Raw genomic sequence first — 423,471 nt, forward strand, 5'->3', positions numbered from 1 at the left:
CGTTCCTGGAGAAAGCATCATCTCCAAAGCCCTGCCCTTCTCCCTGCCCTGGTTGCTGGGCAGGGAGACCAGGCAGACATATGAAGTTCTCTTTTTCTCCTTCCTTAAACCTTCGCACCAGAGCTGGCCCTAAATTGCTAATCCGATGTCACCCCCATGCTGGATTCACCCATGGCTTTTCATGGCCTTCAGAATTCCATATAACCCTATAAAAGTGTCTAATCCTCAGAGTATCAAGGGCCTCATGTAAAGGGCCCATATTAGGAGCCTAGTAAACACCAGGTAGGCTGACATCGCTCTGGCCTTTTCATCCTTGTCAAGTCAGATGCAATTCCCTAGTCCTTTGGTGCTGGGCCCTGAGGAGGGAGAGGGAGAGAGGCTGTTTGTCCCTCATTCTCCAGGCCACCAAGTAGCACAATGTCCCACCTCTGCTCAGTCTCTCCCTGCTTAGATAAGAGCAGACATTCCCTGTGTCTCCACTGCTCTCTTCTTGGGTGATCCTTCTGTGTGCGCTGCTTGGGAAAAGAGGGTAGTGTGTTGGGCCAAAGCCGCCACCACAGGGGAACGGAGGGGACATGCTTTTAGGTGACATCAGAAGCCATGCAGAGAAGCAAGGTGGGTGGCTGATTACCAGACCCATTCTGTTCTCACCCCCACACCCAAGGTAAAAAGTAGAAATATGGCCGCCAGGGCAAACCAGGTTAGAGTTAGGGTTACCTCATTCAATTAGTTGCCCTTCTACCAGACCTCCTCTGACGGTCACTTCCAAGTTCAGGGACTCACAGTCTTAACACTTAGTCTATTTACTTAACAGAAAATGTTTCTTCCATTAAATTAAAGTATAGCACCCTGTAATTTCTGTCCATCAGGACCTCTATTTGATCACTTCTGGAGTTCTTGGGTAATTTTAACAATAGCAGAGACAGAGGCCATTTGGAGATAGATTTTATTGGTCATTTTGCTTATTACAGTTCAAGGAAGTTATACAGTGTCAAAGATTTTGTAAATTCCAGAATTGCAATAACGCCCCAGTCCAACCCACTTCTTTCTCACCCCAGTTTGACCCTGCAATGACCCATGTGTTTGAATGGCAGTGGTGGAGGGAATTTATCAGGAAACTTCAGTTTGTCAGGGCTGCTTACAGACTGAGGCACCCAGATTAAAACAGTGGTGCAGCGGTGATCTGACCAGCACAGAGAGATCCCAAACGACCCCTCCTTTGTTCTGGAACCAAGGCTTCCATGAATGTCTCTAAAATAGCATTAACCTTTTTGTGGTCTCACTGAAGTGTTGACATGTAACCATAACCTCAGAATATCTTTTGTTTACCATTGTTATGGTGGTTGTTATTTATTTATTTTCATTATTTTTTAGGGTATGCGCAGACCTTGTTCCCCCTTCCTGGCTTCAGCCAGCTGGCCTAGATGGGATCACTGTTATAGTTTTTGCGGAACTTCAGGATTGCCATTCAGAAAAGCCTCAGGTCCCGTGGCCAGTCCAAGTATGAATTGTATTCAGTGGCTGCTCTGATCAATGGAAGTTGAGATGGGAGCTGTACATCCAGCTACTGGGGGGTCTTCATGAGGTTGAGAAAGCCTGGGAGTGCCCATTGGCAGAGCCACTTTGGGGAGAATTAGAGAGATATTACAGAGTAAAGATCACAGCTGCCGTTAAAAAGTACAGAATGTCTCGATAAACATGAACACTCTTTTCTTTACGATTTTAAGTTGGGTCATTTTCTTGTTTACACAGGCCCATTTTGTGAGGTGGAGTGGGTGTACCATCTGAGGTATTCAAATAGCAACTCCAAATGGATTAAAGCCTTAAATATGGGCTTCCCTGGTGGCGCAGTGGTTAAGAATCCGCCTGCCAATGCAGGGGACATGGGTTCGAGCCCTGGTCCAGGAAGATCCCATGTGCCGCGGAGCAACTAAGCCCGTGCGCCACAACTACTGAGCCTGTGCTCTAGAGCCCACGAGCCACAACTACTGAAGCCCGCATGCCTAGAGCTGGTGCTCCGCAACAAGAGAAGCCACTGCAGTGACAAGCCCGCGCACCGCAACAAAGAGTAGCTCTCGTTCACCGCAACTAGAGGAAGCCCTCACGCAGCAACGAAGACGCAACGCAGCCAAAAATAAATTTAAAAAATTAATAATAATAATAAAAAGACTTAAATGTAAGACCTGAAACCATAAAACTCCTTTTTCCATAGGGAAAATGTTCCTTGACTTTGGTTTGGCAATGATTTTTTTGGCATGACACTAAAAGCACAGGTAAAAGAAAAAAAAAGCAAAAATAAACAAGTGGGACTATATCACATTAAAAAGCTCTGTACAGCAAAGGGAACAATCAACAAAGTGCAAAGTCAATCTACAGAATGGGAGAAAATATTGTAAATCACATATCCGATAAAGGGGTGATATCCAAAATACACAAGGAACTCATACAACTCAATAGCAAAAAAAACAAATAACCCAAATGAAAAATGGGCAAAGGACCCTGAATAGATATTTTTCCAAAGAAGACATATAAATGGCCAATAGGTATATGAAAACGTGCTTAAGATCACTAATCGTTAGGGAAATGCACATCAAAACCCCAAGATATCACCTCACACCTGTTAGAATGGTGGTTATTATTATTATTATTTTGCTGTACGCGGGCCTCTCACTGTTGCGGCCTCTCCCGTTGCGGAGCACAGGCTCCGGACGCGTAGGCTCAGCGGCCATGGCTCACGGGCCCAGCTGTTCCGCGGCATGTGGGATCCTCCCGGACCGGGGCACGAACCTGTGTCGCCTGCATCGGCAGGCGGATTCTCAACCACTGCGCCACCAGGGAAGCCCCTAGAATGGTTATTATTAAAAAGACAAGAAATAACAAGCGTTGGTGAGAATGTGGAAGAAAAGGAACCTTGTTCACTGTTGGGAATGTAAGTTGGTGCAGCTGGTATGGAAAACAGTATGGAAGTTCCTCAAAAAATTAAAAATAGAACTACCTTTTTGTAAATGCATGTTACCCTTTCATCAAAGGTATTCCTTATTTAAATTTCTGGGAGGAATAACTAAAAAGCTTTCTCAATTTGTATTAAGTGGTGATGTCACCCCTTCACTTACATGCACCTTATTTAATCAGAAAGGATTGGGAAAATTGAAATTTTAATTTCAATATAATTTTGTCAACACAATATTAGTTTATAAAATGTCTTTACTATTTTACCTGCTTTATTTTACTTTATTTGTTTAACATTTTTATTGGAGTATAATTGCTTTACAATGTTGTGTTAGTTTCTGCTGTATAACAAAGTGAATCAGCTATATGTATACATATATCCCCTCCCTCTTGCATCTCCCTCCCACCCTCCCTACCCCACCCCTCTAGGTGGTCACAAAGCACTGAGCTGATCTCCCTGTGCTATGCAGCTGCTTCCCACTAGCTATCTATTTTACATTTGGTAGTGTATATATGTCAATGTTACTCTCTCACTTCGTCCCAGCTTACCCTTCCCCCGCCCCGTGTCCTCAAGTCCATTCTCTACATCTGTGTCTTTATTCCTGTACTGCCTCTAGGTTCATCAGAACCATTTTTTTTTTTTTTTAGATTCCATATATATGTGTTAGCATACGGTATTTGTTTTTCTCTTTCTGACTTACTTCACTCTGTATGACAGACTCTAGGTCCATCCACCTCACTACAAATAACTCAATTTCATTTCTTTTTATGGCTGAGTAATATTCCATTGAATATATGTGCCACATCTTCTTTATCCATTCATCTGTCGATGGACACTTAGGTTGCTTCCATGTCCTGGCTATTGTAAATAGAGCTGCAGTGGACATTGTGGTACATGACTCTTTTTGAATTATGGTTTTCTCAGGGTATATGCCCCGTAGTGGGATTGCTGGGTCGTATGGTTGTTCTATTTTTAGTTTTTTAAGGAACCTCCATACTATTCTCCATAGTGGCTGTACCACTTTACAACAGTGCAAGAGGGTTCCCTTTTCTCCCCACCCTCTCCAGCATTTATTGTTTGTAGATTTTTTGATGACGGCCATTCTGACCGGTGTGAGGTGATACCTCATTGTAGTTTTGATTTGCATTCCTCTAATGATTAGTGATGTTGAGCATCCTTCCATGTGTTTGTTGGCAGTCTGTATATCTTCTTTGGAGAAATGTCTGTTCAGGTCTTCTGCCCATTTTTGGATTGTTACCTGCTTTATAAATATTTTAATTTTGGTGGACATCTTGGGACTTCAGATTTAGTGTATTAAGTTGATGGAAGATATTTGTCATATAACCAAAATAGCAAAGTCAATCCTTGTTGGCAAACCAGTTAGTCAACTCAAGCTTACTTTCTTCATTTAATAAAATTAGAGAACACCAACTTCATTTTTCAATGTGTTTTAAAGAACATTATTTTTAAAAGAACAATTGAGAAAGAACTTAAACAGCACATCTAGTGGGATATATTACCAAAAGCAATCAATAACAAAATGATATATATATATATAATATAATTATTACTCTTTATTTACTAATATACAATGTAAAGTGTAGTTAAAATATTGTTATTTTTGAAGCAAGGTGTATGAAGCATGGTATTTGCAAAGTATGTGCTTGTATATTGAACACTGATGTCGAGCTTTTTGAAATAATTCAATAAGAATCATGTATAAAAATCAGAAATAATTATGTTAGGTGTCACAAGCAAACTTTTTTTATGTATTTAATGAAAGTGTGAGCATAAATCAACCTGACAACTGGCACATAATTTTGTTTTTTGTTAAAAGGAGATAGAAAAATATTAAACACTTTATGAAATGAAATAACACATTTTGTGATATGATGTGTTAGAATAGGTTTCACTACCTTACAGAATGAAGTGCGCCAAATCTGAAAAATCACAGAGTGTTTTTATCTGCAGGTGGCGTTAATGGATATTGAAAAATGCTGGTAGCTCAGAAAGCATTCTAGTCATGCCTAAAAGAATCAGCATCGCTCAGCTGCCCCTGTCCTTCAGACATAAATATATCTGAAAATAATCGTTTACCATTAAATACCGGGAGGAAACACATTTTCTGGGGCTCTTTGCTCTGTTCTCAGGGGATTCTCCCTCAAGAGTGATCCTTTATTGGACAGTATTTGGGAGATGGAAGAGGTGAAACCCCTCTCACTGCCTCTCTCTGCAATATATCCCACTTTAGAGCATCCTAACACAGGCCGACACATCTGGGTTCTAATGCTTTACTTCACCCTCATAGAAATGCCTCCAAGACCTGCAGACAGAGACTGGGCCATAGACAAGCCCACTGTGCTTTGATTAAAGGAGCTGTTCCCAAGGCAGTATTTTAAATTGTCTCTTTGACACCCGCAGTTTTTTACAGCTCGGCGCAATGTACAGTAGTAAGATTAAGGATGGGCGAAGGCGTTCCTTTCTTCTTTGTCAAAAAAGCCACTGTGAAAGGGAAGCTGGGAAAGGAAAAATCTCCATAGTCATTCCGACCTGTTCTCAGGCAGATTTTAGGAATGGGAGTTGAGGCATCTAGAAATTGATCCCCTTTTAACTCTCTAAGCAAGGGGGATCCTTGCCGAGTCTCTCCCCCCTCCCCTGCCCCTCCCCTTTTCCTCCAAATATCCCTCCTCCTCCTCCTCCTCCACTTTTTCTAAAATAAGAGAAAATCTCATTTTATAACTTAAAGATCAATTATATAGGCCAAGGGTGACTAAGGCATCCTTAAGGAGACTTCAGTCTTAGAAATCAGTTCTGAGAGACTTGAATGTTCTTTTTACATATAAATTTGAACTCATTAAGCCTCCTCAGCTTAACACACAACTAAAACTATTGAAGATAATTGCCAATAAATTACAACCTCTTAATTCCTGGATAAGACAGACAATGCATTAATAAAAAAAATATGTGTATATATTTCACTCAGTCGAGGATACATGAATTTTCAGATCTTAAAGCAGAGTATATTCTTTTTCTTTCTTCTAGAATCTTTATGGTTTCATGGTTTTCACTCTTTTAAATTAATTTTTAATGGAGTATAGTTGCTTTACAGTGTTGTGTCACTTTCTACTGTACAGCAAAGTGAATCAGCTCTACGTATACATATATCCCCTTTTTTTGGATTTCCTTCCCATTTAGGTCACCACAGAGCACTGAACAGAGTTCCCTGTGCTATACAGTAGGTTCTCATTAGTTATCTATTTTATACATAGTAGTGTATATATGTCAATCCTAATCTCCCAATTCATCCCACCCCCCCCCCTTGGTATCCATATGTTTGTTCTCTACATCTGTGTCTCTATTTCAAGCAGAGTATATTCTTATAATTTCCTTTTTAAACATGATTGATACATGATTTAAACATGCTTTTATAATTTCCTTTTTAAACCAACCAACAATTTAGCAAGTGGAAGAAGGAAAGAGAAACCTATAATGTATATTAAGCTTTTGCTCTCATTAGCCAAACAAACATCAAATGAACATGCTTTTACCACATCTGCTTAACTTGGAAGACTCACTATTTTGCTCGCTCTTGCTCTAGAAGTTTTATATTTTTATTTTTTGCAAAGTCTTCTTTTATCACGGTTTGATGCTCACTGGCTTAATTGCTCCATGGGAGGCAGTTCCCACTGCCGGGTGGCAGCATCCCCTAGTTGCTGGTGAGCTTTAAGGAGGGGAAGAAACAGGGGCAGGTCTGTAACCTCGACAGTCTTGACCCCATGACCTGCGCCAGGGCAAAGTGCACACAAGCCTCATGAACCCAAAAGGAAAAAAGCCACCAAAGACAGAAGCTAAGGTGAACATCTCTGAGCCTCATTTTCTGCTCACTTCAGCACGCACGGCTCAGGAGGTGCACAATTAGCAGAACAGGATGAAGCTTAAAAGGTCCTCGCAGGGAGCAGGGAGCAAGTGATCTGTGGGAACAGTCCACATTTTTTCCCCGTGGGGAAGCCCTGTGCCGTTAGCTCCTGACCAACTCACTTGGGTAGTAGCTTTTGTCTCGAACAATTGCTGGCTGTCACAGAGGGTCTGTTCCCTGCACCAGGGGGCCCAGGCTGGGAGGCCAGATTTGGTATCTCGCCCGAACCCTTCGAAGAGGACAAGTGATGCCACGGCCACTCTGACCTGTACGCACCGCGATGGAGCTCCTTGCTGCCCCTGAGGGGGTGACAAGCACTTTCCTTTGTCTGATTCTGACACTGCTTAAAAGGCTCTATGTGCGGTGTGATTGCAAAGTCAGCCCTGACTCTCTGCTCACCAACATCAGAGGTGTCCCTCCTGTCCACACAGCCCCGTCTCCTCCCCCCACCCCACCCCCAGAGCTTAGGGGGCTGTCGATGCTGAGAGGCAGCCTGTGAAGTCAGGAACGTTGCCCCCAAACGTGACCATTTCTGCCACTAGCCGGGAGGTGAGTTAAGCCTTCTGTGCCTCAGTTTTCTCATCCGTAAAATTATTTGCATTGAATTCTGCATTGAGTTCTCCTCTAAACTAGCTGCTTTAGAGGAGCTTCTATCCGCAACACCTCCCCCGAGGATTAAGGCTTGGATTTCCCTGGACTTTACCTGAAGGGATCCCCTCCCTTCTTAGTTTTGCGCTCTGCAGTTGGTGACGTGAAACTCACTCAAACCTCCTGGTAGCCCTCGGCAGTCTAAGCCCAGGAACAGACAGAAACCGAGACTACAATGCAAGCTCCCGTGGAGGCCGTGGGCTCTCTACACGGCTGGCTTCTGACTCTGTCCTCAGGAGCCAGAATGAAATGATCAACTATCCCGGGCATCGCTCCTGGAAGGAACTTCTTTCTAGGAAGGCCCTAAGCTGGCTGGACCTCCGACATTTCCTCTCTGATCTGCCTTACAGAAAACAATAGCTGCGACTAGCCCTAGCTTCTCTTAGTTGACAGCAGTACCTGCTTGCAGCTGCGTCTGCTGATACCCACAGGGAGAGGACCAGGCCAGAACATCGCTAAATGCTGGTGCAGAGGGATGAGCCATCCTGCCAGCGGACGCCTGGTCTGCACTGGCAGCGTGCACCCCACGGGGCACTGCTGGCCTTCCCCAAATTACCAGAGTCTGGTGTGGTCTGTCATCTGCTTCTCACAGTTCCTCTTGGTACTTAGCTGTTTTGGTTTGAGACCGGCTGGGACCTGGGACCCTTTGCTGCAGTGCTGGCACCTGGACACACCTCTCCTCCAGCGACAAAATACAAGGAAACTGTATGGAACTAAAAATAACTGCGTGCATGCGCAGTTAGGGCAAATTCGGGACAAAAGATACAAAAGACCAAAAAACCCAACTGCCATTTCTGAAGAGCCAGGAGCAAACGCAGGGTACTGTGCATGCCCCCTGCACACAACACCACCTAAGGGGATGGGCAGAACACCTAAGCCAACCCTCCGGCCCGACCCCTGGATGCACCCATACCCTCATCCCATATAAGGAGCAAGCTCTCCCCAGGGGAAGGCGGGGGGGCCCAATAAAGCCTTGCCTGAATTTCTTGTCTGGCCTCTGATCAATATCTATTGACTGGGGAAGGCCAAGAATGTTGGTTGGTATCAGATTTATAAGGTGGTTGACTCTGACTGCGCCCCCTCTGCTCCCTGCTGGAAATCCTTACTTTTACTCTTTCCTGTGTCCTCCACTTCACTGAATTTCTACCATCACTGCTATTGGCTTCACCAGCCATCTATCCTGCCTCATCCCCTATTCCTGGAATTTTGATCAGATCCTCTGCTTATGGTGTAGTGTTTTTAGACACAGAGGCTGGGAGCTTCCTTTGGATTGTATTTCATGAGTGTCTCATACGCTTGTTCGTAACAAAAGGGTATGTTCTTTATTCCCATTGACCCAAAGTCAACTGTAATGACATCAGTATGACCAATTTCCTCTCCAAGGGCCTCAGGGCTCCACCAATACCAAGACCACCACAAAGAGTTCCAGTGTGATCGCCATCTGGGATTTACCTGTTCTGCCTGTTTATTGCCAGCACGTGCTCCATGGGTCATGGCCCTCTAAGAGTTAGAGCACGAGGCACCAACAGCTCTACTGCCACACCTTGTCCCTGTCCCATGCACCGGTCATTGCTGGCCTTGTTATCTGTACAATCATCCGTCTCCAGGGACCAGCCAGCCACCTGATTTCCAATGTGGCTCACTATTTCCTGGTTTGGGAGACTATTTTCAAGGCTTTCAAAGATCATATCTTTTTGACCCCATGGTGCCCCCTTAGATGGAGAAAAGAAATGCACTGAACAGGAGCTCTGGAAGTTTAGGAGGTCTCCAAGACCACTCACAGGTCCAATGATTCACTGGGACTCACAGAACTTAGCAAAGCTGTTTTTCTCATGGTTATACCTATTACAGCAAAGGATACAGATTAGAATGGTAAAGGGAAGAGGCACATAGAGCAGAATGTAAGGCCTGGGGTTTCCAGGTGTCCTCTCCCCGTGAAGTCATGTAGATGTGTGACAACATGCATGGAGTATTGCCAGTGAGGGCAGCTCACTTGAGTCTTGGAGACCTGAGTTTTTATTGGGCAGTTGGAGCTGTAGTCATGGCTACACTGGTCCAGCCAAACTTAGTCTCTAGCCTCAGAGGTCAAGCTGACATTATGTGGCCCATGGCCCCCACCATGAATCACGTTGTTGGTGTAGACTCTCTGGCTTGGCCCAAGATAAACAAAACCTCTTTTAACATTCCACAGCTTAAAGGTTCCGTCGCAGGAGCTGGGGGCAAAGGGCCAAACCTTTTTTGGGTAAGGTTCATCCTTTACTGCACAAGCATTAAGATCCCAATAATTCCATGGTCCTGTTTCCTGGGAATAAGTCAGTCCTGAGGGGAGATTGGAGAAACTCATCTCCCACCATCAAAGAACTCCTGAATGTTCCATCCTGCAAAACTCTGGGAGGAAAATTCCAATGCATATGCGAGAGTGGTGGGCTCTGAGCTAGCCCAGGGGTCCTGATAGCTTCCTGTCCACCGCGAGTAGGGTAGAGGTACCAAGTAATGTACACCTTCACATTTCTGCAACAGTCCCGAACCTCAGGGACCCACGCCAGGCTGCCTTCTTTCTTCTGTTCAGAATTTACTGCCTCCATTCTGGCATCTTCAAGCTTCTGTCCTATTCCATTGTATTTCCAGAGAAAATCCCACATGGGATCTCCTGGGAGGAGAAGAAGGATTGATTCCCAGGGAGACCAAGCCCCTCCCCTTGAAGAGTTGACCATCTAGCAGGAGACACAGTAATGCAAATGAATAATTACAGTACTATGTGATTAATACTGAATGAAGGATTTGGAGGGAGAGGGAAAGGGAGGACTTGGAGAAAGAGCAGCATGTCTGGGAAAGGTGAGGGTGCTTGTACAGCTGGAGGAGAAATGTGTGGCCAGAGATGAGGCTGAAGATGGGGCAGGGGCCGGATGTGGAAGGGCTTCCTATGCGATGCCAAGAGCTGCGAGATTTATTCTGAAATCACCTGGCAATATACCTACTGGACTTAAGGGAAATCAAATGCAACAAAATTTCCTCTTGTCTACTGTGTCTAGTGTGCTAGGTGATGAGGTGGTGGGGATAACGTAGCATAAAATAACACGAAATAATCAGACCTTTTTGCTACAAAGGCCTAGTGAGGCAGAGATGGGGAAAGCGGCCCCTGAATAGTGGATCTGCAGAGAGTTAATAGGAGTCATTTTGAATTCATTCAGTCTTTTTTTTTTTTTTTGCGGTACGCGGGCCTCTCACTGTTGTGGCCTCTCCCATTGTGGAGCACAGGCTCCGGACGCGCAGGCTCAGCGGCCATGGCTCACGGGCCCAGCCGCTCCGCGGCATGTGGGATCTTCCCAGACCGGGGCACGAACCCGTGTCCCCTGCATTAGCAGGCGGACTCTCAACCACTGCGCCACCAGGGAAGCCCCCATTCAGTCTTTTAAACCTGTTTTCTATTCTCTATTCTACTGTCTCAGATCCCCAGCCCCCGGTGTATAATATTTTGTGTGCAAATTTCTCTCCCCACCTGGACCTGTAGAACATGGTGATTAAGAATAATGGGTCTGTCACGCAGAGTGAAGTAACTCAGAAAGAGAAAAACAAATATCGTATATTAACGCATATATGTGGAATCTGAACAAATTGGTATAGACGATCTTATTTACAAAGCAGAAAAAGAGACACAGGTATACAGAACAAATGTATGGATACCAAGGGGGCAGGGGAGGAGGTGGGATGAATTGGGAGAAGGGAATTGACATATATACACTATTGATACTATGTATAAAATAGATAACTAATGAAAACCTACTCTATAGCACAAAGAGCTCTACTCAAATGCCCTGCCGTGAACTAAATGGGAAGGAAATCCAGAAAAGAGGGGATATATGTATATGTATAGGTGCTTCACTTTGCTGTACAGTAGAAACTAACACAACATTGTAAAGCAACTATATTCCAAAAAAAAAAAAAAAAAATCAGTGTTTCAATTTGAGTCCAAAGGTGGGAAAAAGCAGATGCCCCAGTTTGAAGGCAGTCAGGCAGGAGGAATTGTCTCTTACTTGGGGGAGAGTCAGGGTTTTTTGTTCTGGGCCTTCAACTGATCGGATGAGGCCCACCCACACCAGGGAGGGCAGTCTGTTTTATTCAGTCTACTGATAGAAGTGTTAATCTCATCCAAAATCATTCTCACAGACACACCCAAAAGAACATTCAACCAAATAACTGGGCACCCTGTGGCCCAGTCCAGTTTACACACAAAATTCATAGCCACACCCACTGTTCTGATGTGTCCCAGACTGAAAGGTTTCCCAAACTGGGACTCCAGGGTTACAGCTGAAAAAGTCCTGGCGTGAGTTGCCCATCCTACATTGCATGAGCCCAAAAAGCCAAGGAAGAAGAGGAAAGAGAGGTCCTGGGGGCATGGAACCCACATAATGTGTTCAGGGGGCTCAGAAGTTCAAGGTCTGGGGCAATGGGGCCGGGAGTGGTGGCAGATAAGAGCAAGAATGGCACCCAGGGCCACACCTTGAAGGGCCTTGAATTTCATGCCAGGCAATGTGTCCTTTATCCAGCATGCAATGAAGGGTTTTAAGCCAGGGTTTTAATCTGATTTACATTTTAGAAATGTCTCCGACCTGCCTCGCTGTATTGGGTGGAACACTCCTGGTATTCATTACTCAAATGCCAACCTAAACGGGCTCTGGAAAGGCTAAATCAGAATTGCATCTGTGAGAACTGTCAAATGTACTGCTGCTCTTATCTGCAGCGCCAGCTGCAATTGGGGAGTGTGGATCCAAGCCAGCTGGGCTGGTACACGCTTTGGGATGCTTCGGTCCCCATGGGAGCAGGGCCTCTCCCACTCTTTGAGCTCCTGTTACAGCCAAGGACCCCTCTCTACCTAGCAACTTGGGTGATTTACAAGGTACACCAGATCAGGAAACTGCTTCCCCTCCCATACCCCCCAACACCAATGGCTTTCCACTGTACAGTAAGCCCCCTACCTATGAACAAGTCCCGTTCTGAGAGCGCGTTCATAAGTCCAATTTGTTTGTTAAGTCCAGCAAAGTTAGCCTAGGTACCCAACTAATGCAATCGGCTATATGGTACTGTACTATAATAGGTTTATAATAATTTTCGCACAAATAATACATAAAAAACAAACACAAAAAGTAAAGAAAACATTTTGACTCTTACAGTACAGTACCTTGAAAAGTGCAGTAGCACAGTACAACAGCTGGCATCCAGGGGCTGGCATGGAGTGAACAGGAAAGAAGAGTTACTGACTGGAGGAGGGAGAGGAGGTGGGAGATGCTAGAGCTGAAGGATCGTCAGCAACAGGAGACGGAGGGCGAGCTGTGACGTCACTCACGCCTGACGTGGATGGCACAGGGTCTGGTTCCTCGCTGGATTCAATTCTATCTACCCTCTTGAAAAAATGATCCAGCGATGTCTGGGTAGTAGCTCTTTTTTTCTTGTCATAGATGACATGGTAGCACTGGATTGCATTCTGAATGGCTGCTGCAACCTTCATGTACCATTCTACTTACATGATGGGACATGCGAACACACTTTTGCATCTTTGAAAGTTCGCTACTTGAAGGTTCATATGTAGGGGACTTACTGTCCTAGGGATAAACTCCAAACACCTAACCCCACCTCAAAGCCCAGCTCCTGCTTTTCTCTTTAGCCCGTCTCACTGTGCTCCAGGCACAGGAACCTCCTTTCTCTCTGTGAAACATGCTACACTCCAGCCTCAGGACCTTTGTACCTGCTCTTCCCGTTGCGGGAGCATTTTGCTCTGACTCCTCACATCACTGGTTCCTTCTAATTCTTTAGGTCTCAGCTTCGATGTCACTTCCACAGAGAGGCCCTCCTTTACCACCTCATCCAAGTAAATCACTCTGTTATTCTTTGTCATAACATTTGTTTTTTTTCCTTCCCAGATTCTTTGACAAACTGTAATCATTTCACCTATTACTGTATTTAGTTATTTCTTGTCCATCTCTCCTACTAAATTGAAGGTACCATGAAGGCAGGAATTTGGACTACCTTGTTCACCTTCAAGTTTCCAATACAACATTTCCTGGTGCATAAAGGCATTTGATAAATATTTGCTAATTAAATGAGCGATGCAAAAATAACTTCCAGGGTCTAGAACTGATGCAAACTATCTAATTACCGTTACTGCTAGAATGTCCATCACTAGGCACACTCAAGGCTGGTAATTGCTACATTTGCCCTTTTACGATTCATCCCTGGGTGAAAAAGCACCAAGAACATCTCAGAGAGTCCCAGAGGTTCCTTAATACACCTTTCAGACCCCATTGTGCAGCCACAACCCTCGTTTCTAGTGTTAATCAGAGACAGTGATCCTGCCAATGTGGTAACTCTTTTCCTTGCCTGCCGGTCTACTGGCCTGAGAAGCCCCACGTGACCAGCTGGTAGTCATAGCTTCCAGTGGAAGCTGGAACCTTACTGTATTCCTGGCAGAAGTCCTCCCTTGCTGGGAATCACAACCTATGACCCAGCAGAATTTAGAGCTATGGGGACAGAAGCATATGTTTTGCAAGAAAGTCATTGGGAATGATGATAAGAGAGGCCACTGCTACTTCTGCCTCTTGGTTCCCAAACGTGAACTTTCTATATGCTGGGGGCATAGCACCAGAATGGCCCTTGGTTCACTGCATGTATTTCTCTCTGGAGGAAAGAGCCCTAATTCTCCAGGTGTCGTCCCCAATTTGGCATTTACTCTCAAAATTGCGAACGTGCATTTTCATGTCCAATCACGTAAGTTAGTTCACGAGCCTGGAGTACATTGTCACATGTGTGCATCCTCTGCAAGTGGTTGTGTTTTGTGCACTTTACTGTACAGTACTGTAGAGAGTACAGTACCTTTGTTTCAAGCCCAGGATGTCTGGAAGCAAGCATAAAACAGCGGTATATAGACAATTGTGTTATTTGGGCACCTAGGCTAACTTTGTTGGACTTAACGAACGAATTGGACTTACGAATGCGCTCTCGGAACGGAGCTTGTTCGTATGTGGGGGACTTACTGTAGTTGGATTCACGTTGATGAGGGAGAGCCCATGCGGTGGTACCCATTTGTAGCATTTACACCTGCCTCTGTGGTCTCTCCATCCATGAGCTCATTGTCCAAGGTCTGGGACGGTTGAAGAGACCTTGGCTGCCACTCACAGGATACAGCAGCCTGTCCCCATGGCAGTTAGCTGCATGCCTCCTCTGCACCGGCTTCATGTAAGACAAATTCTGTACCCTCTATGCTCTTCCCGTATGTCTGTCCTCAGGTCTCTTCCTCAGTCTTTCTGATCTCTGCTCTCCCCACGTTGCTCCTTCCAGACCCCTGACTAATCAACCAAGCATTTGTCCCTACTCAGAAGCTGACGTGCACTCTAACTTCAGGCCACTTCTCTATGGGTCTATGGGGTTTTTTTTAAGATTTTTTGATGTGGACCATTTTTAAAGTCTTCACTGAACATGTTACAATATTGCTTCTGTTTTATGTTTTGCTTTTTTGGCCCTGAGGCATGTGGGATCTTAGCTCCCCATCCAAGTATCGAACCAGCACCCCCTGCATTGGAAGGCAAAGTCTTAACCACTGGACCACAAGGGATGTCCCGATGTCTAGGTTTGATGTGCTCAGCGCTGCTCGCTGGGAGGAATTCCCTTCACGGATGTCCTTCAGCACCACCCTTGAGTGGGGACGTTGGTGGCAGCATTCCTGTTTTTGCGCGAGCCAATCCATTTATAAACGAGGGCCGAGTTTTTCTTCCTCCGTCAGTTAATCAGTTAACCTCCCCAGCCCCCTGCCCTAGGCCATGGTATCAGCTGAGGAGCTGCATCACAGGTAGGAGACTTGGGGCTTTGGGCTTCCCATCGAGGCCACCTCTGAACCTGTTTGGACTCGATTCTGAATATATAACCTCCATTATGACTCAGCGCAGCCAAAAATACCAGCTTACAATTACTTAGCTCTAATCCCATAGTCCCTTGCAACCCGTGGTCAGAAACGCAGGCATGCCCAGCTGCGCGCTAGCCATGTTTTTCCGACGGCAAGCAGCTTCCTGCTGCAGATAGTACGGCCTTGATCTAGAACTCTAGGGCTCTGAGCCACATCTCTCCCATAAGGTTTGCCAGAGACTCCGCAGAGCACTCTTACCCACCACAGGTTCTTCTAGTCCAGCTGGATCCTCCAGCCTTATGGCCTGAGTGATACGGAGCTTGGTGCAAATGGGTGTCAATGTAAACCGGGACGTATTAGAGAATCCTCTGTCTCACTCTTGCCCTGCTCAAAACTGGAAGCCTTCCAGCATGCCTGAGAAACGGGCTGGAGTAATATTCCCAAGGGCTGGGTATATGCTGCTTTCAAAATCCAAAAAAAGCCTACCAAACCTCATTCTCAGTGGTAGAGGGTACAAGGGTTAACAGCCCACCTTAGAGGGGAACGCCTGGCAAGGCTCGGACCACAAAATGCCTGGAAACTGCACCAGTGTGACCATCCTCTGAATTTCCATGGATTTTATCTTCCATATTCTGGAGCACGTGTTTTCAAATATGCACCACTTCCTGCTCATCAGGTCCAGTTAGCCTGACGTCATCCACATAGTGGACCATCAGGATGTTTTGTGAATGTCAAGACAATCAAGATCTCTGTGGGCTCTGTTGCGACAGAGAGCAAGGGGGTTACCATGGGCCCTACAGCGAGGCGGTGAATGTGAACTCTCGTCCTTCCCACAGAAAGGTGAGCTGATTTTTACTCTCTTTACTGATGGGGTTTGAAAGGAACATAGGTGTCAGATCAATAACCACATCCCTAGTGCCCAAAGCTGTGTTTACGTCTTCGGGTAAAGATACCTCATCCAGCACAGCAGTTGCAATTGGGGCTATCATTTGGCTTGGTTTATAGCGTCCACCAGCAGCTACTAAATCCTTCTATTTTTTGCAAAAGACACATGGATGAATTGAATAACAGAGACATGATGAAAACCACCACCCTTGCATTCTTGGAATCTTGGTGGGTGGCACTAGTATTTGCCATTTCACCCAGGAGGTGGTATGGCTTCTAATTTGCTGTCTTGGTTGGAGTGAAAGGCTGTTTCAGGGGCTTCTGCTTGTCCTTCCTGTTTTATCTCTTCCTCCACAGGTCAGGGAATGAATGAGAAGTTCTGCCAGCTATGCAGCATAATTATATACTTGCAACCAGGAAAAATAACTGGAGGGTAGATCTGTGGATACAAGGGATCCACTGTGAGAGAACTTGGGCTCGAGCTCCAACTAATCTCCTAAACGCCTAACTGGGAAGGTGGGGACCCTTGACAGCATTTTGGATTCCTTACCAGGCTTCCACTGCAAGAGGCCTGGGTTCGATCCCTAATTGGTGAAGATCCTGCGTGCTGTGCAGCGTGGCCAGATAAATAAATAAGAATTAAGTAATTAAAAAAAAAAGTGCACACACAGAATTAGTCTGGTAAATAGGCACAAGTCGCTTTGGAGAAGGACTGGGGGAAACGCTTATCTCGCCCCTGACCACGGGGTGCTTGCTATGTGGCAATTCTATCCCCTCCATTTACTATTTATGCTGACTGTCACCTCCATCGCCTAGTTCTATGGCAGAATTGTATACCGTCAATCCAGGCTAACAGATCACGTGGCCGCTGAGCGTCTCAAAGATGCTTCTGCCGTCAGCAGATTTTGATTGCCTTCTGCACCTTTCCGGGGAAGTCTTCATGTGATGGATTCTCCCTTTCCCCCAACTCCCCGACCCCTCGTTAGTATGCTGCCCACGCTGATGTAGTATCTCTACTTCGTTTCCTGACGGCTATTGTTGTGTCGAAGCTTCGAGGAATAGCTGATTCACTTTGTTATAAAGCAGAAACTAACACACCAGTGTAAAGCAATTATACTCCAATAAAGATGTTAAAAAAAATAAATTAAGGGCTTCCCTGGTGGCACAGTGGTTGAGAGTCCGCCTGCCGATGCAGGGGACACGGGTTCGTGCCCCGGTCCGGGAGGATCCCACATGCCGCGGAGCGGCTGGGCCCGTGAGCCATGGCCGCTGAGTCTGCGCGTCCGGAGCCTGTGCTCCGCGGCGGGAGGGGCCCCAGCAGTGAGAGGCCCACATACTGCAAAAAATAAAATAAAATAAAATAAAGTTAATTAATTTAAAAAAAAAAACAACTTCGAGGAGACATGCCAGCAGCACGTTTGACTTGTTCCCCATGACCTTAGGAGAGCATTAAACGCTGCTTCGTGAGGTGGTGCTTCTATGCCAGCCAATTCCCCCCAGGGCAGCTTTATATTCTCCTCACCCCCCTTCCCTGCCCAAGACCCTGGGCCATTTGCTCCCCAGTTCCTGCCAGCACGGATTACCCAGGTCTGGAAATGTCTTGAGGTTGCACACTGTGTCTTCCTGGAGTAGGAACCCTATTTCCCTGTTCTGGTCATGCTGAAGCCTGGCCTTTGTTATTGGTCTGGAGGCAACGAGGGAAGGAGGGGCAGACCTTGAGGCAGATCTTGGGGAAGCAAATATCATCTTGCAGGGGTTTAGGCCAAAGGCTGACAAACTACAGTCTGCAGGCCAAATCTGGCTCCCCCTCCCTTTTTTTTGGCCACGCCTCGTGGCATGTGGGATCTTAGTTCCCTGACCAGGGATCGAACCCGTGCCCCCTGCAGTGGAAGCACAGAGTCTTAACCACTGGACCGCCAGGGAAGTCCTCACCACCTGTTTTTGAAAATAAAGTTTTATTGGAACATCTCCCCGCTCATTTATGTATTGCCTATAGCTGCTCCCAGGCTGAAACAACAGAGTTGAATAGTTGCGATAGACTCTGGTCTGCAAAGCCTAGAACATTTACTATCTGGTCTTTTACAGAAAAAGTTGGCTAACCCCTGCTTTTTCCTGGAGCCTATAGATTCCATTAAGGATTTATAATATCTGCCTAATGAAACATAACAAAGAAGAGAGGAGTTAGGTAGGCAAGGAAGTGGGCCATGCACGGGTAGAGAACCAGACTGGATTTGTCCAGCCTTACAGCACTGCCTGTTACTAACTGCGAGACCTGGGACAAGTCACCCAGCATCTTGAAGCCTCAGTTTTCTCGTTTATAAACCTGAAAGTACTAGTTTCTATGCCTTCTACTTTACAAAGCTGACGTAAAGACCAAATAATATGATGGATATAAAAATCACCTGGAAAACTACAAAGGGCTGGAAAATTTGGAGTTACATTATTTGCTACTCCATGTCATGACCTTCAAAGCCACAGCTGGGGAAAAGGTCCTTCATCAGCCCCTTTCCTGTCTGACTGCGCAAGTCATCTCAGGAGGACCCTCTTGTGCAGGTTTGGTCTTCAGCCCTAATCTCAGGGCTGCAGCCTCAGGTCTTCTGCCAGGTTGGCAGGCTTCCCACCTGATGTGTGAACCCCAGAATCTTTTCAGACACCCACAGAATCTATGATATGGGTGCAGAGGAGGGTTTTGAACTTTCGATACTGACTTGGGGTGGTGGTAGTGATAGGGGGTCTTCAAAGAGGTGCTGCTTGAAACTATAAAAGGGATTGTAAACAAAATCATTTGAGGAGAGAAAAGAGAAGTGCTCCTAGGAGAGAAACTACAAGGATGCCTAAATTTCAGTGAGCGTAAGGAGGAAAGGATTGAACCAAGGAACTAGAGAAGGAGTGAAAAGGGAAATTGGAGGTGGGATGGTGTTCAGAAAGAATGGCACCTGGAAGCCAGAAACTCTGTGTTTAATTCTGGGATTGTCATTTCTTTGTTGTGTGACTCTGGATAAATCACTTGATCTCTCTGGGCTTTGATTTTTCTCAGCTTTAAAATGGAAATGGTGAGAATTCCTGCCTCCCAGGTTTATTGTGAGATTCGGAAGAGAAAGGACTGTAGAACTACTGCATGTAGGGGCATTTTAAAAAACTCAGCATCTTCCCCAGCACAGGGAAGGAGCGTCCGAGGCTTCACTGTATTTACATTTTCATCTTGCTCTCAATCTCCCTTCGGGTCTCTGTAATTCCATTGTCTTAATACAATCTAAATTAGAAAGAGAGGAGAAAACTTCACACAGATCACCTTGTTAGTACATAACTTCTCTCCAAAGCTTGATTCTGTGATCGTTTTTTTTCTGAAGCCTATAACTTGCATTACTAAGAAAACAGCAAGATGTCCTGAATGTCTAGCAACCCATTTCCAACATGATGCCTCTTATAATAAGAACAGGTCAAGGAGTTACAGTCTGCAGGTGCAGAAAAGGCTTTTCTGGAGGAGCAAAGGTTTATTTGGTCTCAGTTGGGAGGCAGTGTTTTGGAACAGTTCAAGATTTTCAGATATTCAATGCCAAATCCTCTGGCCAAAAGATGTCCTCACAAGTTTCTATAGATAAAAATCATTATAGGAAATCAATGTGCTCCTGCATTTTCCAGTATAACTCAGCCATAATGCCCCAGATACAGCCAGGGGAACCCAGAGCTAATGACTGGGCTGGAGTGAGGGGGAACTTAGGCTGCATTTGCAAAGTCAAAAGCACTGCTCAGAGTTCATAAAAATAGGCCCACTCAACAGTTATTTGATGGACATTTATTTCCCTATCTGAGCCTCAGTTTCCTCCACTGTCAGCTGAGGCCATTAGAATAGATTTCCTACACTTCTCTTTCAGAATATATATCCTGTGCCTTTACTGAACATTCAGCCAGATACAGGCGCTTTGTCTGAATGTTTTCCTCAACCTTCTGTTTTATTAGAAAGTTCTGGTTTGCCTTTTAAGAAAAGAATGTCTTTGGTTTGCCTAGGGCTTGCTGACAGCTACATATTGTGGGTGCAAATGTGTTCCAGAGGAGAAGGGGCCCCGGTCTGGCTGCAGCAAAAAACTCCCTGGGTGGCTTTCGATTAAGCATTTTGCTGTTCTGAGCCTTGCTTTCCTTAACCGTAAAACAAGCCATAGGACATACAAGAAGCTGGTAACCTTAGTTGCCCCTAGAGAAGTAAACGGATTAGCTGGGGATCAGTTTTAGGAAATGGTGTGCTGAATTTGCATAAGAGCCATACTCCATCAGATAGGTACTTTGCACCGTACCCTGCGTACCTTTTGGACCCTATGAATTTCATACACACACATATACCACCTATTCATTAAACAAATACATGTTTAAAATGAACTAATTCCATAGACCTAGGGAGTTTGTGTATTTCCTCCTGGAAACAGAACATACTATTGTATTTCTTGTCCATGATTCTGTCTGCTGAGAATGGTTTATAACATTCCCTTCATTTATCACCTCATGATTTTATAAACAAGGCATTAAACATGATAGCTCTATACAAACCAAGTCAAATGACAAAGAACGCATCCCGTTCTAATGCGGATTATTAATAAGTGTGAAAAAGCCTAGTTCTGTCTGTGAGAATGAAGCCTCCATTCCCTTTTGCTGGCAGCAGAGAAGAGGACGCTACCATCAAATTGCATCTTTTTAACTGGCGGGAACCCTTGCAGGGGCTACTGTGATGTGGTCAGAAAAGGACTGCCAGCACCACAGAGAGCCGAGACAACAGACAGAATTTTCCCTGAAATTGCAAGGACATTGGTTTAGTTAACATAATAAATTCCACGACCAACTTAATTTAACAGGAAATGCCTGCTGTTTGGGACCTATGAAATGCTGCCTGATGATATCCCATAGGCGTTTAAGCTTCAGATTAGGGGGAAAATATAAGATAGATGTGTGACATATATATGTTCTTACAAATGTATATGTAGGAATGAGGGTACCTGGGATAAAGGAGAAACACAGTTTTGAATGTTGGCAGCAACATCTCAGAAGCAATGATTTGAAGAGATTCAATCTAAATTATAATTTCCCAAGTCAATCACAATAAATTTCCAGAAACAGTTCCTGCCTTTTGAATGCAGAATGTGTTGACAGGAAGATCATGTCATTACCATAAGGTGTTTGATGTGAGTCTTGTTGACCTCTGACCTCAAAGCATCCTCTGTGTTTTTGTCTTTCAGATTTGAAACCTGAGCGCTGGAAACATCTTGGTTTTTCACACTTGGCAACAGCAAAGAGATTTGCAGAACTCCAGGCCTGATAATTGCGTTTAATCACTTAATGTATGCAGGAAGAAACATTTTCAGAGAGGTTGGGTAACTCACCTAGGGTCACACAGCCAACAGGGACAAAGCAAGAACTAGAACTTGTTCAATACACTTGATGGTTCCCAAGAGCTGGCAGCTTCTGAATGGTGAAGGTGTGACCTTCCTGGGTAGGGGAAGATCATTCGGGTCACCATTCAAAGTAAATTATTCCCCAAAGAGCCTGGGTAACCAACAGAAATACAGCATGCAAGTGGAGGGCTTTATCCAGGCCCATTCATGGCTCTGAATTTGGTCATTTGAATCCTTTTGTCCTTTTTAACAATTGTCAGATTCAGAGAAGGGCTGTAGTTGTAGACGCTGCTCCCCAAATGCACTGACAATCACTTTCCAACATTGGCAGCTACCCTTAGAGCTCTGTGATTCGTCCCATTATTGACCCATCAAGGAGTATGACACATGCCAGGTGCTCTGCGGAACCCAGCGGAGGAGCTGCTCTTCCGTGGAAACAACCAGGAAGCTTTTTGTTTATTTATTTATTTATTTATTTAGGCTGCATTAGGTCTTTCTCTAGTTGCTGCGAGCGGAGCCTACTCTTCGTTGTGGTGCGCGGGCTTCTCATCGCGGTAGCTTCTCTTGTTGCAGAGCACGGGCTCTAGGCACACGGGCTTCAGTAGTTGCAGCACACAGGCTCAGTAGTTGTGGCTTGCAGGCTCCAAGGCGCAGGTTCACTAGTTGTGGCGCACAGGCTTAGTTGCTCTGCGGCATGTGGGATCTTCCTGGACCAGGGAACGAACCTGTGTCCCCTGCATCAGCAGGCAAATTCTTAACAACTGTGCCACCAGGGAAGTCCCAACCAGGAAGTTTTGATTCACTCTTTCAATGAACTTCTTGATTGGAGTAGTCATCTTCTCAAAATAGATGGAGAATGAGGTTTGAAGATGGGAAACTGTCATCCAGGTAAGGAACCCTTGCTTTGTCCCAGTTCAGTTGTGCAAAGGCATGTTCATTGAGCACAGATCATTGCTGGACAGTGGGAGGACTCAGGAATGGACTTTATGTAGTTCCTGTTCTAGCAGGAACCGCACTGTCTAGTTGGGATAAAGAAGGAGATGCAAGTCTTGGGCAGTGCCCATCCCAGCACCATGCAGTGGTGGGGATGCCTTAACACTAGCCTTATCGCGACAGTCATAAGTGGCAGAACTGACCCAATTACAGAACTGGACACACCAGGCTGTTTTTTTTTTTTTTTTTTGGTATGCGGGCCTCGCACTCACTGTTGTGGCCTCTCCCGTTGCGGAGCACAGGCTCCGGACGCACAGGCTCAGCAGCCATGGCTCATGGGCCCAGACTCTCCACGGCATGTGGAATCTTCCCGGACCGGGGCATGAACCCGCGTCCCCTGCATGGGCAGGCAGACTCTCAACCCCTGCACCGCCAGGAAAGCCCCACCAGGCTGTTTTAACTTCATGTTATTAAATTATCAGAGCATATTCACTGAGATGGACATGAATTGTTTATGGCTGTCCAGCACCCGTGCCATCTTCTGTTGAAAATACCAGCCAGCTTTTACTTCTCTGCCACCGGATACTGTCCTGGGGGTTAATTTGCTTAGACCCTGTCCTTCTCTAGTTGTCAGAGAATGCCTGCTAGGCTCTTTATACACGCCCTCCCTAAAGGTGAATTATAAGGGGAGAAACAAAGGACTGAAGGAGCGGCGGTCCCTGCACCTGTGATGCCAGACACTTGTATGGTCCGTGCTGACGTTCCAGCCTTCTTTCTTTCCTTTAGGCAACCTCACAACCTTCCCAAAAAATTCTCTTTTCACTTAAGCTATCCAGATTCAGATCCTGTGACTGCATGCAAAGGGCCCTAACATGTATATTAAGATCCCTTTGTATTGAATCCATACCTACCAAACAACCTTCTACATATACACGTACCTTTGATCTTTCTATCTCCACTCATCCGGCACACAATAAGTGCTCGGTAATTTTTGTTGAATAAACGACTAACTAAACAATAAGTGTATACAAGTGATTATGTCAAGATAGGGGTTGCAGTCAGGACCCAAACTGTGAGAGTGGAGGGAAGAGGACAGCAGGCTGTGGGTGAGAGGCAAACCAGGGGTGATGCTAAAGAGAAAGTGTCCGGGGACTTCCCTGGTGGTCCAGTGGTTAAGACTTCACCTTCCAGTGCAGGGGTGTGGGTTTGATCCCTGGTCAGGGAGCTAAGATCCCACATGCTTCATGGCCAAAAAAAACTAAAATATAAAACGGAAGCAATATTGTAGCGGTTATGGTAGGGACTTTTTAAAAATGATCTGTGTCCAAAAAAAATCTTTAAAAAAATAAAAAGAGAGAGTGTCTGAGCTGAGGTTTTTGTTTTGTTTTGTTTTTTGCGGTACATGGACCTCTCACTGTTGTGGCCTCTCCCGTTGTGGAGCACAGGCTCCGGACGCGCAGGCTCAGCAGCCATGGCTCACGGGCTCAGCCGCTCCGCGGCATGTGGGATCTTCCCGGACCGGGCCACGAACCCACGTCCATTGCATCGGCAGGCGGACTCTCAACCACTGCGCCACCAGGGAAGCCCATGAGCTGAGTCTTGATGGACAGATCCAGTTTGGGGTAGGGTGGACAGGGAGGTTAAGAAAGAACGAGGATGGCACAGCTGTAGAGGGGGCTGCTCCTAGCATGGTTCAAGGCAGCGTGTGGCCTCCTTGGACTAGTCACCTCGATTTCATAAATATTTGTTGAGGACCTACTGTGTGCCTAGGGAGGCACTGTAGATTCAGAGATGAATAAAACCAGGTCATGTTGGGGTGGGTTGGGGAAATTACCCAGAGGACACCCATCATTATAGCTCAGTGCAGTACTCAACGAGTGCTCCAAGGAGGGGTGCAAGCCAGCACGCTGGGGCTCCAGAGGGGTTTAGAGCCTGAACATATCCCACTCGTGATGAAAAGCAGAGCTTTCCAGCAAGAGTAAGAAAAGTAAGTCATAAACTTCAACAGCAGGCCTGTGTTCAGAAACCATAGATTGAATCTTAGAGGTTGCTCATGTCAGGATGGGGAATTCACAGAGATACCACATTGGGTTCCTAATACAGTCCAATGAGGTTCCGGGATGAGTCTCACACAGGGGAAGGAGTGACAAGGTCCAGCAGAACAGAGCGGGGAAAGCACAGGATCTACGTGAAGAGCCGAGAGTTGCCCTTTGGCTCAAATGGAGACAGGCACACCCAGTGACCAACAGGCGCCTACTGGGAGGCCCACGACAGTGGGGTTGAGGGGTCTGCCTTACCAAGGTCAGCAGTGGGGAGCAGTCACCGACGCTCTCTGAACACGTCAGTGGCTTGATCAGGCCATGGGCCATTTTTAATAAAGCAACAAATGTAACTTCTTGCCCCAAAGCAGGAAGGGGCCTGCAGATGGCCCAGTTTAGGTTGTTTGCCTTGTTATTAGCAATTTCCTAGTCACATTTGTCATTACAATTGGGGGATGGATTTATTACTTATTATTTTTCTGCCCATGGTGGCGGAATTTTTTGAAGTCACAAATCAAAATCAATAGTAGTTGTGGAAACTCAATGCAGGCACCGTCAAACCAGGTCACTTGGGACTGGCTGGATCTTTCCTTATGCGTTGTTCCAGGGTCTAATGTCTAAGTAGATCAAAGCCATATAAAAAGCAGTGCTCTGGGCTTCCCTGGTGGCGCGGTGGTTGAGAGTCTGCCTGCCGATGCAGGGGACACGGGTTCGTGCCTCGGTCTGGGAGGATCCCACGTGCTGCGGAGCGACTAGACCCATGAGCCACAACTACTGAGCTTGCGCGTCCAGAGCCTGTGCTCCAGTGAGAGACCACAACAGTGAGAGGCCCGTGTAACGCAAAAATGGAAAAAAAAAATAAAAAAGCAGTGCTCCCAGCAAGGTCAAGAAACACAAAACAAATTTTAATTGCAGGCCGTATGCTGAGAACATAGAGCTCAGGAAACAGCTCAGGGGATTTAATAAGCAAAGGTACCATGGTGTGACAGGAAAAATTTCTTTTTTTGGAGTAAGGTAATACTTTTAATGAAAATTTTATAGCAAAAACTAGCAACTCTTATCTCCCTTCCTACTCCATACTTCCCAATCCTTGTCCTCATGCAAAGGTATTTTCTTTGTTGCCATGGTAACGTGTATAATTCCTTTTGTAGTTTTTAAGCATAGCACACCATAAACTTTTTTCTTTTTCAGATACCACATTAATTTGAGTTTAGCGACTGAAGAACATGCCATCTAAGAGAGCGTACCACACTTTTCAGAACCCTTCTCTTAACACTGGAAACTTTTTTCTATCCTAGACAAAGCGGTCGCAGATATCGTGGTGGACAGCTTTGGGGAAATGTCACTCTTGGCTTCCTACTCTGGCTTTTTATAAATCAGACTTAAAATTCTCAGTTTGGCCTGTTAATTGGGCCCCTGGTATGGAAATTTCAAGCATCTGGCAAGTTTCTTGCCTGACACTTCTGGGGAGGAGGGTCTGATTTGTGATAGGACAGACTTCTTGGCCCGAAATCCCAGCCAGCCAGGATCAGCTGCCCATTATCAGAAATTCCCAGCTTACCAGCTCCGTGATCTCTTTCCAGGGGCTCTCAGTCTCATCTTACCAGGAGAGAATCACTTCCCTGATGATAGCAGTGTTCTCTGATGGGGTCGTTTACTTTCAGATTCATGGAACAGTGAAGAAATCTCCAAGCATCCTGCAAAGTTTGATGTCTAAGGCAAATTTGAAGGTGGTGATGGTGGGGAGAACTATTATGGAAATAACTTGAGACACTGAAGGGAGTTAGAATAGAAAATGGGACAAGTGAGAAGAAATCTAACAACATACTCCTGACTGCTATAAATTCATAAGAGTGGAACAGACTGGGGACACGGTGGCTGGCTAATAGGGACACTGAGGGTCTACCGTCTCAGCTCACAAGTTTGCCCAGTCTCTAAGGACGTCCTCCCCCTCAGATTTATACAGTAAAAGAAGCCAAATGCCCAATGTGATCCCCCTCCATTCGGCATCCTTACCGTGACTACCCCATCTGGACCCAGGGTAGCTTGTGATGTTAGCTGACAATGAATTCTTTCCTCTAGGGAATCTGGAAAATCTCCCTCTTCCCAGGAAATTGTAAAGTTTCCCTTTAGGTGGACAGCTGCCACGCACCGTATTTACAGCACAAGTAAACTTGAATCAGCTCACCTGGCCTTGTCTTCCTGCAGAGAGGGCTGACACGCTCCAAAAGGGACAGACTCTCTGTCCAAGTTCAATTCCTGGCAAGGGGCTGCTTTTAACTTTTCTGTCCGCTCCAGACATAAGAATTTGGGTTGCAAATATTGTTTGAGTTCACACAGTTCAGCTATATCTCCTTAACAATAATAAGAATATAAATCACACAGTTTAGCAAACTATTAACTTAAGCCCCTGTCTATTAAATTCCAGATAAGTTCCAGGCATCACTGCAGGGTGAGTCTTATTAACTACCAGTTAATAATACCTTCTTATCAGTGTAATATTTCTCAGCTAGGAGTGGGCTTAGACATCACCTACGGCACTTGTGAAACATGTACATCCTGAAGACAGGATTCTCCTCCAAAGCTGCAAGGCTTTCTGCTGAAATGACTGGCCAGGCTCTGACCGTGATGGTAAATGCCACCCGGAAGGGCTTCTCCCTCATTAATTAGAGATTCCCTCTTCAGTCTGTTGTACCCGTTCCATTAGGCTGCAGCAGCTGCAGTTAGAAATTCTCTATATGCTGCTGCAGGACCAGAGTGTCTCCGTCTGACTATCTCATTTCCACTGCAACATGGGTTACTCCGTCTTTTACGAGGCAGGGAATTTTTTCCATTTTCAAAAGTAGGGAGCAAGCACGCAGCAGTGCCAATGGGAAAGAAGCCAGGCTTAGAGCAGACAAGAGTCCTGACCATCAGGAGATTTGGTTTGATGCTCTGGGTTAAAAGCTGGTTCCGGGTAGATATAAATGCATATGTTGCAAATGCTCACAGGGACTTGAAAAATAGTTACTTCTTAAGGCTATTGAACACTGGTTTGGCAGTGCTATTGATGCTGTTTATCTGCACTTGCGATGAAGTCATGTTTTACTAAACAAAGATGAACTTTGGTCCAGTCACTGAATTATCATATATTTAAATTAGTGTCATCCAAGTTAATGAGTTTTAATGTAATGCCAAGTGCAGACGCAGGGACTAGGAAGGGTAGAATGGATCATGTGATTTTCCTTAGCAATAAAGGATAGGAAAGCTATGAATTGTTTATGGGAATCTGGAGGTAGGAAGCCTGACTGCATTGGTTACACGCAGCTGCGTTTAAAATATAAATATAGGATTTTAGAGAGAAAGAAGCTTAAGATCATCTTGTCTACGTCTTTCATTTTGCAGGTGAAAAAAGGCAATCAAGGAGGTAGAATGATTTGCCCCAAGTCACACAGAAAAGCTATTAAGGGCCCTAAACAGATGTTATTTAAATAAGATATTTAGGTTTAAACTGGCTTTTAAAAACACCTCTGTGAAGACTGGTTTTAATGCCTTTGACTCGGGCGGTCCTCTGCCCTGACCCTGCATCCACCCTGCCCATCGACAAACTCCATAGAAATGATAGAAAAGCCTTTTCTTTTCTTTCTTTTTTTTTTTTTAAGTGTAGTCACCCTTGTAAACAACACTGGATGCTCTCAGCCTTGAATCTGTGAAGGGTCCCTGAAACATCAAAAATGGTCAGGACCGATATACGCTACTATGTAGAAAATAGATAACCAATGAGAACCTACTGTGTAGCACAGGGAACTCTACTCAGTGCACAGTGGTGACCTAAATGGGAAGAAAATCTAAAAACGAGGGGATATATGTATATGTATAGCTGATTCACTTTTCTGTAGAAACCAACACAACATTGTAAGCAACTATACTCCAAAAAACAAAACCAGTCAGGAACCAGCAAGGCAAGCCTGCAGAAGAGATGGCTCAGGACACCAGGGGTGAGTGAGTGCTGGCACAGAAAGGTGGGAACAGTACTGAGGCTGCTTTCTGTCAGGAGGTGGGAGAAGCTGGGGGTGGGGGAGAGAGTCAGGTGGGTTGACCCCATACAAACATTCTCTCCTTTCCCCAAGCAGCAGGAATTATGTTTTCCTCCAGTGGGAAGAATGACTGCAGGTACTTGGACTGGAAAGGACAGGCAGAGCCTGTTCCTGGGAGAATGGGGAACATGCACACCTAGATGACCAAACTGCGCTGGGAGCCTGGCCAGCTTGCCTAACTGTACTGAGCACGGTGCAGACTGCAGGAATGCTGCTTCCTCTCCCCCGACCCCTCCCGGGCCAGCCGCAGATCAGCTAACTAGGAGTCTCAGCTAATAAGATGAGAGTCAGCTAACAGTTGAGAAGAGCCATGCAACTCGTGCAAAAGATACAAGACATTCAAAAAAAGGACGAATTTAATCCTAAGGTAGCACACGCTGCCATGCTGTGACTTTGGATGTAAAGTGACGGGCGTGGGTCCACTTCTGCCACAGGGTATCATTCTTGCCTTTGTGGGGATGGGGAGAGAGGGCAAGACGGGGTAGGGAAAGGGCTGGCAGGGAAGCTGGGAGCAGAGTCCTCATGCTCAGGTATTATTCTGAGACTGAGCTGATTAAATGAGCCTAACTAGCTAGGAGAATTCCTGATGCCCTGGAAACCTCAGAAGCCACATGACTCAAACGAGTCTCTACTGATATTCAAACCAAAGCGGACAACCACTCTCAGGTTGGTACCATACTTCAGCTGGAACTTAGAGGGACTTGGATTTTATAGTTGCACCGCTGTGCATCTCAGCGGGCCAGCCGTGCTGGTTTGGGCCCTGGTCTTTCACTGATGGCGCCACTATGCACCCCTACATTGAGAGGGCTTTCCTGTGTAAGTAAAATAGCCTCGAACTTCCCCCACCCAAAGAGCAGATATAATTATGATATAAGAAAGAAATTTATAACAATGATGTTGGAAATAAAAAAATAAATGCTAAAATAAAAATTCCAATTAGTGAGTTGCATAGCCAAATGAATAGAATTGAAGAATGAATCAATGAACTGCAGATTGAACTGAGGAATTCTCTGAGGTCACGGTTAAAGGAGAAAGTGACAGGTTAAAGGAAATATTCAAAGACATGAAGGATAAATCCAGAAATTTAAAAATTCTTCTAATAACAGTTTTAGAAGAGAATAGACAGAAAGAGGGTTGGGGTGGGGGGGATGCAAGATCTGGAAAAAAAAAAGCTAAGAATTTTCTACAACTATAGAAAGACATTCATCTTCAGATCGAAAACGTCTACTGTTTGTTGAGTTGGATGAATTAGAAAACAAACCCACAGACAACACCTGGACAAACTGTAGTGAAATTTCAAAACTTCAAGGATAAATAAGGAAAATTCTAAAAACTTCCAGGAAATAAAGATAGAAGATTTATGCATGAATGAGAATCACATTTACCTGAGCAACATTGGATGAAAGACAATGAAGGAAAATCTTTAAGGTGCTGAGGGAGGGGAGAAAACCTTTTGCTTCTAGAATGGTCTATCCAGTAGATTATCATTCTACAGGAAGAATGAAATATAGGCACTTTTCTAAGGACTCAGGTAAACTTGCCACCTACAGATGCTCCTGAAAGAATGGCTACAGGATATATTCCAGCAGGAATAAGGAAGAGACTAGTAGGAAGAAAAAGAATCAATTATAAATAGAGAATATATTCATACATTACTTGTGCAATTAAAAATAATTTTTGAAAGATAACTTAAAAATATAGCTTTAATTAAACTGAAAATCCTAAATATGTTATAGTGGAAAAGGAAACAACCATATATTCGATGTTTAAAGTCTAGACAATATATTTACACCATAGAGCCATTTCAGAAAATCTCTAAAACAATTTTAAGGCTTTCAGTTCGCAATGAACTCAGACAAAGATGGTCTATTGACCATATGAGGTTATCGCCCTCTCTCTTATGAAATCCACTAAAATGATGGTAAGGGAATAAAAAAAAGGCACAGATTCCAAAGAACAGTGTGAGTATGAGAGGGGAAATCAGCTGAAAAAACACTTTTTTTTTTTTTTTTGGAAAAATAAAGGAAATAGGGGAGTGGTAAGTGATCTAACCCAGGGAAGAAACTGTTCTCTTGTGGTGAGTACCGAGGTAAGAGCCAGTTTACCCGACAAAACCTGGAGAGGCTGGCACTCGGAGGTACAAAAGAAGAGGTAGAGGGCTGAAAAGAAGGAGATAGGGGAGACTCAGACTGGAGACCAGATGACCCTCCACACCCTCTGCCCACTCCTCTGCACAGGACACAGGCAGCCAGGTCTCTCCCTAGGAAGACACAGGGAATGTTCACCAGAGAAATGGAATCAGAGACTTGAGGTGCCTGGAAGGATGCCCCATGTGTACACCCTTCCACCCCTCTCCCACTAAGTCTGATCTGAATTTCTACACCCATCCCAAGGATGGGTGTAGAAATTCATCCCCATATGCACAGTCCAGGCAGGCTTAGATTCCTCGACTCTCAAGGGTGAGCCTCCATCTTCCGTGACGCAGGTAGGGCCTATCATTACACACACCTCTAACTTGTGGGCAGTCTTTCTACCTCTGTTCACAGGTGGAGAAGCCCCTCTGGGGGCTTCCCCTCTCTACGCAGAGAGCTCACATACAGACTCCCGCTGGGCTGGAGGCCTTGACTCAGACTGTGCCCATGAGGGCATTGGTATTATAAGGCTGGGTTGGCAGACTTTTTCTGCGAGGAGCTAAATAGTAAATATTTTAGGCTTTTTGGACCAAGAAGCAAAATCAAGGGTACTTATAATATAACCATTGAAGTTGTAACCGTTTAAACATGAAAAAATTCTTACCTCCCAAACTGTACAGAAATAGACTGTGAGCTGAATTTGGCCCCTGGGTCGTAGTTCGCCATCCCCTGTTCTAAGGGATATATTCAAGCCAGAGTCTTTGACAGACAATTTGCTCTATTCCAGCACATCCCTCCAACTCTTATAGTCTATTTCATCTCCTGCACTTGGTATTGCTTTTCTTTCTTGATTTTGAACTTGGCTTTATATTTCAAAAATTTTTTGTTGTTATATTTTATGCAACATTTGTATGTTTTCGGAGCAAGAGGTGGGTCTTTCCACATAAGTTTATTTTGTCATTCAGGCAGAAGTCCAAGTATCACTTTCATAAGGACAGCAAGATAATGAAAGTCTTTAAAGAAGTCTTTTTGAACGCGTAAGCATGAAATGGAACTAAACAGAACGTTCGAGTTGCTTTCCAATGGACTCCCTACACCCTTACCCCAGCCATCTATCCTGCAGGCACGTAATTGCTTCTTGGCACTGTAGTAACTGAAAACAAAGAGAGAAGAGATGAAATTCAGGTCAGAGTGGTCTCCAAACAACCTGGGCTACCCCATTTGCTGTGTGGATCAAAGCAGGGAGCTGACAAGAAAGCACTTTCAAAACAGAAAGTTTTGATGGGGGGAGGTCATTTCACTAGCATAGGTCAGTTCTGTCACTGGAAAGGAGTTTTGGTAAAAATACTCAGTTAAGTTTTTTGCTCAACAAGTTTAAAAAAAGAGGGAGTCTCTATCCCAACTAAAATGTGTTTTATTCATTTTTTCATGACAGATATTTTCAAATCTGGTTATATTAGCAGGTAGACTAAAAGGAGTTCCTAAAGAAATGTCAGCTGTTATAGAAAATATTTCTTCTTGGTAAATAAATGCTACCAGATGAGACCATAAAACTAATATCTTAAATATTACACAAGCTAATCAGGAACTCTTTTTTAAAATATTTATTTATTTTTGGCCGCGTTGGGTCTTCGTTGCTGCGCCTGGGCTTTCTCTAGTTGTGGCGAGCAGGGGCTACTCTTCGTTGCGGTGCATGGGCTTCTCTTGTTGCAGAGCAGTAGTTGTGGCACGTGGCCTCAGTAGCTGTGGCTCGCGGGCTCTAGATTGCAGGCTCAGTGGTTGTGGTTCTCAGGCTTAGTTGCTCTGCGGCATGTGGGATGTTCCCGGACCAGGGCTCGAACCCGTGTCGCTGTATTGGCAGGCGGATTCTTAAACACTGCGCCACCAGGGAAGCCCCAGAGAGTGCCTTCTTAAGTCCAATTTGTTAGCCTAGGTAAGTCCAATTTGTTCGTAAGTCCAATTTGTAAGTCCAACGAAGTTAGCCTAGGTACCCAACTACACAGTCGGTTATATAGTATGTACCGTGCTGTAATAGGTTTATAATACTTTTCACACAAATAATACATATAAAACAAACAGACACAAAAAATAAACATTTTAATCATGGTACAGTACCTTGAAAAGTACAGTAGTACTAGCTATCAATACATCACCGCTGGTTTTTTGCTTGCTTCTGGACATCCTGGGCTTGAAATAAAGATCCTGTACTACCATACTCTATACAGTACTGTACAGTAAAGTACTAAAAAGCACAACCACTTGTAGAGGATGCACGTACGTGACAATGTACGCCAGACACGTGAACTAATTTATGCGGTTGGACATGGGAATGCACGTTCACATCTTTGAAAGTCCGCAACTTGAAGGTACGTATGTAGGGGACTTACTGTATATGGTTTCAGTAATTTAATTTTCTCATTTGATCTTCCTAATCACGCTCTGATGCAGTATGGCTTTGAAGTCACCTTGTTTTAGCAGAGTTTCCAAGTGTCTCCTGGGAGAGTTGATGGTTGAATTTTGCATAGTAATCCAACCTTTAATAAGTAAGTTTAAAATACTCACAAAGATTAATAGGACCTACGTTTTAGTTTTGATTCTGTTGTCGTATTTTATGTCATGCTTCCTAGTATTAGAGTTTCTTTCATTATATGCTTATTTGCTTACTTGGGGTGAAGTGACATTTGAAAACTCTCTTAAAACAAGGTAACTTCAAAAGTTGAAAACTAAAGACTGGACAAAGGCATACTGAGAAAATAGAGACAAACAAACGAAAAGAGCAAAGGTTACCATCTTAAATTCAGACAAGGTGGAATATCTCTGTACCAAATAACGTGGAAGGGACATTCATAAAGCAAAAACTATGGAAACTGAACGGTGAAACAGACAAAAACATATGATTACTAAGAAAGCTTACTTCAGTCAATGACAGAGCAAGGGAGCAAAAAGTGAGCATTAAAAAAAATCTAAGTAACATATTTAAAAGGTATAAATTGATATATTTTGAAGTCTATGCTCAGCAAACAAAAATTCAGAAAATCTGACCATTATTCAAGCCATGAAGAAAATGTCAAATTGTCCCCCAAACTGAAATCATGCGGATAAGTTTTTCTATTCTGTGGGGAGTGTGTATTGGTATAATCTAAATGGAGGGTAAAAATTTTTTTTTCTTATTTTGTTTTAACATCTTTATTGGAGTATAATTGCATTACCATGGTGTGTTAGTTTCTGCTTTATAACAAAGTGAATCAGCTATACATATACATATATCCTCATATCTCCTCCCTCTTGCCTCTCCCTCCCACCCTCCCTATCCCACCCCTCTAGGTGATCACAAAGCACCGAGCTGATCTCCCTGTGCTATGCAGCTGCTTCCCAGTAGCTATCTATTTTACATTTGGTAGTGTATATATGTCCATGCCACTCTCCCACTTCATCCCAGCTTACCCTTCCCCCTCCCCATGTCCTCAAGTCCATTCTCTACATCTGTGTCTTTATTCCTGTACTGCCCCTAAGTTCTTCAGAACTGGTTTTTTTTTTTTTTTTTTTTTTTTTTTTTTTTTTAGATTCCATATATATGTGTTAGCATACGGTATTTGTTTTTCTCTTTCTGGCTTAATTCACTCTGTATGACAGTCTCTAGGTCCATCCATCTAACTACAAATAATTCAATTCCATTTCTTTTTATGGCTGAGTAATATTCCATTGTATATATGTGTCATACCTTCTTTATCCATTCATCTGTCGATGGACACTTAGGTTGCTTCCATGTCCTGGCTATTGTAAATAGAGCTGCAATGAACATTGTGGTACATGACTCTTTTTGAATTATGATTTTCTCAGGGTATATGCCCAGTAGTGGGATTGCTGGGTTGTATGGTAGTTCTATTTGTAGTTTTTTAAGGAACCTCCATACTGTTCTCCATAGTGGCTGTATCAATTTACATTCCCACCAAAAGTGCAAGAGGGTTCCCTTTTCTCCACACCCTCTCCAGCATTTATTGTTTGTAGATTTTTTGATGATGGCCATTCTGACTGGTGTGAGATGATACCTCATTGTAGTTTTGATTTGCATTTGTCTAATGATTAATGATGTTGAGCATTCTTTCATGTGTTTGTTGGCAATCTGTATATCTTCTTTGGAGAAATGTCTGTTTAGGTCTTCTGCCCATTTTTGGATTGGGTTGTTTATTTTTTTGATATTGAGCTGCATGAGATGCTTGTAATTTTTGGAGATTAATCCTTTGTCAGTTGCTTCATTTGCAAATCTTTTCTCCCATTCTGAGGGTTGTCTTTTCGTCTTGTTTATGGTTTCCTTTGCTGTGCAAAAGCTTTTAAGTTTCATTAGGTCACATTTGTTTGTTTTTGTTTTTATTTCTATTTCTCTAGGAGGTGGGTAAAAAGGATCTTGCTGTGATATATGTAATTGAGTGTTCTGCCTATGTTTTCCTCTAAGAGTTTTATAGTGTCTGGCCATACATTTAGGTCTTTAACCAATTTGAGTTTATTTTTGTATATGGTTTTAGGGAGTGTTCTAATTTCATTCTTTTACATGTAGCTGTCCAGTTTTTCAAGCACTACTTATTGAAGAGGCTGTCTTTTCTCCATTGTATATTCTTGTTTCCTTTATCAAATATAAGTTGACCATATGTGTGTGGGTTTATCTCTGGGCTTTCTATCCTGTTCCATTGATCTATATTTCTGTTTTTGTGCCAGTACCATACTGTCCTGATTACTGTAGCTTTGTAGTATAGTCTGAAGTGAAGGCGCCTGATTCCTCCAGCTCCATTTTTCTTTCTCAAGATTGCTTTGGCTATTCGGAGTCTTTTGTGTTTCCATAAAAATTGTGAAATTTTTTGTTCTAGTTTTGTGAAAAATGTCATTGGTAGTTTGATAGGGATTGCACTGAATCTGGAGATTGCTTTGGGTACTAGAGTCATTTTCACAATGTTGATTCTGCCAATCCAAGAACATGGTATATCCCTCCATCTGTTTGTATCATCTTTGATTTCTTTCATCAGTGTCTTATCGTTTTCTGCATACAGGTATTTTGTCTCCTTAGGTAGGTTTCTTCCTAGATATTTTATTCTTTTTGTTGCAGTGGTAAATGGGAGTGTTTCCTTAATTTCCCTTTCAGATTTTTCATCATTAGTGTATAGGAATGCAAGAGATTTCTGTGCATTAATTTTGTATCCTGCTACTTTACCAGATTCATTGATTAGCTCTAGTAGTTTTCTGGTGGCATCTTTAGGATTCTCTATGTATAGTGTCATGTCATCTGCAAACAGTCACAGCTTTACTTCTTCTTCGCTGATTTAGATTCCTTGTATTTCTTTTTTTTTCCTGATTGCTGTGTCTAAAACTTCCAAAACTATGTTGAATAATAGTGGTGAGAGTGGACAACCTTGTTTTGTTCCTGATCTTAGAGGAAATGGTTTCAGTTTTTCACCATTGAGAACGATGTTGGCTGTGGGTTTGTCATATATGGCCTTTATTATGTTGAGGTAAGTTCCCTCTATGCTTACTTTCTGGAGGGTTTTTCTCATAAATGGGTGTTGAATTTTGTCAAAAGCTTTTTCTGCATCTATTGAGATGCAGGGTAAATTTTTAATATTGATAAGTTAAATTACATCTACCCTTTGACTCATCAGTTCTACTTTTGAGGATTTATCCTACAGATGTTTACTCTCAAAGGTGTGAAATCATCTGACCAAGAATATTCATTGTATCAATGTTTTAATAGTAGAACTTTTGAAATTACCTACATATCCATTCATGGAGACTCATTAAATAAATTATGGTCATCTGTACAATGGAATATTATGCAACCATAAAACAGAATAAGACAATTACATGTAAATCTACATATATCTCAAAATAAAAAGTTTAATTTAAAAAAAGAAGGGAGCTTGATAGATGTTTGATCCCCCAAATATCTTGTTGATGGTGAAAAAAATTAATTTATAAGACAACGTGTATAGAATGTTGTCGTTGTGTAAAAAAATAAAAGACTATGCTGATTTACTTTTATTTTCATAGTCTGTCTTTGGAGGGACAAGTAAGAAACTGGTGAGTCAGCTGTCTCCAGACAGGGTAACTGGTTGGTATCTTTAGAATATTGTAAAATTTTGCACTGTTGTCTGTTGTAAATGTATTACTTATTTAAAACAATAAATTAAACAATTTATTTAACAATAAACAAAGTACCACTCCCATGACTCCTCGATGGCCTCGCCTCCTCGGTGTCCCCATGCCATTCTGCACTCACTGACCACCCTGAATTATAAGGACTTCTTGGCATCTGTCTTTCCCAGTGGACAGTGAGACTTTTGAGGGCCATATGTCACTCATCTCAGTATAGTGTAAAGGTTCAAAACATAGGTTCTAGAGTCAGACTACCTAGGCTCAAATCCCTGCTCCAGGTCTGTGACCTCAGGAAGTAATTAACCTCTATGCACCTCAATTTTCCATCTGTAAATGGGGATAATAGTATTATCCATCTTACAGGATTCTTGTATGGATTAGGTAAGGTAAGACTCAGAACTGATATCTGGCATGTACTAAATTCCAAATGACTGTCAGCTCTTGGTGACATCTCTGCACTCAGGGGCAGCTAACAGAGGGCCTGGCACATTGTGGCACTCGGTGTTTTCAAGGAATAAACAGGTGCATACCCCGCCGTGATCCAGTGCTCACAAAGCTGCCTTTCTTTTTGCTTAGCTGGTTGATAATTCTGGATGATTCAAGTTGTCCAGTAACCTGACATCCCTGACATGCTAAAGGAGATGGTTATTTAGGTAGAAACCTGGAGGCATGCCCATTTGTGTCAACCCTAAAAATATTTTTGTTTATCTCAAGGATCCAGATAACTCCAGGGAAATAATGTGATCTCAGAATGAGGCTTAGTTACCAGACTTTCAGCTAGAGAGGCCAGCCTTTATCTGCTCACAAAATAGCACCTGAAACGCCAGCAATTCAAGTACAGCATAAATGGATTTTTCTTAAGTACTCTTCTCCAATGAGTTTCCCTTCAATGAACTCCTCTTTGTCAGGAAATATTATTTAGGTTGGCTGAATTGAAATCCAGTTTCTTTTTGAAGTTCAGTCAAGTGGAGAAAATGTTAGATCAGCATTAGAGAATTCCTACTTTCTGGATGACCTTGGTGGAGTCATTTCATACATAGCGCTGTGGCTTTCTTCTCCTGTCTGTCAAGTCATGATAAGACAACAAACATATAAACCAAACCCCTGCTCCCTGACATCACGAGGATACTGTGAGGTTAACATCAAGCTTGGGCTGGGAACTGCCCAGATAAAACACTGTGGAAATATAAAGCTGATTCTACAGACAGGCTGAGCACCTACTGTGTGCCAGTCCTTCTACTTGGATCTGGGGGCTTAAAAACTAATGAGATTCATGTTAAATAATTTTTTAAGAACACCTAAATCATTTGAAAAATATTTGCTGAGCCCCAAACTATGTTTCAGGCACTGTTTCACTGCCTGGGATACATAGTTATCAGAATCCACAAAAAGTCATCCTTTTGCTTTCCAAGTAAATTGGATGCTGTCAGATACTTGGGTGCTGTTGAAAAGAAATAGAAGAAAAGCCTAATTATTTCCCTTGGGGATTCATATTTCAATTCTCATATTCTACCATAAGCAATAACATCTAGGGATTGTCTAAACATCCTTGTGTAATTATGGTCTCAGTAAGAAGGAGTCATAGTTTTTCTGTAACAATGCGTGACTCTTATCTCACCCGGATCCTGCAAATCAGTAGGCAATTAGGAGGCACTGTGTCCCCCAGACCGCGATGCCCGAAAGTTCTTGGTTTCCCCACTCACCCTTGTTCCAGAGCACCTGGTCTCTCTCCTCTCCCATCTCACACAATGAAATGAAAAAACTCAGGGACTTCCCTGGTGGTCCAGTGGTTAAGACTGCATTTCCACTGCAGGGGGCCCAGGTTCCATCCCTGGTTGAGGAAATAAGGTCCCACCTGCCACATGGTGCCGCCAAAAATAAATAAATAAATAGATAGATAATTTTTAAAAACCACTCAAACCATGGACAGAACTCCTTTTCCCTTCCCACCACCTTCCTCCCTCACTCCCAGAAGCCTCACTCTTTGAGGGGATAAAACCTAGCAGTTAGGACAGTGTTCAGGGACTCTCTTCTGGGCACCCCTGAGACTTCCAGAGTATGAGAATTTCCAAGAGTGGAAAGCCAACCTCTCATTGCCAGTCAGGACTCTGGGTTGCCAACCTCAGGTCCTGACTCTGGTCTACATGGGTGAGAAGGGAATTTATTGGAAGGATCCTAGGAGTTGACTGAATGAGTGGGAAGGCCAGAAAATCAGGCTTGGGAAATGCACTGAGGGAAACTGGGGGTGGGGTGAAGCCTGAATCACAGTCAAAGCCTTGTTTAGGGCTCTGCTGTTCCCAATCCTGAACTCAGGGCATTGCACCCTAGAGGTCGCTGCCCCCAAGGGAGTAGACCAGGATGAGGTCCGGCTCCGAGCATCCAGCCACAGGGGAGCTGAACTCACCAGGCAAAGAGCGCTTCCTGCAGCCCCCTCTCCTGCCTGGGACACAGGGCCACGGCGCACATGAGCTGCCTGGTGTGCACTGACCAAGTAGGCAGGCGGTCTGGGCTCGGGCCCACCTCTCTCCTCTCTGGCTGTGTCACCTGGGCAAGGCCCTGTACTCTCCGGGCCTCTGTTTCCTCAGCTCGTCCGTGAGAAGCTTGCAAGGATTCTGGGATGCACAGAGGACAGTCACCAGACTGTCACCAGATTCTTTTGCACCATCACTGGCTTCAGATTCGTAGCATCAGGCAAGAGCGTTGGGTTGGCCAAGCTTCAGCCACATGCCCTATCCGCCGGGGTTCGGGAGGAGAGGGGGTATTGAAGTTTCACGAAGGGTCAGCTTCCTCCAAAATAAGAAGAGAATTCAGAATCTGGGCAGCCAAAGAAGTTAACAAATGTCCTTTCCACCTGGCAAACAGCCCACCACAACAGCTTCTGCTTGGAAGGGGCCACATGCAAAGCGGAGAGTAGAACTCAAGGGTTCATATTCGACTAGGGTATGTCCAACCTAAGGCCCAGGCTTCAGAAAATGCCCACGGGTGCTGAGAGACTCATCTTGGTCTGAAGAGGCCCTGGTCTGCAGCCTGAGTCAGGGAAGCTCCTAGGCAGCATGGCGGTGCCTGAGAACCACTCCTGCCCCGTCCCGCCCCCGGCAGCATTTCAGGACATTTGGGCCGCAGCCCACTGTGAACACTGGCGGAGGATTCATAAGACCTCAGTCCCAGTTTCAGATCCGTTACTAATTCACAGCTTGACTTCAAAGTTTACAGCTCCTCTGGGCCTCATTTCATGACTGGTAAGCTGCTGACACAGTCTCTACCCATGTAACTCACCGTGAAGTAATTGGGGGTGACTGTGTACCCCACACCCGCACCTCCAAGTTGTCTTGAAAGCCTGTCACTGTACTTGAAATCCCTGCCACTGCTGCAATTCCCCTGGGAAAAGATATTACATCAGAAAGGCTTTCTTTGGGAGGTAAAGTAGAGACCACTGTCTTCCTATAGTTTGAAACCAGCGTCTGAAGTGATCTCTGGGATTTATTTCTGCTCGATAGATATCTTTTTAAGTTGTCAGTTCTGATCCAGGACAAGTGAGCCTTAATAGGCTGGGATCTAGGAAGACCCAGGTTCAGGGGGAGGCCTACTGAGTTCTGTACTGGCAGGTGAAAAGCCTGGAATACACAGGAGCAGTAAGGATACAGGATTCTTGGGCTGCTCAGAGGAGAATCAGAGAGTGAGGTGCGAAGCATTAGCCATGGGGCACCCATGCCAGGGGCATGATGTTTTTTATTGTGCTGTTTGCCATTTTGTCAGGCCAGCAAAGCAACATCTCCTCTCGGGATCTAGAAGTAGATTACAGCTCAGCCTTTCAGGCCAGAGGAGGGAACAGTTTCCCTGTGCTTCAATTTCTTGTTCTTTGGTACAAACAAGATTTTGTCTAGACGCACAAGATGCAAGGCCTTCTCCTTCCTCCCTTCTCCCTCCCCTCCACCCTCCCTCCCTCCCTCCCTTCCTTCCTTCTTTTCTTCTTTCCTTCCTGCCATCTGAAAAGCCACAAACATCTGCTGAGTGCCTATTATGATACTTCCAACTTTGCACTTATTCGGTCTTCCCAATGAAACTATGAAGGTTCCTATTCCACTTCTGGAGATGATGAAACAGAAACTCAGAAAAGGTTAAGAAACTGTGTGTGTCAAGTCAGCAGGTGAGCTGGAGATAAAAATGTTTGCCTAATGATACCACATCCAGTGTCTTTTTCTAATACTTCAATATACTTAAAATGTACCCAGAGGAGATCTAATTATGATGGACCAAAAGGTATTAATGTGTGAATATACACAGCCTTCTCCCCTACCTCTATCACTAAAGAGAATTCTGATTTCGACCACGGTTTTCCCTTTCCCTGTCTAGAAGGAGGAGAAAATAGGTAGATCTACATTGCAGAGTAAGGGAAGGAAGGGGGAGAAGCAGAAGGATGTATGCTATGTACTTAGAGAGTATCTGGAGGATATCGGTGAGAAAGAGACTCTGAAACAGCTGAGGTAAGAAGGAATTACAGAAGACACAGCGAGGAAGATGTTAGTCCCTGAGAAATTCGGATGAAGGACTTGATTAATGATACATTTCTTTTGGCTGCTGGACTGTGTTTCATTGACAAGGATACTTTACTGAGACTGGGTCACGGGGATCCCCATAGACTGCTGAAGGTTTCATAATCAAGCTCGGATTCTGTCTGAGGGAAACCATGTTTCTCAGCCCATATATTAAACGTAAGTAAAATCCGACATTTCAAGTGTTAAAGGATAGAAAACAAGCCACGTAATTTGTCCATGTTCACACAGGTAGTTTATATCATTTGATGGATGTCTATAATCAGATCTTCAGATTCCAAATTTAGGGCTGTTTCTCTTACACCATGTTGGGTTTTCACATCTTTACCAATGATATTAAGAAATGCAATGTGGGGATCTGGGAGGGACTCCATAAGAAGTGGGGGGAAAGTCGAGGTTGGGGCTTCCCTGGTGGCACAGTGGTTGAGAGTCCGCCTGCCGATGCAGGGGACACGGGTTCGTGCCCCGGTCGGGGAAGATACCACATGCCGCGGAGCGGCTGGGCCCGTGAGCCATGGCCGCTGAGCCTGCGCGTCCGGAGCCTGTGCTCCGCAACGGGAGAGGCTGCAACAGTGAGAGGCCCGCGTACCGCAAAAAAAAAAAAAAAAAAAAAAAAGTGGAGGCTGGATGGTTTCCGGGTGCTGATTCCATTTCTGTTTGTGGTCTGGTGCCTGGTCCCCCATCTCCTCCTCTGTCTCCTTCTGTTCTCCAGACGAGAAAAGGAAAAACAAACAAACAAAAAAACCCAACAGCAACAACGAAATTTTACTTACCCTGGGAGTGTAGTGCTATGAATTTATATCATTTTCCCCCAACTTTATGCTTTGGGTCCACAGAGAAATGGTGACTACGGTTTGGTATCATTCTGGCACAGTGAGTGATGCAGAGAAATGACCTTCACTCTTCCCCAGGAGGGCAAGATGGCATGGGTACCAGGATGTCCCTTGTGTCTGTAGAAAAGTAAAGGGACTCATAGAATTCCAGCCTCTGTCCAGAGAGTAATGCCAAAGCGGGTGGCCAACCAGAAAGTGAGAGGACTACCTCCCAAGGCTTCTGGGACAGGCTTAGGGAAGTTGGGAGCCAGGAGGGAAAGTCCTTTGTAACTATGGATACAACTAGCCACCTTCTGGGTAGAATCTAGTGATGTTAGGGTCTGAGATCTACACTCCGCATGTTCATTTTACGCTGTTTTAAGTTTAAAACGTTGGTTTCCAAACAGTTCTTCTGGAAAAAAATTTAAATCAATCTCTAGCCTGCCTCAGCTGAACTAAAGAGAAAAGAAGATTTTTGTCCCTTCTCACCTTTTCTCATTTTTGTCCATTTTGTCCCTTCTCACCTTTACAAAGTTCTGGTTTTTCCTCCCAGTGCTTAGTGTCTATGGTGGTATTTTGTGGAGAAATGGGAGAAAGAACAAGAAAAAAGTAACACTTATTGATATATATATATATATATATATATATATATATATATATATATATAAATTTGCTTAGGTCTCAAATAATTTTCCTCTGAACTCAAGGAGCAATGAGGATCCTGAGAGGCTCAAGGTCACTTCAGCTATCACTAGACCTCTTACCTTGACACACTTTATTCCTTGGACTTACGTCTCTCTTTGCCAAAAACAATATTGCAACAAAAGACAGGCAGTACTATTTACGATTTTTAAATCTCCGGGGCAAGGTAGAATGAATCAGACAAACTTTGCTCCCATCTTACCCTTTCAGATCCTTTCCCCCTCTCTATAGAAGGGGTTTCAACTTGCCTCACGAGAGGTACTAAGAGGCAAATGGATTTTAAACGTCGGGCAGTGAGGAGCTCTGAGAAAATCAAGTAGTCAGCACGTATCACCCCGATCAGGCATTATTTAAAGTATCCATTTATTAGCAGGTTCACTTTTAGAGCGCTGTCGCCAGCGACATCCAGGCAGCGCGAGAAGGGAGGCTGAAACACGTCTGAGTCCGCCCCCGCCCCGGGGCCGGCGCTCAGACCACAGGTAGCAAACGTCTGAGCTGGGATCCTGGCTGCGCTCCCGGAAAAGCCACCGACTGCGGCCCTGGGAGAGGGCTCTGTCCCCGCGGAGGTAAGCTCCTCAGCCATTCTGTTCCGCGACTCGGTAGGGGCCTTTGCTTTCCTTTTGCAATGGGATCTGTCGGTTCTGCAACTACACTCTTTTTGCTCTTTTCTTGACGAGGGGACCCAAAGTGCTGTTCATTGGAGCTTCCCCAGCCGCAGGGACAGGATCCGTATAGATGGTGGCCCCAGAGGCGGCTGCTGCGTTTCAGCCCCACTGCAGCGCGCCGGGCGACTCGCAGAAGGCCTCCAGTTCTAATGGATGTATCCAATTTGACTTTTGGAAACCCTGGGCTTGGGGGTGTGTGTGTTTGTGTATTTGTGCGTGTTTGGGGAGGGGGTGATCACGTGACTGCCAGTCGCTCCAATCTGGGTACCATTTAAGCCCAGTGCAGCCAAGAGGGAAAATCAATGAGCGAAGTGACCACTCTGCCCTGGCCTTGCAAAGGACTGCGGAGTCGGAGGCCGGGGAAGGGTGAGCCGAGTGCACCGGGGAAGAGGAGAAGCGAGGACGCCGTTCGCCCCTGCTTGGCCGCTGGGGGCCGCAGTCACCTTCAGCTTAGGGGAGCGGGGAGACGCGAACCCCTTTGGCGGCTCCGGCCGCCGGGCTCCCTCCAGCGCACAGCCTCGGCTCGCTCACCCCCAGAGCTGCAGCCGCGACCCGGGACCGAGCGGACGTCGCCTTCCCCGAGCTCTGGCTGGGCCCCCATCCCGCCCTACCCGGCCGCAGCCTCCAGACAGGCAGCCACTCGGCGCGTCTGCCGCGCCCCTCCCGGGCCCGCCCCCTCCGTCCCCCGGGTGCGCGCAGTCGCTGCCCGTGCGCCCTGCCTGCCAGCGCGCCCCGGGCGGGCGAAGATGAGGAAGCTGAGCCGAGCTCTCTGCTGCCCGCTTCCCGGCCCGCGCCGCTCACCGCCCGCAAGCCCGTGACGCGGCGGCGCCGGCCGAGACACAAAGACCGCGGCTGGAGCCGCCCGGGGGCTGAGGCCACGTCCCGGGGCCGCTGCGAGCCAGAGAGCCATGCGAGCCGGTGCCGTCCGCCCGCTGCCCGGGAGAAGCCCGAGCGCCCGCCTTCGCCGCCGTGCGCCGGCCCCAGTCCCGGCCGCAGCCCGGTGGGCGCCGCGCAGGTGAAGGCAGAGCCCGACCCGGGGCGGCCGACGCCACAGCCGCCCCAGCCCCCGGGGTGCGGCCTCTGGTAAGAGCCCCGGGGTGTCCGAGAGGCGGCGGGGCCCGGCGGGTTCCGGAGTCTTCCCGAGCCGCGGCGTCTGAGGCCGGGCTGACCCCGGCGGGAAAGAAGTGGGAGCCCCGCAGGGCGGCGTGGGCCCGGCGCCGGGGGAGCCTCGGAGGTAACTTCGGAGAGCCCGGGACGGGCGGGGGACGGGAGCGCACGTGTACTTGAGTGTGCCGGTGCGAGGTGTGTACGCCGTGTGCCCGCGGCTCGCCGCACACGCGCGCGGGGTGTGAGGTCTGGGGCTGCGGGCGCACCTCCCCGCCTCCCCTCGGCCCCGGAGCACTGCGGGCCGCAGCGTTGGGCGCTGTGATGGGCAAGGTGTGTGTGCGGTGCTGGGCTTGACCAAACCTGGTGGAGAGATCGGGGCTTCGTTAAGCGAGTCAACGGGAAAGGATCATGCAGTTTGGGGCAAGTTTTCATGGCTGAAAATTCCCTTGTAGAAAACGGTGTCTTGAGGGTTAAATAGGCGAGCACTGTGTGCAAAAAACCTGACACATCAGAGGCGCAAAGTAAGACGGAAAGCTGGACGAACCCCAGCTGGACCGACCAGTGCCTCCAATTCTTAAATTGAGATTTCCAGTCACGTTGACGTGGAATGGGATCGTTGTTCTTCCCGAGGAGATAAGGATGTTCAACTTCACCTGCCAGAAACACAGAAGCCAGGCCTGGCGGGTGAGGAGCGTGCACTCACACCCTGTCTACCTCGTACATCTGCAGCATTCCCTACCTGTTCCGCCCTCCCTCTTTAAGCGAGTATTCCTCCGGGCTACCACATCCAGCCAGGGTAACCGTTTGTCTACTCTCTCAAGGGTGCCGGGAGCTTCTGGCGGCATTTGAGCCGCTTCACTGGAACAGTGCCCAATCCAGCATTGTTTTGCTGGAAGACTGTAGCCGTATTAAACTGTTGTGTAAGGTGGTTGGGTTCAGGCACACTTTTCAGTGGGAATTAAGTATCGTTTGCGGAAGACCTCAGCTGGGGGATCCAGAGTCTCTGCGATAAACAATAGAGATCAAAAAAAAAAAAAATAGAGATCTATCTTAGAGGCTTCTAGCCCATTTGTCTTGTGCAAGAGGCAAAGTCCATGCTGCCGCCCTCATGGCTGTGATTGGGAGCTTCACTGCCCCAGCTGGCTGCGATATTACGCGTGGCATAGAGAGTTGCCAGGAGTGGTTTGGCAGCAGGGTATCGAGCCAGGTATGCACCCCTTTCTCCAGCAAACAAACTGTCGCCACCGCCTCCCCCAGATGGAAAAGTTGGGTAAATGACCCTTCCTTCCCATTTCTATGACCACCAGCATCCCTGGAGTCCGCTCTGCAGGTAGAAGACAGCAGACAGCTGTGGCCGCAGGATGTCTTTTGGAATGCGACCCTCGCAGCAGTATTTTGAGGACAGTTGAAATAACAGAAGGAGCTTCAAGAGAGTAGGGTGCCTACTGCTGCAGGGAGAGTTGTACACCTCCCCGTTAGGGGCTTTCTTTCTGTGTATCAGAGGAAGGTAGAGCAGGAGACAGAAGGGGGAGTCTGCAGAAAGAACACATTTAGAGATTTTCTTAGGTTACTGGAACCTGGAAGGAAAACCTTAAATGTCTGGTCAATAGAGTCTGATTTTTATTGTGCGTGTCTGAGAGGTTTGTATAAATCTGAGTCTGTGTGCAAATAAATGGCCAGGGAAATAATAGCTCAAACAGTGTATTTGCATTTCTGATGATTTTGGTGAGGAAGTGTTGTACAGCAGTTAATACTTGGGAGACAGACAAAGGTTTCTTTGTTGGTGATGTGTTCTTTTTGAATTTTACATATATAAAGTCCTTTTTTTTTTTTTTTCCTGGCCAGTGCTAGAGACAAAATTGATACATCTTTTCAGCTTCCAAAGCTTTTGTAGCTATTAACCCTCTGATATTCCCTCCGAGACATTCAGTTGCCTCTGTGAGGTTAAGATGTCTGTCCTGTCTCTACCCACTGCACACAGAACTGGTCTGGGGGTTTTCTCACTCAGGAGTCCCCGAATAAGCCCTTTCTCAAATCTTGACAAAGGTGAAGCAGAAGGCAGTGTTGCATCTATGGCTTTGTGCTTGCGGGGGCAGGGATTTGATAACCAAGAGAAGGAAGGGGAAGACCCTGCTCCCTGCTTCTGCCAAGTGGTGATGTGTGTTCTCAAAGTAGCCGGGAAAGGTTCCAGATTCCTCTGTGGCTGTGTTGCTAAAGCCCACTGATTAGCTTTTCCCACTGACATTTGGAGCTTACCTGCAGACTTGGTGTAAATTGGAAAAAAAAAAAAAAAAAAAAGAGGGGTATGGAGTTTAGAGACAGGCAGAGGCAGCTGGTGGCCAGCCTCAGGTATGCTTCTAACTTCACGCTATGACCCTGGTAAGTTACTTAACTTTTCTGCATGTTTATATAAAATGACAGAGCATCAGACTAGACCATTCGTTTTTTTCCCCTCCTTCTCTCTCTCTAAGAGTAGAGCTCTTTAAGAGTAGAACTCTTTAAGTTAAATCTTATATGAAAGTTAAGTATATGAAACAGATTAAAGATGAGGGTGGGACATGGCAGCCTGTTCATTCCCAAGGTAATGTCTGAAGCACCCTCTTGGAACCGTTTACGGCACCCCAGAACACAGTTAAGAGAACCCCTAGAAGCCTTCTCTCCAGAATGTGCCATATTCCCCCTCTGAGTGTTTGAAATGAACTACTGTGGTCGCCTAGTTCTGTGTTATTAAGGAGGATCTGGCGCCTGGTCCTCTTCGATGGCTAGCTAACCCCCTACAACGTGGGCTCCAGAAAGATCAGGACGTCTCCAGCCCGAAAGCTCCTAAACAGAGCACAGTAGCTGGCAGGTACGTAGGTACTTAGTAAATGCCTGCTGCATGGATAAGAAAGTGAGGGAGTAAAGTTATTTTGACCGAACAGGGACTAATGGATGGAACGACTGCAGTATAAACCTTAGGAGGGCAGGGACTTTGATAGACTTGTTGCTGCCTAGCACAGACAGATTTTGGCTCATTGCAAGAAAAACCTTTAAACTAGTTCAAGTTGGGAACCGATTGCTCTAAGAGGTCAGCAGCACCACGCGTATGGTGGTTATTATTCTGCTAATAAAGAGTCTGACTGTCTCTCCTTCTGGGAACATGGAGGATTGCAGTTCCCTGGCCACATGAAATTAGATGTGGCCTTGTGCCTTGTTTGGCTGGGAGCTTTCAGGGTTAGCAGATGCCTCACTTCTTTGTTCTCCCTTTTCCTCTGCTCCAGGACAGTCAAAGTTCCATGGGATTTCCCTGGCAGTCCAGTGGTTAGGAGTTGGAGCTTTCAAGCTGCTGTGGCCTTGGGTTCAATCCCCGGTCGGGGAGCTAAGATCCCATAAGCTGCACTGGGGCTGCCCCTCAGCCTGGGCCCCAGGCTGAAGGTGATGTGGGGCAGAGCCCCTGGCTGACTCACCTTGGTCATGTCCATGGATAAGAAATAAACCACTGGTGTTTTAAGCCACTGGAATCTGGGGACAGTCCTGCTGCAGCATAACCTAGCCTATCCTGATGGATGCAACATGTAAAGAGCTTAGGATAATGCTGGTCTGGGATCAGAACACATCAGCATAGCAGTGTTATCCAGGAAGGCCAGAGGTTGCTGAGACAGGGCTTCATGGCGATTAGAACCTTGGTGTGATTGAGGCATGTGTTGTCATCTTTGCTGGTTGCAGAGTTCATTTGCTAATATACCCAGGCCAGTCTTTTAGAGAAGGACCCGTGATAACCAAAGGCCTGACGCATAAGACATAAAACGCTGGCTTAATAGGTTAGTGGGAAGAAAGTGAATCGTTAAGTGTGTTCACCGGTCAGGGAGAAATGCCCATTAGAAGGCAGATAATAAAAAGAAGCTCTTGGGCTTCCCTGGTGGCGCAGTGGTTGAGAGTCCGCCTGCCGATGCAGGGGACGCGGGTTCGTGCCCCGGTCCGGGAGGATCCCACATGCCGCGGAGCGGCTGGGACCGTGAGCCGTGGCCGCTGAGCCTGCGTGTCCGGAGCCTGTGCTCCGCAACGGGAGAGACCACGGCAGTGGGAGGCCCGCATACTGCAAAAAAAAAAAAAAAAAGGAGCTATTTTGTGAGCTTGGAATGAAATGTAGGGGAGTTAGTGGAGTGAGCTGCAGGGCCAGTGTCATACGGCTGTGACATGCTGTTGTTTCCTTTTTTATCCAAGTTCGAGAACTACCTGCTGAATGCACTACATACACACACACAGACACCATTTAATGCCATCTTTAGCACGTGATGTGTTGAGCACGATTACTGTATGATTCTTCTGGGGCTCTGTTGTCCCATGTTCTCAGCCGACGGGAGCTTTCACGGCAGGCTTTTCTACTGGCTTGGCCTATAGGAACGGTGGCCTACAAAAGCTCTCAGCCAGCGAGCCCCCCACCTCCTCTCCGCCGTGGAAGCCTTCCTCAGAAGCCCTTCCACCTGCTGTGCCCTCTCCTCCTGCCTTTCTCCTTGTGTCCTGGCGAGCAGTTTTGACTTCCAGTGGCTAATGTGCTTTGATTACCACGTTGCGGCCTCTGTAACATCACTGGGATTTTGAGAAAGAAAAATGTATGCAGGATGCTAAACATGCAAGCTTTATGGTGACTTAAGGAGACTTCAAGTAAACAGCTGAGAAAACAAACCAAAAAAGGTCAATAGGCCAGTAGGGATTGATGGGAGTCCTGTGGGTGTGAAGGGCTCTAGAACCTCCTGGAAGCCTGGAGGGTTGACCACGGTCGTGAGAAGGCCAGCCAAGAGACACGGGAATGGGGCCTGGAGTTGAGGTTGGAGAACATGGAAAGCCGTTTGGCATTGTGGGTGCAGGATGGAGAGCAGGTGGCAGGCAGGTGGGTTGGGGGCGATGGAGATGGGTAGTGAGTGGGCATGGGTGCGGTGGGTAGTTGGCTCTGGGCCCTCTCTCCCTATCTGTCCCGCCGCCACGGGTGCACTTCCTGTGCCGTGTTGAGCATACCTCGTGCAGCTCTGCCTCTCCCACCGAACTGTGGGCCTCTGGAGGAGTGGGACAGTGTCTCAGTCCCCGTCTTGCCCCAGTGACCGGCACGGAACTGGCACAGGCTGGGCAGTGCAATAACGCTGTCCCTGTGGAGGAGGGAATGAGCATCGCGTCGGATGATTCAGAGGCCCTCTGCAGGGGCGGGGGAGGCCTGGCTCTGTAGCTGCCGCATGATGAAAAATGGAAAGATTCAGTCCGGTAACCTCCGTCTGAGTCAACAGTACGGTGTGGCCACTGGAAAGATCCTTAGCTGAAAGATGGCGTCCGGAACGAGGAAGGGGACATCCGTTATCTTCTGTACTTCAGTATAAGGAGGCTTGACTCCAGAAGCCCACGAGCCAATTGGAAATTATTTAAAGTACCAGGGTGCATCAATGCCAAGATGTGTCTAGTCTGGCATTCCCAGGCAACTGTCAGGGCAAGGACAGTACCAAAGCCTCTTGGGGATCTTTTATTGTACTGTATTGTATTGTATTTTTTAGATTAATTTTTATTGGGGTATAGTTGTTTTACAGTGTTGTGTTAGTTTCTGCTGTACAGCAAAGTGAATCAGCTATACGTATACATATATCCCTTCTTTTGTTGAACTTCCTTCCCATTTAGGTCACCACAGAGCACTGAGTAGAGTTCCCCGTGCTATACAGTAGGGTCTCATTAGTTATCTATTTTATACAGAGTATCAGTAGTGTATATGTGTCAATCCCAATCTCCCAACTCATCCCCCCCGCCGGGGGGGTCTTTATAAATGTAGATTTCAGGCCTATGCCTGATCTGCATGGGCAGAATGTCTGGGCTTGAGGCCTGGGCCCCTGTTTATCCCCCCACGGTTACAAGTGCTGTTTGGAGTTGCCTGAGGAAGGGGAAGATGCGAGTCAGAGACCTCGTCCCCATCAATAGGAAGGATACAGGGCGGTTGCAGCTAGGTCCTGAAGTGAATGGTTGGAGGACGCCGGAAGGATCAGTTCCCTGTCTTGGGGCCGTGGTGCCCAGGCAGGCATGGGTCAGGGTTGCTGTGAGCTTGGAGAATGGGGAGAGGGATGTGACAGTATGACCTTCCCCGTGTCCAGGGTTTTAGGATGTATTTCAGGATTACAGTACAAGAGAGTCCTTATCGACATCACGAATTATCATTATCCTCAGTTGCCAGTCAGTAGAGGGTTCTACCTGACAGGCTGGGCAAACCAGATCTTATTTGATCAATTAGAGCAAAGCATTTGCCTTCTGAGAAGGACTGCAAACCTTCCAGCTATGTCAACCCTAAATATAAGAAAGTGGAGAGGACAAGACTTCCTTCCTTGCCTGTGTGCACTGGTGGTCAGGGATTCAGGCCCTCCATTAAAGAGGTACCCAGCCCCAAGACGGCCATGTCCTAACCCCCAGAACCTGTGAATCTATGACCTTACGTGGCGAAAGAGACTTTGCAGATGTGATGAAGATCTTGAGATGGGGGGATCATGCTGGATGATCGAGGTGGCTCAAAGTAATCACAAGAGTCTACCAACGGGGAAGAGGAGACAGAAGAGTTAGCGATGGAGATGTGACCACTGGAGTAGAGCTCAGAATGATGTAATTGCTGGCTTTGAAGCTGGAGGAAGGAGCTGTGAGTCAAAGGAAACTGGGCAGCCTCCTGGAGCTGGAAAGTGCAAGCAAACAGATTCTCCCTTAGAGCCTCTGGAAGGAGTGCAGCCTTGCTGATACCTTGACTTAAAAACCCATTTGGTCTTCTGACCTCCAGAACTCTAAGATGATAAATCTGTGTGGTTTTAAGCCACTATATTTGTGGTAATTTGTTACAGCAGCAATAGGAAACGAATACAGCACAGCCTCTGAGATGATCGATATTTGCCACCTAAGTGTTGGGAAGCATCAGAACTTTGCAGAACCAGAGGTGTAACTTTAACTTTTTCTGGGGAATCTGATCAGATCTGATCAGATCTTCACCTTGGTCAGTGTTTCTTGAATCCTAAAACTCTACCCTCTCTACAGTGAACTCAACAGAGGCCAAAGGTTCCATCGACTGCAGTTTCGGAAACACAGTAATAAAAGTTCAACACTGTCCCCAAAGTGTGAATAGTCACTGAGACCACATAGCCACCGCAGTTATAAGACAGCCACACACAGGATCTAGATTATGCATTTACATTTATAATGAAATGAAAATAAACAGGTAAATTAAGACAAATCATAGAAAAATGGCATACCATTTTTCCCAAACGGCATGTATAGGAAAATACATGCAAGGAGGGTTGGAAAAACTTTCCTAAATGAGAAATGAACTAGAGGGTTCTTATACTGTTAGGAAACATTTTGACTTCCCTCAAATGGTATCTGTCTGTACCTCTTCATCCCAACAGTCATCATCTGGTCCAGGGCCTCATCTCTTCCTGGGAAGTCAAAGGTCAGGAGGGAGGCTGACATAGGGATGATTTTAGGTGGATAGAGGGGAAGTTAAGGATGCTCCCAGCTCGCATTATTTTTTCACTGTAAAATGGAACATGAGTGGTGCCTGAGCTATTTTTGGAGATGTTTTGGTAAAGAACATAAACACCTTGGAGCTAAATATTATATCAGAGACAATAAACTAATAAATAGTGTTTATTTGCGCATCATATTGTATAAAGTGCCTTCCTGGCCAACCAAACATGCCAGTCATGCTTCAGCCTCAGGACCTTTGCACTCGCTGTTCCCTCTGCCTGGGATGCTTGCTTTCCTCTGCATGTGGTTTGCTTGTGGTTTCCCAAATAGGTATTTGGGAACTTCATTCAGATGTAATCTTTCCCCTGAGGACTTCTCTGAACATCTTATTAAAAATTGCAAAAAAATAAAAAAAAATAAAAATAAAAATTGCAGCCCCCATCCCTGGCCCCATGCTTTCTAACCCCTCCTCTATTTTTCTCCATAGCATTTTCCACCATCTAATGTACTATTCATTTTACTTATCTATTTTGCTTATTATCTGTCTCCCCACTAGAATATAAGCTCATGAGGGTAGGTGTTTTGTTTTTCTTTTTTTTGGTCTTTTTGAATACCCAGCTGTATTTCTTTTATTTTTTTATTTTTTAAATTTATTTTACTTCATTTCTTTTTTTTTGGCTGCATTGGGTCTTAGTTGTGGCGTGTGGGCTCTTCATTGTGGTGTGTGGGCTCCAGAGCGTGTGGTCTCTGTAGTTTGCAGCATGCAGGCTCTACGTGAGGCATGTGGGCTCAGTAGTTGTGGCGTGCAGGCTTAGTTGCCCTGTGGCATGTGGGATCTTAGTTCCCCGACCAGGGATCGAACTCACGTCTGCTGCATTGGAAGGCAGATTCTTTACCACTGGACCACCAGGGAAGTCCCCCTGCTGTATTTCCAGTAGTTAAAACCATGCCTGACACATTCCAGTTACAAAATAAATATTTTTGAACGAATAAATGGGTGTCTCATTTGACCCTGTTAGTAATTCCAGGAGGAGGAATTGATATCTTACTTTTCTAGGTGAGAACACCAAAGATCAGAGATAATAATTTACTTCCCCAAGTTTCCATCGCTGGGGTTTGCCTACACATCTTTTCTTCTTTATTTTTTATTAGAAAATCACATATTCCAAACATTTAACTAATACAGACCTAAAACAAAGGGAAGGAAAAAGCACTGAGAGATAGTTTTTATTAACATTTTGGTATATAGGGTGTGCATATAGATAATTTTATATCCTATTACAATATGCCATTTAGAAGCACACTTTTTACTTAAGAGTACATCATTAAAAATTAAACATGTCAATATGTATATCTATGCAACATGGCTTATTAGTGGCTGCATGACTGCAATTTTATATAACCAATTGTTAGCTACAAAGGTTATTGCTGATTTTTTCTTATTATAAGCAACATTAAAGAGAATATTCGTAGCACTTGTTTTTACACATATCTGATTATTTCCTCTAGATAAGTACCTACAGGTGTGGATTTGTTTTATTTAAAGGATGTGCATATTTCAAGTTTAATGCAGATTACTTCCTGGAAGGATCACACAAATTTCTCTCTCTCCAACAGTGCTTGGGAGGGCCCACTTTCCCACATTCTCCCCAACAGTGGTCTGAGTCTTCTTAACCAATCCCAATTCAGCAGGCAAAAATTCCATAGCATTTGGTGCTTCTTCGCCTTAGAAAGAAAATATCATTTTTATTTTCTTTAGATGTGTAACGATAAGACAGTCAGACAAACTGCTGTTTTAGTTTACTTTCTTTGTTTATTAGGATGTTGCCCATTTTTTCCTTTGCCTTTCTGTCTTTGAATATTGACTCCTTGTCTTTGGGGTGGTTCATTCTTTCGTATTAATATTTAAAGTTTTCTATAAGATGCAAAAAGTTTCTGCATTCTTTTCTTTTTTCAATTTCTGTGATGTTTACTGACAAGGTAAGTCATTTTCATTTATCGAAGTTGACGAATCTTTTTCATCATGGTTTCAACTTTTGGAATCTTGTGTGGAAAAATCTTTTCACAACTTCAGATTATTTAATCCTGGCTCAGATTTCCTTCTTTACATTTAATCTGTTATTTACTTTTGTATATGGCAAAGAATGAGAGCTAACTTAATTTTTTACCAACTGTTTAACCGATTTTTCTAATAATACTTAACTATTAACTATTACTTAACTATTCAGTAACATGCTTTACTGAATAAAACATTATTTTCTCGTTGACTTGAAATGACACCTTCCTCATAGAATGAATCCTTAGCTACGTTTAGGTATGCTTCTTGTCCTTTTATTCTGTTCCATTGATTTACCTGTCAAATTATACTTATAGGAGCTTTGTATAGTAGGCTTTAAAATTTGTCTATCCAAATAGATTGCCATTTCGACCCAGAATTCTTAACTAATTAAAATAAAGCAAATAGCTATTTAGCGTTCCCTTTAACACACAGGCCTCTCACCATAAAAATGCAAAATCAGCAAAACATAAGCAACAACAAAAAACTGTCATCAATTTTCTTAATAGTTACCTTTACAGCCTTATTTATAAAAATTTTCTTTTGGCTCTGTTTTGACAGGTCTAAGTGGGAACTTGTTTATCTAGTTTTTAAAACTGATGTTCATTTTAAATCAGCACATATGTTTTAAAATGCAGAAAAGTACAGAAAATAACCTAAAAGATGTCCACGTACCATGGAGATTAAATAGGTGTTAACATTTTGTCATTTTTGCTTCCATGCTTTATTATTTTTTTTAAAGAAAAGACAATGTGGTAGTTCAAGTTCTACCTGCTCCTCCTTTTGTTTAATCGCCAGCGATTCACCCCACTGGAGAAGGAGGATTCTGTCCCTAGGGTTATGGGAATGGTCGCCTGACATCTGACTCTGGAAGATGAGACTGAGAGCAGCTTGTTAATCACATAGACTCACAGTCTGGGGGGAAGACACAGCACATCACACAGGGCCACACCGGGATTGACTTGGGAGCAGAGTGAACAAGCAGGGTCTGAGAGGGGCAGGCTTCATAGTAACAAGAGGGTGAGGTGACCCCTGGTTCCTGTGGGAGGATGTGATTGGCTTGTTTGAATATCCCTGGTCTGGCAGGGTACCAAACCTGCTACCCAGGGATAAGTAGGAACCACCTGGTCCCTTTGATGAGGATGGTAATTTGGCCAGGGGATCCTATCTGTGGGAACACAGTAGGGAGAGGAGCTTGTGGCTAGATCATTCGAGACCCTCCAGGTCTCACCAGATGTCAAGACAGCACATAATATTGGGCCTTAATTTTAGGCGTTAAACCACATTTTTCCTTCCCTTTCTTTCTCTCCAAAGGAAACCACTCTGCCAGACATGGTATATGTCATTTCCATATATGTTTTTGTACTTTCCTTTTTATATATACATCCCTAAACATTCTATTTTTTAAAAAAAATTATGTCAATGATATACGTCCATTTGCAATTTTCTTTTTCCATGCATTTTTATGTTTTTGAAGTTTATCCTTAAATTTATTTTAAATAAATGCATTCATATTAGTTGCTGTATATTATCAATTATTTGAATAACCCCAAGTTTATCTTTTCCTCCACTGTACTATTTTACTATTAAAAAGTATTTTAATAAACAGTTTTGCCTCCTTCTGAGCCCATGTGAACGGTTATCTGTGGTAACCATAGATAAGCAACATAACCAGAGGTGGATTTGGATGGCAGTAGGATTTGTTTATCTTGAGCCATATCCATATTGCCAAATTGCTTAATGTTTGCCAGACGTTAGTACGTATAACATGAGATAGATACTATTATCATCCCCATTTTACAGCTGAGAAAACTTAGACAGAGAGACTAATAACTTGCTCAAGTCACACAGCTGGTAACTGGAAGAGCTTGGATTTAAACTTGGGCAATTTAGCTCTGGAGTCATGACCTTTAACACTTACACCATTCTGCCTGTAACAGATACCAACTATATTCTGATTTGGTTTTGACTGATACTATCTTATCCCATCTGCATACTTTCATCCTTTCTGTGACAACATGTTTAGGTATGTCTGTTATAGGTAGCATTTGACTGCAATATTTTAAAAAAATTTTTTAATCCAATTTGAGAGTCACAGTCTTTTAACCAGTAAATTTAGCCTATTTACATTTTCTGTGTATGTTGTATTTGGAAATATTTCTGTCATCTTATTTGTAATTTTTACTTGTCCTAATGTGTCTTTGCTTCTTTATTTCCCACTTTCCTACCTTCTTTCTATTAATTGATTGAATTTTATTTATTCCATGTTTTCTGTACACTGGTTCAGTAGTTTTACATTAAGTTCTACAATTTCTTCCTGTTCTATTAGTGGTTATGCATAAATTTTTTCTAATATACATTTTTTTACTTAACATTAAATGTATTTAACATCCCTTTTCTCCTCTGGAGAATACAGGTAGTACTTAGAGAGTTTTAACCCTGATCATTGCCCCTTCCATTTTACCTCTAAAATTAGTAATTGTTTTATACAGAATTAACTATATGTTTACCTCTTTCTTTAATCTGGGCTCACTTTCCTTCTCTCTGAAGGAGCTTCTTTAATAGCTTTTACAATGAGGAGTGTGAGTGACAAACTGTCTGAAATTATAATTTTTTCTTTATTTCTGAATAATAGTTTATCTGGTAATAGAATTGTAAAACTATAAGTTATTTTTCCTTAGCACTTTAAGGATTTTATGCCTATGTCTTCTGATCTCTATTTTTATTCTTTAAAAATCTGTTTTTAGTTTTACCATTTTCTAGGTAATTCATTTACCACCTTCCCATTTTAAGGCTTTCTTTTCGCTTCTGGTGTTCTTCAATTTCAATATGATGTGTGTTGGTGTCTAAAGGTGAATTCAATTTTATATGCCTTATTTGGAGTGTATGTTGCACTTTGAGAATTCAAGTTTTTAATTCTGGAGCATTCCCTAGACATTATCTCTTTAATTATTGACTTTCCACCATTTGTTTTTATCTTTTCTGGAACTCCTGTTAGACATTTGTTAAAACTTCTCCTTTGCTCTATGCCTTTTAACCTCAATCTCATATTTTAAAAATCTTTTTATTTCTCTGCACTGCATACTGCTAAATTCCCTTAGATATATATTCCAGTTCAACAATTTTCTCTTCCCTTATGTCTAATATGTAATTTGCTTTGTCCACTGTGATTTTTATTTCAATGATTATTTTTAATTTCTAGAAGTAGTGTTTCATTCTTTACCAGATGCATATGTTCATTTTTTCACATCTTCTTTAATTTGGATTTCCAAAATGTTTAAATATCTTTACCTATTTAAAATATACTTATAGCTTTTTAAAGATTGTTTTCCATTTTGTGATGTTCTTGAAGTTCTAATCCTCCTGATTATTTTGTGTCTGCTGACTGTTACTGTTGTGTATTCCCTCTTGCGTGTTGTAATTTTTAAAAATAGTATTCAACATTAGTGTGGCTTCTTTTCTCTTTGGGGCACCCTTGATTGTTCGGAGCAGTTTTGCACTTGTTTTGCTTGTATCCAAAGATATCAGCAACATAGAACCTATTTGCACATTAATTTCTTAACTCAAGAGACCTTAAACCATCCAGCAGCATAAATTGAGCCCTAACATATTTAAGGCATCAGCCCTGTTTTACATTTAACCGAGAGCCCAGGCAGAAGCTGACGAGTCTCCTTGCTTCCTGTGCTCATAAGCAGGTTTTCCCTCTATTTCATACTCTCACTTACAGTTAGAGAATAGTCCTTAAAGGGTCCCGTCTTTCTGCAGACATCTTTCCCACTCACCATCTCATGGAGGGCCGCTTCTATTCTAACTTAGTAGAAACCTCCTGCACCAGCTCCCCCAGAGCAGCTCCTGCACCAGCTCTGTGATTTTCAATCCTGTCTCTGTTTCTGGCACCTGGAGATTACCTTGCTCCCTTGCAAGCTTAGCTGCACACATTAAGAAAAAAAAATCATATTTTATCCAGCATTTCTAGGTGTTCATAATGGGAAGCTCGTCCCATTTTCTAAGCTTGCCTTCTTGCCAGACCTGGGAAATGCTTCATGTCTTGATTTCTTAATCAAGGGCTTTGCACTAGGGTTGAGCTCTGTGGGGATACATCTTGGCAAAGAGGAGCAAAGCCCCTTTCCCATCTCTATGCTGCCCTCTTTAGCAGCTTTGTGGAGGAAAACTGCCATTAAGAGAGAAAGGGGTCTCCTTTCCGTTTGAAATGTATCATAGGTGACACAAGGGGAGGTAGAAATTCCCATCCATAAATTTTAGATTCCTAGAGGAATACCTTCCTTTCGTAGTTTCATTGAATCCAGAATTTCACTGAATCACAGTAGCATTCACCATCCTGGAAAAAAAACAAAATCCAAAACAACAAGCCAGGTCAGTATCTGGGCTGGAATTACACAAATGCTACAGAGAAATGCTCTTTACTGTGCTTTTCATGAGTGTAAAGTGAGAACATTGTGCCCACGTTCCATCTTGGCCCATTATTTCAGTGTTGGAAAGATCGATATATCATGGCATATGGGAAAGCTTTAATAAGAACACTTCAGGGACTTCCCTGGTGGTGCTGTGTTTAAGAATCCGCCTGCCAATGCAGGGGACACAGGTTCGATCCCTGGTCCAGGAAGATCACACATGCTGTGGAACAACTAAGCCTGTGCGCCACAACTACTGAGCCAGCACCCTAGAGCCCGAGAGCCACAACTACTGAGCCCGCGTGCCACAACTACTGAAGCCTGCTCGCCTAGAGCCCGTGCTCCGCAACAAGAGAAGCCCCGCTCACAGCAACTAGAGAAAGCCTACGCGCAGCAACGAAGACCCAATGCAGCCAAAAATAAATAAATAAATAATTTAATTTAATTTAATTAAAAATTTAAAAAAAGAAAGAACACTTCACAACTGAGTTTTGCTAATCCAGTTCAAGGTTGGTGTCATTTGTTCTCATCAGATTTTGGAGTTCTTGGCAGAAGGGAAGATGAAACCTTTAAGGGAGTTGGTGGAAATGAAATTCAGAGAGCTTGTCTTCTGTCCAAAGATTCATGCAGCAATCCTGCAAGTTATATCCCTAAATCGTGTCCTTTTCTTCTGCTCTGTTTTGATCAACATCCGATGTCAAGGCCTTGAGCAGATAAAAATGCAGAAGGTCATGAAAAGGTGAACATTCACTTTAGCCTCTTACACGGAACAGCTATATTTGTCACAGTTGGAGCATGACATGAGAAAGACACACAGTGTCATGAGGTAGTGGGAAAAAAATCTGGCATCCATTTTCTGCCCTTCCCAAACCTACAGACTGCTGTGTGGTGGAAAGAGCCATGGATCTGGAGCTGGAAGAGCCTGGAGTGGTCCTCCTGGCTGTGTACGTGCAGGAAGCATTGCCGAGGAAGAGAATGTGGACCCCGGTCTGTGCACCCTGTGGGCGGGTGCCCACCTGAGCCACAGGCCCGGCCTCTCCAGCACCTGCTCTGTTGGTGCTCCCAGCTCCCACTGCCCACAGAATCGAGTCCAGACTCCCAGCCATTCAGCGCCCTGCCTTCTCTAAATGCCCCCTGCTTGCCCAGCTCCACAGTCAGACTCTGCCCCGCCGTACCTTCACGCCTCTGCCCTTTGCCCTGGAATCTGCCCCCTGTCTCCTTCCTCCAGACCATGAAACACCGTCTTCCTCCTCAGTCTTCGAGGCCTTTGCAGATGGTGCCTCCTCTGCGATGCTGGCCTTTCCCTGTGGCTGGGATTCTTCGCACTCCCTCCGGGTCCCTGGCTTCTTGTTTATGCTTCTCTGGCACCTGACAGCCAGGACTGGCGTTTCTGCACAGACACTTGTGAAGATAGGCAAGGTGTCAGAAGCCCTGCGTCCTGCGGCCGATTCTGCCAGTAACTCTCCAGGTGGCTTTGGAAAATGATGGCCCTAGGCCCCGTTTTCCAGTTTGTAAAGGCGAGGGGCTTAGCCTGGGTGCTCACCATGGTCCCTTGCACAGTGCCATGTACACACTGTTGCTCAGACAGTTTGTGAAGCTCCGAATGGCTGCAGAATCTTCAAGAAGACCCGAGGTAGTTGCCCGGGGTGGGCATCAGGAAGGTGACAAGGGGGGCCCGGTCTTAGAGTGACGTGTGATAAGGGGGCTGAGAGGACACGCCTGTTTATTCTGAGTGGATAATTCCAACCTCTGGCCTCCAGAACTTCCTCATGGAATCAGTTTATGAACTTTCTTCTTATTTAAAAAAGAGATGAATAAAGAACTCTGCGCACAACCTGTTCTCCTCTTGAGGTGTAATCCAGAGAGGCAGTAACTCACGGGTTTAATGCGGATCCCTGAAAGCACATGATTGAGGACAGAGTTTTCTACAGTGGGAAACTAAAAGTCTTTTTTTTTCAAATAAATTTATTTATTTATTTTTGTCTGTGTTGGTCTTCGTTGCTGCATGCGGGCTTTCTCTAGTTGCGGCGAGTGGGGGCTACTCTTCGTTGTGGTGCGCAGGCTTCTCATTGCAGTGGCTTCTCTTGTTGCGGAGCACGGGCTCTAGGTGCGCGGGCTTCAGTACTTGTGGCACGTGGGCTCAGTAGTTGCAGCACACGGGCTTAGCTGCTCCGCAGCATGTGGGATCTTCCGGGACCAAGGCTCGAACCTGTGTCCCCTGCGTTGGCAGGTGGATTCTTAACCACTGCACCACCAGGGAAGCCCCTAAAAGTCTTTGAAGAGATTGAAAATGTGAAAACTAGGGAGGCCAGAATGCTGCTTTGCACAGGTGTGTCTTGCTCTCTCTGTAGAATGGAGTCATTGCCCCAAAATGCTCACGTGGTCCTACTTCCTAACCTGCAGGAGGTGCTGTGAGGCAGAAACCCACGGAAACTACTAGATTTCCCACTGCCACCGCTGTTCCATGAACGACTGCTGTCATTTGTGGAAGGGCTGTCATTGGAGGACACTTTATGAAGTGCTGTACATGAGCTTGTTAATTAACCCCATTGTTACAGGTGAGGAAAGTGAGGTTGGGGACTGTAGGTGACCTTATGGAGGTCGTGTAGCTAGTGACGAGCAGGGCTGGAATCTGTGAGCCCATCTTCTCAACCTTTAGGTTGCACTGCCTCTTGCAAAACCCAGCTCCTTTACTTTCTTTTTTTTTTTTTAAGCTCAGTCAACATTTTACTCAGAAATTCGTTAAAGATTTGAAACCTTTTTTAAAATTAATTTTTATTGGGGTATAGTTGCTTTACAATGCTGTGTTAGTTTCTGCTGTACAGCAAAGTGAATCAGCTACACGTATACATATATCCCCTCTTTTTTGGATTTCCTTCCCATCTAGGTCACCACAGAGCATTGAGCAGAGTTCCCTGTGCTCTACAGCAGGTTCTCATTAGTTATCTATTTTATACACAGTGGTGTATATATGTCCATCCCCATCTCCCAGTTCATTGCACCCCCCTTTCCCCCTTGGTAACCATAGGTTTGTTCTCTACATCTGTGTCTCTATTTCTGCTTTACAAATAAGTTCATCTGTATCATTTTTCTAGATTCCACATATAAGTGATATTATACAATATTTGTTTTTCTTTTTCTGTCTTACTTCACTCTGTATGACAGTCTCTAGGTCCATCCACGTCTCTGCAAATGGCACAATTTCATTCCTTTTAATGCCAGCCCCTTTACTTTCTAAATGGGGTTTCTCAATCCCTCAGTCTGAAACCCGACGCTTCAGAAATACCTGGGTGGCTTTAACAACTCCCGAGATTCTGGACTCCTCCCAGGAATTCTGATTTAATTGGTCGGTCTGGGGTGGGGGGGGCAGATCTCAATATGTTTTAAACCATCTGAGGCAAGTCTTTCCTGTGTGAGAAACACTATTACCAAGGTGCGGACAGAGGCCCGCTGAGCACCGAGAAGGGAGCAACCGATTCCAACTGAGATCAGTGAGAGGTTGGGGGAAAGCAAGGCTGTTGGAGGCGGGCCCTGGAAGGGAAGCAGGGTTCCCGGGGTGTGGGCCGTGAGAGGGCACAGGCCTCCCTGGGGGAAATGCAGAGTGGACATAGGAGATGCAGGCAGGGGAGGCCTGGGCTGTGAGGATTGAGCTGGGCGGGCGGTTGGGGACCACTGGGGGTCCTGATGAGGTCCTGATGGGTCTGAATTCCAGAAGCCTGGCTGCTCACGGGCTCCCCAGGCCGGACTTCCTGCCCCTGGGGGTGGATGCACGTTACTCAGCAGGTGGCTCCCGAGTGCGGGCTGGGGTGGGACCCGGCCAGCCACGTCTCAGCGCCTTAACGGGGAGGGGGGGGGGCGTGTTCTCCTGCCCCGGGAGGGTGGGGGGGGCGTGTTCTCCTGCGCCGGGAGGGGCTGTGCAGCCCTGTGAGTGGCGCCTGCCGCCTCCAGGTGCATCCCGTGATTGCGCAGAGACCGGTCGGTGCAGGCGGTGTGCTGGGGGTGGGCGTCCAAACGCCAGGGAGGGGGGCTCTGTGGACGCCTTGGCCTTTCCCCAGAGGCACATCGGGCTGTGCTGGGAGCTTAAGAATGTTCAAGCCCTGAGGACTCGGCTGAGAGAGCCCAGAGAGAGAAGGGGTGTGGGTGAGAGGGGGTGTGTGCCTCTCCACGTGGGTGTGGCAGTGAGGGCGCGTGTACGTGTGTGAACTGTGGCCGAGAGTCGTGTGTGCGGCTGTGTGTGTGAGGGTATGAGTGTGTGTGTGCGTGGGCGTCGCTGTGTGTACACACACATACACGTTCCACGGCAGGTTCACTCAGCCCCCAGAGCTTTCGGGCCGATGTTCCTTCCTTGCCCTTTTGTCACTGAGATGAGAGCCTGGGCTTTGGCCTTCTACCGATTCGGCTTCAGGTCCTCCTCGTCCGTGTAATCCCTCCGGCCTCATTTTGCTCACGCCTCCAGCAGAGGGTGCAGAGTGGTGGTGCCTACCTCTCCAGGCTGTTGCGGACGTTTCCTGTAAAGCCCCGGTGCATCGTTTCATGTGTTTGTTGGCCATCTGTATGCCTTCTTTGGAGAAATGTCTATTTAGGTCTTCTGCCCATTTTTGGATTGGGTTGTTTGTTTTTTTGATATTGAGCTGCATGAGCTGCTTGTAAATTTTGGAGATTAATCCTTTGTCAGTTGCTTCATTTGCAAATATTTTCTCCCATTCTGCGGGTTGTCTTTTCGTCTTGTTAATACCCTGAGAAAACCATAATTCAAAAAGAGTCCTGTACCACAATATTCATTGCAGCTCTATTTACAATAGCCAGGACGTGGAAGCAACCTAAGTGTCCATCGACAGATGAATGGATAAAGAAGATGTGGCACATATATACAATGGAGTATTACTCGGCCATAAAAAGAAACGAAATTGAGTTATTTGTAGTGAGGTGGATGGACCTAGAGTCTGTCATACAGAGTAAAGTAAGTCAGAAAGAGAAAAACAAATACCGTATGCTAACACATATATATGGAATCTAAAAAATAAACAAAAAAATGATCATGAAGGACCTAGGGGCAAGACGGGAATAAAGACGTAGACCTACTAGAGAATGGACTTGAGGACACGGGGAGGGGGAAGGGTAAGCTGGGACGAAGTGAGAGAGTGGCATGGACGTATATACACTACCAAACGTAAAATAGATAGCTAGTGGGAAGCAGCTGCACAGCACAGGGAGATCAGCTCGGTGCTTTGTTACCGCCTGGAGGGGTGGGATAGGGAAGGTGGGAGGGAGGGAGACGCTAGAGGGAAGGGATGTGGGGATATATGTATATGTATAACTGATTCACTGTGTTATAAAGCAGAAATTAACACACCATTGTAAAGCAGTTATACTCCAATAAAGATACTAAAAAACAAAAAAGCCCCAGTACACAGGAGGTGGTCAGGCTGCACTGCCTGTCCCACTCAGCCCGCCGCCTCCACCAGTTCACATCTGTCCCTTGTGGCAATGCTTTTGCTCCTCCTGGCATGAGACGGAGCCTGCTACGCATCCCACAGCATGCCCTCATCCCGGGCTGTGGTCTACTGGGGCCCTAGCCCCATGGCAGACCCCAGGCAACTCAAGTTCCCTCTCCCTTCCTCAGTTTCCTCATCTGTGAAAAGGGAGTGCTCTTCGCACACCACAGAGCTGTTCGCGTGGCCAGAAGAGGTAGCTGCCAGGGGCTGCGTGCTGCAGGCCGGATCCTGTTACAGTCACAGAGCCAAGAACTCTGCCTTTTCCTTTGAGCCTCTCTTTTGCTCCTTAGTCCTCTATGGCTTTCGTTAGCATAGTGTGGAAAATCTACATGGAGTTTCTCTATGGTGATTCACCACCACATGCACACACACCAGGCCTGTGGCCATGTGCCCATTTGCACAGGGGCACTTGCCTGTCTTCCCGGCCATTCATAATCCCCTCAATTTCAGTCTTAATAGAAAATGACTCAGGGTTAGCAGATCACTTGTGCTTCCTTTATTCACTTCAGGAGACACTGGGCCTTGGTTTTCCGAGTTCTTTTTGGACCTGGGATTAATACAGTTTTAGCCACACAGAGTAGAACAGAAAGTTGAGACAGTCTCGTGGGAAAGTGGGGTTGGGCTGCAGCTCTGATGATTCTAGTTGCGCCTAGCTGCTGCTTTCAGTGCTCCGTGCCTGTTTCCTCATCTGTCGGAGAGTAATAGTGAAAGAATCCTCCTGAGATTGTTATGAGAATTCTAGCAGAGAGTATCTCTGAAAGTGCTTTGTGTCACCAGACTATGAAATATGATGTGCATGAATGGTAGTTGCTCTTCCCTCAATTACATTCATTTGTCCTCCACGCTGGTTTCTGTGCCTATTTATTTCCTTGCAGATCAAGCGTGGCAGGTTGTCCCCACCTTTAACTAACCAGAACATCCTGACATGCAGGGCTTCTATCACACGGACTGGGCGGCTGGGGCGGGGCAGGGAGAGCTGCGTGGGGAGACGTGGGTTTTCTGTGACTTGTTCTGGGCAGGAACAGAGCCTCTCGGGGCTTCATTGCCTTTTCCATACAAGAAAATCCAAACCACTGGTCTCTGCATGTCCCCGCAGACGTTCGTGGAGAGAGCTCACTAATGTGTATAGATGCCCATGGAGAGCACTGCCCTCAGGGTGGACAGAGACCCCATGGTCCAGAGCAACTGAAATTTAACACCCCCCCCACCACAGACACTGTTTCCCTAGAAAATAGTCTGGCTGTGTGTGGGCTGAGTCAATTTTTTTTTTTTTTTTTTGTGCGGTACGCGGGCCTCTCACGGCTGTGGCCTCTCCGGCTGCGGAGCACAGGCTCCGGACGCGCAGGCCCAGCGGCCATGGCTCACGGGCCCAGCCGCTCCGCGGCATGTGGGATCTTCCCGGACCGGGGCACGAACCCGTGTCCCCAGCATCGGCAGGCGGACTCTCAACCACTGCACCACCAGGGAGGCCCTGAGTCAAATTTAAAATCAATAAGTCAATCGTCAAAATGCCTTTTCTAAGCAGGGTGTGACTGGGGAGGGTAACGTGTGTGATTTGATGTTTCCTTGTAAATCTCAGAACCTGGGTCCATATTTATCCGTGAGGAGCTTTACTTTCCCTTAAGCTTTGTTAAGCTTTCAGTATGATGTTTTTCATTTTTCCATCCAAGATATGTTAATGTAGATTTTTCTTCCCATTTCAAAATAAGGTTAGTTATTGTTTGGTGATTACAAAATAATACGTGGTCGTGGTAGGAATTTTGGAAAAGAAGGGAAACTATAAAGAAAATATTAGAGTTACCTGTAAAAAATAAGAACTGTGCTTGAATGGGAAGGGGCAAGGGGAACGTGCTAGATCTTTGTAGGGGTTTTGCTTGTAACACAGGCATATGCGTTTGTCACAACTTCAGCAAATAGACTCAAGTTTTGTGCACTTCATTGTATGTAACTCTTATATTAAAAGAGAAACTGTAAACAATGATTGAACTTGAGTTAATTATATGCATGGTGAAATCTTTAGGGGGAGGTGTACCGATGTCTGCAATTTAGTTTGAAGTGCTTTAAAAAAAAACGAGATGGCTTCATGAAGGTTAGATGGATAGATATGTGATAAAGTAAATATAGTAAAATGTTAATGGTGGAATACAGATGGTGGTTATATGAGTGTTCACTATAAAATTCTCTCAGGACTTCCCTGGTGGCACAGTGGTTAAGAGTACACCTGCCGATGCAGGGGACACAATGCAGGGGTCGAGCCCTGGTCTGGGAAGATCCCACATGCCGCAGAGCAACTAAGCCTGTGCGCCACAACTACTGAGCCTGCGCTCTAGAGCCCACGAGCCACAACTACTGAAGCCCGTGCGCCTAGAGCCTGTGCTCCGCAACAAGAGAAGCTACCGCAGTGAGAAGCCCGCACACCACAACGAAGAGTAGCCCCTGCTCGCCGCAACTAGAGAAAGCCCACGCGCAGCAGCAAAGACCCAACTCAACCAAAAAAAATAATGATAATAAATTAATTAATTAAAAAAATAAAATTCTTTCAACTTTGCTGTATGTTTGAAAATTTGCATAATAAAATATTGAGAAACAAAGATGACTAATTCAGAAAGAACATGCGTGTTTACAATCCAAAGGTAACCACCATTAACATTGGAGTGTATATTATTTTCTTCCAGTTTCATTTCCAAGAAGATATAATTTTATATAATTAAGATCTTACTACATAACATATGTATTTTCACATTTTCCACTCAGTATTGTACCACAGTTTTCTTTTGTCATAAAAAGTCTTCAGTGTGTAATTTTATAATTAAGGTACAATTTACATAGCTAGAATTCACACGCTTTAGCACACAGTTCTGTGAGTTTTGACAAATGCATAGAGACATGCAACCACCCCTCCAATCAAGAGGTGGAATAGTTCCATCATCCAGGGAAATTTCTCTGTGCCGTTTCGCCAGCACCTTGCCTCACATCCAGCCCCGGGCAGCTACGGACCTGTTTTTCAGAATATCGTTAAGATGGAACCATAGAATAGGTAGCCTTCGAGTCTGGCTTCTTTCACTCAAGCACAATACATTTGAGATTCATCCATGTCATTTACAAGTACTGGTAATTTGTTCCTTTTTATTGATGAGTAGTATTGCATTGTAAGGATGTACATTAATATAATTTTTTTTTTTTTTTTGCGGTACGCGGGCCTCTCACTGTTGTGGCCTCTTCCGTTGCGGAGCACAGGCTCCGGACGCGCAGGCTCAGCGGCCATGGCTCACGGGCCCAGCCGCTCCCCGGCATGTGGGATCTTCCCGGACCGGGACACGAACCCATGTCCCCTGCATCAGCAGGCGGACTCTCAGCCACTGCGCCACCAGGGAAGCCCTAATATAATTTTAATGTTTGTAAGAAATCATCGTATATGGTAACCCGTTTTATTTATGCGTTCCCCTAATATTTGGATATTTAAGATGTTTTATTTTTTCACTATTATAAATGCCATTGTAATGAACATCATTTTTTTATAATTGTAACTATTTTTAAAAAAATTTTTGTTGGAGTATAGTTGATTTACAATGTTGGGTTAGTTTCAGGTGTACAGCAAAGTGAATCAGTTGTACATATACATAATGAACATCTTTATGCAAAATCATAGTCAATAATTTCTTTAGGTAGATTACTGGGAAGCGAATTACAGAGTATATTATAAATATTTTTAAAGCACTTATGACATTTTTTAAACCTTAAAAAGTTTTTCCTTGCATTTCTTTATGTGGTTCATAACCAGCTTGACTTAAAACTCCACTGGTGTTTATAATCCTTTCTCCCCCGCTTCTCTTTTTCAATATTGTCACCCCGTAGAGCTGACTCGAAGTTTCAGTGTCATCAGCGAGGCTTTGAAATTCTAAATGATGGAGACCAATCAGGAAACTTCCCTCTTCTTGGTGAAAATCTTGGAGGAACTGGACAGCAAGCAAAATACCGTTTCCTACCAGGACCTGTGCAAATCCCTGTGCACCCGTTTTGATCTGTCCCAGCTCTCCAAACTGAGAAGCGTCCTCTTCTACACGGCTTGTCTCGATCCCAATTTTCCAGCCACGTTATTCAAAGACAAGATGAAATGCACCGTGAACAACCAGCAATCGAAGAAAATCATGGTGGCGGCAGATATCGTGACGATATTCAACCTCATCCAGATGAACGGGGCTACAGCCAAAGAGAAGCTCCCCAGCGGCCGGCAGAAGATGCGCAAGAAGGAGGCGGCCTTTGACTTGGGCCGCTCGGACACGGAACTCTGCACCGCAGCCCAGTGTGAGTCCCTCAGCTGCGAGCTGAGCGACCAGCCTTTCAGCCGGGGCTACCCCACCCGCCAGTCTTCCAAATGCCGCAAGATGGACTGCAAGGACTGCCCGCAGTTTGTACCTGCCTCCGAGCCCAACTTCCTGCTGGGGGTCAGCAAAGATGTGAAAAACCGGGCGGCTTCCCTGGACAGGCTGCAGGCTCTGGCCCCCTACTCGGTGGCCAGCCCTCAGCCCTGCGAGATGCAGAGAACCTATTTCCCCATGAACATCGAGAGCGAGTCCATGTCCGATCAGGACTCCCTGCCCCTCACCCAGGGCATCAAGGAGACTTTCATCTCTAATGAGGAGCCCTTCGTGGTCCAGTCCTGTGTCCAGAAAAGGAACATCTTCAAAGAGGAGTTTCACAACCTGATGACTGTGTCCCCCGAGTTGGCCAGCCCCGCCAACAAGGCTGAGGGCGAGCACGGGAAACCCCAGGGCCGCAAGGAGTCCCACAAGACACCCTTCCCCAATCACAGCTTTGAGATGCCCTACAACAGCCAGTACCTGAATCCCGAGTACTCCCCTGTTCCTGACAAAAGGCGGGCAAAGCACGAGAGCTTAGATGACCTTCAAGCCTCCACGTATTTTGGACCCACTCCAGTGATGGGGACCCAGGAGGCCAGGCGCTGTCCCGGGAGGCCGGGTAAGCAGACCCCCTGGCCGGCCAAAAGCTGGAGCCTAAACACTGAAGAAGTTCCTGACTTTGAACGGTCCTTTTTCAATAGAAATCCCTCCGAGGAGAAGCTCCGCTATCCAAATCCCAGCAGCCAGACCGCCAACTTCCCAACCCCAGACAGGCGCCCAGCTTACCTCGTGCCGCAGGAGCAACAGCCAATGCTCCCCGTCGGCTACGCGGCCAAGCCAAACGGGCTCAAATCTAAAGAGATCTCGTCCTCCGTTGACCTGGAGAAGCATGAACCGGTCAAAAAGTTTAAAGACAAGAGCATTAGCTGCACCAGCAGGCAGCTCAGCTCAGACACCAGTAGCGTGGGCACCCAGACCGAGCAGCACGTCCTGGAGCCCAAGAAGTGCAAAGACTTGTGTGCCTCTGGGCAGGGCAAGTACAGTGACAGGCACGCCATGAAGCAGTCAGATGACGACTCGGAAGTCGTCAGTGATGACATCAGTGACATTTTCCGATTTCTTGATGACATGAGCATCAGTGGCTCGACGGGAGTGATGCAGTCATCCTGCTACAACAGCACAGGATCTTTGTCCCAGCTTCACAAGTCGGACTGTGACAGTTCACCGGAGCACAACCTAACCAAAATCGCCAACGGGCTCCCCAGCAGCAAAGGAGAAAAGGGCAACCGGCCTGAAAACAGCCACCACTCGGAAGAGGAATTGAAGACCAGCGTGTGCAAACTGGTGCTCAGGATCGGTGAAATTGAACGGAAGCTCGAATCGCTGTCGGGTGTCCGCGAGGAGATCTCCCAGGTCCTGGGCAGGCTCAGTAAGCTGGATCAGAAGATACAGCAGCCCGAGAAGGTGAGTGTGCAGATAGATCTGAATTCCCTGACCAGCGAGGCTCCGTCCGATGAGAGCGCCTCTCCCCGGATGTTCCGTGCACACAATGGTTCCCACGGGCCCAAACTGGAGAACTCGGCCGACTGGTGCTCCTCAGACGCCAGCGGAAGCAACAGCGAAAGCCTTCGTGTCAAGGCGTTAAAAAAAAGCCTCTTCACCAGGCCATCCTCCAGGTCCCTGACGGAGGAAAACAGCGCCACAGAGTCCAAAATCGCCAGCATCTCCAATTCGCCCAGGGACTGGCGCACCATCACTTACACCAACCGCGTGGGCGTCGGAGAGGAAGATGTGAAAGACAGAGGCCCTGGGGAAAGTAAGGACTGGCATCGAAAATCTAAAGAGGTAATGCGCGTGTAAGCTCGCGTAACTAGGCAGCAGCCTTACTATATAGCCCTGGTCTGTTCCCAAGCCTGGAAGCTTACATTACACGAAAAAGAGGCCTGCCCTTCTTGTGCTCGTAATCCTTCCAGACCTTCCACGTTAGAGCAGAGAGGACAGCATAGCCTGGTGGTTGGTCCCGCCAAATTGTCCATCAGCCCGGAGGAGCACACGCTGCTGTGTTGCCGATGGGAGAAAGCATGGCTCAGATATTGGACTGGTGGTTCAAGACCTGATTTTCATAGAATGGGGAACATGGCAGAGCAGACAAGCATCACCAAGGATTTCTTCCCGTCCTTTCTGAAAGGGCAGGGTGCAGGCAAAGCAAAGGAGGGGAATGACTTAAAAGCGAGCTGGCTCCTATGCCCCTTTCACATACTTTGTGGCATGCGTGGTGTTCCTTTTTAAAAGTTTGAGTTTTTTTCATTTTAAGATCAATAGATGATTCATAAGAAAAGAAGATAAATTAAGGAAATTATTCACAGTTCCACCGCCCAAGGATGGCAACTCTTAATATGATGTCTTTCTTTGCTTTTGAGGTTTTTTCCTACAGTTTTATGGGAACGTGAGCGTTTTTACCTTTATAGTCAGCATCTTTCTGTCAGTGCTGGAGTGAGCACACACACACATACTCACATTCTTTCTTCTTCTCGTCCCCTGCAGTAGGGATGATTTGTTTCAGCGGTACTTGTGGCCGCTGTTCCTCCTTCTAAGTAGGTTCCATTGAACCCTTTCTGGCCAAAGTGATGCCATTTCAACTTGTTGCTCGTCTCAATTCCCTTCCCTGATTCCAAAGGTCAGTGGACAGACCACGGGGCCTCCTGAGGGCTCGGAGGACCAGTCATCAGAGAGGGAGTGAAGAGGTGTGGCTGCAGACATTGAATACAGAGAAGGAGGCTGAGTCCCTCGAATGCCAAGAAGGGCAAGCTTAGAAAATGGAGCCCTAGGGAAGTTTTCAGGGTCCAAAGCAGGGAAAGAGAGTAAAATAAGAAGTGATTTTTTTCTGATCCCAAAGGAACCTCTGGTACCTGTGCCGGCCACTGTTCTCTTTGGTAGCCACTTACAACACGTGGCGTTGGACAGAAATCAGAATATATTATGGGCCGACACTCCGACGAGATGCCCAGCTGTGGGTCTTCTCCTCTGGTGCTGCTGTCGTGTCAATTAGCTGCTAGAGTCTGGCCAGGTTCCTGGAGCCCTGGGTCTTAGGGAGCATTGAAAATGGCCATTTAGAGCACGCCAGTGGTTTGACACTTCTGTAGATGTATCAAGTTTAACTGAACTAGCCATGTGTCCAACCCATAAAATGTCAAAGCCCCCAGAAACCACCAGAAATAAGCTTGAGAAGGACCCCTTGAACTGCACAGCTCAAAGCTGCTGGTGTTTGGGGTGAGCGGTCTTCACTGGGCCTCCTTCTGTGACCTCATTTCTGCCTCCCGATGTGTGGCTCTCACCACCCCTGGGCCGATGCCTGCCGTGGTGGGGACCAACCCTGGGGCCCTTCTGAACTTTGCTCCCAAATCTCAAACTGCTGAAGGCCAGCTCCCCCAGATGTCTGCCGTGGGCTGAAATCTGCGGGTCGCAGCTAGATTTCCTGTTCCTTCAAAGCCAGGCTTCCCTCTCCCTGTACCCATCCTGGGGTCGCCATTCTAGCCATTCCCCAAACTGAAGGGGCGTCTCTCACCTCTGACTTCCCTCGTTGGCTCTCTCACATCCAGCTGGGCTACTCGACCCTGTGGATTTATCTTTTGTGATGTTTCTTTCCGCTTAAATCCACCCTCCCTCCCCCAAGTCCAGGCTCCTCCCACCTCCCACCTGGGCTTTGGGGGCACATTTGTAACTGGTCTCTCTCGCTCATCACCCCCCCACCTCTGCCGCCACTTCCATCTCATCCCATCCACCACTGCTGTGCTTCCTTTCCTAAAGCTCCACTCGGGGGTGTGCAGTGCCTCCTGTTCCCAACTCCTCCTTGACTCCCCTTTGCTCAGCAAAAAGTTTCAAGCCACTCAGCCCGGCCACTCAAAGCCTGGGCCTGTCATGTCCTTCTCCCCAACAGGAGGGCTCCAGGTCACCTGGACCGGGCCCTCCTCCACCTTGATACGTCTGCCTGGTTTTCCTCAAAAGTGCCACCCTCGTTCACTCAGTCACTCGTTCAGCAAGTACTGATGAAGCATCTAGGATGGCCAGGCCCCATCCCACTGTCGAACCTTCACTCACGTGATTCCTTCATCAAAAGTTTCCTGTCCAGGGACTTCCTTGGCGGTCCAATGGTTAAGACTGCACCTTCCAATGCAGGGGGTGTGGGCTTGATACCTGGTCGGGGAGCTAAGATCACACATGCCTCGTGGCCAAAAAATCAAAACATAAAACAGAAGCAATAGTATAACAAATTCAATAAAGAGTTTAAAAATGGTCCACATCAAAAAAAAAAAAAACAGTGTCCTGTCCACCTGCTCGGTGCTGATCTAGACCCAGTTCCCCTCAAGGCCTCTTCATTCGTAAGCCTCTGAAAGCATCCCAAGATCATTGCTGGTCTCTGATCTCCTGCCTTTCATCCTCTTTGTTCCGACAGAGTAGATACCAACCTTTATTTTAAAAGTATCTTAGGTATACACACCGACTGCCATGCTAGAACGCAAACGCCTCCACGGTAGGAGCAGGGAGGCAAGCGTGGGCAGCGGGTAACTTTCCATCTCAGAAGCGAGAACAAATTCAAATCCTGGCTCTGCCACTTCCTGGCTGTGTGACATTGGGCCAGTTCCTTAACCTCTCTAAGCTGAGTTTCCGCATCCACGGCGGGGATTATAATGTTATAGCCTTGCCGATGTTCTCGAGAAGCTGAAATGGGATATCGCGTGTTCAGCCCCGAGCACAGCAGGAGACACGCACAGTCAGCCCTCAGTTCATTGTAGTTACGATGCCTTGTTGTTATTATTGGCCCCTGCCCTGCCCCCAGCTCGGCACGGGCCCTGCATGCCGTGGGAGCCCTCTGAGTGTTCGGTAGTGGTGATGAGCTGAATGAATAAACTCAGTGACACCTTTTAGAAGATACTTGGGTTTGATGAGCTAGAAAAGAAGAGGACACCTCACTTCCTTATTTGGATTTGGCCAAGTTTATCCTGCTTTCTCTGTAGCAGCATCAGCGGTCCTAATGGTTTGGAAGGGCTCCGAGTTATACTGTATTTGAGCAAGGGCCGATGGGTCTAGTTTGCTAGGAGCTGGGAGCGTGCTTCTGGTCCCCATCCACGTGTAGGATACGCACACTCCCACTCACACACGTTATCTCATCAGCTGCTCACACATAAACTCTCCCTTTCCTGACACCTGAGCCCATTCCCCACCTCTTGCTTATCCACACCGTCCCTCACTCATGTTCTTATGTTTCCTTTCTCTTTGTCTGTTGCTCACACCCACAGCTCTTCTGGCTCTCTGTTTCATGTGCACGACTCCATGATGTTGGGATCCATCCCTTTAAAAAGATTGGAGTGCCTTCTCCTTGGTGGTATGATTTTGCTGAGCGGGCGATTAAAAGGTGCTCACTGGGCTTTCCTGGTGGCGCAGTGGTTGAGAGTCCGCCTGCCGATGCAGGGGACACAGGTTCGTGCCCTGGTCCGGGAAGATCCCACATGCCGTGGAGCAGCTGGGCCCGTGAGCCATGGCCGCTGAGCCTGCGCATCCGGAGCCTGTGCTCCGCAACGGGAGAGGCCACAATAGTGAGAGGCCCGCATACAGCAAAAAAATAAATAAATAAAAGGTGCTCACTATTGTGCCCTGCCTTCGGGGAACTCACAGTCCGGCAGAGGAGACAGACAGACAAACAGGCAGTTACAGTTCAGTGGGACAGTGCTGGCCGCAGGCTCTGTACACAGTCTGAAGGGGTCACGTAGATGGGCGCTGACCCGGTCTTGGTCAGGGAGTACTTCTGGAGGACGTGACATCTATGTGGAGATTGGAGGGCCTCAAGGACTGAGAACGTAAGTGATGGCAGCTGTGTTGGGCACCTTCCTGCCTCCAAACTGTGGTCCACACTGTTCCCTTGTCTTGAAGGCCACGCAGAGGTCTCTGAAAATCACTAGAGGCTCCCACCACGTGCTTTCTGGCTTGGCTTCTTCCATCCAGAGACGCAGTGTGGCATCAGTGGTTTCAGCCAGCTCCTAGGGGGAAGGACCCCATATCTTTTACTCCTCAGTGCCAGGTAGAAATTGGTAAGAGAAAGAGGGGGCAGTGACTTCCCTGGCAGTCCAGGGATTAAGACTCTGCGCTTCCTTTGCAGGGGACGCAGGTTCGGTCCCTGGTCGGGGAACTAAGATCCCGCATGCCGCGTGGTGCGACAAAAAAAGGAAAAAAAAAAGGGGGGGGGAAGTACTATGCAGTAGTTAAGCAAAGCTTCTCTGAAGCCAGATGATAGATTTAAATGCCAGCTCCTCCCATTGGCAGCTGTGCACCTTGGGGTAAATTACTGAGTCTTTCTGGGCTCCATTTCCTTAGCTGAACAATGCGTGTTAATGATAGTAGTCATGGTATGAGGGTTAGATAAAATCATCTCTTCCTGGCATAGAAATGTTGGGTCGTTTGAGTATTATCAATGTCATAAGCTTTTCCTAGTAAATGTCCCCCAGTCCAGATATTCTTTTTATTTGCTCGTGAATAACTGCATGTTGCTACCCGGGCAGAGCCCGGTGGTGAAAAGCTGGTGTCTGCCCACTGGCACTGTGGGCTCTCTGACGGCATCTGTGTCGCTCTCTGGACTCCTCTGTGCTCCTCTGCAGGCAGACAGGCAGTATGACATCCCCTCGCAGCACCGACTGCCCAAGCAGCCCAAAGACGGCTTCCTGGTGGAGCAGGTGTTCAGCCCTCACCCCTACCCCGCCTCCCTCAAGGCCCACATGAAGAACAACCCTCTGTACACAGACATGCGGCTGACGGAGCTGGCGGAGGTGAAGCGGGGCCAGCCTTCCTGGACCATCGAGGAGTATGCTCGCAACGCGGGCGAGAAGGGCAAGCTGACAGCCCTGGACCTGCAGGTGAGCCTCTCACTGCCCCGGGTGGGGGGAGCCCAGCCACACCCTGGCGGATGCAGGAATGGATAGCGGATGCCCTAACCGGCCCGCTCCCTCACCTTCAGCTCCCTGGGTCCCCACCGTGGAATTCGGAACCTGCATAACATCGTAGAGCAGAGATTGTTCGCAAGGAGATTGCTATTTCGCTTATTGCTTCGTAAACATGTAGCAGTGGGAATGCTTGCTTGATTGATTGATCGACTTTGGCCATCCGATTTGCTAACGATACGTTTAAGACCCCATACCAAGTGCAGATTCTCGTATTTGCTCACAAGACCTCAGCCCAACTGTTTAATGAAACACAAGCTGATTTCTCCTTCCCCATGTAGCACGTGGGATAAAAGCATATTTGTGGGAGCCGAGCTATGGATTATGTTTCCATACGGAGCAGTCCCAGGTAAGCACCGTCCCCGGAAGCTCTGTGAATACAGTTGTGGCTGGAGGGCATGCTTTCTGTTCAACCACAGGCAGGGCTGGGTGTTGGCCACTTCCATTGTGGTGGGCAGTTCCACCTGGTTCCATCCGTACTGCATCTATCTGTGTGTCCGCATCACCTCGGGAGCACAGGAAGCACCCTGCCCCCACCTGCCAGCTAGCTTGGTGGGCGGCGAGGCTGTCATCCCAACGCCACCACTCACGTACGGGTCCCGGCAGGTCCACACCACTTAAAGGGCAGTTGGAGAGATGCCAGTGGGGGGGTGGTGGTATGGCAGGGTCTCCCCTGAAATGGCCTCTCCCTAAAGCCAGGAGGGCTGCAGGAGGTGCAGTGCAGTGGCGAGAAAAGAAATGTGTTTTCCCGCAGTGTGTGGGTTCTAAGCCAGGCTCCTTTGCTGTGTGGCCTGGAATGTTCACCTGTTTGAGCTTTGGTTTCCTCACCTGTTAAATGTCCATAATAATATCTAACTTTCAGAGTCACTGTCAGAAATGAAAATAATGTATTTAAAGTACCTGGCATTAAGAAGGCACCGATAAGGCATTTTGGCGCTGTTGAAATGATGCTGAAATTGATCCACTCTGTATGGGACTTTTTTTTTTTTTTGCGGTACGCGGGCCTCTCACTGTTGTGGCCTCTCCCGTTGCGGAGCACAGGCTCCGGACGCGCAGGCTCAGTGGCCATGGCTCACGGGCCCAGCCTCTCCGCGGCGTGTGGGATCTTCCCGGACCGGGGCACGAACCCGTGTCCCCTGCATCGGCAGGCGGACTCTCAACCACTGCGCCACCAGGGAAGCCCCGTATGGGACTTTTTAATGACGATCTCTCACGCAAGGCACAGTGGCCTGCAGGCGGGAGTGATGATGTTCATCTCAAGTTTATAAATGAGGAACTCGAGGCCCCGAGAAGCACAAGAACTTGCTGCAGGTCTGACAAGTCTAAATTCATAATGGACTATCTGGCAATAAGACTCCTATACTTCCTCCTATGTTGCCTTTCCACCATGTCATTTTTCTGTTGATGACAGTATAGTAGAGCTTCATGTCACACAAATGACTGCAGTGACGTTTGTTTATGTTGGGTCCTAAATGACAGCAATTATGGCAAGGGACATCTCTGGCCAGATCTTGAGAGTCAAGTGGGTGGTGATATCAGGACCACCTCAGAGGTACTCCTGGCCCCTGTCACCTCCTGCATGTTTTGTCCCCATGCCAGCTGCACGCCACTTGACCCTTCAGGCCACGTCCTCTCCTGTCACCATCTTGCTGGCAAGCAGTCTAGATAGGATTTGCTTCTCCTGCAGGAGGGTCCCAGTGCTCTGCTGTGGCTACCACACCGCAACCTGTGGGTATTAGGATGCCACGAGCTGCAGGCGAGTCACAAAAGGCCCAGAGGTGTGAATGGCTCACCTGGTGGAATAATCAATGTTTCACCAGTATCATGGGATGACCTTGACAGGAGCAGGTTAATTGGATGAGTCATAGACTGAGAAACATCTTTTTAAAGTTTGGGAGGCAGAGTCTGGGAGATTTCGCTCCTACAGATACATGCAATTTTAAAGTGCCAATTTTTAGGAAGCGTAAAGGCAAAATTATAAAAACTAAAAGATCTTTAGATTAGAGAGCTTTAGGTGACATCACTTAAAAATGCAAAGGATAGTGTATCTAGTCTCAAAAAAATATAAGACAGGAAAGAGTTCGATAGCCTTTCGAGGGTGTTTGCAGCAAAACAGAACAGATATCAGGAGCTCAATGAAGGCAGAAAGGCACCACCTTACTTGTTTTCATCGCTTTGCAGAGACCCAGGTACTGTCTTAGGGCAGCTTCCGCATCTGGACCATCTTCTTGGGGCCCCATGGCGTCAAGATGTAAATTTGCCATCTATGGCCACTTGAGGGTGCAGCAAAGGTACAGGCCCCGTTTCCATTTCCAGCGCTCAGCGGGAGTAATTAACAACCGAGGATGCCCCCTGTGTCCCACTGGGTGGCACGAGAGCTTGCGGTTATTGGAAAAAGTAATTAAAAATAATAGACTTCACAGGATGAATCCCAGTCCCTAAAGCATAGCTACCTATGAAAGGAAGCCAGTTTCCTTCTGTCTGAGCTGGAGGGAAAAAGACAAAATCTGATGTGTCGTTTACACACTGCTCACTCCTTGGCCCGCCTGGGGAATATTGGGAAGAAGAGGTGGTGTTTCAGCCTCCCTGGTCAGAGCCCGTCTCCAATGTGTCAGAGCAGGGAGAGCTGCCCCTTCAGCCTTCCACCCAAACCCGCCCAGCCCTGCAGACCAGTCCCCAGCTTAACATGCCCACCTGGCTCCCTGGCTCCCCTCTAGGGTACCCAGGGAAACAGACCGATCCCAAGTGCCCATGGAGGACAGAGCTGTGTTGGGCAAAGAGCTGCAGCCCAAGCATAAGGACACTTGTCCTAACAGCCGCAGCTGGGCAGTAGCAGAAGTGCCCTGGGCAACTCAGGGAGACCGTGGCTCCTGGGACTTAGCGGAAGTGCTGGAGTAGGAGCTTCTTGCAAAGTCTGAACAGGCAATCCTGCGTTTTAAGGACTCTTCCATCATGGAGCATGTCCTGTTTCTCATGGTGTGGGTCCTCGCAATGGCCAGCATTGCCTACCGCTCCTCCCCGCCCTTCCAGATAACATGAATAATTGGAAAAGTCTTTGAACATTGTGTTTCCGTGAGGAAGGGGACCTGGGAGGATTTCAGGGACCCCGAAGTCCCATTCTCTTTTCATTATGTAACGTTGTACAGAATATTCTAGAATATTGGCACACTCTTCTCTAAAGGGCCAGAGAGTAACTGCTTTAAGACTCTGCAGGCCTTACAGTCTCCATCACAACTGCTCAACTCTGCCAATAATTGTCTCGAGCAGCCATGGGCAACTTGTAAATGACTGGATATGACTGTGTTTCGACAAAATATTATTTTGGGACACGGAGATTTGATTTCATATGATTTTCACATACCGCTGACTATTGTTTTCCTTTTATTTTTTTTCAATGATTTAAAAATGTGAGAACCGTTCTTAACTGGTAGGCTGTACGAAGGCAGGTGCTGGGCTGTATCTGGCGCCTGGGCTGGAGTCTGCTGGCCCCTGTACTGGGAGGCCATTAGAAACAGGAGAGCAGGGACTTCCCTGGCGGTCCAGTGGGTAAGACTCCGTGCTCCCAATGCAGGGGGCCCGGGTTCTATCCCTGGTCAGGGACCTAAGATCCTGCGCGCCGCATGGCCAAAAAACAAAACAAAACAAGAACAAAACAGGAGAGCAATAAAGCAGCCAGAGGAGTCCACGGCATGTGGGTCGTCCGCATCCCAGCAGGAAGCAGATGGCATACTCACGGGTGATGCGAGCGGGAAGGAGGGGACTCTTGGCGGAGGTGTAGGCAGGGTTTAGAGCCCGTGAGGCGCCCAGGGACCAGCATGAGGGAGAGGCTGTTGCTGCCCTTGGATCTGAAGGCCAAGGAAAGGGAGCTGTTTCTGAAACCCACCAAGACCCACAGCTGTGAGAGCAGGTACCTGATAGAACTGTGGCCCATCAGGGAGGGAGCAGGGGGAACTGTGCCCCACTGACTGAATCCACCTGGGATGTGTCCATATTGGCTGGTCTCCTGGGGGTACAGAGCAAGACAGAAAAGAACAGAGAATGGTTCTGAAAGGACAGGTGGAGAATGACTAATAGGGGTTAGAATAATCAATATTCCAATAACATAGTACATAGTGCGTGTGTGTGTGTGTGTGTGTGTGATATGTAACATGCCCACCTTTATGAGCATTAAACAATCTGAGAAAATCTTCAAAATGGATATTTTGCTTGTGTTTCAAAGATTTAGACGACCTCACTTGGAATTGCAATGTTTTGCTGCTTTTATGTGACAGTCGCATTATTAAATGTTTGCCGTGAGATGAGAACACACTGCCTTTCTTTATGGAAATAGATTATAGCCATCCACGGGGAATGGGATTCCTGGGTGATAACAGGTTAAATATAATACTTCTCCTGCAGACAGGCACTAATCTCAGGGAGGCTGGGAGACAAATGGCAGTGGGTGGGGGTCTCTCCCACTGGGGACCCTGCACCTGGCCTGGGGGTGGCCTGCCCCTGGTCTGTAGACCTGGCCTGTGAGCAGTGGCCTGACAGATGTTTGAAATGGAAATATTTTTATGTTTTGTTTGACCTGCTTATCTGGGAGGTGCCTTTGATTGTTCAGTGAGGCTTTACTGAAGAACTGGGAACCAAATCAGAGTAGTACAATAGCCTTGCTTTAGGCACCTCTGTTCTTAGGGACCGTTAGTGGAGAATATTTTTCAGCGACTTTCCCTGCTTCCCATGCAGCAGGGCCAGCCTGTTCTTGGCCGTACGCCCTTGAGGCGTAGAGGCTGGTTTCTCGGCCCTATTTTGCTTGCTCCCAGGAATTCCCTGGGTTTTCCTGTGTCAAGACCATTGTGACCTGTTTTTTTTAAAAATATTTATTTATTTATTTAGTTGCACTGTTAGTTGTGGCAGGCGGGCTCCTTAGTTGCAGCACATGGGCTCCTTAGTTGTGGCATACAAACTCTTAGTTGTGGCATGCATATGGGATCTAGTTCCCTGACCAGGGATCGAACCTTGGCCCCCTGCATTGGGAGCACAGAGTCTTATCCACTGCGCCACCAGGGAAGTCCCCCATCATGACCTTTGTAGTAGGAGAGGGGCAGGTACAATCTGGGATGTGCGGGAGCCCGAGTCCTTGGTGGTCCACCTCGGGAGGGGCTGGTGGGCAGCGTTGGGCTCCTCGGTCATCTCCCCTGCAAGTTGCAGACAGCCCTGAGATGCTTCAGGGGTGATGATTGTCGGAACGTCTTGAACCTGTTGCACGTATTCACCATATTTCTAACATCTTCTCTTCACTTTTAGACTCAAGAATCTTTAAACCCAAACAACTTAGAATACTGGATGGAAGATATTTATACTCCAGGCTACGACTCATTACTGAAAAGGAAAGAAGCCGAGTTCAGACGAGCCAAGGTCTGCAAGATCGCTGCTCTGATCGCTGCAGCGACGTGCACAGTCATCCTGGTCATCGTCGTGCCCATCTGCACGATGAAATCATGAGCCGCTGGACGTGCAACGTTGCCTACGGCTCATGACGACCGACGTCTCCCTCTGTAGTTTAAAATCACGTGCCAGTGGTGCCACGGTTTGTTGAAATAGAAATCACAGAGGCTTTTCTGCAAACACTGACGATGGCCTTCAGAAAGTATACATTCTAGAGAGATATCTACCTACCTATTAGCTTTGACTTAATTCCACGGATGAATTTTAAGAGTGCAATATCTTTTCCTACCAAAAGAATGTAATGGACTACCAGTAGATACAAACTGAATTCCAAGCAAAAAAAACAGAGGAAGATTAATTGGTTGGATTCTTTCCATTTTGATGAACTTTCATGGCGGGGAATATGTTATAGAGGAGATGGTTAATCCATGCCTTTTTTAGGGAAGCTAAGGGAGATAGCAAGATGAGAATAAAAAAAAAAAAAGCATGGGTTCTCTTTCCCTTAATGTTCTTAGACCATCACTGGCAAAGAAACAGGGTATGTATCCATAAAGGGGGTTACTTCTCTGCTGACTTTTATCAAGGGCTACCGACTTTGCATTCTTGCCCTTCTGTCATCATTACAGTCTTCATTGCACATCTTCATGGAAACGTTCTGGACCTTCTTCCTGGTGCCCCGGGTAGGAAGGTGCTGGACTGTCAAATCAGGCATGGCGTGAAGTGTGCTCTCTGCTCAATAGGCCAAGGTATTCAGGCCAGGAGACCTTCCTGTGCCCACCTCAAGGTGTGGGAGAGTTGCTTGCTCACGACGTACGATCGATATCTGAAAGTCACGGCATCCCAAAGGGTCTCCCATTCTTGCTCTGGTGTGTGGTTCCTCTCAATCTTCTGTCTCCTGGTGGTACCCGTTGCTCTGCTTCTCACACATGAGTTGAAGAATTTGGAACTTGTCCTTGTGCCTTGAAGAGTAGAGACAATGGCTGAACTTTCACATTCTAACTATAAACCACGGTTTCCATGCACCACTAATACCAACCATTTCCAATGGCTTTAAAAATTTTTTGAAAGCTTGTCAATAATACGACAAAGGCTGTGAGGTATTCTCAACTACCCCAACACCTACTCCAGAGTTTTGAATACTTGTCAGCTGTGCAAAAAAAAAAATGATCTATTTAACCGTTTATCTATCTATAATGTCTATCTAAATACCTAAGTTTGGTTTATTGTCATCTCTGTTAAATAACTTGAGAGCAAGGTTTCTCCAGTGTAAGGAAGCTGTTGTAATTTCATTAGAATTTGATCTCAGTTTCCACCTGCTGAATGGTGCTTTGACATAATTGGACGGAAAGAATCCTTTTCGGCATTTGATCCTACTGTCTTGTTACAGGTTAAAGGAAAACGATTGATAGAAACTAGCTACCTTAATTCTTCTGAGAACAAGGTGGATTATAAATAAATGCTGGTGGTAAGAATCATCACTCTGGATGATATAATGCACTCCGGAAAGAGAGGTTTGGGAAGCATCTCAGATTTTAAAGCAATAGGCGTTCAGCTTCCATCCTAAAATCTTCCAAATAATGCTTAGCTTGTTGGGTCGAATCCTATTGTTCACTGTAAAGGGCAGTCAGAACATTTCATGTTGTTAATAAATAAGGGATGGATGCTTTCATCTGTAGTGAACCTTCGTTTTTAGACGTCTTCATGTCACCTATTTCTAGTCTCACGTGTATGTACAGATTTTCAGCTAGGTGACTGCAATTTAAGCCTTAGTATGGAAAACTGAGGATTTATCATTGAAAATGAAAAAATATATATATTACTGTCTACTGTCAGAATTTTAGTCTTTTGGTGCTCTGTTTGGGGTTGGGCACATTCAGTAAGGTTGTTTCTTTCACCCCAAAAGGGATTCTAGATGAATACCCTCGGGAGCTGGGTGTTGCCATCCCAGCTCTCCTCCCAACCAGTACGGCTCTAGAACACATCCCAGTCCTGCCACTGTCACCTTTATCACAGGTTAAGCCACGAGAGCAGCAGAGATGGGTTGTTCCCAATCTCTTGCTCTATGATTGGCAGAGAAGTGGAGATGCAGTTACCCAGGATAAGAAAAATTTGTCAGATCCCTTTCGGACTCCTTCATTTGCCAGGTAGGATCATGGTGGATGGACCAAACCACTATTGCCACTGCCCTTGGGTGAATCTATTCCTAATGGGCCCTGTTGGGGCCATGTGCCTAGCTCCGTAGGGAGGGCATGATTAGAAGCCCCACCCCACGCATGGAAGAGAAGGGACTCTGTAGAATTTTCTTCTACTATTTTCATATCTGGAGAGGTTGTGAAAGAAATTTAATCTTGCTCTAAGTCCAGTGTAGCTTTAAAATTCAGCTCAGCATCGTTGCCACGTAGTGGAAACATCCAGACCCGACAATACCCCTGGGAAACCACACAGTGGTGGCCCAAAGGCAAGGTGGTTTCCTCTGGAAAGGGATTATCCACGGCTTGAACCCTGATGGAGGCTTGGGGCCTTGGAATCTAGATAAGGTGAAGTTCACAGTTGGGTCCTTTCTCTGCATTGATCCCAAGCTTGTTACACCTTCTTTCCCTGGACCCCAGACTCACTCCAGTTCCTCCATCCTGTTTGCAGAAAGGGTCAAGACCAGAGTCTGGCCGGGAAGTAAGCATCTACCCATCCCTCTAACACCTGCCTCTAATCTCCTGCTGCTGTGAGCTCCCTGGAGGTGACATAGGGACTGGCCTGACTTCTGTAGTGGGCGCCAACTTCTACCACGCTCTCTGGCATTTTCACGTGAAGTATGATTTCTTGTGCCGAAACCAAAAATCACTACACTATCAAAACTCGCTTCATTTCTCTTGCATTTAAAAAAATGAACAATCAGATGTCGTTAAGGGATTGTTCTGAAATTAGATCTCTAGCCAATGATTAAAGTTGGAATCATTTCATCCTCTTTTTCATTCTGAATTTGCTTGGAACACAGCCTTGCAGAGAAGCAAAAAAATTTCCCAGCTCACAGTTTTCAGATATTTTACGCCAGTATCCTCTCCTTTAAACGGAAAATACAAGTCAAGCAAATCATACTTATGTCACCCATTACTAGCTGATCATAAATTGTTAGCATCTTAGGGCATGTAGCTATGTAGTTGGTATCTGCAAGGCTAGCTTGATAGATGTGCTAAAACTCACTGTTCTGAATGTGCCGTAAGTTCTGACACCCTTATTGGAATCAAGGCAGTGCTGTTTTTGTTTACAGTTTATCAATCTAAGAGCAATGGCACCTCGTTTTCTTAACAAAAAAAGCTCTGCCAATAGTAAATGATTCTGTTAAGTGGTATCAAAATGTGTGAATGTTGAAATTCAACATGCTTCATATTATAACCAACCTGCAAGAATATTGTGGTCAACTGTGTGAATACCAAATCAGAGTATACTGTATATTGTACTTCGGAAATTTGTATTTAAAGGCAAAAATATTAGGAATAGTTGGTATACTTGGGGAAAAGGGTATTACATATTTATTAAGTAACAATGAGAAATGCAACAAACTTCCTTATTTATGCCTTATGAGTAAAGGGGTGTGAAGTATTAGGTGAAGTTTTATGCGCAAGACTCTAAAGGAATGGGTATCCGTGAAGGCAGGGACTTGTCTTTTCTATGTTTGTTCTGAAAAGCTCTCAGCACACTCTTGGTGCTTAATCATTGTTATATAATACCAATCACTAAGCACATTTTTAGATCTTTTTTCAAATGGCTTGTGTAAAATTTGGTTAATGTATAATGGTTGGTTTGAAGCATCTGCCTCTCCAAATATAATCGAAAATAAACTGAAACCTGATAAAATAGCATGCCGTGAGATTTTATTCTACGCGTGAATTGTAAGTTGTCAGTTTCATGCACAGATCATAAGCGTCCAGCTTGATGCTTCTTCACAAAGGGAACACATCCATGTAATCGGCACCCAGATCAAAGACCAGAACATTCAAGCACCCCAGAAACCTCCCTCAGGCCCCCATCCAGCGAAAACCTTGCAAAGAAGAACTGTCCTGACTTTTAAAGGCACGTGTTAGTTTTGCCTGTTTTAAAGCTCTGTGTGAATGTATTTCATGCAGTGTGTACACTTTTGTATCACTCAACATGATGTTGTGAAAAACATCCTTGCTGTGGTGTGTGGATGTAGTTTTCTCATTCTCATTGCACTGATTGTGAATATAGCACGATTTATTTATTCATTCCACAGTTGATGGACATTTGGGTGGCTTCCAGTTTGGGGCTGTGAATATGCTTGTATGTGCATTTCTGTAATGGGTATACCTAGGAGTAAAACTGCTGCATCATGAGATGTGCTTATGTTTTGCTTTAGTAGACACTGCCAAGAAGTTTTTGAACATGGTTCTACCAACCTACAGCCCCATGAGCAGTATATATGGGAGTTCCACGTGCTCTACATCCTACGAAACAATTGATACTGTCTGTCTCTCATCTGAGCCATTCTGCTCGGTGTGTAGTGGTATCTCATTGTGTATCTAATTTGCGTTTTTCTGGTCACCAATAAGACTTGCTACCTTTTTGTATGTTTATTGACCATTTAGATCTCATATTTTGTGGAGTGCCTGTCCACATTTCTGCCAGTTTCTATTAGGTTTTTGTCTTTTTCTTATTGATTTGTAGACATTCTCTACAAATTCTGGAAATGAGTCATTTGTCAGATATATACATTATAAATACGATTTTCCATTCTGTGAGCTGCATTTTCTACTCTTTTAACGGTGTCTTTTTGATCAGTGGAAGTTCTCTATTTTAACATAAAATTATTTTATCATTTTCTTCTTATGATTGGCAATTTGAGTCCTGTTTGAGAAATCTATGCAGACTCCAATGTCATGAAGATGCTGTATACTTTCTTTAAGAAGCTTTATTTTATTTTTCATGGTTAGATCTGTACTCCTTTTTTTAAATTTTTTTTTATATTTTTAACCTTTTATTTTATATTGGAGTATAGTTGATTAATAATGTTATGTTAGTTTTAGGTGTACAGCAAAGTGATTCGGTTGTACATATACATGTATCTATTCTTTTTCAAATTTTTTTTCCATTTAGGTTGTTACATAGTATTGAGCAGAGTTCCCTGTGCTATACAGTAAGTCCTTGTTGGTTATCCATTTTAAATACAGCAGTGTGTACATGTCAATCCCACACTCCATATCCCTTCCCCCCACCTTTCCCTGCTGGTAACCATAAGTTCGTTCTCTAAGTCTGTGAGTCTGTTTCTGTTTTGTAAGTAAGTTCATTTGCATCATTTCTTTTTAGATTCCGCATGTAAGTGATATCATACAATGTTTCTCTTTCTCAGTCTGACTTCGGAGAGAGACAATCTCTTCTTTCTTCTGTATGACAATCTCTAGGTCCATCCATGTTGCAGCAAATGGCATTATTAATAATGTACTCTTATTGGGGGGACTTCCCTGGCACAGTGGTTGAGAATCTGCCTGCCAATGCAGGGGACACAGGTTCGAGCCCTGGTCCGGGAAGATCCCACATGCCACGGAGCAACTAAGCCCGTGCGCCACAACTACTGAGCCTGCGCTCTAGAACCCGCGAGCCACAACTACTGAAGCCCACATGCCTAGAGCCCATGCTCCGCAACAAGAGAAGCCATCGCAATGAGAAGCCCACGTACTGCAACGAAGAGTAGCCCCCGCTCGCCACAGCTAGAGAAAGCCTCCGCGCAGCAACAAAGACCCAACACAGCCAAAAATAAATAAATAAATATATTTTTAAAAAATAATGTACTCTTTTTGGAATTGATATTTATACCCGCTATGAGGTAGGGGGTTAAGATACGTTTCTTTCCCATTTGTATATCCACTGATCGGTACTATTTATTAGAAAATTCATCTTTCCCCCTTTGACATTAGTCTGTTGAAAGTATATATGGTTTTCTGGACTTTTTATTCTGCTCCATTTGTCCTGTCATCTGTTCTTGTGTTAAACACAACATTGACATAATTTTTTCAACCCTGAGACGTTAGGCATTCCTCGCCATGAAGTAAATGAATGATAGCTTACTTGGGCAGAAGGCTGAGCTTGTGAAATCATATCATGGAGGATGGTGAAGAGGGAATTCACCCAGCTTCTTTTATGTCATCCTGCCACTCACAAACGTCACTGAGTTCCCAGCTTGAGTCATTAAAGAAAAGTGATTAAACATGAGTCACGGCACTTTGGCAAAAGCAATTAATATCTTGACACCTAAACACAGAAAGAGGCCTCTGACGAGACCTTGGAGAATGTTAGAGAGACTATACCATGCTGGGTATAAGAATGCTTTTTAGTTTTATGATAAAATATTAATTCAGACCCACAAATCCAAAGTTTGCATACAGATGGACTGGACCTGGATTGAATTTTGCCTAAGTATTCTGAAAAAATGAATTAAGAAAACAATATAAGTAATCTTTTTTTTTTTTTTTTTTGCGGTACGCGGGCCTCTCACTGTTGTGGCCTCTCCCGTTGCGGAGCACAGGCTCCGGACGCGCAGGCTCAGCGGCCATGGCTCACGGGCCCAGCCGCTCCGCGGCATGTGGGATCTTCCCGGACCGGGGCACGAACCCGTGTCCCCTGCATCGGCAGGCGGACTCTCAACCACTGCGCCACCAGGGAAGCCCCAATCTTTTTTTTTTTTTTTGATATTGTCACTTTCAATTTTATTCATCACTAAAAGGATGATAGTTGGAGTCCCAGGATGCCCCACGGCACTGGCGTGAAATAGCAATGCTTTCTTCTCAATAGCTTCACTATCCCACTTTGGCACAGCTACCAAGAACCACGTGATGGTAAGAATTACCCACCAAACGCTGCCAGCCACAGTAAAATAAACAGAGTACAATTAAAAGCATGGTACAGGCTTTATTATGAGATCCTTGTGTCACTGTGGAAGCCTTATACTGTGCAGGGCTAGATGCATTGCAGGCTACTTGGTCCTCAAGCAAAAACACAATAAAGAAAATTAATGATACCATCATGTAGCAGACTGCATAAAATATAATAGGTCTTTCAGGATAATGGAATCTTGTGACATCAATCAAAAAAGTTAAAAAGTAAATAATGTGGCAGAGAGGCAAATGATTGAAATCAATCCTATGAAATACGGAGCAAATGAAAGTTCTTCTCTCCTAAAGTATATATTTGGACAAGGAGGTGAACAATCACACACGTGTGAAAAAGAATAGCCAAGATCAGGATCAATTTTCAACTCTCGGGGACACCGAACACCATAGTCCCTCTGCACTGCCACTGGGGCTCCTTCAGTAGGATCTCCAGCTAAATTCACATCCACAAGTCGAGGATACGGCTCATCACAATCTGGGAACCTACTGCATTCCATATCTTCAGGCCAAGGAACACCAAACATCTCCATGAGCTTCAAACACTCTGTAAGCCCTCTGACAGAGCCTAGGGCAGGGAAGTGTGACATGTCCGTATTCCATACAAACAGAAGCATAGAGTGCACAAATGGCTGGAAATCTCGAGAACAATCCAAATTCACCCCAGGGTGGAATGGCTTCATCGCTAAAGCTGCTGTCTGTTGGTCATAATGTTCAGAAGATTAGGCATGAAGGTGGTATTATAAGGCAAATCTTGGCACATCCTGAAGGTAATAGGTTCACAAGAAAACAAACTGTGTCCACCTATATGCCCCACACACAAAGTCAAGGGCCACAGAATGAAGACGACCCAACTCATAGCCACGCTTCCTCGACTGAATGAGATTCAGATGATCAGGCCTCCTCAATATGTATTTTAGATCTTTATACACGTGCAGGCCTCAGCTTGAAAGTACTTCTATCTTACTGTTAAGTTCTTCAAACAGATACTCTTTGCAGCGTCAGAGGTCTGTTAGCTTGGTCTCACAAAAGGCATTTGTTTTTGGTTTCACAATATGGGAAAATGACATCATCTTGCCTCTTCTTTTCATTTTATTACATAGGGCACCACCTGGCCCACATATCAAGTTGATCAACCACATTCGCAAACCACAGATTCCATCTTAGGAGAAGAGCTATTTCTTCCTTTGACTGAAATATCTCACACCTCGGGGCCAGGCTCCTGGGGGCCTGCAGCGCCGGCCGGGGATGGCCGCGGGTCCGTCACGTACATGGAGAGAACGAGGACCGCCGGCGAGCACGCACGGACCAATATAACTAATCTTGTAGAAGAAAATGTTTATTCTCCCTAAGAGGACAAATCAATTGCAATATGCCATTGTACGTCATTTTAATCCTACATTAATTTAGAGTCCTCCCCCCAGGTACTAGCAAAAGTCAATACTTGGTTAATATTGGATGTACCTTTTTAAAAAGCATACACCACTTCCTTCCTCTAGAATTCAGGCTTGGCCATAGCTGCCCTTGGCTTTCTCCAGGGTGAGCCTGAATTATTGAGATTTTGCTGTACCTGGAATTGGTTTATGTCTTCACTACTCCTTGTAACGGAAAGAAGAGGGAGAAGGTACATATGACGTCACATAGAAGTGATAGTGTGTTACGTGAAAAATATACCCGTCTCCAAAATCAGGAAAACTTTGGAGTTCCTGGCTGGAACCAGCCACCGCACTTCAACTCACACAAACACTGTTGCTTTGCTGTCTCAAAATTGACTTCAACTTGTAGCAGTTTTTGAAATTCCCTGAAGATTCATTACATCCTGGACATAAAATTATTGTTAGGAATCAGTAGTGCGAGTGTGGCTAGAAAGGATAAAAAAAAGACATGATGAGGAGGACCAGGGGAGGTTGGAGGTTCAAGGTTCTGGGGAGGGGAGGATTTGAAGGGTCAAAATAAGAGATAATGATGATCGAGCGCTTGTTACATGGGAAACACCCAGCGTGCATTACCTCATGTAGCTCTCAAAACCACCGCCCAGTATGGCAGGTGCTCCTTGGGGCCCCATTTCACAGATGATGAAACTGAGGCCTGGAGAGGGAATGTGAGTGACCCAAGGTGGCACAGCTGGTGAGTGGCTGAGCTGGGATTGGAAGTCAGGCCTGTGCTCTGGCCACGCACTACTCCACCCTTACCCCCAGCTGAAGGGGGCGGTGCTGGTACCAGCACCAGGAGGCCTGGAGGGGATGCAATTGAATTGGGCACAGCAGACCCCAGGGAAGCCATGAGCAAGTGTCATTTAAAGAGACTGGAGGTGGAGTAGGTGGACAGCTCATTGTGATGTGCAGGAGAGGAGGAAGCAGGAGCTGAAGAGCAATATTGTAAATATTGTATTAATACAGTAAGTCCCCTAGATACGAACCTTCAAGTTGCAAACTTTCAAAGATGTGAACATGGGCTTCCCTGGTGCCGCAGTGGTTGAGAGTCCACCTGCCGATGCAGGGGACACGGGTTCGTGCCCCGGTCCGGGAAGATCCCACATGCCGTGGAGCGGCTGGACCCGTGAGCCATGGCCGCTAAGCCTGCGTGTCCGGAGCCTGTGCTCCGCAACGGGAGGGGCCACAACAGTGAGAGGCCCGCGCACCGCAAAAAAAAAAAAAAAAAAGATGTGAACATGCATTTGCGTGTCCAACCACCTAAGTTAGTTCACGTGTCTGGCATACATTGCCACGTGCACGCATCCTCTACAAGTGGTTGTGCTTTTGTGTACTTCACTGTACAGTAATGTATAGAGTACAGTAGTACCGTACCAGTAAAAAATAGAAGTGTTAATTTCTTTGGTACTAGTGCAGAACTTCTTGGAATATGCAACCTTAGAATAAAATATTTCAGGACTTCCCTGGTGGTCCAATGGTTAAGACTTCACCTTCCAATGCAGGGGTTGTGGGTTCAATCCCTGGTCCAGGAGCTAAAATCCCACATGCCTTGTGGCCAGAAAACCAAAACATAAAACAGAAGCAATATTGTAACAAATTCAATAAAGACATTAAAAATTATATTTCAAGCCCATAAAATAATTTCACTCTGAAGAATTTTGAATAGGAATGTACATTAGATATTAGAGATATTGGGTTGATAGGTAAAACTCAGTTACCATTTTTTAATCCAATTACTTCACTGTGACCACGTTTGTTAAAACCAAGTTCAGTATTATGTGTGGTCTTTATGATTTCTTTGGATCCCTAGTATCTATGTTTATTTCAGCAGACATAATATACTCGTGTGAAAAGTATTATAAACCCACTACAGTACAGTACTATATAGCCAATTGTGTTAGCTGTGTACCTAGGCTAACTTTGTTGGACTTAACAAACAAATTGCACTTACAAGCGCGCTCTCAGAATGGAACTTGTTCATATGCAGGGAAATTACTGTAGAGTAAATGATGAGAAGGGGGTGGGTGATGGAGGAGGCGTCATCAAGGGAGGCTTTCTTTTCTTTTCTTTTTTTGCGGTACACGGGCCTCTCACTGTTGTGGCCTCTCCCGTTGCGGAGCACAGGCTCCGGACGCGCAGGCTCAGCGGCCATGGCTCACGGGCCCAGCCGCTCCTCGGCACGTGGGATCTTCCCGGACCGGGGCACGAACCCATGTCCCCCGCATCGGCAGGCAGACTCCCAACCACTGCGCCACCAGGGAAGCCCAAGGGAGGCTTTCTTTAGGAAGCAGAAGATTATGGCCTGGTTACAGGTCAAGGGACAGAAGCCCAAGCAGACAGAAAGGTTCGTGTTTTGAAGGAGAGGGACCCAGGTGCAGATGGAGGGCTTCACCTGGCGAAGAGAGAGCAGAGTGAAGACATGAACAGGTACAGCGCGCCCGCTGTGTCTGTCCTGCTCCTTATCTCATTTACTTACTGATCCCAGATTCAAGGGGTCATGGTCTGCAGATGAGGAAATTCAAGATCAGGACAGGCTGACAGACCTGCCCAAATCTGCACAGACAGAAAGCAAGCAGGCAAGAACCAGACCTGTGTCGGTCGACTCTGAGGCCCGTGTGTGCGCTTCCTTCCTTCCCCCAGGCCCTGCAGCCCATCTCCTGCTGGGACGGGGGCGGGGGGTGGTGGTGGTGGGTGGGCAGAAGAGCTGGAGGGGACAGGGAGGCCAGGGAGTTTATCACTTGCTGGGAAAGACAGAGAGGTGATGGGCAGTTAGGTTGCTTCCATGTCCTGGCTATTGTAAATAGTGCTGCAGCGAATATTGGGGTGCATGTGTCATTTTGAATTAGGGTTTTCTCAGGGCATATGCCCAGTGGTGGGTTTGCTGGGTCATATGGTAATTCTATTTTTAGTTTTTTAAGGAACCTCCATACTTTTCTCCATAGTGGCTGTATCAATTTACCTTCCTACCAACAGTGCAAGAGGGTTGCCTTTTCTCCACACCCTCTTCAGCATTTACTGTTTGTAGACTTCTTGATGATGGCCATTCTGACTGGTGTGAGGTGATACCTCATTGTAGTTTTGATCTGCATTTCTCTAATGGATAAAGAAGATGTGGTACATATATACAATGGAATATTACTCAACCATAAAAAGGAACAAAACTGGGTCATTTGTAGAGACGTGGATGAACCTAGAGATTGTCAAACAGAGTGAAGTAAGTCAGAAAGAGAAAAACAAATATCATATATTAACGAATGTATACGGAATCTAGAAAAATGGTACAGATGAACCTGTTTGCAGGGCAAGAACAGAGACGCAGACTTAGGGAACAGATGTATGGACATGGCGGGGAGGGGGATGAATTGAGAGATTGGGATCGACATATACACACTACCATGTGTAAAACAGACAGCTAGTGGGAACCTGCTGTATAGCACAGGGAGCTCAGCTCGGTGCTCTGTGATGACCTAGATGGGTGGGATGGGGGTGAGGTGGGAGGGAGGTCCAAGAGGGAGGGGATAGATGTATACGTATAGCTGATTCACTTCGTTGTACAGCAGAAACTAACACAACATTGTAAAGCAACTATACCCCAATAAGAAAAAAAAAAAAACAATATTAAAAAAAAAAAGCTCAATAAATGCTCATGACTATTATAAAAAAAAAAAAAAAAAGACAGAGGGATGAAAAGGGATGGTCCGAAGGGGCTGGTGTGGGGAATTCTGCAGCCAGCAACTGGGGAGACCTGGCCAAGGGAGACCTGGTCAACTGGGAAGGCGCGCAAGGCCCAGCTGGGCCTGTCAGCATCAGCAGCTCCCTAATGGGAGGGGCTCAGAGCTCAGCAAAGAGGGCCACACACGTGAGGGCGGAAGTGAAAGGCCAGGACACGGCTTCATGTTTTCTCTTCTCTCACTTTGGCCAGGATGATTAACGTGTGCACCGCATGTGGTTGTAAGTATGCGTGTGAGCGTGTTAGTATACCCAAGGCTTGTGTGGGTTTCCGTGTATGGGTGTGAGAGAGCGTGTTTATGTTTGTGTGAATGTGTGGGTGTATGTGTGAGGGTCTGTGTGCTTGGCCAGTGGAGAAGAGAAGCCTCCCTGGCTGTGCGGCTGGAAGGCAAACACATCCCTCTGAAATAAATCACTGTCTGCAGTGCTGGCTCCAAGCTACGTGCCAGGCTTCCTGAGGCTCGGGCTCTGGCTCCTCCGGCCTGGTTCCCTATCTCTCCTCAGAGTGGCCCCAGACCTTTGGGCACGAGGATGTTCTGTGCGGGTCTGAAGGGCACCGTCAGGTGGGAGCCAACCTCGTGCAGGGTCTGCAAATGCCTGTGGTCACAGCTGGGGCTCTTCTGTGGGGCGTCCTGACCCAAGTGCACCCACCTCCTGTGTGTCTGAGTCTGCGTGGGAAATCCGGGTGCATAGGTTATACCCGAAGTGTTTTATTACTGAAATGCAAGCAGCAGGGATTGAATTAGAGAGAGAGAGAGAGAGAGAGAGAGCAAAGAGGCACATTTGTGGCCCAGGAAGTGTAATTCAGCCAAACATTTGCGTGTTCCTAGACTTTCCTTGTTTGCCTATAAACTGATTCCCTCCCTCCCTCCCTCCTTCTTTCCTTTCTTCCTTCCTTCTACAGACTGTTTATTGAAGCCATATGATGTGCCAGGGACAGTGCCGGCTGCTGGGCCTAGAGGAGGGAACAGTCAGACACAGGTCCTGGCCTCATGATCTGAGTCTGTCAGGAGAGACACACATGGAGCAAGTCTTCACCCCCATGGCACACGCGCGTGGAAGGGGAAAGGTGTCCTGGGATCTTGTAATAAAAGGCTCTTAGTCCCGGAGTGCGGGGTGGTGAGCTAGGTGACAAGAGCTTTCAAAGAAGCCCTCCTTGGGAGTGAGAATCACCTTGTGCTCTCCGTGGTGCCCACCCCAGTGTGAGACCCTGTGCCTTTAAGGAGGCCTCGTCCACAGGGAAGGACCCTCCCCAGACCTGCCACGGGACTGGAACTGCAGCGAACCTCAGTCCCAGGATGGGATACACAGGCCTGACACCAGCCCAGGCCCCAGGTCTCACCTCTGAAAGTCTAGTTGGCCGTGACTTCTGACGCTCATTCAAGACCCATGGGATTTGATGATTCCAGCTGTGTTATGCCCCTTCTTCGTGTCAGCTCACTCCATCCACGGCCAACTAAGAACAGTAGACTCTTACAATGAGCCAAGCATCACGCTCGTGTGCACCACCATTCTTTGAAGTGGGTACTATTGTTATTGCCAACCCAGTTTTTCAGTGGAGGAGACAGAGGCCCAGAGGGGTCAGGTAACTCATCCAAGGTTAAAAAGTGGGGATGTGGAATTTAAACCCAGGTGTTGTGGAATCAGAGTTCACATTCTTGTTGACTCTGCTATGCTGCCTTTCAAAGCAAAATCTAAGTTGGCTTCTCAGATCTCAAAGATTCCTTCACCCCTTCACTGCATGTTTGAAAGCCATTGTACCTTGAGATCTTACTATATAACGACACTGGGCTAAACTCTTTATTCATCTAATCAATCTTAATAAAGTGCCAGCTATGTGCTAGACAGAGTCCTAGATGCTGAGAATACAGGGGTGAACAAAACACACAGTTTTCCTACCCTAATTATAATTGAGTGGGGATACATAAGATATACAAAGAAGCTGAAGAATAATAGAATAGAATATCAGACATCGATAAATGTCATTTGTCTCACTCAGTATTTACCCCATCTTTAATAAGCAAGTATTGTTATGCCCATTTTATAAATGCAGAAACTGAGGCTCAGAGCGATTTGTAAATAGATCCGAAGTTACACAGCTACCAACTTTGAACTTGGACTTGATTCAAATCCAGATTTCTCCAACTTTGAAGCTGAAGTTCTTAGCCATCATACACTCAGGCCATCGTCAAAGAAGGAAATACTACTTTCATTTATCTTTGCCCCCTCCCTCTTTTCTTCCAGCATCCCTGCTGAAAAAAGAGGTGGGGGGGGAACAGAAGCTGAGGGCTGGGCGGACGATACTCCGGAGCCACCTCCTGAGGTCACCTGGCCATTCTCCTGTCCTGGGGAAGGGCTATCCTCATACGTACAGACTACCTTGTCTCATTCTGAATGAGAAAGTCATGCAGAACTAAATCAATCAGAGGTCTCTTTGACATTAGAACTTCTTTCGTTTATTTTTCTCTCCACCTCTTGTGCTGACAAATGTGTTCATGTAAAGACAGAAAAAAAAACAGCCGAGCAATTTGTCACGGGAATATCTTCCCTCCTGGCCTTCATAATGAATTGTACTGGTTAAAGTTAATCAATCATTCCCATAACTGTTCCTGTAGATGCTTCTTTTTTTAAAGGGCCCCCAGACTGGTCGCTTGAATGTACTGTTTCCAGGGACTCTGTGTGCACATGGGTAAACCCAAGTGCTCCTTGAGGGGGAAGAGAATCACAGTGAGTAGGAGTCCGTGTCAGGCACCAAGCTGGCTGCTGTGGATGCATTACCCCATCTCCTCCCAGCAATCCTCCCACATCCTGGGAGTCTGGAGTTTCCTCCCTTTTACAGGTGATCTTACAGGGAGGCAATCAGGGGAGGTCTGTAGGCTAAGGGGACTCAACGTCTAGGGAGCAGAGCTGCGATACAAACCCAAGCTTGCGTCTCCAGAGCGTCCACTTTGCCCTTCTGCATTCTAGTGAATAGGATAACCCTGGCCCCTAAAGATGCATTGCATGTCCTTACCAGATGTTCCCAAGTTTATTCTCAAGAGCATAAACATGTGTTGCTGTTCTCTGAATCCCCAAATCTTAATTTCTGCCATCTGGCTTTGTCCCTGTGAAATGGGGACCTAACAACTCATCTTCTCATGCGAGGCATTAAAACCACAGATTCCATAATCCCAGAGGCCCTCCCAAGCTCCCCTGAGTCTTCATATCACAAAGCTTCACATGTTCCCTGAATAGGAGGTAGTGAGAAAATGGTAAAGACTTGAAAAAATTCGACCATAGGACATATATTAATTTCTTGTGATGCTGATGCTATGGGAGAAATATTGAGTAGCTGAGCTCTGAAACCAGCAAGCATTTAAAAGAATTGAAATTATTTGTGTTTAGCACTTTCATTACTTGTCCTCAATCTCACCGTTGCCAAAGCGGTTTGAAGAGGACTTGGATGTTGTTTCCGTGTATTTACTCATGTTCCACTGGGTTAAATATTGCCCTGGTATCCATTCCTGATTCGCACAGCAAGCCAAAGCAAAGGAGCCCAGATGAACTGTCACACATCCCCACTTAATGTGGTTTGAATTCTGAGACAAATAGGATCACAGTGAATTTCAGTGAACTGTCCGGATTCTTTTATTTGAGTTTGCTGGGATGATTGGTGTGTGGAATCAGAGGGCTGTGGGTTGAAGCTCGGCAACTGTTTCATTAGGCAAAAATTCCGGTTGCCGTAGTGCTCATTGTAACAGAGTCTGAATTGCATGTCCCATTATCTGTACTAATGAAGGACAGGAACACCACCAATAGATGTCAGCTTGAGACGGGTCACAGGCTTCCTTGGAGCCCGTGGTTCTTAAATCTCCATCCCTACCACATCTAAAATTTAGCAAAAATAACATCATCTTATTTTCTCATGATACCTCCATTCCTAGGAACTCTTACCCGTTTTCATGAAATCAACTGTAGGAATATTGTAGAAGAAACTGAAATTATAGATGAGGGACTGGACTCCTTGATTTTTGAGGTTCTTATAGGTTCCAAAATTCTGGGCTCATCTAAGCTCTCAATAGCTCAGTTAGCTCGGAAGATATGGCCCAATTCTTTTTCTTTTTCCCTTCCCCCCACCCATCCCCCCGGTAACCATAAGTTCATTCTCTAAGTCTGCAAGTCTGTTTCTGTTTTGTAAATAAGTTCACTTGTATCATTTCTTTTTAGATTCCGCATATAAGGGATATCATATGATATTTCTCTTTCTCTGTCTGACTTACTTCACTCAGTATGACAATCTCTAGGTCCATCCACGTTGCTGCAAATGGCATTATTTTGTCCTTTCTTATGGCCGAGTAGTATTCCATTGTGGATCTGTACCACATCTTCTTCATCCATTCCTCTGCTGATGGACATTTAGGTTGCTTCCATGTCTTGGCTATTGTAAATCGTGCTGCAATGAGCAGTGGGGTGCACGGATCCTTTCAGGCCATCGTTTTCTCTGGATATATGCCCAGGAGTAGGATTGCAGGGTCAAGATATGGCCCAATTATTGGCATAAGTCCAGAATTACCTATATTTATTAATTCAGCAATTAGATACTATTTGCTCACTCTGGGGTAGGCACTGAAGACATAGAGATGAAAAAGCTTGGACGGTCCCTGCCCTCCAGGAGCACCCTATCTAGTGAAAGAGATGGTCGTGATGACTCCAACAGAATGTCTCATCATCACCTCAGCTTTCTGTATTGCCTGCTGGAATATAAACCTCCTTAAAGGCAAGATTACTTCCTATAAACAGATCTGTCCCCCAAACCCAGAATAGGGCTTGGCACTTAGAAGACATTCAAACAATATCAATCAGATTAATAAATTTTTGGATGAATAGCATTAAGGAGATGTGATTAAAATATGGTAGGGAGAGTAGACAATTTCCTTTCTTGTTTTGAACTGTGTTTCTATTTTTTTAACCTTTTATTTTATATTGGAGTATAGCTGATTAACAATGTTTTTTCAGGTACCCAGCAAAGCGACTCAGCCGTACATATACATGTATCCATTCTCCCCCAAACTCCTCTCCCATCCAGGCTGCCATATAACACTGAGCAGAGTTCCCTGTGCTATACAGTAGGTCCTTGTTGGTTATCCCTGTTAAATATAGCAGTGTGTACATGTCAATCCCATACTCCCTGACTATCCCTTCCCGCCACCCCTCCCCCCAGTACATATATACAATGGAATATTACTCACCCATTAAAAAGAATGAAATAATGCCATTTGCAGCAACATGGATGGATCTAGAGATTGTCATACTGAGTGAAGTGTCAGAGAAAGAGAAATATCATATGATATCGCTTACATGCAGAATCTAAAAAGAAATGATACAAATGAACTTATTTACAAAACAGAAACAGACTCACAGACTTAGTGAACCGTGTCTCTTTCAATGCAGCTGCAGTAGGACCTTAAACAGTACCATAAGATTGGTCTTTAATCCCCATTTTCCCATGAGGAGACTCAAAGAGGGGCAGGAATTTGCTGAAGGTCATACAACTAAGTAAATGACCTAAATGAAAATCTAAATATCTGATACATACCTAAGTGAAACTTGACTTCAAGCCTGTGTGCTTCTACTGGACTCTTCACCATAACTTGTCCTAACCACGTAATGAAAATCTTAAGCACTAGGTCCTTTAAATAAGTCACCCTACCTGATTGCTAAAGGAACCTGCAAGGTGGGTTTTGGTCCTCTTCCCTTCCTAATCACTTTTCTTCAGCTCACCAAGGATTGGCAATGACCTTGTGTTATTGCCCTTCTATAGATTAGAAAACCAAAGGTGAGCAGTGAGTAAATGTCAGATATGTCAGTAAATGTCAGAACATTGGTCTTTCTGTTTCCAGACCACACACACTCCACAGCACTTTCACACCATGTGGGTGTCTTCAGAATCCAATCACGTGTTTACTCGTTAAATGTACAGACAGCTGGACAGTGGCTAACTTTCAGTTGCATTGCCCACACCTATACCTGTACAGTTACCTTTTTGTTTTGTTTTGTTTTAATCTTAACTTCTGACACACTGTTTTATTTTATTTTTTAACTTTTTATTTTGTATTAGAGTACAGTTGATTAACAATGTTGTGTTAGTTTCAGATGTACAACAAAGTGATTCAATTATACATATACATGTATCTATTCTTTTTCAAATTCTTTTCCCAATTAGATTGTTACAGAATATTGAGCAGAGCTCCCTGTGCTATGCAGTAGGTCCTTGTTGGTTATCCATTTTAAACATAACAGTGTGTATATGTCAGTCTCAAACTCCCTAACTATCCCTCCTCCCCCCGTTCCCCGCTGGTAACCATAAGTTTGTTCTCTAAGTCTGTGAGTCTGTTTCTGTTTGTAAATAAATCCATTTGTATGATTTCTTAGCTTCTGCATATAAGCGACATCATATGATATTTCTCTTTCTCTGTCTGACTTACTTCACTCAGTATGACAATCTCTAGGTCCACCCCATGTTGCTGAAGATGGCATTATTTCATTCTTTTTTAATGGCTGAGTAATATTCCATTATGTGTGTGTATATATATATATATATATATATATATATATATATATATATATACCACATCCATTCTTCTGTTGATGGACATTTAGGTTGTTTCCATGTCTTGGCTATTGTAAACAGTGCTGCTATGAACACTGGGGTGCATGTATCCTTTTGGACCATGCTTTTCTCCAGGTATATGCCCAGGAGTGGGGTTGCAGGATCATATGGTAGTGTACAGCTCCCTTTTTGGACCTGGCTGTAGGGCTTCACTTTTTTTTTTTTTTTTTTTTAATGGTGAGATGGAACACATCAGACTTGAATCAGCTCTTAAAGTTTGGTCATTAGCACACTTTGTCCTTCAGAATGAGGAGTACAGCAGCAAAACTCAAGCACGTGAGAACAGAAAAGCATTCGTTCCTCGCTCTGAGTCTCCCCTGTCCCTTGGTGAGGTAGAGGACCAAGTTTCTGAATGACTGGGGAAAACTGTATAAGTAATTGATAACCAGAAAAACACTACTTGTAATTCTATGCTTGACAGTGAAGATAATGCCTTATCTTGGCAGTTTTCATTAGGGTCTCCTGCCATCAGCCCCTCCTGATACAGGTCACAAATACTGGCAATCTAGACCCTCTTCCGGCCCCACTCTCCTAAGCGGGCAACGTCAATGGGAGAAATGCCTGCTGTAACTAGACTATGTCATACTGTTATAGCCTGTGGGGCAGATATAATAACAGAAAGCAGGAAACTTCCTTTCCTCCATTCACTCCATCGTCTAATTTACAAAATGGGTGCATGACGTACGTCATGCCACACAAATGCCATGGTCATGTTGTAGGAGATGATTAGGGCTGGGATCTGCCCTCCACTGTGCTCAAATATTCTGTGACTTTGAGACGTCACCTCCTTCTTCTGGACCTCGGTTTCTCCATTAAAAACAAACATATGAACAAGCAACAACAGTAAGACAGTCAAGATGATTTAACTTGAGAATCAGCAAGTTCTCTCTGAATTCTCATATTCCATGATGCTATTTTAGAATTTTCAGGGATATTTTAAGTCCATCAAGAATTATACAGGTTCCATACGTATGTGTTAGTATATGGTATTTGTTTTTCTCCTTCTGACTTAATTCACTTTGTATGAAGTGAAGTTAAGACTCTAGGTCCATCCACCTCACTACAAATAACTCAGTTTTGTTTCTTTTTATGATGGAGTAATATTCCATTGTATATATGTGCCACATCTTCTTTATCCATTCATGTGTCGATGGACACTTAGGTTGCTTCCATGTCCTGGCTATTGTAAATAGTGCTGCAGTGAACATTGTGGTACATGACTCTTTTTGAATTATGGTTTTCTCAGGGTATACACGTATGGAATCTAAAAAAAAAAAATGGTTCTGATGAAGCTAGGGGCAGGACAGGAATAAAGACACAGATGTAGAGAATGGACTTGAGGACACGGGGAGGGGGCAGGGTAAGCTGGGACGAAGTGAGAGAGTAACATTGACATATATACTACCAAATGTAAAATGGATGGCTAGTGGGAAGCAGCCGCATAGCACAAGAAGATCAGCTCATTGCTTTGCAACCACCTAGAGGGGTGGGATAGGGATGGTGGGAGGCAGACGCAAGAGGGAGGGAATATGTGGATATATGTATACATACAGCTGATTCACCTTGTTATACAGCAGAAACTAACACAACATTGTAAAGCAATTATACTCCAATAAAGATGTTTAAAAAAAAAGAATTATACAGGGCATCACATCCATTCTTCGGGAGATGCAGGTCCCACGTGAAACTCACATTTTCTAGTCATCAGGCTTGGGAAGAGAAATATCATTATTTCACAATGTCCCTCAAAGAACAGAGCTGCCAAACTGTGTCATTGTGTGGACTCCCCGCAGTGATACCCTCATGTGGTTTCTCACCGGTTTCCTCACAGGGTTAAGACAGAGGAGGTTCTTGTGCACACACAATTGAACAGGGGAAAGGTAAACACCCAAGCTACTTGAATTTAGAAGCACCTTTGTTTTGTCCTCACTTGAATTTAATTTCCAAATCACAATATTACAGATTTAAATAGAAGGTCCAGAGGTGCCAGGGAAGAGTAAAAATAGAAGCTAGAATGACAGAGGGGACCATCCTCCAGTAAGTGGTATCTGACTTATTAACAGACGAAACAGAAACGAAAATTGATTTATAAATGATCTTGGGGAGGTAAAGGCTGCTGCCTACATTTTAAAGTTAATGTGCAATTATATATGAAATTCTTAATTACACTTGTAATCCTTAATTACACAAGCAGTATAGGAATACATTTCCCTTTTCAAAAATTAAAACACTGTAGATAGGGCTTCCCTGGTGGTGCAGTGGTTAAGAATCTGCCTGCCAATGCAGGGGACACGGGTTCGAGCCCTGGTCCAGGAAGATCCCACATGCCACGGAACAACTAAGCCCGTGCGCCACAACTACCGAGGCTGCATGCAACAACTACTGAAGCCCGCGTGCCTAGAGCGCATGCTCTGCAGCAAGAGAAGCCACCGCAATGAGAAGCCGGCACCCCAACAAAGAGTAGACCCCTGCTCGCCACGACTAGAGAAAGCCCACGCGCAACAACGAACACCCAATGCAGCCATAAATAAATAAATAAATAAATAAAAACATTGCAGATAAGCTGATGTCCTCACTGATCAGACCTCACCTTCTCCATCCTGAGTTCCTGTTTGATGCATATCCTGTAAGAACATTTTCCTTGATTTTACATAATTTTGATATATAGATAGATCCATAAAATTATATCATCTAGTAGTACATTAATTGTTATTGATTTTAATAGCACATATAATTTTATTCTACAACTTGTCACTCAATGAAATGACTTGAGTTTCCACCCACGTTCCTATATACATTTATGTTGTTTCAAGTTTTTCACTTTAAACACGACTGCAGTGAGCATTTCTGTACCTGCCCCTTTGGGTACATATGGGTCGTGGGTGAATTGTTCTTCAAAAGCAGCTGTATCATTTTATAGTTCTACCGTTTCCTGTTTAAGTGTCAACACTTTATATTATTTCCAAACTCTCTTGATTTTGCCACTCTATGGGTGAAAAATGGTGTCTTATTGTTTTAACTTGTATTTCTGTATGAGAGAGTTGAGTATCTTTTCATTGTATATTTTCTGTTATTTACTGTATATATTATATGATCACTTTTCTATTGGGTTATTTGCATTGATTTTTAGGAATTGATTTTTAGGAATACTGATTTTTTCCAATATTTGTTACAGATGTATTCTCCCAAGTTGCAGACACCATGCCCCTTCCCCCCTTAAGATATTTGTGTGTGTTTCCTAAGAATAACGATATTCTTTTATGTAACCACAGTCCTGATATTAAATTCAAGAAATTTTACATTGAGGCTATAATTTTATCTAGTCTAACCACTCATATTCCAATTATTTACTTGTCCCAATAATATTCTTAATAACCTTCTTTATTCTTTTTTTTTTTTTTTTGCGGTACGTGGGCCTCTCACTATTGTGAGAGGACCTGCTTGCCCTTTTCTCATACCTACTGAGAAAAATACTAGCCTGTATCCACCCAACTGCCTGCTTCTTCCAGTCCAATACCTTGGCTTCTGAGTACTGTTGGAGAAAATTGAATAACCATGCAGATTAGGGTCATTACAGATGTGTGACCTCTGAGCTCAACAAGGCCTTCCACATTGCTTGGAAATACTTTCTTATTTCTCAAGTCAGCTTTCATTTACATTTTTTCTCAGTAAACTCTCCTGACACCTCCTAGCCACCCCACCACTCATCTTCCACCCACCTTCTCTTCCCCTGATATTCATGTACACACTGCCCATCGGGAAAGTAGAAGTTGTCAGACTAGACTTCTTGGAGCTCAGTATTTTGGAAATCTGTTTTATTGTCCGGGGTTTTAGTTTTGATGGTGTCTTTTTAGTACTCATATAAATTCTTACTGTAGGTTTCTGGAAGGAAAACCTAATACAGTAAGTCCCCTACATATGAACCTTCAAGTTGCAAACTTTCAAAGATGCAAATGTGCATCTAGTTCCAGCAAGGAACCAGAACCTGTGCCATCCACGTCAGGCGTGAGTGACATCACAGCTCGCCCTCCGTCTCCTGTTGCTGACGATCCTTCAGCTCTACCATCTCCCACCTCCTCTCCCTCCTCCAGTCAGTAACTCTTCTTTCCTGTTCACTCGATGCCAGCCCCTGGATGCCAGCTGTTGTACTGTACTACTGTACTTTTCAAGGTACTGTACTGAAAGAGTCAATGTTTTCTTTACTTTTTATTTGTTTTTTAATGTATTATTTGTGTGAAAAGTATTATAAACCAATTACAGTACAGTACTATATAGCCAGTTGTGTTAACTGGGTACCTAAGCTAACTTTGTTGGACTTAAAAATACATTGGACTTACGAATGTGCTCTGGGAATGCAACTCGTTCATATGTGGGGGACTTAATGTACCTGTTCCAACTTTCCTAGTTTTCCTTTAATCAAAAAACAAAAACAGGGCTTCCCTGGTGGTGCAGTGGTTGAGAGTCCGCCTGCCGATGCAGGGGACATGGGTTCGTGCCCCGGTCCGGGAAGATCCCACATGCCACGGAACGGCTGGGTCCGTGAGCCATGGCCGCTGAGTCTGCGCATCCGGAGCCTGTGCTCTGCAACGAGAGAGGCCACAACAGTGAGAGGCCTGCGTACTGCAAAAAACAAACAAACAAACAAACAAAAAAACCCAATCCCTCCCCTCCACTACCATAACAACAACAACAAAAATACCTTCAAAGATAATGGAAAAAGTCAAAGTAGTACACAGGCAGAGAAATTAGTTTCCTAGAAGGAAAATCAGCTGGCTCAGACTTTTCCTTCACAATATTAAATTCCAGAAGATAATGAGAGTTTTTTGCAGAACATTTTTGGGGAAAAGAAATCTAAATACAATAATTTTTTAATGAGAGAAGGCAAAGAATGACATCATAGATAAACACATGACCATACATCCCATCACTCAGATACCTTTCTTGCAAAAACTACTCAAAATTTTCCTGTGGACAGACATAAATTAAATACATGAGTGGAGAAGTTGAAGCTTAAAAGGAAGTGGGGGGGCTTCCCTGGTGGCGCAGTGGTTGAGAGTCTGCCTGCCGATGCAGGGGACACAGGTTCGTGCCCCGGTCTGGGAGGATCCCACATGCCGCAGAGCGGCTGGGCCCATGAGCCGTGGCCGCTGGGCCTGCGCGTCCGGAGCCTGTGCTCCGCAACGGGAGAGGCCACAACAGTGAGAGGCCCGCGTACCGCAAAAAAAAAAAAAAGGAAAAAAGAAAGTGGAAGAAAGCTTGGAATTCCATTTAATGATAGAATGGATTATATCTATAGTGTTCGCAAATACATTATAGTTAGAAAATTGAAGGAAAAAGCCAAAAAGTTTCTTGTAAAGATTTAGAAGAGAAATAACAACAATCATGTGAAGCTCATCTAACTCTTAAGTCTATGTAGACCTCACCACAACTGCCCATTCCCCAGGAGCTGGACCCGATCGACATGAACAGACCACTCAGCTATGTCTGTACTAGGTGATTCTGCTTCACTGGCCACAGGTAGGCATCTGACTCAAGCTAAGTCATTAATCATCCCTACCAAGAGTCTGAATCTTGTACCGAGAGACGCAGCACCTGAGCACCTTTAAACGGAGCTATGTTAGAGTCCTCCAGAGTGAAGGCTCGTGAAGCCCTCCAACTAGGACCACTGAATCTGCCCTGGTCCCTGTCCATCTCAAGGCATGGCCATAGCAACAAATGTCCTCTTTAAGTTAAGCTAGCCATGGTCCATCTCTGCTATTGTTGACCAAACGAAGCTTAACTAATGCAGAAGTTGCTGTGAGCAGTGGAGATTTTCAATTATCAGGATTTTAAAAGGAGTGTGGTGAGGAGAGAAGTGAGGATGTGCTTGAGACAGGCTGGGACCTGGGACCTGGGACCCTTTGCTGCAGTGCTTGCACCTGGACACACATCTCCTTGAGAAACAAAATACAAAGAAACTATAAGGGACTTAAAATAACTGCATGCATGCACGGTTGGGGCGAATTACGGACAACAAGATACAAAAAGACCAAAAACCCAAGTGCCATTTCTGAAGAGCGGGAACAAAAGCAGGGTACGGCGCATGTCCCCTGCACACGACACCACCTAAAGGGTGGGCAAAACACCTAAGCCACCCCTCCAGCCCGACCCCTGGACACACCCCTACCCTCACCCCATATAAGGAGCAAGCTCGCGCCCCCTCCCTCAGCTAGTGAGCAAGGGAACCTGGTGTTTGTTCTCGCTCCCCTCTGCTGCAGCAGGGGTCCCAATAAAGCCTTGCCTGAATTTCTTTTCTGGCCTCTGATCAATTTCTATTTATTGAGGAGGCCAAGAACTCTGGTCAGTAACATGCTCACCTTCCTATCCTTGTCTGGGAAGGTGGCAATCTTTTCCATGAAATAGTGACATAATTAGTGAAACTGTTCCTTATTTGCTCTTGGGACTTGATTCAACAGTAATTTCATAGGATTTTAGCATGTTTCAGTTACTTCTTTAGACTTTATGGTACAAGATGAGAGATACAAACTCCAGTCCAAGACAGCCATTCTAAAAATTGATAGAGAATAGCATAAAGTATGTGACTCTGTGAAACAAGGCCTTTTATGGACATCACCAGAAATCTGAGGCAGCTGAGGATCAAATAATCATATACCTTGCAAACTGCAGCAGTCAACTTGGCCAGTTCATCATAAAGCTAAAGTTAGTGTCCTGATCAGAAAATGGTAGAGTTACGGCACTTAGGAGATGTCATGTCTGGGAGAGGCCAGAGGAGTCTGGGCATCCTGGGATTTCCCGTTGCCTCGTTTGTTCCTCTAAATCACCTTCAAAAGAAAATGAGTGGAAGGGGATTTCCCTGGTGGTCCAGTGGTTAAGACTGCTTCCAATGCAGGGGGTGTGGGTTCGATCCCTGGTCAGGGAGCTAAGATCCCACATGCCTCGCGGCCAAAAAAACCCAAAACATAAAACAGAAGCAATAATGTAACAAATTCAATAAAGACTTTAAAAATGGTCCACATCAAAAAAATCTTAAAAAAAAAAAAAAAAGAAAGAAAATGAGTAGAAGAAGGGATAATCCCCAAAGACTGTGAGCCTGGAAAAGAGAGGGTCAACATTGTGTTAGATTTCCTTGCCAGATGGGACTTCAGCTCACCTCCCATAGGGGAAAAGGAATTTGGTGAATCACACGAAGTAGAGCCCTATTTGCATGTATGAGGGAAAAGGATGTGTGCATATATGTTTGCACATGCGTGTAAGCCTGTATGCTGGGAAGTCAAGGGGAAGAATGTAGTGAACATCTATTGCTTGATTCGCTCACCTTCTCTTATTTTTCTGGAAAAGGACTTTGTTCTCCTCCATCTACATGGAGAAGAGGAAGCCGTGTTTACACGATATTGCCCTGTCTCCTGGCTACCTAACTCAAGCTCTATTGGATTCAAGCTGAATCAAAGTCCTTTCTCACAAATTTCAAATTCGAATTAAGATATCAAAATATCAGCCTGTCTGCTCTCTGTGTCTGGATGACACATTCTGGAGCCATTACCAGTGACTGAATTCCTTCATGTGAACTAGAGAAAGAAAGCTGGACTGCAGGGCAAGCGAAGTATCAAAAATGCATGCTGAGCAGAACACATAAGAAAGATCTGCCTGAATCTTTAACGCTGCTCCAGTGTGTCTGCGAAAGCTGACTGCATCCTTGACTGGGATTTAGGATTTCCTTGATTTGCATAATTCCTCTAAATTCTTCATATAACATACTTAGTAGTAGTAGGCACCCTTTGGCTTAAGGTTTCTATTTCTAGCAACCAAGAGAATTTTAATAGCCATGATCATATATAGAATTTACATTTTTTAACTTTATCTTACATGTATCACTCTTCTCTCAAGTTTCATCAACAACTTTAACGAAATTTTATCACAGCTCTTATGACAGTGAACAGTAATTATTTTGCACATAGACCACCCACTATACTATGAATTCATGAAGAGTCAGGATGGTGTGTGTTCATCTCTTTTTTTTTTTTTTTTTTTTTTGAGGTACGCGGGCCTCTCACTGTTGTGGCCTCTCCCGTTGCGGAGCACAGGCTCCGGATGTGCAGGCTCAGCAGCCATGGCTCACAGGCCCAGCCGCTCCGCGGCATGTGGCATCCTCCCGGACCAGGGCACGAACCCGTGTCCCCTGCATCGGCAGGTGGATTCTCAACCACTGCGCCACCAGGGAAGCCCTGTTATTCATCTCTTGATCCCCAGACTATCAAGGGCTAAGTTGTCTCACTGAGCACCTAAAACCAGGTGGCAGTGTCTGCAGTGGGAACAGAATTTCCTGCCTTGGCTACTGCTTCCGAGGGAAGCTCCTGACTCACCTGAGAGTCATGATGTGTCCTTGTCACCCCAGCACAAGAAGGCCAGGAGATTGAGATAATGGGAACAAGTGGAAAATTTCTAGGGGAATCACAAGCTCCAGCACGTCTAGAGCTGTACTGCCCAGTATCCCAACCAGTAGCCCCACGTGGCTCATTGAACACTTGAAACGTGGCCAGTCCGGAGTGAGATGTGCTGTTAGCATAGCATACACACTGGCTTGTGAAGACACAGTAGGAGAAATACAATATAAAGTATCCCGTTAATAATGTTTACACTGATTACATGATCTATACTATATTGCTTTATATAAAATATGTCATTAAAATTAATTTCACCTGTTTCTTTGTACCTTTTTTTCCAAATTCTGTTTTTTTATTGAGGTATAATTAACATATAGCATTATATTGGTTTTAGGTATGCTACATAATGATTCAATATTTCCATGTATTATGAAATGATCATCGCAATAAGTCTAATTAACATCCGTCACCACACATAGTTATAATCTTCTTCTTGTGATAAGAACTTTTAAGGTCTATTCTCTGAAACAACTTTCAAATAGGCAATACAGTATCATTAACTAGAGTCACATGCTGTGCATTGCATCCCCTGGACTTACTTTATAACTGAAAGTTTGCACCTCCTGACCCCCTTTACCCATTTCACACCTCCCCCCGACTCCTGACCTCTGACAGCCAACAATCTGTTCTCTGTATCTTCCAGTTTGTTTTTTTCTCTTTGTACCTTTTTAACATAGCTACTAGAAAACAAAACGACACATGTGGCTCTCCCTGCATTTCTGCTGAACCGTGCTGTAGACTTTCTTTGACTGAGGATAGAGAACAGGGAAAAAGGAGGAGACGCAGGAGGGGGGAGAGGAAGGTGAAGGAAGAGGAATTGTCTTTTTTCCGTGAGGAACTTTGCTTCAAAGTTAACATTCATTGAACACTTACTATGCTGTAGGCACCAAGCAGAGAACTTTTACATGTAATATTTCATTTAATCTTCACAACAACCGTATAAGGTTTCTATTACAACGATCCCCACGTTATTGATGAGGAAACTTAGGAAGTGCAAGTAATTGGCCCAAGGTCCTATAGAGAGGGAAATGGTAGAGCTGGGGTGTGCACAGGAGCCACACCCACACTCTCATCCTTTATTCTACGTCCTCTGTCCTCTGTGTAGTCCAAGCTAGAAGCTCTGTGTATGTTCTTGCTGACTTCTCCCAGAATCTCTGGGCCAAAGCTGCATTGTGTAATTTTCTTTAGGAGAGAGTTCACTGTTTTTTCCTTGAGCAAACATAAGAGGAGTCCTGGTGGATTCAGTGATTCTGGATATCCGATCTCAAACCCAGCCTCCCTGGGACCATCACCACCCTGCATCCCTTCATGGTAGAGATGGAAGACGCCGGATTCTCTGAAACCCTGGCTCAAGAAAATTGGATGGGACCTAATCAGCTGAAAAAACAAGGCTGCAAATTGATCCTGACATGGGAAGTCATCAAGTACCTGCAACGAAATTTCCAAGCTGTCAAAACTGTTCAATATGCATTCACTTAGAGCGTGCGGGATTAAGAATTCCAATTCTCCACCAGACACCAGTGATGAGCGGAGAAAATGAATGGGGCATTATGAATCTAATCTTCTGATGCTAATTATCCCTGGAATAGCACAGGACACAAACACCATCTTCCCCTGTAGCAGCCTTGAGAGTGCAATTGGATTTCCATCTGGTTCTTTGTAACCAGGGACCCCACCACTTGGAAGATGAGCTACAGTGCTTACTTAACACAGCAGGGATCCAGTCCTGATGATGGCTGTGCACCTTCTGGCCTCTCTTGGCACCAGACAGCAATGCTGGGTCCTTTCAAGTCAGGCGATGGCACCAGGGCTCCCTGGAGTTTCTCAGTCCAGGTCTGACTACAGGGCTGAATGCAGGACACACACCCCAGGAGCTCTGGTGTATCAGTGTCCTAGGGCTGTCATAACAAAGTACCACAGACTGGGTGGCTTAAACAACAGAAATGTATTGTATCCCAGTTCTGGAGGCTAAAAGCCCAAAATCAAGGTCTTGGCGGTGTTGGTTCCTTTTGAGGGTTGTCATGGAGAATCTGTTCCATGCCTCTCCTCTAGCTTTTTCTGGTTTGTTGACAATCGTTGGGGCTCCTTAGCTTGTAGAATCATCATCCCAATCTCCACTCTTGTGTTCACACAGAGTTCTCCCTGTGTGTGTTTGTCTCTGTGTCCAACTTCCTTCTTTTCATAAGAACACAAGCCATACTGGATTAGGGTCCACCCTGATGACCTCGTCTTTACTGGATCATCTACAAAGACCTTGTTTCCAAATAAAAGTCACATTGACAGGTGCTGGGGTTAGGACTTCAGCATCTTTGGAGGAGACGCAATTCAGTCCACAGGACCTGGGATGGCCGGTGTTCCCTAGGAGGACAATCCTGTCCCTAAACAACGGTCCAGCTTGGAGGCAAAGTCATCTGTCCACTTGACTATTCCCTGCCACAGACATGGTTTTTCCCTGGGACCCTTGCTGTGGTGGCTGGGGACAGGCAGTGCCCTGTTCTCTCTTGAGCCCCTGGAGCCCTTGGGAGAAAAAGTTCCAGAACCATGACTGTCTTGCTCTGTGCCACCTCGGGCACCCAAGGGTGGGGTGGGTGGGGGCAGAATGTACCTGTCTCTGTCTTTATTCTTCGCCTGCACCTGTAACAGGCAGTGTGTCACCTAGATCCATATTCAGGTCTAGGCTCTGCCATTTACCCTCCGTGTGACCTTGGAATGTTCTTGGACCTTGTTCAGCCTCATTCTTCTCATCTGTCAGTAGGGACCAGGATGCTCACTTCCTGCCACACGTGCTGAGGAGGCGGTTTGGGTAAGGCACGGAACACAGGGTCTGGCGCAGAGTTGGTGGGTAATAAACAGTAGCTTCCATCACTAAGCCTCGCTTAGGCAGAGCCTGACTTGGGAGGGAAGCAGCTCCCACCCTCTGAGAGGCCACCCAGCAGATGTCATTCTGAGGACCAGCATTTCCAGCAACGATTTCTTCTGACTAACCACATGCGTGCCTGGCTTCACACACTCTTGAAGATTCTCACTGTACAGCCTATCGGCATTTGAGTCCCAGAGACAAATGCTGGGCTCAGCAGCCCTGGAGTTGGGAGCAAGATGCAGAGAGGGAGAGAAAATGCATGTTAATGAAGGAGACTGGAAGACTAATAAGAATTCCATTCGTGAGGATCTACCAGAAAAACAACACCCTTTGACCAATCTCCCAGGGCCCAATTAGACCACTGCTTTGGCAAACTTGATTTTGAGAGGTGAGTATTCTTTCATCTGTGTCTTAGAGAAGAAAGGAGAAAAAGAGGGAGGGAGGAAGGAAAAGAAGAGAAGAGAGGAGAGGAGAGGGTAGGAGGAGAAGGGAGGGGAAGGGCGGGGAGAGGGACAGAGAAGGGGAGAGGGAGAGGAAGCAATTGAGAAAAATCTATGCTCCTCTTCCTAGAGTACACGTTCATCTGCTCTGATGAACTCTTTCTCAAAAGACTGATGCACGAGTTACTCGGACCCCTCTGGCTCCAGGGATGGGTCAGCTAAAGGCACATGCTCATTGCTTCCACAATGCTCCATGGGTCGCCTTGGAAGTCTGTGCCATTCTTGTCTATTCATGCGCCTGCCATGAATATCCGGTGACCTCCTGGTGGCAGAGACTCTGCCTTATTCGCCTTGGACTCTCAGGGACACGGTAGGTGCTCAGAAGGTTTGTAAAACAAGGCAACGCAGTTGAGTTTTACAACGCAGATGAGATGCGTCCACTACCACACACATACGAGGAGGAAAAGAACGGTCAGGAAAGATGCTGTCCCCCCAAATCCTTGATGCCAGCCTGCATTTTGTCAACAGTTGGGATCCATATCAGGCCAGGAGTCCTTGGAGGGGTGTCATCGTCTCTCCTTCCTGCTGGCTTCATGCCTGGTATAGGGTGGACCAGGCTGGCAAGACGGAGGGCTCTCCTTCTGGGAGCTGCTGTGTCCTCTCACTGTTGCCCTGCTAAAGAGGTATTGCATGAATGAAGTCACCTTCTGTCCTTCTCTGGGACTTAGTGTTTCCATCTCCAAGACAGGAGTGGGTGGACTAGACGACCTCTAGGTGTCCTTTCACTATCAGCGCGTCTCTCTACCAACCACCAAGGCAGGTTGCATTGTGCACAAAAGTTACCCAACTGAGGAAGCAGGTCACTCTGGGAAACCAGCGTGCACTTCATGTGCCAGGCTTTGCTCCATGGCTGAGGCCACACCCACAGGAGAACATAGGCACCTGTTCCTCCTTTGTCTGCCCAGAAGGGTTACCCTTTTCTAATCCAACTGCCCAGGAGGGGCTATTTTCTGATTTGTCCATGAAAGGGAGTCTTTCTTCTAATTCAAAAAGAAGTACTGGGACTTCCCTGGTGGTCCAGTGGTTAAGACTCCATGCTTCCACTGCAAGCGGTACGGGTTCTATCCCTGGTCGGAAAACTAAGATCCCACATGCTGTGTGGTGCAGCAAAAAAAAAAAAAAAAAAAAAAAAAAAAAAAAAAAAAAAAAAAAAAAGATAATAGATTGAAATGTCAAAACATAGCGGAAATTAAAAAAAAAAAAAGAAGTACTGTGTGGGCTAACATCCACCCTACAACCAACTGCAACAAGAATGAACCAGTAATTTTCATCCAAGTGTGGGAACAGGAAGCTCATCTTAGGCTTCAGTTTTCTAGATCTTTTCCAGAATGTTCTGTGAAGCCAGGCTTTGAGGTTATGCTCCAAAAGGTACTTTCCTTTCCTTGAATCTTCATGATGCAGTGATGGGGGGAGGGTGGCTTCCCATTGATGTCCATTATTAACACCTTCCTTATGTGTTAGAGCCCCAGGCTTACCGCGCTGGCCCACGCCATGCCTCTTTGAACTTACGTGACGGTTAATTCTGTGTGTCAACTTGGCTAGGTCACCATTTCCAGATATTTGCCCAAACACTGATTCAGACACTGCTGTGAATGCATTTTTTAAGATAAGATTAACATTTAAATCAGTGGACTTTGAGTAGAACACATTAGCCTCCATAATGTGGTGGGGGGGGGCCTCATCTGATCAGTTGAAGGCCTCAAGAGAAAAAAGATGGACTCCCCCAAAGAAGAGAGAATTCTGCCTCCAGACTGCCTTGTGGGCTCAGGAGGAAGCATCAACAGCTCCCTGAGTCTATACCTTATTTCCAGGCTGTCTCCTTCTCTGACTTGGTCCTAGTTTTGTGCCCCCTGTGAAATCTAGGTCTTCAGGAAAGGGTGTGCTAGGAGAGTGAATGAAAGAATTTTTCTGGGTTTCCAACCAAATACGTCTCTCCATATCTGTTGAGGATGCCAACAGGAAAACAAGTCTGGGTGGAAGGGCTCGAAGCTAGGTAGCGACAGGCAAGCCTGTGGGTGATAAAAAGTCTGACCCCTGGGACAGAAGAGGGTAAGCTGCCCTCGCCATCCAACTCAGCACCTGCTGACCCAGGTGAGCCACCCAAGCCCTCTATTCGCATCCTAAGGTCCAGGGCACTGCCCTCCAGATTCCACTCCAAATGAGCCTGGTTTAGGGCATTATACTTACTGAAAAATTGACGAGTCATATATCTCAGACGTTGGACCCATTTCCTGAAGGGCCTACTCTAGTTACAGAATCCTACCTTCAAGCCCATTCTACCAAGGAGAATTCATAACCAGTGACATCCGAAGGGAAAATCGCCTGCCAGGAGAAGGCAGGACAGTGCCTGAGAGTGGACAAGAAGTTCCTCGAGGGGAGATGTTGGATCTATTGGCCTCAAGATCTCCAGGACCCAGCACAGGACCTGATACAAAGGAACAAACCCCTGCTCAGCCGAAGGCCAGAACAGAGCCCGGAGGAAAAGCCTGGAACACGCAGGATGCAAAAAGGAAACTGCAGGAAAAGGAAGGCATCTGGAAGCTTGGAATGGGCACAGGATTAGGACTTTTCGGTTTATAAAAAGTACTTTCTGTTACCCTCCATCAGCTCTTTCTGAAGCCACGAGGATTAGGGGTACACATGTCTCAATCCCCATGTGATAGACAGAATCTCAGGAAAGTCTATCGACTTGCCCACCCAGTCAGAGCCGGAGCTTGAACTTGAACCATCTCCTTCCAAATTCCAAGCCCTGTGGAGGGAGGAAGGTCCTGAGAAAGGAACTGGGGTGTTCTTTTCTTTTTTAAGATTTTTTTTTTTGATGTGGACCATTTTTTAAGTCTTTATTGGATTTGTTACAATATTGCTTCTGGTCTATGCCTTGGTATTTTTGGCTGTGAGACATGTGGGATCTTAGCTCCCCGACCAGTGATTGAACCCACACCCCCTGCACTGGAAGGCAGAGTCTTAACCACTGGACCGCCAGAGAAGTCCTTGGTGTGTTCTTGATGAGATGACTCATTCCCTTCATAATAATCGGCCTGGGGCAGAACTGGATGAAAGCTACCTCCAGGCTAATTATTTTTCCCACCAAAGAAAAGCCGCTATCCACAGATGCAGTCTAGTCCCCCTCATTCTGACACCGATTCCCATGCGGAAGGACACGAGAACAGCTCAGCTCAGACCAGTCCCACTCTGTAGCCTTGCTTCTAGCAGCTAAAATTATCATCTTTGTGCATCAATTCGTATCAGGTTTGCAAATTTACCAGCGGCACTCCGATTTGCAAAGAAAACATAACTTCTTCATTTTCCACGATGGATGTAAGGAAATTCAATCTGACCTAATAATGTAAAACAGTCTCTTTAGAGAACTCAGCTTCTTTTGGATAAACGTTTTGTACTTTTTAATCCCTTTTCACCTCGCTTATCTCCAAGAGGGCATCTGGAGGTGTTGATACAAGAGAGCTGGTCTGTGTGACCTAAAGGTGACGAGAAAGACCTCGGATCCACACGGGCCACAGGCCCACGGTCCCTTCCGGCTCCTGTAGTCTGTATGAGGATGCCGCTGTCCACCTGATCGACAGGAGCCCTGCTGGCACCAGAGGCTGAAGTCTGCCCTCCTTGGTTCTGTCTGGGCTCGGCAGTCCTGCTATCTGGAGTCCAAGTCAATCCTCTCTAGGACCGCGTGTCCCCTGAGGTCTAGCTGTGCTGCATGGCCAGTTCTTGGTCGGGATGATCTGCCATCTGGCCCGCAGCTACAGTGTCCCTCACCACAAGGCAGCAACACCCGTCTCCCCGAGTCAACCTCCCAGCCAACGCCATCAATCCCTGTGATCTTCTAGGGGGACCAGGAAAAAGGGGACAATGTCCTCGCCCTCCCGCCCCAGCCCCAGGAGCTGAGGAAGCCTCTGGAGGCTTAGCTGGGAGGTTCCTCACTTCAGCTGGGAGAGGGTCAGAACACACCTCTTTCCCTACTTACTCACCTGCTTCTGACAGCCTCCTTCCTCCCGCAGTTTTTTTGAGGCCAGAAGGGGTGGGCTTTCCCCTTCCTTCTTCCCTGATAGAGACATCCCCTATCCTGTACTTTTAGGAGGCATCTGTCGTCCCCTTTCCTGGCACTTTGGTGGTGGAATGGCTGCCAGGAAACGTCACGTTTGGGTGAGAAGGACGAAAAACCGTCTGGTACTTTTGAAAGATGACCTCAGTACACAAGAACACCAGTTCCTCTGGCCAAGCTTCCAGACTGGGCAGAAAACCACTCTTCTGGCCACGCGTGCTCTTAACACCTCAAAGATAGGCAAGCAGAAGGGAAGGGAAATTACTTAGACCCGAAAGAGAACCGATGTTTTATAGTAAGGTGAACATTTATTCCAACACAGAGCAAAAAGCTACACTTTCAAATTGGTCAGGGGAGCCTCATGGCTGAAGTCCAAGCACTGAGCCCCTAAAGACACAGACTGACCTTGAAAAATGTTCATTTTATAGGAATATTTTGCTAGTAGCATTCGGGGCAAAATGCTCAATATCTAGCAATATCTGAGGTGTCCAGCCCAAACGTTTGACATGGCAGCCTCATTTGCCAAGGTCATGCCTCTGGGTCCCATATGGAATGAGAGGACTCTGGTTCCAGGACCACAGGCTGGCTCCCTGGGGTAGGCCAGCTGCAGCAGAAGTCTGAGCTTTTGGTGTTAACGGGAGGCAATATGAGTGAGTGAGTGTGGCTGACTCAACACTGTAAGTTATCCCTTTGGAAAAACATGCATCTTAAAACTCACATTCTACCAATGTAAGAACCATGGTTCATAACCCTCCTGAATCTGCCAACAAATCAACAAAATGTGTGTGTGTGTGTGTGTGTGTGTGTGTGTGTGTGTGTAAGTGAGAGATGAGGGGCGTATAATTGATTTGTTTTGTTTTTTCCAAACATTCAAAGGGGTATCAGACCTGTATCAGCGTCCGACGGAATGAATTTACTGCAGGAACTTGGTTACACTGGTGAAATGTGGAGAGGAGGAAACAGCAAATAATAGGAATTCATGAAATAGAGGACGAAATCTGTAAGAGAATCAGCAAAGCAAAATAATGGTTCTTTGAAAACGTTAATAAAATCGATATCTTTCTATAGGGGCTTTTAAATGTGTCCACAAATTCTCTGACAATCTTCTCAAAAGTGGACCCTAATCCTGCTCTCCTTGTGGGTGGGCTGTACCTCTTAACTCTCTTCCAATGAGAGGAGTAAGTGGAACTGATGATGTGTGATTTCAAGACTTTGCTGTCACTTGGATCCCTATCTCTGGGGGAGGCCACCTACTATGTTGTGAAGACACTCCAGCAGCCCTAGAGAGAGATTCACATGGTGAAGAACAGAGGCCTTGAGGAATCCGAACCGCCTGCCAACAACCAGCAATGACACGCCAAGCATGTGACTTAGCTAACGGGGAAGGAGACCCTTCAGGTCCATTCCCAGATGAGTGCAATCTCAGACGGCACCTTGACTGCAACCTCGAGGGAGACTCTGAGCCAGACAGCCAGGTAAGTCATCCCCAGGAGCCACTCCCTCACACAAGTTTTGTGAGATAATAAATGCTTCTAGTTTGAAGCTACTGAGACTTAGGGTAATTTGTTATGCAGCAAGACATAACGAATACACCCGTTACTCCCAAAGGAAAGCTAATCAAGGAAAAAAAGAGAGAAGGCACAGGTCAATATCAGGAATAAAAGAGAGGATATCACAAAAGACCTAACAAACATTAAAAAGTTGTAAAAGTTATTTGCAGAATCTTGTGGTCATAATTTAAAATTTTAAAAAGAAAAAATTCTTAGAAAAACACAATTCACCCAAACTGAACCAAAAGAAATGGAAGACTTACAGAAAGAAAATTCCAAGCCTGGGTCCAAAGAATGCCAACTCGTTTCATGAGGCCAGTAAAACTGTGATAGAAAACCTGAGAAGGACATTACAAGAAAAATCAAATATAAGCCAAACTCTTTATGAATATAGATGCAAAAATCCTAAATAAAATATAGCAGTTCAAATCCAGTGATATATGAATTTTTTTTTATTTTAGCAATGTATGGTTGCTTTAACATTCAAAAATTAATTATTATAATTCACCACTTTAATGGAGAAATAGGAGAGAGGTCATATGATCATTTCAAATACGCACAGAAAAAGTATTTGGTGAAATTCAGTATCTGCTTATGTTAGAAACATTTAGAAAGCTAGGAATAGAAGAGGATTTCCTTAATCTGATAAAAGGTATCTACAAAAAGCCTGCTGCAGTCATTACACTTATGGAGGCCTCCCCTGAGGCTGATAATGTATCAGAGTTTCTTGCTACCCTCAGTTTACTCAACACTTCACAGGGGATTCTAAACCATTGCTAAAATAAGAAGATAAAGGAATTAGAAATGAAGGGGAAAAAATTATGTTTAGTCATAGATGGCCTGGTCACATAAGAAAAATCCAGAGAATATGGATATTTTCCTCGAATTGGTAAGTGCACTGAGCATACAAGCTCCCTGTTGCCTGTACCCCAGACCCAGGCTTCCAGAGCAGTTTCTTTCTGGAACCTTGCCAGTCATCAGTGTGAGGAGAAGGAGCTGATGAACCATGATCTGACTCTGAAATCTTTTGCCCGATGTAACCCGCATTACCTGTGTCACATGTCGTTGGCCAAAGCACGTGACACAGCCACTCTACAGGGTAGAGCACGTCATCCTCCTGCAGGGAAGGGCATGGGAGAGGGGAAGTGATGCTACAACCTGTCCTAAGAGTAAGGGGCAAAGGTGTGGAGGACAGAGAAAGAAGCAGGGAGAGATACAGGTATGATGGCAGGTGACAAGACACCAGGATTACAGGAGAAAAGTAGCCAGTGAAAACTTCCTGGGGCAGAGTTGCCAAAAGAACAGGTAGGTCTCATCCTCATCTTTATACAGTAAGTCCCCTACATACGAACGGGTTCCGTTCCGAGAGCGCAATCATAAGTCCACTTTGTTCGTAAGTCCAGCAAACTCACCCTAGGTACCCAACTAACACAATTAGCTATATCATACTGTACTGTAATAGGTTTATAATACTTTTCACACAAATGATACCTAAAAAACAAACACACAAAAAGTAAAGAAAACATTTTTAATCTTACAGTACAGTACCTTGAAAAGTACGGTAGTACCAGCTGTTTTACTCTTGTTTCCGGACATCCTAGGCTTGAAATAAAGATACTGTACTACTGTGCTCTACACAGTACTGGACAGTAAAGTACACAAAACCACAACCACTTGTAGAGGATGCATGCACGTGATAATGTACACCAGACACATGAACTAACTTTTGTGATTGGACATGCAAAAGCAAGTTCCCATCTTTGAAAGTTCACAACTTGAAGGTTCGTATGTAGGGGGCTTACTGTACTTGTTTGCTTTGGTATAACATGAACTCCTATTTCACAAACATCTGATAAAGTCCATCACATACATAAACGCTCCGCAACAAGAGAAGCCACCACAATGAGAAGCCCATGCATTGCAAGGAAGAGTAGCCCCTGCTCGCCGCAACTAGAGACAGACTGTGCACAGCAACGAAGACCCAACACAGCCAAAAATAAAATAAATTTTTAAAAATAAATAAATTAATTAAAAAACATAAAACAAAAACTTAAATAAAAAACTTAAGGAAATTAAATTTTGCACGTGGCCAAACATGTGCTGTGTGCCAGCACATTGGACGTTGCGTATCGTATGCACCCTTCTGTCTACGTATAGACAGAGCCTTAGAACAAGTAAACACCAGGTCTTCATCTATCAGCATTCAGTCCATGTGCTGGTTTGGGTTTCCTCAAAGACAGACTTTACGTTGAGGGTGTGAGTGCAGATAGTTTATTTAGGAGGTGATTCCAGGATGCAGTCATAGGAGGGAGGAAGTGAGATAGGGGAGAAAAAGTAACCAGTAAACAGTGTGTTAGCGTGCAAAAACCCGACTGGGATAAGGAGAAAACTGGATATTAATCCTAACCCAGAGCCATAGAGCCAATGTAAAATACTTGTGTCAGAGTATTGCCAGAAGGGGCAAGGGAGCTGGGGTATACCCCAGTTGCCTTCAGTCATTCGTTAAGGGCTCCTTGAAGCAAGGCACTAATTCTCCAGTACTTCCAGCTTGTCCCAGGCTCTGCCATCTACAAAAGCCCTCAGGCAGAGGGATGCAGAGACTGGCAGATGGAAATCAGCCCTACTAGACCATAATGCCCAGAGCTGAAGAGACACAGGTGGGGCTCTGACAGCCACCTCTGCTTCCATTACATCTCCTGTCTTCCAAACCATCCCTGTTTGTCTGTTCCTTTATGTTCTAGCATTTCTTGCTGACTTCTACGCAGATTTTGATGAGGGATAGGGGGTCTCCTGTCCTCTGCTCTGCACTACCCTGTTTTAAGAACCGACATCAAATGTTTACCCACCAGTAGGGTCTGAAGCGGATGCAACAGAATGACCAGGACAAAGGCTTAAAGTGATCAAAGTGTTTTCCATCCCGATCCACAATGAAGAAGCAGCCTCCGAAATTAGCCCCATGGTAGAACAAGCGTCAGCCAGCCGGCTGCTTCATTCTGCCAGCGTAGGCTCCACCCTTATTCTGAGACACTCGCTCCCTCCTGGAGAAGAGCCCCCATGTGCTCTCTCGAAAAGCCTCACCAGGGACCTTCAGCTGTAAATAAAGCCGTGGCTGAACCAAGCCCCGCTCAGAATAGCAAGTATCTAAGCAGATCTGCATGGCACTGTCTTCCCAGCAGGGAAACGCTGCCACGGTGCCCATCACACCCTTCCTTAATTATCTCAGCATAGCACAGAAGCTAGAAAGCCCCCATCATTAACTTTTATGGAGGATGTTTTCCAAGAGGATGCCCATGTCCCACCCCACTCTTCAGAACTGGCAAGTGATATACCCAGAGCTTGCAAAGAGTTTGAAAAGTTGAAGGTGGCCACGATCCATCTAAGACAGTTATTCTCAACCAATGGTGTTTTTTTTTGTTGTTGTTGGTTTTTCTTTTGGGCCGCTCCGTGCTGCATGTGAGATCTTGATTCCCCAACCAGGGATTGAACCCGTGCCCTCTGCAGTGGAAGCACAGAGTCTTAACCACTGGACCACCAGGAAGTCCTCAACCAGGGGTGTTTTTGCTCTCCCCTTCCACCAGGAGACACTTGCAACGTCTGGAGAAATGTATGAGAGTGTGCAGGTGCTAGCTGGCATCTAGTGGGTAGAAGCCATGAAAGCTGCTGAGTATTTTACAAGGACAGGACACCCTCCCACAATAAAGAATTATCTTGCCTAAAATACCAGTGGTGTTGAGGTTGAGAAACCCTGTTCTAAGGAGATAATTCTGCTGGACCCTTAGACACCCCCTTGCAATCGTATTTCATCCCTTCAACCCTGACTCTGCCCCTCGCAGACTTCCTGTTTTGCTAATTAAGCTCTAAACAAGACCTCCTTCCACTCCCCAACCCTGTTATGGTCTCAGAATTCTCTCCTCAACTCAGCAGCTAGTCCCTTTCGTCATTCTAGTCTCAGAATTTCTCTCGCAATGTCCCCTCCCCAAATCTCTTACATGTCAAAGTTCCTCTTCCAGCAACCATCTACTTTTCTTCATTCTAAGCCCAGAATGTCTCCATCTCTGCTGTGAGCCCATCATCCCCCACACAAGCCTTTCTTGGTTCTTGGATCCCGATGAAGAGGAACTTCTATGATGCCCTCCCAGCTCTGAAACAGCAGCTCTGGAGCCGACCCTTCCCAGGGAGCAGACATCCGAGTGTCTGGCTAAGAAGATTCTAGGATTCGGGTTCTCTGGTCCCTGCCTCTGACAGCTGGAGCTCTCATTTCGGGTGCCCATGCTACCCGGTAATGGTGAGACGGAGGTCTCTCTGTGTGCTGGCTGCGATAGCAGACAGGCTCCCTGCTGTAGTAGCCAGCCCTCCCTCAAGCAGAGTCATCTTTGGGCCTGGGGTTAGGATGAACAACCTGAAAGCTTGAGCACTGAAGGTCCAGGGATGGTTGGCTTGGGACTGTCCTGGTTTTAAAAATGAAAGTCCTCCTGGGCTTCCCTGGTGGCACAGTGGTTGAGAGTCCGCCTGCCGATGCAGGGGACGCGGGTTCGTGCCCTGGTCCGGGAAGATCCACATGCCGCGGAGTGGCTGGGCCCGTGAGCCATGGCCGCTGAGCCTGCGCGTCCGGAGCCTGTGCTCCGCAATGGGAGAGGCCACAACAGTGAGAGGCCCGCATACCGCAAAAAAAAAAAAAAATAAAAAAAATAAAAAAAATAAAAGAAAGTCCTGCAACTCAGGAATGCCCTCAGGATGGTTTTCCCCCCGTAGCTGGGTGAGCTCAGTGGGAGCGGCAGGAGGGCAGAGCAGAGCTGCGGCCTCACTCTCCACTCGGGCTCATTTGGGACGGGGGGTTCTCCCTGATGCTTCTTGGGTTTAGGTCTGGAAGTCTGTCTCAGAAACTCAGACTTGATAGTTTCACGCCATGTAGTTAGGTTCAACAGACCTCCTCGGAGCATTGCAATATACTTCCTACTCCTTGCCATGGGGACAGAAGACATGAGACCACGGCTCCTGCACCGGAGGACCTCTGGGTCTAGTGATGTGTGGAAAGACAGACAAAGTGCAGAGTGGCAAGAGCTATGACAGAGGCCAGGGCTGGGAAGGAAATGGAGAAGGCAGTCAGGGAAGGCTTCCTGAAGGTGTCAGCACCACAGAGTGAAGGCCGAAAGTACAGAGAAGCTTTGCCAGGCAGCAAGGGAGGATTAAGGAAATATTTTCCAGTTGAAAGAAGTAACAAGAAAATAAATACATTGAGAAGCCTTGGCAATGCTTATAGACTTAGATGGCGTGGAGAGAAATGCAATTCTCTTTGATCATGGAATGAAAGCATATCTGTATACTTATAAGGTAGGCTTACCATTTTTGAACTTTTTTTTTTGCGGTACGCGGGCCTCTCACCGCTGTGGCCTCTCCCGTTGCAGAGCACAGGCTCCGGACGCGCCGGCTCAGCGGCCATGGCTCACGGTCCCAGCCGCTCCGCGGCATGTGGGATCCTCCCGGACACGGGGCACGAACCCGTGTCCCCTGCATCGGCAGGCGGACTCTCAACCACTGCACCACCAGGGAATCCCTAGGCTTACCATTTTTGAAGACGTGTCTCCACCTGTTGCCCCGTTTTTCATTTTCATAACCCCCGCTTGCGGGTAGAGACAGAGACTGTTATTCCAATTTACACTGGGGGGAGTTGGTCCCCCAGAGATAAGCAGTTTGTGCAACTCACATGTCTAGTTAACGTCTCCGAGTTTTGACCTTGAGGGAGGCTGCTGAGTACCGTGTGGACCGCCTGGGCTTTGGAACTAGACAGACTTTGCAAGATCCCAGATTCTTTACTTACTAACTCCATGACCTTAAGCACATTACTGAGCCACAGTTCTCTCTTGTAGGAAATGGGGAACATAACATCTCCTGTGCAAGGGCTGTCGTGAGGATGAGATGAGGAAACCGATTTCAAGGGCCTAGTAAGAGCTTGGACCAAGTAGGCCATTAAGAAATGGTTTCTAACAGACATAGAGAACAAACGTATGGATACCAAGGGGGGGAAGTGGGGGGAGATGAATTGGGAGATTGGGATTGACATATATACACTACTATGTAGAAAATACATAACTAATGAGAACCTACTATATAGCACAGGGAACTCTACTCAGTGCTCTGTGGTGACCTAAATGGGAAGGAAATCCAAAAAGGAGGGGATACATGTAAACATAGAGCTGATTCACTTTGCTGTACAGCAGAAACTAACAAAACGTTGTAAAGCAACTATAATAAAAAAAAAAGAGGAAAAAAAAAAAAAAAAAAGAAATGGTGTCTACAAGAGTTTGGGCTCTTAATTATGAAGACCAAAGGATAAGTTCGCTGTTAAACTGAAGAAGTTTCCACTGTTTAGATCTTTCTTTTGTGGGTTTGCTTGCTTGTACTTCTATAACTCGATTCTCGGTGTGCTCAAATTAATTAAACAACCTTTCTGCAAGGATGAGAAAGCCGATGTGCTTTTGAGGGGCTGCTAATTACACTTGATGTCTCCTTTAATAATGTGAGATTAAAAAGAGCTGAAAGTGAGATTCTTAAGTGCACAAGACAACCATGGTGATGACATGTGGATCTAGACTGAATCCGTAAACTTGTGTACTTGGATTCTTTTCTTCGTGTAGTGCTTATATATATATTGAAACCAAGGAGCAGAAGATGTTATCACTGATAAGTCACTTCAAATGGCGATGCAGTCCAACCGCCACGCTTTTATGACAAGCCACTGAGGAGAGTGGATTCATGCAGCTCCCTTATCCCTGACCCAAAGCCGCTCATAGGATTCACCTTCCCCCCTGACTGCCTGGTGATGGCCTTGGTCATTGTTGCTGGCTTCAACTTCAGTCTTATTTGTTCCTTTTAAAAAATAAAAAATAATAGCATTCTTCTTCCCCTTCATCTACATAGAAAGAACAGCTACCATTTCGTTGGAGATGCCCTTTCTCTGCCAACGTTGAGGGGTGAGGAACCTGAGGGGACATTGACCCCATGTCTGCCCCCAGCTGCTCCAAGTCTCTCTACTTCACCTAGGAAACAGCAACACAGATGAGAAAGAGCACAGGCTGGTTAGATAGGCCTGAGCTCACATCTTGACTCCGTCACCAATATTGTGACAAGGACCGTGTTTACAACTTCCGCGGAATCTCCTTTGTCTCTAAAATGCAGGTGGTGAAAGCTACTTGTAGAATTGCTATGAAGATTAAATGTGGCCAAGTCTGTAAAGCACCTAGAACAGGGCCCACACAAGGTAAATGTTAAAATCAATGAGGTTTTCCCCTTGCACGTGGTCACTGCCTCAAAATCCAGCCACTGCATTCATTATTTTGAGTCTCGCAAAATCTATTACAAAGACCTGAAAGCAGATGAAACCCAAAGTGATTTTAGCCAGTACCACTGCTATAGTCATTATTCCAGCATAAGACTCCAAGGGCTCACTCCAATAGATAATCTACACATCAGAGTCTACCATGAGCCTTCTGTGTGCCGGGCACTGAAGTCGTGTCTGTGACCAGGACATACATACTCTCTACCTTCTGGAGATGATAAATAATGGGTGAATGTCCACCTTCAAAGTAGCATAGATGGTTTCTGGGGGGTGGGGAATAGAGGTGGAGATTGTTACCCACAAGGAAGGTGGCTATGATTTTCCCAAAACGCAGCAGGGCAGGCAGAAGGGGCCATAAGCAAGAAGAACCTCCATCGGGGAAAGGTGCGTATTTCCAGTCAGGGCTACAGTAAACCCCGGGCGCTACCTGGGAGGACCAGTAAGAAGTATCTCCTAAGGAGAAAAAAGCAATAAGGGGCAAGCCCAGTCCAGGGACAGTCAACGCCTTTGATCCGGCTCCGCCGTTGCTACAACAAGGCTCTAAGAATCCGAACATCTAGGATACCTTAGTAAAGGATGCTTAGATGAAAAGTCACATGGTGCGGGGGAAGGGTTTATCTAGTAGCCATTTGACCAGAAGCCTAAAACTGCCTAAGAAAGCAAGAGACTGATCAGTAGCTAGAGTCAGGCAATCCTAGTACCAGCGCTCTAGCTGGGAGGCATTTCTGCACCATGGGGTTTTGTGCAATTCTCAGAGAAAGAGAGGCTGTGCCGTGCTGACCTGTGGCTGAGGAGAAGAATCCTTGGGGTCTGAGTCACAGGTCAGGATCCAGATGCAGCAGGAGGCTGGATGACCTCTGTACGCTGCAGCCAGTTCAACAAGCCCAAAGTGGAGCTCAAGAGGCCACGAGCAGACGTGACATCACAGTGGTTCGTGGGGGGCCAAACAGGATGATGTCCTTGGACAGAGTCCTCGGTCACAGCGGCTGCTGTTCACGGCACTGACAGCAACCCCTAACCAGAAAACATACAGCAGGCACTACTATATCTTCTTTGCATATGCCAAGGGAAATTATTTATATTGAACTTGGATACACATTTAAAATTGTTTTGATTCTGTTTTTGCTAAGTCACTTGTTTACGCAAAGTCCCAAAGGTCTCTTTGAATTAGAAATTTTAGGTCTTATTGAACTAGAATGACCCCAAACTAACTACACCCAACTCATCATCCCGGGGCAGTGGTTCTCAACTAGTGGTAATTTTGCCTGCCTCCTTCCCCACGGTCCAGGGGTCATTTGGAAATGTCTGGGACGTTTTTAATTATTGTGATCGGGGCGGTGTTATTGGTGTCTGGTGGACCCAGGGATGGTGCTAAAAATCCTACAATGTTCAGTACAGTTCCCACAACAAAAAATTATCCAGCCCGAAATGTCCATATTACTAAAGATGGGAAGCCCTTCTTTAGGGCAGCCCTGCCCCTAATATTCGCAGGGTCTAGAACAAGTATGCAGACACAGGGCTTTGGCTTGTGCCTGCCCCACCCTTCCCCTCTGCCCCAGCTCCTTCCTGCACTGGGAGAGGCCTGGCACACACTTATGCAGACAACCCTGTCAGCACGTGGAACTCTGTCCACACCCCCATAAACCTAGAGGAGCACGGATCATGGGGACAGCTGCAGGGAAAAGCAATACAGACTCTGGTTGCAGACTTGGGGACCATCGGGGCAGGGAATTCTGAGGCCCTGAATACTTGAACAGTAATGTGGCGGGGGGGGGGGTGGTCACCATTTCATTGCCCCTTAGAGCAAGGTACAGCCAGAGGAGAGCTAGGGCAAGGCCCTGTAAAGCCTGGGCCCCGGGCCAGGGGCCCTTCAGCCAGAGTCTGTGGGCAATGCCGCTGCAGGCTGTACGCAGGTGTGAACCATGAGTCCAGGGCATGTGACGCCACCAGAGGCGGGAGCTTAGGGATGGTTAGGAACTAAACATGACCCTCTGAAGACCTTGGCTATCTATTCGGCCCCGGCCCCCTCTGTCAGCTGTTTGGACCCCAGAAGGTGGGGGAAAACCAAGTTTCAGAAGAAAGGCTCATCAGAGAGCAAAGGCCTGAGAGCCTGAGAAAGAAGGAGATCCCAGGGTGAGGACAGCAGGAGGGGAAGAAGCAGCATGAAAACAGCCATGAAATTCCAACCATCTGCCAGTCCTCTTTGATTCCCCTGACTCTGAGATAGAAACATTTCAGCTCCTTTCCCTCATTTGACTTCACCTGACTTTATGCTTTGGAAAATGAGCCGGTGAAAATGATGTGCCCAGACGTAGAAATTGGAGAGTGGAATGAATGACCCGCTGCTCCCAGACGTGTGATGTGCGATGTCTACCTGCCCTGGCATCCTTACCTCCCAATGTCCTTCCCATCATTCCCCTTGCTCCACCCCTCCCCCACCTCCATCACTGTCTCAGTTCAGGTGCTCATTATTTCTCCCATGAACCATGGCAACTGCCCTAATTGGTCCCCCGATAACAGTCTCCACCAGTGCATCCTCCACATAGGCTGCTGGAAAACCCTTACTATAACACATCTCCAGACACGCCACCCCAAGTTCAGAACCCTTCCGCGGCTCCCCTCGCCCACAGAGTACTGCCCACCTGCCTTAGCATGTCACTGTCCCCTGACTCGATGGTTTCTGCTCCAACTTCAAGGTTCCTGTTTTCATGCCTGGACCCACCAACCTGGGGAGCTTTCCAGGTTTATCTCCCAGAACTCAAAGCCCTGTTACATCTGTAACTTCTCCAATAGTGCCTCTCAGACCTGACACCTTCAGGGCCCAGAACTTTTTCTACATTTCCAGTGTAAGTCCAGGGGAACGGCCAACAGAGGAATCATCACCGCATCCCAGAGGCGCTTCAGAAATACCATCAGGGACGAAAGCCGAAGAGCTTTGTAATAGACACCGAGATGCACTGCCCAACTCTCCCTTCCAGGAAGGACCTACCCTACTGCAAGGTCAGGAGTCAGCAAACAGCTGTGGTTGTCAGCTCCTCCAGGGCCACCTCTGCTGCAGAGACCTGCCTTGCCGAGATGCCCTTCCCTGTGCAGCTCTCACCTTGTGACTGAGGTGGGAGTATAAAGGCCTGGTCATTTGGGTCCAAAAGAATGCAACTCTAATGACCACTGCTTGCTCCAGAGAGCCCTCTAGGAGCAGCAAGGTTTTGTTAAGCCTACACTGCATTTTCACCTCTCCTTTTGCCCAGTTTGACTGGAACCTCCAGCAGAGGATTCGGTTCTATAGGAAGACGAGAAAACACACTATTTACCAAACCCAGAAGGAATGCGCCCCCACTGCACTAAGTCCAGCAGGGGCCTCCTCTGTAGGCCGGGGCTGACAGCAAAAGAGGCTGTTACAGAATTTGGCTTATGCAGGGCATGGGGGCTTAACCACCAAAAGCCAACAAGTTGCAATTATTGTAATGACCAGTGAGGACAGAGCGGTAGCTATGGGACCATGACCCATAATAGACTATGGAATCTCTAGAGGCCAAATGTATGGGCAATAAACAAAGGTACTGGCCAGCTTATAGCAGCAGAAGAATTCAAGGCTAGATGACCAGTAGGTTGACAGAAGTTGCCCCAATGTACAATGCTACAAATTTTGCCTGGTTTCTGTACCTGAGTCAAATTTTAGACTGAGAACTCATGGACCAAACAGGTGGCTGGGTCCCCAAGAGGAAGGATCCCGCAACATTCTGGCAAGTATGCACATCAAATAATCTTCCTGTCCTTTCACAAAGGAACCTACAACTATGTACTAAGGTAGCTGTATACCAAGGAGAGGAGAACGCCCAGATATTTCAAGGATTGTTAGTCATAGTTGACATTGATCCCTAGAGACCAAAAACTTCATCATGGCCCTGCTGATAGGGAAATATGGGGGCCAGGTAATAAACAGATCCCTTCCCAACGTCCAGGTTATGGAGGGTACACTACATCCACAGACTCATACAGTGATCACTTTCCTGGTCCCCAAGTGCATAATTGGGATTGTAACACTCAGCAGTTCATTGGGTCCTTGGCCTGTGGGGTACTAGCTGTCTAGAGGAAAAGCCAAATGGAAACCTCTGAAATAACACCATCCTGACAAGAGAATAAATCAGAAATCATATTGCATCCCTGGGAAGGAGGCAGAGATAAGTACTACCCTCAGGTAGGAGCAGAGGTGTTGTCACCCGCATGTCTCCAGGTAATTCTTAAGTATGGCCCCTCTGCAGAAAGCCCATGTATCCTGGAGGATGGCTAGAGACAACTGCAAGCCCAACCAAGTGATAACCCTGATCACAGCTGTAGTTTCTTTGTTAGGACAGATTAATATGGCTTCAGGTACATGGTATGTGGTCACTGATTTGGCAAATATGTTCTTTCCTATCCCATTCAGAAAATAGGAATGGAAATAGTTTGTATCCACATGGAATGGACAACAATATACATCTACGATTTTGCCCCAGCCTGTTTGTGTGTTCGGTGAGACCAATGGGAAGATGAGAGTGTGGATTCACTGTGGGCAAGTTGATGCCTCAAAGACCCCCCTGTGCTCTGAGATTATACAATTCTCTCTCTTATTAAAGCCCAGAGCACACCTTTTCATCTCCCGAACATTCCCAAGGAACCAGAAGCCATTGATGTGTATCAGCAATTTAAATTGTTTTGTCGATGTGCATTAAGTTGCACTTATCTGCATTAAATTCATTAACCATTGGACCACCTAATTATCCCATGTTTGCAGAGATTTGAGAATTCATGGTCCTTCCCTTCCTAAGGAAAATCATTTTTTACGGGCCACGCCTCTGTCTCCGTGCCTTGCCAATGCTTCAAGGTGGCAGGCATGCCGAGTCAGGCAGGATGGCCTTGGAAGCTCAGGAACTGACTCAGCCTGGACGGGGGGAGAAACAATGAAAGAAAGGCAGCCTGGGGTCCAGAGACACCAGAGGGTGGCTGCATCATCCCTGCTCTTGCCTTCAGATCTGGCCCAGCCTCCTCCTTCCCTGGACTCATGACACATTTAATCCTGGCTGCCGCCCCAGCAGCCCCATGTGCTGTGGGGCCCCAGCCTGCCGTCTATGTTCCGACGGGATGAGAAAGGGATGAGAAAGGAGGACAAAGGAAAAGAAATAAAACCTGTAAAATTCATCTTTCATAGGCTATAAAGGGGAGTTAAAAGTTGTGCTTGTTTAGAAAGTTTAGAAATGGTGACTGTAGCTGTAAGAATGTTCGTGGAATATCTCATTGATAGTAAATGATTTTTTAAAAATTAGAGGGTTACTTTTTAAAATTCTTTAAGACAGAAAATGAAGTATAAAACAATTGTTTATCAAAACACACATCAAAAGAGAAGACAGAGGACAAGTAGACATAAAGTGGGATGACAGATGATAAACATGGTGTGGTGTTTATAAAAATGAATATAAGTGGCCTACCGAGCTATTTAAAGATTGTACAATTTTTCTCTTTTTGGCTGTGCCTCTCGGCCTGTGGGATCTTAGTTCCCCGACCAGGGATTGAACCCGGGCCACGGCAGTGAGAGTGCCGAGTCCTAACCACTAGACCACCAGGGAATTCACTAAAGATTGTATTTTTTAAAAGTTACCGTTAAGTTGTCCGTAAGATATGTTTCTGCAGCAGAAAGATTCTAAAAGTTAAAAATAAATTCATGGGCCAGAATATGCCTGTCAAATTCAAACCAAGGAACAGCCAGATGAATTCTGGACAGCACAGTGCTTAAAAGCAAAAGTTTTACATAAGACTTGCAAGCACATACAGCAAAATACTATAAAAATGCACAAGAAATGAAACCAAAATGTGCTTTTTTGGGGAGGGGGAAAGTAATTTACCGTTATCAGTCTATTACAGATCCAAGTAGACAAGAGATTAAATAAGGACATAGAAAAAATGAAAGACACAATAAATGCAGTACCTATAACAGACTTATACTAAGTTTCATAATCCACAAATGGATTACTTTCTCTTTGGAAGTATACATACCTGGTCTATAAGCAAAAAATGATTGCATACTAAATCATATCTATAAACACAAGAGCAGAAGTTTTATCGATAATACTTTGAGATCACAATGCAATAAGTTAAAAATTCAAATGGATATTAAAAAGAAAAAATACTCAGACATCTAGAAACTAAGAATAACGTCTTGCATGTTGCTGAGACAAAGAGGAAATTGAAACGGAGAGAGACAGAAAGAGACAGGGAGAGATGGGAGAATAAGCGAGAATGAACTTAACACTTTTGTAACAGAAAATCACATCAAGGGAAAAATAAATACCAGAAAAATAACTGAAAGAAAGAAGCAGTGGAATAAGAAGAAAAGAAAAAAGAGAAAAGCAGTGAAATGTAGGGTTTAAAGGGCTCCAAAGGGGAAGTCAAATGGACCTGGGTTGCTTATCTTCACTCCAACACACACAGCTCTGCAACCTTGGAATATCTGGTTAATTTCTCTGTGATCCATTTTCCCATGTTTCTCATCTGTAAAATATGGGTAACAGTGCCATTTTTATAGGGTTGTTGTAAAAATTAAATTCAATAATGTCTGGTAAAGCTTAAAGCACAGTGTCTGGTAAAAAACTGATAAAGGATGAATGAATCTTAAGAGTTTGAAGTGGTAGTTACTGTTTCTGTAAGAATGGTAGTAGTAATAGTGTTATTAAAAGCTACAACTCTTAAAGGCAAACAGAACAATCAGAACAAGCCTCTGGTCAACCTTTTAACAATATAAGAAATACAAAATAGATCATTAAATATGAGAATGAGATTCTAGTAACTAATAGTACAGGAAAAATTTTAAGTATATGGCAATATTACATATAGTTGTAGGATAAGAAATTTATCAATTTCAAGGATAGTTATTCTTCAGGTGTGTGTGTGTGTGTGTGTGTGTGTGTGTGTGCATGCGACTGTCTGTATGGGTATGAGTATGTATAAAGATGACACAACACACACTCACACACCCCTAAAACAGACAGAGTCAAAAGCAAAAGGAAACACGAATAAGTCACTAAAATTTCTCAAAGGTCCTCATGGATTTATTGATAAACCTGTCTAAATATTTAGGACATTTACAATCTCCACCCAACACCATAAGTTCTTAAGTACTAAAAAAATTTTTAATTCATCCTATTTGTTTCTAATTTCTACATCTAACTGAGAAAAAGTTTGAAATGGATTAGAAGAAAACGTCAGAGAATATTTTTATAGGCTGAGAGTAGGGAATTATTTCTTAAAGGTAAAAAGCACTGATCACAAAGAAAAATATTTTAAAATCTGACTACATCAAAATGACAATTTTTTTATTGGAGGTATAACTGATGTACAATATTATGCAAGCTTTAGGTGTACAACATAGTGATTCTCAATTTTTAAAGGTTATACTCCACTTATATTTATTATAAAATACTGTCTATATTCCCTGTGTTGTACAACATATCTTGTAGCTTGTTTATTTTATACATAGTAGTTTGTACCTCTGAATCCTTTACCCCTAATTTACCCCTCCCTCTTCCCTCTCCCTACTGGTAACCACTAGTTTGTTCTCTATATCTATGAGTCAGCTTCTTTTTTGTTATATTCACTAATTTATTTTATTTTTCAGATATCATACAGTACTTGTCTTTCTCTGACTGACTTAATTCACTTAGCATAAGGCTCTCTAAGTCTATCCATATTGTTGCAAATGGCAAAATTTCATTCTTTTTTATGGCTGAGTAATATTCCACTGTATATATGAACCACATCTTCTTTATCCATTCATCTGTTGATGGACACTTAGGTTGCTTCCACATCTTGGCAATTGTAAATAATGCTGGTATGAACATTGGGGTGCACGTACATGTTGGAATTAGTGTTTTCTCTCTCTCTCTCTCTCTTTATTATATATCCAAGAGTGGAATTACTGTGCCAAATGGTAGTTCTATTATTAGTTTTTGAGAAGCCTCCATACTGTTTTCCACAGTGGATGCATCAATTTACATTCCCACCAACAGTGCACAAGGGTTCCCTTTTCTCCACATCCTCACCAACATTTGTTATTTCTGGTCTTTTTGATGATGGCCATTCTGACAGGTGTGAGGTGATATTTCATGGTGGTTTTGATTTGCATTACCCTGATGATTAGTGATGTTGAGCATCTTTTCATGTTCCTGTTGGCTAACTGTATGTCTTCTTCGGAAAAATATATTCAGATCTTCTGCCCATTTTTTTAATCAAGTTGTTTGTTTTTTTGCTGTTGAGTTGTATGAGCTGTTGATGTATTTTGAATATTAACCTTTTATCTGTCATATCACTTGCAAATATTTTCTCCCTTTCAGTAGGTTGTCTTTCAGTTTTGCTGATGGTTTCCTTTGCTGTGCAAAAGCTTATAAGTTTGACTAGGTCGCATTTGTTTATGTTTACTTTTATTTCCTTTACTTTAGGAGACAGATCCACAAAAACAATACTACGATTTATGTCAAAGAGTGTTCTGCCTATGTTTTCTTCTAAGAGTCTTATGGTTTGGGTCTTACCTTTAGGTTTTTAGTCCATTTTGAGGTTATTTTATCAATATATGATGTTAAAGAATGTTCTGAAAAATGACACTTTTTGGCATGATAAAAATGCAATAAAGTTAAATAAAAAGATTAGAAAATATATGTGTGGCACTTCTAAAGACAAAGAATTAATTTCCAAAATACCTAAAGAGCTTCTACAAATTAACAAAGACAAGAACAACAGAAGAACAGAAAAAGAATGAGCAAAGATAATGACCAGGCGATTCCAAGATATATGATGCACAACATAAAAAATACAAATACCTCTATGTTCTCTAAAAATAACAAAAATCACAGCAAAACCAGGGAAAATACTCTGGAAGTATCCCTATCAACCATATTGCAGTGAAGTGATACTTTGGTTTTGACTCTCTCTCTCGCCATCCCCATCGCTGCACTGTATTAGGAAATGGAACATACATATATCTGTGTATCTTGCACTGAATGTGCTGGGCACATAGGTCCACAATCAATGTGGAACTGCTGAACTGAATTATGAATTATATTAGGGGCACAAGGAAAATGGTTATTTACAAAAGAGGAAATCTGACTAGAAAACTGACATATGGAAAAAGATTTAGGCTCCCCAGTGATCAAAAAATTGCAAATTAAAACAACCAGGCATTACCATCTTTCACCTACTTCATCAGCAAGAAGTCAAACAAGATCACAGCCTGGTGGCCTCAAGCAACAGGGCAGCCAGGTTGTGACCACTCTCACCCCCTCACTGGAGCAGAAGTTGCTGAAGATTTACCATGGTGGCTTCAGCACTGCTGTTTCTTTGATTTGCTTACCAAAAAATGCAGTGAAAACCAAGTGTAAGCACCTTGGCTGCCAGAGACCCTGAATGCCCCATCTTTCCCTACTAGCAGTTACCGAAGAACCTCAGAAGGCCATTTTAATTTCCTCTCCCTGTTCATCTGAGATCTGGTTTCTCAGGCAGCCGAGGTGCTGGATGAACGCAGGGAAACCCATCCATCAATTCTGTGGCTGCCGTAGCATGGCGATTTTGAATCTTGCAATAAAACAAGATTAATGGGCTTGACTTCAGTCGGTTTGACATTTCAGCAATGAGGGTTGTTTGCCAGGTTTCTACACCCCTTTCCTTCTTGTCTCCCAGCCATTTTGTAATCAACAGCCAGGTCTCTCCTGCTCCTTTGGATTCCTGAAGAGAAATCATGGAAAAGGAACAAGTATGGCAAGCTTGGAAAAGGCAAATCACTCTGATTTCTGCTCGCCTTCAAAAACTAGTGGGGATTTCAGTGGGAAATGGACTCTCACAGCCATGGTGATGGGACCAAGCATTAATTGTTGAATTGTCTGAGTGATCATTTCATCCAGCCAAATGCGCCTACCACGTATCCAGCACTGTGTGGGCAGCTGGGAGAGGGGAGAGGGAATATAGAAAGAATTCTAAGGTGTCTTCTCTAAAGGGGACTGAGGGCTGTTGGCATGGTTAGAGCTCAGGGACGTGGTTCTAAATAAAAGTACAAGGAAAGAGCAAATGGGTTAGAGAGCTGAGGACAGGCTTCTTGGGGAAAGTGGGATTTGAGTTTTACTTTAAAAGAAGATGGGGGGCTGGAAAAAGATGGCGGACTAGGAGGACACGGAATTCACGTCTCCGCACAACTAGGGCACCTACCAGGCACTGGTAGGGGACCACAGACACCTAAGGGGATGGGAAGAACCCCCAGCGACCAGGTAGGATGTGGGGCATGGGGAGGACTGAGGGGGGAGGAGAAGTGGAGGCGGGATGAGACTGGCGCCCCTGAGGGGTGGCGGGGGGAGGCGAAGGGATCCCACGCCCAAAGGGGGTTAATTGGGGGACAATTTCCGGGGGGCCAGGCTTCCCCTGCCCACTTGGGGAGGAGTTCCTACACCCAGCGGGACTCACCCATGGTTAGGGGTCCAGTGGGGACAGGAGAGACCCTGGGGGAGACAGTGGGGAGGAGTGTAAAGTAACGGAAGGGAACACGGCCAGTGCGTTCCCTGGCCACTTAGGCACCAGGGAGCCTATTGGGCTCCCAGGCCTAAACCTCTGCCCTCGGAGCCTCCCTCCTGCCACGCAGAACCCAAGCCCCACCCCACACCCCCATCCAGGGCCCTACATCTACACTCGGAGACCCCCTTCAACTCGCTGGGCCTAAACCCCACCCACATACCCTCACCCAGGGCCTTACCTGGAAACTCCACACTCCAGAGGCCCTCCTTTCCTGGTGCTGCCTCTCCCCTTCCACACAGGTCCTAAGCAGAGGCCCCGCCCCTTGAACGTCGCCCCACCTAGGCCCCGCCCCAAGGCCTTTTCTGGCTGCTGTGTCCTGACCCTAGGCCCCACCCCACACTCAAACATCACCCCCAACCCTGCAAGGTCCACCCCACCCTAAACCCCTCCCCTGCCTAAGTCCCACCCCCACCTAAACCACACAACCATAGACAAGGCTTTTTTTTTTTTCCTCTTTTAGATTGGGGTTCTGTTTTACCTTGTTGATTCATCGTTGTTGATTCATTTATATTTTTATTTCTTCTAATAAATATTTTATTTTTCTAATTTTATTTTATTCTTTATACTTTGTTATTGTTCTCTCCTTTTGGCTTGTTCCCCCACCCTCACCTTTTGTTTTTCTTTTTTCTGTTGTGGTTTTATTTTACCTTGTTGCATTTGCTTCATTATTTATTTATTTATTTTTAACATCTTTATTGGGGTATAATTGCTTTACAATGGTGTGTTAGTTTCTGCTTTATAACAAAGTGAATCAGTTATACATATACATATGTTCCCATATCTCTTCACTCTTGCGTCTCCCTCCCTCCCACCCTCCCTATCCCACCCCTCCAGGCGGTCACAAAGCACCGAGCTGATCTCCCTGTGCTATGCAGCTGCTTCCCACTAGCTATCTACCTTACGTTTGGTAGTGTATATATGTCCATGCCTCTCTCTCGTTTTGTCACAGCTCACCCTTCCCCCTTCCCATATCCTCAAGTCTGTTCTCTAGTAGGTCTGTGTCTTTATTCCTGTCTTGCCCCTAGGTTCTTCATGACATTTTTTTAAAATTCCATATATATGTGTTAGCATACAGTATTTGTCTTTCTCTTTCTGACTTACTTCACTCTGTATGACAGACTCTATGTCTCTCCACCTCATTAAAAATAGCTCAATTTCTTTTCTTTTTACGGCTGAGTAATATTTCATTGTATATATGTGCCACATCTTCTTTATCCATTCATCCGATGATGGGCACTTAGGTTGTTTCCATCTCTGGGCTATTGTAAATAGAGCTGCAATGAACATTTTAGTACATGACTCTTTTTGAATTATGGTTTTCTCATAAACCTTGGAAAATTTAAGAAAATTAAAATCATATCAAGCATCTTTTCCAACCACAATGTTATGAGATTACAAATAAATTAGAGGAAAAAATGGTAAAAAACACAAATACATGAAGGCTAAACAGTGTGCTGCTAAATAACCAAGAGATCACTGAAGAAATCAAAGAAGAAATTAAAAAAATACGTAGAAACACATGACAACAAAAACACAACAATCCAAAATCTATGGGATGCAGAGAAAGCAGTTCTAAGAGGAAAGTTCATAGCAATTCAAGCTCACCTCAAGAAACAAGAAAAATCTCAAATAAACAATGTAACCTTACACCTAAACAACTAGAAAAAGAAGAGCAAAGAAAACCCAAAATTAGTAGAAGGAAAGAAATCATAAAGATCAGAGCAGAAATAAATGAAATAGAAAAAAAGAAAACAATAGCAAAGATCAATAGAACTAAAAGCTTTTTCTCTGAGAAGATAAACAAAATTGATAAACCTTTACCCAGACTTATCAAGAAAAAAAGGAAGAGGACTCAAATCAATAAAATTAGAAATGAAAAAGGAGAGATTACAACTGACACTGCAGAAATACAAAAGATTATAAGAGAATACTACCAGCAACTATATGCCAATAAAATGGACAACCTGGATGAAATGGACAAATTCTTAGAAAAGTACAACCTTCTAAGATTGAACCAGAAAGAATTAGAAAATATAAACAGACCAACAGGTAATGAAATTGAAACTGTAATTAAAAATCTCACGACAAACAAAAGTCCAGGACCAGATGGCTTCACAGGCGAATTCTACCAAACATTTAGAGAAGAGCTAACACATATCCTTCTAAACTTCTTCCAAAAAATTGCAGAGGGAGGAACACTCCCAAACTCGTTCTATGAGGCCACCATCACCCTGATACCAAAACCAGACAATGATATCACAAAAAAAGAAAATTATAGACCAATATCACTGAAGAACATAGATGCAAAAATCCTCAACAAAATACTAGCAAACAGAATCCAACAACACATTAAAAGGATCATACACCATGATCAAGTGGGACTTATCCCAGGGATGCAAGCATTCTTCAGTATATACAAAACAATCAATGTGATACACCATATTAACAAATTAAAGAATAAAAACCATATGAACATCTAAATAGATGGAGGAAAAGGTTTTGACAAAATTCAACACCAATTTATGATAAAAACTCTCCAGAAAGTGGGCATAGAGGGAACCTACCTCAACATAATAAAAGCCATATATGACAAACCCACAGTAAACATCATTCTCAAGAGTGAAAACTGAAAGCATTTCCTCTAAGATCAGGAACAAGACAAGGATGTCCACTCTCACCACTATTATTCAACATAGTACTGGAATTCCTAGCCACAGCAATCAGAGAAGGAAAAGAAATAAAAGGAATACAAATTGGAAAAGAAGAAGTAAGACTGTCACTGTTTGCCAATGACATGATACTATACATAGAAAATCCTAAAGATGCCACCAGAAAACTACTAGAACTAATCAATTAATTTGGTAAGGTTGCAGGATACAAAAGTAATGCACAGAAATTTCTTGCATTCCTATACACTAACAACAAAATATCAGAAAGAGAAATTCAGGAAACACTCCCATTTACCATCACAACAAAAGGAATAAAATACGTAGGAATAAACCTACCTAAGGACGCAAAAGATCTGTACTCAGAAAACTATAAAATACTGATGAAAGAAATCAAAGATAAAATAAACAGAGGGAGAGCTATATTTCCAAAGAGGACATAAAAATGACCAATAGGTACAGGAAAAGGTACTCAACATCACTAATCATCAGGAAAGTGCAAATCAAAACCACAATGAGATATCACCTCACACCTGTTAGAATGACTATTATCGAAAAGATAAGACATAATAAGTGCTGGCGAGGATGTGGAGAAAAGGGAACCCTTGTGCACTGTTGGTGGGAATGTAAGTTGGTGCAGCCACTATGGAAAACAGTATGAAGGTTCCTCAAAAAATTAAAAATAGAACCACCATATGATCCAGCAACTCCACTCCTGGGTATTTATCCAAAGGAAACGAAAACACTAACTTGAAAAGATATCTACACCCTCATGTCTATTGCAGCGCTATTTACAACAGTCTAGACATGGAAACAACTTAAGTGTCCATCTATTGATGAATGAATACAGAAAGAAAAAATATCTGTGTGTGTGTGTTTGTGTGTATGTGTATAAAATGAGATATTGATACCATTTGGCCACAATAAACAAGGAAATTCTGCCATTTGTGGCAACATGGATGAACCTTGAGGGCATTATGCTAGGCGAGGTAAGTCAAACACCACATGGTCACACTTATGTATGGAATCTAAAAAAACAAAACAAAAAACCTAACTCATAGATACAGAGAACAGATTGGTGGTTGCCAGAAATGGGGGGGAAGGGTGAAATGGGTGAAGTCAGTCAAAAGGTATAAACTTCCAGTTACAAAATAAATAAGTCCTGGGGATGTAATGTACAGTATGGTGACTGTAGTTAATAGTACCTTATTGCTTGTTTGAAACTTGCTAGGGAGTAGATCTTAAAATTTCTCATCACAAGAAAAGAAAATTTGTAACCTTATTCATAATCATATTCATATGCATATTATTCATATTCACATTCATAGTATAATCAAGCATATGATACTGGCATAAAAACAGACACATAAATCAATGGAGCAGAATAGAGAGCCCAGAAATAAACTTACACATATATAATCAACTAATATTTGACAAGGATGTCAAGGTGTGGTGATGGGTATTCACTAGACTTATTGTGGTGTTCATTTTGCAAAACACACATATATCGAATCATTTGAATCATCACTTGAAACTAATATAATGTTGTATGTCAATTACATCTCCATTTAAAAGAATTTACTTAAAAACGGATATGGAATGACCAGCAAGATATTAATTAAGTGAAAAAGCTAGGTATAAACCAATATACCATGCGTGTAATATATATATACATATATATACACACATACACACATATATACATATAATTAATATATATACACATATACATACATATTCATATATGTACCTATAATCTGGATATGCATGCAATATCTCAGGTAGGATATATAAGATTCCAGTATCACTAGTTGCCTTTAGAGAAGGGCAGTAGGTGATGGGGGCCAAGGAAGGGGGAGGGATCCTTTCTTTTCCCTATGATCCCTTCTGAGTGTTTTAAATTTGGTATATATGTGTATATTGCCCACTTAAAAGCAAATAGGGAAAATTTCTGAAAAATATGTCAGAAACTATTCCCACTAAAACAACTACCAAAAAACTATTACAAACAAAAAGCAAACACTCTAAATAGGAAGTCAATTGGGCAAAAGACGAGACCAAACAATTCTCAAAAGAAGAATGGTCAGGGACTTCCCTGGCTGTCCAGTGGTTAAGACTCTGTGCTTCCAATAGAGGGGGCATGGGTTCGATCCCTGGTTGGGGAACTAAGATCCCACAGGCTGTGCAGCGTGGCCAAACAAACAAAACGGTAATAAAGGTGTATTACAGAGAGCAGTCAAAATAAATGTCAACAATTGGTCCGTTTCACAGAGAAACAGCCCCCAAACCCCACAGTTTCTCAACCCAAAGTGCAGGACAGGCCAGTGATCGGCTTAGATTCTCCAGCGCGGATCCCTAGAGGGAGGGGGTAAAGAGGAAAGGAGGGAGTTAGGAAGGAGCGAAGTAGGAGAAGGAGGGAAAGAGATAAGGATGGAGGGATGACACCTGATCTGGTCCTTGGGTTGGGAGTGACAGGCGGGAGACTGGGACAATTTTCTCCCCTGAGTGGGAAACAGGATCCGAGGCTACATGTTCACTTTTCCAATCTAAGGCTTATCATCCCTTACAGTATTTATAATCACAGCCCCATGCAAACTTATGTGACTTTTCTTCCCTTTCCCTGTTTTAAAGTAAAACCTTAATGAGTCAAAGAACAGAGCCTTCAGGAAGAGATTCTGAATGAGCTCAACTGCCTCCTTCACAAGTTAACTGTTTCTAGAATAGTCATAATGGCAATTAGAAACAATCCAAATGTTCAATAATTACAAGCTGTTGGTTGCTCTGCTCTACTTTTCATCTCACCTCATTGAATTCCCCCAATAGCCCTATAAGTTAGGATTTATTTCCATTTTATAGATGAAGTGGTGGAGGCTCAGAGCATTTCAATAACTTTCCAGGCATCCCACACGCCAAACGTGGGGTGGCCAGGGTTTAAAACCAGGCTGCATGGTCCTCTTACATGATTTCCATATGGAGACCATTTTCTCTCTACGTCACAAGGCCGTACAAATAGTGTGGAAGGGATGGCCACATTTATAGCCAGGGATAGGCATGTCCCACCCCACCTGTCACCACACCCCACATGGATCAGAGCCAGAGTGAGGAGACAGAGCCAGGACGGGTCACTTGCTGACATTAGCACAAAGAGAAATGATTAACAAATCAATGAGATGAGTTTCCATGGAAGCCATCCACCTAAAGTGATATCAGTGTGCTCCTGGATGGATGAAGGAGCTTCTGAAATCTTAATAACCAGCCTCAAGGAAGACAGGCTGTCAGGCTGAAAATTGTAAGATCCCATTGTTCAACCTTTGTTTAAACACCACTGGGCCAGGCAGTAGAGTGGACAAGAAGCTCTATTGCAGCCAACAAAGCTTCTGTTGACTAATAAGGAATTTAAGAAAAGTGAAGTTGGATGAGTCACTAGTACTTGTCCGTATCTATCCAGGAGTGAGACCTATCTGAAAAGCATCACCCCAGACACTACACGTCATCTCTCGTCAGTCCTCATGTCACTGCGCCTTTGTGCTATTTGATCACACCTGCCCTCTCGTCTTCCTTTCCTGCCTCTCTGTGTTACTCTCTCAGTGTCCTAACCTGGGATCTCTTCTCTGAACACCCCAGTTGTTTGTCCGTCTTCCACTTCCTCTAGTGACCAGGACTTTCCAGGAATGCCTACTGACAAGCCCCAAGCAGCATGTTCAGTCGTTACCCCATCTCCACCTGATGTCTCTCTAGCACCTGTAACCTCCTCCAAGCTGAAATCACCTTCCCCTCCTACCCTTCTGTCTCCTCCTTCAGTGCCTATCTTGGGTAAAGAGACCACCATCCTGGACCTAGAGACCATCACACAGAGTGCAGTAAGTCAGAAAGAGAAAAACAAATATCGTTCAATATCACTTATATGTGTAATCTAGAAGAATGATACAGATGAACATATCTGCAAAGCAGAAACAGAGACACAGACGTAGAGAACAGACGTATGGATACCAGGGCGGGGTGGGGGGAAAGGGGGAGTGGGATGAATTGGGAGATTGGGTTGACGTATATACACTACTGATACTCTGTATAAAATAGATAACTAATGAGAACCTACTGTATAGTACAGTGAACTCTACTCAATGCTCTGTGGTGACCTAAATGGGAAGGAAATCCCCCAAAGAGGGGATATATGTATATGTATAGCTGATTTACTTTGTTGTACAGCAGAAACTAACACAAGATTGTAAAGCAACTACACTCCAATAAAAATAAATAAATAAATAATAAATAAATAAGAGACCACCATCCTTCCAAGCACCTGAAGGCATAGACTCAACCATTCCTTTTATTCACCTCCAGCGTTTCATCAGTAATCATTTTCTAATTGATCTGCTTCCTCAACATCTCATAGATCTAGAATCTCTTTTCCATCTCCGTTTATACAACCTCGGTGTGGGTCCCATCATCTTGAATCTTGCTCTATTGAAAGTACCTCCTAATTCGTCTTTTTGCAACTTACCTAACCCTAGCTACGTGCCATCATTAGTGCTAACTTTCTACAAATCCAATCATGCTTTCACTGTTTAAAAGCCTCCATTGTTCCTGAGTCCACACAGCCCATTAAAATCTGACCTCATCTCTGTTTTATTCTTGTCCTTGTTCCCCTCCCTCCTCTGTCTCACTGTCCCTTGTCACTCATGGAAGGCAGTGTCCAGCCTCCAGTTTCTTGGTTGGGACCCTCATGTCCCCTCTCCAGTCAGGGGAGACCCACTCTTCCTTCCACACCGGCTCTGATTCCCTCCAGAGGGAAAGCCTTTCCTGACTTCCTGGAGAACACCCCTCTCCTCTGCTATGTGCCCATAGCTCTTTGTTCATCAAGATAAAGAAGACGAGGGATCAAAATAACAGGAGCCAACTCTTCCTGCGTGCTTGTGAGCCATGCACTGTGCTCATCGCTAACTTGGTGAATCCTCATCATAGCCTTCCGAGCCCACCTGCTTTAAAGGCGAAGAAGCCATTATCAGCACGTGAGTTCCGTATCCTCTGTTTCCTTACCTGTCTCCCCATTAGATTGTATATGAGCTCCTGGGGATAGAAATGGTGGTGATGTGTATATTCTATTCGCAGTGCCTGGCAAAGACCAGACACGTGATGAAAAGCTCATTAACCCCTGAATGGAGGGAGGAAGAGAGGGCGGGGCGATAAAAGGGAAGCGGGAAGGATAGAAGAAAAAACAAAGGAGAAGGAGAACATTCCAGACTCTTATCACAGCCTCAACCTGCAATTCCACAAGAAGATCCTGCTCCCTTTGCTCCAACTTCACACATACCAAGCATCCTTCTGACTTGCAATCTGTCTCCTGAGCACACCTTCCCTGTCACTGGTCCAGGCTCTCCAATAACAAATTAAGAAAGTATCGCTGGACTATACTTGGCCTCCCGTGGGTTTTTAAAGTTTTCTTTTATATTTATTTTATTTATCATTATGTGTTTTTGGCTGCGTTGGGTCTTCATTTGCTGCGCGTGGGCTTTCTCTAGTCGTGGCGAGCGGGGATTACTCTTCGTTGAGGTGCGCTGGCTTCTCATTGCAGTGGCTTCTCTTATTGCAGAGCACGGGCTCTAGGTGCGTGGGCTTCACTAGTTGTGGCATGGCAGGCTTGGTAGTTGTGGCTCGCGGGCTCTAGAGCACAGGCTCAGTAGTTGTGGCGCATGGGCTTAGCTGCTCCGTGGCATGTGGGATCTTTCCGGACCAGGGCTCAAACCTGTGTCCCCTGCATTGGCAGGTGGATTCTTAACCACTGCGCCACCAGGGAAGCCCCTCCCGTGGGTTTAATGTGACTTGTGTTCCCCGGATCTGGCTCCTCTGTGTGACCAAATAAAGCCAAGGTTAAGATCATCCAAAGCTGGTTCCAGACCTCGTGCGGCCTCCAGGAAGGTGTAAATCTGCCTTGCCCTGTTCTACCATCCCCCAGGCTACGCCTAAACACTTTCTCTGTCTCTCCCCCACTGTCTCTCAAACCACCTTCACCACAAATAGACAAGCGATGCACGAAAACTTGACTTTCCCATTATTTCAGTTTCCCTCCCTAGACAGCTCTTGGGGCCTAAAGTTGATCTCATATTCAGATCTATTCATGTTGACAGAAGTATCCAGGCTGGCTGGCTCAACAAGCTGAGTCTTTCTTGCATTAAAGCAACAAAGAAGCTGGCTTCTGATTAACAAGGAAATGACTCGATGGGAGAAATTTTCCAGACTCCATCCAACAATTCATATAAGGTCAGAAGAGGGTACTGTTCAGAAGGCAACGCCACAATATTGACTTCCTGAGATGATATATCGGAGCAAGAAGGACTTAAAGAAATCAATCTCACTGAGCTTGGCTGCACAGAACTGGTTTTGTTGTGTGATGTAGCCCCCAAAGCTCAGTTACTTCTTTAATGCATGTGAGTCTGTGCCTCGTTTTTCATTAAATCTGTCATTTGACAAATGCAGGCTTCCACATGGCCAGCCCCGGGGGTGGCTGGCTGGGAGAAGGCCTGTCTGGAATGGCCATTTTGGGATCCAAGGGAAATTAAAGTATACCAAGGCCATAACAAAGGCCCTGTGCAGCCTGGGGCTGGGGTAGGGACACAGGGTCAGGCTTGGTCATTGTTCCGCATTAGGGGGAGCCTGTTCCAGGGTCTATAACCAGACAAAGAACACAGGAGAATCAGGTCTATTCCAGTCCCTTCCTTTAGCTGATGAGTTTGCTTTTCTCCAAGGAAATGAAAGGGAACAGAAAAAGATTCAGCACATATTAAGCACTTACTGTGTGCCAGCCACTGGGCATTGTACTCTCTATATACCATCTCATTTAATTCCTACCGCAGCACTTTGATCAGGACATTCTACTTCATGGATGAGGAAACTGAGGCTCAGAGCTAGTAAAACTTTGCCCAAAGCCACATAGCTAGGAGAAGGTGTTGCTGGAACTTGGGGTCAATTTCCTTTGGCCTGTGTGTTGTGCTCCTGGATAATTTTGGCCAGAGGGACAAGGACTAGTCTTACAAAAGGGTCTCCCAGGCCATTAGATGTCTTCAGGCCCAGAGGAGACCCTGTTACAGAATGAAACTTCCCAGTGAAAGGTGATTCAAATCCTGTAATTCATACTGCCTGCACAAAATAATCTCACACATTACAAGGCTTCATACATGCATAAAAAATTACTTAAAGTGAATCTATCCATTGATACTTAGATAAATAAGGTGTTTATATACTTGATATTAACCAGGTCAGTCTGTGTGTTTTGTATTTATATCTGAAACAAGGCATGTGTCCAACACGCACATGACAACACAATAATATCTTACATGATACCATGGTGAATAGGAAATGCAGTCCTAGCAAAACAATGAAGATGTGTTTGATGAAAAAATATTCTATACTACTTTAATTTTTAAGTTCAAAGTAATTTAAAAAATAAATAATTCAGTTCCTCAGTTGTACTAGTCACATTTCAAATGCTCAATAATCATATGTAGCTAGTGGCTGCCACATTGGATACCACGATTTTATATTACTTTAGTTCTACTTTCTTATTAGCCTTCCAAAAATTAGTTCTTTTTGATATTATTAGTTTGACAATAAATGCTTATTTAGATAGCTTCTTATATCCCAAATGTTCTTTTGCACCCAGTGTTTTTCATATTGTATTATATTCTTTAGTACTTGTTTCAATAATGATCTATAAGTAGTAACCTTTTATTCAGACTTTGAAATTTTTCTCTTATATTCTCTCTCTTGAATAATAACTTACCCAGGTTTGGAATTATAAGTTGTCAGTTATTTTTCCTCAGTACTTTGAAGAATAACATTTAAATTTTTATAGTCCCTAATGATGTTGAAAAGAAGTCTTCTGTCATTCTAATTACGAGAAGTTTTTTGCTTTGTTTTTAGTTTAATGACTTTTTTGCTTTTAAGACATTTTGTTGTTACTGGTCTGTCATCTCATTATGCTATGACTAGTTATGGAGTTTATCTTGCTCTGTATCAATGCACTTTTTCAATGAACAGAATTGTATCTTTAACTTGGAAACTTCTCATCTACTATTTTTGCAAATATGTTCTCTGCCCACTCTTTCTGGAACCCCTATTAAATACATGTGAATCTTCTCTTTCTTTCTTTTATGTCTCATATTTTTTATCTCTAAACTCTGTGCTATACTCTAGGTGGGTTTCTCAGATCTATCTTCCAGTTTACTAATTCTTTCTTTAGCTCTGTTTAAACTGCTATTTAACTGATCCAGTGTGTTTTTCAGTTTAATGACTGTAAATTTAATGACTATATATATATTTTATCTATGTAGGTTCTGTTTTTTCCTATATACTTTTTAATGTATTGTTTAGTTCTTCCATTATTTTAATCACTTTAAACAAATTTATTTTGTGGTCTCAAATGGTTTTAATATTTCTAATTGTTTGGGCAAAAATCCTATTTTTTTGTTGTATGTGCTTTACCTCACAGTGATCCAATTCCTTATGCAGTTTGTAGTTTATTATTGTGAGCTCATATTTACTAGATATTGTTTTTTTCCCTGAGATGTCCCATATGCCATAATTTTGGACGTATCTTACAGAAGGATATTTTATTTTGTTGAAGCCCCAGGAATTCTGTCCATCCTTGATGCTTACAGTTTACACATCTGGTGACTAGTAAAACCCCATAACCTATACCATGTAAGGTATAGGCTTGGGACTTCAGTTTCTACTCAGAGCCCCAGGTGTGTAGCAAGCTCCCCTGCAGTTTCTTTGGGCTAGTGGATAGAATTTCTATTGCTTCTTTTTATAGAGTAATCCTAGCATCTTCAGGTTCTTTATACAGTTTACTGCCTCAAACATGCCTAATATTTATACTGGGACAGGTTTTGTCCCAGTATAAATATTAGAACCCTCAGTACCTATATCTGGTCCCCCTACCTCTTAGGGTTTCCACTGCATCTGCTCAAGTGACCTCCTTCATTCCTAGATCCTAGGGACTTCTCTCCCTTTTTTCAAGCTTGGCTACATATTTCAGAAAAATTATATCATTTTAAAACTTTTGTTATTTATTTATTTTTGGCTGTGTTGGGTCTTCGTTGCTACGCACGGGCTTTCTCTAGTTGCAGCGAGTGGAGGTTACTCTTCGTTGCGGTGCATGGGCTTCTCATTACAGTGGCTTCTGTTGTTGTGGAGCATGGGCTCTAGGCGCATGGGCTTCAGTAGTTGTGGCACGTGGGCTCAGTAGTTGTGGCTCACGGGCTCTAAAGTGCAGGCTCAGTAGTTGTGGCGCATGGGCTTAGTTGCTCCATGGCATGTGGGATCTTCTTGGACCAGGGCTCGAACCCGTGTTCCCTGTATTGACAGGCGGATTCTTAACCACTGTGCCACCAGGGAAGCCCAGAAAAATTATATCTTATAAGCAAATGAGCGTGTTTGTTGTGGGAAGAAAGTATACACCCATGTCTCCATGCAAAGGTTTTTGTCTTGGATGTTCCTCCAGCAACATTTGAATTATACAGTATGAGCAGAGAGAAACAGCATTTATCAAGCCAAGGGGAAAAAAAAGTCTTATTACTGTCTTCCCACAAAATTGAAAAATACTGTTCAAATTCTTTCTTCCAGGGCAAGAATGTCTTTTCAGATCTCTTACAGATGTGGACAGAATTTGTTAACTCTTAGCTGCTCTTACTGACAAAACCATTAAGGCACTGCTGTGCCTGCCCTGCCCTCTCCAAAAGACCTTATTTTAAGAGCAGGGCAGCTCAGCAGGAACCACAGAGAGCAATTCCGTCCTTAAACTCAGAAGCCCTCGTATATATCACTCTAACACTTGGTTTTTCTTATTCCTAAGGCCAAAGAAATGACAGCTTGAAGAAAGAGAGAGTGGTATGAGAATAAGTTCCAAAAAGCAATTGATTCATGTGGAACTCTCAGGAATGCTTTTGTTTGTTCCTTTAGGACTGTAGGGAGGTGGATAGATAGTCTGGCCGGTTAGCAGGGGCAGAAATCAGTTATACATCCTGTATAAGCTGAGTCCAAACACACACACCAGCTGCTTTCTCCCCTCTGGTCCTGGGACATAGCTGTACTCTAAGTTGCCTCTTTCCATGTTACCTCCAAGTGCATTAAGGTAAAAGAATATGGAAAAATCCATTTACTCCTTTAGGGAACAGAGCTTGATAAAAACCTTTATCACTGTTTTGTGTACTTATCCATACTTACCTGTCAGGATCCTTTGACTTCAAGCAACAGAACTGATTCTAATTTAAAAGGAATTTTTTTGCAGGAATACTAGGAAGCTTGCTTTCCTTTGTGTCAGTCTTCATATTCCCAGGCAAGAGAGTCTAAATGGCATCACTTGGGTCACATGTCTATCCCTTGGTGATGGTGGGGGTGGGGAAGGAGATGGGGTATCATTACTGACAGAATCAACCATTCCACAACGAAAGGGGAAGGGATACAGGAAGACAAAAATCAACAAACCTCTAAGGCCTTATGGGAATCAGATACAGCTACTGGGGCTGGAGCTTTCACATTCATACTGAGACAAGATAATGGACTTAAATTACTTAGCACAGGACCTGGAATATACCAGGTACTCAAAAATATATTTTAGTTCCCTTCTTTCTTAGAACTTTACTTTAAAAAATACATCTTGGGCTTCCTTGGTGGCTCAGTGGTTAAGAATCCACCTGCCAATGCAGGGGACACAGGTTCGAGCCCTGGTCTGGGAAGATCCTACATGCTGCGGAGCAACTGAGCCCGTGCACCACAACTACTGAGCCTGTGCTCTAGAGCCTGTGAGCCACAACTATTGAAGCCCACACGCCTAGAGCCTGTGCTCCACAACAAGAGAGGCCACCATAGTGAGAAGCCCACACACCGCACCGCAACGAAGAGTAGCCCCGGCTCACCGCAACTAGAGAAAGCCCACACACAGCAACGAAGGCCCAATGCAGCCAAAAAAAAAAAAAATTTAATTAATTAATTAATTAATTAAAATAAAAAATACACCTTCGCAACACCTCTAATCTTTTCTAATGTAATGTGATTATTTATCTATCACTTAGTTATTAAACAACTGAGTTTCAGTTGTTGTGCTTGGTGCCATGACCAGCTATGTCCTGGAGTGAGACGTGGCCCCTGGGAGTAGAGAATTTGGATTGGAAGAATGTGAGGGGTGGAAAGGACCTTAGAAACCATCAAATCAGAATTTCTCTTTTTCAAATGGGAAAAAATGAGGCCCAGAAGTGATGAATGACTTGCCTATGGTCAAAAGGACAATTTGTGATGTAGTCAAGTGTAGGACCCAGGTTTCTTAACTCAGTGAGATACCCTAAGTAAAGCACCCAGCACTGGACCTGATGTATAAGATGTTTCAGGGCTTGGGAGCTTCCTCTTATCTTCCAAACTCTAAGATAAGAGCCCATAGGGACCAAACAATAAATAAATGAGTAAAGTAAATAAATGAGGCAAGCGTTAGAAAACCTTCACAGTGAAAGAAAGATGGTTAAGGACAAGTGACCCTCGGCTCAGTGGTGGGACTGAGGCAGACTAGACTTCCCACAACCTAACCGAATCCAGGATTGGCCTCTACCAGTCCCAGCCGGCTGCTGCCATGCTGTGATGCAAGCCCAGTGATGCAAGATCTCTAATTTTTCAAGAGAAGCTCATATTTGGGTATTTATATGAATTCTCCATGTTTTAAAATGTTGATTCAAATTACTTTTTATTGTAGCTTCACAAAACATAGTTTGGGTTCACTCTAACCTCGGGGGCTACCTAATTTACCTTCCAGGAGTTTCTATAGCCTGAAACTCTGTGGAAAGAATTCAAGGGATCTGTGAACTTGATTGAGAAAAAAAATTATACCTTTATTTTCACTTACCTCCAGCTTAAATTTAGTATTTAATTCCATTTTAAATGTAGGTTACAAGTCTCATTATCAATACCTGTAACTTTTGTCCCCAGTAGAAATCACAGATACTTTTATAAGGCAAATCAGTTGTCATAGATATTTAGAAATATAGTTTACACTCCCACTACTTTGAAATTAAGGTGGATATTAAACTCTCCCCTGGATTTCAATCTTCCTGCCTGCAAAGGCCACAGCCGACCAATGATTGAGCATGCCTGCACCTGGTAGAAGTTGATGAGGTTGTGCGATTTGGTCACTCCCAGGGGATGATCTAGTCACCTATGTGGCTTTCCATCATTCCCTCTATCTGCAATTGCTGGTTGATTAATATGAGAAAGACGTGAGTCAAAGATTATCCCAGGGTAAAACGTTCAATTCAAGCTAAGCCACAACCAGTTCATTATGTCTTTAAAAAATAAAACTTAACTTTAACTTTCCTGAATTTTAAACACATTTCCTCGTTATTTAATGGGTTAATAAAGAAGTACAAAATGACTATATCTCATATTCTTCATATCATAATTATTATTATTATTTTTATTAATTAATTGTTATTAATATTATTATATTATTATTATTTCTATAATTATATATTAATACATTTGGTTAACTCTGTAGTCCTTTGTATTTTATTTTATGCATTTAAAAACTTGATTCCACTCTCTAAAATATAACACAAATGAGCTTATCTATGAAACAGAAACAGACTCACAGACATAGAGCAGGCTGGCGGTTGCCAAGAGGGAAGGGGAGTTGGGGAGGGATGGATTGGGAGTTTGGGATTAGTAGATGTAAACTATTATATATAGGTTGGATAAACAACAAGGTCCTCCTGTATAGCACAGGGAACTATAGTCAGTATCCTGTGATAAACCCATACTGGAAAATAATATAAAAAAGAATGTATGCATATGCATAACTGAATCACTTTGCTGCACAGCAGAAACGAATGCAACATTGTAAATCAACTATACGTCAAGAAAAACAAAATTTTTAAATAAAAAAATTTTAAAAACCCCGACCATGCTACTATGCCCTGGAAAGCTAAAGTGAAAACAAAAACAAACAAAAAACTTGATTCCACTAAATGCCATGTGGTATCCTGGATGGGATCCAGGAACAGAAAAACGATTAGTGGAAAACTGATGAAATCTGAGTAACATCTGGAGTTTAGTTCATAGAAATGTAGCATTGTTAATTTCTTAGTTTGATATCTATACCATGGCTATGTAAGATGTTAACAGTAGGGGAATCTGGGAAGGGCATACATGAATTCTTTTACTACCTTTGCAACCCTTCTGTAAATCTAAAATTATTTCAAAATAAAAAGTTTAGAAAATACTCTCACATTTCCAAAAAAAAAAAAAAGTCCATAGCCTCATGAGACTGCTGTAGGAGTCCACAATGCAGAAAAAATTAAGAATCTGTGCAAGATAAGACAGGTTTTCTTAGAGCCAGGGCTCTATTGATGGGAATTTGGGCTAAGCTAGAGGGTGGACACTGGTTCAAGTCCAGCAGGATCTCAGAGGAAAGAAAAGGATCTGACTGCATTCAGGGAACTTCTGGGATCTTAACCAGGCATCCTAGACTCCCTTCAATCAAAGCAGAGCCTCATTTCCAACCAGTCTCCAGAATACTTCTCAAATTTCAGCTATGATGAGATACTGGCTCCCTCTCACTTCCATGTCTCTGATTCTCTGACTTCTTTTCTGGATCAAATCATATTTTTCCAAGATTCAGTTTACTCACTACCCTAGGAAGCTGTCCTTGATCTGCTACTATCACATCCCTGCCTGCATCCAAGCTGGGACGCATGATTCCACACGTGTGGGGATTCCTCGGGGATTCCACAGAGCCCAGGACTTCCACCCATGTGGCATTTTCATGCCCTAGTGTGTTCATCTCTTCCTTTGTCATCCCCCTCACTAGGCTGTGGGCTCCTCCATGGCAGAACTGTATCCTGCTCATCTCTGTATTCCACAAACAGACTCCCTGAGATGAAGTAGGTACCCATTTGTTGAAGGAGTGGGACAGGCAAAGACTCCGTGTGGAGAAATTAAGAAACGATGTCTTTAAGGGCAATTACAGGCATGTAAAGGCTTCCTGAGACCGTGAACTCTTGTGCTACTCAAGTCCAGGCCTGGGAGCTCCTGAACTCCTTCAGAGGACCCCAACAATATTAGGGACCATGTTATCAACCTTAGCAGGACCCCTGAGCCCCAGAATCAGCATTCAGATCCAGATGTGTTTCCTGAACGAAGAATCTCCTGGCCTCACAACTCCTGGAGCTTAGGAAGTAGGATGGGGTTTTTCTCTCCTTGCCCGACCCAGAGGAATGAGAGGGAAACCCTTGTTCCAGAAATAAGCTCCACAGACCTCTATCTCCAGCCCAGCTGTCCCCCACACCCACGTCAGCCCCACAAGGTTTCCATGCCTGGCTGGTCTCTGTGCCCACTGACTCCAAAACAGTCCCCTCTGTAACGTCTGAGACCCTCCTGAAAGGGGGAAGCTTCGTGGCAAAGAAAACAGGCTTTGCAGTCCATGGAACACGGGTTTAAAATCTGGCTCCATCCCTTGGCAACTCTCTGAAAGGGAAAGCTGCTTGCTCTCTCTCTGTCTCAGCTTCTGAATCTAGGGTAGGAGTGGACATAAGACCATGTGACCATACATGAGCTACTGCACGTGAAGGGTTTGGCATGACCACAGAGAGCGGCTGTAACAAATATAAAAGGCATCCTTTGCTAGTAAGAAGAACAAAGTCTAACAAGGAAGATAGACAAATTAAAAAAACAAAACTATCAATGTGCAGTAAACTGTGTGGTCTACTAGAAATAGATGGAAAGAAGTCCCAGGAGCCATGGTAACCCAAAGTTAGTGACGTCTGACCTGTAATTTCAGAGATGGGCCAGGAAGGAGTCAGTGGTGGTGGTGGAGGGGGAGGGTACATATTGACAATCCTAGAGATGAGACAAAAGCAAGGCCTTTCTAGGGAATTACAAATAGTTCAACAGGGTGAAGAGAGGGCCTGAGCAGTGGGTGCTGCCTGAAACATGAAGCCAGAATGTTCAGCTCAGCCTCCCCTAATCCCCTGGCATTTGCTAGGGCCTCAGATGGGGCTCTTGCCTCAAAGCCTTGATGATACTGCAGTTCTACCTCGGGCTGAATTTGCCAGAGACTCTTGTGCAATTTCTTTTCTGGATTTGATAGCAGATCATCGTCAGAGGGGTCTTCCTCTGTGTCTCTCAGATGCTGTTCCCCATCCTTTATTTGGCAAGGTTTTTTTTGGTAGAACCCATTTCCATCCATGTGGCACTCTCATGCCCTAGTGCGTTCATCTCTCCCCTTGTCATCCCCCTCACTAGGCCGTGGGATCCTCTAGGGCAGACCTGTAACCTGCTCATCTCTGTATCCCAGGAACAGACAGCATCCCTGAGATGAAGTAGGTACCCGTTTGTTGAAGGAGTGGGACAGGCAAGATATGATCGTTAGCAAAGAAGATGGTTGTAAGCAAACAAGGTGGGAAGACTGCCCTTGATCTGACTTTCTGTCTCCTTTTGAAATAGCCAAATGCCTTCCTTAGATCACAGTCAAAGATAAATGGACATGTGCAGATCCCAGTGTAGTTCCCAGATTCCAGACAACGTCTATCTACTGGAACTCTAGTGAAACTTCAACCCTGGATGCCATTTCTCTAATATCACGGACTGGGGGAACTTTGAAATTCCTGTTCCTAGCATACACTGACTGCTTTCAGAGGTTTCCCACTCTTTCAGGAATTGCACTTCCTGCGATATGATGTGTCACTTCCTTTCCTACTTACCACAGGGTTCTTTTCTGGGAGTTTGCTGTCAATAAAGCAGAAGTAGCGGGCAGCCCATGAGGAAACAAGAGCCGGAACACTTCATATATCACGCGGGCCGTGGGCAGTTTTCTAGGTGGCACAATCCCTGGTCACTGGATCAAGAGAAAGATACAGGAGGCAGCTGGGTACCATCTTTCCATGAGCCTTCAGGTGGCCTTGGCATCATGCCGCATAGCCCAGGACTTCCATGGGAATCCTGGTGGGGGTCCCTTGACCCAGCTCCACCGACTCGGCGATTAGTAGAGCTCCACCCAGATTCAGACACAGGTATGTCTATCAGCCCTAGGCGTAGGGGGAGTGAATCTCTATTTTCGTTGTACCTTCACAGGTATAATGGGGGCTGTGGAGAAGCTGTGATGAAGGTTGCTGGGCAGACATTGTTATAGACCTAAAGCCACCAGTGGTCTGTTACTAACAAATCTGAGGACATTTTCTGGCCTCCTCTTCTTGGATTCTCTGTGTTTCAGACACTGTCAGCTGTTTCCTCCCCATCTGCTCCCACCTCTACTCCAGCTCTGCCTCTGCATACTGCTGCAGAAACATCTGCAATTCTCTGGACCCGTGGCTCCCACTCTTCTGAGACCTTCCACACTTCCTTCTTTTTGGCCATTCCTCTGCCCCTTGCCTATCTAGAAGACTCTCTCATTGTTAAATACCCTTGACTGAGGTTAAGTTTCCTCGGCTCTCCCACAACATGAGCCAAAACAGAACTAAGTTGACTCATGGACACAGAGGTATATTTCTTGCACACATGAGTTTGCAGTAGAAGATGTATTGCCTCTCTACGCCCCTCTTGGTCTAGACTTGGGATACTTAACAGAGGGGTCCATGTCTTATTCACCTTTATCTCTCTAGCGTCTCTTATGGAATTATATAAGTGCTCAATGAATGTGTACTGAATAACAGTTTTAAATTAAAAAATGATTCTCAATTATCTTAGCATATTAAACTGACATTCTTGACTGGCCATCTGACTTCTCCATCCGGTGAGGAGGTCCTCAAAGGCAAACACTATGTTATTGCCTCTGGATTCCATTCCCGACGTTTAACTCAAGGCTGGGAGCATAGAAGACAGACACTCAGAGATGATTGGCCGATCAAAGGAATGGATGAAGAAGTACATGAAAGAGTATGCTGGTGGGAAAGAGAAAAAAGGAAAGCTGCCTCTTTCTGAAACTTCCTAGCTGATTTCCTCATCCATAAAATAAAGATAATATCTATTGCACGGAAATGTTTTGACGAGGAAGTTAAAGGCAACAGCATTTGCGAAAAGACTTTGCAATTCAAAGCATGCAGGAGGCATCTTAAAAATGTGAAAAACAAAACAATCAAAAATCTTACTCATTGATTACCTACAGATATGCCATTTGAAATATTCATTTCCCCCCCCCCCCAGATCCAAAACAAGAATAATAGTCCCTGTCTCTGTGGAATGAGATCTGCTTGGAATTCCTTATAGGTGCATAGATTACAATTGCAATGTTGGTTAAAAAAGAAATAAAACAGAAGAAATTCCCTAGAGAATAATGTTTTTTTTTTTTAAAAAAGGAATCCAAAGTCAACCCCTAAAATGTTTATTTAAAAATTGAAAATTGTGAGCCCTATTGCAAATATATTACTGTTAGATTACCTGACATTATGATTCATAAAATATCACCAGGCTGCTCAAGTACATATTATAAATCATCTTCCAGACACCTGGCTGGACACTGTCTCTGACGGCTGTTCCCACAGCCAGGAGCGTCGTCAGAGTTGGTGGGCGCCTCACCTCGGGAGCTATGACTCATACAGACCCGCTGGGAAATTCAGTCATTAGAAGCAGTGCAGTAAGGCTACAAAATGGCAGAGCAAGGGGTCCCCTTGGAGGCTTTCTCCATGCTTGCCAGCAGGGGTGAAGTGCATTCTATGGCATTTGAGGTCACATAGCCTCCCAACCTGCATGCTTCCTTTTCTCCACTGTAGCCTCCAGGGGAGGGGGGGATGGATTACTTTGCTCAGAAGGCAGAATCAGCAGATGTTACTGATAGGGGACTGGAATTCTGCACTGTGGCTACCACACAAGGCTTTTTTTTTTTTTTTTCAAAGCCAAAGCAGCATCAGTAAAGGTTTTAGCAATAAGCCTGCAGTTGCCATTTTAATAGATTCAATGTTGGGTCATATGCAAGATCTGCTATTTAAGATGTGCGTTTACAGGCCACCATTGAAAATAGCTGCCTTTAAAATTCCTTGGGCTTCAGACCTTCTGCACGGGGCAAGACTCTGTCACCAGAGTTGTAGCTTTTATCAGCATCTGTCTTCCCTGGTCTGCTGGAGACCCTGACCTCCTATTGCAGACATCTCTACTAGGGCATGGGATATGACATTTGCCCCCTTTTTGTCTCTGATAGCAAATGAGAGATCAAGAACACTGGGCATTGGCAAATGAGAGTGAAACAATCTAAAAAGAAATAGAATTTAAAAATCTTCTCTGTGAACGCTCTGCCCCTAAGAGTGTGCTCCAATCACATGACCTTGCCTTTGACCCATCAGTTTTACTCTCCAGGGGCTACTCATGTGGAGTCTTGAGCTTCCCCTAGAGGCCAGGGCATGTTAGGATCAGGAACCACAGCTCCACGTGAGAGGAGGACATAGCCTTCCTCTTGTGGCCAAAGATTTAGCACCTGAGGAGAGCCCTGGACATCCTATGTCCATCAGGTCAGAGTCTTTCCCTGACCCTCACCTTCATTTCTGAGTCCAACACAAATGATACCTCCATTCCCTTGCCTGGCGTCCCCAGCTGATAACTGTTAGGCTGGGTGGGGACCAGGATGCTGAGCCCTGACCTCAGAACTTCCAGCTGCTGGGTGCTGCTCTGAATGGTCCATTCACCCGGAAACAAGATGTCCATGATGACACAGCACCTTCTGTCCTTACGCCCCACCCACCGGAGCACCCCTACCCCCCCACACACACACACATACAGAGAAATGGCCGTGCCAGCCAGGCATAGGTCAAAATCAACCCCAAATCATTATCTAATAAACCTTGATTTCTCTCCAAGGGCCGCTTACAGCCCAGACGATGCTCCCAGGCTCCAGTCCTGCAGAATCCGAACTCATCTTCCCTTTCCATTAGCCTTGGGGGCTGAGGTATCCACTTGCCTAGGCAAGTCTCCCCCAACCCCTCATGAGCCAGGCCCTGTCCCCAGCACCCATTCTGAAGAAACACAGTTCCGGAAGTGGATGGGTTCACTGTCTGCTCCAGCAGACACAGAGGTGGGTCTTTCCTGAGAGGAGAGTTAAGCGCTCCCTCTGCTATAGGCACTATGTCAGCACACCCACAGGACTGGGTTTCCCACGAGGTCTACTAAGCAGATGGGCAAGGCAGAGATGTAAAAAAAATGGAGAAAATAATTTTTTAAAGAATATGGATATTTCCAAAAAGGAACTTTGAATTATCATAAAAGGAAAAATCAGAATTTTGGGGGACTTTCTCTCACAGCTTTTATGGTTCTGTGGTGTTTTAATTTGAATTATGTATGAGACCAAGGTGTCAACATGGATCTTCATGCTAAGGCCTCTGAAGGTCAAGTCCATCTCTTCCTTGGGGGTTCAGGAAAAGCTCCCCAACAATCGCTTTCTGGAGCCATTTAGACAAAGAAGGGAGATCCTCTTCTGCTTTATACCATGTTTCACTGCCGTCTTGTTTAACAGAAAAATAAACCTGTTGGGGACGGGTTTGCATGTCTCTGGGTACAGTTAAGGACAATGGGTAATATATTGTCTCAACAAGTATGTAACCACATTTCACAGTACCCTGGGGAGGGGCCGTTTGCTGCTGCCAGCGGCTGGCTCTATATCTTCGAGAGAACCATATTCTAAGCACTGCAGACATGATACATCAGCAGAAAAGGATGGTATTGTATGAGCCATATGAATGGGAGCTGTAGGAAGAGAAGCTTGAGATAGCGGGGTGGGGGGCGGCACATAAGCTTCATATAATTACTGCCCCTGAATCCAATCTTGAGATCTGCATCACACCCTGAGATTCTAAGGGGGACCACACCCCTGAGATGGATAAAATGTTAAAATGCTCACTTTCTCTGGCCTGCTCTCTTGCCACTAGCTGTGCCCTTGAGATGAGTTTGAGATAAGCTGGGACCTGGCACCCTTTGCTGGGATCTGGGACCTTTTGCTGCAGTGCTGCAGTGCTGCAGTGCTTGCACATGGACACCCCTCTCCGCGAGCAACAAAATACAAAGAAATTGTACGGGACTAAAAGTAACTGACTGCATGCGCAGTTGGGGCAAATTCTGGACAAAATATACAAAGAGACCAAAAAAAAAAAAACAAAAACAAAATGCTACTGCCACTTCTGAAGAGCCCAGAGCAAAAACTGGGTGTCGGGAGCAAAAGCAGGGTACTGTGCATGTCCCCTGCACAAAACACACCTAAGGGGTCGCAGAACACCTAAGCCACCCCCTGGCCCGACCCCTGGACACACACCTACCCTCACCCCATATAAAAAACAAGCTTGCCCCTCCTCAGGGAGCGAGCAATCAAGGGAACCTGTTGTTTGCTCTCACTCCTCCCTGCTGCACAAGGGGTCCCAGTAAAGCCTTGCCTGAATTTCTTGTCTGGCCTCTAGTCAATTTCTACTGACTGGGGAAGGCAAGAATCCCGGTCGTTAACAGGTTTAAAAGAGCCCGTTTATCCCTAACTCCCCTACACAGTATCTTGTACCATGCAGAACCTTCAGATGGGTTGTTTCCATTTGTAGAACTTTCCTCTCTCTGCACTCCCCTTCCCTCCACTGTCTGTAGTAGTTCACCCTGTAGGCCTCCCTATTAGACAGCAAGCTTCAGAGGGTGGACACCACATCCCACCCCTTTCTGGGCATCCATCTCCCACCGGGGGTTGGGCTGAGCACATGGTGAAGAATGGGTGCTTAATAAAAGCTTGTTGAATTGAGATTCATCAATTCAGATTCATCAATTCATCAATTCAATCATCACAATTCAGATTCCTGAAGATTCAGTTCCCGAGTTTAAATACATCAGAACGATTTTCTTCACCTTAACACAAGTTAGCAATTTCCCCAGCTTGAATCTGCCGTGGTGAACTCCTCCAGCAGAAGTGAAGCAAGACTATAAACTGTGCCCGAGTTTGGGAGCTTTTTAAGGAAATGGGAAGTGACACGTTTGTTGGCAATACTCACGAGTGGGCGCCCAGGTCTGGTCTGAGTAGACGAACAGAGATTCCTCCGGCCGTTACAACTTTCAACTGGGTCAACCTGTGGGAAATATCCACATCCTCTTAGCTCAGTAAAATCACTGTCCGTTTCCCTGTGTATCAGTACAATGCAAAAGACCAGATTTCAGAAGGTGAAAGCCAGGCATCTGAAAGACCAATGGCTATCTGTCTGCTCGGAGGTCCTCGGCTTGGTAACACCATGGAGCTGCAGAGCAGTTACAAGTATCATTGGCTGAGTTCCTCCTAAGTGCCAGCATGCAGACCACACAGGTTACTTAGGACAAGGTCCCTGAGCTCCAGGGGATCAAAGTCTATCTAGAGACAGAAATGAGTAATGTTACGTAGTCGTTACTGCATAGAGTTAGCACCAGGGACAAGCGTGGTGAAGTGGCACTAGACCTGACCAGGGGTGGAATGCCAACCACAAAGACTTCCCAGCCCCCTGAGCTGCATGTTGAGAGACAGGAAAGGATTACATGGATGAAGGAACAGTCAAGGGATGAATGAAGATCACTGAGGCCTCCTGCAGGAGGGAATTATATGTAGTTCAGAACCGCTGAAGTGTGCATGTGGAGGGGAGAGGCTGGAGAGGTCTGCCTGGGATGGGACAGGGTAGGGGGACCGCGATAAAGAACATGAGCAGATGTTTCAGCCCAGAAGCAGCAAAGAGTCGCGGAGGGGTCTTGGGTGTAACTGGGGACTTGCTCTGTGTTATAGAAAGATCATTGAGACACAGGTCTGGAAAATAGATTTGAGAAAGGTAAGTCTGGAGGCAGGAACACCACTTAGGAAGCCACCAGGTGAGAGGCAAAGGAGAAAGAATCGAAACCTATTAATCAGATTAAATTAGTGAAGCCAGTGATTAAAATAGACACAGACAGGAGAGGAAAGCAGAAGTAAAGGATGCTCGTTCCAGGTCTCTGGTAACTGGGAGGAGGACAATTCCATGGGAATGGCTGAAGGAAAGCACTGAAGAACAAGGAGGCTGGTTTCCAACGTGTCTACTTTGAGGTTCCTGCAAAACATTATACGGGAGAAATCTACACAGCTAGACGTATGGAGCAAATCACAGGAGAAGAAGGCTGGGCTGGAATTAAAGTTTTTCACAAAATATTATTGCCTGTGCCTTACAAAGGGAGACTGAGTAACTGAGTTTGGGAATACTGTATTCTGTATCCTAGACTATACCCCCATCTTGGAGACCCTCAAGGCACTGTAGCATATTAAGTTTCCAAGATATCCTGCAACAAAGACATCTTCTTCATTTCATGTTGCCCAAGCTTATTTGTCTGTGGAACGCCTTTTCCAATAAGGAAATGGCAACCAGATGTTGACATTGAGGGCCACAGCTGGGGATGGCCAGTCATAGATGATGGGTAAAGCCACAAGAGTGCAGATTGGTCCGTGTGTGTGTGTGTGTGTGTGTGTGTCTGTGTGTCTGTGTGTTGGTGAGGTGAGAGTAAAGGACAGAATCCCAGCAATATTCACTCGTAACATCTATTTAAGCCACTTGAGTCTACCCTTACACTATGGTGCTGATGGCCACAAAAGGAGAGCTGTGGCCTTTTCTGCCTCATCTTTGGTCATCACTGAGTACCTGCCTCACTTGCCTATTGACTTTGTGTAATAAGCAATACGCATTGATTCAACAATTACTTAGTGACCAGCACTGTGGCTAGAGAGACAAAGGAATCACTGGCTCATGACCTTGGGGTTGTACAGTCTCACCTACCTACCAGTCCCATCTCTTCTCATCTGCCCTACTGTACTTCAGACTGTCTTCTAAGGACCTAGAAGACTTAGGCTTACTTCACTGGTCTTTTCCCTCTGCTGGCCATCTTGATTAAGACTACCTTCTCTGATTTGTAGCCCCAGAATCCAAGTCTGTGAGCAGCCCTGCCTAGACTTTGGAGGACTTTTAGAGAGATCACAAAATGTATTGATGTTGAGTAGGGAAGGGAAACTTGCAAACTTCCAAAAAAAAAAATAGTACTCTGAGAGATAAGAAAAAAACCAAAAGAGTTCATATAAGTCAAAATAGAAAAGCATTTCTAGGAGATTGATCAACAGTATTCAATGTCCAGTGAGGTCCAGAAAGGCAGCCATGAGACCTGGCAAGCAGACACCATTAAGGACTTTCACGAGAAGGATTTTGGAGATGGACTCAAACACTGAATTCAAGTGGTTCAAAAAATGGATGGGGTGAGGAGAAGGACACAGGTGTCAACTTCTCTTTTGAGAAGTATCATTCTGAAATAAAGTGTAAAAGAAGGCCATGGATAAAGGGAAGAGGGCTAAGGGAGACTTTCCAGATGAGAGAGGGTGAAACAATTTGATGTAGAGGAAGAGTCAGGAGAGAGGGAAAGTTGAAAATACAGAGGGTCACAGCAATCCCACTCCTGGGCATATACCCAGAGAAAACCATAATTCAAAAAGATACATGCACCCCAATGTTCACTGCAGCACTATTTACAATAGCCAGGACGTGGAAGCAACCTAAATGCCCATCAACAGGGGAATGGATAAGGAAGATGTGGTACATATATACAATAAAATGTCAGCCATAAAAAATAACGAAATTGTGCAATTTGTGGAGACGTGGATGGACCTAGAGACTGTCATACAGAGTGAAGTCAGAAAGAGGAAAACAAATAACGTATAATATCGTTTATATGTGGAATCTAGAAAAACTGTATAGATGAACTTATTTGTAAAGTACAAATAGAGACACAGATGTAGAGAACAAATGTATGGACACCAAAGGGGGCAAAGGGGTGGGATGAATTGGGACACTGGGATTGACATACATACACTACTATGTATAAAATAGATAACTAATGAGAACCTGCTGTATATAGCACAGGGAACTCTACTCAAGGCTCTGTGGTGACCTAAATGGGAAGGAAATCCAAAAAAGAGGGGATGTATGTATACACATAGCTGATTCACTTTACTGTACAGCAGAAAGTAACACAACGTTGTAAAGCAACTATACTCCAATAAAAATTATTTTAAAGAAAGAAAATACCGAGGGTCAGAGAGCTACTTCAAGGAGTGAGATCTCTGAGAAGCTGGGAGGGATAGAACCCAGCGCTCAGGAGAGACTTGAACTGGAGGAAGGGCACCAGGGCTGGAAGGAAGGAGGAGAGACTAGCATATTAGTTTCCCAGGACTGTTATAACAAAGTACCATAAAATGGGTGGCTTAAAACAACAGACGTTTATTATCTTGTAATTCTGAGTCTAGAAATCCAAAATCAAGGGGTCAGCAGGGCCTTACTCTCCCACATTTGCAGGGGAGAATCTGTTCCAGGCCTGTCCCTTATAGCTGCTGGAGTCACCGGCGACCCCAGGCTTTCTACGTCTTGCAGCTGCGTTGCCCCAACCTCTATTTCCACTGTCACTTGGCACTGTCCCCTGTGTGTGTCTGTCCAAGTTTCCCCTTTTCATAAGGACACCCAAATCATACTGGGTTGAGAAGGTGGTGGTCTGTTTTTAAAAGCTTCCTCAAGGTAATTAGAAAGAAATGTTTGGATGTGAATTGCCACCGGGTGCCTACTATGGGTCGGGCTGTGCATTTGCATAAAGTACCTCATGCCTAGTGCCCAGAAATTCCATCCATCGTTAACTTTAACGTTCCTGGAAGAGAGCTTTGGTTCCGGAAGAAGCGCCAGGTTGGTCTATGGATCAGTGATTCACTCAATTTACACCTAATGAGACTCATATAACTAATTCTGCCACTCTGTTGCTCAGAAAATTGCACTGGTTCCCCCTTTAAAGTTACAACATAAAGTCCAAGTTCCTCATCTGATTCTCACGGCCCCCACGACCTGTGTAACATTATTTCCTGCTATTTTCCTTTGCATACCCCACACTAGGATACGCCCCTGCGTTGCATCTTCCCCCTCGCTCACACTCGGAGGGAAGAGTGTGTCGGGTCTCACACTCTTCCCTCCGTCAAGCACACCTGCCTCACTGCCATCACTGCTGTCACCCTGACTGCTTCAAGATCCACTACATATGCCAACTCCTTTAGGGACTTTTTCCTGACCCTTTACAACCGGAAGTAACATCTCTCCTCTCACCTGTACACATTTATCTGCATCCCCATGACATGACCATGATCAACCTATCACCACTCTCAAGTGAGAATAAATAGGGAAATTTTATAAAGGTGAGCTTCTCAAAAATCAGAAGAGACCACAAATTATATGATTCCATTCATATGAAATGTCCCCAGTAGACAAGTCCATACAGACAAAAGTAAATTCGGGGTTTCCAGGGAATAGGGAGTTACTGCTTAAGGGGTTCAGAGTTTCTGTTTGGGGTGATGAAAAAGTTCTGGAAGTAGTGATGATGACTGTACACATTGCGAATGTAATTAAAACTATGGAACTGTACACTTTAAAACGGTTAAAATGGTAAATCTTTTATGTATTTTACCACAATAAAAAAATAGTAAGAAAATCAGGTGGTAGATTTTTACATTTCAAGTATAAGAGAGACTATACATTTACTGTTGTTTTTTTTTTTTTTTGCCTAAGACAACACCCATAATAACGCTCATAATTCCTGCCATCTGCCGTCTGGGTTCCCCTTTTGGGTTCCCCTGTCCTAGGGCTCACTTTGCTGCAGTGGTGATCACAAACAATGTTTGCTGGGCTTGTGGACACCCACGGTGAACCTCAGGACTTAAGCTGGTCTGCCTGCACTGTTCTCAGGGCCGGTCATACGCAGCTGGGTCCGCAGAAGCCTGTGGTCCACAAACAGATGGGAGTTTCCTCTCAATTTACCCCCTGTGAACTCCTTCCACACCACTTAGCAGTCTCCTCTCACAACCAGACCCTGAGGGTCAATTTGGAGGTTGATGACACCCATATGGACGATGCTTGAACTGAACGTGGGTGCAGCTGTTGGGGGCTACTAGGACCAGATGTTCAGCTAATGATCTTCTCGGGCTCAAGAGGAGCTCGTCTGAAGCGGTGTTCATAGGAGACTGCCTGCTGAGAAACTACTGGTCTGTCTTAGAAAACCACTGTCTTTCAGTGAGCCTTAAATAGCCTGAGTTTCAAGGACTTAAGGAGAGAGAGAGAGAGGCGAAGGTGTGGAAAAGCAGAGGTCACCCACTGGTAGGTGTGTGCCTTGCAGCTATGTTTTGCTCGGCCCTCCCTGAATTTTTAAAACTCAGTTTCCATGATTTACAAATTGCTCACCCAGTCGCCACCTCCTACATCTCACACCTGGCTTGCTTTCTCTTCTTCACTTCACCTGCCTGGCCAGAGCATGCGTTCATGTTTGTTCTTCCCAGTTTTAGGACTCTGAGGCATGACGGTGATATCGACTAGGGTTCTCGGGGCCTTACCCAGTCAATAGAAATTGACTAGAGGCCAGACAAGAAATTCAGGCAAGGCTTTATTGCGGCCCCTCTGCGGCAGTGGGGGGAACGAGAACAAACAACAGGTTCCCTTGCTTGCCCGCTCCCTGAAGGCGGGTGAGTCTGTTCCTTATATGGGGTGAGGGTAGGGGGGGCTTAGGTGTTCTGCCCGCCCCTTAGGTGGTGTTGTGTGCAGGGGGCATGCGCACTACCCTGCTTTTGCTCCCAACACCCAGTTTTTGCTCTGGGCTCTTCAGAAGTGGCAGTGGGGGTTTTTTTTTGTGTGTATGTGTCTCTGTATCTTTTGTCCAGAATTTGTCCCAACTGCGCATGCACGCAGTTATTTTTAGTCCCTTATAGTTTCTTTGTATTTTGCTGCTGGAGGAGAGGTGTGTCCAGGTGCCAGCACTGCAGCACTGCAGCGAAAAGTCCCAGGTCCCAGTCAGTCTCAACAGGATTCAATGACTCCTCCTGAGCTGCTGTTCCTGGGTGAACGTTGAAGAGTGGCTCATAGGCAGAATAATCATGTCTTGTCTTTGTTTCTCTAAAATGGAGGAAATCTGTTTTCAGCTCCCCTTCAAAGAACACAATGATTCTTTTTAGCGAAAGGAGTTTTGAAGCTCTCACCCGATCATGCAAAGAATACAGCCACATCAGAGATCCTATAGGCCCACGGGGCAGTCAGATAAGGGATCCTGAGTTCTGAGATCTCAGCCACGACTGTCACCAGCCACCTGTTGAAGGAGGCAGAACATTCGTACGTCTCAACTGATACAACCTCGTCCGTCGAGATGGTTCTTTGTGTAAAGGGCATGCCGCAGACTCTCATACCCCAGTTCCTTTTCCTTCTGGGGGTTCAGAGGCCACATTTCCCAGCCTCCTTTGCACTTTGGCAGGGCTTGTGGCTGAGTTCTAGCCAGCTGGGCTGAAGCAAGGTGTTTCCCACGCACAAAGCTCCATCCTCTCTCCCTTTCCACCGGTGGCACGGAGAGGGGCTTGGATGTAGAACAGAGCCACGAAACGGAAGAAGGACCCTGGGTTCCTGAGTCGCCGCCACCTCCCACTGAAATGACTGCTCTTCCCCTGCTGTCCTTCCTCATTCCACACTCCGAATCTCAGTGCTCTCCAGCATGGAATTTTCAGTCCTTTCCTCTCCTCATGACGTATGCTCTCCTTATGTGACCTCAGCTACCACCTATGGGCTAGTGCCAAACACCAAACACCAGTCCACATCCCTTCTGACCAGACATCTCCATCCCAGGGGAAGGGACATGGAGAATTCACGGGCACATGCATTAAAAAGTAAGAACATGCTAGATAGTGATAAGGGCTTTGAAGAAAATGAAAACAGGGTAATGAGACAAAAAGGGCCTGAGAGAAGGAACTTGTTAGTTTCCATGACGTGCTTGGCTGAGTGAATCCTGTGAAAGATGAGGATTAGTAACAGCTTCAGTCAAAGCCTGCAAGCTGGACCAAGCTCAGTGAGTCAAGGAGACTGAAGCGGGGCCAGAGTGGCCAGAGCCCTGTGAGAAGATGGAAAGGAGCTGAAGGAAAGACCAGAGAAGAAGGCAGGGGCAGATGGTGCAGAATATTTCCAGGCTTGCTAGAGACTTGCACTATTAAGAGTGTATTAAAGGGCTTCCCTCGTGGCGCAGTGGTTGGGGGTCCACCTGCCGATGCAGGGGACACAGGTTCGTGCCCCAGTCCAGGAGGATCCCATGTGTCGCGGAGCAGCTGGGCCCGTGGGCCATGGCTGCTGGGCCTGCGCGTCCGGAGCCTGTGCTCCGCAGCGGGAGAGGCCGCGGCAGTGAGAGGCCTGCATACTGCAAAAATAAATAAATAAATAAATAAGCCATTGGAGGATTTTGAGCTTGCGGTTGTTATCATCTGATTTACGTTTTTAAAAGATTACTCTTGCTGCTCTGTGAAGAACGGAGTGTCAGGACCACGGACCAGTAAGCAAGCACTGCAGTAGTCTGGGGCAGGGTTCCAGGGCCTGGGACTAGGGTGGTTACCAAGGAGGTGAAGAGAAGTAGGATCTGAGAGCAAGGCGAGGTCTTGCTGCAGGACTGATGGAAGGGATGAAGAAGACAGAATCAAGATTACAGATTCATCATTTAGGCAGATGGAGTGGAACCATTCAATAAAGTAGGGCAGGCTGCGGGAGGAGCAGGTTTGGGAATATAATGAATTTAGTTACAGTTGGTAGTGATAAAGACAGTGGTCATGGTAGTGGTAGTAGAAGCAGAAGAAAATCAGAATAGTGTACAGGAAAACCTCATTGTTCCTATGGAGTCCTTAGGGAGATAATTTATTTTAAAAGCATGTTTCAATTTAGAATATGTATATGGAATTATTGAGGAAACTTTTTCATTTCATTGTTAATAGAAAGTCAGTATAACTGAATCTAACATCCTAGTTTAAGAGATGGAAGTTAGCTTGTATATAGAACAAGGTCATTAAGACTTTTTTTTTTTCAAATGAGGCTGTGTGTGTGTGTGTGTGTGTGTGTTTGCTGAACTATTTTTTTAAATTATGTAAGTTTTGGATATACAGCATCACAATTCAACATCTATATACACTATAAAGTGATCACTACCACAAGTCTAGTTACCACTCATCACCATATAGTTGAGCCCTTTCACCCATTTTGCCCACCCCACAATGCTCTTTCCCTCTGGTAATTGCTAATCTGATCTCTGTATCTGAATTTGTTTTTGTTTTATTTTGTTTGTTCACTTGTTTTGTATTTTTAGATTCTACATATGAGAGCAATCATATGGCATTTGTCTTTCTCTATCTGACTTATTTCACTTCGTGTAATACCCTCAAGGTCTATCGCTGTTGTCACAAATGGCAGAATTTCATTCTTTTCTATGGCTGAGTAGTATTCCATTGTGTATATGTACCACATCTTCTTTGTCCATTCAACTGTCAATGGGCCCTAAGGTTGTTTCCATATCTTGGCTTTTGTAAACAATGCTACAAAGAACATACAAGTGCGTACATCTTTTCAAATTAGTATTTTTGTGTTCTTTGAATAAATACTCATAAATGGAATAGCTGGGTCATATTGTACTTCTATTCTTAATTTTTTGAGGAATCTCCATACTGTTTCCCATACTGGCTGCTATGAGACCAATATATAGTCCCACCAACGGTGTACCCAACAGTGTAACAGGGTTCCCTTTTCTCCACATCCTCTCCAACATATGTTATTTCTTGTCTTTTCAATAACAGTCATTCTAAGAGGTGTGAAGTGATATCTCATTGTGAGATATCTCATCTCAATAAATGCCAAAAAAGCATTTGACAAAATTCAACATCTATTTATATTAAAAAAAAAAAACCTTTCAGCAAAGTGGGTGTAGAGGAAATGTACCTCAACATAATAAAGGCCATATGTGACAAACCCATAGCTGACATCATACTCAATAGTGAAAAGCTGAAAGCTTTTCCTATAAGATCAAGAACAAGACAAGGATGCCTACTCTCACCACTTGTAATCAACATAATATTGAAAGTCCAACCATAGGTATTAGGCAAGAAAAAGCATTCAAATCAGAGAGGAATAAGTAAAACTGTCACTATGTGCAGATGACATGACACTAGACATAGAAAACCCTAAAGACTCCACCAAAAAATACAAACAAAAAAAAAACACATTAGAACTAATAGATGAATGAAGTAAAGTTGCAGGATACAAAATCAATATACAGAAATCTGTTGCATTTCTATACACTAGTAGTGAACTATCAGAAAGAGAAATTAAGAAAACAATCCCATGTACAATTTCAACAGAGAATAAAATATCTAGGAATAAATTTAATCAAGGAGGTGAAAGATCTGTACACCAAAAACTGTGAGACACTAATGAAAAAAATTGAAGAAGACACAAATAAATGGAAAGATATTCCATGCTCATGAATTGGAAGAATTAGTATTGTTAAATGTCTATACCCAAATTCAAAGCAATCCTTATCAAAATTCAATGGCATATTTCACAGAACTATAACAAATAATTCTAAAATTCGTATGGAACCACAAAAAATTTCGAATAGCCAAAACAATTTTTTTTTTTTTTTGCGGTATGCGGGCCTCTCACTGTTGTGGCCTCTCCCATTGCGGAGCACAGGCTCCGGACACGCAGGCTCAGCAGCCATGGCTCACGGGCCCAGCCGCTCTGCGGCATGTAGGATCTTCCCAGACCGGGGCACGAACCCATGTCCCCTGCATCGGCAGGCAGACTCTCAACCACTGTGCCACCAGGGAAGCCCGCCAGAACAATTTTTGAGGGAAAAGAACAAAGCTGGAGGTATCATTTTCCCTGACTTCAAACCATACTACAAAGCTATAATAAGCAAAATAGTATGGTACTGGCATGAAAACAAACACACAGACCAATGGAACAGAATGAGCCTAGAAATAAACTCACACATATATATGGACAATTAATTTATGACAAAGAAGCAAAGAACATACAATGGAGAAAGTATAGTCTTTTCAGTAAATGGTTCTGGGAAATGGGACAGCCACCAAAACTGCAAAAAAAAATGAAACTAAACCACTCTCCTACACCATACACCAAAAATTAACTCAAGTGGATTAAAGACTTGAATGTAAGACATGAAACCATAAAATTCCTGGAAGAAAACATAGGTGGCAACCTCGCTGACATTGGTCTTAGCAATATATTTGTGGCTCTGACTCCAAAGGCAAGGGAAACAAAAGCAAAAATAAACAAATTGGGATACATCAAGTTAAAAAGCTGCTCCACAGCTAAGGAAACCATCATCAAATGAAAAGGCAACCTACTGAATGGGAGAAGGTATTTGCAAACCATATATCCACTAAAAGGTTAATATCCAAAATATAAAAGAACTCATAAAACTCAACAACAAAAAACCAAACAACCCAATTTTAAAGAAGGGCAGAGGATCTGAATAGACATTTTTCCAAAGAAGACATACAAATGGCCAGTAGGCACATGAAAAGATGTTCAGCATCACAAATTATTAGGGAAATGCAAATCAAAACCACAATGAGATTAAGATTTTTATCATTATCATATTAGCTTCCCCCCAAATGATTATTTTTTTAATTCCTCCATGAACTCTGAGTAGTTACTATATGAACTCACTGTCCAATAGGGGAGTTGTGAGCCACATGCAGCTGCTAAGCACATAAAATGTGGCTCATCTGAATTGAGATTTGCTCTAAATGGAAAATACACATTAGATTTGAAGACGTAGAGAACCAAAGAACGGAAAATATCTCATTAATACATTACATATTGATTACATTTTAAATGATCATATTTGGGGCATATTGACTTAAGTAAAATAAAATATTCAAACTAATTGCAACTATTTATCTTTACTTTTTAAATGTGGTTACTAGTAAATTTAAATATAAGTAAATATAAGTTCACAGTCTTATATGGGCATGATTTGTGGTGCCCCCAAACAATTACAATAGTAAGATCAAAGGTCATTGATCACAGATCACCATAGCAAATATAATAGTAATGAAAAGGTTTGAAATATTGCAATAGTTACCAAAATGTAACACAGGGACATGAACTGAGCAAATGCTGTTGAAGAAATATTGCCAATATATTTGGCCAGCACACGGTTGCCACAAACCTTCAATTTGCAAAAAGTGCAATATCTGTGAATTGCAATTAAAGCAAAGCTCAATAAAACGACGTATGCCTGCAATTTTTAATAGGCGTCATTTTGGGTTTGAGTTTAGCTACACGTAACAGAAACCTACTAACAGTGAATTGACCAAATAAGGGTTTATTTTTCTCAGGCAACAGCTAGACCACAGTTGCTAGCAGCTCAAGGAGGGCAGGGATGAAGCCTCTCTGAGTCTCTTGGACTTTGATTCATGGTCACCAGAAGGTGGCTGCAGCTCCAGCTATCACATCCAATATAAACACGGGAGACAAGCAACAAGATGTCACCTGTGTTTGGTCCCCATTAAAAAAGTTTTCCCAGAAGTCCCACCCAATGGCTTCTTTTTTACATCCCATTGGCTTGGAACTATGTCATATGGAGACTAAGAAATGTAGGTTCTTAGCTAGGCAGACAGACATCCCTGCCACAGCATTGGTTGGAAATACCCATTATCCTGCCAAAGCTGTCTGCCTGGGAAATAGTCATTGTCTGATTGTCACTGTTATTCCATCCACCTCCCCTTATTTTATGTACAAGGCTGACTAGATCAAAGAAAAAGAATCAGGATCATATCAGTTCTACAAGGTTCCAACCACTGTTGTGTTAACATTGCTCAAACCTATCAGGTAGATTTCCATTAAGTCATATCCTTCTCATTCTTTCAAAGTAAAATTACGATGCAGTTTTAGGGATACACTATATGCATATGTTTTGCAAATTCAGTGGAGGAGAAATGCTTAATCTAATGCAAAGAGAAAGTCACTCAAAATTATCTGTCCATCTCCAAGAGCACATCTCTGTTAGGCACTCAGGATTTCACATGGAAAAAGGACTCCTGTTCTCAGAGAATTTGTAGGCTACTGGGAGGGTGGGGTAGGAAACAGAGATGTCACATGCACACATATTTGTCATAATATTTAGTATGCTTATTGCAACAAATTTTAAACTTCTATCATTGAGTTGCTTTCAGGGAACAGGAAGAGCTTGCCATACACATAATTACATGTCACTGATTAAAAATATAAAATATAGTGCACTATGCTTGGTGTGCCCTGGGTATTGCGTGTGCTATTGACTGCAAATTGCCTCATTTGCTCCACTGAATAGCCACCTTCACGGTAGGAACGTTTATTATGCCCATTTCAACACATGAGAAGACTAGACTGTTTGGCCCTCTCTACCGCTCTTCACAGTCTTTATCATGATCACCACTAAATACATAACTGTGGGATCACCTGTTCACTATTGATGATTCCTGCTGGAGGGTCAGCTCCCTGAAGGCAGGAACCACATCTGTCTCATCCTCCACTGCATCGCCAGGGCCTGGCTCAGCGCTGGGCACAGAGTGTGCACTCCCGTTTTTCTGTCCAGTGAATTCATTAATAATTAGATCCAGGGTAGCAAATCTATTTGATGGATAGAGTCTGCTTGCAGAGCTGGGTTAAGAAGACCTGACTGATCTAGAAAAGGACTGGGATTTATCAGTGAAGCTCATGTGGGGAATGAGAGTGGGGAAGGGTGGCACCTGTGTTATGAAGTTGCCAGCTCCGAATTAGATTTCCTGAATTCGATTCCAAAGCCCTTACATTATGCTGCTTTTATATGAGTCATAGTAGCCAACCAGTACTAAACATCTAGTAAGTAAACAATTGCTTTAATTAATTGATTTGGTGCCCGGCTAACGATCAGGCACCAAAAACTAGTTTTATTCAGTGAAGATCATCTTTAAAATGTGCTCATCAAAAAAGAAGGCAAAAAAACCTTGTTAATGCCCCATTACCTGGGACACCAATCTGGAGTTCACAGATAGAACTCAGGATCCCCAAAGTCTCTAAGGAGATTCATCAAATTCTGCATCAGCCTGGCCAGCAATGTTTGCCAACTTTTCATATATTTCTTCATCTTCATACTGGAAACAAGGCTACTTCTCAGCCGGAGATATTGAGAAGCATAAATAATCAACAAGCATTTGTAAAGCAGTTGACACCAGCTAAAGGGCTTGCTGACTGAGAACAAATGAGAGGATTCATAAACCCCATTTCCATCATCCCATCCATCTTGACCTCTCCCTGTCCATTTACTTACCATCATTTAGTTTAGTTTTGTTTTTTTGTTTTTTTTTTGCAGTACGTGGGCCTCTCACTGTTGTGGCCTCTCCTGTTGCGGAGCACAGGCTCCAGATGCGCAGGCTCAGCAGCCATGGCTCACGGTCCCAGCCGCTCTGCAGCATGTGGGATCTTCCCGGACCGGGGCACAAAGCCGCGTCCCCTGCATCGGCAGGCGGACTCTCAACCACTGCGCCACCAGGGAAGCCCCATCATTTAGTTTTAATCAGAAAATAAGTTACCTCAGCACAGAGGAGTTTTTAAAGGTCACATAGAAAATATGACAGAAGGAGATCAGGTGTAGGTTATGGAAAATGCACTGACTGCCAGCAAACAAGGGATCCAAGTTACTCAAGCCCAAGCTATTTTCACTTATCCTTGGCTCCCGCTGCCTGCTACCTGTATTCCTCAAGGCATTTGAGAGCAAACTATGATATGCTTTCCCTTCAAGGCCTTGTATGTGGTTGCAGTTAGCCCCTTGAGCCAGAGAAAAAAGAAAAGACAAAGAAGTAAAGAAAAGAAAATCAATAATGAAATGAAAAAACAGAACACAAAAGCTTGAGTGTATGGGTGTCCACCTGTAACCAACACCAGCATGTCTTGTCTTTTTCTTTTTTTAATTAATTTTAAAAGTATTTATTAAGCAAAAGGTGGGATAATACATTTGTACATATGGGAACCTAACAACTTAGTAATGAAATTAAGAATACAATTCTATTCCAAATAGCATCCACAAGGAAAAAATACTTATGAATAAATTTAACAAAAGAAATGTAAGACTTGTACACAAAAAATTTTAAAACTTTGCTAAAGAAAACCTAAATAAATGGAAGATAGTCCATGTTCATGGAAAGAAAGACTCAATGTTGCCAAGGTGATTATTCTCTCCAGATTGATCTATAGAGTCAATGGATTCAATGCAATTCTTTTTTTTCCTTGTTATTTATTTTAAATATAGCAGAGTTTGGGATTGACATGTACGTATGTCTTTTCAAATGTTTGTTACTGTCTACTTGACCTGCTGTGGACACTCCAGAGAACGGTTGATTCGTTAATACATCTAGGTAGGTGTCAGCTGTTGAGCAGGCATTCAATACATCATTGCTACACATGGAATTTACTTCAAATGAAGCAGCAGTTAAAATTAAATCTTTACCTGGCACTGATACATTTCAAAATAATTATGATACTGTACTAATCCTTAGCATTTCTCTTAGTTAAAAAAAAAAAAGCCTTCTGCCTTGCCAATCCCCTGCCCCACAAACCTGTCATAAAGCTTATTAATTCCCAAGCAGATGCTGAAAAGGTCCACAAAAGCAAGGGAAGGTAACTTTGAACGCCATGAGAAAGAGTTCCGACTTTATTCTATAGCCCCTGAGGGATCAGCAAAATGTTTTAAACATGAAAGTAAAATGATGAGGTTTGTGATCAATAAAAATTATACTCATGACGATATGGAGGAGGAACTACAGGAGAGACGCCGGATGCAGGAACACCAGTTAGAAAGGAGGCTGCTGGCAGTAGTTGAGGGGCAGGTTCCAAATGGGATTGTTTGGAACACGATTCCCCCACCCAGCCTGTTACGGACATAGGAAACTGGGGTGTGCATCCCATGAACCTGGGGTCAGCAGCACTGTGGGACTTCTCAGGAAGAGCACTTAGGGAGGAACTAGAGAGAACCAAGGAAGGCGCAAGTTGTACTCTTGTGTACAAGTGCCAGTCCAGTGAGACTCACCTAGAAATTTTGGGCACAGCAGATTCACTGTGGGCAATAAACAGGTGGGCACATAGCCACGGTGTCTCCCCTATTCACTACGCAGCCTCATAACCAGAAGAAGCCTTGAGGCAGAAGACAGCTGGGCTTGGCTTTCCTCATGCCCCGTATGAAGGTTCTGGTCTAGAAGCAGTCTGCACAGCTTATTGCTGATTGCTGTCCTGACCCTTCCTGAGACAGCAGCATCTAGACCTGCTCCGTCACCTGACGAGCAGGTCCATTTGGCATTTCACAGGTACCAAGAGGTGTGGAGGGAAGTCTCATGCCAGAAGCCTCCAGAGTTGGTGCCCTGGTTTCTGCAGTGAAACGAAGACAGATGGGCTGGAAACAGGAAGCAAAACATCCTGTACAGAATCACACGGGGAGGGGCACCCCGACAGAGCAGTTGTCTCCCAGGAGATTTGAAGCTTTAAAGGAAACAGCTCCAAGCACCTTCTAGGAAAGGAGAATGTTTAAAGGACGCAAGGCAGTGTTTCTCCCTTTCCCTCTTGTCAAACATCATTTGCTAAACTGGTTTTTAGCAAAAGTGGGTGTCCTATACTCAGAGTCTCTTTTCACATTAAATATACCCCTAGTTCATTTCTCTCTAGCCCGGGATGAATTTGACACGGCATTGAAATTGTCAAGGGAAATCAGTTGAGGAGACAGTGTCAGAAACATTGTCTGAGCTGAGAGCTTGAAGAAGTTATTTTCAAACAAAACAGCAAACAAACAAAACAGCAGCCACAAAGAGGAGATGGGCAGCTGTCTGTGGGGGAGGGGGAGAGAGGGAAGCACCTAGGCGCCCCCAGGGGCGGGGTGCAAATCACAAGGAGGTGTCAGACAGTCCATGCAGAAAGATTCTGAGCGTCACACCATCAGACATCACCCACTTCCAGACATCAAATGAGATAATTCATGTAAGAGCGCTTTGAAGATATAAAGCATTCAGGAGCCATAAATGTCATAATTATTGTTACTCTCATTACTAAACCTGTGGTGCTGGCTGTCTCTCTTGGGGAGGACACTTTCAGACCCGAGGTGGATGAAAAATGTCTTTAATACACATTTGGGCTCTCTTCTCTATATTTCTCAACTCCCACATATGAGTCAGGCTTATAAAATGGAGCAAGACAAGAGGACGCTCTGTTTCAACAATAACCATCCGTCAGGTGTGCAGAGGAGCTCACAGTCTGCAAAGCACTTCCACTCCCATCACCTCGCATCTCCCCACCACTGTCGGGAGCTGAGTCCTCTCCCCAGGGTCAAGGACAGAACTCTTGGCCTTTCTGCTTTTGTCTCCCTGACATAAGAACTCTGCCCTCCTGGTTTCTCTGAGGTGATCCATCTTTGGAAAAGAAAAGACAGAACAGTTGGAGGGTGCACCAGCTCATCGACTCTTTCTGTTCCGGAGGCCCTTTGTCAGAGAAAAGAATGTGTGCAGGTAACTTCTTCCTTTAGCCCACACTCATGGTCATCCGTGCATCTGGGAAACACCAGGGCTGGCCCCTCCCCTTTTATTTTCACATGTCTACGTGCCCCACCAGACAGTGCGCAGCTTATTCACTGCAGTAAGTACACTGGTTAGCACAACATCAGGCCTTAGGAAGTGTCCAATAAGAGACGCTGAATGAATGAATGAGTGAAAGGCCTTTGGCATTGCCAAATTATTCCACGAGCCAGTGGACTCCAGTACCTGGGCCCTAGATCCTTGATCTTTCCCACATGCTACAGAGGGTGCTTTTTTTTGCCATTCCCGCCTTCTTCCTTCCTGGCGGAGCATGATTTGTTCTGGAATCTACCCACACTGCTCTGTGCTTCCAGATCCAACTCATGCTTAGCTCCAGAGATGGACCCTGATGAGCCCAAGCTCAACATTTCACTTTACATGGAAATCCTTTAGAGTGCTCATTGGAATGCATATGCCTGGGCCCCATCCCTAGTGAATCAGACCCACTGGGCCTGGGAATCTGAACTTCATGAGCTCTGCAGGTGATTCTTCTATTTGGGTAACTCTGGCGTGCCTCATCTAAGCTAAGTAATGTGTCAGCCCCTTGGCAGTTTTATTGGTTCAGGACAGCAAGACCTAATCAGACTGAAGGGAAGTGTGAACGCCCTGTGGTATAGGGAGAGGTCTCTCAAACTCTGTAGCTGGCTGTGAACAAGAAAGAATATATGTTGTCCTGAAGGCTGCTGCCACCCTCCTGTACCCACCAGGGGAACCAGCCCAAAGATCCAGCCACCTGCTCACCGGGGTTGGTAGAGAGGAGAGACAGAGACAGTGTGTCCTTGATAACAACACTGGGACATTGAATCAACCAACCCTGGAGCCTGTCCTAGGTTAAACTTCTCATTATGTGAGATAATAAATGTCTTTATTGCATAAGCCACTGTGGATCAAGTGTTCTGCTCCCTACTGAAAACATCCTGATTAATTCAGCTCCTGGCAGGCAGCAGCTATACACATCTGAGCTGCACACCTAAGCAGCCGAAATCCAAATAGTAATAAAAATAGTGAATACGAACTGAGTTTACTATGCCAGGCACTGTGCCAAGCGGTTTGTATCGATTATTTCAATCATTCTTCATAGCTATCCTATCAGGTGGTGAGTTATGGGCTGCCCTCATTTACAGATGAGGAAACTGAGGAAGAGAACGTTTAAATAACTCATCCAAAGCCAGTGGCAGAGCCAGAATGTGAATCCAAGGAAGCTGACCCCGGAGTTTACCGTCTCAAAACCAAACTGAGATGCTGCGTGTTGAAGCCTACTGGTGTTTGAACAGCCCCTCTGGTGGGGCTGAATTCTGTCAATAGGATTTTACCATCTGGGACAATTTGTTCAACTCCACCAACCTAGGTACTAACCCATGCCGAAAGCATCAGCCAATAGAGAAATACCAGCTTCCCATTGGAAGAACAACGGCGGGGCTGGGACCCTCGGTTGGGGCTTCCGTTCAGCCTCAGAGACCTTGACTATGTCCAGTCCTCAGACACCAGAGGGAGGAGGGGCCCAAGGAAGGAGCCATTGATGATCTTTTCTGTTCAGATTCTCCTGCTGTGTGAATTGTTCGGCAGTAACCCCAGCTGAAAATCCGGACCCATCTGCCGATTTTAAATTCACCTGAGTGGATGGGCAAGAGCAGGGGATTCAAATGACAACTGAACATGTTCCAGTCACTTTACAGGACTCATCTCTGTTTCCCTTATTTCTTGAAGTGGAGTAACTTCGCATCGATTTTAAAGAGGACTGCGTCTTTAAAATTGAACAGAAACGAAATACTGCTCTCCATACATAGAAACATACGATACACAGACTAGGTCCAAATACACTCCAGCCTCCAGGGCCACAATACAAAGCCAATTCAATCAGCTAATGAAAGACCAAAAAAATGTCGGCCAGTTTTTGTTCTCTGTTTTTTGTTTTAATCCATGTAGATAACTAGTCTGTAGCTTTTCCTTTTCAGCTGCTATTCTAGCAGCTAAAAGCATGGTAGCATGTCTATTTATTTTTAAATATATATGTATATACACACAGCCACCTCTGTTCCTAATATGTTCATAAATGCTTTACAGTTCTCAAAGTATATGTGATATCTCACTTGATCCCAGAACGTTTATGCTGTTAACAAACACTGAATGAGATCCTGCTTTAGCCTGGGCACTGTTGGGCATTGAGACTTTGCTACCCGGAGCAGGCTCCCCCGGCCAGCAGCCTCAGCATCACCTGGGAGCTCAGTAGAAACACAGCATCTCAGCCCCACCCCACACCTGCCAACTTAGACTCTGGTGACTCCACTGCACTGCTCTAGAGCAGCGGTCCCCAAACTTTTGGGCACGAGGGACCGGTTTCACGGAAGACAATTTTTCCCTGGATGGAGGGGTGATGTTTCAGGCGGAAATGCGAGCAATGGGGAGCGATGGGGATGGCAGATGAAGCTTCTCTCGCCCGCCGCTCACCTCCTGCTGTGCAGACTGGCTCCTAACAGGCTGCGGACCAGTAGCGGCTCATGGCCCAGGGATTGGATAAGATGACAAATAAAATATAGTCCTTGTCCTCAAGGAGCTCAGAAACTAGAGGAAGAGAGGAACACAAAATCGGGGCATCACAATCCAGCGTGCCAGTTGCCGTGAGGGAATCAATCCCAGCGGGTGCTGGGAGCCCAGAGGAGGGTGTGCTGGCCCTGGGAGGTCAGGCAAGGCTCCCGGCAGGAAGTGATCTTGAGCTGGCCACAGTGGAGTGGGGGAGACACCCTCCCAAGAAGGTATGGGAGATGGCTCACACAGAAGAGGGGCCCCTGTTGAGAGAGTGAAGCTGTCTGGGATGTTCTCCACATCCAAAGCCTTATTGGAAAACACTGGCAATGATATTGTTTAGGCACCAGTGGCCTTTGCATACCACAGATGAAGAGGGGACTTTGTTTGCACCTCTGAATCTGGGAAGCATGGATGAGTAGCTGTGGAAGATGAGGCTGTGTGTTTAGCAACAGAGATGTGATCCCTGTGATATGCCATAATGCTTTCATTTTCACTTAGTAACAATTTAGTTTGCACGTGCTCCTTGGGTAATCCCTCAGCCAGCCTTAATAGCATGCAGGGACATCTGAGTCCCCTACATAAGAAGCAAATGAAAGAAAAATGCCTCTCTCTCTTTTTTTTAATTTTTAAATTAATTTTTATTGGAGTAGAGTTGCCTTACAATGTTGTGTTAGTTTCTGCTGTACAGCACAGTGAATCAGCTATATATATACATATATCCCCTCTTTTTTGGATTTCCTTCCCATTTAGGTCACCGCAGAACACTGAGTACAGTTTCCTGTGCTATATAGCAGGTTCTCGTTAGTTATCTATTTTATACATAGCAGTGTATATATGTCGATCCCAATCTCCCAATCCATCCCACCCCCACTTCCCCATCTGGTATCCATACATCTGTTCTCTACATCTGTGTCTCTATTTCTGCTTTGAAAAATGCCTCTCTCTTGACCCATTGCATGGAAGAGGTCACTGACACCCAAGAATGTCATTTCTGGTACCTTCCAGTAAGGCATACATGACTGAAGTCAGACTTTACAGAGTTGATGGACTCAGCCCAAGATTCCACAGGCTCTGCAAAAGTCCTGGTCATCATATGTCACAAGCTGTGATCTGGCAGGTGGAAGAAGAGGCTAACACAGGGAGGGTCTGCCGTATGCTTCACAGCAGCCCTGGGGGTGTGTATTACTTCCCCTGGTGACAAAGAACAAAGCGGAGGTGAGGGAGAACTCTGTTGGTTCCTATATCAGACTCCAAACTCCTCCATCTCCACTCCTATTTCTCATACAAGGTACTACATCCCCCAAGACTTCTTTTTTCTGTGCCATCCCTCCCCATCTCCATCCCTCTCCTTCCCTCTCTCAACCTCCCATCCCCCCCCAGACTCTGTGTCTCAGGCTTTCAATAACAGTACTCATCACTATGGTGTCCATGGGTCCTGCTGATATCCCATTAGTGTGAGCTTCAAAATGCATTTCCATCTGCAGTTCTGCTGCTGATTATTTCCTGCCTTTTAAAAGCATTGATCTGGATCTGCACTGCAGCTCTCTTCTGTCTTGCAACCCCCTTTCTGAGAGATCACTGTGGGGTTTTCACCTCTAACATCCTGTATCTTACATTCTAGCAGCTCCTTAGTTTTCAGTTTCCCCCTGAAGGACACATGGGAAGGCTCATGGGGACCTGATACTGGGAGGGTAGTGATGTTGAGACAGGACCAGGGTAGAGATGAAGCAGGCAGGGTGCTGAAACCACGTGGCCTGGGGAAGAAAAGCTAGCGAGAGCCCATACAAAGACCATGCCCAATGTCCGATGTTCCAGATGGTGCTGTGAGTTTGCACTGTAAGACACAAAACACAATCCTCTGCTCCAAACTGAAGCAATGCTCAATCTTAAACATTGTTGTATTAAAAAAAAAAAAAGTGATAAACATCCTGATGGACCAGAAATAGGAGGTTAATACAGAGCCTTGGGCAGGGCTAGAGCTGTGGACCTTCTGGGCTCCAAGGCCATTAATAGACAGAAGTAGCCCATATTCAACTTCAGTAGGGGGCCGATGTCAAGCCTGGCTTGTGAAATCAGGAGCTGGAATACAATGAGGCGGGGCTCCCTTACCCACGAGCAAAGGTTCAAAGAAGCTGGCCCAGCTCCCTGGCTGTATTCTCCATTAAGCTGTTGCCCAAGTTAGCAGGAGGGATTAGCCATTTACTCAGGCAGGACTTGGACCAAGCTACCCATCGGTTCCAGAACTAGATCTGAAATGTCCTCGTGAAATAAGAGCTTCAAGCTTCTAACATAAGTCCAGGTTTTGAGCTGCAAAGCTGAGGTCACTATAAAGCTTCTAGACATAAAGAAGGTGAGTAGGAGACAAAGAACAGAAAAGGCCAAGAATGGTTCCTCCCCATGAACCACAGACTAAAATTGCAAGACACATCAGGACAACCGATGCCATAAAAGACAGACATTTACCACAACTTAGAGATCATTCAGTCCTGGGAAATTTAAGAAAATAAAGCAATTTTGTAAAAAAAAAAAAAAAAAGCCTCTAAGAAAACTATGGTCAATATTATCAAAAAGATAATGGAAGTTACAGTTACCTATTTTTTTTTTTTTTTTTTGCGGTACGCAGGCCTTTCACTGTTGTGGCCTCTCCCGTTGCGGAGCACAGGCTCCGGACGCGCAGGCTCAGCGGCCATGGCTCACGGGCCCAGCCGCTCCGCGGCATGTGGGATCTTCCCGGACCGGGGCACGAACCCGTGTTCCCTGCATCGGCAGGCGGACTCTCAACCACTGCGCCACCAGGGAAGCCCTACAGTTACCTATTTTAAACTTTGAGGAAAAAAAATCAATTTTTGGATATAAGTTAAAATTTTAAGGAAAAAGAAATGCAAGGCATAATTTACACATTAGCAAAAGGGAGAGAAGGAAAGGGAGAGATGGGGGACAAAGAAAACTTTACTAATCCAAGAGAAGGCAGGAAAGGAGAAACAAATAAATAAATCACACTATAGAAAATAGAAAATAAGATAGAAGAAATAAGTATACTGTACAGAAACCAGAGAAAATGTAAACAAATTAAACCCATATATTTAACTTAGAGACTATCAGTTGGATTTTTTACTTCAATTATGTACTGGTGAAAACAGACATGTTTAAAATCTAACGGGGTCAAAATTTTTAAAGTAAAATTTCAGGTGAAAGTTATCATTATAAAGAAGGAAAATTGACCAGGAAGAGACTTCCAATGAACATTAAACATGGCAGATTGAACACTCTGTTGACTTCAACCCTTTCGATCCCAAAAATGACGATAAAGAGATGAAAGGGTTAAAGCTCAAAACTGGCACAGCATTGTTTTCATTTCATTCTGTTGGTCAAGCAGTTACAGAGTTCAGATTCAAGTGGAAAGGACATAGACCTCACCTCTCGGGATCAAAGAATTTTGGAGCTATGTTTTTAAAACCACCACAATTATGAAGAATAGAAATTAAAGTATCAGCTATTGTCTAACAGCAGCCTGAAATGGTGAAAGAAACAAATGGAGGAAAGGAAAATCTACTGACTGAAAATTTCCCAGAATTCAACTATGTAAATTCTTGATATAGATGACTCTATATGGACTCTATGACTCTATGTTCTGTATGGAACAGAATAGGCAGGAGGGGAAAAATACACGGTTAGACATTGTGGTAAAATTAAAGGACACACACACACACAATCCTAGGAGTTTCCAAAGATAAAAAGGAACAAGCATGAGAACAACAGAATAGGAATAAAAGGGGAATGTATAACTTTAAAGTCAGCAGAAGAGAATGTTCAATAGAATAAATAAATACATAAATAAATAGAAAAGACAGGGGGGCAGAAAAAGTTCTACTACTCTTACATTAATTACAATAAATGCAAATGGAGTAAACTGACCCAAACAAGAAGCTCTCATATTGAATTTAAGAAAGAAAAAGAGAAAGAGGAGCAATAAAACATAACATTCAGCAACATATGGTCTCCAACAGACACATTTTTAACAAAATGATACAAAAAGGAGTGGGGAAAAGATACCAGGCAAAGATGAACCCAGCTGAGAAAGCAAGTTCAGTATCAGACAAAACAGAATTTAGAGGTAAACATGATAAGAAACAAAGCTTTATATTATACACAGGTAAAAGAAAAAATAGATGAAGATGATACATGTACCTAACAAGATACCCAAAGAATATGTACAACAATGCAACAACTAATAGAAATATGAGGAGAAATAAATCAACAATTCTAATAGGAGATTGTAACATTTCTCTCTCAGAAACTGATTGCTCAAGAGACTAAGAAATAAGCAAAGATACAGAATATTTGAATAACATGATGAGTATACTTAAATTTTTTTAAATATGTAGAGAAGTTTATTCCCAACAGAAATGTAGCATTCTTTTGAACCCACATAGATTTGGTAGATGGTGCATTTTAGGCTGTGCAGGAAGCTCCAATAAATTCAAAGAATTGAGGATGTTCCCTGACCATAATGTAATAAAATTAAGAATAAAGAACAGAAGCTGTATTTTATTTTCTTAAAACCTATATATCTGCAAGTTTAGAAGTATACTATTAAACAAAACAAAATCATAAGGGAAATTGTGAAATACTTGTTGCTGAATGACTGAATATTATATGTCAAAATTTGTGAGATATGGATAAAGCAAAAGGGCATTTTTAGTTTTAAGTACTTTTATAAGAAAACAAGAAAAGTTGAAGTAATAGACAAATCATTCAACTCAAGAAGCTAGAAAAAGAAAAAAAAGCAGGATGGAAATAATAAAGATTAATGCAGAGAGAGAACTAGAAAATAGTAGAGACAATTAATTAATTATCCAGTAAAGCTACTGGGTTGAAAGACTTCTGGTGAAACTGACCATGAGAGAGACAGAGAGAGAGAAAGAAAAAGGATGAAGTGAACAAAACAAGAATAAAAAGGGGGAAATAATTACACACAGCAGCAGAGATTTAAAATATAATGAGAGATAACTTTGAAAACAAACATGAAATGAACACATTTCTGGAAAAAAATTTAAATGGCAAAGTTGACAGAGGGGAAATAAGTAGACCAATGAACAGTTAAAGGATTTAAAATGGTAACTAAAGATCTCTCCTGCTAGCAAGATGCCGCTTAAATATATATCTCCCCCAATCCCTCTATAAAAACAAAAGAAAAGCCATAGGCAACATCTTAAAACTAGCTGATAACGGGAATTCCCTGGTGGTCCAGTGGTTAGAACTCTGCCTTCACTGCTGGGGGCCCGGGTTCAATCCCTGGTTGGGGAATTAAGATTCCCGCAAGCCGTGGCACAGACCAAAAAACAAAAACAACAAAAAACTAGCTGATAACATATTCCCAAGAACTTCAGAATGTGGGCAGCTGGGGGTAAGCCAACAACATCAAGAGTCTTACAGCTGTGTGGGAGCAACCCAGGGGCACATGGATGGACTAAGAAATAAGAAATCCAGAAATTACCTACCAGTACTCACCTCCAAAAGGACGGAACCCTCAGATGAAGACCCTACTAGCTAATATGAGAACACTAGTCAAAACGGGAGTAGCCTCCCAGGTTCTAGGGTATAGGTGAGTTGTCCAAAGATTAGGACAGAAGTTCTGGAGGGATGGGGCAGTCAGAAATCTCAAGGGAAGGAGAGAGCCCTGCACCAGGGAGAAACAGCTAGGAATGGAACACAAATTGATCAGGACAGGCATGCATGGGCTGAAGGAGAAAGGGGGTTTGGATATTACCGGGGTAGAGAATCTAGGAAGACAGATCTCAGGAAGGAGAATTCAATATTAGAAACCCATTAACACAATTCATCATATTAATAGAACAAATTTTAAAAAGTCATCTCTATAGATTCTGAAAAGAAAATTTAATACCCATCTTAAAAACACTCAGTAAAATAAAAACTGAGGGATGTTTCCTGAAAATGATGCCCAGACCTCAGCCTAAAACTGCCATCTGACTTAAAGAGAAATCACTAGCAAGGATTCTCAATCATATTTGTTAATCTATGCATTAGATGGGTAAAATAATTACACCTTTATTTTCACTAACCTCCAACAGAAATTTAGCTTTTCCTTCAATTATGAATGTAGGTAATAAACCACCGTGGTATTAGAATTACCTATGACTTTGTCACTAATAGAAATCACAGATATTTTCATATCATACTACAGTTGTTGCAGGTTTCTCAAAATAGTATTTATGCCTCTCATTGCTTTGAAATCATGGTATTTATTAGACCTGCCACTGTATCTAGTATTTAGTGCAGTAGTAATATTTCAATAACTAGTTTAATAGTTTCCTTTGCAGTCCTATGTATTTTATTTTATACATTTAAACTCTTGATTCAGAGAAGGGGGTCCATAAACTTCACCTGACTGCCAGAGGGGTCCAGTGCACACACACAAAAAGGGGTTATGAAACTCCTGCATTCAGGGGGGAAAAGGAAAGTGGGATGAATTGGGAGATTGGGATTGACATATATACACTATTGATGCTATGTATAAAATAGATAACTAATGAGAACCCGCTGTATAGCACAGGGAACTCTACTCAGTGCTCTGTGGTGACCTAAATGGGAAGGACATTCCCAAAAAAGTGGATAAATGGTATACATAGAGCTGATTCACTTTGCTGTACAGTAGAAAGTAACACAACACAACACAATTGTAAAGCAACTATACTCCGATAAAAATTATTTTTTAAAAAAAGAAACTCCTGCATTTGTCACTTTCCTAATAAAATTAGGAACAAAAGATGGATGTCCATCATCTCCAGTGGTGCAAAGGATCCTCAGGCTGGAAGTCTAGCAAATTTGCAAATGATAATCGAGCCTTTACACACATACACATGCAGTCAATTTTTATTTCTTGCTAAGTGAAAAGCTAGGGCAGGAAGATGAAGAATGGCAATGGGAAAATCAATCCCAAGCAGGATGCAGTCCTGCCGCCAACATTTGCAAATTTCTAACCCTCTCAACTGAGGGTACAGCTTTAGCCTGCCTGGGTTCCCAAGAGAATCCAGGCCAGACCTAGCAGGAGGCAGCAGGTCAGCTCCAGCAGCAGGGGCACTTGGAAACAAGGGTCCTGTCTCCGTCCAGTGCCCAGCGTGCCTCGTGGGGTAGCTGTGGGCCCACCGGAGAGGCGCCAACATTATTCCTCTTCTACTGCTCCTTCTGGCTCTTTGGGCCTCCCTCGACTCTTGCACACGCTTTGGTTCCCTTGCAGATACTACAGCCCTTTGCTGAACCTCTGTCCATTCGTCTGGAGCCCCGACTCCTTATCTGGCTTTAACAAACCTTCTCCCCGAATAAATGGGAAGAGAAGGGGTCAGGGTCTGTCCTGGGCTCCCAGGGGCTCACTGGAACCAATGAGGCCATGATGTCATCGACCTGACAATGAAGACTGCCGTTACTTAGTGACGTGTTGCAAACCCAAAGTTTGCAGAGGTTCCAGCAGCTATATACAATATATTAGGGAGTTATGAGGTCGGGAGCTGAGATGGAACAAGCATCTTCACCTAAAGACATTTAAAAAAATATTTTATTTTATATTGGAGTATAGTTGATTTACAGTGTTGTATTAGTTTCAGGTGTACAGCAAAGTGATTCAGTTATAATTTACTGAATAATATAATTTACTGAATGGATATTTATAATATCCATTCTTTTTCAGATATTTTTCCCATATAGGTTATTACAGAGTACTGAGTAGAGTTCCCTGCGCTATATGGTAGGTGCTTGTTGATTATCTATCATATATATAGTAGTGCACAGCCGTAAAAAAGAACGAAATACTGCCATTTGCAGCAACATGGAGGGACCTAGAGATTACCATACTAAGTGAAGTAAGTCAGACAAATATCACATGATATCACTTATATGTGGAATCTAAAAAAATGATACGAATGAAGTTATTTACAAAACAGAAACAGACTCACAGACATAGAAAACAAACTTATGGTTACCACAGGGGAAAGGTGGAGGGGAGGGATAAATCAGGAGTTCACCTGAAGACATTTAAATAATGTATAAAAATACAGGCGCGGGCTTCCCTGGTGGCGCAGTGGTTGAGAGTCTGCCTGCCGATGCAGGTGACGCAGGTTCGTGCCCCGGTCCGGGAGGATCCCACACGCCGCGGAGCGGCTGGGCCCGTGAGCCATGGCTGCTGAGCCTGCGCGTCCGGAGCCTGTGCTCCGCGACGGGAAAGGCCACAACAGTGAGAGGCCCCCGTACCGCAAAAAAAAAAAAAAAAAAAAAATACAGGCGCTCCACCAAGTAAGTCAAACAAAGCAAGTCTGCAGGCTTTGTTCAGCCCCAGGGGCCATCAGTTTGCAAACCTCCAGCAATATGTGCGGCCTCTACAAATGTCTCAGTCCTGAGCAGAGAAGCTATGCCCGAAACTAAACCTGTATACACGATAGTCTGTACCCCATCATCTGGACTATTTGTTCCCTGCAAGGCCTGCCACATCAGATTCCTTGTTTCTTATACTCACCAGCTCAGCTGCTGAGCAGCCAGCACGCCTGGGGTCTGGCTAATGACCCAGGTCAGCACACCCTCCTGTGAGTTCTCAGAGGCTCTCTTCCTAAAAACATACACACAATTGCTGCTATAACCAAAGAGAGTATTTGGCCAAAGAAGGTGCATGCAGAATCTAAATATAGTTATGAGTCATGTGCAATATTCTCCATTGAAAGGAGAATATATAAACTGGAAATTTCTAAACTCTTGGAGTAGAATATGATTGTGGGCTTCATTCATGAACCAATTCTTTTACATAATTCATGCTTATTTAAAAATATCCTTGTCATTTGACAGCCTACAGAAAGGTAGGTTGAGTAGAAAATTAGCATTAGCACTGCCTGAAAATTGCAGGTTTTAATAGCTCTAGTCACAGTCAAAGAAATAACCGGAGAAGACAAAATTAAGGAACTGGAGCAATCCTAAAAGCCCAACAGAAAAAAAAAAAAAAGCCCAACAGAAAGGGAGAAATGGAAGTCCTTACCATTGACACAGCAGCCCGCCGTTTGCAAAGGGCTTTCACGTTTATTATCCACTGATCCTCACAGGCTATGTGTGGAGGGCTTATTATCCCAGATCCACAGGTGAGGAAACAAGGTCCACTGTGGTCCTCTCAGCACCCCAACTAGTAAGTTCCAGAGCCAGGATTTGAAGAGGGATGTGCTGGCTCTACCTTCCATGTTGCTCTGCTACATGGGCCAGCAAAACTTTTCTATAAAAGGCCAGACAGTGGAATTCCCTGACAGTGGTTGGGACTCCGCTCTTCTGCAGCCACATTTTTGCATGGAACCAATCCATTGGATCTGAGTAGCTAATGTACCCTTTCAAAAGGGTGTATATTCCAGAACAAGTAATTCTAACATTTGTATGGAAACACAAAAGACCCCTAATAACCAAAACAATCTTGAGAAAAAGAACAAACCTTAAGGCATCACATTCCCTGATTTCAAACTATGCTACAAAACTACAATAATCAAAACAGTATGGTACTGGCCCTAAATAGACACATAGATCAATGGAACAGAATAGAGAACCCAGAAATAATTGCCCACACTCATATGGGCAATTAATCTACAACAAAAGAGGCAAGAATATACAATGAAGAAAAGACAGCCTCTTCAATAAATGGTGTTGGGAAAACTGGACAGCTACATGCACAAGAATCATACTGGACCACTTTCTTACATCATGAACAAAAATAAATTCAAAATGGATTAAAGACTTATATGTAAGACCTGAAACCATAAAGTTTCTAGAAGAAAACATAGGCAGTACACTTTTTGACTTCAACGTTAGTAATATTTTTTGAATATGTCTCCTCAGGCAAGGGAAACAAAAGCAAAAATAAACAAATGGGACTACATCAAACTAAAAGCCTTTTGCACAGTGAAGAAAACTATCAACAAAATGAAAAGGCTGCCTACAGAATGGGAGAAAATATTTACAAATAATATATCTGATAAGGAATTAATATCCAAAATATACAAAGAACCCATACAGCTTAGCATCGAAAAAGCAAACAACCTGTTTAAAAAATAGGCAAAGGATCTGAATAGACATTTTTTTCAAAGAAGACATACAGATGGACAACAGGTGCATTAAAAGATGCTCAGGATCACTGATCATCAGGGAAATGCAAGTCAAAACCATAATGAGATATCCCCTCACACCCGTCAGAATGGCTGTCATAAAAAAGACAACAAATAACTGTTAGCAAGGATGTGGAGAAAAAGAACCCTTGTACACTGCTGGTGGGAATGTAAACTGGTGCAGCCACCAATGGAAAATAGTATGGAGACTCCTCAAGAAATTAAAATAGGACTACATAGGATCCAGCAACCCCACTCCTAGGTATTTATCTGAAGAAAATGAAAGCATTAATTAGAAGAGATATACGTGTTGCAGTATTATTTACAATAGCCAAGATATTGAAGCAACCTAAGTGCCCATCAGTAGATGCATGAATAGAGAAGGAGTGGTGGGTCCCTGCCTCGCATAAAATGGAAGTCACTCTTAGTTGCCTGTACAACAGATATTCTTCCCGTCTTCCTGACTCAGACCCAGAACCCCAATTTTGTTTGGAACAGCAGTTTCCCAGACCTGGCGATTAATGGTGATTTGACCTAATCTCAGCATTCCACTCTTGTTCCATTTGCCAAACACATGACTTCCCAGCATCCTTAAAAGTTGACATGTCTCCTAGCTCCAGACAATGCAACTTAAGGGGAATCTGCTAGAAGCACTCAAGAAAGATTTGGCTCTCCTGATTAACCGAGTAGATGAAGATGGTACTATTCCTCCATGCACCTTCCCACCTTGAAGGTAGCTGTGATGCCTGGGGCTACAGAAGCCATCTGGTAGCCATATGGGGGACAAGCTGTCACATTAAAGACAGCTGAGCAACCAGACAGCAAGAACAGAAGAGAGGTAGACCCTCACAACATCATGGAGCCCCTGCACCATCCTCGGACAGCCTCTCTTTGGACCCCTTGTAATGTGAGAGAATTAAAACCTTTATTACTTATGGTACTATTAGTGCTTCTGTTGTTTGTTCCTGAAAGAATTCCTCCTCCTTCCCCTTTTCTCTGGATTTCCAAATTCATTTTGTTATACTGAAGATAATTTATGTATTTCATCTAGAATAATGTCTGGCTCACAGTAGGCACTCTGTAAGTCACTGCTATTCCTGCTTCTGCAATTCCTTGTCTTTAAGACTCAGATCCTAATTCTCTTCCACCTCCACGATTTCAATTGTCTGGGTCAATGCTTTCATAATGAATCACATAAGGTTGCCTAAAATGCATATTGAAATATCACTTTTTCCTGGATATCTTTTCTCCTTTGCTATGTTATGAACTCTTGAGAGGGCAAAATGTATCATAGTTTTCCCCCACAATATTCTGTTTGGTCAGATCTAAGGTGTCATTCGGTTTTAAATGCACCATTATTTTATGAACTACAAAGAAAGAAAAAAAACCGTGTCAATTTAATAACGCCATGTTGTACAATATCAGACATAACCTAAGTTCAGATATGTTGAAATATGGGAGGAAAAGGTGCCTTTCAGAATTGAGAGGCTGAATGTACAAAGAGACAATGGCCAGACCCTGTACCAAAAGAGCGCTGACTCACAACCTGTGGCATAACAGTCAGCCCCAGACGCTCAAGGCTTGAGCAATAACCGACAGCTTCTCTCATTTTTGCCTCCACTTCCAACTTAGTGCCAACTGGGGAAGGCCCGATATGAACCCCTAACTGATCACAGAGGATGCCACGCTTCTCCCGCATCCCCACGCCAACAGCCTCCCCTCAGGGCACACCTGAAGCCTTCCCTATTGCCCACTCCAAAGACATCCACTCCTCTGCCCGCGTTTGAGTCTCTGCCAAACGCAAGGGATGAGGCTGATTCCCCTACGGCGGCAAGTTCAGAAAAAATAGCCTTTGCTTGGTTCCATTCGGGCCGTCTGTGTTTATTTCCACAGAATCAATGACTTTCCATAGTAGTAGTTTTCAGGGCAGTGTTCATTTGCTCAGCAAGCATGTATCTTCTGAGTAACAGGAACAGCGAAGCTGAATCTGGCCTCTGTTCCCCGACACCAAATTAAATCTCAGAGACAGAGTTTTGGGTGAAGTAGAAAAGAATAGCTTTATTGCTTCACCAGGCAAAGGGGGCACGGCGGGCTAATGCCCTCAAAACTGTGTGTCCCAGCTTGGAGAGGGTAGTGATCAGCTCATGGACCTTCTTCTGATTGGTTGGTGGTGAGGTAACCGGGTGTCAGCATCATCAACCTTCTGGTTCCAACGGGTCTGGGGTCTACATGCTTGTGGGCAGCACACCATCATTAATGGCTAACTTCTCCCACCTGGTGGGGGTTTTAGCATCTGCAAAACAGCTGGGAGATACTGCTGTGTGTATCCCTTGGAGGGGCACCAGGACTCTGCCCCAAGTCTGCACTATTGTTTCTATTGACTGTTTGTTTCTCCCTGGTCCCACATCCCCTCCCTTCCCTAATTAACAAGTGCTTGAATCTGCCCGTTGGAACCCAGGGAAAGTCATGGAGGCTGAATGAAGCCTATATTCTGTAATCAAGAAATGGGAGACACAGAAAGGCTTTTGTGCCCAGGAGCCCCACAGGGCCCTGCTTGGTATCAACAGTACAGGATTTCAGCTTGGGGGATATTTACAGGGAGGGGCTGGACCAGGGAACCAGTGATTGTAATAGTTTAACCGCGGGGCAACTCAAGCCTGAGACAAGCGGATAGCTGTGAAGAGACAAAGGAGCATGGGATTGGGTACAGTCTAAAGAAAAGAGATGACAAATTTGAGGTGGAATCAAAGCAGAAGGAGAGGCCACTTAGGCTGAGGACAGGGAGAAATCCCAGGGGACCCCGAGACGTGAAGCCCCGTTAGGCCAGAGGCTCTGAGGACACCACCGTAGCTCCAAAAGGTCAGGACAGAGAGCAGGTTCTACAGAGGAGAGCTGACCCACAGATGCTGAAAGAACACCCTTGTCACCATGAGGAGGGAGGGGAGCAGGGGAACGGAATGGCGGTGTAGTGTGCGGCACGGTGTGTCACACGTGTGTTCTTTGAAGGGAAAAAGATGAGACACAGGGCCACCGCTGGATATGGCTGAATGTGACTGTTCCTGGAAGGCATCATGGCTACTAGGCTGCATTTGGTTAACCTATGTTCCATGGATGTCGCTAATGAGGTGAATTAACTGGAACCACGAAATAAAAGTTAGTCATTTGTCAGGACTTTCTTCCTAAAAGAACTCTCTTTTGGAATTATTGATGCCTTGGAAATGATCGGGTGTGCCCCTGGGTGTGAAGCTCTGGGTAACAAGTGAGCAGAAGACTGGAGAATTCATTCATCGAGTCTGTGCCATTGAATTCATCCCTTTAAAAGCCTCAGGAGGCCGAGTATCATTAAACAACATTAATTAAAATACTAAAGACCAGAGAAGGGCAACCGGCAGGAGGGGCAATGGACCGACATCAAAGAGATGGAAAATAACAAAAATAGCAGCCATTGCTATGCATTAAAGCCCAGGAGGCTGACAGCTCAGCTGGAGCGCCTGCAGAGGAAAGCTTCATGGACACCAGCCCTTGAGCACAAGAGGAAACATGGTGGCAGGCAGGAAGGGACCCAGGGGTGCACAAAGGGGTTCCTTTCACTTTCCACAGACATCCGAGAGGTTCAGGCTTGCGCAGATCATAATTAAACACTGTCCTATGATTAGCTTAGAAGTGTCTATGAACACAGAACGTACCACTGCCTTTGTACTTTAACATGCTGCTGCATAGTCTCAGCGTTTTAGGTTTTATTTCAAAAGGAGGAATTCTAGCATTTTGCTAAATTACAGAATGATTCTCTCACACAAATTTCTCTAGCGCAACCTCTATTAGATGTAAAAATAAAGCACCTGAAGCCACCGTGAGTAGTGGTGTGGTTCCAGTTCAAGGTGGGGAGATATCAGTACATTGAGGATGGATGACCCCCAGGTGGAGGTGTGAGGACCATGTCAGACCAAAAGGGTATTGACCTCAGGCAGCCTGGCTCTGAGTTCCTCTCCCCAGAGAGAACAAGTGTCGTCAACTTCTTGTATATCCTTTCAGAGATAATCTATGCACAGATCAACAAATATATGCAAAAATACATTATTTTTTTTACAGAAAAACTAATATATATAACACCTATATAATTTGTTTTTCATTTAGAAATATAAATTGAAGGGTCAAGCTGTTCACAGAGACAGAGATCAGGTGAGAAGGAGTAGTTTTCAGTGCTGAAGAAATGAAGCCATTCTTGGCGTGTTAGATTTTGAGGTATTTATGGTATATTCAGGTGGATGTTTCATTAAACAATTAGAAGTACAGCCAAACTGCAGTGCAACTGCCCAGGAAATCTGTTGAATAGAATTAATGTTAAAGTGGGTGTACATCAACAGCTCTCTGTGAAAGCCTTATCAGTGCAAAATAAAAGAGTTTAATAAATAAATAAATGAAAATACGTCTTGGAGACCTTTACATACTATATGCCAAAGTCGTCTCAATACCCACGGGAGTATTCCATTGTATATATTTGCCATATTTTGTTTAATCCGTCCTCTGGTTAAATGTCCACTCTTCATTACAATTAGTGCTGGAATGAATAACCCTGTACATGAATCCGTTTCATATGTGCAAAGATAGATATAGGATGCATTCTTATGAATGAAATTGCTGGATCAAAGAGTATGTACAATGAAGATAAAAACAGCATCTACTTCCTTGAATTGTTTTGAGAATTACATGAGCTTTGCATGTAAAATCAGACTAAGATCTCAACAAAATAGATGTTGTTTTGCACGGCACTGTGTTGGCCACTGTGGAGAGGAACGGCATGGGGTACAGAAATTCCTAAACAGAAGTGGATTCACAGTCCCTCCCTTCAAGGCTTCAAGTCCAGTTACCCCCTGGTAATTCTTGGTAGCAGGGCACACTAGTAAAGGCTATCTTGGGCATATACACACAACTCTAAAAAGTCCAGGGAAGAAATGGATAAATTCCAAGAATTGGAATTCCAAGAAATGGAGTTTATGAGACGGGTTTTGAGGTTGGGAAGGATCCAAATAGGCAGTGAGAAGGGAGAGGCGAGTTTCCAGATGGAAAGAATCACAGGAGCAAAGATCAGGCCGCCAGAACTGACCCTCCGAAGACCATGGAATTCTTGGAGATCAGGTTAGTCGGTCTGGATAAACCTCACTTTGAGGCCACTTTGAAAAAAATCCGATACGGACTGGCCAAAATACTCAAACATAGTCAAGGTTGGTGCAGAGTCTTGGTTGATTTCTCTGCTCTGAGACAGGGGCTCCAGGAGTTGGGAGGTTCTTCTTAAGTCTTCAACATGGAACACTCACTCGCTCATGCAAAGTCCCCTGAGAAATTACCGCAAAGCTTCCTCACTGGTGTGCACTTCCAGAATCAAAAGGAATAGTGATTCCAGGGGCCTTTTAGCAGAAACTGGTATCTCATCTAAATGTTGCAACTACCACATCTGTTTTTACTGATAACAGTCTCTTCCTGGGGAATAGAGACTGACAGTTCACATTTCACAACTTGGCTTAAAAACTTATGGGCACCGCGCGGCTTAGCTGAATCTCAACGGTGTCACTGAAAAGTTTACAAAGGAAACCTGCAACTTTCTATGAATGCCTGAGAGGATTGCTGTACAATACTTGCCTCTGGAGTTCTGTGGATGTTTCCTGAAGCGGCCCTCCTAGTTGGGGCTGAGAGGTGGCACCTGGTATAAGACCACATTGCCCAGGAATAGCTAGCAAGGACATTCTCCCCAGCCAGTTTCCCGTCTGTATATTGGGAGTAACAGGTCTCGAAAAACATGAAACTTTTCATGCAGGAAAAGAACATTTACAGATTTTATGTACCAGGAACTCATTCCTTATATAGTAACTGTTGGATCATTTTATAAAATTCTTAGGTCAGCTCTGCTGACATATCGTTCAAGCTGCAACTCTCAGGGCCATCTTTTGATTCCTTTCTTTCTTATCTCCTCCCCACCTCTGCCATATCCAATCACTTCTACTGATACTTTTGCAGTCTCACATCTGCAGACCCCGCCTACCTTTCTCACCTCCATGGCCCTAAGCTCTGGACCTCATCCTCTCTTCCCTGCATCATTGCAGCAGCCTCCTAACCAGTTTGCCCTGCACCTGGTCTCCTTCGGGCCTTTTCCCTTCTCCATGCAGCTGAGGGAGGCCGGAGAACGTCACCCCCAAATATACCACTTTAGCATATTGATTATTTGGGGTTAAGGGCATTTGAGAAAAAGCACATGCAAGAAAAGCACTCTGACCCTCCATTTTATTCCTGAAGGCAGGAGATGAAATTCCTACATGAAAGATGTCCTCCCTATACCAAAAAGAAAGTAACATTCTTATCATCAAGGACGAGAAGTTGAGACCCAGAGAATTCTAAACAAACAGACGTTGTGAAAACAATTCTGATCTCCCCTTAGCCTCCCACATACTTGAGTTACTTTTCCACAATTGCCCCTTTTTTACAAGCTACTATAAAACCCTGTCGCTTCTGCCATTTCTTTGGGTCTCTGTTCCAGTTGAGGGCTCCCTTGTCACTAGAACAATATTAATTTGCAGGCTTTCTCCCGTCGGATGTCCGTTTAATAATCAGACCCAGCTGAAAACCCTAAGAGGGGAAAACGTCAACGTTTGCCCCCCCATTCGGTTACCAGAGGGCTCTTTCTGAAACCTAGGTCTTGTATCATTCTCTCTTTAGGGTGTGCTCACGGCCTCCAGAACAAAACGTAAAGTCTCTGGCTCGGCGTTCAGGATCCCTCCTGGTGTGGCCCTGCCACCCGTCCAGCTTCATCTCTCTTCCTTCTCTCCCATTCCCTGAGCTGCCCACACAAGCTGAGATTATTTGGAGTTCCTGGAATAGACCATAAACTTCTAGGGCTTCATTTCTTCACTCCCACTGTTAATTCTGCCTGGAGGCCTCTTCTTCTCCCTCTCCTCTCCCCATTCCTTAACCCCCAGTTCCTGCTGGAGCTTCCCAAACAACGACCAGGCAGAGGCACTAAACCTCCACGTGGCTCCAAGGGCGCCTTGTGTCCCTCCAAAGGCCTCCCCCCAAGAAGACTGCGTCTGAGAAGAAGTCAAATCCAAACCATCTTTATGGGAACAAAGTTCCAAAAGGAAAATTTTAAAGTCTCTTTCGATATTGTATGATATCACTTACATGTGGAATCTAAAAAAAAAATGCAACAAACTAGTGAATACAACAAAAAAGAAGCAGGCTCGCAGATATAGAGAACAAACCAGTGGTTACCAATTGTGGGGAAGGCGAGAAAGGGCTGGGCGCTTGGGAGGTACAAACTATTGGGTGTAAGATAGGCTCCAAGATGTATTGTACATCGTGGGGAATATAGCCGATGCCTTGTAATGACCGTACATGGAGTGTAAACTTTAAAAATTGTATAAAAGTTTTAAAATAAAATAAGAAGGAACAAATAATAAAGTCTCTTTGGAAATGCATGGGATTGAAATTCACAGAATTCTGGGAAAATTTTTCCCACTTCATAATGCTATAGATCTATGTGCTTAATAGTCAAAGACAGTCCCAGCTTGCCTGGCTGTGAAATATGGGTCTGAGTGAAGAAAGTAATTTCTGATTCTCCTACATCCTATAAAATGAAACCATCCCTATGTTTCCTCCTTAAGACTGCAGGTGCTTACGTCAGCTTGTTCAAGCATAACCCTTACTGTTTTACATTTGATTTTGTGACACACTGTCATTAAAATCTTGTTGGAAAGGTTTTTTGAAGACTAATGATCATATCATCTTATTTGAATTATATATACTAATTATAAACGTTCAAGTAATACCTAGATAACTAAAAATATAAAAAGAAAACAAACCCCCAACATCTCCCCTAAATCCATCCCCCCATGTAAGTCTCATTCATATTGGTGACCAGTTCAAATACTGCTCTTTTTGTCATATAGAAACTGAGATTGTGCTACTTGTGTTATTAAAATCAGAGATATTTAATGTAATTTTACTTGTATTTAACAGAACAAAGAGGAACTGACGAGAATTCGAAGAAATTCCAAACTTCAGGCAAATGTTTCCTCACCACAAGAGATAATCATTCCTAAAAGTTCCCTGTAAACTGAGGAAAACTTTAATTAGGAATGACGGCATGAGAGCCCTTTTTTTAACTTCATATTTGAATTTGGGCACAAGACTGGAATTCATTCATCTATTCATTCATTCACTGACCACATGCAAGACTGTGTTCAGGCCCTAGCAATTCAACACTGCAATTAATAAATATAATTTCAGGTGGAGGTGTGTGCTAGGAAGAGAAACAAAGCAAGGTAAAGTGTTAGGGGGCTAATTAAGATCAGATAGGCATAGACAGCTTCTCTGTGGGAAAGAGAAGGAACCTGAATGAGGTAAAGAAGTAAACCATGAAAATATGGGGAAAGAGTATTCCAGGCAGAGAGAACTGCAAGTGCAGATGCCCCAAGGCTAGAGTCGGCTCGGGTATAATAGGAAGAGCAAGGAGGCCAATGTGGTGGGACCTGAGTGAGCAATAGGGGAAGGGGCGGGAGATGAGAAGAAGCTGGAGGCCAGATGAGGCAGAGCCTCATAAGCCTGGGTAAGGCATTTAGATTTTTGTCCATATGCAATGAGAAGCCATTGGAAGGTCCTGAGCAAGGGAGCGACATGACCTGGTTTGCTTTTTGAAAAGAGCACTCTAACTGAAATACGGAAAATAGTCTGTGGTGGGCTTGGGCAAGAGTAGAAGCAGGGAGGCTAGTTATCAGGTTCCTGCAAAAGTCTAGAAGAGAGAGGACCAAGGCATGGGCTGGAACGTGGTGATAGAGGTCAGAGGTGCCAGATTCAGTCTACCTTTTGAAGGTAGAGAGCCAAGATGACCTGCTGGTGGGTGGACCGTGGGGTGTGTATTAGTGTCCCAGGGCTGTAGCAGCAAAGTACTATAAGCTGGATGGCTTAACAACAGTAATTGATCATCTCCTAGTATTGGATGGAGGCTAGAAATCTGAACTCAAGGTGTCCCTCTGAAACCTGTAAGGGAATCCTTCTTTGCCTCTTCGTAGCTTCTGGTGGTTTGCCAGAAACCTTTGGCATTCCTTGGCTTGCCGTTGTATCACTCCAATCTCTGCCTTCACTGTCACATGGTTTTTCCCCTGTGTCTGTCTCCACATGGCTGTCTTCTCACAAGGACACCAGTCATATCGGATTAGGGTCCACCCTACTCCAGTATGACCTCACCTTAATTAAGCACATCTGCAAGGAACCAATTTCCAAATAAAGTCACATTCTGAGTGTTGGTGCCCAGGGCAGGCTGCCCCCAAATTTGCTTCAGTGGCATATTGATTATTTTAAATTAAAGTTACTTAACAAACAAGTGGTACAAGAGGGACACTTTGACCTGCCTCTCTGCCTCCCTGAAAGCGGGAAATAAATCTCTCATGTGAAAGGTGCTCTCCCTGTACCTGGAGGTAGAAGGACACCCTTATTGCCAGACGTGGGGAACTGGCGCAGAGAACCCTGTACAAACAAACCTTGTTATTCCTTTAATTTACTCTCCCAAGCCCAAACTCAGTTTAGATTCTTCACTACTTAACCACTCAAAGTTTCTTTGTCTTGTCAATTCCTCACAAATTTATTATTTCTTTGTCTAAAAAGTATAAACGCTGCCTGCTTTGGCCACTTCTTAGGTCCCATTTCTATGAGACCTGTGTGCACAGGAATTACAATTTGTTTCTTTTTCTCTTGTTAATGTCTTGCGTCAATTTTAATAGTAGTCCAGCCACAAGAACACAAGAGGGGTAGAGGTGGAAATTTCCCCTCCCCAATATGAGGTACTTGGAGTAGTTAGGATTTCAACATCTCTCTTGGGGGGAGAAGGAGGGCAGGGAATGGGGGGCAAACACAAGTCAACCCGTAACGGGATATAAAAGAAAGAGGGGAATTGAGAAAGATGTCTTGGTTTTTGACCTAAACAGTGATGTGAATGGTGTGCCATTTATGGAAATGGGAGAGAAGGGATGTCTCCAGGTGGGACCAGATTTGTGGGGGAAAGTAAATAAAGAATTGTTTCGAAAACGCGGTGTTTGCGATATCTATGGGACGCTTGAGTTGCCGGTATAGAGAAAACAGTTGCATTTTCAAATTTGGAGATCAGAAAAGAGGTATGGGCTGAGGAGGTAAATTTGGAAATCGTTGGTTTATCGAGAGTTTTTTTAAAGCCACAAAACTTGATGAGATTATCTAGCGAAGTAAACGCAGGGAGAAGAGAGCAAAAAGATCTAAGAACTACACCTCGGGACACTCCAACATGTAGAGGTGGTGAAGAAAAGGAGGATCAAGCTAAGAAGACAGAGACAGAGCTGGCAGTGAGGTAAGAGGAAAACCAGGAGAGTGTAGAGTCTCAGGAACCAAGTAAGAAAGCATTTCAGGAAGGAGGGAGTAAACTGCTGCATTAGATGCACTGAGGGCGTGTTTTCTCAATTAACCTATACTCTCTTTGGTGCTAAATATCTAAAAGTCATTTAAATGAGCACCAACTGACCACAACTCTCTATTCCTTGAATGAGATTTTATATACTCTTACCCACCTTTACAGGTCTTCTATTGGAAAAATATTTTTCTCAGAAATTTGTTTCTGGAGAACAATGAGAAAAAAAGAGTTTTCAATTAGGCAGAATCATTTTCCTATTTTAACAAAGGAGACACAGGGTTTGAATTGGAGTCAGCCTTGGAGGGAGGGGTGACCCTAAGTCAAAGATCAAAGTAGCCCCCCTCCCCCTCCCCCACATGCCTTTAAGGGGCCTGAGAATGCTTCATGCCCTAGCTGACCAGCAAATGTTACCACCCCTTTTCATTTCATTTAATGCTGTTTATCTGCTAGTGGGTTTGATGCTTGTCCTGAGAACGTGCAGCCTGCCAGGCTGCCAGCCAGCACTGCTCTTTAATTCAGAGCTTCCCCCCGGGAACCTCATTCCTGCTGTTCTGTAACCCGGGCTCTCAGGATTTCCTGCCAAGTGGGACATGGCCTTGTCTCACATCTGCACGTGTGGCTTATTCTCAAAGACACTTGTTTTCTCCAGTGACAAGACTCACACTTCAACAATCGGCCAGGCTTTAACACAATGGACCTTGGCCACATGACGTTTTCATTTTTCTTGAGTCAGAGGCTTGACTCTCAGGTTCAGTCCTTGAATAGCTTTGCAGAAAAGAAGCTGACATGAATGTCATGCGCTTAGTTTTTCCTATCTAATTGAATTTTTTAGAATCTATTCTTGAGAATGTGTCACATGCGAGACACAGGTCTGAGTGCCGGGAATATAGCAGCTAAGCAAGGCAAACTCTGGGCCGACTTTAATAAAGCTTACATTCTTTGTGGGGAAAGAAATTGAGAGAGAGAGGATAAATAAATAAACAAAGAAATAAGAAAACTTCAGATGGTGAACTGTGCTTTGAAAAAGATAAAACAGGGTCATGCGATGGAGGGAAGCTTCTCTGACTAGATGATGTCTGAGCTGCAACCTGAATGTTGAAGAAAAGCGAGCTGTACAGTGATCTGGAGGAAGAGCGCTCCATGCAGAGGGAACAGGAAGTGTAAAGGTCCTGTGGCTGGAACAGACTTGGGATGGCTGCGTGTGAGAGAAACAGAAAGCTGGCTAGTATAAATAATGTAAATTGATGAATGTGGTACAGTTTGTCAGAGAGGTGGGCAAGGGCTAAATCATGTCATTTAATAAAATGTGCTGTTTCTTAATCTCTCCCTCTCTCTCCGATCGTATATATATATACGAGAGACAGACAGATACAAATGTCTCCTGTGAGGAGCAGCTCTTATGTGGGGAAGGGAAGTGCAGTGCGATATGCTTCCAGTGGCACAGGTAAAAACTGAGCTTAAGTAACCATATACTGATAAGCTATACAATATCCTTATCTCTCCACTCAATTTAGAATCTCAAGTACATGTGTATTACTACGGATACCATGTATCCTTGTAATAGTGAATAGACACTAGCTGTCTATTCAGTAACATTTATTCAGTACATAAGTGGTGCCAGATGGTAAGCTAGAACAGGGATCAACAAACCTTTTCTGTAAAGGTTCCGATAATGAATATTTTAGGCTTCACAGGCCATATAGAGTCTCTCTCACGTATACTGTTTTGTTTTTTTGCCACTCTTGAAAAATGTAAAAACCATGCCTAGCATGAGGGCTGTACGCAAACAGGCCACAGGCTAGATTTCCCCTGTGGACCATAGTTTGCCAGCCCCTGGCCTGAAGGTCAACAAGACATGTCCCTACCGTAAAGATGCCCAAAATCTGGTGGGGGAGAAGACAGACCTGATAATACAGAGTGACAGCGATGAGTTCACAGCAGGATGAAAGGACTCGGGGAGGGCAGTTAACCCAATACCAGAGGACCAAGGCAGGCTTTCTGTGGAAGCGACGTCTAAGAGCATGGGTGGGAGCCAGCCAGGTGAAGAGGGGAAAATGAAGATTCAAGCAGGAAGAAAGACAGCACAGGCAAGGGCCTGGAGATGAGCACAATCACAGGGTAAATTCCAGGAACAGCAAATCTCTTCACTGTGTCTGGAATCAAAGGTTGTAACCACGAATGCTATAGAGGTTGGGTGGTGAGACCACAGAGGACAGCAGGCCATGGGAGGGGCCGCAGCACCGCACAGCGCTGCTGACCTTGGGGTCAGCCTCTCGGGCACGGTGAGGGGCGGTGGAGACTGTGCCCTGGCTAAAGAGCGGCTGGCGCTTAGCTCCTGCTGATGGAACGTGGCCCAATGTTGGCAAATCTGATTCTTCAAAAGTCAGAAGAAGTTTTGATTTTAAGGTGAGATTCCATGTTTTCAAAGATTGGTGATGAATTTTTAGTCAATGTAAATACCGTGAGGATCAATATTCTGTGGGCACAAAGCTGTCTGCAATTTTGGGCACTTGGCCTCTGGTTTACAGGCTCTGGCCTACAGCATAAAGGGCGGGGGTGAGACCACAGAGCCCAGTCAGGGCCCTAGGGACTGGACGATGAAGAAGAAGGAGGAGAAGAAGGAAGGAAAGGGGAGGGGACGGAGGAAGAGGAGGACATGGGTGGCAGGGGAGGGGGAGGGGGAAGACGAGGAGAAGGGGAAAAGAAAAGGAAATCTGGCCACGCATGTGTAACTGGACCATACGATGTAGTTTGTATTTGTAAGGGAGAAATGGTGTGGGTGAGCTAAGCCTGCAGAGCACACGGCTGCACTGATCTGGGAAGTTGGGGGCCTGGGGGGCGTGGGAGACACTCGTACCTTCTGAAGAGGGGTGGCAGGAGCAGAGAGGTCTCTAAGACTCTGAACCTGCTGGGAGACAGCCACCCATGTAAGATGAATCCCTCTCTGGAATGGCGCGGTGGAAGAAAATAAGAATGGGTTCCAGCATAAATACACTACCAAACGTAAAATAGATAGCTAGTGGGAAGCAGCCGCATAGCCCAGGGAGATCAGCTCGGTGCTTTGTGACCACCTGGAGGGGTGGGATAGGAGGGTGGGAGGGAGGGAGACGCAAGAGGATGGAGATATGGGGACATATGTATACGTATAGCTGATTCACTTTGTTATAAAGCAGAAACTAACACACCATTATAAAGCAATTATACTCCAATACTGATGTTAAAGAAAAAAAAAGCATGGGTTCCAGGCTCTGGACCAAGTTCATGGGCAGCTGGCCAGCCACTGAAGCTGCAGACTGACAGAAAACCGCAAACTGAACTGAGAACACCCAGTATGAGGAAAACAGGGAGATGAAAGCAGGAAGTTTAGAGTCATTGTTAAGAAAAGAAGATACGCAGAAGATAATCAAGCAGCAAAAGAAAACCCTGCAGAGGGAATTGGGGGAGGAGATGCTGGGCCAGGCGCCACCTGTCCTCTGGGGCCAGGCTCCAGCCTCCACACCCTGGCTGCCTCTCATTCCTCCAGCTCGGAGGCTCAGCCACCTCACTCAAAGCTGCTACTGGCCGATGTCTTCCATGAGATCCGGTGCCGTCCCGCCATCAGGCCCTGGAGAGTCCCTCTACCCTGCTCTGGGTCCCTTCAGACCAGTGGGGCATCAAAACTGGGTTCCCCAAGTAGTCCTCAACTCACGTTGTATTTCAACATAAAAATCTGTAGTATTTTCCATCTCCTAACAGCAAAAAAAAAAAAAAAAAAAAATTGTATCATAACTTCTAGACTGATTAGTTTTTAGTGGTGTTTAGCTTTCTCTCTCAGTTAACGTGTAAGGAGAAAGTGGGGTCATGCTGTCTCATAAAATTAGTGGAGTTATTTCTCATCTTTATATTTAACTCATTTAATTATTTTCCAAAGCAGAAAACCAATGTTTGATACACAGACACATACACATTTACCAGACTTGTTTCATAAATGTCCTTTTGCGTACATATAACATTGCCAGATTGCAAATTCAGTAGGAGAAACTGCATATCGATTTATGATCTTCTTTTTATAACATTATAAAATGGATGAATTAATTACATTAGTTCTGCAGCATTTTAATCCTGACTTTTCTGCTTTTATTATCTATCCCACAAGATGGGTTCTATAATTTTTTTCCAGTGGTATTTATAATAGTCCTTGAGATCCTCATTAGCATGTTTGACTGAATTGAAAAAAACATCAGATGTTTGTCACAACGGACAGTAAGAACTTTCTGACTGACTGGTTTTACAGTGAGGATTAACTTTGCCAAACAGATTATATAGCAGACATTTTACGTATATTTATAAAACAAACTCATAGTTCCAAGGTTTGATGAAACTGTATTCAAAGCACATGATAATAAAAAAAACACTATATCAAAAAAGATTGTCTCGGGCTTCCCTGGTGGCACAGTGGTTGAGAGTCCGCCTGCCGATTCCGGGAGAGGGAAGGAAGGAAGGAAGGAAGGACGGAAGGGGGAAGGAAGGAAGGGGAAAAAAAGAAATAGGTATGAAGGGCATCTGTAAAAAACCCACAGCTAACTTCATACTTGGTGGTGAAAGACTGAATGCTTTCCCTGTAAGATCTGGAACAAGACAAAGATGTCCGCTCATACCATTTGTATTCAACATTTGTACTGGAGGTTCTAGTCAGGGCAATCAAGCAAGAAAAAGGAATGAAAGGGTTATTAAAGAAAAAAAAAAGAAATGAAAGGGCATCCAGATTGGAAAAGGAGAAGTAAAACTATTTTTTTGCCTATGACATAATATGATATATAGAAAATCCTAGAGGGACTTTCCTGACGGTCCAGTGGTTAAGACTCCGCATTTCCAATGTAGCGGGCATGGGTTCGATCCCTGGTCGGGGAACTAAGATCCCACATGCCGTGTGGCATGACCAAAAGATAAACAACAACAACAAATATATATATATATGGAACAAATTGGGAAGAAATATTTGTAACATATATAATTTTTAAAATTAAAAAAAAGAAAATTCTAGAGAATCAAAAAAACCCTGCTATAACTAATAAATGTGTTCAGAAAAGTTGCAGGATACCAGATCAATATACAAAAATCAATTGTATTTCTGTACACTTGCAATGAACAATCCAAAAATAAATTTAAGAAAGCAGCTATATTTACAATAGCATCAAGTAGAATGAAATACTTAGGAATAAATTTAACAAAGGAAATGAAAAACTTATACTCTAAAACAAGAAAACATTGTTGAAAGAAATTAAAGGAGATCCAAAGAAATGGAAAGGCATCCCGTATAACACTGGTACCAAATTGATCTCCAGTATCACAGCAATTCCTGTCAGAATCCCAGCTGACTTCTTTAGGTAAGTTAACAAGCTCTTTCTAAATTTCTTATGGAATTGCAAATAACCCAGGATAGCCAGAACAATTTTGAAAAAGGAGAACAATGTAGGAGAACTCATACATTTCAATTTCAAAACTCACTACAAAGCAACAGTAATCAAGAGAGTGTGGCACTGGTACAGGATAGGCATATAGATCAGTAGAGTAGAATTGAGGGTCCAGAAATACATCCATATGTCTATTAATATTTGACAAGAGTGCCAGGACCATTCACTGGGGAAAGAACAGTCTTCTAAATAATCACCTCCAACACCTCCCACACTGATACTATACTTTTATTAATTAAGCCTAATAGACAACCTGATAAGAAGCAGATGGTTTCTCATTGCAATAATTCTGAAGAGTGACTGCTTTGTTTTTGATTTTGAAAATAAAAATGCATGGCAAATCTTGGAATTTTTGAAACTGGAAGAGACCAAATTTATCATATAAGAACTCGTCTAATCTTTGCATTTTACAGCTAAAGAACTCCGTGATTTGCTCAAGAACACACAAATAACTGTCGTAATTGGGAAAAGGACTAACTAGTCAGGTTTCCTGCCTCCCAATCCTGGGTTCTTTCCATCTAATGAATTTGTGTCTCTAAATTATGTCTCTTCTATGCAGGTATGAAGAAAATGACTAACCAAGGCAATCTATCAGAGTGACTAAACACACACATACAACACATCTTATTCTGTGTAACTAGCATAGAAACTTATGAGAAAGATCCTCTTCTTGTTTAAAGCATGTACAAATCTGGAAAGATGTTTTAAGAAGAACATTAACGGTCTTAGAAAAAGAATTGATTTATTCAAAATGTAACTCAATATTCCATATGAATTAATGCCTGGTTTATGTATGAGCTGTCTAGATTCGATTTTTTTATTAGTCATAAAGATTATTTGGACCACAGGTTTTGCCCTACCCGTTTCTAGTTTATTCCCTCCTCCATTCAGGTCCTACACTCCATGGTGCACTTCTAAGACTAGGAGTTGTGTCAGGAGAGGGGAGCAGTGCCCCATGCCATAGGTGTTTGTGCTTTTATGCTATCAGTTTTACCCTATATTGACAACAGAGAGAGTTAAAAGACATCTTCCCTCCCTCCCTCCCTTCTTCCTTTTTCCTTTCTTCCTTTTTCCCTTAACACAAAGTGTGTAACCTCATTCTCTTTGTAAAAGACTGAAGTAATATGAAATTACGAAGCATAAAATGTGACTGTTCCTTTGCAAACCCTCCTACTGCCCTCCCTGGACATAACAACGATTCATAATTTGGTGGGTCGTCTTATTCCATAGTCTCTCTCTTTATTCCTTTTCATCCACACATATGTAAGTATGAACATATTTTTATTGAAATGAAACCACACTCTATACATTGTCCTGCTTTCTTCGTAATAGTTTGAGATGATACTGAATCATTGCACATTGGCCCACCTCATTTTTTTTTAAGTGATCTGTGATAAAGTAGCTAGTACTTAGGTAGAGGTAACTATGTGTAAGGATCTGTTCAAAGTGCTTTACATTATTAATTCATTTAATCCTCACACTAACTCTATGAGATAAAGGAAATCCTTATGCTTAATTTATAGATGAGGAAATTGAGGGAGTGAGGTAATTTTCCCAATGACACATAGCTAGTTAAGTGGTGGAGATGAGATTCAATCTCAGGCAGCCTGGCATCAGAATGCCATGCATTTAACTTCTAGGCTGCATTACTCCTCCATGATGTAAACGTTCCATAATGTATTTAAATAGTTCCTTATTAAGGAATCTTTAGATGGTTCCTAATTTTTCACCATTATAAACAATGCTGTAATTACCTCCTCATACATGTAATCAAGTCTATCAATCTTCTCTTTCACAGCTTCTGAATTTGCATCTTGTGTGGGAAGGACTTTCCATCCCCAGGTTATAAATAATCCTTCATTTTCTTCTATAACTTTTATGGTGTGGCTTTATTCATTTAACACTTGAGTTCTTCTGGAATTTGTGTTGATGTATGGCACAAGTTAGAGGTCTAATTTGATTGCCTTCCATATGGATAGCCAATTGTCCCAATATCATTTTTTTCATTTTTTTTTTTAGTTGAAGAGATATTTCCCAAGAAAATCTTTTAAGACTTAAACAGCTTACATCAACATATTCAGATCTATGCATGCTTAATCAACTGTTGAGAAATATAATCATAGGGCTTCCCTGGTGGCGCAGTGGTTGGGAGTCCGCCTGCCAATGCAGGAGACACAGGTTCGAGCCCTGGTCTGGGAAGATCCCACATGCCAGAGCGGCTGGGCCCGTGCGCCACAACTGCTGAGCCCATGTGCCACAACTACTGAAGCCCGTGCACCTAGAGCCCATGCTCCACAACAAGAGAAGCCACTGCAACGAGAGGTCTGTGTGCCGCGGCGGGGAGTGGACCCCACTCGCCACAACTAGAGAGGGCCCGCACACAGCAGCAAAGACCCAATGCAGCCAAAAATAATAAATAAAATAAATAATTTTTTTAAAAAAGAAATATAATCATAAAATGTCTCATTAAACCTACAGGAAAACATTTACAGGATGGAGAGAACAAGGATAGAAACCAGGGATTTCCCCTCACCCCCCATATCAAATGCACTGAATGGATATTTTATCACGGAAAGATTTTGAACTTAGTTCAGACCCTGGGTCTGTCCCTTAAAAAATAATTGGTCTTGAGTAAATCTTCTATGCCTCTGTTTCCTCATCTGTAAAAGGAGAAGATAGTAACACCTGTCTCAGAAAGCAGCTGTAATGATGAGAGCACCTGGTACTCATTAAGTGCATCATCTATGTGAAAGGTTTGATTTCCCTTTTTTTTTTGTTAAAGAACTAAAGTGTCCCCAAAAGACAGTCCTGTTCTTATACCCAAAAGCCTTTAGGTGATACAATGTCTGTTATTTGAGAGCATTTGCTTTTATGAGACATTGTACAATGTTCTCAGTTTGACCTTGGTTTCAAGGGACAGAGTTCCAGAAGCAGATGTAAAGGTTATTGTTGATTTCTTGGTAAAAAAAAGAGAATTCAAGTCCTTTTATTTATCTTTACTGGCTCAAAAACACTAGGAGAAAAAAAATTGTTGAAAGTCAAGTTATGCCTCCCTTTGTCCTATCTTTCTTCTCCATAGCTGCTATTTCAAACCTTGTTCTTTGTCTGACCTTCTACTCTGCCACGACATTTGACAACTAGCCTCATCTCACCTCCTCCATCAGAGAAAATGAAACTCATCTTCCCTCAACTTCCTGCTGCCAAAGTCACCAGCACTTGCACCTATACTTGATCCATTCTCCTTCCCACCAGTCCCTCCTGCCCAAGTACTGGTTATCTGTCTGTCTCCCTCACTGGTTTATGAGCATAAGGACCAGGTCATTGGAATACTGTTTCCCATCACCTAGCACAATGTAGGATCAGAGTAGACACTCAAAACACTAAAGGAAACCAGAATATGTCACCCCAAAGTACATCTCTTTGACATAAAAATTATTTTAAGCTGGCAGTAAACATATTAAGAAGCAGTAAACATAAAAATTATTTTAAGCTGGCAGTAAACATATTAAGAAGCAGTAAACTGGGCTTCCCACATGGCACAGTGGTTAAGAACCTGCCTGCCAACGCAGGGGACGCGGGTTCGAGCCCTGGTCCGGGAATATCCCACATGCTGCGGAGTGGCTGCGCCCGTGCGCCACAGCTACTGAGCCTGCGCTCTAGAGCCCGTGAGCCACAACTGCTGAGGCCCGCATGCCTAGAGCCTGTGCTCCGCAACGCGAGAGGCCACGGCAATGAGAAGCCCGTGCACCACAATGCTGCAACTGGAGAAAAACCCACACGCAGCTACCAAGATCCAGCACAGCCAAAAATAAAGAAAGAAAGAAGCAGTAAACTTATGAAAAGCTCTCTCTAACCTCCTCTTTTTCTGCCTAAAGGCTGGATATAAATTCTACTTTTACTGAAGCCAGACTCTTGACAGCACCAGGAGAATCTGCAAAGAAACCTAACTGCACTAGTAATCCTCCCATATATTACCTTCCACAGTTTGCTGCCCTTTGAAGCCTAAAACTTCTTTCCTTAGTCCTGTCATTTCTCCTCAAACTCATTGTTCTTTGTTGAAGATGCTACATAAGCCAGAGTTCTAAGCCACTATTTTGAGTTACTCTTCATTCAGTTTTCTCCCATGTATGCTGCATGAGTTAATAAACAGTTTTTCTCTTATTAATCTGCCTTTATTTTTAAGGAATCTAAGCTGAAAACCTAATATGGGTAGAGGTAGATGTTTGCCTCTCCTACAACACATTTTTAAATGAATGAATGAGATCTGCTTCCTTGGTACTCACTATCTTATCAGGAAATGTTATACCTACAAACATGGTACTCTAACCCGGACAGTTAGTCAAGGTTAAGCGGAACATATAATTGATATGGTCTTTTTATTTGAAAAAATTGCTATCAGTATTTATCAAAATAAATTCTATTTAAAAATTATAATAAATGAGGTGCCATTTATGGCAAAATTTGTCTTTTAAAGGAACATCCCTGCACACCTGGAGATGCATTCCACCTCTCACTACATCACAGATGACTATTTCCAACCTGACTCTATACAGAATTCTTGCTACTTCCCACCTGAAATTCCCACTCACAGAGCCCAGGAGCCTGTCCATGTCCTCAGGAGACCTGGGACATCTTGCTCCAAAATGGATCAGAGGCATCAGGACTCAGCAGAAAAGTGCCTCTTCAGGATTTGAATCCTCCGTTTTTGCAGTTGCAATATTCGACAACAAATTTCTTTACATCCCAGCCGTTTTATTGGACGTACTAACAAACAAACTCATATTTTCCTGGTATGATTCACCTGAACTGAAACTAAAGCTTTAATAACCCAGCATTCTACACGGCACCCCTCTCTATGCTCATCAATAATAATCAGTCGTTCACCACAAAAACTCTCAATGCTTTTTCCTAGCAAGGAGCCATCTAAGTAGTCACCTTACAAACAATGGGTGGTTATGAATTTATCTTTCTGCTGCCCCCTCAAAATCACTGGAAGTGTGCACTTTACCCTGTCAAACTGCTCTATTAAGAATTGAAAGAGGCAACATTGTGCAGAGAACATGGAGTTGCAATAGTAGAGATCTGAGTGTGACCTTGGCAATTTACTTAACCTCTCTGAGATCCAGTATCTGAAAAAAATAGGAATAATACACCAGCTTCATAAGGTTGATGGTATGAGGATATTACCACCAGCGATTTTGACTTAATTATCCAGGTAGTTTCAAAGCATCTCCGGGTGATTTTAATGCACAGCCAGGGTTAAGAACCGCTGGGTAAATGCTTCTCAAAAGTATTGTCTCCATGACCACCCTTCAGAAACTTTAAAATGACTTTTGAATATTAAAAGCAGGATTAAGAATATAAAACAACCTCTTTTCACCTGTGTAAGCAAAACCAGAATATGCTTAGGAATAGAAAATGCTAACGTTCATAGTAAAACTGTCCAACAACTGAGTTAAGAATGAATATACATGCAGGGCTTTTGAGGAAAGCTTTGTCTTCAACAAAGAACCTAGAGTTATATATCTGAATTATTATGTCCCTCCAAAGTATTACTACATGAAGATAAGCTATAAAACCTATTTTAATGATGCTGCCACTGTGGAAAAATAAATTTATTAGAGAGAAATTGCCCTTTGAGACTGAGGTAGATTTGCTAAAATGTCTGAAATGGCGAAAAATTTTGATCTTTGGTTGCAGATTTAACTTCTGGAATCAATAAAGTATCATTTGAAGTCAAGTCAGGTGAGTTGGTAGTTAACCAAGATGGGAGCTCTCATTGTAGGCATTGGGCCCAATGTCTCTGAGGGGCTCTTGCTACGTATCATATCCCTCAGTAAGTAGCACCCAACCTAGCACAAGTCACGGCTCAGTGATTGAACTTAAATGAAATATTCGATACAAAGACAGATTATCACAGGTGGCCTTGAAGGTCATTTCATTCTCAAAGAAAAGATTAGAAATGGTTGGAGCAATATTGAACTCATTAGAATAAGGATGTGGTTTTCCAGACAGGCAGTGTTCATGCCACATGTTTGTTACAAAGACCATTTCAGTTCTTCCTAAATATGTTTGGATTAAAGGGGAGTGACCCATGGCAAAACCATGGTATCACTAAGAGATGGTGGTGGCTGTGTCTTCAGAGCTTTCACAGGGGGACATTCATTATAGTAAATAACCCAGAATGTAGGTCTGACCCTTGGCTGTACAGGCTCAGACCCATAACTACCAGTTTGTGGAGAATAGGTCTGACTCTTGAGGCTGGACTCCCATTAATCAACATGATGAGAATGATGTATAACACCAGAATTCCAATTAGTTATGTTACAAAGAGAAGTATAACAGTTGTAGGGCCCAGAGACCTCTGGTAATTATGACCAGCACACTTTCTTTCAGAAAGCAGAACTGGGTGGGAAGTTCAGGTCCATCAGAAGGTGCCACAGTGAACAGGAACTTGAGATTGGGTGAATGAATCTCAAGGATTCATTGGGTGAAGGAATCTCAATGAATCTGAAGGCCTCCACAGCATCCAGTTGGGATAACCTGAGGACTATTTCTCACCATAGGGAGAGCCCTTTGGTGGGAATGCCACACTCAAGTTCAATGACCAGGATTGCTTCTCCCCCTTATTTAGGAGGAAATGGCTCAAGTTCACCTCTCCACTATCTTTTAATGTTCATTTCCACCGCTGTCCAACTTCTTTTCTGACATATTTATAATCTATATTAGTACATTCAGTCATGTTACATCATATCTTGTGAGTCCTAAAAACAGTGTCTTTTTAAGACGACTTTGCACCTTTTGCTCTGGTCTATTGTGAATTGACCTTAATGCTTGACTCTTATTTCCCTGTTTCCCAAATTTATGAAGTTCAGGAGATACCTAGCCCATTATGTTCTGACAATACTTATAGTACCAGAAGTCTCCCATGTAAAAAAAAAAATTTTTTTCGGAAGAAAAATCCATTAGTCTCTCAACAAATATCAATTGCACCAGATATTTTTCTAAATGCTGGCAATTCCATGGTAAACAAAACAGATAAAGACCGAAACCTCATGGGGCTTATATTCTAGCTGAAAAAAGGAAATAAATGAGAGAATAAATACTTATATAAAATAATTTCATATGGTGATAAATTGAAAATAAAATTAGAAACTCCTACTAAAATGTTCATTTGTAAATTAAGAGAAAATTCTTACCTCTGGGAGATTTTCAAGTCTACCTTACATGGTCCCAAGATGACTAGAAATATCATGGTCAAAGTAGAAAAAAAAAAAGGGAAGGTCCCACTCGAAAAAAAAAATACAGAATAATATGAAATCAGGGACCTTGGAAATTCACATACCCATGACAATGAGAACAAGACCGGTGTGGTTCCGCAGTTCCAGAAATCTATGCCTGTGAATTTTCTCCCCGCTAGTGCTGCTTGTATTTTTGACAGTTTCCTCAGGATCTATGGCCTTAAATGATGCATGGAGAAGGGGGAAAGTGGAATTACTCCTTTATGCCATACCTGAATTTAATGTCTTGCAGCAGTGCTCCAGATTTTTACTTTGGGTCTTGCAAAAGTAATATCTCTTGGGGAAAAATGGAGGCAAGAAGTACCTGAACATAGAACCATCATATTTAGCCTAAGAAAAAGGGAAGTGGCAGCCAGAAGTAATTATGATCGTTATAGCATGTATCATTTATTGAGTACCCACTATGTCTCACATACTGAAGAGGCGTTTGCGTATTTTACCCAAGTAAACTCAGAGACCCTGTGTAACCCGATTTCCAGGCAAAGGCACATTCAAAGAAATGCAAGCCAGTAGTCAAAAGAAATTTTAAAATAGTTCTGTTCATTACTTGCATTTGAAATAAACTCCTTAAAATTCCCTTTTGTCCCCTCTCTATTCTCATATACCCTCTGCAGTTCTACAGTCTCTTATCCCAGCCTCATCCTCCACTTCTGCACAGAATGCACTGAAAACCCATCACCACTGGGATAGGCTCTGGTCTCTCCTTTTTCTTCCCTTTTCTGCCTGTTTTTATGGTTCTCCATCTCTAACCATTCTCCTGATTCTAAATCACAGACACCCAGAGAGTCAGATAAGAAAGGCAGAAATTATAAGAAGGGGAATGGGTGAAATTGGAAAGACAAAGACAATATTATCTTTATTAAGTTGGGACAGGGGGAAGTAGCAGGAAGGGGGAAGGCTGAGAACATTCACATGTTAATAGGTGTGAGAAATGATTATAATTATGGCCCTAGTGAATCCCCTTCCTTGCTCCCAGCCCTTCTGCAATGAGACATCCCACTCCTTAAATCTGGACTGGCCTTGTGATTTGTCTGGGTCAACAGTATGCGGCAGAAGTGATATTATGCAAGGTCTGGAATCTTGTCCTGAAGAAGTTTTGCAGTTTCTGGTTTTGCTCTTGGAACCCTGAGACCATCGTGCTGTGAAGAAACTCAGCCCAGCCTGTTGGAGGATATGGAAGAAAACCAAACCATCCCAGCTGCCAGCCAACATCTATGACCAGAAGTGTGCCTGAGGCCATCTTGGACTCTCCAGCCCCAGCTGAGCCATCAGATGACACAGTCACATGAGGGATTTCAGGCAAGATCTGAAGTAGAACTGACGAGATTGCCAACCCATAAAATTATAAGGAAGCAAATCATGGTTTTGGGATGGTTTATAACAGAGCAAAGGTCATTCCCATATAAATCATTAGCTTGTGTAATTCTTACAACACAAAGTAGGTTATTCTTATTTTATAAATGAGAAACTGAAGTTCTGCAAAATTAAGTATCTCATTCAAAGTCACAGAACTTCCAAATGATAAAACTAGCTTGGTATCCTGGTCTGCCTGCTTTCAAATCTCATTCTTACATGGTCCTTTTACTCTATCTCTGAGATCTATGAGTTACGACTACTAAGAATCATTCCTTCTGTTAAACTCCTAGAAACTGATCACTGAAAACAGTCTCTTAACATCTCCCCCTTCCCAGCAACTTTAGGACTTATACCTGCACATCCATACTGTTGGAAATCTGTACACTTTGTGTTCCAGTTTGTGTCTCCATGGCACATAATATATGGTTAAGGGCATTGTTCAATTTGGACTTTTAAGGCATTTTAATGGTTGTCTAACTTCATCTTTGTTCATTTATTTACTCTCATTAATTAGCTATCATAATTACTATCAACTATTGAATGTTTACAATGGGTTGGACACTCTACTAAGCACTCTGCATGCATTATCTCATTTAATCCTCACAAAAACCCTACTGTGTTGCCATTGTCACCCCCGTTTTGCCAACAAGGAACCCGAGGTTCAGAGAGTCATACAGCTAGGAAGTGCTGTAGCTGGGACACAAACCCAGGCCTGTCTGATGATAAAGCCTGTGCATTTAACCAGTGGATTGTACCCAGTGGTGTTCTGGTAAGTAGTTTACAGCTGGCTCTATGAGAAAAAGAAAGCCATGATTTGTAGCTTTTGTGATTCCCATGGTATAAATACTCATATTATCATTGAGGTCAAGCTAACAGACTGACTTCACTGAAGGCAGAGTTGGGGAAAGCAGAAAATCTAGAAAAGCCCCTAACCCCACCATCCTCTCCAACAGACAGACATGGCTTATGACACGGGAGGTGCAAAAACTTGGCTGACAGCACAGCTGGCCATCGTGAAGCAAGAAAGCTGATAAAGAGCTGTGGCACAATCCAGAAAACTTAACCAACAGTCAGACGTCCCAAAGATGTTTCTGTTTTCCCGTGACACCCTGCCTATGCACTGGCCACTGTTATGGCAGACCATGTTCCAAAAAGCCTCACATGAATCACCTAGTCCAAAGCTTTCAGAGCCCTCAGAAGACCCCTCATCCAACGTCCATCTCTGAATAAACCCTTTTCTCCTCATGGCCAGGGTATTGGCTTCATGGGTTGGGGGTTCCAAAGGAGCTGAAATGAGGGAATGGACTTCTTTCTTTCTTTTCTTTTTCATAAATTTATTTATGGCTGTGTTGGGTCTTCATTGCTGCTCGCGAGCTTTCTCTAGTTGTGGTGAGCGGGAGCTACTCTTTGTCGCGGTGCGCGGGCTTCTCACTGGGGTGGCTTCTCTTGTTGCAGACACGGGCTCTAGGCATGCGGGCTTCAGTAGTTGTGGCACGCGGGCTCAGTAGTTATGGCTCGTGGGCTCTAGAGTGCAGGCTCAGTAGTTGTGGCACACGGGCTTAGTTGCTCCTCAGCATGTGGGATCTTCCTGGACCAGGGCTCAAACCCATGTCCCCCGCATTGGCAGGCAGATTCTTAACCACTGTGCCACCAGGGAAGTCCCAAGTGGGTATGGATTTCTACTGAGTCAGCATAGGGCACCCAGAAAGTGCAAGTCAAGTCAAAGAAGCAGGAGAGGAAATATGGCCTGATGTCTAAGAGTGTGAACTCCAAAATCAGAGAAATCTGGATATGATTCCCAATTCTACTTACTATGAAACATGGGACCTTGGAAAATTAATTTAATTTTTCCATGCCTCAGTTTCCCCACCTATAAAATGGACATACTAATAATACCTTCCTCATAGAGTTATGAGAAATACATATGCTAATGTACATGAAGATCTTAGCACAGCTCCTGGCACATGAAAACATTCAGTAAAGAATAGTTCTGAGGGACTTCCCTGGTGGTCCAGTGGTTAAGACTCTGAGCTCCCAATGCAGGGCGCACGGGTTCAGTCCCTGATCAGGGAACTAAGATCCCGCATGTTGCATGGCACAGCCAAAAAAAAAGGACACATTTAAAAAAATAAAAAAAGAATAGCTCTGAGCACTATTAGCTACTTCTTTTTTTCTTTTTTTTTCTGTGGTACGTGGGCCTCTCACTGTTGTGGCCTCTCAAGTTGCGGAGCATAGGCTCCGGACACGCAGGCTCAGCCGGCCATGGCTCACGGGCCCAGCCGCTCCACGGCATGTGGGATCTTCCCGGACCGGGGCACGAACCCGCGTCCCCTGCATCGGCAGGCGGACTCTCAACCACTACGCCACCAGGGAAGCCCAGCTACTACTCTTTAGGGAATGCTGAAGCTCAGATACCAAGAAGATGAAACGTAAGTACTGAATGTGATCAGCAAGAGCAGAGTGGATGTCAGGCCACAAAATCAACAATGGGGAGTTTTAAAGCAAAGAACCTGATTTCAACTTTTATTTTACCAGAAAACCCTGGCCGGCTTTAAGAGTATGTTAGACCAGAGAAAAGGAGACCCCTGTCAATCCAACCGAGCGATCATGAAGGCTTGAACTAGGAGTGGAGATGGTAGGAGAGTTTTGAGAGGAATACCAGGGATGTTAACAGTGTGAGAGCTTCCAGTCTCTGGTGAGGGCGGTTAGGTAGATGGTGCGGCTGCGGGAAGCACAGGAAGGCTGAGGGTGTGTCTGATGAGGAAAGCTGTGGCCATGGTAGGTCAAGATTATGTGGCAGGTGGCTGGGGAGGTGAGTCTGGAGCACTGGAGGCAGAATCAGGAGCCATCGGGCCTGGGGGCTTCTATCTCCTGCAACCAGCCACCCATGGTTTCTCCTTCAGGTGCCAAAGCTCTTGCCAACATTGATCTAAACCTCAATAGAGCATGGAGTGCTGAAAAACTAGCAAAAAGGTAAAAGAATTCTTGTCTGAATAAATAAGGAGGTGATGAACAGCAGCTGCTGGAAAGATAACAGCTTTACATGGTGGTAAATAGGATCTTGTAGAAATTTAAAAGTACGGAAGTATTTTAGAACCATAGCAAAACCTCTCGAGATAGCGGTAAATATAACAGAAGTCAAAGTAGTTAGAAAACCAACATTCCATTTTAGGAAGAATTTTTTCCCATAAAATAAGTTTTCCATTTTTTGTGTATATGAGAAGATTAGAAAATGACCGAAAAATGGAAAGAAGGAGAAAACTATAAAATACAGTTTCATACAAACAATGTAGTTATAAACATTTTAGAATTGTTTTCTTCCAGTCTATGTTTACTATGTGTAAAGTTCTTTTCTTGTATAGTTGAAAAAATATATATGTATTATATGTATATATACATATAATACATATATATATCTTTGTATTTTGCTTTTCCACGTAACGTTATAACAAAAGCAATTTTTGCAAGAATATACAGGATAGTTCATTCAACAGAAGAACTAATCTTAAAATAGACCATTTCATATAGAAGAATTTATCAAATTATAAAAGGAGTGTTAAAAAACAATGAGAAAGGGAAGGTTTATCAATATAGTGCTGGAAAATTGATTAGCAATTTGAAAAAAGCATTCATTTAAGACCCTATCTTCTCCCTTGCACTAAAATGAATTACTGGTGGATTTTTTTTAAAGAATTTTTTAAATCAAATACAAAAACTAGAGCAAATAAAATTAAATATTTATTAGACTTCTGGAGAAAAAGGACTGTCTCCTTTCTAAGCTAATAGTTGGTAGAATAAATCAAATGTAAATTACAAAGGATTAATATCCTCTCTCCTTTGAGAACTCAATCAAATCAATAAGAAAATCACTAACCCCCTAATGATAAAATGGTGAAGGCCATAAACAGACAAAGGAGATAGTCAACCAGTCAACAAACAGGAAAACGTGTGACTCCCGTAATAATCAAAGAAATGTAAACTAAGCACAATGTTGCCTTAATTTTTTTTTTTTACCCATTAAATTAGCAAGCTTTAAAAACTGTACTCAAGAAAGCAATTAGGAGAAGCTAGTTATGCTGTAATAACCACCACAAAAAGTAAGGGACTGAAAACAGCGATTAACAAATTTTTTCTGTAAAGTGCCAGACAGTAAATATTTCAGGCTTTGTGAGCCACACAGTCTCCGTTGCAACTACTCAACTCTGTCATCATACCAAAAAAAAAGCCCCCATAGATAATTCATAAATGAATGGATATGGCTCCGTTCCAATAAAATTTTATTTAAAGAACAGGAAATGAGCCAGATTTGGCCTGTAGGACAACAGTTTGCCAACTCCTGGCTTAATTTTTTTTTTTTTTATATTGGGGTATAGTTGCTTTACAATGTTGAGTTAGTTTCTGCTGTGCAATAAAGTGAATCAGCTATATGTATACATATATCCCCTCCCTCTTGGACCTCCCTCCCACCCTCCCCCAACCCACCCAACTAGGTCACCACAGAGCACCGAGCTGAGCTCCCTGTGCTATATAGCAGGTTCCCACTAGCTATCTATTTTACACATGATAGTTTATATATGTCAATCCCAATCTCCCAATTCATCCCATCTCCCCTTCCCCACTCCCTGTCTCCACATGTCCATTCTCTACATCTGTGTCTCATTCCTGCCCTGCAAATAGGTTCATCTGTACCATTTTTCTAGATTCCACATACGTGCGTTAATATACAATATTTGTTTTTCTCTTTCTGACTTACTTCACTCTGTATGACAGACTCTAGGTCCACCCATATCTCTACAAATGACCCAATTTCGTTCCTTTTTATGGCTGGGTAATATTCCATTGTATATATGTACCACATCTTCTTTATCCATTCATCTGTCGATGGACAATTAGGTTGCTTCCATGTCCCGGCTACTGCAAATGGTACTTAAGTTTTATTTCTTCCTCACGCTACATGTACATTACAGGTCAGCAGGGATGTTCAGTTCATTATAGACACTCAGGGATGCAAGATGCTGGAGGCTCCAAATCCGCTTCTGCTTCTACAGTTACTTTGTCGGGGGAATTCTAGAAAGTCACACACAGACAATTCAATGCTCTGACCTAGAAGTGACATACATCACTTCTGCTCACATTTCACTGGCCAGAACTCGTCATCTGGTCCTGCCCAACCACAGTGGGGCAGGAAGATCAGATTTCTTTCTAAGCAGAGCTGGTTACCAGTGAGCAGCGCTAGTGATAACCTCACTTGGTACCAGTGAGGATGAAGGGAAGCAGGCATCATCATCTTTGGCTGAATTTGGATGGTTGTCCATACGCAGTAGCATTGCCTGGCGTAGCAAATCAAAATACAGGACAGCCAGTAAACTTCATATTTCAAATAAACAACAAATAACTTTTCTTAGAATAGACATTCCCAGCCACTCCTTTCTGCCAACTTGCGTTAAGCGGCAGAAACTATGTCTGCCATGTTGGGACCACCATGCTGAGGATACCGGAATGAAACAGCAGCAAGAGTTCAGGTTTCTAAAACTACTCGTACCAAGTGCTGACTTTTTGCTTGGCACCTGCATCGTGCTTGAGAGCAATCGTTTTCATTTTACCAGAAACAGAGACTAACAGAGTTTAACTAACTTGCACAGATCATAAATGTGGCAAATGGTGGATCAGAGGTTGGATTCTTAATCTCCATGCTATACGGGCTCCCTACTACGCTATCAAAGGGAATGTCTGGGAGATGCAGGGTTCTCCTCCTCGGTTTCCTATCAGTGGAGCAAAGGGGCACACCAGGAGGTCTCTAAGGGGCCCCTGGTTCTGACAGCCTCTGAATCGAGGATGCTTTGAAATCAATCATTTCAACACAGGAGCGTTGCAGGACAAGACATGTGTATTTTTGAGAACTGTTCTAGTTTAACCAATATCATCACCAGTTTTGGTGATTTCAAATGATCAACTGTGCCAAACCCAGTGACTCACTTACACCAAAGAAAGTGCCTGCTCGGTGGAAGACAGTAGAAACTTCGATGTGGAGACCTAAAGAAAGAGCCCATGTGTTGGTCTAACCTCGGAGCCAGACCCCCTGGAACTGACACCAAGCTCAGCCCTTAACTAACTACGAACACTCAGGCAAGTTACTTATGCTTTTTGTGTCTCAGTTTCCTTCTCAGCAAAAGGGAGGTAATAAGAGACAACGCCTCGCAACGTTTTTATAAGGAGTAAAGGAGATGATACACAGAACGCACTTAAAACACATCGCCTGGCTTATACATTACAAATAAGTAAACAAAAAAAGTAAATGATAAATAAATGCTACACCATATTATTATCGTCTTCCTCCTGAGTTCACTCTCCTTGTTCCCTCCCTTCAGCTTTTGACCCTTTGACCCGCGAGAGACCCAGGAGATTTGAACATCATACTGGCCCTGCTAAGACTCTGACACCTACTCTTTAGGGAATGCTGAAACTCAGATACCAAGAAGATGAAACATAAGTACTGAATGTGATCACAAGAGCCCCAGCTTCATCTCTCCTGCTAGGATAAGACATATTTCCAGGGCTCACCTAGGATCACCCCAAACCCTGACTTTGGCTTTATACATCTATTATGGCCCCGGAATCCCATATATGCCCCCCTTCCCTGAGCTGCAGACAAAAACCCGTCCATACCTAGTTTGGTCCCATAACTAAAGATTCCCTCCCCTGAGGCAGGCACTGATTCAGGGAGTGAAGAACCCAGCAGAGAGTAAACAGCCAGTCTTCCTGCCCTTGAGAGTGACAATGCAGGTGGCAGGTAATAAACCATCAGGGACACACCTGCAGGTGGAGATGAGTGCAGGGGGATACAGTGACCACCAAGGTACTATTTTTGCAGACAGTGTGGTCAGAGTTGAATGACAAAGTTCATTTTGTTCTGCGAAGTACAGTGAAGAACCGGGCTTCAGCTGCTACTTGGAAGAAGACAGCTGCGTGTAGCACACATGGAGAAACAGGGAACATTCCATACTATGAGAAAGAAGTCTTTCAAGGAAGCCTAGGAGCCATTTAGCTTTTCCAGTGGGAGTACATGCTCACGGAGGCTACAGCCCTTGTAAGTATCAGGGCTTGGATCCTAGTCAAATCTGTCTACTGCTAGAACCCTAGAGGTTTCAATGGGGCCGGTCATCTGTGGTCCCTGGGTTAGTTGTATGGGACTCCAGGGCCATATCGCAAGTCAGCATAAAGCTCTTGGCTTCAGAAGCCACCTCAGGATGCCGAAGCCAGGCTCCCAAAGCAATGTGGGCATCATCTCCACGTGGGAATATCTGAGCAAAGCCCTCTTGATTCCTTGAGGACATTTGCAGTGGGTCCTTATGAACCCAAACCACAGAGAAGGTGCCTCCTTTCAAACCTTCCTCGTCCTCCTCCCCCCCACCCCCGCCCTTCTTCACACCTCTTCACAGAGGGAAGAAACCTGATCTCTGAGAATCTTAGGTAAGAGGATGGTTTCTGGTGGCCCCTGGGACTGCCTCACCTTCCCTGAGAGAAGTGACCAAATGCCAGTGTTGGACGTTGACCCTGAGAGGAACCTGGGGGAAGGGCCTTGGTGGAGGATCCCTGTCTGCAAAGCCCAAGACGCAGAAACATCACAGCCCCCCAGCCTCCTCCCTGACCCACACAGACTCGTCCCCTTCAAAAAGACAAACTGTATAGGAAAACACTGGCATGCTTCGTAGAGCCTCTTATTCTAAGCAGAACAACTTCATTTGAATTGGCAAAAATAATAATAATAATGTTTGTAAGGGAAGTCATGCGCAGCCAGGGGCCTTGGGGGGAAGGGGACCATAACATGCCCAAGGGCTTCCTGTCGGTGAGGTTGGCAATCATTTCAGAACAAGGTATGAAAATGCATTTCATTCATAACCAAATTAAAAGGCTTCAAGCTCTGTGAGTAATCTTGGGCTGGTCTCTCTCTCTCTCTCTCTTTTTTATTATCAGTCTCCTAATTTAACCATCTGGAATTCTTCTAAAAGTACCATCCTATTCAGCATTTAGAAATGAAGGACTTGACTTTAAATGGGAAAACCTCCATTTCATTTTGAAGACAGAGCTCAAGTTCTCCTATTCTGCACAAATCACAAACATGTATGCTTAGCGATGGTAAAGGTTAACTCCAGATAATTCATTTCACACATGACAGAAGACATGTAAATGTAATGAACTGACTGAAAAACCTGAAAAATGCACCCTCTCTATAGGGTCCCCAGGTCCTAAGATATCTTTTCCAATCATGTGGAATGTTCGGTGTCGTCTATACTAAATAATATTCAGGTGCAGGGTTACATGTATTGTGTGATGTAATCGTGGGCTGAGCTACTTGTCCTGGTCCTGCCAACACAGTTTAAATCAGTCTTGGTTTCTTGATCTCTAGATTGGAGCTGAAAATGGACCTCACAGTGTTTTTATGATGCTCAAAATTTAAATAAAACATATTCTTACATTCTTGGGAAATCCCAAAGCACTATATAAACATTACTTTCCAAATAAGTATAATTCTAGGGTCTAAGAATTGGAGGTCTCAAAGAGCCATGGAGGTAGGAAAGAGGTGCTTGAGTCCCCTTACTAACTCAGCTGTCATTTGGTAAAAGCGAACTCTGTGAGAGAAGGCAGTGGAGCCGGTCAACTGCTATGTGCAACAGAGCCAGGACTGGGAGACTGGTTACATGAAAGGGATTCAGTAAATAAGTCACGATATTGCAGGTAACTGGAGCCAGGTTGCACACTGTCAAAGAAGAAAGGTGGCAAAGAGAAAGACTAGAATATATCCTGGGGCAGTGGATTGGAATTGGAGTATCAGTGTGAATTTATGATTTTTAATGGAGAAAACGAGATAAGCGTCTTAGCCCCCCAGGACCTCAGAATGTGACTTTACTTGGTCACATATCTCTTGACTGTGATAATCAAGTTAAAACTAGGTCATTAAAGTGGACCCTGATCCAGTGACAGACACAGGGAGAATGTCATGTGAAAATAAAGGCAGAGGGACTTCCGTGACAATCCAGTGGTTGACTTTGCCTTCCAATGTAGGGGGTGCGGGTTCGATCCCTGGTCAGGGAGTTAAGATCCCATGTGCTTCGCAGACAAAAAAACCAAAACATAAAACAGAAGCAATATTGTAACAAATTCAATAAAGGCTTTAAAAATGGTCCACATCAAAAAACCTTTAAAAAAAAAAAGAAAAGAAAGGCAGAGGGTGGAGTGATCCTTCTACATGCCAAGGACCACCAAAGATTGCCAACAAACCATCAGAAGCGAGGGGAGAAGCATGAAACAGATTCTCTCTCATAGCCCTCAGAAGGAACAAACCCTGCCTAGGTCTTGATCTCAGACTTCCAGCCTCTAGAAATTATGAGAATTAATTTCTGTTGTTTAAGCCCACCCAGTTTGTGGTACTTCGCCAGGGTAGCTCCAGCAAACTAATATGATATATGTGCATGTGTATGTACTTACATATACATATTTCCTAGCTCTTTCTGTTAAGAGGGCCAAGACCTCCCAGACCACAGAAGGTCTTCCAGATCTTGGCTTTTAAATACCATTCTTCACCAAACAGAGCAGGACTCCATGAAGAAATGGCTAAGTCCAAGGCTGACACAAAGAAAATACAAGATGAACCTGGAACACCTTGATATGCCAGAAAGTCAGGAAGTACTCAAAGAATGATGAGCATATCTCAAAAGGACATAGAAGCTAGCCTGAAAAGTCTCCCACTCACCAAAGATGGAAAGATTTGAGCATCAAAATAACTGATGATAATAATGGATTAGATTCCCTTCAATAAAATAAGAATCCATGAGTCTGCATTGATATAAATAAGTGAATGAATAAATGCATAAAGGGAAAGCTCTACCTTATAGTTGAATGCCAACTAATAAAGGTAGAAGAAATGATGGAATTAGAAAACACTACAGTGATAATTATTTGGGCAAGAATCATCAGTAGATGCAAAAATCTGTGTGTAAAAGTTTGATGAGGAAGAAGATATTTACTTATTCCCAAAGAATCTCTCCATAAAATACATTTTAATCACTGAGCACAAAGCACTTATGAATTTATACACACACACACACACACACACACACACACACAAATATATGGGGAAGAGAGATTCAGAGAAAGAATGATAACACACACGCGGTAAAATGTTAATAATTGGGGAATCTGGGTGAAGTGAGTGTACATTATATTCTTGCAACTTTCCGGTCAACTTCAAACTATTTCAAAATAAAAAGTTAATTTAACAAAATGGAACACATACATACACACACACACACACACACACACACACCTACTCAGGATGGTATAAATGTTGTGATATGCTGACCACTTCTCCAGATCTTCAAGGAAAGCACAAGCCTTAGGTCCAGCTGCCTTTTCCAAAAGGAGAAGGAGACGGGCACATGGATATTTCAGGAGAGCTCCTTTCTGCCTGTGGTCAGTAGTGAGATACCACTGTCCATCAGATAATCCCTTGTTTTTGGAAGTGTCAAAGCCAACTCCTCCACCCCAAGAAAAATGTAGCACAGACATCATGTAAGTGAAGAGAAAACACGAAGAGGATAAGACTGAGACCTAGGCGGAGCCAGAGAATGAGGCTTCTCTCAAACCTCTCCTGCTGACAGATACAGGTGGGTGAGCCCATCTATGATGGTGCTACCTGAGGTAAGGGCCTTATCTCCAAGGTCTATTGCTTCATGTTTCCCCAGGCACTATCTGAGGGAAACTATAAAGCAAAACATCAAGGCATACTGCTAAGATGGAGAATTCAAAAAGATGAAAGTTAAATTCAGAGAGAACTTAACATTTACTCAGCACTTTTCTTATATAACAAGAAGGCAAGAGGTAGCTGGCTGCTGACATTGATCCAGTAGCTTTAAGATCGTAGGGCTGAAGTCTCTGAGATTTACTTGGCCTTTCCCTCATGAACCCAAAATAACCACTGCAACTCCAGCCATCACATCTGCATTCCAGGCAAAAAGAAAAAGCACATCAGCTGAATCTGTTCCTCAATAGACAAGAGAGCTCTTAGAGAACAAACTGAAAGGTAGTCACAATGACTGATGACTCACTCCACTGTCAGAGAAGGGAATTGTTGTTTTTCCTATAAAGCATGACCAGTGACCACAGCATGCTGTTTTGCCTTCTTTCCTTTTCTAAGATGAGGTTTTGTTGTGGTTAGCCAGTATAGAATTATATTATGTTTCCTGCAAGTAGTAATGCATGACAGAGGCCTAAGCAGTGAAAACATTTAATTATCTCACATAACAAGATGGCTGGAGGAAGTGAATTCTGGTTTTGGTGAGCAATTCAAGTATATCAGCAAAAACAAAGCTCTTTCTGCTCTGCCATTTGCAGTAGGCTAGCTTCTTTTTCTTAGCTGTATAGTACTGAGATATAGTCTCAGGAGAGATTTTCTCTCTCTGCTGGGGGTTTCCATGCTGGGAAGATGTGAATCTGAGGCCTTTGGAAGCCAATTTCCCACCACATGAAAAGAGAGTGTTAGCAGGAGAAAATATGCAAGAAAGAGCCAAGACTCAGAACAAGAGACAGCACCCTGGAACCCCACTGGCTGGAAGTTCACCTCCAAGTGCCCTTGTATCTGTGCCCATGGGTCATCTTCCTTTTTAGTCTTTCCTCTAGTTTTTGACTAAAAAATTGAGTAGTCCAGAATCCCACTTCTGTGTACAAACCCCCCCAAATTAAAAGCAGTGTCTTGAAGAGGTAGTTGTACACCCAAGTTCACAGTAGCATCATTCACAATAGCTAATATATGGAAGCAACCCCAGTACCCATAAATGGACTCATGGATAAACAAAATATGGCATATACATGCAATCGAATATTACTCAGTCTTAAAAAGGAAGAAAATTCTCACACATGTTACAACATAGATGAACCTTGAGGGTGTGAAATGAAATAAGTCAGTTACAAAATGACAAACACTGTGTGATTCCACTGATATGAGGTCCCTAGAGTAGCCAAAAATCACAGAAACAGAAAGTAGAAGGGTGGTTACCAGGGGCTGGAGGAGGAGGGAATGAGGAGATGTTTAATGTGTATTAAGTTTCAGTTTTGCAAGATGCAGAGTTCTGGAGTTTGGTTGCACAACAATACAAATGTACTTAACACTGCTGAACTGTACACTTAAAAATGGTTAAGATGGTAAATTTCATATTATGTGCATTTTGCCAATTTTTTAAAATTTTAATGAACTGAGTGGTGTTTCTGTCATATACAACTAAAAGTTTCCTGACTTTAAAACCCCCAATGTAGGAGGCCTGGGTTCAATCCCTGGTCAGGGAACTAGATCCCACATCCATGCTGCAACTAAGAGTTGGCATGACACAACTAAGGAGCCAGCGAGCCACAGGTAAGGAGCTCACCTGCCTCAACTAAGACCTGGCACAACCAAATAAACATTAAAAAAAAAAAGAATAAGAGGAGGAGGAAACATGCTATAGAGAAAGAAGAGAACCCATTGGAGAACCCCAACGTTTAAGGTCAACCTGCAGAAAGAGTAAGAGTGTAGATGACAAGATGAAGTCTCCCAAAAATGAGGGTGATGAGCCAGGAGAAAATGATGGCAAGGAATCCAAAGCAGAAAAGTCTCAGGATGGAGGGGATTCGTCAACAAATATGAGTGGCCTTCTAGAGGCTAAATAGTGCAAAAACTGAAAAGTGTCGATTGGATTTGACGATTAGAAAGTTTGTGCAGAGCAGAAGCAAGAAGAACTACAGTCCTGCAGCCTGTGGAACAAAAACCACATTCACAGACAGAAAGACAAGATAAGGCAGAGGGTTATGTACCAGATGAAGGAACAAGATAAAACCCCAGAAAAACAACTAAATGAAGTGGAGATAGGCAACCTTCCAGAAAAAGAATTCAGAATAATGATAGTGAAGATGATCCAGGACCTCAGAAAAAGAATGGAGGCAAAGATTGAAAAGATGCAAGAAATGTTTAAAAAAGACTTAGAAGAATTAAAGAACAAACAAACAGAGATGAATAATACAATAACTGAAATGAAAACTACACGAGAAGGAATCAATAGCAGAATAACTGAGGCAGAAGAACGGATAAGTGACCAGGAAGACAGAATGGTGGAACTCACTGCTGTGGAACAGAATAAAGAAAGAAGAATGAAAAGAAATGATGACAGCCTAAGAGACCTCTGGGACAATATTAAACGCAACAACATTCGCATTATAGGGGTCCCAGAAGGAGAAGAGAGACAGAAAGGACCCGAGGAAATATTTGAAGAGTTTATAGTAGAAAACTTCCCTAACGTGGGAAAGGAAATAGCCATCCAAGTCCAGGAAGCACAGAGAGTCCCATACAGGATAAACCCAAGGAGAAACACACTGAGACACATAGTAATCAAACTGGCAAAACTCAAAGAGAAAGAAAAATTATTGAAGGCAGCAAGGGAACAATGACAAATAACATACAAGGGAACTCCCATAAGGTTAACAGCTGATTTCTCAGCAGAAACTCTACAAGCCAGTAGGGAGTGGCATGATATACTTAAAGTGATGAAAGGGAAGAAACTACAACCAAGATTACTCTACCTGGCAAGGATCTCATTCAGATTCGATGGAGAAATCAAAAGCTTTACCGACAAGCAAAGTTAAGAGAATTCAGCACTACTAAACCAGCTCTACAACAAATGCTAAAGGAACTTCTCTAAGTGGGAAACACAAGAGAAGAAAAGGTCCTACAAAAGCAAACCCAAAACAATTAAGAAAATGGTCATAGGAACATACATATCAATAATTACCTTAAACGTGAATGGATTAAATGGTCCAACCAAAAGACACAGGCTTGCGAAATGGATACAAAAAAAAGACCCATCTATATGCTGTCTACAAGAGACCTACCTCAGACCTAGGGACGCATACAGACTGAAAGTGAGGGGACGGAAAAAGATATTCCATGCAAATGGAAATCAAAAGAAAAACCAAATGATCATTTCAATAGATGCAGAAAAAGCTTTTGACAAAATTCAACACCCTCAACATAATAAAGGCCATATACGACAAACCCACAGCAAACATCATTCTCAATGGTGAAAAACTGAAAGCATTTCCTCTAAGATCAGGAACAAGACAAGGATGTCCACTCTCACCACTATTATTCAACATAGTTTTGGAAGTCCTAGCCATGGCAATCAGGGAAGAAAAAGAAATAAAATGAATACAAATTGGAAAAGAAGAAGTAAAACTCTCACTGTTTGCAGATGACACAATACTATACACAGAGTATCCTAAAGATGCTACCAGAAAACTACTAGAGTTAATCAATGAATTTGGTAAAGTAGCAGGATACAAAATTAATGCACAGAAATCTCGTGCATTCCTATAAACTAATGATGAAAAATCTGAAAGAGAAATTAAGGAAACACTCCCATTTACCACTGCAACAAAAAGAATAAAATACCTAGGAATAAACCTACCTAGGGAGACAAAAGACCTCTATGCAGAAAACTATAAGACACTGTTGAAAGAAATTAAAGATGATACAAACAGATGGAGAGATATACCATGTTCTTGGATTGGAAGAATCAATATTGTGAAAATGACTCTACTACCCAAAGCAATCTACAGATTCAATGCAATCCCTATCAAATTACCAATGGCATTTTTTTACAGAACTAGAGCAAAAAAATTTTAAATTTGTATGGAGACCCAAAGACCCCAAATCGCCAAAGCAGTCTTGAGGGAAAAAAGCAGAGCTGGAGCAATCAGACTCCCTGACTTCAGACAATACTACAAAGCTACAGTAATCAAGACAGTACAGTACTGGCACAAAAACAGAAATATAGATCAATGGAACAAGGTAGAAAACTCAGAGATAAACCCACATGCCTATGTTCAACTAATCTATGACAAAGGAGGCACGGATATACAATGCAGAAAAGACAGTCTCTTCAATTAGTGGTGCTGGGAAAACTTGACAGCTATATGTAAAAGAATGAAATTAGAGCACTCCCTAACACCATACACAAAAATAAACTCAAAATGGATTAGAGGCCTAAATGTAAGACCAGACACTCTAAAACTCTTAGAGGAAAACATAGGAAGAACAATCTTTGACATAAATCACAGCAAGATCTTTTTTGATCCACCTCCTAGAGTAATGGAAATAAAAACAAAAATAAACAAAAGGGACCTAATGAAACTTCAGAGCTTTTGCACAGCAAAGGAAACCATAAACAAGACGAAAAGACAACCCTCAGAATGGGAGAAAGTATTTGCAAACGAAATCAACGGACAAAGGATTAATCTCCAAAATATATAAACAGCTTATGCATCTCAATATTAAAAAAACAAACAACCCAATCCAAAAATGCGCAGAAGACCTAAATAGACATTTCTCCAAAGAAGACATACAGATGGCCAAGAAGCACATGAAAAGCTGCTCAACATCACTAATTATTAGAGAAATGCAAACCAAAACTACAATGAGGTATCACCTCACACCAGTTAGAATGGGCATCATCAGAAAATCTACAAACAACAAATGCTGGAGAGGGTGTGGAGAAAAGAGAACCCTTTTGCACTGTTGGTGGGAATGTAAACTGATACAGCCACTATGGAGAACAGTATGGAGGTTCCTTAAAAAACTAAAAATAGAATTACCATATGATCCAACAATCCCACTACTGGGCATATACCCAGAGAAAACCATAACTCAAAAAGACACATGCACTCCCATGTTCACTGTAGCACTATTTACAATAGCCAGGACATGGAAGCAACCTAAATGCCCATTGACAGATGAATGGATAAAGAAGTTGTGGTACATATATACAATGGAATATTACTCAGCCATAAAAAGGAACGAAATTGGGTCATTTGTTGATACGTGGATGGATCTAGGGACTGTCATACAGAGTGAAGTAAGTCAGAAAGAGAAAAACAATTATTGTATATTAATGCATGTATGTGGAACTTAGAAAAATGGTACAGATGAACTGGTTTGCAGGGCAGAAATTGAAACACAAATGTAGAGAACAAACATATGGACACCAAGGCGGGAAAGCGGTGGGGGGTGGGGGGTGGTGGTGTGATGAATTGGGCGATTGGGATTGACATGTATACACTGATGTGTATAAAATTGATGACTAATAAGAACCTGCTGTATAAAAAAATAAAAATTAAAAAAAAGAAGTTTTTGCAGAGCTGATTCAGTAAAACCAAAAGAGAAGGTTCTGAATTACAGTGAGTTGAAGCATTCAGAGGTGAAGAAAAGAGACAGAAAGCACAGACAGTTTTTTAATGACCTTGCAAGATGGTCACTTAGAATCAATTCCATAAGCATGGTTTACAACTGAGAACAATAGGGAGGCAAAAGTGAAGAAGCAGCGCTAAGTGTGACCACATTGGGAAGAAAGACCCGTGGCCCTGCCCAGTGGACTTTCTGCTGACAGCCTGTTTTGAAGACTCAGGCTGGCCTGCCTCCTGCGTCAGCCCCTCTTCTCCCTTAGAGTGGCCTGTGGATCCCCACCCTCGCCTTGGTCACCAGCCTGAGTCTGATCTTGGCCAGGAGGGTTTTAATCAGGACCAGCCCCACACCATAGCACTGAGCCCCAAACTGTCACATGGTAGGATGTCCCCGCCCTTTTCACCTGATGCTGTTATGGAGCTGTCGCCTCATTCCCAAAGACCAGTGCCCCCCTCCTGTCCCAGTTTGAGGGTTCCACTTGCTCCATTTGTTTACAGTAAAATCACCTGTCTCCTGTCTACTGCCCATCCTCAGCAGTCCCTATTCTCACGCCCTATGGCTAGACCCATCCAAGAGTCTTTGCATGTGATAGGCTTTTTAATACTCACAATAATCCAATAAGGGTTGGACCAGTGTAGAAACTGGTTCCCTGAGAGACTAACTAAATTGATCAAGATCAGAGGGGTAGGGGCTTCCCTGGTGGCACAGTGGTTAAGAATCCACCTGCCAATGCAGGGGACATGGGTTTAAGCCCTGGTCCGGGAAGATCCCACATGCCACGGAGCAACTAAGCCCGTGTAACACAACTACTGACCCCGTGCTCTAGAGCCCACCAGCCATAACTACTGAGCCCACGTGTCACAACTACTGAAGCCCATGTGCCTAGAGCCTGTGCTCCACAACAAGAGAAGCCACCACAATGAGAAGCCCACGCACAGCAACAAAGACCCAACACAGCCAAAAATAAATAAAATAAAATTAAAAAAAAAAAAAAAAGATTGGATGGGTAGGAATGAACTGACCCAGGCATCCCACCAGGTCATCTAGTTCCAGGGTCGATGTTCTTCCACACCACATCAGCTGCCACTACAGCATCCCACACAGGCACACTGCAGCTGCGTATCTCTGAATGCCAACTGCTTTTTGTCCATATTACTATCCTTCACCACCTGTACAAACGCTCCTATCATCCTTTCACTCTGACAACTATTTTTTGCCTGAATGTCTCGTACCTGCTGCCACCTGCTGAATACCATATTTTCTTGCTACTTGACTTGTGGACCACAGACTAGCAGCACCAGGCATCACTTGGAGCTTGTTAGAGATGCAGAATTTGGGGTTCTGCCCCAGATCTACTGAATCAGAATCTGTATTTTAACAAGATCCACAGGTATATGCACATGGAAGTTCAGAAGTGCTACTGTATATTACTTGCCAACTGGGCTTCCTCCCTGACTTAACAGCTACAGCTGGTCCTCCACCCTCCCACCTCATGCGGGCAGGTCTCCTCCCAGGTCCAAATGTCTGAAGTTAGCCCTGTCCACACTGCAGGGTGGCCATGCCAGGCAGAGTCCAGAAATATGAGTTCATCCATGACTTCCATGATGTGATAACACAGTTTAAGACCTTTAGAAAGACGCTGTCTCTGTAAGCGGCATTTGTATGCTTCTTTTCTTGGGTTCCTTAGTAGGAGTGTGAGTGTTTGCATCTGGAAGCGATTTTCATTTTTAGTCCTCTATAAATAAGCCAACACATGATTTCCTTCATTACACTCTGCCTGGGGCCCCTTCGCTCATTCATCAGCACCCACAGCTGGAGAAGTCCACACTCCCACTTCCACCCTCCCCAACCCACAGGATCAGTGTCATCACCTGTCCTGTGGGCCTGGCCTGGACAAAATGCCGGAACTCACAGGTAGCTCCTGCTGGAGTCCCAGTCAACTTACCTCAGCTTGTACTTCCAGGTCGAGGCTTCATTCCTGAGTTTCTGTTTTGGTACCTGTCCATACCCATTCCCCCTTCTGGAGCCCTACACTTCCCTTTATAAGCTCCTCTCGTTACTGTGGCTGAATCTGCCAGACGCTTAGCTGTTAGGCTTGGTTCTCCTGCTAGGACACCTACCAATTTATCTCGCCAGTTGTTTGCCAGTATCATCCAGAATCTGCCATAACCTTCCAAACTCTGCATTGATTTAAGTCTCAGACTGACTGCTCGAAGAGAGGACACGCTTGGCAGGAGATGTGGGAGGAACTTCAAAAGGACTCATCTGGTTAATGTTTTTTGAGGTGAACAGAATGGATGTTATGTCACCATAGTTTTCACATGAATGCTTTATACCATACAAACTGTCCTACTTAATATCACTTTCTTTTCAAGGCTGTCTGGATGCCCCTGGAACAGTAGATTGCCCAGGGTTCTGGCTAGGAATCACACCTCTGGGACCTGGATGGTGCCAGAATTGGGAGGGGCTCACACTCAACTCTGGGGCGTGGCATAAGTTTGAGCCAATAGAGCCCTGGGATTAAGGTAGCTCTGGAATTGCAGCCCAAAGATGTCAAGTGGAAAAGGGAGGCAGGCAAAGAAGTAAAAGTCAGGTCTAAAGTAAAGAATCCACCATTGAAATCAGCAAGACAGGACAGAAACAGGAAGAAGACTCTGCAGAGATTCCTGGGGATGCAGGTCCTAAGAAAGTGGGAGCACAACTTTAATACAGAGCCCATAAATTTGTCATAGGTCGGGGGAGAAATAAAAGGGCTAACCTGGTTCAGACCAAACAAAGCAGGGCAAGGGATGCTAGCTGATGCTATAGTACATAGATCCTGGACTGATAGCTTCATTGGAAAAAAAAATTGGATACAGGCCATTCTACCAAGCTGACATACCAGCCCAAAGTCAGGAGCATAGCACTATAGGACACTGCACAACATGGCCAATAAACACACAAAAAAAGTTCAGCATCATTAGTCATTAGGAAAATGCAAATCAAACTATAGTGAGATATCCTCCTATGGAATGGTTAAAATGTTTGAAACTGACAATACCAAGTGTTGGTGAGAATGTGGAGCAACTGGAACCCTCATAAACTGCCGGGAGGAATGTAAACTGGTATAACCACTTTGGACAACCTCCACTCCCAGGTATGTACCCAAGATAAATAAAAGCATATGTCTACACAAAGATTTGTACCCAAATGTTCTTTTCACCATTTGTAATAGCCCAAAACTAGAAACAATACAAATTTCCATCAACAGGTGAATGGATAAACAAGTTATGGTATGTCCATACAATGGACTACTACTCAGCAATGAAACAGAATGAACTACTGATACACACAAAGCATGGATGATTTCTACAAATCATTTGCTGGGATGAAGGAAGACAGTCAAAAAAGAGTACATGCTGTATGATTCCATTTATAGAAAATTCTAGAACATTCAAATAAATCTAAAGTAACTGGAAGTAGGTCATTGTTGCCTGAGGACGAAGGTGGATGGAGGTGTGGATGGCAAAGAGGATGAGGAGTGTTTTTGGGGTGATGGAATTGTTCACTTTCTTCACTGTAGTGAGGGTGTCATACATCCATTTTGATCCATTTTGCACGTATCAAAATGCAAGAAGTTATAAACTTCAAGTGTATGCAGTTTATGACACTTCAGTTATACTCCCGCCCCCAAAAAACTGAATAAAAGCAAAACAAAATAAAACAAACAAAAAATCCAGTATGCAATTCACCATGTTCCCTTTCTTCTTCCTGCCATGGTGACCAGCAACCAACAGATGACAGTGAAGCTTCTGTCAGTCTCCATTCCTGAATGAGACACGGAAAAGGTTTGCCAGCCAAGCTGGGACGAACATGTAGCATAAGCAAAAAATAAAACTTGATTCTTCTAAGCAAGTGAGACTTAGGGGTTATCTATTACCACAGCATAACCCTAACCCATCTGACTGACAACAATCCCCAAACCCAACATATTATCCAAAGTCTCATTAAAAAAAAAAAGTTGACAGTCCAAAACATAATAGAATATGAAACACTACAGTATATAAAATCTGCCTAAGGAATTTATGAAACATAAATCAGACTTCTATTTATTCGAGTAACAGAGTAATTATCAAGGTTAGTTCAAGATAGAAATTCTTGAAGACATCCATCATCCATCACAACTTAGGTGGTTAGAGGAGAGATAGAACATGATAGGGACAGATGGGAATTTTGAATATGCCACAAGCCACTCCTGTATGACACTACGATACTCTTCAGAGAAGACTGAAGAACACAGAATACACTCTAAAGAAAGAAAAAGACAGTAACATGATGGTCACTAGCTGTGAGAAGCACTGAAACATCTCCCTACTCTTGGGGAAGAAATTTGGTTACACAGAGACTATTTGAGGATCCATCCCAGATAGTTTAGACAGGACTTTCTCAATTAATACGGGGGCTCCTTGGAATGAGAGCCAAAAGGAGATCAAGATTAATGTTTCACAAGAAGTAGGGCAAATGGAAAGGCAAGTTCCTGACAAGAGACTACACTGGCCTTTGGAAGAAAATTAATACTTGATGTGATAAAGTATTTCATCTTGGGCATTTCAAGAAGGAATCAGATGCCATCATCACTAAGAAAATGAGACCAGAGTGTGGGTCTAAGGCAGGGTCTATCACGGGAGATGTCAGATGGACCACTACGCTCAGCCATATATCTTCCCAAAGGCCTCAAAGGTACATATTTTGACGTCATCTCCAGGTGAGACAGAGTCACAGAGCACACTGATAGGACAGAGAGATGATGCTTTCACCAGGGAGCATTAGACGTGTAGCCCATCATCAAATCCACTGTACAGTGTTAGCTATAGGACATTTTTGTAGTAGAAGTATTCACTTGTAAAATGTAAACTTTAAAATAGGATCATTTTTGCAACCACACTTCATCTTCCCTTCATTTTTACAAAAACAGTGCCCCTCTAATAATGAGAATGGCCTGGGTATTCTCAGTTGCTGAGAAGTTGCAGACAAAGCATTCGTATCCACACCCCTACCCTGCCAACTACCCACTCCACCCGCAACCTACAGGACTAGGCCTTTTCACTCCCTGCTTCGGAGCCAGTAAACGTTTAGGGCAAGAGCAATGTATTCTGAGGAAGGATGCAGCCATCAGGTGACAGAGCTCTCATAAAGGGGGCTGTGGGAGAAATAGAAAGAGGACCAGGGAGGTAAAATTAGGAAAATAAGAAAGTGTCCATGGAGGATGCCCTCTGAAAGTCTCAACCATAATGTCTTGTCCACCTTTTATCCCATGAATGGTTCAAGGGACATTGTTCATATAAACTTTCCAATGCTATTCTGCTTGCTCCAGGTTACTGGAATTTTCTGTAAAGTGAGTCAGCTAAACTTTCTCCTGAATTCAAATCTTCCCTTCCAATCTCCTCCCAATTCAATCTTTGAATGCCTCTGGTTATATGGCTTATCCATGGCAAAGTTAAAACGCTCTTCATTCCTATCTCTGTTCACTTTTCCCAATACCAGACACAGTAAATAGATTTCATGTCACAGTCAACTATCACTGATTGGTAATGGCACCTGAAGGAGAGTGTTAAGAAAGATTTTTGAGATTGTACCTAAGCTTGATGTGAAAGAGCATCCTAATTGATTACTGATTTCTCCCATGGGGAGGAAGAGTAAAGGCAGAAATGCCCGGGATGTGCTACCCCCTGCACTGTCTTACACTCACTTCTTTACCCTGGGTCTGGACTCAATCTTATTTTAAGACGAATCTCTAATTAGACTTCACACTGTCTCTATCTCTAAACCACACAATTCCTTTGGGAAGTATACGGGTATAACTCCTAAATAATAGAGCCAAGAAAAATATATGTGTAATTAAAATAGCAAGATTATAAGGAAAAAATCTGCAGAAGTTGGTGTTCCTCCGGAGACATGCAATTCATGCCGCGTTAGGACAGCATACCTTCCTTCCCCTGAGAGCACACATTCCCTTGACACAAAAATAAAACAACGGGTGGGGGAATTAACCTCAATTAAATTCCAGATCTGGGTGGGACGCAGTAGAGAGCAAGGGCATGGTTGTGTCAAAGACAGACACCGATTTTCATTTCCAGAAATCCATTATAGAGCAAAAAGCATAGTTATGACAATTACACAATAAACACAGAATATGCTCACAATATACCAATATAAATATGACTGCCCTGTGATGAAATTTTGTGTGGCCATCGGCAAAAGCTTGAACAGAGCACAAATAAATACAAATAGCTTGATCTGTTGTAGTCATTAGAGCATGGGTTAACCTTTACTTTCTTTTTAGTTTGGTTTCCAACCATGTTGTTCGTACAACAAATAATTTGTAAGAAGCCATTAAGGTGACTTGGTGACAATTGGAAAAGCAATTATAAATTCCTGCATCTCTGAAATGAGACTGAACCAATGGTGCAGAACCAGAGCAGGGAGAAGCAGAGCCTCTGCACTCAGATTTTTTTTTTTTTTAATTTTGCCTGAGTAAAAAGAAGGTTTGATTTAAAGAGAAAAGACATCTTTATCTGAGTATCATTTATCTATGTTTTATTCTAAGAACACGACCTATTTACGAAGGATTGCTCGAATGGCCTCTAAGCTTTACCCCATGTATTAACTGCCGAGTAGTTTTGTTAGGCACTGACCTACTGCCACAGTGCCCCAAGTTGTACTATTAATCACTGCCTTGGGGCAAGCTGTGCATCTCCTCAAGGCTCTTCTGCATGCACTATTCTGATACCTGAAGGAGCCACATGATATCAACTGCTCCATGATCAGTGCCTTAGCAAAGTTGGATTGACTGCTGGTCCCGGAGCAATGTCCTCAATGTCCTGAGGTGAGGGAGGAGCCAGGACTCAGAGCCAGTGAGTGGATTCCACCCAACCCCCGATGTGTAGCAGTTTGAGGGTGCATCCTGACTGGTCTGTCAGTCCTGGTATTCCCATCCTCTTACCAATGAATGGGTCAAGACGCCTGGAGGACTTTAATCAGCACAAGGTTTTCCTATGTCCTTACGATCGTCCTAAGTGGGGCCAGTGAGACTCTAGAAAAGGTTGCTAGGCATTTCTTTCTTTGGATGTGGCTGCATCCATACATGTGAGGTCTAGAGCTCTGTTGCTAGCCTGATTAAAGCAGAGTCAGGAGGATTACAGGAAAATGGAAAGTGTGCCACTGGATTACGTCAACCTCAAGATCACCCCGCCCTTGAATTTCTAGTCATATAGCCCTCGTTGTTTACGACAGCTTGAATTCCATCTTCTGCTGCATCCTAACTGATGGCTAGACCTCATCTCTGACCTCCCTGCTGAGCCAGACAAAGGAACCCAGATGACACTGAAAGTTGAGACAGGCAGGCAAGACATTCCTCCAGGGGTTCTCTTATCCTCTTTATCCCCACCCATCTCCTGCACATTCACACACATTTACCTGGAATTCAGATGACAAGAGAAGTGAAACAGGCTGTAGAGATCATCTTAATTAAACTTCTAATAAAACTGATGAAGAAATTGGGATTCTGGAAGGAAAAGGAACTTGCCAAATACTATTCTGAGAGGCAGAACTATATCCTTTGATATTCAACCAAAATTTCAAATTCTTGGCAAACTCCCCAATAATCACCTCCCCCACCACTTTTCCAAGCAGAATAGGTTACTTCTAATTCATTGGCATCAATATATTTGTACCCACCTCTATTTGAAATAACCCTATAACATTGTGTGATTACTGGCCCCCACTAGACTGTGCAGTGACATATAACATTATATTAGTTTCAGATGTACAACATAATGATTCAATATTTGTACGTATTGCAAAATGATCACTACAATAAGTCTAGATAACATCCATCAGCATACATACCTACAGAATTTTTTTCTTGTGATGAGAACTTTTAAGATCTACTCTCTTAGCAACTTTCAAATATGCAATACAGTGTTATTAATCATAGTTGCCATGTTGTACATTACATCCCCATGACTTATTTTAAAACTGGAATTTTGTTCCTTTTGACCCCCTTCACCCAATTCCTCCAACAGATTGGCAGCCACCAATCTGCTCTCCGTATCTGTGAGCTCGGTTTTTGTGTTTGTTGGTTATCTTGTTTTTGTTTGTGTGTTTGTTGTTAGATTCCACATATAAGTGAGATTCCGTGGTATTTGCCTTTTTCTGACTTATTTCACTTAGCATAATGCTCTGTTTGTCCATCTATTTGTCACATATGACAAGATTTCACTTTTTTATGGCTGAATGATATTCCATTTTTTAATACATGCCACATTTTCTTTATCCACTGATCCATTGATGGACATTTAGGTTGTCTCTATATATTAGCTATTGTAAATAATGTTACAGCGAACATGGGGATGCATATATCTTTTTGAGTTAGTGTTTTCATTTTCATTGAATAAATACCCAGAAGTGGAATTACTGGATCATATGGTAGTTCTATTTTTAATTTTTTGAGGAACCTCCATACTGTTTTCCAGAGTGGCCGCACCAATTTACATGTCCACAAGCCATGCACAACGTACCGTTTTCTTCATGTCTTCGCCAACACTTGTTATTTCCTGTCTTTTTGAGACAAGCCATTCTAAGAGGTGTGAAGTGATATCTCATTGTGGTTTTGATTTGTATTTCCCTGATGATTAGTGATTTTGAGCATATTTTCATGTACCTGTTGGCCATCTGTTTGTCATCTTTGGAAAGATGTCTATTCAGATCCTCTGCCCATTTTTAATTAGATTGCTTGGTTTTTTGCTACTGAGTTGTATGAGCTGTTTATATATTTTGGATATTAACCCTTTATCAGTCATATCATTTGCAAATATTTTCTCCCATTCAGCAGGTTACCTTTTCATTTTGTTGATGGCTTCCTTTGCTGAGCAGAAACTTTTTAATTTGATGCAGCCCCACTGTTTATTTTTGCTTTTGTTGCCTTTGTATTTTGAGTCAAATCCCAAAAAATCATTGCCAAAACTGATGTCAAGGAGCTTACTGCTTATGTTTTCTCTCAGGATTTTATGGTTTCAGGTCTTACATTCAAGTGTTTAATCCATTTTGATTTCATTTTTGTATATGGTACAAGATAGTGGTCCAGTTTCATTTTCTGCATGTGGCTGTTCAGTTTTCCCAATACCATTTATTGAAGAGACTGTCCTTTCCCCATTGTATATTCTTTGGCTCCTTTGTCATAAATTAATTAGCTGTGTGTGGGTTAATTCTGGGCTATTCTGTTCCACTGATCTATGTGTCTGTTTTTATGCCAATACCATACTGTTTTGATTACTATAGCTTTGTAATATAGTTGGAAATCAGGGAGTGTGATGGCTTCAGCTTTGTTCATTCTCAAGATTGCTTTGGCTATTCAGGGTCTTTTGTGATTCCATACAAATTTTAGGATTGTTTGTTCTATTTCTGTGAAAAACACCATTGGAATTTTGATAGGGATTGCCTTGAATCTGCAGCTTGCTTTGGGTAGTATGGACATTTTAACAATACTAATTCTTCCAATCCAGGAGCACAGAATATCTTTCCATTTATTTGTGTCTTCTTCAATTTCTTTCATCAGTGTCTTATACTTTTCAGTGTACAGGTCTCTCACTTCCTTGGTTAAATTTATTTCTATGGGCTTCCCTGGTGGCGCAGTGGTTGAGAGTCCGTCTGCCGATGCAGGGGACACGGGTTCGTGCCCTGGTCCAGGAAGATCCCACATACCGCGGAGTGGCTGGGCCCGTGAGCCATGGCCGCTGGGCCTGCGCGTCCAGAGCCTGTGCTGTGCAATGGGAGAGGCCACAACAGTGAGAGGCCCGCGTACCTCAAAAAAAAAAAACAAAACCAAATTTATTTCTAGGTATTTTATTCTTTTTGTTGCAATTATAAGTGGGATTGTTTTCCTAATTTTTCTTTCTGATGGTTCATTATTAGTGTATAGAAACAGATTTCTGTATATTAATTTTGTAGCCTGCAACTTTACTGAATTCATTGATTAGTTCTAACAGGTTTTTGGTGGTGTCTTTAGGGTTTTCTATATATAATATCATGTCCTATGCAAATAATGACAGTTTTATATCTTCCTTTCCAATTTGGATGCCTTTTATTTCTTTTTCTTGCTTAATTGCTCTACCTAGGACTCCCAATACTGTGTTTAACAAAAATGGTGAGAGTGGGCATCGTTGTCTTTTTTCTGACCTTAGAGGAACAGCTCCCAACTTTTCACCATTGAGAATGAAGTTCGCTGTGGACTTGCCATATATTGGCCTTTATTATGTTGAGGTACATTCCCTCTATACCCACTTTGTTGAGAGTTTTATCATAAATGGATGTTGAATTTTGTCAAATGCTGTTTCTGTGTCTACTGAGATGATCATATAATTTTTATCCTTCATTTTGTTAATGTGGTATATCACATTGATTGATTTGCAGATGTTGAACCATCTTTGCATCCCTGGAATAAATCCCTCTTGAACGTGGTGTATGATCCTTTTAATGTGTTGTCAAATTCGGTTTGCTAATATTTTGTTGAGGATTTTTGCATCTATGTTCATCAAGGATATTGGCCTATAATGTCCTTTTCTTGTGGTGTCTTTCTCTGGTTTTGGTATCAGGGTAATGCTGGCCTCATAAAATGAGTTTGGAAGTAATCCCTCCTCTTCTAATTTTTGGAAGAGTTTGATAAAGATAGGTATTAATGTTCTTTGAATGCTTGATAGAATTCACCAGTGAAGCTGTCTGGTCCTGGACTTTTGGTTTTGGGGTGAGACTGTGCACTTCTTGCAGGCAGAGACTACTGTCTTCAGGTGCCTGGTACTAGTAGGTATTTCACTGTTTGTTGAATGAACAGAGAAAAATCTTTAATTCAGTAGAACCTCATCATGTTAAACCCATTAATTCTAACTTTGTTCACATAGAATCTGTGATATTTCTGCATGGGGATATGGTAGGCAGAATTTCCAAAATGACCTCCCAAATCCTTCATAACCTGTGAATATAATGAGATACCACTCCTGTGATTATGTTATGTCATATGATACCATTGGCCTTTAAAAGGAGCCATTAACCAGATGGGCCTAATCTGATTACAGGAGCCATTAAAAGTAGACAACTTTCTCTGGCTGGATGCAGAGAAGGAAAGCAGAAGAGAAGTCAAAGAGATCTGAAGCATGAGGAAGATCTGATGCACCACAGCAGGCTTTGAAGACAGAGGGGTCATGTGCCAGGGAATGCAGGCAGCCTCTAGAAGCTGAGAACAGCTCCCAGCCAATAGCCTGCAAGCAAACGGGGACCTCAGTTCTATAAACACACGGGACTGAATTCAGGACTGTCAACAACCTGAAGGGGCCTGGAAGCAGACTTTCTTCTAGAACCTCCAGAGCAGAGTCCAGGCCACAGACACCGTGATTTTAGCTTGGTGAGACTCTAAGCCCAGAACCCAGCTGAACTTGCCAGGACTTCTGAGCTAAGAAACTGTAAGATTATGAATGGGAGTTTTTTAAGGAGAGGAAATATTGTTTTAAGCTGCTAAGTTTGTGGTAAGTTGTTACACAGCAATGGAAAACTAATACAGAGGGTTATTAGGGCAGTGGGGGAGGGGAGTTTTGCTAAGCAAATTATTAGAGTAAACCAGATTTCAATTCTCATGCTAACCTACTTAGAAACAATTGGTCTCCAGACAGTTTGTTGAAAGGACTTTGGGGATCATTTGACCCTGAGGAAAGAGGTTGCATCTCAAGCCAAGTCCAATCTCAATTCACACGGCTACCAGGAGTGTCCTGTGGAGAAGAATTGTGAGGCCAAGCCTGGATTCGAGGTAAAATCAATCTGTAATTGATCGACAACATCTTCCAGGAGCAGAGAACATAGCAGTGATTGTATGCATGACACATAGCTACTATTCCAACTCTAATCCTAACCTACCCATTTGGGAACTACAACTCCAGGGAAAGGATAAGATCACATAGTCAATAAAGAGTAGAACTAGGACCCCAAGCCTCCTAGCACCCAAATCTAACTTTCTTTACACTGTGCAGAGTTTACTAACTTCTGCTGAGCTAAAATATCGATCTTATTCTGATTCACACCTCAAGACTCCCCTGGCCATGGCAGCAGCCCATGGCTCACATCATGAGTATTGGTGTCTGCCTGGGGACAGAGTCCATCTTGAGAAGCTTACAGTCCTGCAACCCACTATGTGTGGTCAGAGCTGGCCAGTGGAAGGAGACCATTTTTCCTTCTCCTCTCCCCCTCTTCTCCTAGGAAGGCGGAAACAAACTACAACCCTGGCATGAAATGAGAAGGCTTCAGTCCATGGAGAACACCAAAAGGAACTCAGAGACACATGGTGAAAGTCAGTGGACACAGCAGAGAAGAAGCAAGCAACTCACAGACCCTGGGGAACTCCCCATGCCACTGTGTGTATTGTTACACACGGGGTGGCAGGCCTCGCCAGGCAATACAGAGGCTCCTCTTGGAATCTTACAAGGGCCCTGGCAATGGCCATTTGTTACTCAGGGAGTTGTCTGATATTTGGTTTCTTCTGGAAAGCCTGTGATTATGACTGAACAAACTCAAAAGCAGCCTCTGGAAAAAGCTGTCTGAATTCTCTCTCCAAATAGTTGTTTCTGTAACGAGATAGATCCCAGACCCATCTGTGTGCTCCGGAAGGCTCCTTCCTCTTGCTGGCTTCTTCGGGTTCTGCTTAATGGACTTCTGATTATAGCAGCCCCAGAGTGAGCCCCGCTTATATATGAGGAAAGGAAATCAGCAGGGAACACTCACCTTATGATGCATAGAGAATGAGCTTCTCGCTGGAAATGCAAATTTTGAAGGATGCAAATCTCACTTCTGAATACATAATGGTCCCTAATTAGCTCACAGGTAATTAGCGCAATTACCAAGGGCCAGCACACTCTTAAAGCTGTGTGCCTAGGGTATTTTTCCCTAGGGAAAATAAACTCAAATGGTTAAAATTCCCTTTCAGCAAAGATTATGTTTTTCCACACATTAACATTGAACCAGTGTTGGTTGTATGTGGTTATAAACGTTCCTGTTTACAGCCTTCTTTGTAAGTCATTGCCAGCAGGATCTTAGCTCCACCCTTAGTTCAATAATAAATGAAGCCGGTCTGACAAAGACATAGAGATGTAGGGGAGCAAAATTTGCCACACCAAAATGCCTCTTTGGCATGGGATGATTTGGAGCTGAAAACAATCAAGGCCAAAAAGACTCAAGAAGAAAATTTGACCTTCTCCCTCACTGCCTAAAAGAGGACCTGTTCCAGAAGGGAGCTGTCACCACAGGTAACTGTAGTGTGAACTAGGTGTGGTAGACAGGGAGGGACCTAGCAAAGTCTCTTTCTTAAAATCCCTCTCTGTGTCCCACTGTCTCTGCTGGTGCAGCAAACATTTGTTTACCAAACACTTGCTTTTCAATCTCCTGGTCAATTGCTTTCCTCCCCTTTGAAGTCACAAACCACTATCCCCAACATCCTCTTTTGTCTTTTGCTGAAGATGGTATTTAAAGTGGGGACTTGGCCATTTTAGTGAGCTGCTCAGCTTTCCTGGATCTTTCCCATGTATACATGTTATTAAACTTTCATTTGATTTTTTCTTGTTAATCTGTCTCATGTTAATTTAATTCTTAGATCAGCCAGAAGAACATAGAAGGGTAGAGGACAATTTCTTCCTCCCCAGCTATAGTCATCTACTGGGTGAGCCAAGGGCCGGGGTAGGAGGTGGGAGTAGATTTGAAGTTAGTTATAAAGTTCTCAAAGGCATAGGAATATTCATACTTTTAAATTCAGTAACCCCACTGTGGGAACCCTTTTAGACAAAGGAAATCATCCTAAATAATGAAATAACTCTATGCACTGTCTCAGCCTGGGTTGCTCAGACAGCCAGGGTGAAATTTTAAACATTTATGTACCACTCCTTTATTATCAAGGAAGCAGGAGTGGGGGAAAAAGGGAGAATGAGGCAGAAAAGGAGAAAGAACCAACATGGGGGGCGAGGAGCTACCCATTGCTTGGTGTTAAGCAAGACTGATTATTTGATCTCACAAGACTGTTTTGGGGCTTCCCTGGTGGCGCAGTGGTTGAGAGTCCGCCTGCCAATGCAGGGGACACGGGTTCGTGCCCCGGTCCGGTAAGATCCCACATGCCGCGGAGCAGCTGGGCTCGTGAGCCATGGCCGCTGGGCCTGCGTGTCCGGAGCCTGTGCTCTGCAACAGGAGAGGCCACAACAGTGAAAGGCCCGCGTACCGCAAAAAAAAAAAAAAAAAAAAAAAAAAGACTGCTTTGAACAAGGCCGTACAATGACCATGAATCAGCACAGTCCATCTGTCAAGAGGAAGTGAAGAAATTATACCCAGCTTCCATCTCCCATTGGTCAAAGTCTCCCCAATGAGGCATTAATTCCTTCATACTTCCAGGCTGCACAGGTGTGGATGCCAACAAGGTCCCTCAGTGTCTCACACCTCAGATTCCACAAGGGATCCTGGGGCATGCAATGAAGTGCAGTAGGATGTGCACTGAAGTTGGACAGAGTCTATCCGGATGTGGTCACCACAGAGGCAGTTGAGGCTGGACTATATGCCCCAGAGCCATAGAGATGGGGAAGCTAAGAGGATCTGAACAGGACTGATACATGCACAAAAATGTCCATCTCAGTGTGGATTCCAATCAAAAAGCACAACTTTTGCAGTTAAATCATCTTCTCTGTGAATCCTAAGTCTACTCCTCACTAGTTGTAGGACTTAGGGCAAACTAATTTCTCAGCACCTAGATTTCCACATCTATTAAATGGAAATAATACCTACCACATAGGAATGTTTCAAGGTTTGAATGAGATAATCTGTGTAACACATGTGGACTAGAACTAAACTTAGCAAAACTAAATTCCCCTCTCCCTATAATAATAAATTGAAAATAACATACATTTCCAACCATAGAGGAATGGTTAAGTAAATCATGATGCAGCCAGGTAATGGATCTTCTCTGTGCATCCTTTAAAAATGACAATGGGGACTTCCCTGATGACACAGCGGTTAAGAATCCTTGCTCCCAATAATGCAGGGGGCCCGGGTTCGATCCTTGGTCAGGGCACTAGATCCCACATGCATGTCACAACTAAGAGTTCTCATGCCCCAACTAAGAGCCCGCCTGCCACAAGTAAGGAGCCCGCCTGCCACAACAAAGACACGGCGCAACCAAATAAATAAATAAATATTTTTTTAAATGACAAAGAATATGTGGGAAAATGGAAAATGGCTTATGTATCGAGGAAAGGCACAGTACAAAGTTGTGTGAGTACAATGCAGGAGGAGGGTGTTGTATGCACACAACATACTATGTGCAAATACTTAGCAACGTGAACATGTGGCATTTCTTGGGGAAAGATTTGAAAACACTAATGAGTAATGCTACTAATGACTAATATGTTTGGAAAATACTAATGTGTAATGTTAGTCAACACCATTCATTCTTTTTCCTTGTTAACAGAATTCCAAATTTGTTCAGAGTGGCAATGTGCCCATCACCAAATGACCAATCATGATTTGTTTCAACCAGTCTGGAAACTCTTTCTCTCCAAATTCCCAACCACCCTAGCAACTGAAGAAGGCCATGTGATATGCTTCTGGAAAAAAAAGTGGTCTAGTGGAAAATCTGCTCTATGGAGTTTAGGAAAGCTTTGTTTTCCTGATAAAAAAAAAGAAGAGTAATATGGCAGGTGCTGTCCCTTCCCCTTTCTTTCCTTGGATGTAGATGTAAAGTCTGCGACTACAGCAACCATCCTGTGAACATGAGGTGACCAGCATGAGAGGAGGGTCCAGAAATTCAGCCCTGTCATTTTTGAGCCACTAAATCAACATCAAAAACTACTTTCAGTCTCTACACATTTATTTGTTTAAACCTCTACGGTCAGGTGTTCTGTTACTTGTAACCAAACCAACTGATATAAGACACCGTGCTAGTCAATTTACATTCCTATATCATTGATTTTTATAGTAGACATTTAAGGTATGTTTTATCAATATAATTCCCAGTTACAAATAAGTAAACTGAGAACCTAAGTGACTTATCCAAGGTCATCGCACTATTACATCTCCAAACCAGAATTCATACCCAATCCTTACCTTAGAGTCCTTTCCACAGCCTCCATAGAACACAGCTGTGTACAGAATACAAGGGAGGTTATAAGGCAGAGAAGCCATGAGGCTGGTAAGAGGCACCGAGTCCAGGTTAGAAATGGTGTTGTGTGCCATGCTAGGGGTTTTGACTTTATTGTATGGGTGAAGAGAGCAGCAATATGTCAAGACCTACTCTTCAGCAAACATCGCTGCCATGTTCCCAAGGCATTGTGCATGATAGAGCTCAATAAATAATAAATGAATCCACCCATCAATCAATAAACCAATAAATAGTCGGATAAAATTCTCCATGTACACATGGAGAATGAATCAGAGTAGACAAGGTTAGAGGCAAGAAGACCATTTAGGGGATAATTGCAATACCTATTCCACATGAGAGATGTTAAGTAATGAACTATGGCAGTGTCTATAGGACAGGAGAGGGGAACAAATTCAAGATCAATTCAGAAAACAGAATTGATAGGGTCACAATTCTCACATGGCTACCGGCTTGTCTTCTTAAAAGAATATTCTTAAAAGAATACTTTTATTAAGCCACTTGGCTGACCAAAAACCTGGTTTCCCACTACTTGCAGATAGATTACATCCTAAAGTTTGCCACCTGGCGTTCATGGCCCTTCATTAGATTCTAGCTCTAAATCTTCAGAGTAACTATTCATCAAAAACTGTTGAATAGAAAGACAAGTTAATTAATTATTTAATTTGCATAACATTTAATCATGTACAAATACCTTCATCTGCATTATTTATTTGTTTGAGTCCTCCCTCATTTGCTATTAATTGTTTCCCAACAACCATGTGAGTTAAGCAGAGGCAGGACTGGGCAGTTACAAGTTGCATGGTCTTACAGATGAAGAAACCAAGATTCAGAAACACCAAGTGTGAAGTTGACCCTCTGGTCAGACCCTCCCCATCTGCTGCCTCTGTACTCAAAATGAATCCTATACTGCAACTTGACCCCAAGGTCATGGTCAACTTACTCAGCTTATTGGCCCCAGAACAGAGGGCATGCCTGGTATCCACTGACTCTGTCCAAACCTCAGATGAACTCATGATCAAATCCCACATCCAGAAAGGTTTCTGAGCAAGAAAACTGAAGTCATCACTCTTAACCCAGAAATTGGTTTACAGATCTCTGTCCCACACAGATGGGTCATAAACTGCTCTGTTGAACACTCTGTCAAATATGAAACTTCTGAGAGCTTTTCAATGGGCAAAGATGGTTCTAAATCTTTCACAAATCTTCTCCTAATGATTGCTGTGGCAAATATTTTCCCTCTGGCTGGACTGTATGTCAATATCTAGAGTTTCTGACTAACCATATCCTCAAGTCCATTCTCTAGTAGGTCTGTGTCTTTATTCCTGGCTTACCCCTAGGTTCTTCATGACTTTTTTTCCCTTAAATTCCATATATATGTGTTAGCATACGGTATTTGTCTTTCTCTTTCTGACTTACTTCACTCTGTGTGACAGACTCTAGGTCTATCCACCTCATTACAAATAGCTCAATTTCGTTTCTTTTTATGGCTGAGTAATATTCCATTGTTTGAGGCCACCCACTGAGGTCCTTGGAGAAGAGCTTCAAGTGAGTATTAATTTCCCTTATGTCTGTAGCCCCCAGAGGTTCTATCTTCTCTCACTAGCCTGTACCTGCCTTTAACATTTTGTTTAAAATCTTAGCTGAATTCTTACAAATATCCAGAAGCATCTGCCCCAGGTAAGCCAGTGCATATGTCCTATCTCTCCTTCCTTATTATTCAAGTCAGTTGGTTTTCCTACAGCTTCAAGTCTCTGGTAGATTCGAAGAAAGTCATGAATCTGTAGGTTTTCAAGTGTTGTTTTGGTTATCAGTGTAGAAATTATTCTCTTTTCAGCTCTCTACATCACAAACAGGAGCCAGAGTTCCTGATGTGGATTATTTTAAAATTATAAGACACTGTGTTCAACTTTATAGTAATAAATTTCAAAATGTATTTATTTCTGCAAATCTTGCTTTCAACTTAAAATTATAAAATATTTTGCTATTATTATGAAAGATTGGAGATAGGTAACTGGTTTTTTTTCTTTTTTCTTTCTTTTTTTTTTTTTTTTGATAACCTGAACTCAGTGGGACACAAACCTAAATTTTGTTTCTTTCCAATCACTGCAACCTTCAACTCTGCCTTGTCTGTTTCTCTTATCAACACCCTGATGACATTGAGGGCAAAACCTATAGCTTTCTGGTCAGTTTTAGATAATTTTTTTTTTTTTCGGTACGCGGGCCTCTCACTGTTGTGGCCTCTCCCGTTGCGGAGCACAGGCTTCGGACGCGCAGGCTCAGTGGCCATGGCGCACGGGCCTAACCGCTCCGCGGCATGTGGGATCTTCCCGGACCGGGGCACGAACCCATGTCCCCTGCATCGGCAGGCGGACTCTCAACCACTACGCCACCAGGGTAGCCCTGGATAATTTTTTTAAGTCCAATCCTATTTAAAACTTTAGGTTCTTATCATCCTACCCATCTCCCCATCTGCTCTCTTGGCTGTACTGACTGGGCAGCCATGTCCTCTGCAGAACAGGCACCTGGCTGGTTCTCAGGGGAGACCACCACAAGTTCTTCAGAAGGTAGTCTCCATTGTACAGTTGTCCAATGTGGGAAATCAACCCTAGCCTGCCCTCTTCTGAGTCAGGCTCAGCCTCTGCCTCGTGGTACTTCCCCGAAAGCTTCTCACTGTCAAACCTCCACTCTTAGCTTAGAGGCATGGGGCTGATGAATTCTTAAATGTTTAGTCTTCTGCTCAGTGGTATAGTTGACACACCAAGTGAATGATTTTGTTAACACTCCCATCCTCTACAGGACAAAATTATTTTCAGCAATAAACATGAAATGAAACAAATAATCATAGCCAGGAAAAAAATGCCAGAGAGAAAAATGGTCATTGAACTTCGTATATACAATCATGCCTATAAAAAATGAAATAAAATAAATATTAAAGCACAAAAAGTTCAAATGTAAGAGATTACTTCTTTTTAGTTAATCTAGTTTTAAAAAGAAAAACTTGTCCCTACATATTGGCCTGTCACAGTAATGAATAATATCATTATGGTTTCCATCTTCAAGGCTTAATATCTGCACGTTTGTCAATGACTTCTAAAAATTGATGTTCTTTTCATGTTCACATTCAATAGACAGTATAGCCAGACTTATCGTGTTATTTTGCTTGTAGTTGATAAAAGAACACCCTTTATAAATTTTAATGTCAAAAAAGTTTCTTTCACATGAAGCAAGAGATATACAAATAGTCAGGAAAAATCTTAAGTTAGACAGAGATTCATTAAAAATCCAATTTCACAATAAATTCCAGAAATCAAAATAATGTCCGTGTCTTTGTTTCTTTGGGACTGACTCTGGAGACATTCAGATGGAAAATTTTCACTAAAATGTTATCACCAGAAAATTCAACATAAAGGTCTATTGCATTTGGTAAAATCTTCTGAAGTTTTTCTTCTTCTGCAAAGATCAGAAAAAATGGCTGATAATAACAAACAGAGACACTATTTGACCCACTGCTTTAGAAAGATTGCCTGCTTTTTGGTGAAAATAATTGCCCTTTTGGCTTCTCCTGGCAGTGAGGACCAACATCTTTTGTCATTTCTCCGGGCATTCATATAATGATAGAATTGAAGTCACTCAGGTCCTATTTCTTTGTCTTTACAATCACTGTGCTGCACTTATAACGTGTTTCTAATCCACTGTATAGTTGTAGATACGTATAGTACAGGAATGGAGATACCAATTGTTCCTGGAAAAAGCTCAAATGATTCAGAATCCTTATGAACTTACTCTCCAACGAGTATCTGTATCTGAGTCCATGGGCAAGGAGTGGGGAGGGCCATGTGCCACTGGGAGTTGTTCGAACTAACTTCCATGTAGATGACAATGTTTAATAAATAAGTAATAAATATGTGCAAAGGTGAGGCATAGAGTAAGTCCCCTACATACGAACGAGTTCTGTTCTGACAGCGTGTTCGTAAGTCCAATCTGTTCATAAGTCCAACAAAGTTAGACTAGGTCCTCAACTAATACAGTCAGCTATATTGTACTGTACTGTAATAGGTTTATAATACTTTTCACACAAATAATACATAAAAACAAACACACACAAATAATAAAGAAAACATTTTGACCCTTACAGTGCAGTACCTTGAAAAGTACAGTAGTACAGTACAAGAGCTGGCATGCAGGGGCTGGCATCGAGTGAACAGGCAAGAAGAGTTACTGACTGGAGGAGGGAGAGGAGGTGGGAGATGGTAGAGCTGAAGGATCGTCAGCCAACAGGAGACAGAGGGCGAGCTGCAATGTCACTCACACCTGACGTAGATGGCAAAGGTTCCTTGCTGGAACCAGTTGCACATTCCTCCTCAAGGGCTATGGAGAATATTCTGAGCCATATCCTGTGAGCTGCCTTATAGCTACTGAAACCCTCACCAGGTGGAAGACGTTAACTGTGTGATGACCAGACTGTAGCCATGACACAAGCTGCCACAATTCCGAGAACTGGCCTCAAGGAAATGGGAACAAACCAACCCTGGAACTGAAGATTAACTGTACCTAAAACAATCAAGATGACACTGATCAGACCACGATAACCAAGTTCAAGATGACTGTCAGAGCTGCCTATGCTGTTTCTGCATGTGGCCCACCTCCTTCCGTCTACAAAAGCTGTTGCCCACTGATTGTCAGTGGTGGGGAGTCGGCCTTCGGACAGGAGTCCGCCCTCCCACCCAGGTTGCCGGCATCCAAAACAAAGCAAACTTTCCTTTCACCAACTTTGCCTCTTTATTGGCTTTTGAGCAGCGAGCAACCAGACCCCACTTTCAGTTGCAGTAGGAGGTAGGTTCCCTATCCCACTAAAATGTCCACATAAGATGCCAGGTAGAAAAAAGAAAAGGACGGCCATTGTGAGGACATAAACCCAGAAATCAGGCCAGCTGGCAGGGCAGATGAGAGGAATGAGGTAACTCTACCAGAGCACATTAGCAGGGGGTTGATGAGAGGAGACCAATAGAAAAGATTCTGGTCTCAGAAGCCGGCTCAGTTGAGCCCATTATGTGTCTTCTTATAAACAGGTCCTTTTTAAAAAACCCAACAGACCGTAAATAATTATGTACAAACTCAATTTCCACTTCAATGAGTCTGTGTTAAGCAAGGTCTGATGAAGAAAAACTGAGTCACTTAAATTGCTGTTTGCATAACCAGTACTGAGTATCATATTTAAATTTGTAGAAACAGTGATTAGGGCACAGAGGGTCATCATTTCAAACACAGCACCCTTCTCCTGTGTTGTATTAAACACCTCTTCTAGCTGTTTGCCTGAATGTGTGGTCCTGATTCATCTTCTAATTGTTGTCAAGATACAGTTCAGTGGTGGAGGTTAAAAAAAACAAAATGTCTAAATCAGCAGAGAAATGAACATGTGTGCTCCTTCCCTTTCAGTTCATCTTTTTAAGGCTGTTTGGCATTCATCATTGGCAAGATTTTCACACTGGCTGGTGGCATCACAGGTAATGTTCATCTAGCCCACACTGTCACAAGCAGCATCCCTCTGTTTATGGTCAGTACCCACAACTGACAGGTAGCTGTACCATAGTGGACATGAAGTATTTTAATACCGGCTGATAGAGCCTTTGGGGCAATTGGCCCTTCTTTTTTTTTTTTTTTTTTTTGGCCCTTCTTTTATAATAAGTCATGAAACAGGGATTTGGAAGTGACCTTCCAGGGCCTACTCTAATTTCACAGGTGTTAAAAAGAGAGGACAGAGAAAGAAAAGGATTTCTTCAAAGATGTGCAGCAACTCAGTGTCTTTCTGGTTTCCCTTCCTGGTCCAAGATGGGAAAGGAATGAAAATACTATACAATAAGCAGTACCTGGAACAGCTCTGTTCCAGTAGCCACATTTTTTAGAAGTTCAAAAAAGTCAGGTAAGATAAGTACTACTAATATATATTTTTATTTAACTCAGTAGATCCAAAATATTATCATTTCGACATGTAATCAATAGAAAAAATTAATATGAGGTATTTTACTTTCTTTCCTTTATACTATTTTTACGGCACACCTTAATTGGGAGTGTGGCTAGTGACTACTGTATTGGACAGCATAGAAGCTGTTTTATTTTTGCATCTGTGAAGTTCCTTCTCTAATTAGAAAATGAGTTCTCAAAACATCTTTAAGAGTTGGCAGAATGAGAAAAATTAATCAACCAATTAGAAATTTAAGGTTAAGCCTTTGGAAGAATTTCACTGCCTTGCAATGTCTTTCCAGGGAAGACGAGTACATTTCCCACTTTGGCGATTTCAAGGAACAATCGAGCTCCACAGATAGTCTTTGATGCCGGCTGTGCTGGGCTCTAGGGAAGCCCCATCAACAAGACAGGCTTTCCCTGCCCTCCAAGTTCTTGCCCCTCAGCAGAGGAGTGCTCTGTGCTGGGAGGGTCACCAAGGGCTGAGGGTGGATGAACACCACATCTATTCTAGCATTGCTTTGTGAGAAGCCTGTGGCCACATGAAAGAAAATAGTACGAAGTGTTGGAATTGAGAGTGCTAAGAAAGCACTCCTCTTCCCTGTAGAGCTGAACCAACTGAGAGATGCCACAGAATTCAGATGAGCACCACTGTGTCAGTCTGACGGCTGCTAGTTAAACCCATGGATAAAACGGGCTTTCTTCTCCCTCCCTGTGGATTAAATGCCCTCCTAGTCATAGAGAGAATATCTGGACAACTCTTAGCGGGCTTATCACGTGGAGGAGGATGCATGCCAGAATGCCTGCAGCGTGCCAGGAGAAAGAGGGCCAAGGAGAGGGGAAAGTGGGCTCTGCAGAGTCAGTGCCCTTTTCTAGTCTCACCGTCAGATGAGTCATCCCACCTCCCCTGGGATGGTAAGGGTGGTGCTTTCTCCCCAACCCCTCCATAACTCAGGATCCCCAGGGAAGAGGCTGGTCAGGAACTCCTGGTGTGGAAATGTCAGTTCCTCTTACACACGTGTTCTGTGGCCTTAACGCTGAAGCACGTGGTCAGCCAGGAGTGCTATCATCCCCTGTGAGGTGGGACAGAAGAGACCAGCCTTTCATCGGGACAGGCCCTCTCCTGCTTTGTGTGCATCACACTGCGGACACAAACCTCTCTTCCGGGACTGGTGATGAGCTGTTCAGCTTTAGGCCCCAGAGAACCCTGGAATGGAGCCCAACAACACATTAACTACAGGCCACCCTGAACTTTAGGCCAAAAATACACTCACTAGTCTAGCTCCAATTTTGAATTATGCCAAGTCACACTGTCTAGAACAGGCTACTTGGAGACAAAACAACAAGTACGAGTGACAATACAGAATTTCTCCAAGAATTACAATGCCAGTCCCATAGATAATGCCCTAGCTGGAACTATTCTGAACCCCTTCCCATTTCTTATTTCCTGAGAAAAATTGAAGTCCAAAAATTTAAGTTCGCTTCCCTTGTAACTTGAAGTTTGTGCAAATTCTCACAAATTTTTCTCTTCCTGGTCCCTCAATCTGGCATTTCCAGCCATGGTGGTTTCACCCAGAGTCTGGGTGGAGAGAAGTTTCTTTCAGCATCTTGAAGTCTGGGTTCTCTATTTTTGGAGTGGTTGAAGCTCTTGTAGGTGCAACATTTTAGACTCCAAGTGTCCATAGGATACAGAAAACTATCACAGCACCAGCCCTCAACCATAGTCACCCTCAGATCCTAGAGCAGTTACCCCAGGGAACCATGCCCAATGGCACCCAGACCCACTTTGCTATTGTCGGCAAATGATCAAGTAGAGATGTAGTGGCCTCTTGGATAAACTGAAAAATCACAAGAGGAAAGTGAAATCCTTCTTTGTTTCAGCCCTGCCAAGGATGCTGGCCCCTCTACACTGGCTGTCTAGAATTCCCCATCAATGAGCATTCACTCAAGTGGAAGGAATCCCTCATTAAGGGTGTAATTGTGCTCCCAAGTCCTTCCCTTCCCAAACCAGGCAGAAGGCCAACTGTCCCTCAGCCCTGGGGCTTCCCCTAGAACCCTGAATAGAGGCAATGCCCTCTGCTACATGCTCTACCCTGAATCGTGCCTTTCCAGCTTTTAATGTCCCATGCCTTGGTTAAGCTTCTCAATTTCAATGGGAGTATAACCATTCCTTTCCACCAACCTTTTCCCTGTTCCAGCAGGGTTTAATTTCTCCTGGCTACCAGTCCCTTAACCAGAGCTAAGAAAGAGCATGAAGGTGGAAAACAAGCAAAAATACATTTACCTTCTACCCCTCAATGTTCAGCAGTACATAAATTGTAAAAGCTAGAAATCAGAGCACGCGCACTTGAGCCTTATGCCCCAGGGACCAGAGTAAAAACACCATGGAGGGTCTTACCCCTACTCTGCAATCTAGGAGGAAGCAAAGCCCTTGCCCTCTCCATGTGGGACTCTGAAGTTCCCAAGGACTGAAGCTGCTTTTTCAGAGGCAATTCCCTAAGAAAAATCTTCCTCAGACTCTACCTCGGCCTGAGACTAGACTTCTGCATGCTAAGAGGAGGTTCCAGGCCAGCCCATCTTGCCTTAAGATGGACACAAGGCAGAGCATTGCTTGGGTAAGCAACTGATCCACGAGGTTCACTTGTAAGAAAGAAGTTTGTTTAGCCGGCATCTATTTAAGGCGACTACACATCTACAAACATCAGTCATGATGTAAGCCCGTTGCAGATCACAGATAGCAAACAGTCTAACTAAACCTTTCAACCCAGCTGCACCAGTCAAATCTTGCCATGTACGATTGTGGTCACTGACTTTTTTGTTACGTGGCTATTTTATATACATTTTTATTGAAGTATAGTGAATGTGCAATATTATGTTAGGTTCAGGTGCACAACATAGTAATCCAACAATCAAATACATAACAAAATGATCACCACAACAAGTCCAGTAACCATCTGTCACCACACAAAATTATTACAGTATGATTGCCTATATTCCTTGCGCTATGTATTACATTCCTGTGACTTATTATTTTATAACTGGAAATTTGTATCTCTTTTTTTAAATTAATTTTTATTGGAGTACAGTTGCTTTACAATGTTGTGTTAGCTTCTACTGTACTGCAAAATGAATCAGCTATACATGTACATATATCCCCTCCTTTTCGGATTTCCTTCCCATTTAGGTCACTGCAGAGCACTAAGTAGAGTTCCCTGTGGTCACTGACTTTTGACAGCTTCTTATTAGGGGCTCCCAGTCAGTCCATCATATGGTGAAGATTCAGGGTGCTAGTTAATCACACCTCTTTCCATTCCACATTGTGAGAAACAGACACAGAAATTTTATTGCTGGTACAGTTGGATAAAATTAGAAAATGGGACTTGGACCCAAGGGCAAAGTGCTCTTTTTTCCCCTCCAGCTGCAAGCAGAGTATCTGAATATCTGAATAATATCCTCAGGTCTCTCCCCCATCCCCAACCCCACCACGCCCCCACAGGGGCAAAGCCTGCCTCTGGTTACTTATCACGTGTAGGAGGCAGAGAAGAAGAGAGAAGGCAGTGATAGAAAGATTCTAAAATAGAGAGAGCTATGGAGAAGGTCAGGCAACGACACACCTGTGCGGTGGCACTTTTCCAAACCTAACCTATTAGGCAGGTCACCCCTCCCACGGGAAGAGCAAAGAAGGAGTGGAGAGAAAAGCAGACGCCACCTCCCAGCGCTCTCAGGGGGTAAGTTCCCATTTTTCCGGCTGGCAGTAAGCGGGGGGTGGGGGGGTGGGGGGGTGGAGATGAAATGGATGATTCCACCTGCAAAAATATAGGAATAATTTGCTCTGATACAACTGTTCAGTAATTAGTAAAATTTCGCCCCAGAATGGCTGTTAAGACCCCAGAGAAGCTAACTGATTTATTCAAGGTAATGCAATAAAGCTAACCTGACATCCCAGACCTTTTATCCTGGGACCAAGTATGTTAATTTATTTCTTTCTTAAGCTAACAATTACTAATCACTCATCATATGCCAAGCATATGGTATCTATCACACTTAATCTACATAAGAATCTTATGAGGTGAGGTCTATTTTATGGCCATATTATAGATATAGAAATCTGGGCACAGAAAGGTTAAATAACTTCCCCAAGGTCACACAGTTAGTAAAAACAAAGAACACAAAGTCAGGCTTCAGACTCAGCTAGTCTGGCTCCTGGGTCTGTGAACTAACTGTACTGCTACAGTCAGGCAGGAGCCTGCTCCCAGAATCTAGACCCATGATTCAATCACTCTTCTCCCCCGTTCCTGCCTTGTGGGAGATGCATGCTCAGGCATGGAATGGACCTGGTAGGATTGTCAGGGGGCTCTCTCCCATCTGCCCAGGAGGAGGCTGACCTCCTTATCTCCTCCTACATTCACAAAAACAGCCCCAGACAGTTACTTGGTTAGAGGTAGAGTGGTTAGCAAGACATTGTCCCTGCTCTGTGGAACTCACAGTCTTCTCAGGAAGACCAGCATTGAAAATAGATTATTACAAGACCATGTGGTATGTGCTCAAGCAGAGGGTGTGTACAAGATCCATGAGGGTACAGAGGAGAATGTGATTAACTTCTGTATCAGGACACATATGACACATTCGAGCTGGGTCATTTGAAGAGAGACTAATAAAGGGACTACCTGCAAAGGCGAAGCCGGGGATTAGGTACAAAGCCTGGGACTTGCAACCGCCAGAAGCCATCACCACCCCTAAGTCTGCTGGACAGACCTCTAGACATATGTCCCCTCTCCAGATTCCAGAAACTACATATCATCTCCAGGAAAGGTGATATTGTAAAAACTAATTCTGCCATATAGCAGAATCGCCAAATTCCCAGTTCCCTGAAAGATATAGATAAAGGCCTGACACACATTTCTAAGCTGTTGTTACAGGAAGCAGATCTCCACCCGACGAAAACTGCTGACCACAAGAACATAGACCCTACACTGTTTGAAGCCAGAAGGTTGATGATTCTTGAAACTTCACCTTGATGCCAACCAATGTGAGAACTGTCCAAGAGCTGATCACGCCCTACTCTTTGAACACTATAAAACTGCTCACTACCCACTCCAGGGTGGGTCACACAGTCTTGAAGGCATTAGCCCACTAAGGCGTTGAAGTCTTAGCCCACTGTGGCCCCCTTTGCCTGGCAAAGCAATAAAAGCTACTCTTTTCAGGGACTTCCATGGTGGCACAGTGGTTAAGAATCCGCCTGCCAATGCAGGGGACACAGGTTTGAGCCCTGGTCCAGGAAGATCCCACATGCTGCGGAGCAACTAAGCCTGTGCACCACAACTACTGAGCCTGCGCTCTAGAGCCCGCAAGCCACAACTACTGAGCTCATGCCCCACAACTACTGAATCCCGCTCGCCTAGAGCCTGTGCTCCACAACAAGAGAAGCCACCACAATGAGAAGCCCGCGCGCCACAACGAAGAGTAGACCCCGCTCACCACGACTAGAGAAAGCCCGCGCACGGCGACGAGGACCCAATGCAGCCATAAATAAATAAATATATAAATAAATAAATTTATTTTTTAAAGAAGCTACTCTTTTCTACTTCAAAAAAAAAAAACACAATTTCTGTGGACAACTCACTGGATCCCTGTTACTGGATCCCTGTTGCTCTCCACTGAGAGGAGCATACTGGCAGTTTTTAAAGACTGCTCTTGGCTGCTGGATATATTTTGCTGAGTATGACTTTGACTTATACTGAGCCACTTGAAGCCCCAGCTCTTATGTGGGTTACATGTTTACAGAGATTCATAAAATCGTGCATTCTGTAGGAAGGTTGGTGGAGGCAGAGGATAGAGGCAGAAGACATAGAGAACAGAGCTTGCTGGAAATCTGGTTAGAACCAGATTGAGAGTATTCTTGTAGTCTGTGGAATGCCTGCTAGGAAAATGCAGAGAGAGAATCCTGGGTCCAATGCAAGACGTGAGAGCTGAACCAGGAGGTGGGGAGAGACAAGTCCTAGACCGGGGAGAAAAGCAGGAAGGTTGATTGACCCAGGCAACAATCTACAAGAATTGAAGGGCTAGAAAGCTGGTGGTCAAGGTGAGGGCTGACTAGCGATTGCTGTGTCTCCCTGAATGAGCGTGCAGCTGAAGTGTTTTGCTGACCTAGGATTAATTCTGAAAAGGCAGAACCTCTAACTGGCATGAGACTCCTCCAGACTCTCTCATTAAGGTCACCTTGCAGTCCTGGGCAAGCTGGAAGATGAAGCCCAATCACAAAATGTACTTGCCAAAGTCAAGCCGTCTGAGTTTGAGTTGGATGGCTGGGCTTATGTTTAGAGGCCTGCTTCCCTGGCTTTGAGGATTTCTATCGTGGAGTGGGAGAGAAGGGAGTGATAAAGAAAGGCAGCAGCAGTGGAAAAGCAGAGAGTAACTCCATCAACAACAGCAGTGGTCCTGGCCCTAGTCTCTCTTTGCAGGCAGAGGAAACAGGATACAAAGTAGCCAACCATGGAGGGTTATCAAATACCCAAGGACAAGCTGACAAGGCCAATGACAGTGGGAAATCTCGGGAGGGTCTGATGGGACACCCTGTTTTCCAACCCATACCCTCTGCTCTCACATATTTAGATGCCTGTGCAAAAGGCATGAGTGAATTTAGAGACACGTCCCTTGGCTCGATGGGCAATCAGGATCAAATGTTAATATAATAACTATCCTTATCACAGATGATCGCTAAATCTAGGGTCCTTTTAAAGGAAAAATCAAATATGGATATTTGAGGCTGAATAAATATATTTTTAATTAAACCACATACCCAAGTATATCAAGCGTTGGAAAAGTGGTTCTGTTACACTGAGGTTTCTGTTATTCACTGAGAATTTAATGAGACTCTGTCTGAAATAACATCACTGAGAATGCTTGCAAATCATGTTTGCTAAGCATCAACAGCTGAATTTTCAGTACACCTCACTCAGAGATTAGCATAGTGCCTTGAGAGTAATTAAACATCATTACTTTAGAACCAAAATGTCCCACACAGTGGGTAAAATAACTGATATGTAATTGTCTAGACATCTCTTTAAACAAAAGAATTCCTAGCTTCCAATGGAGATGGGTGATGGAATGGACAGACTATTATATTGGTTTTGTTTTTCTACACAAACCTGGAAAACCACAGTGGTGGTTTTCATAGTTTTAGTGTTATGTTTTCCACTAAGAATAGGAAATTTTTTCATGTTGACTTGCGAAGCTCAAATTTCCTCTTTAATATCTTCATCTCTCTTACTGCAAAGTTAGTGTTTACTGGTACTACCTGCTTACTCATGTTGAAGCCCTGAGAACCCAGCCTGCCAAGACTCCTGGCCCCAATCACTCACATGCACATGCACACACACACTCCAAGCCTTACAGCAGCATTACTGATATTTGGGGCTGGATAATTCTTTATTGTGGGGGACTGTCTTGTCCATTGTAAGCTGTTTAGCAGCATCCCTAACCTCTACCCACTATCTCTGCCTGTGATACCCTCCCCATGTTATGGGAACCAAAAATGTCTGCAGAATTGTCAAATGTCCCCTAAGGACACCACTGACTAGACAATCAAGGTCTGTAGCAGAGCCCTACCTCTTTTAAAAGTGAATGTGAAGAAGATGTGGTACATATATACAATGGAATATTACTCAGCCATAAAAAGGAACGAAACTGTGCCATTTGCAGAGACGTGGATGGACCTAGAGACTGTCATACAGAGTGCAGTAAGTCAGAAAGAGAAAAACAAATACCGTTTAATATTGCTTATATATTGAATCTAGAAAAATGGCACAGATGAACTTATTTGCAAAGCAGACAGATACAGAGAACAAATGTATGGTTACCGAGGAGGGAAGGAGGGGGTGGGATGAACTGGGAGAATGGGATTGATATATATACACTACTATGTATAAAATAGATGACTAATGAGGACTGACTATATAGCACAGGGAACTCTACTCAGTGGTCTGTGGTGACCTAAATGGGAAGGGAATCCAAAAAAGAGGGGATATATGTATATGTATAGCTGATTCACTGTGCTGTACACTAGAAACTAACACAACATTGTAAAGCAACTATACTCCAATAAAAATTAATTTAAAAAATAAAGAAATAAAAATAAAAGAGGGAAAAAAACAAAATTAATGTGAGATCAAGGGCCTAACTTATGGGAAGAACTTGGCAAACATTTGCTCTGTGCCCTAAAATGGGCTGCCAGTCTGGGCACCAGCAATGACACATAACAACCTACACAAATGGCACGAGGAGATTGCTGAACTGGTTTCAGAGCTACTCTGTTTTACTCCATTGTGATTGAACTGTTCAGAGAAAAGTACAGCTCTGTTAAGGAGTGTCTGACAGAAGACAAATGTTAAACAAATGAAGATAGCAAGTAACTGACCAACATAAAGCAGTCATAGATTTTTTAAAGGAAAAGGATTTAAAACAATTAATAGCTTATGAAGGTTGGTGATTGGCTGATGGTGATGTATATCCCTATCTGATTCCCAAACATTTTTGAGACTATGAATGTGGTTCTTTTGAGATTTGTCCTGGATGGACAGAAACCATGGCAAGTTTTTGTCCAGAAGAACGTCAGGTAGCATGTTCTTTTTTTCTCTCTGTTTCTGGTGGGGCAAGAAAGACAAATGAGGAGTGAAGGTACCACAGTGATGCAGTTTAAGGCCTTTCCCAGAAGAGACAGAATGGGGCAAAGGGAATTAACATTTATCTAGAGTCTGTTCTGTACTAAAAACTTCACCTGCATGGTAACCTCATTTTAGGGTCATCTTGTCCTTTGAGATTTAGATAAAATTGACTCAAAGTCTCTCTTTCAGGCCCTTAGGGGAATCCAATCCCTCTCTTAAGATTTCTGTGAATTCCCTAATTATTAGAGAAATGGAAATCAAAACTACAATGAGGTATCACCTCATACTGGTCAGAATGGCCATTATTAAAAAGTCTACAAATAACAAATGCTGGAGAGAATGTGGAGAAAAGGGAACCCTCCTACACTGTTGGTGGGAATATAAGTCAGTACAGCCACTATGGAAAACAGTATGGAGATTCCTCAGAAAACTAAAAATAGAATTACCATATATGATCCAGCAATCCTACTCCTGGGAATATACCCAGACAAAACTATTGTATAATTCAAACAGATACATGCACCCCTATGTTCATAGCAGCACGGTTTACAATAGCCAAAACATGGAAACAACCTAAATGTCCATCAACAGATGAATGGACAAAGAAGATGTGGTACATATATACAATGTAATATTACTCAGCCATAAAAAAGAACAAAATAATGCCATTTGCAGCAATATGGACGCAACTAGAGATCAACATACTAAGTGAAGTAAGTCAGAAAGAGAAAGACAAATAGCATGTGATATCACTTATATGTGGAATCTAAAATATGGCACAAATGAACCTATCTACAAAACAGAAACAGACTTACAGACATAGAGAACAAACTTGTGGTTGCCAAGGGGGTGGGGATGGGGGAGGGATAGATTGAGAGTTTGGGGTTAGCAGATTCAAATTATTATATACAGAATGGATCAACAACAAGGTCCTACTGTATAGCACAGGGAACTATATTCAATATCCTGTGATAAACCATAATGGAAAAGAATATAAAAAAAGAATGTATGTGTATAACTGAGTCACTTTGCTGTACAGCACAGATGGGCACAGCATTGGAAATCAACTATACTTCAAGTTTAAAAAATAAAATAAAATAAAAAGATTTCTGTGAATTCCTGCAGCCTTGCATTCTCGTTGGCCACCTTTACTCAAATGCCCTGCTCCTCTAGCTTTCTCTGTATCACTCACGTCTCACTCTATTTGTTTTTTCCTTCAAATGCCGAACAGTCTCTTCCCTTGACTTTCTCAAAATATCTGCTTCTTTCTTTCTTTCTTACTTACTTTCTTTCCTTCTAAATTTGTCTGTCTTTTAGTCTTTCAAATTGACCATTTATTATGCACCAGGCAACTCTGATAGGTCCTGGGGATAAAAAGATGAGTAAAACCAGGCATTGAACTCAGAGAAGAGGGACAAAAATCAAATAAAGGGGGCTTCCCTGGTGGCGCAGTGGTTGAGAGTCCGCCTGATGATGCAAGGGACACGGGTTCGTGCCCCAGTCCGGGAAGATCCCACATGCCGCGGAGCGGCTGGGCCCGGGAGCCATGGCCGCTGAGCCTGAGCGTCCGGAGCCTGTGCTCCGCAACGGGAGAGGCCACAGCAGTGAGAGGCCCGCGTACCGCAAAAAAAAAAAAAAAAAAAAAAAAGAACAACAAAGGAACAATCCATGAGGCTTGAAAGCATTTCATAACCCGGAGAGTCAGGGAAGACTTCGCTGGGTGAATGACATCCCTAAATTCTGAGGGATGAATAGGAAGAGGCAGAAGAGAATTCAGGCAGAGGGAAGAACATATCCTAAAACGCTACAGCAGGAAGGAGCCAAGGAAACAAAAGAATGCCAAGTAGATGGGATGCAGAAAGGTAGGATAAGTGTAAGGAGAGATGGGGAAGAGATGTAGGAGGACCAGGACATGCAGGCCAGGATAAAACTCTATGTGATCTTTAACCGGATAGCAGAGAGAAGACACTAAAGTATTTTCAGTGTTGGTGGAAAGGAGAGCCTGGCGATGGGATGACAAAGTGTTGAAAGGCATGGTTAGATGTGAATTTCTCTTAGAGAGATATAACTTACCTATAGAAAAAAATGCATACGGACTGATGAAATGTAAATGTAAACACCAGTATAATCAATATCCAAATGAGATATAGAGCAATTCATCTCCCCAGAGACCACTGCTTAAACTCATCAACCTCCTGATCCTTTCCCCACAATTACCACTGTTCTGAAATCCTTCACCATAGACTAGTTTTGCCTGCTCTTATAATTCATATAAATGGAATATACTCTTTTGTATGGGGCTGCTGTGTAAACAGCAGATTGTAGAAAGACAATGGTGGATGTGAAGAGACCCAGAGAGAGATAAAGATCATTCAATCCACCGTGGATATGGTGGAGACGGAGAAGAACTAGATGGATTGAGGAAGGAGCTATTTTGGAGGTAAAATCAATGGTGAGGGATTGGCTACAGAGGTTGAGAGAAGGAGGTATCATGGATGGCATTAAAGTGTTGAGAGAAGGAGGTATCAATGTGAGGAGGTATTAATGTGAAGGTTTGGAGTCTTGGAAAGCCCAAAAGTGCCAACAACTTGAATTGCACATGACAATGGTGGTTCCTCAAAATATTAAACATAGAATTACCATGTGATCCAGCAATTCCACTTCTGTGTATATACCCAAAAGTATTGAAAGCAGGGACTTGAACAGATATTTGTGCACCCATGATAGCAATATGATTCACAATAGCTAAAAGGTAGAAACAACCCAAATGTCCATCAGTGGATGAATAGATGAATGAATAAACAAAATGTGGTATATACATACAATGGAATATTAACTATTCTACCTTAAAAAGGAATGAGATTCTGACACATGCTACAACATGGATGAATCTTTATGAGAGTACGCTAAGTGAACTAAGCCAGACACAAAAGGGCAAATATGTATGATTCCACTTTTATGTAGGTACCTATAATAGTCAAATTCATAGTGATATAAAATGGAATGGCATTATCAGGGATTTGAGAGGAGGGAATGGGGAGTTAGTGTTAACAGATTCAGAGTTTTAGTTTGGGAGGATGAAGAGTTCTGGAGATGGACGGTGGTGATCATCGCATAACATCATGAATGTACTTAATACCACTGAACTGCTTACTTAAAAATGGTGAAGATCGTAAATTTTATGTTATGTATAATTTACCACTATAAAAACATAGGAGGAGAGCATAATTTGACCCTCATTTTCTGTGTTAATTAAAAGATTAAACGTTTAAATTGCACATAGATAGCCTTCTTAAAACTTCTCCAGCCCTCCTTGACTATTAAATGGTGGGTGGGTAGGGACCTGGTACTTTTCCACGAGTCCTTACCCACCCACCCAGAATCTTACTCCCAGCCATTCTCTCTGTCCCTGCCATCTCTGCCATGCTCCACACCAGTTTTCTGTCAATTTGCTTATTAAAGTTGGTGGGGTTTTTTGAATTATTTTACAGCAGGTTCTTATTAGTTATCTATTTTATACATATTAGTGTATATATGTCAATCCCAATCTCCCAATTCATCCCACCACCACCACTGCCCCCCCGCTTTCCCCCCTTGGTGTCCATACATTTGTTTGCTACATCTGTGTCTCTATTTCTGCCTTGCAAACTGGTTCATCTGCACCATTTTTCCAGATTCCACATGTATGCATTAATATATGATACTTGTTTTTCTCTTTCTGACTTAGTTCACTCTGTATGACATTCTCTAGGTCCACCCACGACTCTGCAAATGACCCAATTTCATTCCTTTTTACAGCAGAGTAATATTCCATTGTATATATGTATCACAACTTCTTTATCCATTTTTCTGTCGATGGGCATTTAAGTTGCTTCCATGACCTGGCTATTGTAAGTAGTGCTGCAATGAACATTGGGGTGCATGTGTTTTTTTGAATTATGGTGGTTTTCGCTGAGTATATGCCCAGTAGTGGGATTGCTAGGTCATATGGTAGTTCTATTTTTAGTTTTTTAAGGAACCTCCATACTGTTCTCCATAGTGCCTATATCAATTTACATTCCCACCAACAGTGCAAGAGGGTTCCCTTTTCTCCAAACCCTCTCCAGCATTTGTTGTTTGTAGATTTTCTGATGATGCCCATTCTAACCAGTGTGAGGTGATACCTCATTGTAGTTTTGATTTGCATTTCTCTAATAATTAGTGATGTTGAGCAGCCTTTCATGTGCTTCTTGACCATCTGTATGTCTTCTTTGGAGATATGTCTATTTAGGTCTTCTGCCCATTTTTTGATTTGGTTGTTTGCTTTTATAATATTGAGCTGTATGAGCTATTTATATATTTTGGAGATTAATCCTTTGTCCATTGATTTGTTAGCAAATATTTTCTCCCATTCTGAGGGTTGTCTTTTCATCTTGTTTGTAGCTTCCTTTGCTTTGCAAAAGCTTTTAAGTTTCATTAGGTCCCATTTATTTCTTTTTGTTTTTATTTCCTTTACTCTAGGAGGTGGATCAAAACAGATCTTCCTGTGATTTATGTCAAAGAGTGTTCTTCCTATGTTTTCCTCTAAGAGTTTTTATAGTATCTGGCCTTACATTTAGGTCTTTAATCCATTTTGAGTTTATTTTTGTGTATCGTGTTAGGAAGTGTTCTATTCATTCTTTTACATGTAGCTGTCCAGTTTTCCCAGCACCACTTATTGAAGAGGCTGTCTTTTCTCCATTGTATACTCTTGCCTCCCTTATCAAAGATAAGGTGACCATCTGTGTGTGGGTTTACCTATGGGCTTTCTATCCTGTTCCACTGACCTATATTTCTGTTTTTGTGCCAGTACTATACTGTCTTGATTACTGTAGCTTTGTAGTATAGTCTGAAGTCAGGGAGCCTGATTCCTCCAGCTCCGTTTTTCTTTCTCAAGATTGCTTTGGCTATTCGGGGTCTTTTGTGTTTCCATACAAATTGTGAAATTTTTTGTTCTAGTTCTGTGAAAAATGCCATTGGTAGTTTGATAGGGATTGCATTGAATCTTTAGATTGCTTTGGGCAGTACAGTCATTTTCACAATGTTGATTCTGCCAATCCAAGAACATAGTATACCTCTCCATCTGTTTCTATCATCCTTAATTTCTTTCATCAGTGTCTTATAGTTTCCTGCAAGTCTTTTGTCTCCTTAGGTAGGTTTATTCCTACGTATTTTATTCTTTTTGTTGAATGGTAAATGGGAGTGTTTCCTTAATTTCTCTTTCAGATTTTTCATCATTAGTGTATAGGAATGCAAGAGATTTCTGTGCATTAATTTTGTATCCTACTACTTTACCAAATTCATTGATTAGCTCTAGTAGTTTTCTGATAGTGTCTTTAGGATTCTCTATGTATAGTATCATGTCATCGGCAAAGAGTGACAGTTTTACTTCTTCTTTTCCAATTTGTGTTCTTTTTATCTCTTTTTCTTCTCTGATTGCTGTGGCTAGGACTTTCAAAACTATGTTGAATAACAGTGGCAAGAGTGGACATCCTTGTGTTGTTCCTGATGTTAGAGGAAATCCTTTCAGCTTTTCATCATTGAGAATGATGTTTGCTGTGGGTTTGTTGTATATGGCCTTTATCATTTTGAGGTAGGTTACCTCTATGCCCACTTTCTAGAGAGTTTTTATCATCATGGGTGTTGAATTTTGTCAAAAGCTTTTTCTGCATCTATTGAGATGATCATATGGTTTTTATTCTTCAGTTTATTAATATGGTGTATCACATTGATGGATTTGTGTATATTGAAAAATCCTTGCATCCCAGGGGTAAACCCCACTTGATCATGGAATATGATACTTTTAATGTGTTGGATTTTGTTTGCTAGTATTTTGTTCAGGATTTTCGCATCTATACTTATCAGTGATATTGAGCTGTAATTTTCTTTTTTTATAGTATCTCTGTTTGGTTTGGGTATCAGGGCGATGGTGGCCATGTAGAATGAGTTTGGGAGTGTTCCTTCCTCTGCAATTTTTGGGAAGAGTATGAGAAGGATGGGTGTTAGCTCTTCTCTAAATGTTTGATAGAATTCACCTGTGAAGCCATCTGGTCCTGGACTTTTGTTTGTTGGAAGATTTTTAATCACAGTTTCAATTTCATTACTTGTGATTGGTTTATTCATATTTTCTATTTCTTCCTTGTTCAGTCTTGGAAGGTTATACCTTTCCAAGAATTTGTTTCATTTCTCCCAGGTTGTTCATTTTATTGGCATAGAGTTGCTTGTAGTAGTCTCTTAGGATGCTTTGTATTTCTGCGGTGTCCATTGTAACTTCTTTTTGATTTCTAATTTTATTGATTTGAGTCCTCTCCCTCTTTTTCTTGATGAGTCTGGCTAAGGGTTTATCAATTTTGTTTATTTTCTCAAAGAACCAGCTTTTAGTTTTATTAATCTTTGCTATTGTTTTTTTTGTTTCTGTTTCATTTATTTCTGCTCTGATCTTTATGATTTCTTTCCTTCTACTAACTTTGGGTTTTGTTTGTTCTTCTTTCTCTGGTTCCTTTAGGTGTAAGGTTAGATTGTTAATTAGAGATTTTTCTTGTTCCTTGAGGTAGGCTTGTATTGCTATAATCATCCCTCTTAGAACTGCTTTTGCTGCATCCCACAGGTTCTGGATCATCATGTTTTCATTGTCATTTGTCTCAAGCTATTTTTTGATTTCCTACTGATTTCATCAGTGATTTCTTGGTTATTTAGTAGCATATTGTTTAGCCTCCATGTGTTTGTGTTTTTTGTGTTTTTTCCCTGTAATCTATTTCTAATCTCATAGCGTAGTGGTTGGAAAAGATGCTTGATATGATTTCAATTTTCTTAAATTTACTGAGGCTTGATTTGTGACCCAAGATGTGTTCTATCCTGGAGAATGTTCTGTGTGCACTTGAGAAGAAGGTGTAATCTGCTGGTTTTGGATGGAATGTCCTATAAATATCAATTAAATCTATCTGGTCTATTGTGTCATTTAAAGCTTGCGATTCCTTATTAATTTTCTGTCTGGATAATCTGTCCATTGGTGTAAGTGAAGTGTTAAAGTCCCCCACTATTATTGTGTTACTGTCAATTTCCTCTTTTATAGCTGTTAGCATTTGCCTTATGTTTTGAGGTGCTCCTATGTGGGGTGCATAAATATTTACAATTGTTATATCTTCTTCTTGGATTGATCCCTTGATCATTCTGTAGTGTCCTTCCTTACCTCTTGTGAGAGTCTTTATTTTAAAGTCTATTTTATCTGATATGAGTATTGGTACTCCAGCTTTCTTGTGATTTCCATTTGCATGGAATATCTTTTTCCATCCCCTCACTTTCAGTCTGTATGTGTCCCTAGGTCTGAAGTGGGTTTCTTGTAGAGAGCATATAGATGGGTCTTGTTTTTGTATCCATTCAGCCAGTCTGTGTCTTTTGGTTGGAGCATTTAATCCATTTACATTTAAGGTAATTATTGATATGTATGTTTCTATTTCCATTTTCTTAATTATTTGGGGTTTTTTTTACTTCTCTTGTGTTTCCCACTTAGAGAAGTTCCTTTAGCATTTGTTGTAGAGCTGGTTTGGTGGTGCTGAATTCTCTTAGCTTTTGCTTGTCTGTAAAGCTTTTGATTTCTCCATCGACTCTGAACGAGATCATTGCCAGGTAGAGTAATCTCGCTTGTAGGTTCTTCCCTTTCATCACTTTAACTATGTCATTCCACTCCTTTCTGGCTTGTGGAGTTTCTGCTGAGAAATCAGCTGTTAACTTTATGGGAGTTCCCTTGTATATTATTTGTCATTTTTCCCTTGTTGCTTTTAATAATTTTTCTTTGTCTTTAATTTTTGTCAATTTGATTACTATGTGTCTCAGTGTGTTTCTCCTTGGGTTTATCCTGCCTGGGACTCTCTGTGTTTCCTGGACTTGGGTGGCTATTTCCCTTCCTATATTAGGGAAGTTTTCGACTATAATCTCTTCAATATTTTCTCAGGTCCTTTCTGTCTCTCTTCTCCTTCTGGGACCCCTGTAATGCGAATGTTGTTGTGTTTAATGTTGTCCCAGAGGTCTCTTAGGCTGTCTCCATTTCTTTTTGTTCTTTTTTCTTTTTTCTGTTCCACAGCAGTGAATTCCACCATTCTGTCTTCCGGGTCACTTATCCGTTCTTCTGCCTCAGTTATTCTGCTATTGATTCCTTCTAGTGTAGTTTTCATTTCAGTTATTGTATTGTATTTTTCATCTCTGTTTGTTTGTTCTTTAATTCTTCTAGATGTTTGTTCTTTAATTCTTCTAGGTCTTTGTTAAACATTTCTTGCATCTTCTCGATCTTGCCTTTATTCTTTTTCTGAGGTCCTGCATCATCTTCACTATCATTACTCTGAATTCTTTTTCTGGAAGGTGGCCTATCTCCACTTCATTTAGTTGTTTTTCTGGGGTTTTATCTTGTTCCTTCATCTGGTACATAGTCCTGTGCCTTTTCATTTTGTCTATCTTTCTGTGAATGTGGTTTTCATTCCACAGGCTGCAGGATTGTAGGTCTTCTTGCTTCTGCTCTCTGCCCTCTGGTGGATGAGGCTATCTAAGAGGCTTGTGCGAGCTTCCTGATGGGAAGGACTGGTGGTGGGTAGAGCTGGGTGTTACTCTGGTGGTCAGGCTCAGTAAAACTTTAATCCACTTGTCTGCTGATGGGTGGGGCTGGGTTCTCTCCCTGTTGATTGTTTGGCCTGAGGCAACCCAGCACTGAAGCCTACAGGCTCTTTGGTGGGGCTAATGGTGGACTCTGGGAGGGCTCACGCCAAGGAGTACTTCCCAGAACTTCTGTTGCCAGTGTCCTTGTCCCCACAGTGAGCTACAGCCACCCCCAACCTCTGCAGGAGACCCTCCAGCACAAGCAGGTACATCTGGTTCAGCCTCCTATGGGGTCACTGCTCCTTCTCTCTGGGTCCTGAGGCACACACTAATTTGTGTGTGCCCTCCCAGAGTGGAGTCTCTGTTTCCCCCAGTCCTGTTGAAGTCCTGCAATCAAACCCCACTAGGCTTCAAAGTCTGATTCTCTGGGAATTCCTCCTCCCATTGCCAGAACCCCTGGTTGGGAAGCCTGATGTGAGGCTCAGAACCTTCATTCCAGTGGGTGGAATTCTGTGGTATAATTGTTCTCCAGTTTGTGAGTCACCCACCCAGCAGTTATGAGATTTGATTTTTTTGTGATTGTGACCCTCCTACCGTCTCATTGTGGCTTCTCCTTTGTCTTTGGAAGTTGGGTATCTTTTTTGGTGAGTTCCAGTGTCTTCCTGTCAATGATTGTTCAGCAGTTAGTTGTGATTACAGTGCTCTTGCAAGAGGGAGTGAGCACATGTCCTTCTACTCCACCATCTTGAACCAATCTCCCCTATTAAAGTTTCTTTAATCTGTTGCCCTGATTTCTAGTTCCACCTTACATTCTATGAGTTTTCCTAGTGACCTTCCAAAAAGTCCTACATCTTTGCTTAAGCTACTTTGTTTTGCTGCTTAGGTTTTGGTACTTGTAAGCCAAAGAGAAAGTAACTTTATTTGTTTACAGTAAATGTAACACAAAACAACATGACAACTGAAACCAAACCTTCACTAATATGAATAAATGTAAATAACCTAAACTCACTTAAAAATCTATATGTATATATAGATTTTAGATCAGTTAACAAAGCCAATGAAACTCTATGATTTTTTAAGGGACACATACACAAAACCACTTCAGAAAAGTTAAAATAAAGGGTAAAAAAAATTTTAAGGTAAAGATAAAATGAAAGCAGGTGTTATGATCTTTGTGTCAAATAATCTATAATTCAAGCTTAAAAGCATTGGGACTTCCCTTGTGGCGCAGTGGTTAAGAATCCGTTCGCCAATGCAGGGGACATGGCTTCAAGCTCTGGTCCAGGAAGATCCCACGTGCCGGGGAGCAAATATGCCCGTGCGCCACAACTACTGAGACTGTGCTCTAGAGACCACGATTCACAACTACTGAAGCCCGCATGCCTAGAGCCCATGCTGCACAACAAAGAGAAGCCACCGCAGTGAGAAGCCTGCGCACCGCAACAAAGAGTAGCCCCCACTCACCGCAACTAGAGAAAGCCCACGCACAGCAACAAAGAACCAGTGCAGTCAAAAATAAATAAATAAACAAACAAGCCACTGGAATAAAAAAAAATGATTAAAAGCATTAAAAAATACAAAGAAGGATACTTTATAATGCTAAAAGTGATAATGCATAATGAAGTTGTACATAAATTTCTGTGCACAAAATAATATAGCAGAAACTTTAATAAACCACAAACTATAGAAGATAAAAGGAAAACTAGACAAATCCATACTAATAATAAGAGAATTTAAAACACCTTCCTCTGACCTAGACAGATTAATGAGAAAATATCTAGCAAGGATAAAGAAAACCTTAATACATAATCAATGAAGTATATCTTATAGCTATATATCAACCCTGTCCCATGATAATACAGGATATTCCTTCTTTTCAATTACATTTAGATCATTTATAAAAATAGACCATATTTTAAGTCATAAAGAAAATCTAAATTAATTCCAAAGATAGAAATATTATTAAGAGCATTCTGATCAGAATAAATAGTGGTTGTGTCATGGTATCTCACTGTGGTTTTGATTTGCATTTCCCTAATAATTAGTGAGTTGAGCATCTTTTCATGTGCTTATTGGCAATTTGTATATGTTATTTGGAGAAATGTCTATTCAGATCCTTTGCCATTTTTAACTGGGATTTTGTCTTTTTGTTATTGAGTTGTAAGAGATCTGAATACCAGTCCCCCTACAGATATAGGACCTGAAAATATTTTCTTCCATCTTATGGGCTGTCTTTTAACTTTCTTGATAGTATCCTCTGAAATACAAAAATTTTTAATTTTGATAAAGTCCAATATAGCTATTTTTCTTTTGTCACATTTGCTTTTGGTTTCATATCTAAGAAACCATTTCTTAATCCAACATCATGAAGATTTACTCCTGTGTTTTTTCCTAAGAGTTTTACAACTTTGGCTCTTATATTTAAGTCTTTGATTCCTTTCAAGTTAATTTTTGTATATGCTTTAAGGTAGCTGTCCAACTTCATTCTTTGCATGTGGATATACAGTTGTTCCAGCACCATTTGTTGAAAAGACTACATATTCGTTCCCTTATTTGTTTTAGCACTCTTGTCAAATATTAATTGACCATAAATGTGAGGGGCTTCTTTTTTCCTGTATCCTCAATTATATCTCATCGATTTATATGTTCATCCCTATGTTAGTATCACACTGTTTTGATTACTGTACCTTTGGAGTAAGTTTTACAGTTGATAAGTGTGAATTCTCCAATGACTTTTTTGGAGAGGGTGTGCTATTTCAGGTTTTGTGCATTTTTGCATTTCTATGTGAATTTTAAAATCAGCTTGTCAATTCCTACAAAAATAGCAGCTGGGGCTTCCCTGGTGGCGCAGTGGTTGAGAGTCTGCCTGCCGATGCAGGGGACACGGGTTCGTGCCCTGGTCTGGGAAGATCCCACATGCCACGGAGCGGCTGGGCCCGTGAGCCATGGCCGCTGAGCCTGCGCGTCCGGAGCCTGTGCTCCACAACGGGAGAGGCCACAACAGTGAGAGGCCCGCGTAATGCAAAAAAAAATAAAATAAAATAAAATAGCAGCTGGAATTTTGATAAGGACTGTACATTTTACATCTTGTTTTGCTTCATTTAGTTTCAATGATGGTGTTTTTAATCTACGGACACTTTGATCAAAGTGTACTCCACTAAGCAGGAGACACTGTGCTGTTTGCCCTCATGATGCCAGCAGACATCCTAAAAGTCTATAAAGTGCCCTAATAGACAATGAGCCAAGTCAGTCTGTCTTTCCCTGTGTCACCCTGTGAACCCACAGGCCACCACTACTAAGGGACAGGAGGTCTGAAAGTGGAGACAAAATATTCTCTCCTCACCCCCATTTCAAATATTCTTATAAACTAGAAACCCTGTCTGAATATTGCAATTAATGTTCTCAGGTCAGGAGTGGACATAAATCAGCCCTTTCACTAAATCATACCAGTTTGAGTTTGCTACCCATCACACACACACACACACACACACACACACACACACACACACACACACACTTCCCATTTGCCCTGCAAAGACTTAACACTTCTAGATAAGCTCAATTATGCATAGAAAAGTGCTTTTTCCTTCGTTTGACAATAGTTTTCAAGAGAGGCCTGGCAAAAGCTGAAAACTCAGCTGTGGGGCTTCTTTTGAAAGAAAAATTGGCCTCTGATTGTACATAAGTGATAATGAACAAGGAATACATATTATGTTGGCCAGATTTCATATGCAAATTAGACTAGCTTCTCTTCTTAACTTCTCTTTCTCCAGCAAAAATATGGTAGGGGATGCCTTAGTCTGATTAAATGTAAATATTCATGTAGACCTCAGCCATCTTTTGGTGAGTTAGGAGCCAGTATATTGAATTACATCAGACAGAAAATCATTCTCGTGATTTCCCTGGTGGCACAGTGGTTAAGAATCTGCCTGCCAATGCAGGGGACACAGGTTCGATCCCTGGTCTGGGAAGTTCCCACATGCCACGGAGCAATTAAGCCTGTGCACCACATCTACTGAGCCTGTGCCCTAGAGCCCGTGCGCCTCAACTACTGAGCCCATGTGCTGCAACTACTGAAGCCCATGCACCTAGAGCCCGTGCTCCACAGCAAGAGAAGCCACTGCAGTGAGAATCCCGTGCACCACAACAAAGAGTAGCCCCTGCTGGCCACAGCTAGAGAAAGCCCAAGCACAGCAACGAAGACCCAATGCAGCCAAAAATATATATATATAAAAGAAAATAGAATAAAAAAGTAAATCATTCTCACATCTATGTCCTAAATGTGGACTAACTTTGCATTAAATAAATTTATTTTTTCTTCTTAATGAACTTAAAATGGAGGCTGACACTATAAATAGGTGTGCATAGCTGAAATCCAGGTTTGACAACATACTAAATGCATTCTTTGTAAATTCATCCTTCAGGGACCAGACCCATGCTTTGAATGTTCTGTACATAGTAATCAGGTAAAAATAGTAACATATTGCTGACCTGGTAGACTCTCATCTCTACAGGTTCACTTGTAGTGCTGGAAAGCAGAGAACCTAAAAGCAGGAAAAAAAAATTAGGTGAAATAAGGTGATTTACACAGATGGTGCTTTGTAGGCTATTGTATGATAAAAATGTTATTTATTTCTATGATAGTGATTATTATTATCATCAGAGTATAAATCAAGAGGCCTTGATTCTACTCTCTGGTTATGTTATATCTTTTTTAGTTTTCTGATACTTTGGGGACCCTTGGCCAGATGCAATAGAAATTAACCCTTTCTTTCATGGGAAGAGTAGGATTTCTATCCCACAAGAATGGGATGAATGGGGCTATCTTCTTTTCTGAGTTGGAGACTACAGGCCTCTAATTTTGGGATTAACCTTCAGAGCCTGATTCCAAGCTCTTAGACTCTCCATCTCTTCAACCCCTCTCCCCTCCCACCCCTACTGCACTCCATCTACCACCTGCCAACACCATCTGAAAAGCTGAGCCTACACATGAACAACCTTAGCCTTGGAAATACAACCCATCAATGACAGATGTACAGGACCCACAAGGAGAAAGCTGAGGAGGCACAGTCCTTAGGCAGCAAGACACAAATTCTGACTTAAGACCTGTGGTAATCCATCAACAGAGGAATGGAGATTCCTTTAAAAACTAAAGATAGAACTGCCATATGACCCAGCAGTCCCACTCCTGGGCATATACCAAGACAAAATCATAATTCAAAAAGACACATGCACCCCAATGTGCATTGCAGCACTATTTACAATAGTCAGGACATGGAAGCAACCTAAATGTCTGTCAGCAGAGGAATGGATAAAGAAGATGTGATACATATATACAGTGGAATATTAGTCATAAAAAGGAATGAAATTGGGTCATTTGTAGAGACGTGGATGGACATAGAGACTGCCATACAGAGTGAAGTAAGTGAGAAAGAGAAAAACAAATAACGTGTATTAAAGCATATATGTGGAATCTGAAAAACTGGTATAGACAATCTTATTTACAAACCAGAAACAGAGACACAGACGTAGAGAACAAACATATGGAAACAAAGTCAGAAAGGGGGGTGGGATGAATTGGGAGATTGGGATTGACATATATACACCATTGATGCTATGTATAAAATAGATAGCTAATGAGAACCTACTGTATAGCACAGGGAACTCTACTCAGTGCTCTGTGGTGACCTAAATGAGAAGGAAATCCAAAAAAGAGGGGATATATGTATACGTATAGCTGATTCACTTTGCTGTAAAGTATAAACTAAAACAATACTCCAAAAAAAAAAGAAATTCTGACTTACGACCTGTGGCAGTCCATCAACAGAGGAATGGATAAAGAAGACGTGGAACAGAGGTGCAAGGCCTTCACATGCAGCACCATGTGAGCAAGTTAAACTGTACCAAGCACAAAGGAAAGAAAGGGGAGACCTTCGAGGTGGTGGAGGAGTAAGATGTGGAGATCACCTTACACAAATACATCAAAAATACAACTACATGTGGAACAACTCCTACAGAACACCTACTGAACGCTGGCAGAAGACTTTAGACTTCCCAAAAGGCAAGAAACTCCCCACTTACCTGGGTAGGGCAAAAGAAAAAAGGAAAAACAGAGACAAAAGAATAGGGACGGGACCTGCACCTCTGGAAGGGAGCTGCGAAGGAGGAAAAGTTTCCACACACTAGGGAGCCCCTTCATTGGCAGAGATGGGGGTGGGCAGGGGGGAAGCTTCGGAGCCATGGAGGAGAGCACAGCAACAGGGCTGTAAAGGGCAAAGCTGAGAGATTCCCGCACAGAGGATCAGGGCCGACCAGCACTCACTGGCCTGAGAGGCTTGTCTGCTCACCTGCTGGGGCGGGTGGGGGCTGGGAGCTGAGGCTCGGGCTTCGGAGATAAAATCCCAGGGAGAGGACTGGTGTTGGCTGCGTGAACACAGCCTGAAGGGGGCTAGTGCGGCATAGCTAGCCGGGAGTCCTGGAAAAAGTCTGGACCTACCAGAGAGGCAAAAGACCACTGTTTCAGGGTGCACAAAGAGAGGGGAGTCCTTCCCCATCTGCCCACAGAAGGCAGAGCACCGCCTAAATGAACTTCAGAGATGGGCGCAAGCCACGGCTATCAGTTCAGACATCAGAGACAGGCGTGAAATGCTAACGCTGCTGCTGCAGCCACCAAGAATCCTGTGTGTGAGCACAGGTCACTATCCACACTCCCTGCCAGGAGCCTGTGCAGCACGCCACCGCCAGGGTCCCATGATCCAGGGACAACTTCCCCAGGAGAACACACTGTACGCCTCAGGCTGTTGCAACGTCACGCAGGCTCGCCCCGCATTCCAATTATAACTACTGTACCCCTTCCACTCCCCAGCCTGGTTAAGCAAGAGCCCCCTAATCAGCTGCTGCTTTAACCCCATCCTGTCTGGGTGGGAACAGATGCCTCTATATGCAGAGGTGGGGCCAAAACCAAAGCTGAACCCCAGGAGTTGTGCGAACAAAGAAGAGAAAGGGAAATTTCACTGTGCAGCCTCAGGAGCAGCAGATTAAATCCCCACAATCAACTTGATGTACCCTGCAGCTCCGGAATACCTGAATAGAAAATGAATCATCCCAAAATTGAGAAGTAGACACATGTTAATCAAACTATCAAAATTAAATACAAAGAAAAAATATTAAGAGCAGCAAGGGAAAAGCAACAAATAACATACAAGGGAAACCCCATAAGGTTAACAGCTGATCTTTCAGCAGAACTCTGAAAGCCAGAAGGGAGTGGCAGGACATATTTAAAGTGATGAAAGGGAAGAACCTACAACAAAGAGTACTCTACCCGACAAGGATCTCATTCAGGTTTGACAGAGACATTAAAAGCTTTACAGACAAGAAGAACCTAAGAGAATTCAGCACCACCAAACCAGCTTCACAAAAAATGCTAAAGGAACTTCTCTAGGCAGGAAATACAAGAGGAGGAAAAGACTTACAAAAACAAACCCAAAACAATTAAGAAAATGGTAATAAGAACATACATATCGATAATTACCTTAAATGTAACTGGATTAAATGCTCCAACTAAAAGACATAGACTGGCTGAATGGATACAAAAACAAGACCCATACATATGCTGTCTACAAGAAACCCATTTCAGACCTAGGGACACATATGGACTGAAAGTGAGGGGATGGAAAAAGATATTCCATACAAATGGAAATCACAAGAAAGCTGGAGTAGCAAGACTCATATCAGACAAAATAGACTGTAAAATAAAGACTATTTCAAGAGACAAAGAAGGACACTACATAATGATCAAGGGATCAATCCAAGAAGAAGATATAACAATTGCAAATATTTATGCCCCCAACATAGGAGCACCTGAATACATAAGGTAAATGCTAACAGCCATAAAAGGGGAAATCAACAGTAACACAATAATAGTAGGGGACTTCAACACCCCACTTTCACCAATGGACAGATCATCCAAAATGAAAATAAATAAGGAAACACAAGCTTTAAATGACACAACAGACCAGATAGACTTAATTGATGTTTATAGGACGTTCCATCCAAAATGACAGAATACACTTTCTTCTCAAGTACGAATGGAACAGTCTCCAGGATAGATCATATCTTGGGCCACAAATCAAGCATCAGTACATTTAAGAAAATTGACATTGTATGAAGTATTTTTTCCAACCACAACACTATGAGACTAGATATCAATTACAGGAAAAAAAACTTTTAAAAATACAATAAACAATATGCTAAACAATACGCTAATAAATGACCAAGAGATCACTGAAGAAATCAAAGAGGAAATAAAAAAATACCTAAAAATAAACGACAATGAAAACACAATGACCCAAAACCTATGGGATGCAGCAAAAGCAGTTCTAAGAGGGAAGTTCATAGCAATACAATCCTACCTCAAGAAACAAGAATAATCTCAAATAACCAAACTAACCTTACACTTAAAGCAATTACAGAAAGAAAAAAAACCCCAAAGTTAGCAGAAAGAAAGAAATCATGAAGATCAGTTCAGAAATAAATGAAAGAGAAATGATGGAAACAATAGCAAAGGTCAATAAAACTAAAAGGTGGTTCTTTGAGAAGATGAACAAAATTGATAAACCATTACCCAGATTCATCAAGAAAAAAAGGGAGAAGACTAAAATCAACAGAATTAGAAATGAAAAAAGAGAAGTAACAACTGACACTGCAGAAATACAAAGGATCATGAGAGAATACTACAAGAAACTATATGCCAATAAAATGGACAACCTGGAAGAAATGGACAATTTCTTAGAAAAGCACAACCTTCCGAGACTGAACCAGGAAGAAATGGAAAATATAAATAGACCAATCAAAAGCACTGAAATTGAAACTGTGATTAAAAATCCTCCAAAATACAAAAGCCCAGGACCAGATGGCTTTACAGGTGAAATCTATCAAATATTTAGAGAAGAGCTAACACCTATCCTTCTCAAACTATTCCAAAATATAGCAGAGGGAGGAATACTCCCAAACTCATTCTATGAAGCCACCAACACCCTGACACCAAAACCAGACAAAGATGTCATAAAACAAAAGAAAACAAGAGACCAATATCACTGATGAACATTGATGCAAAATTCTCAACAAAATACTAGTAAACAGAATCCAGCAGCACATTAAAAGGACCATACACTATGATCAAGTGGGGTTTATTCCAGGAATGCAAGGATTCTTCAATATATGCAAAACAATCAATGTGATGAACCATATTAACAAATTGAAGGAGAAAAAACATATGATCATCTCAATAGATGCAGAGAAAGCTTTTGACAAAATTCAACACCCATTTATGATAAAAACCCTGCAGAAAGTAGGCATAGAGGGAACTTTCCTCAACATAATAAAGGCCATATATGACAAACCCACAGCCAACATCCTCCTCAATGGTGAAAAACTGAAAGCATTTCCACTAAGATCAGGAACAAGACAAGGTTGCCCACTCTCACCACTCTTATTCAACATAGTTTTGGAAGTTTTAGCCACAGCAATCAGAGAAGAAAAGGAAATAAAAGGAATCCAAGTCGGAAAAGAAGAAGTAAAGCTGTCACTGTTTGCAGATGACATGATACTATACATAGAGAATCCTAAAGATGCTACCAGAAAACTACTAGAGCTAATCAATGAATTTGGTAAAGTAGCAGGATACAAAATTAATGCACAGAAATCTCTGCATTCCTATACACTAATTATGAAAAATCTGAAAGGAAATCAAGAAAACACTCCCATTTACCATTCAACAAAAAGAATAAAATATCTAGGAATAAGCCTACCTAGGGAGACAAAAGACCTGTATGCAGAAAATTATAAGACACTGATGAAAGAAATTAAAGATGATACAAATAGATGGAGAGATATACCATGTTCTTGGATTGGCAGAATCAACATTGTGAAAATGACTCTACTACCCAAAGCAATCTACAGATTCAATGCAATCCCTATCAAACTACCACTGGTATTTTTCACAGAACTAGAATAAAAAATTTCACAATTTGTATGGAAACACAAAAGACTCCGAATAGCCAAAGTAATCTTGAGAATGAAAAACGGAGCTGGAGGAATCAGGCTCCCTGACTTCAGACTATACTACAAAGCTACAGTAATCAAGACAGTATGGTACTGGCACAAAAACAGAAATATCGATAAATGGAACAGGATAGAAAGCCCAGAGATAAACCCACACACGTATGGTCACCTTATCTTTGATAAAGGAGGCAGGAATGAACAGTGGAGAAAAGACAGCCTCTTCAATAAGTGGTGCTGGGAAAACTGGACAGGTACATGTAAAAATATGACATTAGATCACTCCCTAACACAATACACAAAAATAAACTCAAAATGGATTAAAGACCTAAATGTAAGGCCAGACACCATCAAACTCTTAGAGGAAAACATAGGCAGAACACTCTATGACATAAATGACAGCAAGATCCTTTTTGACCCACCTCCTAGAGAAATGGAAATGAAAACAAAAATAAACAAATGGGACCTAATGAAACTTCAAAGCTTTTGCACAGCAAGGGAAACCATAAACAAGACGAAAAGACAACCCTCAGAATGGGAGAAAATATTTGCAAATGAAGCAACTGACAAAGGATTAATCTCCAAAATTTATAAGCAGCTCATGCAGCTCAATAGCAAAAAAACAAAAACCCAATCCAAAAATGGGCAGAAGACCTAAATAGACATTTCTCCAAAGAAGATATACAGACTGCCAACAAACACATGAAAGAGTGCTCAACTTCATTAATCATTAGAGAAATGCAAATCAAAACTACAATGAGATATCATCTCACACCAGTCAGAATGGCCATCATCAAAAAATCTAGAAACAATAAATGCTGGAGAGGGTGTGGAGAAAAGGGAACCCTCTTGCACTGTTGGTGGGAATGTAAATTGATACAGCCACTGTGGAGAACAGTATGGAGGTTCCTTAAAAAACTAAAAATAGAACTACCATAAAACCCAGCAATCCCACTACTGGGCAGATACCCTGAGAAAACCATAATTCAAAAGGAGTCATGTACCAAAATGTTCATTGCAGCTCTATTTACAGTGGCCTGGAGATGGAAATAACCTAAGTGTCCATCATCGGAAGAATGGATAAAGAAGATGTGGCACATATATACAATGGAATATTACTCAGCCATAAAAAGAAACGAAATTGAGCTATTTGTAATGAGGTGGATAGACCTAGAGCCTGTCATACAGAGTGAAGTAAGTCAGAAAGAGAAAGAAAAATACCGTATGCTAACACATATATATGGAATTTAAGAAAAAAAAAAGTCATGAAGAACCTAGGGGTAAGACAGGAATAAAGACACAGATCTACTAGAGAATGGAGTTGAGGATATGGGGAGGGGGAAGGGTGAGCTGTGACAAAGCGAGAGAGAGGCATGGACATATATACACTACCAAACGTAAGGTAGATAGCTAGTGGGAAGCAGCCACATAGCACAGGGAGATCAGCTCTGTGCTTTGTGACCGCCTGGTGGGGTGGGATAAGGAGGGTGGGAGGGAGGGAGACGCAAGAGGGAAGAGATATGGGAATATGTATATGTATAACTGATTCACTTTGTTATAAAGCAGAAACTAACACACCATTGTAAAGCAATTATACTCCAATAAAGATGTTAAAAAAAAAAAAAACAAGACAGACTCTGCCCTCCTGGAGTTCTATTACGGATGCCCGACTTAAACCATCACAAAGACAAACATGCACTTACATACAGTCATGAATGTCATGAATGATAAGTACATGTCATCTGAGTTGAACGGCGTGTAGGACAAGGGGACATCAGGGAAGGCTGCTCTGAGTAAGTGACACTTAAGCTCAGACTTAAAGGCTGCATAGGGGTGGCCAGGCGAAGGGGAAGGAAACTCCAAGCAGATGGCCTAGCATGTGCAAGGGCCCCGCGGCAGAGAAGAGCTTGGCTTTCTCCACGTGCTGGAGAACATGTCTGGGGCCTGGTGGGAGGGAACCTGCTGGGAAGTGAGGCTGGAGAAGGATGGAGGGTCAAACCAGGCAGCCTAAGAAAGACTACGGATCCCATCCTGAGTGCCTTGGAGATCAGTGAAGGGTTAAAGCAAGGGAGCAACGGGATCCAGCTGGAATTTGGGGAGCTACTGTGTGGAGACAAGACACCTGGAGCAGCTCTAGTCATTGTGTTACCTGGGCCCAGCTTGATGTGGGGCTTCAGGGAAGACCAGCCTCCTAGGGGAGCTCTGGTGGGGACAACACACAAAAGAAATGTCAACATCTATAAGACAGGTCTAAATAAAAAGGTTCAGAAGAGGTGAGAAGGGGGAGATGGCATTTTGAGGCAGGCCTTGGAATATGGGTGATGTTGGACCTGAGGGTAGGTGTGGAGAGGGTGCCCAGGCAGAGGGGCCAGAGAGACCAAAGGCAAAGCAGACCAGGTAGTTGTCCTTGGTGTCCATCCGGGCAGGAGGGGGCCTGAGAGGGCACAGCTCCTCTGCTCCTTTTGCCACCACATTCAGCCTCGTGACTGCCAGTGCAGGTCATGGTGATGGTTCAAGTGTCTGGAGTGGCTGCTCTGATCCCAAGGGGCCAACATGGTCACTCAAGCCTGGGTGGGAGATCAAAGATTCCTGGGAGTCAGCAGGAAGCCACCTGAGGTCGTAGCTGGACGTCTGTTGGATGGGCTGGATGGTGGGTTTATTACTTCTAGTCAAACTCGCCCTTGCTCCATTCAAGCCCCACACAAACAAATGAATAACCACCTAAAACTACTTTTCAGTTTGGGAATTTCAGCAAACCTGCATGTGTGTGCGTGTGCATGCACACATGTGCACATTTGTGTCAATATGAACATGCACCTGCAAGTGTCCATGAATGTGCCCCATGTCAACATGCATGTAATTAACAGCTCAAGTTCACAGAGCGCTCACCACCACTCTAGGTTCTCGCTTGAATCACCTTATTTAATCCGCACCGTGGCCCTGGGCAGTAGACAATATTGTCATTCACACTTCACAGACTGGGAAACTCAGGTGGGATGTTAGCCAGATAACTCTCTGTGTGCAGAATGCTTTCTTGCTCCCAGAATCCTAAATCATACATCGACTCCTAGAAGGAGAGAGCTTTTCATCTTTCATCAAGGTCACGCACAGAGACAACAACCCATGCTTCTTTCCTGTAAAGCCCTTCAAAAAACTCGAAAAAATTGGACCTGAAATAAAACTCTAACATTTTTCATGTAGTCTACTAGTAGGTGTCTGCTAGAATATTAGGAAAAGGCATGCAGTTCACCCAGGAAAAAGAAAAATAACATGGTAGAATGCAGCAAAAAATGGCATGTTTCACGATTTCTCTGCTCTCTAATAAAACAAGTCATGGGGGCTTCCCTGGTGGCGCAGTGGTTGAGAGTCCGCCTGCCGATGCAGGGGACACGGGTTCGTGCCCCGATCCTGGAAGATCCCACATGCCGCGGAGCGGCTGGGCCCATGAGCCATGGCCGCTGAGCCTGCGCGTCCGGAGCCTGTGCTCCACAACGGGAGAGGCCGCAACAGTGAGAGGCCCGCATACCGCAAAAAAAAAAAAAAAATTGTAGGTAAAAGGCAAAGCATTCAAGCCATCTTGGCTTTCCCATCTATTAAATCATTTCAGCCTCAGTCCAGCCTTTGACTATCCAAACTGACTTGTAAAATGACCCCGTTAATTAGTGTGGAGGAATGTAAAGCATGCCCGTGAAGTTGCTGGACTTCCCTTTATGATGACTCCAAAGAAAACCGTGCAGATCTTTGTGAATCCACCCTGCTGCCTTGCCCTTTGCTCATTCTTTCCTAAGGAGAATCCACAGCACCCTTAGAGCCATGCCTGGCACAGGTAAGCACCATAAAAGCATGAACTACAAGCAGGATGCTGATGGTCCCCACCACTGGCTGATTTCCTCCCCTGTTCGTGCATCCTCTCAGCCCACAAAAGAAACAGCGTCCTACAACCCCTGCCCGCCCTGGAGTTTATCTTAGAAGTCAACTGAGCACCTCACTTTTCACCACACCACCCCATCTCTCCACTTCCACCACCCTGACCTTTCTTGAGTCCTTCAAATTCGCTCTTCTCCCTCCGACAATAAGACCTCGCACACTGTTCCCCAGCCTGGGACACCCTTCGTCCCTCTCCTCCCATTTGACTCTTGCTCAGCCCTCAGACTGCTCCTTAGGTGTGGTCTCCCCAGGAAGCCTTCTCTGAGCTCCCCGAGAGTCAAACCGCCCTGCAGTGGACCTTCACCACCGCTTCATGTCCTGCTCCCTCAGGGCGCTGTGGGGTGAACGTTCAACTTGTCTGATGGATGGTGTGTCCCCCTAGTGCATCTCCCCAAGTGGACTGGAATTCAAACGAGGCACGACCACAGCGCCCCAGAGCTGAGCACCTGCTCTGCAGCATAGTAGACACTCGGCAATACTAGCTGCATGACTTTACACAAAGGGGGTTGAAATAACAGCGTGAAAGGGAAGGGGCTAGAAAAGCGACAGCAAGAATGAGAACAGATGCTCTCCTTGGCTCTCCTTCATCCACCCTCTGGGCCTCTCCATCCCTATCCTGGTCCTTCCGCAGCCACGAGACACAGGCCCATGCCGGTCCCTTCAGAGCCCATCTGGCTGCAGTGCAATCACTCTCCCCAGAGCTCTTAGGATGCACCTGGTACATCTCAGTGAAGAAGTGGCTCCAAGTAATACCCAGTCCCTGTGTCCAACCCTCCTTTCCTCTCCCTGCCCTGAGGGGAGCTCACCACATTCCAGTGCCATCTGCTTGGGCACAGAAGGTCAGGCTTCCCCTGGCAGGAAGGACCCTGTTGGCAACAACGGTCCCTGGGCCACCATGGAACCGGCAACCAGAGTAGGTGGGCAAAAGGTGGACACAATGGTCTGGGGTCAGGGACACAGTCCCAGCTGCTGAGTCCCATGGAGGACATGGGAGGTGAGCCAAAGGTCTCCACGGAAGGCAGGATGGTGGAACGGGCCGGCTCTGGGGGAAAACTGTCACAAGCCATGAGGGATGGCGTCCTGCTGGCACTGGGTGTGCCCTGAATCCAGAGGGTGAAAGTAAAGAAAGAATGCAGTCAGGAAAAGGTGAGGAGTCTGGCTCAACACCCCTAAAGGCCAGACTGGCTGGAGAAAAGGGGTGTTGGGACTTTGTTAACATCCATTAGTAGAGCCCTGGGTGGGGTGCTGGATGGTAAGCCATGGTTCAAAGGGCCACAAGGGAAGGTGAGGTAGAGAAGTCTACTCCTCCCAGGTCCTGGGGGTGGTCTGTGGCACACCTGGAGGGACCCCAAGGGGAGGTCAAGGCACGGTGCAGACAGTGTGAGCAGCAAGATCGGGGGCACGTGCCTTTATTAGGGTTCAGGGTGGAGTGTTTCTGGGGTTCCCAGGCTAAGGCAGGAGAGCAGGGCTTTGGCAAGCTCCGTGGGGTTCTGATCTAAGGGACACAGAAGGGGAAGGAGCTGGGAGGAACAAGAGACTGTTCATCACCAAGCCCTTTGGGGAAGTCATGTCAGGAACTGACACTCACGTGTGACTGTGGGCTGTTACCTGGGGCGTGCTCTCAAGGGAGGGGCTCTTGTCAGCTCACGGCCCCTGCAGGAGGCTCAGCCCACAACATGGATGCCAAGGCAACAGTGTTAAGCAGTCGTTTAACTAAACTCTCCACAAGGGGCTAATGTGTGTCCTCATGTACCAGCTGGAGTCAGGATCCAGTCTACACCAGCACAAGAGAAGGCAGGAAACATCATCCAGACCAGGAGAGAGGCCACCAACAGCAAATCCACAGTACTGCTCAACTGCGACAAGGCCCTTGGTGCTAAGATGAAGGCCACCTGCCATCTCTGAAACAGGCTTGCTGTGTGGTACTCCCTCAGGAATGTTAGTAGAAAGAGCAAGGCTTGTAAGTGGGGAGATGTGGGTATGAATTCCAGCTCATCCCCTACCAGCTGTGTGACCTCAGGTAAGTCACTTAACTTCTCTGAGCCTCCTCATCTATATGGGATTTGTAAACACTGCCTCACAGGATTAAGGAAAAGATTTAGGTAAAGTGCTTACTGTGTGCCAAGCTGTGAGCAAGGCTCTGTAGATGAAATTGTAAGCAAAGCCAGGCATGGCTCCTGCTCTTATAGGACTCGGGGCCTAATGGGAAAGATGGACATGAAGCAAGTTATCTCACAAATAAATGTTTCATCACAAATTGCGGTAAACGCTAGAAATAAAATGTATCAGAAAGCTCAACATCTCTAATAATTAGGGAAATGCAAATCAAAACTACAATGTGATACCCTCTCACACCCATGCAGATGGCTAGTAACAAAAAAACCAGAAAGAAACAAGTGTTGACCAGGATGTGGAATAATTGCAACTTTTGTCCACTGTTGGTAAGAATGTAGAAATGGTACAGTTGCAGTGGAAAATCAGTATGGGGGTTCCTCAAAATATTAAACACAGAATTACCATATGACCCAGCATTTCCATGCCGGGGTATACACCCAAAAGAAATGAAAGCAGGATCTTAAATAGATATTTGTACACCCAAGTTCATAGCAGCATTATTCACAAGAGTCAAAAGGTGGAATCAACCCAAGTGTCCATCAATAGATAAATGGATAAACAATATGGTATATATACAAGGGAATATTATTCAGCCTTAAAAAGGAAAGAAATTCTGACACCTGCTACAACATGGAAACACCTCGAAAACAGTACATTAAGTGAAATGTCAGTCACAAAAGGACAAATACTGCATGATTCCACTTACATGAGGGCCCTAGAGGAGTCAAATTCATAGAGACAGAAAGTAGAAGGGTGGTTACCAGGCGCTGAGGAGGGGGATGGGGAGTTAGTGTTTCATGAGTAGAGTTTCATTTAGCAAGATGAACAGAGTTCTGGTGATGGATGGTGGTGATGGTTGCACAACAGTGTGAATGTACTTGATGCCACTGAACTGTGCACTTAAAAATGCTTAAGTTGGGGACTTCCCTGGTGGCCCAGTGGCTAAGGCTCCACGCTCCCAATGTAGGGGGCCAGGGTTCGATCCCTGATCAGGGAACTAGATCCCACATGCTGCAACTAAGTGTTGGCATGCTGCAACTAAGGATCCCACATGCCACAACTAAGGCCTCGTGCAGCCAAATAAATAAATATTTTTTAAAAAAATGGTTAAGATGGTAAATTTTATGTTTCATATATATTAACACATAGCATTTTTTCAATTGGAAAAAAAACCCATCAGAAGCTAGAGAGTGGGTAACAGTAGGCCTTGACCTGGTGTAGTTTTGGGGTCCTCCTGGAGAAAATGACATCAGAGTTCTGATGGGTGAGCAGGCAGATCAACAACAGCCTAGGATTAAAGGGGCGGGGAGGGGAAAAGAGCACCTGCCAGGAGAGGGGCGTGTGTGGCAGCTTGGGTGGGAGGACCTGGCACTTTGGAGGGACTGAGAGGAGGTCACAGAAGCAGCCGGAGGATCCCAGAGGGCACTGTCACCCCAACAGGGAGCTGTGACAAGCTTCCTAGGTCTGGCTTAGCATCCATCAGGAGGGCAACCCTCAGCCTTACACGCAAAAGAGCACAGCACCTACCTCAGGATGGTTTCCAAGTTATTCAGACATTCCCCCAAGAGCACAGGGCAGCCTTGGTTGAGAAATCTTGGAGGTTTCCTGATTGAGAAGCCTCTGAATTGAGAAATCTTGATCCCTTTGTCCCCAGATCGGGCCTTAGTCCCAAAAGGCCTCTCTACTACTGCTTTTGGAAAGCCCAGCACATGCTCAGGACAAGGGTTTCTGGGAGCCAGGCTACGATCCCAGGATTCTCAGGATGGGTGTGCACATAAGGTGCGCTCTGCACCTACCTGCCCCGGCACCCAGCCTGCTCACTCAACAGGACGGACCACGGTGCTTACATCCACCAATCTCCTTGTCAAAGCACCAGCAGAGATTCTTCTTATGTATTTCTCGGCTTTCTCCCCCAAGTCACCTTTTCTTAGAGTCTCTGCCCACAAGCTCCAATAGCTACAGCTTTACAAAAGGGGGAATGCAACACAGCAGTTTCCAACCTCTCAGCTCCCTTAAGTCTCTGCCTCTTCTGTCTCTCTCTGTCGGCTTTGCCTCTTCTCGAGTGTGTAATTAAACCAGAAGAGCATGGAAAACCCCCTTCTAATCAATAAATCAAAACGTTGGTCCCCTGTGACATTTTTTTCATTACAGTTCTGTAGGTCAGGCATTCATTAATTCTCCCAGATGGAGTTCCCTGCTGGGACATCCAAGTAGAATTAATGTAGCCTTTGAGTAATTATGTATTTTTAAACTATCCTCCTTTTCTTTCCTAAACAGCCAGAAAGAATTGTTTATAAATGAAGGAAAATGCTATGGTCTCATGAGTTGGGTATTTGTAAAGAAGGAGATTCAAATGAGGGTACAAATTAGAGTAGCAGGAAACATTTGGGGTATTTGCTGAGTCAAGGAAGACCCATTTAGAAAGAGGTGAAAATAGTTCAAGCATCGTTTAGAAACTCCTGACATGACATTTCAGCTTTATAATGAGTACAACTGGGGTACCAGTGGCCTTGAGCTCTCATCCTTATGCCCTCCCCCCACCCTCACCATCCCATCATCTCTTTCTTCCTAGCTGTGATAGACATTGCTAGCGGCTTATCCAACACTGATTCTCTCCTTCTCTCAATATTCTATTCCAATAATAGAACCCTGATTTTGTTCAGCATGTCAATATGTCTAATTTAAAACATCTCCCCAACCCCACTGCAGGTAGAGGTGACCTGGTGAATCTGACTAACCAGTGATATGTCAACAGTAGTCTGCTGTGTGGGACCTTAGGGATAACAAAACCAACTCACCTGGCAAATGGCTGTGCCTTTCTATCTTCTTCCTGCCTGGGATGTGAAAGTGATGCCTAGAGGAAAGGCAGCCATCTTGCAACCATGAGGATAAAACCCACAGGTTAAGAATGACAAAGGGCTTCCCTGGTGGCGCAGTGGTTGGGAGTCTGCCTGCCGGTGCGGGGGACGCGGGTTCGGGCCCTGGGCCGGGGGGATCCCACATGCCGCGGAGCAGCGAAGCCTGTGCACCACAACTACTGAGCCTGTGCTCTAGAGCCCGCGAGCCACAACTACTGAAGCCCACGCACCTGGAGACCGTGCTCCGCAACAAGAGTAGACACCACGATGAGAAGCCCGCACATCGCAACAAGAGTAGCCCCCCGCTCGCCACAACCAGAGGCAAGCCCACGTGCAGCAACAAAGACCCAACACAGCCAAAATTAAAATAAATAAAAATTTAAAAAAAAAAAAAAAAAGAATGACAAAGCAGAGAGCCAAAAGAAACCTAGACTCTTGGTTTCTCCCTTAAGCAGCTGCGCCGGCCCTGAATAGGCTTCTTTAGGAAATTCCTGTGTGTTTAAGCCATTGTTAGATAAGTTTTCTGTGACATGCAGCCAGTGCAAGCCCTATATGATGTACATTTCTAGCTATCAGGACTTGCAGAGCCAACTAAATCATCCCAATTTGCAAGAGTTCCCCTCTGTTAACTGGAAAACTATTACAACAACCCAATTCAGGCAGGACTGCTAATGACCTAAGCAGTAATCAGCAAAATGTAGCCCACAGGCCAAATCTGTCTCTCCACCTATTTTTTTTTCCACCTATTTTTGTAAATAAAGTTTTATCGTAACACCCATTTGTTTATGTGTTGTCTATGGCTGTTTTGCATTGTAACCACAGAGTTGTGTAGCTGAGAGAGAGACTCTATAACCCTCAAAGCCTGAATGTTTACTATCTGACCCTTTACCAAAAAGTTTGCCAATTCCTGGCCTAGATCCACCACGTAGGGCGTCTGCTGAAGGCAAAGGAAATATTGAATGAGTAATGAAAGAAGGTAATTATAAATGCCAGCTATGACCAGTTGTAGAAAATGAGACTATAATACTCATGAATATTTCTTTCTTATTTTGATATAAATATTTGTACAAATAAGCCAAGTACTTTTCCCTTTATCATCCCCTGATCATCTGCATAAGCTGTGTTAATAGCAGTTAGCCTTATATGTCAGTATTTAATATCTCAAAAGGAGAGTGTGAATTGGCTACGAAAAGAGCGAACATTACCCTAAGACCAAAAAAGGGACTTTATATCCTGTTCTGAGGAAGATACACTGAGTTTCTTCCAAATGCAAGATATGCTTGAGGAGCTGCTGGCAGAGGAGGGGACAGAAAGCAATACCTGGAGCTCCCACTGTGACAGAAGGAAAATGGGTTCCAATGGTTTTTTTTAGATTATTCATTCCTTTAATTTCTCCTCAGATGCAACCATAAATCCATATTATTAGATTTTCAATGAATACTAATTTCTTAAGGGAAATACATAGATGCTCTAATTTTCTTTTCCCCTCCTAGGTTTATTGAGATGTAAATGATGTAGGACATTGTATAAGTTTAAGTTATACAAAGTGGTGATTTGATACAAGTATATATTGTGAAATGATGACCACAGTTGGGTTAGTTAACACCTCCATAACCTCATATAATTATCTTTTTTAAAATTAATTTTTATTGGGGTATAGTTGCTTTACAATGTTGTGTTAGTTTCTTGTTATACAGCAAAGTGAATCAGCTCTACGTATACATATATCCCCTCTTTTTTGGATTGCCTTCCCATTTAGGTCACCACAGAGCACTGAGTAGAGTTCCCTGTGCTATACAGTAGGTTCTCATTAGTTATCTGTTTTATATGTAGTAGTGTATGTATGTCAATCCCAATCTCCCAATGGACACTAGGGGGTGGGGGGAGTGGGATGAATTGGAAAATGTGTTCCAATTGCTCAAATAAAAAGGAAAAGGGGATAAAGGCCACAGAACAGGTAAAAATAATGTGCTGCAGGGGTGTGGAAGTAGCTAGAGCTTTGGAGACGGCCAGACCTGAATTACAATCCTGGTACCACCACCTACCAGCTGTGTGACCTTGGTAATGTCACCCAGTAGATGCCTTTGTTCCTTCCCCTTTTCTGTCTGGAAGGGAACTTCAGGGAAATGACATTTTTTGGTGGTGGGGAACACGTCAGGAAACGTTTCATAGAAAAAGATGTGCAACCAGGCCTTGCAGGAGAGTGGTTCGTATTTTTCCATGGCGTGTAGAATGAGTTAATGCATTTCCGTGGGACAGAGTGGGAAAAGGTCATTCTGCAAATATTCAAAAGCAATTTCATGAAACAGTGAGCTCTCATCCATCTGCTGTAACAAACTGGCTGGGCACTGTGGAGCCTTAAGCAGTATACATTCTGTGAAATTATGACTCCCACCGGGGATATATCATATTTTCTTCAAGGCTGAAATGAAAAGATATACAGTACACTGTACACATAGGCCTATTAGGCTGGGAGAAATCTCGGAGCCATTTTGCTGTTCATGGAAGATCAATGATAAATCAACCTGTGTAATCTGCAACCGACTGTTTTCATTTGTTCTTTAATGTTCCTCTGATCTTTTGGAGATGAAGGAATTTCACATAAAACAAGTAGTCTGATGAACTTTAATCTTGCCCATAATTGGATAATAAAATTGGGTACGTGCAGTAATTAAAAGGATTGTGATAGAAGAGTCAATTTGCAGTTTCATATTGAGCCTCTTCCATAAACAGAGGAGTTCAGTTCAGGACACACTCAGCATCAAAAAGTGGCCCCATGGGCAGGAAAGCTACACTTTTTTGTTAGAGGAAAATGTATTTATGGAGAAGATATACCATGTCAGTCATGGCTCATACTACCACCTAAGGCACCTTGAGATCAGGGACATCAGTTTTAAAGATTAGGCTCCAACCTGTTAGTGAGCAGGAGGTTAACCGCTCGATTTTTACTTAAGTGAGTTCATTTTTCCAGGTTATCTGTAGATTGGTTCATCTATTACCCATTCTCCACTGCTGCTGGTTTTGCATAAGTGCAGACTTGCAACTTGCACACAAGTCTGCATGTGTCAAATCTTTGTTTCTGGGCTCCCTAGTGAGGCCTGCCATGCTTGCTCCCAGCCTTAAAAATCTCCAGCCTCTCCTTTGCCCAGTTGGGTCCTGCTGGGCTGGCTCCAACTCTTTTCTTAGGGCCTTCAAGTCCTATATCTGGACCCTGAGCTGGACCTCCAGTGAAACCACCTTTCCTGGGTCAATCCCTGCACCCTGAGGAGCTTTCTCCATCATCACTTTCTAGGTTTTCCAACACTTTTCTTTGGCCTGCTCCAGTCCTGGCCATGGCTTGCTACCAACCTCTCCATCCTCAACTAGTAACTGACCACAGACCCAACAGTGTGGACCATCTGCCACCCAGATCCTGCCCAGCTTTAACTCGGCTACCACACCAGGCCATTCTAGTTCCTTCAAAGCCTTGCCGTTCGTGATCTTTTGGAAGCCTTTCTTTGCAATACAGCACATAAAAATATGATGGATTTCTCATTTATCAACTGATAATAAAATAGCCAATGGCCTACAAATTGTTGATCTCCTTTGATCAATCCTGCAAGATGTAGTTGTGAGGACAAAATCAAACAGTGGATTAAAAAAAGGATCTGTAATCAGGAAAGTCCTAAACACATATGAATGCTATTACATGGAGCAAGGGCTGCCTCTATTTTACAGATAAGGAAACTGCCCCCGAAAGAACAAAGGTGACCTGCTCTAAGCCTCTCAAAGCACAGGAGGCAAATTCAGGACTAGAATGCAAGCCACTCTTCCTACACTCTAGTGATCAGTATTACTGCTTTCTTTCTATTGTCTTTAATAAATCATGTTTCTTTGATTTTTGTGTATGATAAAACAAACAGAGATATAGCCATATTAACATTTTAGTACATATTCTTCCATTGATTTTTTTTCCTACAAAATGCAATTGCTGTCTTTTCCCCACAAAGTGCAATTATTGTGACATATTGCTTTGTAACCTGTTTTTTTTAAAACCTGAGAACTTGAACATTCCTCCTCTTTAAACATTCATCAACTATATATATATACATATATATATATATATATTTTTTTTTTGCAGTACGCGGGCCTCTCACCGCTGTGGCTTCTCCCGTTGCAGAGCACAGGCTCCGGACGCGCAGGCTCAGCGGCCATGGCCCACGGGCCCAGCCGCTCAGCGGCATGTGGGATCCTCCCAGACCGGGGCACAAACCCGTGTCCCCTGCATCGGCAGGAAGACCCCCAACCACTGCGCCACCAGGGAAGCCCCATCAACAATATTTTAAACGGCTATGCAGTGTATGATTGGTATAAATGTGCCAGTCCCCCATCATTGTGTGGCTATATTTCACCAGATAACACAAGTTATCACTATGAAAACAGCCCCATGCTGAACATCTTTGTTTATATCTCTGGGCAAATAGCTCACATTATTTCACTGGGATAAATTCCTGAAAGTAAAAATACAGGGTCAAAAGTCATGGAACATTATAAGATATCTGTTACATTTCGCCAAATTGCTTTCCAGAAAGACTGAAAAATTTATACTCTCACAGCAGTATATAAGAGTGTCCATTTCCCTGCATCAGAGCCAAAACTCACTATCATTGTTCTGATTAGTTTTTAGCACTCCTATGGTTTGACTTGGAGCTCTACGATGATATATGAAATTAAATATTTCTCACATATTTGTGGCTATTTATGTCTCATTGTTTAATTATTTTTTTAAACATCTTTATTGGAGTATAATTGCTTTATAATGGTGTGTTAGTTTCTGCTTTATAACAAAGTGAATCAGATCTACATATACATATATCCCCATATCCCCTCCCTCTTGCGTCTCCCTCCCACCCTCCCTATCCCACCCCTCTAGGTGGTCACAAAGCAAGAGCTGATCTCCCTGTGCAATGTGGCTGCTTCCCACTAGCTAGCTATTTTACATTTGGTAGTGTATATATGTCCATGCCACTCTCTCATTTCGTCCCAGCTTACCCTTCCCTCTCCCTGTGTCCTCAAGTCCATTCTCTACATCTGTGTCTTTATTCCTTTTCTGCCCCTAGGTTCTTCAGAACCTCTTTTTTTTTTTTAGATTCCATATATATGTGTTAACATATGGTATTTGTTTTTCTCCTTCTGACTTGCTTCACTCTGTATGACAGACTCTAGGTCCATCCACCTCACTACAAATAACTCAATTTCATTTCTCTTTATGGCTGAGTAATATTCCATTGTATATATGTGCCACGTCTTCCTTATCCATTCATCTGTTGATGGTGTGTCTCTTCTTTTATGAATTACCTTTTCATGTCCTTTTCCCTTTTTCCACTGGGCATATTTCCTTGTTTTCCTATTGATGTGGGTAGCATTTACTGCATAGTCCATGCATTAGGACAGTGAGAGACCTCCAAAGTGGGACGTGACCTCCTGAGCCAGAGAGAACTAGGGAAACTGGTCTTACCATACAGTCCAGAGAAAAGGAATTTGACAACTTTATCCTCCTGCCTGAGCTCCCATCTGCTGAGAGGTGGTTCTGGAGAGAGCTCTGGTGAGGAATGATAGAGGGAAGGTACACGAGAGGATACTACAGCCCCTGTTCTGATTCTGGAATAGGGAGAAGGAAGAAGAGGGGGAGTGGTGTGAGGAGAAGGAGGAGAGGAGGGAAGAAGGAGAGAAAAAGGAGCTAAGGAAGAGAAAACAAGGGGAAGACGTTAATGCAGGAAAATGTTATTGGGGGACTCAGCAGAACGGCAGGGAATCAGCAAGGAGATGGCAGAGGAGCCAGCAAGGGTTAAAAAGGATGTCAGTGGTGAAGTTCAGCACTGTACTCTAGTCTTACGACTGGCAATTGGAGGATGACAAACAGATATAGTCAAGCAGGCAAAGGGAGCTTACATTAATGCAGGGAGGAGAGGTGGTGGTAGGGACGCCCACAACTCCTAGGCCACCAAAGTACCCTGGGCTCATCCCTGATCCTCAGATTGCAGGTCCCTTTCTACATTATCACACTGCCTTCTGCGCTAAAGCCATTGCAAATTAATGGACTTCTAAGAGGCAAATAACTTCCTCTTAGACTGAAATGCTGGCAAAAGACCAGTCATTTTTCATCTCTGATTAAAACGTCTAAGGAAGAAATTGGAAATAATTCAGCAAAAGGAAGCTCCCACTCTTGAAGGTGCAGAGTGCAAAAGTAATTTGGAGGGGGTAGTAAAAAGGCAGCACCCTGCCCTCTCTGCCAGGCTCTTTCTCACCAGTATACACAGGGGTTATTTGTAGGTAGGTAGGGTCACTGGGGTAACTGGAATAAGCTTAGGCAAGCAGAATACAATTGGAAAGTGCTCAGGACCCTAGAGTCACTTGTTCATTGTTTCCAAAATGTGCCTTTGTTAGAAGTACTTGTTAGAACCACAAATTACCAGTCTTTTCCCCTGGAGACTGTGATTCAGTATGCCTAAGTCAGGACCAGGAAATGAGACTTTTAAACGAGGGCCTCAGGTAGTTCTTATGATCTAGCAAGGAGTTGATTCTGTCCAGTGCTTCTCCCACTAAAACCCCCGAGAAGATCAGACAAACAATACCAAGGAGTTTCGTTCTATGGCACACTAACTTATACAGATCAACATTTCTACTGCAAACAAATAGAAACTATGAACAAAAGTACATTTTTCAAAAATTCTGTTTACAAAACAACAGAGAGCTAGCAAATGTGGCAAGATCTCAAGGCACTGAGATCTCAGAGAGGGAAATCACAGGAGGTGAACCTGACATTGGGCACAGCGTTTGGCCTTGAAGCATTTGCTGATTCTTAAGAAAATCCTAAAAGCTGAGAAGTTGTGTTTTGTAGAAACTGATCAGTGAAGAAGCCAAGAGAAGGAGAAACAAAGATAGAAACCAGCAGCCAACAGGGCGTGAAGTTGAACAGTGTTTTTGTCGTCTCGGCAAACTGGGGGAGAAAAATGGAGGCTCAGGGCAAGACGGGGTATCCTGTCTTGGTACACACCCCAAGATTTCAACTAGGATCTGAAACCTAGGAATAAGGACTAACCAGAAAGAGAGCCTTTTTCACAAAGACTAAAGCCTAGTTTCAAATCTGCTCAACCCAGACTGGATTATGATGATCTGCCCCTCCCTTAACTTCCAAAAGCAAAAGTAGATCCTCTCAGAGTCTCAAATTATCTCACAATTGTTCATACACAATATCTGACATTCGATAAGCAAATTACAAAGTATCCTAGGAGGTGTGAAGGGCCAAAAACCAAGAGAAAACATAGACATAGAAAGAGATCCAAGGAGATGCCAATATTGGAATTATCAGATAGGCTTTCAAGACAACTGTGAGTAATATGTCCAAGAAAATGAAGGACATAAAGAAATCCAAATTTCACTTTGCTGTACAGCAGAAACTAACACAATATTGTAAAGCAACTATACTCCAATAAAAATTAATTTTAAAAGTATTAGTCATCACAATAAGGATTAATAATGAGTTCCAATCTGTAAGTTTGACTGAAGCACTTATCCTGCCTCTCTTGTAAAATCTATACCTCAATTAATCAAATAGTTGATGAGTGGCAGTTGCACCTTTTAGATGTTTTCCAGCTAATAATAAATGAAGATAGAATGATAGAGAATAGGATAGAATGTAGCCATTTTGCAATCCTAATAAATAAAGAAAAAAAAAGAAAGAAAAGAAAATGAAGGACAAGGTGGAGAATATTAGTAAAGGATTAAAATGTATTTTTAAAAATCAAATAAAAATTCTAGAACTGAAAATATATAACTAAAACTAAGAACTCCATAGATGAGTATAATAGTGAATTAGGCACAGCTGAAGAAAGGATTAGAGACTTCAAAGGTCACTAGAGAATATCTGGATTGAAAGAATGGAGAGAAAAAAATAGATGGAAAATATTGAACAGGGATGGGGAGGCAAGTATATAAGACAAAATGGGACATGGCAAACAGGTCCAACACACATGTAATTGGAGTCTTGGAGAGGAAAGAGCAAATGAACAGAAGTAATTTTTACAGAGATAATGACTGAGAATTTTCCAAAACTGACCAAAGACATCAAATCATAGATGAAAGAAGTGTTATGAACCCCAAACAGAATAAGTACAAAGAAAACCATATCTGGGCACATCCAGTAAAACTGTTAAAAACCAAAAAGAAACAAAAAATCTGTACAACAACCAGAGATAAAAATTAAATTAAATTTTAATTTATTAATGTATTTTATTATTTACTTTCATTATTTTATTAATGACCAATTATATCAGAATCCCTGAGAGTTGGGCCAGGACACAGAGTGGGGAGTGCTTTGTACATATGTAGGTTCTAGAGCCCCACCATCAGAGATTCTGATTTGGTCAACACGGAGAAAAGCCCACGAATATGCATTTTCAACAATCCATTGAGGTGATTCTGATGTAGAAGTTCACGAAACACACTTGCTCAAACCTGGCTATCTCCTTATCCCTTTATGTTATAGCTGAGGAAAATGAAGCCCAGGCCAGTTGCAGGGTCACAGTTAGTGTACTGCATAGTCAGGGGTCAATTCTGAGATGCAGCTCTTCTAACCTGGTACCTGCAGCATCCTAGTCCACTGCAGGGAGGGCCTATAAGGACTCAAAACCAGAGGAAAGATGGCAGGGAGGTATTGGAAATTCCTGATCACCTAGATGAGACAGGCACTATACAAGGCACTTTCACAGACTTCCTCTGATTCTAAAAGTGGGCTCAAGCTATATATACCATTTACCCAACTTACGGTGTGCCAGGCACTGTATTCAACGCTTTATCCATTATCTTTTTAACCTTTACCACAAACCTACAAGGTAGATATTATTACCATTCCCCATTTTATAAAGAGGCACAGAGAAGTTAAGTACCTTATACAAGGTCACACAGCTCCTAAGTGGGGGAGCCAGGATTTGAACCCACAGAGCTTGATTTTAGAGTCTATACTCGTAACTCCTATGTTCCACATGCCCCTTTCACCTACCAACTCTCACACATTTACCGCGGAGGCCAAAAGATGGCTCCTTTAACTGCTCCCCATCTAGACTGTTTTTGGTGGTGGGGTAGCCTGATAGAGCAGAAGGTGCACATGACCAGGACTTGGAAAACCCGGACTACAGCCCTAGCTCTGCTGCTTCATCCTGTGGTTCTGTATTTAAATTCCCTCCCTCCTGTGCTCACCAATTTTCTTCACCTAGAAAATAGGGGTAATAATATGTATCTCAGGATTGTGGTAAGGATTAAATGCCTCTGCAGACCTATAGCTAATCCAAGAGTGAGCTCCAGGGTGTGGCTTGACACCGGACGGGATGAGTTTGGGTTCTACTGCTCTTGGACAGACCTGGACACTTTGCCTGCAGGGTGGCTGGCTGCACAGTGGCAGGTCCTAAGAAGCTGTGAGGCTCCATCTGCAGTGTGACCCCGTGCAGCTGGCCTGCAGCATGCCACAGTGGTTCATTTCCGCAACAGCCAATGCCAGCTGCCCAGGGTGAGCTCATCCTCTGTCCACAATCCGCACCACCGACAATTCCCACATTATTAAGTGGCTCGCCTAGCCGCACTTGTTTTTTTAAAATGGCATGAGCAGCCATGCAGTTATCTATAGGTTTTCAATAAGCTTAGAAATCTGATCATCTCATTCTCTGAAATTTCCCTTCTAGTGCCTAATGTGGATGGGATTTTTTTTTAAAACTTTATCTAAGTCTTAATTAAAAAATGGATGGATTCAATGGTAGAAATCAATGCATTTACAGGTGATAATAACACTGGCAGGACTAGGTCTGGGCAAAACTATCAAGAGGTTAAAATGAGGTATGGAACCCCTCTCCTTTTGTCACCTGCTCTCTCATTCTGGGGGCACAGATACCCACCTTCACCCCTGCAGCATCTGCCCCAAGTCCAGCACCTTCCAGTGATTTTCCATCATATTCAGGACTCCTTTATGGTCCCTTAGTCCCTAGCAGAACATACCCAGGGTACTGCTTTCCGCTAGATAACATTGGAGGTCTCATAATCATGTGACAAGGACCCTTCCTTTGCAGAAAGCCCCGTCCCCCTAGGGTTCAAAGTGAGGGTGTTGGGGAAGAAGAGAGGGGAAGGGAGAGACATAGAGATGGGAGACAGATTTGGAGGGAGACAAAGAAAGAGAGAGAGAGAGAAGGAAAGAGAGGGAGCAAAGGGATGAGAGGGGAGGGAGATGGGAAGGAAGGAGAGAAAGATAAGGGGAGGGAATGCAGATGTGTAATGGTTGGACCATCTATAGAGAAACTGGAAAGCAAGGAACATAACCACTTGGTGGATGACAGAAAGGCTTCTAAGGAAATTGAGAGAAAGCGCAGACTTGGGGGAAGCAGCCCACTGAGGACTGGCTGAGTGCTGGCACTTTGTGGTCAGAGAGAAGTAAGCCAAAAGGGCATTTCTGTAGGACTTCCCTGCAGTCTGGTAGTTAAGACTCCAAGGTTCCACTGCAGGGGGCGTGGGTTCGATCCCTAGTGGGGGAACTAAGATCCCACATGCCATGCGGCAGAGCCAAAAAAATAGAGAAAAGCAAAAACAAACAAATGAACAAAACAGAAAGGCATATCTGAGTTGATAGAGAAACCCCAGCTGGCCCAGTCCTGGAAAAAGCTGATTTCACGAACTGATTTCTATAGACCCAACTGGAGGGGCTGAGCTACAGCAGCTGTCCTCACGGGGCCCAGGGCTCCCCAGTGGGAGGCCCAGTGAGACCACTATAGCCACCTTTTTGGCCTTATGATGACAGCCTGGCCTGGCCCACAGGCATAGGTCCTGAAGGGGAGACCAAAGTCCAGCTCCACATGAAGGGACCCCTCTCCCAGTCTTCCCATTTACGCCAGGTGACTGTCTCTTCCAATCTGCCACATGCCCAACGTCGTGGACTCAAGTACTCGAGGGAACTCAAGCAACCAAGCCCAAACTGAGCTGGTGGCCCCAGGACCCAGGAGAGCTCCCTGTAAGCGTTCAGGAAGAGATCGAGGAGCACCTCCTTTCTCCAGCATTCTAAATGAAGATGGGGGCACGGGGTGGTGAAAAGAACATGGGCTTTAAAATCAGGGAAGCCTTGGTTCAAATCCTGAGCCTCCGCTTATTTGGAATATGATCCTGGCCTCAGTTTCCTCTTCTGTGAATTGGGCACAGTCCTACCTCCTAGAGGGACAAGGCCCTGAATATGTTAGTGTATGTACATACATGGGGAGTAGCTGTCCTGCACTTCCGTGTCCCTGGCTCAGGTGGGAGACTTCAGCCAGAGTAATACTCCTGCCTCTCTCCTTTCCTCCTCCCCCCACTGGCTGCTAGGATTCACAGAAGGACCTTGGAGTTTGAAGGATTCAGCCTTCCCTGGTTTCTTTGTTTTGGACCTGTCTCCCCATAGAGAAAGTGCTCTCTGCCACACGCTGAGCTCTTGCCCTGCTCGGAGGGCCTGTGGGTGTCTGGCCAGTTGTACTCATGACTGGCTGAGGATGAGGGCGGGAGCAGCCAGGCAGGAGCCAAGTCTTAGGAAGCCCTACATCCAAGCCCCATCCTCCACCCACTATCAACAAAGCTGAGTCACAGATGTAGAAAACAAACTTAGAGTTACCAGAGGATAATGGGGGTGTGGGAGGTGTGGATAAATTGGGAGATTGGAACTGACATATACACACTAATACACATAAAATAGATAACTAATAGTAACCTGCTGTATAGCACAGGAGACTCTACTCAATACTCTGTAATGGCCTACATGGGAAAAGAATCTTTAAAAAAAAAAAAGAAAAAAGAAGAGTAGATACATGTGTATGTATAATTGATTCATTTTGCTGTATACCTGAAATTAATGCAACATTGTAAATCATGTATACTCCAATAAAAATTTAAAAAAACAAAGCTGATACTTGACTTACCCTCTGTCTGAGCCCTGTGTCTGTCTCTCAGCTGGTTCTGAACTCAAGAGGAAGAAGAAAGTTAATGTTTGCTGGTTCCTGGTACATAGAAAGCACTCCCTAAAAGCCTGCTACATATGCATCCCCCAGAGGGAGGGTCCCTCCACCAAATCTGGCACAACTTCCAGGATTCTCAGTCCACCTGAGGGACACTGTTCCTCCTATAAGAAGCCACCCAGCAAGGAAGAACCAGTCAACAAACCTGTCTCCCATTTCGGTGATGCACCCTGATGGACTCTGGGTAAAGTTTCCAGGGTTTTATTTCCACTTGCTCCTGCCCCAGGGTCAGGGGCAATCCTGTTTTTGGCAACCTGTGAGCCGTGGCACCCTCTGTTTAGAGCTCCAGTCCTCAGCTAACATATTCAACTTCTTCCTCCAAAGAAACTCCAGATACCATGGTCCGGAAGACACTTACTGTTTTTCTTTCTTGTCTGCTGCTTCATGTAGTTCTGATGGGGCTGCAATCACAGGGCCCTTCTTCCTGACCTTAACAAGCCCATCATATATTCCCTCCCAGGAATGTGAATATTGAGCAGAGATGCCCTGACATCCCTCTAAAGGATTTACAAGTTTCTGCCACTAGGATCCCCAGGGCTGCCCTGTTTTCTGTCCTTCGTGCGTTTAGTTCTTCCTTCAGTTCTGTGAACTCCCAGTATCAGATTTCCCAGGAAACAAAGTGAGTTGGAGATTGGTGTGCTGGAAGTTTACCGAGGAATGCTCTAAGGCTTTGAGGGAGGGAAAGAAACAGAACTGGGCAGGGAGAGAACTGGAACTGCAATGCAGCTGTGCACAGCACACAGGCCTCAGCCAGTCCCATGGGAGCTGCATCTGGGATGGCCCTTCAGTGGTGGCCTGCCTTGAAGCAAGGAGCCAGGCCTTCGTACCTCTACAATGACCAGACACTGGGTATGGGTTGTCACCAAGAAGGGGCACTAACCTTGGGAAAGATGACTTTGTTTAGCCAAGAGCAATTCCAGGCGAGGGCCTCAGCTCTGAGCTGCCAGCAGCCAACATTCTGGCAGCTGGAGCAAAGCATATTTCAGTCCTAAAAGGGGATCAGGCAGCTCATCACAGCACCCACTGCTCCTTCCAAAATCTCTTTTTCTCTTACTTAAGTTCGGTCTCTGCTTGAAGTAAAGGACCATAGCTGATATAGTCAGACACAAAGTAACCTCAGACAGTAGACTCCAATTTACCTCCTGCCTTTGGAGAGCTCTCTTCAACAACTAAATCAAGGTTGATCTGTCCACTGTACATCACCCACATTCAAAAACGAGAACAAGAACGTGAACTTCTATCAACAGGAATGCCGTGCAGACTACTAACCACCATGGAGTTCCGCTTCAGTGATCAGTCTGTGCCTGTCAGCTATCCATGTACAATTACCATGTGTAAAATGTTGCTCCATGGGGCTTTTCCTTGTCCCTGGAATTTCTGCAGTCTCCATGGCAGGGACAATGGTGACAGGTATCTACACATTCTAAAGAGAAGTGATGGACATGTTGTTTTAGCCTGGTCCCTTGAAAATCAGACCCTGGGACAAGGAAATGCATGCAGAAGTATATTGGGGGAAGTGGCCCGAGAAACAGGAACGGGGGACTGAGAAGAGGAAGCAGAGAAAGGTCACGGAAGTTCAGCGCTACTAGCCTGGTGATCCTCTGAGGAGCAATGCAGAAGAGAACTCAGAATTGTCTGCCCAAAGGTTGGAAGTGGAGAGAATTCATCGACGGGCTCCTGACCTGCACTGGTCAAGCGCTGCCCCTTGGGATGCTGACTTCCCCACACTGCAAGGTGTGCACATGCGCCAGGGTGACTGAGAGGGCTCTTGCAAGGGTCTTACTCAGACATGACATTCCGGGGTGGGAAGCCCTGCAGGTGAGGAGAGATGCTGTCTTCACCTGTAGGCAGACAGTTTGCTGCAGCAACGGCTGGAGAAAAACACAGCCCCAGAGGACATAGGAGCAGCACAAGAGGTGTCCAACACACATATCCGTGCCGGCTTTACCAGCAGGTAAAAGGTAGCCAGCATGGTTCTTCAACTAGCCACCACAATCATCCATCTCCAGGTTGTATTAGAAAAGATAAGAGATTAAGACGATTCTTTGAAATAAGGGACTTTGCAGCTATAGAGAAGGCTGTGTCATTTTCCTTGCCCTCCCTGTGCCTCTGGAGGGCAGGGGCTGGGAAGAGGCTACCAGAGGTCAGCGGGAGAGTGGATCGGTGCACGCAGTCCCAGCAGAGATTCTCACAAAGTGCCTCTATGAAAGATAGCCCGTAAGTGGGCATTTGGCATGCAGAGGCACTGATGGCCAGGTTACACCAGCGCCCACTCAGGTGAGCTTTGTCCTTTTCCTCCATTGTCAGAACTTTCTGCGCCGGAAGACAGGAGCAAGGGAAGTGAAATACCACACCGAGACCTCTCCCCACTTCCCCACAAGTGGAAGAAAGAAATAAGCGTGGAGTTGGATGAGAAAGTAAACTTTTGATATAAGGTTGGACTGAATTTTTTGAAACCTGAGAATGGAACTTCTTTTTATATCTGAAGGTGATCCAAAAACTAGAGGATCTGCCCAAAATATGTTCCTGCACAGAAAAGGGAGATCCAAAAGATCTAAAGAAAAAGAAGAGAACTATTTCTGGATTGTACTAACCTGGGTTGAGAGTCATCCCTGAAACTGAATGCAGCCTCTAGTCCGCACAAGATGTTAGCACCCGGTGGACCAGGAGGCATATGGGATCAGAGAACACATCTGGGACAGGCTGCACACACGCAGAACACTCCTGGCTTGAGCAGTTTATACCTCTTCCACCCTACATGGCTTTGGTGTCAGAGGTCAGCTCCACCAGGTGAAACCTACTGCACCTGTAGACAACTGGACATATTTCCCATGGCTGACAAGAAGGGCATTCCAATTTAAGCTGAGCTGCTTCTCCATGTATGTCTCTGATATTTACCTATTCCCACATTAGACTTATCTCTAAACATCAGACTTTACAACTCTGTAAAAGTTTTCCTATAACTTTAGCATGCATAAGAACCCCCTGGGGTGCTTGTTTACAATGCAAATTTCCAGTCCCCTATCCCTAGAGATTCTGATTTCGTAGGTGACCTGTAGAAAACAGTCTGAAAAACAGTGCTCTAGAAAACAGTGCTGTCTAATAGAACATTCTACGGTGTTGGAAATGTTTCATCCCTGTGCATCAATACAGTAGGCACTTGATATGTGGCTAGTGTGACCAAAGAAGTGAATTTTAAATTTTATTCAGTTTTAAACAATGTAAATTTAAAGAGCTACATGCGACTAGGGCCGCCATCCTGAACAGCACAGCTTAGGGCTTTGCTATTCAGAGTGCACAGCAAACCAGCAGCAACACCTGAAGGTTTGTTAGAAACGCAGAATTTCAGGTCCCACTGTGGACCTACTGAATCAGAATCTGCATGTAACAAGATTCCCCAGGCGGGACTTCCCTAGCGGTCCAGTGGTGAATACTCCACGCTTCGAGTCCCCGCGCGAGCCGCGCCGCCACCGCCGCCTCCAGCCGGAGCCGGTGGCACAGGCTGCGCTGCCGTTAAGTGCTTCTTGCACCCTCAGCGGCGGCAGCGGACCGATTCCCGGGTCTGCGCCGGGTGGGGAAGCCCGAACTCACAGAGGGGAATCCCTCTCGCTTCACCCCAGCCCCCGGCTGCACCCGCGGTGGGGTGGGGACGCTCTGCCAGCCCGCGAACGGCAGAGGCAGCGGCCGCGACCAGACCCATGCATGCGCCTCCCGGGCAGGAGGAGGAAGGAGCGAACAGGGCACCCCGCATCTGGAGGGGACAGCCGCGCGCCCCGCCCCTGCGTGCAGAGCGAGAGAACTCCGAGCCTCCCACCAGGCAAAGCACAGAGGAGCGGACTGTGCACCCCGGGACGGAGGAACCTTGCGCTCCAGACCCCTTGGCAGTGGCCGTCCGGGCCCAGCGGTGCTGACTCGCACCACACACAGCTGCACCCAGCCTGCCGCCCACAGGGCAGGGTTGACTTGCCAACAAAGTTGTGGACAGCGTGGGAGAAGCCAGCACCCCCTTTCGCCATCTCCAGCTCATGGACGAATGATTCTGCCTGTCTCACCAAGGACTGATGCTCCAGAGTAAGTAAACTGCTCAAAGAACTCAAGCAAGTGGAACTTACAGCTTCCTTGATCAGACTCAACATTCAGATATCAAAGTAGACTGCAATACCTGTGTGGAAATAGAGGACAGAAAGCTGCGTGGAGGACACGCTTTTGGTGCTCCAGCTAGGTGTCAGAGCTGTGCCACTGAGGTGGGAGAGCCAAGTTCAGGACACTGGTCCATAAGAAACCTCCCAGCTCCACGTAATATCAAACGGCGAAAATCTCCCAGAGATCTCCATCTCAATGCCAAGACCCAGCTCCACTCAATGATCAGCAAGCTACAGTACAGGACATCCTATGCCAAACAACTAGCAAGACAGGAACATAACCCCATCCATTAGCACAGAGGCTGCCTAAAATCATAAGGACACAGACACCCCAAAACACACCACCAGACATGGACCTGCCCACCAGAAAGACAAGATCCAGCCGCATCCACCAGAACACAGGCACTAGTCCCCTCCACCAGGAAGCCTACACAACCCACTGAACCAACCTTAGCCACTGGGGAGAGACACCAAAAACAATGGAAACTACGAACCTGCAGCCTGTGAAAAGGAGACCCCAAACACAGTAAAATAAGTAAAATGAGAAGACAGAGAAACACACAGCAGATAAAGGAGCAAGGCAAAAACCCACCAGACCTAACAAATGAAGAGGAAATAGGCAGTCTACCTGAAAAAGAATTCAGAATAATGATAGTAAAGATAATCCAAAATCTTGGAAATAGAATGGAGAAAATACAAGAAACGTTTAACAAGGACCTAGAAGAACTAAAGAGCAAACAGAGATGAACAACACAATAAATGAAATTAAAAATTCTCCAGAAGGGATCAATAGCAGAATAACTGAGGCAGAAGAATGGATAAGTGACCTGGAAGATAAAATAGTGGAAATAACTACTGCAGAAGGGAATAAAGAAAAAAGAATGAAAAGAATTGAGGACAGTCTCAGAGATCTCTGGGACAACATTAAAGGCACCAACATTCGTATAATAGGGGCCCCAGAAGAAGAAGAGAAAAAGAAAGGGACTGAGAAAATATTTGAAGAGATTATAGTTGAAAACTTCCCTAATATGGGAAACAAAATAGTTAGTCAAGTCCAGGAAGCACAGAGAGTCCCATACAAGATAACTCCAAGGAGAAACACACCAAGACATATATTAATCAAACTATCAAAAATTAAATACCGGGCTTCCCTGGTGGCGCAGTGGTTGAGAGTCTGTCTGCCAATGCAGGGGACACAGGTTCATGCCCCGGTCTGAGAAAATCCCACAAGGCGTGGAGCGGCTGGGCCCGTGAGCCATGGCCGCTGGGCCTGCACGTCCGGAGCCTGTGCTCCGCAACGGGAGAGGCCACAACAGTGAGATGCCCACGTACCAAAAAAAAAAAAAAAAAAAAATTAAATACAAAGAACAAATATTAAAAGGAGCAAGGGAAAAGCAACAAGTAACACATAAGGGAATCCCCATAGGTTAACAGCTGATCTTTCAGCAGAAACTCTCCAAGCCAGAAGGGAGTGGCAGGACATACATAAAGTGATGAAAGAGAAAAACCAACAACCAAGATTACTTTACCCAGCAAGGATCTCATTAAGATTTGATGGAGAAATTAAAACCTTTACAGACAAGCAAAAGCTAAGAGAATTCAGCACCACCAAACCAGCTTTACAACAAATGCTAAAGGAACTTCTGTAGGCAGGAAATACAAGAGAAGGAAAAGACCTACAATAATAAACCTAAAACAATTAAGAAAATAGTAATAGGAACATACATATCAATAATTACCTTAAATGTAAATGGATTAAATGCTCCAACCAAAAGACATAGACTGGCTGAATGGATACAAAAACAAGACCTGTATATATGCTGTCTACAAGAGACCCACTTCAGACCTAGGGACACATACAGACTGAAAGTGAGGGGATGGAAAAAGATATTCCATGCAAATGGAAATCAAAAGAAAGCTGGAGTAGCAATTCTCATATCAGACAAAATAGACTTTAAAACACAGACTATTACAAGAAACAAAGAAGGACACTACATAATGATCAAGGGATCAATCCAAGAGAAAGATAAAACAATTGTAAATATTTATGCACCCAACATAGGAGTACCTCAATACATAAGGCAAATACTAACGACAGTAACACAATCATAGTAGGGAACTTTAACACCCCACTTTCACCAATGGACAAATCACACAAAATGAAAATAAATAAAGAAACACAAGCTTTAAATGATACATTTTAAAAGAAGGACTTAAACGATATTTATAGGACATTCCATCCAAAAACAACAGAATACACATTCTTCACAAGTGCTCATGGAACATTCTCCAGGATAGACCATATCTTGAGTCATAAATCAAGCCTCAGTAAATTTAAGAAAATTGAAATTATATCAAGTATCTTTTCCAACCACAATGCTATGGGACTAGGTAACAATTACAGGAAAAGATCTGTAAGAAATACAAACACATGGAGGCTAAACAACACACTACTTAATAACCAAGAGATCACTGAAGAAATCAAAGAGGAAATAAAAAAATACCTAAAAATAAATGACAATGAAAACACAGTGACCCAAAACCTATGGGATGCAGCAAAAGCAGTTCTAAGAGGGAAGTTTATAGCTATACAAGCCTACCTTAAGGAACAGGAAACATCTCAAATAAACAACCTAACCTTACACCTAAAGCAATTAGAGAAAGAAGAACAAAAAACCCCCAAAGTTAGCAGAAGGAAAGAAATCATAAAGATCAGATTAGAAATAAATGAAGAAGAAATGAAGGAAACGATAGCAAAGATCAATAAAACTAAAAGCTGGTTCTTTGAGAAGATAAACAAAATTGATAAACCATTACCCAGACTTATCAAGAAAAAAAGGGAGAAGACTGAAATCAATAGAATTAGAAATGAAAAAGGAGAAGTAACAACTGACACTGCAAAAATACAAAGGATCATGAGAGATCACTACAAGCAACTCTATGCCAATAAAATGGACAACCTGGAAGAAATGGACAATTTCTTACAAATGCACAACCTTCTGAGACTGAACCAGGAAGAAATAGAAAATATGGACAGACCAATCACAAGCACTGAAATTGAAACTGTGATTAAAAATTTTCCAACAAACAAAAGCCCAGGACCAGATGGCTTCACAGGTGAATTCTATCAAAAATTTAGAGAAGAGCTAACACCTATCCTTCTCAAACACTTCCAAAATATAGCAGAGGGAGGAACACTCCCAAACTCATTCTACGAGGCCACACACTCTGATACCAAAACCAGACAAAGATGTCACAAACAAAGAAAACTACAGGCCAATATCACTGATGAACATAGATGCAAAAATCCTCAACGAAATACTAGCAAACAGAATCCAACAGCACATTAAAAGAATCATACACTATGATCAAGTAGGGCTTATCCCAGGAATGCAAGGATTCTTCAATATATGCAAATCAATCAACATGATACACCATATTAATTAATCGAAGGAGAAAAACCATATGATCATCTCAATAGAACTAGAGAAAGCTTTCGACAAAATTCAACACCCATTTATGACAAAAACCCTCCAGAAAGTAGGCATAGAGGGAACTTTCCTCAACATAATAAAGGCCATATATGACAAACCCACAGCTAACATCATCCACAATGGTGAAAAACTGAAAGCATTTCCACTAAGATCAGGAACAAGACAGGATTGCCCACTCTCACCACTATTATTCAACATAGTTTTGGAAGTTTTAGCCACAGCAATCAGAGAAGAAAAAGAAATAAAAGGAATCCAAATTGGAAAAGAAGAAGTAAAGCTGGCACTGCTTGCAGATGACATGATACTACACATAGAAAATCCTAAAGATGCTACCAGAAAACTACTAGAGCTAATCAATGAATTTGGTAAAGTAGCAGGATACAAAATTAGTGCACAGAAATCTCTTCCATTCCTATACACTAATTATGAAAAATCTGAAAGTGAAATTAAGAAAACAATCCCATTTACCATTGCAAAAAAAAGAATAAAATATCTAGGAATAAACCTACCTAAGGAGACAAAAGACCTGTATGCAGAAAATTATAAGACACTGATGAAAGAAATTAAAGATGATACAAATAGATGGAGAGATATACCATGTTCTTGGATTGGAAAAATCAACATTGTGAAAATGACTCTACTACCCAAAGCAATCTACAGATTCAATGCAATCCCTATCAAACTACCAAGGGCATTTTTCACAGATCTAGAACAAAAAATTTCACAGTTTGTATATGGAAACACAAAAGACCCCGAATAGCCAAAGCAACCTTGAGAAAGAAAAATAGAGCTGGAGGAATCAGGCTCCCTGACTTCAGACTATACTACAAAGCTACAGTAATCAAGACAGTATGGTACTGGCACAAAAACAGAAATATCGATAAATGGAACAGGATAGAAAGCCCAGAGATAAACCCACGCACATATGGTCACCTTATCTTTAATAAAGGAGGTAAGAATATACAGTGGAGAAAAGACAGCCTCTTCAATAAGTGGTGCTGGGAAAACTGGACAGCTACATGTAAAAGAATGAAATTAGAACACTCCCTAACACCATACACAAAAATAAACTCAAAATGGATTAAAGACCTAAATGTAAGGCCAGACACCATCAAACTCTTAGAGGAAAACATAGGCAGAGCACTCTATGACATAAATCACAGCAAGATCCTTTATGACCCACCTCCTAGAGAAATGGAAATAAAAACAAAAATAAACAAATGGTGCCTAATGAAACTTAAAAGCTTTTGCACAGAAAAGGAAACCATAAACAAGACGAAAAGACAACCCTCAGAATGGGAGAAAATATTTGCAAATGAAGCAATTGACAAAGGATTAATCTCCAAAACATACAAGCAACTCATGCAGCTCAATATCAAAAAAAAAAACAAACAACCCAATCCATAAATTGGCAGAAGATCTAAATAGACATTTCTCCAAAGAATATATACAGATTGCCAACAAACACATAAAAGAATGGTCAACATCATTAATCATTAGAGAAATGCAAATCAAAACTACAATGAGATATCATCTCACACCGGTCAGGATGGCCATCATCAAAAAATCTACAAACAATAAATGCTGGAGAGGGTGTGGAGAAAAGGGAACCCTCTCGCACTGTTGGTGGCAATGAAAATTGATACAGCCACTATGGAGAACAGTATGGAGGTTCCTTAAAAAACTAAAAATAGAACTACCATACAACCCAGCAATCCCACTACTGGGCAGATACCCTGAGAAAACCATAATTCAAAAGGAGTCATGTACCAAAATGTTCATTGCAGCTCTATTTACAGTAGCCAGGACACGGAAGCAACCTAAGTGTCCATCAGCAGATGAATGCATAAAGAAGATATGGCACGTATATACAATGGAATATTACTCAGCCATAAAAACGAATGAAATTGAGTTATTTGTAGTGAGGCGGATGGACCTAGAGACTGTCATACAGAGTGAAGTAAGTCAGAAAGAGAAAAACAAATACCGTATGCTAACACATATATATGGAATCTAAAAAAAAAATGGTCAGAAGAACCTAGGGGCAAGATGGGAATAAAGATGCAGAACTGCTAGAGAATGGACTTGAGGATACGGGGAGGGGGAAGGGTAAGCTGGGACAAAGTGAGAGAGTGGCATGGACATATATACACTACCAAACGTAAAATAGATAGCTAGTGGGAAGCAGCTGCATAGCACAGAGAGATCAGCTCGGTGTTTTGTGACCACCTAGAGTGGTGGGATAGGGAGGGTGGGAGGGAGGGAGATGCAAGAGGGAAGAGATATGGGGACATATGTATATGTATAACTGATTCACTTTGTTATAAAGCAGAAACTGACACACCACTGTAAAGTTATTATACTCTAATAAAGATGTTAAAAAAAAAAAAAAAGACTCCACGCTTCCATAGCATGAAGCACAGTTTCGATCCCTGGTCGGGGAACGAAGATCCCACATTGCTCGCCGTGCAGCCCCCCAAAATAAATAATAAATTAATTAAAAAAAAAAAAGATCCACAGGCAATCGATAAGTCACTTTTGAGAACATTTTGGTTCCTCATTGAGATTTCCCATTCCTGAACTACGTGCTGTTAACACAGCTCTCTTATTCTAGATGCATTCTAATAGCCAACTGTATAATGATCTAATCTAGCTCTTACCCAGAATATGGGATTCTGATGTAACTAGAATTATTGGTCTAGAAGAAATGAGGTGTGTGTGTGTGTGTGTGTGTGTGTGTGTGTGTGTTGAGAGAGAAAGAGGGAGAGAGAGATAAGAAGGGAGGTTGTAATAAAGTTATAAAGGGTCCTAGATGCTAGCCAGGGGTTTACATTTTATTCTTTGGGCAACAGAGAACCATCAAAAGCTGTCAAGCAGGCAAGCGATATAAGTAGAGTTATATATTTTACGACGATAACGCACGGAAGCATGGAGGATGGAGTGGAGGATGTGCCTCCCCACACTGCTATCTCCATCGTCCACTGGGTCTTATATCAATATTAAGCATTACTACAGGGAGTAGCATTGGCTACCTTACCTTCTTGTTAGATTTGAGGAACAGCAAATATTTAGAACTTATAGGATCTATCTATTCTCCAGCATCAACGTCCACAAGTATCCAACCCAGATCTTCAGAATAATATAGTACTCGTTCTCTTTTCATGAGAGGAAATAACAAACACTTTTTGCATTTCAATCCTAAAGAGATTATTTCTCAGTGATAAACCAGATGTTCACCATTTCTAATAGTGAACTCCTTGGGATCTGATTCACCACTGAAACAATTGTTTGCTTCTTAAGTATACTTTTTAAACATATCATTTTAAGACTAAAAGTATAGGTAGGGACTTCCAAGGTCGCCGGCGTTCCGGAGCCCAGACGCAGCCTCTGAGTCGCCCAACACCTTCTTTTCGGTCAGCTGCGTGAGGGTCTCGCCGGGGCATGTCGTCCGTGCCGCTCGGCCCGTTGTACGCCTGTGCGCTCGCCCCGCCGGCCGGCCTGCGGAGCTCCCGCCCGTGTCCCCCAGCGGGTCCGGGAGGTCCTGGCACCGCCTCGATGGCGGCTCCGCCGGACGCGCAGACTGTACCGCAGCCCGCACCCCGAGCTGACGGCGTCATGAGGCACCTGCCCTACTTCTGCCGCGGCCAGGTGGTGCGGGGCTTCGGTCACAGCTCCAAGCAACTGGGCATCCCTACAGCTAACTTTCCTAAACAAGTAATAGATAATCTTCCAGCTGATGTATCCACTGGCATTTACCATGGTTGGGTCAGTGTTGGAAGTGGAGACGTCCATAAGATGGTGATGAGCATAGGATGGAACCCATACTACAAGAATACGAAAAAGTCCATGGAAACTCGTATCATGCATACTTTCAAAGAGGACTTCTATGGGGAACTTCTCAATGTGGCCGTCGTCGGCTACCTCAGACCAGAAAAGAACTTTGATTCTTTAGAGTCACTTATTTCAGCAATTCAAGGTGATATTGAGGAAGCTAAGAAACGACTAGATTTACCAGAACATTTGAAACTCAAAGAAGACAATTTCTTCCAGGTTCGTAAAAGCAAAATAACGAATGGCCACTGATGGAAAGGCATCTTATTTATTCATTCACTGTTTTCTAATATTTTACTGCTCATAACTCTACAGCTTCATCCTGGTTTTATTTTAAAAATCAAACATTTTCCTACAGCTGTGAATTAAACAGTACAATGTAGTTACCATATTACGTTCCAACTGTTCAATTAAACCCATCATGTTACAGTACTAAAAAGGTTCATTTTAAAAATCAAGATTCCTTTTTATGTAATATGCTGATTAAAATGTACACTTGAAAGGTCTTAAGTGTTTTTTAATGGAAATGAAATATATATAAATATGGGTAACAGGCAAGTCACTAGTTTGAGATGAGAACTATAATTCTCATGGTAAAATTTTAGCATGCATGTACTGTGTAGCATGCTCTGCTAATCAGAAGGCTTATAAAAGTAACTATATTAAGCAGAGGTTTGACAGTTTATTACAAACCTAAGGGGAAAAATCCAGACTTCGTATTTTTGATATTTTGTGCATTTATATATTATTATAGACATAAAGACTTGTGAAATTTCATTTCAATTAGTCATTTCCTTTAAGGGCTCAAATCATTGTACTGGGTTCCATTTTTGTTACAGCTGCCTCAGTTCTAATTGGTCTAGACTCTCTCCCTATTAGTTTTTTTGTTTTTCTTTTAAAACAGTAAAATGAGTGTTTTTCGAATCTCTAGGTCTCATTTTTGTGTTGTATAACACTTCCCTCTTTAAGCGTATTCTTCAACATTTTTCTTAACCTTTGTTTTCTGTAAACAATTGTGTGTCAGTTTTTCCATTTAGAATATCCAACTCTACATTTACAAAATGTAGAGTTTCATCTGCGTCTGTATCTGCCATCCCATCCCTTCACTATATGAAGAGTGATTAAGTGCATATCTTTTGCATTTTAGAAAAAACACCCAAAACTTCATCTGTAGGTTTCCCCAAAGTTTAAATGAACACCTAGCAGTTCATTTATATATACCAGTTTCTTAAACAACACAAAATACTTGTTTCCCCCCTAGGGAAACTAGTTAAGAGCCAACTAAACTATGAAATACAAAGTTATTTGTTTTTAATGTAATTGTATGTTCCTGAGCAAATGCAAACTGTTGTAGCTGTGTGTGCACAATGTAATTTAAGGCTAAAGAGTGCTATCTAGAAGGTAATTTTAAAGATAACTCATTATAAAACCATTTTCCCCTAATCTGCATAAATGAGAGAACTGATTTTAACAAAACTGTTTATATAATATTTAGAAAAACATCTAAAGCTAATGTTGGAGAAGGGGGAAGCAGGAATAAATTCAGTTGGATTGTTTTGATTTTTTGGTGTATGAATTTATGGCAAACAATGTAGTATGTGTCTTTTTCATTTCTTATTTATAGAAATACTTAGAAAATGTAATTTCATGTTAGAAATCCTATACTTGAAAGAAGCCCCAATTATCAGTGGTTCTATGAAACAAAGTTAAAAACAAACATGGAAGGTGTAAAAAAGATGTGTTTCTTTGAGTAGCTTGCGACTGATTATATCCTCATTAAGTGTGAAAATTCTTTGATATTGTCACCTTAAATTTTGTTAAATAACTATTGTTTTTGAAAAACCTATAGTGTGTGGTTTAGGACTTAGTTAATAGTGTCTACAATTTTTTAATTTTTATATTAAGTGTTTATATATTATAAGAAATGGCAGTAGGGCCACTTTTGATTAGTCAGTGTTTTCAGGCCTTGAAATAAATCTTGATCAAGTGAAAAAAAAAAGTATAGGTAAGATATTTACGGGACACATATAAGAAAAACAGCTGCAACTGGGGGGTGGGCAGAGGTATGAAATGCAAAGAGAATTGAAGGACTTAAAAAGTGCTCCTCGTCTTTTATTTAGGCTCAGAAGTCCTCTGATGCACCCAAACAGTGGATACGGGTCAGCCAGGCGAAGTCTGAGAGGAAAAGAACCGAAAGAAAGGCATCTGCTGTTTCCTAGGTGACAGGGTTCTTTAAGGCACTCTGTTTGTCAAGGACTAACTTAGAGAAATTATTTTCCTAGTACTCAAAACACTGTGGGCAAGAGAACAGCCCCAAAAGAGCACTCAGAAGACAAGGAGACCAGTATTGGTACACAGGGCACCAGCGAGATGAAAGGGTCATGGGAGGTCAGATACAAACATGTGGTCAACAAGAGCCAAGGAGAGGAGGGGCGGATGAAGTCAGTGCCCTGCCGCTCAGGCCGCCTCTTAATGGAGGGACCAGAGAACCAAACCCTCTACCCATCCAGCTGGGAGGACATGTTCTTAGAGCAGTGGTCTCCAAACAGGGTGACACGCCCCAGGGAGTGGGCAAGGTGAACCACCGGGGCTTGGGAAGAAATTAGAATCTCTAGTTATATTTATTTTTTATCTTTAAAAGACAAGGAATTAAGTTTTGCTGAAGCTTAAAACATAGACTGATGTCGGCCCCTCACTCTGCCAGCACATCAGAAGGCCCCATGTCCAGTTAGTATGCAAGCCAGAAAATAGCTGTTGGATACTGTGAAAGGAAGTGTTTCGTTCCTTTCAGCATACTGAGAAGTACTGTGTTATTTTAATATTTCCAGGCACATGGATTTATGTGTTACATTATGTAGTTTTTACTAAACCAACCCTCTTAAAATGGAAAAGTGGCTTAAAAAGATTCTTGCAAAGAAACAGTAGCACAAAGATAATTCGAATAATGCAAACACAAGCGAGCAACAACAGCCGATATACTTCTGCTACGGGTAAAAGCTATTCATCAGCCATACGACAAGGAAAAAGAACAGTGAGATTTGCCAGCAAGTGAGCCGCCAAACTTGAAATGATCACAAAGATATTTTGTCTCAGGGATCTGTGCTCATCATAGTAATGATGAACCTCACTCTTCAAATATATATTGAAAAGTGTGAAGCCACTGTGGTTAGCAGAAGATATGGGTCCAGAAGATGAAGACAAACCTCCATAATGTTTTCAGTAATATTTAATATCATGAATTACTAACTAATATACTTTAAACAATGTTCCCTAAATATAATCCTAAATGTTTGTCTTTTTTCTTCCTTAATAGTAAAAACCCAAAATGTAGCATACCATGTAGAAAACACTTGTTCTTCCTGCCATGGAAATATGGATGAAGTACTCATAAAACAATTTAGGGGTAAAAATATCTGGGCACATTTGTCAAGATATACTATTGGATACCATGTAGAAAGCACTGCTGGGACTTCCCTGGTGGTCCAGTGGTTAAGACTCTGCACTTCCACTGCCGGGGGGCCTGGGCTCGATCCCTGGTCAGGGAACTAGATCCCACATGCATGCCGTAACTAAGAGTTTGCATGCCACAACTAAGGAGCCCGTGTGCCACAACTAAGGAGCTGGCGAGCCACAACTAAGGAGCCCAGAAGCTGCAACTAAGGAGCCCAGATGCGACAACTAAGGAGACTGCCTGCTTGGACTAAGACCTGGTGCAACCAAATAAATAAACACTAAAAAAAAAAAAAAAAGATGAATTTTGCACGTTTTTTTTACACAAAGGTTGAGTGTTCAAAACTTTTTGACTTTTCTATGATTATAAATGGCCACCAGTAAATTGCTACCTAAGCAAATATCTCCCTGCATTCCACACCTCCACACCAAATACATCTCATTTGAATCCTCAGGGTAAAAGTCATATATCATCTAAGACACAGAAAGGAGCTTTTTTCAGAAAGAAACATGATATGGAGAGAGCATACTGAAAACGGTTATTTGGAAATACTTTCATCATTATATGATTATGTTGCGATAAACTATGCTTGACACCTATAAACACTTTGGTATCTGCACAACTAAAAAACTTGGAAGCAGAATTTTTCTAACTCAGTTTAAAATCTTTCAAGGAGTTTCAATAAGTTTAAAACCCATTTACTAACAAAGTAAATGTGCAGCATCTTCTGATTAATATGCAAGAATAATCCACCTCAAGAATATGGATACTTACTCGCCCAATTTCAACTTTTTAAAAAATTTGCAAAACTGACAGAACTGCAAATTTTAGTGTAAGGGCAGTACTGCTTCCATGTGGATCTGCTTATTTCTGGAAGGCATCTTTTTCAGCTATAGAAGCCCTTAAAACCAAATACTAAAATAAACTGAAATTAGAACCAGACTTTTGAATCATTCAAAAGGGGTTAAAATAAGGTTTTCAAAAATAGTAAATTTCCAAAAAACGTCCATCACGTTGCTCTCCTTTATAGAAATTGAGTACATTATATTATAAATTATAGATATAACTGTTTCAATGATCTCATCTTTTCCTTTTATGTATATGTTTCCTAACATACATAATTATTATTTAAAAAGAAATTTGCCACTTACTTTTTTAACATCTTTATTGGAGTATAATTGCTTTACAATGGTGTGTTAGTTTCTGCTGTATAACAAAGTGAATCATCTATACATATACATATGTCCCCATATCTCCTCCCTCTTCTGCCTCCCTCCCACTCTCCCTATCCCACCCCTCTAGGTGGTCACAGAGCACCGAGCTGATCTCCCTCTACTATTGCCCATCTCTGGAGCTTGCTTAGGTGGTGTTCTGCCTTCTGTGGGCACACTGGGATGGAATCCCCTCTCCTCATGCACGCCGAAACCAAGGTCTTTCGCCTCTCTGGCAGTTCCAAACTTTTTCCCCGGACTCTCTCCCAGCTAGCTGTGGCGCACTAGCCCCCATCAGGCTGTGTTCATGCAGCCAACCCCAGTCCTCTCCCTGGGATCCACCAAAGCCCGAGCCTCAGCTCCCAGCCCCACCCGTCCCGGCGGCTGAGCAGACAAGCCTCTCGGGCTGGTGAGTGCTGGTCGGCACTGATCCTCTGTGCGGGAATCTCTCCGTTTTGCCCTCCACACCCCTGTTGCTGTGCTCTCCTCCGCGGCTCCGAAGCTTCCCCACTCCGCCACCCGCAGTCTCCACCCGCGAAGGGGCTTCCTAGTGTGTGGAAACCTTTCTTCCTTCACAGCTCCCTCCCACTGGTGCAGGTCTTGTCCCTATCCTTTTGTCTCTGTTTTTTTTCTTTTGCTCTACCCAGGTATGCGGGGATTTTCTTGCCTTTTGGGAAGTCTGATGTCTTCTGCTAGCGTTCAGTAGTTGTTCTGTAGTTGTTCCGCATGTAGATGTATTTTTGATGTATTTATGAGGAGGAAGGTGATCTCCACATCTCAGTCCTCCGCCATTTTGAACATCTCTCCACTTATTTTTAAGCACATAAATAAACATATATTTGGGGCAGGGGCTTGCAGGGATTAGAGATCACCCTTACAGGGCAGGAGGCCTAAGACTGCCTGGACATAGGAGGAAAGATGACCATAAAGATGCAAAGAAGAAATGTATTAACAAGGCCAAACAGCACAGATAATGCAACACACACATATGGACTGGCCAAGGAAAGAATTGCAACTGCAGTAATAGAAAATGTGTTCCAGAATAATCCAACCCTGAGATGATGCTGAAAGGAGAGAATCTCAGCAGCAAATAGCAACCAACGTAAAAACCGGCAAGGTCACCACGCACTCAGGGCAACAAACACATTGGTTCATTCCTTCATCAAGGATTTATAGGCCATTTATTTTGTGCTAGGGACTGTGATAGGTACTGGAGTAAACCATGAACTTGGCAGAAAATCTTCCTTTGAGGAGGTGACAGGCAAGTGGAGGAAATAAGCATGTTAACTTATGACTAAATGCAATGTGATTAACTGAATTTCAATGATCTCTGAAAGGAAAAAAAAAACAAAAAAAGAACTGGGACCAGAAACCAATAAGCTTCTGCACCATGTCATCCACGCCTAGACATAAGACACAGTTATCCATCTCTTACTTAGTAGAATTCTGTAATTAGTGTACTGTTCTTGCTGATATCTGTTAGATGAACTAAAGTTAATGGTTTACTTTCTGGTTAAATTAAGCACAGTTCTATAGAATAGGCAATTATAGACATACATATATTTCCAATTCTCCAATAATAAGGATTGTTCTGTTCAGATCTTGTTGCTCTTTCTCTTCTGCCTGGACTGTCCCCTCACCTAAGACCATAATCATTCTTCTTTCATGTTGGCTCTCTTCCTGAATTTGAGGCCTTGTTCTCAGCCTCTGCTTGTGTCATCATCACCTGCACCGTCAGTGCTTTTTCCCCTTTCCTATACCCTCTGCGCAATGACCACTGCCCATTAATGGTCACTAGGGAAAGGTCCTCTTTCCAGGCGAGGGACCCTGCAGCCCTCGGGCTTTCCTGAATCTCAGCCCCTGGGTCTTCTGGCCAGTTGATTTTGTGTTCTGTTTGCACTTGAGGAGCTGGGGAGGGGCTTTTCAATGCTCTCCTTTGCCAGAAGAACAACACAGATTAAGTTCTAACGTGTTAAAGTTCTAAAGTTTCCAGACCTGCAGCCGTCCAGGAATTTTACTGTTTAACCACTTCAGACCAACAGCCATGTCAGCTATGTTAACTTTCACCTTAACCTTATGGTTGAAGTAACCCTTAAGATTTCTCACCAGTACGGTAATGTGGTTTCACAGCTTGTAGAAATTCTGTCTCCCTCCCATTTCTCACTGTATATACTGTATATACTATATTGTGAACATTTGATTTTAGCCCAATTGACATTTTTTAAGTGTTTTTACTTTTGTGCATAAAACACCAAATCATATGGTATTATGAACAGGGATGCGTGTTTCAAATGAAACACATCTGAATGTATTCAACTAACTCATTCAAAAAAAATTCTCATTGTCATACTAGATAGTCAAAATCTGAATCAGCACTTCTCCATTCAGACTGGCCACACGTCCAGAGTTCAACGGCCACATGTAGCGCTTATGCTGGCCAGTTCTAGAAAACCGATTTGTTCATGTGGATGAGAGTATCAAATGAGGAGAGACACAGGTCACTAAATAAATTGTTTCTTCACAAACTAGAAAATATGTTTCTGGAGTCGAAAACAATGCCGAAGAAGTAAAGTCTTTCCTCCAAACTAACAAGTATTAATTTCTAGGCTAAATAATTTTATGTCAATATAAATTACAATTAGCAATCTAATAAATTCTAGTACCTTGGATTTTTTAAAAAATTATCTAACACCCACCATTGTCTGTGTGTCTACCGAAAGGGGGAAGTATAAAGATTATCCCTGTTCTTTGGCACTCACAGTCTGGTGAAAGGGTAGACATGGCCATTAATATTTGACATGTAGGACAATGTGATAAGGAGGACAATGACCAGGGCCACTTAAACAAGTGAAGGAACACAGGAAGACTTCACAGAAGAGGTGACATTGGAGCTGAGTCTTGAAGGATAAACAGGAGTCTTCCAAATGAACAAAAGAGGAAAGAGCACTGCAGCCAGAGGAAAAGCACACTTACAAGGCACAAAGGGCAGAAGCAGCTGGCAGTGTTTAGGGAGCTATGTGAACGTTTGCATAAGTTGTACAGAAGAAGAATACGGGGAGAAGAGAGGCTAGAAAGAGACAAGTAGGGGTCCTTCATGATCAGGTTCATGTTTGATAAGATCACTTTGACTGTAGTTTGAGAAATAAAATGAAGAGGACCAGACTGAAGGCAAGGAAGCCACGGCTGAGGCTCTTGACCAGTTCAGCTTAGAGATGCTGAGAGACTGGACAAAAGGCACGACAGGGCGAGGAGAGAAAGGAACAGATATAAGAGGGTTTCCAGAAGCAGAATCAACAGGACCTGGTGAGAGGCAGGATGTGGGGTGTGAGTGAGAGAGCAGGACCCAGGAAGCCCCCTGGGTCTCTGGTTATAACCAAATCTTCCCCCCACAAAATTCCCTTTCCCTGGCTGTGATGGCATCTGCCAACCTTCAGCCCAAATTTCATTTCCAAAGCAGATACCACCCATAAACAGAAATAATTTCTAACTTACAGGATATCAGATCTTAAACTCCTAAGTGACTGACACACAGAACAGCAGAGATGGAAACAAATCGGCCGAAATTAAAATATTTAAATCAGAAAAGGTTTCAGTCCTTTAACCATCAAAAGCTCCAAACTGTCAGACATAAAATTTCAGGTTGAGCAAGTGAAGCCATGATGAAAGGGTATAATATTCTTGGAGAACTTTGTACACAAAGCAAACACCAATAAATCATTTAATAATTGCTGAATCTCCATATGCATGCCAGACTGACCCAGGCCCATGAGAGGACTTAATGAAAGTGTCCACTACAGATGAGTTTATTTTCCCCTCACGCTCTGAGTTGGAGCATAGTGCCTCATAAATATTTAACTTAAACTATAAAACAGAAAGATCAACCTGGGACAGAAAGTTAAGCTGAAAATCATATGGTGATAGCCTCCGTTTTAATTAATGTTCTATTACACACACTGCTATTGATTTTTTAAAATGGTTTCATGTTCGGTATCTAACAATTACACTGAAAACACTACAGCCCATATTCACATTATTGTGCAATTTCCACTAATTTCTGACAAGGGAAAATACACGTTTGGCTTTTCTCTGGCACAAAACCTTGATTATTTGGCTGTGGTCATCAGGATTTAAGATGCTGAGGAGTCTTCGTAAAGCACTTCATCTACCTTCATGTCATTTTCATCCACAGGGACCTGAAGGCAAATCTGCTCTTTGAAAGCCAAGGCCAGGGTGTAGGGCCTCACATCCTGGGACTGCAGACAGCGCTTCAGGTAGGCATCGTAGTAGCCCTTGCCCCGCCCCAAACGGTTGCCGTGTTTGTCAAACCCAAGACCCGGCATGAAGATGAGATCAAGTCCCCCTGCGGAAATGAGGAATAAAGTTACGAAGGTTAATGGTGTCTGGAAAAGACTGATCGCTTCCAGATCTGGTTTTTGTTTTTTAATGACATCATTTTCTCTGATTTTTAAAGAAATACATGATCACTCTAGAAAAATCCTAACAGTAAAGAGTTGGACAAAGAAAGAAGTAAAAATTACTCAGCAACTAGTAAGTCCGTCATCCATCCCCTAGCCGTTCTTTCATGTATACCTGTACAGAAATGCCAGATTCCCAGGCCCCGCCCACACCTAGTTAAAGAGAATCTCCAGGGATAGGGCCTAAGAATTCCTTTTTCTCTAATTTTCTTTCTTTAAGCATACAGCTGACCCTACATACTGTCCCAGGACACTGACAACTGAAGGAGTGGGAGAGGGTCAGAAAGAAGCCAGAAAGGACGGAGCTATTCTCAAAGTCGATGAGCAGAAGGAGGGTTAGCTGTTAAGAGGACCAAGCTTACCCTCTTCATTTCCCCTCTTACTGGAGAGGGAAGGCCGGGTTGTCCTGCTTCCCTGGATTCATGTGAGAGCAACCTTCGACCCACTCAGGAACATTCCAAAGGTACAAGATGGGGACCCATAATTGGTCCTCTGGCTGGAACTCTCCCAGGGAACACAGGGACCAGAACTGGCCATGGCATCATCAGGGCAGAGCTGGCTGCTGGGGCTCAAGGTAGAAGGCAGGGTCTTGAAAGTTATAAAAAGCTGACCACAGTGAAAGGTGTGATGAATGCTATAAAGGTCACGAGGATGTCCATGGATTTTGTGAGGTCCAGGGAATGGTCCCCCAGCCCCTTGCAGGGAGCATGACGCACCAGCACTACTCAAGAGGCACATCGCTTACGCAACGCAGCAGTCTGTCTGGAGCCTTCCTGTACTGAGCCTTGGCCTTTTGAGGGCTGTCCTGGGGGCTTCTGGGTGACCTACAGCTTAGCAAGGGCTAACCACTCATACAGCATTGCTGGCAAGCACATACCAGGGTTGGAAGCCATGAATTCTCTGGAACAGAGTGTTCAGAGTAGAGGTATTCAGACTGCCAGCTAGGCTGGCCCCCACTGTAGCAGCTGTTACGACTCCCTGCAGAGCCATGAGGTGAACTCAGCTTCTCTCCGGCTCCCAGCACACACCTGTAATCCCTTGCCTGCAAAAACCTGGCAGAGCATGCCTCAGATTACAGTCCTGACCTTCTCATGGAAACCTGCTCACCTACTCCAATCCCAACTTGCTAAGAGGCCCTGGTCTCTGACTTTCATCTTTCCTCCCTGTCTCTGCCCTGCTCATCTCTCTTGGGAATAATGGTGGCTTGTGCACTTGACTTTGCTTCCTCCAAGTCCTCCTGCTGTTGCCAGAGCACTCTTGGGCTTAAAGTTCAGCTCCGTCATTATACCCAGAACACACACGCACACAGCTTTTCCTAGGTTTCTTGCGTCTTTACAGTGTGGCAAAGGTGCTTTGTAAAGTCCTCTGGGGGATACACAGATACATCCCTGCCCTTCAGGAGACGGAGTTCAGTTAACATAAAAAATGCACACGCGTAACATCCATTCCAACGTAAGGCAGCAGTGCCTGCCAATTGCCCAAAAAGTGTTAGGGACAAGAAGTCCTAGAGACTTCAGCAGAGGGACAGCGACATGGCTGGGTGGTCAGGGAAGGATCCATGGGCAACTTTGTCTTGACCTAGGTTTTTAAGAATGTGCCAGAGTTGGATCTGAGTGTATTTCAGAAACCAAGGGAAGGGGCTTCCCTGGTGGCACAGTGGTTGAGAGTCCTCCTGCCAAATAGGGGACACGGGTTCGTGACCCAGTCCGGGAAGATCCCACATGCCGTGGAGCGGCTGGGCCCGTGAGCCATGGCCGCTGAGCCGGCGCGTCCGGAGCCTGTGCTCCACAACGGGAGAGGCCACAACAGTGAGAGGTCCACATACCGCAAAAAAAAAAAAAAAGAAAAGAAAGAAACCAAGGGAAGAATGGCAGGAGCAGAGTGATGAGGAGGGAATAGGGCAGAAGGACCAGGCTGAGGAGTAGCAGAGGCATGTGGAGTTCATCAGGTAGGGGCAAAAAGATTTAGGAGATAAAGGCAAAGAGACCCCTACAACCCAAAAACAAGTAACCCAATTAAAAAAATGGATGAAAGACTTGAATAGACATTTATGCAAAGAAGACCAAAAAATGACCAAAAAGTATATGAAAAGATGCTCAACATCATTAAATAATCAGAGAAATGCAAGTTAACACCTCCATGAGACATCACCTCACACCTGTTAAGACAGCCATATTTTTAAAAAACAGAAAACAATAAATGTTGGTGAGGATGTGGAGAAATTGGAACATTTGTGCATTGTTGCTGGGAATATAAAAAGATGCAGCTGCCGTAGAAAACAGTATGGAGATTCCTCAAAAAACTAAAAATAGATCTCCCATATGATCCAGCAATCACGTCTCTGAGTATTCACCCAAAAGAACTGAAGTCAGGGTATTGAAGAGATCCTTGTACTCCCATGTTCACTACAGCATTATTCACAATAGCCAAGAGTTGTTAATAACCTAAATGTCCATCAACAGATAACTGGATAGACAAAATGTGGTACATACAATGCAATATTATTCAACCATGCAAAAAAAGGAAAATCTGTCATACGCTACAACGTAGAAGTACCTTGAGGACATTAGGTGAAGCAAACTAAGCCAGTTGCAGAAGGACAAATACTGCATGATTCCACTTACAGAAGGTATCGAAAGGAGCCAAACTCATAGAAGCAGAAAGTAAAATGGTGGTTGCCAGGGGCTGGGGGAAGAAGTAAATGAAGAGTTAAATCTACTGTACAACATTAACAAGCCTGTACCATGTATTTTAAAATCTGTTAAGAGGGTGGATCTCATGTTATGTGTTATTTACCATAATTTTTTTTTAAGGCAAAGGTAACAAAAGGACAGCCAGGAAAATCTCCATCAGAGTCAACACACGAGAAAAAGAAGGTAGAACTTCAGAGCATTCACCTGTGGGCAGTTGGCAGACGAGAATGAAGGAAGGAAACAGAAAGCTAAGAAAACAATGTTCTCAAATCCCTCGCGTTAGAATTAATGCTGCCCCCTCTATTCCTGCTCCTCTCTGTACTCCGATTATAGCTCTCCCGGAAGTCTACCTTGTACTACAGCTGTTTGTATATGTCTCTGGCTGCCCTACCAGATCGAAAATTTCCTTGAGGACCATAATTTTTTCCAAGTCATCCTCCATGCTTGAATTTTAATAGAATTCTAGGCCAACCTGAAAGATGAGTATATATATATATATATATATATATAAATGATTTCCTTTTATGTGGACCATTTTAAAGTCTTTATTGAATTTGTTACAATACTGCTTCTGTTTTATGTTTTTTTTGGTTTTTTGGCCATGAGGCATGTGGGATCTTAGCTCCCCAACCAGGGAGTAAGGTGAGGACAAGACAATATCATTAGATTCAGCAACAAGGGAATCAGCAGGGCAAGGATACTTTAAGTGGGGAGATGGGGACAGATGCTGAGCTGCAGAATCTTCACTGACCAAAAAAAAATGAGGAAAGAGGCTTCTACAAAGGCCTTTATTTATTCTTGAGACTGAAAGTCTGTGCTAGGCACTGAGGATTCAGTTCACCTTCACAAAACATTCTTTTTAACTCTGGCCAAGGAGGCAGCAGCTGGGCCACAGACACCTCTTAGGATGCTCTGAATTCAGACTCCCCATCCTGGGTTCTGCAGAAGAATATAATCAGCTCAGCCAGTGGACTATCTTTGCCCTAATACTAAAGAGAAGGCTGAAAACAGTCAGTGTGAGAGCCCAGCAGTTAAACAGAGCTTTCTAACCCTACTTTCAACATGTCCTGTGCAGAGCCTTCTATTTCTTTCTCCTCTCTCTTCTTTCTAAGTCGGGTGTCATGGCCATGTCTCCCACAAAGTCCTCCTCAAGAACTTCATTACTCAGGGACTCCTTCTCCAGGCACCTCTCTGCACTATTGCCAGAGTCCTCAGCTCCACTTGTGATTCCGAAGGTGCCATTTCTCCCAGAAGTCCAACTACTCACCCCACCTCCAGGCACTGCCGGTCCCAATCCATCCTAAAACGTGGCCTTCATCATGACTCCCCATGCCCCAGAACTTTTAGTCACTAACGATCTCTTAAAGATAACATCAAACTGGGTATGCGGAGCCCACTACACTCTCACCCCAGTCACCTCTCCAACAGTACCTCCCGTTCAGTTATACTTGGGAGATCCTAGTTAAATGGATGGACTCGTTATCCCACAAGCCCACCCCCCAACTTCCCGCTTTTGCTCTTGTGACGCTATTTTCCATGCCTGTAAGATCCTTCTAATCTTTTTATTAATTTGTCTAATCACAACAGTCCTAACAAACCTCAGTGAAACCTCCATCTAGTCCTCCCTGCCCATGCAGTTCAGTGTGACCAGCTCTTATCCTACACTGCGAGGTGCCCATGGTCCATTAAGTAGGATGCATCCTTTCCCCTACCTCTGGGAGCAGAATTGTTGTGCTTCCCCAGAGAGATGCTGAGCTCAGTTATATTTACTATGAAGGGAAGAATGAAAGTAAAAGACGGAATGAGATGTCTTGTGACCATATTTATCTTAGTTCCCTGACTATATTCAAGAAGTTACCAATCCCAGGGCTTCCCTGGTGGCACAGTGGTTAAGAATCCGCCTGCCAGTGCAGGGGACACGGGTTCAAGCCCTGGTCTGGGAAGATCCCACATGCCGTGGAGCAACTAAGCCCGTACGCCACAACTACTGAGCCTGCGCTCTAGAGCCCAAGTGCCACAACTACTGAGCCCATGTGCTGCAACTACTGAAGCCCATGCACCTAGAGCTCATGCTCCGCAACAAGAGAAGCCACCGCAATGAGAAGACCACGCACCACAAAAAAGAGTAGCCACCACTCACCGCAACTAGAGAAAGACTGCGTGTAGCAACGAAGACCCAGTGCACCAAAAAATAAATAAAGTAAGTAAATTTATTAAAAAATAATAAGTTACCAATCCCACTACTGGGCATATACCCTGAGAAAAGCATAATTCAAAAAGATACGTGTACCACAATGTTCACTGCAGCACTATTTACAATAGCCGGGACGTGGAAGCAACCTAAATGTCCAGCGACAGATGAATGGATAAGGAAGATGTGGCAATATATACAATGGAATATTACTCAACCATAAAAAGAAATGAAACTGAGTTACTTGTAGTGAGGTAGACGGACCTGAAGTCTGTCATACAGAGTGAAGTAAGTCAGAAAGAGAAAAACAAATAACATACGCTAATGTATGTATATGGAATCTAAAAAAATGGTACTGATGAACCTAGTGGCAGGGCAAGAGTAAAGATGCAGACGTAGAGGACGGACTTGAGGACACAGGAGGGGAAGGGGAAGCTGGGACGAAGTGAGAGAATAGCGTTGACATATATACACTACCAAATGTAAAACAGATAGTTAGTGGGAAGCTGCTGCATAGCACAGGGAGATCAGCTTGATGCTCTGGGACGACCTAGACGGGTGGGATAGGGAGGGCAGGAGGGAGGTGCAAGAGGGAGGGGATAAGGGGATATATGTATACATATAGCTGATTCACTTTGTTGTACAGCAGAAACTGACACAACACTGTAAAGCAATTATACTCCAATAAAGATGTTAAAGAAAAAAGAACAAATAGATTATATGAAGGCAGAGCAGGAGCAATAATCTATAAAAATACTAACTGAGCTTAATGCAAAAATGCAAGAAGAGAGCACTTCAATAAAATATCCTTGCATGAAAAAAAAAAAAGAAGTTACCTGTTCAGACCATCCTACGCAGCATCTAACTCTCATCCAAAATCCAGCTTCTGGAAGAGGAGAAGAAAGCAGAGAAGCTAACACTTGTTAAGTCTACAATTTGTCAGACACTATTCTATGCCCCAGGGATAGAAGGATGAATTAAATCAGTTGCTCAGTACATCTACCTGGTGAGGCAGGAGGGCAAGGATTACTACTCTCCCCTGAAACTTCACAGGTGAAGAAACATACACAGTGCTCAGAGAGGTCAAACTGCTCCTTAAAGGCATTCAGCTTATAAGAAATGAAGCTGCGGGCCGGCTGCCCAGGTGGATCACGATTTGACAGCACACAGTGCTCCTACTGCCAAAAGTACAAGTGGCCTTAGGCAAAGGCACAGAGGAAACATGACCAGGGGAAGCGCCTTAGAGACAGTGGAGCAGACGGGTGGCGTGTGCAGACTTGGAGACAGCCTACCTGGGTCTGAATCCCAGCACTACCACTTATTAGCTATGAAACATCAGTCAAAATTGCCTTCACCTAAAATGGATAAGCATACTATGCTGTAAAGAGTCTCTAAGCTATTAATACCAAATGTCAACTTAATCAATTGCTGCATGCATACTCCTTAGGCCATGTAGAGACACGGGCGCTTCCATTAAACAGGCTGCTCAAACATGAAGAAGCTGAAACCCTAAAATAAAATACAGAATCAATAATTCTTAATAGCTCTTATGGTAGAACTCTCAAAAATCAATACCACATGCTTTGAATTCATTAATGCCTGCCTCGGAAAGAACAGATTGAAGCACGACCCCCTTGAATCACTTGATAAATGGAAAATTTATAAATGGAATATTTCCTGCCATATCAATAAACAAAGGATGTCACAGTCACCAATGATTGCAGCCCTCCAGCGTGAGCTGGTGAGCCAGGGCTGAAAAGAATACTTGCCATCTAGCAGCCATCAGACTGCAGCCACTCCCTGCGGTGAGCCCTGAGGAAACTCGGGATGTGAAAATACAGGATACAGCCCCCAGATAGCTGAGGTGCACATCAAAGGAATGATTTCAGTGAGCCCAGACTCTTGCATCTTCCCATACATAGAAAAGTGCTAATTTTCTTAACTTCAGATATCTGGTTTTCTTTGTTTAACAATAATCTTTTGACATTCCCGACTACCTGCCTTTGTTGAAAAATTCCTATATATCCTGGCTCCTCCCTCGCCCCCTCGGAGCAGTTTCTAAGAGCTATCTGAGATGCTGCCTCCTGGGCTGCAGTCCTCATTTTGCCCCAAATACAACCTAACTCGCAACTCTCACATTGTGCATTTTGTTTTAAGTCAACACTCTCTTCATTGTAAAACAGTGGAGAGCATACAAGCTAGTAAACAAAACCATTTATGTGCTCATAGTCATAAAATATACTCAAGTTCTGATTATATATAAAAATTGGGTTTTCAAAAAATGTCTTTCCCTGCAAATCCATAATGCTCTTAAAGAGTATTCAACGAAACCACCTAACGCAGACAGCTATTTTTAAAAATCTCATTGTAAATGCACCTCCACTCTTTCTGCTATGTTTGGTCACAATGTATTCTGCCCACTTGGGTATCTCCATATAGAATCAAACGCACTATAGTAAAAACCATCTATTAAAGACACGATTATCATATGATTGATATTTCTGTGTTGTTATTATAAGATCCTTTCTTTTAGCACAGGTCCTAACTAACATTCATGTCAAAATACAGGAACTGTAATTGTCACAAGAGCACTGGGACAAGCACCCAACACCATGTGAGGCATCCGTTCCCCTAGGATCCCCAGGTATGACAAGTCACTCCACTAATCAGCTAATGAGGTATTCAGAATGTAAGACAATCTCTGTGTGTCTTATATTTAAAATCTAAGTGTTTCCAAGTTCAAGCTTGTAAACCCTGCAAACACTGATTATGTGTTTAAATGAAGGAAGTAGGAGATGATAGAAATTTAGATTCTTCTAGGTAAAGCTGAGAGCAAAGAAATAAGAAACATGAATAGTATTTGGTGACTTAGCTGCTGAGTATCTTACCAAAAACATCCTCCTCCTCCTCCTAACCCAGGGAGCCCTGAAAAATATCGAGGACAACAGGACAGAATTTGAGCTAAGATGGATTATAAAGACCGATCACTCTTTTACCTATAATAAATATTGGTAAACCCCTATAAGAATATCTCAGGAAGGATCCGAAAAAAAAACAGTAACAGTGGTTGGCTCTGGAGAAAGGAATCAGGGAACAGGACGACTTACGTGGGTGGGAAGGACACTTTACACTTTCACTCTATCCTTTGGACAGTTTGTATTTTTTACCATGTGCCTATATAACCAAATTCTGCTAAAACCTTTTAAAACATGAGCCTTCTAGTGTTTCAAGGACAAGAGCCTTGGAGGTTATATAGCACAGCAATTGAGTGTGCCGGCTTCTAGAGAGACTGCCTGGATTTGAATCCCCTAACTACCACTTACTAGCTAAGAAACATTAATCAAGTTACTTACTCTCTCATAATTCTCAGTTTCTTCTCCTTAAGACGGAAATAATACTACTACCTCCTTTGATAGAGTGACTAAATAAATAAATAAAGGCAGGTATGTAAAAGCTCTAGTAAATGTTCAATAAGTGTTAGCTGTTATTATACTTAGGGTATGCATAATACTTATTCTCTTTCTGTGAACTCTGAAAGTTAGCTCTTGTTGAATAATCAAAACAGTCCCAGCACTAATACTCCAACAGTTACGGTACATAGATTTCCAATTAGCCCAAACCACCTGTAATGGTGGGTAGACTCTCTACTGCCAACTGTGTGCAGGCCAGAGATATCCACAAGTGAGTGCCCGAGCCTTGAGCAAAGCAGGGGGCCACGTGGACTCTCTGAAACACGAAGTCTCTGAAATAGATGTCATGGAAAGGATCCTGCCTGTTACAAATGGCCTTTCCCTTTACAGAGATCCTTTGAAAAGAAGCTGTTGGGACTTCCCTGGTGGCGCAGTGGTTAGGAATCTGCCTGCCAATGCAGGGGACACGGGTTCCAGCCCTGGTCCGGGAAGATCCCACATGCTGCAGAGCAACTAAGCCTGTGTGCCACAACTACTGAGCCTGCGCTCTAGAGTTCATCTGCCACAACTACTGAGCCCACATGCTGCAACTACTGAAGCCCATGCGCCTAGAGCCCATGCTCCGCAACAAGAGAAGCCACCACAAAGAGAAGCCCACGCTCTGCAACGAAGAGTAGCCCCCGTTCACCGCAACCAGTGAAAGCCCTCACGCAGCAACAAAGACCCAATGCAGCCAAAAATAAATAAATGTATTTATTTTTTTAAAAGTTAGTTATGGGGCTTCCCTGGTGGCGCAGTGGTTGAGAGTCCGCCTGCCGATGCAGGGGACACGGGTTCGTGCCCCCGTCCGCAAGTATCCCACATGCCGCGGAGCGGCCGGGCCCGTGAGCCATGGCCGCTGAGCCTGCGCGTCCGGAGCCTGTGCTCCGCAACGGGAGAGGCCACAACAGTGAGAGGCCCGCGTCCCGCAGAAAAAAAAAAAGTTAGTTATTTCCTTAAGTGCTTTTTATTCTATCATAAGGCTAGCAAGATATATAGGAAATAACTCTAAAATTATGTCAATAGGAAATGATAATTTGATACACATTATTTTCTAAATCATCACCATCACCATAAACAACTACAACTGTCTCCTATATGAGAGAGCAAGTTAGACGCTAAAGACCAAAAAAGTGAAAGTGAAGGTCCCAATACTTTACTATAGGGGCTGGAAAACTATGACCTATGGGCCAAATCTGGCCTGCTGCCTGCTTTTGTAAATAAAGTTTCAATGGAACACAGACATGCTCTGCTTTCACACTAAAAAAGCAGAGCTGAATGGTTGCAACAGACATTGTTTGGCACATAAAGCCCCAAATATTTACTATCTGGCCCTTTACAGAAAAAGTTTGCAAAGCCCTTATTTGGAGCATCTACCATAGGTTAAAAAAGAAAAGAAAACAAAACAAAACTATATTTCAGCTTATCCTACCTTCGCATATATCGACCAAATAAATCTTACTGGAAAAAAAGAATTAAACTGTCTTTATTGCAGATATGCAAAAATGCTTTGCAGAAAATAGATCAACAGCAGCAGTAGCTTTATCCAAATGGCATTTTCTATATGTTTACTTTGGCTCTGAGTTTGGGATACTTTCACCGTTGTTCATAATCAGATGGACCTTAAAAAGTTCAACAAAACTGAGAAGAAATTATAGAACTTCCTACGATTTTTCACTAACCTCAGGCAACGTCTGGTTGTCTGATTTTTCTCATCTGTAAAATGGATAGATGGAAACCTTCAATTTCCCAGATCTCTTTAGATTCAAAGCTTAGTGATTCTGAGAATTTTAAGGACAATTCCCTGTATATCTGTGTGACACAATCAATAAATAAATTAAGCCAGTCACAAAAAAGCAAATGCTAAATGATTCCACTTATATGAGGTATCTAAAATAGTCAAATTCACAGAAACAGAAAGCAGAACGGGGGTTACCAGGGACAGGTGGGAGGGGGAAAGGGGGATTGTTTAATGGACACAGTTTCAGTTTTGCAAGATGAAAAGGTTCTGGAGATCTGTTTTACAACAATGTGAATATACTTAACACTACTGAACTTATACACTTAAAGATGGTTAAGAGGAAAACAAAGGAAAGATCAGCGGTTTCAGAGAACCAGGCAGAGTCTTCAGGAAAATCAGAACTCCACTGGCAGGTGGGGAAATCATGGAGAACAAGCAGGCAGTATCTTCAAGATTACAGACAGGGGAGAATGCAAATAGATCTTTTCTGCCACTTAAAAAAACTCGACATAGAATATTCCTAGTTAAGCGGTTTCGTTCCTTATAAAATTTATTACAAAACTGCCCGCTCTTCCTACACACTACCAACGATATGTCAGAAGGGACTCCTGAGAGGGCCCTTGTCAGCCAGATCTCTGGGCTGCAAACAAGACCCAGGACTCTGGACACCACAGTTCTAGCCCTCCCTAGCCATAGAAAATTGGATTTCCTTCGAAGCTTTTAAAAATCTTTAGAAAGGGTAAGACAAATACGTTCCTTTGTAGTCAAGAAACTGTTCTGTATTTTGATAGTTGTAGTGGTTACACAAATCTATACATGTGACAAAACTGCATAGAAATATGCACACACATACATATAATGAGTAGATGTTGAAACCTGAATAAGGTTGGTAGATGGTACAAAGTCAATGTCCCATTTTCGACCTTGTACTACACTTGTGTAAGAGATTATTATCAAGGGAAAATGGGTGAAGGCTACTTAGGACCTCTCTGTACTATTTTTTTCAACTTATTATTTCAAAACAATAAACCTTTAGGAAAGCATCACATACTGTGACTTCCACCTCAGAAAGTCTAAAACCATGATACAACCACTATGGAGAACAGTATGGAGGTTCCTTAAAAAACTAAAAATAGAACTACCATATGATCCAGCAATCCCACTCCTGGGCATGTATCCGGAGAAAACCATAATCCGAAGAGATAAATGCACCCAATGTTCAATGCAGCACTATTTACACTAGCCAAGACATGGAAGCAACCTAAGTGTCCATTGACAGATGAATGCATAAAGAAGATGTGGTACTTACATACAATGGAATATTACTCAGCCATGAAAAAGAATGAAATAATGCCATCTGCAGCAACATGGATAGACCTAGAGATTATTATACTAAGTGAAGTAAGTCAGAGAGAGAAAGACAAATATCATATGATTATCTCTCATATGTGATATCTAATTTTTTAAAATGATACAAATGAATTTATTTACAAAACAGAAACAGACTTACAGATATCAAAAACACACTTATGGTTACCACAGGGGAAACGTTGGAGGGGAAGGGATAAATCAGAAGCTTGGAATGAACACACACACTACTATATCTGACAGATAATCAACAAAGACCTACTGTATGGCACAGGAAACTCTACTCAATATTCTGCGATACCCTATATGAGAAAAGAATCTAAAAAAGAATGAATATATGTATACGTATAACTGAATCACTTTGCTGTACACCTGAAACTAACACAACATTGTAAATCAACTATACTCCAATAAAATTTTTTTAAAAAAGTCTAAAGCCAAACCAGCCCAAACCTACCCTCAATCTTACCTTCGTTTCATTGACCTTAAACTCTAAACATAATCACCTTTTCACCAGGTGTCCTGATAGATTCACTTTCTAGCCTTCACAGGTTTGTCCCATGTTTCGAGTCTCTGTACTTTGTGGAAGTCCCACCCCATCTTTAAGATTCAGTCCATGGGTACTTCCTTCACCTTCACACCAATCCACACGGGCTCTCACTCCTCCAAAATCAGGTGAGCGCTGATGTCAGAGGGGTAGGTACTTAGCATATGTACCCTGGAAGCTTCCACCTCTGTGATGAAGATTAAATGGCCTATATTTTTTCTATAAGCAGATATTGATAGGGAAGAGTCAGCTGATTAAAGGAAGGCTATTTCTCTGAAACTGTCACTTTGCCTACTTCATAACTTTGTCTAAAGCTGCCCTTAAGTGTTACCCGGGTTTCTTTACCCTGAATTCTCATAAGACAGAATAAAAAAACATTTTTCTATTACTTGCTGTATTTACTGGAAAAGATTATAGATTCTTGGATAATACTTTCTGACACAGGGGGTACTGAATGATTTATATCATTTCTCTTAAACATAACCAATAGGCTGTGCAGAGAGTGGGCAGGGAGTTGTTCCATTGGCCGTATACAAGTTCTGATGTTATATCTACAGTATGAAGAACAGGACATTCTATCAAAGGTCACTTTCACATCCAATAATTCTACATTCAGGTAACAAAAGCCAACTGTTTTCTGTTCATTTCACCCAATTATTATTATAATCTAAGAATCTAACATCTTGTTCATAAAAATTTTTTAATATTTACCTACCCAAACAAATGGAAGAGCATCTGCTTCCCTTTCTCCCAAATACAGCTTCTATACTGGACTCTACACGTTTTCTTCTCTGTGGTTTTGGTGACTATCTTTTACCAGTCTTTCAGAGAGAGGGTGTTTCAGAAACAGGAACACCTGAGTTTCAGCCTCACTCTGTGTGACTGTGTGACCTTGGACAGGTCATTTCCCATCTACTACACCTGGTTCTTTCTTCTGCAAAATCAAAGGACAGACTTAGATGATCTCCAAAATCTCTTCCAGTTCAAATAATCCCCAGTATGCTAATTAAATGACTAAAGAATATATAAATGTGGGAGACTGGAGACAAAACCTCCACCTCAGACTAATAAATTTATAAAACACTGACATCTGCTGGAAATTGGTGAAACTACTCAGCCCATCCAAAACATAGCAGCCTTTAAAAACCTAGTCTTAGATACCTCACTTTGAAAACATGTTATCAAAGATGCAAGTTTCTTATGAAATTAAGTTTTCTAAAATTTCATTTTATAGAACTTAAAATTTTGAAGGAAATAACTTTAAAATTACTTCAGAGACTTCTGGAACCAGAAGTCTGGTTCAAATAGAACCATTTGGAAATTTGAGCCTATGTTCCTAAGCCTTCCTATATGACAAAAATAACCAACTTGAAAATATAATGGAGGAGGAGCTTCAAGTTGGCGGAACAGTAAGACGTGGAGATCACCTTCCTCCCCACAAATACATCAGAAATACATCTACATGTGGAACAACCCCTGCAGAACACCTACTGAGTGCTGGCAGAAGAACTCAGACTTCCCAAAAGGTCTTTTTAAAAAGTTTCATCATGGGGGGCCCTGAACCAAGATGGCGGAGTAAAAGGACGTGCTCTCACTCCCTCTTGCAAGAACACCAGAATCACAACTAGCTGCTGGACAATCATCAACAGGAAGACACTGGAACTCACCAAAAAAGATATCCCACATCCAAAGACAAAAGAGAAGCCACAGTGAGACGGTAGGAGGGGCACAATCACAGTAAAATCATATCCCATAACTGCTGGGTGGGTGACTCACAGACTGGAGAACACTTATACCAGAGAAGTCCACCCACTGGAGTGAAGGTTCTGAGCCCCGCGTCAGGCTTCCCAACCTGGGGATCCGGCAATGGGAGGAGGAATTCCTAGAGAAACAGACTTTGAAGGCTAGTGGGATTTGATTGCAGGACTTCGACAGGACTAGGGGAAACAGAGACTCCACTCTTCAAGGGCACACACAAAGTAGTCTGTGCACACCGGGACCCAGGGGAAGGAGCATTGACCCCATAAGAGACTGAACCAGACCTACCTGCTAGTGTTGGAGGATCTCCTGCAGAGGTGGGGGGTGGCTGTGGCTCACCATGGGGACAAGGACACTGGCAGCAGAAGTTCTGGGAAGTACTCCTTGGCGTGAGCCCTCCCAGAGTCCACCATTAGCCCCACCAAAGAGCCTGGTTAGGCTCCAGGGTTGGGTTGCCTCAGGCCAAACAACCAACAGGGATGGAAACCAGCCCCACCCATCAGTAGTCAAGCAGATTGAAGTTTTACTGAGCTCCGCCCACCAGAGCAACAGTCAGCTCTACAGACCACCAGTCCCTCCCATCAGGGAACTTGCACAAGCCTCTTAGATAGCCTCATCCACCAGAGGGCAGAGAGCAGAAGCAAGACGAACTACAATCCTGCAGCCTGTGGAACAAAAACCACATTCACAGAAAGATAGACAAAATGAAAAGGCAGAGGGCTATGTACCAGATGAAGGAACAAGATAAAACCCCAGAAAAACAGCTAAATGAAGTGGAGATAGGCAACCTTCCAGAAAAACAATTCAGAAAATTCATAGTGAAGATGATCCAGGACCTCGGAAAAAGAATGGAGGCAAAGATCGAGAAGATGCAAGAAATGTTTAACAAAGACCTGGAAGAATTAAAGAACAAACAAAGAGAGATGAACAATACAATAACTGAAATGAAAACTACACGAGAAGGAATCAATAGCAGAATAACTGAGGCAGGAGAACAGATAAGTGACCAGGAAGACAGAATGGTGGAATTCATTGCTGCAGAACAGAATAAAGATAAAAGTATGAAAAGAAATGAAGACAGCCTAAAAGACCTCTGGGACAACATTAAATGCAACAACATTCACATTATAGGGGTCCCAGAAGGAGAAGAGAGAGAGAAAGGACCAAGGAAATATTTGAAGAGATTATAGTAGAAAACTTTCCTAACATGGGAAAGGAAATAGCTACGCAAGTCCAGAAAGTGCAGAGAGTCCCATACAGGATAAACCCAAGGAGAAACACACCGAGACACACAGTAATCAAATCGGCAAAAATTAAAGACAAAGAAAAATTATTGAAAGCAGCAAGGGAAAAATGACAAATAACATACAAGCGAACTCCCATAAGGTTAACAGCTGATTTCTCAGCAGAAACTCTACAAGCCAGAAGGGAGTGGCATGATATACTTAAAGTGATGAAAGAGAAGAACGTACAACCAAGATTACTCTATCCGGCAAGGATCTCATTCAGATTTGATGGAGAAATCAAAAGCTTTACAGACAAGCAAAAGCTAAGAGAATTCAGCACCACCAAACCAGCTCTACAACGAATGCTAAAGGAACTCCTCTAAGTGCGAAACACAAGAGAAGAAAAGGACCTACAAAAACAAACCAAAACAATTAAGAAAATGGTCATAGGAACATACATATTGATAATTACCTTAAACGTGAATGGATTAAATGCTCCAACCAAAAGACACAGGCTTGCTGAATGGAAACAAAAACAAGACCCATATATATGCTGTCTACAAGAGACCCACTTCAGACCTAGGGACACATACACACTGAAAGTGAGGGGATGGAAAAAAATATTCCATGCAAATGGAAATCAAAAGAAAGCTGGAATAGCAATACTCATATCAGGTAAAATAGACTTTAAAATAAAGAATGTTACAAGAGTCAAGGAAGGACACTACAAAATGATCAAGGGATCAATCCAAGAAGAAGATATAACAATTATAAATATATATCCACCCAACATAGGAGCACCTCAATACATAAGGCAACTGCTAACAGCTATAAAAGACAAAATTGATAGTAACACAATAATAGTGGGGGACTTTAACACCTCACTTACACCAATGGACAGATCATCCAAAATGAAAATAAATAAGGAAACACAAGCTTTAAATGACACAACAGACCAGATAGATGTAATTGATATTTACAGGACATTCCATCCAAAAACAGCAGATTACACTTTCTTCTCAAGTGCACATGGAACATTCTCCAGGATAGATCACATCTTGGGTGACAAGTCAATCCTCAGTAAATTTAAGAAAATTGAAATCATATCAGGCATCTTTTCTGACCACAATGCTATGAAATTAGAAATCAATTACAGTACGGGGGAAAAAAACATAAAAAGCACAAACACATGGAGGATAAACAATACATTACTAAATAACCAAGAGATCACTGAAGAAATCAAAGAGGAAATCAAAAAATACCTAGAGACAAATGACAATGAAAACATGATGATCCAAAACCTATGGGATGCAGCAAAAGCAGTTCTAAGAGGGAAGTTTATAGCTATACAAGTCTACCTCAAGAAACAAGAAAAATCTCTAATCAACAATCTAACCTTACACCTAAAGGAACTAGAGAAAGAAGAACAAACAAATCCCAAAGTTAGTAGAAGGAAAGAAATCATAAAGATCAGAGCAGAAATAAATGATATAGAAACAAAGAAAACAATAGCAAAGATAAATAAAACTAAAAGCTGGTTCTTTGAGAAGATAAACAAAATTGATAAACCATTAGCCAGACTCATGAAGAAAAAGAGGGAGAGGACGCAAATCAATAAAATTAGAAATGAAAAAGAAGTTACAACAGACACCGCAGAAATACAAAGCATCCCAAGAGACTACTACAAGCAACTCTATGCCAATAAAATGGACAAATTCTTAGAAAGGTATAACCTTCCAAGACTGAACCAGGAAGAAATAGAAAATATGAACAGACTAGTCACAAGTAATGAAATTGAAACTGTGATTAAAAATCTTCCAGCAAACAAAAGTCCAGGACCAGATGGCTTCACAGGTGAATTCTATCATACATTTAGAGAAGAGCTAAAACCATCCTTCTCAAACTGTTCCAAAAAGTTGCAGAGGAAGAAACACTCCCAAACTCATTCTGTGAGGCCACCATCACCCTGATACCAAAACCAGACAAAGATACTACAAAAAAATTATAGACCAATATCACTGATAAATATAGATGCAAAAATTCTCAACAAAATACTAGCAAACAGAATCCAACAACACATTAAAAGGATCATACACCATGATCAAGTGGGATTTATCCCAGGGATGCAAGGATTCTTCAAAATACGCAAATCAATGTGATACACCATATTAACAAATTGAAGAATAAAAACCATATGATCATCTCAATAGATGCAGAAAAAGCTTTTGACAAAATTCAACACCCATTTATGATAAAAACTCTCCAGAAAGTGGGCATAGAAGGAACCTACCTCAACATAATAAAGGCCATATACAACAAACCCAAAGCAAACATCATTCTCAACGGTGAAAAGCCAAAAGCATTTCCTCTAAGATCAGGAACAAGACAAGGATGTCCACTCTCACCACTATTATTCAACATAGTTTTGGAAGTCCTAGCCATGGCAATCAGAGAAGAAAAAGAAATAAAAGGAATCCAAATTGGAAAAGAATAAGTAAAACCGTCACTGTTTGCAGAGGACATGATACTATACATAGAGAATCCTAAAGATGCCACCAGAAAACTACTAGGGCTAATCAATGAATTTGGTAAAGTTGCAGGATACAAAATTAATGCACAGAAATCTCTTGCATTCCTATACACTAATGATGAAAAATCTGAAAGAGAAATTAAGGAAACACTCCCATTTACCATTGCAACAAAAAGAATAAAATACCTAGGAATAAACCTACCTAGGGAGACAAAAGACCTGTATGCAGAAAACTATAAGACACTGATGAAAGAAATTAAAGATGATACCAACAGATGGAGAGATATACCATGCTCTTGGATTGGAAGAATCAACATTGTGAAAATGACTCTACTACCCAAAGCAATCTACAGATTCAATGCAATCCCTATCAAATTACCAATGGCATTTTTTACAGAACTAGAACAAAAAATCCTAAAATTTGTCGGAGACACAAAATACACTAAATAGCCAAAGCAGTCTTTAGGGAAAAAAACGGAGTTGGAGGAATCAGACTCCCTGACTTCAGACTATACTACAAAGCTACAGTAATCAAGACAATATGGTACTGGCACAAAAACAGAAACATAGATCAATGGAACAAGATAGAAAGCCCAGAGATAAACCCACGCACCTCTGGTCAACTAATCTACGACAAAGGAGGCTAGGATATACAATGGAGAAAAGACAGTCTCTTCAATTAGTGGTGCTGGGAAAACTGGACAGCTACATGTAAAAGAATGAAATCAGAACACTCCCTAACACCACACACAAAAATAAATTCAATAATGGATTAAAGACCTAAATGTAAGACCAGACACTCTAAAACTCTTAGAGGAAAACACAGGAAGAACACTCTTTGACATAAATCACAGCAAGATCTTTTTTGATCCACCTCCTAGAGTAATGGAAATAAAAACAAAAATAAACAAATGGGACCTAGTGAAACTTCAGAGCTTTTGCACAGCAAAGGAAACCATAAACAAGATGAAAAGACAACCCTCGGAATGGGAGAAAATATTTGCAAACGAATCAACGGACAAAAGATTAAGCTCCAAAATATATAAACAGCTCATGCAGCTCAATATTAAAAAAAAAACAACACAATCCAAAAATGGGCAGAAGATCTATATAGACATTTCTCCACAGAAAACATACAGATGGCCAAGAAGCACATGAAAAGCTGATCAACATCACTAATTATTAGAGAACTGGAAATCAAAACTACAATGAGGTATCACCTCACACCAGTTAGAATGGGCATCATCAGAAAATCTATAAACAACAAATGCTGGAGAGCGTGCGGAGAAAAGGGAACCCTCTTGCACTTCTGGTGGGAATGTAAATTGATACAGGCACTATGGAGAACAGTATGGAGGTTCCTTAAAAAACTAAAAGTAGAATTACCATATGACCCAGCAATCCCACTCCTGGGCATATACCCAGAGAAAACCATAATTCAAAAAGACACATGCACCCCAATGTTCACTGCAGCACTATTTACAATAGCCAGGGCATGGAAGCAACCTAAATGCCCATTGACAGATGAATGGATAAAGAAGATGTGGTACATATATACAATGGAATATTACGCAGCCATAAAAAGGAACGAAATTGGGTCATTTGTAGAGACGTGGATGGATCTAGAGACTGTCATACAGAGTGAAGTAAGTCAGAAAGAGAAAAGCAAATATTGTATATTAACGCATATATGTGGAACGTAGAAAAATAGTACAGATGAACTGGTTTGCAGGGCAGAAATTGAGCACAGATGTAGAGAACATTCATATGGACACCAATGGGGGAAAGCGGCAGGGGGGTGGGGGTGGTGGTGTGATGAATTGAGTGATTGGTATTGACATGTATACATTGATGTGTATATAATTGATGACTAATAAGAACCTGCTGTATAAAAAAATAAATAAAATTCAAAAATTAAAAAAAATACAGCTTCCCTGGTGGCGCAGTGGTTGAGAGTCCACCTGCCAATGCAGGGGACACGGGTTCGTGCCCTGGTCTGGGAAGATCCCACATGCTGCAGAGCGGCTGGGTCCATGAGCCATGGCCGCTGAGCCTGCGTGTCCAGAGCCTGCAGGAGAGGCCACACCAGTGAGAGGCCCGTGCACCGCAAAAAAATAAATAAATTTAAAAAAATAAAAAAAATATATAATGGAAAAAAATTCCATTCACAACAACAATATTAATTGATTAGGAATACACTTATGTAGAAATGTGCAGAAACAACATGATTAAAAGCAAAAACATCTATAAAGGAGCAAAGAAAAAGTCTTGATTAGGGAAGCATGCCATATTCCAGGAGAAGGCTAATGTAAAGAAATCCATTTTCTCCAAACTAATCTAAAAATCTGACACAATTCCAACCAAGGTCTCTAGAGGATCTGAGGGGAGAAACTGACAAAATAATTTTTAAAGTTAATCTCAAAAATGAATGTTAAGAATAGTCAGCTAAGTTTTTTAAAAATAAGAATAATTAGGACTTATTCTACCAGGTATTAAAATACATTAAACAACCTTTATACAGCTATGTTAATCAAAACACCATAGCACTAGTGCCAGAATAAGCAAACAGATCACTGGTAAAGAACTAAAATGTCCAAAAACAGACCCAAACATATACAAGAATTTATACATGAAAATGGTGCCATTTCATACCAGCAAGAAAGGGGTATATTATTCACTAAATGGTGTTAGGACACCTGGCTATTTTTTTGTTTTTTTGTTTTTGTTTTTTCGCGGTACGCGGGCCTCCCACCGCTGTGGCCTCTCCCGTTGAGAAGCACAGCCTCTGGAAGCACAGGCTCAGCGGCCATGGCTCACGGGCCCAGCCGCTCCACGGCACGCGGGATCCCCCCGGACCGGGGCACGAACCGTATCCCCTGCATCGGCAGGCGGACTCCCAACCACTGTGCCACCAGGGAAGCCCCTGGCTATTTTTTCAATAAAAAGTTAGGTTCCTTCTCTATACATTAATGCACATTCAAAAAGGATTAAGACTTTAATATTAAAAAACATGAAATAATAGGATAAAATGAAAATTTATAGATTCTCAAGAATAAAGATTCCCTAAAAAGAAGCCAAAGGTAAAGACAGTAAAGGAAAAGACTGACAGATTTCACTAATAAAATTTTAAAATATCTGTATCCCCCCCAAAATAAAAACATATACAAAATTAAAAAGAAAATAATAAAATCGATAAAAATATTTGCAGCATACATTACAGACTAATGATTAAATTTAATATATAAATAATTGTTACCAACCAGAAAGAAAATGATGAATACAAAAAAAAAAAAAAGATAAATTCTCCAAAAGAAATGGGGCCAAAAAAGCACTTTATAAAAGACAAATTAGGAAGGGTTAAAGAACATACAGAGAACCTTTGTACACTGTTGGTGGGAATGTAAATTGGTACAGCCACTAGGGAAAACAGTATGGAGGTTTCTCGAAAAACTAAAAATAGAGCTACCATACGATCCAGCTCCACTCCTGGGTATAGATCCAGAAAAAATGAAAACACTAATTTGAAAAGATACACGCACACCAATATTCATAGCAGCACATTTACAATAGCCAAGATATGGAAGCAACCCAAGTGCCCATCAACAGATGAATGGATAAAGAAGATGTGGGGTGTGTGTGTGTGTGTGTGTGTGTGTGTGTGTGTGTGTGTGTGTGTTTGTGTGTGTGTGTATTTATATATATATATATATATAATGGAATATTACTCAGCCATAAAAAGGAAGGAAATTCTGCCATTTGCAGCAACGTGGATGGACCTAGAGAACATTATGCTTAGTGAAATAAGTCAGAGAAAGACACATATTATATGATGTCACTCATACATGGGATCCAAAAGATAATACAAATGAATGTATGTGCAAAACAGAAACAGATTCCAGATATAGAGAACAAACTTGTAGTTACCAAAGGGGAATGGAAAGGGGGGAGGGGCAAATTAGGGGTATGGGATTAAGACATACAAACTACTACGTATAAAATAGATAAGCAACAGAATATTTTATATAACACAGGGGATTATAGACATTATCTTGTAATAACGTTTCATAGAGTATAATCTGTAAAAATACTGATTCACAATGCTGTATACCTGAAACTAATGTAATATTGTAAATCAACTATACTTCAATAAAAAAACATACAAAAGCTTATTATATATTTTGACATTTTCCATAATGAACACATATTAACCACTGTTAATTTTCTGAAGGAGGAAATTAAAATAAAATTGAGGATTACTCTTTTGATTAACTCTTCAAAACAAAACCAGAAACATTGATAAATCAAAACTAAGATATTTCTAAGGTTGAAAAAATTCAAGCAGTAGGGCTCATAAGATGACCCAAATGAATTTCTTCAGAGACTGTTAACCAACTTTTTCAATCTATTTATACATTGAGTATACATTCAATATACTAGTCAGGTTTCCTGTGGCAATGCACTTTTTTGAGAAACTTATTAAAAAGGATATATTTCCTCCCAATAAAACCTCATAACAAACTACCATTCACACTTAAAGACTCGGCTCAGATAGTACTTCTCTTCCCAAACACTTCCGGGCAAAGAGAACCCTGTCCTGGGTCCCCAGAGCACTCTGGGCGCATACCACCCCCAGTGATCCTTACAATCAGGACTGAAATCGCTATTTCATGTAAAAGAGTCGTGATCCTCCTCATCATCAAGCACTAACTATGTACTAGGCATTGTACTAAAAGCTTTATACAAATTTTATTTCGTCTTCATAACAATGCAGTGAAACAGATACCCATTTTCAAATGAAGGAACAGAGACTTAGAAAGAGGGGGTTTACTCATGTCCATTTGGCTAGCACACAACAGGACCAGTAAACAAACCCAGCTCCATCTGAGACCAAAACCCCACTCTTTTTTTTTTGGCTCTGTTGGGTCTTTGTTGCTGCACACGGGCTTTCTCTAGTTGTGGCGAGCAGGGGCTACTCTTTGTTGTGGTGGGCAGGCTTCTCACTGTGGTGGCTTCTCTTGTTGCAGAGCACGGGCCCTAGAGCGCACGGGCTTCAGTAGTTGCGGCACACAGGCCTTAGAGAACTTGGGCTTCAGTAGTTGTGGCTCTCGGGCTCTAGAGCGCAGGCTCAGTAGTTGTGGCGCACGAGCTTAGTTGCTCCGCGACATGTGGGATCTTCCCGGACCAGGGCTCGAACCCGTGTCCCCTGCATTGGCAGGCGGATTCCCAACCACTGCACCACCAGGGAAGTCTTGATGCCTCTATCATTTTATCCTTCCCTTTCTACAGTAAAAGCAGAGGTACCAAAAAAAAACTACCTTTAACTGTAGTCTCTTAATTCTAGCCCATAATTCATACTCATTTCCATATACGTAAGGATTGCTGTTTTCTCCTTTCAACTAACCCTTCCCAAATTTATATTTACAGTTTCTCTCCACTTTTACAATTATCCTAGTCTAAGAAATAATTTCAAAATCAAAATGTGACCTAGAAACCTCATCTAGAATGAGGAATTAATATTAGTCTGGCCCTATTTGTCATAGCCTCATCTTCTAGCTACCAGGCTCCTGTCTGTAATCTCAGGATTCACCCCATAACCATACTCTGATGACTCCTGAATCAGTATCTCCTGTTTCCTAACCTCCAGATCTATACATCCAACTAGCTATCTCCCAGAAACTCCCTGAGGCCCCAGAGAAACCTCAACTGGGATTCATTCTCTGCTACCTGAACCCCACCAAACCTGCTCTCCCTCCTGCATTCCCCCTGCCTCAGTTAATAGCCTCACACGCAGATGGCAAAGCCAGACTGTCCCTCAATATCCTCAGACAGTCAGTCACCAAGGCCAGCAGGCTCTACATCCTGCCAGTACCTGCATGTACCCCTCCTCTTCAATCAGGTGGTCATCATTTCTCATCTATTCTATTCCATCAGATTCCATCTGATGCCTCACTCCTTTGGCCTTCATCCCCCCAGCTGGCAGAGCAATCTTTCCGAAACACAGAACTGGCCATGTCACTCCCCTGACTGAAGTCCTTCAACAACTCCCCAGCACCGACAGAACAAAGTCCAACCCCTTAGGTATGACATACAACACCCTCTGTGATGTGGACCTGCCAGGCTCCTCCAGCCTCGGGTCAGCCCACGACCACCAACCGAGTCACAACCTGCCTCGGGCTGAGCATGGTACAGGCTGCTGGGGGCCCACCTAAACATCCATTCTCCCCTTCCTTCTTAGTGGCAGAACTAGGACTTTATTCAGGAGGCCATGAATCCCACTGTAAGACTGTATTTCTCAGCTTCCTTGGCAGCCACATACGGCCTCGTGCCCAAGCTCTAACAAATGGGGTTGACGACACAAGGGGTGCTCTTTTTCCCACACCACCCTCTTTTTCCTCCTGGTGCCTGGAATGCAGAGTTGACAGCAAAAGCTTGAGATGCCATGCTGGACGATGTGGCAGATGAAACAAGACTTGTCCCTGATGACTGTGGGGCTTCCACGGCAGCCACAGACTTCTAACACTACTCCCAGACTTCTTTTCCAAGTAACCCACTGTCACTTTAGGGTTTTCTGCCATATACAGCCAAACCTAATTCTAACTGACAGGTTCAACATGCCCTCCTCTTATTCTCAGCCATGCACACAATGGCAGCAAGGAAGGGCACTGTGCTGTGTCACAAAGAGCGTGCCTTTGGGGAAAGCAGCCCTGGCAGGAACTCCTGGCTCTGCCTCTTAACTGCAGCGTGTCTACAAATAATGGCCTTTCTGAGACTCATTTTCCTCATCTGTGAAACTGACAATATTGCTGTCATGATGAATAATGAGGTTCCTTATATAAAAGCAGTTAGCATAATGCTTAGTATGTACGAAGACACTCAAAGGGTAGCTACTCATAATTTACCAGTATCTCTGCTTCTGAACATAAAGTTCCTTGGGAGACTGCTGCCTCACCTTCTGTGCCCACTACGATTAAATCTCCAGAATCTGAGCTCTCAGAGTCCTTTACACACCTCATGGTGTTTCCTCCTGTAGAGTCTAAGATACCTGACCCTTATAAGCAGGCCTCGGGCTATGCCAACTTAGTACTCTCATTCCTGGCACAAAGCCTGGCACATAGAGGGCGTAGAAAATATGTGCTGCATAAATGATTGAGCAAATAAAACATTTTAGAAAGAAAAAGAAAAGGGCAAAGTTATATAATTGATCACTGGGCTCCATTTCTGATTTTTACTTGCCTAATTCTGACTTCTTTTGGACATTTAGAGAATGTCTTTAATGGCTGGCACTTAACAGTTTCTTAGAGTTAAAAAAAAAACACAAAAAAATTTTGTTCAGTCCACGCAGATTTCCAAATATTGTGATATGGTTTTTGTTTGCTTCAAGGGAGGGGTTCATAAAAACAAAATCCTGTAGCAACTTTTATGGATAAATCCAAAATGTTATCAGTAACATAACTGCCACAGTTCACAAAGAAAAATCTTGATTTGCAAAAGATACACAATTTCTACTACAAGGAGACAAGGTAGAAACGAACCTGAACTTGTCAAATTACCATTATTAAGAAATAAGTCTTAAAATTCAAGATAAGGACCTCAGCACACCTATCTGACTTTCTATACTTCCAGTGAAATGAACAAAGGAAAATAAACTTGGGAGAAAATATCTGTTAGTATTAGAAACCAGGAAAGGATGCCATGTCTATGTCAGAAACTTTGAGGTATTTTTACAAGGTAAAATTTAGGAAAAAAAGAAGATGATAATGAATCACCTATTAAAGAAAAGTCTGCCTTGGGAACAGCTGGAAGAACAACAGCAGAACCTCAGTCAAGTCACAGGCCAGGAAGAGCAGGTATGTTATGTAATGGTAGGTCTCTGGGCAGCAAGCATCCAGGAAGCAAACTTTGACCCTTCTAGGGCCTTGGACACCCAGTGCAAAGTCAATTTAATAAGAAAGATGCCTGGGTCCTCATCCCAGCTTACACTTGGTGCAGTGTGCTGAGCGAAGTGTAGGTACAGCCACAGCTCCTAACAAAGGCTCCAAGACATAGAGTTTCTGCCCCTTCAAATCTAGGGCTGTCACTACAATGCAGAAAACAAACTCTTTTTTTTTAAAGTTTAGGTATAATTGGCATAGCATTGTATTCGTTTCAGATGTAAAATGTAATGATTCAATGCTCGTATATACTGCAAGATGGTCACCACCATAAGTCCAGTGAATATCTGTCACCATTACTCAGCCATAAAAAGGAACGAAATTGTGCCATTTGCAGAGATGTGGATGGACCTAGAGACTGTCATACAGAGTGAAGTAAGTTACAGAGAGAAAAACAAATATCGTATAATATCACTTATATGTGGAATCTAGAAAAATGGTACAGATGAACTTATTTGCAAAGCAGAAATAGAGACGTAGACGTAGAGAACGGATACTGGGGGAGAAGGGAGGGGTGGGATGAGTTGGGAGATTGGGATTGACATATATACACTATTAGGTATAAAACAGATAACTAATGAGAACCTACTGTATAGCACAGGCAACTCTATTCAGTGCTCTGTGGTGACCTAAATGGAAAGGAAATCCAAAAAAGAGGGGATATATGTATACTTATAGCTGATTCACTTTGCTGTACAGCAGAAACTAACACAACATTGTAAAGCAACTATACTCCAATAAAAATTAATTATAAAAATATCTGTTACCATACATAGTTACAAAATATTTTTTCTTGTGGAGAACTTCTAAGATCCATTCTCCTACCTATTTTCGAATATACAGTTCAGTATTATTAACTATAATCACCATGCTGTATATCACATCCCTGTGACTTATTCATTTTGTAACTGGAAATTAAAACAAACTTCATACACTGGCAAAGTTCTCTCCAGCAGTTGCCTACAACACACTTGCTCCCTGCTCCCCTCACTTTATTACATCTCTAATCAAGGAAAATAAACTAGCACATTTAAACTTTTCCCTTCTTTCTCTATCTGGGCCTGAATATTCAGGCACATAATCTCTAACAGAGCCCATCAGAAGTACCAATATGGGACAGACCTAAACTTCTTTCAGAGGAGTGAAGAAGGAAAAACCACTGCAGTCTGAAGTTTTAGAAGTTTAATTAAAAAGAAGAGAAGGAACAGGGGCACCTTTTTGCCTGTGTGACAGCTATGATGGCTTTTGAGAGGCTAATGCCTGAGGATAAATACAGTGGAAGGAATATAGGCAGACCTCATGAATAAAAGGATTTGTGTTTTTGTCCAAGGGAGGCCCTGATCATAGGTCTAGAAGACCACTGCTTTGAGTTCCACAGTTTCCTTTCAGCCTCTAAGTTCTCCCTTCGTTGTCTCTCATGATTGTCTCTTTATGTGAATGTTAGCTTTACCTGTAAGGTATACTGTCCAAACATTTACCTTGACAGAGAGTCTGAATCTACACTTCCCAGAGGTTACCCAATGGCATTTAAAAAGAGCACTGAGAAAGAGTCCTGGATACAGCAGAATGAAAAAACCTCTTGTTGGAAGTTAGGATCGGGGCAGAACCCAAAAACAAAAGGGGAGCTGATGTGGATATGTCTACAGTGTGGTGGGGTGACAGACAGCAGCTTGATAAAACACATACACAGGCCATATAAAGCACTGCACTCTAGGTGTGCAGGGTCTATGCAGTGGCAACACTCTGGGGCTATGTGATCTACTCAGTGAGTATGCATACACAGGGATGTGAATGCAAACATACAACCTCCAGAACATTTTTCTGCAACAACTTCTAATAATAAAAACATACTCCTGGGACTTCCCTGGTGACGCAATGGTTAAGAATCCGCCTGCCAATGCAGGCGACACGGGTTTGAGCCCTGGTCCGGGAACATCCCGCATGCCACAGAACAACTAAGCCCATGTGCCAGAACTACGGAGCCTGCGCTCTAGAGCCCGGGCTCCGCAACAAGAGAAGCCATGGCAACAAGAAGCCCGCACACAACAACAAAGAGTAGCCCCCGCTCGCCGCAACTAGAGAAAGCCTGCGCGCAGCAACAAAGACCCAACGCAGCCAAAAAATAAATAAATAAATTTATTTAAAAAAAAACATACTCCTTTAGTATCAAAAAGGCAAACCTGCAAAACCACGTGCATCAACTATTTATTTTACTTCCCACAGTTTCCCCCACTCCCCAGCCTCCGTCTAATTCACCTCTCCTCTGAAACAGCTTAAGACGATGTTAAATATTTCTATTCAAGGTAGTGCAGGTATATCATCACCACTCTCCTCACTAACTCTCCCAACTCAATAGAAACGTAAAAGTTAGCAAACTATGCAAATGAAGTACAATTCTTGATTGATTCCCATCATCAATTAACTGTTGAGGTGATTGTAGAAAGCCAGATTCTCAATGGAGTAAAATCAATATGCTGTTTCCAAAGACATAAGATTGCATAGCAAAAAACCACTTTTTTAAAAATGGTGAAGGGACACAGGTTTCCTGTGTGCCTCTTTATGTACATTTCCATATGTCACATATGCCAAATATATAATGTCATTTTCAGTCATTATTTTGATAGATATTTTTCTTACGGTGACCCAAAATAAATAGACTGCCAGATATTTCTCCAGCAAAGACGGGTTTATTCAGGATCTGCGGAGAATTGCAATTAGGGGTCTGCAACCATGGTGAGCCACATGCAAGTCTCCCCACGGCAAGGGAAAGAGAACACTTTTATGGAAGGGGAAAAGGAAGCTGGAAGTGGGGAACTATAGGAAACAAAGAGTCCATGCCTTTCATTGGCTGAGTCCTTGCCAGGAAAGGAGTCTATTCTTCCCACTGGGCTCTGCTATCACCCCAGGGCATGAGCGTTCCCCGTTTCTGGTCTCCTGACTATTTAACTGAGGCTTGTGTTTATTAATTTTTTACATTTATACTGCAGCTAAGTCTCTTTTTCCCTTGAAGCTTGTTATAACCATCAAATTCAGAAATATTTCTTAAGTTTTTTTAATGTGGATTAGTGAAAAGTATAATGAGTAGGAAAAAGTAAGATGGTCAGAAAAACCAACAGAAGTTTTCCAACCACATTTATTAAAGACACCTAGTTACCAGTGAGCAACTAGAACAAGTGTGGGGAGAGGGGCATACCTAATGAAAGTTCTAAGAACTTTTTCTAATGAAAGCTTCTATCACACTATGGAACTTGTAACTTGTCCAATCTAAAAATTATGTTTCTAAATAAGAAGATTAAGAACCAGCACTAAAGAGGCAAAATTTTAAATCCATAGAAGTCTTCAAACTCTTCAACTTGGAGACGTATCTCCAGTTAACACACAGACCTACAATTTAGTGAGAACATAGGAGAAGACATGTTGAAGCTTTGGTACAAGTGTATGTGGGACAGAGAAGAGGGGAGGAGAGGAGAGACAGAGAGAGAGAGTGTGTGTGTGTGTTCCAAGCTGCCCCAGTAATCAGCTATCCAAGGTCAGTACGGGGCGCTCTGGAATTTTTGATTTATGATTTCAGTGAGGTCTGAATGTTCCCTAAATGCTTTGTGATTTGTAGCGCAGTGCCAGGAGACATAAAAGCAATAAGCAAGGCGCTGCATGCAGAACGAAGTATCTAGCTTGTTTTTAAGCACTCTAAACTTAAATAGGAATTTCCACTGAAACTGTATTCAATTCAATTGAATAACAGAGATTAGAGAGGAAGACAAAATATGTAATAGTTTGTACTTTATATTAACTTTTTCTCTCCCATTTCAATATGTTATAATAAATTTTCTGCCAGTTATAATTTTATGATGTGAAAATGAGTCATCATTGAAGGAGCTCTTTATTGGGTTTCTGAATAGAGCAGACACTTTCTTCACAGAAGATAATCTTCTTAGATTCAAAGTGAAATATAACTTGTATTTTGCAGGCTTTGGAGAGAGATATTTCTAGGTATGTTTTTCAAAATGTAGATCTTTTCATGAAAAAATGAAAGAATGGGGAGTGTTGCTGGTTTATTTGGTAATATAAATATCAAAGCACTGAGCCCTAACTACTGGACCACCAGGGAATTCCACTAAGTATCAATGAATTCATAAAATTAATGAGTATGAAATTTGTAAATTTCAAAGATAATAAAAATTCCTAAAAGAACCCAAGCAACAAAAAAGCAAGTTTCTTACTAAGGAAAAAATGGATATGACACAAGACTTCTCATCTACAGCGCTAAATACCACAAGAAAATGGATCAATTGTCTGGAACAGGTCAAGAAATTACAGCCCCAGGGCCAAATCTGGCCTGCTGTCTGTTTTTGTAAATAAAGTATTACTGAAACATTGCCATACCCTATATAAATATTGTCTATTTTATATTACAACAGCACAGCTGAATTGTTGTTACAGAGATCCCATGGCCTACATATTTACTATCTGGCACCTGACAAAAAATGTTTGCCAACCCCTGGTCTAGAATTTTGAGTGAAAAAAAAAAAGTGTGACCCAAGAATTCTTACTCCATTCAAGAATTCACTGCATATACAAACACAGGCTCAAAAATAAAAGCATTCCAGGGCTTCCCTGGTGGCACAGTGGTTGAGAGTCCACTTACCGATGCAGGGGACACGGGTTCGTGCCCCAGTCCGGGAAGATCCCACATGCTGCGGAGCGGCTAGGCCTGTGAGCCATGGCCGCTGAGCCTGTGTGTGGGGAGCCTGTGCTCCGCAATGGGAGAGGCCACAACAGTGAGAGGCCCGCGTACCGCAAAAAAAAATAAATAAATAAAAATAAAATAAATAAAAGCATTCCAAAAATATGCCACCCACAGATCATACTGAAAAAAATTACTTAAAGGAATACTCCATCTGACCAAGAAATTAATAAAAATACATGTCAAGAATGAGGAAGACATGATTTAAAAAGCAGAAGCAATGAACCATGAACCTAGGAAAATTTAGAGTTGACTTTAAATGACTGTTCCTTATAAATATAGTAAGAAAATAATCAAATGTCAAAAAATTCCTTAAAGAATAGATACACATTTTAAAATTATTATTATTGATTTTAAATCCCAGTTTATGTTTATTAAAATCTAGGACAAAAAAGCACATTCACTTTCTTATCTTTTACAGGAGTAAAAAAGTCAATCAATACTATATTGATAATGCTAATGAGAATTTGAGGTTCAAAAACATGTTAATGTAACCAGTAATAGAAATGGATACCTGACTATGAAGTACTAAAGAGAAAAAAGGATACAAAGGAAAAAGAAATGGCAAAAAAAATTCTTTTTCCAAAAACAGAAACCAAGATAACAAGTAACAGAAGGGAACGCCAAACACACCAGTTATCACCAAAAAGAGGACAGGCTGAACCCTTCTGATACAAGAAGACTCCCAGTTGGGTGCAAAAACAAAAATCCAATTGTATGCTATTTACAAGAGGCATGCCCACAGACAATGGCACCAAAGATTCAGAAGAAAGTCAAAGGCATATTCAAACACAAAGAGGTAGCAAAATTGATAATAAGGTAGAATTCGAGACATAGAGCTTTACAGGGAAAAACAAGGTTGGTTTATATCCATTAACAAAATCCACAATTAAACACAATAGTTAAGAAGTCTTCAGTGCTAAGAAACATAGTGTTGAAGCATATAAAACATGTTAAAAGTTAGAGAAATTAACAAAACTTGCATTTGTTTTCACCAAAATGTTTAAGTAAAATTAACACTTGAAGAAAATGTACTGTTTGTCCTATTGTTCAGTGAGTCCACTGATATTCCACCAGGGGCCAACTAAAAGATACACGCCCTTTTGAGAAGTAGATGCATAAACCAGTGGCTTTCAAACTTTCTGGAACCTACAGTAAGAAAAACTCCGTGACCCATTTTATATACACATAGACACAGACATATACACACGTATGTACACGTACACAGATACACATAGACACACATGCAAATCTTTACTTAAATAAAAGGTTTTTTTCTATGTCTTTCTTGTTTGTTTGTTTTTTAATGCTACTAAACTGAATTTAAAAGGCCCAATGAGTCAGGCTTGAAGTGTGAAAACAACTGGTCTAGACAATCAGATAAACTAATTCATCCCAGGACTTCTTACAAGTGATTCTGGCTTCCAGCATCACTACACCCAAAGAACACTTATATTATTATGTGTATTTGCTTTAAACCAAAGTAATGAGATGGGCAGTTAGGAAGACATTTTTTGTTTCTGTTCAATTTCCATCTCATAGCTCCCTGCCCACTTCATCCAATAGTAATATTGGCTTGTTCTGCTTGCTTATTTGTGGATAATTAGTTAATACATACCTGATTTTATAGATGATGAGGAGGATAAAAAAAATAAACATTGGTAGATTATGTTTGCATTTCTTTGCAGCTACTATCAATCATTCATTCAACATACAATCATTAGGCTTATAGAATTTTTTTTTTTTTTTGGCTGCGTTGGGTCTTCGTTGCTCCGCGCGGGCTTTCTCTAGTTGCAACGAGCAGGGTCTACTCTTCGTTGCAGCGTGCGGGCTTCTCATTGCAGTGGATTCTCTTGTTGCGGAGCACGGGCTCTAGGCGTGCAGGCTTCAGTAGTGGCAGCACACAGGCTCAGTAGTTGTGGCATACGGGCCTTAAAGCGGGCAGGCTCCAGTGGTTGTGGTGCATGGGCTTAGTTGCTCTGCAGCATGTGGGATCTTCCCGGACCAGGGATCAAACCTGTGTCCCCTGCATTGGCAGGCGGATTCTTAACCACTGCGCCACCAGGGAAGCGTGGGGCTGTTGATGTCTTAGAGAATGTCTAACCACAGGTTAGGGATAGCCTCCATCTTATCCGTTTTATGGGCAGGAGCCCAGAGGATCTATTTCCTCAAATGCCTTCAGCAGTGAAAACAGCCCTTTAAAATTCTTCATTAAAGCATTCTGAGGGGACTTCCCTGGCGGTCCAGTGGTTAAGACTTCGCCTTCCACTGCAGGGGCTGTGGGTTTGATCCCTCGTTGGGGAGCTAAGATCCCACATGCCTTGTGGCCAAAAAAACCAAAACATAAAACAGAAGCAATATTGTAACAAATTCAATAAAGACTTTAAAAATGGTCCACGTCAAAAAAAATAAAAAACATTTTGAAAGGCCACAAGACTGGGATGTTTCTTTATGATGAATTATAACCTGTTCTTCTTTCCAGGGAAGTGACTTAGGGAATTTTCTCCATTGAAAAATGAGGACAAGAGATGATTTCAAGGAAGCTGGGCCAGTAAAGTGAAATGAAGTTCTGCCTTTGTCCACTTGGCAAATGTCAGGGCTGAATTCTCTATCTTAGGTTATTGTGGTGACCTCCTAACTGGCCACCCCTGTCCAAACACTTGACTTCTCTGTCTCATGTTCCTGCCAAAGTGACCTTAAAACTCACCTGGATTGTATCACTCCACCACTTGAAAACTTTGTTTTCACCCGCTCGCCGCAACTAGAGAAAGCCTGTGTGCTGCAATGAAGACCCAACACAGCCAAAAATAAATAAATAAATTTATATTTTAAAAAAAAAAGGACATCAACAGCCCCAAAACTGTTCCATTAACCCTTGAGGACGGAGTGAGAGAAAAGGAGAAAGGACTTGCCGATGAAGAGAGCAGGAGTGGGGCACGGACACCCGTGGTGGTATTTATTTACAAACCAGTTTTCACCGCTCCGACTTGAGGTTTAAGGATCAGAAGACGAAACTAAAAACAACTTATTTTTTTCTAACTCAAACTCCTCTTAAAAATTCTGCCTCGGGACTTCCTTGGTGGCACAGTAGATAAGACTCTGTGCTCTCAATGCAGGGGGCCCGGGTTCAATCCCTGGTCAGGGAACTAGATCCCACATGCATGCTGCAACTGAGAGTTCACATGCTACAACTAAGGAGCCTGCGAGCCACAACTAAGGAGCCCACGAGCTGCAACTAAGAAGCCTGTGAGTTGCAACTGAGGAGCCCGCCTGCCACACCTAAGGAGCCCATGTGCCGCAACTAAGACCTAGCGCAACCAAATAAATAAATAATTTTTAAAATTCTGCCTCTTCTCTCAATTTAACATATACAGAAACACACATAAACCTAATAAACATTTTAATGTCTTGATTAAAGGTAATAAAATAAAAACTGAATTGGAAAAGGAGTTTAAAAACCTGAAGTTCTATAGGTAGAGAGTTTTAAGTCACCTAGGTTAGCCCTTTTAATGACACTTAAGTGTTCCACAGTACATTCAATGAATCACTATGTTTGAACAGAACATTTGGCAGGCTAACGCATCTTGGCAAGAATAACAGGCCATAATCCCTAAGGAAGTATCTTTTCATCTTAATGGGCTTGGAGTTAACAAAAAGTAAACCACCACTCTCGGAAATGAGAATATAGTCTGAAGTTGCTGCTGCAAAAGATAAGATAGACAATCCTGGAACAGCTCCAAGGAAGCCTACCATGTGTACACTTATCATTCATATGAAAGGCCCTGTTACAAGTGAAAGCCTAGGCTGTTCTTCCTGTGCATTTACTTGAATATAAAATGACTGAAAAAAAAGCTTAACTTCACAACCAGTGTACTTTTAGATACATGTGACTTAGCGCAAGTTCTTCCTTGGGAAAATATGACGATGTTCCCATGCATACAATTACCAACAGTACCTGTTCCGTGAATAATGGTTCTGGTGCAGTATACTGTCAGGAAAGAAGGAAAGTCCAGGTGGTAAAGCAACATTAATGAATGAGGTGTTAAGAAAAGAAATGGCACTTCAAAGGGCACTGGAGTGGAAAACAGGAGAACTGGGTGACCATTGCATTGTTATTAACTGCCTGTATGAACTTGGGGAAGTCACTTGACCTCCGTGGGCTTCCATGATCCCCTCTGAAAACAAGGAAGATGGAACGAGGACCATTAGTGTTTGTTCCATCTCCCCCAGTGCCTAACTCTGAAGGCAACGTTCTCAACTGTCCTGAGGGAGAGGTCACCCAAAACTCCTGCGAAGGCCTGTGGAGTGTGCAGAAGAACATGGTACGTTAATGCCCACAGACTGGATTATGAACGCAGCAGGGACCCAGAGGCTGTTACACATTTCACCGGGCACTCTGACTCAGGAGATGCAACAGACTTCAGTTTAGGTATGACTGTGCGTACTTGGCATTATAGAAGGACACAGAGCAGCATCTCCACCTCCTCCTGGGCCCAGGAGCTACCCCAGCATGCAGCTTCTTTTGCTCCCTCATCCACATGGGGTGCATCAAGAGCCAAGGTGTGTGCAGGTCCCCTTGAGACCTGTGAGTTCCTACCAGGTTTTTACATGGGTCAAGACTCAGAGACCCAAGGCCTATGCACCAACTCATAGCTCCCAACCCAGGTGCAACGGCACACAGCAGACACGGCAGGTACAACATTCCACCTGGATCTTAACTCTACAGCTTCCCCAAAGCGAGTGCTGGGAGAAGACCAACTGCAAGGTTATTCCAGCCCAGGTCTAACGTGAAACCTTTATTCCCAAATACCAAATAAAAGTGTCACAGCATCTTATAAAACAACTATTTCTGATATACTTTTTAAAGTGCCCCTAGGTAGATGCTTATTATTTTTTAAATCCAGCTTTCCTTTAATGACTATAAAATATTGATCATCCATAAATTTATATAAGCATTCTTTGAATTCATAATAGTGTTGGCTTTACCTCAAGACACTTTCACTGAAAGTCTGATGTGAACAACATGATGCTGGGGGACTTCCCTGGTGGCGCAGTGGTTAAGACTCTGCACTCCCAATGCAGGGGGCCCGGGTTTGATCCCTGGTCAGGGAACTAGATCCCACATGTATGCCGCAACTAAGAGTTTGCATGAAGCCACAACAAAAGAGACCGCCGGCTGCAACTGAGACCTGGCGCAACCAAATAAATAAATAAATAAAATATTTTTAAAAAAATAAGAAAACAAACAAAAAAAACATGATGCTGGCACCAAGAGTACAGGTGATTTAGGAGAAGGGCTCTGCTCTTAAAGAGTCCAAGTCGGGGCTTCCCTGATGGCGCAGTGATTAAGAATCCGCCTGCCAATGCAGGGTACACGGGTTCGAGCCCTAGTCTAGGAGGACCTCACATGCCGTGGAGCAACTAAGCCCATGCGCCACAACTAGTGAGCCTGTGCTCTACAGCCTGCAAGCCACAACTACTGAGCCTATGCTCTAGAGCCCATAAGCCACAACCGCTGAAGCCTGAGCGCCTAGAGCCCTGTGCTCCACTTGCTGCAACTAGAGAGCACCCGCATGCAGCAATGAAGACCCAATGCAGCCAAAAACAAATAAATAAAAATTAATTAATTAATTGAAAAAATAAATAAAGAATCCAAGTCTCCAATGCTTTTCTCCTGGGCCACCAAGCAATTCTCTGACATCCAGCTGGGTGTCCTACAATTCAACTCAATTCTGACACAATCCACCTGGGGACAGTGTCAGATCCTACAGGGTAAGGGCTCAGTCCCACAAGACTGCCTGCCCTACCTGCAACCCCCATGCCAGATGTCAATGGCAAGTCCAGGTTGTTACCTGTACTTCTGACCTACAGGCTATACATCGGAGGTTCCCTCCTTGGGTTGGATTAACTTGATTAATTTGCTAGAGCAGCTCACAGGACTCAGAGAAACATTTTACTAACTAGATTACCAGTTGACTGTACAAGGATACAGCTCAGGAGGAGATATACAAGGCAAGGTACAGGGAAAGGGAGCACAGCATCCAGCAGCTCCACAGGCTTGCCAGCCAGGAAGCTCTCCAAACCCCATCCTTTGGATTTTTATGGAGGCTTCACTGCAAAGGCATGATTGATTAAATCATTGGTCACTGGTGACTGATTCAACATCCAGCCCCTCTCCCCTCTCCAGAAGTCAGTGAGGTGGGGAGACTAAAAATTCCAACCCTCTATTCAAAAGTTGATTCCCCTGGTTGCTTTCCAAAGTTACCACATCAACATAAACTCAGGTCTGGTTGAAAGGGGTGTGCTATGAATATCAAGACACCTTTATGGCTCTTATTACTTGGGAAATTCCAAAGATTTTAGGAGTTCTGCCAGAAACTGGGATGAAGACCAAATATGTATTTCTTATTATAAATCACAAAGTCTCTCAGCAAAGAAAAGAAATATACCCCCTAGGAGAATTTGTACAACAGGTGGATATATGTTAAGTGCTGGGTGAGTAAGAATTAGAGAAGAAAGGGACTTGAGGACTGGAGGCAGTCAAGGAAGGGTTAGAGAAGGTGAGAACAGCTTGTTGTTGACAGTAACTGCCATTCTTGATCCCTCACTACATGAGCCAGTTCACTACAAGGCACTTCACCTACATCATCTTACTTTATCCTCTAAACAGCACAATGAGTGGCCACTGCAACTATCCCTGATTTCATAGGGAAAAATGTGTACTTTGTGATGTTGAGTAATTTCCCCAAATGGTAAAGCCTAGATTCAAATTCAGATCAGTCTGACTCAAAAGGCAATGACATTAAGCGCTAGACTAAAAGATACCACCTGGAAGGAACACCGAAGACATTCTAGCCTTGAAAAACAGTAGGTGTAACCAAATTTCACAGTAATGCACATAGTGTGTTGTCAGATGACAACTCAACCACTGCAAAAACAACAGAATCCGCATCAGCAACAAGAGCCCCTTTACTGGGCACCTACTATATGCCAAGCACTTTTCATTCAAGCTTCATAACAGACCTGTGAGGTAGCTTCATCCACTCACAGGTGACAAGACTGACACTCAGAGGAGTTCAACAACCTCCCCAAAGTCACATAGTTAGAAAGTAGCAAAAGTAGAACTCACATCCAGGCTTACCTGATTCCCAAGTCTGGGTTCTCGATTGCTACGAAATACTGTCTTCCAGCAGACTACTTTGGCTGAAGTAGAGGAACTGCACCAGGCGGAAGAAGGAGTCAAGGTAAAAAGACAGAGCAGCCCAGACAGTGGCCTGAATGTTTACATGTTATCCAGTATCCCTTCTCTTGGCAACAGTTAGCTAGCAGGAACCTCAGTCTGCTCAGGCACACAGACCTATGCTGGGTACCGGGAAAGGCTTGAACAGGGTAGATGGCCTGTACAAAAAGAGGTACTTTAGGAAAGGCAATATGGCCAGAAAACCAACTGGAAGTGTATTCCAATGGAACAGATACGAAGAATCAAAACTGTAGACAAAGGATTCTCTAAAACTGGAATTAGAGAAAGACAGGTGATAAAAATATTACAAAGAAAAACCTGGTAATACTTGATAACTGGATGGGTAGAAAAGAGACAAGAATAAGTCTATGTTTACAAACTGGCTACTAACAGAAATGTGAAAAACACAAAGAGAACTATAAGAATGAATTCTGACATGCTGAAATCCAGGGACAGTGGGACATCTAAGTGGCAACAAAAAGCTGAACAGGACAGCACAAAGGAGAGGGCCCTGTGATATGCTGGCACAAACCTGCCTCCAGAGGACAACAGGCTGGTTAATTCCACAACTGCAGGGACCAGGTCCACCCTGTTCCCCGCTGCATACCCCATTACGCCTCCCACAGATGAGCACTCACGAAATATCTTCTGAATAAAGTATTACGACCCAACCCAAATTTTTCCACCCTATCGTCAAGGATATCACAACTCTGCCAAATGCCTTGATGAAATTCATACCCACTCTCTTTACTATATTCTTGCAGGTGCCACGCAACCTACTGAAGAAAGAAAGGAGCTCAATTTAATGGGAATGACTTCAATAAACCAATCCTAACCCTCCCAAAAGTACTGATCATGAACAACCTAGAGGGATGTTACACATGTCAGGTTCAAAGATTCTGTCCTTGACACTGCCCCATTCAGTCATTTTTAAATGTTTTGGTTGAGGACTAGAAAGTCTTCATTATGATCATTTATTTATTTCAGTTATGTGTCAGGTACCCACACATAGGTATGAATTCCTAAAGAGCTTCCAGAAAGATCAAAAATAAAAAATCAGCTCTGACAAAGTTATGACTGCAAAGAGCCTGTTATATTCTATAGAATTTCAGAAATGATTGACAGCATAGGTGAATTTGACTTTGGACTGTCTGGTATCCATTGCCCTTGTTCTGGAAACCGTACTTCGTTTTCCTGTGGTGAATCGCTCCCAGCCCACTCTCAGCTCAGTGGTTTGGGTAGGGCCGCACAGGTGGGCACAGGACCGTGTCCAGTCAGTCAACACATCCTTTCTCCCTGGTTACAGTGCGTGGCTCAGGGATGGACAAGTAAGACCCAGGCCTAGGTCACTCAGCCTCGTCCATGTCCTTGGCCACAGTGATTGATTTCAGGATGGCCACTTGACCCAATTCGGGTCAATAAGAGTTAAGACCAGGACTTTACTGGGACCGTTAGAAAACAGACTTGCTCTTTTCTGCTGGGACTGCTAGCAGTAAGGATGCTGTGGAACCTGGAACTACCACGGCCACCTGTGGCAAGAAATGAAGCCAATATAGGTGAAAGCAGAGTCAAAAGGCAGAGATAGAGTAGGTCCTAATGACTCTGATCTGGCCATGTCTAAAGCTAGCCCTTCTGTGGATTTTTCAGTCTCTGGGCCAATAAAATCCTATTTTTGCTTAAGCCACGTTGAATTAGATTATGGCCTTTCAGTGGAAGGATTGCTGGCTAATCTAATTGCCCAAGCAGCCCTCACTTTGAGAACAAATGCAGTAAAGAGGCAGCCCCTCCGCTTCTTTTACACTTCTGTTATTTTGCTATATACATAATACAAAAATAGCCCATGTGAAATTTTTGCTTACGAACTTATATTTGCAACTGAGGACACCAGAGCTCACTTTTTTCTAACCTGCCATAACGTGAGCGAACCAGAAAGATAAGCAGGCTACATAAGCTATACTGGGAACAATCTGAGCTCTAGTCAGCTTGTCACAAACACGATGAAGCTAGATTTATGCTGTAGCACTGAAGATGCCACATTCTAAACTGCTGATGTGAGCAAAAATCCACGGTGCAGAATGTGATGCTGGGAGATAACAAACAGCAGAGACTGCAAATCGAACATTCTATAAACAACAGCAAAGAGCATTAGCTCCCAGGCTGCAATTGCAAGAAACTACAGGTATAATTCCCTAACCCTTTGCAATGCCAATTGCAAGCATCTGCAAAGAAAAACACATGGGGAGAAAAAGCAACCCGTCCCACAAATACAGCATGAATAAATGGTATGGAGGAGAAAAAAAATGAACAAGCAGTTTTGTGAGTGAACTTTTTTCTATTCAGGGCCAAGCCCTGAACTTCTATATTCTTAATATTCTTTTCATTTGACTTATATTTGATATATACAACAGGTTGGGATAGTCATTCTACTTACATATGTTTTCTGTCTCCCCAGCTAGAGTGTGAGCGCCTTGAAGTCCAGGACCTTATCGTCCCAGAGCTAATACAGTGTCTGATACAAAGTAGATGTTCAGAAAATGTTTGTTGGAAATTATCAAAATGTTAAACACTCAGGTAGCATTGAGTTGACTGCATAATGAATAATCCTGCCTTCCTTGTTTAAAATTAATAATAGTTACCATTTACTGAATAGCTCCTATGTGCCAAATGATGTGCTAAAACCTATATATAAATGATTTACCTCACTTGTTTGAACTGAGTTTATCCTAACCAGGAAGTACAGCTAAATTAAGAGGAAAGATCATGCTTCTTCCTTACTCTTCCCCGCTATCGTACTTAAACAGAAATAGAACTAATGCATGAAGGTTCAGGGTGACACATTTTAGGTCAACCAAAGGAATATATTCTACAAGGAGCAGAGTTGTTCTACAAAGACAATGGGCTGCCTCTGGAGAAACTGGTTACTGGAGGATACCAAGTAGCATTTCAATTAGCCAGGACATCACAGAGTGATGCAAGCATGGAAGGAGATGTTAATATGGTCAACCAGAATTAGGAAAGTGCCCTGGGCTCCACCCATAAGCCCGTGAGTCTGGAGAAGTAGCTGATGAAGTGTGAGCAATGCCAGAGCCCACAATTCCTATCTTTCCTTATCTATAAGCCTGGGCTACCTCCCAAGATACACTACATTCCCTTATGTTTCATTGTCTTAAAATTTTTATAATGTTGGCATTCATCTGGTCTAGGAGGTAGATCTGAGTGTACTTTTGGTGTCTAAACATCTAGCAAAGCACAGGACTGTATAATATAGGAGAAAAAGTAGCAAAGTAAATAATCCCCCTACTACCATGAGACCTTGACTCTGTCCCTTCCCACGCTATCATACTGATTTTACAGGTTATGTTGTAAAAATGAAAAGGAACAGAAATTGAGAGAAGATTGCATAAAGCTTCATTGGGATTTCTTTGCAAATGTTTAAGTCTTAATCAAAAATACATACCTCTAAGACAGGTTTGAGGCATTGTAGTACAAAATAGTACCTTAGCTTGTTTTGCTTCCAGCTCTTCTACTGCTTGATAATTATTAAATCTCCCAAGTGGCTGTTGGCCAGGGAATAGCACGTATAAAGGTCCAGCAGTAGAAAAAGCAAAATGGGGTTGGCCTAATTTGAAAAGATACATACACTCCAGTGTTCACAGAAGCTATCTGCAATAGCCAAGACATAGAAACAACCCAAGGGCCCATCAACACGTGATTGGTATAAGAAGATGTGGTGTACATGTGTGTACACACACACACACACACACACACAATGGAATACTACTTGGCCATAAAAAAGAATGAAATATTGCTACTTGTGGCAACATGGATGGATATAATATCAAATATTATATGATGTCACTTGTATGTGGAATCTAAAAAAATAATACAAATGAATCTATATACAAAACAGAAACAGGCTCATAGACATAGAAAACAAACTTACGGTTACCAAGGCGGATAAATTAGGAGTATGGGATTAACAGACACAAATTACAATGTATAAAATAGATAAGCAATGAGGATTTACTGTACAGCACAGGGAACTATATTTAATATCTTATAATAACCTATAATGGAAAATATACATATATATATGACTGAATCATTTTGCTATACACTTGAAGTTAACACAATATTGTCAATCAATTATATTTCAATTTTTTAAAAATGGGGTTGGGAAACTGGGAGAGATTCAGAGTGGCTGAAACTCAGACTATAAAGTGAGGGAGTAGAAAGATGTAAAAATGGAAAGAATAGCAAGGCCAAATCAGGAGGAGCCTTGTTAAGGAATGTTTGATTCAAACTAAGGGCAGCAGAAAGTCACTGAAAGACTTTAAACAGGGGAGAGAAATGGTCAGCTTTGCATTTCAGAAATCTTGTTTCAATTACTACATAGATAATAGACTGAGAGGGAGGAGAGGAAGAAGAGTTAGGAGGCTGTTATAATAACCCAAGCAAGGGAAGATGGTGGCTTAGACTGCAGTGGTAGCAGTGGGATTAGAGAGGAGTGGACAGGTTCAATAAATAACTCAGTAAGTAAAATCACCAGGGCTCAGCAATGGGCACACATGGAACGTGAGGGAAAGAGAAGAGTCAAGGATGATCTTGAGATTTCTGGCACGGTGATGGGTGGTGATGGTTACTATACACTAAGAGAAACACAGGATAGTGGGCATGAGGCAATATGATTCAGTTTGGAACATGTTGTGTTGGAGATGACCACGTGATACCCAAGTAGTTGACAGGTCTGAGCTGGAGATATAAATGCTTATAGCGTTAATAATAAGGTACTCATTACCATACAGACCATAACTGAAACCATGGGAAATGCAATATTATTCAGGGAAAATGTATAATCCAACCCACAAGGTCAGGGCAGGAGTCTGTGAAAAGGCAACAATACCTTAATACCTTACTATTACTGTTGACACTTCACAGTTTACAGAGGGCATCGCACCCTGAACTAGGTTAGGTCGGTGTCTTGGAATATAAGTGAAATACAAATTCATCCCTGTAGGAAAAGTGACCCCCCACTGGCCCAACCATAACAAGCGGATCAGAGGTCTAACAACCCATCACAGCCTGAGAGCATCGTAAGGTGCGGATTCTAATACCATAACACTCACCTGTGGACAAGGCCTCCTCCCGAACCTCAACCTCACTGGGCTGATGAATATTCCAGGATGTTTTGGGAAGTGAAGAGATTTCCTCAGGCGATGCTAATTTCACCATATCCATGTGATTGCTCTGGAACTGGTACCGTGGGATAAAGCAGGTTTTGCCTTGTTGGAAAATGTCCTTGATGATCTCTTCTGTTTCAATTTCATCTTGCATGCTCAGAAAGATGGAGATTCTTTTGGACTTTTGATATTGACTATGGGTAAACACCTAAATGGGAAACGATGGTGGTTATAATTTCCAAGGTTATACTTTTAAAAACTAGTGGCTCCCCTTAACAGTTTTAACGCTTTCTCCCTTTTCTCTCAGCCTTCTCCAACCTCTTTATCCAAAAACAAACAAACAAAAACAGCAGACTAGTATATAACAGGTCAAATAATACGCATCCTGAAGCCTGACTTGAACTTCTGGACCCAACACTTACTTCTCTGATCCCTTTACACTTCTCTGGCACACCTACTCTGGAAGTGTGACAATTCATTAAAAAGTCACTGTGAGGGGCTTCCCTGGTGGCGCAGTGGTTGAGAGTCCGCCTGCCGATGCAGGGGACACGGGTTCGTGCCCCCGTCCGGGAAGATCCCACATGCCGCGGAGCGGCTGGGCCCGTGAGCCATGGCCGCTGAGCCTGCGCGTCCGGAGCCTGTGCTCCGCAAAGGGAGAGGCCACAGCAGTGAGAGGCCCGCGTACAGCACAAAAAAAAAAAAAAAAAAAGTCACTGTGAGGCCCTGCTGTCTACATCAGGAATTCCAAGCTTGAACCCCATCTACCCGTTCTAGCAGACTTCAATCCTGTCACCCACTTCCCCGAGTCTCTTCTTTATTTTAACTCTGAAGCTCTCACAAGCTTCTTTACTCCCTGGATGGTCAGCCTTCTCTCCTGCCAAATTCTACCCATTTAAGCCCAACTCAAGGCCTAACTTTTCCTGACTCCTAGAGAACCCTTACTATGTTTAGAGTCACTATACAACCTAACAATTATGTGTTGTCATAATTTGATTATTAATTGTTTGGTGTGCCCTAAATGTAGCATCCTGGCCAGTCTGTAAACTCCCTGTGGCGGACAACATGCCATACAGTTCTCTTAGCTCTACCCACCTCCGTCGCATCTGCTATAAGCTCTTCCGTTCAAATGAATGTTAAAATGTTCACAAAGACGGAAGGTAGGGGGATCCTGGAGAGGCAAAGACCCTCTAAGAGCAAGTGCCATGTTGTAAAGAAGGTGCACCTGGGGGAAAGCATCCCTTTGTGCTCAGTTTAATTAATTAATTAATTAATTTTTTGGCCGTACTGGCGTGCGTGATCTTAGTTCCCCGCCTAGGGATTGGACCCGTGACCCCTGCAGTGGAAGCACGGAGTCTTAACCACTGGACCGCCATGGAAAGTACTCCCTTTGTACTCAGGTTAATCATTCATGAGGCAGAAGAAACGGGCTGAGCTTTGCTCACATTAGAAATTTTAATAATCTCAGAACTTCCCCAGTCTCAGAAGTTAGCTCTTAGTCCCCTTTTTTGTTTTCTTCCTCTTCTGTTCTTCCCCGTTCTCCGAGCTAAGAAGGAAAAGTTACTGCAGAAGTGACTTATAGGGCTTTCCTGGTGGTGCAGTGGTTAAGAATCCACCTGCCAATGCAGGGGATACGGGTTCGAGCCCTGGTCCAGGAAGATCCCACATGCCACAGAGCAACTAAGCCTGTGCACCACAACTACTGAGCCTGCGCTCTAGAGCCCGCGAGCCACAACAACTGAGCCCATGTGCCACAACTACTGAAGCCCGTGTGCCTAGAGCCTGTGCTCCGCAATAAGAGAAGCCACCACAATGAGAAGCTGACGCACCACAACAAAGAGTAGCCCCAGCTCGCCACAACTAGAGAAAGCCTGCATGCAGCAACGAAGACCCAACGCAGCCAAAAATAAATAAATAAATTTATTTTTTTAAGTGACATAAATACGAGTGCCAGAAAGACACAGGCACAGAAAGTCAAGTTATTCCTAATAAAAAGGGACACAGAAGTTAAGTAAATAGAGCACACCAAACCAGTGCTAATGAAGGAAGTTAACTCTACCTTTCCAAGCAGTTACATAGCTATTATCAGGCCTGAAGTGGGCAAAGCAAATGGAACTGTGAAACCCAGACGTTGGGCAGATCTGAGGCTTTTGGCGCCCAAGTACTTTCTGGGAAAGTTAAATGTCTATCTTGTTCTGTTTAAAGCAGAAAACAGTAAATCAGAAGCTGAATAAGCAGTAATAAACATCAGTTAAAATTCAGTGTGAGACTATGTATACACACTTATCTTTCTTTCTTCCTCAAATCTCACTTATATGACAGTAGAAAAGCACACAAAAAAGAAAGCCATGATAGCCCTGATAACAAGAGGATAGAGATTTGACTAGTTTCTGCAAGACAGAGTGGATGGGACAGTATTTACAGACAAAAGAGTAGCAGATCACAACACTTGGGGAACATGGGTGTAGGTCAGACAGAATCCATTCTTCCCATGGAATTCCAAAGTGACTAAAAAAGTAAAGGAAATCCCCATTAGCTATCACACCTTCCTTCATAAATATGTACAGACAGTAATGGTTCATCAAACATTTTAGAAAGCCAAAACACAAATTAGAAGGATTTTTTAAAAGGGGAATTGATACAGCCACTATGGAGAAGAGTACCTTAAAAAACTAAAAACAGAACTACTATATGATCTAGCAGTCCCACTCCTGGGCATATACCCAGAGAAAACCATAATTCAAAAAGACACATGTACCCCAATGTTCATTGTAGCACTATTTACAAGAGCAGGACATGGAAGCAACCTAAATGTCCATCAACAGAGGAATGGATAAAGAAAATGTGGTACATATATACAATGGAATATTACTCAACCGTAAAAAGGAACGAAATTGTGCCATTTGCAGAGACGTGGATGGACCTAGAGACTATCATACAAAGTAAGGCAAAAAGAGAAAAACAAATTAATGCATATATGTGGAATCTATAAAAATGGTGCAGATGAACTTATTTGCAAAGCAGAAACAGAGACACAGATGTAGAGAACAAACATATGGATACCAAGGGGGAAAGGGGGAGGGGGTGGGAGGAATTGGGAGATTGGGGTTGACATATATACACTACTATGTATGCAACAGATAACTAAGGAGAACCTACTATATAGCACAGGGAACTTTACTCAGTGCTCTGTGGTGACCTAAATGGGAAGGAAATCCAAAAAAGAGGATATATGTATAAGCATGGCTGATTCACTTTGCTGTACAGCAGAAACTGACACAGCAGTGTAAAGCAACTATACTCCAATATAAATAAATAAATAAATAAATGAAAATAAAAGAAGAGGTGGGTGGAGTGATCCAGCAGGAAAGTGAGATCATTATAATTCAGAGAACATGGATTTTTAAAAATTCTAATTAGTTTTCTCAGACAAGTTCAAGAAGATAGATGCATCTATAAAACAACAACAGGCTGCTTTGGAAAGAAAGCAATCGGAGAATTAAAAAATACCTGGAAATTAAAATTAACATTACCAAAATTAAAACAATTCAGGAGAAAGCCTCAAGTAGGGGAAAAAGACAAAGACGTGGGGAAAATAAGAAAAAATATTAAGAGACATAGAAGATCAATCTAGGATTTTTACTATTTGATTAACAGGAATTGCAGAAAGGAAAAGAAGTAATCAAAGACATAATAGGTAAAGATACCAGTCTTCAGATTGAATGGAGGTCATGGACGCTGAGCAGAACAAGGAAAAATAATTTTAAACTTGAAATTCAAACTCTCAATCAGGTAAAAACATTTCCTAATGTATAAAGTATTAAAGAGTTTACCCTCATAGATATTTTCTCCCCAAAAGTTACTTGAGAATACAATCTAATAAGATAACAACAACAACAAAAGGGGCTTCCCTGGTGGCTCAGTGGTTAAGAATCTGCCTGCCAATGCAGCGGACACAGGTTCGAGCCCTGGTCCGGGAAAATCCCACATGCCGCAGAGCAACTAAGCCCATGCGCACAGCTACTGAGCCTGAGCTCTAGAGCTCGCGAGCCACAACTACTGAAGTCCATGCGCCTAGAGCCTGTGCTCTGAAACAAGAGAAGCCCCCACAATGAGAAGCCCGTGCACCCCAACAAAGAGTAGCCCCCGCTCACCACAACTAGATAAAGCCTGCACGCAGCAACGAAGACCCAATGCAGCCAAAAATAAAGAAAGAAAATAAAGAAAAAGAAGAAGGAAGGAAGAGGTCTAAGAGAGAAGATACTGGATTCAAAAAACAGCCCTAACTTAAAAGCAGAGAAAGAGGAACCCCAGGGCAATGGCTATAGCACAGACTCAAAGTCAACCAGACCAGAGGGAGCAGTGGACTAGAGTGCTTTCAAGAAGAAAGTGGATTTATTTTAACAAACAAAATGAAAAAGAATCTATTGATAAGGCATATTCTTATTTTGCCAAAAAGGAAAAACAAAGGCAATCGGAAACTTGAACAGAGAGCTAAATTAGAAATTTATACTCCAAATAGGAAAATTAAGAATGCCATAATTTCGAGCAATTATAAAGCATAAGAAAAAAGAAAGTATTTGATATTAACACTTGATATATTCCCCTCCTAGCCACACACGTCTAGTGACATTGAATTGTATATCCTTTTCTTACATATTCAATGATACAATTTGGTTCTGTAGTGAACACTATATATATAACCACAATACTGTAAATACTATTTACTTGAATTTCAAGTTTGGAAATCAGGCACAGAAAATGCTCAGTAGACTCATTACAGTTACAGAACAGAGCACAAATATTATAAAAACTTGGCAATGTAAATATAACGATAAAGGTGTCACAAATTGGCAGATAGAATGGAAAACAAAATGAGTACTTGGCACTAATTTCCTCAACTTATTTGTTGAGGAGTCAAGATATGGCATAAAGTATAATTTCTTTACCATACATTACTTTTCTGATAAACTTGTAAATTATTAAAAAAGTGCTGTGTCAATAAGAATAAATTTGCCTTTTTTTTAATTATTGGGAGAAAGGCATCATTTAATACCTTTACTGTATTGAACATGTACTATGGCAAAACATTGTTCTAGTCCCAGTATGTTGATATTTTGGGCCTTGATCCATTGGTTGGTCATGAAGTCAACAGTGGGTTACAATCAGCAAATGAAATAGAAAATATTAAAGTTCGTTGTATATAGTAAGAGTTGTCAAACACCTGGTTGTGAAACAGATTTCTTATATGAGTACATTTATTTGTATGGAGTAAAATGTGTTTATTACTGGGAGTCATGGGTCTGCTTTTGAATTTTTCTCTCTCTGATGCCAGCTCTCAGTTGTCAATCTACTGGTATCAGTGGTTCTGTCTCTATATGGCTACTATTCCCACCTGGAGTTTTTTTTAATTCTAATCTACTATAGACAAACCAAACTGAACTCATCTTTATTGTCCCCATGCCCCTCCAAAATCTGCTCCAACTCTTACCTTCCTTGTGCCTAGTAATGTTCAAAACCCTTTATCCACAGCTCTAAAGTTTGGAATCATAGGTGGCTCCCCTTTTCCAGTACTCTCTCTTCTCCATCCAGTTAATTGCCAAGTCCCGCTGATTCTCACTACATAGTCTCCCATTCACCTGCTTTTTCCCCTCACCTTCACTGCCCATGCCCTCGTTTACATCTTTATTACCTCTCACCCAAATTATCACAACAGCCCCTTACTGGTCTCCATGTATTTTTTTCTCATTCTTCCACCCCCAACCCATTTTCCAAAAATGCTGCCAATATTCTCTTCCTAAACGATATATCAAAAATATGTGAAGCACTCAATGCATCCCTTAACACACTGCTTTAACCTTCACAAGACGTCTTCAAGGATGACATTCTCCTTTCACAGATAAGGAACCAGAGGCTCAGAAAGATTAGAGGACTTGTCCAAGGCCATATGCAGCTAAAACACAGTGGAGCCAGATTAAATCCAGAGCTAAAGAGCTCCAAAACCCATGTTAAATTGTCTTTCCTTCTCTTGCCAAAATATTCCTGCACATGTTCACCCACCCTATCTTCCCTTCACCTGACAAAATTCATCTTGTACTACAAAATATTTCTCAAACTTCTCCCTATAGAAAGCAAGCCTTCTGATTCCCCCTCCCCTAAGCTAGGTTTCTACAGCTTTGGTGTTTACCTTTACCCTGTATCTCAAAGCACTGCAATTCTTTATTCACATGTCTGTTTCCTCTTGAAGACTCTCTGCTCCTTCAGAGTAACAATTCTACCCTAATATTTATTTATTTGGCTGTGCTGGGTCTTTAGTTGCAGCATGTGGGATCTTTTAGTTGCGGCATACGGGCTCTTAGTTGCAGCATGCAGGATCTAGTTCCCTGACCAGTGATCGAACCCGGGCCCCCTGCATTGGGAGCACAGAGTCTTAACCACTGGACCACGAGGGAAGTCCAATAAGCCTATCTTTTTCATTCCTACAACCCACTACATAGCAAAGTATGGCCCACAGTATGAGTTCAATATATGTGAATTAATTCGCTAAACTTTAAGCACCTAGAGAGTAAGGATAAGATCCTATACTTCTCTACATCTACTAAAGCAACTAATGCCTTCCTCATATAGCTAAAAGTACTGAGTTTGAATAAATAAGCTAACATCTGCATAGATCCCCTCCCGCACACCTATGTATATGGAGAGGGGAATGAAATGCTTGTATTTGCTTTACTGCTTTAACCCATAGGAACCTTGAATTTGAGAAACTAATGGATGATAGACTAGTGAAGGATAATTAAGAAATTCTTACGGCATATCTAATTTCAAGGGACATCAAGGAAAAGAACTCCCATGCTAATTTCCGAATATAACATTGGTATCTATGTCAGAGACAGGATGCTGGGGAAGAGGGATCATTAGTTTGACTTAGAATTACTAACATTTACTTATTCACGGGACATCAATTTTTTTTCCTTCGTGCGTCCAACAAAAACCAGTCTCCCAGACACGTGCCTTCCGGACAGGATCTGTCCGCCATTTTACCGATACGAAAACTGGCATTACATGAACGTGTATTATACTACAAGGTAGTATATAACAAGTCAGTGTGCGAAAGTAACAAAATCGAGGTATTATAACCAACAGGCACGAAACTGGACTCATTCCTCTAATTTCTCTCTTCTGCTTCCTATCTTCTTGGGCAGCCTAAGTATGAGAATCAGGTCTTTCATTAATTCAAAAAAGCATTTAATGTTCACCTACTGAGTGATGAGAAGGCTAGGCCCTGAGGCTACGGAGACAGGGCTCTGCCCTCCACAGGCTCAGTGAAGGGCTTCCATCCTTGAGCATCTCTGCACCCCATTTTGGGCTCCCTCGTCTGAAGTAATTGCATCTTTCTCTGTTCATTTTACTGCTATGACTGGATTCTAATTTTTTTTTTTTTTTTTTTTTTTGGTCGCGCTGCGTGGCATGTGCGATCGACCAGGGAGCCAACCCGCGCCCCCTGCAGCGGGAGCGCTGAGTCCTAACCACCGGACCGCCGGGTGGAAGTCCCCTGTAATTCATTAAGACTCTAAGACTCACTGAAGCCACACTGGCGCTCAGGTGTCCGCCCGTCTCCCCCTCCAGATCTTTCTGCTCTCACGCTGCTCTTACCTCAGCAGTCTGTCACCCACTTCCATCCTCTCCCTCACAAACCCCATAACTCTCCACGGCGCGAACACTGAACCCAACAGCGTTCCAACACCCACAACTGGACTTGCGCGCGCTGAGGGGAACACTGCGCGCCCTCAGAGGAACACTGCGCGCCCTCAGAGGAACACTGCGCGCCCTCAGAGGACGTGCGCGCGCCGGGCGGCCGTGCGCGCGCCGGGCGGCCGTGCGCGCGCCGGAGGCTTGCGCCTGCGCAGATCCGCAGGCCTGGAGGCTTCCGGGTCCGGCGTTACAGCGGCTGTTGTCGCGTTCTCCCACCTTCTGGGCCAAGAGGCGGGACTGGCGCAGCCGCTCCTCGGCGCTCAGCGCCCGCAGACGCCGCTTCAGCTCGGCCCGCAGGCTCCGCTTGGCGCTGCTCACGGTCGCCGCCGCCATCTCGCGGGTGCGATCCGGGTCCCGTCCGCAGGCCGCTGGGTCCGCTGGCCTCCCGCTTCCGGGTCGCCGGGCGCACCACGCCTCCCGCCCTTGGTACCCGAACTACGTGCAGCCTTCGCGGTCAATGTACGCCCCTCCCCCAGCAAGTCGAGGGCAGCCGTGACAGATCTGCACGCCTGACCTCCCTGGGCCGGCGGTACTACTGCAAGGAGTTATATAAAGACTCAGGATTCCCTGGGTGCCACGTGTGGTGTAGTACTGGGGCTCTCTGGGGCCTGAAAAGGCAAAGGCAGGCCGAATAGAGAAATTTACATGATACACAGACCTGTTAGCTAAAGGGAAGATGACTTTTTTTTGTCTGTAATAATGCCTTCCTCTTTTTCTTTTCCAGTAGCTGGGAGGGAGCTGGTTTACTGCCGATGGTCGGGACAGATGCTTGATGAAGCAAGTGATTTTCTCTTACTATCAGCATGTCTCTTCTGTTCACCTCTGGAGAACTCAGGACTGAAAGTTAGTTCATTACAGGCTCAAGGTCCAACAATATTTTCACTGTAGAATAACTGGAACTTGCTCCTACTATAAAAGTTCTGTTTCGGGACTTCCCTGGCGGTCCAGTGGTTAAGACAACGCTTCCAAAGCAGGGGGTGCGGGTTCATCCCTGGTGGGGGAACTGAGACCCCACATGCCGCATGGCCAAAAAAATAAAATGAAATTTAAAAAAAAAAGAAAGTTCTATTCCTTCAGAAACTGAAGACTTGAGGAAGTGGAGACACCAAGAATTTTTTTCTCTTGCAGGGCATGTGACCTGGATTGGGAGGAGAGAGGATAGTAGCTCAAGGGAATAACTAGGCGTGGAGAAAGGCTCAGTAATCTGATGAAAAGGTGAGAAAGTTAATAATTCGGTGGGTAAAGAAAATAAACTGAAATTGTTGGAAGTTTAGAGAAAATAAGCAGTGTGGTACTGCCACTTGAATATACAGTGTGGTACTGCCACTTGAATATACAGTGGACCAGTGGAATAGGATAGAAAGAACAGAAGGAGACATAGAACAGACTTACTAGCCTCCATAATCACATAAGCCAATTCTTTATATTCTCTTTATAGATAGATATTGTCTATTTGTTCTGTATCAATACATACATATATATATATATACACACGCATACACATATATCAGGAAATAATATTAATAGGAGATATATTATCAGGTATATATAATAAGATATAAGATATATATCCTACTGGTTCAGTTTCTCTGAAGAACTCTAATACAGATTTCTATATGCTAACAATGAATAATCTGATATTTAAAAAACAATTCCATTTACAAGAGCATTAGAAAAATAAAATACTTAGGAATAAATTTAACAAAGGGAGAGTTAAACTTCTGAAAGCAACATAGCATTGTTGAAAGAAAGAAAACCTGTATAAGTGAAAGGACAGCTCATGTTTATAGATCGGAAGACTTAGTATTTTTAAGATAGCAGTACTCCACAAATTATAGAATCAATGCAGTCCCTATCAAATTTGGCCTTTTTGCAGAAATCAATAAGCCAATCCTAAAATTCATATGGAAATGCAAGGAACCCAGAATAACCAAAACAACCTTGAAAAAGAAGAACAGAGTTGGAAAACTCACACTTTCCAACTTCAAAAGTTACTACAGAGTTACAGTAATCAAGACAGTATGGTATTTGCTTAAAGATAGATAGGAAAATGTCATAGAATTGAGAGTCCAGAAATAAGCCTTTACATTTATAGTCGATTTTTTGTTTTTTTGACAGAAGTACCAAGATAATTCTATAGGTAAAGAATAGTCTTTTCTAACAAATGATGCTGGGACAACTAAATGTCTACATGCAAAAGTTAACTCTAAGTAGATCAAAGACCTAAATATAAGAGCTAAAATGAAACTCTTGGAAGAAAACATAGGCATAAATCTTCATCACCTTGGCTTCGGCAGTGGTTTCTTATAACACCAAAACCACAAGCAAGAAAGGAAAAGTAAATTGGACTTCATCAAAATTAAAAACATCTGTGCATCAAAGGACACTATCAAGAAAATGAAAAGACAGCCTACAGACTGGGACAGAATATTCACACAAGTCATATATCTGACAAGGGACTTGTATCTAAAATATATAAAGAACTCAAACTCAACAATTAAAAAAATATATATATAATCCAATTTAAAAATGCACAAAGGACTTGAATAGACATTTCTCCACATCGGATATCCAAATGACCAATAAGCACTTAAAAAGATCACCATTAGTCATTAGAGAAATCCAAATCAAAACCACAGAGAGATACCACTTCTTACTAGGGTGGCTATAGTCAAAAAAACAAGAGATAAATGTTGACAAGGGTGTGGGGAAATGGGAACCCTTATAATGTTATACATACAAGAAGGGTGTGGAGAGAAGCCAAAATAGAATACAAGCAGGGATGAACAAACTGAACTGTATTGTCAGTGATTAGCATAACCACAACAACTGGGTGGAGAAGAAAAAAAACTAAGTTAAGTAAGTTTGGAAAACAGTATTTTGACTGTATACTGTAAGGCCAAAGACAAAAATAACTTTATACAAATATTGCACTCTAGTTAGTACGTTTATTTTTCACAGGGGTGTATATTAACAATTGTGAAGCGACTTTATTCTAGAATTGAACAAATAAGGAAAGATATTATGGATAATGAGTCAGGTTTCTCCTTGTTGGAAAAACAAGTTACACATAAAGAAAGAGGGAATTCGGGAATGAACCCTGTGGTGCTGGATAATTAGAAGTGTCAGTATTGAAACTAACACAACATTGTAAATCAACTATACTCCAAAAAAAAAACGAAGTGTCAGTATGAACCCATGATTTTAAATATATAAACAAATGGATAGATACAGAAATAAATAGAGATATGTATGTTAAAAGCACACATATATTTCCTAGCTCTGTTTGGGAGAGGGCCAGAAGCAGTGACACTGCAGTAACAATGAAATCTAGCATCCAGATCTTGATTTCTAAATATTCTCTGATAAACAACCAGGGCTTCTTGATTCTAGAGTTGAGGCAGGAACAAGATGGGCCTGGAACAAATTGTAGGGCCATAGAGTAAGGAAGTGATTTTTTAAAAAATAAGTTTATTTATTTATTTATTTTTGGCTGTGTTGGGTCTTCATTGCTGCATGCGGGCTTACTTTAATTGCAGTGAACAGGGGCTACTCTTCGTTGCAGTGCGCTAGCTTCTCATTGCAGTGGCTTCTCTTGTTGCAGAGCACAGGCTCTAGGCGCACGGGCTTCAGTAGTTGTGGCTCGCGGGCTCAGGAGCGCAGGCTTAGTAGTTGTGGCGCATGGGCTTAGTTGCTCCATGGCATGTGGGATCTTCCTGAACCAAGGCTCAAACCCATGTCCCCTGCATTGGCAGGTGGCTTCTTAACCACTGCTCCACCAGGGAAGTCCCTATGTTTTTATTTCTTTTGAATAAATACCTAAGAGTGGAGTTGCTGGGACCTACAGCAAGTATGTGTTTAACTATATGAGAAGTTGCCGATCTGTTTTCCAAAGCAGTTGTACAGTTTACCATTATCACCAGTGGTGGATGAGAGTTCCAGTTATTCCACATCTTCCTCAAGGGTGGTATTATTCGTCTTTTTTATTTTAGCCATCCTGGAGGATGTGCAGTGGTCTCATTGTGGTTTTAATTTGCATCTCCCTCATGATTAATGGTGTCCAGCATCTTTTCCATGTCTGTTGACCATCTACTTTTGTGTGTGAAGTGTGTTCCAATTTTTTGCCGATTTTTTTTTTGCGGTACGCGGGCCTCTCACTGTTGTGGCCTCTCCCGTTGCGGAGCACAGGCTCTGGACGCGCAGGCTCAGCGGCCATGGCTCACGGGCCCAGCCGCTCCGCGGCATGTGGGATCTTCCCGGACCGGGGCACGAACCCGTGTCCCCTGCATCGGCAGGTGGACTCTCAACCACTGCGCCACCAGGGAAGCCCTTTTGCCAATTTTTAAATTAGGTTGATGGTCTTGTTGTTATCTAATTGTACGAGTATTATATTTATTCTGGATACAAGTCCTTTGTCAGATAATAATGTGACGTATATTATCTCTCATTCCATGGCTTGCTTTGAGATTTTTTTTTAAACAGCTTTATTGAAATATAATTCACATACCCTCTCTTTGAGTGCTTAACTGTGTCTTTTTAAAAGAATTTCAAAATTTTGGTGATTTCTAAATTACCATTTTTTTCTTTTCTGGTTCAGGTTTTTTGTGTTGTAGCTAAGAAATCTTTGCCTACTCCAAGGTTGTGAAGATTTTCTCCTGTGTTTTCCTCTTGGAGTTTTATAGTTAACATTTAGGTCTGTGATCTGTTTTCACTTTCATTTTTGTGTTTGGCTTGAGGTAGGAGTTGAGGTTCATAAAAGTCTTTTTTCTTTTAAGCAAAGTGCTAAACAGAACACACAGTGAGCTGCACTTTGAAAGACCAGGTCACCAACCAAGCCAGAAATGGTCAGTGATATCCCAGTGTCACTTTGTTAAATAGATCATGGCAGTGTAAAAGCCAGGGTTTGTGGTTTCTTGTGCAAGTGTATTCCAGGTAGCAGTACCCTTACACATGCTTCCTGTTTATGTCCGTTCATGACTATTCATTCCCACCACTTACCTCTGATTAATGCAAAAATGAATTAAAACGTAACATATTTCAGAAGGGGGAGGGGAGGCACTTGGCTGAAGGAGGAAGAAGAAAATGCTCCCTGCCTCCTGCAGACACAATCCCAGGTGGCCTAGGTAGTTGCCTCTCAGATGTGATTTGATAAGTAACCAAAGCTACTTTTGTCAAAAATATTTCCATGCTAGCTTGCCCCAAAGTCCTAATCCCCACCGTTAATAATCACTATGAGAGGTAAAGCATGAATTAACTGAAAGCCCCTGTGAAAATGCCCATAGCCTGAAGGGGGTTGCTGGGGAGGGAAGGCTCTGGTTTCTTTATTGGATCAATCAACAACTTCCTAGGAAAGGAAAAGCAAGCCCCAGTGGGGCAGATATTGTATTGAGGGAGGAAAAGGAAGAGTGGGAAAGTCGAGAACAAGGTACCGTGCTCCCATATCGCAACCAGATTTGCTGACCTAAAAATCGGAACACAGGGGCTAATAAATGACATAATTTTCTACTTTGTGAAATTTTTAAATAGAGAGTTTAACAGTGGCCCAATGTTGAATCGTTTACCTGTCTTTGTTCAGACTATCCCGGAGTCTCCTCCATGTCTGGTTGCCATATTCGTCAACTTTACACGGCAACTCTAAAGTGTGGCAGAGAGGGCATTGGTGGAAAACCCTACGTAAGCATCTAGGGGCACTGGGGACTCCAGAAAGCTTGGAGCCCAGAGGTGCATGGGAAGCAGGCCTCACCCATCATCAGTCTAGACTGGTGACACCGAAAATGATTTTTGGGTAATGGACACACCCTTAAGAAAATCTGCCAAAGACATCACCTTCCTGGTCATCATTCTCTTAATTCAATCCCTGTACCCTGTATTGAGCTTTACCCTTTTGTTGGACCCGCAGGCAGGACACAAATTACGTATAGAAACAAATACATACAATTTATTCATTAAAATGGGGACAAAATTCCCATAACTCTGGAATGTCAAGTTATATCATCAAAGTTATTTGTTTAGAAGTAGAAGTAAGTGTTGGCAAGTGCTTCTTGTACGATTCAAGAAAATTAGGCAGATTTCACAATATGGAGTGTCCTTTTTGGTCAATAGTACTGCTTCAGGAGACATAATATTTCACAGATCTTTCCTGTAACTTCCAGAAAAGTCAGCCAGCCAGATTTGGGTTCAAACTTCTTTACAAAGCCATTTTCCTATGAGAGAACAAATTTAACATTTTAACAATTAGTGGAGACTAAGTTTGCTGGAATGAAAAGCAAAGAAACTTTCATTTAAATAATGCAGGTAGTCAATCTTCTCTGTACTTTCACCAGTTTTATTCTATTCATCCTATTATCATTCTCTATCTCCCATTCCAGACTGCTCTAGAGCAGCGCTGTCCAATAAAAATATAGTGCGAGCTTCCTATGTAATTTTTTTTAGTAGCCACATTTTTTTTTTTTTTTGCGGGATCTTAGTTCCCCAACCAGGGATTGAACCCACACCTTCTGCAGTGAAAGCGCAGAGTCCTAACCACTGGGTCACCAGGGAATTCCCAAAAAGCGCAGAGTCCTAACCACTGGGTCACCAGGGAATTCCCAGTAGCCACATTTTTAAAAGTAAAAAGAGGCAAAATTAATTTTTCAAATATATTTAGTTCATCTAAAATGTTGTGATTTGGGGAGTTCCCTAGCGGTCTAGTGATTAAGACTCTGCACTTCCACTGCAGGGGGCGTGGGTTCGATCCCTGCTTGCCAAACTAGGATCCCGCATGCCTGCCTCACAGCCAAAAATAAATGAATGAATGAATGAGTAAATAAATAAACTGTTATGATTTCAATATGTAATCAATATGGAAACAAGATATTTTACTTTTTTTTGTACTGAATCTTTAAAACCCAATGTGTGTTTGTACTCAGGGCATCTCTTAATTCAGACCAGCCACACTGCAACTGTTCAAGGGTCACAAGTGACAAGTGGCTGCTCTATTGGATGGCATAGCTCTAGAGGACAGAAAATCTATCTTTTTTTTCCCTCTTTTTCTTTCAAATGTCTGGTATTGAAATATGCATTTATATTTGTAAACCCCATTGTGCTGAGAGACATAAGGACTCAACAGGAAAGCGAGATTAAATCAGTGCCTCTGAGCCTGTGAGAACATTGTGGTTTCCATTACAGTTCATTCTCTTTGATTAGACATGTTTTTTTTTTAAAATAAGAGTATAAACCGGACACTGTATGTAATTAATTTATAATCTATTCTTATAGAGCATCCTCACTGAAAAGTACCTATGAGATCACCCGGCCTAATGCCCTCTCTTATTTTCACAAATGAGGAAACTGAGGTCCAGAAAAAAATAAGTTACATAAGGTTACCTGACTTCTTAGTGCTTGGACCTCTACTGGGATGCAGACACCGTTCTTTTCACTCCGTAAATTTTCAAACCACCACCAAGAAGATTAGAAAATAGTTAAAATAATTTTTTTTTAATGTTCGTCCCGTAAACATTTGCTCTACCTCCAGCAAGTTCCATTTCTGGGGGTTACAAATGCCTTCAAGTAGTTCACAGTCTAGTGTGACTAACATCAAAATGTAAACCAAGCAGATTTCTTTGACAGAGAACTCTGTAGTGCCTTGGAATTGTCTTTTTGAGCATCACTGGCAGCGCAGATAAACACCAGTCAGGTGGATTTTCCATTGAAAAGACGGAGCAAGAAAGCCAGCGTCCACTAACCCTCTGTGTGAAGGGTGGAGTCATGCTGGGAGATGCATGCTGTCACCTGCTAACAGAGGAGACAGACTGCCCCTTCTCTTCTTCCTCTGTCCCCTGCCCTTACACACTCACACATTTCCCGTACATTCTAGGTGTGCATGCACTTCAGTGCTCGCCTTCCTAGAATTTTCACAAACCCCGTGTTAATGGGGCACTCTAAAATGATTTTTATTATTGTTACAGTGATCACCATCTATTACAATTAGGCAGATAATATGTCATCCTCATATATATTAAAGTTCTAAACTAAAGCATGAACAAAGGAGGGACTTCCCTGGTGGTCCAGTGGTAAGACTCCGTGCTCCCAATGCAGGGGGCCCGGGTTCGATCCCTGGTCGGGGAACTAGATCCCGCATGCATGTCACAACTAAGAAACCCGCATGCGACAACTAAGACCGGGCGCAGCCAAAATAAATAAATAAATGAATAAATATTAAAGCGTGAACAAAGGAAAAAACTGACAAATTCAGCAATATGAAGATGAAAGTTTTTTTAAAACGATAAGAAACTAAAGAACAACAGACCAGGAGACTATTTACATTTGCCATGAAAGAGTTCGTTGAAATGTAAGAGAAAAATCATCAAGCCCTTAATAGTTAAAAAAGGCAAAGGCTGGGCTTCCCTGGTGGCACGGTGGTTGGGGGTCCGCCTGCCGTTGCAGGGGACGCGGGTTCGTGCCCCGGTCCGGGAGGGTCCCGCATGCTGCGGAGCGGCTGGGCCCGTGGGCCGTGGCCGCTGGGCCTGCGCGTCCGGAGCCTGTGCTCCGCGGCGGGAGAGGCCACAGCGGTGAGAGGCCCGCGTACCAAAAAAAAAAAAAAAAAAAAGGCAAAGGCTGTTAAAAAGAGAAATATATATCATTAACAAGTATATGGGGGGAAGAGGGGGTGGGATGAATTGGGAGGTTGGGATTGCCATATATACACTAATATGTATAAAATAGATAACTAATAAGAACCTGCTATATAAAAAAATAGAATTGTCTTTAAAAAAGTATATGGGAAAAAATTCCACATTACTAGCAGTTAAATAAATTCACATTTTAATATATGGTATTGTTTTTTAGACCTATTAAATTGACCTTGTTATCTTAAGCCTATTAAACCCTCAAAATTATATCTAATGGTTCCGCCCAATGCTGGTAAAGTTGTGACATTGTCCCATTGATACAAACCTTCTGAAAGCAATATGTATTCCAATATGTATAAGTAGTATAATTATACTCATATATGAACCAATCATTCTGGTGTTAGAAAGTGATCATGAGGTGGTCTTCTAAAATGTGGGGGGGAAACCATCTTCATGTTCAGTATTGAAGCATTATTTCTAAGAAGGGAAAACAGAAACCAACCCAAATGTCTAACAGTTGGGCGTGGCTTAAGTAAATTATGATGCCTAAAACTGGAGGGATATTCTGTAGACACTGAAAGTGTTAACATGGAATAAGTGAGGCAAGTTGTTTAAAAAATCACTCTGACTGCTATGTGGAGAACAGACCATCGCAGGGCAAGCATGGAAGTAGGGACACTGATAGGAGGCTCTTGACATAGTCAAGTGAGAGAGGAAAGTTGCCTGGAGGCACTGGATATGCAGTATTTCAAAGGTGCCCCCAACAGAATTTGCTGATGAGTTGGACAGAGGGTATGAGGGAAAGGGGTCACGGGTGACTCTCAAAGTTAGAGAGCTGAACTTAGGTTTCCTGAAGGACCCACAGGAAGACTTGAACTATGTTTCACCTTAGTTTTCATTAAATGATTTTTAAATCTCAAGTTAAAATTCAAAAGAAATACAAGACGAATCTGGCCCCCAAATCTATTTAATCAAAGGATATGTACGAATTCTTGAGATTGTATTTCATTGCTGCTAGATCTTTACGCCTTTTGGAGATGCCTTTGCCGGATTGAATACTTAGTCAGTCGTCTACATGCCTGTGTGTCCTTTTATTTGCCTTCACCAGACCATTATTTAAAGCAAGACGATCATAAAAAAATACAACCTACTTTGCCTAACTCTTATGACTCAGACTTTAATATACTGGTCACTTGGAAAGCACCAATTCTGACTGTACATCCCTACTTTCAAAAGGGGCTTTCTTTTGGTATTAGAGTAGTTTTAAGAATTACATATTTAAACTTTCTGGAATTTCCCATATAACCTTCATAGTTGTATTAATATCTGACAGTTTACAAAGCACTCTTACAGAAATGTCCTTTAATCTTTTAACTTCCCTTCTAAGGTACGTATTACTGTCTTCATTATATATTACATATAACATAATAATATTTATTATATTTATTACATTAGGAATCTGAGTTTCAAGTTACTTCTGAAACTCACTCAAGATCACACTTCTAGTGAATGGGAAAACCAGAGTTCAAATCTCAGTTTCTATGCTAGTTCATTCAATCACTCCATCAACAAATATTTGTTGGCTACCTTCTATACCATAGGCCCTGGGCCAAGCATGCAGTATTCGGTGGTGCATTAGGTAGACATGATTCCTCCCGTGTGGAGCTGAGGGCTGAGTGTCCTTTCCACTCAACCAGCACAGGCACAGGAGAATGCTTAACTGAAGAGGGCAAAAGTAAGAAAGCCACCTAGCTGCAAAGGAAAGGCAATCCCAAGGGGTGAGATGAATTTCATCCCAGGTACATTCTAATGGTTTTTAAGAACCAGCCTTTCCTCATGAATGCCAAAGACTGATAAAAAACAAATAGCACTAGCTTTCCTGTGAGATCTATGAGAGCCTATTCGTTTTCAGCACGTCAAATTGGCAGAGGGACAGGAGGAAATAACGGTAAATGTGGAAGAGGAATAGAAAGCGAGATGAGAAGCAGCAAAGAAAAAAGGAAAGAAAGAAAAGAAGGGAGAAAGGGAGGGAGGGAAGGAAAAAGGGGAGGAAGAAAGGAAGGAAAGTAACTCAATGTCATAAATAATCTAATTTATGAGATTATGACCCCATTTTTGATACACTGGTCTTATTTTTTAACCTTTAGGGCATCTGTTTTAGATGGTGGCTAATATCTAACTATAGTTGATGATATAATTTCTGGAGATTAAATCTATTCAGGGAAGTTAGGCAATACTACTACTAATAATAACAATAGCTCTAAGCTTGTATTGAGTTCTTATTTGTAGAAACTGTGTTCTGGGTGCTTTATATATAATATGAATTGATTTAATCCTTACACCAGTCCTGGGAGATAGACGGCAATAGTGTCCCCATTTTACACATGAGGTTTAGGGAAGTTAAATAACTTGTTTACGTCACACAGGTAGTAAGCATGAAATGAACTCAGGTCCGTCTGATTCAGAGTTGGTGCTCTTATTATCTCTGCTGTCCTCACCTACCACATTCTTGATCCAAAAGTTTTCATAAAATCTCTGGGCACACTTAAAATTTAATTAAATATGGGTACTCTCTAGGTGTAGGTGAAATGCCCCTCTCATCTCTCATTATAGGCATGCATCTTTAATCTGGAGCCAATGACAAGCACATATGAATGACTGTGGACAGGACAAGAGATCAGTGATTTTTTTGGAGAGTTTTCCAGGATGGTAGAAAGTCAGACATTGGTGCTTGCTTCTTGATGACGTTGTAAAATGCCTCCTCATCTTCCTCTCTTCCTATGGGCCACCTGACTCCACTAGCACAGGCATGGGATTGTACCCTTTCCCTGGAAGTAAGTCAGTCAAGAGTAGGTTCATTCATTCGAGCAGATTTGTCCACATCAGTATACAAAGAAGATACTGGTTTGCCATGCTGGTCTGTACTGATTCAAAAAAGCACTGCCCGTCTTGAACAGATTCAGTGTCTCCTATGAGCTGGGAAAGGACTATTGAGGTTGCTTTGAAATGACATCTTAAAGGGCATTTCTATTCTGTCTAAGCTGTTCAAGTGGAAAAGTCAAGAGCTTAAAACCTACATAAGGACTTGGTGAAGGCTGATGTGTGTGTGGGGGGCACATGTGTGTTTATATCCTGCCATACTCACTCACACTTACACCTGTACCACCCCCAAAAGATGAGTACACTTCTAGACTTTCTCAGAGACAATTCCACACCCTCCACCAATTATGAGTTCCAGGAGCTTACAAAATTTATTAAGAAGTTAAAATTTTCAGTAACGTTTATTCATTTTCTGGGTGTTCCAAACACAGTGCAAACTCATGCAGAGCTTGTAAACTAGTATGCTCATACGTGGGCCTCCGTGCTAACAAACTTCTGCCTTCACTTGAAACCTACACAGCGTAATAGCTGAAATTTCCACCCGTCCTTCAGTATAGCTTTCCACAGCAACCAGAAAAAAACACGACCAAATATCTCACATGCTTTGTCTAGCCCCAAGTCAGGCTGAGTTCCAGGAAGAAAAGGTGATGGAGAAAGGGGAGTGGCTGCAGTAAGCCCTAACGTTATGCAGAAAGACCTCAACAAAATGCAAAAAACATCAAGTAAAAGATTTCATCAACGTTTAAGACATAAGCACCGAAGACATCTATAGTTTTAAAAGACAACAAATTAGAAGATATCTACCACATATATAAAAATAATTTGTGTCCAGAATATTCCAAGAATTCCTACGAATCAGTGAGAAAAAGACAAAATAATAGGAAAACAGCAAAGGATATAAATAGGCAGTTCTCTGAATAAGAATTACAAATGGTCAATAAACATATGTAAAGACGCTCAATATGAAAAGATGTTTAACCTCACTAGTAATCAAGGAAACAAGAATTAAAACAAGATAAATTAGGTATATATTTTTAAGCCAGCGGAATAGGGAAACTATGACAGACTACTATAACCTAATGTTAGTCAGCCGGGAAGGGAGGAAGTGTGGGATATTTGAACAAGCTGTGACGGGAGCATGACTTGGTAGAACCACTTTGGAGGACAAGAATCTAGTAAATTTTAAAAAGTGTTTACACCATGACCTAGCAATTCTATGTCCCAATATCCATCCTAGAAAAACACACACACAAGGGAAGACATGATTAAAGATATTCAATGAAGTATTGTTTGTGATAGCTCTGGAACTAAATAAATATCCATCAGCTAGAAATAACCATTCAACAGTATTTACATACAACAGCGTATATGTATGTAGTACTTTTTTTTTTTTTTTTTGAATATGCTGCGACTGAGCCCCCTGCAGTGGAAGCTCGTTGTCTTCATTAACCTTGGACGGCCAGGGAAGTCCCTGTAGTACTCTTTTAAATACTTATTAACGTGGAACAACTAAGCCCATGCACCACAGCTACTGAGCCTGCGCTCTAGAGCCCGCGAGCCACAACTACTGAACCCCTGTGCCACAACTAGTGAAGCCCATGCGCCTAGAGCCCGTGCTCTGCAACAAGAGAAGCCACTGCAATGAGAAGCCCACACACCACAACGAAGAGTAGCCCCCGCTCACCCCAACTAGAGAAAGCCTGCACACAGCAACAGAGACCTAACACAGCCAAAAATAAATAAAAATAAATAAATTTTAAAAAATAAAGTGCCCTTGGATGAAAAAAAAAAGAATACCATGTACTATTTATACAAATAATTTATAAATACTATAAATTATTTAGTATTATATTAGTATTGTTACATAGTATTTAGTAATTTATAACAATTGTTTTTACAAAGAAGTGCTGAGTATATTTTCTATGGATATGTTCAACAGGCATGTTTTGCATGTAAAAGAATTGATACCAGTGGATAGCTCTGGGAAGAGGGGAGGCCAGGGTTTGTGTTGAAGAGAGGACATAAGTGCTGTAAAAAATAAGTATTCAGTGTATTGGGATATAAAGAAAAGCATATAGGTCCAGCTGGGAAAGGCCCCTTATCAATATGAGTTGTAATATAGGCTCCCTGCACGATCTTAGCTTTTTGAGACACTGATAATAAAGTGAATTTTTATTTGGAGATTCTTGAATAGTTTCTTGCTGGTGGTGCAGTACATTATTTTTTTTTTAGTCACCAAGCTTTACCAGCCAGAATTTGTCATATTAGAAAACTGAAAAAAGAATCAATTTGTAAGCAATGAACTTGCAAAAATTTACACCTGTCTTTTGTAACATAATATCTAAATATAACAGCATCTAATACCAACTCTTTCTGTACTAATTCTACATTGTCATGACAACGCTAACAAGAGCTAAGTCTCAGACTAGACTCTGACTCTAAAGATGCATTAGGGAGGTGCATCTTTTATTAATCCCCAAAACTCACTCCTGCAATTTACATGGTTAGGAATAAAAACTGAAACCACAAGAGTTTTCCAACTATAAAGTTTTAAGATTCATTGGAAATGAGCTAGAAATTTTATTTTAAAATTTTAAAACTTTTAAAACAAACTACCCAAGGAAAATATAATCCTTACGTAGTTTTTTTTTTTTTTAATCAGCAAGGAAACTGTCAATTCCTATTTCAAAGTAAAGAACAACGAAGAATATTTCCATCACACATACCCAGCCTCCATTCTGCCTTATCCATTCTCCTGTGTTTTTGGTTATGAACTCTGCAACAAAGTAAGAAATCTCCTTGTAAGTGTCCACATCTGGGGCAATTCGCCTTCCTAGAAGTTTCTTGATGAGAATGCCTTCAAATGCAAATATGGTCACAATCCTTCCCCAGTTAACGATGCCATCTTCAAATTCCCTTTCCATCACTTGGTTGAATATTGTTCTGGCGGTGTCTATGGACACAACATCAATATTGTCCAAGCATGGTTTCAAATTCTTTTCAACTTCGTTTTGGACTGAGAAAGCAACGTCTTGTAACACCCTGGATGTTTTGCTTGGACCAGATCCAGGTTGCGGTATCTGCAAGACGTACTTCAGGTAGTCCTGGGCCAGCATGTGAATATAGCCAAACTCGCTGTCGGTCATCTTCTTCCTGCTGGAGAGCAAAGTCTTGAGCTTGTTCACCTGGAAGTGACCAAGGCAGTCTGAAGCACAAACTCACGCAGCTTCGCGTAATATGACACATGGTATCTGGAGGCTGGTGGAATTTCTGTTTGCATCACTTGATAGTATCCTTCCTCCTTGTCACTTTCATACGTAGGCTCTGTGTGAAAGAGAAAGTTTAACATGTGAAAGAAGAAAATGTTTCAAAGAGAGGCCACTTCCTCATCCTGTAAGTGATTAATGCAGGTATTTTTGGTTGGTTTTTTTTGGGGGGGGTACGCGGGCCTCTCACTGTTGTGGCCTCTCCCACTGCGGAGCACAGGCTCCGGACGCGCAGTCTCAGCGGCCATGGCTCACGGGCCCAGCCGCTCCGCGGCATGTGGGATCTTCCCGGACGGGGGCACGAACCCGTGTCCCCTGCATCGGCAGGCGGACTCTCCACCACTGCGCCACCAGGGAAGCCCTAATGCAGTATTTAAAGTTTTAAATTCAAGGATGTGGAGAAATTAGAACCCTTATACACTGCTAGCAGGATTGTAAAACAGTGCAACCCCTGTGAAAAGTTTAGCAGTTCCTCAAGAAGTTAAATACTATAGGGACTTTCCTGGCACTCGAGTGGTTAAGATTCCGCTTCCACTGCTGGGGGCACGGGTTCCACCCCTGGCTGGGGAACTAAGATCCCACATGCTGTGCAGCGTGGCCAAAAAGAAAAAAAAGAAAGAAAGTAAATGTAGAATTACCTTATGACCCAGAAATTCCACTTATAAGTATATGCCCAAAAGAACTGAAAACAGGGACTCACACAAATCCTTACACACGAATGTTCACAGCAGCATCACTTAAAATAGCCAAAAGGTGGAAACAACCCAAATGTCCATCTGCAGATGGTGAGATAAACAAATTGTGGAAGATTATTCCGCCATAGAAAGGAAGTGCGGATACATGTTACAGCATGGATGAACCTCAGAATCATGATGCCAAGTGAAAGAAGCCAAACGTAAGAGGTCACATATTGTATGATTCCATTTATGTGAAATATCCAGAATAAGTAAATCCAGAGACAGAAAGCAACTTGGTGATTGCCGGAGGCTAAGAGGAGAGGGGAGTAACTGCTTAGTAGGTACAGGCTTTTATTTTGTGATGAAAACGTTTTGGAACCACATAGAGGTGGTGGCTGCACACCATTGTGAAGATACTAAACGTCACTAAATTGTTCACTTTAAAATGGATCATTTTAGGAACTTCCCTGGTGGTGCAGTGGTTAAGAATACGCCTGCCAATGCAGGGGACAGGGGTTTGATCCCTGGTCCGGGAAGATCCCACATGCCACAGAGCAACTAAGCCTGCGAGCCACAACTGCTGAGCCCGCGTGCTGCAACTACTGAAGCCCACACGCCTAGAGCCGGTGAACCGCAAAAAAGAGTAGACCCCACTCACCACAACTAGAGAAAGCCCCCACTCAGCAATGAAGACCCAACACAGCCAAAAATGAATAAATAAAATAAATAAATTTATTTAAAAAAACTAAAGGGGTTCAAGCTTCTCCATCCCTTTCCTTTCTGTTATTCATTTCCTAAGTCCAGTCTCCTGTCAAAACAGTCTAGTATCTATGGCTGCCCTAAATGTAAGAGATCCTCTAAAAAGTCACACTAGGAAATTAGTAGCTTGATATTCTACTCCCGAGCACCAGGATTATAGAAGAGGTTGATTAGAAAGGACTCCTTAACCCAAAGGAATTTACCTAGGATAGATTTCCTGATCTAGACTTTCAGGTGGATCATCATCCTCGTGGCAGTTGTGGTCACAGCCACTAAAGGTGTGATCACGGTGTTCCAAGCTCTCTTGACAGCATTTTACTCACAGTAATTCAAATACGTTAATCTTTACAACCCAAGAACTTCTGATAGAAGACAAAAACCTGCTATAAGCCAATACCTCTAATTCCTCTTTTTTTTTTAAAAAAAATTATTTATTTAGGCTGCACTGGGTCTTAGATGCGGCATGCGGACTTCTTAGCTGCGGCTCGTGGGATCTTTAGTTGTGGCATGCAAACTCTTAGTTGGCGGAATGCACGCAGGATCTAGTTCCCGGACCAGGGATCGAACCTGGGCTCCCTGCATTGGGAGCTCAGAGTCTTACCCACTGGACCGCCAGGGAAGTCCCCCTCTAATTCCTCTTAAGTCAGCCAAATTGTCCAATGTGTGGATAGAAATTAGGAGCCAGAAAGAACACTAGACTTGGAGTCAGAGGACCCAGCCTCGGTCCTCCCCAAATCCCTGCTCCCTTACTATGTGCCCCGGGTTTGTAAAATGCGACCACACACATTGACCTCAGAGGGGTGAGGTATGAAACAGATGACCCCTGTAGCGCCTACAACCACACCTGGTGCAGTGTGGGGGCCTAATCAGCCCTGGTTCCCCATCATTCTTTTACGGACTAATGAGAAATCGGGCTTCCCGGGAAAGGCATAACTTCCTAAGTGCACAGTTTCAAGTGAAATGCAAATCTGCCATTTATTTAGCTTTGGCACCAATTCTGGGAAACAGCTGGCAGACGTGGTGAAATTACTGGCTAAGAAGAGCACTGGGGGTTTGGGGGCGGATTTCAAGTCTCTTCACCAGAGTACCTGGCAATTAAGGCAGTTAGGGAACCATATCCCTGTCTGCTGGCTGCGTCTTACTGTCGACTGAGGAGCCAGTCTCGCTAGTAGGCAGGAGTAGTGGGTGGGAGAAAGAGGAGATAATGCAGGGTCCCTTGAGAAACGGAATTCACTTTTTTGTTTTCTATCCACTTATGGAGTAACTTTGATTCTTTGCATCAGTGTCTCTGAAGAGCTGCAAATAGGAAAAAAAAAATCCATTTAACTTGTAGTTCTGAATTATCTCCAGAGAAGGAAGGGAGAGATGGTGCTTAGGGTGCTGGTTCATAGGAACTTGTGGGCCATGAAAACGCACCTCTCAGACCTCATACCACGAGAATGTAATTGACTAAGGGCCCCAGGTGCCGGGCCCTGAATCTACTGCCTACCCGCCTCTGCACTGAGGCCGCGCTACCCACAGGCAGTCCCAGGTCAATGACTGGGCAAGGCAGGAATAGGAAGAGCGATTCCTGTAGGTCAGCCTCCTTCGAAAGGTGACTTTGATTCAGTGACTTGCCATCAGCTTTGTGAAGCCTTGCTTAGACTGCACTCCAGCCTGAGGCTCTTCTTGCCCAATCTTCCTTCCTCCTGGCTCTTCTTCTGCCAGGTCAGCCCTGCGCTGTGGTCTGACAGCTCTCCCAGCCTCTTCCACCTCCCTCCCCGTCCCCCCCCCACAGGCATTTCCCCCCACTAAATCTCTCACACATCTAATCCTCTCTTGGCATTTTCTCCATGGAGTTCTAAACTGACACGGGACCTGTATAGAACAAGGGAGCATACAGACACGTGGTCAAGCCACTTCTCCAGGATGTCCCCTGGGGAAGTCGCCCCCTCCCCTCCTAGAGGATGCCTGTGGGTTCACAGGAAGCCAAGGGCAGGCGGCTTTCTCTCCTCCAAGCATCGTAAGAACCACCACAGGGATGGGAAAATTTATTTTCTCCCACCATTACATTCCCATGGTGATGAGCATTTCTGGAAAAGTAGTATAAGCATGTGGTTTAAGAGTGACAATTAAGCCTTCCAAGGTCAGGGTCTACCTTTTTTCTCTCTCTTGCCAGTGTCGAAGCCTGGACCCAGGGAAGCCAGGTAGTTGATCTTTGTTGAACAAATGAAATGCACTGATGTCACAACTGGGGCCAACTACGTTAAAGGCTCTATATTCCTGACCTTCTGGATCTGAAAAGGAATTATTTTAAAAATTCTGAAGTATGGTAGCCTGCTTTAGTTTATCTTGGAGCATTTCCAAATACTCATTTTTCAAGGATAGGTGGAAGAAAGACAAAGTCTTTTCCAAAAAGAATTATTTGTATATAAAGTGCAGAGACTGGAGTGGGGGTGTGTTGCGGTGGAGCAAAGTGTGGGACAGAGACAAGTAGCCGACCAGGAACCAGGCGGGGGATAAAGGGAGGTATCCTTTCTCAATGCCACTGTCACCTGAGTCTGCATTCGCCAGGGTCCTGTATCTAGGCCATTAAGGACCAGCACATGGTTCCCTATCTCCTGAGCAGCTCTGTCCCCATGAGGAGCTTTGTATGAAATCAGGGGTTCACCTGAGTACAGTCTGAGGGAGTCAGCCAGAATGGGTGGGGTCTGGAAACCATATGTGTACATTTTTTTTTTTGAGGTATAGTTGTTTTACAATGTTGTGTTAGTTTCTACTGTACAGCAAAGTGAAGTAGAGTTCCCTGTGCTATACAGCAGGTTCTCATTAGTTATCTATTTTATACATATTAGTGTATATATGTCAGTCCCAATCTCCCAATTCATCCCACCCCCTCCCTTTCTCCCCTTGGTGTCCATCTGCTTGTTCTCTACATCTGTGCCTCTGTTTCTGCCTTGCAAACCGGTTCATCTGTACCATTTCTCTACATCCCACATATAAGTGGTATTATAGGATATTTGTTTTTCTCTTTCTGACTTAATTCACTCTGTATGACAGTCTCTAGGTCCAACCATGACCCTGTGTCCAACCATGTCTCTACCATATGTGTACTTAATTATTCCATAAACACACACTAAGCTGCTACTGAGTACTGGGGTTTGTGTTAAATGCTGGAGAAAACTTTCTGCCCCTAAAGAATTTTTAATCTAGAAGAAACTATGCCACATTATAGGGAACTGCATCAAAGGAACTGCAGAGTGAATAATTAGAGGAAGTTGCAGAGGTATAGCTTCAAATATGGGGATCCTTCCTGGAACCCATCCTAAGGCCATGGAGCCAGGCTTCTGAGAGTCTGGAAGTGCACACGTATGACACTGATCTACTGTGGACTGAGGGGTGCAGATGGATGGGGGAGGGGGGTTGACAGTAGAATATGATTTTCCAAATCTGTGCACACCTAGTAAGCACCTATGTCCTGATGAAAGTGTTCTCCATATTGCACTCATTTTGCCAGAAGTTTCTACTGAAGAAGCATGGCGTCTTGGCTAGGGCTGAGGGAATTACTAGTGTTTGTCATGAAAATAAGAATAGGAAGAGTATGAAGCCTCCTAAGAACTAATTAACAACTTCTTCCAGTTGTAAAGTACTGGGGGCTGCAATGTTGCAATTATTATCACAAACATATATGTGAACTACAACCTCGTGTCTAGCCATGGTGTTTACATGAATTGCCACATCCATACACGTATGTTGTCTATTGCTTTCTAAATGCTTTCTAACAAATCGGCTTCCAACACTTAGTGGCTTCAGACAATAATCATCTGTTTTGCTCATGAATGTGAAACGTGGGCCGGGCTCAGGAGGGATAACTGGTCTCTGCTCCACGATGTCTGGGGTTTAGCTGGAATGTCTCAACAGCTGCGGCTAGAACAGCTGGGTTTGGCCGGGCAGCTCTCTTCGCGTAGTCTCAGGATCTCTCTGCGTGGTCTCTCCAGTGTGGCAATCTCAAATTGGTCATACTTCTCACATGGTGGCTGAAGATCCTAAGAGCAAGCATTCCAGTGACAAATGTAGGAGCCGAGTGGTCTCTTATGACCCAGTTTAGAACTCACAGAGTATCATTTCTATCATATTCTAGTGGTAGAAGCCATTACATGCCTGCTCAAATTCAAGGAAAGGAAACACAGACACTTTTTTTGATAAGAAGAGTGTCAAGAATTTGCAGACGTGTTTTAAAATTGCCACAATGTGCAACTCACACGCAAAGTCACTTATAGACACAATCATGTTCGTGTACAACGTAACCAATATCATCCTCATACAATCCTTTGGATTGGAAAATCAGGGAGGCAATTCTAATTTTGGGGTGATCCTGCCCACCTCTACAACCATCAGGTTACTGCAGGGCTGAGAATCCTCTGGATTAGATCCTCGGAAGCCAGAAGTCTTCTAAGTGGGTTGAGGCACAATTGCCTGGAGAAGACCTCATTTAATCTCCTTCCTGATGGCAGAGATCTCATCATGCCATGAGCCCACCTCCTGCTCTGACCAAGAAGCAGAAAGCAATGACTGACAAAGGTTAAGTTTTGATGGGGAGTATGAGGGAAGAAGCCTGAGGCCACCCTGGCTGATGACTGGCTCGAGGACTGCGTGCATGACCTCAGGGAGAGGCTGCCGAGGTCAACTTCTCTTTTCCCCAAAGACAGACCTTGGGCGGAAACTTGCTTGGCTTTTGGCTGCTTCGGAGGAGGTGGCCCAGGGGAACTCCCACCGTGGTTTACTCTTTAGCTCCTCTGAGCTTATCATGACTGCTTCCCTTTTCCAAGGCTCCGGCTGGGGCAAATTCTCTGCAGAGAGCAACAGTCTTCAGTGGGAACACCATCGTAACACAAAAGGGAGGGGGGAAAATAGAAGCCACCTGGGTGCCCCCCCCACCCCGCCCCGTCATCTCCCTTGGTCTGGTGGAGCCAAGCCTCGATAATCAGAAAACACAGTGGAGGCAAGTCCCCTCCCTGTCACGAAAAGCCAGTAGCCCAGCGAGACAGGGCTCCCGGTGGGAGCTTGGTTCCTATCGGAGGAGACGAATTTCCAGGAAGTCCTAGGAGCAATATAAGCAGGTGGGACTTCCCCCAGTTCTCCTGTTGTCTTTGGGAACAAGGCTGAAACTGGGCCCTGGAGAGAACAACCAGCTGTGGACCAAGGGAGCTGAGAGGCAGGGAGGGAAGATGAGAGGTATCACCAGATGCGGCTTGTGGGGTGGGGTTTTGACTAAGGTTATAGAGGCCACAAAGGAGATGGAGGAGGAAAAAGAGTAGGGGGTGCTGAAGCCAGGGGGAGGTGGCAATTATAAATGGGCCCACATAAGACAGAATGTCTGAGTGCAACATGTCCTCCTGCACTGATTTGTCCCTCATCCCTTCTGCACACCTGTGTGGACAGGTGTGTGCTCAGACCATCTTTCCTCACCCTCTCTGGATCTCACTTGAATACCCACTGCTCATCCCGCTCCCCAGATCAGGATCCTCCAAGGGCTTCCTGCTGTCTCTGAAGAGGAGCCCAAACTCCTCGAAGGGTCTTCGTGCTCTGACTCGACCTCACCTCACCCCAGTCCTGCCCCCTGCCCTGACTCTGTGGCGTGCTCTCCTTGCTCCAGGAATTTGTTCTTCCTGCTGTCTCCCACGGCAGCGGCTTTCCTCTTTCATCCGTGTGTTGCCGAACCTTCTCCATCTTCAAGGCCCAGTCAAACCAAACCTTCCCTACTCACCTGAGCCGAGAGAGATCTCAGTGTGTGTTTCCACGGGACCCTGCGCCCGAGCAATAACACATCTGGCGTGTCTTATACGGCAGCTGTGGTGCTGTCTGGTGCCCTTGGCTGGCAGCTCTCCTAGGAAGAGAGCTGCCTATTCATCTTTGATTTCTTCAGCAGGCCCAGCACAGGGACTGACACGTGCAAGACACATGTTGACTGGATCCTATTATTATCATGGCCAGTAATGTTGAGTATTTGACAAATGGCCTACTTCACAATTAGACTGATACTGTGGCTGAAGCTATATTAGTATTTCGGTTAAGTTTTACTTGGCAAAGCGAAAGTAAAATTATCTCTTCTTTCCCCAAATGTCATCTTGGGGGAAGTACAAGATAAAACCCTATTTGAATAGGACCTTCAAGTGACTTGGGCAGAGGGCCTCGGACTTTCCACTGCCCTAAATGGAATGGCAATAAGACACAAGGCAAATGAAGGAAGCAGAAGTGTGCTCGGTAAGAGCAAGTGAAACTGGGCCCCTTAAGGGCAATTCTCTGTTGGAGACGCAAGAATTCAGATTTCCCCAAAGAGCAAAGTGCAGATGGCCAACAGCCGCTCACTCGGCCAACTGCTCAACCAACTTTACTGAGTGCCCACCACATGCCTGGCCCCACGCTGGGTCCGGGGATGCGTATGCAGGGGTTTTGTTTCATTAACACAGGTGTGAGGGGATATGACACAAACCACCAGAAAATTCAAATGCAGAATAAGTGCCACAAGACTAAATGACATCAAAGTTCAGTCTGGAGAAGAAAGAAAGGACTTCCCAGAGGAGGCTGGGAAGTGGCCATGCTTCTCTCTTTGGAAAGGCAGTTGGTAAAAGTGAATGAAGTCCCTGTGCAGAAAGGAGGGGAGCTGACGAGTGGGGAGAGGGTCCTAGTGCCTTCCAGTCCTTGGTTGCAATCGTTCCATCCCACGTTTAGGTATCTGAGACTCTCAGAATGCTTCTGGTAAATTCTTCTTTTTGTCAAAGTTAGAGTTGTTTCGTGGAAGGGCTTCAAAACAAATGTATTTCCCCAACACAGTGCCATCAGGAGAAGAACAGGCTTTGGCTCGACTGAGAACATTCTTGAAAAACGGTCAGGATTAAAGTTTCCTGAGAAACTCTGTTCATAGTAGAGTGGGGTGAACAGTGGCTGCCACGAGGTGGAGGCATAGTGAGTGTCAGGGGTTTCTCCCTTCCCAGCATGGGACGGTGGTCTCATGGCCTCCATTCTTGAAGTTCATGGGACTGCACTTTGCTGGAGGTACGACTCCATGTGGTCTGGGTAGGACTGTCCTTGGCCTTCTCCTCCTGTTTCCGCTGCCCCCTGACAGGGAAGGCACTAGCTCCTGCCCCTTCTTGCCTAGGATTTGCTCCCTCAGTTACCTCCACAGTCTCCTGAACCGGCAAATCTGTTCCTCCCTACTGGATCATTCTCATCAGCAAGACCAACATTTAGGAATTCCTCTCATCTTAAAGGAAAAAGAAAAAAGCCCCCCTTGACTCCCGTCTACCTACAATTACTACCACATTTTTCTCCTCCTCAAAAGAATTTTCTATACTTTCTGTCTCCATTTCCTCCCATCCTATTCTCCCTTGAACCCACTCCAACTAGCCCTTTATCCTCACGATTCCACCCCAACTGTCCTTGTTGAGGCATGACCGTCTTCCCTCCGGCCAGTGCGGAAGTGGAGGGCACCAAAGAGCCTTCCAGACTCTCTCTTTCACACCTCTCAGTGTAGGTGTGGCAGGGGTGGAGTGGTGTGGTCTGACCCAGAAAGTAGAATTCTGGGACTTCTTCTTCCCACCCAGTCTATCTCTCCAGCATGCCTTTCCTCTGAACTGCAGACTCATATACCCAACTGCCTACCTAACATCTGCCCTTGAATATCTAACAGGCATTTCACATCATCATGTTGGAATCAAGTTTTGAGTTTCCCACATGCCCCCTAACCTACCCCTCCGGCTGTAGTCCTCATCTCAGCAAACGGCCTCACCATCCACTCAGTCCAGAACACTTGGGACCATGCTTGTCTTCTCTTTCGACCACATACTCCACGTCCAATGTATCAGCACAGCCTCAGAACTCTACCTTCAAAATATCTCCCCAGTCTGACCATGTCTCACCACGTCCACTGCCACCAAACCTAGTGCAAACCTCCATCATTTCTTGCCTAAAAAACACAGCAGTCCCCCAACTGATGTCTCTGCTTCCACTCTTGCCCTGCAGTCTATACTTCTCAGCACCACCAGTTCCCTTCACTCACTTTGCACTCACCCCCGCCCCACCATCTCTCGAGTCATCACTCTCTCTGTCCACACCAGGCTTGCCACTATCACCTAACCACCAGCTATAGCAGGTCACCTTTCTCCCTTGAAGAGGCTCAGCCTGGCAGATAAGAAGTGAGAACAAGAGGAAGATCTTCCAGGAGTTTTTTGAGTTCACTGAAACAAAAGTACCTGCCACCTGTGCGGAAGATGAACTTCTTCTGAGAGAAAGTCGCAGCTGTGCACCATCTTTCCCATCGAATAGCACGGTACCTGGCAGGGGTACCAGAAGGCCGAGGCATCCTCTTAGACACCTCCTTGAGGAGGTAGCTCTCTACAAGGACATTTAGCACCAGAAACCTTGAAGCCTGTGGAGAGAGATTTTTGTATCAGAGTTTCCAGCTTTCATTGCAGCAAGTGATGGAGCTGGATATAAGAATGTGGTGTGGGCTTCCCTGGTGGCACAGTGGTTGAGAATCTGCCTGCCAAGGCAGGGGACACGGGTTCGAGCCCTGCTCTGGGAAGATCCCACATGCCACGGAGCAACTAGGCCCATGAGCCACAACTACTGAGCCTGTGCATCTGGAGCTTGTGCTCCACAACAAGAGAGGCCGCGACAGTAAGAGGCCCACGCACCGCGATGAAGAGTGGCCCCCACTCGCCACAACTAGAGAAAGCCCACGCACAGAAACAAAGACCCAACACAGCCATAAATAAATAAATTAATTAATTAAAAAAAAAATGTGGTATGCTGATTTAGACCAAAAGTGTGAATTACAGAAGTGTGGTGTTTCTATGGCTTTTAAAGTGACATGGACAACTTGCGTTCTGACATGTAGATTTTCCTAATTGACACTTGCATTAAAGATTGGAAAGAGGAGGCCTTGCTCTTCAAGGCTACTGAAATGATGCCCTGTGTAAAAAGGCCGTCTGGGCCTGGCTGGGGACAAAGGAGCTGCCATGGAGAATGGGTTGTACCTTTGTGACTGTGGAGGAGCTTCTGCACTAACATTGCGCCTCAAGAAATGAGGATCCATGCCTGCGATCACATCTTCCAGTGAATTTCCTAGCAGCAATGAGGTTTACACAAGTGACTTTGCTTACCTAATATTTAAACACTTGTTTATACAAAGAAATAATTGTCAGCGCTATTAAGATGGAATGAGAGGGGCATCCCTGGTGGCGCAGTGGTTGAGAGTCCGCCTGCCGATGCAGGGGACGCGGGTTCGTGCCCCGGTCTGGGAAGATCCCACATGCCGCGGAGCGGCTGGGCCCGTGAGCCATGGCCGCTGAGCCTGCGCATCCGGAGCCTGTGCTCCACAGTGGGAGAGGCCACAACAGTGAGAGGCCCGTGTACCGCAAAAAAAAAAAAAAGATGGAATGAGAGCTCCTGAGGCCTTGCCTTGAGGTTTATTGGAATGAACTGCACTTTAATGAGGCAGTAGCTGGCGTCTGTAGCAGACAGACTTATGCTAGACCTGGGTTTTAGAAAGATTTTGGAGCAGAAGATCCGTTTGACTTTCGTGTGTATGTGGTAAAACATGCATAACATAAAATTTATCATCTTAACCATATTTAAGAATACAGTTCAGTGGCATTAACAACATTCACATTATTGTGCAATTGTTACCAGAATGTTTCCATCATCCCAAACTAAAACTCCACACCCGTCTTCCCTCCCCGCCCAGACCCTGGCAACCACAACTCTACTTCCTGTTTCTATGAATTTGAATTGCCTCATCTAAGTGAAATCATGCAATATTTGTCCTTTTGTGACTGGCTTATTTCACTTACTGTAATGTCCTCAAGTTTCATCCATGTTGTTGTATGTGTCAGAATGTCTTTACTTTTTAGGGCTGAATATGCCACTGCGTGTACATACCACATTTTGTTTATTCACTTGTCAATGGACAGTTAGGTTGCTTCCACTTTCTGGCTATTGTCAATAATGCTACTATGAATATTGGTGTATAAATATTTGTTTGAATCCTTGCTTTCAAATCTTCTGGATATAGTATATCCATAAGTGGAATTACTGGATCATATTCAGTTGACTTTACGAAGAATATGTTCATTGGAAAAGAAGACTAACTTTTTGGAGTGTAGGAAAGTAAGAGCAGATGAAAATGATGTCAAGTTCAACAGATAATTCTTTTACCTTATAAAATAACAGAAGACATGCTTTTATTTCACTGCTTCTCTTTTTCCTTCCCCACTCCCTCTCACATGCATGCACACACACACATACACAGAGCTACTTTAAATGTATTAAGAAGCTAGACCATGAATTGACCATAATGGGGAAAATGTCCATTATTGGCATCTCTGAAACTACCTCGAAACCAGCCTGTGGTGTTACTAGTGGTGTCACTTAGGACATGAGGTATCTAAGGCAAAAGCTAGATTGTTATGAAACTTTGGGAAAGTGCTGACAGTGTTTGGCTTTTGCAAGCAGGCTGACTTTTGATGACTTTTCTGTAACTGTACCATCAGCAATCCTGGCTATAAGAGGGGAGACCCATAACCTAGTTTGATTAACCCTCAAACTAAAGATTAAATACTTGATTACCATTAGGCAAATGAAACCATATTGAATTTTAAGATATCAACCTCATTACTTCAAAGCAGACTTTAAAGTCTATTTACTAAATAGTTTGTATTGAAAAAAAAAACCTGGCACTTTAACAGGTTTTATGTAGGGTCAAGGTTTAAAATACACATGTATTATAATTTATGACACTCTCCTGTTTGAAACCCTGTTATGGCTTCCTTTAACACCGGAACAAGATTCCAAACTCTGCACCATACCTCCAATAGTCCAGGCCATCTGGCCACTCCCCTTCCTGCCTAGTTCCTGTCTCCCTTCCGACTGCTCAGCTCACTCTGACCACACCTGGTACACACTGTGCACATCCTGCCCCTCAGGGCCCTTACACTCATGGTCCCGTGCTACTTGGAATCCTCCCCTCCAGGTATTTGCATGGTTTTCTTCCTCACCTTACTTACTTTATAGCTCTTATCACTACCTGGCACTAGATTACTTATTTGTTTGCTTCCGTTTTTATTGTCTGTCTCTCCCACTAAAACATAAGCATCCCAAGGGCAGAGGCCTCTCTTTTCACCACTGTAACCTCAGCATCTGGAACATAGTGGGCACCCCATCAGTATTTGTTGATTGAATCCACGAATGAGTGGAGAAAGCCTGTTTGAGATCTGGAGAGTGACAGAGCCTCAATGACACCATTTCAGCCCCTGCATCCAGCCAGACCTGTGCCAGATACCCTGCTGGACTTTTCAATTACGTCAACCAACAGAATTGTCTTTTTTGGCCATTAAGATGTGGGAATTGTTTGTTACACAGCATTATTACAGCAATGGCTGACTAAACACTGACTTAAACAAAACAGAGAATTTTATTGATATATCTAGTGCAGGTATAGCTGGATTCGGGGGCTCAAATGGTGTCATCAAGGTGTTGAGGGGGGGAGTCCACATGCCCGTTAGCTCCACATGCCTCTTATTCTGGGACCAGCAGCTACATACTATCGTAAATAGTGCTGTAGCGAGTAGAGGTTTTAAACTTGCTTCGGAGTTTGGTGTGGCCTCTTGGGCTTCTGCTATGTGTCATGAGAAAAGTGTGTCCTATATAGCTGTGGCCAGGACATGGAAGCAACCTAAATGTCCACTGACAGATGAATGGATGAAGATGTGGTACATATATACAATGGAATATTACTCAGGCATAAAAAGGAATGAAACGGTCTCATTTGCAGAGACATGGATGGACCTAGAGATTGTCACACAGAGTGAAGTAAGTCAGAAAGAGAAAAACAATATTGTATATTAACACATATATGTGGAATCTAGAAAAATGGTACAGATGAACTTATTAGCAAAGCAGAAATAGAGTCACAGATATAGAGAAGAAATGTATGGATACCAAGGGGGTAAGGGGGAGTGCAATGAAGTGGGAGAATGGGATTGACATATATACACTACTATGTATAAAATAGATAACTAATGAGAACCTGCTGTATAGCACAGGAAACTCTACTCAGTGCTCTGTGGTGACCTAAATGGGAAGGAAATCTTAAAAAAAGGGGATATATGTATATGTATGACATTCACTTTTGCTGTACAGCAGAAACCAACACAACATTGTAAAGCAACTAAACTCCAATAAAAATTAAAAAATAAAATAAAATAAAACCTCTACTCACGTCACATCTGCTAACATTCTATTAGCTTAGCCAAATCCCAACGAGGCAGGGAAATATACTCTGCCTACTCTAGTGGGAAGTTTTGTAAAGCCTTCTGGAAAAAAGGTGTGGATTTATGACTTCATTACAGGGAAGGAGTGAACAACTGGCAACGATAATCCAATTTATCACGTTCAGTGAGCATCTGTCGCTTGGTAATTTAAAAGTCTTGGCAAATATACGTGAAACTTTGGGCTAAAGTAACAGAGAAGAGGCGAGGGGCTTCTCTCTGAGAATCACAGAATGGCAGAGAGGGAAGGGAACTGGAAAAGGTGTCCTTAGGTCCAAACGTCTCATTTTACAGATGGTAGAGGGAACTGAGGCCTAAAGAATCTCAGTGGTTTAATCAGAGTCACGTGGTTCATAGAGAAAGCTTTTGCAAAAAAAAATAAATAACTAACTAAATAAACAGAGAAGAAGCTGTCCTAAGAGAAGTGGTGATGGAGGTCAGAGGTAGAGACAGGTGGGCCAAGAGGGCCGTGTGAGTGCTAGCGGGGCCCCGGGAGACAGCATCAGGAGGAGACAGACAAGGACGGCAGCCCTGGGCACATGTTCAAGCAGCAGTGGTGGCACAGCCTTGTTCCCCGGGAGCTGAGGCAGACAGGGAGGGGGATCTACGTTCTGCCTTCGGGGGCCAGGTGGCAAGGGTGGGAAGAACCAGAGAGAACAGAGCTCTGATCCCAGCTCGGCCAACTCCGTGATCTTGGATTTGATCTTGCATTTGAGGGTCTTTATGACCTTTACTTTCTGGCACCCTCAAGAAGTAACCATTCCTAACAAAAGGTACCTTCCAAAGGAAACTCCCTCTCATTGTCATCTTTGTTGTCCCCATCTCCATCCCTGCAACAGAGAGCTTCAACAGCCATACTGCTCCAGCATTAGAAAAGCTTGGGGAATTTCCAGAATCTTCTATTCCCACTTCCCATTTCTTAAGAGATGAACTATCACGTACATACAGAAAAAAGTCACAAACAGGGGAAAATTCAAATCCTTGGCCAAGTTAGGGATTTTAAGGAAGGCTCCCAGTGGAGCTCCTCCCTGCTGAACTGTTTGTAGTTTAGGGTCACCTGCTCAGTTCTTCCCTCAGCCAGAAGGAACTTGGGGTCTCTCTCCTTTGCCAACCTGGCTGGGCTGGCAAGCCCCAAGGAATGTACTGCTCCTCCCAGGCCTAGGAAACGACTCCCAGGGAGATGCCTGACCTATTCCCCCAGGAATAGAAGGGCTGGCAGGATTACTGGGACTCAAACAGAACCCCAAACAGAAGGAGAGGAACCCCAGCCCACCCACCGTCTCTGGCTCTGTGTCCTCTCTGCCTGCCAAGCCAGGGTGGCAAGTGCCGCCTGCTGGCTCTGCCCACAACAGGTGATCCTGTGTCTACCTTGAGGAGCTGCACGCCTCTTCACAGCCCAGAAGGGCCGCTTTTCTAACAGGATTGCAGGCAGGCTTTCCAGACTCTCCAGATGGCGCGTGCAGGCAGACAAGCCTCTGGGATCACTGGCAGCAAAAGTACCAGCTCAGATTTTACCAGATTTTCTCAATTGTGTGTTTTATGCAAAAACAGCCACCACCCTAGACCTAAATAACTTAGGTTTTTATCTGGCCCAGGAAGAGGACCCTGGGGTGGGGGCATGAGGAGAGGACTGCTGTATTTAGTCATCGTCCTTTCATGGAATATTTACTGAATACCCGCTAGGTACCTAGCTCTGAGCTGGGTGCTGAAGCTAAAGAAAAATCAGACAAGTCCTGCCCTCAGGGAGTTCCCAGACCAGAATAAGTAGCAACAAGACAGGTATAGAAGCTATAAAAAAAAAAAAAAAATAGAAAGCAATCAGTGTCAAGGAGGCATAGAAGGTGATACAAAAACGTTTAAAAGGGAAAATGAATATTCCTCAACCATCTAGCATGTGCCAGGAATGATGCCAGGAACCTTGCAAACGTCATTTCATTTAAAGCTCACAGAGTATTATCTCTATTCCACAGGGGAGGAATCTGACACCCAGAACTTGACAGTTCACACAGCTAGAAGCAGCAGAGCCAGGAGTAAAACCCAGCACTGATTCCAACATACGTAGATAAAATGCTACTTATAAGTTTTTCTTAAATTCATATATGCACATAGATGAATATATGCAAACATCCGTTAGCTCTATTCATCATAACAGGTGAAGTGTCAGTCTTGCCACTGATTCTGGATAATCGGGGCTCCCCTGTTGCTGGGCTGGGCAGGCTGATCACCCAGAACCTACCTCCGTAGGCCTCCGCAGAGCGCCACCTCGTGTTTCCAGGTAGAACTGCAGCAGAGGAACAGAAGCCTTTGCCTCTCTAATATCGGAGTGGAAAGCGCTGCTGTCCCCGTTACCAAAGGTTTGGCCTGGACTGAGAAAACTGAGAGGCCCCTGGCAAGCGGCAATAGCAACTCCTCATGGCGAAGCACCTGCAAGTCAGTGTGGCTACGTCTGTTTTGTTTGCAATACACGTCCCTTGTATTTTAAGAAATCCCTTGTCTGTGACAGCCCTTTGGTAGGCACCGGAGATTTGGCAGGGAAGATGTTGGCCCTTGAGCTGTTCCCAGTCTAGTGAAGGAGACAGCCAAGTGCACGATGATCGTAATCCCCTGGGCCAAGTGCTCTGATACAGGGGAACACAGGGTGAGAAGGAAAGCCTCCCGACGAGATGACAACGGAGCTGACGCTTTAGCATGTGTAGGAGTTTGCCAGGCTGAGAAGGAGGCATGGAGAGATGGGGCGGGAAAGGGAACAGAAGTTCGGGGTAACTGCAACTTCAGTATAAACCAGAGCCCAACAACCAGGGGAAGAAAGGTGAGCCGTGGTCAGGGACTAACAGGAGTAGTACTTACCCTGTGGATAGTGGGGCTTAAAGCAAGGCACTGACTCAGTCAGATTTGCATTTGAGAAAGAACATTTCAGGAACAGAGGAGACTTTGGCTGGGAGAGGATTGGAAATGATAGAGGCTGGGGAGGATGCTTTTGTAATTCTGCAATGCTTGTGTAACTAGGAGAGACATGCTTGGGACCCAAATTAAGGTAGAGATCATGAGGATGGAGAGGAAAAGATGAATGAGAGGCATTCAAGAAGCAGACCCACAGTGACTAGCAACAAGGCAGTGAGGAAGCTGGAGGCGTTAAGGAGGTCAAGGACACACTTGCTGAGGTAAGAAACCCAAGAAGGAGGGCATGTTCGGTGGAGAGGATGAGACCCGCCCAGGACATGCTGGAGGCACCGACGGAATATTCTAGGGAGGTGGTCCAGCGGGTCTACAGCTCAGGAGAGATGTGCCTGGAGGACTCCTGGCGGGGAGAGGGGGAGTTACAGGATCCGGGCTCTGGGACTACCCTGGCTGTCCAGTAGTTAAGACTCCATGCTTCCAATGCGAGGAGGGGGGGTGGGGGCGGGTTCAATCCCCCTGGTCGGGGAACTAAGAGCCCGTATGCTGCACAGCCAAAATATAAAATTTTAAAAATAAATAAATAAAAGGATCCGAGCTCTATGCTTTCCCCCAACGCCCCCCACCTCCATCAGAGCACCTCCATTTGTATGTCTTAGTGGTGGGCTCTGCATAGGAGTTCAATTGGAAAAAGGGTTCTGTTGCTTTAAAAAAAAAAAAAAGCTCACTGCAAGACCTGGTGACCTCTAGGGCTTTTTCTGTTCTGCTTTATGTTTCTCTTGAAAGATTTATTCACTCATTCCCTAGACATGCATGGAACACATACTATATAATGACAGGAACTAGAAACCTGAAGATAACCACGATGTGCCCCTCCCTTCAAAGGGCTTAGAATCTGGCAAAAGAGACAGTAGGGGAAGGGGCGATCACACAGAACATGAAATAGGGAAGGATTTTAAAGAGGAGATGGTGTTACCCAGTCCAAGCTCGCTCTGATCGCCGCATGACAGCCCAATTAATCGGAGACGAGCTGTTGAGGCAAAGGAGTATGACTTTATTCGGGGTTTGGATGCCAGTTTCTTTTACAGCAAAGAGAGTGGGAGGAGATGAGGAAGTAAAGTAAAAAGGCCATGAGTTTTTGAAACATACCCTGGAATGGCCAGCCTCCCGGAGAGGATGTGTTAATTTCTTCTTTCTTGCAGCCATCCACAGGTGGACAGGGTCAGGATGCTTCCCTGAACAAAGGCACTTTGGTTTAACATTCAGGCAGAGGGGCAGGGTTCCCCGAGGCAGGCCATTATGTATCCTTTTAGTGAACAAAAGCAGCAGAAAGCAAAGGTTAAAGTAGAAGAAACAGATCCAACATGTAGTCGGATTTGGCTCTTCCCTGTTACCATGGCATTTGCATAGACTTTGAAGAATATATAGGAGTAGGATCTCCACGTCCAGTGATGGTGCACTAAGTGATTTAGACCAGCTCTCCTGAGGCCGACCTGAACACCTGCTCACCAGGAGCGAGGCAGGAGTGAGATAGGAAGACAGCATTTGGGGCCATTTCTCCCACAGGGCCAGTTACTGGTTCTCAGTGGTACTGCTTAGATGCTACAAGCTCTTCTGATGTATGCACATCATGACAAAGTTGGGCTGACTCCAGAATTCAAAAGTTGTTTAGTATTTTTAAAGTTATTCAGTATAATTTTCCAAATTGACATAAAAAGGGAAATGGTAGGATCAAGTCAGGAAGTGTAGAAAAACTTTTGATAAAACACAATATGTATTTTGAATTTTAAAAAGGTAACACACTAGTAATAGAATTTCCTTGATCTAATAAAGAATATCTACAAAAAAATACCTGCAGCTGACACAGAATTATTACATGACCAAGCGATTCCACTTCTAGGTACATACTTGAAAGAACTGAAAACAGGTGTGCAAACAAAAATGTGGACATAGCAGCACTATTCACAATAGCCAAAGGGTGGAAACGATCCAAACATCCATCAGCTGATGAATGGATAAACAACGTGTGGTATATCCATATAATGGAATATTATTCAGTCACACAAAGGAACGAAGCATTGATACGGGCTACAACATGATGAACCTTGAAGACATTATGCTGAGTGAAAGAAGTCAGGCACAAAAGGGCCACGTATTGTATGTCCATTTTAGCGACTGCCAGGGACTGGAAGGAGGGGAGAACGGAAAGTGACTGCTTCGTGGGTACAGGATTTCCTTTTGGGGTAACGAAAATGTTCTCGAACTTAATAGTAGTGATGGTTGCACAGCACTGTGAATATATTAAATATAACTAATAATAAATTTTATGTTATGTATATTTTACCACACACACACAACATAGCATTTACCAAATGTTGGTGAGGAGGTGAAGCAACCGGAATTCTCATGACTTGCTGGTAGAAATGTAAAATGGTACAACCACTTCGGAAAAGAGTTTGGCATTTTCTTTTAGGGTTAAAAGTACACTTGCCATATGACATCCAATTCTACTCAGGAATTTACTCAAGAAAAATGAAAATACATGCTCTATACAAAGTTTTATAAAGAATATTCTTAGCAGAAATTTACATAATAGCCCCAATCTGGAAACAGATCAGTTGCCCATTAACAGAATGCTGTAAAAACGAACTGTAGTACATACATAAATGGAATACTACTCAGTAATAATAATAATAAAAAAGAATGAACTACTGATACGGGCAACAAGAGGGATGGATCTCAGAAACGTTATGCTAAGTGAAAAAAAAACCTTACAAAAAAGTAAATACTGTATCATCCCATTTATATGAAATTCTAGAACAGTCAAAACTAAGCTACAGTGGAAAAAAAAAGTGGTTGTCTCTAAGGGACAAAAGTGGGGACTGAATGCAAAGGTTGTAAGAGAACATTCTGGGGTGATGGCAATATTCTATATCTCGATAGGGGTTCGGGTGATATATGCATTATCAAAATTGAGCAAGTGTACATGCATCATGAAGAATCTCGTGTGCCCTTAACTGACTGTAAATTTTACATCCAAATGAAAAACTATAAGCAAATATTAAATTCTAGTTAATAATGTGTATGCTGAACTATCCGGAAGGACTGTACTGATGTCTGCAGTTAACTTGAAAATTGACTAAAATAAAATAGGTTAATCAATGGATAGAGTGATGAAAAGATGGATTGTTATGTGATAAAGCCGGTAGAGTACAAAGTTAATGGTAGAATAGGTATATAAGTTTCGATGGGTACACAAGTTTTCACTGACTATAAAAGACTTCTGATTTTTGCATATGCTTGAAACTTTTCATAATAAAATGTTAGGGAGGGGAAACCCTTTGACCCAGGAATTCCACCCCCAGGTATTGGCACAAGAAAAATGAAAGCATATGTCCACGTCACAGGCTGGTGCAAGAATGTTCATAGCAGCTTTATCCATTCTAACCAAACAAGGGAAACAACCCAAATGTCCATCAACAGAAGAATGTATAAACAGAGTGTTTATCCATACATACAATGTAAAACTAATCAGCAATAAGAAGTAATGAACTACTGGTACATGCAACAAAGTGGAGGAATTTAACAGATATTTGCTGAGAGAAGGAACCTGGACACAAAAGAGTTTGTAGTGTATAATTTCATTTATATGGGGTTCTAACATGGGCAGATCTACTCTAAAGTGAAAAAGATATCACAAGAGTGGTTGCTCTGGAGTCTGGGGAAGATTGACTGGGAGAGGGTATGAGGGAATTTTCTGGGGTAGAAATGTTCTACATTTAGACGTGGCTCTGTTTTACACAAGAATATCCATTTGTAAAATTTGTACTGCTGAGACATGTGCATTTCAATGTATATACATTTTACATCAGGAATAAAAAACTATAATAAAATGATAATTGAGTGGAGGTGGGTGGTGAGCAGAGGTATACTTGAAACAAGAAAGGCAGGATGTTGAGTCGCATTAAAGCTGTATGATGGGAGTTCATTAAACTGTGCTGTTTATTTTGCATATGTTGAAATTATTTCCATAATAAGAGACTTTTAAAAAGACATGATCTGCATTAGCGTTCAAAAATATCAATATAGCAATAATTTAAGGAAAGATGTACAAAACCTCTGCAGAAAACTATTAAACATTATTAGGAGAAACTGAAGAAAACTTAAATAAATGGAGAGATACAATGTGTTTATGGATTGGAAGACTATCTGTTAAAGAAGTCTATTCAATGTAATCTTGAAAAAAAATTTCAACTGCTTATTGTAGTAATTGACAAGTTGATTCCAAAATGTTTGTATGGAAATGTAAAGGACCTAAATAGCCAAGACAATGTTGAAAAAGAAAAGCTGGAAAACTTGAATTACCACATTTCAACTCTTACTATAAAGCTACATTAGTTTAGGACAGTGTGATTTTAGGACAAGGATAGGGAAATAGACCAACAGAACAGAATAGAGTCTAGAAGCAGATCCATATGCTTCTATGAGTTTGACTTTTTTAGATTCTGCATATAAGTGAGTTCATGCAGTATTTGTCTCTCTGTGCTTGGCTTATTTCATTTAGCATAATGTCCTCCAGGTTCATCCATGTTGTCACAAATGACAGGATTTCCTACTTTTATAAGGCTGAATAATATTCCACTGTATGCATATGCCATATTTTCCTTATCCATTCATCACTGATGGACACTTAGGTTGTTTCCATGTCTTGGCTATTGTAAATAATGCTACAATAAACATGGGAGTGCAGATATCTCTTCAAGATATTGAGTTCATTTCCTTTGGATATAAATTCCCCCCAGAAGTGGGATTGCTGGATCATAAGGTAGTTTTATTTTTAATTTTTTGAGGAACCTCCATACTGTTTTCCATCGTGGCTGCACCAATTTACATTCCCACCAACAGTGTACAAGAGTTCCCTTTTCTCCACATCCTTACCAACACTTGCTATCTTCTGTCTTTTAGATAAGAAACAAAGAGTAGAATGATTGTTGCCAGGGGCTGGGGTAGGTGGGGGAAATGGGGAGACGCTCATCAAAGTGTACAAAGTTTCAGTGTGCAGGATTAAGTTCTGAAGTTCTAATGTAGGCATAATGACTATAGTTAATAATAATATTGTATTGTATACTTGAAATTTACTGAGAGTAGATCTTAAATGTTCTTACCACAAAAAAGATTAAATATGGAAGGTAATGGATATGTTAATAAGCTTGATTGTGGTAATCACTTCACAATGTACACATATATCAAGACATCACATTGTACACTGTAAATACATGCAATTTTTATTTGTCAATTATGCCTCAATAAAGTTGGAAAAAATTAACCCATACATATAATCCCTTGACTTACAATTCAATGAGGGAACAGATGATATTTTCATTAAATAGTAGTGGGTAAAGTGGATACTGTACATGGGGGGGAAAAAGAGAATTTTAACTCTTACCTCATATCACACACAAAAGTAATTTGAGCTGAATCATGAACGTAAGTGTGAAAGGTAAAATAATAAAGCTTCTAGAAGAAAACACAGGAGAATATTTTCAAGACCTCAGGGTAGGCAAATAGTTCTTAAACAGGACACAAAAAGCTCTATTCATAATAAATAATTGATAAATTATACTTCATTAAAATTTAAAACTTCTCTGAATTAAAAGGCACTATTAAGACAGTGAAAGACAAACCATGGACTGGAAAAAAATATTTGCAAAGCATATACCCAACAGAGGACTCATAACTACAGTATATAAAGAACTTCCACAAATCAATAAGAAAAAAAACAACCCGATTTCTTTTAATAGACAAAGGATTTGATAAGGAACTTCATAAAAGAGGATATACAAATGACCAATAAATATATAAAAAGGCATTCCACATCGTTACTTGTTAAGGAAATGTGAATTCAACTATAATATGATACTACTAGCCGTGAAGAAGAATGGCTAAAATTAAAATGAATGACAATACCAAGTGTTGGTGAGGATGTGGAGCAACTGGTACTCTCTTACATTGCTTTTGTGGGTGTAAGCTGGTGTATCGCTTTGGAAAAGGTCTGGTGATATCTACACATATGTCAACACCATGACCTGACTATTCTTTTCCTAAGTGTGTGTGTGTGTGTGTGTGTGTGTGTGTGTGTGTGTGTGTGTATCTATCTATATATAAGAGAAATCTGTGCTATGTCCACAAAAAATGTGTATAAGAATGTTCATAGCAACTTATTTATAATAGTCAAAAACTGAAACAACTCAGATATCCAACAACAGGAGAAAAGATAAACAGATTTAGAACAGTGGCTCTCTTAGGGAGGAGGTTATAAGTGATTGGAAAAGGCGCTGGAAAGTCTTTTGGTTTGCTGTAAATTTCTATCCTGATCTGAGTGGTGGTTACATGGGTATATACATCTGTAAAAATTCATTGAGCTCCAGTACTGTATATACTTTATGCATGTTATATCTCAATTTAAAATATTTTAAAGTTCCTATTAGATACTAGAAAAAATATATTCATGACAAGTATTTCCTAAGTAGAAAATTAAAGCACTAACAGTAAGGAAAAGACTGATAAATTCGACCACATAAAATTTAAAAACTTCTCTTTATCAAAGGATTCTGTTAAGAGAATGACAAGCCTCTGAGTGGTAGAGAGATTTGCAATACATGTAACAGACAAAAAGCATCACATTCACATTACATAAAGAACTGATTATATATACATATATGTGTATATATTATATAGAGATAATTTAACATACATTTATATATGTACTATATACATTTATATATGTACGTATATACATACGTATGTGAATAAAATATACATGTATTCTATTATGTGTTTATTATATATATGTATGTGTATATGAAGGTACATATATACATACATGTATATTTTAAATATATATGTATACATATATACATATACATATATATATATATATATATCCAGAATAAGGAAAGAAAGAGTACACAGTAAAAAAATTAGTGAAAGACTTGAATAAGAACTTTGCAATAGAGAATACTAAATGGCCAATAAATAGATATAAAGGTGTTCAATCTCACTAATCTTCAGAGAAATGCAAATTAAAACCATTTACCCGCACCAGAATGGCTAAAATTTAAAAGACCAACAATACCAAGTGTTGGTACAGATATAAAGCAGCCATTGCTCTCATAAACTGCTGATGGGAACATAAATTGATACAATCACCAGTTTGCTGGATTTGTTAAAGCTGACAATATGCATATCCTAAGATCCAAAACTTCTACTCCAAGGTTTGTATCCAGCAGAAATGAAGGCCTGTATAGAACAGGAGAGATGCAAAAGAATGTTCCCAGCAGCATTATTCAGAATCACCAAAAATTAGAAATAATCCAAATGTCTATCACAGCAGAGTGGATAAATGATTTGTGGTGTATTTATACAAAGGAAATCTATACAACATTGTAAGTGAACTACCTACAGCTACGCACAGCAACCTGGATGAATTTCACAAGGACAAAATTGAGGCAAAGAAAACACCAAGAGTACATTCTGTATGATTCCATTTATATAGCGTTCAAAAAAGGCAAAACTAAACGGTAGAATTTAGGGTTGCATTCCTATGTGGTGAAAAGAAAAAAGAAAACGCAGGGACGTTTGCATAAACATCAGAATGATGGAGAGAGAGGATTGTAATTAGAAGAGCCTTTGGGGGAGGGGAGTAGAAGTGGGAGGAGGCGACGCTGGCGGATTGAGAATGTTCTCTTTCTTGATCTGGGTGTTGTTACTTGGATATTTGCTTTATAATAATTCACAGAGCTGTGAATTTATGTTTTTTACACTTTTCTGTGTGTGTCACATTTCACAATATTTTTTAAGATGAGACAAAAATTACTGCGGGGAAAAAAGAGTATAGAGGACTTCACCAGGCAGAGAAGGGAGAAGAGCATCGGAAAGATACGGGCCCGCAGAGCCCACGCCATAGTGGGGCAGTAGGGTTGTCTGGTGGTCCCACAACAAAGAAGGGAGCAATGGCAGATGAAGCCAGAAGGACAATTCGAGACTAGACGATGAAGGACCCTGAATACTGCCGCCACGTAAGCCTGTGAGGCTGTGCTCCACTCACCCAAGAGGGCAAGGGGTCCAGCCTGGCGTGTGCTGCGGGGAGGAGGGGACTCTATTCTGCACAAAGCTCCACCTCCTGGAGGACGCAGTATCTCCTTCCATTATCTCCTCCTGTAAGTGTGAAGCTTTTTTTTTTTAATATGGTAAGGACATGGAACTTTACTCAGGAGGCACAGCGCATGATAACGTGCCCCACGCACCAACATCAGACTCCTCAAGTCTGTGCAACGCTTGCCTTGTGGTCCAAGGAGGGGGCTCCCGAAGAGGAGACTTTGGCTTCTTTGCCACCCCTGCCCCTGCCGTTCCCAACAACCTAGAGAGCACTCTGCGTCTGGCAAGGGTTCCTCAAACACGGCAGACTTCGCTGACTGACGGGCTCCACGCCTCCACTTCCCATCATCACGGAGGCTGAGCCCCAAGGATGGCAGAAGAATTAAGCCACTATAATCATTAGTGGAATGAGGCGATCTCACGGGGTGGGGGTGGGGGGCGGGTCCCAGCTGCTACAAAATACAAAATACGCGAAGGCCAGACTGTTTGCAGAGATTTTACTCTGTGGATGGTGGTGTCAAAAGGACCAGTGAAGAGTCTTACAGAGGTGCCCACGGCCTGGGGCCATGCAGGTGAATTTCCTCAATCCCTCCTCCCACCCTACTCCCTTGCACTTCCAGCTCCTCGCTACAAAGTTCTTGTATTGGCTGAAATCTTGGAAAGCCTCCTCTCCCCATCATTAGACGGGTAAGGAAACTAAGTATAAACAAACATTCTTCAAGCCAGCTGAAGGTGAGCTAAGGAAGATGGGTAGGAAGCCATGTCATGCTGACTGTCCCTCGTGAGCACATCAGCACCTGTCATGCTCCCTGCTCTCCTCCTTTCCTCTCTGTGGCTCTCTGACTCCCATCTGCCCCAGGCTCCTAGACAAGACTTAGGGGGCCCCAGGGGCATTGAGGGCCTTCAGCAACAAGGCAGCCTGGCTGCTGATCGTATAACCCAGAGTCCACGTGTCACAGGGACCTGAATCTCTTTGCCTGGGCCTCAGCTCTCCGAGAAGCTGTGGATTCTGCCTGGGTCTCCAGCTCGCGCCGTCTCCTACTTTCCCATTCCTGTCCCATTCCCTGTGCTGAGGTGAGGAGTCCTGCCATTTCTTTTATTTATTTATTTATTTAGGCTGCGCCAGGTCTTAGTTGCAGCACACGGGGTATTTAGTTGCAGCATGAGGGCTCTTAGTTGCAGCATGCATGTGGGATCTAGTTCCCTGACTAGGGATGGAACCCAGGCCCCCTGCATTGGGAGTGTGTAGTCTTAACCACTGGACCACCAGGGAAGTCCCCTCGCTCCACTTCTTGCAGGACCTCCTGGGCAAAAGCTAATACTCAGAGTGCATCTTTGCTTTTAGTCTTTATACTGATTGAATGGCAAAAATGGGACGTTCACCTTATAGCAGAAGAAGAAAACATGGGAATCCAGCTTCATAGCCGATAACATACTCTATCTTGTTTTATGTCCAATTATATTATTTTGCCAATACATTCCTTCCGTGCTCTGGAAAGTCAGGATATTGGGGTGACATGAGTAAATGATATTGAAATGTTGGGAGAGAGGCATGTTATTATGTACACAGGGATATGAATCCCTCCATCCATGCTATACCCTTGTTCCTAGAGGCCAACCATTCACCTGGACCCATCCACACCTCTTGACAACATGCTCTCTGGTTTCCACACCAAGAGCCCAATGGGCACATCTAGTTGCAGGTTCTTGGCCCTTTTGACCTACTTCATCTAGCTGGAGTTAATTGCTCCATATTCAACCACGTCACAAAAAAAAGAAACCCGGAGGTGAGGTAACTATAGTTCAAAAGCTGGCCATCCTAATCTGATGCACGAATACATTTTGCATGACAGTTAGGAAGACGAGGCGTTAAGTGGCTCAAAATGAAACTCGGTCATGTATAATTACCATGTAATGAAAAGAATATAATTTAAAACTATTAAATTAAAAAAAAGTGTCTGCATTGAGAGTTAGAGTTCTTCCATTAAGAATAAATCTTCATGAAACATATGGCTTATAGTGGCCTAGGGGTCTCGCTTAAACCTCACCAAAGGTGAGTTCAATTAAAAGTTCATCTTAGCTTCAAACTTTATCAAAGCCTTGAATTCATTAATATTTTCAATAGCTCATCTCTCTCATTTTAAGCCCTTCAGGCTCCATTACATCTAACTGTTTACTGGATTTGGACCTCTTAAAGTCTTTTTTTTTTTAAAAACCCAGGTCTTTGGACAGAGCCATATTTTAATTATACAGTATAATTTTTCAGTTCCCATTTTCTAGTCTCTCTTATTGTCAACTATTTATCGGCAAATGCTTAGACACAGCTATTCTTTCTAGGTTGAAGAAGCCAGAAACTATCCTCATACTATAAGAATCTCAAACTATACAGGTTTTTCCCACGGCTTAAAAAAGTGTGGGAGGGCTTCCCTGGTGGCGCAGTGGTTGAGAGTCTGCCTGCCGATGCAGGGGACACGGGTTCGTGCCCCGGTCCGGGAGGATCCCACATGCCGCGGAACGGCTGGGCCCGTGAGCCATGGCCGCTGAGGCTGCGCGTCTGGAGCCTGTGCTCCCCAACGGGAGAGGCTACAACAGTGAGAGGCCCGCGTACAGCAAAAAAAAAAAAAGTGTGGGGAAAAAGTTGTGTCTCTTCAAGTAATCTTTTTTTTTTGGCTGTCTTGGGTCTTCGTTACTGCACACAGGCTTTCTCTAGTTGCAGCGAGCGGGGGCTACTCTGCATTGCAGTGCGCAGGCTTCTCACTGCAGTGGCTTCTATTGTTGCAGAGCACAAGCCCTAGAGTATGCGGGCTTCAGTAGTTGCGGCACGTGGGCTCAGTAGTTGTGGCTCGTGGGTTCTAGAACGCAGGCTCAGTAGTTCCGGTGCACAGGCTTAGCTGCTCCGCGGCATGTGGGATCTTCCCAGACCACAGATTGAACCCGTGTCCCCTGCGTTGGCAGGCGGATTCTTAGCCACTGTGCCACCAGGGAAGTCCTTCAAGTAATCTTTTAAAATATGTTTACACTGTATGTTCTCACATATTTATAAAGAGTGGCCAGCAACTCCACCTGCAGAAGTGGAAGCACAAAATATATCCCGCGTTCCCCCACTCCTCCCAGCCCCCAGTCAGTGGGGGGTGAGCAGGGGGTAGTGGGATTCTGGAGGAGGTCCCTCAGAACTGGAGAACAAATGGGGCCAATCGACCAAATGGTATAAAAAGGCTGGAGGTAAAGGTAGAGACGGGAGATGCAAACAGAGGGGGGATATCTGGGACTGAGGGAGATCCCCAGCAAGGATGGGAATGGACTTCGGAATGTGGGAGGTGAGAGGTAAAATCCCACAAGAACACTCCTGGGGGGCAGGTCAACAAGCAGCATCAGAGGGCTTTGGTCTCCCCACCCTCTATTTTTGTGTGGCACCAAATGTTGCCTTGAATCTGGGGGAACCAGAAATTTAGGTCAGCTCCCTCCCTTATGCGATGACTGAGCAGCTCATTGATACAGAACCCTGGGTGGTACTCTGGTGAGGATACCAACGGACACTCAAACAGTACCACTGTGGCAGAATTTTTCAGCCTACTTGCCTTATACCAGCCCTGCTTGAGCAGTCATAGGAAAGCATGGTGGTTAAGAGCCATGGGCCAGTCTGGATGGGTTCAAATCCTGGCTCTGCTACGTATTAGCTGCACGATCCTGGGCAAGTTACTTAATTACCTTGTGACTCAATTTCCCTATCTATCTGTAAAATAGGGATAATAATAGTACGTATTCTACAGGGTTGTTGTAAAGATTTCATGATTAATACACATGAAGATCTTACAACAGGGCCTGGAACACAGCAAGCACTCAATAAATACTAGGTACTATTATTATGTGAAGTAAGTCAGAAAGAGAAAAACAAATATCATATAATATCGCTTATATGTGGAATCTGGAAAAATTGTACAGGTGAACTTATTTGCAAAACAGAAATAGAGACACAGATGTAGAGAACAAACATATGGATACCAAGGCGGGAGAGGGGGTGGGATGAATTGGGAGACTGGGATTGACATACATACACTAATATGTATAAAATAGATAATTAATGAGAACCTGCTGTATAGCACAGGGAACTATACTCAGTGCTCTGTGGTGACCTAAATGGGAAGGAAATCTAAAAAAGAGGGGATAAATGTATACATATAATTGATTCACTTTACTGTACAGCAAGAAAGTAACACAATATTGTAAGGCGACTATACCCCAATCAAAATTAATTTTAAAACAAGATCCTACAACAGGGTCTGGAACATAGTAAACACTCAATAAATACTAGCTACTATTATTATTGTTTCCTCTATCTTGGTTCAAGGTCCTGGCGTCTGAAACCTCCCTCATAATTCTTCCTTCCTCCCCCAGAATCCTCCAAATTCCCACCCACATTTCTTTATCCCTGTAGACCAAAAGTCCTTTTTCTCTCATTTTTTTTCTTACAAGAGGCCTAGAGTTCCTATCAGGCAGATCCTGATTGCTTCACAAGGAAGCCGTCCAGTCACATAAACAAAGAAAAAAAATGAGAAACTGGGCTTCACCAAAATTAAAATTTTCAAAGGACATTATTAAGAAAATGAGATGACAAATAGCAGACTGGGAGAAAAAGTAAACAGAATACATGTATCTGACAAAAGACTTGTATCCAGAATATACAAAGAACTCATAAAATGACAGCACAACTTTTAAAAATGAGCGCAAGATTTAAAAAGGCATTTCACAATGGATAAATGGCCAATTAGCACATGAACAGAAGCTCAACATCATTAATTGGTATGGAAATGCAAATTAAAACCACATTGAGAGAGTTGGCAAGGAGGCAGAGAAAAGGGAACCCTCATACACTGTTGCTGGGAATGTAAACTAGTGCAGCCACTATGAAAAACAGTATGGAGGTTCCTCAAAAAGTTTAAAAATAGAACTACCATATGATCCAGCAATCCCACTTCTGGGTATATATCCAAAGGGAATGATATCACTATGTGGAAGAGACATCTGCACTCCCATGTTCATTGTACTATTTATTCACAAACGCTAAGACACGGAAACAATCGAAATGTCCATTGAGGGATAAAGAAAATGTGGTACATACATACAATGGAATGTTATTCAGCCATAAAAAAGGAAGGAAATCCTGCCTTTTGCAACCACATGGACAGGTCTTGAGGGCATTATTCTAAGTAAAATAAGTCAGAGAAAAACAAATAATGTATGATCTCACTTATATGTGGAATCTAAAAAAAAAAAATCAAATTCATAGAAACAGAGAGTAGATTGGTGGTTGCCAGGAGCTGGGGAAAACAGGGAGATAAACTTGTTTGTCAAAGGTTACAAACTTCCAGTTATAAGAAGAATAAGTTCTGGGGATCTAATGTATAACATGGTGACTATAGTTAATACTACAATATTTTATACTTGCAAGTTGCTGAAAGTAGATTTTAAGCATTCTCACCAAAAAAGAAAAAAAAAAAAAAGACAACTCTGTGAGGTGATGGAGGTGCTAATCACCTTGATTGTGGGACTCATTTATTTCACAAGATACATGTATATCAAATCATCACATTGTACACTTTAAATATATTACTAATTTGTCCACTGTACCTCAATAAAACTAGAAGAAAAATGAAAATACAACACGTTGAGAGATTAGCTCTCAATATCCTCTAGAATGGCTGAAATAAAAGAAACAAAAAAGAAAAACATGGTCCAAAAGGTTACATGCACACCCCTATGTTCATTGCAGCACTATTTACAATAGCCAAGACGTGGAAGCAACCTAAATGTCCATCAACAGAGGAATGGATAAAGAAGATGTGGTACATACATACAATGGAATATTACTCAGCCATTAAAAAGAATGAAATAATGCCATTTGCAGCAACATGGATGGACCTAGAGATTATCATACTAAGTGAAGTAAGTCAGAGAAAGAGAAATATCGTATGATATCACTTATAAGTGGAATCTAAAAAGAAATGATACAAAAGAACTTACAAAACAGAAACAGACTTAGAGAAGGAACTTATGGTTACCGGGGGGAAGGGTGGGGGGAAGGGATAGTTAGGGAGTTTGGGAGTGACATGCACACTCTGCTGTATTTAAAATGGATAACCAACAAGGACCTACTGTATAGCACAGGGAACTCTGCTCAATGTTATGTAACAACCTAAATGGGAAAAGATTTTGAAAAAAGCATAGATACATGTATATGTATAACTGAATCACTTTGCTGTACACCTGAAACTAACACAACTTTGTTAATCAACTATACTCCAATATAAAAGAAAAAGTTAAAAAAAAAAGAAACAAACAAAAAAGATTGACAACACCAAATGTGGCAAGGATACAGAAAAGTTGGGGCCTCATACACTCCTGGTGGAACTGTAAAACAGAACGGTCATTTTGGAAAAGAGTTTGGTAGTTTCTTATAAAGTTAAACACAAATTGACCATACAACCTCACAATTCCACTGTCTGGTATTTCACTCAAGAGAAATCAAACTATATCCACACGAAGACGTGTACTCAAATGTTCACAGCAGCTTTATTCATAACAGCCCCAAATCAGAAACAACCCAAATATCCATCAACAGGGGAACAGATAAAAGAAATGGAACATCCATGCAATGGAACACTGATGAGCGATAAAAACGGATTGCCAATACGTGCAACACCAGGGAAACGTTTTCAAAACGTTATGCTAAGTAAAAGAAGACAGACACACAAAAATTCTTTTTTGTGTGCGATTTTCTGTGCCATCTGATTCTTTCACAGGAAATTCCTGAACAGGCAAAACTAATCTTATAACGGCAGAGAAGGCAAATCAGTGGTTTCCTGGGGCTGGGGTCCAGGAATTGACTGCACAGGGGCATAAGGGAACTGTTTGAGGTGACGGAAATATTCTGTATCTTGATTGTGCTGGCTGGTGGTTACATGGGTTTCAAAACTTGTAAAAACCCACTGAACGGAAAAACAAAAAAACCCCACATGAAATTGTGTACTTAAAATGGGTGCATTTTATTGTATGTAAATTTTACCTCAGATCATTTGATTTTTTAAAAAAGCAGCCAATCTGGTTTCTTTAGCAACAGAAAAACCAGTTCTCCAAGTTAGGGGTGGCAGGGGGTAGGAAAGTTGGTAGGCGGGGGTGGGGTGGGGTGGGGTGTCAGTTTTTAAAAAACACAATTACTTGAATGGTGCTCTCTGGGAGGAAAACTGTTTCATGAGTCCCGGAAAAGTTGTTCTACCCTGCCCCGCACCCCTCCAAAAGGCCAGACGACTCCTTTAAGGCATCTGGCGGGTGGGGGGTCGGGAGGAGAACATGTGTGTCCTATCACCCTGCGGCTCCCTCTTCCCTCTGGTACTTCAGTTCTGCTGGGGTCAGGGCAGCAGAGGTAAAGTCCCTGGTCCGAGTCCTCTTGTGGCACAGGTTCCAGAGACAGGCAGGGAAGCGGAGCAATAGATGCTTTCACACCTCTGCCAGGTGTGTGAGCCCTAGAGAGAGAAGCTGGACTCAGGAGCTGGGCCTGGGGCTCTCCAGGGCCTGTTCTCCCGTAAGGGTAGAGCTGGTTACACGGGAGAAACAGGCTGTTTAGGCCGACAGTCAGAGGCCCCACCTCCCTTCTGCTCAGGATCTGACGGCCCCAGAAGGCCAAGGTCTAGACTGAGCTGCAGCACAGCCTCCACTCCCCGCTCTCCATCACTCCCACCTTCAACCCATCACCAAGTCCTGTCAATCCTCATCCAAGCACATTTCAAATGCCTCCCTTTTCTTGATCTCTCCTGTCCTCACCCCAGTTCAGGGCACTCTGCATCTTTGTACGTATCTCCCTACTCTTCTTCCTGCTCCCATTTTTTCCTCCCTACACTCCATCCAAAGCAGTCAAGTGATCTGTTAAAAAAGTAAACTAGGGCTTCCCTGGTGGCGCAGTGGTTGAGAGTCCGCCTGCCGATGCAGGGGACAAGGGTTCGTGCCCCGGTCCGGGAAGATCCCACATGCCGCGGAGTGGCTGGGCCCATGAGCCATGGCCGCTAAGCCTGCGCGTCCGGAGCCTGTGCTCCGCAACGGGAGAGGCCACAGCGGTGAGAGGCCCGTGTACCGCAAAAAAAAAAAAAAAAATAGTATACTAGATAACTCTTTGCCCCAAACCCTTCAAAGGTAAGTCATTACTTTTAGGAAGAACTCCGAAATCCTTAAGCTGTCCTTTGAAGCTTTGCAGAATCTAGTCCTGCCAGCCTCTCTGGAACCATCTGATGCCTTCCTCTTCTCACTCATGATGCTTTGGCCACCCTAACCCTCTCTCCTCTCCTCAAACACGCCCTCTTTCCTGCCTCTGGGTCTCTGCACATGCTATTCCCTCTCCTTTTGTGGTCTTCTCCTCCACTCTTCGCCTGGCCCGTGCTTCAGGTTTCAGTTTAGAAGCCACATCCTGCTCCTTTATGCTCACGTAATACTCTGTAATTTTTTTCTTCATACATTTTGTGATATTCTGTAATTATACATTGATTGATGTGACTCTTTGTTTCATGTCTGTTGCCCTAATTACACTTAACAAAGGCAACAACAGCATCTGATTTGCTCCTCACTGGATTCTTGAGCCCAAGCATCGTGATTGGCACTTAAGAGGCCTAAGAAGATATTCTTTAAATGGATGGATGAATGAATAGAGGAGTGTTTTTATTTATTTATTTATTTTCGTGTAGTTCTTTTTATTATACCAATTTATGTGCAAAGAGTTACTTTCCACTTAATATAAATACAGTTTCATACTAGAAATTCCATGGAGTTCAAGCCAATCCTTACTTGCATTCCTTGAAATGGAGTATACGAACTGGACAACCTTCCTTGTGTAGGAAATGTGATATCACATGTTGACCATGCGCTGACCCTCTCAGCTTAATCCCCCAATACTGTTCCAAAGTCCTAATTTGCTTGGTTTAGCCTTTCCAAAGTCTTTTTTTTTTTTTAATGAATTTTATTATTATTTTTTTTTGGCTGAGTTGGGTCTTCGTTGCTGCACGCGGGCTTTCTCTAGTTGTGGCGAGCGGGGGCTACTCTTCGTTGTGATGCACAGGCTTCTCATTGCTGTGGCTTCTCTTGTTGCAGAGCACGGGCTCTAGGCGCATGGGCTTCAGCAGTTGTGGCGCGAGGGCCCAGTAGTTGTGGCTCACAGGCTCTAGAGCGCAGGCTCAGTAGTTGCGGCGCACAGGCTTAGTGGCTCTGCGGCATGTGGGATCTTCCTGGACCAGGGCTCGAACCCGTGTCCCCTGCATTGGCAGGCGGGTTCTTAACCACTGCGCCACCAGGGAAGTCCCCCAAAGTCTTTCTTTATCTTAGCTTTTTTTTTTAAAGATGTACTTAAATGAGTTATTTTGCTGGTTGCTTCCATATTGCTTCATTCAAAATCCAAAATGGAGTTCAGAAAGACAACAAATAAAATTACAGCTAAAGTGCAAACTACATTTCTGAGTATCTGCCAAGGAGACACACCCAATCCAGCGTGCTCCTTCCAGTTCAATGGATTCCCCATTGGACCACCCGTGAAAATGTCAGTAGTCTTCATGAACCCCACAGAATTTACTGTCTCTTAGTTTCCCTTCTACTCTTAACCTTACCAACCGCCTATCAGGTACTGCAGAGAAGTGTTTTTAAAATCTAGGCTTTATTATTTTTTTAGGTATGGCAAGGCCAACAGATCAGGAGATGACTACCATTGAAAAAATAGTTTGTTAAACCCACAGATCCCAAGAGAAGGGGGCATGGCAAACCATGGGGGCACAAAGGGAAGCCCCACTGTCGGCCAGGTGTCAGAGGCAGTGAGGGGGAAGTGTGGACAAGAGCCTTCACTGAGGTTTCCTCAGTAAGTAACAGGTGAGGCAAGGTAAGAAGGCTGAGGATTGGTTAGTTTGAATAATCTCATTGGATTCTGGGCATATTTGGGGCTGTCCTTAGTTGCCTTAGTGGGGCCTTGGTCCTCGGGTGATTAGGGCAGTAGATCATGGCTGGAGCAGAAGAGCCCAGTAGAGGAGGTAGTTGGGGGTGTGGGATCTGGATTGGTTGGTTTGCAGTTGAAAGGTACACTCCCAGGTGAGTTGCTTACATCTCTAGGAACTGGCTAATCCCAGGAAGGGCAGTCTCTCCAGAGTCAGCTGGGCCCCAAGAGGTCAGAGCATCAGAGTACAGCAAATAGGAGATGTGACAAATTCAAGGGGCAAGCTGAGTATTTAATTTGAAGGAATTCCCCCAGAGGACTGGTCCTTCAGTTATTCTCACACACGCGCGCGCGCACACACACGCACGCATACTCTATACCCAACCATGGGACAGTAGGAACGAGCACAGCTCTCTGCTTTCTTTCTAGAAGCCGGACAGACACTTCTTCCTTCTTGTTTCCTTTCTACCAGGGATATTAGGACCAGTAACCACCTTCCCAACTAGAAGCTTGTATAACTCCCAGGGCACCTGGGCTTCTGCTTCAGAAAAGAACACCCATTCAGCTGGAACCAGAGCAGTGACACGCTCTGGGGAGGGCAGCACGCCTGCTCCACGCGCAGAAGGTGACTATGGGAAGGGCTGTGAGTTACCAGGAAGAACCCAGCCACCCGCAGATGCATTCCTCCCGGGGGTGGCGGGGTGTTGGTCAGAGTTCTAGGTTGTGGGCCACAGAATCCACCCCAGCTAGTTTGAACAGAAAGCTTTACGCAGGGTTAAAGACAGATCGCAGAATCAGTGGAGGGTCTCAAGGAACAGACACCAGCAGGAGGCTCCAGGAAGCACTCCCCAGACCACAACACAGAACCGTGCAGCCATGGGACCTTCCGCTCGTGCACGACTAAGCAGCTTCAGAGGCAGGCATCTCCGAGGAGCTGCTTCCTAAATCAGGAAGCCACCACCAGCAGCCACCAGATCCATACCGCCTCTCCCACAATCCCTGTCCCATCTTCCTCCTGACATAATCCAACGTCACATGCGCGGCCATCTGGTTGGTAGAAAGTAATTCACGTCCTGTACTCTAGGGGCAGGGGAGTCTGGGAAATGCCATTTTTAGCTCCGGCCTCTCATTTAGAGTGTGTGTGTGTGTCTATTAATCCATGTGTCCACCGCACATGGTCTGGTACCTTTCACTGGGCCTAGTATATGTTTTTAAAGCACCGAGCATGCTTACTGTTTTAAAACTGTGAATTATTGGACAAAATTCTCTGTCCCTAAATCTCCGTGGCTATGGCTGTACTCCCCATGATCCAATTTTCCAGATGCTCAAGGCCCACCTTCCTGGACATTTAAAGATGACTGTCCTCTACCCTCTGTTGGCATATACATGGCTTTTTAGAACGTAGAACCTAACATTTGCGCAAAATCCAACTTAAGATTATAGCTGCTTATCTAGCAGAAGATCACATTTCCCAGCTAGATGAGCCATTATTTTCTGCTGGGCCAGCTCAAGAGGCTTAGCAACTGGTCTTGACTTTTTCTGTCCCCTGAAATGCATTAAAAAAAAAAAAATCCCTGTAACCCATAAGACACACAGGTGAGGAATACCTTATCAGCATCCTCAGGATTTACATCAAGATCTCTGAGTTCAAATCCTGTCTCTCCCATGATTTCTATGTGTAATTTTGGGCAAGTCATTTAACTTCATGAAACAGCAATTTTCTCACCTATAAAACAGGCCTGGTAGCGACTACTTCATAAAGCTGTTGAGAAAAGGAAACAAGATAATAATATATAAAAACACTGTGTACACTGAAAAACTATTGAGCTAGCAAGTAGGCTTCATCTCATGAGCCAACTCCCATGAATTTATTAGCACTGCCTGAAGAAGTGGGTTGAGAAGGATTCTGAGGCTGTGTCTGGGCTCACCGGGAAACAGTGTTGTTGACTGGCAGAAATGCCTGTTGTGATTACCAGAGATTGTTGGCATTTGAAGGGCATCACAGATGCCACCTATTTGACGTTACCACTCTGGATATGTGGGTGTTGTAATTATCATTATAATGGCAGAAGTCTTCTGGGGTGGCCTTAAGAAGACCGTCATTAAAGAAGCAGCAGAGGGACTTCCCTGGTGGCACAGTGCTTAAGAATCTGCCTGCCAATGCACAGGAGGACAGGGGTTCGATCTCTGCAACAAGAGAAGCCACCACAATGAGAAGCCCGTGCAATGCAACAAAGAGTAGCTCCCGCTCGCCGCAACTAGAGAAAGCCTGTGCACAGCAACGAAGACCCAACGCAGCCAAAAATAAATAAATTTATTTTTTAAAAATCAGCAGAAAATCACCTGAAAAAGAACAAGGCTTGAAAAATCAAGTGATTCATTTTGTCAGACGAGGAATTGATTTCCCAAAACAGCAAACTCCAGCAGGGCCACAGTGCGCTAGGAACAGAGCTGAACACTTGGTTCCTTCGCATTTCCCTTGGGAGCCCCTTCTCCTCTGCTCCTTTGTCAAGTCTCCAGGCCAGGCCCTCTTCCATTGCCATGACACGGATTCCCAGAGCGATCTTATCCCCTCCCATGTCTTCACACCCTTCCACGGATATCTCTGGCCCAGATCTCCCAAGAGCTCTCCACCTGTGTCCAAACTGCTATCTGCACATTTCCACGCAGTCTGTATGAGACCCAGTGTCTAGCTGCAAGCAACAGAAAACACCTCTGGCATGTGTATGCAGAAAAAAACCTTCATTTAAAAAGATACCAAAGAGAGACTTCCCTGGTCCAGCGGTTGAGACTTCGCGCTTCTAATGCAGGGGGCATGGGTTCGATCCCTGGTTGGGGAACTAAGATCCCACATGCCGCATGGCAAAAAAAAAAAAAAAAAAAAGAAGATATTAAAGAGCTCATGGAATCTCTGAAAGGACAACCAGGCAACACAGCAGAGAACAGTGTCAAAGGTCAAGCCACAGAACAGCCACCAGAGGACACAGGCACAGCGTCTTGAGCCACTGATCTCACGGACGCTGAATAGTGGATACTGCAGCTATGACAGCTGCCACCACAGCCTCTCAACACCGGCCACCGCCTCGCTCCCCTGAATGGATTCTGCTCAGCTGCTGCTTCTTTGAGTTAACTTACAAATCAAAGTCCGGGGGGTGAGAAATGTCTGAGTGCCAGAGCCTAGGTTGTGTGCCCATGCTTTTGACTCAAGTAAGTCTGAGAAGGCAAGTCTTGATTTTTCGCTTTATGGTGGGAGGTAGGCTCTGCTTCATAAAGTTTGGAAGAGGGTTTGGGTGCTAGGTGGCACTTTCAGGCCAAGGTGGTTAAGAAGTAGGTATGTGTTCTTCACTTTCTCCCCCCTTTAGGTCTAAGGCCCTGGGAGATGGTGGAGCCACAAGATGGAAGGATGCTGAGTCCCTAAACCACCATGTCACCATGCTGACCCTGAATACCTGCACTGGAACATCATGTGGACCAAGAAAAAGGTTTTTTAATAAAAACTTTTATTATTTTAGGCCACTGATATCGTGGAGTTTATTTCTTAGAGCAGCTAGTACAGTAAGTCCCCTACATACAAACGAGTTCCGTTCCGAGAGCACATTCATCAGTCCAGTTTGTTCGTTAAGTCCAACAGAGTTAGCCTAGGTACCCAACTAACACAATCAGCTATATAGTACTGTACTGTCATAGGTTTATAATACTTTTCACACAAACAATACATAAAAAAACAAACACAAAAAAAATAAAGAAAACATTTTGACTCTTACAGCACAGTACCTTGAAAAGTACTGTAGTACAGTACGACAGCTGGCATGCAGGGGCTGACATCTAGTGAACAGGCAAGAAGAGTTGACTGGAGGAGGGCGAGGAGGTGGGAGATGGTAGAGCTGAAGGATCGTCAGCAACAGGAGACGGAGGGCGAGCTGCAACGTCACTC

General features: G+C 43.3%; 3 protein-coding genes, 1 non-coding gene and 2 pseudogenes across 24 annotated transcripts; 2 read left to right on the forward strand and 4 right to left on the reverse strand.

The window, feature by feature from the left end:
• Positions 1-43,540: 43,540 nt before the first annotated feature.
• Positions 43,541-85,286, forward strand: MINAR1 (membrane integral NOTCH2 associated receptor 1). Of its 3 annotated transcripts, XR_009562828.1 has the most exons (5): positions 43,541-43,628; positions 68,105-70,455; positions 75,261-75,515; positions 75,881-75,948; positions 80,889-80,993. XR_009562828.1 is itself a non-coding variant. In XM_030878446.2 (4 exons), exons 2-4 carry the CDS (start codon positions 68,152-68,154, stop codon positions 81,084-81,086), a joined length of 2,757 nt encoding a protein of 918 aa, XP_030734306.1. In that variant the 5' UTR covers positions 43,541-43,628; positions 68,105-68,151; the 3' UTR covers positions 81,087-85,286. The 3 variants fall into 3 exon arrangements, 2 of the variants coding, with proteins under 2 accessions (XP_030734306.1, XP_060149726.1); XM_030878446.2 differs by lacking the exon at positions 75,881-75,948 and having other exon boundaries at positions 80,889-85,286; XM_060293743.1 differs by lacking the exons at positions 43,541-43,628; positions 75,881-75,948 and adding an exon at positions 44,830-44,961 and having other exon boundaries at positions 80,889-85,286.
• LOC115864718 (frizzled-3 pseudogene) lies at positions 81,616-88,788 on the reverse strand (annotated as a pseudogene).
• Positions 88,789-91,606: 2,818 nt separating this feature from the next.
• Positions 91,607-370,542, reverse strand: MTHFS (methenyltetrahydrofolate synthetase). Of its 19 annotated transcripts, none has more exons than XR_009562830.1 (9): positions 370,245-370,542; positions 362,226-362,487; positions 272,554-272,606; positions 158,703-158,777; positions 104,176-104,317; positions 102,327-102,359; positions 98,316-101,000; positions 94,430-97,639; positions 91,607-91,750 (listed from the first exon to the last, which is right to left on the reverse strand). XR_009562830.1 is itself a non-coding variant. In XM_060293744.1 (6 exons), exons 1-6 carry the CDS (start codon positions 370,359-370,361, stop codon positions 102,316-102,318), a joined length of 693 nt encoding a protein of 230 aa, XP_060149727.1. In that variant the 5' UTR covers positions 370,362-370,542; the 3' UTR covers positions 101,003-102,315. The 19 variants fall into 19 exon arrangements, 3 of the variants coding, with proteins under 3 accessions (XP_060149727.1, XP_060149729.1, XP_030734307.1); XR_009562841.1 differs by lacking the exons at positions 91,607-91,750; positions 94,430-97,639; positions 98,316-101,000; positions 102,327-102,359 and adding exons at positions 109,882-111,256; positions 115,518-115,820; positions 116,479-116,589; positions 117,405-117,479 and having other exon boundaries at positions 104,200-104,317; XR_009562839.1 differs by lacking the exons at positions 91,607-91,750; positions 94,430-97,639; positions 98,316-101,000; positions 102,327-102,359 and adding exons at positions 109,051-111,256; positions 115,518-115,820; positions 116,479-116,589; positions 117,405-117,479 and having other exon boundaries at positions 104,227-104,317.
• TRNAE-CUC (transfer RNA glutamic acid (anticodon CUC)) lies at positions 130,009-130,080 on the reverse strand. Its single transcript has one exon. It is a non-coding gene; the product is annotated as a tRNA-Glu (tRNA).
• On the forward strand, positions 310,329-310,796 carry LOC115864706 (riboflavin kinase pseudogene; annotated as a pseudogene).
• Positions 370,543-375,944: 5,402 nt separating the features above from the next.
• Positions 375,945-384,663, reverse strand: BCL2A1 (BCL2 related protein A1). Its single transcript, XM_030878450.3, has 2 exons — positions 384,244-384,663; positions 375,945-376,231 (listed from the first exon to the last, which is right to left on the reverse strand). The coding sequence occupies exons 1-2, from the start codon at positions 384,661-384,663 to the stop codon at positions 376,124-376,126; spliced, it is 528 nt and encodes a 175-aa protein (XP_030734310.1). The 3' UTR covers positions 375,945-376,123.
• Positions 384,664-423,471: the final 38,808 nt, after the last annotated feature.

This window comes from Globicephala melas, chromosome 2, assembly GCF_963455315.2.
Source record: "Globicephala melas chromosome 2, mGloMel1.2, whole genome shotgun sequence".
Taxonomy (NCBI): Eukaryota; Metazoa; Chordata; class Mammalia; order Artiodactyla; family Delphinidae; genus Globicephala; species Globicephala melas.

Coding starts and splice junctions, on each gene's coding strand:
- MINAR1 (XM_030878446.2), top strand. CDS start 68,152: ATGATGGAGACCAATCAGGAAACTTCCCTCTTCTTGGTGAAAATCTTG. Junction 70,456..75,260: donor GGCATCGAAAATCTAAAGAG/GTAATGCGCGTG, acceptor GCTCCTCTGCAG/GCAGACAGGCAGTATGACAT. Junction 75,516..80,888: donor TGACAGCCCTGGACCTGCAG/GTGAGCCTCTCA, acceptor CTTCACTTTTAG/ACTCAAGAATCTTTAAACCC.
- MTHFS (XM_060293744.1), bottom strand. CDS start 370,361: ATGGCGGCGGCGACCGTGAGCAGCGCCAAGCGGAGCCTGCGGGCCGAG. Junction 272,607..362,225: donor GGAGGAGGCCTTGTCCACAG/GTGAGTGTTATG, acceptor TCCTGCTTTTAG/GTTCTCTGCTTTCCAGCACT. Junction 158,778..272,553: donor TAGAGATGAGAGTCTACCAG/GTCAGCAATATG, acceptor TATTTCCCACAG/GTTGACCCAGTTGAAAGTTG.
- BCL2A1 (XM_030878450.3), bottom strand. CDS start 384,663: ATGACCGACAGCGAGTTTGGCTATATTCACATGCTGGCCCAGGACTAC. Junction 376,232..384,243: donor TAAGGCAGAATGGAGGCTGG/GTATGTGTGATG, acceptor GTTCTCTCATAG/GAAAATGGCTTTGTAAAGAA.